Source organism: Cervus elaphus, chromosome 32 (assembly GCF_910594005.1).
Source record: "Cervus elaphus chromosome 32, mCerEla1.1, whole genome shotgun sequence".
NCBI lineage: Eukaryota > Metazoa > Chordata > Mammalia > Artiodactyla > Cervidae > Cervus > Cervus elaphus.
Window position 1 is genome coordinate 40,887,745 of NC_057846.1, and position 521,936 is coordinate 41,409,680.

At 39.9% G+C, this 521,936-nt stretch overlaps 6 protein-coding genes, 1 long non-coding RNA gene and 1 pseudogene across 10 annotated transcripts; 5 read left to right on the forward strand and 3 right to left on the reverse strand.

Moving 5' to 3' along the window:
* Nucleotides 1–615: 615 nt before the first annotated feature.
* LOC122688092 lies at nt 616–8,852 on the reverse strand. Its single transcript, XR_006339328.1, has 3 exons — nt 8,793–8,852; nt 1,529–1,684; nt 616–1,186 (listed from the first exon to the last, which is right to left on the reverse strand). It is a non-coding gene; the product is annotated as an uncharacterized LOC122688092 (long non-coding RNA).
* Nucleotides 8,853–41,157: 32,305 nt separating this feature from the next.
* PLEKHA2 (pleckstrin homology domain containing A2) lies at nt 41,158–106,335 on the forward strand. Of its 3 annotated transcripts, none has more exons than XM_043893534.1 (12): nt 41,158–41,426; nt 54,386–54,549; nt 74,282–74,338; nt 81,249–81,297; nt 82,657–82,754; nt 89,758–89,898; nt 90,422–90,568; nt 90,898–90,966; nt 91,354–91,424; nt 95,548–95,611; nt 101,934–102,011; nt 102,444–106,335. In XM_043893534.1, exons 2-12 carry the CDS (start codon nt 54,409–54,411, stop codon nt 102,804–102,806), a joined length of 1,278 nt encoding a protein of 425 aa, XP_043749469.1. In that variant the 5' UTR covers nt 41,158–41,426; nt 54,386–54,408; the 3' UTR covers nt 102,807–106,335. The 3 variants fall into 3 exon arrangements, with proteins under 3 accessions (XP_043749469.1, XP_043749470.1, XP_043749471.1); XM_043893535.1 differs by lacking the exon at nt 41,158–41,426 and adding an exon at nt 41,678–41,827; XM_043893536.1 differs by lacking the exon at nt 41,158–41,426 and adding an exon at nt 42,545–42,566.
* Nucleotides 106,336–106,609: 274 nt separating this feature from the next.
* On the forward strand, nt 106,610–117,451 carry HTRA4 (HtrA serine peptidase 4). Its single transcript, XM_043893435.1, has 9 exons — nt 106,610–107,140; nt 107,795–107,894; nt 108,793–108,997; nt 110,213–110,407; nt 111,046–111,078; nt 112,381–112,495; nt 113,136–113,193; nt 113,737–113,832; nt 117,247–117,451. The coding sequence occupies exons 1-9, from the start codon at nt 106,630–106,632 to the stop codon at nt 117,410–117,412; spliced, it is 1,479 nt and encodes a 492-aa protein (XP_043749370.1). The 5' UTR covers nt 106,610–106,629; the 3' UTR covers nt 117,413–117,451.
* A 395-nt stretch (nt 117,452–117,846) lies between these two features.
* TM2D2 (TM2 domain containing 2) lies at nt 117,847–125,791 on the reverse strand. The gene is made up of 4 exons (XM_043893436.1): nt 125,342–125,791; nt 124,439–124,526; nt 121,633–121,748; nt 117,847–120,188 (listed from the first exon to the last, which is right to left on the reverse strand). The coding sequence occupies exons 1-4, from the start codon at nt 125,566–125,568 to the stop codon at nt 119,975–119,977; spliced, it is 645 nt and encodes a 214-aa protein (XP_043749371.1). The 5' UTR covers nt 125,569–125,791; the 3' UTR covers nt 117,847–119,974.
* A 139-nt stretch (nt 125,792–125,930) lies between these two features.
* Nucleotides 125,931–214,336, forward strand: ADAM9 (ADAM metallopeptidase domain 9). Of its 2 annotated transcripts, XM_043893432.1 has the most exons (22): nt 125,931–126,264; nt 137,408–137,505; nt 140,303–140,361; nt 148,915–148,993; nt 154,222–154,298; nt 155,291–155,486; nt 156,990–157,055; nt 158,019–158,090; nt 161,701–161,870; nt 164,676–164,757; nt 165,262–165,395; nt 173,870–174,041; nt 180,743–180,835; nt 182,095–182,290; nt 185,507–185,612; nt 191,957–192,140; nt 200,805–200,885; nt 201,141–201,246; nt 205,987–206,128; nt 207,766–207,853; nt 211,348–211,415; nt 212,965–214,336. In XM_043893432.1, exons 1-22 carry the CDS (start codon nt 126,168–126,170, stop codon nt 213,062–213,064), a joined length of 2,466 nt encoding a protein of 821 aa, XP_043749367.1. In that variant the 5' UTR covers nt 125,931–126,167; the 3' UTR covers nt 213,065–214,336. The 2 variants fall into 2 exon arrangements, with proteins under 2 accessions (XP_043749367.1, XP_043749369.1); XM_043893434.1 differs by lacking the exons at nt 125,931–126,264; nt 140,303–140,361.
* Nucleotides 214,337–216,928: 2,592 nt separating this feature from the next.
* On the forward strand, nt 216,929–377,447 carry ADAM32 (ADAM metallopeptidase domain 32). Its single transcript, XM_043893833.1, has 23 exons — nt 216,929–217,199; nt 225,604–225,683; nt 232,740–232,801; nt 237,152–237,227; nt 240,197–240,273; nt 241,579–241,756; nt 253,422–253,490; nt 263,932–264,003; nt 264,214–264,380; nt 280,759–280,840; nt 289,056–289,192; nt 297,332–297,509; nt 314,959–315,051; nt 316,364–316,562; nt 326,950–327,055; nt 328,322–328,502; nt 332,187–332,270; nt 345,545–345,635; nt 346,749–346,908; nt 351,830–351,862; nt 371,097–371,135; nt 372,990–373,028; nt 376,825–377,447. The coding sequence occupies exons 1-23, from the start codon at nt 217,142–217,144 to the stop codon at nt 376,829–376,831; spliced, it is 2,268 nt and encodes a 755-aa protein (XP_043749768.1). The 5' UTR covers nt 216,929–217,141; the 3' UTR covers nt 376,832–377,447.
* Nucleotides 293,455–294,145, reverse strand: LOC122688022 (annotated as a pseudogene).
* Nucleotides 377,448–384,304: 6,857 nt separating the features above from the next.
* Nucleotides 384,305–511,415, forward strand: LOC122687963 (disintegrin and metalloproteinase domain-containing protein 5-like). Its single transcript, XM_043893725.1, has 21 exons — nt 384,305–384,392; nt 385,337–385,416; nt 393,926–393,981; nt 396,464–396,542; nt 396,818–396,894; nt 398,216–398,390; nt 399,507–399,572; nt 416,829–416,900; nt 417,099–417,262; nt 418,049–418,130; nt 427,738–427,874; nt 430,538–430,721; nt 437,592–437,687; nt 445,763–445,958; nt 450,584–450,674; nt 451,295–451,514; nt 467,217–467,303; nt 467,986–468,097; nt 483,175–483,334; nt 484,790–484,840; nt 511,272–511,415. The coding sequence occupies exons 1-21, from the start codon at nt 384,338–384,340 to the stop codon at nt 511,282–511,284; spliced, it is 2,253 nt and encodes a 750-aa protein (XP_043749660.1). The 5' UTR covers nt 384,305–384,337; the 3' UTR covers nt 511,285–511,415.
* Nucleotides 511,416–521,936: the final 10,521 nt, after the last annotated feature.

Here is a 521,936-nt window from a genome sequence, read left to right on the forward strand (position 1 = left end):
TCCGTCCATGGGATTTTCCAGGCAAGAGCACTGGAGTGGGGTGCCATTGCCTTCTCCGGCAATTACTGCTGTATAGCAAAGTGATTCAGTTTTTCGTACATATGCATTCTTTTTTTATATTCTTTTTGGTTGTGGCTTATCATAGAGTATTGCATATAGTTTCCTGTGCTGTACAGTAGGACCTCATTATTTATCTATTCTATATATAACAGCTTATAGCTGCAAACACCAACTTCCCACTCCATCCCTCCGCCTTCCCCCTGCTCCTTGGCAACCACCAGTCCCTCCTCCAGTGAATCTAATGACTGTTTCTATGTCTCTATAGTTGCATTGACTCAAATACGTACCTTAGCATCTTTTTTTGGAGAGGGTCCCACACTTCACAGCATGTAGGATCTTAATTCCCCAACCAGGGACTGAACCCATGAACCCTGCAGTGGAAGCACAGAGTCTTAACCACTGGACCACCAGGGAAGTCCTCTTTAAAAATATTTTTAAAGAAATCTTCACCAAAGTAGTAGTAGTGGTACAATAATAATGACATAGAAATCCTGTGGATGTAGAACAAGTTAACATCACAAGAATGAAATAACTTAAATGTCGTGGTCTGTGCGTGGGTTGGAAAAGAATTTCCAGACATGAGACAGAATGAGAGGGAAATAAAGTTTATTAGAGTGGGAGACACTGTTAGAACAGCGGACCTGCTCAAGGGAGAACCGATGTTGAATAGGGGTCCTTGGTCCACTTTTATACCCAGGGTACAAGGATGGGATAGCGGTCTTGCGGGTCATTTGCTGATTAGATGAGGCACATATATTGGCTGGAGTGAAGAGTAAGGCAAATACCTTCTCCCTATGGGGTAGGAGGGGAGACAGATTATACTGCTCAGGAGGACCTGAAACCCCTTAATAGTTACAGCTTGGGGGAGGGAAGGGTGGTAAGGGTCTGGTTTCTACGTTCCTGCATTCCAAGACCCTCCTTGATTTTATCTGCTCTTTTGTTCTTGGGTCACCACATTAAATACGAATGTTAGACATGCCTGGTACCTACCGAGTGCTTACGTGCTAGACATACACATGCATTTATATACACAGTAAACCCCTCTATAGAAGATACACAGAATCCAAAATTTTCAGTCCCTCAAATGCAGGATTTGGAGACAGGATGCAGGAATACAGAAGCAAGGCTGTAACAAATTCAATAAAGACTCTTAAAATGGTCCCATCAAAAAAATCTTTTAAAAAATGGTTTAAATAGTAAACGTTATGTTACATATCTTGTTATGTTACATATCTTGTACCACAATTTATAAAAAAAGAACCTTATCCCAAGCCTGGTTGAGAATGGGAGTTGGGCAGAGGATGAAGCCAGTACCATTCTCTTACATCTAAATACATTAACCAATGAAATGACTGGGGTGAGCTTGTCCCACCCGTTGGCCATGGTTCCCAATGTCAAGTTGTGTCCTCTGATTTCATCCTATGACTTGGTACCATCCACTCAGTGGCGACTGATCACCCTGGCTTACCTGTGGATGGGGTCAATCGCCCATCCTGGGGTTAGCTCGTTCTCCAGGATGGAAGCAGCAACTTCAGGAACCTTCTAGTTAGATGGTAGCAGGGAGACGGGTAGGAAGAACACAGGAGATGAAAGCGTCCTTCTGTCTTCTGAGATTGTGTCAAACCTTCCCTCCGAGAAAATAAGATTCTGAGCCCAGCCCAACGTGGAAGTACTCAACACTAGTGAACTGCCCACTTTAAAATGATTACAATAAGGACTTCCCAGGTGGTCCAGTAGTTAAGACTTTGCCTTCCAAGGAAGGGGTGTGAATGCCTGGTTGGGGAGCTAAAATCCCACATGCCTTGTGGCCTAAAAACCAAAACACAAAACAGAAGTAAAGCTGTAACAAATTCAATAAAGATTTTAAAAATAGTTCCATCAAAAAAAAAATCTTTTAAAAGATGGTTAAAATAGTAAATGCTATGTTACATATGAGTGAAGTGAGTGAGTGAAGTCGCTCAGTCGTGTCCGACTCTTTGTGACCCCAAGGACTAATATAGCCCACCAGGCTCCTCTGTCCATGGGATTCTCCAGGCAAGAATACTGGAGTGGGTTGCCATTTCCTTCTCCAGGGGATCTTCCCGACCCAGGGATCGAACCCAGGTCTCTCGCATTGCAGGCAGACCCTTTAACCTCTGAGCCACCAGGGAAGCCATGTTACGTATATTTTGCCACAATTAAAAAGAAAGTATCTTAGCCCAATCCTGGTTGAACATGGAAGCCAAGTACCAATTCTCTTACATCTAAAGTTGCTTTATTACTAAACGCATCACGGTGAGTTTCATAAACAGGAGGCTCAGTGACCCAACTCTGGAATCCCTACTTACAGCCATTAGCACAGACCACACACCATCATTCCACCTCTTGCTCTACCATTTCCAACAACAATAACAAACAAAACGATCACATTTCTTCCTCTTTGTTATGCACAGTGATTTGATAATTCCTCCATTGGATCTGTCTTTTCAGGCTCTGTCCCATCTTTTAAAACCTAAATGTCTCTTCAAGGTATTTTCCTAAACAAAAACAATTCCCTCCTTCAGAAGGATTCCTGCAAAGGACTTTTTGAAAAAATCTCTATTTTGAAAGATGACCTCAAATCTCTAATCTGTATTTTCAAAACCCTTATGAAGTTTAGTGTTCTTAGTATTCATTAGGAAGAAATTACTTGGAAAAGGTCAGTTTTCATTCCAATCCCAGGAAAAGGCAATGCCAAGGAATGCTCAAACTACTGCACAGTTTCATGAAAAGATGGGATCGATAAAGGACAGAAATGGTATGGACATAACAGAAGCACAAGACATTAAGAAGAGGTAGCAAGAATACACAGAACTATACAAAAAAGATCTTCACAACCCAGATAATCACGATGGTGTGATCACTCACCTAGAGTCAGACATCCTGGAATGCAAAGTCAAGTGGGCCTTAGGAAGCATCACTGCGAACAAAGCTAGTGGAAGTGATGGAATTCCAGCTGAGATATTTCAAATCTTAAAAGATAATGCTATGAAAGTGCTACACGCAATATGCCAGCAAATTTGGAAAACTCAGCAGTGGCCTTAGGACTGGAAAAGGTCAGTTTTCATTCCAAGCGCAAAGAAAGGCAATGCCAAAGAATGCTCAAACTATTGCACAATTGCACTCATCTCACATGCTAGCAAAGTAGTTCTCAAAATTCTCCAAGCCAGGCTTCAACAGCCCGTGAACCGTGAATTTCCATATATTCAAGCTGGATTTAGAAAAGGCAGAGGAACCAGAGACCAAATTGCCAACATCCGCTGGATCATTGAAAAAGCAAGAGAGTTCCAGAAAAACATCCATTTCTGGTTTATTGACTACGCCAAAGCCTTTGACTGTGTGGATCACAGCAAACTGTGGAAAATTCTTCAAGAGATGGGAATACCAGACTACCTGATCTGCCTCTTGAGAAATCTGTATGCAGGTCACGAAGCAACAGTTAGAACTAGACATGGAACAACAGACTGGTTCCAAATAGGGAATGGAGTACGTCAAGGCTGTATATTGTCACCCTGCTTATTTAACTTATATGCAGAGTACATCATGAAAAACGCCCGGCTGGGGGAAGCACAAGTTGGAATCAAGATTGCTGGGAGAAATATCAATAACCTCAGATATGCAGATGACACCACCCTTATGGCAGAAAATGAACTAAAGGGCCTCTTGATGAAAGTGAAAGAAGAGAGTGAACAAGGTGGTTTAAAGCTCAACATTCAGAAAACTAAGATCATGGCATCTGGTCCCATCACTTCATGGCAAATTGATGGGTAGTCAGTGGAAACAGTGACAGACTTTATTTTGGGGGGCTCCAAAATCACTGCAGATGGTGACTGCAGCCATGGAATTAAAAGACGCTTGCTCCTTGGAAGAAAAGTTATAACCAACCTAGACAGCATATTAAAAAGCAGAGACATTACTTTGCCAACAAAGGTCTGTCTAGTCAAAGCTACGGTTTTTCCAGTAGTCATGTATAGATGTGAGAGTTGGGCCAAAACGAAAGCTGAGCGCCAAAGTACTGATGCTTTTGAACTGTGGTGTTGGAGAAGACTCTTGAGGGTCCCTTGGACTGCGAGGGGATCCAACCAGTCCATCCTAAAGCAAATCAGCCCTAAATATTCATTGGAAAGACTGATGTTGAAGCTGAAACTCCAATACTTTGGCCACCTGACGTGGAGAACAGACTCATTGGAAAGACCCTGATGCTGGGAAAGATTGAAGGTGGGAGGAGAAGGGGACGACAGAGGATGAGATGGTTGGATGGCATCACCAACTCAATGGACATGAGTTTGAGCAAGCTCTGGGAGTTGGTGATGGACAGAGAGGCCTGGTGTGCTGCAGTCCATGGGGTCGCAAAGAGTCAGACATGATTGAGCGACTGAACTGAACTGAACTGACTTAGAATATTATGCCCCCACCTCCCACCCCTGCTGCAGAAGCACTGTTTTTATTTTCTAATTCAGCACATGTGTTAGATTATAATCATTCTCGAGGTTCAGGAGTATTGTTTACAAGTTGTCTCCTCACACCCCGACCTCCTGACAAATGCTGGTTGGATGCAGTCAGCTAAAGAGACTTGTCTCCTGAGCCTCCTTCCTGAAGCTTGGTATCACAGAGCAGTCCTGGAATTGGCAGTAAGTGTCTCTCCTCTGTCCTCACCGTATTGGCTTCTGACCCCTGGTGGAAAATGTTGGTCAAGTTATGATTTGATAGAGAACAAAACCCATGAGGAACCCTGATTCAGCCTTCACTGCCCCAAGCTTAGAATGGAACGCTTTGTTTCCTAAACCTTCAAAGTTATCTGGTTAATTTTCTCGCCCCTTTTGTTTGCAAAAGTGAGACTGGAAGGGGCCACTGCTGCTATCGAATGTCAAAGGACCACCTCAGTTAACTCCTCAAATTAGTCCCTCTGGTTTTAATGGCACAGAAAAGATCCAAGCTCAGAAAATCAAGGAAGAAAACTAGCCTGGAGAATCTGGATTTACTGGACCTCAAAATCCACAGTCTTGCAAGGAGACTGCTGAATTTGGAACCAGACTGAACAACTTAAGATGCCAGTGTAACATTGGAAGAAAATGACTAAGCAAAAATTGCCCATCATGGAACTTATTGATCAAAGACATCTCACTTTCTGCTGATCAGAAGACATCATTGCCAGAGGGCAGAGCGCTTGGCGATGACCCAGTCCCTTTTCCCTGTTTGGCAGGTGTGTGATGTGGGCAACCAGGGGACCTGTCGAAGGTGCGTGGTGACTCTGTGACTATGACAGGCTGTTGGCAATGATTGGTATTCTTTCCACTCACCAGTTTACCTAATGTATAGAAGAAAAAGGAGAGATGATGTCTCTAAGTTTTAAAGAGAAGTTGTTTGGGTTTTGTTGGTTGTTCGTATAACTGAAATATAGTTGGTTTACAATACTGTGTTATTTGAGGAGAAGTGGCTTGCCATTTTATAATTATATTGTAGTCTGTGTGAATAGCACCCTCTGGAGTTGTGACCAGTCCCTGAGAGGTAGATGGGGCTTCCCTGCTGCTCCAGTGGCTGAAACTCTGCTCCTAATGCAGGGTGCTTGGGTTTGAGCCTTAGTCAGGGAACTAGATCCCAAGTGCCACAACTATAAAGACCTTGAATGGCGCAAAGAAAATTGAAGATCCCGCGTGCCTTGAATGGGATCCCGTATAGCTCTGTGTGTGTGAGTGTTAGTCGTTCAGTCATGTCTGACTCTTTGAGATCCCACCAGGCTTTTCTGTCCATGGGATTCTCCAAGCAAGAATACTGGAGTGGGTGACCATGCCCTCCTCCAGGGGATCTTCCCAACTCAGGGATCAAACCCAGGTCTTCTGCATTGCAGGCAGATTTTCTACTGTCTGAGCCACTAGGGAAGCCTTCATATTCATATATATATATGTAAACTGAGAGGCCTCACCCACTCAATGGACATGAGTGTGAGTAAACTCCGGGAGTTGGTGATGGACAGGGAGGCCTGGCGTGCTGGAGTCCATGGGGTTGTAGAATCGGACACGACTGAGCGACTGAACTGAACAGACACTGAGAGTTAGAGTCTGTAAAGCGGAAATTTCACCAAATTAGGCCCAACTTTCAAAGGTGATGTTGGAAAACAAGACTGAAGGAGACATTGCCCTTGTGGGCCTGTACGAAGAGCAATGGTGTTGGTGGCTGAAGAAGAGGATGTGATTTGCCTGCTTTTCTGGTTGTGACTGCCAGCCTCCGGTCAGTCTCAAAATTAGAAAGCTGCTCCCCGTTTGTGTGGTCCTGGGGCTTGTCCTCCCTCTCACGCTAAGCCTGTCCCGTGGGTCCCAAGGCCCCTTCTGAGGGCAGCTCTGGCCTCTGCAGACTGTATCTGCGTGAACAACAATCCTCCCTCTCCTTCCTGACTTGGGCTGGCTTCACTGCTCCTAGTGGGTGCAGCTTTGGCTGTGGGCCCAGGGGAGATAACCCTGAGACATGGAAATTCCAGAAAGTGGGGGAAATATTTTCACCAACAGTAGAATTAGTTTGAGTTTGAGAAATGGGGAAGTGGGCGCGTGAGAGAGAGTTGAACTGCGGGTAGCAAAGGGAACAGAAGAGGAATCAGTCTGACTGGCCGCTTGAAAGAAGCTCCAAATGTGAAAATAATTTGCCGCGGAATGTTTACACAAAAACTAATCTAAAGAAGAAACAACTTACACACCAGAATCGAAATGTCACTTGTTCCCAGAGGGAATGAGCTCAGAAGTTAAAAGGAGGGGGGAGCCTCTCCAACTATTAAATGTTTGTTTTTTTTTTAAGGATCCTCTGGGTTTACATTGGTTCCAGGAAGAACAGAGGCTCCTGTCTCCTGGGAGGTATCTCTGCAGATGCGGAGAGGAGGCCTGAAAAGCTCCATGTTCAGAACAGAATGGCTGGTGCAGAAGGCAGAGAGGTCAACCGGAGACATCCTGTTGATGGTAGTTTCAGCCAATAAATTCAGCCAGATTTTGAGATCAAACGTTTGGAGCTTGAGAAACTTCCCCCGGGGCTTCTTTTGTTTATCATACTTTCCTGGCCATTGGAGTTCACGGAGAGTGATATCAGAGAGAGAACTCGCCAAGTAGATCCAAGTTTGCAAAGGCACAGTCTTAGGAATGGAGAACAGCCGTGGGGTCAGTGTGAAAGAGCCTTACGGAAAGCAGAGTGGGCACTCTTCATAGGTGCAGCCTGAGCTGGGATGGAAGTTCAAACTACAGCTGCCCCGATGCAGGCAGCTAGCTGAGCACCAGAGGAGAGAGGGGAACCAGGCCTCCTGGTCTTGTTCATTTTTCTTTTATTATTATTATTATTATTATTATTTGGCTGCACTGGGTTTTCACTGCAGCTCAAGGGTTTCTCTAGTTGTGGCCTGCAGGCTTAGTTGTGCATGAGACCTGAGTTCCCAGACCAGGAATTGAACTTGTGTCCCCTGCTTTGGGGGCTTCCCAGGTGGCGTTAGTGGTAAAGAACCCACCTGCCAATGCAGGAGACATAAGAGATGTGGGTTGGATCCCTGGATTGGGAAGATCCCCTGGAGGAGGGCATGGCAACCCACTCCAGTATTCTTGCCTGGAGACTCCCGTGGACAGAGGAGCCTGGCGGGCTACAGTCTACGGGGTCACAAAGAATCAGATACAGTTGAAGCAACAGGGCACACCACAGAGAACCCGTGCTTTGGAAGGCAGATTCTTAACCAGGGACCACAAAGGAGTCCCTAGGCTAGTTCTATTTTATAAGCTTCATCCTACGCCTAGAAGTCAGCCTTAGAAATACAAAGTTCAGTTCAATCACACAGTCGTGTCCGACTCTTTGTGACCCCATGGGTTGCAAACATAAAAGTAGCTCCCAGAATGAAGTTGCTTCATGTACTAAGTGCAGAAAGAAACACCTGATGTCCCCAGACACTGCACAGAATCCAGACCTGGAAGCAACTTGTCACCGTCTAAGGTCATCACATCAAAAAGGGATCAGGAAGATGCTGTCACCCAGCCTGAGAGAAGGGGAGCCTGACAGCTGAAAGGTGTGATCTAAGGGCCTGGGGAGGCCTTCTTACCGGTGCAGTAATTTCAGGAGGCTCCGACTTCCCCTTCTGCAAAACCTCTGACTTCCTCCCCTTCTAAGGCCAGGGCCTAAAGCTTCATTTGTTTGCTTCTAAACCCCCACCTGGCTTGTCGCTGTGCTTTAGGTAAGCAAGTGAAAGTTGCTCAGTCGTGTCTGAATCTGTGTGACCCCATGGACTGTAGCCCACCAGGCTACTTTGTCCATGGAATTCTCCAGGCAAGAATACTGGAGGCCGTAGCCATTCTCTTCTCCAGGGGATCTTCCCGACCCAGGGATCGAACCCAGGTCTCCTGCATTGCAGGCAATGCTTTGTTGCCTGAGCCACAATGGCTGGAGGAATTAATTTTACTGCAGGGACTTAAAGGGAACACTGATAAGTCCTCCTATCTCCCTCTCTCTGGGTCTCCGCTCATCTTTACCTGCAAATGCACTTCCCTCCCTGACTTGCTCCTTGTTTTGTTGGAGTTTTTCCCCTCCCCTGTTTTGTATCAAAAAGTCTCCAAGGTAATTACTGAAGTCTGTGTGTGATCTTCTACCCTGAGGCCGCAGCAACTTCCATTCACTCAACAAATCTTCACCAAGGGGCTTTTGTGATTCAGGTGGTGTGCTAAGTGTTAGGGACTCAAAGGCCACTCCTGGGGACTTACTTGGTAGCCCAGTGGTTAAGACTTCACCTTCCAGGGCAGGGGGCGTCTGTTCGATCCCTGGTCAGCGAGATAAGATCCCACATGCTTCATGGCCAAAAAACTGACACCTAAAAGAGAAGCAATATCATAGCACTTACAGTAAAGACTTTAAAAATGACCCACATCAAAAAAAAAAAAACACCACAAAATAATCCAGTCCTGGTCCCTCCATAGCCAGGCGGGGTGAGTCAGAGAGTAAAGTATTAAGGACATCTTGTAACAAAGGACCCATGCCCAGGGGAGGGGGCTACACAGGAGGCTAGCTTTGCTGGGAAGGCTAGCAGGGGACAGCCCAGCAGGTAGGATGCTGGGGAGAGGGACCAGAAAGTTCACTCTGGGGAAGGATGGGGCTAGCAGACATAAGCTCTTAAATAGGGAATGGATAAGCAACAAGGTCGTATGGTGAAGCACAGGGAACTATATTCAATATTCTGTGTTACGCCATAATGGAAAAAACAGGATGGATGTATCACTGAATTAGTTTGCTATACAGCAGTAATTAATACCACATTGTAAATCAACTGTACTTCAATTAAAAAAAATAATAATAAAAGAAAGTTCACTCTGAACCCAGCTTGTGCAGAGGAATGGGGTGAAAGAGATCATTTCTGGGGACCATGGCAATCAGGCACATCCAAGTTGAAGGCACAGACAAGGGTCAAATTGTGAGGAGTTGGCCCTCCAAGCTGCAGTCTGGGCTTTACGCTGGAGGAAGTGGGGAGCCATCGGAGGTTTTTTGTTTTTCTTTCACTTTTTTTTTCATTGATTTTTACTGGAGTGTAGTTGCTTTGTAGTGCTGTGTTAGTTTCTACTGCACATCAAAGGAAATCAGCCATGAGTACACACATATCTCTTTTCTGGATTTCCTTCCCATTTAGGGCTTTCCTTGCGGCTGAGTTGGTAAAGAGTCCACCTGCCATGCGGGAGACCTGGGTTCAATCCCTGGGTTGGGAAGATCCCCTGGAAAAGGGAAAGGCTACCCACTCCAGTATTCTCGCCTGGAGAATTCCATGGACTCTAGCGTCCGTGGGGTCACAAAGAGTCGGACACGACTGGGCAGATTTCACTAGGTCACCGCAGAGCATTGAGCCAAGTTCCCTGTGCTATACAGTAGGTTCTCATTAGTTACCTATTTTATACCTAGTAATGTATATATGTCGATTCCAATCTCCCAATTCATTCACACACACACACCCCTTTCCTCCATGGTATTCATGTTTGTTCTTTACGTCTGTGTCACTATTTCTGCTAGACGGACCTAGAGACACACAGAGTGAAGTCAGAAAGAGAAAAACAAGTATCATACATTAACACATATATGTGGAATCTAAACAAATGTTGCAGGTGATCTTATTTGCAAGCCATTGGAGGTTTTTAAGCAGGAGACAGAGGCAACCGGATTTCTGATTTGGACAATCACATTGGCTGGAGTGAGGAGAATTGATTCGTGGAGAGGTGAAAGTGAAAGTGAAGTCGCTCAGTCGTGTCCGACTGTTTGCAACCCCATGGACTGTGGTCTACCCGGTTCCTCCGTCCATGGGATTTTCCAGGCAAGAATACTGGAGTGGGTTGCCCTTTCCTTCTCCAGGAGATCTTCCCAACCCAGGGATCGAACCCCGGTTTCCTGCATTGTAGGCAGACGCTTTACCGCCGGGGAAGCCCCTCGTGGTGAGGTGAGCCTGCAGTCAAAGCAGACTGGGATCCCCACGTGGGTTCTCGGCCACCTTTGTCCCACTTTGGCACATTCTAAGTCCTCAAGAAACTGACCCTTGTGCAGAGATGGGCAGTGATTCCCGGCGAAACATTCTGCAGAGGTCTCTCCCCACATGCAGCTGTGGACAATTTCCTAGGATTTTTCTTCAGTCCTCAAGTTTCAGGGAAGAGAATCTGAGACATTCCTAACACACCCTTATGACAGTGGTTCTCAAAGTGTGGTCCCCAGACCAGCAACAGTCACTATGAGAACCCTAGAAAAGCACGTTTTTGAGCCTCACCCCATACCTACTCATCAAAAACACAAGCACCACCCCCTCCCCGGGGGCTCCAACACAAGGCTAAAGTTTGAGGACCACCGCCCTGAGGTCTCACACAGGAGAGGGACTCCAAGGGAAAACTGAACACCAGCCTCAGAAGAGTCTCTTTCGGTTGTTGCTGTTTAAGAGAGAGAGAGAGAGAAAAGCGTCTGCTAAGCAGGACAAAAGTCCATGTGGCAGACATGGAACTATAATAATCATCATTTATTTAATACGAATCTAGTAAGTGATTTTGAAAGCCGACTATGTGCACAGTACTCACTGGGCAGAGGGAGGATAAAGATTTAAAAAGACACAAGGAAGACTTTGCTGGTGGTCCAGTGGTTAAGACTCGGAACTGCCAATGTGGTGGGGGGGAGGGGAGCATGGGTTTGATCCCGGGTCAGGGAACTAGGATCCTGCATGCTGTGTGGTGAGGCCAAAGGACAAAAATAAATAAGTAAAAATAAAATTAAAAAAAAATAAGTAAAAATGCACAGGGTTCCTGCCTTCCAGACTATCCAGCCATCACCATCAACAACATCATCACCTATGAAAAACCTTTTTTAAAGCCAATGATGGTCACTTGTAATCCACATATGAGACCTCACGGGATTCACACTGTGCCCTAAGGTTGCTGCCCTCAGGTGATTTACTGTGGAGATGGCGCGGCACTTGAACACAGGAATCTGTCTCGGTCACCGGAGGCATTGGATAATCCCTTGCTAAACTGTGATGAGACTACGACAAGCCTTGTCCACTTGAGTCCTCCTCCAATCTTGGTCACGTGGCCTCTGTTCTCACTCCTTCCCTGAAGTCCTGCCTGGATTGTTTTTTTTTTTTTTTCCCCTCTCTTTTTTTCTTAATCCAGATAGTGACAATTCCATTTTCCACCACCTGCAAAGTCAGGCCTCCTTCCATCTTTCTTCTCTCTTCTAATAGCAGTTTTCTCATCGACTTTTCCAAGACCCCAAAGGAATTGTCAGGTCAAGCAGACCCCAGATGCTACCAGAGTTTCCCAGGAGCTTGACTCACACTCTCCGAAGCCCTTGAGCCCCGGGGCCCCAGGCAGGAGCACTGGCCGCTCCTTTGGGGCTGTGAGTGTGCACGCTGTAATAATGCTCGGTGTTCAGCCAGCCCTGGGAGCTCAGGCCTCCTTGAGTCTGTCCCACAGAGGTGGCAAGAGCAGTCCTTTGGTGCCCTGACCCTGAGAACTCTGGCCTTTGCCCTTGGATCTCTGGTTCTCCCCAGTGCTGTTGTCTATCTCCCAGAGTGGGTATTGAGGATAAGGCAATCCGCTGCCCTAACAGCCAACTCTAGGAAGGAGAGGAAAAGCCCAGTTCTGTAAATAAATGGGCTGCTCCAGGATGAGGCGCTGTCCACCCCTCTCCCGTCGCCTCGCCCTTGTGACTGGCCCATTGCAGCAGCCTCACGCCAGGGATTAGTATGATCACAAGGTCATGGTAGATAGCTGGGTCCATAAATACTTCTGGAGAGCATTAGTCATTGAACAGGAGCCAGGAGGGGAAAGACCAAGGCGGGAGGGAGAGCTGGACGCCTACTGGAGCCAGCTTGGAAATCAACTATAAAAACAGCAAAAAAAAAAAAAAAAAGAGAGAGAGAGAGAGAAGCCTGGCTTTCCTCCAGAATGTGAAAATCCATGTACTCATTTTTTTAGGGGGGTTAGCCTGAAACTCAGAACACGGTTCTGTCCCCTGGAGTTGGAAAAAGAAACTCGAGAGCTGGTGCCGTTGGAAATTTCAGAATCTCTGGTAATAGCATCAGAATTGCTGAAAAGTTCAAAGGAAGTGAATTTTTGGCACCTTTGCCAGGAGAGAATCTCAAAGCAGGAAGAAACAGCCGGGTTCCTGGGCTGATACCGCGGGGAAAGAGCTTACCACGCAGTCTCCTTGGATCAGCAAGGGCCGCGGAGCAAGGTGGTCACTGCCGGAGGGTCTGCTCTGTGGGTTCTGGGCACCCTCGGGATCCTGGGGTCCTTGCCCTCTTCAGGGTTCACACTCTGGGAGGTACAGGCAGATAGAAATGGTGGAGAAACGTAATCGAGGGATGAAAAGCTCCATGTGGGAGCAAGTTGCCTGAGAGCACGGTACCTAAATAAAGGAAGCAACAGGGCGCTGGAGACAGTGCCGTGGAACTGATATTCTGCATTTTCACCGGGCGAGGGGAGGGCAGAGGGTGGATCAGCTGCACCGTCACCAGTGGAGACAGCTTCCCGAGCAGCTTAGATGAATCATCTGGCACACGCACGCTCAAAAAATGTTAAATATGGAAGGGGAGTGGGGACATGTCCGCTAACAAAGGCTAGATTTGGGGCACATAATTTTTGGACCTGGCAGGTCTGTCTTCAATGACTGAGTTGTTTGGTCACTTTGAAATGAAAGTGACTTGGGGTGACTTACCTAAAGACAGACCACCACCAAGCTTCCGTGGTCAGAAGGCAAAGGCCCGAATTACTTCGCGTGATGTGAGCAGCTAATCAAAAAACAAATTAGCTAACCGGGACATGGTCACACATTATGAATATCAAATGCTATTCATAGCTTTGTTTTCCTTTGAAAACCAAGTTCCAGAGTGAATTTGTGTTTACAGCTGATGCTCAGAGGAAAGGTCTGGAACACAGCCTGCCCTTCCCACGCCTCCCTTGGAATCTATGTTGGAGACGGGATGTTGCGTTGGGTGCACAACAGATCTGATGCACTATGCAAGTTCTGGTCCACAGAGAAGAGCCAGGGAATTCAATTTCTCCTTTGCCTTTAAGGACACAGGTTCTACTTCTGCAGGAAAGTACAGGTCACAGAGAGACTGTGACCAAGCAACTGGGAATACAAGAAAATGTCTTAAGAGGTTCAGAGATTAAAAGCTAGCCAACAATAGCTCTAAAACAGGGATTCTCAACCTCTGGGATCTAATGGTTGATGTAATAATAGAAATACAGTGCGCCATACATGTAATGCACTTGAATCACCCTGAAACTATCCCTTTCCCTTCCGGTCCATGGAAAAATTGGTCCGTGCCAAAAAAGGTTGGGGACTGCTCTCATGAAGAATTTTGTGTGCCCTTGGAGCTAGTTGAATGTGGACTCTATTAGGTGATATTGAATCAACATGAAATGTCTTGCTGCGGTCTAAATATATTAGGCAAGCAGCAGATATTTAGAGAGTGTTAATCATGTGCAATGAACTGCACGGGCCCCTGCTCTGAAAACACTGTGTCATACATCACACAGATGGGTGAGTCAAGAAATAAATGTACAGAAAGCTAAAACAGAGTCAACTGAACTTTTGTACCATTAAATGAGGAGCTACATGGACTTAAACTTCACGAGGAGCAACACATGGCTTGCTGCTTGATTCCAAGTGAAGTCACCACACTGAGGCTTTATGGAAGGAATGAGCCATCATAATTTGCAGTTTGATTTAAAGTTTTCAAGTCTTTCTTCGGGAGTCGGTAATGGTTACCTCTCATCTGAGCTCCGGCCAGCCGCCCTCTGCTCAGCCCGGCTCCGTGTGCGTCTGTGCAGACAGTGATGTGTTCTTGGCAAAGCCTCTGGGTGAATCGCTGCAGCTGCAGCTGTTTGGGGAGCGGGAGGATTTACGACCGCTGGTCTTCCCCACGAGGAGCATATTTGCCTTTAGAGCATATCATGCCTTTAGCATATTTTCCCATCAAGACGTTTTTTTCAGTGAGAGCTCATAGAAAAGTTATCCATGGACCACGGTTCTCCTGACCCTGGTTAGCAGCGCCCACGAACAGCACAGGTCCTTTGTCCCATTGTCTGTTCCCCAGGACTCAGCCGCCTGGCCGCCTCCGAGCTCCTCCAGGGTCGGGTTTTCCTCCCCTCCTGAGATGCAGCTGCCGAGGGGGGATGCATTTCTCAGTACTCTGGCAAGCACTTCGAAACCGTGGGGAGCCCTTGGCTGAGCTGCTTTCTGACTGTCCTTCGGTTCATCGTCATTCAGGCTCCAGCCCATGATAAGCAGATATGAGCTGGTAGATTTCTCATTTTTCTCTATTTCAAATATATAATGGTTTTAAAACTTGTTTGCTAGTTAGCTCAAGTGGCCATAGCCTAGTACCATAAACTGGCTTAACGAACAGGAATTTTTTAAAATATTGACTTATTTATTTGGCTGTGCTGGGTCTTTAGCTGTGGCAGGAAGGATCTTTTTCAGTTGTGATGTGAGAATCTTCAACCGTGATATATGGGATCTAGTTCCCTGACTGAGGATCAAACCTGGGCCCCATGCAATGGGAGGGCAGAATCTTAGCCACTAGACGACCAGGGAAGTCTCAGAAATTTATTTTCTCACAGTGCTGGAGGCTGGAGCTCTGAGATTCAGGTGTGGGCAGGACTGGTCTCTCCCGAGGGCTCTCTGCTCGCCTTACAAATGATCCCCTCCTTGCTGTGCCCTCCCGGAGTTTTCCCTGTCTGCGTGTGTGTCCTAATCTCCTTTTCTTACAAGGACGTCGGTCAGATTGGATTAAGGCCCACGCTAAGGGCCTCATTTTAACCTAGATCTTTAAAGAGCTCATGTCCAAACGTAGCCACCTTCTGAGGGTATTAGGACTTCAGTGTGGGGGTTTGTGGGATGGGGGTCCAGGGACACAATGCAGCTTAGAGCACATTGGGTATAACTTTTTCTCACCTGCATTTCAGATTATTTCCTCTGGACTGATTCCTAGAGCACAGATCCCTAGGCAAAAAAAGTAAAAAAAAAAACCAAAAAACTTTAAGGCTTTTGAAAATTGCTTTCCCAAAAGAATGTGACAATCAGTACTGTCACAGTTTACTTTAAAAAATATTTTTATAAAAAGTGGATGAATCAATGAAGGATTCTGTTCAGTTGTGTCTAATAGAAACTCACCTCCAGTGATTTGACAGGGGTTTGTTCTGGGACTTACAGGGCAGCGTGGAAGCCGTTTATAATTTGTGCAGTGGCTTCAAGGCAGCACCGAGGGGGCTGGCCCATCTGAGTTTCTGCCTCCTACCTTCCCCATCTTCACCACGTGGCTTTCAGGCCTTTGCCCTGAGCCCTCTGCCTCTCCTCCCTGGATTTCCCCTGGCTGCTGCCTCACTGGCTTCACACTTTCATTCCAGTGTCATCTTCTCAACGACACATTTGGGTGTACATACAAACTTCACTTCCTCTTTATTTCCAAGTCTTTCTTCCATGTTTCATTTTTCCTTCTTAGCATTTGTTGTTGTTTAGTGTGGTGGTGGTTTAGTCGCTAACTCGTGTCCAACTCTTGTGACCCCATGAACTGTAGCCCGCCAGGCTCCTCTGTCCATGGGATTTCCCAGGCAAGAATACTGGAGTGGGTTGCCATGCCCTCCTCCAGGGGATCTTCCCCACGCAGGAACTGAACCCAGGTCTCCTGTATTGCAGGCAGGTTCTTTAGTGACTGAGCTATGAGGGAATCCCCCATTATTTATTATGTATATTTTAATTATTTTTGTTGTTTGTTTTCTTTTTCCTCCTCTAGGAAGTAAATGTCATAAAGACACATTTGTTCATTATGGTTTGTGTGTGCACATGCGTGTGTGCTCGCACACACACACACACACACACACACACACACAGTCTTCCACTTTCAGGAAAGACTAAGCCCACATTGATCTTTCTTTCCTTCCTTCTTGCCTACCTTCCTCCCTCTCTTCTTTCAGCTTGCCGAAGGTCACACAAAAAGTTAGTGACTAACCAGAAGAGTATGAACCCCAGTTTCCTCAATTTTTTGCCCTTGCCACCACTCTTAAATAAGAATGTCATCAACCATGAAGAAGTAGCCTCACAGGTTTATATTAATAAATATCAACTGCCGGTTGAATTTAGATTTCACAAAGCTTTTGAACAAAGCATGGACTAAGGCCGTATTTTAAACTCGGTAGTACAGTATTTCCAATTACTGACATTTCTGAGCAGGTTGGATCGAGATGCTTTGTTCTGCCATAAATTCCTGATGAACACTGAATGCCCCTTTCTAAAAGTCCTTATCAAGTAGAGAACACTGCATATAATATGTTAACATGTGTGTAAAACAGGAGGCTAAAAATGTATTAGGATGTTCTTACCGATGCACAAAACATCTCTGGAAAGACACATGCGTATCTGTCAACGATAACTGTAGGGAGGGGGCAATGGGCGGCTGGGGGCACAGGTGGGAGAGGTGACCCGTGTGAATGGTGACATCACCATGAGACCCAAGGATACCTTTAAATTCGGTCACAAAAAGAAAACCGAAAACTGTCTTTTGACCCGAACTGTTCAGTCACTGGGTTGTCCCAGGCTTGGCCGGCTCACTGTGTTAGAGGCGAAGCTACCAGGTCCCCAGGATATGTGGCCCCCACACCTGCATCTCCTACAGTCCCCCTTGTACACTCGCTCCAGAAATAAGGGCCCGCCGCTGTTGCTTGAACAAGCGGATCTCGGGGCCGCAAGGGCCTCCGACCTGCGTTCCGTTCGCCTGCAGCACCCCCATGCTTTCGTGGCTCCCTCCGTCACCTCTGGCGGGCCTACGCTCCACCTTCCCTCACCACCTCGGATCCCCATTGCCCTCTGCTCCTCCTATTTCGCTTCCTCTGTCCTTCGAAGACTTCTGTCACTTACTTGTAGGTTTCCTTGCTCCATGAACTCCATGAGCTAGGGACTGTTTTCCTTAGCACCCAGAACAGGGCCTGCCCCAAAGAAGGCACTCCAGACATCATACATGTTTTCTTAACACATCAATAAGTTCATGAATGAATCCCATCGAGGAGCTTAATGCAAGATAGTATTAGAAGCTGCCTAGTTCAGAGGGGCAAGTAGGTTTCATTCATGGACCGGCTCTGGTTTCAGCTGCTTGGAAAGCTGTATTGAGACTCAGAGACTTTGACTTAGGCCACGGGAACACTGCGGTCAGTTAACGAGTGCTGATCGTGGACCCAGGAGGGAAAAAAGAGCATGCATGTCCCATAAAGGTAATCTGGTCAGCTTAGCCAAAGAAGTGGCCAGATCAAGAGCACTGTGAGTGAAACTCATTTTGAATAATGACCTTGAAAAACGTGACTCTGTATGTCTAACGGCAAGAGAATCCCCCTGTTTCACGTTCCACACGTTTGCCTGCCTGGCTGCCTCGCTGCTGAGAGATTCCCTGCTCAATAGTCTAAATCGAATGTTCCAGAAGTCTTAAACATCAATTTATTTTTAAGCAAAATGTATTTGATTGGCTCCAAAATCAGTAGCAATTGTTTTTCAACTCATGGATTCCTGCCAGTTCTAGGAACTCAACTTGAGATTAAAATTTTCAGTTATCCAGTAAATGGGAAAATCTGGATTTTAAAAGAAGCCGATTAGATTTTGAGCATTACATGAGACTTTTGGTGACAAGTAGCAGAAACAACCCAATATAGCTTAAGGAAAAGGACGGATTTGATGAGTACCTTCTTAGAATTTCACATGGGGTTTTTACTTCCTAAGGATTGAGGGGCCCAGCTGTTCAGTAGCCCCTACAACTCTTAATATTTTGGTTTTTTCTAACTTGGGGACTTCATTTTTCTCAGAGCAACTTTCTTTACCAGCCATTGGTAATCAATCTCACACCCAAATTTGACACGCACAAGAGGACCTGGATTTTTAAATTCAGCTCTAGCCTTTGGCTCAGATGGTAAAGAATCTGCCTGAAATGTGGGAGACCCAGGTTCAATCCCTGAGTGTGGAAGATCCCCTGGAGAAGGGAGTGGCTACCCACTCCAGTATTCTTCCCTGGAGAATTCCATGGACAGAGGAGCCTGGCAGGCTACAGTCCACGGGGTCGCAAAGAGTCAGACACGACCCGGTGACTAACACTAGACTCTCTTGGCCTTAGCACCATCTTCTGAGAAACCTCCACGCTATGAGAGCCAAGTGGAGAAAGAAGCAAATACATAGGCTGAAGTGCAAAAGAAGACAGAAAAGGCAGAAGTCCAAGTGAACTTGTAGACCTATGGCAGCCACGGGAGCAGAAACAAGGGAAGCCTTGTTTCTAGGGACGATGGTACCAATTTCTGGACTGCATGCCTACTGTCTAGAACTTGTCTCAGTGAATCTGGAACATCTGGGGCCATTCCGATGGCCTCGACCACCTCTGAGAGACCCACCTTGCTTGTATCAAAATGGCCCCTTCTGGCCTTTGCCCTGGACCTGTGGCCATCTGGACTAGTTCTGGTCTCAGCTGTGGCTGAGTGTAACACGTGTATGAGAAATCATCTCTGTTGCTGTCATAGCTGGAGAAAAAAAGCGAATTCAGCTCTGATTTGAAACATCCCAATAAGTTGGCGAATGGGCCAGACATGGGTCACAGGCTCATCCATGGACCAATCAACTGAGCCACGTAGGTGGGACACGAGTCTGAGCAAAATCCAGGAGATGGTGAGGGACAGAGGAGCCTGGCATGCTGCAGTCCAGTCCGTGGAGTCACAAAGAGTCACACACGACTGAGCGACTGAACAACAACCAAGGTGGGATAGGGGACGGGTTCAAATTAAAGCAGGGATCCATTGGTACCTGAGGAAGAACATGGAGACTCCTTGCTAGGAATCAGAGAAGTTGAGGCTGGAGAAAGGGCATTTTTCAGGCAATCCGAGGTGTGGGGAGGGGAGGGGGGCTTCCTCAAAGCTGAGACGTGTGGGCAAGTACACTGGGCAAGTAGACACTGGGGCCAGTTCCGCCTGACTGGTAATTATAAGCTGCTTTCCACCTCTTCCTCCCTTCCCACCGCTAGCCTTCCCAGCCCTCACCCTAAACGCTCACTGGCTTTTGGTCCCACATAGTTAGCAGCGGTCCTCTTCTGAATCAATGATGCCGATGGAAACCATATTGTTACTGTTTTCTGGGATGACCGAGCTTGGCACAGGCCACTCTTGCCAAAGTCACCTGAAGCGATGTGGGTGGGGGTGCTCTTTTCCTCATGAATTATTCCACCTGCAGTTGACTCACGCTTTATTTTACTTCCCTTTTCACATCTGTTGCCCGGCTCAGCCCTCTGCCACCTGGTATGACTATTTTTCCCCTCTTCCTTCCATATTGAACAGCCCCATCCTTCCCCCCCACCATGGTGGGTGGGGGGGGGCACAGGCCCCAGCAGCCCTGGCCATGTGTCTGCTTCCTCGTAAATAGTCAAGACTTGTGCAGTCTTAGCAGGAGACGGGCCTGTAGCAATCAGCCGATCCAATGATTTATCTTCCCGGGGAGAAAAATGAAGCTAAACTAGTATATCTGAATTTCTCAAGGTCGCTCAGGACAGCAGGGGCGCAGGACAGCTGAGGTCTTGGTGCTTTCTGGTACCTAGCACAGTGATGGTGCCGCGAACTGGACAAAATGACCAGCCAAAAATAGAAACAGAAGGTGGTTCAGAGAACCACTCAAGCAGTTCCTCCGGTCCTGTGACTAAAATCCCCCACCGCCATCATGTTTTTCTTATTCTCTTTTAAAATAAACCTGTCCCGCTTTATGGACACGTGCACTGCAGGATTCTCACCAAGGCAGGACGGGCAAATAGTAATCAAGCCACTGTCATGATCGGTGGGGAATGGGAAGAAAACAAAAAAACACCCCAAACCAAAACCCTCAACCAAACAAACAAAACACACATTAGTGATGGTCCCTAACCATGAGAAAGTTTTCAACCAGTTTGGGGAGAGAGGGCAAAAATATTTGATCGGGTTGAGGAGATCGGGATGTGATGTCATCAAACACACGTGGAGACCAGGTTCCCAATACTGCCCTAGCTCTGCCTCTTGTCTTTATCTCATGTAAAAGAAAATGGAATAAAAACTTCCTCCAACCTCCATAAAGATGCCCCCAGACCTCTCCGGTGTACTCTAGAGGTGGAATAAACCTAATTATTACGGGAAAGGGGTAGATTCCATGTCCCGGGATCTCAGAGGATGAGAAGAGTGTTTGGGGAGACTGCTCTCCAGGGCTGTGGTTAACACCCACCTTCTGACATCATCAGCTCACCTGACTTACGAGAAACTCAAATCCTGTAGCCGGGGCGGGAAGAAGAGGACCAGAACTCAGACTGCCTGGTTTGTCAACTTTCAAGCGATCATATGGAAGCAACAGAGGCACTCGGTTTTTAAAACATGAAATAGCGTTACAAGGCTCATCACCAAAAATAGCCCCTTGCTTCAGCTGTCATCCTTACCTGAAAGGCAGTCACTTTCAACTCAGCTATATCCGATGCCGTTTGCTTTCCTAGTATATGTCATGATTATGCTGCTAGTTCTTGACTTTTCCTTCTATGGATATCTTACTCCAGAATATGAGATTCTAGCTTCCTTATTACTCTCTCTCCCAGTTATGTAACAATTTTTATCAAATCAATATTCTGTGTTTACGTCAGTAATGTAATAATGTAATGTTTACATTGACAATGCAAACATCGTTCAGAGAAGTGCCACATAGCACATGGTGATTACTCTTTTCTTTCCCATGTAACTTTTTGTTTTTCCTGGAATTAATAATTGCCACTTTGTTGTTGTTACTATTGTTTACTTGGTTTTCTATGTGTCTTTAATTTATCTTCTAACTATAAATTATAAAATTATAACTTAAGCATTATAAAATTCTTAATATTAAAAAAACTCTTAATATTATAAATAAGAACATAATTCTGTAACTAACAAGAACTATTCTTCCTAATACAGTCAAACGTGTCAGTCTCTTATTTTTTCCTTTGAATGTCTCCGAGATTCAGCAATCTTGGCTTTCTCTGTCCTCCAGAAAGCAGATATGGGCTGCTTTTTCCCTAGGTTTGCCTCACAGCTATGATTTGGAAACTTTCCTTCATCTTCATTCTGGGAATTCTTTCCACCTCTCTCCTGTCTTTGGCCTATTTTTCAAGGATCTTGAATTGTCTCTTCCTTTGGTAGGGAGGAGTACATCTTCCAGTAGCTTTTTGAGAACAGGGGAATGGCAAGTGAATTTTTGAGACAACGAATGCCTGAAAAATATCTTTATTCTGTTTTCATGATTGCTTTACACTTTGGTTGGGTATAGAAGTCTAGGTTATAAATCATTTTCTCCTTTCAGTGCCTTCGGAAGGCCTTGATCCCTTTGTCCTGCTGTTCAGAAGTCTGAAGCCATCCTGACTTCTTGACTTCTCTGAGTGTGATATACTTCTTTCTGGAAGTTTTAGGGTCTTCTCTTTATCCCTGAAGTTCTGAAGGCTCACAGTGACGTGAAAGGTGTCTTGGTGTGGGTCTGCTTTCACTCTTTGTGCTGGGCACTCATTGGCCATTTTTTAAAAATTATTTATTTTAGTTGGAGGATAATTACTTTACAGTACTGTGATGGTTTTTGCCATACATCCACATGAATCAGCCATAGGCACATGTGTGTCCACTTTCCTCTGGGACCCCTCCCACTCTCCCTCCCCACCCCATCCCTCAAATTGACATACTTCAGTTCTGGGACTCTATCTTCATTTAGTTTCTCTGTTTTCTCTTTTCATAACTCTCGTTTAGCAGATATTGAGCCTCCTGAATTCATATCAGTTTTTTTTCATCTTTCTTACTTTCCAACTTTTTATCTTTTTATTTCGCTTTTATTCCCTCAACTTTACATTTCAACCCTCTGGAAGAATTTTTTTTTTTCTATCACATTTGTAACCTCCATGACGTCTTTGTTGTTTTCCATACACTCTCTCTCTCGTTAAAGGGCATCCTGATATTTTTAAAAAATTACTATCATTTTAAAAATGAACACAGTAACTTTTTTTTTAACCTCAATGTTATATTAATAGTATTTTTTCTCTCCCTGCATTGCCTTTGTTTCTTCAAAATGCTCCCTTTTTCCCTCCATTTGTTTTAGTCTACATTTTACATTGGAGGATTCCCTCAAATATTTAATTTTTTTTTTTCTTTTGCGGCACTGTGTGACTTCTGGGATTTTAGTTTCCTGATCAGGGATCAAACCCTTGGTAGTGAGAGCCTGGAGTCCTTACCACTGGACCGCCAGGGAGTTCCCTATTTGGTGGTCCTCATTTATTTATTCAGCTGAAGCTTGCAGGATCTTTTAACTGTGGCATGCAAACCCCTAGCTGTGGGATCCAGTTCCCTGACCAGGGATTGAACCTGGCCGCCTGGGTTAGGGTGGCAGAGCCTTAGCCACTGGATCACCAGGGAGTTCCCTCCTCTATGGTCCTTGATGGTGGTTCACAGTCACCAGTGAGGCACTAAAATCTGCTTGAAACTGTTGAGCATAACTGTGGGTTTGAAGACAGGTGGGCTGTGTCAAAGCCATTGCACAGGGAGACAAATACTTGATTTTGTAGCATTTTTTCTCTTGAGCTGGACTGTTTCCCAGTGAGATTACTCCTCCACATTCCTGCTAGGGGTTAGGGTTGGACAGTGTGGAAATTTAAGCTTTCTTCAGCATGTTTTCCAGCCAAATATAGATGGAGGCCAGAGCAAATGGTGGCACTCTGTTCAGTACATGGGCTTTCAATGACTCCACCCCTGACTGTCTTTCCACTGTCTCATTTCTGTCCTTGGTGGAGCCTAGATCCTAAGCCCTGAGGCTTCCTTGTTCAATCTTCTTTCTCCTCACACGCTGTCATTCCGCTGTCTCATTTCTGTCCTTGGTGGAGCCTAGATCCTAAGCCCCAAGGCTTCCTTGTTCAATCTTCTTCCTCCTCACGCAAGCTTTCAACCCATCTTCCTGTTTCCAGCCCCACCCTAACCACACCTTCTCCACCACCCAGTTCAGAGGCTCCTGCTCCTTGAATTCTTGAGCCTGTCTGGGGCTTGGAGATGCTGAGTGGCTGGTTTCTTGATGCTTCCAATCTTCACAGGTCTAGGTTTTTCTGATATAGTAGGTTAGTTTCCACTGACCACAGCTGTCGTGTTTTTTAAAAGGTTTAACATTTTTTGTTGGTTATTGCTGTTTTCACATTCTTTGTTCTTGAGGATGTATGTTCCTTTCCTCCTTTGCTAACATTTTAGTGGAGACTTAAGAGACAGCAGAGATAAAATTACGTGTCCAGTAGACCATGCTTAACTGGGATTTCTATGTGCCTGTTTGAGAATCCACTGTTCCAGCTTTCTATCTTTCCCTCCCTTCCTTCCATCCTTTTTCTTTCTTCCTCATTCCTTCCTCTCTCTCTCTTAGAATGCTGTTCCTTCCTCTTTGGATGTGTTGCGAAGGCTGATGTCCTCTGCTCTTTAAAATATAATACTTTGAATATAAACAGTACCTTAGACTCTGGCTTTAATTTGAACACATCATGGTTCTGCAGTGGATTTAGAAATACCGACAACCCACAGTCTGCGCTTCTGAACCTCTTGCCTTCCTGTGCTTGCTGAGAAAACTCTCTGGTATTTTTAGGAAGTGGAGTACTGGCATTTCATCCACTACAGGTCTGACAACCTTTGTTCAGGGTTTAAGTTCCAGAATGGTGGTCCAGGGAGCAGAGGGAGAGAGGGCGAAGAGTATATTCTTGACCGCCGGGCAAACAGGGCCAGGTGAGGATGGGGCTGGGTATTAATTAGTTGATGAATTAATTTAAAGATATATATTGTCTACTATATTCCAGGCACTGTCATAGGTAGATTGAGTGTGTGCTTGCTCACTCAGTCGTGTCTGACTCTTTTCGACCCCATGGACTATAACCCACCAGGCTCCTCCGCCCATGGAATTCTCCAGGCAAGAATACTGGAGTGGGTTGCCATTTCCTACTCCAGGGGATCTTCCCAACCCAGGGAACCTGCATCACCTGCATTGGCAGGCAGATTCTTCACCTCTGAGCCACCTGAGAAGCCTGTCATAGATAGAGGAAATGAGTAAGACATTGAGAGTCCAGGGAGGGAAGACAAACAGCTAAGAAAATACAACATCAGTGTAAATGTCCTTTATGCTCAATGAAATTAATTAAACATCTACTGTATGTCAGGCACTGTACTACTATACTTTCATTTTATTTATTCCTTACAGTAACACTGCGGGGGGGGGGCATTATTATACCCATTTTAATATAAGGAAGATGTCAAAATAGAGGAATATTCAAGTTTGCCCTCCATCTGTCTCTTCCTCCTTTCTTTCTTCCTTATTTTTTTCCCTTTTCTTTCTCTCCTCCTTCCTCAATCTCCCCGCTTCCTCCTTCTCTCTCATCTCTCTCTAGGGGAGAGGTGAGCCCTCCCTCCTCCTTGGCCAGGCACCCGAGTGCCCACCATCCTGGGCTCAGCGTCCACAGTCTCAGAGTCCACTGAGTCTCTGCTTTCTGCAGAATCGAAAGCAGGGGCTCTGGTTGGTGCCTGAAACTGGCTCTTCATTGCTGCACATCACCCCTGTCATCTCCTCCCTCCCAACTCCAAATCTAGGAAGAGCATCTCAGGTTGGACCAGAGAAAGAAAAGAACATCCCGCAGGTAACTAGCAGTATTTTTGAGCGCTGTCTTTGGCTTGGAAAGAAACAGGGGAGAAGAAACAAGTCGTGAAAACATTGACCAAAAATCGTCCCAAACCGCAAAAAAAAAAACTCATTCCTTCTTCTCTTTCTCATTTTTTCCCTCCTTTCCCTATTCTTGTAACAAAAATGTACCAGGGTTTTTAAGACACTGGCTAAGGAACCGCTATGAGGACAGAGGGCCAGGGAGGGACTGGGGCTAGATCTAGAGAGATTTTTTTTATTTTTATTTTTTTGACCACGCCGCACAGTGTGTGGAATCTTAGTTCCCCATTCAGGGATCGAACCTGTGCTCCCTGCAGTGGAAGCCAGAGTCTGAACTACTCAGCCACCAGGGAATCCCTAGAGAGATTCTTTAGAAAAGCAGATCAGCTGTCCCCCAGAGAAAGATCAAGGGGTCACGGGGGTGACTGGGGGAGAGGGAAACACACACACCCCCTCCTCTATGAATTTAATCAGTTTTTCCATTTTTAAAACTGTCTCTGAAACAGGAAATTGCTTGGGTCTCCTGAGCCGAGGGGCTCAGGTCTGGCCTTCCTCCTTATCGCTATCTCCTTGTTCTTGGCCACGTGGAGGTGGCCTCCTACAGTTGATGAGAAGCTGGCTTTCTTGTGCAAAGAGGCTTGTTCTTCCCAAACCAGGACAGGTAAGTGGAGGCCGGGGACTCCTGAGGGGTTCTTCTCACTAATGATGAGATAGAGAAGGTCTGGGGGGATGGAGGCACCCGAATGCCCCGAGTCTTGAGAACAGGAGGCGGGAGTGGGGTATAGACAGAGATTTTGCTAAATTCTGGATGCCACCACCTAGATTCAGACCAATTCTCAAGGGAGGTCCTCCCACACCCACAGGAAGGCCAAAAAAAGGTTTGAAATTCAAATTATTTTTGGTGCTTGGGAGATGGGAGGGGAGTGAGAGAGGGCAGTGATAGTAAACAGAACAGAAGGGGAAAGAAAAAAATGAAAGGCTTGATCGGTGTCTTTCCTAAGAAGCAGCTCAGGATGATGTGTGGCAAAGGTGATCTGATTCGAGGCTGGACTTGAATGATGTTTTCTGTTATGTATCCACGGGTTAGCCTGTGATGGGGAATATTTACAAATTTCATGTAACTTTGGTGTCTGCCCTGAAAGCAGAGGCTTTTTATAAGCCCTCTCCTTTTTTTAGCCACTGTTTTTGAGGTGACGGAGTAGAGATGTTTTGCCCACACTGTACCCACATGCTGTCTCTGTTTCTCTTAAGACAATTCCTGGTCTCAATTTCCCCTGACAGTTTCCGTCCTTTCATGCATATCATATCTTGTTTTGTTATTGTTGTCGCTCTGGATAAGGAGGACGGGAACACTGTAGGAGGGACAGATAAACATGAGCCCTGTGATGAGAGGCGAGAAAACAACAACTATATTTGGCAATTCGGTGGAAGGAGCAATAAAAGATCCTTGGTACTTTGTTCTTTCCAGGTCTCAGTTTCTCTCATTTCTGAAAAATGAATGACTATGATGAGGAAGGGTTGCCAGGTAGACCATAGGTACTAGGCATGCAGTTCAATTTGAATTTCAGACAAACAGAATACGTTACTAAAGTCTTGATGTTATAATTCTGTGTATTTGAGGTAGTTCTTAAGTCACCTAGGTGGTTCAGACGGTAAAGAGTCTGCCTGCAATGTGGGAGACCAGGGTTCGATCCCTGGATAGGGAAGATCCCCTGGAGAAGGAAATGGCCACCCACTCCAGTATTCTTGCCTGGAAAATCCCATGGATGGAGAAGCCTGGTGGTCGACAGTCCATGGGGTCACAAAGAGTCAGACACGCCTGAGCAACAACACACTTAAGTCACCTCCCCTGGGTGATGTTTAAAGGATGGGCCCCTATAGGTCTCTCAGTCTTAGGAGAATCAGTTTCTCCATCTCCCGGAGACGGACAGACAGACAGCTGGGTCTCATGTCCGCCTGCCCATCTGCCCGCTCCCACCTGCCCTTTCACACCAGCCTTCTCTCTATTCTAAAAAAGGAAACAAAGGCATTGCCCTTTGTTGTAAAAACCTCCAGGGCGGAGACAGGGGGTGGATAGAAATATCTCTGTTTGCATTGCTGTATTTAAAATAGATAACCAATAAACAAATGAATTACTTTTGAAAAAAAATTAAAATAAAAATAAGGCGAGGGATTCACTGGTGATCTAGTGGGTAAGACCTCCCATTTCCACTCCAGGGACATGGGTTCCACCCCTGGTTGGGAAACTAAGATCCCGCATGCTGCTCTCCTTGGTCAAAATAAATAAACATCTGTGTTTGTGTTGAGAAAGCAAAAGCCTTTTGTAACTGAGGTGCAAGTCACTTTGCAAGGCAGGTGGCTTCCAATGTATGATCTTCTGTAAAACTTGGAAGGAAAAAACCTAACTGAGCTGACCACTGATAGATTATTATAGTAATTTTAAAAAAAGAAGACTTTATTTTTGAGAGCAGTTTCAGGTTTGCAAGAGAACTGAGCAGACAGTACAGAATGTTCCCATATGCTCCCCCCAACCTCCCCCACAGAGTAATTTTTGAAGTGATGGCTGACCTACAGTTCGAAGGAGTTCCAAAAATTGAGCAACACTGCCAAATTCAGCTCTGCTGAAAAGTAGATTTCTTTTTGTTTTATTTTTTTATATAAACTTTTAACTTTATATTAGAGTATAGCCTATTAACAGCGTTGTGATAGTTTCAGGGGGACAGCAGAGGGACTCAGCCACACACATACATGTATCCATTCCCCCGCAAACTCCCCTCCCATCTAGGCTGCCACATAACATCGAGCAGAGTTCTCTGTGCTACACAGTAGGTCCTTGTTGGTTATCCATTTTAAATATAGCAATGTGCCCATGTCGATTCTAAGCTCCCTAACTCTCCTTTCCCCCACCATTCGCATAAGTTCGTTCTCTTAAGCCTGTGAGTCTGTTTCTGGTTTTTATCAGGTCTTTTTAGATTCCACATATAAAGGATGTCATACAATATTTCTCCTTCTCTGACTTGTTTCACCCTCTATGACAATCTCTATTGTCATCCATATTGTCGCATATGGCATTATTTCATTACTTTCAATGGCTGAGTACACACATACAGTACAATTCCATTGTATGATGTACTACATCTTCTTTATCCCTCCTCTGTTGATGGACATTTAGGTTGCTTCCATGTCTTGGCTATTGTGAACAGTGCTGTGATGAACATGAAAAACAGATTCTAAGTTCCCTAGCAAAGATGAACGGGCTAGAAATCTTTGCACAGGGTTTGTGTTCACTCAGTCATATCAGACCCTGCTCTGAAGCCCTTCTTCTGATCAACCCTAAACCCTGCTGTAACAAAACTTCATACAGCCCCATCTATTTATTCAGGTCAATAAGGTTCCTCAGTCCATGAAAATAAGAAATAGGAATCGTATTGGTGCTATACCTGCTCATTCTTGGGCTAAATAATATTAATTGATGGATATTTGAACTAATTACATATATATGTAAATATATAAAAATATATTTTAAAATCCTCATCCATCATCCATCCTCATCCATCTCATTAAGAGAATAATTTCCAATAACATTTTATTGCTTCATGTATAGTGATCAATGAAATAGATCACTATTTCACAATGTATATTTATCTTGTTACAAATTATGGCAATGATGAGTTAGTCTCCAAAAAAATGTCACAACACTTGGAGCCTGAAGGTCACAGGATAGTTTTTAATTTCTAAATTGTAAAACCAATTTACAGAGGCATTTTTGTTTCAGAAAATGGGATGGGGTAATCCGTAAGAGATGTTCAAGTAATAAAAGATATCAAAAATATATGACATTTGAATAAACTTCTCTAGAAGTGGAATGAAAATAGAGTTTGAGGAAAGGGAAAAATTTAACATGCCTGACTGTTGAAGAACTACTTGTTCATTTCTAAAAAGGAATGGCAGTGTCAAGTTACTATGATACATGATTTCTATTGGATGCATTTAAAAAGAGTGATGTGACAGTTTTATTTAAAAATATCCCATGTTAACAATTGGCAGAACACATTTTTTGCAATCACTCAAACTTGTGATTAAAAGTTACAGATGTCAACTTAAAAACGAGTGCAGAGATACATAGTTTTCCAGCCTTTAAAAAATTAATGTTAACTTATTTATTTTATTTTTGGCTGTGCTGGGTCTTTTTTGCTGTAAGCGGATTTTTCTCTAGTTGCAGCGAAAAGGGGCTACTCTCCGGTTGCGGTGTGAAGGCTTCTCACTGCAGTGGCTTCTGTTGTTGTGGAGCGCAGGCTCGGGGCACAAGGGGTCAGTAGTTGCGGAGTCCTGGCCCAGCTGCCCCTTGACATGTGGCATCCTCCTGGACCAGAGATCGAACCTGTGTCTCCTGCAATGGCAGGTGGATTCGTAACCACTGGCCCACGAGGGAAGTCCTCCAGCAGTTTTTCGGGGGTGTTGGTGAAGAAGTTTGAAGATCACTGTTTTATATCATTGTCTCCCTGCCATTTCTGCTCATAATACTTACATTTCTAGACCCTTTATAACTTTGAACAATAAAACATGTCAGCATCATTTTACTAAGATTTCAGAGGATTCCTGGTTCCCAAGTTCTTGGTACCCCATCATGCTGCCCTTCTACTCTGGACTGGGTGGTAATTGCAGGGTCATGATACAAGGGCTTAAATTGGAGAAAACAAAAATAAACCAGCCCCTGGAGCTCACCACGGACCTATTTCAAGAACATGCAGTTACTTTTCATTGACCATGGTTTGACTCATGGTGTTGTGACATGTAATTACAAAGCTGCATTCTAACAGACTTCTACTCTAATGCCTGCTTGTCACCTCCTGAGTATAGGGGAGCCACCGCAGTCCTGGACAGTAACTAATTGAAATCATCTAACAGACCCTGATGTGAACCCCTCATAGGAGAGTGGCTTTCTTGAATAGCAGCCGAGGTTCTGGCGGACTTTCTTTTTAAGGAAAGCGGAAAAAAAAAAAAAAAAAAGAATGGAAGCAACCATATGCCCATATGGCAGAGGAAATCCACATGGCGGAAGCTCGGTCACAGGGACTGTAGCAGTTGAAGTTGGGGAGAAAAGAGGAACTAAAGAGCCTCCTGATAAGGGTGAAGAGGAGAGTGAAAAAGTTGGCTTGAAACTCAATGCTAAAAAACTAAGATCATGACATCTGGTTCCATCATTTCATGGCAAATAAAAAGGAAAACGTTGAAGAAGTTACTTCTTGGGCTCCAAAATCACCGTGGATGGTGACTGCAGCCATGAAATTAAAAGACGCTTGCTCCTTGGAAGAAAAGCTATGACAAACCTAGACAGTGTATTAAAAAGCAGAGACACCACTTTGCTGACAAAGGTCCATCTAGTCAAAGCTATGGTTTCTTCAGTAGTCATGTACAGATGTGAGAGTTGGACCATAAAGAAGGCTGGGCAACAAAGAATTGATGCTTTCGAATTGTGGTGCTAGAGAAGACTCCTGAGTCCCTTGGACTGCGAGATCAAACCAGTCCATCCTAAAGCAAATCTACCCTGAATATTCACTGCAAGAGCTGTTGCTGAAGCTGAAGCCCCAGTACTTTGGCCACCTGATGCGAAGAGCTGACTCACTGGAAAAGACCCTGACGCTGGGAAAGATTGAAGGCAGGAGGAGAAGGGGACGACAGAGGATGAGATGGTTGGATGTCATCACCAACTCAATGGACATGAGTTTGAGCAAACTCTGGGGAATAGTGGAGGACAGAGGAGTCACAGTCCATGGGATTGCAAAGAGTCGGACATGACTTAGAGACTGAACAACAGCATAGTCATTTAACAATGTTGTGATAGTTTGAAACTTGAGAAGCACTGTTCTTCACATCAGAACAGAAAAGTAAATGATAGTTCTTTCTGTGATGTGCACATTGAGATCTGCTCTTTTATTTCAAATATACAATGTAGTACAGTTAGCTATAGTTACCATGCTGTACAATGCATCCCCAGAACTTATCTTATAACTGACAGTTTGCACCTTTTGACCACCTTCTCTGCCCCCACACCGACCCCCACCCCTAGCTCCCACCACTCGCCTCTGGCGACCACCGATCTGTTCTGTTTCTGTAAGTTCAGGTGTTTTTAGACTCCACATATAAGGGAGATCATACAGAATTTGTTTTTCCTCGGTCTTACTTCACTTAGCATAATGCCTTCCAGGCCCACCCATGTTGTTGCAAATGGCAGAATTTCCTTCTTCTTTATGGCTGAACAGTATCTCATTAAATATATGTCACGTTTTCCTTATCTGTTCATCTTTCAGTGGGCACCTCGGTTGATGTCTTGGCTGTGGTGAATAATGCTGCAGTGAATGTGGGAGGGCAGGTATCTTTTTTGGGATAGTGATTTTGTTTCTTTCTGATATATACACAGAAGTGGAACTGCTGGATCATATGGTAGTTCTATTTTTAATTTTTTGAGGAACCTCCCAACTGTTTTCCATAGTGGCTACACCACTTTGCATTCCGACAGGGCCCAAGGGTTCCCTTTTCTCCACATCCTTGCTGACTTGTCCTTCGCTGTCTTTTTGATAAAAGCCATCCTTCTTCATGTGAAGTGATACTCATAGTGGTTGTGACTTGCACTTCCCTACTGGTGAATGATGCCTAGCATCCCTTCATGTACCTGTCAGCTATTTGTATATCTTCTTTGGAAAAATGTCTGTTCAGCTCTTCTGCCTATTTAAAAAATCAGATTGTTGGTTTTTTTCCTTGTTGTTGAGTTACATGAATTCTTTATATATTTTGGATATTAACCCCTTATCAGATAAATGGTTTGTAACATTTTCTCCCATTCCGTAGGGGTTCTTTTCATCATGTTGATGGTTTTCTTTGCTTTCTTCCTGGGCAGAAGATTTTTAGTTTGGTGTAGCGCCGTTTGCTTGTTTTTGCTTCTGTTGCCTTTTGTTGCTTTTGGTGTCAAATCCAACAAGAATAATTGCCAAGACCAATGTCAAGGAGCTTACCCATGATGTTTTCTTCTAGAGTTTTATGGTTCCAGGTCTTCCATATTTTAATTTGTACAATTTTCTTTTCAGGAACTTTTAAAGTCTTTTGTAGGGGCATTAAATAATTTGAAAAAATATATTACTAAGCAAAAGAAACATAATGCACATGATAAAATATTTTAAAAATATACAAGAGCTTGAATGATTTCTGTCTCCTCTACTATCTCCTTGAGTTCACCACTCTTGCTAGCAAAACTGTATGAAACTTCTCACCTAAAATCAAGGCGCCTATCACAGTTTAACCACATTTTCCTACCCCAAAGTCATCATTGAAAGTGATGAAGATTGTCTTGGGCACATATAACCTCTCGGAATGCTTATTTTCTTTCTCTCCTTTGTTGTTGTCAACTAATCCATTTACAGAGAGAGGAATGAACTGAATAAAGTCATTTTCCTCTCCCCCCACCCCCTCCATCTCCAAAAGCTTTTCTATTTTTTTTTTTTTTTTGTTTCTAATCCACTGAGGACTGGGAAACCACATAACTGGACCTTTTGAAATTAGATCTTCAGCCAGAATCAATAAGCAAGCCTAAAAAAAGCATCTCCGTGAAGACACAGGGGCTTGGCTACTCAGAGGCTCTTTCTGTCTTATCTTCCGGTTCAGAGTCCTCTTCCAGAGACTGAAGTTGCCAGAAAGTGACCTCCAGGTCAAGACCATGTTCCTGATATGTCTGGCAGCCAGCCAGCACTGTGACATCTTCTGACATCAGATGCTGGAGGGAGCATTTGGCCACTTATCCAATTAGAACATTCAAACCATCATTATGTATTAGGTGTAAGGATAAATTTAGCTTGTTATTGTTTAATTACTAAATGAAGGAATGAAGCTGAACTGGGTTTAATTTTCCAGCCTAGTGGTACACTTCATTTTAACAAAGTTTGACAGACATGTGGAGTCATTGTACAAATTATGATGAAATATGAAAGAAGATTCCTTAGTAAATTACCTGTCTCCGGTGACTCACACTGAACTTCACAGGTCTCAAGGTTCAAACTGACAGCCAGGTCTCATGCATCTTTTCCAGTGGCAGGAGTTTTAATGTGAATGGGTACAAAATTGGCTAAAATTTCTTGAAAAATATATCCATGGACTCACAAGTATTTTTAAGTTGAAGATACAGTTAGTTCTATTTTTTTTTTCAGTCACAAAACAACTATAACATGTCCGTGATATTTTTAAATTAAAAGCTATTTGCCTATAAAAGTAACATTTCCCCCCATAATCATAAAATAATACACGCTTATGGAAGAATACTTGGAAAGTTCAGAAATAGAAAAGACTTTAAAAATAAAATATTTGTTCATTCTTCCTCTTTTGTACCTTTTGAACTTTGTACTGTGTACATGTATTTCCTAATAACAAAATAATGGAGGGACATAAATCCATCTGTCCAAATATCCTGTTTGATTTTCTTTGTTTTGTAATCACCAGCTTGTGTTGAGAATCACTGAGGTAATAGCCAATCCGGTTCACTGACCACCACAGGCATCTCTTGGAATAAACCCAACAGAGTTTAATCCAGCTACCAACTTTGACTACCTTCAGCCCAGTATTTTCTAATTGTAGCCCTCATGTAAGCTTGGTGCTGAGGAAATGAATTATGAACCTAGTCTAAGCAAAAATATGTTAACTATAGTACCAAAGCATGGTCATGGATCCAAACCTAAAGTATTAATGTCTGTCCATTCATTCTCTCTCTCTGATTCCACAGACCCAGTTCTTTCCCTGTAATCACAGGGAATGCAGGAATCCCAGCCATGCACGGCCCTTATTCAAACTGACGGAAAAACAATGCCATCGCGTGAATCAATAGGAATGGTGCATTTGGCCAGGAGACTGTTATTTCTGGGGACTGGATGGGCGCTTCGTTTTGAAGTTTATATTAGCGTCAGATTTAACAGTATGGCAATGTTTTCCAAACTTTGTCACTGGGAAGTAATTCTGGCATGAGCCGTATGTAATGTCTCTCTCTATACATATGTGTATAAAAAGTACTATAGAGTGGGTGGCTTAAACAACAGAAATTTCTTTTCTGAGCGTTCTGGAGGCTGGAGTCCGGGAGGGGGTTGCCAGCTAGGTTGGGCTCTGGCGAGAGCGCTCTTCTAGGATTGCAGATGGCTGCCCCCTTGTGTGTTCACGCGGCCTTTCTGTGTGCCCTGGAGACAGGGCGAGATCGCGTCCTCTTCTTATATGGCTATCAGTTCTGTTGGATTAGGACCTCACCCTTATGATCTCATTTAACCTTAACTACTTCTTCAAAGGCTCTATCTCTAAACGCAGTCAGATTGTGAGTTAGGTCTTCGACATACATGTTTTATTTTGAGAGGCAGCGTAATTCACCATATAATGTACACATATCAGCATGTATATACTTGTGTATATAAAATCTGATTTTCATACACACTTCCAGGCGTTTCATGGAAGTTTTCTCTCTTTTGATTTTACTTTATTACCGTCCCTTACCACTCTTTCCTTTATCCTATAAACAGAAATTACCCGTGTTCTTCTATCTTTTTCTGTCCTCAAAGGTGAGGATTGGAGCTAAGTAATAACGCTGGGGATTGGGCGGGGACCACTGAAACAAGACTCAGAATTCATGTCTGGCTCTGTGATTCCGAGAGTGTATCTCTCTCCTTAAAAACCTAAATTCTTTCATCTGTGTAAAGCAGAATTGATAATCTATAATCCTGTGAAAGTGTGAAGAAAGAACAGGTAATAATTTGTCGTGTAATATGAGCTCTTTTTAGTAAAAGTTTCAAAATGAAATGCAAAGATTTTAATCCAAAGGTATGAAACTGTTAAAATTTAACAGACATTCTCAGCAGTTACCATGTGCCCTAAGAACATTAACTCACTGAATCTCAACAACAGTCATATGAGATAGTTTATGGGTTATCACCACCTTCTCTATTTTATAGAAACACAGAAAAGTAGGGTATCTGGTGCATGACTACACAGCTCATTTGGGAGAGAGTCAGAAGTCACATCCTTGGTGATAGCTTGGTGTCAGAGACCAGTTACCATGAAGCCACGAACTATGAAATTGCTGCTTATTCATGTCTAATTGTGTGACCACCTTGCTCAAAAACCTCTAATAGCTCTTTTTTTTGTGTGTGTGTGGACCATTTTTTAAAGTCTGTATTGAATTTGTTACAATGTTGCTTCTGTTTTATGTTTTTTTGACCTAGAGGCATGTCAGATCTTAGCTCCCTGACCAGGCATGGAACACACACCCCCTGCATTGGAAAGCAAAATCTTAACCACTGGCCCGCCAGAGAAATCCCTCCAGTGGCTCTTAAAGCCTAAAGTAATACGTACAACTCATTTGCTTAACAATAAACACCCTCCGGCAACCTTTCTTTCCTGTTTTGCTCCCCATGAAAATCCTTCCTTCATCCTTCCTGGCCCCCCTGTACTCCAGCCGAAATGGACCAGTCACTTTATCTGAATCCACCTATTCTAACACCTGTCTCCACCTTCTATATGTTACACTATCTATATCTGCAAGGTCCCTCCAAAATGTGGTCTCCTTCCTACATTTTCTCCTGCACCTCTCAACCCTGGTTGGCTGTTTTTTCTTTTCCCACATAATTTTCTCTCTCTTCTCTGCATGTATTAATATGAGCTTCTGGCTTTTATGATATTTCTTTCTGTATGCTATATTCCCTCCCAACTAAATGATGGGATCCTTGAGGGCTGCAGTGTGCTGTCTCAGAGCTCTTTAACACTTTTCATTAAAATTTTAAATCATTAGTGCTCTTTTTTTGGTAACCAAATGTATACAGATTTATTGGAAAAAATAAAAATTACAGAAATACATCTCTTAAAAAGTGAGATCCATCTTTAGAACCCCACCTCTTCTGCCCAAAGAGAACTGTGGTTAATAGTTTGCAATGTAGTCTTTTCAACTTTTTTTTCACGTAATAAACATACAATTTTTATTTACACAAATGGGATTCTACTATATAGGCAACTTTGTACCTCCCTCCCACTTAATTAATATTTTTCATACAGAGAGGTATCTCATTTTTTTTAACAGCCACTTAGTTGATACTAAAGGAAATCAACCCTGAATATTCATTGGAAGGACTGGTGCGGAAGCTGAAGCTCCAATACTTTGGCCACCTGATGCAAAGAGCCAACTCATAGGAAAAGACCCTGATGCTGGGGAAGACTGAGGGCAGTGGAAGATGGGGGCAACAGAGGATGAGATGGTTGGATGGTTTCACTGACTCAGTGAGCATGAGTTTGAGCTAACTCCAGGAGATAGTGAACGACAGAGAAGCCTGGCGTGCTGCAGTTTATGGGGTCACAAAGAGTCAGACATGACTTAGCGACTGAACAACAACCTAGTATAAAATTATGTGGCTGTAACAGTATTTACCTGTTCAGTCCTTCGTTGAGGAATATGACAGTGATTTCCAAATTTCACTATTATGAGCAATGCTGCAGCGAATGTATTATTCGACATATATACTCTTGGCTGTTCTGATTCACCCACCACTTCGAGGGGACCTTGAAAGACTGAGAAAGCTGGACAGACCATCAAGAAGCTGCCTGGGCCTGAACCAATGTGCTTTTTGTCATAAAGGAGGGCACTGGAAGCAAGAATGTCCTCAGCGTCATACTGGGGGACGCCGGAGAGGCAACCCTGTACAGCCCCAGTTCATTGTGAATAAGCTGGATGAGAGAGCTCACACACCGAACTGATGAGGCCTGAGTGCCTGCCTGGCGAAGGGTCCCACTTGATCCATTCTCATTACCCCAGCGGAGCCTTGGGTCACCCTTGCTGTGGTAGGTAAAACTGAATTTCCTGTGGACCCTGGAGCTGCCTGCTCTGTTCTGACTCTGCCAGCCGGCCCCCTCTCCATCTGTGGACGACACTGTGACGGGAGTTGGTGGACAACCCAAGGGAGGGAGATCTACATCTCTCCTTGGCTTCCCAGGTGGCACAGTGGTGAAGAATCTGCCTGCGATGCAGGAGACACAGGAGACTTGGGTTCAATCCCTGGGTCGGGAAGATCCCCTGGAGAAGGAAACGGCAACTCACTCCAGTGTTCTTGCCTGGAAAATCCCACGGACAGAGAAGCCTGGTGGGCTACAGTCCACGGGGTCGCAAAGAGTCGGCCTCGACTGAGCACATACTCCATATATACACATAAACATACATTCCATATATGTTATCTATATCTACAGATGACTTTCTGTAGGACAAATCTTCTGGACATGAAATTGCTTGCTGAAATGGAATGGATATTCTAAATGATGATAATTATCAAATATGTGTAGGGAAAATGTCTTGTTTTATGTCTTCCTGTATGTATCCTTCACAAACTCAGTGGTTAAGAGGGCTGGCTCTGGCATCCGACTGGACAGGTTTGTGACTGGGCTTGGTCCCTATGTTTTAGTCATGTCATCTATAAAATGGGGAAATAGTTGTACCTAACTCCTTGTGTTGTAAGACTTAAATAAGACAATACGTGTAAAGCAATTAGCATTTAGTAAGTACCTGGAAAATAAGTAAGTGCAAAATACATGGGAGGCTTCCCTGATGGTTCATTGGGTAAAGACCCTGCCTGCAGTGCAGGAGGTGCAGGAGACACTGGATTTGATCCCTGGGTCGGGAAGATCCCCTGGAGGAGGAAATGGCAACCTACTCCAGTATTCTTGCCTGGGAAATCCCATGGACAGCGCACCCTGGGGAGCTACAAGCCTAAAGGGTCGCAAGGAGTCAGACGTGACTGAGCACATGATATATGGGAGGAAACAATGGTTAATAGGTTCAGATAATTGTTCGCTAAATGAACAGGACTGAATAGAACAATAGTAGTTTGAGTAATCTTTCAAGAAATGGATGGTACTTGGCTACTGAAACCAACAGCAACTCTACAAAATGAACAGCTAGCGTTAGAAGTGCAATGGCCTTGGAGCAATTTATCTTTGTGCAAAATGAACCAGTCTGAACCAGGATCAACCACTGACCTTGGCCTCTTCAGTCCCACACCTTCCCCAACAGAACTCACTGGCCCCAGCTGCAGCCTGGTACCTTATATAACGTGTCTTTAAGGACAGAGAACAATGCACTTCCCTGGAGGGTGGCCTGGCTCAGGACTGAAGGTTGTTGGGGCACCTGGTAACCCAGCCGTGAACACTGAAAATGAATAGAAAGTGCATAAATGGCTGGAGCATAAGACTCCATTTAAACTCTTAGGTTTAACAAAATAAAAAAAAAAAAAAAAAAGATAAACTCTTAGGTTCTGGACCAGGAGTCTCCATTGTCATGGGAAGTTTCCTGTATCAATACTAAGATTCTCCACCCTGGGTTCCAGAAACATCTCTGCCACTAACCAGCTGCAAAACCTTGAGCAAATTGTTGAACCTCATTTGCGCTGACACAACAGGGGAGTGAAATAGCTGCTGTGAAAGGCCCTTTTTGACATTCCTTTCCCCACAGGCAGTCACATTTTCAGATGTCTGGGCTGTTTATTGCACTTAAAAAAAAAAAAAGCATAAAATCAGTCAATGGAAATATTTTCAAAATGTGTCAGAGAAGAGATGGTCAATGGACCACAGCGGGGCTCAGAGTCAATTGACCGTCTTCACCTCTATGGCAGAAGGGGATGGGGGTCTTCTGAGGAAGCACCGGAAATACAGAAGTCAGAGAAGAAACTGTAGTCTAACTGGGGCCAGGTCCTGGCCAGGGACAAGTCTGGCAGTAAACGGGGCTTCCCAGTGAAGGATACGCATCATTGGAAGTGTACCAGTGACCCTTCTCCCAGTCCAACACGAGTCGAACGGCACCGGTCTTCTCAGGCCTATTTCAAAATCCACCTCCTTCCAAGGACCCCCTCGCAAATGAACCAGCACCTGCGGTGGTACTTTCTCACCGTGAGCCATTTTCATGGCCCTTCCAGGAAGGATACAAGGCTGCCTCAGCCTCTGAGTGACACTTGCATCCTCTCAGTGAACTTTGCCTCCCAGGCATCCAATACAGTAGTGCTCAGGAAATATTTGCGGCTCTGTGAATGAGTGACTCAGGCAAGCTCCCTGGGGGACTAGAGTGTTATGGGTTTTAATATGAACCATAACATGGAACCTGAGACTTTTCCCTCATTGCTCCCACTGGAAACTGTCCGTTCCAGTCGGATTTGCTGGGAGTTGGAAGGAATTTTGTTCCTTTTCACGCTGAAAATCATAATCTAATTTTTAGATTAAAAAAATATTTTCATAGCACCTACCTTACGTTCCTCAGTAATCCAAACATTCTACAAATGTTAATTCATTTATTCTTTGCAAGCATCCAGATGTAGAAAATAAGACCAGGAAAGGTTGTCACTTTGCTCTGAGATCAAAGCTAATAAGCTCCAGAGCTGGGATTCAAACCCAAGCCATCTGGTTGTGGAGTAAACCCTCTGCCTGAAATGTATGTGAGTAGCAAAAATCTTCATGAGCAGAAAAAAAATTATGTTGATGTATTTATTTCAAAGGAAATGCTCTTTCTCTTGTGTCCCTCTTTCCTTCCTCATTCAGAGCAAATGGTCTAAAGCAAACAGTCTTTTTTCACACCTGAGAGAGCGAGGAGGCTCATTTTTGCTTTGGCAATCAAAATGGAAGAGGAAACTTGTGTGGTTTCATCACCGGTGTTTTCGGGGCGTGTACTCTGCCTGGTCCTGTCTGCCTCCTGGTTCATCTGGCTGGGGCCCCCCTTTCTCCAAGCTTTGCTGCCCCAGGTCCCGGAGACTTTTTAACAGTCTGTCTTTCCCCTGCATCTCTGGGTCAGGGACCAGCCTTTCCTGCAATCCCGCCCAGCCAGCCTTTGAGCCTCGACGTCTTCTTAGGCCCTCCCCTCAGTCAAAGCCTTGCAATTAGGACTCTGACCTCATCAACTGCAACTGCATCCGAATCCCCAGAAATCGCAGCTCCAGGTCCTCCATCCCGAGGTGAATCCACCGCATTTCTGGGTTTCGAATGTTAGGCGTCTGACCACGCGTACATTTCAATTATCTGTCTTCTTGGTGCGAGGCTGGCGTCAGAACCTGACAGACCTGCCATTGGTAGCCGTGGGACCCGGGGCAAGTTACTTAACGTCTCTGACTCTCGGTTTCCTCATCGTGGAGGGGATTGATACCCATAGGGTGGCCGCGTGGATCGAACGAGATGAGGCAGAGGCTGCGCCGGCGCCCTTAGGTTCTCTTCGGTCCCTCTCGGCAATAGGACTTCACACCTGCTTTCGGGTTTCCCATTCCCCCGCTCCCGACCCCCTCCAGAGCAAACTCCAGCTCCGAGGGCTGGGAGGGCGTCTAGGCGCCACGCTCGGAAAAAATTCCCTATGCACCCTTAGAACCTGCGACCCCAGCGGGCCCTGGGGCTCATTCGTGACAACCCGGGAGAGCTGAGATAACTTGCTTCGACCCTAACCCTAAACCTCAGCCCCGCGGTCCCAGATGGCTAAAGACTCGGGGTCCGAGGGAGGACCGGCTGAAGTCTCTGGAGGAAGGGGTTGGGGAAGAAGAAATGGAGTCGAGTGAGCCCGCGCGCCGGCTCACCTCCCTCCCCCAAGGATGCTCTCATCCCCGGGCCCCCTTCCCACTCGGACACCTGCTGCCAGGGCCCGGAGTCCGAGGCAGGGCCTCCCTCCGCCAGGAGGGCTTCCCAGCCCGCGTCCCACCTGCGCGGCCGCCCCCCGCCGGCGAGGGCGGGGTGGGGAGGTGCTCCCCGCACCCAGCCTTGGGGGCCGCCCCCGGGCTCCCCGCCCCCGCGAGGTCCGCGCCCCCGGCCGCGCCCCCCGGCCGCCCCGGCACCCCTCTCCTCCGCCGGCGGGCTCGGCGGAGCTTTGTACTCACATCCGGGGCTGGGTTTTGCTTTAATGCGAAACGTAATTAACCCGGAAAAAAGAGCCGAGAGACGAGAGAGAAGGAGTGGGTGAGGGCTCGGGGGGAGAAGAGCAGGAGGAGCCAGAGGCCCCCGAGAGTTTGGCGGCGACAGAGACCACCCCTCGTCCCCTCCGTCCCCCCGAGAGCGACGGCCCGGCGGGCGGGAGAGGCGCTTCCAGCCGGATGTAACGCGCGCACCCTGCCCGAGCCCCGGCCCTGCGCGGCGGGGTAAGTGGGGCGCCAGCGCGGGCCGGGGCGGGCGCCGCCGGGGCCGGCAGGGAGGCCGGGCGGCGGGTGGGGGGCTGCCCGCCTGCAGACCCGGGACCCCTGGGCGGGTCGCCACCGCCGCTGGCCGCCTCCGATGGCCCCCGGGGAGCCCGCAGGGCAGCCCCCCCCCCCCCCCCCCCCCGCCTCGGCCCTCTGGAGCGTCCGGGGTGGTCAAGGTCGCCGCCGCCAGGGGTCGGGCTGCGGGGGTGGGGCCGCCGACTGGGTGGGGGCGGGTGTTCTGCCGAGCTGCGATTTCTCACGTTTGCAGCGGCGAAACTTCTCGGCGGGTTCTGGCGCTGGGGTGGCCGCCCTGCAACGACTGCCGGGGCTGCGGGTAGGGGAGGCGAGCGGACGGCGTCCAGGCAAGTCCCCCGGGGCACGGATGGGGCCTCGGAGACGCATCTTTCTCTTCCCCTGTTAGCCTTATTCCTTGGCAGGCCTAGAACGCTCCCCAGGGAGATCCCCCTCTGCCCAGTGGTCCCAGTTCGAGCCCCCTCGGGCCTCTGGAACTGCGGGCACTGGGGTGACTTGAAGGAAACTGCCCTAAAATGCAGGTGGGGTGCCAGATTGGGGAAAGCACGCAAGGGGATCTGGCTGGCTGTCTCATCAACTTCTTCCCCTCCACCTTACACGCTTCCCTCTTCTGCTCCAGTTCTAAAGACTGTTAATGCATCGAATTAAAAAAAAAAAAAAAAAAAAAGGAAAGGGAGAAGAGAGGCAGTGTAGGAACGAAAAGTGTGCAGACACGTCCAGAGAGGAGGCGCGGCCGGGCCAGCTCGCTTGAGGCGGTCACATCCCCTCCCCAGGCCAGCCCTGCCCCCAGCCCCTCGCGGGGAGGTTTCCTTCCTACTCGGCGCATCTTCCCCTTCTAACTCCTCTCGTACCCCTCCCACCCCCCTGTCTTTCTTTAGGACTCCAAATGGGGATTTTCGGAGGAGAGCAAACAGCGGAGCAGGGGGAGGGGACGGGGCCTTCTACCGGGACGCCAGCTGTGGCTCCAGGAGGAAGGGGGAGGGGGAGGGGCGCCGCGGGCCGCCGAGGGCTGGGTGCGCTTGGGCTGAAGTTCCAGCGTTGTACTCCGGTTGTGTTCAATATATCTAAGTAAGTCACCTCCCCCCCACCCCCACCACCACCCCCCCGCCCGGCCCCGCCTTTCCTCCTTTCTGAAGCTTCATCATTTCTCTGTCTTGGGGGGCAGAATCTTCCGAAATAGTAAGGCCAAAGATCTGGGAAGAGTAGAAGTGTTTTCTATTTCAGTTACATTCAATGGGTATTTTTTTGGTAATTAAGGCACCAAAGACAGTGCTGAACAAAAGATAGCCTCTGTCTTCAGGGGGCTTACCACCTGAAGAGGCCAGAGGACGTCCACTGGTACTTAGAACAGAGTGCCGATTGTGAAAATAGAGATCCAGCATGCTTTGAGAAGCCAGAGGCTTTTTAAAAATTTTTTCTAATTAATTAACTTTTGGAATTAATGTTTGGTTGTGCTGGGTCTTCCTGGCTTCCAGGGCTTGCCTCTGGTTGCAATGGGGGAGGTTGGGGGGGAGGGACTACTCTTCTAGTGGGCTTCCCATTTCGGTGGCCCCTCTTGTTGGGGAGTCCTGGCTCTAGGGTGCAGGGGCTTCAGTAGTTGCAGTTACCAGGCTCTAGAGCAGAGGCTCAGCGGTTGTGGTACAGGGTCTTACTTGCTCCGTGGCATGTGGGATCTTCCCCGACCTGGGATCGAACCCATGTCTCCTGTATTGGCAGGCAGAATCTTTATTACTGAGCTACCAGGGAAACCCAAGAAGCCAGAGGCTTTTAAAAAAAATCTTCATCCTTTTTCAGATATTAGCATTATGTGTTGTGTGCCACTTGAATGCAAGTGACTTTGGCCGTAGCTTGTAGTCTAGACTCTGTGCCAGCCTGGTGTATGACATCTGCTAGGTGCTAAGTAAATGTTTGTTGAATGAATGAGTGACTGACTGCAAGCACAGGAATTGTTTGCCCGATCCAAATGGAAGAGGAGAGCGCAGTGTGAAAGTGCCTCGGACTGGTTCAGGCGGGTTTGTGAGGATTTATCTCGGATGTTGCCTTTGGACCTAAGTGCCCTTTGCCCTCTTTGTAAGCCCTGCTGTTTTTTTTTTTTTTCAATTAAGTCTCATATGGACAGCATATAGCTGATACTTTATTTATTTTTAAAATATTTTATTTATTTTTGGCTGCACTGGGTCTTCATTGCTGGGTGTGGTGCATGGGCTTCTCATTGCGGTGACTTCCCTTCTTGCGGAGCATCTAGCGCACAGGCTCAGTAGTTGTGGCGCGCGGTTGGCCCACAGCCTGTGGGATCTTTCCGGCCCAGGGATTGAACCCGTGTCCCTTGCATTGACAGGTGGATTCTTAACCTCTGGACCACCAGGAAAAGTTCTCAGCCCCGCTTTTGACAAGTGTGTGTGGCACTCCTACTGATGGGAGACTCGCACACTTCACAGGTGGGTGGGTGATCACCTGGGTGTGGATTGAAAAACCACCTGCCCTTTGGTGGAGAGTCTGCAACCCTTCTTTTCTTTTGCCATTGGTGCTTGCTTCTCTCTTCTGTATAAGGAAGTGGGGCCTGCAAATCCCGTCATGTCATCATAGTGTGCTGAACTGTTCTCAGCTCAGTATTTCCCCCCGAGGTTAAAATAAATACTGGAGATATGCTGCTTTTGGTTGGTACCTGCTTATGGAGAGATTCTGCAAAAAACGAGAAGGGCGAAGCCTCAGCAATATCACCCAAGCCCCTCTGAGCAGCCTGCCTGCTGGCTTGCCTGATATTTGCTGTAAGTACTGGGTCACTAAGGAGCCCAGATCAGCAGGGCCATGGTTTTCGGATGTGCATTCAGCTGGCGCTTTCTGAATCTCCCATCTTCTTCGTGGGACAGGTGGACCGGTGGGTGATGCCCCTCAAATTGGATGTTACTGTGGCCCCAGTGCAGTAAATATCTCTTCGGCTTCCTTGAAACTGTGGCACTGCTTATTCTGGCTGACATAGTCCTGGAGTTTGGAAAAGATGGTCTGGGTGCTGGAGCGATGCTTTTCCCTGCTTCTTCCCTCCTCCACCACGAGCAGCTGTTGTTGCTCAGTCGTGTCTGACTCTTTGCAACCCCATGGACTGCAGCACACCAGGCTTCCCTGTCCTTCACTGTCTCCCAGAGTTTTCTCAAACTCATGTTCATCGCATCAGTGATGTCATCCAACCATCTCATCCTCTGTCATCCCCTTCACCTCCTGCCTTTAGTCTTTTCCGGCATCAGGGTCTTTACCAATGAGTCGGCTCTTTGCATCAGGTGGCCACAGTGTTGGAGCTTCAGCATCAGCCTGAGTGAGCACTTGGGGCTGCCTTACTTTCAGTTTTCCGTGCATCTTGGTGAGCTGCAGAGGACTCCAGTGGTCCAGTCCGTTAGGCTTTGGAAAGGAAGAGAGCAGAGCAAATATTGTCATGTGACAGCAAGAGAAGACTGCTAGCTCTGTCTGATACAAGCCCATCACTGAGCCAGGGAATTGGCCAGGGCGGGGCGATGGGATAGGAGGGATGGGTCTATGTAGGCTGGTGGTTGGTGCGGTTGAACAGTAACTGGAAGACTCCGATTACTTGGGGTGCTCTGCTCTCCCCTCCCCTGGTCCCTGCTGGTAAAACCATCCACCCTTTTGGGCTTTATAACTTCTCTCTCTCCTGGAAGCCTTTTCTTTACCCTTGACCCCCACTGATTGAATTGACTTGCAGAAGATTAAAGACTGAATTAGGTTCTCTCCCCTGGGGGAAAGATCCACGCCTGCTGGGACTGGAGCTTCCAACACTGCCCAGGGCAGCAGGAGGCTTTCAGGTCTGGACCTTTGTGCCCTTAGAGGCTGGCCAGCTGAGATAAAGAGGGTGGGAAGTGAGGTCCCCTTCTCCTTGAGACACACGATGGTTAAAGGGCAGAGGTGAGGGCTCGCTCTCCCATCAGTGCGGACCCCGTTTGGCCGTCCACTTGCAGAGAGCATCTCTGATCCCCGCCCTGGGCTGAGCAGGAGGTGGCTCCAGAGTCCCTTTCCTGGCACCTGATTGCAGGCCTGGTTCTGTGAACCTGCTGGGTGGCCTGGCCCATATGGATCCCATGGATCTCTTGCACTTTTTTCAATAACTTCTTTGAGAAATTTAAGGTGAGAAATATGATGGTTCTCTGAGGAGATGGGTGAGTTACGACAGCTCATTTGAATCCTTGTGAGAGATTCCAGTGTCACTGCTTTCCCAGTGGGATTTGCTTACTGATATTGGAGGGGTGGAGACAGTCTGGCAGCTGTCCGTCCTGTTTAAACGAGTGATGGAAGTCATATACTACTTGTTAGGCACCCCAGCCCTACCCACCCCCACCTCCCCCCCACACACATTTACCCAGTGCTTCGTCTTTACCAGACCTCCTGTTAAGCACTTTTCACACATTTCGTTTAATCCACACGGCAGCCTTTGAAGTAGGCACAGCAGTTCTCTCCATTTTGCACATGAGGAAATAGGCTCCGGAAAGTTTAGTCGAGTCTGTCTGGCTCTGAAACCCATGGTCTTTCCCTTTACTCCAGCACGTTGGTGAAGTCAGCACGCCCTCTTCTTGCCAGAGTTTCATCAGATGCACTCTAACCGACTGATCGCTGTCCTCCGCACATCCTCTGGGCCACACCCAGCCCCTCCTCCTTCCCTGCTTCCAGGGACAGAGCCCAAGGCATTTAGACTAGCAGGCTTAGACTGTTTATACTCTCCCAGCACCTTGCAAAAGGCTAGTGCTTAGGAGAAATAAGGATGCTCTCTTTGCTGCTACCATTAGGAATCCCTACAGAGAAACTGAACTGTTGAATCTTCTAACTGGGGACTTTCACATTCTGAAAGTGGGAGATCTCAGTTTTTATAGGTTATTTATTCCACCCCCCCCCCCCCCACACACACCATGGCTGCTTCCAGTGCTGTGAATTCCCTGGGGTCAGGAACCTTGAGTCAAAGGCAGACCTTTGCTTCCTGCCAGCTCCATCCAGCAACCACATTTTCTCTGAACAGCGATGAGGCTGTTGTTCAGAGAGATCGTGAGTATGTAAAATATTTGTCATTTTCAGTATCAGTATTCAGTCATTCCTGCGTTTTCCCCAGCAATTTTTGCCCCCTGAAAACTTTCCTCTGGTGTTTCTTGCCTCCATTCAGGGTTCTTGGGCCCGCTGGGGACTGGGTACCTTTTCCTCCCCTCCCCATTCCTGTGGATGTCTGCATTCCTCAGCCTGCTCTTCCGCTGGGAACGTGTTCTCAGGACATTCCCTTCTCTTGCACATTATTCTCCAGCCTCAGACTATTTGGAATGTGCTCTTATGACAGTTTCAGAATGCAGTGATATTATAACCATAGGAAATAGATGTTCCCACACTTTCAAAGTTGGAATCTTTGGCCGAGTCTCAGGGCTGGGTTGCCAAATAGACGATGCTTGTATTGTTGTTCTTATTGCCGTTGTGTTTTTCCTGAGCCCCTGAGCATTGCTGGGCCCTCCACAATGCACCCTGACATAGGCTGGAGGATTGAAGCACAGGCGACCTCTCTGATCGCCTGGCCCAGCGTTTTCTAACTCCACACCCCAGTTCCTGTCTGCTCATTACAGCCCTTGCTGAGACCTCTGATGTCATTTCCCGATTCACTTTCTCCTGTAGAAGTTTAGCAATTTCCTGCGGTGTCCCTCTCGTTCACCACCGATGCTGCTGTCCCCAGCTTCCACCCTGGAGGGTGACAAGATAGCACATATATTCACTGCGTGCCCTACCCCTCCATGTCAAGAAACACCTTCCTGACTTTTTTTCTGAAGCAGAATCCTTGGAATTCCCTGTCCTGCTAACACCAAATCGCATGAAAGAAGAATCTCCAAGTGTACAAATGGATAAATGTTTTTTTTTTTTTTTCAGTTCTGAACTGTAGGAGATTATAGTGGATTATTTCATCCTGGAACCAGTACCATTTAAGGCTTTATCTGTTATCACTTCTGTCGTTTGAAGTATCAGAACAATCAGGCAGATGAGTTTCCCTTATTTCCCTCTATTTTTTTTTTTCTGTATCTTCAAACCCACATTCGTGATCTTAAAAATAAGACATCCAATACAGTCAGCCAGAGCTTTTATGAATTAATAGCTCTTTAGCTTTTCTTTAAAAAACTGTTTGTCCATCTTTTCATTCGTCTTGACGTTTAATTTAAACGCGTCAGTCCCGTCTCCCAGATTTCAAGAAGGAAAATTCCACTGCCGGGGGTGGGGGGGTGGTGGTGGTGGTGGGGTCTTTGTTGGGGGTCCCTGCTTCCCTTCCCCAGAGCACTTGGCGGGCTGCGTCGCAGAGGGTGAAGCTGCAGCAGGAGCGAGGCACCCGCTTGGCTGTGAATCTTCAGCTGACCCCCGGGACAGGGGCTCCTTTTATGAAGACCAGAGAGCAAAGAACCAAACCCAGAAGGGAAAGAAAGAGCCTCTCTTCAAGGAGGTTGCAATAGGAAGTGAGAACCCCAACTAGGTTGGAGGGCGCCAAAGCCCTCTGGGTAGGTACCAAGGTTTTGAGTAGTAGTGATGGGTGGAATCAGGCTTTATTAGATTTAAGACTTTGAAACACCAAGAAGTCCCAAGAGAGCTATAATTTAAGCACGGTTTTGCTACTTTATGGACTCTGGAGAATTGAGAAATTTTTTCTCAGCTTCAAAACTTCTACCCTGGGGATGGGGGTGTGTGTGGAGTTAAATAGCTTTCCTCCCTGCTAAATAAAGTAACATGCATTTCCTGTAGAAAAATTTGGAAAATATGAAAAATATACAGATGTAGATAAAGTTTGCCCGTGACCTATGAATAATAGCTGCTCATATTTTAGTGTCTGGATGTCAGTCTTTTTCTATCCAAATGCAGAAATATAAAAACAATATTTAGAGGCCTTGGGTTCATATTCTAAATTGTGTTATTGTATCTTAAAACTTATGGTGAGTTTTTTCCTAATTTATTTAAAATTATGTGAAAACATAGTTTTTTAAAAGATTGTGCAGCATTTCCTTATGTGCAGCATATCCTTTATGTGAATATCCTGTCACTTCTTATTCCTTAATCATTGGAATGCTCAGGGTATTTCCAACTTTTTGTCATTATAAATTCAGTTGCAGTTGCTATCTTTTTATTTTAATCTGTATTTGCATCTTTGTTTATTTACTTGGATGGAATGCTGGAAGTGGAATTATTGGGGTCAGAGGGTATAAACTGCACATTTTTAGCTGTCTTGTTCCGTGTTGCCAAGTTACTTTCCAGAAAGGTTGCCACTCCTGTCCCGGGCGTGTAAAAATTCTAGGCAGTGTCTTCAAGTAGATGTCATGTGTTTCAGGCTGCAGCCGTCTTACTTTTCTTCCCCGCTGGTGCATCAGTCTTCTGCTGGGACATGGTTTACTTTCTTGGGGTCTTGGTCCCAGTGATATAATATATATAGATCTATTATATGTGTAAGTATTTTTTAATTAAAAAGTATATATATTTATTTGGCCGTGTCAGGTGTTAGTTGCAGCACCTGTCCTCTGGTTTCCTGATCAGGGATCAAACCCAGGACTCCTGCATTGGGAGTGCGGAGTCTGGGCCACCAGAGAAGTCCCAGGTTATCTGTTATGTATTAATGAGCCTGATAAAGATGTCAGTTGCCTCAATTCCTAGGGGACGATTTTATTGGCTTGAATCTCCTCCTGTGAAGGAGCCCAATGTCCTGGAAGGAGCAGTGAAGTGATATTTGGGACAGGGGTATCGCCTGATGCCCTCATCTCATTGGAAGGTGGGCAGCTGTTGACTGCTTCTCCTGATCTTTATCTCATCAGTGGGCAGGTGTTGGCCAGAAATCTCGGGTTTGGCCAGGTTGGCATTTAACTCATTTTCTGCTGCTGATCAGTAGGCAAACTCCATGCAAAGTCCCTTTCTTTCTAAAAGTTACACTTTTATCATGAATTAAATATTTAACATATTTTCATCTACAGCATATACTTGGGAACTTACAAGACATCTAGATCATGTAAAACTTGCCTCTTTTACTTTTCATTATGAACCACTATTTTCTTACTTGGATTATGTGAAGCCATGTTTTGGTTTTGTTTGACGTGTGTGTGTGTGTCTATGTGGAAGGGAGAGAGAGGAAGAGAAATTGATTGTGTGCACACATAATTTTGATTTGCACTAAGCAAAGTCTAGGAAGGAAGATGAAGCAGGAAGCTAACATGAGAAAATGTGCTGCCTCCCTGGGCGTCATTATATATTTAAACTAGCCACAGTTGAAAATAATAAGAACATTCAGTGTATGTAGGATTATAGCAATGTAACAATATGTTGCTGGCTGCAGTGTAAACAGATGAAATAATTTTAGAAAGCAATTTTGTAATGGGTCTCAAGAGTTATAAAAGATCATAACCTATGATCTAGTCTTATTATGACTTGGAATTTATGTGGTATCCGTATGCAAAAGAAGAAACAAAGTATAAAAACATGAATTTTAGCATTAGAAAAATTGGATATCATCTAACTGTCTAATCATGGAGACATGGTTTAAGTAAATTATAGTAAGTCCAGTCCAGTGATGTTATGCAACCATTAAAAACACTGATTATAAAGACTGGGCAGGAACATGGAACATGTTTATGATATAATTGAAAGTTTTAAGAAGGTTGATTATGTGGACAGGGGCATGAAAAAGCATGCAAAACTGTAAATGATTGGCTGGAGTGATTTTTTTTTTTTTAATGCCAGCATTGTTATATTGTGAGTTTTGCACTAAAAATGAAAAAACGCTAGGGAGGTTGGCATGCTTTGGAAAGAGAGGGTACTGAATGGGGTGGACCGAGGTCCCTTCTTGCAAAGTTTGTCCTCTGTGTGTTGAACTCCTTGCTAGGTGGTCTTGGTATTGAAGGTGGAGGGGCTGGCCTGAGAGAATGCTCTCTGGTGGTCTGACCCTACAACAAGAACACTTGCCATGTTGTCCCAAGAGATGGGACCAGAGTCACTGTCTGGGTGAGGGTCCCGGGATGTGGTGTGTGGGGGGGCAATTACTGGGACTCAGCCCCCAGGGTCACGGTTTACCCTGTATTTTTACTTAAGGGAACTTGGTTAAAACAAAGAGTTTACAGGACAGGCTAGACTGTTACCCCTGAGGAGCATCATGAGAGCTGGAAAGGATGTTTCGAAGGGGTGACAGTATGTGCATGTTTCATCAAGTCCTGCCCCCTTTATGGGCTGGGGGCTCTTTCTCCCCTCCAGGCCAGATGGCTGGGGTGTGGGGGGCTGGGGGCAGAGTGAATTGTCTTTGAGGGGCCTCTGTGGGAAAAAGGGGAGCAGCCCCCGGAGACTTGGTTGATGATGGAGGCAGGCTGAAGAGGTAGGGAGAGGGGATTTGGAGCCGGGGGCGGCCGGCACCCTGTACCAAATCTTAGCAGCTGCTGGGACGAAGATGCGCTGTCAGAGGACCAGGCTCAGGACCTCAGGTTTGCGTGCCGCTTCTGCGTGGGTCGATCTAACCACATTTCTGTGTGATGCTTGGTTCTCCTGCCGCTCATTCTGCGTGCCCCCACCCCTCCCACCTCCCACAGGATGATGAGCTGTGTGACTCAGCTGCTTCTCAGGACATCTGAGCAGCTTCCCCCCCACCCCCCCGCACCGGGCTAGAACCACACTCAGGAGATATGTAACCAAAATTCTTCCTTTTATTAACTTGCCTTTTGGTCCCTGTGAGTCCTCTTCCTCCCTTGAAAAAAGTGAAAGTTAGTCGCTCAGTGATGCTGGACTCTGTGACCCCATGGACTGTAGCCTGCCAGGCTCCTCTATCCATGGGGATTTTCCAGGCAAGAATACTGGAGTGGGTTGCCATGCCCTTCTTCAGAGGATCTTCACGACCTAAGGATAGAACCTGGGTCTTCTGCATTGCGGGCAGAGTCTTTGCCAACTGAGCCACCGGGAAAGCCCACCCTTGGATCCATGCAAATGGGCAGCCCCCTGTTCACAAATGTCGATGGTGGAAAGAGTGCCTTCTCTGGCCTCTGACTTGGGTAAAAGACACTGATTAATCCCCTTGGCTAAAGAGGGGATATTGGAAAGGAAGCGTGAAGACAGATGCCAGTATTACCAGCTTAATGGCTGCACCCAGAAATGGTCGACTGTGTTATCCGCTGCAGTTTATACCCTTCCTCTTAGAGATGTCCCAGGAGTGGGACAGCCCAGGAGCCCCCGGAACGTCTGTCGCTGTGGCCGGGCTGGCATCATGGGAGTTTGCTGAGCTTTCCTGGGGGATGGGTGTACCCTCACTGCAGGGCTGACCTAGCCTTTCTGCCTGGGACTCCTGAGTTCCCCTGATTCCCTGGGGGAAGCTCCATCCTTTCTCAAGGATCCATCCACTTCCTCCCCAACCAGCCTCTGACCTCTCTCCCCCTCGTCTTTGACCTGGTGTCTGCAAGACTTGAAATCGCTCCCGTGGCGTTCGTTCCTAACCCTTGGCTTAAATAGCCCATCTCATCTCTCTTTCCTGAACTCACTGCTGGGCCGGTTGTGAGACTAAAGCTGGGGTGGAGGCTTAGTTTGGGAAGCTGCCCACAGGGACCTCAGACCACATGATGCACTGTGTGCGGGGAAGGGGGGTATCTCCCCCGCCCCCACGCTTGGTGTCCCTCTGCTCCTGTGCCATCTTGGAAGACCTCCTTTTTCCACTTTTCTCTCCCTTTTTTACCTCTTCTTTTACTCTCTTTTTCTAGCTGTGCTGTTTCATCTCTGTCCCGTTTCCCTGCCCACTACATTTTTTGCCCCCCATCATTACTTAATGAGTTACCACCAGATCCCTGACCTGTCTGCCTCCTGCCTGAATCGCCTGCCCCACGTCCCAATTTCTGCCTGACCTTACCTAGAATCCGGGATTCGCCCTCCCCTGGCATCTTGGTGTGTGAGCGGAGTATTTTTTTCCTTGGAGCAGCCTCTCAGCTCCACAAGGCCCCTTAGAGAGTCCATCACGCTATCGTCAACATCCTTAGAATCCGCCTCACCTTGTGGGAATGCGTGTCTTTGCCTGTGAGACTTTCCTCTTGGCCCGGAGGCCTGTGGGTGTGGCATCTCGGCTCACAGGCTGACCCAGGGTCAGCAGGGCACGGCCCGAAGCCAGCTGCCTCTCCGCCGAGCTTCGTCAGAGGCTCGGGGCCATGGCGGGCTTGGGTTGCGGTGAATTTCGCTTTGTTGGAGCCAATGCCATTTTCTCAATTCATCCCACCCTCTCCTTCCCCTACTGTGTCCACGTCTGTTCTCTGGGTCTATTCAGGCGGGACCCGGGGTGGGTGGTGTCTGTCCCCGAGAGTCTGACTGTCTCATGGGGTTTTCTAATCCCTGGGCTTCAAATCCCACCTCTGCAGTGTGTTGTGCACCCAGGTGGGATGTGCCTGCCTGTTGGAGGGCTCTTATCCTCTTGGGGAAGAGAATGGGGCTTTTACTTCAGCTAATCAGACAGGAGGAAGCCAGGATTGGGGAGGCCCAGGATGCGGCTTGTCTCAAATCGCTGGAGCCTGTTCTGCAATCAGGGGCGGTCTCTGCAGATGGGTGTCTTCTGCTCCCTCACCCTTCTGATGGCAAGTGGCTTCTGGGAAATAGTGAAGTGAAGGAATTGAGGCTGGGGCTGAGGGCTCTGGGGGCTGCTCTTTGCACCTGAATTCCCAGCAGAGTTTATCCAAGTATTTGTACTGGAGCTTAAGTCCTTTCTGGACTTCGCTGGTGGCGCCGCGGTAAAGAATCCATCTGCATTGCAGGAGATGCCGGAGACATGGGTTTGATCCCTGGGTTGGGAAGATCCCCTGGAGAAGGGCATGGCAACCCACTCCAGTTTTCTTGCTTGGAGAATCCCACGGACAGAGCAGCCTGGCGGGCTACAGTTCACAGGGTTGGAAAGAGTTGGACTGAAGAGACTGAGGATTGAGTCCTTTCTGTGATATTTTCTTTACATATAAAATTGGGTTATGACCTACTTTACAAGGCTTTTCTGAAAAGTGATAATAATGCCTAGTGTTTATCGATGCTTCATGTCTGCCAAGCATTTCAGTTCAGTTCAGTCACTTAGTTGTGTCCGACTCTTTGCGACCCCACGGGCTGCGGCATGCCAGGCTTCCCTGTCCATCACCAATTCCCGAAGCTTGCTAAAACTCATGCCCATCAAGTCGGTGATGCCATCCAACCATCTCATCCTCTGTCATCCCCTTCTCCTCCTGCCTTCAATCTTTCTCAGCATCAGGGTCTTTTCAAATGAGTCAGCTCTTTGTGTCAGGTGGGCAAAGTATTGGAGTTTCAGCTTCAGCATCAGTCCTTCCAATGAATATTCAGGACTGATTTCCTTTAGGATGGGCTGGTTGGATCTCCTTGCAGTCCAAGGGACTCTCAAGAGTCTTCTCCAACACCACAGTCCAAAAGCATCAATTCTTTGGCCAAGCATTTAATTCTCACCAAAACCTTAGGAGGTGTAGGTACCATTATTATCCCTGTTTTACAGAGGCAGAAAGTGAGGCCTGGAAAGGTTAAAACAGTTTGTGGCCACACAGTCAGGAAGGGGCCAGAACTGGGAATAGAACCCAGGCCCCTGACCCAGAGTCTGGGCTTACATTCTCCGGGAGTGTGAAGATGCTTCGCACCCTGCCTGGCACATAGTGGAGCCTCAGGGAAGTTAGTTGAATACACGTTAGTGGATTTTGGTGACCCTCTGCGGAACGGAGTTGATGGACATTTCCGGGGTCTGGTTGGGGTGGGATGTCCGGGGCCCCGGGGAAGGATGCCTGTGGGAGGGGGTGCTGGCCTCCCTGCTGGCAGAGGTGAGTCAGCCAGAGCGAGGCACCGCTTCGCCCTCCTTCTCACGGCCTCTCCCTCCCTCCCTCCCTCCCGCCACGCAGGGTGATGTGAGCAGAGCCCAGGAATGCCTTATGTGGATCGGCAGAACCGAATCTGTGGGTTTTTGGACATCGAGGAGAATGAGAACAGCGGCAAGTTTCTGCGGAGGTACTTTATTCTGGACACGCAGGCCAACTACCTGCTCTGGTACATGGACAACCCCCAGGTGAGCGGTGGCTGGGAGGGCACAGGCAGCTGCCCGGTCTCACTTACAGGGGGTCCTCTCTCTCGGGCAGTACAACCTACTGGTCGGAAGGGAGGGGAAAGATCCCACACACACACACACACACACACACACACACACACACACACACACACAACAACACATATAACACACACACCACAACACACACAACATACACACAACACACACAACACACATGTAACACACAACACACACACCACACATATAACACACACCACACACACACCACAACACACACAATACACACACAACACATACAACACACAAACACAACACACACAACACACAGCACACAATACACACAACACACAACATACACATATAACACACACAATACACATACAACATAACACACAACATAACACAACACACACAACATATAAACACAACACACAACATACACATATAACACACACCATACACATAACACACAACACACACAACACATACACATAACACACACAATACACACAACACACAACACACACACAACACACATAACACACAATACACACAACACACATACAACACATATAACACAACACACAACACAATACACACACCATACACACAACACATACAACACAGAAACACAACACACACAATACACACAACACACACATATAACACACACAACACACAACACACACAACATACAAACACAACACACACAATAAACAACACACAACACAAACACACATACAACACACTCAATACACACAACACACAACATACACATGTAATACACACACCACACACATAAACACACACAACATACACATATAACACAACACACACAACACATGCAACATACACATGCAACACACACAACATACACATACAACACCCACAACACAGACAGCACACATACACACAATATCCACACACACAACACGCACATACATGTACAAGAAGCCACCCCACATTGTAGAAAAGGAAGCTCATCTCTCCTACCCCTTGGGGATCTGGTGTCTTTTCTCACCATTGGTAACTTTAAAAAATTTCAATGTATTTTATTTACTTATAACTCTATATAGTTTAGTTTTTAATGATGGCTGTCATTGCAGCTGGCTTGCAGATTTCCAGAAATGTAACAGTTGACTCCGGTGAGCCAGTGTGAACTGAGTCTGTCACAACAGTGAAGTAGGTGTTGTTGTCACCTGTTTTACAGATGAGAAGGTTGAGCTTCGGAGAGTGTATGTGCTCTTTTTTAAAAGTTAATTTCTGTTAGAGCGTAGCTGCTTTACAGTGTTTTCTCGGCTTCTCTTGTACAGCAAAGTGAATCAGCCACACACGCACATGTCCCCTCTTTCTTGGATTTCCTTCCCATTTAGGTCACCACAGAGCATTGAGTTGTGGTCCAGTGGTTAAAACTCCGAACTACCAATGCCAGAGGGTGTGCAGGTTCGATCCCGGGTCAGGGAACTAAGATCTAGCATGCTGTGCAGTACAGCCAAAAGATTAAAAACAATTTTATTAAATTAAGTTAAATTACAGTTAAAAAAGAGAAAGGATGCAGGAGTTTAACCCTTGCAGAAGTCCAGCAGAGGCTGGCAGGGCTGGAGGCCGACTCTGGACAGTGCTTCCTGTTCCCTCTCGGCAGGAGTGAGTCTCGTGGCCACTCCTGCTCTTCCAGTCTGGGGCCCCGCCCCGGCAGAGAGTGTGACCTAGTTCCCTGAACTGGACAAAGGTTGGACCTGTTTGGATCCTGGGTGGGAGGTGACTTTGGGGGCCACCCAGTTTGCCACAGATGGGAAACGGAGGCTCACACTGGCACTGCCTTTGGCAAGCAGGCAGCGGAACTGGGTGCCTGGCTCAGGGTTCCGTGGGGTCAGGCACCGAGACGGCGCCTGAGGCTCTTTAGCGCTGTGCCTGGAATCCCTCGAGTCATCACTAGTCTGGGAAAAAGTTGCCCTGCTCCTGACTGGGGATCTCAGGTCTTTTTTTTCTGGCCCTGTGAGTGCTCTTGGCTCTTTCCTTCCTGCTGCCCTGGATGGGATGGGGCCCCAGAACCTGGCATGGCCTCCGGACCTGGTCGTGGGTCACGGCCGCGTGGGAGTCTGGGGTGGGCGTGTGGCTGAGAGCTGGCTCTCGTTCAGAGACTTGGGAAGAGGAGAGGCTGAGTGTTGGGGAGGGCTCTGTGCCGTAAGATGTGAAAGTACAAAAAATCCGGGGGCTCACCCGCTAGAGACTTTTGGCATGTGTCTTGCGGATCTGATGGCTGGGAGAAAACGCTCTAGGTATGGACAACCTACTCAGGTCACTGCCACCAGCTGCCTTCTCCGGGAAAGTTATTGTTGTTGCTCACTCAGCTGTGTCCGACTCTTTTGCAGCCCCGTGGACTCTAACCTGCCAGGCTCCTCTGTCCATGGGGCTTCCCAGGCAAGAATACTGCAGTGGGTTGCCATTTCCTCCTCCAGAGGATCTTCCTGACCCAGGCATCAAACCTGTGTCTTCTGGCCTTGGCAGGCAGATTCTTAACCGATAAGGCACCTGGGAACCCCCTTTCAGGGAGACTTAACCCTAAATAGAAGCCCCGTGGTTCACCCACATCCCTGGTAGCCCTTCTGTGGGCGTCGTTCATTTAAAGTGCTGAGCGTGCGAAGTGAAACCCACACACAGTCTCTTCCATTCTGGACGGACTGGGAATGCTGGCCTCCTAGGACATGTTGGTCTTGGGTTTGCCTGTGGGCTCTGCTGCATCATTTTCCTGGCATTGCTCTGCACGGGTGCCCACGACTGGGGCAACTCGTCCGCTGGGAAAGGAAGTAGCATTTAAGGTGCTGCCTCCCCACCATGAGAGGGATTGGAATCAAATATTGGTTGCCAGTAGATTTGGCTTCTGAGAAGCCAGGGCTGAGCCCTGGGCTGGGGGTCTCTGGGTCTTACCCTTCCCCTTTTCTCTCTTTGTGTATCTTCTCCTGCTCACCTGTCTTATTAGCTCAGGGGGTTAGCTCTTGCTTTCTACTAGGACTGTTCTCAACCCAAATTCATGTGCTTGGGCGGGGTGGGAGGGAGGCTCAAGAGGGAGGGGCTATATGTATACGTATAGCTGATTCATGTTGTTGTTTAGTGGAAACCAACACACCATTGTAAAGCAATTATCCTCCAATTAAAAACAAATAAGGAAAAAAAAAATTCAGGTGCTGGGGGAATCCTGCCGAGCTCTCTTCCCCTGAGAGTGGATGGATCCCCCAGGACCACCAGGTCACTGTCTCAGATCTGGACTGTTGCCAGTGCTCAGGAGTTCCCTGGCTCTGTGCTGCCCTCTGATCGGCTGTCTGTGGTTCCAGAACCTGCAGTTCCCTGGGATGCTGTGCCTCGGGCCTCCTTGCCGGGGTCTCTGGGATCCACCTCTGAGGCTCTTCCCACCCTGCCCAGGCCAGCCTCCTGAGCCTCTCTGACCCCCTGCACTGTGCTAGAGCCTTCTTTGAGCCTGGATTACAGATAGAGCTTGTGGTCCCTGCTCAAGATTCTTTACATTTTCCCTGGAAGCAGAGGTTTCAGCTGGCTGGCAGACGCCTAAAAAAGGAGAGACTTGCTGTGACATAGCAATAGTTCAGAACATCGTACTTCAGTTGTTAGCTTTAGCCCTTCATTGTGTTAATGGCCAGACAGCTGTTCCCTCTAAAAGCTAGATCTTTTTGTAAGCTGTAAAATGGTAGAGTGAGCATTTATTACTATGTGCCAGGCACCATTCTAAAGAGTTCTTTGGGTTTTTGTTTTTTTTTTTTTTGAGTATATGCATGATTTTGGGCTTCCCTGGTGGCTCAGACGTAAAGAATCCACCTGCAATACAGGAGACCTGGATTCGATCCCTGGGTCGAGAAGATGCCCTGGAGAAGGGAATGGCTACCCACTCTAGTATTCTTGCCTGGGAAATTCCATGGACAGAGGAGCCTGGTGGGCTACATGTAGTCCATGGAGTTGCAAAGGGTCAGACACAACTGAGCAACTAACACATAAATACATGATTTTATTGCATAATAGTTTGTAGGCGTTTTGGATACAAGTACTGTAGGACCTTTTCCAACAGTAACATTTAGAAAAATGTTTTTATTGTCTTTGCCTCACTCTCAGACTTATACTTTTATTTTGTATTTAACTTTTATTGGCGTATAGTTGATTTATAATGTTGTGTTAGTTTCAGGTGTATAGCAAAGCGAGTCAGTTTTATATATATATACATGTATCCACTCTTTTTTAAGATTCTTCTTCCCTACAGGCTCATTAGGTTTTCATTTCATTCTGACAGGTCTAGTTGGCAGGCATCACTGTCCTCATTCTAAAGGTGGGGTGGGTGAGGCAGAGAGCGGAGGAAGTTTGCCCGTGGTTATGTCATAAGAAAGTGGTTGAGCCAGGATCCTAACCCTGGCTGTCTGACACCAGCTCCCTTGCTGTTATGGCTGAGAATGAGGCAGTTGCCTTAGTGTTGCTTGGGAGGAAGGAGAGCTTGCAAAGGTGAGTCTCTGATTAAGAAAGAGAAGCTGGGGCACTCTCAGGGCTGGGAGGTCCTCGAGGGCATGTGCTTGTCTGACTTTTGATCCCTGGTGTCCAGTATTTGATATATGTGAGCTCATTGAATGAATGAATGAATGAATGAAAGAGGCTGTTAAAGAGATGCCTTTGTGAAATGGATAGTGTCCAACACTGCTCTCCTGGAACTGGGGACAAGAGACTGTACCAAGCGAAGGCTCTGCAGAGTGAGAAGCAGAAAGCAGGGGGTCAGAAAGAGAGGGGTGGAAGGTGATCCCCAAGAGCAAACCTGGGTAAGGTCGGTCTTTCCCTATGGAGAAGGACACTGGGGACTGTGTGTCATCGCTGAACGCCTTAAGTTTATAGGGAAAAGGAGACACCTACTCTAATAGTTTTGGGATTTAATAAGCTGGGTTTTTTTCTGAACCCAAGTCTCTGACCTATGCCTGTTTAAACCCCTTGGAAGTCGCTGTTTGGGAGCCTGTTTTTACTACCACTACTACCAGTATCACTAGCTGCAGTTATATCCAGTGAGTGGGTCTGGGATACCAGCCACTGTGCAAAATGCTTTGCATGTTATCTTGTTAAGGTCCTCTCAGTAATCCTGAGACCTGGGAAATCCAGCATTTCCTCTTCAAGGTACAGAGATGGTCAACAGCTTTGTTCAAGGCCATGCAGGTGGTAAGCACAGAGCCAGGTCTGTCTCACTCCTATGTCTACCCTCTTCACCTTTTTTAAACAATATTAATTTGGCTGCATGAGATATTTCAGTTGCGGCATGCAGGCTCTGAGTTGTGGCATGCAACTCAGTTCCCTGCCCGGGGATAGAACCCAGGCCCTCTGCGTTGGGAGCTCAGAGTTTTAACCACTGGACCACCAAGAACCACCACTGGGCCCTGTATTCTTCACCTTTGTCTGCCTCTTTCCTCCTGATACATGTGCTCAACCCTATGCTGATGTGGAGGAGATGACGGGGAGGGGAATTCAGAGAGGTCTTTGCCACCAGAAAACTTCAAATTTAGTTGGCAAAATGAAAACAGCACACAGAAAACTACAGCGGTAAAAATGTCAATCCATCTTTACAACAAGGTAGCATGTCACTGGACTTCCCTGGAGGCTCGGACAGTAAAGAATCTGCCTGCAGTGAAGGAGACCTGGGTTCCATCCCCGGGTTAGGAAGATCCCCTGGAGAAGGGAATGGCAACCCACTCTAGTATTCTTAGCTGGAGAATTCCATGGACAGAGGAGCCTGGTGAGCTATATAGTCCATGGAGTCACAAAGAGTCAGACACGACTGAGTTATTAACACACACACACACACACACACACACACACACACGTCGTTAAAGTGAACAGCCCAGATGTCACTAGTTTGGATGCAAGAGAAGGAGTTGCAGTTTTCCTCTGTGCTGCTGGTCCAGGGAAGATGGAGGGCCAGGAGGTGGAGTCTCGGATGGAATGTTCCCCGGCCTGGAGATGAGAGATCAAGGATCAGGTTCTGACTCTGGCCCTGAGGTGTTTTGTATGTTAGGTGAGTCATTGTGGGCCCTTTGGGTGATTCTTAACCCTTCCATTTTCTAAGGGACTGGGACTAGAGCGGGATCTTCAAAATTCAGCATCATTATTTATCACATGTTTGCTAAATATGCCCCATATGCCAGGCACCAGCCTGGATGCTGACGCTGCAACAGCGCCCAAGACAGAGTCTGGGCCTTTTGTGAGGCTTGCTCTGTAGGTAAGGAGATAGAGGGTTAGATAAAACTGAGGCAGGGAGAAAACTGCTGGGCCCCCCTTCATGGAGGGGCGGCTTAGATCCAGGTCAGCAAGGATGAGTGAGGTTAGAGTTGTTATTGCTACAGGTGATTCACATTTGTTGTGCATTTTGCAGGTTGAAGTGTTTTCACTTAACAATAGCCTGGAGTGCTGCAGTCCACGGGGTCTCAAAGAGTCAGACACGATTTAGCGACTGAACAGCAACAATCTCTCTGATTGTTATGCAGCCTGTCTGGAGCAGAGCTGAAGGGGGGACAAGGAAACAGCGCCGCTATAGCGCAGGGGTGGCACCCAGAAGGAAAGGCCAGCTTGCCTGCTTCAAGGGCGTTCAGGATTCTGAGTTCCCCAGACCAGGACTCACTGAAGCTAGGATTCGTGGCAAGCTCTTTATTAACAGAGCTGGCTACAGGACAGGGAAGGGGAGGGAGCAGACGCGGGTCAGCGCTCCGGCAGAAGTTGGCAAACGATGGGCTTAGCCTTTTGCTCTGGGGCACTTGAAGTTGTCCCAAGGGGGCTGGCTTCCGCACGCCCCAGGGTGGACCGTCAGGGTTCCGGTCCTGCGCAGGTGGGTGGAATGGATTCAGTAGCTGAGGACAGCCCTCAGATGGAAAACAGAGATAGGAGGCCATCGCCGCGTCTGCTGGGGAGGGTTGGTCGTGGGTGTGTGTTCGGCGGGTGTGTGTGCCAGGCCAGGTACAGCCTTGAGTGCCTGATAAAGAGTCTAGAATCTCTGTGCTGAAGTATGCAATCAAGTTGCTTTTAACGCCAGACAGAGGTGGCACCAAACAGGTAGAGGATGAAACCCATTAGCTCTAAAGGACCCTATAAATGGAAAGTTTCAATGTTATTGATTATGGCCTCTGACTTGGTTCATGCATTTAAAAATCAATCTGCTGACAACATCAAGGACACAGATAATGCCTGAATAGGGACAGGCATTGGCTGGATTTCCTGTCAAACATTACAGTGATGTCATGGCAGGTGTGTTTTACTTTAACGTTGGTCCTTATCATGACAGAAAAGGAGAAATTCCTTCACTGGGCTGCTCTATTCTTTTACCAACTGAATAACCAACTCTGTTTCAGTTGCATGACAACACTTACATTTTACTCTTGTGATGCCCATCTGGATAAGTAATTGTGAGACTAAATCATATGGCCCCAAACAAAGGATAAATCGAAGCATGAAAACAGTATTATTGCACTTCGACAGTTGTTCTTGTCAGATTTACTCCATAGATTGTGTTTTCTCTCTTTTGCCAAAAAATAGGCAGATGCTCTTATTTTCCAAAGGCCATGATGTGAAATCATCACCATAGTATCCAAAAAGATGACATCTCTCCTGGTAACTCTTGGACCCTGATAAAAGCCTTTTGCTTTTTTTTTTGAAGCTGAAAGCAGTTCTTTCCTTTGAAAGGGACGGAGAGCTTTAGCTGTATTGACATAAAGATGGATATTTGGCAGCATTTTAGTAGAAAGAATACAGAAGAGTGGTAGAAAATGATATTAACATATACTATGGCATGGACAATAATTTTGCCTTAAAGGCTCGGCAAAAATTGCCACATTTAAAAACTTGTGCTTTCTGTATTGGAATCCTCCTTGAGCAAAATTTCCCTGAAATCCAACAATATTCAAAAGATTTGGGGGGAGTATACTATTTTATTAACATTTAATTTCTTTACCGAGAGTTCAAGTACGTACTCGCCTTATGTTCAGATTTTTGAAATGAAGGTGAGATGGAGCAACAGGTTTAAGGTTGCGATGTGTTTAACACCGCGCAGAGGTCCTTGGTTGCTAACAGACTCTCCCCTTGACTTCAGACTTGACACAAACCGTGGGAGTCTGTCAGTGTACATAAACCCACTGGATTCAGGACGAGCAGTAACAGGACAGATTGGCTAATGCCAGTTTGGATTGAGGGGGCCAGTCTGAAGCAGGCGGGGGTGGCCGGAGGCTGGGGAACGTTGCAGTTCAAGTCCAGGAAAGGTAGATGAGAACAGCCATTCTCCTGATTTCAGAAGTCAGCCATTGCTGATTTCAGACAAGTTCCTAACAATGTTTAAAAGGTTTTGGGGAAACTCCCTGGCTGTCCAGTGGTTAGGACTCAGTGCTTTCCCTGCTGTGGGCCCAGGTTTGATCCCTGGTAGGGGAACTAGGGTCTCTCCAGGGATTTTACGTGGCTTGGCCAAAGACTTTTGCATGATATGCTGAACCTGTGAAAATGCCAAGAACCAGGAAGATAACTTGCTTTTAAAAATGGCCAGTACACACACGTGGTATATAATTCAAAATCTGGGAGACCTGATTTAGTGACCAGTTTTTGCCTCCCACCCCTGGCCCCTAGTCACGTGTCTCCCTAACCAGAGGCGGCCAGTGTTTCCACGTTCTTGTGTGTTATCTGTCCAGAAATATTCTCAGCATATAACTTTCGTGGTGTATCTTTCACATCCGCAGAAATTTGGGGGACAGAGTGTTTTTAATGCATGGATTTTATGTAATCGGTATATTAACTATCCATGTAAACACATGATTTCAAGGGTTAAGTGGAATTTCTGGCATGCTTTTGTCCATTCTGGGTTAGAGTAAGAATTCTGAATTCCTTTGGGAAAAAAAATTCCCCAAAGAAGATTTCAAGCAACAGATCTCGCTTTTTTTTTTCCCCCCACCAAAATGCAAATTCTGCTTAGGGTAAATTATTAAGTTGATGTTTTAAGAATTAAAATAGTGTAGGGACTTTTTGAGAGTTAGCATAAAATACTGTAAGTGCTCTATGTGCTTTCTTTGGTAATGTTAGTCATTTAGAAAACTTCTTGTTTTTATAACAAGATGTGCTTTGTTTAAATTAAAAAGAAGTAAAAACTAAGAAGTACTTTGGGACAATCATGTTAGTCGTTTGCATTCAATTCAGTTCATTCGCTCAGTTGTGTTCGACTCTTTGTAACCCCATGGACTGCGGCACGCCAGGCTTCCCTGTCCATCACCAGTTCCCAAAGCTTGCTAAAACTCATGCCCATCAAGTCAGTGATGCCATCCAACCATCTCATCCTCTGTCATCCCCTTCTCCTGCCTTCAATCTTTCTCAGCATCAGGGTCTTTTCAAATGAGTCAGCTCTTTGAGTCAGGTGGGCAAAGTATTGGAGTTTCAGCTTCAGCATCAGTCCTTCCAATGAATAGTCAGGACTGATTTCCTTTAGGATGGACTGGTTGGATCTCCTTGCTGTCCAAGGGACTCTCAAAAGTCTTCTCCAACACCACAGTGGAAAAGCATCAATTCTTCAGTGCTCAGCTTTCTTTATAGTACAACTTTAGTGTCCATACATGACTACTGGAAAAACCATAGGTTTGACTAGATGGACCTTTGTTGGCAAAGTAATGTCTCTGCTTTTTAATATGCTGTCTAGGTTGGTCATAGCTTTTCTTCCAAGGAGCAGTGTCTTTTAATTTCATGGCTGCAGTCACCATTTGCAGTGATTTTGGAGCCCCCCAAAATAACGTCTGTCACTGTTTCCATGGTTTCCATGGCATTTATTTGCCATGAAGTGATGGGACCGGACGCCATGATCTTAGTTTTCTGAATGTGGAGTTTTAAGTCAACTTTTTCACTCTCTTCTTTCACTTTCATCAAGAGGCTCTTTAGTTCTTCTTTGCTTTCAGCCATAAGGGTGGTGTCATCTATGTATCTGAGGTTATTGATATTTCTCCCAGCAATCTTGATTCCAGCTTGTGCTTCGTCTAGCCCAGCATTTTGCATGATATACTCTGCATATAAGTTAAATAAGCAGGGTGGCAACATACAGCCAATATATTCCTTTCCCTATTTAGAACCAGTCTGTTGTTCCATGTCCAGTTCTAACTGTTGTTTCTTGACCTGAATACAGATTTCTCAGGAGGCAGGTCAGGTGGTCTGGTATTCCCATCTCTTTAAGAATTTTCCACAGTTTGTTGTGATCCACACAGTCAAAGGCTTTGGCGTGGCCAATAAAGCAGAAGTTGATGTTTTCCTGGAACTCTCTTGCATTTTTGATGATCCAATGGATGTTGGCAGTTTGATCTCTGGTTCCAAAGAATGTTCAAACTACTGCACAATTGCACTCATCTCACATGCTAGCAAAGTAGTTTGTATTACTGATTATTAAAGTCCAAGCAACTGAAGAGACAGACGCTATGAAGCTTAACAGAGGTTTTACTAATGTAGAACCGTGGTGATGACTGTTCTTAGTTTTCTTAAAATTTGTTTTTGGTTATATTGTTGTCAGGTTTTGCTTTAGATTGGAACCTTCAGCGTTTGTTTAGTGTATCTGTTGTATACATCTTTTTATATAGTTGTTTTTTATAGTTGTTTTGTATAGTATATTTATATACAAACAAATATATTTTTTACTATTTTAAAAAGTGCCTCTAACACAAAGCAGGTGATTTCGCATTTGCAAGAAGTCCTGTGTATCAGATTCTGCTTCAGAATCCATCGTGTTAGTTATATCAGTGGAGCACAGGACAACTTGATGAACTCATTAAGCTGTGTGTTAGGAAAAAAATCCCCTTTTCTGAGCCTGTGTTACCTCTAGCTCTGACATTGTTGCTGTGAAGATAAATGAATAGGAGAGTGCTCTGACAAACTCTCAAGCACTATTTTAGAGATGCTACTTGTTCAAGTTTGTTCTTCCAGTGACGTCAGGATGGACAGGGAAGTGAGAAGGCCTGGAATTGAAGATAACAGTGAGGAATTTGTCCTAGACCTTCCCGCGGTGTCTGCAGTGGGTGGTGTGGGGGGAACAGAGAGGAGGGGTCAGATCTGAAGGCTGTCTGAAGGAAGTAGGTAGCAGGCTTGGTGACTGACCCAAGGGTGAAGTAGAACAGTCAGCGGTGTGTTGCCCGGTTGACTGGGGGAGAATGTCGAGTGGCTGATGGATATGAGGAAGTTGGGAAGAGAACTGTTTAGATGGGGGAGGGGATGTGATGATGGAGCTTGAGGCAAATGGGCTGGAGGCTGAGTTGAGGAAAGGGACAATGAGACGGCTTGTTGAGTTGAAGGTTTTGGCACCATGTCCGTGGCCATCAGTTGGCGTCTTGGAGCTTGAACGTGTCCAGGGGATTAAATAGAGCCCAGGCCTTCGACCAAGTCTGAGGTCACTATCACCAGCCTTGGAAGAGGGAAGTGAGGAGCTGGGGGTTGTGGTGGCCAAGAGACTGACACTTCATGACGTCCATCCTGGCTGAACTGGGGCTGGCGTGTGTCCACTGGAAAGAGACAGCCGGATAAGAGCATGCAAGCCTTACCCCAGCGCAGCCATTTACGACACATGATTGACTTTTTATTTTATTTTTACTATTTTTTAAAATTTAAATTTACTTATTTTTAAATGGAGGATAGTTGCTTTACAATATTGTGTTGGTTTCTGTCATATATCGACATGAATCAGTCATAGGTGTGCATATGTCCCCTCCCTATAGGATTGACTTTTAAAAAAATGCTTATTTGGTTGCACCAGGTCTTAGCTATGGCATGTGGGATCTAGCTCCCTGACCAGGGATTGAACCCCAGCTCTCTGCATTGGGAGCTCACAATCTTAGCCACTGGACTACCGGGGAAGTCCCAGGATTGACTTTTCTTGAAGGGAAAGATTGAATGCATATTTGACCTGGAGAATGGAGAGAGTAGCCATGGGCTTTTCACCTTTCCTCACAGCATTCTCGTTTGGGCTTCCCTGGTGACTCAGACGGTAAAGAATCCGCCTTCAATGCAGGAGATGCAGGTTCGATCCCTGGGTTGGGAAGATCCCCTGGAGGAGGGCATGGCGACCCACTCCAGTATTCTTGCCTGGAGCATCCCATGGACAGAGGAGCCTGGTGGACTACAGTCCATGGGGTTGCAAAGAGTCGGACACAACTGAGTATCTAAGTCAAATTGGTACCAGCAGCTGGAACTCCCGAGTGAGGGAAAGACATGTGTTTGTCTCAGAGCATCCAGTAAAGCAAGTAAAGATACTTGGGAGTATCTCGCTTACTTGCCTTTGGGTCATTCTCATGCCAGGCCAAGGCTGGGATGTGGACAGAAGACATCAGGGTCTCCCCTCCCTCCATTCCCATCACACCGCCCTGCTTACTTAGCAAGTCTTGCTTTTTCGAGTGTCTGTGTCTGGCCTTGGCTGCTGGTGGTTCAAGTTGTGGTTTCAGTCCGTGGGCGGCCTCGGTGGCTCATGCCCCGGCTCTGGAATTCCATGTCCACCCCTTCCTCCTCCCACTAGTTAACCTTGGGCCAGCTGGTCCTGTCTGCCAGGCACCTGGGAAGCACGGAAGAGAAGGTGAGAAGGGCCAGCATCTCTCTTTCCCCCTGCTCACTCTCTGAATCCTGGTCTTTTGGAGTTTGGCATCCAAGAGCCAGTCTGACTAGTTCCTGCCCTGCCCAGTTTGGGCAACTGTTTAGGGCCTCTTGGTGTAACCCTGCTGGTCCTGCTCTTGTGTTTACCTTTCGGTGATAATCAACTTGCAGATGCTGAGCAGGTCCTGGTCAATGTGAAGAACTGTCTCATGGGAGGTGACCTGGTATAAAGGATGGTGCATGGGATTTGAGAACCAGGCAGGGTTGGGTTCAAATCCTCATGAGACTACGCAGTACTTGTGTGACCTGGTTAGCAACTTGCTTCACCTGCTCCATCCTGAGTTTCCTCATCTGTGAAATGGGGTTGTCAGGGTGAAGTGAAGTGACCTTGCGCAGCAAGCCTGGTGCATAACAGACTTGAAACATTTGTCAGTTTCACCTTCCTTTCTCGGGCTGTACTTGACCGAGTAAGGAGTAAGGGGCTCTGTCTGTCTGTCTTCACTTGACTTCTTGGGGAAGTTGTTTCCCCAAGGTGAGGCTTGGAGGGCTCCTGGTGAATGACCAGGCAGCTGCAGAAACTTCTAGCGCTGACGTTCCCTGAATTTTGGAATCTGGAGATGGGTCTTCTGGTCATTTCTGTGTTCCCGTTACTCTCACTAGAGGATGGGGACATTTTTCTCTTTTGAGAAGAAACAACGTTGCTTCTAGAAATAAAGGCTCCCCGGGGAGATATACCCCATCTCTGTGGGCATCTCCACTCTTTCCTTGGTGCTTAGCCCCCCGCTTCCCACTCTCGGAAGTGGGCGCTCCCTTTGGGACCTTGGTGGCAGGAGAACCCTTGAGCAGAGACCAAGGGTTGGCGGCGTCTTCATAAAACCATCCAGCTTCAATAGGAATGTGCCCTGTGCCCTACATTGTTCCAGAAAATTCAGAAGCCCCGGAAATGTACAGGCTGCTCCTGACTCCCAGACACCCAGCGGGGCCCTGGGATCCCCCCGCCCCCCACTCTGCCTGCGGCCGGCTTCTTCCTCTTCCCTGTTGGTGCTGCTGCAGCCACCGGCTGACTCTCTGGGCCGCAGCTGGGTGTGGCCTCTCTCCCCAGCTGCCTGGGCTCCAGCGCAGAGTCAGCAGGCTGGGTGGCGTCTGCAGTGGGGGTGGGGAGGGGTGGGGGGCCTCAGACCTGGCCGTGCGGTGGAATCTCCTGCGAGCTTAGAAACCTGTCGCTGCGGGCGCCCCTACCCTTTATGTTAAAACCCTGGGAGGAAGCGCAGGCATTGAAGAGAAAGCTGCTCAGTCATGTCCGACTCTTTGTGACCCCCTGGACTACACAGTCCATGGGATTCTCTAGGCCTGAATACCGGAGTGGGTAGCCTTACCCTTCTCCAGGAGATCTTCCCAACCCAGGGATCGAACCCAGGTCTCCCGCACGGCAGGCGGATTCTTTGCCAGCTGAGCCACAAGCGTGGGCATTACTTGTGGACAAATCTAGCAGGAAGCTGATCTACACAGGCAGCCTCCCCATCAGCCTCTGTCTTCACTCCTGTCTGCTCAGAGGCCCCCGGTCCGCTCCCTAGTTCCTTCCTCAGCTCCTTCCCGGTCCTTGACCCCCTTTTACTTGGGGCTGTCTCCCCCTGCACCCAGTTCCTATCCACAGGAACTGCCCCCCTCCGGCCCCAGGCCAGGGGAACTGCAGACTCAAGTGACGCCCAAGTTCGAACTTGAACGTGTCTTCCCAAGGACACAGTGTTTCCCAGTGGAGAGGAGCTGTCCTGGTCGTTGAGTGTCACATGAGTGTATGCGCGTGCATGCTCAGTTGCTTGGTTGTGTCTGACTCTTTGCGACCCCATGGACTGTAGCCTGCCAGGCTCCTTTGTCCGTGGGATTCCCCAGACAGGAATATGGGAGTGGGTTGCCAGTTCCTCCTCCAGGGGATCTTCCCAACTTAAGGGCTGGTTTGGGAACCTATCTGCCATGCAAATTGTGTTTTAATTTAAAAATCGAAGAGTCTCCTGGGTAGAGAAAGATTCTATTCGTGTCCTCAATGTGCTTAAAATCTAGCGAGAAGAGACTTAAAGGCATAGTAAAATACCCTCCAGTATAAAACTCAGGGCTGGGGGATTCCCTGGTGGTCCAGTGGTTAATTCAGGGCGTCCACTGCCAGGGGCAAGGGTTCGATCTCTGATTGAGGAACTAAGATCCCTCAAGCCACCAGGCATGGCCAAAAAAAAAAAAAATTCCAGGGCTAGATTTTGTCCTGTAAACCAGTTGTTCTCAAACTTGGGCCCATTGAGGGATCACTCGGGCACATTTAAAAAATGTGCATGTTCTGGGAATTCCCTTGGTGGTCTAGTGGGCTGTCACTGCTGAGGGCCCGGGGTTCAGTTCCTGGTTGGGGAACCAAAATCTAACAAGCCATGTGGCAAACAACTCCAGCATGTTCTGACTGCCTTCCAGTTGATTCTGATTCAGTGTTTTTCGGGTGGGTCTTTTAAAACAAGCGCCCTAGGAGAGGCTGATGTGCATTTCAGGGAGGCAGTTCAGGGAGGGGGCAGGCAGGCTGCTGTCAGAGGATGCTGGGATGCGCTGAGATGTGGCTTTGTGAAGGCGGGGCCTCCCGTCCGTCCCCTGGAGGAGACGGTGTGTCCCCAGGTGGGCTCTGACACCCGGCCCTCCCCAGGTGCAGGCTCCCAGCGTTCCTGCCCTGACATCTGGCTTCTCAGCTCAGGCAGCTGGCACAGTCCTCCTGGACCTGGAAGTGTCCGGCCTGGAGCTGCCACTCTGGCAGTGAGCTGTCACCATTCATCTCTGAGGTCCAGCGATCGGAGCAGACACCGCGCCATCAGTCTGGATCAAGCCTCGGTGATCCTGTTTTGTTTTCCCCCGTCACACCGCGCCATCAGTCTGGATCAAGCCTCGGTGATCCTGTTTTCCCCCCCGTCACTCACTTCCCCCTGGGTGAGGAGCACAGTTGGGGGCGGGGCGGGGGGAACTGCATTTTCAGACACGCATCAGATTTTCCTGGCCTCCAGTGGTGCAGGGAGGTGCCTGTGATCCTAGGAGCAGGCAGGCAGAGGGAGGACCGTGGTGAAGGGCTGGGGACACCTCCACCCTGGGCTCGCTGTGCTGGGAGAACGACTGTGTCCTCTCCAAAGCCAGAGAGCTGAGGGCAGCCAGGGCTGAGGGTGGACCGCCCTCCCTCTGGAGAGCGGAAGGGAGATGAAGTCGTTGCAGTGGGATGGGTTCATATCTGGCAGGACGTGTGGGTTTGTGTCTTGAGTGTCTCCTCAAATCCCACTTGATCGCTCGTAATTCCAGCTAGGGCTCTGGAGGCCTCTGGCTGTGGTCTGGGGTGAGGAGACTGAGTTGGGCAAGAACGGCTCCGAGACTTGGCGTCTGCGTCTCGTAATTAGCGCCACTGGTCGGGGATGGAAGCTGCCCTGGGCCGGGCTCCGCTGTTTACCCTTATGTAACTCTCACAACCAGCCCAGGAAACAGGGCTGATGAGCCCCGTCTTCTAGGTAGGGGAACTTGCCTGCAGGCCTAGGACAGTGATGTCTCAGCTAGATTTCCAGCCGCTTAAGTTAGACATGGCAGTGTGCTGCTTCTAGGGCTTCGGGGTGGAAGTCAGGAGAACCCGAGCCGGGTGTGTGGCCTCGGGCAGATCCCCTCAACACACGACTCACTTCCCTCAAGTGCACAGCGGGGGCTGGGGGTGGGCCAGGCGCCCGCTGGCCACGGTGGCCGGTGGCGGTGTGTCCCCGGGATTGTGCCAATGCAGCCAGCTGTGGGCAGCCTCTCTCTGCAGAGCTGTCTGCCTCGGGTGGTTCACGGCCTCCTCGGAGGCACTGTCCGCTGCTCACTGGCCTCTTGGAGTGCTGTGTTTGGAATCGGATTTAGGGGGTATAGATTTCCCTGGTGGCTCAGACGGTAAAGAATCTGCCTACAGTGTGGGAGATCTGGGTTCAGTCCCTGGGTGGGGAAGATCCCCTGGAGGAGGGCACGGCTATCCACTCTAGTATTCTTGCCCGGAGAATCCCATGGACAGAGGAATCTGGAGAGGCTACAGTCCATGGTGTTGCAAAGAGTCAGACATGACTGAGCAACTAACACTTAAGGCTACTAGGACTATCTGTTGTTATCCAATAGAGAGTTTTCTTTGAAAAAACAAACCAGTGCAGTCATTATGTCGTTAAAAAAATGTGTAAATCCAGTCGTCCATATTCAAAATGCTGATTCAGATACTCAAGGGCAGCTTTTATATTTATGGCCTCATTTGCAAAAGAGAGGAGATGTCCTTTCTGGATCTCTTTCGCTAAATTTCTAGGGTTCTGAGAATCCTTTTATCGCAGTTTTATCTCCATCCATTTTCTTATGTATAGGAAGCTTCACACACTGCCTTACTTCAAGTGATGCCTGTGAATTTAGGTTGTTGGACCTGGAAGGACTCTTTCCTGCTATCTAAGGTATTTCTTAAGGGCAGTCTCCTGGAATGACAAGTCATCCCACTGTTGACCCTTTAGGAAATTTACTAGATAGTGAAGGACCGGGAAGCCTGGCGTGCTGCTGTCCATGGGGTTGCAAAGAGTCGGACATGACTGAGCGACTGAACAGTGATCTGCAACCATTATCCTAGATTTGCCTCTGTTTATTGCTTTGAGATGACCCCAGGTCTTCAAAATAGGGGCTCCCGGGTTATTGTTTTGAGGCTTACAGCAATAGTTTAAGAGGTCAGCAGGGAGTGGATTTGCCAAGTTATATATGAGAAACTCCACAGCTGTGATTTCTAATGATGGCCATTTCTTTGGTACACTACCACCCCCGTGTTTTCTTTTTTTTTTCTCCCAATTATTTTTATTAGTTGGAGGCTAATTACTTCACAGTATTGTAGTGGTTTTTGCCATACACTGACATGAATCAGCCATGGATTTACATGTGTTCCCCATCCTGAACCCCCCTCCTACCTCCCTCCCCATCCCATCCCTCTGGGTCTTCCCAGTGCACCAGCCCCAAGCACTTGTCTCATGCATCCAACATGGACTGGTGATCTGTTTCACCCTTGATAATATACATGTTTTGATGCTGTTCTCTCAGATCATCCCACCCTCGCCTTCTCCCATAGAGTCCAAAATTCTGTTCTATACCTCTGTGTCTCTTTTTCTGTCTTGCATATAGAGCTATCATTACCATCTTTCTAAATTCCATATATATGCGTTAGTATACTGGATTGGTTGGTGTTTATCTTTCTGGCTTACTTCACTCTGTATAATGGGCTCCAGTTTTATCCATCTCATTAGAACTGATTCAAATGTATTCTTTTTAATGACTGAGTAATATTCCATTGTGTATATGTACCACAGCTTTCTTATCCATTTGTCTGCTGATGGGCATCTAGCACCCCTGTGTTTTCATCCCTTCATTTCTGACAGTGGAGAAGTTAGAGAGCCAAGAGACTGTGTCAGGGTAGAACATTGCCAGACAAGGTGCCTGTGAGTTTCTTGATGTTTTAATAATGCATTTATTTTTTTTTATACTGTACAGATATCATTCCATTTAGTACTCGTAACTGCCCTTTGAAATAGACTGAAGAACTAAGTTTTTCTTTCCTTTATTTCCTCCTAGATTGTGTGACTCTGTACCATATTTATTAAGAAAAGAATTTGAAGTGTCATCAAATAAGATAAAGCCAACAGGGATATCAGAGCAGTCAGGACAATATATGTTTTATTACATATACATATATTATATATATACATATAAACTAGGTAACACTTGTTCAGAGTCATATAGATGACTATATAACTCTCAGTTTAGTTCAGTCGCTCAGTCGTGTCTGACTCTGTGACCGCATGAATTGCAGCACGCCAGGCTTCCCTGTCCATCATGAACTCCCGGAGTTTACTGAAACTCATGTCCATCGAGTCGGTGATGCCATCCAGCCATCTCATCCTCTGTCGTCCCCTTCTCCTCCTGCCCTCAACCGCTCCCAGCATATATAACTCTAAACAGGGACAATTCCAAGTGGTTTTATTTTTTTAATATTTACTTATTTTATTTATTTGGCTGTGCCAGGTCTTAGTTGTGGCATGAGAGATCTTTAGTTGTGGCACCCAGGCTCTTTTTCTTCTTTAGTTGTGGCATGTGGGATCGGTTCCCTGACCAGGGCTGGAACGACCCTTGCATTGGGAGCATGGAGTCTTAGCCACCAGGGAAGTTCCCGCAAGTGGTTGTAAGTCTATTAACTCATCCTTAGAACTGTCTGGCGAGGTAGGTACTATTATGATCCCTGTTTTTACAGAAGGGAAAACTGAGGCTTAGAGATGAAGGAACTTATTCACAAAGTGGTGGAGCCCCCACTTTTAACCACTGTACTAGAATACCTCTCTAAAATAAATGAGGCTCAGGGAAATGTTAAGTCCACAGACTGTGGCAAGAATTATACTGTGGTGAGGTGAAGAAGGTAAGTGACTAGAGAACAAACTTATGGAGAGATGGTGGGAGAGGAATAGTTAGGGAGTTTGGGATGGACATGTACACACTGCTGTATTTAAAATGGATAACCAACAAGGACCTACTGTATAGCACAGGAAATTCTGCTCAATATTCTGTAACAGCTTCACTGGGAAAAGAATTTGAAAGAATTTAAAAAATAATAGACACATGTGTACGTACAATTGAAGGGCTTAGGGCTTCCCAGGTGATCCTAGTGGTAAAGAACCCACCTACCAATGCAGGAGACGGTAAGAGATGTTTGATCTCTGGGTCGAGAAGATTCCCTGGAGTAGGAAATGGCAACCCACTCCAGTGTTCCTGTCTAGAGAATCCCATGGACAGAGGAGCCTGGCAGGCTACAGCCCTTGGGGTTACAAGGAGTTGGACACGACTGAAGTGACAGCACGCACACATGGATAATTGAATCACTTTGTTGTACACCTGAAACTAATACAACATTGTTCATCAGCTGTACTCCAAAATAAAATCAAAAGTTAAAAAAAAAAGAAGTGACTAGTCAAGATTGCAAAGCCAGAAAGTGGCATCGACAGAACCAGACTCTCAGCCTTCCTTAGTCCTGTATCCACTGCCTCGCATAGCATCCTTCTTCAAACGCAAAACTTATGTCTTTCAGAACCTGGCAATTGGGGCAGGAGCTGTCGGATCTCTGCAGCTGACCTACATCTCGAAGGTAATGTTGGCCTGGAGCTTTGGGAATTCATGATCTGTAAGTAGGTTTAGTATCTAAACTAGAGGAAGCATACACCTCGGCCATCAGCTCCTGGGGGTCTTGCTGGGCTGTGATGTGCTCCCTGTATGCCCATGGAAGCCTATAACTGACTGGGGCCAGGTGGCCTGTGGTCAGCAGTTTCTTGGAGGGTGATCTTGCAGCCTCTCACTCCTGGGACCCATTAGTCAGTGATGCTGCCAGCTCCTGCAAAGGAGGGATGGGAGGTGGGTGGGCAAAGACTGGGACATGATCTTTTTTTTTGTAATTGGGACCGAAAGGAACACAAACACAATAGCAAAATAAACCCAGTGACTGTAAAGGATTCTCCCAAAGCGTATGGTTCGACTGGAATGGCTCAGAAAGCGTTGGGGTGGCCCTGAAAGTTTATCCATGGGCTGGACCGGATCACTGTGGAGGGGAGCCTGGGAGGGCCCCAAGGAGGTGCCCAGATGTGCCAGGAAACCACTCAGCAGTCAGAGAGCTGGAGGGTCTGGCAGGCCAGCTGACAGTCCATTCCTGGTCCAGTCTGCACAGAAGAGGCGAGAGCAACCTCTCTTCTGGGCTGAGACCTGGGTGGGGGCTGGGGGGCTCCACATGGATGGTGTCCACACGGAGCTGCTGAATTCAGCTTTGTGTAGCTGTCCCTCCCTGGAGCAGGCACTGGTGCTGACCTGTGATGCAGCAGTGATAAAAATAAGAAGGCTGGGGGATTTAGAGCCTTGCTAGAAAGAGGAACTGTTCGTCCAGCGAGGAGAGCCAGGTGGCCCCCAGCCAGCACCGAGGTTCTGGAAGGCCCTCACTCAGGCCTCTTGGGGACCTCAGCTTCCTTGTCCACATTCTCCCCTCCTCGGGGGATGGGGCTCTGATCTGAGTGGCTCCTGGCTCCTCTCATAACAAGCTTTGGGGGTCCTTGGGAAGCCCTCCCATTTCAGCTGGGCCAGAGGGGAAGGCAGCTGCAGGGGTTGCAGGTGGGAGTCCAGCAGAGGTGACTGGGTGCAGGGCAGTGTTTGGGCGCCTTAGAGCGAGGAGGGAAGGACCGGGAGAGGGGAAGGGCCTAGGAAAGCAGGCAATTTGCATGCTTTGTGGTCAGAATGTGGCTGCCTCCCGGTGGCCAGAGGCCGGAGTCCTGTCTTGCTGTGAGCTCATTAGGTCATTTCATTAGGAGGTTGGAAGAGAGAGAATTCAGAGAGCGAGGAGCAGAGAACCTTAAGATTAATGAAACTCCAAACCATCTCCTGTTTGAGAGGGTTTTTTTTTCCTCCTTCTTGATAGGGGAAGAGGGACTAAAATCTCCTGCAGAATCGTGATATATAAATGCAGCTCGGACAAGGGTTTCTTGAATTCTTGGCTTCGGAGGGCTGCTTCCTTTAGCAGGAGGGACCTGCCTTTTTACCCTCCATGGAGGGGAGAGGCAGGCGGGGATGGGTTTTGCAAAACCCACAGCTGCCAGTGGGTCAGGTTTCACGGAGAGGAGAGCCTTGAACTGCTTGCTGCCTGACCCAGTGCCAGAAAGCAGGGGTTTTCCCAGAAAAAAAACATTTAGCCTGTGCTGGTATCAAATTCAGCATTCCAGGTTATTTCTTGTTAACCCCTAGGTGTCCCCTCCAAGGAATGTGTTGGACCAGCAGCAGTAGCCCGGCCGTGGTGCGTGTGGCCTCCGCTAAGGGTGCTCATCCTTGTGGGCTGGTGTTGGGAACATCCATCTTCTGAGAGGCTAACACAGAGGAAGGTTCTGAAATTGATGTTGTCGCAGCAGCAGGGCCAGTTCTCAGGCCAACTAGAAAAAGATGGATGCTGGCCTTTGACTCCACCCACCTCCCCGCTTTGTTTGTGGGTTCTTCTCTTCCCCGCAGCCAGCCCCACCTCTGTTAACGGGAGTCCTGGCCTGACCCATGAGGCCAACCAAACTGAAACATCAGAGTCAGGAGCAGAGAAAGGTTTACTGCCAGGCCATGCAAGGAGATGAGGTGGCTCACAGCCCTCAGAAGTCTCAAGCTCCCCGAAGAGTTTCAGCAAAGCGTTTTTAAGGGCAGATGAGGGGGTTGAGGGTCTCAGGGTGCACATTTCTCTGATGGGCTGATGGTGAGGCAGCTGGGCAGTATCCCGGGAGTTCACGTTAGCTGCCCTCGGGCTTCAGGAGACGTGGGACCACGTACTCAAGGTCATCTAGTCCTTCCTCCGTTTGCTGCTGGTTGTTGGGGGGTGGGGTTCACATCTGCAAAGCAACTCAGGAAATTTGCATCAGATACTATTATCTGGGTACCTCAGAGAGGAGCTCAAGCAGAGGATATGGGGGAAGGCTTTGTCTGCGGAAGGCCCCATAGGGTCCTGCTCACTTACACTTCCAGCTTGTGGCCTGGCTCGCTGTTAACTGCAACAAAGACCTTCTTGGAACAGGGCTCACTCCTGGTTTTTGGCGGGCATGGGCGGGTGGGGGGTGCGGTCATGGATCCTTAAGAAAAGTCTGATGAGAAGTGTGGATTCCTGTCCCAGGTAAATCACGTGTGCGTGCACACACCCTGATTTCGCCTGTGCCTCCAGGGCTCATTGACCCCTGGAAGCTGGTTCAGAGGCTCCGGCTTCGAGCCTGCCATGACTCTGGGTGGGTGACTGGCTCTTCTGCGGCTCCTGGTGCGGCCTCGTGAGGCAGGGTCTCCCTGGGCGGCACCGAGGCTCCAAGGCCTTGGGCTGCTGCTGCTGCTGCCGCCGCCGGAGGGGCCCCAGCTCCACTTCCGGCCCCGGGGAGCCAGGGTGGGGCGGGCTCGCAGTGCCCCGGTGCCCCACGGCTTTGCTGCTCCTGTGGTCTCTGTGCGATCTGATAAGAGCGAGTTCCTGAGAGTCTGTCGGGCCGGGGGGTGGGGGAGCGGCCTCGCCTGCATCGCTCTGCGGGTGACCTGTACCTGGTCCCTGCCTCACCCGCCCCCCCGCCTCCTCACCCAGGACCCACCGGTCAACGACTGCTGTGCAGCGACTTACTTGTGGCCAGAGTCAGCCCATCCACCACGCCGCTTCTTCAAGAGCCTCTCTGCGCCTTCACCACGTGTGAAGGAGCTGCAGGGGCTGGCCTGGTCACCAGCAGGAGGTGTGGTGGGGGCAGTGGTGCTATCCCTCCCAGGAGGTGGGGGTCCTGCCCCCCATCACTGGGATCTGGGGGAAGGCCAGAGCTACACTCCTCCGGAGTGAGTGAGACGCTCCCCTTTGCTCCCACCTTGGCCTATCTTTTTGAGGGCATAGCAGCCAATAGATGGGACTTGCTTTGTTTTTTTTTTTTTTTGGCCACACCAAGGCATGTGGGATCTTAGTTCCCCAACCAGGGATCAAACCCATGCCCCCTGTATTGGAAGCCTGGAGTCTTAACCACTGGACCACCAGGGAAGTCCCTTTATTTTCTTCATCATTCCAGGACTGTAAGAAGGGGTGTAGTTGTTTCCCCTCTGGCTTTGCCAATCTGGGGGCTGATCAGAGATGTTGAGGGTCTTACCTTTGCTAAACCACCCATTAGGGTTGACCTAGAACTGGCGTCCTGTTAATTCAGCAAGAGCTGCTTGGCCGGGTAAGCCTTCTGTGATCACCACAAGGCAGATTACAGGTGTGCAGGCGTGTAATCACACGTACTCCCAACTGAACACTGGATAAACATGGAGAAGCAAATGGAAAGCCAGGCGATATCTTTGAAAGCTTTGACTTCTGGTCATAAGCATGTTTTCCCTCGGATAGGCTGGTAATGAGTTGTGGTCAGAGTGGACCGTGTGTCACCCAGCCAGGGTGGAAGTGTCCGGAAGGCCTGGATGGCCGAGGTAGTTCTGTGATGGTCAGGGTCATACAGGAACCAAGGGTGGGGCGCACAGGAGCTGTGAGCTTGAGGACCTGCAGGAACATGGGTGCTGAGGGAGGAAGCCCATGAGTCACCAACAGATCAGAACGTCAGATGCAAACAGGAGGAAGGCACCCAGTGTGGCTCAGGTTGAATTCTGGGGTCTGAATCCCAGCAGTACAAGATGGCGTAGGGGCCTGGGCTTGTTCGCAGGGCTCCAGCGCACAGATGCTAAAGAGGCCATGGGCTTTTCATCCACTTTGAAGGCAGATATGCGGGCTCATGTTTGTTTAAATATTTATCGTCTGGGGGATTATTTAAAGACTTTCTTAGGCCCTCTAGCGTACACCTCACATCGTGGTAAACATATCAGAATGGCCCCACTTCCCTCATTGACTGTAATTGTCTGGCTGTGAAAGATTTGAAAGGATTTTCATCATTTTTCATCATTTTCCTTTTTGAAATGATTTGACTGTGAGTAACTCAATTTATGATTGGCTCTAATTTCCCAGCTATCGTCTTGCACATCCAGTGATTCTCGTGAACCAAGAAAATCAAAGCTGCTAATTATTTTTGAATGTTGTGCAGTTTTTGTGAATGTTTAATTTGAATGAAGTTTTTGTGAATGAAGTTGGCTTAATGCCAATGAAGTTGGCATTAAGTTTTTGTGAATGTTTAATTGGAATGAAGTTTTTGTGAATGAAGTTGGCTTAATGCAACATCTTGTAGGCATTTAGTTAAATACTTGTTGATGAGGTTGTTGTAACGTCATATAGACATTCAGTTGAATAGTTATTACTGTTGAGTGTGCCATATTCATTTTGTGTGTTGGAAACCAGGTCTCATACATGTTTTGGGACCCCGGAGAAGCTCACAAGGCCCTTAGCATTTTATCTGTCATGCCAAGCATGAAAAGTGAAAGTTAGTCACACAATTGTGTCCGACTCTCTGTGATCCCATGGACTGTAGCCCACCAGGCTCCTCCGTCCATGGAATTCTCCAGGCAAGAGTACTAGAGTGGGTTGCCATTTCCTTCTCCAGGGGATCTTCCCGACCTAGGGATCATACCCGGGTCTCTTGCATTGCAGGCGAACTCTTTACCATCTGAGCTACTGGGGAAGCCCCTTGTGCCCAGCATAGCATGGCTTGTATTGGTACGTGGAGTGGGTGTAAACAGCCCCTCCTTGGTTGAGCAGCATCTGCATGATAAGGCAGGTTAAGTGCTTCACTTGCACTGTCACATTTAATCCTCACCATGGCCCTGTGAGAGCATGATTTATTATTACTGTTTGATGGACTAGGAAATGGTGAGACAGCTGGGACGCCTGGGACGGGGGCCCTGGCCCTCTGGCACCAAAGCCCAGGCTGTACCGCCTGTCCTTCCTTTGATCTTTTACAGGCTGCTGCCTCGGTTCCCATCCGGAGTGTTCTGGGCAGTATTAATTTGGGTTGTTGAGAAATCTGGGCCAGGTCTGTAGAAAGAACTTAGAGCCCAGAGGGAGAATCCAGTCACCCTGGTGTGTCAGCTTGGTGTGTCCGTCATGATCAGATCCTGAGCCACTGTGAGCCATGACAAGACCTTCATTTTTTTTAATGGTGGATCTTTCCCTCTTGTTTTTATTTTATTTTATTTGCCTGCACTCAGGTCCTTTAGTTGAGGCAGGGCAGGATTTTTTCCAGGTGGCTCAGTAGTCAAGAATCCACCTGCCCATGCAGGGGACGCAGGAGTCATGGGATCGATCCCTGGGTTGGGAAGATCCCCTGGAAGAGGAAATGGCAACCCACTCCAGTATTCTTGTCTGGGAAATCTCATGGACAGAGGAGCCTGGCGGGCTACAATCCAAGGGGTCAGAAAGAGTCGGACACGACTGGGCACACATAGGAACTCTTAGCTGTGGCATTTGGGATCTAGTTCCCTGACCAGGGATGGAATGTGGGTCCCCTGCGTTAGGAGTGCAGGGTCTTAGCTACTGGATCACCAGGGAAGTCCTGAAGCCTTAATTTTGACCCCAATGTTTCCTTTAGCTCTTGGCTTCTAATGAGCCTCCTGTTAAAGCTAGAACCACTCCAGGAGCCCCTGGGCGAGAGCAAGTTGGACAATGCCCCTCACCAGAAATGCGGGAATGGTGTGCATGAGTGGATGATAGCCACGTGTGAATAGTGTTTCCCAACCTTGGTCCTGGGGGAAGGGGCTGCCCCCTTAGAAATCCCAGGTCCAGTGGTGGAGGCCTGCTCCAGGGAGGTTCAGCCTTCATCAAGGGCAATCATCTAATTCCATATGATGGAATATGCTTTCTTTTCCTTGCTCAGTGTATTTGAACTCAAACGAGACGGGCTCACAGCAGGCACAGAATCAGAACGTACATTGGGGAGCAGGCTTGAAAAGGCAGGATGACACGGCAGGAGGTAGAAAAAGCCTGCTTTCTTAGGCCCTTGCCTTCAATATGGGATGTGCCCTGATCCCGTCAGCTGCTCTCTGGGCAGGTGGGAAGTGCTTATTTTCATGGTGAAGCAGTCAGGGAAAGGTAAGGGAAATTGATCTGTGTGTCTCAGTGCAGTGAGTGACTCACCTTTCTGTGCACCCTGTTTGAAATCTGTGTATTTGTGATAATTCCACCTCTAATTCACAGAACGGTTTAGGGGAGGAGGTTGGTGCTTGGGAGAGGAGTAGGGTCTCGCTAATGTGAAAGGTACATATATTTGTGGTCCAAGGAGAATTTTCTCAGGACTCAGTGGCTTGTGAGCGTTTTTTGCAGATTCAACACAGACATCAAGATAGCGGTTATGTCTGAGGGGTGGGGCCGGGATTCTATCTACCAGGGAGGGGCGCAGAGGGCTTCTAAGAAATAGGATCGATAGTGGGTGATTTCTTAATCTGGATGATGAGTGCAAGGTTTCCACTCGATCATTAGTTTCAAAATGTTCTCATCTGTTTTGTATACTCCTCGTTTTGTATCAAGTCTCCTAATGTAAAAAGTTTTGAAGAAAAAAACAACACAACTTTACAACACTGTTGGAAACACACTCACGTTTCTTTTCTTTTTTCATCTGATTTAGGTGAGCATTGCCACCCCAAAGCAGAAACCCAAAACTCCGTTTTGCTTCGGTGAGTCCTGAGCAGAGGGTGGGTTTTCTGAATACTCCTATAGCAGCTTCCTCTTTTGCGTGGAGACGGTCCTGTGATCGATCACATGTGGCTTGTACCCGGTGTGTGTGAGTGACCGCTGTCCCAGCCATATCCCTGGGTCTCACATGACTTCCTTTCCCCGGTCTCCCTGCGAAGATTGTTAATAACCTAAGACAGAGGCACAGGCGCCCGTGATGTCTCAGTTCTCCTGGCTCCGCAGGGCAGGTATCTACCGGAAGTCTTAAGGAAACTTTAAGTCAGAGCAGAGGAATGGTATAGAGACTTGAGGGAACTAGGGAATATTCTTCTGAAAGTCTTCCTGCCAATGAATGATGGCTGGGGGTGACCCAGGAAGCAGAGCCGCTCAGTGGATGCAGGTCACTGAAGCATCAGTATTTAACTGGCTTCTACTGCCTTCTCGGTGCTGTACTAAGTGCTATGAGCAGATGCTAACAAATAGCTTCTGTTTTATGTCTGGGGTGTAAGCTCCACGAAGGCATGGATGCTCCCCGGCTTTGTCATTGCTGTACCCCCAGCACGTAGAGTGTGCTTCCTGGCACAAAGTGATTGTTCAGTAAATATTTGCTGAAGGAATGAGTGAATGAACTAAGGGGTTCTTTGTCTACCCCATGATGCTCACCTCCTCCAGTTCTAGCTTATTTTTGCCAGGAGAGTAAAGTGGTCCTTTAAGCTGTCCTCTTTTCCCACTTCAGGTTGGTTCAAAATTCTTTTGCACTCTTTCTCCCACTTCCTTCAAATATCATTGCCAAGCTCAAAAATCTGACTCTCAGATTTTGTGGTCAGCAGATCTAAAAAAGGAAAAAAGAAAAAAAAAACCCAGAAGTAAATTGTTGACCTCATGGAGTGTTGAGGAAGGGCCAGGTTGAAAATGGGGTCTCACAAGGTCACAGACTTGAACCCAGGCAACCTTAGTTCCATGTCTCAACCACAGACAAGACCCCTAACCCGGGTCAGTTCTGCTAGTGGAAACCAGGAGCATGGGACCAAACTTACATGTGTATCATCATGACCGTCCAGCGTTTGGCGCCTCTGAAAAGCTGTCCAGGCGTGTGTCTGGTGTATGGTGAATGAGCCGCCTTTCTGCACAGCAGCACATGAAGGCCACTAGTGTTGTCTTGTGGCCAATGGAATAATAATCCACATTTTTCTTCAGATTGAGAGCGCTCTGCTTCCCAGATATTCCCAGGTGACTTTGTACCATGGGGAACATCTTGGTCTCCTTGGCGGGACTCCTGTACCCTGCGACATCAAACACCTTAGTTTTGGTGTGTGTGTTCTGACCTGGATTCTTCTCTCTTCATCCTGTACCTTTTGCAGTCATCAACGCCCTCTCACAGAGGTATTTTCTTCAAGCCAACGACCAGAAAGATCTGAAGGACTGGGTGGAGGCCTTGAACCAAGCCAGCAAAATCACAGTACGTATGATCCTTCTCCTTTCTGGTGAGAGTCTTTCTGCAGTCGGCCCATTTCGGGTGGGGAGTGGCCCAGTGGCGACGGGGACTTTCCCAGGACCCGTTCCAGACCGGTTGCCCCACCTCTTCTCACACCTTGGCCGACTAGCCGCAAGTTGAACTGAGTCTGAGTCTGAATCAGGTTCGAGGGGAAGTTTATGGAGTGTCCCCGCTGTGCTTCCTGGGAGGGCTCCCAGGCGGTCGTGGTTTGGGTCATTCTGGGATGCTGATTCAGAATGTGGTGGGATTGGAAAATGGAGTGCTGACTCTGAGAAACGGAGCAGAGGAAACTCACATGAGGGGGGAAGTCGGAACTTTTTCCTGGCTTGGGGGGAGACTCTTCTGACTTTAAGAGGCCACCTGGAGACCAGTCCAGGCTGTCCACTGACCTGTCCTGGGAAAGCCTAACATTTATAAGCACCAGCTTGCTGGTTGTTCTATGAGGACTCCTGCTTTCCTTGACTTGGCTAACGAAGAACTCCTTTCTTCCTCCTTAGAAGTACAGAAAAAGAAAGGGAGATGGGTAGGAATAAGGAGAGGGGAAAACTGTTTAAGGGAAAAAACTAGACCTTTAACCAATAATATAGACCGACTTCTGGCATGTAAGCCACACTTTGCTGAAAAGCTGATTTTCTGTATCATATCTTCAGAAGTGCCAGCATTCTGGTGACTTCCAGTAAAACCCAGTATGTGCTGGGGCAGATTACTCTCCCCAATACGTCAGGGTTCCCGTGAATAATTTCACAGAAGAAGAAACCTGTACACTTATCCAGCACTTGTGATGCTGCCTCTGAGCAGAGGACAGTTCGGTCATCGATGTGGTTTTGCTTGTTGGCTGGTTATTCTGATAAACCTTGGTAAGGTAGTGAAAAGAGAGGGAAATGGTGGGGGTCTGGGAAGGGGGGTAGCTGCTAAGACACACACTTGGGTGTGTGTCTGCAGAATGCTGGCTTTATAAAGGTTTTCTTCGTTCCTGTTGGAGTCTTCACCCTTCTGCGTCCTCCACACTGTGGGGAGTTTCTTTCAGTGTCTAATACTTTCTTCTCATTGAGCATTATCTCTTTTTTTAAAAAAAAAATTTTTTTTTTTTTGACGTGGACGATTTTTAAAAGTCTTTTTTGAATTTGTTACAGTATTGCTCCTGTTTTATGTTTTGGTTGTTTGGCTGCAAGGCATGTGGGATCTTAGCTTCCCAAGCTAAGATCCAGTCGAACCCCCTGCATTGGAAGGTGAAGTCTTAAGCACTGGACCACCAGGGAAGACCCCAGGGTGTCCTCTCTTGGACCTGCCTGGTGAACTGGTCTACAGAGACTGTGAGGCCGCAGGGGCCTCTTTGTCCTGCTTTTATGCCTTGAGCGTAGAGTTGCTCCCAGCAGCTAGTTCCATGTCCTCTTTTCTGGCCTGCTGAGATGTCCCAGCCTCCACAGGGACTCCATAACCTCTAGGGTCCCCCTGACTTTCCTCTGCTCCATTTATACCTCTCTTCACTCCTCCTGCCAAAGATCCTGTGGGACAGAAGGAAGAGGAGGGGTACCCGACTTCCTCATTACAGGCAAATTTCTCTCAGCACACCTTGTATGCAAAGTGAAGCATCTTGGGGGCAGGGGATGCAGAGATGAAAGATACAGACCGTGTATCCAGCCGGGCTTTCTCACCGGCCACATTGCTCACCGTTCACATCACTCCTGTGAGGCAGGTGCTTTTACTGCCATTTTTATGATGAGGGAAACAGAAATAAGAGTCTTGCCCTAAGTCTGGAGTTTGCTAAATGACAGAGCTGGTATTCAAGCCCGTCATTCAACCTTCTGACTTCCGAGACCTGGAAGGGTTTATAAAAATATGAAAAGCAAGCAGCAGATGTAAAAGTTAGTTGACATACCACTTTTACATTCATGGCTTCTTGCTAGCCTCATGAAAACCTCAAGTAGGGAGGGCAGGAGTGATCATCTGGTTTATAAATGACGCAGTGGAAGTGCCTGGGGATCAGAGTGACCCACCCAGGTTCAGGAGCCAGTAACCACAGATCACTGGTCATTGAGTGCTAGGTCACTGAGTCCTTGTGATTGAAGATAATGGTCAACATATGGTATTCAGCCAAAACTGCAGACGCCGAGGGGGAAGGGGGTGGGGTGAATTGGGAGATTGGGGTTGACTTATGTACACCACCATGTATTAAACAGGTAACTAATGAGAACCTCCTGTGTAGCACAGGGAGTTCTGTTCAGTGCCCTGCGGTGACCTCAATGGGAAGGGAATCCAATAGAGAGCAGATTATCTGTGTACAGACAGCTGACTCACTGTGCCCTACAGCAGAAACAAATACAACACTTAAAGCAACTATGTACCCCAATAAACATTTTTTAAAAAATAAAGAATTGGGTTTGCTCGGAGTAGTATTCCTGTGTTAGTTTCCTAAGGGCTGTTGCAAATGGTGGATGGTTTAGAGTAACAGAAATGTATTCTCCCACAGTCCTGAGAAGTCTGACATCAGGGTGTCGGCAAGGCCCTCCATGTACCCACTGAAGGCTCAAGGGGAGAATACTTCCTTGCTCGTTCTAGCCCTCAGAGTCTTCCCTGGCTTGTCACTGCCTCCCTCCACTTCTGCCTCTGTCATAGTATGGCCTATGTGTCTGTGTGACCCCCTCCTCTTAGGAAGATGTGAGTCACTGCACTTACGGCCCACCCTAAACCAGCATCAGTTCAGTTCAGTTGTTTAGTCGTGTCTGACTCTTTGCGACCCCATGAACTGCAGCATGCCAGGCCTCCCTGTCCATCACCAACTCCCAGAGTTTACTCAAACTCATGTCCATTGAGTTGGTGATGCCATCCAACCATCTCATCCTCTGTCGTCCCCTTCTCCTCCTGCCTTCAATCTTTCCCAGCATCAGGGGCTTTTCAAATGAGTTAGTTCTTCACATCAGGTGGCCGAAAGTATTGGAGTTTCAGCCTCAACACCCGTCCTTCCAATGAACACTCAGGACTGATCTCCTTTAGGATGGACTGGTTGGATTTCCTTGTAGTCTAAACCAGCATGGCTTCATCTTCATTTAATTACCTCTGCAAGGACCCTAGGAGAAGGCAGTGGCAACCCACTCCAGTACTTTTGCCTGGAAAATCCCATGGACAGAGGAGCCTGGTAGGCTGCAGTTCATGGGGTCGCTAAGAGTCAGACATGACTGAGTGACTTCACTTTCATGCAGTGGAGAAGGAAATGGCAACCCACTCCAGTGATCTTGCCTGGAGAATCCCAGGGACGGGGGAGCCTGGTGGGCTGCCGTCTATGGGGTCTCACAGAGTCGGACACGACTGAAGCGACTTAGCAGCAGCAGCAGCAGCAAGGACCCTATTTCCAAATAAAGTCATGTCTAAGGTTATGCGTGGACATCTTGGGGAGACATCATTCAACTCACTACATTTTTTCGAAAGGATTAAAAATTGGACAGTGAAATTATAGCACACCTTCCCCTACCACAGTTGGACTATTCCTCATAGTCTTGCCCTGTTTGTGGGAAGAGAGTCCTTGCAAATTTCATTTCATGATGCAAATGGAACCCCGTGGATCTCCTGCATCAGGGGACCCTTCACCAGGGAGGGGACAGGGTGGTGGGAAGGGGCCCTGTTTCACTGGGATCTTGGGAGATGGACAAGCCAAGAGGATGCCCTTGTTTTTAAGACCTGGCGCATGGTTATTGGTGAGTTTGTCCTCCGCAGTCTGATTCACCGTCTCAGGAAGTGTAAGCAGCTTTGGAGAGCCAGGCGGTTGGTCAGAGGGAGCCGATAATGCAGGGGCGTGAGCAGTGATGACCAGCTGTTCTCTGGGTGGGCTGATGGGTCGAGAGGCAACACGACACCCAAGCCGCCAGGGGTCCTTTTCCGGCTGTCGTGAACTCGGAAAGGCTACTCCCCTCCTCCTTTGCTGGGTTTCAGGAATTCATTTGGATCACTAGGGGGCAGGTGTGCTGTTCAACAATGGACATATCACTGGATACCCCAGCACTAACCCACATCCCAGAAGGATTCCACTCACCAGAGCAAAACGCAGAGGAACTGGCAAGGGTGGTCCCAGAAGGTGGTAGGTAGTGGTGTTTAGCAGTGGCCATGACTTCATTTTAACGAGCTTTTCTTTACCTCATCTATGAAATAGAGAAATGGATGCCTACCTAGTAAAGAGGCCTGAGATGAGTAGTGATGCAGGAAGAGAGGAGTACTTCCGTCGCCTGGCACTGAGCAGAGACCCAAAACAACTGTTGTCTCTCAGAAGGAAAGGAGAGGCGGGATTTCTGACCTCATCTGCAGAGGTGGTGGGCAGAGGTCGCCCTTGACTATCTAAGCTGAGTGCACAGGCCAGGAAGAAGGGTCCTGTCTTCTTTCTGGGGCTCCAGTGTTGATCACAATGGTCTTACTCCTTTAAATTAGATGCATAGGGGTGTGGTCCTTCATTCCCATCCTTGGCAGGCAGAGTTAGTTCTCCTATGGCCCTGAGCTGTGAACTTCCCCCACCCCACTTCCTGGCTTACAGTAGCTTTTTAAAGTTAATTAGGCTGCTCTAGGTCATGTATGGATGTGAGAGTTGGACTATAAAGAAAGCTGAGTGCTGAAGAATTGATGCTTTTGAACTGTGGTGTTGGAGAAGACTCTTGAGGGTCCCTTGGATAGCAAAGAGATCCAACCAGTCCATCCTAAAGGAAATCAGTCCTGAATATTCATTGGAAGGACTGATGCTGAAGCTGAAACTCCAATACTTTGGCCACCTGATGTGAAGAACTGATTCATTGGAGAAGACCCTGGTGCTGGGAAAGATCAAAGGCAGGAGAAGAAGGGGACTGCAGAGGATGAGATGGTTGGATGGCATCACCGACTCAATGGACATGAATTTTAGTAAACTCTGGGAGTTGGTGATGGACAGGGAGGCCTGGCGTGCTGCCGTCCATGGTATTGCAAAGAATCGTACTGACTGAACTGACTGAGATCTTAGTTGCAGCATGTGGGATCTAGTTTTCTGACCAGGGATTGAACCCAGGCCCCCTGCATTGGGAGTGTGGAATCTTAGCCACTAGAGCACTAGGGAAGTCTTGCAATAGTGTTTTGTTTTTCTTTTTTAAACTTTTTTTTTCTTTTACAGTTTTTAAAGGTTACTTTCCATTTAAATGATTACAAAATATTGGCTATATTTCCCATGTTGGACAATATATCCTTGAGCTGTGAGCTCTTGAAAGATCTGGATTCTTAGGTCTTTCTAGCTTCCAAGGCTGTAGAAGAAGTGAAATAGGATGTTAGGTTTTCTTTTGGGGTCTGCAGTTACTTTCCTGGCAGACTCACATGGGGTCTTGGGTCCTCATGAAGGACAGGCTTTGTGATGTGGTGGGGACTGAACCAGCAGAGTTCAGGGACTTGGTCTCTGCTTAGGTGTTAATATTAATCATGGCTTTGGGCAAATGATTGGACTGCTCTGGGCCTCTCTGGTGATGAAAGATTTTCCAGTATAAATGAGAAATGGACAAGGTGGAAGAAAAGCGGCAACATGAATGAGGATAGATGACCTTGGGTTGGGAGGATGGTCAGGACTGGGACAAACAGAAGAATCTGTTCCCCATCCAAAGATTGAACTGCTGCTTTGCTGGAAAACAGGATTGTTTTGTGTGAAATATTTCAGATTTCAATTGCAGGTTGAAAAACATACTGGATAGGACAGACGAGACATAGTTGGGGCAAGTCTGCCTTTGGACCACCAGTTTGCAACCTGTGGTCTCAAACATGCCCTAAAAATTCTGTGATTCTTTGATCAGCTGGAGAGGATCAAAGATAAATCATTTTGCAGAAAGGTGATATTTTGTAAGTGCTAGTAAATTACATTAATCAAAAGTTATTTAGAGGGACTCCCCTGTGGTCCAGTGGTTAAGAGTCCACCTGCCAATGCAGGAGATACAGGTTTGATCCCTGGTCCTGGAAGATCCCACATGCCACAGGGCAGCTAAGCCAGTGCGTCACAACTACTGAGCCCAAGCGCTACAGCTATTGAACCCGCATGTTGCAAATACTGAAGCTCACTCACCTAGATCCCAAGCTTTGCAACAAGAGAAGCCACCGCAGTAAGAAGCCCAAGCACCATAAGGAAGCATAGGCCTGGCTCACTGCAGCTAGAGAAAGCCTGTGCAAGACTCAGCACGGCTAAAAAAATATAAATTAATTAATTTTTAAAAAGTTTACTTAGAATATCTTAATTAAAATATTTTTGTATTTTTATTCGTATTTAAGTGTTTGAATTTATATTCTCTTACCAGTTTGATGACCATGACAACTCTATGACTGTGTCACTCATTTAGTGACAGGTCAGGGGTTACACCCCAAGCCCTGGGACATGCCCCCCAAGGCCTGTACCATATGCCACAGGCGTCTTACCTACTGCCGAGCATCCTTTCTCCCATCTTTATGTTCCCGGCTCCTTTTCATCCTCCAGGTCACTGTTTCAGCATCTCTTTCCCCTGGAGACTTACACCAACCACGCCCATAATGCCAACCAGTCCACTGGAGTAGATGGCCTGATGTCATTCTCAGCTCCTGTTTTATTGTCTTCAAGGCACTCGCCACGATTTGTAATTTTCTGATTGTCAGTCTTGCTGTATGTTTGTGATCAGTCTGCCTGATCAGCGTGGGCGTGGAGGGAGGGCAGGACACGTGTGTGTGTTTGCTGGTGTATCTTTGGTCTCTAGCCAGGCAGGGGCTGGCTCACTCAGAGTCGGTGCTCAGCGCATTTGCTGAGTGTGTGCCTCTGTGTGTGTGTGTGGTGGGCGTGGTTTGCTGAATTCCTCCTATCCTGGTTTGGATGGATGGAAGGACATGGGGGGGAGGGGTGTCTTACTATAACTCGGCACATTAACTTTCTTCTTCCTCTCCGCCGCTCCTTGGTCACCTCCCTGCTTTTTCAGGGCTTTCTGTTCCTGGTTAACCACGCTGTCCTTCTTCCCAGGTACCCAAAGCTGGGAACCTGCCCCTGACGACCGAAGTTCTCAAGAGCCTAGCAACTCCTCTGGCCTTAGAGAAGAAGCCACAGGTGGCCTACAAGACAGAGATCATTGGAGGGGTGGTGGTACACACGCCCATCAACCAGGTGCTGGGGCCTGGGGCTGCCAGGCTGGGGCAAGGGGTGCGGGGGTGTCCATGGTGTGTCCGTGACATCACAGGAGGGCAGGACCGAGGAAAGGGCGGGGGTGGGAGAGCCCGTGCACGTGGGGTGATGGAGAATACAGACAGTGCAGAGACTGAGGCCGCTGCATCGGAAGCTTTGCGGCCAGGACGGCTCTGCATCACCCACCGGGACTGGCGCTTGTGAAGCAAGCGGGGAAGCGGGCCGAGGGTGGCTGGGAACAAGCTCACTGAACCTCTGCCTTGTCTGGCTTGCTTTCGCAGCCCTTCCCTTTCTCCTGGGTCTCCTGGCCCTCCCCAGCCTTGCTTTGTGAAAGCACCCTTAAGAGTGCCTGCCCAAGGCGAAAGTTTACTTTCTGGTTTATTTCTCATTTGACTGCCCTCGTGGGCCAAGAGGAAGAGGGGACGGGCCAGGGAGGGTGGGGAAGGCGGGTGGGGCCGTGTCAGGAGCAGGGAGGCGCTAACCCTGCCGCCCCCTTTCCATGTAGAACGGTGGGGATGGGCAGGAAGTGGGTGAGCCGGGCTCCCACGCCATCCTTCGGAGGTCTCAGAGTTACATCCCCACGACCGGCTGCCGGGGTCCCACCGGGCCGCCCCTCATCAAGAGCGGCTACTGTGTGAAGCAGGGGAACGTGGTGAGTGTCCGCGAGGGGAGCTGAAGGGGTTTCTGGGGACCCCCGGAGCCAGTGGGTGTGGGCGATCCCGAGGGGAGGGCAGATTGCTGGGAGGAGGGTGGAGCTAGCCACGCCCACACCGGTTGATTCTGGGAGGGGCGCAAAGGAAGCTTGCGCCCTGCAGGCGGAGGTGCTCCCAGGTGTTTCCACAGAGGAAGAAATCCTGGGCTCCTCACCGCGGTCCTCCAAGATGGGACCCTGGCCTTTGCGGGGCGGGGTCCCCAGGAGCTTAGGACCAGAATGCACCCCTGGGGACCTCTTCTAACATTCTGCTCTCTACCCTTTTACAGCGCAAGAGCTGGAAGCGGCGCTTCTTTGCGCTGGATGACTTTACCATCTGCTACTTCAAGTGTGAGCAGGTGTGTCGTGGCTCTGGGGCCCTCAAGAGACGTGTGTGTGTGTGTGTGTGTGTGTGTGTGTGCACGCGCGCATGTGTGTGAGCAGAGATGTGGGCACAGACTCATCTGTGTGCTGGGAGTGTGCGGCATCTTAGCTCTGTCCAACTGGTGTGGGCAGCTTCACCATGATATTAAAGTGTCCTTAACGGACTCCCCCCCGTGTGTGCTGAGAACCGCAGAGCATCTTCTTAGATTTTTTTGTTTTTCTCCTCTCAATTTTTTTCGAGACCTTGTCTTGTTTGCGACCGGGTTTCAGCCAGTCATGTCTGATGATAATGGCTGGCTGGTCCCAGTAGTGGCCTTGGGCAGACAGCCTCATTCACTCTGTCTCCCCGTTTCCTCCCCTAGGACCGAGAACCACTTCGTACCATATTCCTCAAGGATGTTCTCAAGACCCACGAGTGTCTGGTCAAGTCTGGGTAATTGTCTCTGCTCCTTCTCTGGTCAGAACCCAGTGTGCCATCTTCGCTGTCCCATTACTTCCTGTCTGAGGCTCTGTTCCAGAGCCTTCCTTTAAGAGCAGGAGGCCCTTGTCTCCCTCACATCTGTGGCTGCCTGTCTCCATCCAAGTGGTCACAGTGGCAAGATGGTGTGCTGGACCAACCTGCCTGCTTCCCAGCCCTTTACTGTCACTCCTCAGATGAGCCTATGTAACACTGTCCTCATGGAGGAAAAGAAAGAATATGGACCAGAGGAGAGAGAGGTCCTTCTCAGGTGTCGGATGCTCATTGCCCAGGAGGACTGACCCTCAGAGAGCAGGGGTGGGGGGGTGGTGTAACTTTATCCTTAGTCACTCACTTTTCAGCACATCTGCTCAGAGCCCTGTTGGTGCCAATGCCTCTGACCTCAGCTTGTTTTGCGTTTTCTCTTCTCTTCCATTTGACAAAGTTCCTGATACCTTCTTTTAAAAAAAAAATGTTTATTTTTGGCCATGCTGGGTCTTTATTGCTGTGTGGGCTTTTCTCTAGTTGTGGCCAGCATGGGCTACGCTGTGGTTGTGGTGCACACATAGGCTTTTCATCCTGGAGGCTTTTGTTCTTGTGGAGCACAGGCTCTAGCACATGCAGGCTTCAGTAATTAGGCTCGTGGGCTCAGTAGTTCTGGTTCCTGGGCTCCAGAGCACAGGCTCAATCGTTAGGGTGCACGGGCTTAGTTGCTCTGCGGCATGTGGGATCTTTCCAGATCGGGGGTCGTCTCCTGCCTTGGCAGGTGGATTCTTTACCACTGAAACACCAGGGAGGTCCCCTGATGTCTTCATAACACAGGCCTGATTCATGGCAATGCTGTCGGGCAGGAAGAAGAAGTGTTTTTTAAGATGTTCCTCTTTCCACCAGGAAATGGTTACCTTTCCAGGGCCATGGAGGGCAGGATGAATTTGGGACCTGGGGCCCATTCAACGGCTCTCCCATATCCGACACCCATACCGATGCCCTTGGAGCCAAGCTTTAGAGACCCAGGGGCGTCTGGGCACCTGGCGGTCCTCACTCGGCCCTCCGTCTGCAGTCTGCAGGGGCAGTTTGCCGTATGTCCCTCCCTGGACTGTGCGTGCAGAGCCAGTGTCACCAGGGGAGCTGATGACGTCAGGCTGACTGTTCTCATGTGAAGGCGTGGGAGGGTCTTGCATGAAAGCGAGGTGCTCTGTGGCCCAAGGAAGTGGGGACTGTCGTGAGCCTTGCACACAGTTGCAGAGTTTAGAAGATAAGGAAAGTTCCCACCGATAGATTATCATTTGTGAGAGCAGTTACAGATGGAAGTTCCAGAAGCGTGGCTCTGGAGGAGACCATGGGTGGAGGAGAGATGGGACCTGTTCCCGACCCTGGAGGCCTGTGCGGGTCAACGGGTGGGCTGGGGTGGCTTAGAGAGCCCAGATAAGATTCGGTCCTAAGAGAGCTTCACACTTCACATGAGCCGCTGACCAGAAGTCAGACTGAACTGAGAGACAGGCAGATACCCAGGGAAGGAAGCTCCCAGACACTGCAGGTTCCAGGCCTGTGAGACTAGACTGCTCCCCAGCCCAGTCAGGGGGGTTCTGGGCATCTGGGTAGTCAGTTAATGTTTGTTGAATTAAATTTAATTTAAAGGCTTCGTAGGAGAAGGAAATGGCAACCCACTTCAGTATACTTGCCTGGAGAATCCCATGGACAGAGGAGCCTGGTGGGCTACAATCCATGGGGTTGCAAAGAGTTGGACACGACTGAAGCAGCTAAGCACGAAAGGCTTCATGCAGCCTGAGAAATGGATGCAGAAAGGGTGGGGATTTCCTCCTGGTTTTGCCTTTTTCTCCCCAGCAGTTGATTACATGATGTATGTACGTGCATGAATGGTTTGAAAGGTTAAACCACTGTAGCCAGAAGGAAGTGCCATCTCTTCTCAGATACTCAGAAAGGGACTGCAATAGCTAATGACATGCATTTCAGGTGAGCACTGTGTGACCTTCTTTTTGCACCAGATGCCGCCTATAACTTATAACTGATCTTTATGGTGATAGGCTTGATAGAGACGGGCTTCTGATTTCCATTGTACAGCTGGAGTGCAAAGGCTCATGAAGTTTTAAACATATTCCCATTTACCATATTCCCATAATACCATTTCCCAGTGGAGTCAGGATCAGGCCCTAAGTCTGTCTGACTGCCCACCCCCCGCCACCATAGCTGTCCCCTCCCCTGGGGGTCTTTAATCTCTTGCTTCTCTTTTGCCCACATGCCCCTGTCACTGGCCATGCGTCTGCCATTTCCTTCGAGGTGCTGATTCCTGAAGCCAGCCCCGCCTGTGATCAGTCCTGTCTTTTCTTTCTTCCATTAAAAAAAAAAAAAAAATTTTGGCCATGCCGCTCGGCATGTGGGTTCTTAGTTCCTGGATGGAATCCATTATGGAATCCATTATGCCCTGCAGTGGAAGCGCAGTCTTAACCGCTGGACTGCCAGGGATGTCCGCCTGCGGTTAGTCCTTTCTTGGAATCATTTAACTCTCGGCATGTAACACACACTTCAGCATCTGACTCTATAGTTTTGCTTTTAGTGTTCTTTTATGGGGAAGGAGGTGGATCTCCTGCTCCTGTATGTTCCCCCAGAGACTGGATACACCAGGCAGGCGTTTCACCCTGGAAATCATTTCGGCCATTTGGAGGCTTGTGGCTAAGCACCAGCTACTTCTAGCCTTCTTCCTTGCAGAAGTCAGATCCCTCTTACAAACCTCACCCTCAGTTTGAAGCACCTTCAAGTGGTCCACGCTCTCCTTCCCTTTCTCCTCTTTCTCATCTGGCCCCCTCCTGAGAGCAGGGATTTGGTGAAGCGGATGTGGTTGCTATGTGGATGGAGAAAGGCTTTGGAAATGAGAGATTTGGGTCCCTTAGGAGAGGCACCTGGTGGTGGAGTAATTAAGAGTGTAGACTCTGGAATCAGACCTGGGTTCAAATCCTGACTGCTGTTTACTTACTTCGGTGCCATGGACCAGTCACAGAACCTCTTTGAGCCCAGGTTTCCCCAGTGGGGAAAGTCTTATTGCCTCCTTGAATGGTGGTGAAGATTGGATGAAATAGCGCATCTCAAAACACAAAGACAGGGACTTCCCTGTGGTCCAGTGGTTAAGACTCTGCACCACCAATGCAGGGGGCATCAGTTTGATCCTGGTTGGGAAACTAAGGTCCCACATGCCATATGGCTCAGCCAAAAGATTTTTTAAAAAGCACAAATAATAGATTGGTGGTTATCAGAGGTGGAGGGTTGGGGGTGACCAAAATGGGTGGAGGGAGTTGAGTGGTACAAACCTCCAGGTATAAAATAAATAAGTCCTGGGGGTGGAGTGTATAGCATGGTGACTATGGTTAAGGGTACTGTATTTGAAAGTTGCTAAAAGAGTTGATCTTAAAAGTTATCATCTTATCACAAGAAAACAAATTCTAACTATGTAGCATGGTGAGTGTTGCCTAGACAGTGATCATTTGCGGTATACACAAATATCGAATCATGTTGTACACTGGAAACATTTACTGTTTTTTTTTTTATGAATATGCTGTTATATGTCTGTTATCTCTCTATAATACATACAAATAAATAATATATGTATATAATATATATATATTTAATGTAGATATAATGGATATATAACAGCTTGTGTTTTTACATGTGTGTGTTTGTATCCAATAAGACTTTCATTACTTGACCCTAAAATCCCTCAAAATGGTACCTCTCACAAAGCACTTGATACATCTTGGCCACTAAAGAAACACAACTGTAGGCAGTGTGGGGGTGTGGTGCATATGAGGCAAGAGGTCTTAGAAGCAAAGGAGCTTTGTCTTGTGAGAACTGGTAGTGGTGTGTACTGGGGAGGGGGTGGCCCTGGGGATGGTTAAACCACTGGAGATCCTCCAGGAAGTGAAGCTGAAGGAAACACGGCAATGCTTTCTGAGGCAGGGGCTGCAGGAGGAATGGCCTGTGAACCCCCTTTTTATGGTAGGCAGCACAGGTACCCGTCTTAGCTTGAGTCAGGTCCCCAGTGGGTGACCAGCATACCTGGTAACGTTCTTTCCCTCTCTCTGTCTAGCGATCTGCTGATGAGGGACAACCTGTTTGAAATAATAACCAGCTCCAGGACCTTCTACGTGCAGGTAAAAAGCTCCTCCCCGACGCGGAGAAGATGGGGACTTTCCTTCTCTGTGGCGAGCGTGCTTGCAGGCCTACTTTTCCCTTTGCTTTCTCTTTTATTTTGTTCGAAGTTTCTCGGCGGTAAATTTAGCCCCCTGATAGCCAGTCCGTGTCCCGTTTCATTCTAAACAGGATGTTTGCCCCCAAGCTTCCCAACCATAAAATAATAAGAGCGGCCCGAGCCACCTCGCTGGGGACGGTGAGCTTGTACCAGCTGCTCTCAGCTGCCGGGCGCCAGCTAAGCAGAGAAAAGGAGAACTGGTCAGTGGTTTCACTTCTCCCTTGGAGGGTATTTATAAGCCCCATCTGTGTGTGGACGGCGCTGCGTGCGGAAGGACCAGAGCACAGAGGGCCCTGTGCGGGGCCCAGGTGCATAGCCAGCTGCACAGAGAAAGCCATTGTGTGGGCGCAGACCGTTCAGCTCTCAGAAGCGTCTCCCCTCCGCCCGCGGCTTTGGAGTTCTCCCAACTCCTCCTCAGATCATGGGAGCTGGAAAGGCAGATTTCCAGCCTCTAGCACGGCCTAGACTTTCAAGGCCTAGTCCCCACCCCGGCCCGCCTAGCGGTCAGTCCACAGACGGCGTGCCCCCTGACTCCCCCGCCTTGGCGATGCTGCTGCCTTTCTTGTACCAGGGCTGCTGTGGGGTGTGTTGGTTGAAATTTGGGGCCTCCCTGCACATAGTTTCTCAGGGCTCCCTACATCCTCCCCACTAAACGCCCTCCTTTTTGCGAGGTCGCCTCTTAGCCATTTCGTGAGCAGCCACGCCCTCCAAGCGGGTCCCCCTGGCTGAGCCCAGCAGACCTGCTGACAGCCGGAGGCATCTGTGGGTTCCATTCATTCAGATGAACACCCGGGAAGAGCCCTGGAAAGTGCTGGGGCCTTCGAGCAGCCTCCGTGCTGTTTGGGGCCAAAGTCTGAGCTGTAGGTACAACAAGAACTTCCAGTTCCTAGATTTGACAGATATTTGTAGAGTCTTCTCAGAGTACAGGGCGTTGCCTTGTCCTGGGGACCCGACATTCAACAGAACAGATCCTGACCCAGAGAGGGAGACAGTCAAGAAAACCAGCAATTAGAACAGCGTGATGGGGGGCGGGGCGGGTCGGCGTGTTGGGGAGATGAACACAGGCGACCTTTTAGGGCAGTGAAACTATTCCGCGGGCTTCCCGGGTGGCGCTAGTGGTAAAGAACACCCACCTGCCAATGCAGGAGACGTAAGAGACGGGTTCGATCCCTGGGTCAGGAAGACCCCTGGAGGAGGGCATGGCAACCCACTCCAGTATTCTTGCCTGGAGAATCCCCATGGACAGAGGAGCTTGGCAGGCTACAGTCCATAGGGGTCGCAAAGAGTCGGCCGCGACTGAAGCGACTTAGCACGCAGGCAGTGGTTTTGTATGATACTGTAGTGGCAGATGTGTGAAATTGAATTTTACAGCACAGAGTATTAACCTGTAATATATGCAAGTTAAAAAAATCATTTAGACGGTTGGGTGATCCCAGTATGGCATGCAGAATATGACCAAAGAACCTACGTGTGTTATAGTATGAAGCAACCTCACTCATGAAGGTGGGGGGGAAAAATAAGAAAGTGTGAGAAGGGCTACCCTTAGAGTAAGTAGTGGTTGCTATGGGAACTCCTAAGAAGGGTACCTCCCCTAGTCTCGGAGTTAAGGGAAGTTTCCTGAAGGAAGATGGAGGAAAAGTGGCCCAGGGAGTTGTTGTCACTAAGTCATGTCTGACTCTCTGTGACCCCATGGACTGCAGCACGCCAGGCTTCCCTGTCCTCCACTATCTCCTGGAGTCTGCTCAAGTTCCATGTCCATTGAGTGGGTGAAGGTATCTAATTATCTCATCCTCTGTTGTTCCCTTCTCCTCCTGCCCTCAATCTTTCCCAGCATCAGGGTCTTTTCTAATGAGTTGGCTGTTCGCATCAGGTGGCCGAAGTATTGGCCCAGGGAGAGGGAACAGCAAGAAGCATGTGAAAAAAAAAAAGCCTAGAGGTGCTGGAAAGCTGATACAGAGGGTCATTGTTAAAAAGCTGTATTTTATCCTGCGGGTTAGGCCCTTGGAGGTTAAGCTGGGGCAGTGACCCAATCAGATCTGCCTCTTAAAAATCCCACTTGCACAATGGCGTAAGTTTCAGAGCCTTGTTTTCCTCGTCTGTAAAAGGGAGATGGTAGTCCTTGATCCTGGCCACTTCGATGGGACCCTGGACCCTGGCAATGAATGTCCTGGCTGGTGCGGTGTAGTGGCTTGGCAGTGTAGGGGACGGATAGGAAAAGGGTGAGACCGGAGCCATTGGGAGGCTATTGTCGTGGTTTCAGTGGGGGATAAAGAAGCCTGATACCGGATGGGTGAAGAAGAGTGGAAAAATTTGAAGAGTCCTTTCCAGGACTTTAAAGTTGATTGGATGTGGGATGAAGGGAGAGACGGGAGGTGAAGACCCTGCCCAGATGCCTGGCTGGAGCCTCAGGGCGACTGATAGCAGCCATCACCGCGGAGGACGGATACATGGAAGGAGGGGCTGTTGAGGGCAAAGGGAAGCCTTGCACGGGTGGTTGTGTTTGTGGTTCCTGTAAGATGCCCAAGGTGACCTGATAGGACAGCCCTAGAAGGATGGTGCCTGACGTGGTGGTGGTGCTAAGTAAGCATTTGTCAGGTGAATGATGATGCCAGGCGAGTCTAGGACAGAGCTTTGGGTGGAGATAGTCACTTGGGAAACATGAATGCAACCAGGAAGTGTTCAGAAGACACTGCATCGTAGGCAAGAGTGTCTGCACATTAACCAGAACCTTATCATCACTTCTGTCCTCCTTTTCCATCTGCTGTCAGGATGAAAGAACCCTCACATGGCCCTGAATAAATAAATGAGGGACTGGGCAAATCTGTGTATAGCAGCAGACTCAGAAAGTTGGAGAAGAGTAGAGATTAAAACTCTTTAAGAATATGTATTTATTCATTTAAAAACAGCCACCGTAAACTCATTTGTGTTATCACAAGTAACATTTTATGAAAAATAACTCTGTTTCTAAAACAGAGAAGCAACAGGAGTAGCTTTTTTTTTTTTTTTTTTGGTATTTTTGCAAATCTCTTTAATGGCTGGCTTATTGGAAGACAGCAGGGTTCTCAGATCTGCTTCTGCATTCAATCTGTGGCCATATGTTGTTTTGATGGAAGAGTATGAAGAAAATCTGGCCCCGCAGAGACATGTATTTGGGAAAAGGGGATATTTTAATCTCTCTTTCAGATGACTGTGGTCAGTTTTGCCCTCTGAGTGGATCATACGTGGCAGGGCTGTATCTGAAGGTGGGATTTGCTCCTGGGGAGAGGGTTGGGGTGATTAGCTGTTGGAAGGGAGGGCTGCAGAGGTTGGGAATAGAATTGAGAAGGGGCTGCCTAAAAATTCTGGGCAGTTGCAACAGAAGTAACCAGTAATATATATTGGAAGTCTCTTAATTTTTATTTTTAACTGCAGCATGAGGATCTTAGGTCCCTGACCAGGGGGTTGAACCTGTGCCCCCTGCAGGGGAAACCACTGGACCACCAAAGGAGGTTCTAGAAGCCTTTTATTGATGACCTGTTAGAATTCAGTGCTTAAAACCGTTGCATCTGTTATAATGCTGATAGCAGATCCTCAATCAAAGCTCATCAGACTGCAATAAAAACCACAGTCTGCAGTGATTCATTTAATACCCTTTGTTCCTCTCACCTCAAAAACTGCCCTCAAGGACAGAAACCCTGCTTTTTCTTTTGAACCAAGCACCAGAAGCATAGCACACACTTAAGCAGACCCGTAAGAGATGAACATATAAGCTTGGCACTTCCCTTCTTGTTCTACTGAGTTTTCAGCCTTTTTTTTTTCAGTCTCTTAGTAATTCACCATAGGGTGGGTGGATTTCAGCTCTGGTTTTTACCTCTGGTTCATGAAACTACCTTTGTGATGTGGTTTTAAAATATTTTTGAGTTTCTGATGAAAGCTAAGCACAGGCTTTCCATAAAAGATAGATATACTCATATACTGTAATCGTCACACATAGTTTTGGAGGTTTCACTGAATTTCTGTCGTCCGTGGAGTCCAGTTCTTAAAACTACTAATAGAGATTTTAACTGTGAGCTCAATAACATAATATTCTATTTCTTCTCACGTGGGATCAATATCCGCCTTTCTATTTGAAAAATATTTTAAGCACTAGAATATGTTTATCCAGAGAAAAGCAATATCTCAAAGGCGAGTTGAAATATAAGATAATTTTACTTTAAATGTCCAAACTATAGAAATAGAGATGAGCATTTATGAATAACATTATTTATAATAGAAATAATGATCAATGTATTTTCAAATAACCCAAGGAATCTGAGAGACTTCAAGAAATGTAGAAATATGTACAGAAATCCTTAGGAAGGCTGAAAAGAATACAACAGAAAACAGGTAGGCAGTGAAGACCTGGTCAGCTTCCTGTCTGTAAACCATTTTATGGAGTTGATAAATAAGCATATTAAGAAAAAGTATGTTATCTTATTTGATCCCAACAGTTTGATCCCTTTAGAATTATATGCAGTTTGAATATGAAGAAAATGGAAAAAAAAGTTGTAGGGGAGAAGGCCATGAAACATTTATAATATTGGAATTTAAGGCTTCATTTGAGTCCCTCATATAATAATAATAACAGCAGTGATAACTAATATGAAGCCCTTTCTGTGTATCAGGCACTTTCAAACTGCTTTGGCTAAATGAGTTCATGTAATTTTTCCTAGTAGTTCTACTTGTGGATCAAGTCAGCTAGCCCTGCTGTAAGTAAAATGCCTTCTGGAAGAATCTTGGAGACTGTGTCTTGGTTCTCTTTTTGGACTCGGGATGGATTTATTTTTCTGGGAAGCCACCGGGCTGTCCAGTAACTGGGAAAAGTCCCAGGGAAAGAGGGAGCAGGTGGACTTGCGTGAGAAAGTTCTTCCACTGGGGCACCCTTGCTGCCTCTCTTTGGCCCAGCGCACTGGGGTGTGAAACTGCTCCTCTTGTCAGTGTCCTGCACACATCTAACCAGGGAGGGTTGGTTTGGCGTGACAGGAAGGGGTAGGCGGGCTTTTTGTTTGAGGGTTTTAAAAAAATCAGTCGTGTATTACCTTGGTGTGTAATGAAAAGAGAAGGAAACATTTTAGGGGTGAGTGAGGGGTGTATGTGGAAACTTTTGCGGGGCCAGCCTGTGATTGCACTCACGTGTGCCCAGGCACGCAAATGCATGCTGGTAATTTGGGGTGGCTCTACCCGAGGAAAGTGCAGGGAGACAAAGAGAGGTGAACAAATGGAAGTTTCTGAATGTCAGGCCTTCAGTCTTGGTCCCAACTCTGTGCCTGATGTCACGTGTCACACCGGGTAAGGCCTCAGTAAACGTTTGCCAGGATCACTTGAGCTCAACCTGCTAAGCTGGAAGGCCCTAAGAATTCCCGGGGCTCCCACCTGCTGAGTCTCAGCCTGGGATCTTCCTTTCTTCACAGATCCGCTGCTGCCCCCTTCTGGGGTTGCTCGGTATTTCTAGGGGGAAGTCGGGCTACACTGCATTTTGCAGGATCTCAATTCCCCAATCAGGGATTGAACCCTCACCCTCAGCAGTGGAAGTGCGGAGTTCTAACCACTGGACCACCAGGGAATTCCCAGGGCAAGAACTTTCTAAGGGCTCAGCAGTGCGGTACGCATTGGTGAGCCAAGTGCTGCAAGTCTAGTAACTGTGGAGGCCTGGGTGGGACTCAGGACAGACCCAGATCGTTTGTTTTTTGAGAGAGGCAGCTTCTCCAGGAACTGGGCCCTGTTCCTGGAGAAGCTGCCTCTCTGGGAGATTTTGCAGAGGATTTGGTTTCAGTGGGACTGGAGCTGGAAGTGCGATTATTTGTTCAGATAGCTATAGTAAAACAGAAAGATGACTGCTTTGGGTATCTGGGGAGTGGAATCAAAAACAGCCCTAAACTTTGGGCTCTGGTTTTCTGAACCTCCTTTTACTTTTCTGTGAAACAGGAGGTGAGGCCGGGCTGATCTTGTTCCACAGGGGGTGAGGGACTTCACCTCTAAGCTCTCCTTCTCTCACAACCATTGTCCACTTTATTGATAAGGTGACAGAGACAACTTTGCTGGGGGAAAACAAATATCCTCAGAGGTCCGAAAGCCACTTGGATGATCTCTGAGAGCCCTTCCTGCTCCAGTGGTGTGGTTTTCTGAACTTAGAATTGAGTCACAGACGTGAAAGCTGAAGTCGCAGTGCCGTTCGTGGCTCTGTACGTGCCTTGGGTGTTTTGCAGGCGGACAGTCCGGAAGACATGCACAGCTGGATTAAGGAGATCGGGGCAGCTGTCCAGGCCCTCAAGTGCCACCCCAGAGTAAGTCATTTCCTTCCTGCTCACAGTCACTGTCAGCCTTTCGATGAGTTGTCCCGAGTGGGCGGGTTTTGGTGATGTAGGCAAGCAGCCCGGAGCCCAGATGCAGCAGAAACCCCAAGCTGTCTTGTTTGTTTTTCTCTTTCCACTGATCTGGGTACAAATTTTTATTTCTGTTCAGTCATTGGAGGAGGTGAGGTAGAGTTGGATAGAGAACCAGGGCTTCTGATGTGTCCTACACATCTCCCTCCCAGGGAGTCTTTGACACCTGCGGAGTGAACGCCGCCGCTGGACATAGTTGACTTCTGTAGACATGTATCTCTGGGCCTGTGAGGAGGTGATCCTGGGCGGAGGGCCTCTTCCTGGGCCTTTGGGACAAATGTTGTCAGGAAACCTTATTTTTCTTTTTTTCCCTCCCTCTTTTATTTTCCACAGGAGATGTCCTTTTCTCGGTCCGTTTCTTTGACCCGCCCTGGAAGCTCCAGCCTCTCAGGGGGGCCCAACTCTGTCTTGAGCAGAGGGCGGGTTCCTGGGGAGGAGAGAAAGACCCTCTGCAAAGCCCCCTCCCTGGCCTCCTCCTGGCAGCCCTGGACACCCGTCCCCCAGGCCGGGGAAAAGCTGCTTCCCACGGAAGAGACTTCTGAGGACTCTTTGTTCACGCCTCGACTTGGGGAGAGCAGTACATCTGGGGTGCCACCCAGCTCCCGGATAAGGCACCGATCGGAACCCCAGCACCCCAAGGAGAAGCCATTTGTGTTCAACCTCGATGATGAAAATATACGGACCTCTGATGTGTGATGAGACGCAGTGCCCTGGGAGGGAGGGGGTGGACTCAGACAAGGGGCCGTGACTCGGTGTCTCCATCTGATGCAGGACAATCAGACATCTTCCTGGCACTCGCATCCCTGTGGAGCCCTGGAGTGGGAATCCAGCTGACTTTTTACAGAAAATGAGTGCAGTGTTTTTCATTTGGGAAGGTCACTAGGTTAGACCTGTCGGCTTGCTTAGTGTGCCTCTTGCTCGACTCTTCCACGGTCCACCTGGTGAGAGGAGGTTGGAAGTCCAGTTTCATTCCTAACCAGTTTTTAGTTCCTTGTCTTTGTCTTAGCTTCTTCCCTTTGTTTTCAGGCCAGGCCAGAACCTTAAGGCCAGTCATTTGGTCTTATCCTATTCTTATACATTGGCGGAAGTTTGACTGTGAAGTGGGAGGGTGGTAACTAACCCAACTGAAAGGGTAGGGGGGGTGGTGGTGGTTGGGGGGGTGGGGGACCCAGGCTCCAGCTTGGTCAGGATACATTCTAAGGGATGGTGTTAAAATCTGGGGGCTCATGGGAGGCCCCGGATGTCAACCAGGGAGATTCCGCCCCACCCCCCCCACAGGGGACCACCATAAGGGAAGAAATAGGGGCCTTTTGAAGGTGTGGGGGACTAATTCAACCCCAGTGCATCAGCCAATTTTGAGAATTACTCTGTTCTCTTTGAGATGTTCTTTGACCCCAAATACTGTCGCCATGAGAGACAGACCTGCCCGCTCTGTTTCTGTGTCAGACCCTTAGGATGGGCTGATATTATCAGTGTTCAGTGTTGAGAACGAAACAGACATTGCCCTTGATATGGTGTTAACTGAAATGTGTTGGAGGGTTGATGAGTGTATGGTAATTCACTTGTGTGATCCATCAGAACTCTATCTTAGAGTTTGAGAGTTGCTATAAAGCAGGTACCAGGAAGAGATGGAGTTTAGTTCACCCAGCTAAAATGTTTTGATTCATGTTTTCCCGACAGAGGAAAAAGCCTCTTTTAGCAAAGACAGATTATCTTGGGTCCTTGCCTCTCAACTCTTCTTTCATGGGCTGATACTAGTCTAGTTTTCAGTGCTGTATATAGTATACCTGGCAGATTTGATTTCTTTCTGTTCTTTGTGTTGCCTTTTGGATGATGCCTTGTGTCTACTTGCATGAGGACACCTCATCGTCTGATGAGGTTCTGTGTACTTAACACCGAGGAGATAACAAAGTTAGCCTTGACAGATATTTATATTTTTAACAAAAATAGAAGCTGTGCATAGAAACATTGATTTAGAGGCTCTGCATTACTGGCTAGAGATTTCCCAGGTAGAAGAGCATAGACTTTATTTCCCATCCTGTATTTTAGGATGTACCTTCTTCCATTTGTCAAGAAATACTATTTCCAGGGTTCCTGGGAGAATCTGTCTGTCCAGCTTATGTGGTGAACTGCTACCAGGGTTCCCTAAAGGGAGGGAATTTTGACTCATTTCTATCTATAACTTTGTATCAGCTAGATGAGTTAATTTTTGTCTTTAAATTAAAAATTAACAAATAGAGCAGGAGACTAAGAGAAGCATTTTTACCTAAGTCAGTCCCTTCCCCTCCTGATGTTCACATCCAATGGCAGCAAAAAACATGTGGTCAGAAAATCCTTAGTGGCTTGAGGGAAATCTGTTTCTTTCAGGCAGGGTAGTTTCCTTGTCAGGTTCTGAACTTTTCTTGACTGAACTGCTTTAGTGATAAGCTTCACTTAAATTGTTTGGCCCACCGGTCCTGGTTTGAAAAAGGAAATCTACCCTGAATTTCTCTTTCTTTCTCTTTTCTTTATTCTGAAGCCTCTTATATACTTTTGTCTTGAAAATCCCTTCTTTGGGGATTACTTATTTATGAGTAATCAGGTGACAACATATTTCAAGTCACCCGATTTCAAGAAGCCATTCCCAATTCTTCAAGTTCTTTGTCTCAGGTTTCATCTTCAAAGTTCCCACAAGAAAATTCTTTGGCTAGGTCAAAGAAAGTGCACAGAGATACAGAACTAATAAAAATAAACTAGGAACTTTTGAGATCTCTTATACATTCCCTGACTCATGGAAAGATGTCATCTCTTGGTGTGTCAGATGTGAAAATCTACCCATTTCTTCCTCTCTTTTCAATAATCTCTCTGCTAGATTACTACTGCTAAATTAATTGGCCATTACAGTAAGCTGTTTCTTACTCAGTAAGAGCTGTTTTGAGAATGTATTAAACATAAATCCAGATTGTATTACCATGATAGAGGGAAAACAAGGATTCTAGTTGGCAGATACTTGGGAATTCCCAGTTAGAATGTTGTTAACGTAGCTCCAACACCAGATAAATATAACTATCTTCAGTGAAGCCTAGAGGCATGCTCATTGCCAAATCTTATTTCAGAATCCCTTTTGTGTCCATTGTTTCTTAGCCTCTGGTTAATTTCACATCATACCTTTTAACATCACTACACATATGAGCCAAAGATGGTGCATATATGACCAAAGTGTTTGGTTTGAAATGTGAAAAATGTGAAAAGTGGAACCAAATGGGAAAAACAGGGCAGGGATGCAGGATCGGTTAGTAGTTAAGTGCATAGGCTCTGGAATAAGTCTTGTTTCTTTAAAAAAAGGAACCAAAAAAGGTACTGCATTTTTGTGTGTATATGGGATAAAAGCATTTTCTGAGTTGCTGTTTTTCATAAGACTTTAGTCGTGGTCTTGACCCACTGTGTCTAACAGTTTCAGGTTCTTGAAAGTTAAGGATTTGCTAGCTCAGGGTCAGCTGATGGCTGGTGAACGTAGTTTGGCCTTTTGCATTCTGTGAGATGACAGTTCTACTAAGATGTCCATCAAGTAAGGTGATCTTAGGTGAAAACAGAAGAGGTACACATCGGTTTCTGAATAGAATGCTGGGCTCCCAGAGTCCAACTTCATAGGTCACTTGAAGCAGAAGGGACTTTTTTTGTTTTTCTTACCTCCCCTCCCCCACAATGTAACTGTGGTCTGATATGGACTAAAAGGATCCAATAGGTAAGTGGCAGATTCAGTAGCTGAGCTGTGAGATTAGATATGTTTGTTTTCACTGTTAACCAGATAGACATAAGGAGGTAGTAACTAGCATTTTGGAAACTGAGTTTCCCAAATTAGCTTTGTTTATAAGCTTCCAACATGTCAGAAATAGTTTCTACCAGCCATCACTTTCTATTCCCTTACTCCCCTTTTCTCTCTGTGTTATTGCCTGCAGTAGTGAATTACAGTCACTCATGCCTGGTAGAGTTTGAATAAAGTGAATATTTGGCCCAAAACCATACTGTTTGACCCCTTACCCGCTGTTCCAGAAGGTGTGGTATGATCCTGTGTTTTGAACCAGCCTGTTTCAGCTGAAATGCACTGACTTGCAGCCTGAGCTGAGTGCATGGAAACTCTTATGCTTCTCATTTTATGTGATCTCCTAATTGGTATGTAGCAAAAATAATTTTCTAAAACTGTTTTGTTGCTTGTTTTGTAATAAAACCACGTGAAATACTGAAATGTGGTGCATGTTTTCCTAAGGCTGACCGTCTGTCCGTGGGTGGGTGATGTGTCTTGTCAGTCTGCCCCCGTTCTGGGTGTTACTGGTTTCATGAGGTGGGTCCCTGGGGGGGCTCGGGGAAGGGCTGAGGACAAGTCTCCATCTCCTGGGACTGGACGGGATGGGTTGAAGTGGGGGTTACGGCGGGGGGGCGGTATGGTGAGGGCTGCCAGGCTCTGCCCCTTAAAGTCGGGGGCTGGCGAAGGCAGTACCCCAGTCCGGAGACTGCTGCTCATCTGAGAGGGTCCAGAGGGATGGCGGAAGGGAAGCAGGACGCGAGCAGGATGACCAGACCCCTGCGGCGGCCTGCCGGGCTCGGACCGTTCGTCCTGCTGTGGCTGCTGCTGCCCGCACCAACAGGGCGCGGGGTCCAGGCCGGGCGGGCCTGGCCCGTGCCGCCCTGCCCCGCGGCCTGCGAACCCACGCGCTGCCCCCCGCTGCCCCGGTGCTCGACGGGGACAGCGCCGGTGCTCGACCGCTGCGGGTGCTGCCGGGTCTGCGCCGCGGCCGAGGGCGAGGCCTGCGGCGGGCCCCTGGGCCGGCCGTGCGCCCCGGGACTGCAGTGCCGCGCGCCGCGCGCGCCCCGGCCTTTCGGCGGCCGCCCGCTGGGCACCTGCGGCTGCCCGGCGGCGGGGGCGATCGTGTGCGGCAGCGACGGGAGGACCTACCCCAGCCTGTGCGCGCTCCGCGCCGAGAACCGCGCCGCGCGCCTCCGTGGCGCGCTCCCGGCAGTGCCGGTGCAGAAGGGGGGCTGTGGGGACCCAGGTGAGCCGCGGGCGCGCGCTCTCGGCGCCCCCTTCTCGCTTCTTTAAGCAGTGAGTTCCCATCGCCGGGTTCGCCGCCGCCTCCTCCCGGCTGACTTTCCAAAGGGAGTCAGTGCCTCCGAGCTCCCGATTTTATTTCCTCCTTAAGTGTGGTGGCTCAGGGGTAAAGAATCCTCCTGCCAATGCAGGAGACGCAAGAGATGAGGGTTCGATCCCTGGGTGGGGAAGATCCCCTGGAGGAGGGCATGGCGACCCACTCCAATGTTCTTGTATGGAGAATCCCATGGACAGAGGAGGCTTGGTGGGCTACAGTCCATGGGGTCGCAAAGAGTCGGACACGACTGAGCACGCACGCTCCTGAAATTTGGTGTCCGGTTACCGGCTCCCATGTGGTTGCTCCCCAATTTTCTCCCCATAGCTGTTGACCACCGTCTTCCCTTTTAAGTAATTTCCCAATCAGGATGACAGGTCTGGTCTCCTCAAGGTGTATCCTCATGGGGACCCCAGTGAATACACAGAGGGAGACCGTAGAGAGGAAAGGGAGGGAAAGACGGGAGAGAAGCCGAGAGATCTGAGAGGTGATCCTCGATGCGGGCAGGTAGCCAGGGTCCTACTCCTCCAACCCCTGCCCCAAGAATGAAGTATCTCTTCGCAGGGACCGGAAGCGCAGGCTGGCTCAGGAGCAGGTTCAACTTCATCGCCTCGGTGGTGGAGAAGGTGGCCCCATCCGTGGTTCATTTACAGCTGTTTCGCAGGTAAAAGGGGTCGGAGGAGGAAGCTAGACCTCTGGGCTAAGTTTCCTGAGAGCCTCTCTGCTCCATCCACCCCGCCCCCCTACTCCCACCGCATCGGCCCTTCCAGCATCAGTTAGAACTCCCAGCATCACTTAGTCTTAAAAACCGCCCTGAGAAAATCAAGGGGCTCAAAGACCTTGTATGGTCTGTTGGTCGTTTTGCCAAAAGCCCTAGTCATAAGGATTTCTGACTTGCAAATCTGAGGTACTCCTCTCCCTCAGACAAATTCGAGGTCAAATGCAAGAGCCAGGAGGCATCTCAATGGTGATCTTGCCTGGCATCTTCTGCATGAAAGGAATCCCAGACCCAGAGGGCAAGAGAAACTTGTCATATGTCACAAGACCAGTTTGTAGTGGAAACTAGGCAGAGACCAGACTTCCCTGACTCCCTCCCTGCTTGGGTGCTGGATAAAGTGGGGCTAGGTCCACTTTTGCCCCCAGGATTAGGCTTAGTTGCTGAGTCGTGTCTGACTCTTTTGTGACCCTATGGACTGCAGCCTGCCAGGCTTCTCTGTCTGTGGGATTTCCCAGGCAAGATACTGGGTGTGTTGTCATTTCCTTCTCCATGATTAGGTTAGTCCTCTTTGAAGCAGAGGACAGCTGCTTTGAAGAGCAAGAAGGGGGCATTCCTAGAAAAGGAGAGTTGGAATCAGCTCTCAGTCCAGTTCCTAAGGGATGGCCAGGGCATTGAATACAGAGTCCAGTTAACATGGAGAGAATGGAAACAGGGAGAAGTAAAATGTCTGAGGAAACTAGGATGAGAGAGTGTTTGATAAACGCCAGGTTTCTCGGGCCTCCAGACTACGGCGGATGCCCTGATTTGTCCGCCCTCGGCTTATGCTGTTGTCTTGCTGAGACAGGTTGCCTCTTGGCAGTGAGGATGTTCCTGCATCCAGTGCCTCTGGCTTCATAGTGTCTGAGGATGGGCTCATTGTTACCAACGCCCACGTCCTCACTAACCAGCAGCGGATCCAGGTGGAGCTGCAAAGTGGGGTCCAGTATGAAGCCACTGTCAAGGACATTGACCATAAACTGGATCTTGCCCTAATTAAGATTGAGCCAAATGTGAGTCTGGGTATTTGGGGATTTCCGTCAACTTGCTGGTCTTTTCTCACTCATCCGATCACACATCTTTTCTTGGTATATTCGTGCTTCGCTCCCACCTCGGTTCTCTTTCTTTCTCTTTGTCACTCCTTCTTTTGTTTATTTTCTTCTGTGCCCGTCTGTCTGTCCCTAGCAATTTCTATTAACTACACAGCTGTCTTTTTTCTTTCCTTCAGTTCCTTCTCTAACAGAGACTGCTTCTGGGAAACTTATTTCTCTACTGTCTTAGAACACCAGACATGACTGTAATGGATTCCAAGCTGCTAAGATGTGCTTTGAGTTCCTTGCTATGCAAAGTGGTCCACACCCCGGCAGCACTGACATCATCTGAGAAGTGTTTAGAAAACTCAGATCGACTGAATCAGAATCTGCCTTTTCTTATTTTATTTTATTCTCCTCTATAGTGCTATGGTACTATGCTCTCTTTTATTTTTTTTCTCTTTAGTTTTTAATTGGAGGATAATTGCTTTAGAATGTTGTGTTAGTTTCCGCTATACAGCCAAGTCAGTCAGCTATTTGTGTACATATATATATCCCCTCCATCATGAGCCTCCCTCCCACTCCCCCCACCATCCCACCCCTCTAGGTCATCACAGAGCACCGAGCTGAGCTCCTAGTGCTAGACCGAAGCTTCACACCAGCTATCTGTTTTACCGATGGTAGTGTGTATGTGTCAGAGCTACTCTCCTGATTCATTCCTCCCTCTCCTTCCCACCCTGTGTCCACATGTCCATTCTCTAGGTCTGCGAGAACCTACCTCTTAGTGTGATTCCCAAGAGGTTCATGTGCAACAGCAATGAGAAAGACTGCTTTGGGTGACCTCCTTTCTGGTCATGGCTTATTAACTTTGCAAACTCGTGAGCTGGAGTGGGGCTGAGTAAACTGCTGACATCGGTTTATGTTTCATCAATTAACTTCACTTTGTTTACTTATCATTATTTCTACAAGCGGTGATTTTAGATTTTAGAGATGGTCTGATCATCTTAACAAGTGAGAGTCTGGTGTAGTCAAAATGTAAGGAAGAAGCCTCAGGCAGTTGTAGAACCGAGGTGCGTGGTCAATTCTTAGACTGCGGGTGCTAAAATGATAGAGCATGTGTCATATATGTGTTGTACGCAAATGCTGATTGAGTCCATTCTTGATTTATCCACCTCATCCCTCCTCACTCACATACAGACTGACCTCCCTGTATTGCTGCTGGGAAAGTCATCTGACCTGCGAGCTGGAGAGTTTGTGGTGGCCTTGGGGAGCCCGTTTTCACTGCAGAACACAGTGACTGCAGGAATTGTCAGCACCACCCAGCGAGGGGGCAAAGAGCTTGGGCTGAAGGATTCAGACATGGATTATATCCAGACGGATGCCATAATTAATGTAAGTCACGGGGGTGGCTGTCCTCAGCTTGTAAGATGCAATGGCCAGTAAGATCTCACTGGCAATACAGTGAGAACACTTCAGGGTACCTTTGTTTCCCTTCAGCCTTTCAGGGATGTTCAGAGGTCAGGTCTATCCTCGTGGGAGGGATGGAGTGCCATGCTGTTAGCGGTCAGCCTGTGTGATGTGATAATTGGCATCCACAGTACTGGATGGTCTCTTAGGGTCTGTCACAGAGGTCACCGCTGCCATAGGAAGTGGTGGTCCTCTTGATGTTGTTCTTTTTTTTTAATTTTAAAATATTCATTTATTTGTTTATTTATCTATCTGAGTCTTAGTTGTGGCACTTGGGATCTTTAGTTGGGGCATGTGGAGTCTAGTTCCCTGACTAGGGATGGAACTCGGGCCTCCTGCGTTGGTAGTGCAGAGTCTTAGCCTCTGGACCACCAGGGAAGTCCCCTCTTCCTATTGTCCTTTACCTGCACTGATTTCGGAATTGATGATGATGCAGCCTGCCTTTGCCTGCTCTGGGGAACAGGGGCTCACTAGAACAGGCTGCTTTTGATAAACCTCTTTAGGGACTATGTAGACATGACCAGGAAAAAAGTACTGATGGCTTTTTCCAATTCTGTCTTCAGCACGGGAATTCTGGGGGGCCTCTAGTGAACCTGGTAAGTAGCCACGTGTTTTTTGCTGCCTCACACCTCTTCCTAGCTTTCAGAGACTTGACATTTCATGGTGCAGATGGCGATGTTGCTCCTGTGTAGAGATGTGTGGTCTGGTGCTTTTCTCTTATTGCACCGTAAGTAAAGAGTTAGGAAAATTTCAGATCTACGATGGGTTTGTCATCCTGGCATGTGAGCTCATCCAGTTGAGGGTGCCAGAGTTTCCTTCACACCTGCTTACATCTTGTTCATGTGTTCTCTGCTTTCGTTGGACAAAAGTCCTGGGTACTAAACCCAAATTATGTCAAATGACCACTGTACTGTGGAATGTATATCCTTGACGACCTCCTGCTTCTGCATGTGAAGAACTAACTCTCAGCCCAAAATGCTCATTTAGTATTGACCTGCGTAGAGATGATAAAGGCATCAGCAATAGTCCATTGCTCTGTCATGTACTTAATTCTTAAATTTTATTCAACATCCCTGGTGGCAATGCCAGGGTTTCTCGTTGCTCAAATACATGTGACAACCTGAGAGGGCAGTGCAGTCTGAAACACAGCCTGTGACCGTGGCCTCTGAGTCCCTTTGAGTGGGTTGTTTTTGGTTCCTCTTTACATGTTACACTTGCTTGTAGGAGGATGAGTTGGGTGTGAAATCACTGAGCACTTTTTACTTATAACATTGCACGTGGTTTTGGGCCTGCTTTTTCTCCAGTAGACAATGAATTTACTAGAGCGGAGATGAAATGCAGAATTTCAAGTCATACTCCAGACCTATTGAATTATAATCTATATTTCAGTGTGATAGGAAGTCTCTCTCTCTCTTTTTTTTTTTCTCCTGCCCATTACCTAACAAAAGCTAAGGGATGATGAAATTCAGAAAAAGTATTTCCCACTTCATAAATTATGTTTAGGGGAGCTTTGTTCTTAAGGTCAATTTGCCGAATCTTCTGAATAGTTTCATTGAAGTGTGACTGAAAGTCAACAGCTTTTTGCCTTTTCCATGTTTATTTTTAGTCTCATTTAAGGAATGGAAAGGCGTATATTCCTTATCCTCTTATCTGTGTTGAAATATAAACTGTGGTTCACTTTGAAAAATCAATGTAATTGGAGCAAGGGAAAAAAAAAAAGTGAGCTCAGGATTAAAACCCCAAACTCCTCAGTAGGAATCTGTACTGGAGTAGGTCCCCTCTGTAACCTGCCACCCTGCTGGTCCCCTAAGATGCCACCTGCTGCTCCACCCTAAGCATCCCTAAGCTTCTCTCCTTCCTTTGCCTGGGCAGCTGAGCGATGTCCCCTCCTTTGGCAGGATGGTGATGTGATTGGCATAAACACGCTGAAGGTGACTGCCGGAATCTCCTTTGCAATTCCCTCGGATCGCATTCGGCAGTTCTTGGCCGAATTCCATGAGCGCCAGTTGAAAGGTAGGGGGAGTTGGTTCGGACTTTTTTTCCTCTCCAGGCTTCCTGGTGACTCAGATGGTAAAGAATATGCCTGCAATGCAAGAGACCCAGCTTTGACCCTGGGGTCAGGGAAGAAATAGCAACCCACTGCAGTATTCTTGCCTGGAGAATTCCGTGGACAGAGGAGTCTGGCGGGCTACAGCCCATGGGGTCGACAGGAATTGGATGTGACCGAGCAGCTAACACTTTCACTTTTCACCTTTTTCTTCCCCTCCAGTGCTTTTCAGGAGCTCTCAAAGGCCTTACCTGTGGCGAGACACTCCTTCAAGTTCTGTAGAAAACAGAGTTATGTTTCATGTTAGACCCAACTCTGATCACAGTGGGGCCAGGCAGTAATACCGGGGGCCAGGCGCAAGGCCTGGCGTGAGGTGTACCCAGAAATATTTGGATTGAGTTGATGTGGAAAGGAAAACCCGGGGCTGGAAGTGGGGCGGTGAGTCTGCGCTAATGAAGAAGTTTCTCTGAAGCACGTTTGTCTTGGCCGACAGCCTGAGAGGGCAGTTATAATTGGAAGGAATATTCTGTGACTCTGGGTCTTTTAAGCTCTGCCAAAAGGAGAGAGGTCTTGTTGTCAGTAACACATTATAATTTTCCTTTCCAGGAAAGGCTCTCTCACAGAAGAAATATCTGGGTCTGCGCATGCTACCCCTCACGATGAAGTAAGAACGGGCTTTGACTATGTCTGGGTTGTATTTCAGAAGCAAAAGTTACAGATAGAGAGTCTGCACGGGGAAGGTAGAGGATGTGGTCAGCAGCAGAAGAATCACCTACCACTTGTCACGGAGTCGGTGACCGCATCTGCTGGCACCGACGCACTATACTTTCCACTGGACTCTTTCACTTGTGGCTGTATTTTTTTTATTTACTTATTTTTCTTTCGGCTGCACCACGCGGCACGTGGGATCTTCGTTCCCCGACCAGGGATTGAACCTGTCCCCCTTGCAGTGGAAATTCAGAGTCTTACCCACTGGACTGTCAGGGAAGTCCCACTATGGCCACACTTTATAACATCCAGTGGTTCTAGGCTTTGGCACCGAGACTCAGGGGAAGAATGACTGTCGCCCTGTGACCAGCTAGATGGCATCCTTGTCCCCTTGGCGCGAGCCTTGGGCCGAGCAGAGTCCCCGCTGAGAGCTAGGGGCGGGCCAGGGCTAGCTCACTGTGCTTCCTAACCTCCCGGGGAAACTTGTCACTCTTCCTAGCCTGCTTCAAGAAATGAAAAGGCAAGATCCAGAATTCCCTGACGTGACTTCTGGGGTTTTTGTACATGAGGTGATTCAAGGAACAGCTGCTGAAAGGTAAGAGCAGTGCAGGCCCCGGCCCAGGCTCCTCCGTTCTCACTAGATGTGTCCCGCGGTAAACGTAGGATCCAGGGTCCTGTCCTGTACCGTGGGCCCCACCCCCAGCGGCCACTGAACACCTGAGGGGTGTGACTGGCCGACTGCATTTTATGTTTTGTGCATGCTTGTGTGCTAAGTCGCTTCAGTCCTGTCTGGCTCTTTATGACCCTATGGACTGCAGTCCACCAGGCCCCTCTGTCCGTGGGATTCTCCAGGCGAGAATACTGGAGTAGGTTGCCATTTCCCTTCTCCAGGAGATCTTCCCAAGCCAGGGATCAAACCTGCTTCTGTTAAGGTCTCCTGCATTGGCAGGCAGGTTCTTCACCGCTAGCCACCTGGGAAACCCCATTTTGCATTTTACTTAATTTTAATTGATAATTAAAACAAAGCAAAACAGAAGCAATGTAAAATGTTTTTCCATGAAGCATACCTTTTTCTGTTGTTGTTGTTCTGGGAAGATTGCATTTTACTTTAATAACTGCACTGTGGAAGAAATTATCATCAGGTATATGCTGTTTCTAGAAGATTTCAAAGAGTGTAAAATATGTATAATAGTTATTAAAATATGACATGTTAAAATGATATTTTAGATATATAGTTAAGACATTAAAGTACATTTTTATATTATATGTTAGTTTCATCTGTTTAAAAATTACAGAAAAAGTTTTTTTAATGAGGCTACCAGTTCACATAAATTTAAATTAATTTTGCTAGAATTTCCAAATCTATTCTTTTGCTACCTTACTTAATAAGAATCAGAAGAATCTGGAGGGTTAGGAGTTTAGGAACATATTTTAGGTACTTTAAAATCCTGGATAACACTAAAGAATTCTCTGACACTATCAGAGGCCAGCACTAAACAAGTGCATAAAGTGAATAAAGCAAAGGCTAGAGACATTTTGAGAGATTTCCAGTAACTACTGAGAGAAAAGATGACTCGGCGTACAGTTATTCTCCTGGTCTCTCTCTTATGGTTCTTGCATATCCTTCCCTCACCGTTTTTGTTTTTTTAAGAGCTCAACCGTCTGCTTAGATTAAGTTAACTCTTTTCATAGGGCAAGAATCTATAGGGTACTAACTGTTCGGAACAGCTGAGTGTTAGGCTTCCAGTTACTATATTTGACTTGCCATTGGCTTTTCTAGACTTTCTGGGTCCCTGCCCCCATTTATTTTTAACTTTTGGTTCAAGGCCAAAGCTATTTCTTTCAGCTCTTCAGTCCTTGCTCCTCAAAATGTGGTCTGTAGACCAGCAACAATGGCATCAGCTAGAGCTTTTTAGAGTGACAGGAGTACCACTGGAAAAGAATTTGAAAAAGAATAGATACGTGTAGGCGTTACTGAATCACTGTGCTGTACTCCGAAACTAATACAACACACTCCGGTATGAAATAAAAAGTTTAGAAAGAACCAGAATCTGCTTTTTAAATAAGATCTTCAGGGGATTCAGGTGCACATTACATGGTGGGAATTGCTGCTGGCTTGAAGTCTGATAAACTGGAAATATTCCTGGTGTCACCCACTTATAATAGTGATAACAATTCCGATAATAACAGCTGTCATTTTTCAACCACTTACTGTGTCTGGCATCATTTAAAGGGTCTTATGTACTTGTTCAAGCCCCCAGTAATTTTGGGATATAGGTATTATTTTACAGAGGCAGCAAACGGGGTGCAGAGGTTAATTACCTTGGAAGTTACATGATGTGTCAGTCAGAAGGCAGGGATGTGGGACCCGGTTTGGCCCCCGTATTATCCTACTCTTGCGGCTGCTGTTATTGTTTCTGAGAGGCAGAGTGACTAGTAAGAAGATGGGTTTTCAAGTCTGAAACATCCAGGATGAAATCCTACTTTAGCTTCTTACAAGCTGACAGTCGTGGGGAAGGTCGCTTATTCTGTCTGAGCCCTACTTCCCCATATTTGATGCATAGTTTGCATCCAGTAATACTTTACAGGTTTCTTTTTCTACTTACAGAACTATTGAATTAACTTCTTTCTTTGTGCACCATACCAGGCACCAACGCCTCCTCCTATGCCCCCGCCCCCAGCAACTGCCCTTGTTCTCAAGGATTTCTCTGCTTTTAGCTCTATCCTTGAACTTCTCTTCATATGCACTTCCTTTAAATTTGTTTTCGCTTTTCTTCTTTTTTTAAAAAAATAAACTCTACATACCCTGATAATCCTCCCACATTCTGATTTCTTCTCTGGGCTTCTCAGCTTCCTATTCCTCACTCTTTCTTTTTTTTTTTTTTGGGGGGGGGGCTGTACCTCGTGGCTTTTGAGATCTCAGTTCCCTGACCAGGGGTCTAACCTGGCCCCCTGGCAGTGAGAACACAGAGTCCTAACCACTGCACTGCCAGGGAATTCCACCAACGCCCACCCACACCCCCCGCCATTTCCCTCCAATGGTGTCTCCTGCGGTCATTTAATTTGACTTCCGGCCTGTTTTTGACTTTAAGACAGATTGTCCACATGACTATATATTTACTGTGCTGTTTTGTATCTGGAACGTTTTGTTTCTAGAACATATATTCTATGTGAAACAAATATGTTGGAGGCTGAATATAATCACAACTTTGAGGGAAAGAAGCCTAGTATTGGAGCCTTAAATATTTAGAGCTTGGAGCTTGGTGACTGGTTTTTGACTTTATGGAAGCTGCTTCCGTAGTACAGCTCAGCATACCCTCCAGGTCCATAAATTCTAGGTGAAGGTGGGGCAGGTAAGTGGGCTGTCAACATCCCACTGATCAGAGTGTAATTGTCTGGAAAAATATGTATTGCTTGGGCTTTTCACGTTTATTGGTAAGGTTGAGGGTATGTTTCAGGTTAAGTGAGGTCAGGGGTTAACAGAAAAGAAAAGCTCAACTCACTATTCCAAACGAAATCTAACATATGGGAGGAGCAAATTTCATACATATGATTCTGATGGAATATGAATTTTAGAAAGGTGAATAGGGTTGTTGTCCTCTAGTGATTCTGCAGCACATATTAGAACAGCCCCCGTATTTGGAAGTGAAAAGTGAAAGTGAAGTCACTCAGTTGTGTCTGACTCTTTGCAACCCCATGGACTGTAGCCTGCCAGGCTCTTCCAAAAATGGGATTTTCCAGGCAAGAATTACTGGAGTGGGTTGCTATTTCCTTGGGATCTTCCCAACCCAGGGATCAAACCCAGGTCTCCTGCATTGCAGGCAGACTCCTTACTGTCTGAGCCAGCAGGGAAGTGGCACATTTGGAAGGATGGGGGCTATTTCTGGTTCCCTGGTTTGCATGCTTAATGTCAGCACCATAGTAGTGCCTTAAGGGACAGACATTAAATTCTAGATGGGGATTAAGCCAAACTCTTACAGTTTCATGGTCCTTTTTTCTCCCCTCTCAGCTCTGGGTTGAAAGACCATGATGTAATTGTCAGCATAAATGGACTGCCTGTCACCACGACAACTGATGTGATTGAAGCTGTTAAGGCCAATGATTCACTTTCCCTCCTGGTTCGTCGGAAAAGTCAAACTTTGATTCTGACAGTCACACCTGAGATAATCAATTAAGAGCCTTGCTTTAAAGATAAATTATCTAACAAAACCAAAGCTACGTTACCTGGTTTGTATTGAAGATGTGCCAGTGATCGCAAGGGGTTTTAGGATCTCCTTCTTTTAAAGAAAAATGTGTGCTTTAGAACACACATACACATATTCCAGAACCATCAGGTTGGGGGTGTTACAACTGCTGCTAAGGAGCCTAAGGCAAGTAGAAGGACATGGTGCCAGGAAGTCTGGGGAGCTGATAAATTTTTATTTAAAGACAGGAAACAACTGAGAATAGGAAGTTTCTAATTTATCCTTGATGGAAGGACACTTTAGTACTGTAAAACTTCTCTACAGCCATAAACTGGATAAAACACTACACACACACACACACACACACACACACACACACACACACACACCCCTACCAATATTAAGAAACTGATAACCAAAGGAAATCACATTTTTAATATTATTCCTTTACTCAAACAGTTTTTCAGGTTTATCACATTTGGCCAGGGTTTGTAAATACAGAGGATGCTCATCACCTAGAAGTCACACTGAAACTAACAAATTTGGATGGTCACAGAGGAATATAGATTCTCAGGTTGTCAGCTAGCAGTGGAAACAACTCTGGTTCCCAGCAGCTTTTCTGTTAGGAGGGCTTCTATAAAATATTCTATAAAATAGAAACTTTAATAATTTACAGACTTTTACCTCTTTACACAAGTTCTTCTTCCTGGAAACATTCATAATCAATGATTTTGAGTCTGAAAGCTGCCACAGTTTATTTATTTATTTTTTAAAAATAACTTTTGATGGGATTTGTGAATATCTTTAAGGAGTTTTTTTTTTTTTTTTTTTTTTAAGTGTGAGATGAAGCAGGATTTGTGGTTTAAAGTACTATCTTATTTGGGGCAGGATTTCAATTTTAGTTTTCCAGATTTTTCTTAAAAGTGAGTTTTTCTTTTTAAAAAGGGGCATCCTTGAACTCTCTTAAGTTCTATGCAGAAATTTTAAGTTTATGTGCATTTTTCTGGGGAGAAGGTTCAATTTCTTCAGGACCCACAGCAATTTAAAATATACTGCCTTAGACTGTAGAGATTATAAATAAGAATCTATTAATTTACAGTTATGAAGAAGTTGAGGTCAATGTGGTACAGAACTTTCAAGACAAAACAGAATAATCTGTTTTCACTTTTACATAGTTGCCACCATTTAATACCATAAGAAAAGCGGTCATATTAATCAGGGATAATAAAGCTGAAACTTTCAGGAAAACTGCTTCATAATGATAGAGAGTATCCAGTTATTTTAACTGGGATTCCTGGCTTTTATGTCAATTATTATGAGACTAAACTTTGAGCGGTTCTACCTTAATTGCTCCTAGAATTTATATGTTGCCCAAATAGCAGGCTCTTTGTAAACCCCCCTTTTACTTTACACTTAACAGTTCTGTTCAACTCAGATTGTAAGGGATAGGAACTAAGTTTTAAAAACCACAAGTTTAGAACATTTTTTTTTTTATCCCCTGTGATGTGGGAACTCGAAAGCTTGGCTGTCTCTTTCCCTATGACTAACCATTGTAGCCCACAGTGAAAGACTTTGGTACCATGCTTATTTTGACAAATGTGTTCAGTTTCTTTTTGTTTCCCACAAGTCACATCCTAATTCTATCTAGCACTGAGCAGTAAGATCCTTTAAGGAAGAGTCTGTTTTTCTTTCCAAGGATGTGAGGCTCTTCATTTTATATTATGTAATCATGAAGAAGAGATTTAGAGTTACTTGTATGATTTTTTTTTTTTAATCAGTCTATAACATGGGCTTTCTAAATTGGTAAATGATACCTTTTCAATAGGAAAATTCTGCCAAGAGGATAGCTGAACCCGGACATGTCTGGAACTGTTGGCTTTCAAAACATAATTGGACATTAGAGGGAATTACTATACTGGATATATTGCCTCTCAGGAGTAATAATGATGAAACAATAGGGTTTATTAATAGGCTCATTTCAGATGCTCAGCTTTAAGCACAACAGATATTGAGTTTCATTCTACCTATTGAAAATACCCAAACAACCGTTCCAGGTTGGCAACATTCATTCCGCAATTTAAATTCAGAAAGTCAGAATTTCAGCGTGTATTAAAATTTACTGCTGTTTCTACTTCTGCTGGACATTTTCGTTGGTTCAGCTTCTGACCTCCACTGCACGAAGACTCAGGGTCACAAAGGCACAGGCCAAAAACATCCTGTTGGGTCCAACCGCTCCAAAAGGTTGATGACATAGCAGCACACAGAAATAAAGAATAAGGAGACCCTTCTGCAGCTTATAAGTTAAGCACTATCCTTTATATTTTTGGTACATGAGGAAAGGTACAAACTTGATACCCACAATACTGTCTGCTTGTCATTTCTAGTCAGCAAGGTCAAATTTGGGTCGAACACCCACAGTCTGAAGCCACCTTCCTAACCAAACCCATTCTCTCCAATGAGGGAAAATACTGGTCAGGCCTGACATCCAGGAACTCTGAGCCTGCAGAGATGAATCCAAGAGCCTTGCTCTCTGGGCCTCAGCAGCAGCTCTTCTTAGTAAACAGTGCACCAATTGCTGCCATCACTGGGCATCAGGCCTCCAGTGATCAGCAAAATAAGGTCAACAAACCACCAAATCCCAAGTCCTCCAAGGGTCAAGAGCTTCCCCACTGCTGTGCCAGTGTGTCCCAGGCAGAAACGATCTACTCCAAAACATCCCAGGAAGAAAGAGTAGAGCAAAGTGGTTATGAAGTAATGTCCGGTATACCTAGACAGAGGGAATCAAGAGGAAGATGCTTACCACGTGAAAATGAAAACACTTAATGCTTTATTAGTGAATTTCACATAAGTGACAAGATGGGAAGATAGTCCCTGTGACTTCTTACCAACCCCCTCTCCCCCAAAGGAAGACCTCTAGTTTGTCTAGATTCTCAAAAAGGTATTTGCTAAGGTATGGAGGGGGTTTCCCAGGTGGCTCAGTGGTAAAGAACCTGTCTGCAATGCAGGAGACATAGAAGACATGGGTTCAATCCCTGAGTTGGGAAGATCCCCTGGAGGAGGGCATGGTGACCCACTCCAGTCTTCTTGCCTGGAGAATCCCATGGACAGAGGAGCCTGGTGGGCTACAGTCACGACTGAGCGACTTAGCATATGCTCAGACAAGGTATAGAAGACCCAGAGGAACCAATACAGAGTTGGGCTGGATAAGAAACTATTAAGGACATTTACAGCACAGGTATCCTGGTAGGAGTGGTGTCTGGGCGTCCATCCCTTTCTTGAGTAGGCTCCTATCCTGAGGGAGGCTGCAGTTCTGAATGTAGTTCTCTCATGAGGTGTTACCTTCCCTTAAATGAACACTGATCTCCACGTCCCTCTCCTGCTGTTTCATGGCACCCGAAAAATGGGACTTTTTGGAAGGACTTCTGTCTTACATACTGTGATGACATTCAATTGCAGATACTCTAATGGCATCACCTAACTCAGTCACAATTCTCCATCAGCAAATGGTATACATAAGTTCTCTGCCTTCAAGTGTAGTTTACAGAAATAACCCTAATCCATTTTTTAAAAAGTTAATTAATTTTTGGCCGTGTCAGGTCTCAGTCGTGGCACTTGGGATCTTCGCTGTGGTGTGCAGGCTTCTCATTCTTAGCACGCGTGTTCAGTCATTGTGGCACATGGGCTTAGTTGCCCCTCGGCAAGTAGGAGCTTAGTTCCTGGACCTGGGATCAAGTCCACATCCCCTGCATTGGAAGGTGGATTCTTAACCCCCGGACCATCAGGGAAGTCTCAATAACCCTAATTCTTTAAGATAATACTGCTTTTCAGGGAGAAAGGCCCGCACTTTTCATAATAAAATCTTTCCTCCTAAAATTCCACGGCTGTTTTCGAAGGACGTATGCCTATCGCAGGAGTTCTGAAGTTGGATTATCTGTTCCACCTCTTCATTTTGTGGAGGAGGGGACAGAGACTCTGGGTGCCCAGAGGTCCTTTAGCTGATTGGTGAAAGGGACATTTCGAATTCACAGCCTCTGGCCTCCTGTTCAGTGTCCCCTACGTTATCACCCCATTGCTTGTGCCCGTGGAGTATGCACAGCGGTAATCATGCTGCCCTTTAACACTTACGGTCAAAGAAAAAGTCAACATCAAAAGAGGGCAGAACAGCCCTACCTCCATCTAAGTACCAGCTACTCCATGCAGATAGCACTTACTTTATACAAGGTTTGTTCTCTCGGAGGAAGGTCCTCGGGCTGGCACACTCGATCCCCTCCAGGGCCCGGCACTGCACCGAAGTGTGCTCCACATCTCCGTAGGCCTGACCCCCGAACTGCGGGGTGACAACCACAACAGAACAACCACACTAGCCAGAGCGAGCAACACAAACCATCTCTTCATGTGAACTAACAAAAGCTGGCCCAGGACAATAACTATCCTAACGAAGGTGGGGTAAAGCTGTGCTAAAGAGCGAGGAGATCAGTGACATACTTCAAGCGAGTTTCAATGAGTCGGTCCTCCAGGGACATGATTTTAAATAAACTCCTTTTCATTTTCTTTCCTTGTGACTACCTTCTTTGATAATATAGTACAGAAGTTTAAAATCAGTTTCATTAAATGCCATTTTGGATTAGCGGGACACAAGGCTTTAATTAATCCCAGATTTACAGAAGAGAAGAGCACATGAGTGCATATTTGGGAATGGGTATTCAAAAAGTCAATGTGTAGAGACTATCACACAGAGTGAAGTCAGAAAGAGGAAAACAAATATCGTGTATTAACACATACATGTGCAATCTAGAAATATGGTCCTCATGAACCTATCTGTAGGGCAGGGATAGAGACACAGATGTAGAGGATGGACTTGTGGATGTGTATGTGACGGGGGGGGGATAGGAAAGGAGAGGGAGGAATGAATTGAGAGAGTAGAACTGAGACACACACACTACCAAGTATAAAACAGCTAGTGGGAAGGGGCTCTATACCACAGGGAGCTCACCCTGGGGCTCTGTGATGACCTAGATGGGTGGGCTGGGCGGTGGGGTGGGAGGGAGGCTCGGGAGAGAAGGGAGATACGCATACCTATAGCTGACTCACGCTGTTGTATAGCAGAAACTAAAACAACACCGCACAGCAATTATACTCCAATTAAAAAACAAGTCAATGTGCATTTGAGGTCTGTTTTATATATATTACAAATGAACATCGATAGGAAAGAACTCAGCATGTCAACTGACTCAGGACTTTACTCGGGTCTCGAAACTGTGATTTTCAGCTCACATCCATAGTAACGTAATGTATCTATATGTAAGTTTAAATTCCAGCAAAAAATTTCAGAAGACCTCCGACCCTTTGTGTAACTGAATTCTAGCAGAGAAAGCACAGCTGGGTGTTCTCCACTGGCACCTTATTGAGTACTTCCCTACTGATCTTGCTGGAACATTCCTCAAAGGGAAGTGGGTGGAACATGAGGATGTTTACTCTTGCCCCTCCCTTGGGACATGGGGGCCCGAATGCTGACAGGCCCCCAGGACTTCTGGGGGAAGTGACAGTCTGAGCACCTTGACAGGATCAACCCAGTGTTTTAATGAAAATGGGCAAAAGTAAGTATTGTATAGAGATCACTTATTTTTGCCCATTTTCATTAAACACTGGGTTGATCCTGTCAAGGTGCTCAGACTGATCTCTATACGATACTCTGGGCTTCCCTGGTGACTTTGGTGGTAAAGAACCTCTTTGCCAATGTAGGAGATGAGGGTTCGATCCCTGGGTCAGGAAGATCCCCTGAAGAAGGAAATGGCAACCCACTCCAGGATGCTTGCCTGGGAATTCCCACAGACAAGAGAAGCCTGGTGGGCTTGTCCGTGGGGTCACAAAAGAGTTGGTCACGACTTAGTGACTGAACATGAGCATACAATGCTCACTCAAACTTTTATCAATAATTACCCATAGAACAAAATCTTATTGTACTGAAAATACTTCTTTACTTGTGACTGCAGCAAAAGTTGCCTTTTTGGCCTTGTTACTTTCAGGTGTATTTCCCTGTGTCTGATTTAGTAACAAAGAATATTTCCCCATAATTCTCTTATAGCTGACGGTGTCCTGACTTGCATTATGCAGCATAAAATAACATAATGGTGAGTCCACAGAGGGGAGGAAGTATGTAAACTTGGTTGGTTCTGGGGAGACTGACTAGGAAGCATGCGTCCAGCTTCAGGGATATTATTAATGGAACTGAAGGGCTTCTTTTCATTCTAAGAGGCCACTGTTATCCAAGGCTGCTCCTGAATGCTACAACCCCCTACAAAGACATATAATGATGAAAAGTGAAAGTGTCAGTCGCTCAGTGTGTCTAACTCTTTGTGACCCCATGGGCTGTAGCCCACCAGGGGACAGCCCTCCTCTGTCCATGGGGATCTCCAGGCAAGAATACTGGAGTGGGTTGCCCTTTCCTTCTCCAGGGGATCTTCCTAACCCAGGGATGGAACTCGGGTCTCCTGTGTTAGCAGGCGGAGTCTTTACCACTGAGCCACCAGGGAAGTATACTGATAGGCCTGATCTATTTCCTAAGGACGTGGTGGAAACTGCTTGCCTAGTGAAAAGAAAGGTCATTGGCAAGAGGAGCTTTGCCCCAAATGCATATGTAACGAAGATAGTGCTCAACCCAGCATCAGTTTTAGAAATTGCATAAACCTTCCTTTTGCTCTTTCAGGAAAGTACGTGCCTTGAAGGGTAGTCAGGGGTGATATCTGAGCTTCAAATCTGTCCAATCACAATGGCCAAAGGAACCAAAGACAGATTGGTCTTTGCACCTGAGTAGTTTGGGCACAGAGCCTGCTTCTTTCTGAGAAGACTAAATGTCTTGTTCAGCCACTGACCCTGACCATGCTGGAAATTTTCAGTAACAGTCATTTCAATGAATTAAAAAAAAAAAAAAACCTCCTCATACTTTTCTGTAATAGCATTTAGGCAATATTGCTTCTCTATGGAAGAGTTTGCTTATAAAACCAAACAAAAACCCACCTTGAGACAACCATAACCAAGTTCCTGGGATGCTGTTGCGTTTCCAACATGATCCACTGGGTCTTCACATTCTATAAATTCATCGGGTCTGTAAATCACCAGTAAGGTCATCATTAAGGTCTTTCTAAATGGCTGTTTACATGTATGTAGTCATAACGGGCAAGAGACATTTCTGCCAATTTTCTGGGGGTTATCCCTCTGAGTCTTCCCCAAGACAAGAGATGCTGTCAATTAGGCTGAAGGACAGCAGGCCAAACAGCCATCCAGTGGCCCTTTGGTTGGGGCGGGGTGGGGATGAGGGGTGTTTCTGGTCCTTTTTCAACAGCGATTCTACCTCTGCCTAGGCTTCATCTCTTCCCTAGGCAAACAGCCACAAGGCTGTGGGGGCAAAATCCAGGCCAAAGGATTATTTTTGAAATAATCCTTTTCTTATTTGACTTAAAAGAGACGTTGAAAGTTTTGACTTGGTTCTGCAACGCTAAGGTTACTGCTTTTATTTTTTAAGTAGGTGCCATGTAGAGACGAGTGATTTACTCCACTTGTGCACCACTCAGTACCAGCACGAACGAGGGTGTCTCCTTCGGCTAAAGGGAGCAGGTACAACCTCGTACCCTTCTTCCGCAGGCTATATAATGTCACTGTTCCCTAGTTCTCCTCTTTGGGGAGCCCAAAGGATCAGCCACCGACACAGAGGGGTTTTCCCCTGCAGCAGTGCGTTAAGTGAGACATCTGTCATGGTTATTTTCCTCCCGCATGTCGACGATCAGGTAGGTCCTCCAGGTGGAGAGGGACTCGGGGGGAAAAATAAAGAAGCCTCCCTCCCCCCGTCCCCCCGCACAACCCCCGTGTATCCCAGGGCCCTCCATCTCCATCTCCACCCGCCTCGACGACCCGGTAGCTTACAGGTAAGAGCAAAGGATGACTGGAGAGTGGGGGTCGCCATACTCCCAGCTCGAAGCGCCCGGGGAGCTCTCCGGGTGGGCGGCGCCAGCGGATGTGAGCTCGGGCTCGGCGGTGGCGTTGTGAGAGTGGCTCCGAGACACACAATGCAGCAGCAGTAGATTCCCCAGCAGCAGAGCCGCCTGGCCGCACAGAAGCAAGTAGCTCACCGGGCAACCCCCCAGCACCATCTTCCCGGGCGCAGAGGCGGAGATTCGGGCTCAGAACCCCCGCCCCAAGCCGGCAACCGCGGACCCAAGCACTGCCTGGTCAAGGCCTCTCCGCGGAGCCCCACGCCTCGATGCGAAACAGCCAATAGGAGCCCAGATTTTTACGTCCCGCCCAACTCAGACAGCCAATAAGGAAAGGCTGCGCAGGAGGCGGGGCTGCGTTTCGTTTCTGCGGGTCAATTCCGCTTCTGGGGCTCACGCTCCTCCTCCTTTTCCGTGACGAGTGCTTCTTCCAGTAGGCTCTCTCGACCCGCCCCGGAGTAGGCGGGCCTTGAAGCAGGAGGGCGGGGCGAGTGGCGATGGGCGGGGCTGGCTCCTGAGAGGGTCTGAGGGGACCGGAGAGAAAGCCCATTCTCACTCGCCCGGGACGGAGCGCTCCGTACGTCAGTCAGGCGAGCGGGCGCCGCGTCGGGAGCGAGCTCGGACCGGAGCCGAGTTGCGTCAGTGCCGAGCGCGCGCATCGCTGCCAGCCCTGGGGCCCTGGCGGGGCTGGGGAATCGTGGAGCGGGCGGAGGCAGGGGCGCCCGAGTGCTGAGGAGAACCTGCGGGCTCGGGCTGAGATGGGGTCGGGCGTGGGCTCGCCCTCTGAGACTCTCCGCGTCCGGTGGCTGCTGTTGGTGGGCTTGCTGAGCCCGGCCCTCGGTGGGGCTCGGTCAGGTGGGTGTCCGCCCCCAGGGACCTTTCGGGATTCCAGTTTCCTAGGGCCGGGATGCTCGGAGTTTTTACCCCGCGGTGCCTGAGAGTGGCGGGGCCTGGCCTGGGCACTGGAACCCGACCCGAGTCGGGAGGCGGAGCCGCTGGGCTGCCTGTGGACCAGGGCTCGGACCCGAGGCTCCGGGTCTGGGCGCCCCCAGTTTTGCTGGGCACTGTTCTCCGGTTTGGTTCCCAGTCCTCGGTCTCTTGCCGAGCAGAGCCTTTTGGGGGTGAGTCCGACCCCCAATCTCTCGCCAAGCTTGGTGCCACCCCCCAAGACCCTCCCGGGGCGACTCTCGGTCCGACCCCGAACCTCAGGGACTCGGCTGAGAGCCTGGGAGGCTGGCTAAATGCTCGCGGAGGGTTTGAGAAGTGCTTTTGAGAAATGGAGCTGGGGTTTGCTTGCAGGGTAAATGTCACTGGGAAAGAGACCGGGAGATGGAACTTTTTGCTCCAGGTTTTCATGATTTGAAATTTTGACCATCATTTTATTAGCGGAGTCACCAGTAGGTACCACAGGGCTGAATTTAGTGATGAAATAAGAGGGGGGGGGGGATTGCTTTTTTTTTTGGGGGGGGGGCATTTTGTTGTTCTAGTAAGAATACCTCTCTCTTTTTTTTTTTTTTTTGGAAACGAAGTGCTACATTTTTATAGCCAGTCTTTTATCTCCGTTTTTAGTGGGTTGGTAAGGTCTCAAATCCAGGCAGATAATCCCTGCTCTGCTTAAGTCACAGGCTTACGGTAAGAATTGAATCATTTATGTGAAATAGCTTTTGACTTGTGAAACTTCCTTTAAATACATAAGGTATTTGTATTGGAGATGCTCAGACATAGTGGAAACATTTAAATCGCCAACACTAGCTTCTTTCTGACAACACCGTCTTTCTTTGTTTTGGCTCGTGTTAAATTATTGTTTGCGTGGCTGTGTTTTCTTTATCAGCCATAGAGTATTATGGAGAATGGGGTTTCTACTAAATCGTTATCTTGAGAGTTTTTCAAAGATGAGGATTTCAGTGCAGGACTAAATTTAGATTTTTTTTTCTTCCTTATTTTATTATTTTTCAATTAAGAAAATTTGCACCATTGCAGGAATTTTAAAGCTCTCAGTACTGAAACTTTCTTGACTGGGAAGGTACCAAATCTTTTCTGTTTGAAACTGTTTTTGCTATGGTGTTCTATTAATACATGGTTAACATTTACCAGCGTTTAAGGGGAAGTAGGTTAAACATCTGGAGTTTTAGTAATCCATGATTCTGTTTGGAATACTTTAAATAAGACTGATTTTTAAAGTTTATGTATTGATTTTTTACGTTGCTGCATATAGATGGATGGAATATCCTTATGTTTTTTAACAACAGCTTTAACAGTTTATAGTTAAACAGTTTATAGTTTAACAGTCCCTCACTTAAGCACATATATGCTTTCAAAATTTAATCAGCCGTCATCGAACTCCTATGAACACCTAGCTCAGTGCTTGTGGAGGGGCATAGAGTGACCAAATGTGCTGCGTTTATCTGAAGAATGTAGGGGAAGGTTTTATTGAGAAAGTGATATTTGAACTGATCTGTATGGGTGAATATTCTAGGACAGGAATTCAAAGCAGAAGGGTTTTCACAAGAGTCTAGAGAGATAAGATGGAGAAGGCAATGGCAACCCACTCCAGTACTCGTGCCTGAAAAATCCCATGGACATGGACAGAGGAGCCTGGTAGGCTGTGGTCCATGGGGTGGAGAAGAATTGGACATGACTGAGCGCCCTCACTTTCACTTTTCACTTCCATGCATTGGAGAAGGAAATGGCAACCCACTCCAGTATTCTTGCCTGGAGAATCCCAGGGACGGAGGAGCCTGGTGGGCTGCCGTCTATGGGGTTGCACAGAGTTGGACACGACTGACGCGACTTAGCAGCAGCAACATCAGAGAGATAAGAACAGGACTAGTTAAGGAATGATGAGAATTCACCAGAGGGTCCACCTGAAAGGGAGGCGTGGAAAAAACTAAGGGTAGTTGATGACCTGCTGGGGAGAGTCTTCTGTGATGTGCGCTGGGATTTGGACTTTACCCTGGAGGAAATTGTTTGGGCAGGATGGTTTTTAAGTAGGGATGTGGGCTTCCCAGGTGACAGCAGTGGTAAGGAACCCGCCTGCCAGCGCAGGTCAGATGTAAGAGATGTGGGTTCAATCCCTGGGTTGGCAAGATCACTTGGAGGAGGGAATGGCAGCCCACTCCAGGATTCTTGCCTGGAGAATCCCATGGACAGAGTGTTGCAAGGAGTTGGACACCACTGAAGCAACTTAACATGCACTTAGCACGTGGTATAACTTAGATTTGCGATTACTGTAACTGGCTACACAGTGGAGGACAGACTATGGAAGGGAGGGACTGGAGGCTGGGAGAGAACAGTTAAGAGGCTTTGTACTAGTGTGCAGTCAAATCAACTCATGTTTCCCTACGGGAATGTTCTTCTAGAATCAGCTGACCAAGTTTTTGCAATACAGGATGTTTAAAACATGCGCTGAAACCATTTCAACTAATGAAAGAGGAATTTGAGTACTCAGTAAGAACCACCCACACATCAGTTACTCTAGGAGTTAAATAGATTTTCTAGGATTTTTTTTTAAAATTTTTGCTATTTATAACAATTGTGTCAATGAGGAAGTGCAGTATACATTCCAAAAAGCTGACATAGTACACTTTAAAAAAAAACAACAAAAACTAGGGCCGACAAAGGTAACTTTGTATCATTGCGGGAATTAGGCAGGTATGAAACTTCACTCAATGTTTTCTTTCAAGGTAGTGATTATGATGTACAGACCTAAATTTTTTTTTCCCCAAGACTACAATTCTAGAGGAAATGAGTTTTAAAGCTTACTCATGGTGAATCACTGTAAAATGAACTAGGTGGTAAGAACTTGGTCCATACTAATTTTGTTTTTAGGTGCCTGTGAATTGTTTGAATTTGTATGTTTGTGCTAAATAGGAGAATGTAGTCTTTTAAATATAAAGATAATTTGTTTCACACTCTTATGTAAGAAAATAAAAGCATTTACAATGAAAATATGTATAAAACAAGTTGCTGGGTTCCAAGACTGTTTTCTAAACATACTTTGAATTTTACCTTACCAGGAATTCCCTGGCGGTCCAGTGATTAGGAACTGCTTATTTCACCGTGGAAGGCGTAGGTTCGATCCTTAGCTGGGGAACTAAGATCCCACAAGCCACATGGCTTAGCCAAATAAAAATAAATAAATAAAATTTACCTTACCAAAGTTGACTATGTATGTATATATATTTAAACCCTGCTTTATTGTAGAATCCCCCCAAAGATGCAAGCTCTAAGTAACTGGAAGCTTTTTCTTTGGAATAGCCACAAGCTCAAATATATGACATAGATAGGCTCATGATATTTCTTTTTTTTTTTTTTCCTTTGATGCCTAGTATACAACAGAGACTTGGAGTTATGCCATCGTTTGTGTCAGAACTATGGGACTGCCTCATAAGTAAATCTGGTCCTCTTGGTATCACAGTAACTAACCCCTGCTACTACCCTGCCTTTGAATGGGGCCAACATGGACCCAATTAAAGTTGAATTACACTTTGAACTGAATAGTCTTGTTCATATGTCAGGATGTTATTGTATCAACAGTTTATTTTTCATTTTGTGACGTGTCATTTTGATCAAATGGTTTTCCCCAAAGTGAGTTAGGGAACGTGAGAAGTTCACCTATTTTATTCAGTTTTTTAAAAATATACAGTTGTTTTGTATTTGTTTATGTTGATTTTAACATAAAGAATTAGAGTATTTCAACTTATAGTAAGTAAAAATGATGTCACTGTCAAACATTTGTCATCCTGACAAAACCCATTCCCATACATGGGAAATGCTTCTTTCTCTTTGACATATTTTTTTATTCCTTTTCATGAGATTTTTTTTTTTTTATGGTTTAACTTATTTTAGGAAGGATCCTCCCCACCCTTTCCTTTAGTAGCTCCTAAGAACTCTCATACAAGTAGAGCCCTAGAGAGCCCATTCCACTTCCTTTGATAGGTTGGAATCTTGTTATGAATAGAAGCTCCCATCTCAGCTGCTTAAGTGGGGAGGGTAAGCAGTGTATGAAGTATATGATGTATCAATACAGTAAGTTCTTTTCATGCAAACGAGTTCTGTTCTGAGAGTGCCTTCCTAAGTCCATCAAAGTTAAACTAGGTACCCAACTAACACAATCAACTGTATGATACTGTACTGTAATAGGCTTAGAAAACTTTTCACACAAATATACATAAAAAACAAACAAAAACATTTAAAATCTTACAGTAGAGTACCTTAAAAAGTACAGTAGTGCAGTACAATAGCTGGCATACACAGGCATGTTTGCATCTTTGAAAGTTTGCAACTTCAAGGTTTGTATGTAGGGGACTTATTGTACAGTGAAATATAGCATTGCATTAACATGGACAAATGTGTGGGCATGAGGATTTGTGGGAAATTGCTATGAAAGATGCTAATCATAAAAAATAAAGCTTATTTTAGGTTGTGCATGAAAATTTGCAATTATAAGCTCTATGTATGTATAGCTGTAAAGATGAAAAGAGGTCATTTACTCAGTATATTTATTGAATGTCTGTTGCACTAGTGCAGGAAACAGGATGAATAATGTACCGCCCTTTGTTTCAAGAAACCTAAATTTCTTGGTAGAGGAATTTAAATCCTCTGTGGTATTAAATCTTATAAATGGTGTTTTTTCCCCGAAGGACTGCTTACACACAAACAATGACAAAGGCCCTGTTTGTTTTTAAATGTAAAAATAGGTAAATGTAAAACAAAAGGTGATAACGCAAAAATTGTCAGAATATAGGACATAGCAGTGGAAATTATGGTTATGTTTGAAGAGAGCTATTAATGTATATGTTCATGTGGCATTGACCTTGTAAATGGAATGGAAATACATGGCTCAAAATAACAGTGATTTATGAATCTAATTAGTTTCTCTTCAAGAAATAATTCAAACAGAATTGTCTTCAGCCTGTATGTTGAACCCAGGTTTATTTTCTGTAGTGAAAGTACTTAAGGATGACTCTTTGTTGACATAGTAGGTGGGAAGGAAAAGAGAAAAGTCCTTGGCTGAGGGTTCACATTTGTTTGCTTTGCATTTAGGTAGAATTCTTTTAACTTATTTCTGTCTACAATTGTAACGGAGGAAGGACTTCAGTGCCCGGGGCACAGAAAGCCAAACTGTGACAGCAGGTGTTTGCAGTGAAGTCAGGATTTGTTGTACAGAGTGGGAGACAAGTCTCAGATCCACTTCAGCTTGGCTTTTGAGTTTTTTTTTTTCTTTTTCTTTTTTTAAGGAGAAGAGCAAAGATGCTGGGATTTATCATCATCTTCTAGCATTTCTTTTTTAAAAAACTTTAAATTTTTTATTGGGGGTATAGCCTATTAACAATGTTTTGACAGTTTCAGGTGGGCAGTGAAAGGGTTCAGCCATAAGGATTCATGTATCCATTCTCCTCCAGGGCTTCCTGGGTGGCTCAGTGGTAAAGAATCTGCCTGCCAATGCAGGAGACATGGGTTCAGTCCCCGGGGTTGTGAAGATCCCCTGGGTAAGAAAATGATAATCCACTCCAGTATTCTTGCCTGGAGAATGCCATGGACTGAGGAGCCTGGTGGGCTACAGTCCATGGGATTGCAAAAGAGTCAGACATGACTTAGCGACTAAACAACAACAACAATTCTCCCCCAAACTCCCCTCCCATCCAGGCTGCCACAGAACACTGAGCAGAGTTCCATCTGCTATACTGTGTCATTTTCTGACATTTTGTAATCCTGGTTCTAGGAGTCAGAATGTGTCTAGTTTATGATTCGCTGGCCGGCCAGGTGGTCCATGGAAGGAGGCCTGTGAGCTCATCCTGCCCTGGAGAAATGATCAGAGTTTATACAGGAATGATAGATAGTATCTACAGTAGCAGTTTTATCACCTCAACAGTTATCGGCAACCGCAGTGCAGTCTTAGTCACCTAACTCTGGTTGATCTATTCAGTTAGTGTAGGACTGAGGTAAGAGGGGACAAGAAAGGGGATAGAGTTTGGAATAGAGAGATTAATCATAAACTCATTAAGGGAACTCAGTTTCACAGGTACTGTTATGCAACATGTAGTCAGACTTCCTCCAAAACACAGTACATAAAAATACCTAAGGAGTCAGAGGAAGAAAAAAATGCTACTAACTCACACCTTTTTCTTTCTTTTACTAAGTATAGGACATTTTAAGTTTCCTGTTTCGACTCTTACTTTTATCTCTAGCCTGTGTTTTCTAGTAATGTGACTTTTGTCACCTTATGCACAAGGTCACATAAGCATCAAATTCTGTCACATTTGAGCTGATTGTATTAAGATTTGCATTATGAACTGTCTGCTGCTTCTAAGTCATTTCAGTTGTGTCCAACTCTGTGTGACCCCATAGACGGCAACTCACCAGGCTCCTCTGTCCCTGGGATTCTCCAGGCAAGAATGCTGGAGTGGGTTGCCATTCTACCAGTGGTTTTTTTTTGGGGGGGGGGGGGTGATTTTGCTCCCTGGAACGCATCTGTAGGTTATTTTCTAGTTGTCACACTGGTGGAGCTTCTGGATAGGGTGGGTAGAGGTCCTCACCACCCTGCTTTGGCCAGAAAAACACCCACAGCATAGAATTTTCTGGCCCCAAATGTCAATAGTGCTGAGGCTGAAGCTTTGTAATACAAATAATGTGGATGCACGTCCTTTACAGTGACATGGGAAACTTGGTCTTTTGATTCCCATGAGAAAGGGCTACTAATTAAAGACTAAAAAATAAAAGGAATTTGGGGAAAATCTATGCAAGGTATGAACGGGAAAAAGAATACAAATAAGCCAAGACTAGTGATAAAGAAGTGTTGAAAAATATGGGAAGGAGGGTTTTCATACAACTAGTGTATATTTATTTTTGAATGACCTAACCACAGTATGTGCATTTCTTATGATGTTTTGAACTCCTAAGGCACTCAGAAAGTGGATCTTTGGATTTTAAAACCAAGAAGTCAGTAACAGAATAGTAGCTCTTATGTGTAGAAGTTATTTTGGTGTGGTGTAGTTGTGAAAGCCTTTAAAAGATAAATGATTAATTTCGCTTTTTTTTCCCCCCCAAAACAAGAGTTGTGGTTGCAAATGTATGGAAGGAAAGGATGTGTCTTATATTCCTTTATTGGATTTTCATTCTTTGCTAACAATCTTGGTAAAAAAAAAAATCCATAGCTTCAGTCCTGGCTGGAAATTAGTCCTGACCTTCTCAGGTTTCAGCGTGAGAGCTCTTTAGATATGTGCCTGCTCATTGGTAGTTATCTTTTCTGAGGTATTTCTTTTTCTCTGTGATGTTTGTTTCTGAGCTGTAACAAAGAAATTTCAGTTGAGTTACATATGGTTTAGCTCCTCGCATAACAGTTTCCTGAGCCTACTAACATATCCCTGCCTGTAATGATATACTTAAAAAATCTTTTACTTTGAAATATTTATAGAATCTCAGGAAATTCATATAAATGCACAGAATGATTGACTTTTTATCACACGGAGCTTCTCATCTGTTACTCATGGAAAGCATTTTATTCCTATCATTACTTCTAGAGTGACTGTCCTAGTAGTTGAACAAGTGACCATGATCTAGAACAAAAATATTAAGGGAATTTGAGAAAACTGAAGGTCCTTGAAAGGTTTATTTTGGTCGAGGAAATATTCCTATACCTCAGTTAATTTAGGATTAAGAATATTTTTACTTAGTGCTTTGAAACCTCATCAATTAAGGCCATGGATTTCTTTTGAGATGATTCCCAACTGACAACTCCAGATATCTGAGGGGTATTTTCTCATAGTGTATCACAAGGACGCTTATGTCAACCAGCCTCTGATTGCTTTTGTGAGTATTGGAGTCCATTTCTGTTCTTTTTATGTCATGACATGAAGCCCCATTTAGTTGTTGTTATGCCAAACAGGGTAAAGAGTTTGAAAACTGTTAGTGTGACGTGTTGTATTGAACATGAAATAAGTTATATTTTCCTGTTTGCATTGTATCTTTAAAAATTCCAAACTAGACAAGATTATAGACATTTTAATGCACAGCGGTGTTTTGTGAAAGGTTGGACTTCATTTTAATCTGCATTTGAGACCTCTGAGGGACATAAGGCAGTTAAGGAGTGAATGACTGTTAAGAGTTTGGATGGAACGGAGGTGAGTGGGAGTAGAAGGTGTCATAATCTAGACGTGAAGTTAATGAGACTGATGGGTAGACAGCAGGTGCTGAGATGCTAGATAATCAGTACTTTAAGTTTTTTTTTTTTTAAGTTGAAGAAACACCTTTTTTCCTCCCCTTTTAACTTTAACGGTAATTTGGGGTTTCAGAATACTCATAAAAACAAATTCAAACAATATAGTCAGGCTTGAGTGCAGGAAATAAAAGTCCTTATCTCATTACTCTACTCCCTAGTTCTATTCCATGGAGGTAACCACTTTAAACAAGTTTGGTATGTTTACTTATGGTACTTACATGTTTGTTTATGACACACCTTATGGTCATATGGGGAAGGAAATGGCAATCCATTCTGATATTCTTGCCTGGAAAATCCCAAGGACAGAGGCGCCTGGAGGGCTGCAGTCCATATGGTCACAAGAGTTGGACACAACTGAGCAATTAAACCACCAGCACCATGGTCTCAGGGCTTCCCAGGTGGTGCTAGTGGTAAAGAACCCACCTGCCAATATAGGAGACATAAGAGACATGGGTTTCATCTCCGGATGGGGAAGATCCCCTGGAAGAGGGCATGGCAACTCACTCCAGTATTCTTGCCTGGGAAATCCCATGGACAGAGGAGCCTCGTGGGCTATAGTTCCTAGGGTCACACAGAATTGGACATGACTGAAGCAACTTAGCATGCACCGTGGTCTCACATATAGGATATGTGTTGTATTAGTAATGTTTCATAGAGGTTATAAATAATACAGAGTTTATAAAGTGAAGGTAAAAATGAAAGTCTCTCCCCTCCTCCCACTCCCTATAGATTATTACTTTAAAAAATATTATATTACTATAAGAAATTTAAACATACACAACAGTAGAGAGAAGAGTAATAAAAAGGAAAAAGAAAGACAAAAAGGGACTTTCCTGGTGGTCCAGTGGTTAAGGCTCTGCACTTCCACTGCAGGGGGCGCAGGTTTGATTCTTGGTCAGGGAACAAAGATTCTCGCATGCCGCAGCCAGAAAAAAAAAGTAATGAACTCCTGTGTACCCAGATTTTAATATAATTAAATATAATCCAAATTTTAATATAATTTCGTATGTGTCTGATCCCTCAAATGCACACTGAATTATTTTGATGCAAATCCTGAATGTCATGTCATGTTGCCCTTGAATATTTAGAATGAATCTCTATGACATGAGGACTTTTAAAGAAAACCTTACCCACAGTATGCTTATTACACTTTAAAAAATTAACACTAATTCCTCAAGATTTTCACATATCTATGTAGCGTTAAAATGAGACTGTATCAGATGCCAGCATGGGGGTGTGTCTTCCTAAGGGATTTATATGGCCTGTTTTAATTATGTCCAAATTTTGCTTAAGTGATGACTTAATTTTTTTATAGTTATGTTATTTTTCAAATAATACATGATTATTTAATACCTTTGATAATTTCAAAAATACCAAATGGGATCCTAACAGTAAAATTTTGTATTTATACATAAATCCTGCTTGATTACTTCAATGACAATGAAACAAGATGACTTTGTGCTCATTGTTTTATTTACTTATTTATTTTCATTTTTATTCTTTTAGGTAGATTTTGCTTTTTAAAATTGAGTGTAGTTGACTTACAATACTGTGTTATTTCCAAGGGTATAGCAAAGTGATTCAGTTATATGTATTCAGATTATTTTCTATTATAGATTATTACAAGATACTGAATTTAGTTCCTTATGCTATACAGTAGCACAAGGTCCTTTTTTAGATTTTTTTAGCTTTTATTGGAGTATGGTTGATTTACAATGCTGTGTGTGTTTCAGCTGTACAGCAGAGTGATTCAGTTTTATATACATATCTGTGTATATACATGCATGTATATTCATTCTTTTTCAGATTTCTTTTCAGTAGTTCCTTGTTGCTGTCTGTTTTACATACAGTGGTGTGTGTCTGTGAACTCCACACTCCTAGGTTACCCCTCTCCCCTTTCAAGTGATTTTAGAAGCCAGGCCTGGTTCAACCATGATTCCACTTTGTGGTGAGCTGTACAGGTTGGAATTGGGAGAAAGTCTTGTATGATGGTTCTGAGTTCTTCGTTTTTTATACATTTTAACTATTCAGGTTTTTAGAACAGATTAATAGTAGTAATTTCATTGGAGATAATTGCTACATTGTTAGGTGTTTACTTATTAGAGTTAATACATCAGGCATTAAAAGTAACTTTTTCCTTTTATTGTCCTTGACCATTTTGTAGGCATCCCCATACCATCTTGGGATGTCATTCATGTTGGGTGAAGGTGGAAAATGAGAGAGAAGTGAACAGAACCTTCCCTCCATTTCCCCACGGGAGCATTTTTTTTTTCCCCTTGTGTTTATATCTTAAGATTTCTTTTAAGACAGAGTATTAGGGTTTATAGCTAAAAAATTGTTTGAAGATGATTGCTGTGTATACACTGTTTGGATAAAGGCTGACATCCTTGTTTTTAAGAAATACATTTCTTCCCCCTTATACTATCTAGTATATTGCTATTTTCCTATAAAACTTTATATAAAACTGAATATTTTATTTTTTATTACTAATTTTTTATTTTCTTATCTTTTGGTTGTGCTGCATGGCATGTGGAATCTTAATTCCCTGACCAGGGATCGAACCCACACCCTCTGCATTGTCAGCGTAGCGTCTTAACCACTGGACCACCAGAAAAGTTCTAAAACTATATGTATTTTAATGTGAGAATGTCAGATGATTTTTCTATGATTTGAACATTCAGCTTTTTTTTGAACATTTGGCTTTTGATTCCATTGTATTTTGGGGGGCATGTAGTTTTTCAGGTTCAATTGTTATGTTTGTTGTTCCTTATTCTGTAGGCTTTCAACAGACCTCCCATCTCTCTTCTTATGAAATTATAACTCCCTGGAGATTAACTCGAGAACGAAGAGAAGCCCCTAGGCCCTTCTCAGAGCAGGTAAGTTATCTCTTGAGAAATATGTATGTATTTCAGTTTTACTCATTTTAAGACAAGAATGTTATCGTCATCAGTGATTGGTTCAGTGAGTAATGTTGGCCCATGGCTTAAGGCACTGGTGTCCATTGGACATTATTCTAGTAAAAGTGACATATTGATTCTTAGTAGCTTGTTTTCTTTTTAAAGACAAAATAATCAACTTGAAACATAAGTGGGTGAAAAAGTCAGTTAAATAAAAGTCTATGACCAGCATAGGATGCTGGTTACATAGACCTCTGACCCCTACCTGACTGGTGATGGTTACAGTGGTATTCTTACAACAAGAGCTCACCTCTCTCTTAGTGTATGACAGGTAGAGTACTGCATGCTGAATCTTCACTGACACTGGAGATTGTGTGTTATATGCATGTATTTTATATCTGGGAATGTTTGCAAAAGTGAGTTTTATCGCCATATTGGAAGAAACATACTATACTAACAATGGACAAAAATTATTTTTCAATAATGCTATTTTTCTCTTACTGTGAAGTTCAGAAATAATGTATTTGGATATCAACTGATTTTGCAAACCCTTCAACTTCATCAAAGTATAATTTAACTTTATTATGATTTACCAGTAACAAGTGATGAGGATAAAGAGTTTAGCTTATTACCTCTGAATTGACAAAGTATTTCTAGCTATGAGGTAGGTCATACATTGTTTAGGGATTAGGCAGAGTGAAGAGGACACTGGAGTTAATATCAGGAACTTTCAGAGTTACCCTCCCTCTGGACATTACCATGGATTGGGTAGATCATTTGTCTTCATTTACTTCTTTATAAGTAAGGAGTATATAACTCTAAGATCTCCTTCCAGTGGAACGGTTTATAATTTTTCCTTGCTTTGTTTTGAACTGGACAGTCTCCTCTTTAATTTTGTTTTGCCTTTATTAATTTGTATTTTCATTGTTATTTTCCCCCTTCACTTAGTAGCATAGGGACAGTGTTTTTCTACTTCATCATATCTCTGATGATCTTCATCAGCTTTGCACACATAGATACTTGAGATTGTAGTGAATGTCCTGCATGTACCTTGATAAATAATCGGGAGAGAGGTGGAAGCACTGTTTAAGCCCTGGGAATGTGGTTTGAACAAAACAGACAGAATTATGTCCTTGTGGAGCTTCCATTCTCATGGGAGGAGAGAGAGAGACAAATAAGTAATATAATTGTAAGATTAATAATAGAGATTACTTAAGATGGTGAAGAGCCCATCTGCCAGTGCAAGTTAGACATGAGAGATGTGGGTTTGAGCCCTGGGTCAGAAAGGTCCCCTGGAGGAGGAAATGGCAACCCATTCCAGTATTCTTGCCTGGAGAATCCCATGGACAGAGGAGCTTGGCGGGCTGCAGTCTATAGGGTCGCATGGAGTTGGACACGACTGAAGCGACTTAGCACGCATGCAAGATGGTAATAATCATTGTGGGGAACATTAAAGCAGCAAGGAATTGGGGAGTATTGGAACTGGGGGTGATGGGTAGGAGGGTTTGTGTTTTTTAATAGGACAGCCCGGGAAGACCTTCCTAAGAAGGTGACTCTGTGGGAGAACAAAGACCAGAAGGAAGGGAATGAGCAATGCAGGCAGCTATTTGGGGGAAGAATGTAATGTCATAAATTCTCAGAATTCTTCTCAGGGGAGATGACAGTGGTGTTTTTATATCCTATATTTGCCCAAGAGCAGAAAGGAATAGAAAGACACATGCCAAAACTGTGCAAGGAGATTGGTGTTTTTGTTGCCTCTGGAGATGGAGGTCCCCATGCAGAATTTGGAAGTAGAACCCCAGGATGTGGATCCTGTCTCAGCCTTAGGAGTCAGATGCTGAAGTTCCTGAGGAAAGTGGATCCTGCTGTTTCTTGGCAAAGTGTTCACTTGGAGTGCAGAAGCAGTAGGGAGAATAATAAACACTTATTATTTAATTATTACTTAATTCTAATAGTAAGGACACTTCTGATAATTTTATTGTTTGTTGAGTCCCTCCATGACTATCTTTTTTATTAGAATTAAGTTTCTAGAGATCACATTAAGTGCTTCTGGCTAATGAAACGGTGAGTCACTGGGGAAGTTATTTTAGTGTTTAAGTTAGAGAAGAGGATCCCACAAGCAGAGGATATGTAAGTTGACTTATCTCAGTTCTTTGATTCTGAGACACAGTCTTCATGAGGTACACTGTTACTTAACGTGCCAGTAATTAAGAAAGAAACAGACTGCTGCCAGTTAGACCACTTTGCCTCTGTACGATATGTCCCAATTTCAGAGATGTTCACAGAGATGTGAGGGGAAAAAGTAGGTTTAGAACCGATGAAATGTGTTAAGTCCTGTGAAGATGTAAAGTCATAAACGTGTATTAATTTCATCTAGCTTTCAGATACCCAGAACGAGGGATAATCTTTTGAAACTAAGAGGTTCATTAGGTTTAAACAAAAGGAAGAATTACTTTTTACTATAGGTAATACAGGAATGGACTTAGTAAAAATAATCCCTGAAGTTATAGCTCGATTGCAACTGTAAATGAATTTTGAAGAAGACTTTAGATAAACATGTGGGTCGTTTTCCACAATAGGTTATTAAAAGAAGGTAGGGATGATTAGAGTCTATTTTTATTATTTATGGGCATATTTCAGGTTGTTTCATAAAAGAGTTCCAGTCAGTGCCAAATTATTTTCATTCAGGGTGGAATTTCTAGTGTCCTTTAAATACCTGTTTCAAAGTTATTTAGAAGATAGTGTTTTATTGTTCTTTTCTCCTTTGTGCATTTAGGTATCTTATGTCATTCAAGCTGAAGGAAAAGAGCATATAATTCACTTGGAAAGGAATAAGTAAGAAATTTAATTTACTTTGCCTTTTTGGTAACTTTTTTCTTTTTTCAATACTATATGGGTTTCTTTTCTAGTTAGATATTGCTTAGTAGTTTGTTAAGAAGGTGAGACTAAATAAGAGTAGAAGTGTGGAAAAATCCCTACAGTTTTGCATTTCCACTGACACTTGAGCAAAGGAAAATAAATCTAAATTAAAGGAAGAGAAGCTTGTACTTAAGAAAACTTTAAAATCATGACTGGCCCAAGAAACCACTGAGCAGGTGGTAAAGAAGTCTTTAGTAGCTTTATCTGTCTGCTAGAGCTGCCACAGTGAAATACTACAGATTTAAACAACAGACACTTATTTTCTCCCAGGACTGGAAGTGTAAGATCAAGGTGCCAGCATTAATGTTTGGTGAGGACTCTCTTCTTGGGGTGCAGACCCTTCTGGCTGGCACTCACATGGCCTCTCCTTGGCCTGTGTACACAGGAGGTGGGTAGATGGAGGAGTGAGCTCTCTGGTGTTTCTTCTTATGAGGACGCTAATCCCGTTGGCTCAGGGCCCCACCCTTATCACCTCATTTACCCATAATTTCCTTAGTGGGCCCCATCTCCAAGTGTAGCCACACTGGAGGTTAAGGCTTCAGCATGGGAATTTTGGAGGGGACACAAGCATTCAGTCCATAAGAGTGGTCTCTTGCCCTCCTTTTTAGTTTTGGCATATTTTCACCTGATCCTGCCTTGGTAATCTGTGTTCGTCTGTTGCTTTTTTGAAATTCTGTGCTTCTGACTGTGCTGAGCCACCCACTGTCTTGTGACCCATCCTACCCTGCCCTCCCTTTTCTTAGGAAGCTAAACTTCAGTATCTTTTCGTGAGAGCCCATTTACACAGAGGTGTGAATGATGGGATGTAAAGTGCTGCTCAGAGATGTCTCCCAGAACCAGTAGCAGCAGCTTCTGGGAGTTTTCTAGAAATGCAAATTCTCAGGTCCACCCCTGGAATGAAGCAGAATTTGGGGAGGTGTCACAGCCATCTGTGTTTTAACAAACCTCCATCCTGGGTGATTTTTTACCGACCCTCAAGTTTGAATACACTTTTTATCTTAGAAGAGGATGCTGAGCTGAAGAGAGTGAGATCTCTCTGGTGAGCTTTAGGCACTGCGACAGATACTTTCAGAGAGGCTTTTTGTGTCCTGGGCACTGTACCCGGTACTTTTAATTGTATTACTTATTAATTTTCTCAGAACTCCTGAGGTCCAGCTTGTCTCCAATGTAATGATGTCACTGTGTACAAGAATTTTTAATAGATATAAATATTTTCTCCTACTCTTTCCATAGGAAACGCAAATTAAAATGATTTCAACATAATAACAGTTTCTTATATTCACCTAGTTTTAGCTTATAAAGCATTTTCCTCACCTGTATGTCATATCAATTTGATAATAGAGGAGTCTTGTGATTCTTGCTTCATACTCAGAATGCTAAGGTTCAAGAAGTTTACTTGATTTACGCAGCATCACATAGTTTGTAAAAGGGGCAGACATCCTAGTCATTTGACCTGAAGTCTAGTGACGTATATGTGTGTGTGTGATGTTGTGTCTACATTCCTATGCTTCTTGAACTGGGGGGGGCAAATGGTACTTTCCCAGGCATTTGTTAAGAGTTGCCAGGTCTTTGTATGTCTTTGAGAAGCAGTCTTCAAAGCTAATGGTCACTAGTGAGAAAGAGTTAGGGTAGATAGCCTATTATGGCTCTGAGTGAAGAAATGAGTTTGTTTGAGTGCTTACTTTTTTCCTCTCACAGCCTAACTTGTTTTGGACCATGAATCCCTTGGTGATAACAATGAAGCCTCCTTACAGAGGGATGTACATACTTACCTGGGGTATTTGGCCAGGACTGGGGTATTGTGTGGCAGAAGATAGCACACCTCTTTTCTCCCTGTGCTGAAAAAATTTAAAGATAAAATAAAGGAGTGAGTTAGATAGAAGGTTAAAATATCCCTCTCATGGTTGATGAGGGCTGGGTTAGGGGATTTACCAGAGAATGAGAGCCCAGTGAACCTGCGAGTCCTGAACCCCGGATTAGGCAGATTCAGCCGCTCACGTCAGCGCTGCACCATGGCAGTCCTTGTCCTAGAGGAGCATGGTGGAGTTTGTTCCCACTGGCAGGCGGTGACTTCTAAGGAGGAAGAAGGGCAGAGCAAGGCCAAGTACCCTCTTCAGTTATTCTTTTAAAATTCACCACCAGAGGGAGCAAAGAGTGTGTATATGTTGAGGAGAGAGGAGAGACAGGGCATCGACCGACCATGGGTGGATAACTGGAAGGACTCAGGACTCCACAGACTCCTCCCGCGCTCAGTCAAGGAGACTTTCATAAAGGGAAAGGGGACCGGACTCAGGACGAAGACGGCAGAGGAAATCATCGAAAGTTCAAGAACTTCAGGCAGGGTCCCTCCGGGTCCTTTCTCAGTTGTACAGATGTGCACGTGTCTTCAGATTACACATCACCGAGATGTGAGTGAATCGTCACCTTTTCAGGGTAGCCCAGGCACCAAGGGGGTGTTTATACCACACCGTGTTTACCAAGGGGGTCGTTTTATACCACACTGGTCACGTGGCTAAAGTCAGGCTGTGTAGCTGATTAAACGGCATGCCAACCATCCATCTCTCCATCTCTTAAAACAGTCTAGACGCCTGGAGATTTAGAGCCTTAAGAGTCGCATTGTAAATGACTAGCTGGCACCTTGCATCCCTGACAGGTCCGTAAGCCCTGAAGATAAGTATATTGCTGCTCCAGTTCTGCTGCGGAAGACGCAGAGCCTTTCCTTCACCTAACTTTGGTCAGGCTACTGAACCTTCCCCTGGGCCCCATCTGTACACTTTGTTGGAAAATCTGGTTTTAGCAAGAACCCTGCTAAGTGAAGTTAGCAAGAACCCCCCACCCTCAATATCTGATCAAATTCCTCATCTTCCACCATCCTTCCCAGGTGATGTCTGATCACCATGGTCTGTCTTCAGTAAGAATCCTTTTGATTGGTTTAACCAGAGCCTCCTTCACCCCGGTGTTTCATCTTAGTAATTTTGTACCCACCGACCTCCCACCTTGCTCATTGGGTACAAATTCCCACCTGCTGTACTTGGAGTTGAGTGTGACCTCTCTCCCCCACTATAAAATCCCATTGCAGTGGTCCCCATAACTTCTGCCAAACCCCTAAGTAAGATTTGCCTCACCATCTGTAACAAGTGTCATGGAATATATTTTTCTTTGACAGTCATGGTGGCATGACTCAGGTAGGATCAGATTCATCACTGGACCCCCGACCTCTCACTCTGGACCCTAAGTATGCACCTGCAAAGCACTCACCTTCAGTCCTGACTGATTGGGGATCCATTGGTGAGTCTGACTCCTGAACCTTTGCTCCAGACAAATGTCCACCGAAACTGGTAAAGATAGACCTGATTCTTAAGATTTTGAGTGTATACCCTGAAGTTGGGTCAGAGTCCCAGGCTTCTTTTGACAGGTACCTCCTGGGCTGGCAGCCCTCCGTGGCTCCTTGTTCTGATTGGGGATTACTCCCTGGCTCCCTGAGCTGGAAGTCCCTTCCTCTTGGCTCTATGTGAGGTCTCTCTTTTCTCTTTCTTGTCTCTGGCTTCTCCCATTGGAACTTCTCAGCCAACTAAACCACCTCTTCTCCCATCCTGCTGACTCTCTACTATGCCAGCTCTGTCTGTTTCCTTTCTTCTTAACATGTTTTGCTGAGCATAATTTGGAACTTTGTTGGTGTCTTTGGGAAACTTGAGAGCAGATTGACTGCTCCCTCCTTGTTGCTTCTGCTCCTCCTTCCTCTTCCTGCTACCATCAATCTCCCCTGCCACCCCATTCCCTAGATCCTTTGATATGTCCCACTTTGAACCCCCACCTCCTCCATCCCTCTGTCTACCCCCAACAGACTGCAGACTTTCCCCTTCCATGGCAGCGCCTCAGCTTCCCACAGTCATTTTCATTTTTAGTTCCTTGCCCTCCATCAGGGGCTCTCATGAAACTCAAGTAGCTCTGAAAATAACTCTACTTGAGTCTGAAAAGAACAAATGGAAATAGGTTGTATGACTCACGTGGGTTTTGGAAACATCCGGAAAGCAGTTAGATGTCTCCTCAGTCACCTGCCTAAAAGTTAGACCACAGCAAAGGAAGATTACATACCATGGTGAAAGAAAATCTTGAAAATCTCCTCCAGAAATACTGATAGGCAGGTTACCTTAACTTGTTTTATTTGCCAGAGTCAATTCAGTTGAAAATACAAAATGGAGATAAACCACTGAGATTATATTGCTGCTTTACTAACTCATGGCTAAAATTTTAAAATGAAAACCATGTTTTCTATTTGTGTCTGTCTGTATGTTTATATATGTCTATGTGTATGTATACATGTGAGATAGTTTATTTTTGCTGGAAATGAATCACATTAATTTATAAAATCCCATAAAAAATCCAATTCAAATAGATTTAGAGGTGGAATGAGCACTTATATAAATTATTTTCTTAAAACTCTCGGGAATACAAACACTAACCCAAGTTTTTTTTTTTTTTTTAAGTTCACATGATCTCAAATAATCTTTTTGCTGGTTTTCATAGTGTAGATACAATTGTTGATAAACTCTGACAACTTCAGAGTTGTCAGTATTAAATATGTAATGCAGATATGCAATTTTTTCCTACCTTTGTTTACTATTCAGATAAGCTTGTTATCTCTACCAGATGTTTAAGATTATAAATTATAAATTGACCCGAAGAACAAGATATATAATAAAAAAGGAATTGTTTGATGTCAAGCATGGCAGTTAAAAACAAAAGGGGGAAGAACCATAAATACATAATTAAAAAAAATTTTTTTTGCTTTTGTGATTTTTAAAATTTTTGGATACTTGCCTGATTTGTCAATAAGAAAAACAGCTTAATATGGTGGATCGCTAGCTAGCTTTGTTTAATTACTGGCTCATGAAATTTTCATGACTCATTCAAGAATAATTGTTCAGAACAAATAAAATAAATAGATGTAAGTGGCATAGAAGTTAGTAAGTGAACTTTTCAATGGTAATTAAGTTTTATGTCTCCTTGAAAATGATTTCAAAAGTTTTTTTTCATAACTTGAAACCTAAAAGCTATACTAAGTTAAAGATGGATAATCATTGACTAGATAATTTCTAAATAAGATAAAATATTGAAATATTAATTGCTGAAGAGAAATTTAATTTTATTTACTTTGGCATCTTGTTTTTATGTGGTATAGAGAAGCTAAATGTATTTGTGTCTGTTGATAAGCATGAGAAATTATACTATGAAAAAGATACATCTCGAGAAATTATGAAATGTATTCATAAATTTTCTACAGAATGATAGCATGTAGCAGACAGTTTGCAATTGCCTGCTTTTTAGCTTTTACTGAAAATTAGGATTACTAATGACTATAATCTAATTAATATACATAAATGAAGCTATTAGGAATAATAAAGGTAAAGAAAACAAACTATATGCAAGGAAAATAAGGTGTATTTTTGATAAGGAAGGATATAAAAGATATGTTTTGCTAAGGGAAAAAGAATAATTTTGTCCCAAAGTAGAATAAATGGTTGTTCCAGAATGACAAAGAAGAAAAATGTGGAACAAAAACTGAGTGATATAAAAAAATTTGTGGAAAAGGAACCTTGGAAAAATAATCTTTCCTTGTGTGGTCAAAATTGGAAACTGTTGGATGGATTCACTTGTAAGGTTTTTTGGTTTGTTTGTTTGTTTAATTTGCCTAGTATTAATAGTACATTGATGCAAAACCAGAATTTGGTTTTCTTTTTTCTGTTAAAACAAGGTTTCCTTAGATTATTGGTTTAGTTGTTTTTCTTTACGTTTAAGTACATAGCTTGAGAAGATAAGATGTGTTTTAAGATAATTTCCTATGTGACATGTGTTTATCAGGTCTTTGATTATGTGAGAAAACCAAATCTCAGTATTAAGAGAACTGAGTTTTTTTTTTTTTTTTAATAACTATGTAGCTTTCTGTGTTTGTCTTTGAAATTTTTTAATTGTGACTTTGGCTAAATGGACAGTTAAGTGTTGTTTCACAGTGACACTTGTGATCCAGTTTAGTCAAATGTTGAAACTTTTTGGCATGTTTGAAAATTTCCCCAAATCAAGTTCTAATTGGAGTCTTTTTGGCCTGAAACTAACTTTGAGATTTCTCAAATGGATCTTGGAAAATCTCAAAGGATTTGTTTCTCTCCTTACAAAAAGGTATACTGAACTAATAAGGCTTATTTGATATGTTAACGCATCTTATTTTTCATAGCAGTATAGTTATTTGCAGAAGTCAGTTAAAATCTGCCCTCGTTGTAACAAGAAACAATTGGAAACCTTGGTTTTATTACCAAGGCTTTGATTGTAGTGTCATATTTGAGAATGATGTGTGTTGAATCAGATATGACCAGATAGCTTTAAGGAGCTAAGCTTGACTTTAAGAAGGCAGTGTTTATACAGCTCCCCTTGGAAAAACTGGCCTGTTCTGGCTTACAGGATTTTCTGCCTTACAGGTGAGTAAGGAAGATCACTTGTGGCAGGGCCAGGAACCTCAGGATATTTGGGGGACCTCAAGAAGAGAGTTTACCCAAATCTATAGATATTATAGGCATATCTGGTGGCAAGTTCTTGACTTGGCTTCCTAGCCTTAAGAGTCTTTGGTTCCTTCTGAAATGCTGTAGCAAAGCAAATTCAAATGAAATACTATATGGTCAATCACTGCTTTTACTGTACTTATGTGAATAACTAGGCCAGATTTAATGAGACCAGACTTATGTGCAAACAAATTAGTCTTACTTTATCTTTCACAGAAATGGGGGTGACTATAGAGAGAATGTGGGTTTTTTTTGTTTGTTTCAATGGAAAACTGTAGTGAACTGTTGCTGCTTTCATCTTGCATATTTTGCCATCTTTACCAAATCCCGAATTCTTCTTCAGTATCTGGCTATAACCCTCTAAGTTATCATTTCCAATTTTTATCCTTTCTGACTTGGGAGTCATTGAGAACTAAACTCGCCCTTCTCTTGAAACTCTAAGCTGCAGCTGGAAGATTGATGGAGCCTTCAAAAAAAGTCTGTTTGAATAGATCACATGTAGGCAATCTTTATTGCCTCCTGTGGTGTGGGCCACTCAGGAAGTTCATCAGAATACCTGATGCTGTCACCACTGACATTCAAACCAGGAAAATCAGTCAGGTGGCCAGTGCCGCTTTCACTGTACCATCTGAAGATGCCCTAAGTTCAAGTGTAAAAAAAATCTTGATGGCTGCCCACTGAGCTCAGAAACTTGGTTTCTAACTATTCAGCTTTGTTTTTCTTTTATTTTCATAGAAACTCCCCTCATTAACTGCCTGACTGCTAGCTCCACCCAGTAAATATCCCCTTCTACCAAGTTCCAACAGATGATTCAGCTGGTCTGTAATGAACAAAAGACAACTGAATGAGGAAATGGGCTTGTATTATTCAGAGGAAAGAAGAATATAATTTCTTTCCTTAAACAAGAGTGGAGACTGACAAAGATTTTTTGCTTGACCAAACTTCAGTTAGGTTCCAGAACCTTCTCCAAGGCCTATCAGTGTGGTTTGTTGTAAAATCAGGTTTTAGAAAAAAATTCCCCTCTCCCTCCATATCTGATCACTCTGGATGTCTGATCAAGTTCTTTATCCTCCACCCCACTTCCCCGCCCAGTGATGTCTGGTTACCCTGGCTTGTCTTCAGCAAGACTTTGTTAGGTTGGTTTAGCCAGAATGCTCCTCACCCCTGATGTTTCCTCTTAGGAGTTTTCCATCCACTGACCCCCACTGTGCTCCTTGGCTGAAAATTCCCACTTGCCCATGCTGTATTTGCAGTTGAGCTTGCTCTTTCTCCCCACCCCCTGTAAAATCTCTTTGCAGTGGTCCCTATTCTTAACATTGATAATAAAGTCAGCCTTACTGTCTTCAAGTGTCATTGGATGTTTTTTTTTTTTGGTAATAAAGCTAACCCTGTCTTTGCACATGTGGTTTACACTGCGGATCTCCCTTAGCATGGGAGGAAGATTCAAGAATCAGCAATAATTGCTTCTTTAAATAATGGACAGAAATTTTGCCCCTGTACTTAGAGATCAAAGGCAATGAGTGCCGCTTCTTTATGCAGGACATTTAAAAAAGGGTAAAATAATTTATTTTCTTCTGGAAATATGATGTACCATATAACCAAATTTATACTTTTCCTACGAGACGAATCAGAAAACTTTAAGGACATTACAAATGTTTTTTGCAATCAATGTTTTATGACCATGAAAACAGATGCGCAACTCAAACATTTCTTTCTGATTGGAATGTACACGATTTCAGATGCAAGCCCATTCATGGGCTTTATGTTTTACGGCAGCTCCTTCTTTAAACAACAATTTATCAGGTGAATGTTTTTATTCCTGCATCTCTTCTAGGAATAATGTCTTATAAAAGTTGTGTTCTTAGCTGTAAAGAGATAAAATAATCTTATATGGTGTGTTTTATTCTTCTTGCAGAGACCTTTTACCCAAAGATTTTGTAGTTTATACCTACAACAAAGAAGGGGCTCTGATCTCTGACTACCCTAATATACAGGTAATTTGTTTTCCTCTTGACCCTATACAGAGTTTGAAACAATTATAGTTTTAAAGTGCAATCTCTTCAGCTGCTCTGGACTGTAACCCGAGGGTGTCCTTTGATATGATAATATATGGTGCTATCCTGGGGTGGGAGTGGTGGGTACATTGACATAGATTAACGTGTACCTTATAGCTCTTCTGGTTCTTCATGGTCAAGTGTTTTTTTAAAAGACCAGGAAAATAATCTTCTACTTAATGATAACCCCTACTGATCATGAAGGGGAAAAGTTGGATTTATTTTTTGATTTTTGATTTTGCTGAACCTTGATGAATAAAGCACATCTCAACTTCCTTATTAAACCATTTGACTTACCATTAGTAAAGAACAAGCACTTGTTTGCTATTAGATGTTCTACTTTTTTGTTGAGAATTCTTTTCTAAAGAAGTGTGGTCCTCTCTGCATCAGAGAACAGAGTATTCCTGAAGATAGAACTGGAGGAATATGTGAAATAATTGACAGATGTCGACTTTGACTTTATGTATTATTTAATTAGAGCATAAGCATTTCTAATTTTAGTTGGAAAGAATGTCTTAAAGTCCCTTTTGGCAGTTAGGTATTATCTGTTATTATTATTATTATTTTTTTTTGCTATAGTTTTCAGGAGAAATCTTTGCCCCTGTTAAGCATGTATTGTTTTTCCCCTGAGTTTTGTTACATTGCTAGGTGGAGTTGTGTTAGTTTTGTACTTTTGCAGCATTCTTCAAATAAATAGAAGGCAAAAGCTTTATTTTAGATTATTTATGAGACTTTTTAAAAAAAAGGCAATGCTGACTCAACCTATCCTTTTCTGGCCAATTTTCTGATTTTTTTATCTTAGTGTTCTGTTGTTGTTTTATTTTATTTTATATTTTTGAAAAGTGCATTCCTTTGTATGTTTTATTGTTTGTCTGGTGTTGAACAGCAAAATAGTAGAGCAGTTTAAATGTATTGATAGCATTAACCGGACCGCAGATCATCCATTCATCCATCCATCCACCCCAGTCATCCTTGTGAAGATTACTATAGCATAAGACCAAAGACCACATAATTTATGCCGCTCAATGAAAGCGGTGATTTTTTACAAAGGCATTCTTTTTCTCTTGGAGAGGTTTCTTGGCCTGGATTTTGGTGACACATACTGCTTGGACTTGATTCCTGTCTCTATTATTTATTTGCTGGTCAAGTTTCTTTAGCCTGTTTGTGCCTTAGTGTCCTCACCTTTAAATGGGAATAATAATTATAACTTCATGGGCTTATTGGAAGTTTAAATGAGTTAATACTGGTAAAATATTTACTAGTCAGTCCAACAACTATGAACTCAGTAAATATTTTTTGTTACTATTATTCAAAGTTTATATGCTTAAAACTGCTCAAAATAGATTTCGGTTATATGGAAATTTATGCAACTTTTATAAAGTATTACGATTTAATTATGTTTTCTTGGGTGTTTGAAAAATATAAACTAAGACAGATGAAGCCTTTCACTTATTGGCCACTGAATATACATAGTTTCAGGTAGATAAAAATGGAATAATTTTGAATTCAGATAGATAAAAGTGTGAATGTGGATCTGAGCTAGCAATTAAACTTTGGTACTAGGATTTTTCTGTGTGTGACAACATTGTGAGATATCATGGTGACATAGACATTTAACATTCATAAAATGCAGTTAAGTCACACTGAAAAATGTAAATGCTCTCCCTTGTGATTCTTCTATTTAAATTAATTTGTAAATCTCTCATGTGGCTTTCATCATCGGCATCTTTTGCAAGGCCATATTTTTTACAAAGAAACACAGTTTTAATAACCACTTGATATGAGTTGCTGTGTGAAGTCAAAACTCCAAATTAGTATTAGCCTTAGACATTTGGGTACCTTGCAGATGCATTAGAAAGTGCCTTAACTAACTCCCTCTATTAATGAATGCTCCTTCTTTCCTCTGAAAAGACTGCCCCAAGCTCGCTGGCTCTTGTGGCAGGAGGCTATTCTCAAATAGTTATGAGTACTCCTGCTCCCAGTAGTTGAGTATTTTCGCTTATAGTTTGTGTGTTTCCAAACTGTTTTTGTCATTTTACCTTTACTATAATCATCGGATGCAGTTAGGTGTTTTGCAAACTTGCAAAATAAGATTCGTTGTTTTTTTAAAAACTAAATGGAAGGTTTTGGAAAGATTTAATAAAACCAAGTTATTAAAGAAATATCATCAAGCTGGTAGATTTAAGTGATCAAGGGCTAAATTTCAGTCATGTCAAATGATGAGCCCTTCCATAGTAATTGAAGTGAGAAGCTTCACTGACAAATTTAACTCACAAGTTTAATTTTGTGAGTTACTGTGTTATTGTTTCGTAAGTGCTACCCCATCTGTAATAGAACAGATATTTCTTTCCCTCTGGTGAGAAGACAAACTCAAAGCTAGACTTTAACTTCAAAGTGCTACAAAGAAAAACAGTGGTTGTAAATAACCCCACACTGGAAAAAGCTGATGCTGGGAGGGATTGAGGGCAGGAGGAGAAGGGGACGACAGAGGGTGAGAGGGCTGGATGGTATCACCGATTCGATGGACATGAGTTTGAGTAAACTCCCCGAGTTGGTGATGGACAGGGAGGCCTGGCATGCTGCGATTCATGGGGTCGCAAAGAGTTGGACACGACTGAGTGACTGAACTGAACTGAACTGGAAAAAGCTGTAAAATGTTGAAATTTAGCCTGTGTTGTTTAGTGCATAATTTTTTCAGAAATTCTCACATTAGTTGCAGGAATAATAGAAAACAGTCATGTATACCCTTAACCTAGATTCTCCGAGTGTTAATATTTATCACATGTACTTTATCCTTTCCTCTCTATTTTTTCCCCCTGAAGAGTATGTTGTACACCTGGTGTCCCTTTGCCCTTTAAATACTTCAGTGTAAATATCCTAGAAACAAGAGCTTCAAAAGAAGTCACCGTAGTATAGTTCTCATAATTAGGAAGTTAACATTGAAGCAATACTGTTATTCAATTACAGACCTTATTGATATTTGTTTTAGTCCATTATCCTAATGGTGTACTTTATAGTGAAAGAAAATTCAAGTTCATGTGTTGCACCAAGCAGTCTCCCATCTCTTTTAGTCTGGAAATCCTTGGTCTTCCCCTGTATTTCATGACATTGGCGTTTTTGAGAAGTACAGGCCGACGTCTTGTAGAATGTCCTGCAGTTGAGTTTGTGTGATGTTTACTCACAATCAAATTCAGGTTGTGCACCTTTGGCAGGGATCCACCCTGAAGGGTTCCCTGTATGTATCATGAGCATGTCCTGTACGTAGTTTCCCACTGACAGTGTTAACCTTGATGATTAAGGAGTTGTCTGCTCAGTTTCTTCTCTGTGAAGTTTCTGGTTTTGCTTTTTCAGTTAATCTTTTGGCTAGATATTTTGAGGCTTTGTAACTATCTCATTACTTCTCAAATTTTTACTCACTGGCTTCAGTATTTAATATTTGCCTCAGTTGTTATGGTGGTTGTTAAAATGGTGATTTCCTAACTTCATCAGTGCCTCTGTATGCATTGATGGTTTCTACTGTCAAGAAGAGTTTTTCCTTCTTATTTGTTTATATCAGCATTGATGCATGGGTTCTTTCTTTATCATGAGTGAAATTGAAGTCTTTTCATTTATATAAGGGCATTCTTATACCTTTTGTGAATTGTCTGTTCAACTCTTTTGCACCATCTTCTGTTGGATTTAATCTTTCTCCTTTAATGTTTCAAAGTTCTTTTTATTATACTATAGTATAGTTTTAGCTATGATAAAAGTTACAAATAACTCCAGTCTGTGAGTTGTCTTTTTACTTTTTCTTGGTGTTTCTTTTAATGTAGAAGTTTTAAAATCTTTTTTATTTTCTTAATGCAGTAAAAATGGTCAGTGTTTCCTCCTGTTACATCAAGATTTTGAGTGATAGAAAGTCTTTCTACACCAGGTTAAAGAGGAATTCAGCTATGCTTTCTTTTAGTTCTTGCATAGGTTCATATTTTTTAGTGTTTCGATTTGACCATTTGGAGCTTTTTCTTCTTGTTTTTTTTTTTAATTTTTTGCTTTCATATGGGTGCACATGTATCTCCCCATCCTGAACCTCCCTCCCCACCCCAGTCCTGGAGCGTATTCTTATGTATAATGTGAGGTATGGATCTATTTTTATTCCTTCTCAAATGTCTAATCCGTGGGCTGAGCACCACTTATTAAAAGTGCATCTTTTCCTCAGTGGTTTGAGATAACCACTTTTATCATATAAGGTTCCACATGTATTTTGGTCTGTTTTGAGACTGTGTTCTGCTCCACTGGTTGGTCTCTCAGTTAATGCACCACCAAGATCCTACTGTTTTAATTATTAAGGGCTGGTGATACGTCATAATATCTGGCAAGGTTAGTCCTCTTCTTCCTTCTCCTACTCCCCTTAGCTGTTTTTTTTTTTTTTTAGTGTTTTAAAGAGGAGAAAAATCTTGTGTACTAAAAAGTCTGATATTAATAAGTGATATGCTTATATTTCCACTGGTCAATTTCTTTCTCAAAATGAAGAATAAAGGGTCTTTAATTTATCAAGATGGTTAAATGTATAACTAATAACAGTAGCATAATCAATATGCTTAGGCAGAAAAGGAGAGTGAAAGTCACTGTCTTTGCCGTGTACTGAGTGTTTTTCCCCTTGGTACCACCAGTCTGTCACAAGGCCCTCTTCTGTATTGGATTTCAGTTGGCCGCTGTGGTGTCTTCTTATCTGTGATTGAAAATGTTAAACATGACATCATGCTGCCTTGTTCCGCTTCTAGGTTTAAAGGTTATTGGGGTAGAGTTGTTTGTACTTAGTATTCTCTGGACTTCTGCCTTAAAAATTTGGCAGAAATTCAAATTCTTTGTACCCATAGGGTGATAGTAGACAGTCTGAAGATAGTCCAAAGAATGCCATGTGATAATTATGGGATGCCAATAATAGAATTGGAGAAGGAAATGGCAACTCACTCCAGTATTCTTGCCTGGAGGATCCCACAGACAGAGGAGCCTGGCAGGCTACAGTGCATGGGGTGTCAAGAGTCAGACATGACTTAGCGACTAAACCAATAATAGAATAAAAAGTTTAGTTGATTGGCCTTGAATAATTTCTAGTTCTGCACTCTCTATGATTATTTTCAGCAAGGTAATAGTGTTTTGAAGATGACACTTTTTTTTTAATCATTTAGAATCATTGTCATTATCGGGGATATGTGGAGGGCACTTACGATTCATCCATTGCACTCAGTGACTGTTTTGGACTCAGGTAAGGAACTTTCATTATCAGCATTTTTTCATTCCCTTAATTCTTTTCCCTTTACCTATCTCTGTCTCCAGATCAAGTCATTTTAGGGTACTCAAATTTAGATTTTACTTTGATGTTGCTGAAGGTCTTTCTAACTGTGTTTCAGATGTCATTCTTGGCATGTTTATTTAGGACAGTATTACAGGTGATGAATTTTAGTACCAACATAAAAAATTTCATTTTTTTGAGACCACTAAATAAACTTTGCTATTTGAAAACAAAGCATACTTTAAATTTCTGTTACCTTTTAGGTTTATATAACTTTTACTTCTGTTCTTTCATCTAAGTTTCATAATGACTGTGAGAAGGGGCTGATTGCTTCCATATTTAGGTGAGCAAGCTGAGGTTCAGAGAAATCTTACCATGTGTCAAGTGAAGTGATAATAATATTAAATTTATGAAGGGCCTGGCAGTATCACACTGGACTGGTTGATTGGTTACATGATTGATTGAACTAATAACTATTACTTTAAATTCTCAAGCAAACTATATGAGATGGTGATGAGTACTATCTCCATCTAAACTATGACACTTGTAGAACAATTACCGTGTTCCAGGTAGTGTCCTTAGTATTTTTTGTACTCATTAAGTAGCTTTCAGGACAACTCTAGGGAGAATGTCTACTAAGGCTAGTAGGAAACATTTGGGATTCAAACTTTGGTCCTCTGGCCTCCAGGCTTCCTACTTTAAGCCACTATTCTGAATTGCCTTTCTTTATACAGTGATCTCACAGAGGGGTTAAGTAACTTTCAGGCCAGTTAGTAGCTGTCTTGAGCTTTTAATTTAGGGCTGCCCGACTCTAAAACCTCTCTATTTTTCTCAGGACCATGTTATCCCTTCTTACATATGTTAAGAACTAGGACTTGAATTCGTGTTTCTTAATTCCTTTTCCTGTGCTTTTTTTTTTTTTTTTCACATCCTAAAAAATTGTGTATGTGTAATACAACACTTAGAGGCTTGCTGCATATAGAGAATGTGAGTTATGGGATTGAACCCCTGCAGAACAGCTCTCATTTTGAGCACATCTTTTATCGAATGGATGATGTCCACCAAGAACCTCTGAAATGCGGGGTTTCCAACAAAGTTATGGAAGAAGAAATCACAAAGGATGAAGAAGAGGAGCCTCCTAGCATCACTCAGCTACTTAGAGTAAGGAACTGATGTATTTCTCATGGCTCTGACTCAGGTTTAAAAGCAATCATGTATTTGTGCATTAAACCAATACCTGTTATTACTGTGTTTTTGCCAGCTTTGTGCCAGACATTGTGATGGGGACCAGGGAATAAAAAGATGAGTAATATGTAGTTCCTGCCACCAAGTTGAATACAGTCAGACTAATGTGTTTTGGAAAGGAGGGCTTAAGTCTTAAACAGTAACTATATTTCTTTTTGTCATTGCTCTCTAATAATCCATTACCGTGACTTTGAGAGAGCAGTGGACTTTTTTATGTGAATACCCTTTACACAGACTGGAGCTCTAAAGTGAGAGAGAGGGAGAGACAGAAAGGGAAAGAGAGAGATTGAGTTTTATGATTTTTAATGATCTCAGATGTTTTCCTGGGGCGTTCGTGGTATCCATGTTTTGAGACTTCTTTAGGATTCCTTGGCTTCCTCTTGACAGGGGTCTCTTAACCTGAGCTGTTTCTGGGACCAGAGGAACCTCAGTTGCAGACAAAGGCAGCTTTCTCTATAATGAGATGATGTCGCTGTGCCTCTACAAGAGGCTTGTGCCTCTTCTAGAGTGTTTTAATGAACTCATACTAATTTATGGCATTGTTTTCTTCATCTCTTCTGCCATTCATTCTTTTGATTCTTGGATGGTTCAAGTTTAGTCATTGGAAAGCACTTAAATTTTAGCTCATTCTATGCTTTACATGGGGGCTTCCCAGGTGGCACAGTGGTAAAGAATTTGCCTGCAGGAGATGTAGGAGAACGTGGGTTTGATCCCTGCGTCAGGAACATCCTATGGAGGAGGGCATGTCAGCCCACTCCAGTATTATTGCCTGGGGAATCACATGGACAGAGGAGCCTGACGGGCTACAGTCCATGGGGTTGCAAAGAGTTGGACACAATTGAGTGGCTGAGCATGTATGCACAGTTTACATAAGTTTTTGAAAATCACAAAACTAGTCAGTTTTTAAAAGTAGCAACCTTGTATGTCAGGGCAAATTGTAACTCAATAAAACTGGAAGGAAAATAATAAAGGACAAGAACAAGAAAATAAAGTGCAGACCTTGTCCTTCCTTCTCCTTGGGTTATTAGCAGATATTCTTTTTTCCACTCTCGACAGAATAGTAGGGTATCCAATTAAAATATATGTGTATGTGTGTTTAGTTTTGATATTAGAGAATCAATAATTCATCTTTGGAAACTTGAATAACTCATGTTATCTTTAACTAAAATTTTTCTCAGAGCACTACGAATGGCATATATCACTTTTAAAAACACATGTTTTTTGGCCTTATTGATGTAGGATGTGTTAAAAATCATTTTATGAATTTCCTATCAGACATGAAACAAGTGACTAGAGGTTAGGATAAGATCATTGTGTGTTAAAAATAGGAGTCTTATATGTAGTCGTCATATATGTAGTCTGAAGAATGTAGTCTTCTAACTTTTTGCTTTCCTTTGTGGTGTTTGTGTTTTTTGACAGAGAAGAAGAGATATCTTGCCACAGACGCGCTATGTAGAGTTGTTCATCGTTGTAGAGAAGGAAAAGGTATGATTGGTGACAGTTTTCTCCTTTTTCACGAAAAGAAGGTGAGAAGTGAGGATCCCTTGAGGGAAATATGAAGTATATTTGTACTGATTTTTGTTAAATGACTTTTCCTTGTAATATTCATACATGATATTCATCATATGTCCAGAACTGAATGTAGCACTGACATTACCTCTACCTATATTTTTACTGGTGATGTTTTTCCACTGTTTCTTTTGGGTGATTGGCAAAATTAAACTTCTCCCTTCTTAGGAGGGAGCAGAGTTTAGATGATAAGTTTAAAAGGGAGCAGAGGAGAATGGGTCAGCTTAGCATTTACTATTTATTTCATTGTACAGGATAACATAGGACATTTTCCTTATTTATGCTTAAGATTGTGCTTTACTCAACTAAGAAAAGTTACGTATTTATTTCAGCATTTACAGGATTATTAATTTTAGATATAACTGCTATATATTTTAACCTATAGATTATTTGAAATGTTTTATCTGACTTCTGCCAGCTTTGCTGTTGCTGTGAACCAAGTTGTTTGCAGAAACTTAACACAACTGACAAGTCGTTTTTTATAATCCGCAGAGGCAGTTTTGAGAATCTATATGGTTTTTTTTTTTTTTTAAAAAAACCCTTATTGCATATAGACTGGAAAATAATAAGCCATACTTTTAGGAGATAGAAATGTATTCTTATTTGTTCATTATAGGTTCATTAGCCTCAAGTGTAGAAAGAAGCATAAGGCAATGTGAATAAGCATGAACTCTGTCCCAGATAATGTATTAAAGGTTCCAGTAGAATATGATGAACAAGGGATTAAAAAAAAGGAGACTTGAAATATTTTTTCTCATTACTTTCTCCACATAGGTATAAAATGGTTTAAATAAAGTATTTGGATTCTTATCTTGAGATTATAGATTTTTTTTTCTTATATTGCTTTGGTGATCATGAGTTTTCTTCTTTGCCTTTCAGTATGATAAGATGGGAAAAAACCAGACTGCAGTGCGAGAAGAGATGATAAGTTTAGCAAACTACTTGGATAGTGTAAGTTTATTTTCTGTCAGCTGGGATTATTCTGTCCTTTCCTCTCACAGCCTCTGAATAGAATTTTAAAATTGTCTGATTTGGGACTCTGATTATTCTAGAGGATAATTAACTCGGTCTTTTTGGGTTTGCTCTCGAATTTGCTTTGTAACTTTTCTATGTTTAAAAGGAAAGTATAATTTTAGAGAGAGTGAGATTTAGCAAACAAAAGATTTCAAATTAGCATCTACTTTATCTTTAGTGTTGAGGAGAAATTCATCAGTTGATCTAAGAAAGAAATGAGTTTACTGGAGCCAAATTTGAGGATTATAATCCAGGAAGAACATCTCAGAAAGCTTTGAGAACTGTTTTTCCCATTAGAAGTCAAGGCACAGTAATGTAAGTTTTTTTGAGACAGAGGAATGTGCATTCAGTGAGGTATTATTGACAGTTTACACAATCCAGAACTAAGTGTCATCATGGCCCTAGCAAGATCAAGAAGGAATGTTATCTTTAAGGAGTTGCCTTTTTGATGTTAGGAGAATGCTGTGTTTATGGTTGAGCAGGTATTTCTGCTGATGGGGAGGTTTGGTTGATGCCTTATGCAGATATACAAATGCACAGTGGGGTGAGAGAAGAGGCCAAAGGGCAGAGAAAAATTTTTCTGTGTAAATTTTTCTTGTCTTGCCATAAAATATGACTTTTACTTCACAGTAGATAGACTGAGGTTCTCTGGCACTTATGAAGAGATCTTTGAATTTTTGCTGAGAGACTTATTTTAAATAAGGCTGTCTCCTGCTCTGAAACCATATATGACTCTGTGTGTGAGAGAGATAGAGAGAGGGAGGGATTTGATTTGAGATTTTAGAGTTTATTCATCTAGTGGGAGATATTGAAGAATTAGATACATGTTCCCTTTTAAAGTTTTTATTGGAATATGGTTGATTTATAATGTGTTAGTTTCAGGTATACAACAAAGTAAATCAGTTATACATATACATATATCCACTCTTTTTTTTTCAGATTCTTTTCCTATATAGGCCTTTACAGAGTATACTATACAATAGGTCCATGTTAGTTTTATATGCAGTGTGTATGTCAGTCCCAATTTCCTAATTTATCCCTCCCCCCCTTATCCCTTGGTAACCATAAGTTTGATTTCTCCCACCTTACTCTACTTCTGTTTTGTAAATAAGTTAATTTGTACCCTCTTTTTTTGAGTCCACATATAAGAGCATGTATCATACTGAGTGAAGTCAGACGCAGAAAGACAAATGCCATACAGTATCACTTGTATGTGAAATAATTTAATCTCTAATATGAATACCAAACATAATAATGATGATGATGATAGTGATAATGTCCTATTTTTTTTTTTTATTATTAGTTGGGGGCTAATTACTTCACAACATTTCAGTGGGTTTTGTCATACATTGATATGAATTAGCCATGGATTTACACGTATTCCCCATCCCGATCCCCGCTCCCACCTCCCTCTCCACCCGATTCCTCTGGGTCTTCCCAGTGCACCAGGCCGGAGCACTTGTCTCATGCATCCCACCTGGGCTGGTGATCTGTTTCACATAGATAGTATACATGCTGTTCTTTTGAAATATCCCACCCTTACCTTCTCCCACAGAGTTCAAAAGTCTGTTCTGTATTTCTGTGTCTCTTTTTCTGTTTTGCATATAGGGTTATCGTTACCATCTTTCTAAATTCCATATATATGTGTTAGTATGCTGTAATGTTCTTTATCTTTCTGGCTTACTTCACTCTGTATAAGGGGCTCCAGCTTCATCCATCTCATTAAGACTGGTTCAAATGAATTCTTTTTAATGGCTGAGTAATATTCCATGGTGTATATGTACCACAGCTTCCTTATCCATTCGTCTGCTGATGGGCATCTAGGTTGCTTCCATGTCCTGGCTATTATAAACAGTGCTGCGATGAACATTGGGGTGCACGTGTCTCTTTCAGATCTGGTTTCCTCAGTGTGTATGCCCAGAAGTGGGATTGCTGGGTCATATGGCAGTTCTATTTCCAGTTTTTTAAGAAATCTCCACACTGTTTTCCATAGCGGCTGTACTAGTGATAATGTCCTATTGTACTAAATGTACTAAATAATGTACTAAATACTGACTCAAGTGACATATTTATTAACTCATTTATTCCTCACAGTATCTCTGTGAAATAGAGATGAGTTCTATAAACCTTTATCTGAAACCTTTGGGGTGCATGTCATTAGAATTTTAGATAAGAGTTTAGAAAGGTAATATTATTCACTATACATTATATGTATAACATGTAGTTCACTATGTATCGATATTACTTTACACCTCCAAAAGGATCCTGGGGTAGCACCTTGTAATCTAACTCATTGATACTTCTATAGTGAAATGTATGAATATTTATATTAAGTGAACTAAAGGTGAACAATAAATAGGCTTGCATTAGTTTAGGGAAAGGTTTGGAACCAAAATACGAAAAGCTTTAAATATCCAGAGTTTGTCAGATTTTGGAATGGAAGATAAAAGGGATTTCAAACCTTTGTTACTTTTGTTTTATGAATGAGGAAACTCAGACCCTCGAAAAGTTAGAGTTCCATTATATTGAAGGAAACATTTTCGATAAAGAGGAATCCTGTTTTTAAGTGGTTGTGTTACTTAATTGTAAGTTCAAAGATATTCTCATATTCTTTACTTTATCATATTACTTTTATTGAAGTGTAGTTGATGTACAATATTATATATACTACAGGGGTACAATATAGTGATTCACAATTTTTAAAGGTTAAACTCCATTTATAGTTATTATATTGAGTGGGCCAAAGGTTCATTTGGGTTTTTTCATACCTGTTTATGAAACACCTGACAGAACTTTTTGGCCAACTCAATAAAATATTGGCTATTATTCCCTGTGTTGTACAGTATATCCTTGTAACTGATAGTTTGTATCGCTCAATCCTGTACACCCTCCCTTCCTTCTCCCCACTGGTAAGCACTAGTTTGTTCTCTATATCTATGAATCTATTTCTCTTTTGTTACATTCACTAGTTTGTTGTATATTTTTTAGATTCCACCAAGATGTGATGTTGTTATTTAGTCACTAAGTCGTATCCGCCTCTTTGCGACCCCATGGACTGTAGCCTGCTAGGCTTCCTTGTCCATGGGATTTCCCAGGCAAGAATACTGGAGTGGGTTGCCATATCCTTCTTCAGGGGATCTTCCCGGCCCACACCTCCTACAGTGGCAGGGAGATTCTTTATCACTGAGCCACCAGGGAAGCCCTCCTATAAGTGATACCATACTGTATTTGTCTTTCTCTGTCTGACTTACTGCACTAAGCATAATACACTCCAAGTCCATCCATGCTGTTGTAAATGACAAAATTTCATTATTTATGGTTGAGTAATAGTCCATTGGTGTGTGTGTGTATGTGTGTGAACCCAGTCACCTGTTGACAGACACTTAAGTTGCTTCCAAATCTTGGCTATTGTAAGTAATGCTGCTGTGAACATTGGGTTAAACATATCTTTTCAAATTAGTGTTTTTGTTTTTCTCAGCTATATACCCAGGAATTGTTCTCATATTCTTTAATAAACTTTGTATATTTTTATTTGTTTTCTTCCCAGATGTACATTATGTTAAATATTCGAATTGTGCTAGTTGGGCTTGAGATTTGGACAAATGAAAATCTGATCAGTATGGCTGGAGGTGCTGGCGACGTGTTGTCAAACTTCGTACAGTGGCGGGAAAAGTTTCTTGTAACACGTCGGAGACATGACAGTGCACAGCTAATTCTGTAAGTGATTTTTCTTAAAGGTACTCTATGATATATGGTCAGAATAATAATTTTCGCTTTTTTTCTTTTTTTGCAATCATATTCTCTTAAGGTTTTTGAGCATTTATTTAAATGAGGAAAAAGTTTGCTTTGTAGAATGAGTGCAGTGTGTTAATAAGACCTGTCTCTGTTGAGTCTCTTGTGACATTTATCCCACATCCTCTTCTTCTTTCCTGGGTGCACTTCCTTATTTTATTATGGCATGTTTTCTAGTTTCTTCTTGTGAAAGGATATATTGAAAGAAAAAAGTTCTGACTTCTTTCATGTCAGAAAATGTGCTTTACAATCTTAAAACAGAATTTAAAAATGATCTCTGGTACACCAGAAACAAAATATTATAAATCAACTACACTTTAATTAAAAAAATTTATCTCAATTTGACCTCTGATTATCCTAGTGCTTAAGTAACTCAATCTTTCAGGACTGTGCTTTTTCATTTGTTTTGTACATTTTAAGTTATTTTGTCAGGGCTAACATCTTTGGCATGAAATCTTTTTCCTTCAGAATTTTGAAGGCATGGCCATTGGTCTTTTCACTTCCAGAATTACTGTTGAGAAGCCTTAATTCATTCTTTTTTTTTAAAATCACTTTAGAATGGGTGAATTTTTTTCTACGTAAGTTCTTTCTCAGTACAACTTCACTGAGAAACTTTAATGCATTCTGTTTCCTGTTTTTTAGTATATGCCTTTTTTTTTTTTTTCTTCCTTCTTTGGGAACTTGTAGGATCTTCTCTAGAGGTTCCCAGACCTCTAAATTTTCTTGATGATATGCTTTGGTGTAGGTCTTCTATCACTCATTGTGCTGTGTTCTTAGTGGGTAATTTCAGTCTTGAAACTGTAGTTCTAGGAATTTTTCTCAAATTATTTTGTAAGTGATATCATCCTCTTTATTTTTACTCTTCATTCCTTCAGGGATTCCTTTTACTCAGCTGTTGAGTTTCTTGTGGTTGTCCTCTAATTTTTTTATCTTTTGTTTCCTTTCTTCTCATTGTCTTTTTGTTATATTTTCTGGGATATTTCCTTAAATTTACCTTCTAAGGTTTTTATTGTGTTTCTCATTTCAGCTATCTTATTTTTAATGTTTAATAGCTGTTTTTGTTTCCCTTAAAATTTTTATGTGGTTAAATTCTTGTTTCATGGATATAATAGTGTTTTTAAAGTCTCTTTGCCATCCTTCTGATATATTTTAAACATTTTTCTTTTTTCTACATAGCATTTCCATGGTACTATAATAAAACTTAAGCTTATGTGATTAGTTAATACAGATATTTTCCAAAAGCTTATATCAAAACCCTCACTTAAAATATAAAAAAACATTTTATTCTTCTTAGAAATTTTCTGGTTGATAGGCTGACTTTTTGCCAAAAAATATTTTATGTAATAATTTTTCCCTCCTTCAATTTTGAATGGTACCTAAAATAATTTTTTCTGAGGTGAAATTTCCCTTGATTTTATTTTATTTTTTTGTCATATGAGTTAATTTAGAGTAAGGCATTGAGAATGCCTACATGGATTTTTATGACCCCATAGCCACAAAAGCTTGATCCTGACATTTTAATTAATTTTTAGTAAAATTGTACCCAGAAGTGTCCTCATACCCCGACAGTGAGTTTGCCCTCTTGTTCACAAAAGACCAAAAGGAACGGACGACAAGCACTCCCTGTGCTTTGCCCAGCCGCACCTCCCAAGCTGTCTCTCTCTGTTTGGTCTTCGACTGCCAGGTTAGAGGTGTTTCTCAGGTATCTGATAATCCCTGATTGGTTGTAGTTGAGAATAGGATACTAAAAAGCCTTTTTTGAAGCATTGAGGACATAAATGTGACTCACTAAGGGCTGATCTGGCTAAAATGTTTCCATGGCAATCCCCTTCTGTCAGTATCAGCCTCTTGTCCTGGCTGGTCAGGTGTCCCAGAGAATGGTTATTCATTCATTTAAAAGATGTTTGTTATGTGTATATCCTAGGCCCTTGGTTATGGCAGTGAACAAAAGAGACAATTCTTGCTCTCATGGAATTCATACTGTGTTGAAGGAGATTTATCTTGTAAGATAAATAAGTATATATATTGGGTCAGCCAAAAATTTCGTTTAGGTTTTACCCTAGCAGCTTATAGTTTGCTAAAAAATGATAAATTGTAAAGAGGAAAAATAAAGCCGAGAGGGTAGAGGTAGAAATAAATATTGGAGGAGTGAGGTTGAAATTTTAAGTAACATGGTGAGGAAGGCCTCAGTGAAGAGATGACCTTTGTGTAAAGACCTGAAGGAGGTGAGGGAGTGATGGATGTATACTGGGGAAGGCACAGGGACTAGGTCCTGAGATACGGGTGTGTCCCCGATGTTCAAGGAGCAAACTGGAGACCATTCTTACTCTTTTGTTCTCTGTGCTCCCCGCTCGCAGCCTCCTGTATGAATATGCCATTGAGTTTGTTATCTATCTCTTTTCACTAGAATTTTTGAATAAATAAATAGAATGCATTTTAGGAAGGTTTTTCATCTAAAAGGTGAAAAACAAGTTGGTTTGATATATCTAATGTATATCTTCATTTGTCTGAAAAATGAACTTGTAATGTCAACTTTCACTCTCTGAAGATAAAAAAGAGATGAGGCTTTAATTGAACTCTGATTTTTAAAGTGCTATTTATCTTTGTCATTTTTCTCCCAGTTTTTATAGGTTTACCAATTAGTTTAAGGTTACCCAAAGAAATAGGAGCAAAGTGTACCTTTTTCTCCTGAAGTACATTTTATAACTTTTCCCTGTTCTTTTCATTTAGGAAAAGAGGGTTTGGTGGGACTGCGGGAATGGCGTTTGTGGGGACAGTCTGTTCAAGGAGCCACGCGGGTGGGATTAACGTGGTACGTTTTCTTTTTGACATCTTTGCATGTCTGCATTATGAAATGTCCAGCAATCATTTTTTCCTCTCCTAGTCCTTACAACAATATTTTGAGTGTTACAAGGGCCATAGCAGATGTGTTCTTTCCCTAGAGACTGGATTAAGTTTTCTAATACTTATTATGTGATCATTAATGCCTCACTTTTTATGAATTAAGAAACAGAGACTCCATTTGAAGAAATTAAATTAGAACCATGAGCTTGTTTTCCCATTAACCACCATGAATAATCTATTGGTACTCCTGATCTGTTGCTTAAATGGTCTACCTCCATCATCAGTATGTTGTCACACCAGTTTCTTACTAGACTGCAGTGTTTACAATCTGATGTTGGTTGCTTGCTTTATCATGTCAGCTGTCAACATTGTAGTGGTGAATCTCCTTTTGTGAAAAAGTAATTTTAGAAACAACAAAAAAATAATCCTTTTTTTTCAGAAACCTAATTAATACCTTCCTGTGTTTGGACAGTTTGGGCAGATCCCAGTGGAGAAATTTGCATCCATTGTTGCTCATGAGTTGGGTCATAACCTTGGAATGAGTCATGATGATGGGAGAGATTGTCACTGTGCTGTAAAGAGCTGCATTATGAATTCAGGAGCATCGTGAGTAACTGAATTCTTTTTATTCTTCTTCCTTTTTCTTTTTTAAAACCATTTATTGACCATTTGTTTAATGCTAAAAGTAAACAATGAATGTAGCCCTCATCAGTACTCAAATTTCTGGGAGGAAATGATTTGCCATGTTCTATAAAGCATCAGTATAAATTTTCTTTCATCTGAATGGTTTAAGAACCCTACTGTAATTATTGATTAATTCATCTCATTGAAGTTAATTTAATTTGAAGTATAGTTAATATAATGTGTTAATTTCAGGAGAACAGCAGAGTGATTCACTTGTAGATAGATGCATATATGTGTGTGTGTGCTCAGTCCCTTAGTAGTGGCCAACTCTGCGACCCCCTGGACTTAGCCCACTTGTCCATGAGATTTTCCAGGCAAGAATACTGGAGTGAGTTACCATTTCCTTCTCAGGGATCTTCCTGAGTTAGGGATCTAACCCACATTTCCTGTGTTTACCTGCATTGGCAGGTGAGTTCTTTACCACTGAACCACAAAGGAAGCTCTGCACACACACACACACACACACATTCTGTTTCTGATTCTTTTCCATTATGAATTATTGCAAGGTACTGAATATAGCTCCCTGTGCTGTATACTAGGTCTTTGTTGTCTACCTGTGTTACATATAATAGTGTGTATATGTTAATTCCAAATTCCTAATTTATTCCTCCCGTCTGCCTTTCCCCTTTGGTAACCATAAATTTGCTTTCTGTCTGTGAATCTGTTTCTGTTTTATAAATAAGTTCATTTGTATCATTGTTTTAGATTTCATATAGATGTGATATATGATATTTGTCTTTCTCTAACTTACATCACTGAATATGATAATCCTTAGGTCCATCCATGTTGCAGCAAATGGCATTATTTCATTTTTTCTTATGGGCTCATGGTATTCTATTATATACATATATACAATCCGCATAAATACATACACACACATGGCACATCTTTATTCATTTATCTGTCGGTGAGTATTTAGATTGCTTCCATGTCTTGGCTGTTTTAAATAGTGTTGCTATGAACATTGGAATGCATGTATCTTTTTGAATTAAGAGTTTTCTCCAGATATACATCCAGGAGTGGGATTGATTGCAGGATCATATGGGAGCTCTATTTTTAGTTTTTTAAGGAATCCTCACATTGTTTTTCATAATGGTTGTACCAATTTACATTCCCACCAACAGTATAAGAGAGTTTCTTTTTGTTCACACCCTCTCTGATGTTTATTATTTGTAGACTTTTTAATGATTGCCATTTTGACTGGTATGACTCATTGTAGTTTTGATTTGTATCTCTAATATTTAGCAATATAGCATCTTTTCATGTGCCTGATGGTGATCTGTGTGTCTTTGGAGAAATATCCATTTAAGTCCTCTGCTCATTTTTTGATTAGGCTGTATGGGCTCTTTGTATGTTTTGGAAAGTAATCCCTTGTTGGTTGCATCATTTGCAAATATTTTCTTCCAGTCTGTAGGTTGTCTTTTTGTTTTATTTACGGTTTCCTTTGCTGTGCAGAGACTTTAAAGTTTATTAGGTCCTACTTGTTTATTTTTTGTTTTTATTTCCATAACCCTAGGAGAAAATCCAAAAAATATTGCTGCAATTTATGTCAACAAGATTTCTGTTCTGTTTTCCACTAAGAGTGTCTGGTTTAATAGTATCTGGTTTTACATTTAGGTTTTTAATCCATTTTGACTTTATTTTTGGTGTTAGAGAATGTTCTACAATAGATAGCCAACGGGAATCTGCTGTATGTCTCAGGAAACTCAAACAGGGGCTCTGTATCAACCTAGAGGGGTGGGATTGGGAGGGAGATGGGAGGGAGGCTCAAGAGGGAGGGGATGTATGTACACCTATGGCTGATTCATGTTGAGGTTTGACAGAACAGAGCAAAATTCTGTAAAGCAATTATCCTTCAATTAAAAATAAATAAATTTTAAAATAGAGAATGTTCTGATTTCATTCTTTTACATGTAGCTTTCCAGTTTTCCCAGCACCATTTGTTGAAAAGACTGTCTTTTATCCATTGTATATCCTTGCCTCCTTTATCATACATTAATTGACCATAACTGTGTGGGCTTATTTTTGTGACTTTCTATCCTCTTCCACTGATTTATATGTCTGTTTTTTTGTCAGTACAATACTGTTTTGATGACTGTAGCCTTGTAGCATAGTCTGAAGCCAGGGTTCGTGATTCCTCCAGCTCTGTCCTTCTTTCTCAAGATTGTTTTGGCTATTTGGGGTCTTTGTGTTTTCATACAAATTAAAATTTTTTTTTGTTCAAGTTTTATGAAAAATGCCATTGATCATTTGATAGGAATTGCATTGAATCTGTAGTTTGCTTTGGGGAGTATGGTCATTTTAGCAATACTGATTCTTCCAATCCAAGAACGTGGTATATCTTTCCATTTGTTTGTGTCATCTTCAATTTCTTTCATCAGTGTCTTATTTTCAGGGTACAGGTCTTTTGCCTTTTTTTAAAAAATTTATTTATTTTTTTATTAGTTGGAGGCTAATTACTTCACATCTTTTGCCTTTTTAGGTAGAGTTATTCCTAGATATTTTATCCTTTTTGATGAAGATGGTAAATGAGATTGTTCATTTAATTTCACTTTTTGATATTTTGTTGTTAGTGTATAGAAATGCAACAGATTTCTGTGTGTTAATTTTGTATCTAGTAACTTTACCAAGTTCATTGATGAGCTGTTGTAATTTTCTGGTAGTGTCTTTAGGATTTTCTGTTTATAGAATCATGTCATCTGCAAAGAGTGACAGTTTTATTTCTCTTTCAATTTGAATTCCTTTTACTTCTTTTTCTTCTCTGATTGCTATGGCTAGGATTTCCAAAACTATGTCGAACGAAAGTGGTGAGAGTGGGCATCCTTGTTTTGTTCCTGAGCTTACAGAAAATGCTTTCAACTTTTCACTATTGGGATGTTAGCTGTGGATTTATCATAATATGGCCTTTATTATGTTGAAGTATATTCCCTCTTTGCCCACTTTCTGAAGAGTTTTTGTCAAAAATGCATGTTGAATTTCATCAAAAGCTTTTCCTGCTCTATGGAGATGATCATATGGTTTTTATTCTTCAATTTGCTAGTGTGATGTGTGGCCCATTTAAAAAAATTGGGTCATTTGTATTTTTGTGGGAGAGCTGAATTTGTCATGAATACAAATCATGTCTTTCCTCAGGGTATGCTGACAGCTGTCACCTTAGTAGGGGATAGGACTGGAGCTGGGGGTTCTGGAGCTAGAGCTGGGTATTTGATGGCACTTCCTCTCTGCTCAGTGGCCAATATTGCCTTGTTGAAGGTGGGGTTTGGTCCCAAGTTGCCAGAGTACAAGCGCTGAGGGTTGGGTCTTAGCCTGCTCTCTTCCCTTTATATGTGTGCTATCCCCCCTCTCAGCACCAGTACCCTCTCCCCAGAGGGGAGTAGTATTTGGGCAAGAAGGGCTGATGTGGACACTTGGCATGGGTCTGGGCATGAGCTGTGGCGATCCAACCACAGAAAGAGATCCACAAACAAAGGCAGTTTTGTTTCTTTCCTAGTATGTATGTCCTTCATTTCCTTTTTTATTGCATTAGATAGGACTGTCAATTTTGCCTGATACTAATTTACCTTCCACAGATTTTCTTTTTTGGTTGAGTTAATAGTATATATTTTCTGTTTCTTTACTTTGAACTTTTCTTTATTCTTATGTTTTAGATATATGCTTCTAAACAACCTACATTTAGGTCCTGTTTTATAATCCAGCCTGGAAATATGTTTCTTAACTGAATCATTTAATCTGCTTATATTTAATATGATTACTAATGTACTGTATTATGCAAATGTAGATGCCACTGATTATGATACCCTTACAGCATACCACTTAGAATGAAAAATGCCAATTAAATTAATACAAATTGTAAGATGAATTCAGAGTATTTTAAATGTTTAAAGAATATATTTTAGAAAAACACATCAAATTTGCTGTGTTATGGCTGTCGATTTTAGTTCCCTGCCCAAATTTTCAAGCTTCTCATTTTTGTCTCTGACCAAAGCGTGCAGAGATTTTCTTTTTGGGTGGTTATTGTTTGATAATTCTAGTATCTGGAGACTTTATTGAGTTTGTCTGGTTTTTTCTCATAGTGTCTTTTCATTTTTTTCATAGTTGTTCTCATAATATCTTGTGTCTTCGTGTTATGTTTTGATAATGCATTGGACATTGTATTTGAACAGGTTTTTGTAAGAATAATTTGAGAAGTAAGATTATGTTATCCTTAGTGTATTAACTCTCCTTTTTGAGGACAGATTTCCCACCTTCTACTTCCTATGCTATTTAATGAACATTAGTTGACTGTTAGAAGTTGGGCCTTATAAAATTTTTTTATTTAAAAATTTTAAAAATTTGTTTTTATTTTATGTTGGAGTACAGTTGTCTAACATAGGCCTTTATTTTTGATGCTAGAGTTTTCCCAGATAATTAGCTGAAGCCACCTCTGTTTAAAAGGTAGATAATCTAACTTTGTAATGTGATTTTTATTATTTAAGATATTTGAGAGACCTGGTAGTATCCTCCTTACACACTGCTCTTAGATGCCTGGTCGTATGAGTGGTGGTCTTCCTGGGTGGTGTCTTTTCTAGAGACAGGTCTTTCTTAACTCTGCCCTTCAGTATTATCAGAAAGCCTCCATAATCAGAGTGCTCTTTTTTTTTTTTTTTAATTAAAAAGAAATTTTTTTTCCCCCTGTCCACACTGTGTGACATGTGAGATCTTAGTTCCCTGACCAGGGATCAAACCCATGTCCCCTGCATTGGAAATGCAAAGTTTTAACCACTGGACCAACAGGGAAGTCTCCAGGTTGCTCTGGAAAAAAAAAAAAAAATCTGAGTGCCATCACTTAGACTTCCTTCTTAGGACTTCCTATTCCTAGGCTATGGGGATTAGGATGGTAGTGGTGGAATTGTGTTCTGGTTGTTTCCAGATTAGTCATAGAGAGAATGTTCTAAATGATAGTTGATTTTGGTGGGTCATACACTGATAGACCACTTCCATCCCTTCTACCTTCTTTTGCATCAGTTTTGTAAAACTTGCCTCAGTATGACTGAAGAGATGCAGAGATGCTTTAGATTAGTTTCTTAGTACTCAGAGGTGATAGAGAGAGAGTAGGAATGCTTTAATTGGTATTCAAGTCAAGAAAAGAGGAAGCTCATCTTATTACTGTTGGCTACGGCCAAGGATGATTAGGGAAAAGCATATCTTTGTTTTATTATCCAAAGTGTTCATGAAGGCCAACATGGAGATGTTTGTTGTTATCTTGGTTTACTAAACTGCAAAAGAAGTGGTGAAGATTCTGTGATCCTTCTCAGTACTATAGTCAACTTCTTTGTGTGTGAAACAGATTTTTATGTATATTGCTTTAGAATCACACAAATAAAACATTGTTTCTATGAGAAAATGTGTCCCAAGGACTGAATAACAAGTTTATTTCAAGAATAATCTGTTTAGAAGTGGTGAACTCTGTAGATTAAAATTAGGGGCTCACGTATAGGAAATATACACATCTCTGCACAATTCCTGTGACTATTAGCTAATTAATATATTCTTAGATTATTGAAGAATGTAGGAATATTCATTGTTGCAGGCACTATGTTGCAGGCAGTTGTATTAACCATATAAAGAACAGTAATAGGAAATAAAAATAATAAGAAGTAAAAAAACGACTGTTTAAATTGAAGTCTTGCTTGTTTATCAGATAATTATCTTATGCTCTAGTTTGACATTTCTACTTGACATCCGTTAGACTCACACTGTTGTTGCTTCTAAAACCTGCTCCGCCCCATCTTCTCTGTGTCAGCTAGTAATAATGCCTTCTTTCTAGTTGTTGCCTCCTGTGAGATTTTCCTGCCTGGCATAGCCAACCTGGTGATCTTATTAAGGCATAAGTCAGAGCACGTGGTCCCTGCTTCATGCTTTTCACTGTGTCACTCCCCTGCCTTATTTCACTCATCGTGGACAGTCAGATTCATGCATTGGCCTCTTCCCTCCTTTCTGATTGTACCCTCACTGCCTTACTCCACTCCAGCCCTACTGGCTTCCTTATTTGATCCTTGAGCATAGCAGGCAGATTTCTCCCTTAGGGCTTTTGCACTTGCTATTTCTTCTCCCTCTAATGTTCTTCACTCCAAAAGCCAGTTTTCACTCAGTTGTCCCAGTGTTTGAAGCACTTGTCCTGACAGCTCTTTGAAAACTCTACTCTGATCACTCTGCCCCCAACAAAGTCCATCCCCTTTACCTGCTCACCTTTTCCCCCAGCGGCACATATCTTCTAATGTATTACTGAATTTATTTACCCATTGTGTTTATAGTCTGTCTCATTCAGTAGAATGTCACCTTCACAGGGGTGGGGATTTTATTTTTGGCCTGCTTTGTTTACTGTTTTCTCCCTTGCACAAAGAAGAGTGTCTTGTACATAATAGATGTTCCACAAATATTTGTTGAAGGTATAGATATTGTTCAAAAGGACTCTTCCTCCTCACAATGTTCTTAAGCAGAGAGTAGCAGGAAAAAGAAGAATATGGAAAACAAGTGTTTTCATTATTGTGGGAAATCTTGTGCTAGGTCTTTACCTCCTGTGTAACTGCTTTCCAGTCCTAAGAGCCAAGAGCCAGGACTGAATACTTCCTGGGAGGCTCTGGTCTGATTAGCAAGGGAAGAGTTTGCCAAGAGGACAAGGTCTCCCAAGAAAGGATCTGTTTCTTTGATTCCCTGGATATACAGAAGACATGGAATCAATAGGAATGCCTTCTCAGTTGTTACCATGTAACACAGTTCTCTTCCCCACAGCTGCTTTTGGCACCATTGCTCAAACCAATGAAAAGGAGATTCTTTCAGGGCACCAAATGCCTCTGATAAACTTTTAATATGACTTGGATTCCTCAGAGTTTCTTGTTATAGATGAGTGTGTTTCCCACTAGTCTTCAAAGTGAAAATAGCCAATGGGACTATCTAAAAATACTGTTATTGAGTAAAACAATAACTAAAAGAACTCCAGCAACACATAGAAACACATCAAAATTGAATTTATATAAATATCACATGGGACTTCCCTGGTGGCTCAGTGGAAAGAATCTGCCTGCCAACAGTGCAGGAGATGCAGGTTCAGTCCCTGGGTCAGGAAGATACCCTGGAGGAGGAAATGACAACCCACTCCAGTATTCTTGCCTGGAAAGTCCATGGGCAGAGGATTCTGGTGGGCTAGAGTCCATGGGCTTGCAAAAGAGTAAGACACAACTTAGTAACTAAACAACAACAAAGTAAATATATAGTTCAAATCGGACCATTTCTAGAAGCCCCTCTAGCCTTCAGAGTATTAACTACAATTCTTAGAAGTTACCATCAGAGGCAATTAAACCTCAAACTGTAGCTGAAATTCTGGGCCAGTGCTTGCTGCTTCTCTGTGACAGTAGTGTGTGTGCTTCCTCACTGGGTGTTCACATTATTGTCACATAGCTCCTGGTGTTAGCGAGGGACACCCAGGAATGTCACTCAGTAGGGTGACAAGAGGGTGGGGAAAGAGAACTCACTTTGCATTTTTGAAAGAACTTTTACTGTGGAAGATAAACTTAACTCTAGATAGGACTAGATAATTTTTGAGCAAACTCTGGGAGATAGTGAATGACAGGGAAGCCTGGAGTGCTGCAGTTCATGGGGTCAAATAGAGCTGGACCCGACTTAGTGACTGAACAACAACAACAATTTTTGAGGTCTCTTCTGATGATGAGATTTATGATTTTGTATTTTCTGTATCTTCTGCCATTTTATTTATTTTTTTGGTCACACTACATAGCTTGCAGGATCTTAGTTCCCTCATCAGGGATTGAAACTAAGCACTTAGCAGTGAAAGTGTTAAGTGAAAGGGTTAAGTCCTAAACACTGGACTTTCAGGGAATTCCATCTGCCATTTTATTTACTTCTTTTTTTGCAAGTAGTCAGTTTCTTTTTCTTTTTTTTTTTTATAATTTTTATTTATTTATTTTTGGCTGTGCTGGGTCTTTTTTGTTGTGGGGGCTTTTCTCTGGTTGTAATGAGCAGGGCCTACTCTCTAGTTCCAATGCACAGGCTTCTCATTGAGGTGGCTTCTTTTGTTGTGGAGCATGAGCTTTAAGGCCTGCGGGCTTCATTAACTGTGGCACCTGGGTGCGGTAGTTTCGGCCTCCTGGTTCTAGAGCACAGGCTCAGTGGTTGTGGTGCACTGGCTTGGTTGCTCCACTGTATGTGGGATCTTCTCAGATCAGGGATCTAACCTGTGTCCCGTGCATCGGCAGGCAGAGTCTTTACCACAGAGCCACCAGGGAAGCCCCCTTCTGCCATTTTAAATATTCACTTCCTGTTGGTTGAAGACATGACTTAAGATTTTCAAAGTGAATAATTGCTATGACTTAAGATCTTTTTCTTTGTGTTTATTACAGAGGTTCCAAAAACTTCAGCTCTTGCAGTGCAGATGACTTTGAGAAGTTAACTTTAAATAAAGGTGGAAACTGCCTTCTCAATATTCCAAAGCGTGATGAAGCCTACAGTGCTCCTTCCTGTGGTAATAGGTTGGTGGATCCTGGGGAAGAATGTGACTGTGGGACGCCAAAGGTCAGTTTAACATGTGATGTTTGCTTTACAAAGTTACCTTGGGATTTGCAAAAAATAAAATAGCTCACTGTGCATGACTCTAGCATAGTTTGGGTAAACTCCGGGAGTTGGTGATGGACAGGGAGGCCTGGCGTGCTGCGATTCATGGGGTCACGAAGAGTCGGACACGACTGAGCGACTGAACTGAACTGAATTGAACTGAGCATAGGAAGTAAAGTAAAATTTAGTGGCAAAATGAAAATTGGTATTTTGCTTGTGGGAATATGTTCCTGGGGGGTTGATTATCCCTTCCTTCCTAGAACATAACCAATGGTGTCATCTGTTCTGGTGTCCAGGAAAGTGCCGTGTTTATTTTTTTATTTTTGCTACCTTCTACCTTTTCTGTTATGGTTATTGAGTCATTTATTTATTTTAAAGAACCACTCAGTTTTTCACTTGGCTCTTTACTTGTAAGTGTTCACTGTTCTGTCACTGTCAGAAACATTGCAGAAACATCTGTTCAGTTGACCTCATTTCAATAATAAATTGAAGCTGGCCCATTCTGCAGAGTTCTTGGTTAACAGCGTTCTTGCTACTCAAATTAGCATTCTCCCTCTGTTAACCTTCAGTTCACCTGCTGTGTCTGGCTTTCTCATACCTGTTAACCACACTTAGAGCCATAAGTCTGGACCCATCTTTATTATTAGTGTTCTGCATCTCAACCAATTTCCTGTCAAAATGGCCTACTTACCACTGTCAGACAAGGCTTAGGAGGAAAACAATTTTTAATTACATTTAAAAAATTAAAAAAAGTTAAATTTAAATTTTAAAGGAATTGATTCAGTTGTGTGTAAACTTTACTATAGTCTCAATTTTTTCCACAAGTGGAATTTCTTTTTCCTTGCCAGATCACACAGTGCCTGGCTTTTGCCAGAAGACTTCACATTCTAGAAGGGCAGTATGTTTTTCTTTGTGTGTTCTGTTTTATTTTGGGGCCATGCTGTATGGCATGCAGGATCTTAGTTCCCTGACCAGGGATCAAACCTGGGCCCTTGGTAGTAAAAGCACTGGGTCCTAACCACTAGACTGCCAAGGAATTCCCAGGCAGTATGTATTTTATGGTGAAATTGTGATGGGCCATCATTGCACTATTCCTGCATGTTAGCAACCTCTGCTTAATGTCTTACATGGTATAATCCTCTCAGTAACCCTTGGAGATTCATTATTTCTTTATACCCTCATTTTCAAATGAGGAAAATAAAGGCTGACGAGGTTATGTTTAATCTCTAAATTAATGTTACACTGTTAGGATGACTAAGCTCTTCTTTCCAGGCATTCTCCTTAATTCTTTTATATGTTTTGATTTCTCCTGTTTACTTCATTATCGAACTAACTGAAATAGTCTGTATTTGCTTCTTGAACTTTTGTACTACAAATTACTCTAGAAAAAAGTATCTCTTCCCCTTTAAATGTCACAGTTATTTTTCTTGGTATTGAAATTTCAAATAGTAAGCACAAGCAAAATTCTTTTCATACTTTTATTTCTTCCATATATTTTTTTAACCTCCTTCTGCTGTGGTAGTTATTCTTATAAGTTTAGTATGTTTCTCTATAGATTTTATTCTGTGTTTATAGACTCATGTACGGTATGTATATTTGTATCATAGTTGGGTTTGTTTGAGGATTTTATTTTTTTTTACATAAATAAAATCTGACTTAGTATGTTATGTAGAATTTTTTTCTATTAATATATCCTGCAGATTTTTTTCCATGTCATTGTTATTTGGACATGATCCTTTGTTTAATATTTCAGTATAAGGAATATATTATGATTTATTTTACTATACTCTCATTAAAGACAGTCACTCACTGTAGTTAGTATTTTTCTGTAGTGAACAGTATATCCTTGTATATGCCCTGAGTATGTGTGTGTGTATGTTCATATATATATATACACACATACAGAAGTCTTTTTCTAAGATAATTACATAAAGGTAGAATTGTTGAATTGAAAAGCATGTGTTTTTTTATTTTATTAGAGACTATCGAGTTTCCTGGAAGAAGGGTGTGTCAGTTTGTACTTTTACCAAAAGAATGTCATGGCATTTAGTGCGCCTCCCACTTCCCCCATAATTTTGTAACTGAGCAAGGTACAAGTTTTACTCCTGTTTCAAGATTTTCATCATATAGCCCCTCTATGTTCTATTATTTTTTTCTAGCATTTTTGTAATTTAAATTTTTTATATTAGCTCTATAATTGTGGGGGGGGGTCATGTGGAGAGTGAGCTACAAAACCATTTAAAATGGTAGTTTCACCATAAACAAAATTCCTGTATACATAGTCTGTCTCCTGATCCTCTTTTCTTTTATGAAGCCATCTGTCTGTCTTACATAGTATTTTTGAAAAAAAAATTAACAACTTTACTGAAGTATATTGAATACAAGGTAAAAAAACCCCCCAAATTCGAACTTAGATAAGAAAAGGCTTTATTCAGAAGAAAGACTGTTGTAACAGGGAGAATACGCTGATCTCAGAAATCTGGAAGCATCTCAAAATCAAACAGAAAGATTTTTCTTTTATAGGGTAGAGGTGGGGCAAACGGGGCGGGAGCGGGGGGTGGGAAATGCCCAGTGAGGTCTCATAGGAAGTTGTCCTGTGGGTCTGGTGATTTCCAGGAGAAGCTGAAGCTGATAAGGGGTGGGGATACTTGCCCTCAAGTACTTGGGGGAGGGGCACGTATCACCAAGTATCTTTTTTTGTGCAGACAAGTAGAGTTCAAGGGTCTACAGGAAAGAAAGAAGCTTCACTAAAGTTTGGCCAAGACAAAGCTAGGGTAAGAAACAGGCAATTATGAACACTTGTCAACAATGAACTGCATCTGTTTAAAACACAGAAGTTCTTTTTAACAATTATTATTATCATTTTTTATCTTTATTTTGATTTTCTTGTCATACTGCATGGCATGTGGAATCTCAGTTTCCTGACCAGGGTTGGAACCCATGCCTCCTGTGTTGGAAGTCTTACCCACTGGACCTCCAGGAAAGTCTCCCTTAAAACATTTATTATTGCTGTTATTTTTAATTTATTTATTTTTATTATTTTATTTGTTCTAATTTTTAAATTTGTAAAATTTTTTCTTTCTTGTTTTGCCACCCTGCATGGCATGTGGACTCATTGTTTCTTAACCAGGGATCAAACCCACACCCCCTGCAGTGGGAACAGAGTCTTAACCACTGGACTGCCTGGGAAGTCTCAACTAAAAGTACTAAAGCATACACGTTAAGCTTTGATACCTGTTTTCATATGTGAAACTGTCACCACAATCAAGATAATGCACATATCATCTCAGAAAGTTCTTTGTGACGCTTGGCACCCCTTATCATTTCCCAGTCCTCCTTAGGCCCTCACTGATCTGTTCTCATTAGTGTGCATTTCCTAGGATTTCATGTAAATGGAATGACTCTTTTTTATCTAGGTTCATTCACTCAGCATAGTTATTTTGAGCTTCATCCATGTTGAATGCTGCTGTGTCAGTGGTTCATTCCTTTTCATTGTTGCTCATCATTGAGTAGTATGGAGATGCTACCTGCTGTTTATCCATCTGTTGATGGGTATTTGGGTTGTTTCCACACCAAAAGCTGCTGTGAACATTCACGGTCAAGTCTTTATGTGGATTTATGTTTTCACTTCTCTTGGGTGAATACCTTGGAGTGAAGTGACTGGGACATATGATGGGTGTATATTTGACTTTCCAAGGAACTTTCAAACTGTTTTCCAAAGTGGTTTTACCATTTCACATTCTTGTAATCATTGTACCTGAGTTCTGGTTCTTTTTAAGTCCTTTCTTCCACCTCATATGGTCATTCTTTTCAATTTTGGCCTTTCTGTTAGATGTGAAGTGGTGCCTTAATGAGGTTTTAATTTCCTTCTCCCTAATGACTAGTGATCTGAACGTGTTTTCATGTGCTTATTTGCCATCTCTATCTCTTTTTTGGTGACATGTCTCTTAAACTCCTTCCTGCCTTTAAAAATTGGGTTGTTTTCTCATTATTGAATTTTGAGAGTACTTCTTATGTTCTAGATAACAAATACTTTATCAGATATATGATTTGCAAGTATATTCTCCTATTCTTTTCTTTTAAGTACTTTAACAGTATCTGTTGACGAGTAGAAGTTTTATATTTTGATGAAGCCAGATTGTGCCTAATGGGTTGTGCTTTTGTTGTTGTATCTAAGAAATCTTTGCCTAATCCAAGATTGCAAATGTTTTATCCTGGGAGCTTTATCATTTTAGGTTATGTATTTATTTAGGCTTATGATCCATTTTGACTTATTTTTTTTGTATGGTGCGTGGTTTTAGATAATTTTCCAAATTTTTATTATGAAATAATTGCAAACTGACAGAATGTTGCAAAAACAGTCCAAAGAGTCCTATGTATTTTTCACTCACTTTCCCACAAAGGGTGACAAATTATGTAGTGATAGAGCCATATCATACGAGTGATCCTGACATTGGTATGTTAACTATTAATAGTTACAGACTTTATTCAGCTTTTACCATTTTTAACCTGCAGTCATGTGTATACTTTTATGTCGTTTTATGCCATATAGAGATTTATGTAACCACCACCTCAATTAAAATACAGAACTATTCCATCAACACAAAAGAACTCCCTCCTGCTACCTCACTGTAATCACATCCACCCTGACTCTGGCCCTTATCCCTGCCCCTGGCTTCCATCTGTGGTTTTGCCATTTCAGTAATATTTTTCACTGCAATAATAATGGAATCATACAACATATAACCTTTTGAGGCTGACTTTTCTCACTAAGCGTAATGTTTTTGAGGTCAGTCTATGTTGTTGTTTCATTACTTTTTATTGGGGACTAACAGTCCATTGTATGGATGTTACTTCAGAGATTTGGAAAAATGTCTAGGCTGGTATTTTCACTAGCACAAAGGGCCTATCTGACGTTTGTTAACGTCATCCATTAAAAGATATCTAGGTTGTTTCTAGTATTTTGCTATTATGACTAAATCTTCCATGAATTATATTCCACTCTTTATCATCAGAGAATTAAAGAAAAATATGGTCTTCATGAGTAAAGAGATGAATCTCAGCAGAGAAACGTATAATAAAGAACCAAATGGAAATTATAAAACTTACCAAAAAGTTTAATAAGTGAGATTCATGGATATAATTAATAGCAGAGTAAGATGGCAGAAAAAGAGTCAATGAACATAAAGTAGAACAAAAGAAATAATCCACATCTAAAGGAAAAAGAGAAAAAATTAAAAAATAAATGAACAGAATATCAGGGACATGTAAGCAATATCAACTAGCCTAATGGAATTATAAGTGAAATCTCAAGAGGAGAGGGAGAAGGAGAGAAGAAAAGTATTCAAAGAAATAATGGCTGAAAATTTCCCATATTTAACAGAAAACATTGAGTTACAATTCCAAAACACTAAGTAAAGCCAAGTCAGAATCATTACAAAGATTGATCGTGGGTACATTGTAATTAAAGTGCTGAGATAAACAGAAAATAAGGGAAGAAGTCAGAAGAAAATCTGGAACAAATAGATTAATAGTGGCTGATTTTGGGGCCAGAATGCAATAGAACGGCAGATTTATGGTTCTGAAAGGAAAAAAACCCATCATCCTAGAATTCTGTAACATAGGAAAATAAATATTCTTCAATAATTGAAACTTATTTCCCCTACCTTCTTCTTGCCTCCTTGTCTTCCTCCTCCTTTCTCCTTCTTTTCATGAACAATTTAGACCTCAAGACATTAGTTTCAACATAGGAGAGAAGCTGTGTCTGGGTGGGAGGTTGGAGGGTGGGAGTACAGAGCCATGGTGGTCCAAAGTGGGGTGAGAGAAGTCATGCAGTATAATGTCCACATGGGTAAAAACCTACCCTGCAGAGAAATCAGACCCTGAGCATGAAGAGAAGTGCATTTATGGATGCTTAATTTCCTGTGGAAATTGGAGAAGGAACGGGCTACCCACTCCAGTATTCTGATCGGGAGAATTCCACAGACCGTATAGTCCATGGGGTCACAAAGAGTCAGACACGACTGAGCGACTCAATTTCCTGTGATCATTAAACATACTGTAATAGATTGAATGTTTGTGTTCCACAAATCCATGTGTTGAAACCCTAACCCCCAAGTATATCTGTATTTGGAGAAGGGACCTCCAGGAAAGTAATTAAGATTAAATGAGGTCATAAGGGTGGGTCTTGATCTGATAGGATTAATGTTCTTATGAAAAAGAGCTTGCTTGCTCCCTTCTCTTGACACATGCTCTGAAGAAAGGCCATGTGAGCACTCAGCGAGGAGGCATCTGTCTGCAAGCCAGGATCTGTCTGCAAGTCTGTGCCAGAAACTGAATTGGCTAGGACTTTGATCTTGGGTCTCTAACCTCCAGAGCTGTGACATGATAAATTTCTTTTGTTTAAGTCATTAGTCTATGGTATCTTATTCTGGTAATCCCAGCAGACTAAGACACATACTCTCAGTCCTTTGAAATACTGTTGAGACCTAGATAATAGCTGAACAGTCGCTGATAAATCCAGAAGGATAGTAAGTGACTTGTCTCCAGAGTACCTCTTACAGCCAGGTTAGAAAGAAGCATAGGTTGAAAGGAAGAATTTTGTTAATGAGTCTTGATGGCAATAATTTCTTTCTTTATTGACAGTCTTTTTCTCTTCTCAGGAATGTGAATCGGACCCTTGCTGTGAAGGAAAGACCTGTAAACTTAAATCATTTGCTGAATGTGCATATGGTGCCTGTTGTCAAGACTGTCGGGTAGGGAATTCCTCCCTATTTGGGGAAAAAAAAAATAGGAAAAGGAAAAATGTGCCTGTATCAAAATTGGTTTTCTCTGATCTGTAAGAGAGCACTATTTTTATTACATGACTAGATGGAAAATTTTATGATACTTGTTTGCAGTTTTGTATCATCTTCTTATATGGCAAATGGTCTAGAGATTTTTTTTCCTAAGTAGAAACATTTTTTTTTTCTGATTTATGAGTGACCTGTGTTTTTCATTAAAAATTCAACAATAGAAAGTTGATACTGAAAGACCCTCTGTCATTTTATCCCCTTCATTTAGCCATTGTTGATAATTTATTAGTCACTTTTTCCTATGTAAATATGAAGGGGGGTGTGTGTGTGTGTGTGTGTGTAAGTGGATAAACATGGGTAAACATATTTTTACTATGCTCTTTTTTCAGCAATATACTATTGATTTTCTTCTATTCATTTAGTTCTTTAGGTTTATACAGTTAGTGTTCCTTTATATGGCTGTACCATAATTTATTTATCTTGCCAACTAATGATGGACATTTAGATTGCTTCCAATTTTTGCTTATAAGTAGAATTGCTGGAACAGAGTATGCATGTGAAAATTTTGACAGACATTTTTATACTGTCTACAGATGTGCCAGTCTGTATTTGCCAGTGTAATCAATGCACTGATAACTGTGCAGTGTACAGTATTGATTATACTATATGATCATTATTTTTGTTTTCTCTTACTAACATGTCTTCCTTGGTGGCTCAGATGGTAAAGTGTCTGCCTGCAATGTAGGAGACCCAGGTTCGATCCCGAAGTTGGGAAGATCCCCTGGAGAAGGAAATGGCAACCCTCTCCAGTATTCTTGCCTGGAGAATCCCATGGACAGAGGAGCCTGGTGGGCTGCAGTTCATGGGGTTACAAAGAGGCAGACACGACTGAGCGACTAACATTTTGACTTCGCTTATTAAACATTTGTTGTTAGCCAGTGTTATAATCCAGGTTAGTTTGATAGGTGTAAAGTGCTTTTATATCTTCATTTAATTTGCATTTCTTTTGGTCATCTATGATGCTCTGCTTTTTTCATTTTCCATATTTCATGACTTTTATAAATTTCCTGTTACTGGCCTTTGTTCACTATTCTATTGGGTTATTTAATCTTCTGTTTTTGTTAGACCTTCTTATAGATATAAATACTGTGGTTTCAAATTTGGTTAATTTGTGGGAATTTTCCTGATATTCCTGTTCAATTTCAATCCTATTATCCTAGTTCCGTCCAGGAGGCACTTTGTGCCGAGGAAAAACCAACGAATGTGATGTTCCGGAGTATTGCAATGGTTCTTCTCAGTTCTGTCAGCCAGATGTTTTTATTCAGAATGGGTATCCTTGCCAGAATAACAAAGCCTACTGTTACAATGGCATGTGCCAGTATTACGATGCTCAGTGTCAAGTCATCTTTGGCTCAAGTAAGATACTTTATTTATATTGATTGCTTTGCTTTTATTTATGTATTTTTTGTTTTAGTTTTTGTTAAAAATGAAAATTGAACATTATTGCTAAAATTGAAGTTCTCTTTCCTGTCTCCTATCACGTCTCCATCTTTCCTTCTCCATAGGCAGTCAAGGTCATGAATTTGATGCGTCCAAGTTCATTTGGTGATTTTTGCTTTTACTTTCTCACCGCTCTGTCCTGTGTATATTAATATTATATGTATATATACATGCACAGTATTGTATTTTAGCTTTAATAAACTCATGTAAATAGTATGGGGATATACACATGGGTCTTCTCTTTTCATTGTTCACTCAGAATGTTTTTGCATTCTGTCTATATTGCTGTATTTAGATCACAGAGCATTAGAGTATTGTGTTATATAATTGGAATCCATTCTTTTCCTAGTAGTATATATATATATATATATATATATATATCTTTATTTTGTGTGTCTTAAAAAATGTTTTTTTTAATCAAAGTTATACATACATTAGATTATAGAGTCAAATTATTCATCAAGGTTTTATGAAAAAGTAAAATGTACTTCTGGGCTTCCCAGGTGGTGCTGTGGTAAAAGAACCCACCTGCAAATACGGGAGATGCAAGAGATGAGGGTTCAATCTGTCTGGAAGGTCCCCTGGAGTAGGAAATGGCAACCCATTCCAGTATTCTCTCCTGGAAAATTCCATGAACAGAAGAGCCTGGCAGGCTACAGACCATAGGGTTGCACGACTGAGCACGCACTCATCAAAGTACTCCCACTTAATAGTCCATCCCTGAAGGCCACCACTTTAACCTTTTCTTCCTCCCTTCTGGTTAATTACTTTGTTACTGGCTCTAGGTCTTTAGATAATTCCTTGGTCATGCTACTTTTTAAATTTTTCCATTCTAGGTGTTAAATGTTAATTTTTCACTGTGGAGGATAAGGATTAAATTTCTTCCCTTCTCTTATCCCAACACTTGTCAACTCTTACCCTACTCATGTTCATTTTTCATTCTCCATCTTCTTAATATGGATTAATTATAATTTTAGGTAGAGCTGTGTTGACTCTTGTAATCTTGTGATTTATAACAAACAAATAAAAAAATTGGTCTTTGTTCAGTTCCTGGCACGAACTCCTAATATCTTTGGAATTTCCCAAATGATAAGAGCCTTGAAAGTGTCTTTTGTTATGTCAGTCAGGTGACTTTTTGGCAAACCCCTTGGTAACCTAAAGATGGGCTGGTTGCCAGAGAACAAACCCTGTGGTTAGTGGTTGGAACTTTAAGTCCCCGTACCTCTGGGGAGGGGAGAGGGACCGGAGATGGAGTTACTCTCCAGTGGCCAGTGGTTTAATCAATTTGCCCATATAATGAAGCCTCTGTAAAAACCGGAAAGGCAAGTTTGGAGAGCTTGGGACTTAGTGAACTTGTGGAGAGGCAGGAAGAGAGCCTGGAACCTCCAAGCCCCTTTCTCCATACCTTGCCCTGTGCATCTCTTCCATCTGGCTGTTCCTGAATTATTGATATATTCTTTGATAATAAACCAGTAATCTAGTGAGTAAAAGTTTCTCTGAGTTCTGTGAGCTGCTGTAGCAAATTAAATCCAAGGAGGGAATCATGGAAACTTGGACCAGATAGGGACTAAGGAGAGACCCTCTCAGGAGAGACCTGCTCAGTCGTGTCCAACTCTTTGCGCCCCCATAGACTGTAGCCCACCAGGCTCCACTGTCCATGGAATTTTCCAGGCAAGAATACTGGAGTGGGTTGCCATGCCCTTCTCCAGGGGACCTTCCCAACCCAGGGATCAAACCCAGGTCTCCCACATTGCAGGCGGATTCTTTACCATCTGAACACCAGGGAAGCCCTCTGATATATTGGTTTGTCCAAAAAGTTAATTGGTTTTTCTCCAAGATGTTATGGAAAAACCTGAACAAACTTTTTGGCCAAACCAATATTTTGCACTAATGGGCAGGTTTGTTGCTGTTTAGTCACTCAGTTGTGTCCGACTCTTTTGCAACCTCATGGGCGGTAGTCCAGTGGGCTTCGTTGTCCATGGGATTCTCTAGGCAAGAATACTGGGGTGGGTTGCTATTTCCTCCTCCAGGGAATCTTCTCAACCCATGGATTGAGCCCATGTCTCTGCATCTTCTGAATTGCAGGTGAATTCTTTACTGCTGAGCCACAGGGGAAGCCCTGATGAGCAGGTTATTGCAGACGAAAAAAGTAATTACAGATGGGGGGTTGTTATTAATTTAGCTGCATTTTCTTATATAAATGTGAGCATATGTGTTTTGCTAGGGTTATTGCCATGTGACGTTTATCCTGTGCAAGTATTCTGCATCCATTTTCAGATTATTTCATCTCTGCCTCTTTTTTATTCCATCTCCTTGCAGTGCATGTCCATTTTCTTTTAAACCGAACAATATTGTACCAGGTGTGTAAGATAGACACATGTATTTCCATCATTATATGGAAAGTACTACCGTTTTGGCTGCAAAATATTTCCAAATAAAATATTTTAGGAATATATATAAGTGGCAAAGTTGAGCATTAAAGGATACACGTATAAAATACAAGAAAACAAGAATGGATTGTTTGGGTCAGTGTCATGGCTGTTTGTCAGTGTAATTAATACCTAAATTAAGCTTCCATATATGGTAAATTGGGCTGCCCTGGTAGCTCAGTGGTAAAGAATCCACCTGCCAATGCAGGACATGCAGGTTTGATCCCTGTGTGAAAAAATAATAGCTGGCAGTGTTTTCAACAACCCTCCCGAGCCTGATCTAACCAGGGGTGCAGTGGAGCTGTGAGAACACTGAAAATAAGTAGACTGAAAGTGCTGCCGTACTGTGCATGGTTTTTGATTTATTTATAATTTCATCTTCTTTAATGACACTTCTTTGAGGACTTGAGTGTTCGAGTCCATGCTAGCGTATAAGTACCAACTAGGCTTTATCTTTACATTTTGTTGTTAGTTATAAATGTGGAGCGAAATGTTTCACCTGTAGGTTCTGAAATCTTTTCATAGTTGTTGAGGCAGTTCATCCAGGCATATGGACTGTTGTGGCGAATGCTTTTATTTCTGAATTAAATTGCCAAGTCTTAAAAACATTAAAAATTAAAAAAAATTGTTTTTTAGTATAGTTGATCTACAATGTTGTGTTAGTTTCAGGTGTACAAAAAAAATTTTTTTTTTGATGTTACAGAAGCCAAGGCTGCCCCAAAGGAATGTTTCCTTGATGTGAATTCCAAAGGTGACAGATTTGGCAATTGTGGTTTCTCTGGCAATGAATACAAGAAGTGTGCCATTGGGTAAGTGGAGGCAAAAAAAAAAAAAAAAGAAAAGCACATGAAAGAATGTGATACTAGTCATCTGTGGGAAGTTTTATAGCTCCTTGTGACTGCTTTCTCCTCTTAAATATATAACTTTTCAGACTTACAATTTTGTAAAAAATGGCTTCAGAGAGACTGAATAGGAATGGTAAAATAATTCATAGCTTTTGACATTATCTGTCTAAAATGTAATGTTTTTTTATAATGTCACTTTTGTTTATTCTTGTTCTATAGTAAGAACCTCAAATAAACGTTCTTCTTCTTTTTCCTTTTGTTAAAAAATTATGCTGCTAAACCCCTATATAAAGGTACCTGCAGAATTAATTCAGAACTTCATAATTTTCTTCTGGCTCTGTATAATTTTTAAGTGATTAATTAGAAAACATTTTTGTTTCTATAACATTTGCACATTGTGAAAAATAATATCAAAGTTATAAACAAGAGAAAAGTTATCATGATCTCTCTTTCTGTATATGTCCACTAATTTCGGTGTTTGTACATCTTCCTTTATTTTGCTTCTGTGCACTCTACACACACACACACACTAACGTTAATTTTACAGAATTGGAGTTAGTCTCTAATACTGTGCTTTCCAGATACACGGATAGATAAATGTAGGTATGTAAACATATAAATCATTCTGAATGGAGCTCTTCTGGTGGATGTGAGGGAAGGAAATTCCTGCCACCTGAGGTTCACCCAGAGGCTTTGACCATGAAGCCATGGGGCTCTAGAGAATAAACTCGCTAGACTGTATTATATCTGTTGCAGTGCTAACATTCTGTATCAATTATTTTGTTTTTTATAATATTCATATTTTTATTCTAAAAATGGTTGTAAAAAGCCAAAAAAATTAAATATATAATGCTGTGCTTCTCTTCTACCCACTTCATCTCCTACTCTGTTAGTTAATAACCAAGCAACTGAGGTAAAACTGCTCATGAAGAAGAAATAACAACCATGACATCCATGTTCCTAAATCTAACAGAGTATCTTTAGGTCTTCAAGCTTCTGAACCTTTCAGTAGCATTCATATATGTTGACCATTTTCTCCTTGAAGAAGCCCCTTTCCTTGGCTTTTGCGTGGAATGCTCTTCTAGTATTTTTCTCTGTTTCTGGATGCTTCTTTAATGTATTTATTTGTAGGCTCATCTTTCTCTACTGAGCCATTAAATGTTGAGAAATACTTCCACTCTACTGATCTGGCCCTCTGCCACAGGCCCTTGGCATGTGCTATTCCTTCTGCCTAGTTTGCTCTTCTGTCTCTGCCAGATCTCATTTTAACTAACTCCTCTAAGATAGAAGAATAGCAAGGAAAGATAAGAAAGCCTTCCTCAGTGATCAATGCAAAGAAATAGAGGAAAACAATAGAATGGGAAAGACTAGAGATCTCTTCAAGAAAATTAGAGATACCAAGGGAACATTTCATGCAGAGATGGGCTCAATAAAGGACAGAAATGGTAGGGACCTAACAGAAGCAGAAGATATTAAGAAGAGGTAGCAAGAATACACAGAAGAACTGTACAAAAAAGATCTTCACAATCCAGATAATCACGATTGTGTGATCACTCACTTAGAGCCAGACATCCTGGAATGTGAAGTCAAGTGGATCTTAGGAAGCATCACTACAAACAAAGCTAGTGGAGGTGATGGAATTCCAGTTGAGCTATTTCAAATCCTGAAAGATGATGCTGTGAAAGTGCTGTACTCAATATGCCAGCAAATTTGGAAAACTCAGCAGTGGCCACAGGACTGGAAAAGGTCAGTTTTCCTTCCAATCCCTAAGAAAGGCAATGCCAAGCAATGCTCAAACTACCGCACAATTGTACTCATCTCACACACTAGTAAAGTAATGCTTAAAATTCTCTAAGCCAGGCTTCAGCAATACATGAACCGTGAACTTCCAGATGTTCAAGCTGGATTTAGAAAGGCAGAGGAACCAGAGATCAAATTGCCAACATCCGCTGGATCATCAAAAAGGCAAGAGAGTTCCAGAAAAACATCTATTTCTGCTTTATTGACTATGCCAAAGCCTTTGACTGTGTGGATCACAATAAACTGTGGAAAATTCTGAAGGAGATGGGAATACCAGACCACCTGACCTGCCTCTTGAGAAATCTGTATGCAGGTTAGGAAGCAACAGTTAGAACTGGACAGGACCAACAGACTGGTTCCAAATAGGAAAAGGAGTACGTCAAGGCTATATATTGTCACCCTACTTATTTAACTTATATGCAGAGTACATCATGAGAAACGCTGGGCTGGAGGAAGCACAAGCTGGGATTAAGATTGCTGGGAGAAATATCAATAACCTCAGATATGCAGATGATACCACCCTTATGGCAGAAAGTGAAGAACTAAAGAGCCTCCTGATGAAAGTGAAAAAGGAGAGTGAAAAAGTTGGCTTGAAAACTCAACATTCAGAAAACTAAGATCATGGCATCCAGTCCCATCACTTCATGGCAAACAGATAGAGAAACAGTGGAAACAGTGGCTGACTATTTTTCTTGGCTCCAAAATCACTGCAGATGGTGATTGTAGCCAAGAAATTAAAAGACGCTTACTCCTTGGAAGGAAAGTTATGACCAACCTAGGCAACATATTAAAAAGCAGAGACATTACTTTGCCAACAAAGGTCTGTCTAGTCAAGGCTATGATTTTCCCAGTGGTCATGTATGGATGTGAGAGTTGGACTATAAAGAAAGCTGAGCACCGAAGAATTGATGCTTTTGAAGTGTGGTGTTGGAGAAGACTCCTGAGAGTCCCTTGGACTGCAAGGAGATCCAACCAGTCCATCCTAAAGGAGATCAGTCCTGGGTGTTCATTGGAAGGGCTGATGTTGAAGCTGAAACTCCAATACTTTGGCCACCTAATGTGAAGAGCTGACTCATTGGAAAAGACCCTGATGCTGAGAAAGATTGAGGGCAGGAGAAGGGGTGACAGAGGATGAGATGGTTAGACAGCATCACTGACTCAATGGACATGGTTTTGGGTGGACTCCGGGAGTTGGTGATGGACAGGGAGGCCTTGTGTGCTGCAGTCCATGGGGTCGCAAAGAGTTTGACACGACTGAGTGACTGAACTGAACTGAACTGAACTAAGTCTTCCTCAACTTCCTTCACAGGGCCAGATGTCCCTCTTACAGAATTGCTTAATGCCATCTGCTTTAAAAAAAATGTTAAGTCGATTTATATTGTCTAATTCTTTACAAATTAATTATTCATAGAAACTATTTCATAGAGTATTTACAATATATCTTTCTTGATACAGAAAACAGAGTAGGTTGAAAGTAGTTAGAAAAACAAGAAAGTATTTCAAAAGAGGGTATATGACTATCTTGAGTAGTCTCAAAACTTGTTGTAGCACTCTTTCTGGGGAATTTGTTTGTATATTTAAATTGCATGGGAAGGCTCTATTGCCTTACTATTGCCTTAGCAAGAACAATCATTTAAAAATGATACTGCCTTAGAATAAGATAGATGCTGTAATAGGTAATTTTCTAGATAAAGGGAAAGTCATATACAAAACCAGTCATAAGCACAGCACTTTCAAGATTCTTTTATGACGTTTAAGAAAAACCAAGGAAGACTCTTTCCTGCATTTTGGGGAGTTTGATCCATCTTGACTAACATAATTAGGCTAAATCAAAATGAGAAAAGTAGCAATTTGAAAGTTGAAGGAAGGGTGACCAGCTTAAAAAGTTGCATGCTTCTTTTTCATTGAATTTGATATATTTTATTTTCCTTATTGTTCAGTTCATAGTATTTTCTCAGTTACATTGTGATTTCTCCTTTGACTCCTGAGTTATTAAAAATGTATTGCTAATTTCCAAGTATTTGGGAGTATTCTGGTTTTCTGTTTGTTTTTGGTTTCTAGTTTAATTCCATTGAAAACATACTTGCATGATTTCAGTTCTTTTCAGTTTGTTGGGATGTGAATTACTGTCCAGCATATGGCCTGTTTTGGTGACTGCTCCATGTCAATTAAAAAGCAGAGTATTCTGCTGCTGTTGGATATATTGTTCCATAAATGTCAAGTTAATTAATTGTCATATTCAAATCTTCTGTATTTTGGGTGTATGTGCATATTTATCTGTTTCCCCTTCAGTTTCTGAGAGGGATATGTGTAGAACTCCAACTATGGTTATGAAGTTGTCTACTTCTTTTAGTTCTATAAATTCTTCTTGTATGTGTTTTAAAGTGTGTTCTTTGGTGCTTATCTTATTAGGTGCATACACATTTAGGATTGTTACATGTCTTCTGAAGGAACTGAATCTTTTATTATTACCAAAGTCTCTACTTTGGAATTTTTTTTTTTTGGCAGTAGTTGTCACATAAACATTTTATTTGCTTGTATGACTATTTGCCTGAAGCAGTTTTTCTGTTGGCGCTTGCAAGATAATATTTAAATGAATATAACAATAAGCATCTCTTAGCTTTATTGGCTGTTTGCATTTCTTATTTTGTAAATTGCATATTTGCATCTTTGCTATTATTTTTCTGTTGAAGTTACTATCCCTTTAATGATTTGTGATTGATTTCTTAAAATATATTGAGTATTTATTTATTTTTTTAAATTTATTTTTTATTGAAGGATAATAGCTTTACAGAATTAAAGATCCCAAGTGCAGCCAAATAAATAATTAATTTTAAAAAAGGAATAAATGTCAAGTTGGGACAAAAGAACTTAACTCTTAAGTGCAGGATGGAAGGAAGAGCAGGCTTAATAGCAGCATGTGCAAAAATCAAATAGAGGTTTTAGCTAAGGATAAATTCAAGGACATCAGTAATATAATGTAGTTGCCATAAGAGCTACTGTCATCCTGGGCTTCATAGAAGTATAATATCTCAGTGAAGTAAATGACTGTTCATCTTGTTCTTTGCTAATCAGACTGTAACTGAAGTTTCCTGTTCCACTCTGAGCACTGTGCTTCAATAGGTAGTGAGACAAACTGGAACATACTTAAGAGGGGAGCTTCCTTGTTGCATGAGAAATAATTGTAGAATATTGCCCTGGTGAAGTAAGTCATTCAGACCTGCATGACAATTGTCCTAAAAGGTTGCCGTGTAGAGGAAAGAAAAGATATTATCTGTGTGGTCTCATGTCGACCATCTGGGCCCAATGAGGAAAAGTTATAGAGAGAAAGATGTTAACTCAGGAAGTAAAAGAATGTTAGGATAGTGTGAGAATATTTAGGAGGTGATGAATTAGAGGAATTGAAAAACCATATCCTACAATGACTTGGTCGTGATATTATAGGGGAGATTTAATAGGGTTGGTGCTTAGATCAAAAGACAAGCAATTAAAAAGGAAATTTCAGTGCAGCATCTTAAGAGCTGACGTTAGGGATACTTAATGTATCATGAAGAGATATAGGAAGAACATTAACTCACACACCCTTGGTAATAGGAATTGTAGTCAGGGAGGTCTTTGTAGAGTTCTCATACTGAATTTGAACTATGGTGTTGGAGAAGACTCTTGAGAGTCCCTTGGACTGCAAGGAGATCCAACCAGTCCATCCTAAAGGAGATCAGTCCTGGGTGTTCATTGGAAGGACTGATGCTGAAGCTGAAACTCCAATACTTTGGCCACCTCATGCGAAGAGTTGACTCATTGGAAAAGACCCTGATGCTGGGAGGGATTGGGGGCAGGAGGAGAAGGGGATGACAGAGGATGGGATGGCTGGATGGCATCACCGACTTGATGGGCATGGGTTTGGGTGGACTCCGGGAGTTGGTGATGGACAGGGAGACCTGGCGTGCTGCGATTCATGGGGTCGCAAAGAGTCGGACACGACTGAGCAACTGAACTGAACTGAATACTGAATTAATGAATTAATGGACTAATGAATTGAGTCTTTCAGTAAGTAAGTTAGCCAAGCGAAGAGCGATGGAGTTCCTTCAAGCTTGTTTAACATTACAAAATCTGACTTCTCTTTATTATAACTCAATAAAAAGATGCCATTGAAATTTGGTATAGTTCTGTTATTTTCTATGTAAAAGCATTTATAGAATTATATGACATTTAAAATCAACTATATTAGTTAGACTTTTTTGAGCCCTAAGCACATAGTGAAGAGGGATTCTTAGGTGTCGGCATCAGCGCCCCCGGTACCCTAGAATTTGCATCTTTACATGCACTTAACCTCTTCTCTTTGCCATAGTTAAAGAGAGCTACTTTGATCTCTGTTGCTGTCACACACTTTCTCTGTTGAGATTCCCTTCAGCTAAATAGAAATAAACTCTCTGTACAAAAATATATAATTTTTCTTTTGTATCTACACCAGATGCATTGTAGTTTGCATTATTTCTCTTTCTTTCCAGGAATGCTTTGTGTGGAAAGCTTCAGTGTGAGAATGTACAACAATTGCCTGTGTTCGGAGTTGTGCCTGCCATCATTCAGACTCCTGGAAAAGGCACCAAATGCTGGGGTGTGGACTTCCAGCTTGGATCCGATGTTCCGGATCCTGGCATGGTGAACGAAGGCACCAGATGTGATGTTGGAAAGGTAATAAAAATGTTTTTTAAAACAAAGTAATAATTTAAGAAATAAAAAAAAATCATTATACAAAGCGAGTGGTTCTTTTCTGGTTATAAAAGAAATCTCTACTCATTGTGGAGATTTAGAAAAACAAAAAGCCACCGAGAATAAAATTAAGAATGGCTATACCTCCTGATGATTTACAGCCATATAAAGCTTTCTTTTCGTTTAAAATTTTTATTGGAATATAGTTAATTTACAGTGTTGTGTTAGTTTCATATAATGCTTTCTTTAACTACAAAAATGATCAGTTTTTATAATGGTCACTGAGTTGGAATATTCATTATCTGCATCTAATTTGGTAGTTTCCACATTTTCATTAAAGAACCTTCTGTATCCATAAAAAGAAGCTGTAATTCTATTATTCTGATTTCTTCCTTAGAGTCATGTATTATAACCTGTTGTTTCTATGTTGTAATATATTGGGCACCTCCCCCGCCCCCCTTTCAATGTACTGTAGTTTATTAGCCAGGGTACTACTTGCTGGGACATTTAGGGAATTTTCAGGAGTGTGTGTGTGTGTGTGTGTACGTGTGTGTACATGCGTATGTGACTGTACTAGAAGTGTTGCAATGCTTGTCCTCCCCATGCTTCCTGCCTGCTTCTCTGACCACAGCTGTTTGGATCAGACGTGAGCCAGGAGTTAGCTGCTGAGTTACTACCAGTGGTTCTGGATGAGATGAGCTAGACCTAATTCCATTTGTGGGGGTAATACATAAGTAAAGAAAGGCAGTTAAGAGTAGAGCTGAAACTGAGAAGTCTCTGAGAGATGCCATAATGTAGGAGTAGGGCTAGAAGGGTGATAGCAAGCTTAAGGTATATAGGAGAGATCTAAGGGTGCAGGATTGTTGAACAAGTGGAAGAAACCAACTCGTAGGAGAACAGAGGAGGAAAGAGCGAACACAACTGACTGATTATGGGACCATGGGACACATGGAAAAGACAGAGGGACCCTTAGGTTATCTCAGTTTCTACCAAGTTTTCAGTTCCCATTCTGTTGTCCCTCATTCTTACAAAAAGACCCTTGTGTTTTTGTGTCTGCCTTTGCCATGGGCTTCCCTTGTGGCTCAGCTGGTAAAGAATCCGCCTGCAATGCGGGAGACCTGGCTTCATTCCCTGGGTTGGGAAGATCCCCTGGAGAAGGGAAAGGCTACCCACTCCAGTATTCTGGCCTGGAGAATTCCGTGGACTATAGCCCATGGGGTCGCAAAGAGTCGGACATGACTGAGCGACTTTCACTTTGCCATGCCATTAACTCAGCTGCTGAGTTAAATGTTGAGGTAAAGGACTTTCTAAGAAATTTTACAACATCCTGGTTGTTTTCTGAGGTTAAAGGCTACCCTAATGGGGAAATATGTTTAAGGTTTTATATATAGTTTTGCCAAATTTCTCTTTAGAAAAGTTTTTCCCTGTTTACTTTCTGAGCAGTTTCCAATAGTAAGAGTTTCAATTCTCTATATTGTAATCAGGATTAGGTACTATTATTTTTAAACTTTCATTGGTCATTTTCTTTTTATTTTGCTCTTTCTTAACTACTAGTGACATTAAATTTTTTAGTCTCCATATATTTATTCCTTTTTTTGTGATTTGCTTGTTAATATTCTTTGCTCATTTAAAAAATGGTGTGTTTTTCTTATCAGTTTTTAAAGAGCTGTAACTTATGTCATATAAAACTTAATGTAATACATTTAAAAAATTTATTTGCCCAGTTTATTACTTGCCTCTTTCTTTTGATTTTAGTATTTTTTTTCCATGTTTACTTTTTTATATAAACAAATCTGTTATTCTTTTCCTTTAAGAAAGGAAAAGTAAAGAAAGTCCGACTTTACTTTCAAATTTTAAAGACTTTTCTTAGTATAGTATCAGAGTATTATTTTCTAGGACATTTAAAAATTTTTAAATACTTCTCTTTAGTCCAGTTTGAGTGTATAGTATGAGGTTGGCATTATTTTTTTCTTTTTATCACTTTATTCATTCAGAGATGATGACTGTATGCTGACTTCTAATGTTACTTTTTTTTAGAATGATTTGTTATTTGCCTGCACCTCAAGCATAATCTTTTAATTTGAAATCTTATTTAAATTGCTTATTAAATTTTTATATATACTTGGGCTTGATTTCTGCTTTATCACATCATGTCCACTGATTGGTCTGACTTCTCATATGTCAGTATTGACTTCTTTTAGTTTTTATCAGTTTTATAATGTATTTTCAATATTTGGTTATATAAATGCCCCTTCATTCTTTTTTCATAGTTTTCTTCACTATTAATATTCATTTATTATTGCAGATGAACTTGAGATCATTTTGTCAAGGTGCCAAAAAAAAAATTAAAAATAAAAGCGCTTTGGAATTTTGGTTGGGATCAAATCAGATTTATAAATTTGTAATGGGAAAAAAGTGACATCTTTACATTATTTAGCCTTCTAATAGAAGAACATGGTATGTCTCTCAATTTCTTGCGGGTTGTGTTTTAAAGCTTTAGTTACAAAGCTCCTTTTCATTTTTTTGTTATTCCTAGGTATTTTATATTTTCATTGTTATTATGAATAGCACAGATTTATCTTACTATGTTTTCTAATTTGTTATGTTACATTTTTACTTTGTTTTTATTGGTAAGAGAAGCTATTTTGTTTATGTTTTATTGGCTATTATTGATATTCAGAAAAATATGTTCACTTGTGTATATTTACGTTGTCACCAGCCATATGCTTAGTGTTACAAATTTTTATTATTGTATTAGAATTTTTTAGGTAAGCTGTTATCTGTAAATGATAGAAAGTTGATTTCCTTTCTGATATTTAGAATTTGAATTTTTTTTCCTGTGTAATTGCAACGGTAAAACTTGCAGGATAATTTTAAATAATAATCATGATAGTGTACTTTGTCTTCTCGGTAACTTGACTGGGAATGCATGCAGTCTTTCAGGGTTATATGTGATTTTGACTGTTGGCTTGGGATAGATAGTGTTTTTCATTTAATGGAGAATCCTTTTAATTGTAATCAGTAAGAAGAAAAGAACAAATAGTTTTAAAATTTTATAAGTATTTTCCAATAGCTGTTTAAATAATCACTACATATTTTCCTTTGACTTGTTCATATACTGAGTTATGTTGATAAATTCCTTGACATTAAATTGTCTTTACAACCCTGGAGCAAACACTGGTAATGTAGATTTATTTCTTAGTCTTTGTGCTGGTGAATATACTATCATATTTCTGAAGCTGTCCACTTATGCTTTTTTAACTGATGAAAATTTACTCTGTGGATTTTAGTCAGTACTCTTAAATTTCACAGAAACTCAGTGAAGACTGAATTAAATCATAGTAGGAAATTTACTGACTCAAACCACAGAATCAAATATAGAGCTTTGGAACCCAGAATCTCAGATAATGTTCCTGTGGTTCTTTTACTGTATCTTTCATCTTTGTTTTCCATTGTTGTCCCCCTGCTACCTCCCCTGCAGCCAAGCCCAGCTTTATTAAAATACAATTGATACGTAACATTGTGTAAGTTTGAGCTGTACAATGTAATGATTTGATATATATTGTGAAATAATTAGCACAGTAAGGTTAGTTAACACATCTATCACCTCACATACTTTTTTTTTGGGTGAGAACATTTTAAGATATACTTTTACCAACTTACAAGAATATAATACAGTATTGCTAACTATAATCACCATGCTGAATATTAGATCTCCAGAACTTATTCATCTTATAATTGAAAGTTTATACCTTTTGACCAACACCTCTCCATTTCTCCCATTCCCTGGCCTCCACCCTTCCATTCTCTGAATTCAGTTTTTTAAAAAATTCCATATACAAGTGAGATCATATGGAATTTATTTTTCTCCATCAGACTTATTTCTCTTAGTCTGAATGCCCTGAAGATCCATCCATATTGTTGCAAATGGCAGGACTGGTTGTTCAGGAGTGTGTTGTTTAATTTCCAGTTTTGTAAATTTTCCAGTTTTCCACTAGTTATACTACTGTGGTCGAAAAAGAAACCAGATAGGATTTCGATCTTCTTAAGTCTTGCTTTGTGGCCCAGCATATGGTTTATTATATGGAATGTTCTGTGTGTGCTTAAGAAAAATATATATTCTGCTGCTGTTGCATGAAATGCTCTGTATATATCTTTTGGTCTATTTTGGTCTATAGTGTTCTTCAGGTCTTCTGTTTCCTTATTACATTTCTGTATGCATCATCCATCCAGTATTGAAACGGAAGTCCCCTATACTGTTGTTGTATTGCTGTCTATTTCTCCCTTCAATTCTGTTATTATTTGCATTAAATATTAGATGCTCCAATATAGGGTGCATATATACTTGTAATTGTTATATACTCTTGATGAATTGACCCCTTTATCAGTATATAGTAACCTTCTTTGTCTCTTGTGATTGATTTTGTCTGAAAGTGTATTATATGTGATGTAACTGTTACTACTCCTGTTCTCTTTTGGTTACTATTTGCATGGACTATCTTTTTCCATCTCTTTACTTTCAACTGGTACATATCCTTAAAGTTAAAGTGAATCTCCTGTGGGCAACATACTGTTAGATGTTTTTTCTTTTTTTTAAAAATACATTCAATCACTTTGTGTCTTTTGTTTTAGGAATTTAGGTCATTTATGTTTAAAGTAACTATTGATAGGTAAAGACTTATTTAACTGTCATTTTGTTAAATGTTTGTTGCCTGTTTTGTAGTTTTTTTGTTCCTCCCTTTCTGTTTTGTGACACATTTTATTGTAGTGCATGCTTTAATTCCTTTCCCTTTATCTTTTGTGCATCTACTATAAGTTTTTTTTTTTTTTTCCTTTTATTGGAACTTTATTAGTTTCCTTTGGTGATGTCATATTTGCTTGATTTTTCCACGTAGCCTTGCATTGGTGTCTGTGTATTTGAAGGGGGTAAACACCTCTTCTGGTCTTTACAGAAAGATTTCAGCTGGTAAAGACCTCTTGTCGGTTTTGTGTGCAGATGGGATTATCTCTGGAATCTTAGTCTGCCTGGTTTGGAGCTGGTTTCAGATCTGTCTCTAGATATGCGGTGGGACCTATGGTTGATGAACTTTTTATCAGGAATTTGGTAGGGTATGGGTGCTAACTGGTCCCTGGGTATATTGAACTGCCCTTTTCAGGAGGTAGCCCTAAGACATGGTCCACAGTTGGGTCCTGAAACAGCAGGCCTATTACCAATTGCATGGATGGGTGGAGCTCCTATCAGGTACCTAAGAAGGCTACTGTCTGTTCACTAATTGGGTCCCTGGATGGGCAGGACTGGTTTGTGGACTGTGATTGAAATGGACTGGAATGAAATCCCAGGAGCTGTTTCACATTTTGCAGCCAAATCTGAAGTCTGTAGATCTGGTTCTTGAGGCATGGATGTTGGATATGCGTGTCCCCAGCGAGGTACTTGGATGTGCTGGGCTGCTTCCTGACCTCGGCTTGAGGGGCTGGAACTGAGTGTAGGAACAGTTCAGGATCTCATGAAGTACAGGCATGACTGTCTCCTCTCTGTTGTCTATTCATACAAGGGAACTGATCCTGTTGGACCAGGGTTTCACCATCATGACCTCAACACACCCTAATTACATACCTTCAGATGTCACCACACATGGATTAGGGCTTCAGCATAGGTGTTTTGAGGGGAACCCAAACATTGAGTGTCACAGTCACTAGAATAGACTTCCGTTAATAGAAGTAGAGAAATACCTGTCCTTGTCTCATGCCCATGTAGCTTTTGCTGTTGGGTTGTGCCTTGCGCTCAGTGGGCTAAAGTGTGGTTTACCTCAACATGTGTACAGCTTGGTTGTTTTTGGTTTGAATATAATAGAGAAATAATTGGTCAAGGTTCTCCAGAGAAACAAAACCATTAGGTTGTGTGCATGTGTGTGTGCGTATGTGTATGTGTATAGGTTTTTTAAAAAATAAGGCATTAGCTTACACAATTATGAAAGATAACAATCCCAAGATCTGCAGTGGGCAAGTTGGAGACCCAGAACAGCCTGATGGTATACTTCCTGCTCAAAGGTTAGCGAGTTTGAGTCCCAGAAAGAGTTACGATTCAGTCTGAGTCCAGAGGCAAGGAAAAAAAAAAAAACAACCAGTGTCCCAGTTAGAAGGCAGGCAGCAGGAGAAATTCTCTCTTATTTGGAGGAGGGTGAGCCTTTTAGTTTTATTCATGCCATTAACTAATTGGACAACACCAACATAAGGAGGGTAACCTGCTTTACATTTGATCAACTTACGTGTTAATCACATCCAAAAATGTCCCACAGAAACATCTAGAATAATATTTGATCAAATATCTAGGTACCCTGTGAGCCAGTCAAGTTGATGCATGAAATTAACATCACAGGTCCACATCTTGTTAGCTTGGGGTCCTTATGCATCTCCTTAAATTATACATAATCTTCAACATGATAACAGTCTTTGAAATAATCTTGAAGACAATAGCATGGTCATAATTTTGCATAACATGGTGGAACTGTGTACAAATATTGTTATCTCATGTGTAACCGAAAATGCACTAAATCCTACCTTGAGGAGAAGATTAATTCTTTGGCCACTGTGTACTTTTCTTGATGTCCTGTAACTTAAATCCTGTCATATAAAGTTAGCAATACTTAAATACTGTGATATAAAGGTAATACATTGTATGTTACCTGAGGGACTAAGAGAGAGAAGAAAAAGGTATTTGATACACGTACACACGCACATGTTTATAACAAAGTGAGGGAATAGTCATGATAATTACAGTTTTCATTTCTGTAATATAGTTATAGCTGATGTTATATTTGTGTTTTGTTTTTGGCCGCACTATGCGGCTTATGGTATCTTAGTTCCCCAACCAGGGATCGAACCCATGCTTCCTGTAGTGGAAGCACAGAGACTTTACCACTGGACCACTAGGAAAGTCCCTATAGCTGGTATTTTTTAACTGTCTTCTTCCCTCATTCTTTATTCTCTTTGTTTTCAGCAAGGACTTCAGCTGATTAGGGTTCTTTACTTGGCAGGATGCTGTAAAACCCTCTTTCTTGAAGGCTCTAGACTGTTAGTAGTCCTGCCAGGATTGGGTGGTTGTAGTTTTCTACTGGTCTTTATAATGGTCATACTAAGAAACACCCTAAGGAATCTCCTATATTCCACACATACTCTTCCTTATTTCATTGTGGAGTAACAGTCCAGTTTTCCCTTGGGAATGGATCAGTCACGTCAGCCCACAGTAACTTCCTTCTTTGTTCATTCAGAGGCCTGAGGAATCTGAAGTGAGTGGGTGGCAGTCTTAACTTCCAGTTCAGTGGAATCACTGACGTGTTTCCTGATGGAAGCATTCTTCCCTCTAGAATTAAGACTTTTAGATTAACTATAGAGCATAAAGTTGTGGGAGCAGGGAGCAAACATTTTGCTAGTGGGTCACTAAGAGAAATAGTGAGTGGTGCCACTCCACTTCAACGCCTTGATTCCTGGACCTCTGTCTTATACAGGCAGACACATAAAAGTAATCGTTACAGTCAGTTAGAACAAGTTATTGCAAGTTCAGAGTGAAAATATGAATTGGAAAAAAACCTATAAAAGATGCTGGATTGCAATATTCATTTATCCTGTTTGTCTGCCAATTTCTCTCAAAATATAAAGGAACTAATTAGGGAATAGATTCCAAAGTGTGAAGTATGTGAGACTGCATCAGTAGATAAAAATTTCAACAGGTTTTGAAAAATTGAAAGAGGAAAGAAAGTAGTTTGCCAGAGTAGTAGGACCTACAACTTACAGTGCAGACTGATAGAGTGTGAACAAAGAGCCTGTATCTTAGCCTGGCAGAACCCTAAACAGATTGGTGATTTGGAAACAATGGTTATAGCTGAGAGGGGTGGGGGAAAACATGATATTGAAAATGGACTTACATTTAGTCGGCTGATGGAGAAGCTAGTCCTTCTGTCTGTCTGCTTCTCCTGTCTTGTCAACAAAGCAACGAATTGCCTATTACCCTAGGAGCAGGTTGGAGATGAGAAGATAAGATTTTTGATATTTGTTGGTCATCCTCCTAGGAGATGTCTGTCTCCCTGTCCTAACCCTAGTACACTGTTCATCTTCATGCATATATAACTGAACTATAGATTTATTGTTATATAAAGTTGGAAGATTTTGTGAGGAAGCTGAACAGAAAGATGTTCAGAACAGAACAGAAAAAAGAGAAATGAGAGAAAAGATAAAAGGCTGCAAGGGTAAAGTAAAGATTTTAAAATCCAGCTAATTTAAATCTCTAATTTAAAGAAAAAAAATGTATATGAATAGTTGTGGAGTTTCAGAGCCTTTTCTATAGTAGTGGGATTATCTCTGATTTGAAAAAATCCATTTGTGAATATTTTACTTTAGATTTTCACATGTATATTTGTATAGAAGGATAGATTATAGTTTTGTTTTAGGCTTTTGTGTCATCTTTGTCCTTTTTGATTGTTAGTTCTATGTCAGTTAATTTCATCAAATATGCAGTATGGGAATTAACTATTCCTTAAAAGTATGAAAGAATTCACCAATGAAATAATCTACACCCAGGTCTTATTTTCCCCCTGGCTAGTTTACTAATGCGTTCAAGTTTTCTTTACTCACTACTTTTTTTTCTTTCAGATCTGTAGAAATTTCGCATGTGTAAATGCTTCTGTTCTGAATTATGACTGTGACATTCAGGAAAAGTGTCATGGACATGGGGTAGGTAATAGTCTCTTTTGGTTTGTTCATGAAAGTAGTGCTTGAATAATGAGAGTTCTCGGTGAGGATTCTCAGTGAGATTTCTTAAGGTTTTTAGATATTGGGGAATTCAGATACCTGATAAATTCTTCATTCTTAAAAAGAATGTCTGTGGATTTGCATGAATTTAGTCTTTTCTCTTGGCTTCTATGCTTGAGTTCATGATTTAGAACGTCATTCACAATTAATGAAAGTGGTATTTTGATTGTTTTGAAGGTATGTAATAGCAATAAAAATTGTCACTGTGACAATGGCTGGGCTCCCCCCAACTGTGAGACTAAAGGATACGGAGGAAGTGTGGACAGTGGACCTACGTACAACGGCAAGTATTATAGAGGAAAATGAGTGTGATCTCTCTCTGGTCCATGTCAGAAATTGGGCATCCTTGTACCATCCCCTCACTTCCCACATCAGTTAATCTGTTTGTGTCTTTATATTTAAAGTGGGTTTCTCATACGCAGCATTTAGCTGGGTCTTGGCTTTTTTTTTTTTTTTTTTTTAACTCGGCCAGTTCCTGCCTTTTAATTGAGTTGTTTTGGCCAATTATATTTTGTTTGATTATTGATATGCTTGGGTTTAAATCTAACATCATGATATTTTTCTATCACAATCTCCCTTCGTATGATATTGTGCCATTTCAGGATGCTTCCATTTCTGTCCTCCTGGCTTTTGTACTGTATTATCATACTGTGTATATTTTTAACCTGTAATACATTGTTATCACTTTTGCTTTAAGCAGTTGATTATTTTAAAAAGAAATTTAGATAATAGAAAAGGCCTTTATATTTACCTACATAGTTACCATTTCTGGTGCTCTTCTTTTTTGTGTAAAGTCAGATTTCCATGTGGTATCATTAAGTTTCTGCTTGAAGGACTTCTTTTCACATTTCTACCAGTGAAAAATTTACTTTTAGCTTTGTTATATCTGAAAAGGTCTTCATTTTGCCTTCCTTCTTGAATAATAACTAGGTAAAGAATTCTAAGGTGACAGTTTATACCACTTTTACTTCTTCAAAGATGTTCCTACATTGTCTTCTGACTTGCGTTGTTTTTCCTGAGAAATCTGTCATCTTTTTTTTGTCTTCTGCTTGTAGTGTGGTTCCCCCCCCCCCCCCCCCCGCCCCCGCCGCCCCGGGTTGCTAATTAGATTTTATTTCTAATTTTTAGTGTTTGATTACGGTGTGCTTGGGGTTTCTTAAACTTTCTGGATTTGTGCTTTTTTCTTTAAATTTGGGAAAAGTGTGGTCATTATTTCTTCAAATATTTTTTCTTTCTTTTCTTTCTCCATCCCTCAGGGACTCCAATTATATGTATATTTGGCTACTTGGAGTTCTTTCACTTCTCAGTGTTTTGCCTTGATTTAAAAAAATTCTTTATTCTTTGTGTTTAATTTTGGATAGTTTCTATTATTATTTTTCAAGTTTACTCTTCTTCTGTGAGGTCTGATCTGCTATTAAGTCCACCCAGTGTATTCTTTATCTTTGATGTTGAAGTTTTTATCTCTATAAGTTCTATTTCTCCCTCCCTTTTCTTTTCCTTTCTTTCTTTCTCTTTCTTTGCCTTCCTTTTTTCTTCTCTCCCACCCCTTCCCTTCCTCCCTTTCTTTCTTCTTTCCTTCCTTTTTTGTCTTTACGTAGCATGTTCAATCTTTACTCTAGCTTCTTGAACATGTAGAATACAGTTATAGTAATATCTAATGTCTTTGTCTACTAATTCTGTCACCTGTATCATTTCTTAGTTTTTATGAATTAATCTTCTCCTCATTCGGGTCATATTTTTTCTGCTTCTTTGCATGTCTTGTAACTTTTCTACTGAATTCCAGAAACTGAATTTTGCCTGTTGGATATTAGGTATTTGGGGATTTCTGCTGATGAGCTTTGGATATAAGCTTAAGTGGGCTTAAGTTACTTGGATCTAGTACAGTCCTTTAGAACCTTTTTTAAAGCTCTTTTGGGGGGGACCTGAGCAGTGTTTAGCCTTGGATTGATTTTACCCCATTACTGAGGCAAACCCTTTATGTTTGTTCTATTCAATGCCGTTAACTATGGAGTTTTCCACAAAAAGTGGTAGGAACAGGCATTCTTCCTAGTCCTGTGTGAGTTGTGTGTGGGGTTTGTTCCCACTGATCCTTTCAGGTGATTCTTTCTCTGGCTTCAGGTGATTTCCTTACATGCATACATTGATCGGTTCTCAACTGAGCATCTGAGGGGAACTCTCTGCAGATCTTTCAAGTTTTGTCTGTGCAGCTTTCTCCTTTCTGGTACTTTGCCTGTGAACTCTAGTTATCTTGGCTTCTTCCTCAACCAGAATCCATTCCTCACCTCAAGGAAACCACTGGAGTTTCCTTAGGTTCCCACATCCCTCATCACAATCTGTTAACTTTCCCTAGGCAGGAAACTGGGGCAATTGTAGAGCTCACCTTGTAAAGCTCTAAGGGATCACTGCTCTTCATTGCCATATGTCCAGTGTTGTGAAAATCATTGCTTTAAGTGTTTTGCTTGGTTTTCTGGTTGCTATAGCTAGCAGGATAAATATGGCCCCTGTTACCCCATTTTGGCTAGAAGTGGAAGTCAGAACTATACATTTGAATTCATTGATGGATTGTGTTATGACTTGACTTAGCTGTTATCTAATTATTTGACATTTAGGTTGTTTCTAAGTTCTTGATATGCACTGATGACATTGTAGTGTACATCTTAATACTTATACATTTCCCCAACTGAAGCATAAATTGCCATAATGAGATTATTAGATTGAAGGCTATAATCCTTTTTATGGTTCTTGATAAAAATTCCAAATGAGCTTGTGTAATGCCACTGACAGTATGAAGGTGCCAATTTTATTTATTTATTTATTTTTGAAGGTGCCAATTTTAATATAACCTGGCCAGTGTTGCTTTAAATTTGGTCTTTTTCTTATTAGATATAAAATGATATATCAAATTGGCTTTAAGTTTTCATATTTTTATTTTTAATTGTGTTGAGCATTTTATGTAGTTTCATATAACTTTTAAAATGAAGTTTTGGTACTTTTGCAAATTTAAAATTAGGATTATTTCACAGTTTACCACTTATGTTCATATATACTATATTCTTTCACTGAAGAACATGAAGCAGACAAAATTAATGTTAATTAATGAATTTTTAAAATTATGAGACTTAAAGTCCATAAGCCACAAAAAATAAGATTGATAAATTTTTAGCTACCTTGGAATAATAAAATTATGCATGGAGAAAAGCATTGTACCATAAGACAAATGACAAAATGGGAAAAATATTGCCAACTTATATCATAGACAAAACTTTTCTCCCTAATAGATAAAGGACTTTTAGAAACTGAGAAGAAAAAAAAAACCCTATAGACCAATAGAAGAATAGTCGAAGGACTGAGAAGGAAAAGAAATACAGTATTTCCTTAAATATGAAAAGTTGCTCAAATCATGGTATAAAAAGATAAATCCAAATTAAAATAATAAAAGTTATAAGTTTTCACCTGCCAGTTTGGCAAAAATGCAGTAGTTTGTGGGTGAGGTTGTGAGGAATTCTTGTACATTGCTGGCTAGCATGCTAACTTTTTCAGAAAATTTATCTTATTGAAATATAGTTGATTTACAATGTGTTAATTTCTGCTATACAACAAAGTGATTCAGTTATACATATATGAATATATACATTCTTTTTATGTTCTTTTCCATTGTGATTTATCACACGATATTGAATATAGTTTCCTGTGTTATATAGTCAGTTCAGTTTAGTCATTCAGTTGTGTCCAACTTGTTGCAACCCCATGGTCTGCAGCATGCCAGGCTTCCCAGTCCATCACCAACTCCTGGAGCCTGCTCAAACTCATGACTATCGAGTTGGTGATGCCACCCAACCATCTCATCCTCTGTTGTCCCCTTCTCCTCCTGCCTTCAGTCTTTCTCAGCATCAGGGTCTTTTCTAATTAGTCAGCTCTTTACATCAGGCGTTTATGCAGTATATATATAATAGTTTGCATCTGCTAATCCCAAACTCCCAATCCATCCCCTCCTCCTATCCCTCTTGGCAACCAGAAGTCTGTTCTCTGTGTCTGTGAGTGAGTCTGTTTCTGTTTTGTAGATAAGTTCATTTCTGTTATATTTTAGTTTCCACATATAAGTGATATCATATGGTATTTGACTTTCTCTTTCTGACTTACTTCACGTAGTATGGTGATCTCTAGGTCTATCCAGGTTGCTGCAAATGGCATCATTTCTTTCTGTTTTATAGCTAAGTTGTATTCCATGGTGTTTAAGTACCACATCTTACTTACCCACTCATCTGTCAGTGAACATTTAGGTTGTCTCCATGTCTTGGCTATTGTGAATAAAGCTGTCAAGAATATAGGGGTGCCTGTACCTTTTTGAATCATAGTTTTGTATGGATATATGGCGTGCTAACTTGTAACTACCACTGTGTAGACAAGTTGATGATGCCTTTAAAAAATGATGAGTGCATTTACCCTCTGATACGTCAATTCTACTTTTGGGAAATTATTCTATAGGTACATCTATGTGATATGACATGTATACAAGGCTATTCATTGTAATATGTTTTTGTAATAGCAAAGATTGGAAAAATGAAAGTATTAGTGGGTACTCACTGACTGAATAAACTAAAGGGCATCCATGCAATGGAGTTTTATATAGCTGTACAGAAAAAGAGGTGGTACTATGTGTATGGTTTGGGAAGATATGTAGTATGGCTAAGTGAAAAAATGTGTGGAATGTCATTTATGCCATGCTACCTTTTGTGTAAGAAAGGTTCACAATAAAACATATTTTGTTCTTGCTTATCTTTGCATGAAGAAACACTGTAAGATTATAGAAGAAATTAATAAAAGTGGTTATCTTTAGGAAGGCAGAAATGAAGTGGGTAAGCAGGAGGAGTCAGTAAGACTTCTCAGTGTTTTTCAGTTGCTATCAGTGTGACTTTTGAACAGTGTGAAAATGAATGTAAAATATATCATCATCTAGTATGTTTTAGTTAATACAAGTTAACTTCTAATTTAATTATCATTAATATAAACTCCTTCTCTCTAGAAACGAATACTGCCTTGAGGGACGGACTCCTGGTATTCTTCTTCCTAATTGTTCCTCTTATTGTATTGGCTGTTTTTGTCTTCATTAAGAGAGACCAGCTACGGAAAAGCTACTGCAGGAGGAAGAGATCACAGACAAATGAGTACTTAGATTATTTTTCTTTTAAATTCTTACTAAGTAATTTAATTATGTATAATGATAATCATATCATAGAAGATAGTTTAAAACTAGGATTCTAGTTTATCTCTCTATTCTTTTGACATGATGAGCAGGAATTAAAGGGTAAGTGGTGACTCAGCCACCTCTTATAATGATGAGGGAAAAGGGTTATGATGATACCAACCTGTATACTACTGAAAATGGCCCCTAGGCTTCATTTTATTTGACTTTGATTTCTGATAGTGGGGTAAGTAGAATTTGGGGCTACAACTTCTGATTTGCATGCCATTAAAATTTTTTCTTCCTTGTCTATTTCCAGTATCAGTTCTCCTAGAAGTATTCAAGTCTGTTTTAAAAACAGATTTTATGAATCATCAGCTTTTAGAAAATAATCTTTGATGAAAGAAAGGGTTGTCATAATTCAGACACCTGACATTTCTAGTCTACATACTGCTGTCTCTCAACAATCATTTCTAATACGTTGGCATTAGAATGTAGCATGTGTTAGCATGGACCTTGTAGTCAGACCTAAGTTCAAGTTCTAGCAAAGCTATCATTTGCTAGAATTATGAACAGAAATAATAAGTATCTGAGCCTTGCTTTACATCCTCTACAATGAGAATAATATTACCTATCTCTGGAGGGCTTCATGTGAGGATTAAATAAGGAAATATTAACAAATAAAACCCATAGCACAATGCAGTTACCTAATAGCTATTTTTTATTATAGTAATGATTCCAAAATGTTCATATCTTGCCTGGCATGCTCACCTTTACTTCACTGCCCTATTTCTCACTTACCTCACTTAAAAACTGCATAATATTTTCCTAGAGAATCCTCATGTTAGCTTTATTTTTTTAACGTGTTCTAAAACAGATGTAGATTTCTTTTTGTTTCTAAAATACAGTTTATTGAGACATATGCCTCTACCCCCCTTTTTTTGACCACACTGATTGGTCTGGCAGGATCTTGATTCCCTCAGCAGGGATTGACCCTGGGCTCCTAGCAATGAAAGCACCAAGTCCTAACCACTGGATTGCCAGGGACTTCCCCAGATTTATCTTTCTATCCTTTCTTCCTCTTAACTTTCTTTTACACTTCAGACTGACCAATCCATGTAGATAATTCTCCAGTCTGCATCTCTGAAATTTTAGTTTCATAGCAATAGCTGTCTCCTGTACCTAGCTTACTTACTGTCCTTTTGGCAATGTCTAACTCTTAGCTGACATCTTTCCAGCCAGCTTGTTTTGCTTCTCTTGGACTTCCTGATATTCAGAGTGACTACTTTAGACCTAAGAATATTATTTTACTAGTCTCTGATTTCAGGAAGACTTGAGGAGTTTGAGAACACTGGCCCAATTGTCTAAATTTTTTCTTAGTATTTCAGTTTATTTAATTGTAAAATGAGATTAATAAAACTTTCTAGTACTCTAAGGATTAAAACTGGATGAGAACTGTTAAAAACGCCATAGGAATTTTAGCTGTCATCATCATCATCACCACCGCCACTGCCAGTATCATTCTTCTGTATTTGGGAAAATACAAATCTATGTATTAATACTATGTCATGCAGAAATGTTTTAATCTTAATTTAGCTCAAAAGTAATTGTATCTTTCAGATCAGGTGGCAAAAATCAAGCAAAAGATTCTAGACAGCCAGCGAGTGTTCCTAGACCTGCTTCTTCAGTGACTCCTCCCAGAAACGTTGTAAGTTTAAATGAAAAATTTTTTTCTTTATTATATTATGGTACCACACTTTTAGGGCTTCCCTGGTAGCTCAGCTGGTAAAAAATCTGCCTGCAATGCAGGAGACCTGGGTTTAATCCCTGGGTTGGGAAGATCCCCTGAGGAGGGCATGGTAACCCACTCCAGGTATTCTTGCCTGGAGAATCTCCATGGATAGAGGAGCCTGGCGGGCTACATTTCATGGGGTCACAGAGTCGGACATGACTGAGCAACTGAGCGCAGCACATCACATTTTTAAAGCTGAAAAATTTTTTACATAATATCCCAGGTGGTGAAGTGGTAAAGAATCTGCCTGCCAGTGCAGGAGACACAGCAGAGTTGGGTTTGATCCCTGGGTCAGGAAGATCTTCTGGAGTAGGAGATGGCAACCCACTCAATATTCTTGCTTGGAGAATCCCATAGACAGGAGCCTGGTGGGTTACAGTCCATGGGATTGTAAGGAGGTGGACACAACTGAGTGACTGAGCATGCACACATAGGAATAAACATAGATATTTTCCAGAGAATTTAGGAGTGTGGTCTGCAGATGGCCGCTGGGTTAGTTAATGGAATAGCACTACGGTCCCTGGCTTAGAGGAGATGGGAGGAAAACACTAGACATTGAGAATGTCTTGCCTTGAAACCAAGCCTAGAAAATGACCTGGGTTTTATGCTGTCACTCTTTTTTCCTATGTCTGCTATCTTTCTGTTTTCAATACCTGGCTTCCCCAGGGCATCTAACTAAAGATCTGGTCCTGAGCTCCTGGAATAATAGGTCTAGTTGTCTCAGCAATGGGACCAGCAATCACTGTCCTTTGGAGTGTATTAGGGAGTATTGGGATAATAATATACTTCTTCTAATATGCATGTATCCCTAAGAAATAACAAAATATTGCTTTATCTGCTTTTAAACATTGTATAATGTTTTGTTTGTTATCTTACACATGTGTCTGCATCACGCTTTTTTTCCCTTAACATTGCTTTATGGTTTATCTCTTATCAATAGATGTAGCTCTAATGTATTCATTTTCACTGTTGATATTATATTACATAAATTCCACACAGTTTAAAAATCCATTTTTCTTTTACTAGTTTCCAATGGTTCATTATTACAAATAAAACTGAGATGAACATTCTGTATGTCACTAATGCATCTGTGTGAGTTCTCGGGTGGTACTAGTACAGTAAATTTTATGTTATATTAAATAAAATTAAGAATTCTATTCCTCATTGACATTTTAGATGCTCAATAGATCACCTGTGGCCACTATTGTAGGGGCACCATAGGCATAGAATGTTTGCATCATTACAGAAAACTCTTATTAGAGAGCTCTGATATAGGGATATACCAAAGTTAAATTGCTTGGTTGAAAGATATTTGAGTATTTACTTGAAAATGTCTAATTGTTTTCCAAAAGGATTATACCATTGGGTGATTGCATTGTCAGTGGTGTATGAGCATTCCTGTCAAAGTAAATTTTGGCAGCATTTGGTACTGTAAGACTTCTAAAGTCTTTCCAATTACACGGAGGTTAAATGATTAGATATCCTTCTAAAATGGAAGGATATGTATGGAATCTCCCTGTTCTCCCTTTCCTTTTGTAAAAAAGAAACAAAAATTGTTATGCCCTTTTCCCTTAACCATAAGTCTTGGGATTTTTCCATATTTCTACATATATAGGATGATCACACAGTCCCTACATATACAAGTTAGAAATTATGTAATATATAATTTTTTGTCTTTGACATTTTTTTTCCTTTTATGTTGTGCTAAAATATACATGTGATAAAAGTTGCCATTTTGACCATTTTTAAATATACAGTTCAGTGGCATTAATTACATTCACAGTGTTGTGTAATAATCACTGCTGTCTATTTCTAAAACTTTTTCTTTACCCCAGACAGAAACTCTGAATCCATGAAGCAGTAATTTCCCATCCCTGATGCCCCCACTGTTCTACTTTTTAAAAATTGAGATAAAATAGACATATCATGGAGAAGGAAATGGCAACCCATTCCAGTACTCTTGCCTGTGCCTGGAGAATCCCATGGGCAGAGGAGCCTGGCGGGCTACAGTCTGTGGGGTTGCAAAGAGTTGGACACAACTGAGCGACTTTCACATTCACGTAGACATATCACAGACTTCCTTTGTGATTCAGCTGATAAAGAATCTGCTTGCAATGAGGGAGACCTGGGTTTGATCCTTGGGTTGGGAAGATCCCCTGGAGAAGGGAAAGGCTACCCACTCTAGTATTCTGGCCTGGAGAATTCCATGGACTGTATAGTCCAGGGGGTTGCAAAGGGTTGGACACAACTGAGTGCCTTTCACTTTCACTTTCAGACATACCACTTTATATAAATTTCAGGTGTACAACATGGTTCAATATTTGTATACAATATGAAATGAGCACCACAGTAAGTCTCATTAACATCCATTGTTGTACATAGGTACACATTTTTTTTCTTTGTGATAAGAACTTTTAAGATTTACTCTCTTAGCAGTTTTCAAATATGCAATGAAGTATTATTACCTATATAGTCACCATGGTGTACCTTACATCCCTATGACTTATTTTATAACTGTAAGTTATCTTTTAACCACCTTCATCTGTTTTTACCCATCTCCCTCTCTGCCCTCTGTCAGTGTCCAATCTGTTCTCTGTATCTAAGCATTTGGTGTTTTTTTGTTTATTTTTAGATTCCACATATAAGTGAGATCAAACAATATTTGTCCTTCTCTGACTCATTTCACTTAGCCTGAATGCCCGTAGTCCATCCATGTTGTCACAAATAGCAAGATGTCATTTTGTTTGGCGGTTGAATAATATTCGTTTATATGCACATGTGTTTGCCACAGATGGACCCTTAGACTCTTCCATATGTTGGCTATCATAATTAATGCTGCAGTGAACATGGGGTGCAGATAATTATACAAGTTAGTGTTTCATTTTCTTTGGATAAATACCCAGAAGTAGAATTACTGGATCATATGGTAGTCATGTTTTTAATATTTTGAGGAACCTTCATACTGTTTTCTATGGTAGCTGTACCAATTTACATTCACATCAACAGTGCACAAAAGTTCCCTGATTTCCACATCAAAATCGAGGGTATTTGAAAATTAGTGGTATTTACAGTACCAGTTATGTACTGTGTATGTTTGGCAATAAATTTTTGGAAGGTTTTATTTAAAATATATTGACCTAGGAAATTAATATGTTACCTTTTAACTAATGGAGTTGATCAGGGCCAAGATAATACTTTATTATTGAATTTAAAAACTATAGCTTAAAAAGATTAAATATTCCACACTCAGTAGCAAAGATATGTTGAATAAGCAAAATATCTTAAATGTTAAGATTATAAGTCATCTATTCATTGATTTTTAAATAGATTATTTTTATGTGGAAAATAACCTATATAGAAAATATATTGATGAGTACATTGTGGTAATAACTTTTTTTTTTTCTTTTTAGCCTATACAGACAAACAGATTTCCAGTACCAACTTATGGAGCCAGGCAGCCTCAGCAGTACCCATCAAGGTCTGAAGTGAATTCACTTAGATTACTTGATCAGGGTTAATGTCTCAATAGTTCCCTTGCATTTTAATTTAATTTAGGACACGGTATTTATTACCAACAGTATAGATATAGCACAGTTGGCAGAAAAGCTTCTAAGAAGTTTTATTTAAGTTTTGTCATATTAATGCAGTGTCAGAATGAAATTTTAAAGAGGCCCCAGGAAGACACTGAACAGCTGCTGTAGCCTCTGGTATCCATAAGATTCAGAAGCAAGGACCTTTATAATAACCAGCAATGGCAAATCACAAAGGTTTGACCAGACCTCCCATTAGGAACAGCTAGAAAAGCTAGACAATACAAGAAAATATGAAGGCATCAGAAAACTACTAAAGAAATGAAGGGTTATTTTTTAAGGTCCAGGAGAGGAAGGCATTCCAGAGATGACCTCAGCTTTTGGGACCATTTTTCTGTCCTAGATAGTATTTACCTGTTCTGCATGGGCGAGGATAGAAAGCTGAGGAGAGCTTTCAACAAACTAGGGCTGAGGGGACAAAAACTGGAGCCCTGCCAGGGAGATGGTACTCTAGCAAATATCCTAGGCTTTGTGTTGGGACCCAGGGGCAAGGGTGAATCAGACCCTCAACTTATTTCCTACAGGTTTGGTTTTTTTTTTTTTTTCACTGTTTGCCCCCAATTTAAAATAGCTTAGTTGGTAAAGAATCCTTCTGCAGTGCAGGAGATGCTGGTTTGATTCCTGGGTCACGAAGATCCGCTGGAGAAGGGATAGGCTACCCATTCCAGTATTCTTGGGCTTCCCTGGTGGCTCAGCTGGTAAAGAATCCTTCTGCAATGCAGGAGACCTGGGTTCGATCCCTAGGTTGGGAAGATCCCCTGGAGAAGGGAAAGGCAACCCACTCTAGGATTCTGGCCTGGAGAATTCCATGGACTCTATAGTCTGTGGGCTGCAAAGAGTCAGACATGACTGAACAACTTTCACTATCTCAATTTAAAAAGCCAGACATACAAGAAAAGAAAATGTGACTAAAACCAAGAAAATGAACTCAGAGGGTATCCAGTTAATAGAGTTTATTAGGTACAGACTTTAAAGTAACTATGATGATCATATCACAGAATTTAATAGTCAAGATTGAGATTTCACACAGAACTAGATGTGCTAAACTTAAAAACCTAAAAAAGAATCAAATGGAAATTCTGGAACTGAAAAGCACAAGAAAAACAAAGGACTCAATGTATGGGCTTAGCATCAACAAGAAAGGAGAAGATTTTATTATATTTTGCGTTGCATAAAATACATCTCACCCCTCCCTACCCTCAAAAAGCCCTTCAGATTACATTTGAATTGCACAGAGTAGTGTCGTCCAGTATAATCTTTATTATGCAATAAGAATGCACTGAAATCCAAGTGAACATCAGGCGAAGAATATATAAATTGTGAGACAGATGCTCACCAGGTAAAATTCAGTGATGGTTTTAAGAAGGGTGTTATGAATGTAGCTTTATTTCATTCAGTTGAGACATAGGATTAACTGTCTTTTTTACCTCTTCACAGGCCACCTCCACCACAGCCCAAAGAATCATTTCAGGGAAATTTAGCTCCTGCTCGTCCTGCTCCTCCGCCTCCACCTCCTTTGTATAGTTCCCTCACTTGAATTTTTTTTAGCCTTTCCTTTTGCAGACATCTTCAGGGAACTGAGCTAATACTTTTTTTTTTCCTGATATTTTCTTGAAAGGCCTTTCTTCCTGCTGCAATTATGAATGAAAACAAAATACCACAAAACAGACTTTATTAATACAGAAAAACAGAACTTGAGTAGTGGGAAATGAGAAATAGAAGAAATGCGGTAAAGCCAGGGAATTTAGAATAACATTTTTATTTCCATTACTGAATACATTTTATTCAGTCATTTGTGAGGTTAATGCACCTGACATGAATTATGTTATTTTAATTATGTTATGATAATGATTCTCAAATTAACTGTATTGTTTCAAGTTTTGTCATTATGTGCTTAAATGTAACTCTGAATTTTGACCTTAGTTATCATTAGTGTAGTTTCTGGTTGAACATGTAATAATCTAATACCTGTGAAAACTAATTAGCTGCCAATTAATATCTAATATTTTTAATCTTGCACAGACAAATAATCATCATACATTAGAATTTTGTGTATCTCATTCACTACATGAATAAAGGAATACTCTGTATTCAGAAGAATGCACAAAATACACAATTAAGATATAATGCTATTTAAAAAGTGCAGAAACATACTAAAAGTGTGTATGTGTATACATACGCACAGTTGTTATCTTCCATTTTTACAAACATTCTATGGATAAATGTTTCTATGGATTCTGTGGATAATAGATTCCATGGATCTATCTATGATAATGAATATTAGCCAAGTTAATTTAAAAATAGAACTTCTATTATGAATCATGTTAAAACATAGCATCCTTTTACAATAGCATCATTTTAAATAAATTATAAACTTTAAGGTACGAAGTATTTAATAGAACTAATCAGATATGTTGTTGATTCATAGCTGTAATAAAAAGCAGGAGCAATTATAATATCTTCAATCAGTTGAGCTATCATAAAACCACTTGAGAATCTCATGAGCACTTTAAGTCCAAAATCTGAAACTTCAAAGATTGCTATTAATATACTTTTGAATGTTTACATTTACTAAGGTGTGCTTGATAATGTCTCTGTTGATTCTAATATTTTTCAAGAAATTAGGCTGGAGAAAGAAAGAAAAAGTTTTCTTAGATAAGTGCAAGGAAATTAGTGGTATATGTGAGTTATTGTCTCAGCTGTGATAAAAAGTGAATTTTTACTATGGAAGAAATGGTATGAATGATGAAAATTTAAGCACCTAAAATTTTTTCACAACCTTTCATAATAAAGTTTATTAATAAGTTTATTAACTGAATTTCTTTAGTTTTTTAAAAAATTTTTGGTTTGTGTATATATATATATATATATACATACAAACATAAGATTTACAATAAATAAAATACTTGAAATTCTGATTTGTGTTGTCCATTAACTTCTTAAATACTCAGCTATTTATAACCTTATTAATTAAAACATACTAGTTTTAGATAAAACTACTAGTCAAATGTTTACAGATACTATCTCACTAATTTTCAAGACTTCTGGCAAATTGTGAACAAAGGCTTTTTGTTTGAAAAAGCCTTGAAAAACAGATTGGTCTTGAAGAAGACACATATCTTAGTCCTCTGAAGATGGTACATTATTTTAACAATCAGGTATATAATAAAAATTGTAAACAATCCCAAATAGTCTTCAATTTAAACTCTGAATGAATTAATATACAACTAAAAAGTTTTGTTTGTCACTGATACAGTTCCACAAATTTTGCAATTGTAATTCATATCACTGAAATTTTACAGTTGGTAAATATTAACTCTGCAACTTAAAACTTTCTCAGGATTAAATAATTCCTTGGATCTTTGAATGTTTAGGATTTTTTTTTCTGGCTGCACCACAGGTCAGGTAGGATCTTAGCTCCCTGACCAGGGATTGAATCCATGCCCCCTGCAGTGGAAGCATGCAGTCTTAATTGCTGGACCATGAGGGAATAAGCTATTCTAAAAGATTATTTGACCAGCCTGAACTTCTTTTGCTCTTATATGCATTTTTGCATATTTTATATGCTTTTTTTTCACTTAGGTTTGTCCTTGATTTATTTTGGATTATTATTTTAAAAGTTGTAAAATTTCTTGGTCATAGATGCCACTTCAAAATTTGAAAATATTAAAGGTATTCTTTGGCATCTGCTAAAGATGTTTTAATAATCAAGGGTAAATTATATGTAAGTTTGGTGTCACTGTATGCCTATGTTCACAGCCTTATTATGTTGTTCAAGATACTACGTTTTCCCTTTCTGTCAGGCAAATGCCTGGGTCTACTAACCATATAGTTAAGCACAATCCAGGCTTTCTAAGCACAGATCAGATTTTATAAAAGTCTATAAATATTTACTGAAACTACTATCTTGGAGGTACCATATTAGATCATGTGACATATAAATTCTGGATGGGACATGCCTTCCATTATAGAGCCATATACATAAATAAGAATAATGTAAAATCTGCTTTTTAAAAGATTTAAACAGGAAAGAGTAAGGAGGGGAAAACAAATGGGATACTGAAAATTCATTAAAAATATTTAGCACCAATTAACAAGTCAAAGCATTTACTATAACTGTTCTAATACTGTGAAGCGAGGTGAAACTAGCTTTTGGCTCAACTACACCCAAAAATAAGTGTTAGTATAGCATTGGTTGTTCCTGTTGAGGTGCAAGCTATGTGTATACTATTGACCCTTGAACCAGGTGGGTTTGAACTGCACAGATTCACCTACAAGCGATTTTTTAATTCCAATAAAAATACAGTGACACTCTGTATCTGCAGGCTCGCATCCGTGGATTCAACCAACAGCAAGTGGCAAAACAGTTCAGTATCCATGGTTGGTTGAAACTGCAGAGATGGAAACCAGAGGGCCAATTTTGGGACTTGAGCATCTGGGCACTTTGGTATCCACGGGGGCTGCTGGAACCAATCTCCCTGTGCATACGGAGAGGCCAACTGTTTTCATTGCCATGTTTCTGCTCATTCCGTTCTTTTTCAGGCTGAAATAACCCTGTTGAAAGCCTTTGTGTCCGTAAAATCGCATCTCCACTGTGAGTTTAGATGTGGGGTTCCTCCAAGTGAATTTTCTGTTCCCACAGGACCTTTTCGTTTGTGTACCTGCCATTCTGTTAATCGATGTGAGAGGTAACTTGTTCTTTGGGATTTGAAAAGAATTAAATTTTTTTGGGCTCCAAAATCACTGCAGATGGTGATTACAGCCATGAAATTAAAAGATGCTTACTCCTTGGAAGGAAAGTTATGACCAACCTAGATAGCATATTAAAAAGCAGAGACATTACTTTGCCAACAAAGGTCCGTCTGGTCAAGGCTGTGGTTTTTCCAGTGGTCATGTATGGATGTGAGAGTTGTACTATGAAGAAAGCTGAGCCCCGAAGAATTGATCCTTTTGAAGTGTGGTGTTGGAGAAGACTCGAGAGTCCCTTGGACTGCAAGGAGATCCAATCAGTCCATTAGTCCTGGGTGTCCATTGGAAGGGCTGATGTTGAAGCTGAAACTCCAATCCTTTGGCCACCTCATGCGAAGAGTTGACTCATTGGAAAAGACCCTAATGCTGGGAAGGATTGGGGGCAGGAGGAGAAGGGGACGACAGGATGAGATGGCTGGATGGCATCACCGACTCGATGGGTGATGGGTTTGGGTGGACTCCGGGAGTTGGTGATGGACAGGGAGGCCTGGTGTGCTGCGACTCATGGGGTCGCAAAGAGTCGGACACGACTGAGCGACTGAACTGAACTGACTGACAAGAAGCAAAAGGTTTGTGGGAGGACGATGACCGCGGCGGAGAGGGCTGGGGTGGTCTGGTACCTTCAGATGAACTGGGAGTTGGAGTGGGGGCACTGGGCCGTTGAGAATGGCGGGCTGTCCGCAAAAGAGCGCGACAGAGGCCAGAACGCAAGGAGCGGAGAGCCGGCGCGGCCCCTCAGGCGACTGGTGGGCGGGGCGCTGAGTACCCGGCTCTCTCTGTAGGTAGCCTCGCGAGAACGCGGCTCACCGAAGGCCAACGGTCGCAGGGCTCAGTGTCCTCTCAAAAAAAGCCCAGAAGTCACGCTATGTTCCGCTTAATGATGTGGCTGGCGGGTCTCCGTGGCTTGCTAACGTCAAGACCCGGTAAGCCCATGGATGCCCTGTGACTCCGGTGTGGGGAGTGAGAAGGTTTTTCTTTTCCTTCTTTACACGCGTAACCTGTTTGGGTCACACTGCGTGGCAACTGGACTCTCAAGTCCCTTTCCTCGTTTTGGTGGTTTCTTTTGCCCACCAAGGAACCGGGCCGTTTTTAGGTGCTGCGTAGGCATAGGGAAGGGACTCCTGAGGAAGGAAGGTGATTTTTAATAAGCTCAAGGACAAATCTCTGATGCCCTGACTCTAAATCTGAAATGGGGGGGGGGTGTCTCTCCCCTTTTTGTAGTTATGTTATGCAGTACCTCAGAATTTTTGCTTTCAAAAGCACTCCAAAAACTTTATGAACTCAGACTCCAAAAAACTGACTTTCCTCAGATATAATCTGCTCCAGTAAAATAACTTGCCCTGTGTACAATAATAGTTTGTCCTGCAATACAAAAAATGTCAGTTCTTGGAATTGTGCAAGATGGAGCCGCTTATGTCATGTCTACGGTCTGGTCATCGCGTTAACTTCTGCCACCTGGTGGGAGTTTCAGGCGCTACAAAACCACTCAAAGGATATTATCTACAGCTCAGAATATTATCTCTAGCTCTTGAAGAGGAACTGAAGGTCCTTGACCTTTTTTAATGGCTGAACTATTATTATTTTCTCTTGCTTGGCTACTTTGCTTTTGTATTTCCACCCCCCCACCCCCATTCTCTGATTAAATTTATTCTTTGGCTACAGTTTTTCTGTAGACAGAGGTAGGCAGAAGACATGGAGGGGAGGTCTGTCCTGGGCAGACCCATAGGGTCCTGGTCAGTTACAGTAATAGACCTATTATATGTTAATGTAAGTAACACATTTAAAAATGAAAACTCTATTTTCCAAAACAAAGAATTTAGAGTGGTGTTGTGAATCTACTTAAAAGGTTTGGCTTAATAGATGACAGCTAGATTCTCAGATCTACTTCTGCATTTGATCTGTTGCTAAGTGTTTTATTTGAAATATATGTGGTTGGGAAAGGGAGAAGTATTTTGTGAGCCTTTTCAGATAGTTACCAGTATTCCCCTTTGGCTGCTACACCAAATACACACTTGATAAATGGTAAAGGTTAGTTACAATGTGGAATGAACTTTTTGTAATATGTTAAAATCCATTGGTCTATTTTGAACTTTACTGAATATTTCACCCATTTAAAAAAATGTATTATCTTTGTTTTTATTTATTTATTTATTTTTTATTTATTTATTTTTTTATCTTTGTTTTTAAATTATTTTAAATTGTGATAAAATGTAAAAAACATAAAATTTGCCATCTTCAACCATTTTAAAAAATGAATGATCTTTATTTTTAGAGTGTTTTAGGTCCATAGCAAAACTGAAAGGTACAGAATTTTCCCATATACTCCCTTGTCCCCACATGTGTACAGTCTCTGCTATAGACATCCTGCAACTGCAGTGGTATATTTGTTATAATTTATGATCCCACACTGACACATCATTATCACCCAAAATTTATAGTTTACCTTAGGGTTCACTTTTGATGTACATTCTATGGATTTTGACAAATATATAATGACATGTATCCACTAGAGTAATTTCTCTGCCCTAAAAATCCCGTGTTTCACTGATTCATCTCTCCCTTCCCCCTAAGTCCTGACAACCACTGATCTTTTTACTGTTTCCATCAGTTTTACCTTTTCCAGAATGTCATATGGTCGAAATCTTACAGTATGCTGTCCTTTCAGATTGGCTTCTTTCATTTAGTAATATGCATTTATTGTTCTTTCATGTCTTCCTAGGGCTCTATAGCTTATTTTTTTGTAACACTGAGTGATAGTCCATTGTCTGTATATACCAGTGTATTTATCCATTTACCCAGTAAAAGACATCGTGGTTGCTGTCAAGTTTTGGTAGTTAAGAATGAAGCTACTGTAAATATCTGTGTACAAGTTTTTGTTTGGACATAAGATTTCAACTCCTTTTGGGTAGATACCAAGGAGTGTTTTTGCTGGATCATATAATAAGAATATATTTAGTTTTGTAAACTATTCTCCAAAGTGGCTGTGTCATTTTATAGTCCCATCAGCAGTGAATGAGAGTTCCTGTTACTTCACATGTTTGCCAGCATTTTGTATTGTCAGTGTTCTTCAGTTTGGCCATTCTAATAGGTATAGAATGGTCATAGTCTCTATGACTATATAATGTCATAGTCTCTAGTGACATATGATATAGAACATTACTCTTCTTCTTATTTGCCATCTATATATCTTCTTTGATGAGGTGTCTCTTCAGGTATTTTGCCCATTTTAAAGTTGTTTTTTTTTTTTTTTTATTATTGTTGAGCTTTAAGAGATCCTTGTATATTTTAGATAACAGTTTTTTATCAGGTGTGACTTTTGCAGATGTTTTTCTCCTAGTTTGTAACTTCTCATTCTCTTGACAGTGTCTTTCTCTTGACAGAGCAAAAGTTTTTAATTTTAATGAAGTCCAGCTTATCAATTATTTTCTCATGCATCATGTCTTTGGTGTTGTATCTAAGAAGTCATTGCCTTACCAATGGTCATCTAGTTTCCCTCTTCTATGAGTTTTATAATTTTGCATTTTACATTTAGATCTATGATCCATTTTAGGTTAATTTTTATGAAGTGTTAAAACCTGTGTCTAGATTATTTGTTTTGCATTTGGAAATCCATTTGTTATAGTATCATTTTTTAAAGACTATCTTTGCTCCATTATGTTGCCTTTTCCTATGTCAGAGATCAATTGATTGTATTTATATAGGTACTTTTCTGGGATCTCTGTTCTGTTTAATTGACCTATTTGTGTGTTCTCTTGCCAAAATTACACTATCTTGATTACTGGAGCTTTACTATAAGTCTTTAAGTCACATAGTGACAGTCGTTTGATTTTCTTCTTCAGTATTGAATTTGTTATTTGGGATCTTTTGCCTCTCATAAATTTTAGTCAGTTTATTGATAACCACAAAATACCATGGTGGGATTTTGATTGGGATTGCACTGAATCTATAGAACAAGTTGGGAAAGGATCGACATTTTGACAATATCCATTTTGAACTTTTTGTTTGCTATTTGTCATCAAAGTTCTGTAGTTTTCCTCATAGAGATCTTACTCATATTTCACTAGATTTATAGCTAAGTATTTAACTTTTGGGGATGCTAATGTACATGACATTGTGTTTTTAATTTCAAATTCCAATGCTCATTTCTGGTGTATAGAAAGTGAATGACATTTGTATATTAACCTGTTATGCTGCAAATTTGCTGTCTTAACAATTTTTAAGTGTATAGTTCAGCAGTGGTGAGTATATTCACGTTGTTCTATAACATCTCTCTGGGAACCTTTTCATTTTGCAAAACTGAAGCCCTATACCCATTAAACAAGTAATGGTTTTCACTGATATTGCATATTTGCTTTTTTAAGTAGAAGCTAATTAAAACATCTGTATTCAGTTTTCCCTTTATTTTTATAGATTCTCTTTTTTCCCAGCTTTACCTTAGGTTTTATACTTTTATATATTTTTCTGTTATGAATTAATGTGCTTTTGTTTCAGTACAGAGAACTGTAACATTTCTTGTGAGGCCATTCTCCTTTAACTTTTGTTTAGAAATTGTTTATCTTTCCTTCAGTTCTGAAGGACAGCTTTGCTGGGCATGGTATTCTTAGGTGGAATTTTTTTCCTTCAGTACTATATATTGAATGTATTATCCCACTCGATTCTGGTCTGCAAGGTTTCACTGAAAAATCCACTGATAGTCTTATGGGAGTCTGCTTGTACATAACATTTTGTGTTTCTCTTGCTGCTTTTTGAGAGTTTCTCTTTGTCTCTACTTTTGGGCAGTTACAATGTATGTCAGTGTAATTTCTCTTTGCATTCCTTTTTTGACTTTCTTTTGGCTTTCTAGATTTGGATGTTAATTTTTTTTACCCCAGGTAAGAGAAATTTTCAGTCATTACCTCTTTGAGTAAGTTCTGCCCTCCACCCTGACTTCTTTCCCTTCTATGACTTCTATCATGTGTATACTGCTCTGCTTGATTGTGTCCCATATATCCATGAATCTGTCTTCACTCTTTTTCATTCATTTCATTCTTTCTTTCATTTGTAAAAAATATTTTGCTCCTCTGATTAGATGAATTCTCTTGATCTGTCTACAGGCTTTCTGATCCTTTCTTTCGCTTGATCTAGTCTGCTGTTGAACCCCTCTATTGAAAATTTCAGTTCTGTTATTGTATGCTTCAGCTCTCTGATTTCTATTTTTTACTCATTCTAACCATTTTTAAGTGTACAGTTCAGTGGCATTAGGTACATTCACTTTGTTGTGCCGTCACTGTCATCCATTTCCAGAACATTTTTTTAATCTTCCCAAGCTGCAACTCAGTACCTATTTAAGACTAATTCCTCATTTTTTGCTTCCCTCGGCTCTTGGCAACCACAATTTTACTTTCTGTCTCTATGGATTTGCCTGCTCTGGTTTCCTCATGTAAGTGCAGTTATGCAGTATTTTTCTTTTTTGTGACTCGCTTATTTCACTTAGTATAATGCCCTCACTGTTTATCCAGCTTGTTGCATGTGTCAGAATTTTCTATTTTGAAAGTGTGGGTAACATTCCATTGTGTGAAATGCATATGGAAAATACATATTTCATTTTATTTATCCATTCATCTGTTGATGAATACTTAAGTTGCTTCTACCTTTTGGATATTATACATATAGCTATTATGAACATGTATGCCATATACTTATTTGAGTCCCTGCTTTTAATTCTTTATATAGATTTATATATCCAAAAGTAGAGTTGCTGGATCATGCAGTGATTCTATATTTAGCTTAAAAAAAATTATTTATTTATTTATTTTTGGCTGCACCGTGTCTTCATTGCTGCATGCGGATTTTTTTTCTAGTTTCAGAGAGTGGGGGCTACTCTTTGTTGTGGTGCATGGGCTTTTCTTTGCAGTGGCTTCTCTTGTTGCAGAACATGGGCACTAGGGCAAGTGGGCTTCATTAGTCGTGGCTCCTGGGCTCTAGAGGACTGGCTCAATAATTGTAGAGCAGGGGCTTGGTTGCCCCTTGGCGTGTGGGATCTTCCTGGACCAGGGATCAAACCAGTGTCCCCTGCATTGCTATGTGCATTCTTAACCACTGGACCACCAGGGAAGCCCTATGTTTAACTTGAAATTTATATTGTTTTCTTTACTGACTGCACAATTTTGCATTTCTGCCAGTAGTGAACAAGGGTTCCAGTTTCTCCACATTCTTCCTAATACATGTTATTTTATTTGTAATGATTATAGTCTTCCTAATGGTTATGAAGGACTGATGCTGAAGCTGAAACTCCAATACTTTGGCCACCTCATGCGAAGAGTTGACTCATTGGAAAAGACCCTGATGCTGGGAGGGTTTGGGGGCAGGAGGAGAAGGGGACGACAGAGGATGAGATGGCTAGATGGCATCACTGACTCGGTGATGGACAGGGAGGCCTGGTGTGCTGCGATTCATGGGGTCGCAAAGAGTTGGACACAACTGAGTGACTGACCTGAACTGAACTGAATGGTTATTACATGGTATCTCTCCGTAGCTTTGATTTGTATTCCCCTGATGATTAGTGACGTTGAACATCTTTTAATATGTATTGGGCATTTGTATATCTTTTTTGGAGAATTGAGTATTCACAAGTTCTTTGCCCATTTTAAAAATTAGGTTGTTTTGTTGTTGAGTTACAAGAGTTCCTCTTATATTCTGGATACTAGACCTTCAGTCAAGTGATTTGCAGATATTTTTTTCTCATGCTGTAGGTTGTCTTCACTGTCTTGCGAGTATTCCATGACTCACAAAAGTTTTAAGTTATGATGATAGGATCTAATATATGTGTATATATATTTTTTTTTCTTTTGTTGCTTATGATTTTAGTGTCATATCTAAGAACAGGCTCAACAATTATTAACTTTTGGCTAATTCTGCTTCAGTTTTATGTTCCCTACCACTTCCTCTATTAAGCAAATTATAGATATTATATAATTTTATATCTAAATATTTTAAGTATTTTTTTCTAAATGACAAAAATATAAGTTTGAAATATAAACACAGTATCATGATCATGGCTTAGAAATTAATGACAGTTTCTTATATCATCCAATGTTCAGTCTGTGTCCAAATTTTCAATTGTTTCATGAGTGTAATAATTTTCCCTACAGTTTGTAATCACCAAGAAATAATGCCCACACATTGCTTGAATCAGCATCCAAAATACACACTCACTGAATTGGCTCCTCCCTACTCCATTTTATTTAGTGTCTGGCTTTTAGTACCATGTTGATAACTGATAATTCCGAATTTATATTTCTTCTCTTGCACTCCTTAGGCAGCCTATGAGATGATTACCAATGTTTCTCACATCCTGGGACTCATGCCTTTGTGTAATCCCCTCCTCTTAAATGTAAGCTATGTTTTATGATTTGTTTCTAGTGAATAAAATGTGGTCAATGGATATATCTTTTCTGAGATTAGAATACAGGAAGACCGTGTCTTTTTCCTGGGTGCTCACTTTCAATCTCTTTTTCTGTTCCAATTTTAGTATATGTGCCGCCGAAGCGAGCACGCAATCTCTTTTTCTGATCCCTTATTCTGGGGGAAGTAAGTTGTGTTATTGTGAGTATCCTTATGGAGAGGTCTTTTGAGATTTCTCATTAACAGCCTGGAAAGACCCAAGGCCTGCCATCAGTTAAGTGCATGAACTTTGAAGTGGATCCTGTGCTAGTCAAGCCTTGAAATGGTTGCAGCGCTGGCTGACACTTTGATTGCAGTTTTGCTAGAGACACTGAGCCAGAGGCATTCAGTTAAGCTCTGCCCAGATGCCTGACCCAAGCACCATAGGGATTAATAAGTGTTTATTGTTTTAAGCTGCTAAATTTGGGGATAATTTGTTAGGCAGCAATAGATAATTAATAATAATTAATAATAATCATGTCTCTCTGCTCAAAATCTTCCAGTGGTTTCTTATGTCTCCAAGAATAAAAATTAAAGCCCTACCTCTGACCTGTTTTGCCCTGTAGGATCTCAACAGCTTATCTCCCTCCTCTCTGACCTCATCTCTTAATCTTTTCCTCATTGCTCATGCTACTCTAACCACCGTTGCTTCCTTATAGCATTTCAAACACACCAAGCATTTCCTTCCAAGAGTCTTAAATACTTGATATTTTTTCTTCCTGGAGTGTTCTGCCAAGATATTCATTTGTTCCCCTCCTCACCTTCTTCAGGTCTTTGTCCAAATGCTATCTTCTCAGTGAGCCCTATTTAAAACTGAACCTCACCTTCAGCAGTCGCTATTCTGTCATGAACCTATGACATATTCTGTCATAACCCATTATTTTATGGTTTAGTGGGACTGTTGTTCTGGTTTGGACCAAGTTAGCTAATCTGCAGCTCATTTGTACTCTTTTCCTGCAGCTGTTGTCAGCTCCTGAGTTGGTTGGCAGCTGAATGGTGTAGGATGGTCTCACACACTGGTCTCTGTTGGAATGTGTTCAGCTAGGGTGCCTTGGCCCCCTTTCACATAGTCCCGCACCCTCCTGTAGGCTTGCTCAGGCTTGTTTACATGCAGTTTCAGATTCGAAGACAGTAAGAGGGCAAGCCACAGTGCATAATCTCTTTTCAGGTTTGCTTGTTTTACGTTTCTTATTGTCTAATTGGCCAAAGTAAGTTACTTGGCTAAGTCTAGAGTTAGTTCCTAAGTATATCCATGGGAGAGAATACTTTCTGTTGGATCTATCACATCTGATTTCTGAAATTTTTTAGCATTTTTTTAGAATTTCTCAACAACTATCACTCTTTCATCTTTAGCTTATCTAGAAAATTGTTGAGACCTCTTAGCTGGTGATAACACTTTACCAATTTCCCACCTTTTTTTGGTAAATGTTTTTCACCATAAAAATCTGTGACTTTTTCACTTATTTTCTGGATGCCTTGTATTTGTATGTTCTTTTTCCTCTTAATTTAGAATATTTATAATCTGTTTTATATAATAGATTTAATTTTATTTAGGTAGTAATATTATCTGTTTGTAGTATTTATTTATTTGTCTGCACTGAGTCTTAGTTGCAGCACATGAGATCTTCGATTTTGTTGTGGCATGCAGGGTCTTTAGTTGAGGCATGTGGGATCTAGTTCCCTGACTAGGGATCAGACTTGGGCCTGCTGTATTGGGAGCATGGAGTCTTAGCCACTGGACTACCAGGAAAGTTCCTCTTACCTGTTTTTAAATTGTTTTCAATATTTTTATAGGAGTACATGGGTGATAACTCATATTTGCAGAAGCAAGTCTTATAAAAGAACATGCACAAATATTTAGTCAAGTTTAGGACACAGTTATTAACTGTTTTTTTCTTTCTTCAGATTTTCAAAATTCATTTCTACAAATCATACTTCCAGAGAAAATCCAAGCAAATACAAGTGATAATTCAGAAATAGAAAATGTAAGAGATTTCCCGTAGTTAATGCTGTTATATGAAATTTCTTATTTTTATTACATAGCAGTGAAATACATAAATTCCATTATAGTATAAATAGCCAATATCACTACTGATAAGTAATTTAAAGTTTTGATGGTAAAAGCAAATATATAAATCAAAATGTTCTAATTTTTCTAACATTTGTCATTTCCTCATGGTAAAATAATTTTTAAAAGTTCAAAGAGAGAATATAATGTAAAAGAATTAGAGTCTTATCTGAGTGGTATCTAGATGATTCAGATGAAGAGAATAATTTTCTCCAAAATTGCTAAGGAGAATCTGTCTTAAGTATAATCTTCTTTCTTAATCTCTACCCTTGCATTTACCAGTTTTCAGAGAGTATAAACCAATTATTCTGTTATTTTTATTGGAAAGATGATAGTTTATCTTAGTTATTGATTTATTTAACAGATATTTCTCTGGACTTGTGTGCATAGCTATATGCTAAGAGCCTTAGGAGATTAAAAATAAAAGAAATACAAGACAGCATGCCTTGCTTACAAGTGATTGATCTTTTTTTAAAAAAATTTAATCCGTTAGCTATTTTTGAGTGTGCTGGGTCTTTGTTGCTGTGCGTGGACCAGTTGCGACAAGCAAGGGCTACTCTGTTGTGATACATGGGCTTCTCATTGCAGCGGCTTTTCTTGTTTTGGAGCCCAGGCTCTAGAGGCTTCAGTAGTTGCAGCACTCAGGCTCAGTAGTTGTGGAACATGCTATTCTGTGGCATGTAGGATCCTCTCGACTAGGGGTCGAACTCGAGTCCCCTGCATTGGCAGGCAGATTCCTAACCATTGGACCCCCAGAGAAGTCCAGTGGCCAATCTGTTGATAACACTTTATTTTTAACAGTTTTAATGAGGTATAATTTAGACACCACAGAATTCACCCATTGTAAGTGTATAACTCAATGATTATTAGTACATGAATTATGTAAACATTACCATAATCCAGTTTTAGAACATGTCTGTTGCCTTAAGTTCCTTCCTGCCTGTGTGTAGCTCTCTGCTTTCATCCCCAGCCCTTGGCAACTGCTGATCTGTTTCTGTAGTTAACGCATTTTCTAAACATTTCATAAAAATGAAACATGATACTATAGGACTTTCTATTGGGCTTCTTTCACCTAAGCTAATCCATTTTGCAACATTTATCAATATTTCCTTAATTTTTGCTCATTAATAAATGTTTATAATACATTTGTTTATCCATTTACTGGTTTAATTCAAGATTGTTTTCAGAAATTGACTATTTTGAATCATTCTGCTATGAATATTTATGTGTGGACATATAGTTTTCTTTCTCTAGAATAGATTTTTAAAAGTGACTTTGCTGTGTCATATGGTAAGTTTATGCTTATCATTTTAAGAAATTGACAAACTATTTTCCATAGTGACTTACTAGGTTACATTTCTCATCAGCAATATATGAGGATTTCAGTTTTCCCACATGCTTGTTAACACCTGATGTCTGTTTTGATTAAAGTTATTCTATTGGATGTGTAGTGGTATCTCTTTGTAGCTTATATGTGCATTGTTCTAATGAAAAATGATGTTTCATAAGCTACTAGCCATCTAAATAATTTTTGGCAAAATGCCTTTTAAATTATTTGCCTATTAAAATTTTTAACCTATTATTTTTAGCATGTTTATTGGGTTATAATTAATATATAACAGTCTATTAGTTTTAGGTGTACTCTACTCTATAGGGATTCAGTATTTTTATACATTATGAAATGATTACCACAGTAAGTCTGGTTACCATCTGTCACCATACAAAGTAGGTATACAATTATTATTATTTTTAAAATTTTATTCATTCTGATATATATTTAATGAGGTATTGTTGTTTTACAATGTTGTATTAGTTTCAGTTGTATTTTCTTTATTCAAGTATAGTTGTTTCACAGTATTGTATAGTTTCAAGTGTACTGCATAGATATTCAGTATTTTCACAGCTTATCTTCCATTATGAGGTTATTACAAGATGATGGCTGTGATTTCCTATGCTATACTGTTGTTATGCTTATTATGCTTATTTTTATTTATTAATAATTAATATAATTATTATTATGTTATTATGCTTACTATGCTTATTCTGTTGTTATCTATCTTATCTATTAATCCCATATCCCTGATTTGCCCCTCCCTGTTTCCCTTGACCTTTGGGGACTACAAGCCTGTGATTCTGTTTGTGAGTCTGCTTCTGTTTTGCATATGCATTCATTTGTATTTTTTAAGATTTCACATATAAGTGATATCATAAGTATTTGTCTTTTTCAGACATCTCATAAGCATAATATTCTCTAGGTTCATCCTTATGGCTGCAAATAGCAGAAATTCATTTCTTTTTTATGGATGGGTTATATCTCATTGTATTGATATACCACATCTTCTCAACCCAGTTATCTTTTGATGGGCATTTGTATTGTTTCCGTGCCTTGGCTATTGTAAATTCTGCTGCTGTGAACACTGGGGTGTGTGTATTCTTTCAAATTAATTTTTTTTTGTTTCCCCGGTATATACCTTGGAATGGAATTGCTGGATCATATGGTAGTTCTATTTTTAGTTTTTTGAGGGACCTCCAATTGTGTTCCATAGTATGTGCACCAGTTTACTTTCCCATCAACAGTAACAAGGATTGCCTTTCCTCCACATCCTTGCCAATGTTTGTTATTTGTAGATTTTTTGATGATAGCCAAGAGTGAAATGATAGCTTATTTTTGTTAAGCAAAGGAGAAAAGGAAAGATATACCCATTTGAATGCAGAGTTCCAAAGAATACCAAGGAGAGATAAGAAAGAAATAGAGGAAAACAATAGAATTGGAAAGACTAGAGATCTCTTCAAGATAATTAGAGATACCAAGAGAACATTTCATGCAAAGATGGGCTCAATAAAGGACACAAACTGTAGAAACCTAACAGAAGCAGAAGATACTAAGAGGTAGAAAGAATACACAGAAGAACTGTACAAAAAAGATCTTTACAACCCAGATAATCACGATGGTGTGATCACTCACACTCACCTAGAGTGAGACATCCTGGAATGTGAAGTCAAGTGGGCCTTAGGAAGCATCACTACAAACAAAGCTAGTAGAGGTGATGGAATTCCAGTTAAGTTATTTCAAATCCTGAAAGATGATGCTGTGAAAGTGCTGCACTCAATATGCCAGCAAATTTGGGAAATTCAGCAGTGGCCACAGGACTGGAAAAGGTCAGTTTTCATTCCAATCCCAAAGAAAGGCAATCCCAAAGAATGCTCAAACTACCGCACAATTGCACTCTCACACGCTAATAAAGTAACGCTTAAAATTCTCCAAGCCAGGCTTCGGCAGTACGTGAACTATGAACTTCCAGATGTGCAAGCTGGTTTTAGAAAAGGCAAAGGAACCAGAGATCAAATTGCCAACATCTGTTGGATCATCGAAAAAGCAAGAGAGTTCCAGAAAAACATCTATTTCTGCTTTATTGACTATTCCAAATCCTTTGACTGTGTGGATCACAATAAACTGTGGAAAATTCTGAAGGAGATGGGAATACCAGACCACCTGACCTGCCTTTTGAGAAACCTGTGTGCAGGTCAGGAAGCAAAAGTTAGAACTGGACATGGAAGAACAGATTGGTTCCAAATAGGAAAAGGAGTACGTCAAGGCTGTATGTTGTCACCCTGCTTATTTAACTTATATGCAGAGTACATCATGAGAAACGCTGGGCTGGAGGAAGCACAAGCTGGAATTAAGATTGCTGGGAGAAGTATCAATAACCTCAGATATGCAGATGATACCACCCTTATGGCAGAAAGTGAAGAAGAACTAAAGAGCCTCTTGATGAAAGTGAAAGAGGAGAGTGAAAAAGTTGGTTTAAAGCTCAACATTCAGAAAACTAAGATCATGGCATCTGGTCCCATCACTTCATGGCAAATAGATGGGGAAACAGTGGAAACAATGGCTGACTATATTTTTCTTGGCTCCAGAATCACTGCAGATGGTGCTTGCAGCCCTGAAATTACAAGATGCCTACTCCTTGGGAGAAAAGTTATGACCAACCTAGACAGCATATTAAAAAGCAGAGACATTACTTTGTCAACAAAGGTCCGTCTAGTCAAGGCTATGGTTTTTCCAGTGGTCATGTATGGATGTGAGAGTTGGACTATAAAGAAAGGTGAGCACAGAAGCATTGATGCTTTTGAACTGTGCTGCTGAAGACTCTTGAGAGTCCCTTGGACTGCAAGGAGATCCAACCAGTCTATCCTAAAGGAGATCAGTCCTGGATGTTCATTGGAAGGACTGATGTTGAAGCTGAAACTCCAATACTTTGGCCACCTCATGCGAAAAGTTGACTCATTGGAAAAAACCCTGATGCTGGGAGGGATTGGGGGCAGGAGGAGAAGGGGATGACAGGATGAGATGGCTGCATGGCATCACCAACTTGATGGACACGAGTTTGAGTAAACTCCGGGAGTTGGTGATGGGCAGGGAGGCGTGGCGTGCTGTGATCCATGGGGTCGCAAAGAGTCGGACACGACTGAGCGACTGAACTGAACTGAATTACTTTAAAATATTGTAGTGGGTTTTGCCACACATTGACATGAGTCAGCCATGGGTGTACATGTATTCTCCATTCTGAATCCCCCCTCCCACCTCCCTCCCCATCGCATCCCTCAGGGTCATCCCAGTGCACCAGCCGTTAGCACCTTGTCTCATGCATCGAACCTGAACTGGTGATCTGTTTCACATATGATAATATACATGTTTCAATGCTATTCTCTCAAATCATCCCACCATCGCCTTCTCCCAGAGTCCAAAACACTGCTGTATGCATCTGTGTCTCTTTTGCTGTCTTGTATCAGGTTATCATTATCATCTTTCTAAATTCCATATATATGCGTTAGTATACTGTATTGGTGTTTTTTATTCTGACTTACTTCCCTCTGTATAATAGGCTCCAGTTTCATCTACCTCATTAGAACTGGTTCAAATGCATTCTTTTTAATGACTGAGTAATATTCCATTGTATATATGTACCACAGCTTTCTTATCCATTCGTCTGCTGATGGGCATCTAGGTTGCTTCCATGTCCTGGCTATTGTAAACAGTGCTGTGATGAACATTGGGGTACACGTGTCTCTTTCAATTCTCGTTTCCTCAGTGTATATGCCCAGAAGTGGGATTGCTGGGTCATATGGCACTTCTATTTCCAGTTTTTTAAGGAATCTCCACACTGTTCTCCATAGTGGCTGTACTAGTTTGCATTCCCACCAACAGTGTAAGAGGGTTCCCTTTTCTCCACACCCTCTCCAGCATTTATTGCTTGTAGACTTTTGGATAGCAGCCATTCTGACTGGCGTGAGATGGTACCTCATTGTGGTTTTGATTTGCATTTCTTTGATAATGAGCGATGTTGGGCATCTTTTGATGTGTTTGTTAGCCATTTCTATGTCTTCTTTGGAGAAATGTCTGTTTAGTTCTTTGACCCATTTTTTGATTGGGTCATTTATTTTTCTGGAATTGAGCTGCAGGATTTGCTTGTATATTTTTGAGATTAATTCTTTGTCAGTTGCTTCATTTGCTATTATTTTCTCCTATTCTGAAGGCTGTCTTTTCACCTTGCTTATAGTTTCCTTTGTTGTGCAAAAGCTTTTAAGTTTAGTTAGGTCCCATTTGTTTATTTTTGTTTTTATTTCCATTACTCTGGGAGGTGGGTCATAGAGGATCCTGCTGTGATTTATGTCAGAAGTGTTTTGCCTATGTTTTCCTCTAGGAGTTTTATAGTTTCTGGTCTTATTTTTAGACCTGTAATCCATTTTGAGTTTATTTTTATGTATGGTGTTAGAAAGTGTTCTAGTTTCATCCTTTTACAAGTGGTTGGCCAGTTTTCCCAGCACCACTTGTTAAAGAGATTGTCTCTTTTCCATTGTATATTCTTGCCTCCTTTGTCAAAGATAAGGTGTCCACAGGTGTGTGAATTTATCTCTGGGCTTTCTATTTTGTTCCATTGATCTATATTTCTGTCTTTGTGCCAGTACCATACTGTCTTGATGACTGTGGCTTTGTAGTAGAGCCTGAAGTCAGGCAGGTTGATTCCTCCAGGTCCAAGATTTTAAAGCTAGGACATGCTGCTGCTTCAGTGTCAGGATCTTATGTTTGGTATTTCTGCCTTTTATCTGACATATACTTGTTTTGCTTCTTTCTGGTCTTACTTAAAAAAAAAACTTTAAAAATTTTGGCATGATTTTAGAGTTTCAAAAATTGCAAAGATACTACCTTGAATTCCCATATAAGTTCATTCAGTTTCCCCTAAAATTAATATCTTATATAATGATTTTCAACCATTTACTAGACCTTTTAACAGCTTGCCTTATTATTATTATTTTTTAAAAATTTGTATTGTCTTCTGGTTGTTTATTATTTTCACTGATCCTATGTTTTGGTATTTATGTCTTTTTAGTTTTTACTGAGTTTTCTTTTTAATGATATTCTAACTCTTGCTTTTCACGTGTTCTCTTTTTGAGAGAGTCTCATCTCTTAGATTCACTGACAAACTGATATTGCAACTCACTGCCATGTTTTAACTTGAGACTAGTAGAGTTGGAGTAAAAAAATCTATGCCAAATGTTGTTTAAAAATCTGCTTAAAAATATAGGAAATAGGGCATACATTTCAGGAAAATGGTTAAAATAAATGACATTTGTGCTTAGTGGAGTAAGTTAATTTTACCTTAATATCCGAGTGATGCAATTGAATAGATGTTATGACATGGCACATAGTCTCTTCTTTTAAAAGAGTTTAAAATTCAGTTACATATAGGTTTCTAGTGCTTTATGACTCCTTATAGTGGACTAATTTTGTGGAAATAGTAAGAATAGATTATGTAATAAATGTTAAAAATTTTGATATATTATTGCAAATTTTAAATCACACATAGTCAGACTTTTAAAGCATTATTTGGAAGGATTAGTCAATATAAAATTGTTGTTTTACCTCTTCTGTTACATTTGTCTTTACTCTCAGTTGTTCTGGATTCTCTAGGAACAGGTATCCTATAGTATTTCAATAGATGAGAAACCGTATACTGTGCACCTTAAGCAAAGGTAACTTTTTATTTTTTATTTTTAGACTTAATTTAACTTATATGAATTCATTTGCTTATGATAAAAATAGAATATTAAAAGTAATGTAGTTATTAAAATGTTTAGTTGTCTCAGATGAACAAATGCTTCCTGTGAATTAATTTTTTGGTCCTAAAGCCTCAAGTAGTCTTTAGTGAATAGGGAGGCTAGGAACAGGAAGAGTAAGAATTCATCTGAAGATTAATCTGTATGATCTTAAGTTAGGAGAGCAAGCAGGATCTATATGATCAGGGCAGGATGTAATAAGAAAGAAGTAAGTCTGTAACTGTATCAGTTAGGGTTTGATCAGGGAGGCAGGCTCACCACCAAGAATATGAAATAAGGGATTTAGTATAAGAAATTAGATCATACAGTACTGTGGGAGCTGGTGAATAGTTTATGGAAAAAAGTAACAGCTACATACTGTCCCTAAGAATACTGTGAAAATAATTTAAATAACTTTATATAGGGTTTAATTCTTTGATGGAAAACCAGTTGAGAAATACTGGCTTGGAAGCAATTTGTTACTTTCAAGAGGTTGATTTCAGTTAAATTTTGGGTGTAGAACTAGACTATGTGGTATTAAGGAGAGCTGAATTGTGAGAAACTGAGAGTTTTAAGTGAAAATGCCTTTTCCAGAAATGTTTGGCAGAGAAAAAAGTAAAGAAAAAATGAAGTATTTTGGCTGACAGGAAGTTTCTTAAAGAGAGAAATATAAACAATGATTCATTGTATTATAGATGTCAAAGAATGGCATTGAGTAAAAGAAGAGTTAACCTACTCCTTTAGAGAGAAGGGAAGAATAGTAAATGACAACTTAAAGAGCTTCTCAGGTGCATAAAAGAGAATGCATACTGCATTTGAATGTATTATCCGAACTATAAGCAACAGTAAGAAATAAAGGGGTTGGAGCCTGGGAAATGGATCGAGCATGTGTATACTCTATTTTTGGAAATTGCCTGCATAATAATTAGGATGGTATGACAATTATGAAGCTATTACAAAAGTTATATGAGATATAATAAGAAGCATAATTGTGAATGTGTAAGAGTTTTTTTATGAGATATAACTGAGGTGGCAGAAAAAAATTAGATATTGGACACAATGGTAGCAGAGATTTGATGGGGCAGTGAAGGAAGAGGACAGGTCTGTGTCAGAGGATATACAGGAGAAATGTCCAGTGGCAGTAAGGCTGATTGATTGATTGGTTGAAGTATAGTTGTCTTACAATATCTTATTAGTTTCAGGTGTACAATGTAGTGACTATATATTTTTATAGATTACAAACTATATACAGTATTATAACTGGTAGTTCATATCTCTTAATCCCCTTCACTTATATGCTAAAGGCCATTTTTACAAACCCGCAGCTAACATCATACTCAATGATGAAAAGCTAAAAGCTTTTTTCTCTAAGGCTAGAAGTAAGACAAAGATGCCTGCTCTCACTGCGTTTGTTCATCATAGTATTGGAAGTCCTAATCATAGCAATTAAAAAGAAATAATTTTCTGAAAGAAATCAACCCTGAGTATTCATTGGAAGGACTGATACTGAAGCTGAAGCTCCAGTACTTTAGCCACCTAATGCAAAAAGCCAACTCACTGGAAAAGACACTGATGCTGGGAAAGATTGAGGGCAGGAGGAGAAGGTGGTGACAGAAGATGAAATGGTTGAGTGGCATCACCAAGTCAGTGGACATGAGTTTGAGCAAACTCCAGGAGATAGTGAATGACAGAGAAGCCCAGAATGCTGCAGTTCATGGGGATGGAAAGAGTCGGACATGACTTAGGAACAGAACAACAATATACATCCAGATCAGAAGGGGAGAACTATAATAGTCACTATTTGCAAATGGCATGATACCACAGAAAACCCTAGAGATGCCACCAAAAAACTATTAGAACTAATAAATGAATTCAGTAAAATTACAGGATACAAAATTAATGTGTAGATCTATTGCATTTCTATGCACTAATAATGAAATATCAGAAAAATAAATTAAAAAAAATCCCATTTACAATTGTATCACAAAGAAAAAAAAATACCTGGGAATAAATTTAATGAAGGGAGGTGAAGACCTGTACTCTGAAAACTCTAAGACATTGATAAAGAAATGGAAGAGAATGCAAATAAATGGAAATGTACACCATGCTTACACACTGGAAGAATTGATATTGTTAAAAGTCCATTCTACTAACCAAGGCAGTCTACTGTTTCAGTCCAATTCTATCAAAATACTCAAGCATTTTTCAGGAACTAGAACAGATAATCGTAAAATTTGTATGAAATCACAGAAGACCTTGAATAGCCCCTTATATTTATTTTAGGTCACGGGAGAGAAGTGTAGGTTTCAGAGCCATCTTTTTTTTATTTAATATATATATTAGCTAGAACTGGACACGGAACAACAGATTTGTTCCAAATAGGAAAAGGAGTACATCAAGGCTATATATTGTCACCCTGCTTATTTAACTTATATGCAGAGTACATCATGAGAAATGCTGGGCTGGAGGAAGCACAAGCTGGAATTGATTGCTGGGAGAAATATCAGTAACCTCAGATATGCAGATGATACCACCCTTATGGCAGAAAGTGAAGAAGAACTAAAGAGCCTCTTGATGAAAGTGAAAGAGGAGAGTGAAAAAGTTGGCTTAAAGCTCAACATTCAGAAAGCTAAGATCATGGCATCTGGTCCCATCACTTCATGGCAAATAAATGGGGAAACAGTGGAAAAAGTGGCTGACTATATTTTTCTTGGCTCCAGAATCACTGCAGATGGTGCTTGCAGCCCTGAAATTACAAGATGCCTACTCCTTGGGAGAAAAGTTATGACCAACCTAGACAGCATATTAAAAAGCAGAGACATTACTTTGTCAACAAAGGTCCGTCTAGTCAAGGCTATGGTTTTTCCAGTGGTCATGTATGGATGTGAGAGTTGGACTATAAAGAAGGCTGAGTGCTGAAGAATTGATGCTTTTGAAGTGTGGTGTTGGAGAAGACTCTTGAGAATCCCTTGGACTGCAAGGAGATCCAACCCGTCCGTTCTAAAGGAGATCAGTCCTGGATGTTCATTGGAAGACCTGATGTTGAACCTGAAACTCCAGTACTTTGGCCACCTGATGTGAAGAGCTGACTCTTTGGAAAAGACCCTGATGCTGGGAAAGATTGACGGCAGGAGGAGAAGGGGATGACGCAGGATGAGACGGCTGGATGACATCATTGACTCGATGAACGTGGGTTTGGGCGGACTCCGGGAGTTGGTGATGGACAGGGAGGTCTGGCGTGCGGCGGTTCATGGGGTCGCGAAGAGTCCGACACGACTGAGCGAGTGAACTGAACTGAGGCACCGGAAATGAACAAGATAAGGAGGTGGGGGTAAACATTAATGATGAGAGGGAAAAACAACCAGAAAATGAATGCCAGGGAAACATTTAAGTGAAGAAATAAGGATCCAAATGAAGGGACTTCACAAGTAGACAAGGTGATATGAGGAAAAATCAGGGGTAAATGGTATGATTGAAGTTGAAGAGCAGATGGTTTAAAGAAGGGGAGTATAGTCAGTAGTGTGAAGTGCATCAGATAGTTTTATTTGACTCAAACTGCTTTTTCTTTTTGGATTTGACAATGAGGGGGTCATTATATGGCATCCGTTTTAATGGAGGATTCTCAGCAGAAGCTACTCTGGGTGGTCTAGTTACATTACATTGGATTGAGAAGTGAGCACCAGGAGAGGAAGCATAAGTAAAATAGCATAGTGCGGACAACGAGTGATACCAGAGAAGGCTGAACTGTGACTGTTACAGGATGCTCTTCCACTTCATTATAGTAATATATATTCATGATAGTAAAATTGAGAAAGAATAAAAAACTCTTATAATCCTACACCCATTTCGTTTCTTTGTAAACTTTAAAATGCTTTTCTTTTGTCTTATAGTTTGTTTTCCTTATTTTTTAAAGGAGTATAATAAGATGGGAAATATTGTTTTGAGTAAATGCATATTACTTTGAACAAAAATTACACACAGTTCGAAAGAAAATACTACCTTTGTCAGGAATTGGCAGTCTTTTTCTCTAAAGACCCAGATAGTAAGTATTTTAGGGTTTTGAAGAGCATAATAGCTCTGTCAAAATGACTCATTTTTGCTGTTGTATCATGAAAGCTACCATGAACCATATGTAAGTGAATGGGTATAGCTATATGCAAATAAATTTTATTTACAAACACAGAGATGGGTCAGATTTGGCTTTGAGGGTGCTAAGTTTGCTGATTGCTGCTTTATATTTTTTCAAAAAGAATAACTTAAAATTCTCTCACTCTTTTTTATATCCAGATTTTTTTTAGCAAATAATTTCATGGTTTATATGTATAATCAAGGATCTATGAATTCTCATTCTTCAAATATTCAGGTAAGATTTAAATTATATGTTTTAAAGATTTTTTAAAACCTTTTTTATACTGGATACTTTCCTAATATAGAATACCTTATTCACAGAGGATATATGTAAAGTGACCTATGTATGCCTCATTTTACCCATTGTTAGGGTTTCTTGAAGTCTTGATAAATTAAAGACGAACTAGATTGACTTAGTATATTCTACTCTGCAGCACAATTTAATTAGTTTATATTTTGTTGAATAAATGAATAGAAATGAAATACTAGTAAAAACAAGCACAAATATTATTGAACCCAAAATCGTAGATTGAAATCTTTTTCTTTTGTTTTACTCCTGTCTCATCTGTCGATGAATCCTATTGCTTCTACCTTTCAAATTATGTACTTAGAACCCACCTTCTTCCTCTGACTCTGTCTGCTGATACCACTGTTTTTCAAATAAACATCATTATCTAGTTTGGGTTATTGTGATAACTTCCTGAATAATCTCCCTGCTTCCACACTTTGCTCATTCCCTGGGTCAGGTCTCAACGTGACAACCAGATGAATCCTATTAATAAAGCCTGGTCAGATCAAAAAAAGAAAAAAGACCAACCTGGTCAGATCTTGTTGCTTCTCTACTCAGAAGCCTTCATGGGATGAGTTATTGTTCACAAAGTGAAAACCAACAAGAGAAAGCCCACATGCAGCAACAAAGACCCAGCACAGCCAAAAATAAAAATAAATAAAAAACCTTAAATAGGGTGAAATGGTGAAAATCATTTTAGTATCCTGCAGGCTTTACACCGGAAAAGGCAGTGGCACCCCACTCCAGTACTCTTGCCTGGAAAATCCCAGGGAAGGGGGAGCCTGGCGGGCTGCTGTCTATGGGGTCACACAGAGTCAGACACGACTGAAGTGACCTAGCAGCAGCAGCAGCAGCAGGCTTTACACAGTCTGATCCTCTTTACCTCTGTGACCTCATTTCCTGTTACTCTTTACGTTGGTAATTCTGTTCAAGTTGCATTGGCTTCCTTGCTGTTCTTTAAACATACAAGACATGTTCTCCTTTCAAGAACTTTTCTCTCTCTCCTCTGATCCAGATGTCTGCTCTTTCCCAAGATATAATGTTTCTTTGCCTCATTTTCTTCACTTCTTTGCTCAAAACCATCCAATTAGTCCTTGACTAGTCCAGATTTAAGATTTTAAAAAAGGTTTTCCTTTTTTTTTTTTTTTAATTTTGGCCACTCATTGCTGCAAGTGGGCTTTCTCTATTTGCGGCTAGTGGGGGCTGCTCTCTAGTTGCAGTGGGTGGGCTTCTCATTGTGGTGGTTTTTCTTGTTGCTGAGCATGGGCTCTAGGGTGCAGGTGCTTCAGTAGTTGTGGCATATGGACCTAGTTGCCCTGCAGCATGTGGAATCTTGCTGGAATCATGTGGACCAGGGATCAAACCCATGTGTCCTGCATTGGCAGGCAGATTTCTTTACTATTGGACCACCAGGGGAGTCCAATCCCTATTTTAAATTGCACTCTTAATCTTCATACTCTTTTATCTCTCCTCTTTTGTTTTTCTCCATAGTGGTTATCAATATATGATGTATCACATACTTTATTTATTGTTTCCTTAGTGCAATATAATCTTCATTTGACCAGAGCTTTTGGTCTGTTTTATTCAATGATGCCTCCCTAGTGCCTAGAAAAATGCCTATCACATAGCATATAATAAAAATTTGTTGAATATTATTGATATATATTACTTCTAATTGGAAAGGACCATTAATTTCCTTATATTGCTCCTTCTTGCTCGCCTTACTTCTAACATAAAAGAGTGCATTAATAAGAACTCTCTGTGGTCAGAGACTGAATTTGGTGTGATTTCAGTCCTTTAAAGTTTATGGTTGTGTTTCATGGCCCAGAATATGGTTTCATTTCTGTAAATGTTATGTGTTTTTAAAAAAGAAAGTGTGATGTTACTCAGCCATAAAAAAGAATGATGTAATGCCATTTGCAGCAACAAAGATGGACCTGGGGATTTATATGTTAAGTGAAAAAAGATGGAGAAAAGCAAATATCATGTGCTATCACTTACATGTGGAATCTAAAAAATGATATAAGTGAAATTATTTACAAAATAGAAATAGACTCACAGACATAGAAAAATAAAACTTGTGATTACCAGAAAGGATGATGGAGGGGGAGATAAATTAGGACTTAGGGATTAATATGTACATGTGATTATTTATAAAATAGATAAATGACAAGGATCTACTGTATAGCACAGTATATTCAATGTCATGTAATAACTTGTAATGGAAAAGGATCTGAAAAAGAGTACATTTATATGTATGTATGTATAACTGAATCTTTAGTATGATTATGCATTTATTTTTATTATTATTTCATTTTTGACTTTTTACATTTTGAAGCTATGTTATTAAGTAAATGCAAATTTGGAATATTTATATCTTCCTGGTGAATTGAAACTCTTATCATTAAGAAACATCCCTCTTTATCGCTATTAATGCTTCTTGCCTTAAAGTCTACATTTCCAATATTAATATTGCTTCAGAGTTACCCTTTTGGTTTGTGTTGGTGTGGTATATCTTTTTCTAGATCTTCAATTTTTTTTTGTGACCTTAAATTTTAGACATCTCTTTATAGCAGACTGTCAGAATTTAAAGAAAATCCAGATTCACAATCTTTGTCTTTTTATTGATGACCTAAATTTGTATTTTGGAAAATAATTTTACCTAAAATATGATATAAAACTTTGGAAACAGGGTGTAAAATAATAATCCCAAGCATTGATCTGAAAAAAGGCATTAATATAGTGAAAGTGGCAAACCTGAGGAGACTTTTTTTCTGAATGTATTTTTATTCACAATGATATAAACAGTATAGAGCCTATGAAAAGTATTCAGAAAGTTTTAAGTATAAAAAGTTAAGAAATCATTAGAAAGTTTTGTCAACTCCTAGGTAACCACTTTACTTTCTCCCTCATAGGCTCAATGCTACTACCAAGGATATATTGAAGGATATCCGAATTCTTTTGTCACACTTAGCACGTGCTCTGGACTGAGGTTATGTATTTTTTGTCCTTGATATGCAAACACCATAGTTGTGATATTTGGCTGCAGTGAACTGGTTAGTTTATTCTAAGTGTGGAGCTGGTGGAGGATTTCCATGTGGAGAATACTCCCATGTGGATATTCCCATCATATCACTGAATGATACATTCCTCTGAATATGTTTCTTCTCTTATTTCTCCTCAACTCCCGGACAGACCAGAGACTTGTCTAACTTCCTTGAAAGTTTAAATTTCCTGGTGTCCTTGCTCTTTTTCTTTATTGTGGAAATGAGAGATGAACATGTTTGACTACAACAAATTGGAGGAGCTAAGTTCTGGGTAGCTTTTTTTTCAGCAAATATTTTTGTACCAGTTACTAGCATAGTGTTTGGAGATATAAACGAAGCATGCCCTTTTCACACGGGAAATCATCTTCAGAGAGAGGAAGCACTTCTATATAAACAAATAATAATTATTATAGTACTTAGTCATTTTTTCTAGTAATATCACTGTCTTAAACTCTCTAAGAATTATAAAGTTTCCTTCTTAGTGCTGGGAGGGCTTTCCATTCTGTCAGGACGTTCTTCATCTTCATTTTTGTAGTGTAGGATCCTTGTTTTCACAAACGAATTTTACTTGGTGCTTTTTACATGGAATTCTGAAATTTGGTTTTTAGAGAATAGTCACTAGAACTGTTACCTATATTTAGGGAAGAATACTTAGAAAAGTTGTTTACTCTTTATTACTTTAAATTTCTTATTCAGATTATGTACATAAAATTCATAAATGCCTTGTAATTACTGCTAAATTTTATTTTTATGGATAAAATTGCTCATTATGTATCCTTTTGTTATACAAGCAATGTGATCACTATAGTGCAAACCAGATCAAAATTTTTACAGATTTCTATATGCTATTGCTTTCATTAAGTCACTGACTTGGAGAACAGGGGAATGACTTGATCACAGTAATGCTGTATACACAGTAGTGCTGCATACCTAAGCAACTGATTATGTAATTTCTGATTTAATAATTTCAACTATGTTTATAACTATAAAAAAATTAGATGAGTAGTTAGTTTTTGGAATTGGGAAAATTTTTATTTTTGGTCTCTTCAGAGTCATCTCCGAAATACAAAAAGTGTGGGACAAAATACAAAGCCCAAAAACATTCTGTATCTTCTCTTTTCCTTTTCTCCTTCCCCTCTTTCCTTCCTCCTCCTCTTTTTGAAATTCTGTCAGAGTTTTATAATATAGAATTAATGATAGAATTATAAAGTAGAATTAAAAGCAGTAAATTTTTGTCCTTAATTTTACAGAGGAATATTGCAGTTTGAAAATGTTTCTTATGGAATTGAGCCTCTGGAATCTGCAGTTGAATTTCAGCATCTTCTTTACAAATTAGGGAATGAAAAGAATGAATTTGCAGTTCTTCCTGAAAATAACCAAGACACAGAACAAAACCCAATGGACTATAACATTTTTATAAGTGAAAAAGTGAGTTGTGTATGTTTCATTACTCTTTCAAGGCAGTTATTGTTTCTATTTATTTTTAAAAGAAATTTATTAGCCCGTTAGAAAGCTGTAGCTACTTTTCTTTAACATTCTCACCTTTTCTTAGCCTCAACAATTTCCTTTGAACCATACATTACCTTTTTCTCTTTGCAACAATCATTTACTTTTTATAAACTGTGCATATTAGTGCATATTCAACATAAATGTTAAAAACTCACTTCCTGCTTTTATCTCTGTATTCTTGGAAATTATCAATTAATCAAATATTTATGAAGTCTGCATTTGTAACCAAGAAATCAGCATTAATTAAATTATAGGTATAATTAAAATTTCATAAGTTGAATGCCATGTATGGCCAATGTAAATTGTTCACCTGTATAGCTGTATGTTTTGGTCCTCACAAAAGTAATTATGAAAGAGAAAATATTTTTGCCAAGGAAAAGTGGCATTAATATGCATAGTTTATACAAGAAGTATATGGCAGTGTTCACAATACATGTTCTCCTTGGCTTCTGTCAGTTTTTAAAATAGACCAAACTCATCAGAATTTAGCCAAACGTGTAAAAATTAAACTACATTTCTCAACCTCTCTTGCACCTAGGTACAATTTTGTGACAAAGCTATAGATACTGACATGTGACAGATGTAACGTGTCACGTCTAGATAGAGTTCTAAAGGAAGAATGCTTATCCTCTTCTCTTTTGCCCTTTCTTGCTGGCTGCAGTGTGAACATATTGGTACATCATAGTCCACAAGGTGATAGTGTACATAGTCCACAGTGATAGTGTACATAGCGGAGCAGTAAGGTAGAATGAGCCTTGCTCCTGAGGAATTTATAAGACTAAATCACCATGCCTCTTCAGAGAAGAGAGAAATAAACTCCAACTTGTTTAATCCATTATTATCTTGTGTCTCTGTTATAGCTTCTAATACTATATCCAAAATAATACAGGTCTGAAATGTACAATGAAATGTACATGGAGTGCCAAGGTGCTCAATGCTATCACACACACACATATATTTTAAAATGAAATTTTATTTACTAAATATGAACAATTTTATTTTCCTTCTAAGAATTTAGGAGAGTAATTTATAATGGCTTAGATTAATCAGTATGGTGGACATTGTTGGTGTTCTGGCCAAATTCTGTCAGAGCCTTTTTTACTGTATTTTTGTATAGTGGGACATTCTGTCTTTGGTTGTGCTTTTTAAATAATCTAGAACATGTAGCTCTATTTTAAAAGCTATTTTTACTTAAAAATTTTCTTCCAGTTTTATTGAGATATAATTGGCATTGTATTGGTATAAGGTATACAGCATCATAATTTGATATTTATATTCTGAAATGATCACCACAATATAGTTAACATCCATCACAGCACATAGTGTACAATTTTTTTTCTTGTGGTGAGACCTTTTAAAATTAATTCTCTTAGAAACTTTCAAATATACATTGAAGTATTGTTAATTATAATCACCATGATGTATATTCTATTTCCAGAACTTATTTATCTTGTAATGGAAGTTTGTACTTTTTGATCACCTTCACCCATTTATTCCACTTCACAGAACCCACCTCTGGCAACCACCAACCTTTTTTCTGTACCTATGAGTCTGGTATTTTGTATTTGTTTTCTTCCCTAAGATTCCACATATAAGTGAGATCATATGGTATTTGTCTTTCTTTGTCTGACATTTCCTTTAGCAAAATGCTCTTGAGGTCCAATCATGTTGGTGCAATGGCAAGGTTTCCTTCTTTTTAATGGCCAGTAACATTCCTTTGTGTGTGTGTGTGTTTATGTGTGTATGTATGCATGCACCAACTTTCTTTATCCATTCATCAATTGATGGACATTTAGGTTATTTTCATTGGCTATTGGCTATTCTAAATAATACTGCACTGAACATGGGGGTGCAGATTATCTCTTCAAGATGGTGATTTTTGTTTCCTTGGGATAAAGACCCAGAAGTGGAATTGCTGGATAGTGGTAGTTTTTTCAGTTTTTAAAATTTTTATTGGAGTATAGTTCATTTACAATGTTGAAATAGATTCAAGGGTACAGCAAAGTGATTCAGTTATATATATATATATATATATATATATATATATATATATATATGTATGTATGTATATTCTTTTTCAGATTCTTTTCCATTATAGGTTATTAGAAGAATTGAATATACTTCCCTGTTCTACAGCAAGGACCTTGCTGTCTGTTTATTTTATGTATAGTAATGAGTATATATTGATCCTAAACTCCTAATTTATCCGACCCCTTCATTCCCCTTTGTTAACCATAAGTTTGTTTTCTATGTCTGTGAATAAATTTGTTTTGTAAATAAGTTCATCACTTTTTTTAGATCCATATATAAATGATATCATGTGATATTTGTCTTTCTCTGACTTACTTTACTTAAGGTGATAATCCCTACATCCATCCATGTTGTTGCAAATGACATTATTTCATTCTTTTTTTTGGGATGACTAATATTGCTTTATATACATATAACACATCTTCTTTATCCATTCATCTGTTTATGGATATTTAGGTTGCTTCCATGTCTTGGCTATTGTAAATAGTGCTGCAGTGAACACTGGGGTGCGTATATCTTTTTGAATTATTAGAGTTTTTATCTTTTGTGGATATATGCTGAGGAGTGGAATTTGCTGGATCATTTGGTAACTCTGTTTTTACTTTTTAAAGGAATCTCCATACTGTTTGTTCTCCATAGTGGCTGTATCAGTTTACATTCCCAGCAACAGTGTAAGAGGGTTCTCTTTTCTCCATACCCGCTCCAGAATTTGTTATTTGTAGACTTTTTAAGGATGGCCATTCTGACCAGTGTGAGGTTGTACTGCTTTTCAGTTTTGATTTGCATTTCAATTAGGATGTTGATCATCTTTTCATGTGCCTGTTGGTGATCTTTATGTCTTCGTTGGAGAAAGGCCTATATAGGTCTTCTTCCCATTTTTTGATTGAGTTGTTTTTGTTACTTTTGCTCTCTATGAGCTATTAGTACATTTTAGAAATTAATCCCTTGTTGGTTTCATTGTTTACAAATATTTTTCCCATTTCATAGGTTGTCTTTTTGTTTTGTTTATTGTTTCCTTTGCCATTTAAAAATTCATAATCTTAGAAGTTTGATTAGGTCCCAATTGTATATTTTTGTTTTTATTTCCATTACTCTAATAAATGGCTACAAAAAGATGTTGCTTTGATTTGTGTCAAAGAGTGTCATGCCTGTGTTTTGCTCTAGGAGTGTTATAGTACCCAGTCTTACATTTAGGTCTTTAATCCACTGTAAGTTTATTTTTGTATGTGTTGTTAGAGAATGTTCTAATTTCATTGTTTTACATGCAGCTGTCCAGTTTTCCTGGCACCGCTTATTGAAGAGACTGTCTTTTCTCTGTCTTGTATTCTTGCTTCCATTGTCCCAGATTAATTGACCATAAGTGCATGGGTTTATTTCTGGGTTTTCTTTTTTTGGGGGGATTTTCTATTCTGTTCCATTAATCTGTGTGTCTGTTTTTGTACCAGTATCATACTGTTTTGATTATGTAACTTTGTAGTATAACCTGAGGACAGTGTGATTTCCTCCAGCTCTGTTTTTCTTTCTCAATATTGTTTTGTCTACTTGGGATCTTTTGTGTTTCCATATGGATTAAAAATTTTTTGTTGTAATTCTGTGTAAAATGCCTTTGGTTATTTCATAGGGATTGTATTGAATCTGTAGATTGCCTCAGGCAATATGTTCATTTTGACAATATTGATTCTCCCAGTGTAAGAACATGGTATATCTTTCCATCTGTTTGTTCTGTCTTCAATTTCTTTCATTGGCATCTTAAAATTTTTGGAATACAGGTCTTTTGACTTCTCAGGTAGGTTTATTCTTAGGTATTTTATTCTTTTTCATGTGGTAGTAAATAGGACTGTTGCCTTAATTTCTTTCCTAATCGTTTGTTGTTAGTATATAAAATGCAACAGATTTCTGTGTATTAATTTTGTATATTATAATTTTACAAAATTCATTCATGAGCTCTAATAGTTTTCTGGTAGTGTCTTTAGGATTTTCTATGAATAGTAACATGTCATCTGCAGACAGTGACAGTTTTACTTCTTCTCTTCAAAGTTAGGTTACTTTTATTTTTTTTTGTTCTCTGATTGCTGTGACCAAGACTTCCAAAATCATGTTGAATATAAGTGGTATGAGTGGGCATCTTTCTCTTGTTCCTGATCCTACAGGGAGTGTGTCCAGCTTTTCACCACTGAATGTATGGTAGCTGTGGATTTGTCATAGTGAAATTGCTCAGTCATGTCCAACTCTTTGCGACCCCATGGGCTGTAGCCTACAAGGCTCCTCTGTCCATGGGATTTTCCAGGCAAGAATACTGGAGTGGGTTGCCATTTCCTTCTCCAGGAGATATTCCCGACTCAGGGATTGAACCTGGGTCTCCTGCATTGTAGTCAGATGCTTTATTGTCTGAGCCATTTGTCATATATGGTCTTTATTATGTTGAGGTAGAAAAGATTCTCTATGCTCAATTTCTGGAGAATTTTCTTTAAATCATAAATCTATGTTGAATTGTATCAAAACCCTTTTCTACATCTAATGAGATGATCATAAGTTTTTATCTTCAGTTTGTTAATGTCGTATATCACACTGTTTGATTTGCAGATATTGAAAACTCGTCAGTCTCCCTGGAGTAAATCTCACTTGATCATGATGTATGATTCTTTTAATATATCATTGGATTTGATTTGCAGGTGTTTTGTTGAGGATTTTTGCATCAATGTTCCATGGTGGTCTAGTGGTTAAGACTCCTTGCTTTCTGTGCAGGGGATGTAGGTTCAACCCCTGGTCAGGGAACTAAGATACCATATGCTGCATTGTGTGGCCAGAAACAGAAGTCTGGGATCAGCTGACTTCACAGGATAATTCTATCAAACATTTAGTGAAGAGTTAACACCTATCCTTCTGAAACTATTCCAAAAAATTGCAAAGGAAAGAACACTTCCAAACTCATTCTATGAGGCCGCCATCACCCTGATACTAAAACCAAGTAGAGATACAGTAAAAGAAAATTACAGGCCAATATCACTGATGAACATTGATGCTTTTGTTTGGAGTTTTAAAATTGCTGATTTAATTTTAATACTTATGATTGTTCAGTTTATATTTTCTGTTTCTTCCTGGTTTAGTCTTGGAAGATTGTGCCTTTCTAATTATTTTTTTTTAGGCTTCCTATTTTATTGATGTTTAATTGCTCTTAGTAGTCTCTTATGATCCTTTGTATTTCTCTGGTGTCAATTGTAACTTCTCTTTTTTAATTTCTGATTTTGTTCATTTGGACACTCTCCCTTTTTTCTTAATGAGTCTGGCTAAAGGTTTATCAATTTTGTTTATCTTTTCAAAGAGTCAGCTTTTAGTTTCACTTTCTATTTCATTTATTTTGCTCTGATCTTTATGAATTCTTTCCTTACCCTAACTTTGGATTTTATATAGTCTTCTTTCTCTAGTTGCTTTAGGTGTAATATTCTGTTGTTTATTTGAGATTTTTCTTGTTTCCTGAGGTAAGCTTGCATTGCTATAAACTGGCTTCTTAGAACTACTTTTGCTGCATTCTACAGGTTTTGGATCCTTATGTTTTCATTTTCATTTGTCTCTTTTTATATCCTTGTGTTTTCATTTGTCTCTGCATACATTTTGATTTTTCTCTTTGATCTCTTCGGTGATCCATTGGTTATTTAGCAGCATACTGTTTACCTTCTATGTGTTTTTGTTTTTGTAGTGTTTTTCTTGTAGTTGATTTCTACTCTTATTGAACCGTGGTCAGAAAAGATGCCTGTTACTTTGAATTACTGAGGCTTGTTTTGTGGCATACCATGTGATCTATCCTGTAGAATGTTCCATATGCACTTGAAAAGAACATGTATTATGCTCTTTATATGGAATGCTCTCTCTATATATCAGTTAGGTTCATTTGGTCTGTTGCGTGATTTAAGGCTTGTGTTTCCCTATTGATTTTCTGTCTGGATGATCTGTCTATTGATGTAAGTGGGGTGTTGAAGTTCCCTACTACTCTTGTGTTACAGTTGATTTCTCCTTTTATATTTGTTAATATTTGTCATATATTGAGGTGCTCCTATGTTAGGTGCATGTATATTTATAATTTTATATCTTCTTACTATATTGATCCCTTGATTATTATGTAGTGTCCTTTTTTTGGTTCCCTGTAACAGTTTTTACTCTAAGTCTGTTTCTAAGTAGGTCTATTTCATCTGATATAAATATAGCTATTCAAGCTTTCTTTTGATTTCCATTAGTGGAATATTTTTTTCAATCCCCTCACTTTCAGTTTGTGTGTCTCTCTAGCTCTGAAGCAAGACTCTTGTAAACAGCACTTAGAAAGGTCTTGTGTTTGTATCTATTCAATTGCTGTATGTGTTTTGGTTAGAACACTTAATTTCTTTGCATTTAAGATAATTATCAATATTAATGTTCCTGTTGCCATTTTGTTAATTGTTTTTGGATTTGTTTTGCAAATCTTTTTTCCCTTTTTCCTCTTTTGCACTCTCCTCTTGTGTCTTGATGACTGTTGAATGTTTTTAGTTGTATGTTCAGAACTTGTTTTCTTTTTTGTATGTGTATCTATGATAGAGTTTTGTCTGTAGGTCAGTTAGTCCAGTTGCTCAGTCGTGTCTGACTCTTTGTGACCCCATGGACTATAGCACACCAGGCTTCCCTGTCTGTCACCAACCAGAGCTTGCTCAAACGCATGTCCATCGCGTCGGTGATGCCATCCAAGCATCGCATCCTCTGTCATCCCCTTCTCCGCCTGCCTTCAGTCTTTCCCAGCATCAGGGTCTTTTCTGATGAGTCAGTTCTTCGCATCAGGTGGCCAAAGTATTGGAGGTAACATGAGGTCTGTGTATATATGTGATTATTTCATGTTGCCGATACCTTAATTTTAAATGCATTTAAATAAACTTGCATTTGTACTCTCGTCTCACAATTACTGTTTTCAGTATCACATTTTTACATTTGATTGTTTTGTGTATCTCTTAACTGCTCTTTGTTGATGCAGATGATTTTACTTTTGTCTTTTAACCTTCCCAGTTACTTAGTGTATGGATGAGTTCCTACCTTTAATGTATGTTTGCCTTTGCCGATGAGGTTGTTTTGTAATTTTCTTATTTCTAGTTGTAGCCTTTTATTTTTTTTGTCTAGAAAAGTTCCTGTACCATTTGTTGTAAAACTGGTTTGATTGTGCTGATTTCTTTTCATTTTTACTTGTCTGTAAACCCTTCGATTTCACCATCAAATCTGAATGAAAGTCTTGCTTGGTAGGATACTCTTAGTTTTAGCTTTTTCCTTTTTATCACATTAAATATATGGTGCCAATTTTTTCCTGGCCTGAAGAGTTTCTGCTGAAAAATCAGCTGATAGCCTTATGGGAGTGCTCTTATATTAGTTGATTTTTTTCCTCTTGCGGCTTTTACTGTTTTCTCTTTATGTTCATTTTTTTCCATTTTGATTATAACATGTCTTGGTTTGTTCCTTTTTGGGTTAATCCTGTATGATAGTCTTTGTGCTTCACTGTTTCATTCTTCAGCTTTCAGAAGTTTTCAGCTATTATTTTTTTCAAACATTTTGTCAGGCTTTTTCTCTCTGTGATCTTCTGGGACCCCTATAATGTGAATATTAGTGTTCTTGGTATTTCCCCAGAGATCTTTTAAACTGTCCTCATTTCTTTTCATTCTTTTTTTCTTTCTGGTCATCACCAGTGAGTTCCCCTACTCTCTTCCAGCTCACTGATCAATTCCTCTAACATTTTAATGTGCTATAAATTCCTTTAATGTAATTTCATTTCCATTACTATATTCTTCATCTCTGGTTATTCTTTCTTTCTTTATTTTTTTACCTCTTTGTTAAGAACTTCTAACTTCTTGCTCTGTGCATCTATTGTCCTCCTCACTTCTTTGGTCATGTTATAGTCATTCCTCTGTCCTCTTTCTTGGGTGGGTTGTCTATTTCTACTTCACTTAGTTCTTTTGAAATTTTATCTTGTTCCTTCTACTGGAATGTATTTTTTTGCTGCTTCATTTAAAAAAAAGTCTAAATTGCTGTTTGTGTTTTTATGTATGTGGTAGGTTAGTTACATTTCTCAACTTTGGAGAAGTGGTCTTCTGTAGGAGATGTCATATGCATTCCAGGTCTTAAGTAGGTCTTGGTGCTAATGTGTCAAGATTGCAGCCACTAGGAGCAGTGTTCACACGGTTGAATGTTTCCAAACACGCCTACTATCAGTGATATATCACCAGCATGAGCTGTAGCCATCCCCTGCTTATTGAGACTCTCCAGGATCAGTAGGTGGGTCTAGTTTAGGCATCTTTCATATTCTTTTGCCCTGGGTCCTAGTGCACATAAGATTTTGTGTGTGCTCTTGGGACTGACATCTATTTATCCCCTAGTCCTGTGAAGACCCTGAAATTAAGCCCCACTGGCCTTCAAAGCAAAATGCTTTGAAGGGGCTCATCTTCCCAGTGCTGGACTTCTAGTGCTGCTTCCCAGACTAGAGAGCTTGACATGGGGCTCAAGAACTCTTATTCCTGTGGGATAATCTGTGTAGTATAATTAGTTTCCAGTTTGTAGGTTGCCGTTCTGGGAGTTATGAAGTTTCATTATTTTGCGAGTTTGCTCTCCTACCTGTCTCTTTGGTTCCTTCTTGATATCTTTAGTTTAGAAGATCCTTTCTGATAAGTTCCAATCTTTTTCATGCATGGTTGTTCTGAAGATAGTTGTGACTTTGATGTGATTGTGGGAGGAGGTGAGCTCAGGATCTATTTACTCTTCCATCTTGATAAAAAGCCCTGTTCTCTAATTTCTATTTCATATTTCATCCTTTGGGTAGATATGGTTTTAGTTTGCTCCTGTTTATCCAGTTTCTTCAGGTATAAAGTTAAGTTAGGCATTTATATTACAATTTTTCTTCCGTTTTAATTGTATCTCAAATGTTTTAATATGTTATCTTTTTATCGTCATTGTTTCAAAGTTATTTTCTTATCACTAATTAGCACACTTTCTTTTCAACTAAAATAAGTCCCTTTAAAATTTCTTGTCAGACTGGTTTAATGTTGATGAACTCTTTTATCTTTGCTTGTCTATAAAACTTGGAAGCTTTATCATTCAGAGTTGAAGAAGAGATAGTTAGAATTTTTTTCTAGTATTCTGAATATATTGTGCTATTTTCTGGCCTGCAGAGTTTTTTGTTGAAAAATTGCTAATAGTCTTATAGTAGTTTCCTTGTATGTAAAACATTTTCTCTTGTGGCTCTTAGCATTGTCCTTCTACGTAACCTTTGACATTAAAATTATGTGCTTTGGAGTACTCGAAGATAGCACTCACCCTCTGAAGTGTCTGGAAAACATTACACTTAGCCAATAGATGTGCATGTAATTAGAAGTCTGCCTGTCAGGCTGCAGCCTTGATGATTATCTAAGAGGCCTCCATAACAGAAAAACTGTTGGAACTAATAAATGAATTCAGTAAATTTGCAGGATACAAAACAAATGTACAGAAATCTGTTGTGTTTCTATACACCACTAATAAACTGTCAAAAGTAGAAATAATCCCATTTACAATACATCAAAAATAATATAATACCTAGGAATAAATTTAACCAAGGAAGTGAAAAACTCTATATTGAAAATTACAAGATACAGATGAAAGAAATTGAAGAAGACCGAAACAAATGGAAAGATAGTCCATGCTCATGGATTGGGAGAATCAAGGTTGTTAAAATTTCCTTACTACCCAAAGCAATCTACATATTCAGTGCAATCCCTCTAAAATTCCCATGGTGTTTTTCAAAGAAACAGGAAAATAATCCTTAAATTTGTTTGGAACTACAAACACCAAATAACAAAGCAATCTTGAGAAAGGAAACAAAACTGGAGTCTTCAGACTCTCTGATTTCAAACTGTATTACAAAGCTATATTAATTAAAATAATATTATATTGACATTAAAAGATCAGTGGAGCAGACTATCAATAAACCCAACAGACAGAAATAAACCCAAATAGATACGGTTAGTAAATTTATGACAGAGGAACCAAAAATATATGATGGAGAAAGGACAGACTTTTCAATAAATGGTATTAGGAAAACTGGACAGTGACATACAAAAGAATGAATGGATCACTGTTTTATACAATACACAAAATAAACTCAAAATGGATTAAAGACTTGAATATAAGACCTGAAATCATAATTCTTCTTAGTAGAAGACAAATGCACTAACTTGAAAACATATATGCACACCTGTGTTCACTGAAGCATTATTTGCAGTAGCAAAAATATGAACCAATCTGAGTATCTGGATAAATAATGATTAAATAAATTGTTATATACATTTATCAATATAACAGAATGTAAACGAAGATCATGGCATCCAGTCCCATCACTTCATGGCAAATAGATGGGGAAACAATGGAAACAGTGAGAGACTTTATTTTCTTGGACTCCAAAATCACTGCAGATGGTGGCTGCAGCCATGAAATTAAAAGATGCTTGATCCTTGGAAGAAAAGCTATGACCAACCTAGGCAGTATATTAAAAAGTAGAGATATTACTTTGCTGACAAAGTCCATCTAGTCAAAGCTATGGTTTTTCCAGTAGTCTTGTTTGGTTGTGAGAGTTGGACCATAAAGAAAGTGGAGTGCTGAAGAACTGATGCTTTGAACTGTGGTGTTGGAGAAGGCTCTTGAGAGTCCCTTGGACAGCAGGGAGATCAAACCACTCAATCTAAAAGTCAATCAATCCTGAACATTCATTGGTAGGACTGATTTTGAAGCTGAAACTCAATAGTTTGGCCACCTGATGCAAAGAGTAGACTCATTGGAAAAGACCCTGATGCTGGAAAAAATTGAAGGCAGGAGAAGGGGACATCAGAGGATGAGATAGTTGGATGGCATCACCGACGCAATGGACATGAATTTGAGCAAGCTCTGGGAGTTGGTGATGGACAGGGAAGCCTGGCATGCTGCAACCCATGGAGTAGCAAAGAGTCAGACATGACTGAATGACTGAACTGAACTGAGGACATTATGTTAGTAAAATAAGCAAGGCACAGGAAGACAAATACTACATCTCACTTTTATGTGGAATCTACAATAGTCAAACCCATAGACACAGTACAGTTGTATTTGTCAGAGGTTCAGACCAACAGAAACAGGGAAATGTTGGTCAAAGGGTATAAAGTTTGATCTATGCAAATGAGTAAGTTCTGGAAATTTAATGAACAGTAGCATAACTGTAGTTAGCAATATTGTATTGTAAAATTTAAATTTTCTGAGAGGGTTGATCTTATGTGCTCTTACCACACACACACACACACGCACACACACACACACACGAAAAAAGAAAATGGTAACTATATGAGAGTGGATATGTTAATTAGCATGATTGTGGTGGTTATTTCACATTGCATAAGTATATCAAAACATTGTCTTATAATTTAAGTATATATATATATATGTATATATTTCAACTATGATTAAATAAGGGTGTAAATATTGAAAAAGTTTAGAATAAACAAGTTGTGAAAGTTTTCAAGTCTTTAAATACTGTTGTTCTTTTTTCTAGCCAGAATCAACTGTTTCAGATTTAATTCCCCTTTATCTAGAAATGCATATCGTGGTAGACAAAGCTTTGGTATGTGTTTTACTTTTTCTTTACACTTGAACATTTGATATGAATGTATGATTATCCCTAGCTAGAAAGGAACTTAAATATTCCAGTCTTCTTACTTCCATGTCACTCCCAGAGAACAGTGAAGAACCAAATATTCAAAATTGCACTAGTTCTATCAGAAATGTTTTATTTGAAATCTTTATGTAATAAACCTGCATAACAAAATGGTTTTATTATTATTTTTCTGATAGTTCACAACTTTAGAGTCTCTCTCAGTGCACAAAATTTTTAATGGTGATATTTTTAGTGAAATTTTTTAAGCTTTAATTCTTGTTTTAGGGTACTTGAAGAACAGCATGTAATCTAGAAAATGTTTGGCTAATAAGATATTTACTGGCACAGAAATAATGATGGTATAAATTTATGATAACTGCTAACATTAAAGTATCAAGATTTTTTAATGGTTTTATTCATGCAGCTGATTGAGTCTAGTCTAAATGCTCCCCTAGATTACTTATTCCCATAAACAATTTGAGGACCTCTGAACTTCAAACTCTTGAGGTGATAACTCAGTTTGTTTTCAGTAAAATGTTGCTTTATTTCTCCCATACTTCAAAGATTTCGGAAAACAGGGATAAGACTTTTTTTCTAGATTTTTTTCCTGAAATATTTGATTATCACATCTGTGGAAAACCACAGAGAATGTGAATCATACTGATTTCCAATTCTATTTGTAGGATTATAGAGCTTGTCAGGAAGTGAGTTGAGAGTTTGAGACAGGAGAGATTTAGGGAGGATATTAAAATACTTATTAAATGAGTATTAGGGAAAAGAGCAAAAGGAAAAAGGAGAAAGTTGAGATATTTCTGGTAAAGATGACTAAATTTCCAGGGAATATTTTGGTTTATGAAAATTATTTCAAGATTTAGTTCAGTTCAGTCGCTCAGTTGTGTCTAACTCTGCAACCCCATGAACCACAGCATGTCAGGCGCCCCCCCCCCCCCCCCCCCCCGTCCATTACCAACTCTTGGAGTCCACCCAAACCCATGTCCATTGAGTCGGTGATGCCATCCAACCATCTCATCCTCTGTTTCCTTCTCCTCCTGCCCTCTTCCCAGCATCAGGGTCTTTTCCAATGAGTCAGCTCTTTGTGTCAGGTGACCAAAATACTGAAGTTTCAGCTTCAACATCAGTCCTTCCAATGAACACCCAGGACTGATCTCCTTTGGGATGGACTGGTTGGATCTCCTCACAGTCCAAGGGACTCTCAAGAGTCTTCTCCAACACCACAGTTCAAAAGCATGAATTCTTGTTTCAGGATTATGTTGTTTTAAAAGTTTCTTGTCCAAATTGCCAGATTTGCCAGTCATAAAATGCTGATTAAGCATATATTTTCTATGTTTTTACAAATATTTATATATTCTTTAATAAGACAAATATCGAGCCAAATATGACATCTATGTTACCAGATATTGGGCATGTAAAGAAGAATAGTGATATCTTCAGTCTCTTCACAAATTTTCAATCCATAATTGTAGCCTAGTGAATTCAGTGCCAGATTGAGGTACAATAAAACACAGTGCAAAGTTTCCAGTTCAAAATGGCAGAGTAAAAGAACACGCACTCATCTCTTCCTGAAAGAGCACCAAAATTGTAATGAGCTGTTGAACAGCCATTGACAGGATGATGCTGGAACCCCATATCCAAAAAAAAGATACCCCATGTCTGAAGACAAGAAGCCACAATGAGATAGTAGGAGGGGTGCAATCATGATAAAATAAAGTCCTATACCTTCCAGCTAGGCCACCCACAATCTGAAGAACAATAATATCAAAGAAGTTCTCCCTCTTCACTGTTGTGATGATTCTGAGCCTCACATCAGGTTTCCCAGCTAGGAGATCTGGCAAAGGGACTGGGAATCCCCACAGAACCTGACTTTGAAGGCAGCAGGACTTGATTATAGGATTTCTACAGGACTGAGGGAAACAGAGATTCCACTCTTGGAAGGCATAAACAAAATTTTCCATATACCAAGACCCAAGGGAAAGGAGCAGTGACCTCACAGGAAACTGAACCAGACCTACCTGCTAGTGTTGGAGGGTCTCCTGTGGAGGAATGGCTCAGCAGTGGCTTCCGCAGGGATAGGGCACTGGCAGCAGCAGTCCTGGAAAATGCCTCTTGGCGTAAGTCCTTTTGGAGGTTGCCATTAACCCCACACGGAGTTCATAGACCCCAGGGCTGGGTTGCCACAAGTCAGACAACTAACAGAGAGGGAGCACAACTCCACCCATCAGCAAATAATTGGATTAAAGTTTTAATGAGCATGGCCCTGCCCACCAGAACAAGACCCAGTTTCTCTCACTGTCAGTCCCTCCCATTAGGAAGCTTACATAAGCTTCTTAGCCTCATCTACCAGAAGGCAGACAGAAGAAGCAAGAAGAACCACACTCCTACAATGGCTAGAACAAAAGCCACATTACAGAAGTTACTCAGAATGAAAAAGTAGAACGTTATGTCTCAGATGAAGGGACAAGAAAAAACTCCAGAAAAACAACTAAATGAAGTGGAGATAGGCAACCTTCCAGAAAAAGAATTCAGAATGGTGATAGTGAAGATGATCCAGGATCTTGGAAAAAGAATGAAGATGCAAAAAATGTTTACCAAAGGCCTAGAAGAACTAAAGAAAAAATGAACAGAGATAACAGTACACTAGAGATGAAGAATCAATAGCAGAATAACTGAGGCAGAGGAGCGGATAAGTGACCTGGAGAACAGAATGGTGGAAATCACTGCTGCAGAAAAGAATACAGAAAAAATAATGAAAAAAATGAAGACAGCCTATCTATGAGACGCCTGGGACAACATTAAACCCATGAGCAGTCACATCACAGGCGTTCTGGAAGGAGAAGAGAGAAAGGAACTGAGAAAATATTTGAAGAATAATAGCTGAAAATTTCCCTAACATGGGAAAGGGTATAGTCAACCAAGTTCAGGAAGCACAAAGAGTCCCAGGCAAGATAAACCCAAGGAAGAACACACTGAGACACATAGTAATCAAAATGACAAAAATTAAAGACAAAGATAAAGTATTAAAAGCAACAAGGAAAAAAGGACAAATAACATACAAGGGAACTCCCATAAAGTTATCAGCTGATTTCTCAACAGAAATCTGGCTTTCTCTATGAGCCAGAATGAATGGCACAATATATTTGAAGTGATAAAAGGAAAAAACCTACAACCAAGAATACTCTACCCAGCAAGACTATTTTTCAGATTTGATGGAGAAATCAAAAGCTTTCCAGACAAGCAAGATTTAAAAGAATTCTGCACCGTCAAACCAACGTTACAACAAATGCTAAAGGAACTTCTCTAGACAGGAAACACAAGAGAAGGAGAAGACCTACATGAAATAAACCCAAAATAATTAAGAAAACAGTAATAGATCATACATACTGATAATTTACCTTAAATGTAAATGTGAACCAAATGATGCTGTAAAGAGCAATATTGCATAGGAACCTGGAATGTTAGGTCCATGAATCAAGGTAAATTGGAAGTGGTCAAACAGGAGATGGCAAGAGTGAACATCGACATTCTAGGAATCAGCAAACTAAGATGGACTGGAATGGGTGAATTTAACTCAAATGACCATTATACTACTACTGTGGGCAGGAATCCCTTAAAAGAAATGGAGTAGCCATCATGGTCAACAAAAGAGTCTGAAATGCAGTACTTGGATGCAATCTCAAAAATGACAGAATGATCTCTGTTTGTTTCCAAGGCAAACCATTCAATATCATGGTAATCCAAACCTATGCCCCAACCAGTAATGCTGAAGAAGCTGAAGTTGAACAGTTCTATGAAGACCTACAAGACCTTTTAGAACTAACACCCAAAAAAGATGTCCTTTTCATTATAGGGGACTGGATGTAAAAGTAGGAAGTCAAGAAACACCTGGAGTAACAGGCAAATTTGGCCTTGGAGTACAGAATGAAGCAGGCCAAAGGCTAATAGAGTTCTGCCTAGAGAATGCATTGGTCATAGCAAACACCCTCTTCCAACAACACAAGAGATGACTCTACACATGGACATCACCAGATGGTCAACACCAAAATCAGATTGATTATATTCTTTGCAGCCAAAGATGGAGAACTCTGTACAGTCAGCAAAAACAAGACCAGGATCTGACTGTGGCTCAGATCATGAACCTCCTATTGGCAAATTCAGACTGAAACTGAAGAAAGTGAGGAAAACAACTACACCATTCAGGTATGACCTAAATCAAATCCCTTATGACTATACAGTGAAAGTGAGAAATAGATTTAAGGAACTAGCTCTGATAGAGTGCCTGATGAACTATGGACAGAGGTTCATGACATTGTACAGGAGACAGGAATCAAGACCACCCCCAAGAAAAAGAAATGCGAAAAAGCAAAATGGATGTCTGAGGAGGCCTTACAAATAGCTGTGAAAAGAAGAGAAATGAAAAGCAAAGGAGAAAAGGAAAGATATTCCCATTTGAATGCAGAGTTCCAAAGAATAGCAAGGAGAGATAAGAAAGCCTTCCTCAGGGATCAGTGCAAAGAAATAGAGGAAAACAATAGAATGGGAAAGACTAGAGATCTCTTCAATATAATTGGAGATAACAAGGGAACATTTCATGCAAATATGGGCTCAATAAAGGACAAAAATGATAGGGACCTAACAGAAACAGAAGATATTAAGAGGAGGTGGCAACAATACACAGAAGAACCATAAAAAAAGGGTCTTCATGACCCAGATAATCATGATGGTATGATCACTCACCTAGAGCCAGACATCCTGGAATGTGAAGTCAAGTGGTCCTTAGGAAGCATCACTACAAACAAAGCTAGTACAGGTGATGGAATTCCAGTTGAGCTATTTCAGATCCTAAGAGATGATGCTGTGAAAGTGCACACTCAATATGCCAGCAAATTTGGAAAACGCAGCAGTGGCCACAGGACTGGAAAAGGTCAGTTTTCATTCCAATCCCAAAGAAAGGCAATGCCAAAAGCTCAAACGACTGCACAGTTGCACTCATCTCACATGCTAGTAAAGTAATGCTCAAAATTCTCCAAGCCTGGCTTCAGCAATACATGAACTGTGAACTTCCAGAAGTTCAAGCTGGTTTTAGAAAAGACAGAGGAACAAGAGATCAAATTGTCAACATCTGCTGGATCACTGAGAAAACAAGAGAGTTCCAGAAAAACATCTATTTCTGCTTTATTGACTACGCCAAAGCCTTTGACTGTGTGGATCACAATAAACTGGAAAATTCTGAAGGAGATGGGAATACCAGACCACCTGACCTGCCTCTTGAGAAACTTGTGTGCAGGTCAGGAAGCATCAGTTAGAACTGGACATGAACAGACTGGTTCCAAATAGGAAAAGGGGTACGTCAAGGCTGTATATTGTCACCCTGCTTATTTAACTTAGATGCAGAGTACATCATGAGAAATGCTGGGCTGGAAGAAGCACAAGCTGGAATCAAGATTGCTGGGAGAAATATCAATAACCTCAGATATGCAGATGACACCATGCTTATGGCAGAAAGTGAAGAAGAACTAAAGAGCCTCTTGATGAAAGTGAAAGAGGAGAGTGAAAAAGTTGGCTTAAAGCTCAACATTCAGAAAACTAAGATCATGGTCCTCAGTTCCATCATTTCATGGCAAATAGATCGGGAAGCAGTGGAAATAGTGGCTGACTATATTTTTCTTGGCTCCAGAATCACTGCAGATGGTGATTGCAGCCATGAAATTAAAAGACACTTACTCCTTGGAAGGAAAGTTATGACCAACCTAGACAGCATATTAAAAAGCAGAGACATTACTTTGTCAACAAAGGTCCATCTAGTCAAGGCTATGGTTTTTCCAGTGGTCATGTATGGATGTGAGAGTTGGACTATAAAGAAAGCTGAGCACTGAAGAATTGATGCTTTTGAACTGTGGTGTTGGAGAGGACTCTTGAGAGTCCCTTGGAGTGCAAGGAGATCCAAGCAGTCCATCCTAAAGGAGATCAGTCCTGGGTGTTCATTGGTAGGACTGATTTTGAAGCTGAAACTCTAATACTTTGGCCACCTGATGCAAAGAGCTAACTGGTTTGAAAAGACCCTGATGCTGGAAGGACTGAGGTCAGGAGGAGATGGGGACAACAGAGGATGAGATGGTTGGATGGCATCACTGACTCAATGGACATGGGTTTGGGCAGACTCCAGGAGTTGGCGATGGACACCGAAGCCTGGTGTGCTGCGGTTCATGGAGTTGCTGGGAGTCAGACACACCTGAGCGACTGAACTGAACTGAACTGAACCAAATGACATAGACTCGCTGGGTGGATGAAAACATGTGCATGTATGCTCTTCCACTTACCATATCACTCTACTTATTCCCCCAATTAGTACGTAATTAATTTATATTGTTAGGTTCATCAAGTTTCAATTATGACTTGAAATTACAATCATCTTTTATTTTTTGTTTGGCTATTGATTGTGAAAACTGATAAACATATTTTACTATTTTGATTATATAACAATTATTTGTTTTAATGTGATTGATTCATGATTGGTCAACAGAAAATAATAGATCCTATATCTAAACTAAATCTACTGTTTAATAGAAAATCCTATACTCACTTTCTAAAAATCAAATGTATATCAGAATTTTCTTGGAATTAAAAAAAAATGTAATTGCCAAGGTATCGCTTTTGTTTTCCAAAGCTCCAGATGTGTTTCTAATGAGCAGCCATGTCTAAAAACAATTGGATTATAAGATGACCTTTTACTTTTATCATTTGTTTCACTTTTTCTATTTCATATTCGGTCTTCTCATTTCATTTAATTTGTGTGTTCTGATTTCTCTGTCTCTTTTTTGATGTTGTTTTTCTTTCTCAAGCCTAGTGTGTGTGTGTTTGTGTGTATAAATAGTATGTATAATATATATTTTAGAATATTTATGAATTTTGCCTGTCTAAAATATTTATGACATTTTGATTCCACTTGTTTGACTCAGCTTGAATAAAATGCTAGATTTCTAATTTATGTTCACTCAAAACTTTGATATAGTTCCATGTATTTTGGCATCTAGTATTACTGCTAAAATTCCAGAAAATTTATTATCTTAGTGATTTTTTAAAGGAAATTTGAATCAGGTTTGAAACTTCTAATCCAGTTCTGAGAATTTAAAGAGATATTATGTAGTTAAAAAAAATCCAGGAAACTAACATGTGATACAGTATTATTAACTGAAGTACAGATTTTATTCACATTTAACAAAATTTTATGCTAGTGTCCGTTATTTGTTTTCACACATTATTCAAGGCTCCACTTTGTATTTAATTGCAATGAGAAGCTTCAGCTACATGCAACAAGTTCTGGTACATTCTCTTCATTTTTATTCTATTGCAGGTATTTTCTGATTTTCCTTCTTTAGGGCTTCTTAGATATATCCATCATTGAAAAGTGGACTTTTAATTACCACATACATGGGATTTTTAAAAGTATCTTGAGTATTAATTTCTCATTTTGGTATTAATTTCTCACCAAAATTCTTTCTTCTCTGCAGTCACCCTCTGTTTTTTTCAGTCTTCTAACTTTATTGAGGTTTTCAGTGGCTACGTCAAAGAACTCTATTGGTAAATGCCACATGGTACTTGAAAATATGTGGGTTATTTTCAAATATCTTTTGATATTTATTTCTAATATAATTCCGCAGTGATAAGAGAACAGACTCTGTATGATCTCAGTACCTTTACACCTTGAAATTTTTACACCTTGTTTGATGCCCTTGGACCCTGGAGAAGTGAAAGGCTACCCATTCCAGTATTCTGGCCTGGAGAATTCCGTGGACTGTATAGTCCATGGGGTCGCAAAGAGTCGGACATGACTGAGTGAATTCCACTTCACTTATGTCCCTGGATATATTCCAGTGTCTTCTAGTTTATCATCTATGGGAACTTGAGTAGAATTTTTGTCCTACCATTGTGTGAAAACTGTATAAATCTTAATTATATTGAATTGGCTCATAGTGCTCTTCAGGTTTACTATATCCTTTTTACTTCTCTGTATATTCATTCCACTAATTTTTGAGAATCTGTTATTGAAACTCCAACTAAGAATCTTAATTTACCTACTTAAAAAATAATTGTAATATATAGTGGAACTATATGTAACCTTGTTCTGTATTTCCCAAATCTCCTATAAATGTGTTATCATACTTTCATAATTTTAAAAATAAAAAAACCAGTGCATTACTAGAGAAAGATATAGAGACAGAACCGTAACCTGGGATACTATAAGAGCATGTAAGTAGGTATTTTATTTTTTTAGGTGTTTTAAAATGTTTAATTTTATTATTATTTAGGCACACTGTTGCTAACAGATGGGGAGATGATTGCTCTTGGAAAGACACTTTGTTTCACAGTTCCCAGGAAGAGAGGGTGTACCACATCATGCCACCTGGGAAATCACCAAGAGTAGGTCAGGAGACAGAAGGAGCCATAGGAAAACATGGCAGGAACCTTTATTATGGTTCCTATAGGAAGAAATAGCAAGGCAAGGTAAACAGGTTTAGGATCGGCTAGTTTGGAAAATTGCAGTGGGTTCTGGAGAATCGAGGTTGTTTAAAGGTATTTTGTACCTTGCCTTTGGATGATTAGGGCAGGGGAATTGGAGCGTGAGAACCTGGTGGCTCTTATGGTAAAGCATCTGCCTGCAGTGCAAGAGGTGCAGGAGACCTGGGCTAGATCCTGGGCTTGAAAGATCCCCTGGGGAAGAATGGCAGCCCACTCCAGGATTCTTGCCTGGAGAATCCCATGGACAGAGGAGCCTGGTGGGCTACAGTCCCTGGGGTCACAAAGAGTCGGACATGACTGAGCGACTAACACTTTCACTTTTTACTAACCTGTAAAAGTGAAAAACCTGGAAAAAAAATTCTGATAAAGGAGATTGTTGGAGGTTGTGTTCTGATTTGGCTAGTTTGGCAGTGGGAGGAGGATAGGGCCGAGGAAGACCTATTGCAAAACCTTTCTTTGCAAGGGCACATAAGACTGTTCTGTTCTGATAACTGAAAGAAGTTTAGGATGATTAATACACAAGGCTGAAGAGGGGAAAGGGAAAGAAATGAAGAACTGACATGATACTTGGATTTTATCCTAAAGGTAATAGACAGTCAATGAACGATTTTAATCAGAGTAATGACATGTTTATATTTTCATTTTAAAATCATGTTTGTAACAGTGTAGGGGCAGGAATGCTGGTGAAAAGATTGAAGAAAAATAAAGCATTTAAGAGACTATTCCAGTAATCAAAGATAAACTTTTATAAATCTATAGATGGGAACGGCCAATTTTAAAAGTTACTGAGGGTCAGTTAGAAGAACTTGTAAATTGATTTGATTTATTCATTTTTTTGATAACTTTATTAAGCATCATCTACATCTCCAGTTACTGTTTTATTTATTGGGAATAGAGTAGCGAAAAAAAACAGAAAAAGTTTTGCTGTCATAGAACATGTAGTATAATAAATGTGGGAGGTCCTAAATGATAATAGAAGCATAGATAACAAAGAAGTGGAAATCTGAGTGGGAGCATATTTTTGAGGGAGGATAGTCAGTGTAGTTTTGAATATGTTTATCTTGAGGGTCCTGTGGAATATCCAAGGGATAGTGTGCATTCTTCAGAGCTTATTCAGACTTCAGCAGTTATACCATATACACTCATTTGTGTGTGTGTGTGTGTATGTGTGGTTTTGTGTGGTAGTTTCACGTATGTAGCCTTTCATAACTACCACTGCTTGGGATAGAGACACTCAAGGGCACTATCATCAGATGGCTTTCTTATGTTATCCCTCTGGAGTCATTCCCATCTCTCCCTGCTTCCCTACTTCTTGACCTTTGGTAGTCACTAATCAACTTCTCCCTCTGTGATTTCAGGAATATCGCATAAATGTTATCATGGAGTATGTATCCTTTGAGATTTGTTTATACTTAGCATAATTTTTTTTAGGTTTACCCAAGATGTTCCATATATCAACAGTTCAGTAACATCTTTTTTTTTTTTTATAACTAAGTAGCATTTTTACTGAGTAGCATGTTATGAATGTACCAGCAACCCGTTGACCATTGAAGGACATATGAGTTGTTTCCACACAGCATGGGTTTTTGTGAGCATCAAATTTTATTTCTTTAGGATAAATGCCCATGAGTACAATTGCTTGGTCCATTACTTGCTTTGAAAGAAGTTGCCAAACTATCACCCAGAGTGGCCTATACGATTTTATATCCTACAGTATGTGAGTGATTCAATTTATATTCATTTTTTGTTGCTGTCTTATTTCGAAGTGTTCTAACCCCAAAGGAGCTTCAACCTGAGAGAGTAGATGAGAGTAAATCTCAAACATATTATATAATAAATTATATTTAAATTTTAAATTAATTCTGTTTTTCAGTTTGATTACCTGGGCTCTGATAGCATGATAGTAACAAATAAAGTCATCGAAATTATTGGCCTTGTAAATTTGGTAAGTATTTTCCACTTCATACTAGTTAGGAAAATTCATACTAATTTTGAAATTGTAATTCACATTAACTTGATGTGGCACTTCTGAAGAATTAAGTTGTCCATATAAATTGAGTGTGAATATATCAAACATTGAATTAATTTAGTTATAAATGTAGTTAATTTAATACATAAAAACTAATTTTTCATGTATTTATCTTTCTCTTTTTAGATGTTTGCCCAATTTAAAGTTTCTATTGTGCTGTCATCTTTGGAATTGTGGTCCGATAAAAATAAGATCTCTACAGTTGGTGAGGCAGATGAATTACTGCATAGATTTTTAGAATGGAAAAAGTCCTATCTTACCCTGAGGCCTCATGATATTGCATATCTATTCATGTAAGAATAATGTTTCAGTTTTCTTAGAAATCAAAGATTTGTGATATTGTTCTAGCTTAATTTAGGGAATTGTTCATTTTTGACTGTTCACACTTTGGGTATTTTTTATGCACTCATTCAGCCCTCATGCTCTCTTTCTGGTTATCAGACAATAAAAGAAGATTACTAAAATTTATTTCTATCCTTATCAACATTTACTGATGAGGAGATTGACATTTCAAGAGACTAAACCAACTCAGGATTTTGATTCTGGTGGTATGTCTAGGTTTTGGACCTACACTTAGGAACTCCAGAGTCCATAATCTTAATCACTACATACAAAGAAGGGATTTGTCTTGGGAAGTTTATATTATTATAATGAGTTTTGATCAAAGGCTTGGTAGAGTATGTTAGAATATTTTATCCTGATGAATTTTCTACATTATTTTAAATGTTAGTTTTCTAAAAATCAATTGTAAGTATATACTTTATCATTGTATACATATAAAATTTACTAGCAATTATGATCATCACGTCTTTCAATAAATCTGCATGTATATATTTTGAATATGGCATGGTGATATTTCTTTTTGCATATGTAAGATTAATCTTTCTCTCATGTCTGTCAAGGATGGGTTATTTTTCTTTTCATTTTTTTGACAGTCTGATGGATATAAAATTGAAATGTTTTTTAATTTCCTTTCTCCAAAGACTAGTAGATTTGAGCATCTTTTCATGTTTGTTAATCATTTGGATCTGTCCTCCTGAAATTGCCTTTTCGTGTTATTTAACTACTTCATTGTAATTTGTAAGGGTTTATTGAATGTTTAGATATTAATCCATTGTTTATATATATCAAAAATACTTTTTCCGTGTTTGTAATTTTTCTATAGATATTTAAATTTGTTTTTTGCTCCATAAAATCTTTAATGTTTTTAGGGCCAAGTTTGTTAATCTTATTTTTACTTCTGGATTTCCTATTTGATGAAGATCTCCTCCAGCCCTAAATTTTAGTCTGCAAATTATTGTTAAAGAATAAATATTATTATGTTTTATAAATGAGTTTTTGATGCATTTTAGTCTAATATTTGTATAACAAAAGATAAGTGTAAAATTTTATTTTCTTCCAGTTAAATAGCCAATTTTGCCATGAATTTAGTTATTACTTTTAGCAAACAAATTTCAAAGTAATTTGTCAAGTCCCGCAAACAACCTCTTAACATGTTTAGAGATAAAAGTAAATCTATATATCAATGTATTATTTGTAGACTTTTTGATACTAGTCATTCTCACAAGTATGAAATGACATCTCATTGTGCTTTTGATTTGCACTTCCTTGATAATTAGTGATACTGAGCATCTTTTCATGTATTTCTTGGCTATCTTTATGTCTTTGGAAAAATGTCTTTTCAGATCTTCTGTTCATTTTAAAATCAGACACAAGAGACACGGGTTTGATCCCGGGGTGCGATGATCCCCTGGAAGAGGAAATGGCAACCCACTCCAGTACTCTTGCTTGGGAAATTCCATGGACGGAGGAGCCTGGCGAGCTACAGTCCATGGGGTCTCAACGAGTCAGACATGACTGAGCATGCATGCCTTATTTGATTTTTTAGTGTTGAGTTGTATGAGTTCTTTATATATTTTGGATATTAATCTATTATCAAATATATCATTTGAAAATATCTTCTTCCACCCATTAGGTTGCTTTTTCATTTAGTTGGTATCTTCCTTCACTGTGCAGAACAGTTTGGTTTCATGTAGTCCCATTTGTTTATTTTTTGCTTTTATTTCCCTTGCCTGGGAAGACAGATTATAAAATATACTGCCAAGACTGATATCAAAGATTATGCTTCCTATCTTTTCTTCTAGGATTTTAAGGTTTTAGGACTTAAATTTAATTCCTTAATCCCCTTTGAGATTTTTTGAATATGTTACGGAGAATGGTCCAGTTTCAAGAATGTGGCTGTCCAGTTTCCCCACCACCATTTATTGAAGAGGCTCTCTTTTACCCCTTGTGTGTTCATGCTTCCTTTATCATAGATTATCAACCAGATAAACTCGGATTTATTTCTGGGTTATCTGTTCTGTTCCATGGATCTATGTGTCTGTTTTTTGTGCTAGTACAGCACTGTTTTAATTAATACAGCTTTGTAGTATAGTTTGATATCAAAGAATGAAGTATTTCCAGCTTTGTTCTTTTCCTCAGAATTGCCTAGCCTATTTGGGGTCTTTTGAGAATCCATTAAATTATAGTATTCTTTGTTCAAATTTGGTGAAAAATGCTGTTGCTATTTTGATGAAGGATTACATTGGATCTATAGACTGTATGAGATTTTAACACAATAGTTCTCCTAATACATGAACACATATGTCTTTCCCTCTGTTTGTGTTCTCTTTAGTTTCTTTCATCAGTGTTTTACTAGTTTTCTGAGTATAGGTCTTTTATATGTTGGTTAGATTTATTCCTGAGTCTTTTAATTTTTTTTGATGTGATTGTAAATAAGATTGTGTTTTTATAAAGAAGTTTAAGCAGTTTTTTAAAAAAATGATTGCTCTTTTAAAAAATGATTTTACTTATTTATTTTTGGCTGTGCTGGGCCTTCATTGCTGTGTGTGCTTTTCGCTAATTGTGGCGAGCAGGGGCTCCTCTCTAGTTGTGGTGCACAGGCTTTGCATTGTGCTGCCATGGCCGCTAGGGCACACTAGCTTCAGTATTCGCAGCTCTGGGCTCTTGAGCACAGGCTTACTAGTTATGGCACATGGGCTTGGTTGCTCTATGGCATGTGGGATTCCCGGACTAGGGTTCGAGCCTGTGCCTACTACATCGGCAGTCAGATTCTTTACCACTGAGTCATCAGGAAGCCCAAAACTGTCTTCTCTTCTCTTTCTGGTAAAATTTATTAGTCCATAGAAGCACAACTAATTATATTAATTTTATATCCTGCAACTTTACAAAATTCATTGATGAGTTCTAACAGTTTTTTGTGGCATCTTTAGGATTTCCTATACATAGTATCATGTCATCTGCAAACAGTGACAGTTTTACTTCATCCTTTCCAGTTGGGATTCCTTTTACTTCTTTTTCCAGTTTGAATGCTATGGCTAGGATGCCAATACTATGTTGAATATAGTGGTGACAGTGGGCATCCTTGATGTGTTCCTAGTCTTAGAGGAAATGCTGCCAGTTTTTCATTCCTAGGTATGATTTTAGGTGCTGCGGGTTTGTCTTATATGACCTTTATTATGTTCAGTATATTCTTTTATAGGGCTTCCCTGGTGGCTCAGTGGTAAAGAATCTGCCTGCCAATGCAGGGACATGGGTTCCATCCCTGGACATGGGTTCCATCCATCCCTGGGAAGATCCCCTGGAGAAGGAAATAGCAACCCACTCCAGTATTCTTGTCTGGGATATCCCATCCCCAGAGGAGCCTTGTGGGCTACAGGCCATGGGGCCACAAAATAATTAACTAAAATGTACCTTAGCAAATGAACAAAATGTTCATATATACCCATTTTGTTGAGAATTTTTTGCCATAAATGCATGGTAAATGTTGTCAAAAGCTTTTTCTGTGTTGGTTCAAATGACTATATTTTTATTCTTCAATTTGTCAATATATATGACATTGATTTGGAAAACTCAGCAGTGGCCACAGGACTGGAAAAGGTCAGTTTTCATTCCAATCCCAAAGAAAGGCAATGTCAAAGAATGCTCAAACGACCACACAATTGTACTCATCTCACATGCTAGTAAAGTAATGCTCAAAATTCTCCACGCCAGGCTTCAACAGTACGTGAACTGTGAACCTGCAGATGTTCAAGCTGGATTTAGAAAAGGAAGAGGAACCAGAGATCAAATTGCCAACATCTGTTGGATCATCAAAAAAGCAAGAGAATTCCAGAGAAACATCTATTCCTGCTTTAATGACTAGGCCAAAGCCTTTGACCATGTGGATCACAACAAATTGTGGAAAATTCTTAAAGAGATGGGAATACTAGACCACCTGACCTGCCTCTTGAGAAATCTGTATGCAGGTCAGGAAGCAACAGTTAGAACTGGACACGGAACAACAGACTGGTTCCAAATTGGGAAAGGAGTATGTCAAGGTTGTATATTGTCATCCTGCTTATTTAACTTACATCCAGAGTACATCATGGGAAATTCTGGGCTGGATGAAGCACAAGCTGGAATCAAGATTGCCAGGACAAATATCAATAACATCAGATATTCAGATGACACCAGCCTTATGGCAGAAAGTGAAGAAGAACTAAAGAGCCTCTTGATGAAAGTGAAAGAGGAGAGTGAAAAAGTTGGCTTAAAGCTCAACATTCAGAAAACTAAGATCATGGCCTCCGGTCCCATCACTTCATGGGAAATAGATGGGGAAACAGTGGGAATAGTGACAGACTTTATTTTGGGGGGCTCCAAAATCACTGCGGATGGTGACTGCAGCCATGAAAGTAAAAGATGCTTACTCCTTGGAAGAAAAGTTATGACCAACCTTTGTTACGCCAACAAAGGTCCATCTAGTCAAGTCTATGGTTTTTCAGTAGTCATGTATGGATGTGAGAGTTGGGCTATAAAGAAACCTGAGTGCCGAAGAATTGATGCTTTTAAACTGTGGTGTTGGAGAAGACTCTTGAGAGTCCCTTGGACGGCAAGGAGATCCAACCAGTCCATCCTAAAGGAAATCAGTCTGAATATTCATTGGAAGGACTGATGCTGAAGCTGAAACTCCAATACTTTGACCACCTGATGCGAAGAACTGACCCGTTTGAAAAGACCCTGATGCTGGGAAAGATTGAAAGCAGGAGGAGAAGGGGACGACAGAGGATGAGATGGTTGGATGGCATCACTGACTCAATGGACATGAGTTTGAGTAAACTCCGGGAGTTGGTGAGGGACAGGGAGGCCTGGCGTGCTGCAGTCCATGGGGTCACAAAGAGTTGGACACGACTGAGCGACTGGACTAAACTGAACTGAACTGACAGAGGAAAAGTCTCACTGGCAAAGGGAAGCAGATAGTAAACAAAGAGGTAGGAATTTTACAGGATAAAAGATGTAAAATTATCTATATCCACAATAAGTAGTTAAGATATACACAAAAATTATGCAAAATATGACATAAAAAACATTAGTGGCAATAAAATGTAAAACTGTTAGAATGTGTTGCATCTTAAGATATCATCAACTTAAATATATATGCCATCCCAAAACAGCAGAATATACTTTTTTTTCAAGCGCACATGGAACATTCTCCAGGACAGATCACATGACAGGCACAAAACAATTTTCAGTAAATTTAAAATTGAAATCATAGTAAGCAGTTTTCCCAACCACAACAGTATGAGATTAGAAGTTAATCAAAAGCAAAAAGCTGGATATAACAGAAACAATAGATTCCAAATAAGATGCTACTAAATAACCAATGGGTTGGAAGAAATTAAAGAAAAAAAATCACAAAACACTTCGAAACAAATGAAAATAAAAATCAATGCTCCAAAATTTTAGGGTCACAGCAAATGCAGTTCTAAGAAGGAAGTTTATACAATCTATCTCAAGAAACAAGAAAAATATCAACCTAAACTGACACTAAAGGAACTAGAAAAAGTTAGTAGAAGGCACGAAATAAAAAAGAACAGAGAAGAAATCAATGAAATAGAGATGAAGAAAAATAGGAAAGATAACTAAAAGTGATATTTTAGTTGAAACTAAGAGTGAGTTCTTTTAAAAGATAAACAAAATTGGTAAACTTTTAGCCAGATTCATCAAGGTAAAAAGAGAGAGACCTAACCAATAAAATCAGAAATAGACACCACAGAAATACAAAGGATAAGACAGTACTGTGAACAAACTATATGCCAATAAAATGACAACCTGGCAGAAATGGACATAACTCCTGGGAAAGTGCAATCTCCCAAGACTGAACCAGGAAGAAATAAAAAATATGAAGAGATCAATTACCAGTACTGAAATTGAATCAGTAATTTAAAAACTCACAACTAACGAAAGTCCAGGACCAGAAGGATTCACAGGTTAATCCTACCAAACATTTAGAGAAGAGTGAATACCTATCCTTCTGGAACTATTCCAAAAAATTGCAGAGGAAGGAACGAATACTTCCAAACTCATTCTATGAGGCCATCATCACCCTGATACCAAAATCAGACAAATGTATCAGAAAAAAGGAAATTACAGGCCATTACTGATGAAAGCAGATGCAGAAATATTCAACAAAATGTTAGTAAACCAAATTTAACAATACATTAAAAGAATCAAACACCATGGTAAAGTGGGATTATCCCAGGACACAAGGATGGTTCAATATCCATGAATCAATCAATGTCATTGAGTTCAGTTCAGTCACTCAGTCGTGTCCAACTCTTTGTGACCCCATGGACTGCAGCACGCCAGGCCTCCCTGTCCCTCACCAACTCCCGGAGTTTACTCAAACTCATGTCCATTGAGTCAGTGATGCCATCCAACCATCTCATCCTCTGTCGTCCCCTTCTCCTCCTGCTTTCAATCTTTCCCAGCATCAGGGTCTTTTCAAACGGGTCAGTTCTTCGCATCAGGTGGTCAAAGTATTGGAGTTTCAGCTTCAGCATCAGTCCTTCCAATGAATATTCAGACTGATTTCCTTTAGGATGGACTGGTTGGATCTCCTTGCCGTCCAAGGGACTCTCAAGAGTCTTCTCCAACACCACAGTTTAAAAGCATCAATTCTTCGGCACTCAGGTTTCTTTATAGCCCAACTCTCACATCCATACATGACTACTGAAAAACCATAGACTTGACTAGATGGACCTTTGTTGGCGTAACAAAGGTTGGTCATAACTTTTCTTCCAAGGAGTAAGCATCTTTTACTTTCATGGCTGCAGTCACCATCCGCAGTGATTTTGGAGCCCCCCAAAATAAAGTCTGTCACTATTCCCACTGTTTCCCCATCTATTTCCCATGAAGTGATGGGACCGGAGGCCATGATCTTAGTTTTCTGAATGTTGAGCTTTAAGCCAACTTTTTCACTCTCCTCTTTCACTTTCATCAAGAGGCTCTTTAGTTCTTCTTCACTTTCTGCCATAAGGCTGGTGTCATCTGAATATCTGATGTTATTGATATTTGTCCTGGCAATCTTGATTCCAGCTTGTGCTTCATCCAGCCCAGAATTTCCCATGATGTACTCTGGATGTAAGTTAAATAAGCAGGATGACAATATACAACCTTGACATACTCCTTTCCCAATTTGGAACCAGTCTGTTGTTCCGTGTCCAGTTCTAACTGTTGCTTCCTGACCTGCATACAGATTTCTCAAGAGGCAGGTCAGGTGGTCTAGTATTCCCATCTCTTTAAGAATTTTCCACAATTTGTTGTGATCCACATGGTCAAAGGCTTTGGCCTAGTCATTAAAGCAGGAATAGATGTTTCTCTGGAATTCTCTTGCTTTTTTGATGATCCAACAGATGTTGGCAATTTGATCTCTGGTTCCTCTTCCTTTTCTAAATCCAGCTTGAACATCTGCAGGTTCACAGTTCACGTACTGTTGAAGCCTGGCGTGGAGAATTTTGAGCATTACTTTACTAGCATGTGAGATGAGTACAATTGTGTGGTCGTTTGAGCATTCTTTGACATTGCCTTTCTTTGGGATTGGAATGAAAACTGACCTTTTCCAGTCCTGTGGCCACTGCTGCATTTTTCAAATTTGCTGGCATATTGAGTGCAGCACTTTCACAGCATCATCTTTTAGGATTTGAAATAGCTCAACTGGAATTCCATCACCTCCACTAGCTTTGTAGTGATGCTTCCTAAGGCCCCCTTGACTTTCCATTCCAGGATGACCTACTGTAGGTGAGTGATCATACCCTCTGATTATCTGGGTCGTGAAGATATTTTTTGTATAGTTCTGTGTATTGTTGCCACCTCCTCTTAATATCTTCTGCTTCTGTTAGGTCCATACCATTTCTGTCCTTTATTGTGCCCAGCTTTGCATGAAATGTTCCCCTGGTATCTCTAATTATCTTGAAGAGATCTCTAGTCTTTCCCATTCTATTGTTTTCCTCTATTTCTTTGCACGATCCGTGAGGAAGGCTTTCTTATCTCTCCTTGCTATTCTTTGGAACTCTGCATTCAAATGAGTATATCTTTCCTTTTCTCCTTTGCTTTTCGCTTCTCTTCTTTTCATAGCTATTTGTTAAGGAGTGCTCACACAACCATTTTGCTTTTTTGCATTTATTTTTCTTAGGGATGGTCTTGACCCCTGTCTCCTACATAGTGTCACAAACTTCTGTTCATAGTTCATCAGGTAATCTATCGGATCCAGTCCCTTGAATCTATTTCTTACTTCCACTGTATAATCGTAAGGGATTTGATTTAGGTTATACCTGAATGGTCTAGTGGTTTTCCCTACTTTCTTCAATTTAAGTCTGAATTTGGCAACATGGTGTTCATGATCTGAGCCACAGTCAGCTCCCCGTCTTGTTTTTGCTGACTGTATAGAGCTTCTCCATCTTTGGCTGCAAAGAACATAAATCAATCTGATTTCGTGTTGACCATTTGGTGATGTCCATGTGTAGAATCTTCTCTTTTGTTCCTTTTGTAATATTACTTATTTGTAGTTGTGTCCTCATCAGCTTAGAGAAGGCCTCTTTAACATTTCTTCTTTCTGTTTCAGTGGAGCTGAACTCTGGTAGCTTTTGCCCTTCTGTAAAACTGTTTATCTCTCCTGCAAATCTGAATGATATCTTAGCCAGGTAGAGTATTCCTCGTTTTAGTTTTTTCCTTTTATTTTTTTGAATATATGATGTTACTCTATTCTGGACTTCAGAGTTTCTGCTAAAAAGTCAGCTGATAGTCTAATGGGAATTTCCTTGTACTTGATCATTTGTTTTTCTCTTTGGGTTTTAAGGGTTCCTCTTTATCTTTTACACATTTTAATTAGACCATTTGTTGGTTTGAACATGTTAGGGTTCATCTTGGGTTCTGTCAGTGATTCCTGGACCTAGGATGTCTGTTTTCTTCTTTAGGGAATTTTTAAAGCTATTATTGCTTCATATAATTTCTCTGCCTGTTTCATTTTTTCTTCTTTTTCTGGGGTGCCTACAATGTGATTGTGAATGTCACTTCATGTTGCCCCAGAGCTTCTTGTTTTATTATTAAAATCTGTTATCTTTTTAAATTGGGTAATTTCCACTATTCTACCTTACAGAACACTGATCCATTTCATTCTCTGTACCATCTAACCTATTATTGATTCCTTCTGGGGTACTTGTTACTTCATTTATTGTATTGTTTAGCTCTGATTGTTTTTAAAAATATCTTCTAACTATTGAAACTCTCATTGTATTCATCTATTCTTCTCTCCACATTAGTGAGCATGTTTATGATTATTACCTTGAGCTCATTTTGGGTAGTAGGTTGCTTATCTCTGTTTTGTTTAGTTGTTTTTTAGGTTTTATCTTGTTTGCTTATTTGAACATACTCCTCTCTTTCGTCGTTTTGCCTGGTTCTCTGTGGCCTTATATGGGAGGCATCTTATGAGGTCTAGCAGCATATTTCTTGCTGGCCATTAGAGCTAAGTGATCCAATGTGTTCCCTGTGTGGGCTGTTAGTGCCCTTCTGTTGTGTCATGACTTACTACTCTGGGCATCCTGGTTTTGAGGCTGGCTTCCAGCCTGGCTAGCTGAGAACACTGCCTTGTGAGGCCACTGTAGGCCCAGTGGTGGGCAAGACCTGCTCCCCTTGTGACTGCTTGTGCTCTCTGGTGATGCACAGCTGCTGCAGGCCCTGCTGGTGGGTATTGCATGCCCCCTCATTAATAGGGTAAGGGAGGATTCTAAAATGTCATTGTTAGCACGGTAGAAAGAGATTCCAAAAAGATCTACCCCCAGAATCTTAATCTCAGCTACCTCCTGCCTCTTTCGGATGCTCTTCAAGTTCAGCAAATATAGCCTGACCCAGGTTCCTTTCAAATGACTACCTCTATGCTGGGAGTCAGAGCATGTGAGATTTTGTGTGTATTCTGAGTGGAGTATGTGTTTCCTGTAGCCCTCTAGCTCTCCTGAATGTAAGCTCTGCTGGTTTTCAAAGTCCAACTTTGAAGGGGATGGTTCACTTTTTCAGTGCAAGGTGGCTGTGCTGGGAAGCTTGGCTGGGACTCAGACTTCTTGATCCTCAATGAGGATCAAGGTTGTGATATGCCTCTTGTTTGTAGACACATTTCGAGCTTGGATGTGTCAGTCCTGACTGGACCAAGTCTCTGCCTTCACACCTGTCTCATTGTGGCTCCCTTCTTTATATTGTTAATTTTGGAAATTCTTTCATACTGGATTTCAGGTCATTCCTATAGTTGCTCTGATATACTAGTAATTTCGGTGTGCCCTTGGGAGGAGGTGAGTTCAGGTTTTCCTAATCTGCTGTCTTAATTTCTTCAGCTATATTTTCTTACTTTTCACTGAACTTTTGAGGATACTCGGTATATAGAGAATTGCAAATTATATTTTCTTACTTTTCACTGAACTTTTGAGGATATTCAGTATATAGAGAATTGCAAATTTTGTGTTAATTTTTAAAATTAATGGATTTTATTTTAGATCAGTTTTAGCTTTACAGAAAAATCAAGAAAAAGGTACAGGAAGTTCCCATATACTCCCTTTCCCCCACGACTCTTACCTCAGTTTCCCCCCATTATTAACATCTTGCACTGGTGTCATACATTTGTTAAGGATGGTGAACCAATATTGATGCATTACTAAATAGATCCCACAGTTCACATTAGATTTCACTTTTTATGTTATATAATTCATTTTTAAATTTTAATGACTTATCTGTAGAGATATTCTAATTTCTGCAAGTACAATCATATCATCTGAAAGTTATGGTAGTTTTATTTTTTCTCATCTAACACTTATGCAAATTGCTCTCTTAGTATGTTAGCTAGGACCACTAAAATATGATGAATAGAAGTAACAGCAAGTATCTTTATTTCATTGTTGTTGCAAAGGGAAAGATTTCTGTGTGTCAGTATTAAGTATAAACTTGCATTACAGGTTTTGTAGATGCTGTTTGTCAAATAAAATGTTTATTATGTTTACTAAAAGTTTTTTAAAAATTGTGAATAAATTTTAAGTTTTATCAAATGTTTTTCTTCATCTATTGTAAGAATTATATGATGTACCAATGCTTCTGGAAGTAAAGCCTACTTTATTTGATATAGATATAGACAGACAGTGAATCAACCTATTTGTCCAGTAATGGATGAATGGATAAAGAAAAAATAGGTTTATATACATAATGAATTACTATCTGACCATAAAAAGAAGAAAATCTTTACATTTGTGACAAATGTGTAGGTCTTATGGGCATTTTGCTAAGTGAAATAAGTCAGAATGAGAAAGACAAATATTGTTTACTCTTAGTTATATGTGTAGCTCAGACAGTAAAGAATCTGCCTGTAATACAGAAGACCTGAGTTCAATCCCTGGGTCAGGAAGATCCCCTGGAGAAGGGAATGGCAACCCACTCCAGTATTCTTTCCTGGAGAATCCCATGGACTGAGGGGCCTGGCAGACTACAGTCCATGGGGTTGCAGAGTCGGACACGACTGAGTGACTAACACTGAGACTGACTTATAAGAGTAATCAAAAACAAACAAACAAATGGGTGAAGGTGATCGAAAAGTATAACTGTGTATACTTTTACAAAGTATAATTATACAAAGTATAATTGTATAAAAGTAACAATACTGTTGTCTATTTGAAAGTTGCTAAGAAAAGCAGTGACAGATTTTATTTTCTTGTACTCCAAGATCAATGTGGACTGAAGCCATGAAATTAAAAGATCCTTGTTCCTTGGGAGGAAAGCTAAAAAGCAGAGACATCACACTGCTGACAAAGAGTGTTGTTACTGAATCGCTCAGTAGTAGTGTCTGACTCTTTGCAACCCCATGGACTGCAGCACGCCAGGCTACCCTGTCCTTCACCCTCTTCCCTGAAGTTTGCTCGAACTCATGTCTATTGAGTCAGTGATTCCATCCAACCATCTCGTTCTCTGTTGTTCCTTTCTCCTTTTGCCATCTATTTTTCCCAGCATCAGGGTCTTTTCCTGTGAGTCTGCTCTTCGCATCAGGTGGCCAAAGTATTGGAGCTTCAGCTTCAGCTTCAGTCTTTTCAGTGAGTATTCAGGACTGATTTCCTTTAGGATGGACTGGTTGGATCTCCTTGCTGTCCAAGGGACTCACAAGAGTCTTCTCCAACACCACACTTCAAAAGCATCAGTTCTTTGGTGCTTAGGTTTCTTTATAGTCCAACTCTCACATCCATACATGACTACTGGGAAAACCATAACTTGGACTATACAGACGTCTGTAGGCAAAGTAATGTCTCTTCTTTTTAATATGTTGTGTAGGTTTGTCATAGCTTTTCTTCCAAGGAGAAAGCATCTTTTAATTTCATGGCTGCAGTCACCATTCACAGTGATTTTGGAGCCCAAGATAATAAAGTCTGTCACTGTTTCCATCGTTTCACCATCTATATGCCATGAAGTAATGGGACCATATGCCATGATCTTAGTTTTTTGAATGTTGAGTTTGAAGCCAGCTTTTTCACTCCTCTTCCACCTTCATCAAGAGGCTCTTTAGTTCCTCTTTGCTTTCTGCCATAAGGGTGGTGTCATCTGCATATCTGAGGCTATTGATGTTTCTCCCAGAAATGTCAATTTCAGCTTGTGTTTCTCCCAGCCTGAAATTTCACATGATGTACTCTGCATATAAATTAAATAGCAGGGTGACAATATACAGCCTTGACATACCCCTTTCCCAATTTTAAGATGTTGAACTTTGATGCATTAATAGTGAGACTGGTGACAGGGAATTTATCCCATTAGAAATATGGAAATTATGGTACAGTCAGCATCCTTAAACTTAAGTAGTGATCCTTCTTGATATCTTGATGCTATCTTAAAGCACCAGTGTATTTTTCATATGAGTAACGTGCTGCATGTTAACTCACTTCAGTTGTGTCTGACTCTCTGTGACCCCATGGACTGTAGCCTGCCAGGCTCCTCTGTCCATGGGATTCTTCAGGCAAAAATACTGGAGTAGGTTGCCATTTCCTCCTGCAGGGGATCTTCCTGACCCAGGGATTGAAACCACGTCTCTTACATCTCCTGCATTGGCAGGTGGGTTCTTTATAACTAATGCCACTTGGGAAGCCCCTGAGTAATGTAATATACTGAGTAATGTAATATAAAATACTAGAATAAATACCTTGAAATTATGATCATTAACAGTAATTTCCTGTGGTCTCCATACTCCAGAAATTTATAATCTGGGTCCTAAAGGAGGAACAGTAAACATAGTAAGCTTAATTTTTTTAAACCTTTTACAATCTTTCCTTTATTCAACAAATGTTTATTGAGATAACATAGCATAGTGATTCAAATTTAAGCTCTGGAGGCCAAATGCCTGCATTTAAGTTCAGCCCTGTCTGTCACCTAGGGCAGTTGATATGTTCTGCCTCAATTTCCCTATATTTGCTTTTATTATTGTTATTCCTTTCCATCTTTATTGAGTTATAATTGATAAGTAAAAATTTTATATATTTAAGGGGTACAGTGTGGTTTTTTAATAGCATTTAAAATTGTTTATTATTTATTTATCTTGGCTGTACTGGGTCTTTGTTGCTGTGTGAGGGATTTCTCTGGTTGTGACAAGCAGAGGTTACTCCCTAGTTGCAGTGTGCAGGCTTCTCATTGTAGTGACTTCTCCTCTTGCAGAGCATGGGCCTCAGAGTATATGAGCTTCAGTAGTTGTGGTGCATGGGCTCAGTAGTTGTGGCCTGTGAGCTCTGGAATGCAGGCTCAGTAGTTGCTGCATATGGGTTTAATTGCCCCGAGGCATGTGGACTCTTCCCCAGAACCATGTCCCTTGCACTGGCAGGAGGCTTCTTAACCACTGACCACCAGGGATGTCCACAATGTGATGTTCTGATATAAGTATACATTATGAAAGTTTAATCAAGTTGATTAAAATATCCATCATCTTATACAGTTGCCATTTTTTGGTGTGTGGTGAGAAAATTTAAGTCTACTGTAGCAAATTTCACATATACAATACAGTATTATTAACTCTAGGCATCTGACTGTACATTAGATCTCTAGGACATATTCATCCTGTGCAACTGAAACTTTATACCTTTGACCATCTTCCCATTTCCCCCATTTCCCAACCCCTGGCAACCGCCATTCAACTCTTTGCTTTTGTAAGTTGACCCTTTTAGATTCAACATATAAGCAAGATCTTACAGTACTTGACTTTTCATGTTTGGCTTACTTCACTTAGCATAATGTCCTCCAGGTTTATCCATGTTGCAAATGGCAGGATTTCCTTATTTTCTGAGGCTGAATTATATTCCACTGTGTATGTACATTGTATTTTCTTTGTCCATTTGTTTCTCAGTGGAATTTAATTTAAAAATGGGCCTCTTGGGCATCATCTTGCATGCCTGGGGGCACTCATTGTGCCCTCACGTTCCCTTGTGGGAGAGATCATGGCTGAAGGCGTGTCTTGGCACTGAGCTGTGCTGAGTTGGGGGAATGGTGACGTGGGCAGAGTGAAACTGTTTTTACCTAAGAATGTGAATGTTCCTGGATTTTTTTGCTCAAGTGTGGTGTGGGACCCTTCCTTGGACTCTTAGGCCACAAAAATACTCTCATCTGTGAGTGTTTCTCAAAAGTGTCTCTGGAGAGAGAGATGAGGGTTAAAAGTCCCAAGTCTTCCATCTTGTTGATGTCATTGCAGAAGATTAATATTAGTACATTATGTGTATCTGTTTATAGTTTAAAGGAGGAGGAAGTAATGAGAGTGAGAGGAAGAGTGCGAGAGAGATCCAAAGTAATGAATCAAATTAGAAGTGTGAAGACAGATTGAGGCATATTTAAACTCAAAGGAAGGTGGACAGCATTACAGGTTATTGAAGCAGTGTACTTAGAGATATAGGAGTAAGTAATAATTCTTTTCAAAGACCATGGAATTCATAGTTATAAGTGTAGCTAAACCTCTGTAGGAGGAGAGGGAATCAAGAAATGTTGAAGAAGTAAAACGTTAAATCTTGATAACTGATTGGATGTGAAGATTGGGTGGGCAGTATTAAGTAAAAATAGTTATTATTGTATCCAGATCATCAGGAGTATGGATAGAGTTTAGGGGAAAGTCTTATCTATTGGCAGAACTGTCTTGAATGAAGAAAGAATTTAAGCAATAATTCAATATTGGAATGTAAAGCTAAACTTAGGTGTTAAGGGCAAATACTTGGATACAAGTGCTGGAGGGTAGGGATGTACAACATGAGAATAAGGGAGCCGTGGAGGGACAGTGCAGTTGTGAAGTAAAGTGCAGGTGAGACTGAGGGGACCTTTTAAATTGAGAATTGAGTATTAAGCTTTTCTACATACATCCTGGAATGTTTATTTTGGCTGGGGCTCTAAAGATGGCAGAATATGTTTGGAGCATCCATATCTTAGTAATTGAAAGTACAGCTCTGGATTCAAACTGTCTTAAGTTCATATCCTTCAGCAGTACTTATTAACTCTGATGCCCTGAGCAAGCTATTTGTACTTTCCATCTGATATATGATTTGTTCAGTGGGGACAAATAATATCTATTTCCTGGGTGGATTTGAGAATTAAATAGAATGATTTACATAAATCTCTGAGAATAGTGCTATTATTATATGGCAGGCTATATGGAATCTTTTTCAAAGCAGAAAAAAATTAACTTAAGTTGTAGAACAATATAGTCATTATAGTAAGAAAATGGTGAGCTTACCTACATTTGAGTGAAAACTTTTAATCCATACATTAAAGCTATTTTTCATTGTTATTGGGCAAAATGCTTTTGATTGAAATGTTTGATCAAAGTCTTTGGTGCATGTGTGCATCCTCAGTTGCTAAGTTGTGTCCAACTCTTTGTGACCCCATGGACTATAGCCCACCAGGCTCCTCTGTCCAGGGGATTTCCCAGACAAGAACACTGGAGTAGGCTGCTGTTTGCTTCCAGAGAATCTTCCTGACCAAGGGGCCAAACCCTGGTCTCCTGCAGTGCAGGCAGATTCTTTACTGTCCCTTTACAGGGAAGCCTGTAAAGGCTTTGGTAACCTTAACTAAATGTCACAAGAACAGTAAAGTCATCAAGAATTTGGATTCACTGGATATGTTTTAGAAACCCAAAGTGCTTAATCTCATTTAATTAACACTATTTTACAAATGTGAAACAAAGACATAGAGAAAGATTTTACTTCAGTTTGCTTCAGACTAGAATTTTATGAACTACAGGAAAATTCTTAGCAGGAAACATCATATATGAATTGTTTGTCAAAATTAATTGTCATTTAATACTTATTTATTTAGCTTTAGAGATTATCCAGATTATTTGGGAGCAACATTTCCTGGAAAGATGTGTGCTACTGGTTATTCTGCAGGAATTGTTTTGGTATGTAATGACTTAATCTTATTTGAAAACAAATACATTAAAAATTTACCCAGCATTACAGCATATATTTTACACATTTTATATTTATATTTACATTTATATATTGCATTTATATTTCATCACTGTTAAAACTTTGAAATATGTAGAATTAATAGTATTCTGAAGTGCAAAGTATCTTACTACAAATATTTGGAAGTTAAAGTAGAATAAAATATCACAAATACACTTGTATTCCTTACTATATTGAAGAGTGCATCATGAAAAGATCTGCAAAGATATTTCTATAACCTAAATAGATTTTTTTTGTAGGTATAAAATTGGAGTAGTCTTACAGATAAAATAACTTCAAAATCAAAACAAGTGATCAACCAAAAAGTATGATAAAAATTCTTTAAAATGTTTCAAAATTTTATGTTACTGTTCAGTCGCTCAGTCATGTCCAACTTTTTGTGACCCCATGGACTGCAGCATGCCAGGCTTCCCTGTCCTTTACCATCTCCCTAAGTTTGCTCAAACTCATGTCGTTTGAGTCAGTGACTCCATCCAACCATCTCAGCCTCTGCTGTCCCTTTCTCCTTTTGCCATCTATCTTTCCCAGTGTCAGGGTCTTTTTCAATGAGTTGGCACTTTGCATCAGGAGGCCAAAGTATTGGAGCTTCAGCATCAGTCCTTCCGATGAATATTCAATGTTGATTTCCTTTAGGATTGACTGGTTGGATCTCCTTGCAGCCCATGGGACTTTAAAGAATCTTCTCCAGCACCACAGTTTGAAAGCATCAATTCTTTGGCACTCAGCCTTTTTTATGGTCCAGTTCTCATATCCATACATGATTACTGGAAAAACCATAGCTTTGACTATACGAATCTTTGTTGGCCAAGTAATGTCTATTTTTTAACATGCTGTCTAGGTTTGTTATAGTTTTTCTTCCAAGGAGCAAGCATCTTTTATTTTCATGGCTGCAGTCACCATCTGCAGTGATTTTGGAGCCCAGAAAAATAAAGTCTGTCACTGTTTCCATTGTTTCCCCATCATTTGCCATGAAGTGATGGAACCAGATGCCATGATCTTTGATTTTTGAATGTTGAGTTTTAAGCCAGCCTTTTCACTCTCCTCAGTTTAAGTCTGAATTTTGCAGTAAGGAGTTCATGATCTAAGCCACAGTCACTCCTGGTCTTGTTTTTTCTGACTGTATAGAACTTCTCCATCTTCTGTTGCAAAGAGTATAATCAGTCTGATTTTAATATTGACCATCTGGTGCTGTCCATGTGTAGAGTCATCTCTTGTATTGTTGCAAGAGGGTGTTTGGTATGACCAGTGTATTCTCTTGGCAAAACTCTGTTAGCCTTTGCCCTGCTTCATTTTGTACTCCAGAGCCAAACTTGCCTATCACTCCAGGTATCTCTTGACTTCCTACTTTTACATTCCAGTCCCCTGTGACGAAAAGGACATCATCTTTTTGGTGTTAGTTCTAGAAGTTCTTGTTGGTCTTCATAGAACTGTTCAACTTTAGCTTCTTTGTCATTAGTGGTTGGGGCACAGACTTGGATTACTGTGATATTGAATGGTTTGCCTTGGAAATGAACAGAGATCATTCTGTTGTTTTTGAGATTGCACACAAGTACTGCATTTCGGACTTTTTTGTTGACTATGACGGCTACTCCATTTCTTCTGAAGGATTCTTTCTCACAGTAGTAGATGTAATGGTCATCTGAATTAAATTAGCCCTTTCTGGTCCATTTTAGTTCACTGATTGCTAAAATGTTGATGCCCACTCTTGTCATCTCCTATTTGACCACTTCCAATTTACCTTGATTCATGGACCTAACATTCCAGGTTCTTATGCAATATTGTTGTTTTATAGCACTGGACTTGACTTCCATCACCAGTCACATCCACAACTGGGTGTCGTTTTTGCTTTGGCTCCACCTCTTCATTCTTTCCTGAGCTATTCCCCTAGCTTGGTTTTTATCTTGGCAATTTTGTTTGGTTCCCTTTTATAGTTTCTAGTTCCTTGGTTCAGTAATCTGTGTTTCTATTGACAGTCTTTCTTAATTTCTTCAGCATTTTTATTAACTGCTCTTTGAACTTGGGTTCTGGTAGATTTGGGAGGTCTGTTACATTGTTTTTTTCAGAGGATTTCTCTTTTTTAAATTGGGAGTAGTTTTCTGCCTTTTCCTTATAGTTCTCTGACTCTATGAATTTAAGAGAAACAGTTATCTACTCTGGTCTGAAGGTCTGTTTTTATGTGGAACTGAAAGCTGAATGCAAAAGAATTGATGCTTTTGAACTGTGGTGTTGGAGAAGACTCTTGAGAGTCCCTTGGACTGCAGGGAGATCCAGCCAGTCCATCCTGAAGGAAATCAGTCCTGGCTGTTCATTGGAAGGACTGATGTTGAAGCTGAAACTCCAGTACTTTGGCCACCTGATGTGAAGAGTTGACTCATTTAAAAACATCCTGATGTTGGGAAAGATTGAGGGCAGGAGGAGAAGGGGATGACAGAGGATGAGATGGTTAGATGGCATCACTGACTCAATGGACATGAGTTTGGGTAAACTCCAGGAGTTGGTGATGGACAGGGAGGCCTGGTATGCTGTAGTTCATGGGGTCGCAAAGAGTCGGACATGACTGAGCGACTGAACTGAACTGACCCTGTATGTAAGATTGTGTAAGTCCAATAGTTTTGGTTCAAGGGCTGTTTTGATATGAATGCTTGACATGTCTTTCTCAGGGTGTGCTGGCCCTTGTCCCCTTAATAGGGGGTATGATTGTGGTGTGCTGACTAGAGCCTACACTGGATGTTGGGCAGAGCCTCTCCTTTGCTCTGTGGTTGTCACAGCTCTGTTGGGGACAGAATCTGCTCTTCAGTTGTTGGAATGGAAGTTCCCAGATCCTTTTCTAAACTGTTGTGTGAGGTAGGAGGGACTGGAGCACTCATTCTGGGACAGGAGCTGCTGTGAACTCCTCCCCAGGTGCTGTCCACCAAGATGTGTGATTGTGTGATGTTCCTTGCCACTTGATGTGTGCACCCACAAAGTTTGCTGATTGTGGCACCTGGAATCATCTCTGTTATGGGAGTACCAATAATTAGCTCAGATGTCCCTCATGCTTGAATGCATTGTTCTGGTCCCAAAACTCACTGGTCTGAATCCTTCCAAAGTTATACTCCTGTGCCTGATTTGGGAGCATGGATTATCAGCTTAAATTTCAGCTCCCCCACCTCCATGTTTGGGTATCCTGGAAGTTTGCAAAACCCTCGGTGGTGGAAACCATGCTTTGTTGTGAGCATGCTGACAAGAAAGCTGCTATGGTGCACCTCTGACCCTTGTTTTGTGTGTTGACAATGGGACTCTTATGGTGGACTCTCACATCATTCTGTGCACACTCCCAGTCATTACCCAGACCATATTCCAGGCCCGTCAAGCTATCTCTGTATAGCCAAACTGAGTCCTTTCCCCAGACTGTCCACTGAAGCTTCAGATTCAGAACTTGGCCACTTCACACTCCAGTAGGCATGTGGGAAGCTTGCTGACATGCAAAGGCAGTCTGTCCTGGTCTCTCTGTGCCCTGCTGGGGCATAATCCACCTCCCACATTCTCCCTTTGAGTCTCTGAAGCTCCCTCCCTATCTGTCCCACCAGACCTCCCAGGTGGTAAAGGAGATTTCTAGAGTGAAGGAACCTTTCTCTTTCACAGCTCCCTGCCTAGTGGCAGAGGTCCCATTCCAGTTCCTCTTTTCCCTTGTCCCTTCATCCTACTCCACTATCTAGGACTCCTTCTTGCAGATTTAGTTGTATGCGATCTTACGCCTGCTTTCAGTAGATTTTCTGTGAGATGTGTTCTGCATGTAGATGTATTTTTGTTGTATTTGTGGGAGGAGGTGAGTTCCAGGTGCCTCTATTCTGTCATCTTGATCTCCTCCCACTCAGTAGCATTTTTAAACTTTATACTTTTACTTCTCTTCTTCTCCAGGTTCTTATTGTTTTTCAGTTATTAATTATAGTTTATGTGCTTTTATACCTTTTTTATATTATATATCCTATAATGTATTTTACTATAATTGTTTTAGTATATTTGTGTTTCCACTTTTAAACTAGAGTGAATTATGCACCACCATTATGTTATCACAGTATCTAATTCTGACTATACACTTGCCATTAACAGTGACATTTATGCTCATTTTCTCATGTTTTAATGATGTTAATTAGCATTATTGAACTTCATCTTCACTCCCTTTAGTATTTCTTGTAAGGGATCTCTAGTGATGATGAACTCCTTTACCTTTTATTTGTTTTAGAATCATGATCTCTTCTTCATTTATGAAGCACAGCTTTGCTGGGTATAGAATTCTTTTTTTATTTTTCATTTATTTTTATTAGTTGAAGGCTAATTACTTTACAATATTGTAGTGGTTTTTGTCATACATTGACATGAATCAGCCATGGATTTACATGTATTCCCCATCCCGATACCCCCTCCCACCTCCCTCTCTACCCGATTCCTCTGGGTCTTCCCAGTGCACCAGGCCCGAGCACTTGTCTCATGCATCCAACCTGGGCTGGTGATCTGTTTCATCCTAGATTATATACATGTTTTGATGCTGTTCTCTCGAAACATCCCACCCTTGCCTTCTCCCACAGAGTCCAAAAGTCTGTTCTGTACATCTGTGTCTCTTTTTCTGTTTTGCATATAGGGTTATCATTACCATCTTTCTAAATTCCATATATATGTGTTAGTATACTGTAATGGTCTTTATCTGGGTATAGAATTCTTAGTTGACAGTTTTTTCTTTTGATATTTTTGAATATATAATCCCATTTTCTCCTCACCTGAAATATTTCTGTTGAGAAATATGCTGATAGTCTTATGGGAGTTCCCTTGTATATAACCTGATTTCTTCTTTTTCTTTCAAAATTCTTTCTTTTTCTTTATTTTAACAATTTAATTGTAATGTGTCCTCATGTAGCCCTATTTGGGTTCAACCTATTTAGGATCCTTTGTATGTTATGCACTTGGAAGTCCATTTCTTTCCCAGTTTTGGAAAGTTTTCAGCCATTTTGCTTTAAATGAACTTTCTGTCCCTTCCTTTTCAAGTTCCTAAGATATGGATATTAGTGTGTTTGTGTGTGTATGTGTGTGTTCGTCCCATAGTCATGTAGGCTTTCTTCTCTCTTTTTCATTCTTTTTAAGGTTTTGATCCTCTGACTGAATAATTTTTAAATATTCTTGCATTCTAGATCGCTGATTCTTTATTCCACTTGTTCAAGTCTACTGTTGAAGCTCTAGGACATCTTTTTTTAGTTGATTTTTATTTCTTCGTTGAACTTATTTTCTTCATTCACCATTTTCTAATTTCATTTAGTTATCTATTTGCTTTTGTAGTTCACTAAAATTCTTTAAGAAGTTTATTCTGAATTATTTCTCTGACAGCACTCCTTTCCTTTTGGGTCATTTATTTGCAACATTTTTAGTTTAATTTTATTGTGTTACATTCACATGATTTTTCTTACTTTCTTCATTCCTTACTTTGGTATCTGTGCATTTGAGTAATTGGTCTCCTCTTCCAGACTTTACAGGCTTACTTTGGCAGACAGTTCTTCGCTAGCCAGCTCAGTTTAGGTTTTTGGACATGTCCCTGGGCAGACAGGTTCTATTTTGGGGTGAGAGCCACTGTCCAAGCTCTGAAGTGAAGGATGAGGGGTATTAACTGTCAGGACTGCTGGCATGGTTCCCTGCCCAAATGAGGCAGGAGGATGTACTCTGTGGTTGTCTAGATTCACTGATCAGCCTTCCTAAAATGTAAGGAAAAAGAACTCTACTCAGCAGTAGCTGAGGAATGAATTAGCTTCCCTGCCATGACAAGGCAGCAGAATAGGTCACATGACTTGCATGCCTCATTATTTGTGGACCCACGTTAGGCAGACTGTACCCTTAATTCCTTGGCCACGTGGGACCACTGGGTTTTGCTCTGAAGATGGGGAAAACCATGAGCTGTGCTGTCTGTTCAAATGCCACTGTAAGCAGGATTGTTGGATAGAATGGCACAGCTTCCTGTGTGCTCTGACTAGATTCACTGGTTGGGCTTTCTGAAGGCTATATTTAGCAATGGCAGGGTTATGGATTTGTTTCCTTGCCCAGGTGGAATTGGAGAATCAGCTTAGCTCTTTGTGGGCTCAACCCAAGCTATCTGTGACTCCAGGTTTCCTGGCCAGACAGCGCCACTAGGTTCGCTCTGTGAACAATCAGCTCTGCCTGCCATACTCTCTGTTCGTGTTGCTGCACTGTGCAGCTACCAGGTATTCTAGCCAGGCTTCTTGTCAGGGGTAGCCAGGGGCTATGCCAGTCATTAGGCAAGGCTATAAACAGCTATGCCGACTGGGTAGAAGGTCCAGGGCCAGCAAAGCTTTTCATCGGAGGACTCAAATCAGGCAGATCTGCACCTCATTGACTTCCCTGGTCATACGGTTCCACTGTCCTGGCTCTGCAGATCTACTAGTTGGGACCTACATTTGCTATGGATGGGAAGTTGGCTTGCCAAGGTCTAAGCATTGATTGTTGCAACCCTCACCCCTACCCTGCCTTCTCTGTCATGATCAGATTTACAGTGGTCAAATCCGACTCGTCCTTTGTGATCCTCATGGGGCAGGACCAGAGTAGGGCTCCCAGTGACCCACAGTACTGGGGGATCTAGATGTCCACTCTGTACTCTCCTCCCACTTGTGGGACCACAGCCGGGGAGACCTCTCAGTGTTGTGCTGCACCAGTGTGGGGGAGGGGTAATGCATCGTGCATAGCTGCTCCTGCTGATCTTCTTATGAGGTCTGTCTTGATCTCTGGTGCCGGTGGTGCTTCAGCCTCACTTCCATGTTCTGGGAGTAGACTTGGGAAAGACCTATGTTATCATCTTGTTAATATCACTCCTGTTGTAATTTAATTCTGATTAGGGACCTGGAGATAAGCAGGGGTAATGAGACAAAAGTTCCAGTTATTTTCATTAAAAATGTCATTTTTTAAATGTAGGGACTTTTTCATTGTTTATAGGGAAGCTTACTCTACTAGCAAGAGAGGTCCAGTGATATTTGTCCATGTCACTCTAGTTCCAATTTCAAGTTTCAGATTCTGACTCCTGCATCAAATCTGGGAAGTTTGATAATTAAATTGGTGCTATAACCCTACAGTACTTATAACTAGGCCCTGAGCTTGGTCCTCAAACCAATAACTAGAGGAGATGACGAGTCACTACTGTGCTGCTGTAGAGGCTTTCTGATTGCCTATTTACATTCTCAGTTGCTCATTTATAGTTTTTCCTTTCTGTTTCATAATGTGCTTCCTCTAGCACTTCCATAAGAAGCCAGTTGACCCCACAATTTTTATTATAGCTTGTTTTTGTAAGAGTGAAGTGCCTTGATGAGCCTCACATCTTGGCCTTTTCCTGCACCTTATCTTATGCCACATTTGGCAATAATTTGAGAAATTATGATGTCATTGCATATTGTGAATTACCATTGTCCCATTTCTCCTTGTCAGGGAAGATACTTGTGCATTTGTTATATTTGTGACAGCCTAATCATAAGAGAGAAGGCAGTGGCACCCCACTCCAGTACTCTTGCCTGGAAAATCCCATGGATGGAGGAGCCTGATGGGCTGCCGTCTATGGGGTCGCACAGAGTCGGACACGACTGAAGTGACTTAGCAGCAGCAATCATAAGAAAGCTTTCTTGAGGATCTGTTTTCTGTGGTTTCTCCTGATACTAGTTATTGTATCTTTGAGAATATTGGCTGGAAGCACATAGCATACTTACAACTGAGTACTTCGGTCATATGTCCACTTTGTGAGCTGGGAAGTGGAGTATCATGTGGACTCTCCTGAATGAACATGATAGCTGGTCTAAGAAATTAGGCAAATGGAAGATCATGGTCCATATAGCCAAAAATCTGATGTAAAAATAGCACATTTATGTAGTTATGACAGTTATTTAAGGATTATCTTAGGCATTCAATTGTTAAATCATGGCAAAACTAGACATAGGTTCATATGTTTATATCTTAATAAAATTTCATAAGAAGGGCTTCAGGTTCTTAGTTGTCTAAGGAACTGTATTTCCATATTCTTAAGTATTTGATAAAACAATAAAATGATTTTAATTAGAAAAATACTATTTTTACTACCCTTCAGTTAATTGTCTTTTATTTGAATTTTCTTTGATGTTGATGTAGTATCCCAAGGAGATAACTTTGGAGGCAGTTTCAGTTATTGTTACCCAGATGCTGGGACTCAGTCTGGGAATATCATATGATGACCCAAAGAAATGTCGATGTTCAGGAGCCATCTGCATAATGAGTACAAAAGCCCTGTAAGTTTTTCCAAAAATAAATTTTATTTATTTGTTGAATTTATCAATAATTTGTTTAAATAATTCAAGTGAAAGTTTTTAGTATTTGCTTATAGTGCAAATTAACTATATAAATGGACCAAGTACCACAAAACCTAAATATGAAATTTTAAGCCTAAGAGTAGTTTGGTAGAAGGTTAGTATTAGAACAAAATAACAAATCCAGTCTGCAAGATACATTACCAAAGGAATTTCCCATAGACTGTGTATTTTATGAAATCGCTTAAGGGATCTTTAAAAATATCTGTAGCTCAAAACAAGTGACCTTTGTTTTTAGAGTATATTAATATTCTGGGAAAACTTCAATCTAAATGACATAACATTTGTGTGACTTTGGATAAATTAATAGACCTTGCTTAGGTTTAGCTTTCTCATCTTTAAAATGGAAATGATTATGCCTAATGTCTTGTTTTCCAGAGTGATATAAGAACAAAATGAGAAAATAAAATGGGAAAGTGTTTTTTAAATTGTAAAGTTTCACAAGTATGTGATGGATTCGCTACAATGATTTATAAATTTGCCAATGTTCCTCACATGGTATATGATACAAGGGCTATAGCAGGTGTCATAAGTATTCTAAAGTTTTTCATCTGTAAAAAGGGCCTATGCTAAGTATGACCTATTCATAACTGAAGAACAACCAAAAGTCAAAGGTGAAAACAAGCCATTACTTTTCAAAAACATACTCTTTTTATAGTTCTAAGCACCACCTAAAGTTAGTTCTTACATTCTAAAAATAGCTCAAACACATATTTTGTATACAGACATATTACGTTATAAGCTAGTTCTACATGTGTTATATGTAAAAATAATATTTATATGTATAAAATATTTAATTTTATTAAATTTCAATGTATAAATTATAATACTGTTTATTGAATCAAATATAAGATTTATATAGCTGTATAAACAAGATGAGAATTGCCACTTTGGGCCTGTTGTCCATTTGGCCAACTATTTTCAAGTATGCTTATGACAGGATGCTTTGTGTAGCTCACCCAGAGTCTGGTATTAATGATAATAAAAATAACAGATATTTACATTGTACTTGCTGTGTGCGAGAGGCTATTTCAAACACTTTGCATATGTTGTGTCATTTGGTTTTCACAGCATCTCCTTAGGGCAGGTCCTAATATTCTCACCTTTACAGATGAGAAACTGAATTATAAAAAGGATAACTATCTGTGGTCAGATAGTTGGTTGTGGGAATCCAGAGTTTTGAACCCAGTCATTCTGGCTTTAGAATCTGTGTTAATAAACCTTTGGATTTGTATACTGCTTTGTTATATATCAAATGCTTTCATACATATTCTCTATTTTCTTAAAGAAACTTTTTTGATGTGTGTAGGGCAAGTGTTATCTTAATTTTAATGAAATTTAACAATTTTATTTGCATCTATGTGTAAGGTATATAAACAAATATATAAGATCTATCTATAAATGTATATAGATGTATCTTTTGCATGTCCACAGTACTTCTCATATATTATTTTATGTGATTTTCAAAGAAAGTGTGTAAGTAAAGCAAATATTATTTCCATTTGTCTTTTTCCATGTGTTTTTTACTTTTTTATGCTTTAAGGTTAACAATCATTTAATGTATTAACATTTTCACTTATAAACATACAATTTGCATATACAGGGAAAAACTGGTTCTTAAGACACCACAGACTACTAGAGACAGGCAAGCAATCGGAAAAAAAAGAAAAGATCAACCCTAGGGGAAAAACTGGAACCGCATTCCATGCCGGTGTCTGTAAACTTGGGAAGGTGAAGAAGATCGCACAGAATCACAATTAATATAGAAAACATACACGGGTCATTCTGTATCAATGGCAGGAACTTTTCCCATAATCCAGATCTTGCATCCCGGTCTGGTCCATTTCATGAATGTTGATCTGAAACACAGTCGCTCACCTCTCCCTTCTCTTTAAATCTAACTCTGAAGTTAACTCAAGAAATTAAATGAACAGAGCTAAGAAACAAGCAGACTGGCATGTGTTCAATATCAATGGCCAATTATTTAAAAGTACACATGGAAGTAAAATGCTGACTAAACATTTTACTTTAGTTAAAGTGAACAATTTCCTTCCAACTCACCTAACTTCTTGATTTAGGACTACCTAAGTGAGGCGACCAAAGATTGGCATCTATGAGAACTGGGGCCAGGGAAATGAAGCATCTCAGCCCATCTTTATGCTGAGCATGCATTTCCTGTCAGGATTAAGTCACTAGGGACAGTGAACTTCCAGATTCAACTACAGTTGCCCAGCGTGGCTTGCCCAGCTAGGGACAGGGACTGGAGATTGGGGATCACATGTACGTCAGGACTTCAGTCCACAACTCCCCCCAGTCTGTCAGGAGGCAGCCAGGGGAACACATGGAGACCATCTGCTTCAAGGGCATTTCAGTGACATAACTCAGTACCTGTGGTTCCAGTAATTCCTAGTTCAAAATGAACACTCCAGTGCAGCATTAAAAACTGAGTTTAGTATTTTGTTTCTAAAGGATACAGCTTGAATAATGATTACCATCTGAACAAAGCTATTCTTATTACATATGATGTAAAATAAGTAACATTTTTAACCATCAAAACCAGTGTTGTCACACATAACATCTGGCAACTTTCCACCACATGACACATCAAAAGAGATGACAGCCAAGTATACTTCCTTTCAGCTGGAAGCAGACTCTCCAGTGTCAACAGGTACAGTGGAACTGGCTGGGAAACAGACCTGTGGTCACCACAGTGCTCATTTGGCATCTAGTTTCCATACAGAGATAGATCTATTTAAGTCTGCCTCAGAGGTGGAGCGGACTGATAAGTGAAACAAAAAACTGTGTCTGTAACTGGTTACGTAAAATATAAACAGAATTTGTGGTACCAGGAGTGTATTTTGTGGAAACATGGCCACATGGAATATAGGGGCAGAGACCTTATTGTGCCTTTGTAAATGTACATTTTTTAAAACATGCAGGACAGAAAACTGGAATAACTGAAGTTTTAAAATTTATATAGATAAAGAAATAAGAAATAACAGAAATGCAGGACCCTCAGTTTTTCAGAGCTTTGCATATAAGTTGGGGCTCAAAATTAAATGGTTCACTAAAGTCAGAAATAAAAGCAAGGCTGGTGTCCTAGTCAGGTGGAGAGGTATCTTGAGCAGGTCATTCATGTTTCTAGGCCGAAATGCCCATCTATAACCTGAGTTTCCCCCACCATGCAGCACAGAGCTTGGGGACAGTGCCCAGTCCTACCCGGGACAGGAGATGGGCCCATCAACAGCCTTCAGAAGGACATAAAACACATCCTCGGTGCAGCCCAATCCCCTGAAACAGGACCACGGCAACTATGGCTCTCATTTCACTTTCCTCACCATTTTCTTAATATTACTTTCTCAACAAGTAGAAAAATAAGCTGTAAGTAGGCTGAAGTGGCAATAAAGAATGCTCAAAGCAAACACTAAAAACATGATGCCTCTGAATAAAATAAATCTACCTCCACACACTTTTTTGGAGTTGTTGTGCCTTCTTCAAGTTTTAAATGATAAAGCCCTAAAATGTTGACACTCAAGTCTATTCCTAATTTGGGATGCTTTCTAAGTATCACAACCAGAAACAAATAAATAAGAATAAAATGAAAAGCATCATTTTCAAGAAGGGAACTGCCATCCTGCCCATCATCCTGAGCAGTCTGCTTTGCTGGAGCCCCAGAGGCTGTGTGATATCACACCACTGCCTAAGGAAGGTTCTAGCCTATAACTCCTGAAGTAACACGCAACCAGTTGTGGTCTGAGGTTTCAAAGTCTGACATTAAACCAAAAAAGCTGCAGTCTTGCCACAGTCATTCACTCACTCCTACATCACCATGTTACCAGCAAAACACTAAAATAAATTATCCCTTAAGAACTAAGGCCTCACTCTAAAAAGAAAATGGCCTTTCAAAACAGGTGTGTCCAAATAAAGTATTGCGAGAGTTTTATAAGGAAACTCCTCGAATGAGCCAGTGGCCCCATATAGTCCAAATCTTTCTCTGCAGTACTTCTTTTTTTTTTTTTTTTTTCTCTGCGGTACTTCTATGTACTTATAAGTATTCTGTCACTACTTTCAAAAGAACTATTAAAGCTATTCTTAAAAACATTTATAACAAACAGAAATGCCCTGCATATTATATTATTGCACACAGGGTATCAGAAGCTATGCACGTCTAGTTTCCAAGGACTCTAGAAGACCCAGAACAGAGACCCTAAGGCCATGCCTGTGGCTGCTCCAGCCAGCATGCCCAGCACCAGGTCACTGTCATTGTTTCGATACCACTCACGGATGATGACTTGGTTGGCAGGCTGCTGTCTATAAAGTCCTGCACGTGGGTACTGATAGGGTACAGCATAAGCCTGTCCATCTGCAGCATAGACAACTTGAATTCCTGGTGGGTATGCACCACTGTATGGACCATAGCCATATGCCTGCTCAGGGTTTGGTGCAGCATAGTCTGTGTAAGGAGGTGGGGAGGAAGCCACAGCTGTCTCATCATACATGACTTCTGAGCCAACATAAGCTGTTTGTCCTGGAATCCTGGAGTGTAAACTTCCAGGCCAAACAATCATCTGTGCTTTCTGCACAAAGACTGATGGTTTTCCCATCTCGGCAAACAATCTGCAACATACAGTCTTTTGGCTTCCCATCTGGTGGGTGAATATCCCGACATTCATGTCCCATGCGGATGTTGGTGCAGTCCACTGGCATGTGGACCTTATCTTCTACACTCTGCCGAGTTTGGTCATCATAATAGATCAGGTGACCATCTGACCACAGGTCAAACCAGTTCTTCCAGTGCGTCAAAATGGTACTCTGTCACAGCAACCATCCGCTTCACAAATGCCATTTTCTCACCTGCAAAGCCTCTGGCCACCACTGCGCACAGCAACAGGTCCGTAGCGAAAGGAACTGCCAGGTTACTTGGCATCTGACGTCCTCCATGTGTTTTTTTAAAATGCCCTTGAGTTCACAGAGCCTGAATGACTCTACATCAGATACACAGGTTATAAGTGGACAGCTGTAGCTGATGTCAGTAATCTCATCAATGATTTATTAGTCACTTACTATGAGCCAGAGAGTTTAATTAGGCACTTTACTTATTAACATTTAATCCTCATAACAAGCCTGTGAAGTGGATGGATATTGCCCCTATTTAGAGATAAGAAAACTGAGAATTAAAGAGTTTAATCATTTTGCTTAAAATCTCATTAAGTCACAAGTTTGGTACTAGGCAGTAAGTTTATCTAGCTCAAATCTTTGTTATTTTCTCTACTTCATGTTGATCTCATATAGAAGACAGTTAATATATTGGAATTAATTTAAACCACGTAGCAAAAGAACATTAAAATGTATTTGTACAAACTTCATTCTTCAGTGATCTTCCTAATATATTATTTGGATGACTTAATTTATATCTGCTTTTAAAAAGTAGGTAACTTTTAACATAGTCTGTACAACAGATGAGTTCAGAAGTGAAGGGAGTAAGGACTCCCAGCAGCACATTCCTCTGTGGTCACCAGTGCTATATGCTCTAGTGGTTCCCCCTGAGAGGGCTATGAGTATCCTTCTGTTGCCATGGGCTAACTACTGTGGGTTGTCCTGTAGACTTGGCTGGGTTGGCTCCTCTTCAACTGATGGCTAATCTCTGCCTTATTCAGATGCCACCAGCCACTGGTGGGTGGAGCTGTGTCACAAGGAGGCTGGCTGTGGAGCCCCATTGCTCAGTGGCTGGTGGAACTGGGATTGAGATGGGTGGCTGAGGGGCCAGGGGTCCTGCATGGACCTCGTATCTGTCTGCTGGTGGGACCAGTTCCTGAAATGGCTTACTGCACAGTTCAGTGTGTCCCAAAGCTGTTGACAGCCTGCTAGTGAGCAGGGCTGAATCCCAGGTTGGCCGAATAAAGGGCCCACGGTGTCTCAAAAATACTGTTAATCTGCTCATGTGTAGGTCTGGAGCTCAGAGAGTCCTGGGGCTGTTGCTTGCCTGCTAGTGGGTCAGCTGGGTCCTGACATGGCAGGCCATGGGGCTCTGGTGGTACTGAGGTTGGTGTTTGCCCACTGGTTGGTGGGGTCAGAGTTCAAGAGATACTAAGGTTAGTGGTATGTTCTTGTTGGGGAGGCTGGTGGTGAGGGCGGAGCTGACTGGTGGGGGAGGCTGCTCTTGAGAAGGCTAGAGCCGAACTCACTGGTGGGTCACCCGTCCAGGAGTATGAGTCTTGACTTTATCATGTCTCCACCCCTCCCACTCATCTACTTATGGTTCCTTCTTCATATCTTTAGTTGTAAAAGATCTTTTCTGCTACTCTTCGAATCTTTATCATCAGTAGTTGCTCTGTAAATTGTAGATTTGATGTGTGCATGGGAGGAGGTTAGCTTAGAGTCTTCCTACTCTTTGGAAGTCATTTGGTCATTTGGAAGCCATCTTGTCATTCTCCAAAATTACTCGGTTCTTTTCTTTCTTTCTTTCTTTAAGTATTTATTTATTTATTTATTTTTGGCTGCCCTGGGTCTTTGTTGCTGTGTGTGGGCTTTCTTTAGTTGTGGAGAGTGGAGACTACTCTCTAGTTTTGGCGTGCGGGCCTCACATTGTGGTGGCTTCTTTTGTTGTGGAGCATGGGCTCTTGGGCATTTGGTCTTCAGTAGTTGCTGCATGTAGCCTCGGCAGTTGCATCTCAAGGGCTCCCAAGGGCAGACTCAGAAGCTGTGGTGCAGGGCTTAGTTGCCCCAAGGCATGTGGGATCTTCCTGGACCAGTGATTGGACCCATGTCTGCTGCACTGGCAGGCAGATTCTTAACCACTGGACCACCAGGGAAACCCTACTGTATTCTTTATATATATATATAAATATATATATATATATATATATATATATATATATATATATATATAGTGGAAATACTCAACAGGAGTTCTCTTAACCAGTTTTAAAGCTATTACTTAGATATGGGTACTATGTTGAACAGCAGATCACTAAAATTTATCCATCTTGTATAACTGAAACTTTATACCCATTTTACAGCTCCCCATTTCCTGCTCCTCCTAGCCTCTTGGCAACTCTGCATCTGTGGGTGTGAATCTTCTAAATATCTCATATAAATGAAATCATGAAGTATTTTCTACTCTGTGACTAGCTTATTTCACTTAGCATAATGTCCTTGAGATTTTGTACTGTTGTTGCATATGGCAGAACTTGCTTCCTTTTTTAAAGATTGAATAATATTCCATTGCAAGTTATATTCCATTGCAAGTATGTACCACATTTTGCTTATCCATTCATTTTTCAATGACATTTAGGTTGCTGCCATATGTTTACTATTGTGAATATTGCTGCAATAAACATAGGAGTACGGATATCACTTAGATATTCTAATTTCAATAGTTTTGGATATATACTTAGAAGTAGGATTGCTAGATCATATGGTATTCTATTTTTAATTTTTTGAGGAACCTCTTTACTGTCTTCAGCAGAGACTGGATTTACATTTCCATGAACAATGTACCAAGTTTCCAGTTTCTCCATGTCCTTGCCAACAATGTTCATCTATTTTTTAAAGAATCAAGAGGGAGGGTACATACATATAATTATATCTGATTTGTGTTGTTGTATGGCAGAAACCAATACAACGTTGTAAAGAAATTTTCCTCCAGTTAAAGAAATAAATTAAAAAAAGAATCATAACTATCTTAACAGGTATGAGGTGATAGCTCATTGTTTTTTCTTTTGATTTGCACTTCCTTGATGATTAGTGATGTTGATGACCTTTTCATATACCCATTGTTCATTTATATGTGTCTTCTTTGCAGAAATGTGTATCCAAACCCTTTGCCCATTTTCTAATTGGGTTGTTTAGTTTTTCCTGTTGAACTTGATTTTGTTTTAAGAGAATATGTGTTCAGTGAATGAAATCACATGTCCTCCTGAGGAATGACTGGCCTCTGAGCATTTGTTATGAACATTTATCATTACCTCTTGAATTTAACATTTTGAAATTGATTTGTATAATATAGAATTGTGTTTTCAGAAGAATAATGCCAATGACATTATATGGATCCATGTTTAGGCAATCCAGTGGTATGAAGACTTTTAGCGATTGCAGTTTGAGGGACTTTGAAAACTTCATTTCAAACGTGGGGGCCCAGTGTCTTCAGAATAAGCCACAAATGCAGAGACATCCAGCATCAATCTGTGGCAATGGCAGAGTGGAGGAAAATGAAGTCTGTGACTGTGGTACTGAGGAAGTAAGTCTAATAATTGGAAAATTGATAAATTTATTGTTTCTGTTCATCCCTTTGTAATAAATGCTGTATATCTCAAACATGAGTGGGTGCCATGCAAAATATTGGCAATAATGAAATAAAGTTAAAATGCATACAAGAGTATGCTATCTAGATTTAATAGGTTGAAGAGTTTTGGACAAATGCTAAGACTATTCCCCTAAAATTATTGCTGATAGGACAAAAAGGAAGTCTAGAATGAGCTTTTGGTTCCAGACTAAACATGTGCAGTATTTTCAAATCTGTGCTTAACCTCTGGACATTTGATAAATGTCTTATTGAAGATTAATGTGGAAGCAGACCATAAAGTATCCTTTAGGATATTGCCTCACAATGGAATCACAATGGAGGGAAAACTGTTAATGTTACAATCTGAACAGTGGGTGATTCTGATTCCCCCATATCACCTTCTTCCCTGTTCCCACTGACAACCACAAGTTTGGCCTTTGTATCTGAGGGTCTATTTCTGTTTTGTCATATTCATGCATTTTTAAATTTATATTCCACATATAAGTGATAATGTAGAGTGTCTTTGTTTGACTTACTTCACTAAACATAATACTATCTGGTTCCATTCATGTAGTTTAAATGGCAAAATTTCATTCTTTTTTTATGCCTGAATAATGTGTGTGTTATATACATATGTGTATATGCACATACATATGTATATATATATGCACACACACACCACATCTTCTTTATCCATTCACCTGTTGACAGACACTTATGTTGCTTCTGCATCTTGGCAATTATAAAGAATGCTTCTATGAACATTGGGGTGCATGTGTAATTTTAAATTAGTGTTGTTTTCTTTGGATATATATTCAGGAATGGAATTGCTGGATCATATGGTAGTTTAATTTTGCTTTTCTGAGGAATGTCCATACTGTTTTCCGTAGTGGAAAAACATAGTGTACAGTGGTTCGTTTTCTCCACATGCTCACCCAACATTTTTTTATTTGTGGTCTTTTTGATGGTAGTAATTCTGACACATGTGAGATGACCTCTCAATCATGGTTTTGATTTGCATTTCCCTAATGTTTAGTGATGTTGCCACCTTTTCATGTACCTATCGGCATGTCTTTAGAAAAATGTGTATTCAAGTCTCTCCCTATTTTTAAATCAGGTTGGTTTTTTTGATACTAGGGCTTCCCTGATAGCTCAGTTGGTAAAGAATCTCCTGCAATGCAGGAGACCCCAGGTCAATTCCTGGGTTGGGAAGATCCGCTGCAGAAGGGATAGGCTACCCACTCTAGTATTCTTGGGTTTCCCTGGTGGTTCAGCTGGTAGAGAATCTGCCTGCAATGTGGGAGACCTAGGTTCTATCCCTGGGTTGGGAAGACCCCCTGGAGAAGGGAAAGGCTGCCCACTCCAGTATTCTGGCCTGGAGAATTCCATGGACTGTACATTCCATGGGGTCACAAAAAGTCGGACACAACTTTCACTTTCATGATACTGAGATTGGTTTTTTGATACTGAGTTGTATGAGCAGTTTACCTATTTTCAATATTAACCCCTTATCAACCAATTGCAAACATTTTCTCACATTCAGTAGGCTATTTTTTTCTTTAACCAATAGTTTCCTGTGCTTTTAAGTTTAATTAGAGTTCATTTGTTTATTTTTGTTTTCTTTGCCTTAAGAGAGATCCAAAAAATGTTGTTGCAGTTAATGTCAGAGTATTCTGCCTAAGTTTTCTTCTTGGAGTTTTATGGTTTCTGGTCTTACATTTATGTATTTAGTCTATTTTGAGTTTATTTTAATGTATGGTGTGAAAAAATGTTTCGGTTTTATTCCTTAAATGTAGCTGTCCAGATTCCCAGCACTGCTTATTAAAGAGATTATCTTTTCTCTATTATATATTCTTGCCTCCTTTGTTGAAAATTAGTTGACCATAAGTGCATGGGTTTATTTCTAGGCTGTCTGTTCTGTTCCATGGATTTGTGTATCTGTTTTTGTGCCAGTATCATGCTGTTTGATGTTGTCTCTTTGTACTGTAGTTTGAAATCAAGGAGTATGATACTTCCAGCTCTGTTATTCTTTCTTCAGATTGCTTTGGCTGTTTGGAGTCTTATGTTTCCATACAAATTTTAGAATTATTTGTTTTAGTTCTGTGAAAAAATGCCATTAATATTTTGATAGAATTGCATTGAATCTGTAGCTTGCTTTGGGTACTATGGCATTTTTAGCAATATTAATTCTGCCAGTCCATGAGCACTGTATAACTTTCCATTTGCTTTTATCATCTTCAGTTTCTTTCATCTGTGTCTTACAGTTTTCCAAGTATGGGTGTTTTACCTCCTTAGATTTGTTCTTAGATATTTTATTCTTTTGATGTGATTCTAAATGGGATTGTCTTTACATTTCTTTTTTGTTTGTTCATTATTAATATACAGAAATGCAACAGATTCCTATTGCTTTAGTATCCTGCATTTAACAAAATGGCAATAAGTACATATCTATCAATAATTACTGTAAATGTAATTGTACTAAATGCTGCAATCAAAAGAAACAGAATGACTGAATGGATAAAAAAAAATAAGACCTATATATGTACATATACTGCCTCCAAGAGACTCACTTCAGATCTGCCCATGGTCAGTTGCAAAGACACACACAGGTTGAAAGTGAGGGAATCAGAAAAGGTATTCGATGCAAATGGAAATCAAAAGAAAGCTGAGGTGGCAATACTTAATTTTATAAGATAAAACAGACTTCAAAACAAAGACTGTTAGACAAAGGACATTATATAATGATTAAGGGATCAATCCAAGAAGATGTAATGTTTGTAAATGTATATGCATCCAACATAGGACAAGTGGCTCAGTGGTAAAAAAATCTGCCTGCCAATGAAAGAGATGCAGGTCACAAAAAAATCGGCCATGACTTGGCTACTAAACAACAAGAACTAACATCAGTTCAGTTCAGTTCAGTCGCTCAGTCGTGTCCAGCTCTTTGCGACCCCATGAATCGCAGCACACCAGGCCTCCCTGTCCATCACCAACTCCCGGAGCTTATTCAAACTCATGTCCATTGAGTCAGTGATGCCATCCAGCCATCTCATCCTCTGTAGTCCCCTTCTCCTCCTGCTCCCAATCCCTCCCAGCATCAGGGTCTTTTCCAATGAGTCAACTCTTTGCATGAGGTGGCCAAAATATTGGAGTTTCAGCTTCAGCATTAGTCCTTCCAATGAACATTGAGGACTGATCTCCTTTAGGATGGACTGGTTCGATCTCCTTGCATAGGTGCACCTAATTACATAAAGCAAATATCAGATGTAAGAGGAGACATTGACAGTAAACACAATATTAGTAAGGGACTTTAACACCTCACTTACATCTTCAGATCATTTGATGTAAAATCATTAGAAAGACTGGTCTTAAGTGACACATCAGACCAGATGGAGTTTATAGATATAAATGCAGAGTATTCCACATCAAAGCAACATAATACATTGTTTCAGCTGCCTTGTGACTTTCTCCAGGGTAGGTCACAAAACAAATCTCAGTAAATTTAAGAAAATTGAAATAATATCCAGCATCTTTTCTGACTAGAATGCTATGAGACTAGATATAAACTACAAGAAAAAAAGTACAAAAAATAGAAACATGTCGAGGCTAAATAATATACTGCTAGACAACTAATGGATCATGGAAGAAATCAATTAGAAAATTTAAAATACCCGTAGACTAATGAAAACAAAACACCATAATCCAAAATCCATGCAAAAGAAAGCATTTCTGAGGGAATTTTTTTAATGATACAAACTTAGCTTATGAAATAAGAAAAATACCAAGCAACCTGAGTTTACACCTAAAGGAACTAAAAAACAAAAGAAATAAAACCCAAAAGTTAGTAGAAGCAGAGAAATAATAAAGATCAGAGTATAAGTAATTGAAATAGAGGCTAAAAAATTCAAAAGATTAATGAAACTAAGAGGTGATTCTTTGAGAAGGATGAAGGAAACTGATAAACCTTTAGCTAGACTCATCAAGCAAAAGAGAGAGCCCAAATCAATAAACTCAGAAATGTAAAAGGAGAAGCTACAGCCAACACCACATAAATTCAAAGGATCATAAGAGATTATTTCAAATAATAATATGCCAGTAAAATGGGAAAAATGGAAGAAATGTACAAATTCTTAGAAATGTGTACTCTCCTAATACTAAACCAGGGAGAAATAGAAAAGATGAACAGGCCAATTGCCAGTAATGACTTTGAATCAGTAATAATAGTAATAAAATTACCAACAAAAAATCCAGGACCAATGGCTTCCTTCACAGGTAAATTCCCCAAACATTTAGAGAACAGTTAACACCTGTTCCTAGGATAATAAACAACCATATGTATGTGTCTTTCCCTTAATACTTTTCTGTGTATTTGTCTGTCCTTATGCTAATTATACAGTCTTAACTAATGTACTTTTACAGTAAGTCTTAAAAACATTTTGTGTAAATCAATAAACTTTGGTCCTCTTTTTCAAGATACTTTTTCTATTCTAGGACCAGTTTGTTTTCATGTAATTTGAAGAATTGGCATATAGTTGTAGGGACTTTGATTTGAACTGTGTTGTATTCATATATCAATTTGAGGGGAATTACCTTCTTACCAATATTAGTTAGGCCAATCTGTGCACACTGTGTATCTCTTAACTTATTCAGATCTTCTTTCTTTATTTCTTCTATAGATTGCTTATTTTGATAGTTTAAAAATTTTATTTAGCAATTACATCACTAGCATAAAAATTGCAGTGGACTTTTCTGAATTATAGTTTTTATTAAAAGTGCTGAGAGTAGCCTTCTTTCCTTTGATCTTATTTTTGGGGAGAAAGTTTTCTGACTTAGCATTAAATATGATATTAGATAAAAGCTTTTCTTTAAATAGATGTGCTTTACCATATTCAGGAAATTTTCTGAGCATTTTTTTTAATTGAATAAATTTGAAGTAAAATATTGTAAGTTTAAGTTGTACAGTGTTTTACTGTAATATATTTATATATGTTTATGTATGAATAAACTCTGGGAGTTGGTGATGGACAGGGAGGCCTGGCATGCTGCGATTCATGGTGTCTCAAAGAGTCGGACACGACTGAGCGACTGAACTGAACTGAACTGATATATTGTTATCTGATTGCTGATGTGGTGATGTTTACTACATTACATAATTATAGGGATTCCCAATTGGGGTCAGTTGCAAAGAATTCGCCTGCCAATGCAAGAGACAAAAGAGATGGAAGTTCAATCCCTGAGTCAGGAAGATCCCTTGGAGAAGAAATGGCAGCCCACTCCAGTATCCTTGCCTGGAGAATCCCATGGACAGAGGAGCCTTGCAGGCTACAGTTCATGGGGTCTCAAAGAGTTGGATGTGACTGAGCATGTACACACACACACACACACAATTATAGTACATTTGTTGTTGTTCAGTTGCTCAGTCATGTCCGACTATTTCTGACCCCATGGACTGCAGCACGCCAGGCTTCCCTGTCCTTCACCATCTCCTAGAGATTGCTTGAACTCATGTCCATCGAGTCAATGATGCCATCCAACCATCTCATCCTCTGTCATCCCCTTCTCCTCCTGCCTTCAGTCTTTCCCAGCATCAGGGTCTTTTCTAATGAGTCAGCTCTTTGAATCAGGTGGCCAAAGTACAGGAGCTTCAGCTTCAGCATCGGTCCTTCCAATGAATATTCAGGACAGTTTCCTTTAGGATTGACTGGTTTGATCTCTTTGCAGTCCAAGGGACTCTCAAGAGTCTTCTCCAACACCACAGTTCAAAAGCATAAGTTCTTTGGTGTTCAGCTTTCTTTATGGTCCATTTCTCACATCCATACTTGACTACTGGAAAAGCCATAGCTTTGACTATGTGGACCTTTATCAGCAAAGTAATGTCTTTGCTTTTCAACATGCTCTCTAGGTTGGTCATAGCTTTTCTTCCAAAGAGCAAGCGTTTTTTAATTTCATGGCTGCAGTCACCATCTGCAGTGATTTTGGAGCCCAAGATAATAAAGTCTGTCACTGTTTCTATTGTTTCCCCATCTATTTTCCATGAAGTAATGGGACCATATGCCATGATCTTAGTTTTTTGAATGTTGAGTTTTAAGCCAGCTTTTTCACTCTCCTCTTTCACCTTCATCAAGTGGCTCTTTTAGTTTCTCTTAGCTTTCTGCTGTAAGTGTGGTGTCATCTGCATATCTGAGGTTATTGATATTTCTCCTGGCAATCTTGATTCCAGCTTGTGCTTCATCCAGCCTGGCATTTTGCACGATGTACTCTGCATATAAGTTAAATAAGCAAGGTGACAATATACAACCTTGACATACTCTTTTCCCAATTTGGAACCAGTCTGTTGTTCCATGTCCAGTTCTAACTGTTGCTTCTTGATTTGCGTACAGGTTTCTCAGGAGGCAGGTTAGGTGGTCTGGTATTCCCATCTCTTGAAGAATTTTCCAGTTTGTTGTGATCCACACAGTCAAAGTGTAGTCAGTGTAGCTGAAGCATCTTTAGTGCTGTCAATGAAGCAGAGGTAGATGTTTTTCTGGAACTCTCTTGCTTTTTCTGTGATCCAACGGATATTGGCAATTTGATGTCTGATTCCTCTGCCTTTTCTAAATCCAGCTTGAACACCTGAAAGTTCTCAGTGCATGTACTTTTGAAGCCTATCCTGGAGAATCTTGAGCATTACTTTGCTAGCGTGTGAGATGAGTGCAGTTGTGTGGTAGTCTGAACATTCTTTGGCATTGCCTTTCTTGTGTGCTTAGTCACTCAGTGGTGTCTAGCTCTGCGACCCCAGGGCTGTAGCCCGCCAGGCTCCTCTGTGCATGGGATTTTCCAGGCAAGAATACTGGAGTGGGTTGCCATTCCCTTCTTCATGCCTTTCTTTGGGACTGGAAATAAAACTGACCTTTCCAGTCCTGTGGCCATGGCTGTTTTCCAAATTTGCTGGCCTATTGAGTGCAGCACTTTCACACTATCATCTTTTAGGATTTGAAAAAGCTCAGCTGGAATTCCATTACCTCCACTAGCTTTGTTCGTAATGATGCTTCCTAAGGCCCATTTGATTTCACACTCCAGGATGTCTGGCTCTACGTGAGTGATCACACCATCGTGGTTATCTGGCTCACTAAGATATTTTTTTGTACAGTTCTTCTGTGTATTGTTGACACCTCTTCTTAATATCTTCTGCTTCTGTTAGGTTGATACCATTTCTGTCTCTTATTGTGCCCACCTTTGCTTGAAACGTTCCCTTGGTATCTAATTTTCTTGAAGAGATTGCTAGTCTTTCCCATTATATTTTTTCTCTGTTTCTTTGCATTGATCACTTAGGAAAGCTTTCTTATCTCTCCTTGCTATTCTCTGGAACTTTGCATCCAGATGGATATACCTTTCCCCTTCTCCTTTGCATTTTACTATAATAAAGTAGTATTGCCTATATTCATTATATTCTACAGTAGATTTCTATGGCTTATTTATTATTTGTTACAAGTTTGTACCCTTAAATACGATCACTCTTATTCCTTTGTCTCCACAACCTCTGGTAATAAGTATTTTACTCTGTTTTTCACAGGTTTAAATTTTTTAGATTCCACATATATGTGATATCACACAATTCTTTTTTCTGTTTGACTTATCTCATTAGCATAATGTGCTCAAGTTTCATACATGTTGAAAATCGGAGGATTGCTTCCATTTTCTTGGCTGAAAAAGTTTCCATTGTGTATGTGTAGCACATCTTTTTTATCTATTAATCCATTGATGGGTGTTTTGGGTGTTTCTATATCTTTGGTATTAAATAATACTGTGATAAATACAGAGTGCATATATCTCTTTGAAATTAAGTTTTCATTTTCTTTGGGTATATACTCAGAACTGGAATTGCTGGACCATATGGTAGGTCTATTTTTAATTTTTTGAGCAACCTCCATATTATTTTGCATAGTGGACTAATTGGTTGGACCAATTTACATTCCCACCAACAGTATATAAAGCTTCCCTCTTCACCACATCCTTTCCACTATCTGTTGTCTCTTGAATTCTTGATGATAGCCATTCTAACAGGTGGGAAGTGATGTCTCATTGTGGTTTTGATTTGTATTTCTTGATGATTGGTGATGTTGAGTGTCTTTTCATGTGCCTATTGGCCATCTGTATGTCTTTTCAGAAAAACATCTAGTTCTGTTCATTTTAAAATTGGAGTGTATTTTTTTTTTGTTATCAGATTGAATAAGTTCTTTATATATGTTTAATATTAACCCCTTATCTGATACATGCTTTGCAGAATTTTTCTCCCATCATGTAGGGTTTTTTTTTTTTTTTCTCCATTTTGGTAAGTGTTTCTTTTGAGGTGCAGAAGTTTTTGAGTTTGATGTCCCATTTGTTGATTTTTTTCTTTTGTAGTTTGTCCATGCTGTGGTTTGACTTCATGCTCCAAAATTTATACCCAAGATCAGTATCTGAGGTTCTAACCTACATTTTCTTCTAGGGGTTTCATGGTATCAGATCTTATATTTAAATCTTTGATCCATTTTGAGTTAATTTCTCTGGGTATTGTGGGATAGGTGTCAATGTCATTGTTTTGCATGTGTTTCTCCAGTTTTCCTGGTTGTTGAAAAGAGTGTACTTTCCTCATTGGATATTCTTGACTTCCTTGTTGAATATTAGTATACCATATGTGCCAGAGTTTAGTTTTAAGTTCTCTGTTCCCTTTGGCTGATTGACATGTCTGTTTTTGTCCCAGCATCATGTTGGTGTTTGTTTTATTATATAAGTTTCATATGTACATCATTCTGATTAAACATCTATGTACATTACAAAGTGACCAGCACCACAAATCTGCTTACCATCTAATTCCAAAGGGTTGACTCCCTTCACCCTTTTCTCTTACTTCCTAAACCACTTCCTTCTGGTAACCACTAATCTGATCTCTATATCTATGAGGTTTTTGGTTTTATTTAGTTGGCTTTTTTGAATGCTTTGTTGTTTTTTAGATTTTATGTATGAATGAAATTATATGGTGTCTTTCTCCATTTGAGTTATTTCTCTTAGTGTAATACTTTCAAGGTTCATCCATGTTGTTGCAAACAGCAAGGTTTCATTCCTTTTATGGATGAGTAAGTATTCCATTGACTTCCCCTGTGGCTCAGTGGTAAAGAATCCGCCTGCAATGCAGGAGACCCTGGTTGATCCCTGGGTTGGGAAGATCCCCTGGAGAAGGAAATGGCAACTCACTTCAGTATTCTTGCTGGGAAAATCCCAGCAAGGAGGAGGAGGTGTCTGACAGGCTACAGTCCGCAGAATTGCAAAGAGTCGAACATTACAGAGGGATTGAGCATGAAGTGTTCCATTGTGTATGTATACTGGGTCTTCTTTATCCATTCTTCCTTCAGTGGACACTTCGGTTGCTTCCATACTGGTGCATGTTTAGTCGCTCAGTCTTGTCCGACTTTTTGTGACCCCAAGGACCCCAAGCCTGCCAGGCTTCTTACGTGGGATTCTCCAGGCAAGAATATTGGAGTAAGTAGCCATTTCCTTCTCCAGGGGATCTTCCTGACCAGGAATTGAATCTGTGTCTCCTGCATTACGGGTGAATTCTTTACCATCTGAGCCACCAGGGAAGCCCCTTAGGTTGCTTCTACATCTTGGTTATAAATAATGCTGCAATAAACAGAGTGCATATATTTTTTTCTAGTTAGTGTGTTTGTATTATTTGGATAAATACCCAGAAGTGGAATAGTGGATTGTATGATAATTTGATTCTTAGTTTTTTGAGTAATCACCATAATGTTTTCCATAGTGGCTGCACCGATTTTTGGTCCTACCAATAGTGGACTAGGGTTCCCTTTTTTCCGTGTTCTCTCCAACATTTGTTATTTTTTATTTTTGATAATAGTTATTCTAAAAGGTGTGAGGTGATATCTTATTGTAGTCTGATTTGCATTTTCCTAATAATTATGTTGATTATCTTTTCATGTGCCTGTTGTCCACCTCTGTGTCTTCTTTGGAAATGTCTGTTCAGGTTCTGTGTCCATTTTTTAAGTCAGGTTGTTTGTTATTTTGTTATTGAGTTGTATATGTGTTTTATGTATTTTGGATATTAACTCCATATCAGATATATGATTTGCAAATATATTTTCATTCAGTAAGTTGCTTTCTCATTTTGAGCTGGTTTTCTTTGCTGTGAGGAAACATTTTAGTTTGATGTAGTCCTGTTTGTTTATTCTGCTTTTGTTTCTCTTGCCTTTCAATTCAGAGCGACAAAAACCTTACCCTTATGAGATCGACATCAGTGAGATTATTGCCTATGTTTTCTTCTAGAAATTTTATGGATTCATGTCTTATATTCAGATCAATCCATTTTGAGTTCATTTTTCTTTATGGTGTGAGGTAGTAGTCTAGTTTCTTTCTTTTGCATGTGGCTGTACAGTTTTCTTGACGCCATTTATTGAAGAGACTCTCCTTTCTCTGTAGTGTATTCTTTGTTGTAAATTTATTGTCTGTGCATGTGTGGGTTTATTTTTGTGCTCTCAATTGTGTTCCATTGATCTGTGAGTCTGTATTTGTGCCAGTACTGTTCTGTTTTGACTATGGTAACTTTGTAGGAAGCAAAACATACTGTTTTACTTACTGTAGCTTTATAGGAAACGGTTGTCCCTTGATATCTACAGGAGATTGGTTCTAGGACCCTTAAAGGATGCTAAAATCTATGCATGTTAAAATTCTTTTTATAAATGGCCCATAACCTACCAATATACGCCTACTATTTTAAATCATTTCTAGGTTACTTCTAATACCTAATACAATGTAAATGCTTTGTAAATATTTGTAAATAAAATGTAAATGCTATGTAAATAATTGCCAGAATGCAGCAAATTTAAGTTTTGCTTTTTGGAACTTTCTGGATTTTTTTCTGAATAATTTCAATCTAAGATTGGTTGAATCCATGGTGCATAACTCACAGATTTGGAGGACCAGCTGTAATTTGAAATCAAAGAGTGTGATACTTCCAGCTTTGTTTTTCTTTCTCAAGTTTCTTTTGGCTGTTGGGGATCTTTTGTGTTTCCACATACCTGTGGTTTTTATTACTATGGCTTTGTAGTTTAGTTTGAAATTCAGAAGCATGATACCTCCAGGTTTTTTTTTTTTTTTTCCTCAGAGTCATTTTGCCTATTTGGAGTCTTTTGAGCTTCCATGCAAATTTTGGGATTATTTTCTCTATTATTGTGAAGAATGCCTTTAGTATTTTTATGGGGATTATGTTGACTCTGTAGATGGTTTTGTGTCACATAGCCATCTGAATAATATTAACTTTTCCAATCCATGAACATAGGATATCTTTTCCATTTCTTCTTGTCTTCATGTCTTTTTTAAAATTTTCTTCAGCAAAGTTTTGTGATTTTCATTAGGCAGATCTTTCACTTTCTTGGTTAAAATTATTTCTAAGTATTTTTTTTTCTTTTTTTTTTTTAATAGTTGGAGGCTAATTACTTCACAACATTTCAGTGGGTTTTGTCATACATTGATATGAATCAGCCATAGATTTACACGTATTCCCCATCCCGATCCCCCCTCCCACCTCCCTATCCACCTGATTCCTCTGGGTCTTCCCAGTGCACCAGGCCCGAGCACTTGTCTCATGCATCCCACCTGGGCTGGTGATCTGTTTCACCATAGATAGTATACATGCTGTTCTTTTGAAATATCCCACCCTCACATTCTCCCACAGAGTTCAAAAGTCTGTTTTGTATTTCTGTGTCTCTTTTTCTGTTTTGCGTATAGGGTTATCGTTACCATCTTTCTAAATTCCATATATATGTGTTAGTATGCTGTAATGTTCTTTATCTTTCTGGCTTACTTCACTCTGTATAAGGGGCTCCAGTTTCATCCATCTCATTAGGACTGGTTCAAATGAATTCTTTTTAATGGCTGAGTAATATTCCATGGTGTATATGTACCACAGCTTCTTTATCCATTCGTCTGCTGATGGGCATCTAGGTTGCTTCCATGTCCTGGCTATTATAAACAGTGCTGCGATGAACATTGGGGTGCACGTGTCTCTTTCAGATCTGGTTTCCTCAGTGTGTATGCCCAGAAGTGGTATTGCTGGGTCATATGGCAGTTCTATTCCCAGTTTTTAAAGAAATCTCCACACTGTTTTCCATAGTGGCTGTACTAGTTTGCATCCCCACCAACAGTGTAAGAGGGTTCCCTTTTCTCCACACCCTCTCCAGCATTTATTGCTTGTAGACTTTTGGATAGCAGTCATCCTGACTGGCGTGTAATGGTACCTCATTGTGGTTTTGATTTGCATTTCTCTAATAATGAGTGATGTTGAGCATCTTTTCATGTGTTTGTTAGCCATCTGTATGTCTTCTTTGGAGAAATGTCTGTTTAGTTCTTTGGCCCATTTTTTGATTGGGTCATTTATTTTTCTGGAATTGAGCTACAGGAGTTGCTTGTATATTTTTGAGATTAATCCTTTGTCTGTTTCTTCATTTGCTATTATTTTCTCCCAGTCTGAGGGCTGTCTTTTCACCTTGCTTATAGTTTCCTTTGTAGTGCAAAAGCTTTTAAGTTTCATTAGGTCCCATTTGTTTATTTTTGCTTTTATTTCCAATATTCTGGGAGGTGGGTCATAGAGGATCTTGCTGTGATTTATGTCGGAGAGTGTTTTGCCTATGTTCTCCTCTAGGAGTTTTATAGTTTCTGGTCTTACATTTAGATCTTTAATCCATTTTGAGTTTATTTTTGTGTATGGTGTTAGAAAGTGTTCTAGTTTCAGTCTTTTACAAGTGGTTGACCAGTTTCCCAGCACCACTTGTTAAAGAGGTTGTCTTTTTTCCATTGTATATCCTTGCCTCCTTTGTCAAAGATAAGGTGTCCATAGGTTCGTGGATTTATCTCTGGGCTTTCTATTCTGTTCCATTGATCTATATTTCTGTCTTTGTGCCAGTACCATACTGTCTTGATGACTGTGGCTTTGTAGTAGAGTCTGAAGTCAGGCAGGTTGATTCCTCCAGTTCCATTCTTCTTTCTCAAGATTACTTTGGCTATTCGAGGTTTTTTGTATTTCCATACAAATTGTGAAATTCTTTGGTCTAGTTCTGTGAAAAATACCGTTGGTAGCTTGATAGGGATTGCATTGAATCTATAGATTGCTTTGAGTAGAATAGCCATTTTGACAATATTGATTCTTCCAATCCATGAACACGGTATGTTTCTCCATCTGTTTGTGTCCTCTTTGATTTCTTTCATCAGTGTTTTATAGTTTTCTATGTATAGGTCTTTTGTTTCTTTAGGTAGATATACTTCTAAGTATTTTATTCTTTTTGTTGCAGTGGTGAATGGTATTATTTCTAAGTATTTTGTTGTTTTTAATACTGTTGTGAATGGGATGGAATTTTTAAATTTTTGTTTCAGAAGCTTCATTATTAACGTATAGGAATGTGATTGATTTCTGTATGTTGACTGTGTATCTTGCTACTTAACTGAAATCATTGAGTAACTCTAGTTTTTTGACGGTTCTTTGAGATTTTCTGTATGTAGGATCATACTATCAGCAAATAACCACAGTTTTACTTCTCTTTTTCTTTGGTTGACATTTTTTTTTTGTCTTGCCCAATTACTCTAGCTAGGTTTTCAGGAAAACTGAAGGACTGAAAATACCCAGTTTCAAAACTTAATAAGAACTATAATAATGTCAATGTAGTAACACACAAAAAATAGACAAAGAGTTTATTAGAACTCTTTGGAGACCTCAGAAATAAAGTTCCAAAAAGTGAATAGGCATATTGAGAGTGGGTGTTATTGCCATGTTCTTGATCTTAGGGGAAATGCTTTCAATTTCTCTACATTAAGTGTAATCTTAGTTAGCTAAGAATTTTCAATTAAGAATTCATCTTGAATATTGTCAAATATTTCTATTTCTATTGAGCTGATCATATTAATTTTCTGGTTTTTTTTTCTTCTATTAACGTGATGCATTTCATTCATTGCTTTTTGAGTGCTAACCCAGCCATCATGCAATCTTGAGATTAGCTGCACTTGGGTTATTTTATATATATATATATATATACACACACACACACACACATATATATAATCATTTTAATTTACCATTTTGTTCAGGATTATGGAATGTATTTTTAGAAGGGGATTGTGGTCTGTAGTTTTTTCTTTTTTTGCAATCTTTTCTTCTGATTTTTGTATCAGGGTAATTATGGGCTCATAAAAAGAGTTGGAATATGCTCCCTACTCCTACCTTCTGAAAGAATTTGTTTAAGATTTGGTACTATTCCTGTTTATTTATTGTGAAAGAGCACTCGACAGTAGATTTACCCCCTTAAATCTAACCTCCTAGAAGTTTTATAGTTTGGTAATTTAATTTTAGATTTACGATCCCTTTGAATTATTATTTGTGTGTGTGTGTGTGAAATGTGTAGAGTCAATATCTAGAGTTTTTCATGTGAATGCCCAGTTGTTCCAACACCATTTATTGAAAACGCTTTTATTCTCCACTGATTTGCATTTGTTCCATTATCAAAGATTTCATTATCTCTATGTAGGTTAATTTCTGAGGTCTCCATTTTGTTCTAATAAACTCTTTATCTATTTTTTTGTATGTACTTCAGTTCAGTTGCTCAGTCATGTCCGACTCTTTGCGACCCCATGAACCACAGCAAGCCAGGCCTCCCTGTCCATCACCAACTCCCGGAGTCCACCCAAACCCATGTCCATTGAGTCAGTGATGCCATCCAACCATCTCATCCTCTGTCGTCTCCTTCTCCTCCTGCCCTCAATCTTTCCCAGCATCAGGGTCTTTCCCAATGAGTCGGTTCTTTGCATCAGGTGGCCAAAGTATTGGAGTTTCAGCTTCAGCAACAGTCCTTCCAATGAATATTCAGGACTGATTTCCTTTGTACATACTACAGTACCATAATTATAGTTTTTGTTGAGTTTTGAAACTAGGTATTTTAAGTCCTTCAGTTTTCTTCCTTCTATTGCTCCTCCTCCTGCTTTCTCCTCCTCAACGTTATGTTGTCTACGCTGTTTTTTGCCTTTCTATATAAACCTTAGAATCAATTTGACAATGTCAAAAAACAATTGCTGGACTTTTTAATTGTAATTGCATTGAACATCAAGTTGTGAAGAACTGACATCTTAACAATATGAAGTCTTCCTATTCATGAACATGAACATTCTCTTCATTTATTTATACTTTCTTTGATTTTCTTCATCAAGTTCTGTAGTTTTCATCATATAGATCCTATAGGATTTTTTTTCTAGATGTTGTTACCAAATTGAAGAAGTTTCCTCTGTTCCTAGTTTGCTAACTTTTTTTAAAAAATTTTTTTCATTTATTTTTATTAGTTGAAGGCTAATTACTTTACAATATTGTAGTGGTTTTTGCCATACATTGACATGAATCAGCCATTGATTTACATGTGTTCCCCATCCTGATCCCCCCTCCCACATCCCTCCCCATCCCATCCCTCTGGGTCTTCCCAGTGCACCAGCCCTGAGCACTTGTCTCATGCATCCAACCTGGGCTGGTGATCTGTTTCACCCTTGATAGTATACTTGTTTCAATGCTATTCTCTCAGAACATCCCACCCTCGCCTTCTCCCACAGAATCCCAAAGTCTGTTCTGTACATCTGTGTCTCTTTTTCTGTTTTGCATATAGGGTTATTGTTACCATCTTTTAAAATTCCATATATATATGTGTTAGTATACTGTATTGGTCTTTATCTTTCTGGCTTACTTCACTCTGTATAATGGGCTCCAGTTTCATCCATCTCATTAGAACTGATTCAAATGAATTCTTTTTAATGGCCGAGTAATATTCCATGGTGTATATGTACCATAGCTTCTTTATCCATTCGTCTGCTGATGGGCATCTAGGTTGCTTCCATGTCCTGGCAATTATAAACAGTGCTGCGATGAACATTGGGGTGCATGTGTCTCTTTCAGATCTAGTTTCCTCGGTGTGTATGCCCAGGAGAGGAAACTAGACCTAGTTTGCTAACATTTTTATAAGTGATTTTAGATTTTGTCAAATGCTTTCTCTACAGCAATTGTGAGGGTCATTGATTTTTCTTCTTTAGTCTATCAATATTATTGATTGTATTAATGGATATTTTCATAATAATCCCTCCTTTCATGCTTATGATGAATCCTACTTGGTTGTATTATGTAATTATTTTTGTACATTGTTGGATTCAATTTCCTAATTTTTTTTGTTGAGGGTTTTTACATCTATGTCTATTACATCTACTTATTTATTAATCTAGATTTATTTATGAGATCTATAGATGTACTGATATATAGTTTTCCTTTCTTGAAATGTCTTTGGTCTTGATATTAGGCTAACACTGGCCTCATAGAACTAGTTAGGAATCATCACATATCAGTGCTGGGAGAGTAACATGTCTGGGATTCCATGGGGTAAAGGCTGTAGAAACTCCATGTTTAGTGCTTTTCCTGAATTCTGTCATCAGTGCTTTTTCTCTTGACTGATTTAATTTGTATTCTTTCCATATAATAAACCATAACTGTGAGTATTAACAGCTTTCAGTGTGTTCTATGAGTTCTTCCAGTAAATTATAAAACCTGTGTGTGGTTTTGGGAATCCACTGAGCTTGTGATTGGTGAAAATGACACTCTTGGGGACTGTTCTTTATAACTTTGCAGTGGGTCTAAACTCTACTCACCCCTTTTAAATTTTTTTTTAAACTTTATTTATTTTTTTGACTGTGTCCCAAAGAATGTGGGATCTTATTTCCATGCGGGATCTAACCCGCATGCCTTGTATTGGAAGCATGGAGTCTTAACCACTTCCTCCAGGGAAGTCCCATACCTACCTCTTTCCCGGCCCTGATTTATTGAGGTATCATTAGCAAATAAAAATTATATATGGGTTAAGGTTTACAGATATACAATGTGATGTTTTCATATATGTATACATTGTGAAATGGTTCTCACGATCAAACCAGTTGAAATGTCCATCTTCTCACACAGTTATCATTAAAACCATTTCTATCTTCTTAGCAAATTTCACCTGTATAATGCAGTATTGTTAACTGTAGATCCTGACAACAAACTCATTTTATCAATGAAAGTCTGTACCCTTTGATCTGTATCTCCCCTTTCCTCTCACCATTTAGGCACTGGAGGTGCCACTCTTCTCTGTTACAATATTTAGTTTCTAAAAAAAAAAGTTGTTTTATATATTTTCCCCAGTTGTCTAGTTGGTTAAGAGTAATTTCCACCATAGTATTTTAATTGTTTAAAGATGCAAAAATCTATAAGTGTCGACAGCATGCATATTTCTCCCCCCCAAATTAAAAAACTGTAACATAGCTCTTGCCAAAGTTTATATTGTTTCCATGACATACTTTTATTGTGTATTCCACTCATTTATAGCAATGTGGGCCTGACAACTGTTGTAATCCTCGTACTTGTGTGCTGAAACCAGGTTCAGAATGTGATAAAGGATTATGCTGCAACAACTGTAAAGTACGATTTTAGTTTATTACCATCTTCTAAGTATAAAGTGAAACGTGTCTTGGTTATTTTGAATACAGACACTGAGTTATAACTCAAAATAAATGACTTTTCATGTAAAGACAAAAATAAGTTCAGAGTGATGTGTCTAATTTTACGGACTATAGTTGGATGTTGAGTCCTCCTTATAATGCCATTATTCTCCCTAAGGATGCTATTGGTTTTAAGCCTTGATTGACAGCTATGACAGAATTCTTTGATGCAGAACATCTTCATTGAAAGGGACTATTTTCATTTACTTATCCAATATTTATATTTTTATAAAAAATGATTTTTTAGGTTATGATGGGTGTTTGTGAGTATGTAATTGAAAGATAAAGCAATTTCCCATAAATGCATAAATAATGAAACTTAGATATAACACTTTCCAAATGCTGCATGTCAGCACAAAATTTAAACTATGAATTTGTTATACAAAGACCATTTGACTTAAAGGTTACATTTTAGCTTATATGATGAAGATGTTCATTCCTGTCCCCTGTTTTACTTTTCAGCTCTTCCAACATATATGTGACAGATTCATCACATGAGAACCCCTCTATTGAATGATCTGCCACTGGTTCTGTGTTCTTCACTGTAGTTAACTGATATGGTTTCCCCCAACCCTGGAATCTTACCATAGTTAATTCTTTCCTCTGTGATCTTTATAGTATAAACTAGAAGTCATCAATTAAGAAGTATAAGATAAATGCCCTGTTAATGTTCTTTATATAAATTTTAAGAATGCTATACAAGAAAATGTTAATGACCCATAGGATAAGTCAGGAGAAAGTTTACTGTTGGGTTCCTTTTTTCCCCAAAGACTTTAGTAGTTGAACTGCCTTCTTAATCATTCTTTGCATTCTATTCTCAGTTATTTAGGTTTCACATTTTCATAGAATTACAGATATTCCATACTTTAAGACTATGGTTTGAATAAGTATATTTTATTTAGAAAGTACCTAAATTTCACAATATTCCCTAAAGCAATAATTATCCCAAGCTAAAAGCTACTTTTCCTGCCTTCTAGCCAAAACTTGGGCTCTCATTGTATCATATTTGTAATATACTTTTCCTTGTGCGTATTCCTTACCTCCTGTTTTGGTTGATAACATTCAGTTTTATTCAGTATGATTATTATAATGTTTTATAACGGGAAGGCACTGAGAGACACTAATGAATAAGTACTTCATCAAGCTATAAATGGAATTAGAGCAAGATTAAATATTGGTAAACACAATAATCATATATAATGCTTTACTTTTTATATTTTAATTTCTACTAGTTTATGCAAGCAGGTGCTACATGTAGGCCCATTGCACATCCTGAATGTGATATTCCTGAGGTTTGTAATGGAAGCTCAGGAAGGTGTCCGGCTGATATAACTATACTCAATGGACGGAAATGTGAAGGAGGAAAAGCTTTTTGTTATGATGGAGGCTGCCAAGATATTGATGCACGTTGTGAGAGTGTATTTGGAAAAGGTATTGTTTTGTAACATCTATATAGTTGGTCCTCAATATTTTCATTAACATTACCAAGACAATGGTCAATTAGATATATTTAAATTATTTATTCTGTTTAAAATCTCTTTTTTGGAGAAGGAAGTGGCAACCCACTCCAGTGTTCTTGCCTGGAGAATCCCATGGACAGAGGGGCCTGGTGGGGCTGCAGTCTATGGGGTTGCAAAGAGTCAGACACGGCTAAGCAACTAACACACACACACAGAATTTCTTTTTCGTTTTTGAACTTATTAAAAATATGTTTAAGGTGGACGACTTAATATCTTGATATGCATATACATTATGAAATAATTGCCACAGTCATCTGCTTAACATATTGCCTGTATATACCCAGTAATATGCTTGCTGGATCCTAAGGTGGTGCATTTTTGAGAAGCCTGTCTACTGTTTTCCATAATGACTGTGCCAATTTTCACTCCTATCAACAGTATATAAAAGTTTCATTTTCTCCACATTCTTGCTAATACTTATTATCTTTTTCTCTTTGATAACACACTATCCTAAAAGGTGTGGGTTGTGGTTTTGATTTGCATTTCCCTGATAATTAGTGATGTTGAGTCCCTTTTCATGTTTCTGATGGTCCTTTGGCTTTTATTTGGAGAAATACCCATTTAGGTCCTTTGCTATTTTTAAATCTCTTTATCTTTCTTATTTAATTATGAGTAGCATATTTTAGAAATTAATCCCTTATCAGCTACATGGTTTGCTAAGTTTTTCTCCCATTCTGTAGGTTTCATTTTTGCTTTGTTGCTTATTTTCTTTGCTGAGTTTTTTATTTTGATGCAGTCCTACTTATCTATTGTTGCCTGTGCTTTTATGTCATCCAAAAAATATTGCCCAGATTAGTATCCAAGAGCTTTCTCTATCTCTTTTTTTCTAGTATAGTTACAGTTTCAGGTAAGTTTAAGTCTCTTCAACCACAAACTTTACTGATGCACAATTGACATATAACATTCAGTAAGTTTAAGTTGTACAATTATTGATTTGGTACTTTTATATATTTCAGAATGATTACCACCATAGTGTTAGCTAAACTTCCATTATGTCACATAATTACCATTTCTTTTTCATGGTGAGGACATTTAAGATATACTTTCTTAGCAACTTTCAGGTACATAATTTGATATTACTAAGTATAAACATCATGATGTGTGTTAGATTCCAAGAAGTTTTTCATGTTATAACTGGAAATTTGTAACCTTTGAACACCTCCCCATTTTCCCCACCTTGCAGCCTGTGGTAACTGTTGCTCTACTCTTTGTTTCTCTGAATTCAATTAGATTCCACATATAAGTGTTATCATAGAGTATTGTCTTTCCCTGTCTGACTTATTTCACTTAGCATAATGCCCTCAGAGTCCATGTTGCTGCAAAAGGCAGGATTTCCTTCTTTCTCAGGACTGAATATTTATATCTTATGTTTTCTTTACTGATTCACACTATCAGGAAGGGGGAAATTTCCCATCCTCATTGCCTTCTCTGGTTCTTTCGCCTGGTCAAATAATTAAAATGACATAAGACAGATTAACTGGAGAGATAAAATTTTAGTTCATACATCTGAGAACCCCACATACATGAGAGAATCGGAGATCACATAAGAGGTTCAGAGACAGAAAGATAAAATGAGTTGTATATGCTGTCCTGCACTAAGGAATGAGATAGGGGCCTGGGGCTTTTAAGGACAGGAGGGTCATTCACAGGATGATAAGAAGAGCAGATGTTTGATAATTATATATTTGCCTTGCCATCCAGATCAGGCCAGTGAGATAGAATTTATCTTTGATATTAAATATTTTTCTGGGGGAGAAAAGTCCCTAATTTAAATTCTTCTAGGTAGTTAAGGGAAGGGTAGTATATATATATATATATATATATATATATATATATATATATATATATATATATATATATATATATTTTGATAGCCTTTAGCTCAAAATATGCCAAAGTGGTACATTTTTTAATTGTTTCTTTTTCTGTGCAAAAGCTTTTCAGTTTGATGAAGTCCCACTTTTTATTTTTGCCTTTGTTGCTAATGCTTTTGGTGTCATATTGAAAAAGTCATTACCAAGAGTCATGTTAAATAGATCTCCCCTTGTGTTTTCTTCTAGGTGTTTTAAGGTTTCTGTTTTTGCATTTAAGTCTTTATGAATTTTTTTTTTTTTTTGAGCTATGTGAGGTTGGGGATCAATTGCATTCTTTTGCATGTGGCTGTCCAGCTTTCTCAAAACTATTTGTTGAAGAGATTCTCCTTTCCTCATTGAGTATTCTTGACTCCCTTGTCAAATCTTAGTTTAGCATATTGTGGGGGGTTGTTTCTGGGCTCTCAGTCTTATTCTATTGGTCTTTTTGTCTATTCTTATGCCAGTACTATAGTGTCTTAATTTCTATAGCTTTGTTATATAATTGTAATAAGGAAGGTGTACCTCTAGCTTTATTCTTTCTCAAGATTGCTTTGGCTATTCAGGATCTCTTGTGGTTCCATACAAATTTTCAAATTGTTTTTTGTATTTCTATGAAAAATACCTTTGGAATTTTGTTAGGGACTGCATTGAATCTGTAGATGGCATTGGATGATAAGGACTTCTTTTTTTCTTTAAATATTTATTTGACTCTCTCAGGTCTTAGTTGTGGCACACAGGATCTTTGTTACAACACAGAGACTCTCTAGTTGTGGCACACAGACTAAGTCCTTGCGGTGTGCAGACTTAGTTGTGCTGTGGCATGTGAAATCTTAGCTTCCTGACCAGGGATTGAACCCATGTCCCTTACATTGCAAGACAGATTCTTAACCACTAGTCCACCAGGGAAGTCTCTATATGGATATTTTAATGATGTAAATTCTTTGACCCATGATAACAGAATATCTTTCTTTTTGTGTCTTCTTAGAGTTCTTTCATGAAGATCTTGCAGTTTTCAGGCTATACATCTCTTACTTGGTTAAGTTTATTCCAAAGTATCATATTGATTTTGATGCTATTGGGAATGGAATTAAAAAAAAAATCAGCTGTTGATTCAATTGATTTCTGTATGTTGACTTTTTTTAATTTTTAAATGCTTGATCACAGCTTTGGATGAAGTCCAAGTTGCTTCTACTTTATTTTATTTATTTTTTCCCATCCCCATTAACTTCTCTGGTTCTTTTGCCTGGTCAAATAACTAAAATGACAGAAGACAGATTAACTGGAGAAATAAGATTTTAGTTCATACATACGAGAACCCCACATACATGATTTTAAATAGCTCAGCAGGATTTCTTTCACCATTAGCTTTGTTAGTAGTAATGCTTCCTAAGACTCACTTAACTTCATACTCGAGGATGTCTGGCTTTAGATGAGTGACCACACCATTGTAGATATCTGGGTCATTAAGACTTTTTGTATAATTATTCTGTGTATCCTTGCCACGTCTTCTTAATCTCTTTTGCTTCTGTTAGGTCCTCACTGTTCCTGTCCTTTATTGTGCCCATCCTTGCATGAAATATTCCTTTGATATCTCCAGTTTTCTTGAAGAAATTTCTAGTCTATACCATTCTATTGTTTCCCTCCACTTCTCTGTGTTGTTCACTTAAGAAGGTCTTCTTATCTCTCCTTGCTGTTCTCTGGAACTCTGAATTCAATTGGATATATTTTCCCCTTTCTTCCTTGCTTTTCACTTCTCTTCTTTTCTTATCTATTTGTAAAGCCCCATCAGACAACCACTTTGCCTTCTTGCATTTCTTTTTCTTTGGGATGGTTTGTTACAAATCTCTTTCCACAGCTCTTCAGGAACTCTACCAGATATAATCCCTTGAATCTATTAATCACTTCTACTGTATTAGGAATGTGATTAGGGTCATACCTGAATGGCCTAGTGGTTTTCCCTACTTTCTTCAATTAGAGCCTGAATTTTGCAATAAGGAGCTGTTGATCTGAGCCACAATCAACCCCAGGTCTTGTTTTTGCTGATTGTGTAGAGCTTCTCCATCTTCGTCTGAAAAGGATAAAATCAATCTGATTATGGTATTGACCACCTGGTGATGTTCATGTATAGAGTCCTCTCTTGGGTTGTTGAAAAAGGGTACTTTTTTATGACCAGCATGTTTTCTTGACAAAACTCTGTTAGCCTTTGTCCTGATTCATTTTGTATTCCAAGACCAAACTTGCCTGTTATTCTGAATATCTCTTGAATTCCTACTTTTGCATTCAAATCCCCTATGATGAAAAGGACATCTTTTTTTGTGTTAGTTCTAGAAGGTGTTGTATGTCTTCAAAGAACCGGTCAACCTTAACTTCTTACGCACAGTCGTTGGTTTACTGTGACGTTGAATGGTTTGCCTTGGAAACAAATTGACATCATTCTGTCATTTTTGAGGTTTCACCCAAGTACTGCATTTCAGACTCTTTTGTTGACTGTGAGGGCTGCTCCATTTCTTCTAAGGGATTCTTGACAATAGTAGTAGATATAATGGTCATCCTAATTAAATTTGCCTATTCCTATATATTTTGGTTCACTAATTCCTAAGATGTTGATTTTCAATCTTGCAGTCTCCTGCTTGACCATGTTCAATTTACCTTGATTCATGGACCTAACATTCTAGGTTCCTATGCAATATTGTTCTTTACAGGATCAGACTTTATTTTTGCCACCAGATATATCCACAACTAAGCACTGTTTCTGCTTTGGCCCAGCCACTTCATTCTTTCTGGAACTATTCATAATTGCCCTCTGCTCTATCCCAGTAGCTCTATCCCCCTTCTGACCTGGGGGCTCATCTTCCAGTGTCATATCTTTTTGCCTTTTCATACTGTTCATGGATTTTTCCAGGGAAGAATACTGGAATGGATTGCCATTATCTCCACCAGTGGACCATGTTTTGTCAGAACTCTTCATTGTAACCTGTCCATCTTGCGTGGCTCTACACAGCATGGTTCATAGCTTCATTGAAGGTGAAGCAAGCCCCTTTGCCACAACAAGGCAGTGATCTATGAAGGGGATTGTGCCTCATAACATTTGATAATAGGGTAGAGGGAATCTAAACACACCATTTAGACTATGGAAGGGCACATTCTCTTACTTTGTAGACTTGGTCAGTATACTGGACTTAAGGAAATATTTAACATGCGATTTCACATTTTCAACATATTGCCCTTTTGGTGTTTCCGTATTACCGTGCAAAACCCAGACTAAGCTGAGAGAAAGTCCCTAACATGAGAGAGGGTATTCAAGGGAGAAATTAATAATAGAGCACATTTGTACCTTTAGAAGGAATATTTTACTAATATTTGGATTAGTAAAGATAGAGTTGGATGAAGAATATTCCTAACCTGGTAGTCTCAGATTCACAACTGAACTGATTAAACACCATCAATACTCAGAATAATGTTACCTGCCCTCACAGTATATGCACAATCACCTTTGATGGGATAATGTTTAAAAATTGTAGAAAAAGTAATTAGCCCCCAAATAATAAAAATAAATGAAAAAAAAAAGAGGAACACTAGAAAATAAAAACTTTAAAAAGAAATTGTAGAAAGAGATAGAATTAGGAGAAGGCAAAAAATTCCAATAAATAGTGGGGGAAAATATAAAATCATGGAAATGGCTGGTAAATAAGAGAAACCTTCTCAAACTTAAAAGAAAATGGAGAAGGATTAGATTGGAATTGAGTGACTAAATAATATCATCTTAATTTTAGTAATAATCCACTAAGGTAGATATTATTACCTACTTTTATATTTTATAGATGGTCAGTTAGACTTAGTATGGTTCATTCTGGAGAAAGTAATTTTGCTAGGTGGAACTCTTAAGATATTCCCCATCATTACTGTGGTATTTTCTTGGAGAATCTTCCCTCTGAGTTGGGTGAGAACCAGTGACTATATGGTGGACTATCGTCCCTATGATTAGTTTATATAGAAAATATGATGGGATTTTAAAGACCTAATTAAGGTCCATAATTAGTCAACTTTGAATCAATCCAAAGGAGATCATTCTAAGTAGAGCCTCACCTAATAATATGAGCCCTTAAAAGGTGGGAAATGTCACAAGATTCTTTGGCTGGCTTGAGAGAAATCAGGTCAGTTCAGTCGCTCAGTCGTGTCCGACTCTCTGTGACCTCATGGACTGCAGCATGCCAGGCTTCCCTGTCCATCACCAAGTCCCAGAGCTTACTCAGACTCATGTCCATCAAGTCAGTGATGCCATTCAACCGTCTCATCCTCTGTTGTCCCCTTCTCCCCCCGCCTTCAATCTTTCTCAGCATCAGTGTCTTTTCCAAAGAGTCAGTTCTTCGCATCAGGTGGCCAAAGTATTGGAATTTCAGCTTCAGTATCAGTCCTTCCAATGAATATTCAGGACTGATTTCCTTTAGGATGGACTGGGTTGGATCTCCTTGCAGTCCAAGGGACTCAAGAGTCTTCTCCAGCACCACAGTTCAAAAGCATCAATTCTTTGGCACTCAGCTTTCTTTATAGTCCAACTCTCACATCCATACATGACTACTAGAAAAACCATAGTTTTGACTAGATGGACCTTGGTTGGCAAAGTAATGTCTCTGCTTTTTAATATGCTGTCTAGGTTGGTCATAACTTTTCTTCCAAGGAGCAAGCATCTTTTAATTTCATGGCTGCAGTCACCATCTGCAGTGATTTTGGAGCCCAAGAAAGTAAAGTCTCTCACTGTTTCCATTGTTTCCCCACCTATTTGCCATGAAATGATGGGACCAGATGTCATGACCTTAGTTTTCTGAATGTTAAGTTTTAAGCCCACTTTTCCCCCTACTCTTTCACTTTCATCAAGAGGCTCTTTAGTTCTTCTTCGCTTTTTGCTTTAAGGGTGATATCATCTGTATTTCTGAGGTTATTGATTTTTCTCCTGGCAATCTTGATTCCAGCTTGTGCTTCATCCAGCCCAGCATTTCTCATGATGTACTCTGTATATAAGTTAAGTAAGCAGGGTGACAGTATACAGCCTTGATGTACTCCTTTCCCGATTTGGAACCAGTCTGTTGTTCCATATCTAGTTCTAACTGTTGCTTCTTGACCTGCATACAGATTTCTCAAGAGGCAGGTCAGGTGGTCTGGTATTCCCATCTCTTGAAGAATTTTCCAGTTTGTTGTTATCCACACAGTCAAAGGCTTTGGCAAAGGAATAGAGAAAAACAATAGAATGGGAAAGACTAGAGATCTCTCCAGGAAGATTAGAGATACATAGGGAATATTTCATGCAGAAGACCTAACAGAAGCAGAAGATATTAAGAAGAGGTGGCAAAAATGCACAGAAGAACTATACCAAAAAGATCTTCATGACCCAGATAACCATGATGGTGTGATCACTCACCTAGAGCCAAACATCCTGGAATGCAAAGTCAAGTGGACCTGAGGAAGCTTCACTATGAACAAAGCTAGTGGAGGTGATGGAATTCCAGTTGAGCTATTTCAAATCGTAAAAGATGATGCTTGGGAAGTGCTGCACTCAGTATGCCAGAAAATTTGGAAAATTCAGCAGTGGCCACAAGCCTGGAAAAGGTCAGTTTTTATTCCAATCCCTGCTGGGGTCCAGCCCCAGCAGGATCCAGGGGAACCCTCAGGATGAACGGCGTCGGCAAATGAGAGAGAGAGAGAAAGAAAGAAAGAGAGAAAGAAAGAGACCAGACCGGAGTGTGCAGCAGAGTCTGGCAGCGTTTTATTTTTCATCATAGACTTTATACCCTAAGTTGGTACATTTCTAAGGGGGAGATAAGCACACAGACTTAGTTTAACATTACATCAGCTTGTCCTTCAGGAAACCAGGTGTGCTCTGTATATTTTTTGTTTATGAGAGTCTTTTCCCATAGATTTTTTGTACATTATCTTCTGGCCTTGAGCTTAGCAGAAAACAGAAAAATGGCAGTCTCATGGTACAGCAGGTTGCAACATAGTAGAAATACAATCCTGTTAACACAAAAGTCAGTCTTTTTGCAGAAGTTCTCAGCTAAAGTTATCTAAGAAGTTTAACACACAAAGACTGCGGCTCTGGTGAGGCAGCCCCTGTTTAGCACTCCTGGTTAAAATTAACAATTATCTTATTGTTTTTACACTAGGGCTAAACTCTTATTTTTCTAGATGTCCAACTATTATATTAGCAATAGTTTCCACTATACAACCTCAGGACATTAACATCAATCAAATGTTGATCCAATAACCACTTTTAAAACAATATTTTTTGTGTTCTCTAATAGGGCTTCCTCACCCCCACAAAGGGCTCTGTGCCTATTAGGGCCTTTTTTTATGGTTAATCTGTATGTATAATATCTTTTGGCTTTCAGGCCTGTTGACAATTTATGGCTTGCACCTGGTATAACTTTAAGCAACTTCAGTAGCCGACCCTGTCTTTTTTGTGGTTAATCTATTTTCTTTCTATTAGGCGTCATCTCTATGGGAACTAGATAGGATTACATTTTTACAGAACAGAAATGCAAAGGATTGCAAAAACAGCAGATATGGCACAAAACAGGCTCTTAGTCTAAAAGTTAATTACCTGCAAGAAGTCACCAGCTAGTCTCTATCTAAACTATTTTCTATTAGGCACATTTGTGGCCATTATATTTGTGGAGCTTTTCTCACCCCGCCGAGGGACCTATGCTTAATAGTTTCTTTTGTTAGCGTACTGTGCTTAGGATGTTTAGAACAATCATGAGCATTTTTTGCAATGAGAGCACACATTTATCAAACAAGCCAGAATGCCAGCAAAAGGGTTTGATTGAAACATTTCCTTCATCCCTGACCTCTTCATAGGGTACCAACGTTCAGGAGATTTATTAGTTAGGGTTTTAAGTTGATCTTTATTCAGTGAAAAAGGAGCAGGAGAGCTCTCGGCAGGCAACACAAAAATCTGCAGCAGGGCAAGCAAGAACAACAGCAGAAAAGGGGGAGGATACAGGGTAGGGTAGAGGCCGAGGCCAACCTGGAGGGTCCCTTATATCCTGAACGGCCTTGCGTATCAGGTTTTTTTCCTCATGACCTCGTCATGGATGGGATCCTGGACGGTCTTGCCTGTCAGGGATTTTCTTCATGACCTCATCATGGGTGGGATCTCCCATAATGGCTCCCGGCAAATCCCAAAGAAAGACAATGCCAAAGAATGTTCGAACGAACACAGAATTGCACTCATCTCACACACTAGCAAAGTTATGCTCAAAATTCTCCAAGTCAGGCTTCAACAGTACGTGAACTGTGAACTTCCAGGTGTTCAAGCTGGATTTAGAAAAGGCAGGGGAAGCAGAGATCAGATTTCCAACATCTGTTGGATAATCAAAAAAGCAAGAGAGTTCCAGAAAAACATCTATATCTACTTTATTGGGAGAAATAAACAGCCATTTTTTGTGAGAGGGCCATGTCACTGGACCTGAGCGGGAGTTCCTAGGGCCAAGAGCAACCCCTGACAGATAGTTAGTAACAAAATGAAGCAATGACTACAAAAAAGTGAATTCTTCACCGCCAATGAGGTTGAAGAGGACTCTAGACTCAAATGAGGCTGTAACCCCAAACAGGAATTTTATTTCAGCCTTGAGACCCTGAACTGAGGACCTAATTGTGCTTTGCCAGACTTCTGACTTTCAGAAACTGTGACATGGGTGTTGTTTTAAGGTGTCAAGATTTTGGTAATTTTTTACCCAGTGATAGAAAGCTAGTACAATAACAAAGGAAAAATAGGTACATATGTATGGATTGGCAATTTTGGTCCCTTCACTTCAGACTTTCTGAAGGTATGATGTTTCTTTAATGAGTTTTTTTTTTTTTTAATAGACCTGGCTTTTTATAAATTCCTACTGAGAATTTAGGAGAACAAGAATAGTTTTCTTGTATTCTCTCTCTATTGCCTTCTTTCACAGAGCTCTCTTAAGATTTATACTTTATAACTCTCCTCTGGTGCCTCAGATGGTAAAGAATCCGCCTACAATGCAGGAGACCTAGGTTTGATCCCTGGATCAGAAAGACCCCATGGAGAAGGGAATGGTAACCCACTCCGGTATTCTTGCCTGGAGAATTCTTTGAAAGAGAAGCCCGGTGAGCTACAGTTCATGGAGCTGCAAAGAGTCGGACATGGTTGAGCAACTAACACTTTCACTTTCAACTCTTCTCTACCCTCATAGTATCTTTTGAGCTATAAATGACCAAAATGAATTAAAAGGAGAAATAATCATGAGCATTACTTTTCACTTCATTTCTCTCTTCTTAAAACTTCACTAGGGAACTTTTGAATAGATGACAGTGATAGAGAAAAAAAGCAAAGAAACATATGAGGAAATTGAGGAAGTTTTAATTTAAATATATTTAAGTTTTAATTTAAAGGAAGTTTTAATCCAAATATATTTCTAACTTTGACAGGTTCAAAAAATGCTCCATTTGCCTGCTATGAAGAAATACAGTCTCAAACTGATAGATTTGGGAACTGTGGTAAAGAAGGACCCAGATATACATTTTGCCCATGGAGGTATGCTATGCAAGTAGTGAAAATTCCTATCTTATATACTATAAAATTCTGTTTTTAGTTTTTCACTATGTATGTCATTAATTCCAGTGGTTTCAGGTATCACATATGTGCAGGAGTTAATCTGAAGTCAAAATCTTTAGTCTTGACATCATTCTTGTACTACAGGCTTATTAAATTTCAACCTGATTTTTAAACATTTATATGTAGATGATTATTAGGCTCCAAGATCTGATCCAAGATTGTAATTAATGATAGCCATTGCACCTTTCCTGTCTGAACATACTCATTATTTTAAAAATGAAAATACTACCCCCATTCATTCGAATGCTTCCCCAAGCTGAAGACTGCCCAGTGTCTCTAAAATGAAGTTCAATTTCTCCTGCATCTGAAGAGCCCGTTCTTTGATATTTTGATCATGAATTTCTTTTAACAAATATTTTTAAAGAACCTACTATATGCTGGCCACTAGCTAGTTAGATACAAGTTAGCAAAACATACATGATCCTTGTACTCATGGAATTTACAGGCTGGTAAACATATCATCTGGAGAAGGAAATGGCAACCCACTCCTGGAGAATTGCCTGGAGAATCCCAGGGACAGAGGAGCCTGTGGGCTTCCATCTATGGGGTCACACAGAGTCGGACCTGACTGAAGTGACTTAGCGCAGCAGCAGCAGCAGACTTATCATCTAACTTTATGCTTCTTGTAATATTACTTCCTTCATAAGTAATGCTTATGCTATGACATTTGTTTTGAAATACCTTACTCTGCCTGTTGAAATTCTACTAATTCATAAGCTTGGACTCAGATGGCATCTTCTCTATGACGTTTCCCTGACCACTAAGTTAGAATATATCTACATCTTGAATATCTGTAAGAATCTGCTTATTTCACTTACAGCACATTTAATAAGATTTATGTCATATTTAGTATTAGACTGTAAGGTCTTTGTGGGTAGAGGTCACAACTTAGTTTCTGCCCCTCTATAGAGAGATATAAAATGCTTGAGTGAATTGTTTATTTGGCAATCAGTACACCAATCTGTACAGTGAATCAAAAGATCATTAATATCATTGAAAGATAAGCTTATATCAGTGGCTTTTACATTTTACTTTAACTGTTAGCAGGAAAGTGTTACATTTCCTTAGATATATTGCCATAAATGGAGAACCATTCTTTGTTTTTTTGGTCAAAGAAAGAAAATATGAAGCATTCATAATAAATGCCTAATGTATAATAATCATATATTTTTATTATGTTTGCAGGAGTCTTATATGTGGAAGATTAATCTGTACCTACCCACTTCAAACTCCTTTCCTTCGAGACAGTGCTTCTGTGATTTATGCTTTTGTGCGAAGTACTGTGTGTATAACAATGCACTATGAAACAGTGGGTACAGAAGACCCACTCGTGGTCAATAATGGCACTATTTGTGATAAAGAGAGGGTGAGTAGCTTAAAATCAATAAAAATCTATTCTATTAATTTCCCTTGTGGCTTAGTTGGTAAAGAATCTGCCTGCAATGTGGGAGACCTGGGTTAGATCCCTGGATTGGGAAGATCCCCTGGAGGAGGACCTGGCAACCCACTTCAGTATTCTTACCTGGAGAATCCCATGGACAGAGGAGCCTGGAGGGCTACAGTCCATGGGGTTGCAAAGAGTTGGACATGACTGAGTGACTAAGCACACACATGACCAAATAACCTTAAATATTTGGATAAGGAGAAAATGAATAAGCTTCAGTTGGTCTCTGAGGGAAACGGGAGTGTTCGTTACTTTTTAGAATTTCAGTGTTGTAAGCAAGGAAGCCCCAAGAGTTTTGGGACAGGAGTGTGAAGGAGAGAGGTCTTGGGAATACTTGTAGTTAAATATTCCATAACTTGGGAATTTACTTTTATTCTTGAATAAGTGAGAAGAAATCCCACTTAATTATATATGTCTCTTTGTGACCCAGTAGATAAGACCACAACTTAGATGGTGCCACAAGGAATAAATCTTTACCTCTTGGGTTTTGACACTTTGCAGGTTACCCAACCAGTTTGAGATATCACGGCTGTGTGTAAAATGGGGATAATAATAACATTTACTCTATGGAGTTATTGCAAAGATGAAATGAGATGATACTATAAAGTGTGTAGTACAATGACCAACACATAGTAAGAACTAAATATAGGTTGGCTATTATTCTTGGTTGTTGTTATAGTTGGTTATCTATGAGACCAAACAACCAAATATGGAGAAAGCATGGAATAACTTTACTTCAGAATCTCATTTAGTTCTTAGCCAGAAATTTGCTCATGAGGAACTATCATATAGTATAAAGTGTAGCCTTTAAAGACAGAAGCACAGAGATCTGAATTTTGACTCTTCCTCCTTACCTGACAGATGATTTTGAATAAAATATTAAATATGTAAAATGAATGTATGTATTTTGGTGATTTTTGGTCATGATAGTTTTTGGTGATCTGATACTCTTCTCTTATTGTTTTCTGAATTTCTTAAAACTGTGGTTTTGTGTCTGATATTAATTTGGGGAAAATTCTCAGTCATTATTGTTTCAAATGGGCTCTCCAGGTGGCACTAGTGGTAAGGAACTCACTTGCTAATGCAGGAGATGTAAGAGACTTGGGTTTGATCCGTGGGTTGGGAAGATCCCTGGGTTGGGAAGATCCCCTGCAGGAGGGCATGGCAACCCACTCCAGTATTCCTGCCTGGAGAATCCCCATGGACAGAGGAGCCTGGCGGGCTACAGTCCATGGGGTCGCAAGGAGTAGGATACGACTGAAACAACTTAGCATGCACATTGTTTCAAATATTTCTTCTGTTCCTTTTTCTTTTTCTTCTGGCATTTTCCATTACATATACATTATGCTTTTTTGTAGTTGTCCCTTGAATATTCTTTTTTTTTTGTCTTTGTTCTTTTTGCTTTTTTGTTTTCAAGTATTCTTTTGATATATCCTCTATCTCAGAGATTTCCTTCCTCAGATACGTACAGTATACTAATAAGCCTGTTAAAGGCATCGTTCATTTTTGTTAGTACTTTTTTTCATTCCAGCATTTATTTCTTTTCCCTTGGGATTGCTGTGTATCTGCTTCCATTGCCTGTCTGTTCCTGTGTGCCATCTACTTTGTCTGTTAGAGCCCTTAAGATATTAATCATGAGTGAGTGAGTGTTCGCTAAGTTGTGTCAGACTCTTTGCGACCCCATGGACTATACCCACCAGGCTCCTCTGTCCATGGGATTCTCCAGGCAAGAATACTGGAATGAGTTGCCATTTCCTTCTCATAGTTGTTTTAAACTCCAAGGCTGATAATTTCAGTATTCCTGACAATGTCTGGTTCTGATACTTGCTCCATTTTTCAAATTATGTGTTTTGGCTTTTAATATAACTTTATCTGTTTTCTTGAGAGCTGAGCATGATGTACTAGGCAAAAGAACTGCTATAAATGGACCCTTAGTGATGTGGTGGGGAGGTGTTGTGGCAGGGAAATATTCTTCAGTCCTATGATTAGATCTGTCTTTCAGTGAACCTGTGCCTTTGGATTGTGAACTTCACAAATATTTTTCAGGTTTTTTTTTTCTTTCTTCCCTTAGATGGGACAGTATGGCTAGAGCAGACTGGAGTTGGCTATTTCTCTTTTCACATATGGAAGGTTAAGAGCAGACTGATATTGGGTATTTCCCTTCTCCCAGATCAGTTAGGCTCTGATAGAACACAAGCAGATGAGGCTATAATTATTAATAACTTGTTTCTCCTAAGGGCCGGCTTTGTTATGAACAGACTGCTCTGGCTACTTCAAAATAGTTTCTTTTCCCCTCCTTCTGCAAGATAACAAGAAAAAATATTTCTCTAATATTTACTGTGAGAACCTGGTTAAGCTCCTGGATATACATCACATGAAGCAGTGGGGGTCCCTCATAACTGGGTGCCTCTGGAGTTTTTAAGTCTTGGGGTTGTCCTTATTGAGGCTCTTATAATTCATCAATTACTTTCCTTACCTGGCACTGGTATCTAAGCATTCTCCTTGTTAATCTTTGCTCTGGTAAGCTGTGACTCCCTGTATTTGCTTGTCTGTCTCTCCAATTTGAGAGCAGTGATTTGCCACCAAACCATTTTTATGGATCCTTAAAGTTTTTGCTTTTTCAGTCCGTTCAACTTTTTCATTGTTTTTAAGATGGAGTGGCAGCTTCCAAGCTTCTTATTACATGGGGAAGTAATAACATAAACTGGAATAATTTCTTCCTTCCTTTTTTTTTCATTTATTTTTATTAGTTGGAGGCTAATTACTTTACAATATTGTAGTGGGTTTTGTCATACATTGACATGAGTCAGCCACGGATTTACATGTATTCCCCATCCCGATCCCCCCTCCCACCTCCCTCTCTACCCAATCCCTCTGAGTCTTCCCAGTGCACCAGGCCCGAGCATTTGTCTCATGCATCCAACCTGGGCTGGTGAGCTAACAAACACATGAAAAGATGCTCAACATCACTCATCATCAGAGAAATGCAAATCAAAACCACAGTGAGGTACCATTACACTCCAGTCAGGATGGCTGCTATCCAAAAGTCTACAAGCAATAAATGCTGGAGAGGGTGTGGAGAAAAGGGAACCCTCTTACACTGTTGGTGGGAATGCAAACTAGTACAGCCGCTATGGAGAACAGTGTGGAGATTTCTTAAAAAACTGGAATAATTTCTTAAAAATTTATTTTAAAAAATACTTTATTTTTGAGAAAAGTTTTAAGTTCACATCAAAAGTTGTGGAAAATACAGGGTATTTCCATGTACCATTTACCCCTATATAAATGCAGACTCTAGTATCCACGATGCTACACTATAAGTCCATAATTTACATTAAACTTATCTGAAAAATCCCCAAATATTTTTAGCTTAAACTATACATTTCTAAATAACTTATGCCAAAGGAGAAATCTCAAGAGAAATTGAAAAACTTTGAATTAAATGAAAATGAGAATATAACATAAAAATCTGTGGGATGCAGCAGAAGCGGTACTTAATGGAAATTTACTGCACTGAATAGCTGTTGTCCTATGTTATAAAATTACTGATGGTAATGTTAAGATAACTGGACTCCTCTAACTTGGAAATTGTTTGTTTTTCTTTAGATTTGTGTAAATCGTGAATGTTTAGACGTAAGGCCTTTTATAGACAAATTAAATCATTGTTCAGCAAAGTGCAATGGAAATGGAGTAAGTAAGCACATGATTCATATTTCCCCAAATTATATCTCTCTTAGATACTTTTCAGCATAAGTCATTAATTTATTTGGCATTTATTGGTTTTCTACCATGTGCTAGGACCTGTTGTATCTAGCTATATGGGGCTGAATCAGATTACTAAATTTGTTGCCATTTGTGTTAGGGAACATTTTACAGCATTAAATTGCTGGTGCCTTTAGCAAATTTATGATTATAGTTGGGTACTTTTCAGAGGTGTTAAATATTTCAATAAATGCATTAACCTGTTCATTGCAGGAAGGTAATTATGATAAAATTTGTGTGTCTGTGAATACATAGTGTGAGGGAAAACTATTTGTTTTATCCCTCTTTTTATAATAGACTTTTCTCCCCATTGAGGCCAATTTATTTCCCATACCAAAAAAGTAAGAGTGCAGTGGATAGAAGGTTGGATTGTCAATCTCCAATCTTCAAGTGATAGTGGAACACACCTATTTTAATTTATTTCTTCTTTAAAAATTTTTATTGGAGTATAGTTGATTTACAGTGTTGTGTTAGCTTCAGGTGTACAACAAAATGAATCAGTTATATATATACATAGCCATTCCTTTCCTCTTTATTTTTTTCCTTTATTTTTTTTTTTCAGTGGATTTTGTCATACATTGATATGAATCAGCCATAGATTTACATGTATTCCCTATCCCAATCCCCCCTCCCACCTCCCTCGCCACCCGATTCCTCTGGGTCTTCCCAGTGCACCAGGCCCGAGCACTTGTCTCATGCATCCCACCTGGGCTGGTGACACCATGGAATATTACTCAGCCGTTAAAAAGAATTCATTTGAACCAGTTCTAATGAGATGGATGAAACTGGAGCCCATTATACAGAGTGAAGTAAGCCAGAAAGATAAAGAACATTACAGCATACTAACACATACATATGGAATTTAGAAAGATGGTAACGACAACCCTATATACATAGCCATTCCTTTTTAGATTTTCCCCATATAGGTTATTACCAAATATTGAGTAGTGTTCCCTGTGCATACAGTAAGTCCTTATTAGTTTTCTGTTTTATATATAGTATTGTTTACCTGTTAATCCCAAGATCCTAATTTATCCTTCCCTCACCAACTTTCACCTTTGGTAACTATACGTTTGCTTTTACATCTGTAGCTCTATTTCAGTTTTGTAGATAAGTTCATTTGTAGCCTTTATTTTAGATTCCACATGTAAGCGATATCGTATGACATTTGTCTTTCTCTGTCTGACTTACTTAATTCAGTATGACCATCTCTAGGTCCATTCACGTTGCTTCAAATGGCATTATTTTGTTCTTTTTCCATTGTACACATGTAGCACACCTTCTTTATCCATTCCTCTGCCAATGGACATTTAGGTTCCATGTCTTGGCTATTGTAAACAGTGCTGCTATGAACATGGAGGTGCATGTGTACTTTTGGACCAATGGCTTTTTTGAAGATCTAGAATAGAAAAAAGATCTTAAAATTTGTATGGAACACAGGAAACACAAAAGACCCCAGATGGCCAAAGCAATCTTGAAAAATTGAAATCGCGAAGGAAAAATATAACTGGAAGAGTCACGCTCCTTGACTTCAGACTATACTACAAAGCTACAATAATCCAAACAGTATGGTACTGGCCCAGAAATAAGAATATAGATCAGTGGAATGGGATGGAAAACCCAGCAATAAACCCACAACTTACGATCAATTAATCTATAACAAAGGAGGCAAGAATACATGGAAAAAAGACAATCTCTTCAATAAATGATGCTTACTGGAAAACTGGACAGCTACATGTAAAAGAATAAAATTAGACAAGTCTCTAATATCACACACAAAAATAAACTCAAAATGGATTAAAGACCTAAATACAACACCAGATACTATAAAACTCTTTAGAGAAAAACATAGGCTGAACACTCCATGATATGAAAATAGCAGTGATATCTTTTTGGACCTACTTCCTAGAGTAATGGAAATAAAAACAAAATAAACAAATGGAACTTAATTATACTTAAACGCTTTTGCACAGCAAAGGAAACCATAAACAACTGGAAAAGACAACCTACATAATGCATATTTGCAAATGACCTAACTGATAAAGGATTAACCTCCAAAATATACAAATAGCTCATACAGCTCAATATAAAAAAGAAAAAGACAAAATGAAAAAGTGGGCAGACCTAGTTAGACATTTCTCCAAAGAAGACATACAGATGACCAACAAGCACATGAAAAAAATCCTCAATGTTACTAATTGTCAGAGAAATGCAAATCAAAACTACAATGAGATCACCTCACACTGGTCAGAACTGCTATCATCAAAAAAATTCATAAGCAATAAATACAGCAAAGGATGTGGAGGAAAGGGAAGCCTCCTACACTTTTGCTGGGAATGCAAACTGGTACAGCCACAGGGAGAATAGTCTCAAGGTTCCTTGAAAAACTAAAAACAGAACTACCATATGACCCAGCAATCCCACTCCTAGGCATATATCTGGAGAAAACCGAAATTCAACAATATCCTTCAGTTCAGTGTTCATGACAGCACTATTGGCAGAAGAACATGGAAGCCACCTAAATGTCCATCAGGAGAAGCGTGGATAAAGAAGATGCAGTACATACACACAATGGGATTTTACCCAGCCATAAAAAGAAGCAAAACTGTGTCATTGCAGAGATGTGGAGGGACTTAGAGGCTGTCACTCAGACTGAAGTAAGTCAGAGAAAAATATCTTTTATACGTGGAATCCAGAAAAATGGCATAGATGAACTTATTTGCAAAGCAGAGAGACACAGATAGAGATCAAACATATGGAAACCCAGGGAGGAAGGCGGGGTTGGGGTGAATTGGGAGATTGGGATTGATGTATATACACCATTGATAATATGTATAAAATAGACAACCAATGAGAATGTACTGTATAGCACAGGGAACTCTACTCAGTGCCCTGTGATGACCTAATTGGGAAGGAAATCCAAAACAGAGGGGTATGTATATGAGTATAGCTAATTCACTTTGCTGTACAGTAGAAACTAACACAAGCTTGTAAAGCAACTATCAGTTCAGTTCAGTTCAGTCGCTCAGTCGTGTCCGACTCTTTGCAACCCCATGAATCGCAGCACACCAGGCCTCCCTGTCCATCACCAACTCCCGGAGTTTACTCAAACTCATGTCCATTGAGTTGGTGATGCCATTCAGCCATCTCATCCTCTGTCGTCCCCTTCTCCTCCTGCCCCCAATCCCTCCCAGCATCAGGGTCTTTTCCAATGAGTCAGCTCTTCGCATCAGGTGGCCAAAGTAGTGGAGTTTCAGCTTCAGCATCAGTCCTTCCAATGAACACCCAGGACTGATCTCCTTTAGGATGGACTGGTTGGATCTGCTTGCAGTCCAAGGGACTCCCAAGAGTCTTCTCCAACACCACAGTTCCAAAGCATCAATTTTTCGGTGCTCAGCTTTCTTCACAGTCCAACTCTCACATCCACACATGACCAGTGGAAAAACCATAGCCTTGACTAGATGGACCTTTGTTGGCAATGTAATGTCTCTGCTTTTTAATATGCTGTCTAGGTTGGTCATAACTTTCCTTCCAAGGAGTAAGCGTCTTTTAATTTCATGGCTGCAATCACCATCTGCAGTGAATTTGGAGCCCCAAAAAATAAAGTCTGACACTGCTTCCACTGTTTCCCCATCTTTTTCCCATGATGTGATGGGACCAGATGCCATGATCTTAGTTTTCTGAATGTTAAGCTTTAAGCCAACTTTTTCACTCTCCTCTTTCACTTTCATCAAGAGGCTTTTTAGTTCCTCTTCACTCTCTGCCATAAGGGTGGCGTCATCTGCATATCTGAGGTTATTGATATTTCTGCCAGCAATCTTGATTCCAGCTTGTGCTTCCTCCAGCCCAGCGTTTCTTATGATGTACTCTGCATCTAAGTTACATAAGCAGGGTGACAATATACAGCCTTGATGTACTCCTTTTCCTATTTGGAACCAGTCTGTTGGTCCGTGTCCAGTTCTATACTCTAATAAAAATTAATAAAAAATGAAATAAAATTTCTTATAGATAATATATTTGGTTTTTCTGCTGATAGCTTCTTATCTTCATTTGCCTATATGAGTTCCATCAATTTCCTCTTCCACTTTTGTGTTTTTGTTTTCTCAGATTATGTTGTGAATTTGTTACCAAATTGAAACAGCTCTAGTTATTTTTTTCTATTTCTTTCCCTTTAATCTTTATGCTACAACAAAATTTTATAAAATCTATTCTGATGCAGAGTGGCAGTTGTTTTTTTGTTTGTTTGTTTGTTTAGTTTTGTCTGTCTATGTATCTCCTTGCTTAGTTGCTCAGTAATGTCTGACTGTTTGCAACCGTTTACATTGTGGCTCTTCAGGCTCTTCCATCCATGGGATTTTTCAGGCAAGAATACTGGAGTGGGTTACCATTTCCTCCTCCAGATATATCACCTTACTGAAAGTTTAATGTGCATTTAAGGTAGAAGAGTTCCTTTCAAGATTTCTGTAAGGCAGGTCTAGGGGTGATGAATTCTCAACTTTTGTCTTTGGAAAGTCTTTATTTCTCTTTCATATCTGAATGATAACTTTGCCACATAGAGTATTCTTGGGTGACAGTTTTTGTTTCTGAGTATTTTGGGAATGTCACCCCTCTGCCCCCTGCCATCTCTGTAGAATTTTTCTGCTGATAGACTAATGGGGGTTCCTTTGTAGGTTACCATCCCTTTTTTCTAGGCTACCTTTAAAATTCTTTATCAGTGACTTGTGATAATTTTAGTGTGTCTTGAAGGTCTTTTTGCATTAAGATTATTAGGAGTTTTTTATTTTCATGTCCTAGTATATCCAGTTCCTTCCCCATGTTTGTGAAGTTCTCAACTATTATTTATTTAAAAATGCTCTCTGTTCTTTTCTCCCTTTCTTCTCTGGGATACCTGTTACCCAGATTGCCCTGCCTAAAAGAATTGGATAGCTCTCGCAGAATTTTGTCATTTTTATATCTTATTTCTCTTTCCTATTCTACTTGTATCATTTCTAGATTTCTATCTTCATGCTCATGTTAGCTCTCTCTTCCATATGGTCTGCTCTATTTCTAGAGATTTCTAATGCATTCTTCATCTCATTTATTGAGTTCTTCAGCTCCAGAATTTTTATTTGGTTCTTTTTTTAGAGTTTTTTTAGAGTCTGAGTCTTATTGGTAAAGTATTCCTTTTGTTCATTAATTTTATTCCTGAGTTTATTGAACTGCCTTTCTGAGTTTTCATGTAACTTCTTGGGTTTGTTCATGACAGCTGTTTTGAATTCTCTATCAGTTAGACTGCAGTATTTTTTGACTTAAAGTTCAATTTCTGGATGATTCATTTTCTTTTTGTGAAATTGTGTTAACTGGTTCTTCGTGGCGCTTGACGAATCTTTCCTCTTCTGGTGCATTTTAAGTAGGGAATATCTTTCTGCTTGATTCTAATGATTCAATGAGTTAGAAATTAGAGAGCTTTCTTTTATTTTCCAGTAGGTGGTGGAAGAGCATAAGTATTGGGGTTTTCTTACAGGAGCTGTTTCTGGTTATTTTGTACTTTAAAGCCTGCACATTCCGCCCTCGGGCACTTCTGTCAGAGTTGTTGCCTGTGCCCTCCTGATCACTTTTCTTGTGCCTTAGAGATTCTGTCAGCGTCACTGTCCTTGCTACCTAGAGCATGGGGAAGGTGGGCTCTTCCCTCCTGTCCAGGATCACCTGGTTCTCAGGCTCTGCCACCACTGTGGGAGGGGAAGAGTGATATAGGAGCCAGGATCATGCAGCCACTTGTAACAGGTTTTAAAGTCTGTGGGCTCCTTTGCTGTGGGTTAGGGGACAGGGGGCCGGAGTCGTGGCTTAGCAGCGGGAGGAACAGTGTCCCACGTCCACTGCTGCTGCGCCTCAGTTACCCGTGGCTGCAGATGCGGCTGTAGCCGGGAGGCCAGGGTCATCCGTGCCACCTGCTCTGCTACCCCTGGGTTCTCTGTGGTTGCAGACTCAGCTGTCATGGCTGGAGGTCCAGGTTTGCAGGTACAGCCTCTGCTTTCTCTCCTTTCTGCTTTCTCTGTCTATTCCAGTTTACCTGCCCTTAGCTTTAAAGATGTGTAGAATTCTCTAGTGTGCTGGTGTGTTGGGCAGAGACAACTTTGTTGCAGTGTGGATGTTTTACAGGTTGTAGATTGAAGGGGAACAACAAAGGTAGCTTTTCACTTCGCCTTATTGCTGGCATTATCCCTTGCTTTAACCTTGGGGGTCTCATAGATGCAAGGCCTGTTGGCTTTCAAAACTGGATTCTGTGGGGTTCATCTCTCAGGTTCATGTCTGAAAAGCTGGGGTGCCAGAGGTGAGGTTGAAATCCTTTGCTGCTCTGCCAGAAGCTAGGGATTTTGAATTCTCTCCTGATTGTGGGTCACTGCACTGGGTGTGGGGTTTATGGCAAGATTGTATCTGAGCATCTCCTAGTTGCTTCCATGTGGGTTTTTCCTCATTCACTTGGTATGTTGGAATCAATTAGCTTGTGTTGGATTTTTTTTTTTTTTTTTCTTTTAGAGGAAACTGTAGTAGTTGTAGATTCAGTGAGTCCATGGGAGGAGGTGAGTTCAAGGTCTTCCTATGTTATCATCTTCAGCCATACTTTTCCAGCTTCTTTTAATTGGTATATCAGAACGTTAACACCCAAAGTGATGATTGATATAGTTGGAATAATAGCTATCATATTTGTTACTGTTTTTTATTTATTGCCTTGTTCTTATTTTTGTCTTCCACTCTTTCTTCTTTTTGTCATTCTAGTTGAGCCTTTTGTAATATATGATGCCATTTTCTGTTCTTTCTTAACACATCAGTTATATTTTTTGGTTTACTTTTTTTAGTGGGCTTCCCTAGTGTTTGCAGTATATATTTTACAACTAAGCTAAGTCCACTTTCAAGTAACACTATACTGCTTGTAGTATAAGTAATCTTATAATAAGAAAATAACCTATGTCCTTCCTCCTATCTTTCGTATCATGCTGTCATTCATTTTACTTACACAGAAACATACATAATTGATTACAAAGCTGCTATTATTTTTTTGAACAGTCTGATTTCTGTTAAATCAGTTAAGAAGAACAACAGAAAATTTTTCTTTTGTTTTCTTATTCCATCTCTAATACTCTTTTCTTTATGTAAATCTGATTTTTCTGACCTACATAATTTTTCTTATCTTTGATCTTCTTTTATCATTTCTACCACAATAGGTTTACTGATGACAAATTTCTCAATTTTGGTTTGTCTGAGAAAGTCTATTTTTCATTTTTGAAAGATTAATTTTGCAGGAAACCAAATTCTAGCTTGATGATTATTTTCTTATAAACACTATAAATATTTCACTCCAGGCTCTTCTTGCTTGCATTATTTCTGACTAGTAGTCTAATGTAATTTTTATCATTGTCTCTCTATAGATAAGGGTTTTTTGGTGTCCTTTGGCTTCTTTCAAGGTTTTCCTTTATCTTTGATTTTCTACAGTTTGAATATGGTACCTACATGTAAACTTTTGACATTCATCCTGCTTGTTGGATTCTGAGTTTCTTGGGTCTTTAGTTTGGTATCTAACCTTAATTTTATAAAATTTTCAATCATTATCGCTTCCAGTGTCTTTCATATCTTTCTTTTTTTTTTTGCCTTCTAGTATCCCCTGGAGAAGGGAAAGGCTACCCACTCCGTTCTTTTGGCCTGGAGAATTCCATGGATTGTATAGTCCATGGGATCACAAAAGAGTCAGACATGACTGAGTGGCTTTCACTTTCACTGCCATTTCACATGAGTTATCCCCTTTGTTGTTGTCTCATAGACTTTGGAATGTCTGGGATTTTTTTACAGTATTTTTTCCTCTTTGTCTTTTAATTTTGGAAGTTCTATTGAGAAATCCTTAAACTCAGAGATTCTTACCTCAGCTCTGACAAGTCTACTCCTTATCCCATCTTCATTTCTGTTGTAGTTTTTAATCTCTAGCATTTCTTTTTGATTCTGTCTTAGAATTTCCATCTGTCTGTTTCCATTACCTATCTATATTTGTTTGCAGTCTATTTTATTTGTTAAAGTCCTTAAAATATTAATTATAGTTAATGTAAATTCCTAGTCTGATAATTCCAACATCCTTATTGTCGGATGCTCTGATGCTTGCTCTGTTCAAATTGTGTGTTTTGCTATTTTTTAAACCCTGTAATTTTTTTCCTGATAGCTGTACATGATGACTGGGTAAAAGGAACTGCCATAGTGAAAGCCTTTAATAATATGTGGTAAGCTCTATGGAAGAGGAGTGGAAGCATTCTAAGTCCTGTCATTAGGTCTATCTTTTAGACCTAATACACCTTTGGTCTGTGAATTTCACAAGGGTTTCTCAGTTTTTCCCCACCTCTTAGATGGAATATGATTGGTAAGTAGGCTAGAGTTAGAATTTTCCCTTCACCTATGTGAGATAGGCACGGAAAAAAAAAGAAAACTCAATAAATTTAGTTTCTGATATAGTAATTTTTCTTAACGTTAAACCTTGTCAAAAAGAACAAAGTATTCTGGTATGTTTCAAAAACTCCTTCCTTTCCCCTCCTCCTGCTGAAAATGCAAGGGAATTTTTCTCCGATATTTACTGTGAGAATCTGGTCCAGCTCCTAGAGGTAAAATTCACAAAAGCGTGGGGCCCATTGGACACTCTTAGAGTTTTTAACTCTCAGACTTGACCAGACTGAGCCTCTGGTAGTGTATCTATTTCCTGTTCTGGTGTTAAATCTCATGGAGATTTCTGCTCCTGGGTTTCCACCCTGGACATTTGTGGTTCTCTGTGTTTGCCTGTCTGCCTCAACCATTTTGGAGGCATCAGTTTGTCCTGTGACCTTTAGTCTCTGACATAAAAATTGTTGATTTTCAGTTTGTTCTCTTTTGTTACTTGTTAAGATGGAGTGGTGACTTCCAAGCTTCTTACACACCAGATCAGAAAACACTGTTCTGCTTTTGTTCTCACAAAAATTTTAAAAACTGTCTCTGCTGGTATAACTAGAGAGATATAAATTGGGCATATATAAACGGAAATTGTCTTAAGATACATTTCTGAAGACAAAATAAAGAGTACTTTATTAAAACTTCACAGAAATCTTTCAATTCAGTGATAGCTACTCCACTCAATCAATCTTGTATAATTTAAGAGATTAAAAAATAACAGTAAATAATAAGATTGATAATTTCATTTCCCAAATACCAGATAACTATTTCATGAATTGACTGTTAGGTAGTTTGACACTGAGTGAATTGGCCAAGGCAAATTAGCTTTCTGTGGGTTGACTTTCAGAAAATTAGCTTAAAGCCAAAAATCACACAACATTAAAATAATAAATATTAGAATAATCAAAAGCAGGTTGCAGTATGAAGTCAGTAAAGTTAAAAAAAACTCATATTTTAATACAAATGTAAAACACTATCCAAATTAAAATATATTCTTTCTGTTAATAACTTTAAGGGGTCACAAATTTAAATATGCCAACAGACAAGATCAATGAATGAGGTTAATTTGCTATTCAAAGAAAGACATTAAACTAGTTGTGTCACCATTGATACACAAACCTAGCTGTATTGCTTTGTTATTTAGTTGCAAGGTCTTTTATTTGATTCTCTTAGAACCCCATGGACTGTAGCTTGGGGTAGCTACAGACAGGCTCCTCTGTCCAAGGGATTTCCCAGGCAAGAATTCTGGAGTAGGTTGCCATTTTCTTTATTTTTTGAAACATCTCTGTGCATGTGATAGCTTATGGTGAACGGTGTTGGATTCTTGATCTCCAAAGAAGAAGATTTAGCTTCGGGACCAGGGACCAGGCTTGATCACTCAAGAGTGTAACAGAGTTTTACTAAAGTGAAAAAGGGACAGAGAAAGCTTCTGACACAGACGTCAGAAGGATGACGGAGAGTGCCCCCTTCGCTTAGTCTAAGTAAGGGAGTTATATACTTTTTAAATTAGCTATTGCAATAAATAAAAAAAAATGTCTCAAAGTTGTAAAAACTTTACTAGACCCACTCCCACAATTTACATTTTAAGATAACAGGGTTAGAACTTCACAATAGAAAGATCGTACCAGACCCACTCTCATAATATACACTTTTAAGATAATAGGATTAGCCAGAAGGTTTTCAGGAAGGAGAAACTGTCCTCAAGCAGGATACATTATTGGTATATAATCCTTACTAAGGAATGTAGAAAAAAAAATTTGTCCTCTCCTCCTCCTTGAGAATTCCAGACCCCTATCTTCTCCTCAAGAGCCCCAGACCCCCTCTTTCTCCTCCTCAGGGATCCTGGACTTGTTATCAACCTGCCTAGGAATTGACTCTCTCACATGTATGCTGTATGTTTGTATACATGCATATGTGTGTTTGTGTATATATACATATATATGTATACATAAACTCACTGATAGGTTTAACTTTATAATTATATTAGTGTTACCACATCAGTTTTGACTGTTCTGTTGTTACCACTTTATAGTGTTTCATTTGTTTATTTTTGACTCATTTAATCATGTTTCTTTCCTCAAACTCCCATTTTAAATTTTACTTGCAATATATATATATATATTTACTTGCAATATATATATATATATATATATATATATAAACCTACTCTGCTTCATTTTTCTCCTTCACCCCAAATCTTCTTGAGCAATGAATGCTATAAATATTTCTTTGAACACTCTGGCCATGTCAGATAAAGCTTATCTGGAGCTTACATTTGTCCAACAGGACAATTATTGATCTGCTAACAATCTAATCTATCTCCTTCAAATTCATGCATATTGCTTAAATAAGTAGTACTTATTTATCATTGAAGACTTTGAAAATTTAGAAATCTAAAGTAGAAAGCAAAAAATTAACCATATTTTTTGCAATTCAGACTTAACTCTTCTGCAAGCTTTGTTTCTTTGTCCATGTATGTATATGTGTTGTTGTTGTCAATTCATCCTTCTTCTTCCCCCACTGTGTCCACAAGTTCATTCTCTGTGTGTCTATCCTGCCTTGCAAATAGGTTCATTAGTGCCAGTTTTCAAGTTTCCATATATATGCATTAATATACAGTATTCATTTTTTCCTTTTTGACTTACTTCACTCTGTATAACAGGCCCTAGGTTCATCCACCTCACTACAACAGATTCAAATTTGTTTCTCGTTATGGCTGAGTAATATTCCTTTGTATATATGTACTACAACTTCTTTATCCATTCATCTATTGATGGCTATCTAGGTTGCTTCCATGTCTTAGCTACTGTAAATAGCGTGCAGTGAACCTTGGGGTACATGTGTCTTTTTGAGTTATGTTTTTTTTCAGGGTATATGCCCAGTAGTGGAGTTGCTAGGTCATATGCTGGTTTTTTCCCCTAGATTTTTAAGGAGTCTCCATACTGTTTTCCATAGTAGCTGTATCAATTTACATTCCCACTGACAGTGCAAGAGGGTTGTTTTTTACCCACATCCTCTTCAGCATTTATGTTTGTAGATTTTTGGTGATGGCCATTCAGACTTGTGTACAGTGATACCTCATTGCAGTTTTGATTTGCATTTCCCTAATAATGAAAGTGAAAGTGAAAGTGAAGTCACTCAGTTGTGTCCGACTCTTTGTGACCCCGTGGACTGTAGCCCACCAGGCTCCTCCGTCCATGGGATTCTCTAGGCAAGAATACTGGAGTGGGTTGCTATTAAAGGAGATCAGTCCTGGGTGTTCATTGGAAGGACTGATGCTAAAGCTGAAACTCTAATACTTTGGCCACCTGATGTGAAGAACTGACTCATTGGAAAAGACCCTGATGCTGGGAAAGATTGAAGGCAAGAGAAGGGGACGACAGAGGATGAGGTGATAGGATGGCCTCACCGACTTGATGATCATGAGTCTGAGTAAACTCCGAGAGTTGGTAATGGACAGGGAAGCTTGGTGTACTGCAATCAACGGGGTCACACAGAGTCAAACACGACTGAGTGACTGAACTGAACTGACAACATGTGTCTCCTGAGAAAGGCAATATTATTTCAATGAAATATTGGGTTGGCCCAAAAGTTCATTCTGGTTTTTCTGTAAGATGTTCTAGAAAAGCATGAATGGATTTTTTTTGCCAACCCAATATTTCAGAGTAAACGCACACACACACACACACACACACACACACACACACAAAACACTCTCTCTCTCACACACACACACACACACTACAGCATGAAAGTGATGTGATAGAAGCTAGGGCAGTGGAAACTGCAAACAGAACACCTTTTTCCGTGTACATCTGAGCCATGGAATACAGGAATTAGAGTCACATTCTTAAATTGAGATCTTAGAAATTGAGAGGTGTTTTATATCGTTTTGAGGAGTAGCATAGCCTAGTGGTCAAGGGCAGAGACTGAAACCAGATTTCTTTGGTTTAAATTCTGTCTCCACCACTTACTAGCCATGTGACTTTTGGCAAGTTAAATATCTATGCCTCCAGGTTATTCAGTGGGAATAATTGTTGTCCCAACCTTACAGGACTGTTGTGAGGATTTAATGAGTAAATCAGTGTAAAGTGCTCAGAATGGAGACTCACACATTGTAAGCACCATAAAGCTGTTTCTATCATTAATTAGTTAATTACAAAAATTAGTTATCTGATACCCTCTTGGAATACAAAAAACTTTTGCTTAAAAATCAAACAAATAAAAACTAATGAAGTGAACAAACCTGATCCTGGTCAAGGGCAGTGCTATGCTGTTAAATGTTTACCAAGTAGCTTGAGGAAGTAAAGTCCTCATCTATGTGTACAGATACTTCAGACCACCACATGATGTTACAGAAAGTGGAGATGGGAAGAAGTGTACACAGTCCTCCTTGCGAGCTGATACTGGTTGGCTCTCACACACCCCTGGAATGGTGTCATTTTCAATAGAACTTAAGTAGATGGTTCTGGAATTGCACACTAAATTTTCAGGTGAACATTTGAAGGTGTTAAGTTTTCCAGATATTTCAAATATTGTGATCCTCACTTTATAGCTCCTTTTTAGCATGTGTGTGCATCTGTGCATACTTTAGGCTAAGAAACCAAGCATTTGATTTGTAGAATTATCTATGTAAATAAATCAAAGAAACAAAATTACACTAGATGAAAATACCAGAGTAAGCCTGATGATCCATCAGATAATTTTGCTTTCTATGAGAAAATATTTTTAAATGACTATCTGAATTAAAAAAATGATTCTAGGTGTGCACTTCCACGATGATATGCAATTGTACTGGTGGCTACAGACCTCCAGATTGCAGAGTGAGATCCAGAATATCGCCTGGGGAACAGGGCAAGTATTTATCTCTTATGTATCCAGTTAATAGAATTGTCAAATTGCTTGCCTTCACAAAAACATAGTTAGGTTTTTGCCACTTATAAAGAAACCAATATTTGTAATTAAAAGGTAAACAAACAGGCTTCTGAAAGAAATAGAAACCAATATGTTTTCTTAATCTTGCTTTTCCCCCCCTAATATTAACTTTTCAATATGACTGAAGCTGAGTATCTTTTAAAATTTTTATTTATTTGTGTCTGACTTTCTCCTTTAAATTATCCTTCAACTCTTTCCCACTTTTATGGTTGATCCTGTGATCTGAGCTCTATACCAGCAACACACCCTGTGTCTAGCACTAATATGTGTCTGTTACAGAAGAAATAAAGGAAGTAGAAGATAAACCTTTAGTCTGAAGGAGTTTTCAGCTTAAATGATAAAAATCTATTAATTGCTGTTAAAGAGATGATAGAAGGATGCTAACACATTATTCGGTTTGTTTATCATGACTTTAGTTTTTGTCATTCATTCACTGATTTAGCAAATATTTCTTGAATTCCTAATATATATGCCAGGTGCTTATCATATGACAGTAAGCATGTACAGATAGCAAAACAAAGCCCCACTCTTCATGGTACTTGAAGAATACCCAGTGCTAGTTAGTTGCAGAATTAGAGTTAGGGATCACGTCTCCTATTTTTTATGCCTGTGCCATTTTAGTAACACTGCAGTGACTCTATAGGTAAAAACAGATCCCTAATGTTGGAGAGCCAGCACTCTAATAAAGATAAATAAGATATGCACAGATACGTGGAATTCTGTGATAATGCACCTTGTAATAATGCACATTTGTTGGTTACATGTCTCTGAAGTTATGAGGGTCTGCTTATACAGGGATTTTGCTGTAGCTGCTGTATAAGGTGGAAATCATTAGAACTTCCTGGAAATTAGTGTCTGTTCTTTCAGAATGAGAGTTTATAGAGATAGTCTTAAGTATTATGATTCTATTATTATTTTTCATTGTTACTTGAATTATGATGAAAATTAAGAACAGTGTGATAAGTTCTCTGTAACTTAAAAGTACACAGCTTAATTTTTTTCTCTGATTTTTTTATGTATTTTTATTTTTAGGTTTAGCCATGAAAAGAACTTCTGAGAATGGTGGGAAGAAGCAGTGGCTTTTGGCTATCTACATTGCTTTACCTGTTCTTGTTGTAGCAATAATAATAGCTGCTTCATGGAAGCTTTCGAAAAAGTGGTTTAGCAAGAAAGAGGAATCCCAAAGTTGTGGGTAAATTAAATTTGTGTTCTGAAGTTAAACCATTTAAATCTAGTCAGATGTAAGGCAATATTATGAACAGCAACAGTACTTTATATTTTGCAGGAATTTTGAATGCTACATCAATATCTCATTTAATTGTTTGAGATAGTTTTGGATATCCTTATTTTAAAGTTTCAAAAATTTCAGAATCTGGTTTTAATAACTTACCAATGTTCTTGCCTTGGTAATTGAAACAGGAAGAACTGAAATGCATCCACATCTGTTGCTTTCACATGCCCAGTGGGTCTCATTTCTATTGTATACAAGCTAAATTTTCCAATATATCATGGCTTTCTCTTTGTTGAAATTTCTGCTCTATATACTCTGAAAGTGAAAGTGTCGGTCGTTTAGTCATGTCCTACTCTTTGCAACCCTGTGGACTGTAGCCTGCCAGGCTCCTCTGTCCATGGGATTCTCCAGGCAGGAATACTGGAGTGGGTGGCCATTCCCTTCTCAAGGGAGTCTTCTGGACCCAGGGATCGAACCTGGGTCTTGCTGCACATTGCAGGCAGAGTCTTTGCCATTTGAGCCACCAGGCAGTGACTAAATATATAACATTCAGTGTAGTTATATATTCTTGGTGTATTTTCTTTTCATCATTAACAATTGTATCTTATATTCTATTTTTACTCTTTTATATTGTTGTATCCAAGCTTGTTTTCTGCAAGTTAGATTTACCTATTACATATTTTTCATCCCTTATTTTCAATCTTTCTCAGATTTTAGTTGATATCCTATAAACAGCCTTTATATGAAAAATATAGTAGTGGAGTTTGTCATATTTATATGCTTAATGTATGAGCTCAGATATTCATGTTGAAATTTACCATCTTATTTTCTTCCTACTTACTATCCTCTTTTTTGGCATTGTTTCCTTTTCCAAAATTCCATTTTTTTAATTATGATTTTTCTGTTTTCTTTTACTATTTTGTACATTTTTAATTCTGTTTTTATTGTTTTAATCGTTTTTGTTAACTTGTATTTGTAGCAAATGTTATATATACAATGTCTTAATCATTTATGTAGTCTTCTGAATAAGACAAGGATCTTAGCCTTGTAACACTAATCTATCTTTTTCAATCTAATTGTCATTTGGTTTTTCAGTTTCCTCCAAATAAATTTTGTGTTTTTTTAAAAAATTATCATTATTGTATTTAGTTAACATTTATTAGAATTTCCTGTTACATTTTCTAGATTCTTTGCTTTACCATTCCTTTCTTTTAAATTTAGTTCTGAGATAATTTAAGAAATATAAAAGGCTTCCCTTGTAGCTCAGTTGATAAAGAATCTGCCTGCAATGCAAGAGACCCTGGTTCTATCCCTGGGTTGGGAAGATCACCTGGAGAAGGAAATGGCAACTCACTCCAGTATTCTTGCCTGGAGAATTCCATTGTCAGAGGAGCCTGGCAGGCTACAGTTCATGGGGTCACAAGAGTCGGACACAACTTAGCGACTAAACCACCAGCAAGAAATATAAAAAGTTGCAAAAATGGCACAGAGTTTCTTGGCTCTATCACTTAGGTTTTATCAATGATAGCATCTTACATTAACAGTGAATTTTCACAGCCAGGGGACTGGTATTGGTATAGTTTTATCAGTTAAGCTGTAGACCTTAAAGCTCAGCCTTCAGAAAACTAAGATCATGGCATCTGGTCCCATCACTTCATGGCAAATAGATGGGGAAACAGTGGCTGACTTTATTTTTTTGGGCTCCAAAATCACTGTAGATGGTGATTGCTGCCATGAAACTAAAAGACGCTTACTCCTTGGAAGGAAAGTTATGACCAACCTAGACAGCATATTAAAAAGCAGAGACATTACTTTGCCAACAAAGGTCCGTCTAGTCAAGGCTATGGTTTTTCCAGTGGTCACGTATGGATGTGAGAGTTGGACTATAAAGAAAGCTGAGTGCCAAAAAATTGATGCTTTTGAATTGTGGTGTTGGGGGAAGACTCTTGAGAGTCTCTTGGACTGCAAGCAGATCCAACCAGTCCATCCTAAAGGAAATCAGTCCTGAATATTCACTGGAAGGGCTGGTGCTGAAGTTGAAACTCCAATACTTTGGCCTCCTGATGTGAAGAACTGAGTCATTGGAAAAGACCCTGATGCTGGGAAAGAGTGAAGGTGGGAGGAGAAGGGGACGACAGAGGATGAGATGGTTGGATGGCATCACCGACTCGATGGAAATGAGTTTGAGTGAGCTCTGGGAGTTGGTGATGGACAAGGAGGCCTGGCGTGCTGTGGTTCATGGGGTCGCAAAGAGTCGGACACGACTGAGTGACTGAACTGAGCTGAACTGATAGACCTTATTAATATTCACCAGTGTTTACAGGCATATATATAGTCCATGGAGTCACAAAGAGTCGGACATGACTGAGAGACCTTCACTTATTTTTTGATCATGTGTGTGTGTATATATATACATTTTTTTTTTAATGGATCACAGCCTTGTGGTGAAGGGGCTTGCACAACTCAATGAAATGCTGTTCAAGCTCACACAAGACAGACAGGTCATAGTGTAGAGTTCTGTTAAATTCTGGTCCACTGGGGGAGGACATGGCAACCCACTCCCGTGTTCTCAGTGTGAGAACCCTGTGAACAGTATGAAAAATAAAAAATATATGACCCTGGAAGATGAGCCCCCCTGGTCAGAAGGTGTCCAATATGCTACTGGGGAAGAGCGGAGGGCAATTATTAATAGCTCCAGAAAGAATGGAGCGACTGGGTCAAAATGGAAATGATGCTCAGTGTCGATGTGTCTGGTGGTAAAAGTAAAGTCCAATGCTGTAAAGAACAATATTGCCTAGGAACCTAGAATGTTAGGTCTCTGAATCAAGGTAAATTGGACACGGTTGAGCAGAAGATGGCAAGGTTGAACATTGACATCTTAGAAATCAGTGAACCAAACTGGGTGTTAATGGGCGAATTTAATTCAGATGGCCATTATATCTACTATTGTGGGCCAGAATCCCTTAGAAGAATTGGAGTAGCCCTCGTGGTCAATGAAAGAGTCTGAAATGCAGTACTTGGGTGCAATCTCAGAAACGACAGTATGATCTTTGTTTATTTCCAAGGCAAACCGTTCACCTTCACAGTATTACAAGTCTATGCCCCAACCACTAATGCTGAAGAAGCTGAAATTGACCGATTCTATGAAGACATACAAGACCTTCTAGAACTAACACCAAAAAAAGTGTCCTTCTCATCACAGAGGATTGGAATACAAAAATAGGAAGTCAAGAGATACCAGGACTAGTAGGCAAATTTGGTCTTGCAGTACAAAATGAAGCAGGGCAAAGGCTAACAGAGAATTGTAGCTTCCTTGATCTCCCCAAATGGTATCACCTCAATTTGGGGAGACTTCTTTCTCTGCCTGGCTTCCCATTTCTGTGTTACAGCATGGAAACTCTTCCCTGCAGTAAGAAGGGGCAAAGGGTAATAAAGGGTCTTTATTTTCTTTTCTCATAGATCACTATCTTGCCTAATATTCAGTATCTGAAAACCAGTGTTTAACATGTTTTGTCCAGATTTTCAGTTATTTCCAGCAGAAGTGTAAATCCTGTCTGTTACTCCATTTTGATCAGCATTGGAACTGTATCCTTATGGTTTGTAACCACACTTTCATAGGTATCTGTCCATTTCATATTCTGTTTTATTTTCTCAGATCATTCTCTCATATCACTATTTCTTCCTTCTCAGTCCTGTTCTAGACTTATGGCTTCTATTTTTGCAAAGATTTCTATGGAGCTTCTAAATATTCTGAGTTTTTTTAAATCATTTGTATTTCTTGGTGTATGAGCTCACTGTTTTGCTATGGCTGCTGATGTTAACTACTAGGGCTTTGTAATCATAGACTCTTTTCTCTTCAATATCTATGATTTTCCCATGAGAATTCAGCATGCCCTGTGTTGAAGACTCACACATGTGGGTGGTTTCACTTTTGCTTCTTTTAAAGCAAAAATATTTAAAGCAATTTCTCTGCATGGTGTTCAAGCATTTGTAAGAGTGTGAACTGGCATCCTGAAAGTGCATTTTTTGGAGGCTTGGGACTCCTCAGTGATGCACTTTCCCCCATCTATCCATGCATGTTGCATATCCCCATTTTCCCTGCTGCATTCCAAAGGCCACTGGTCAACTATCCCCTGTTGAATGGGTGGTATGACCATTCATGGCTTCAAGGTTAAGTAGCTCCAGTTAAGGAGCTCACTTAGTTTTTCTACATGCAAAATCCTCATAACTTAACTCCTTCTAAGGAATTACTAATAAATCTTTAGTCCCAAATTTGTATCACTGGTTTAGACACCCCTGCAGTCATTTACTTTTAACTCCTGTTTACCCTTTGAACTCCCCGTTTCTTCATTTTTACTGGCACCAAGAGAATTCTTTTCTTGTTAACCTCAGTTATGTGTTAACAGTTCGTGCTATTTTTTTCAGGCCTCCTGTATGAGGAATGGAAAGGGAAATTTTCCCACCAGTTCAGTCTGTCAGATTGTCTAGAAGTCCGTATGGATTTTACCTTATAAAATGTAGCATTTCTTTATCAATGAATAAAAGGTTAAATGTTGGGGTATAAAGGTCAGAATCAGACATTCAGGATCAAACCTATATTCTGTGTTCAGAAGTGATAAAGAAAAAGCAAATCTGTGCCTTCTTGATAATTCTGCATTGCAGGTTTGAAATACACTTTTTATGGATGAGGTATGCAGGTAAATGAGAATGTTTACTTATTTGCATCTCTGTTTAGTGACCTTGCACATTGTTTTCTTTTTTGGTAACTAATCTTGTAAAAGACATAATACAGCTTATAAAATGGCCGGACTTTTATTTATGCAGTTGACAAGCTCTCTTACGACTAATTTTGGACACTATTTTCCATTTGTTTAATATCCAGGTCAGAAGGTGGCACTCACAGAAATGTCACCAGGTAGGTAAACTGTAAGGCATCTTCAGACACATGTTGAAAATTAAGAATGAATTAGTAATTCACAATGTCTAGCTACAGTTGGTAAAGTAATCCTCTGAAAACCAGGCTACTAATATATAGTAATTTAGTTTCTTGTAAATTATTCTTCTATTCATTTAAATAAATACAATTTTTTTCTGAGGAAACAAGGAATAAAATGGCTGACTCTAATAAAATTTAGAATATGTATAATTAGTAAAGAAAAAAGGATGTATGTGGGGTTTAGTCAGTTGTGTCTGACCCTTGCAACATCATTGACTGTAGCCCTCCAGGCTCCTCTATGCATGAAATTTTCCAGGCAAGAACACTGGAGTGGGTTGCCATTTCCTTCTCCAGGCCATTTTCCTGTGCCAGGGCTCAAACCCAGGTCTCCTGCATTGCAGGCAGATTCTTTACCGACTGAGCTACCAAAGAAACCACAGCTTGGGTTATATTCATGTACAGCTTGGGTAAATGAGCAAGCAAGTACTTGATATTTGATAGATTATACATGACTGAACTCATGTATAAATTTCTATAGTAGTTACAGATTGGTAAGAACTAATTATATCTACTTCCTGTATTTTTTTTAAAAATCAGTAATGGATAGCATATTGTCCTCATTAATATTTCTTAAATAATAACTTCAGTCCTTACTGATTTATAACTGGTATACCAACATTCAGGGTTTCCCTGGTGGCTTAGCAGTAAAGAATCTGCCTGCAATGCAGGAGACCCAGGTTTGATTCTTGGGTCAGCAAGACCTTTGGCGGAGGGCATGGCAACCCACTCTAGTACTCTTGCCTAGAGAACCCCACAGACAGAGGCGCCTGGCAGGTGGCAGACCATAGGTTGTACAGAGTCAGACATGACTGAGACGACTGAGCAGCATACCAACATTTCAGTTTATCTGATAGAACTTTCCAGTCCCCTTACTTTCAGCCTTCTATTTAATTTGGTCTCTTGAAAATAGCCTGCCAATGATATTTTAAAATCTGTAACCCCAAGTGTCTCAGTAGTTGAATTTAGTATGTCTATATACTTATAATATGTTTGCTGATATGTTTAGAGTAAAATACTACCATTTTGTTTTGTTTTTTCTATTTCTCATGCTTTTTCAATATTTTCTTTTCTTTCTTGTATTCCATTGTATTGATTGTGCTTTCAATCTTTTTTCTTTCCTTCTATCAATTTGGTCAATATGTGTTCTAATTGTATTCTTTTAGTGATATTCTTTAATTATTATGTTATTATATTGTGTTTTATTAAATTGTTTAAATATAAAGTTATAATTTTAGATATAAAAGTACTTATGATCTTCTTCTAACAATTTATGCATATTAGCCCATTAAACCTTATACTCTTTTATTCACTATATCATAGTATTATCATTTGGTTTTTAGTTACTCTTGAATTTTAGCCTGATACAAATAAGTCAGTGTTATCATTATTATTATATTGAATCAAAACATACTAAGATTTCACTACATTCTTGTCACTTTATTTACTCACTATTCTTTTTTGAATTTAATTCCATATTTTGATGTTCAATCTCCCTTTTGGTGAAGTATATCTCTTAACATTTCCATCAGTGAGTCTTTGTGTAGCAAACTGTTTATCTTATCCACCTAAAATTGTGCTTATTTCATTCTCAAATGTGAGTTTAGGTAGTATGGACTTCTTGTGTGTGTGTGCTGACATCTGGGTTTTATTTTTATTTTTTTTAATTTTTAATTGGAGGATAATTGCTTTTTGTGTTGGTTTCTTCTATGTTGAGAGTTATTTTGTTTCCACTATTTAAAGGTATGTAAGTGTAGTGTGGCATTTATTACTGATGATGATAAATCTTTTGTTAGTGTGTTGATTCATTTATTCCTTTAAGATTAATATGAATTTTACATAGTTTTTGTATTTCTGAACAAATTACCACACACTTAGTAACTTAAACCACATTCATTTCCTGTGTGGAAGTTCTATATGTAGAAAATCCAGGTGGATTTGACTGTTTTGTCACAAGGCTGACCTGAAGGCCAGCCCGAGATCATAGTTCATCCAGGTTGTAAGAAAAATCCAATTTCTTCCAGCTTTAGGCCTGAGGTATATCTTTCTGTGTTGCCTGTCTGCTTGGGGCCCTTCTCTCTCTCAGAGGCCACCTGCATTGCTACTCAGGTACCTCCCTTCACCTTTAAAAAAATAAGGATATAGAAGTCTTCCTAAGGCTTTGACTGTCTCTTAACTTCTCCCTTCTACCAGCAAGAGAAAACCCTACTTGTAAAGGGCTGACCTGACTGGGTCAGGTCCACCAAAATGATCTCTGTATTTTTTTTTAACTTTTATTAAAGTATATTGTTATAACTGTTCTATTTTTTTTTTGGCTTTCATTTATTTTTAAAATTAATTTATTTTAATTTTTTTTCATTTATTTATATTAGTTGGAGGCTAATTACTTTACAATATTTTAGTGGTTTTTGCCATACATTTGTTGGGGTCCTTTAATGGACCGGAAGCTTGTGGTGCGGAGTCGACGATAAGAAAGTGAAAGAGAGAAAGAGAGAGAGAGAAAGAGAGAGAGACAAAAAGACCCGGGGACCTAAGCTCTGATGGAGCAAAGGTGCTTTAATGATTTTTCTATGAGTATATATAGGCTGCAGTACAAGAAACTTCTTTCGGGAATGATAGAGATCAGAAAACCAAATGTACAGCAACTGTTACCACAAGGTCAGGAGACAATCCATATCTCAAGAAAGGGGAAGGAGATTAAGCTGTTTTGTCCTAAGGAGAATGTTTACTAAAGGAGACTCATGCTTGCCTCACACAATGACCTCAGTCCCTGGGAGCAGCGTGCTGTTCCGCTTGAAGAGGGACAAAGGACTCATGAGAGATAGCATGTAGGAATCCTCCCGTCAAACATTCCCTGACAATTCCCCCTTATTTATTTATAATATTTGTAAGAAGAGTTCTGACCATCAGAGTTTGTTTAGTTTTGACAATCTTTGCATGAAGGCAACGGTAGACAACAAATATAATTGTTAAGACAATCACCAAAATTATGGTTCCAGATCCAATGCCATGAGTAAGACTTTGAAACCATCCACGTGGGTCTAGCCCAGATAATTGATCAGCTAATTGTTTAGCTAAAGTTTCCATATCAATGGAAGAGGGCAGATTATTAGAAAAGGTTTCAAATATTTCTTTTTGTAATAACTGTACATTCAGAGAGGCATTATCATGTATGTTTTGTAAATGATATTTGATTTGTTCCCAGTGCCAGTTGTAGGCACTATTATTAAAATGAACAGGAGTAACACAAAATTGAGTAGAATTCTAGTCACATTTTAGCATCACCTGTTTTTGTACATCTGTTAATTGATCTCCAACCCATTCGATGGCTGTTTTCAGTTCCTGTAGTTCTTCTTGAATTTCCTCATCTATCTGAGTCTGAGTGGGCCATATAGTATGGGCATCTTTAGTCCAATTTTGGATAAAATTATGTGTTTGAATTGAGGTTTGTAAAGTAACGCTAGTCATGACAGCAATGGTGCAAATAGTTATTAATCTTATAATGCCAAAAATCAGCCATCCAATGAATCGTTTACATCACTAGAGCAATTTAGTAAGCAACCAGGAAGCAAGTCCAGCCATGGGACCTTCTTCCCAGGGCCGTTGGAGATTTATTGGTAACCATAGACTACGTCGAGATCGAAGAATTAAAAGAGAATCATATCTTAAGGAAATAGAGGAGTTAAGACAAGTACATAATCTGCAATTTATGCAAGTTACAGAACGTATAGTCTTATTGAATTGTAAGTTTCCTATAGCTGTAACAAAAGGAAATGGAACACAGGCTTGTATAAAATATGATTGATTATAGCAAAAGAAATAATTGTTATAGCTATGATTGGTCCCTGTGGAATGTCTGGTCCAAGTCCTAAGTTCTTCGGTGTTTGCAGCAAATTTCCAGATGTCCCATTGTTTAGGCCCAATCTGTTTATCAAAGATGATTCAAGGACGAGGTGGGGGCCATTCCATCATCAAGCTAGCCAAGAAGTCCTCTGTCATGGTAATGTTCCATTGTAGTATTAGTAACCTTCCATGTTACTTGAGTAATATAATCATACATAGTATTGTTAATATCATCTGAGCAGTTCAATAACCACATACTATGGGTTCCCCAATTGACAATTGTATGATTAGCTATAAACATTAATTTTCCTGGTTTGGCCTGACATTTTTCCCAATGATCAGGAATATATTTAAAGTTCTTATTAGTAAACCCTTGGCATGCTGTTCTTTGTTCTTTCCCTAATTCTTTCCCTAAAGTTTCAGTAGTATAAACATGGTTTACTGACAAAGAAAGGGCAGTAAATAATCCAAGTAGTGTCCGAAAATCCTTTTCTGGAGGCAGGACGAAAGCCCAAGTTTGTCGACTAACGTTTATACATAATTCTGGGGCCCATACATAAAGGAAGGACTTCATAACCTAGAACGATATTAATTAGTTTTTCTTTTTCTTCAGGATGAGAGGGCCCCTCCAGTTCCAAGGAGGGGGCATATGTGTTGACTCATTAGTGGATGTGATTGGTTCTATATCTGTCCATTTTACAACCTACAATAAAAAAGGGGGGTTAGGTATATAAGCCCAGTAAGTGTGATCAATCAGGTCAGCCTGAGCGGGGGAAGCAAAAGCAAGCAAAGCAAGCATAGCGAAGAAAAATATTTTTAGGATTCTGAGGCATTCCCTGTTGAGAAATCAGGTTTTCAGTTTAATTAGTAAGGGTTTTTATCTGTCCCCAAGTAGGGAGATCATAAGGTCGATGACGTCGAGTGCGGCATTTTTTGGAAATTTTTAATGTCGCCATGGCTTATATTGGAATTCTTTCTTCCTGGTTTTTTTGCTGTTTCATCTCTAGTCTGAATGCTGGGGGCCCCCTTAGGTTGAATCTTCTGAAGAGGAAGTCATGTGAGCTCGTTGGATCTATCTGGAGAAATAGAAGCATATCCTTTCCCTGTAAGATTAGTTTCTTAGGCTTCTATTGATTAGTTAACCCGTCTTGATATCAAATGGGCAAAGGAAAGGAGGTGTCCTATAATGTTTAAAAACTTCTTTTTTTGTTTGTTTGTTTTTTGCTTTTGTCAAAACATCTCTTTGTGGTAAGTTTAAAAACTTTAAAACAAATAAGGCTATATTAACAATAGTTATAAAAAGAGAGGAAAGCGATAATGATGAAAACATTCTTAGGAAATATTTCAGTCTAAAAGAGAAAAAAAAAATCATTCGGAAATCTGTTTGGGACTGGTATTTGGCTGTGGTTTGTGTTATTTGGGGCAAAGGATTAGGAGTAACCATTCAAATATTTTTTCCTAAGTGAAATTATTGAAAAGGTGATGCAGAACAGCTTGACAAATGAAATGTTGCTCACATCCAAATATATTTGACCTTGTCCTTGAAAAAGAAATGCAGCTTAGCAAATGTTGAATCTCACTGTTTAGTGTGTTAAAGAGGATGATTACACTTCCAAGACAGACCTGAAAAGAAGGCAAACATTCCACATTTCTGATATTCTTAGGAACAAATAATCCATTCGGGAAATGGTGTTTTTTTTTTTTTTTTTTTATGCCGTTTTTGCCCTGCTTTAAGAATCTTACAGATTGGGAACAGAAATAAAGTCACACCAACAATAGTTATAGGCTTAAAGACTACACTACACCAGAATCTAGTAAAGTTTGCTCTGGACAAGGAAGACAAAAGTGTTCCTGTGTATTTTCTCTTATTTAATTTTTTATTTGCAGCTACAGTGTGTAATGTGTTTGTCCAATCATGTCTTGTGTTTGTGGACTATAAGGAATGTCTGCAATCTGTTTAATAGAGAATGAATGTAAAAACTGTTTGAACTGCTTAGAAATATAGGCAGAGTCATTGTCTGTTTTTATAGAATTAGGTGTTCTCATTATCATGAAGTTAAGTTGATAGGTGGGTTATAACATGTTGTGTAGTCTTACCTTAGAGAGGTGTTGCCCCTAGAAAAGAAGAATTTGTATTGATTGAGACATGTAAGAAGGAAGAGGAAGAAAGTTCAGGACAATGAGTTACATCAATTTGCCATAAAATTTTCCTTCATTTGTTATAAGCCTTTTTAAAATTTTAGCACTAAATATCTTTAAAAGTTAAAAGGCCAAAACAAAGTATGATAGCATAATAAACAAATGTAATGTTTATTTCAAATAAACATACCATACTTTGTGGTTTTCATTGTGATCCACCCAAGCATTTCAGCTGTATTTTTTAATATATTTGTAGTCTGAATGTATCTGTTGACCAAAGTTAATTTTGTTAAATATTGTTTTCTCAGAATTTTTCTCTTGTTTTTAATTTGGTTTAATTTGGAAAAAGAACATTTGCTGTAGCTAGAACAACAATGAAAAACTAGTCTAGTAAAGCTTATGTAAATACCACTTTATTTTATAATGTTTATAATGTTATAATGTTTCAACAATTAAAAAAAATATTTTTGTATTCATCATTTTATTTGCCATTTCTTATATCTTTCTATTAAAAGCATATATTTTACTTTTCTATAGCAACCATGAAATGTCTTGTATGTTAGCATTTTATAGACCGTTGAACATATTTCTCAAATCATATTATATTATATATATATCCATTCATATATAAATATATATTTATATTCATTAACAGCTCAAAATCTCTTCAGCTCTTCTGCAAGAAAAACCCCTTTTAAGAGTAAGCCAATGTTCAGCAATTAACGCTTCAAAATCCTACTTCATTTGGAAATGACCCAGCCATTCAAAAACTTCTACTACTTAGTTCAGCACAACTCTAGAAACCTAAGTTACTCCAATCCCAAGAGATGGCTCCAGATTATAGATAATAGATCATTCTATCAAAAATACAATTATTTCTAAGAGCTTATCTAAAAGTTTTTATCTCATCTATATATTTGTATATATATATATATATATATATATATATATATATATATATAAAGAGTTACCTTTTTGTTGACAAACTTAGTTTACCTTAAACCAAGGCATAATAAAAGTATTATATAATGTTGATGACTCAAGACATGTCCAAACTAGATTAACAAATAATTATATTTAAATCACATTCACATTTAAATAAACATTATACCCAACATTGAACACCCTTCAGTTCATGTAAAGCTGAATCCAAATAGAGCTCATTAATTCCACACTATCCAAAAACAAAGACATACATTGAGACATAGATAATTTTAGATACATAGGCATAGTTCTCTGTTTAAAATTTAAAATATCCTTTTGTTTTATTTATTTTGAGCTCCACCAATTTGTTAATGGCTGGAGTCCTAGATAGAGTGGGCTGTGTATCCCAAGGACATGATAAGAGTTAACTTAAGGTTTTTTCTTAGGCCTATTTTTGTTTCCCAGGCAGAACTGGAGCTCAAAAAAAAAAAAAATATTTTAACAAGTTAACCTTTTCTTAACTGCATGTGCAAGAAGAACCGGTTTTGCAATTTCAAAAAAGATTTTATTTTCATCAGGTTTCTCCGGAGTCTAAAGAATATCATAGCCATTCAGTGTCAAAAATATCATTTCTCTTTTTTGTAGCTATAGTATATTATTCATGACATATGCATGAGGGAATTGTTGTCACATAGGAAGTAAAGCCTTGGCTACAAAATTTTGACAAATACTAGGACTGTTATGGAGATGGCAATGGCACCCTATTTTAGTACTCTTGTCTGGAGAATCCTAGGGACGGGGGAGCCTGGCGGGCTGACATCCATGGGGTCGCATGGAGTAGGACACGACCGAAGTGACTCAGCAGCAGCAGTAGCAGGACTTTTAAGCATACCTTGAGGTAACATAGTCTATTGAGATCTCTTATGAGGCCCGATATGATTAGGATAAGGGAGAGAGAAAGTGAATCTCTCCCGGTCTAAAGGGTGTAAAGGTATATTTAAAAGGCAATCTTGTGAATCAGTAATAATAATGTGCCAATTTTGAGGAATAGTAATAGGTGATGGGATCTCTGGTTGCAATGTACCCATAGGTTTCATAAAAGAATTAACTTTTCTAAACTCTGTTAAGAGACACCATTTGTTATGTTTCCTTTTTATAACAAAAATAGAGTTCCAAAAAGAGCAAGATTTTTCAATATGTTTCAATTTTAATTGTGTGTTTATAAGTTTTTTAGTAGCTTGTAATTTTTCTTTTGTAAGGGGCCATTGCTTTGTCTAAATAGGCTCATAATTTTTTTTAAGTTATTTTAATAATTGTTTTGTTTGTTAAATGAGCAGTGGCCCCTAGGAAAAATGTGGAATGTATATCTGAGTTTGCCATTGTATAAGTAAGTTCCTTCCTATTAGATTAAAGGGTACATTTATCACATAAGGTTTTAATGTTGAAGGTTAGCCTTCTGGTCCCTCACATGAGTATATTTGAACACTTTGATAAACTTCTTGTACTTTAGTTTGAGAAATTCTTGCAATTTGGCAAGAGACCTTTTGTACAGGCCAGGATTTGGGCCATAAATGTTTGGAAATAATAGTGATATCAGATCCAGTGTCAAGGAGACCAGAAAATCTTTTACCATTAATTTTGATATTTATATTTGGTCGGGCATACTCAGATACTAATGATGTCCACAAAGATTGTTTTTGATCTGTACTTTCAAACCCATCTGTCCGTACATTATTAGAGGAATTAATAGAAATGTAAGGTAAAAGAAGTAATTGAGCAATTTTGTCCCCCTTTTTGAATTGCCATAGAATCTGAGATGACATCAGAATTTGAATCTCTCCTTTATAATCTGAATCAATTATTCCAGGGTGAACAGTAATTCCTTTAGAAGTCAGACTAGATCGGCCAAGCAAAAGACCAAAAGTTTGTGGGGGCAGGGGTCCAAAAAGTCTGGTAGGCACTCTAGTAGGGACTGCTTGAGGGTAAAGGAAAAAATCATTTAGGGCTGGTATATCGACGGCAGTACTGCTGGATGTTGAGGGTTTGAGGGAAAAGATAGAATTTGCTCCTGTTTGGAGTTCCCTGGAATAGGTTTTCCATCAATATCAAATTTAAATTTACAACTTTTGGCCCAGTGCATTCTTCTATGGCAGCGAGGGCAAATTTTTCGGTATTTTATTAGCCTTCTTAGGGCAGTCCCTTTTAAAATGATTTTCATCTCCACAATTAAAGCATCCTTCATTTCCTTTTCTAAAGGTAGCAGCCATTGCCTCAACCAGCATTTGCATCTTTTGAGTTTCTGATCCTAGATTGCAACAAGCTTTCAAATAATCAATAATAATTTTGGTCTCACAAATTGTAGCTATAGCTCTTTGACATTTCTGATTTGCATTCTCATAAGCAAGTAATTTCTCTAGCTGTTTTTTGGTTTCTTCTCCGATTACAGCATGGGAAATAGCAGCTTCTAATCTAGTTTAAAAATTAGCATAACTTTTCATTAGGTTCCAACAAATGAGAGACTTGGAGTTGCGACTGTTGGCAGGGAAGAAGCATTTGGAGCAGCCGGGGCAGGGCTAATAAGAAAATTTTGAGATATTTTGTATTGTTTTAATTGGGCCTTTTGTAAAGTTTAATCATTTAATTTATATTTATGTAATAAGTGTTCTGTCGCTGAATATTGGAAGGGCTAGAATGTACCTTGAAATGGCAGAATTACAGCTTTAATAAGAGCCCATAGGGGCTAGAGATCAATTGGAATATTTTTTCCTTGTTTGGCTGCTCATTTAACATTTTCTTTGACCTGGAGCCAAATTTCTAAATGAAAACTGCATTTATCAGGAAACTAAGGATTATGTTCAACTACTGTTTAAAGGCAAGCCTCTATTCATTGCCGTGAAGCCAGAAGTCCCTGAAATTTAAACAAATGGTGAAGTAGAGTAGAAAAATAATGGGGCTGGCCAGCCGTTTAACCCATGCCTTAGTACTTACCGACCTCAATAGGTCCCTGAGTCACTCCGCCCGATATGCCACGTACACCAGTGTCCCTGTTCTTGGCGCCATTTGTTGGGGTCCTTTAATGGACCGGAAGCTTGTGGTGCGGAGTCGACGATAAGAAAGTGAAAGAGAGAAAGAGAGAGAGAGAAAGAGAGAGAGAGAGAGACAAAAAGACCCGGGGACCTAAGCTCTGATGGAGCAAAGGTGCTTTAATGATTTTTCTATGAGTATATATAGGCTGCAGTACAAGAAACTTCTTTCGGGAATGATAGAGATCAGAAAACCAAATGTACAGCAACTGTTACCACAAGGTCAGGAGACAATCCATATCTCAAGAAAGGGGAAGGAGATTAAGCTGTTTTGTCCTAAGGAGAATGTTTACTAAAGGAGACTCATGCTTGCCTCACACAATGACCTCAGTCCCTGGGAGCAGCGTGCTGTTCCGCTTGAAGAGGGACAAAGGACTCATGAGAGATAGCATGTAGGAATCCTCCCGTCAAACATTCCCTGACATACATTGACATGAATCAGCCATGGATTTACATGTGTTCCCCATCCTGAACCCCCCCTCCTACCTCCCTCCCCATCCCATCCCTCTGGGTCATCCTAGTGCACCAGTCCTGAGCACTTGTCTCATGCATCAAACCTGGACTAATGATCTGTTTCATAATTGATAATATACATGTTTCAATGCTATTCTCTCAGATCATCCCACCCTCGCCTTCTCCCACAAAGTCCAAAAGTCTATTCTATACATCTGTGCCTCTTTTTCTGTCTTGCATATAGGGTTATCATTACCATCTTTCTAAATTCCATATATATACATTAGTATACTCTATTGGTGTTTTTCTTTCTGGCTTACTTCACTCTGTATAATGGGCTCCAGTTTCATCCACCTCATTAGAATTGATTCAAATGTATTCTTTTTAATGACTGAGTAATATTCCATTGTGTATATGTACCACAGCTTTCTTATCCATTCGTCTGCTGATGGGCATCTAGGCTGCTTCCATGTCCTGGCTATTGTAAACAGTGCTGCGATGAACATTGGGGTGCACGTGTCTCTTTCAGATCTGGTTTCCTCAGTGTGTATGCCCAGGAGTGGGATTGCTGGGTCATATGGCAGTTCTATTTCCAGTTTTTAAAGGAATCTCCACACTGTTCTCCATAGTGGTTGTACTATTTTGCATTCCCACCAACAGTGTAAGAGGGTTCCCTTTTCTCCACACCCTCTCCAGCATTTATTGCTTGTAGACTTTTGGATAGCAGCCATCCTGACTGGCGTGAGATGGTACCTCATTGTGGTTTTGATTTGCATTTCTTTGATAATGAGCGATGTTGGGCATCTTTTCATGTGTTTGTTAGCCATCTGTATGTCTTCTTTGGAGAAACGTCTGTTTAGTTCTTTTTTGATTGGGTCATTTATTTTTCTGGAATTGAGCTGCAGGAGTTGCTTGTATATTTTTGAGATTAATCCTTTGTCTGTTGCTTCATTTGCTATTCTTTTCTCGCATCCTGAAGGCTGTCTTTTCACCTTGCTTATAGTTTCCTTTGTTGTGCAAAAGCTTTTAAGTTTAGTTAGGTCCCATTTGTTTATTTTTGCTTTTATTTCCAATATTTTGGGAGGTGGGTTATAGAGGATCTTGCTGTGATTTATGTCGGAGAGTGTTTTGCCTATGTTCTCCTCTAGGAGTTTTGTAGTATCTGGTCTTATATTTAGATCTTTAATCCATTTTGAGTTTATTTTTATATATGGTGTTAGAAAGTGTTCTAGTTTCATTCTCTTACCAGTGGTTGACCAGCTTTCCAAGTACCACTTGTTAAAGGTTGTCTTTTCTCCATTGTATATTCTTGCCTCCTTTGTCAAAGATAAGGTGTCCATAGGTTCGTGGGTTTATCTCTGGGCTTTCTATTTTGTCCCATTGATCTGTATTTCTGTCTTTGTGCCAGTACCATACTGTCTTGATGACTGTGGCTTTGTAGTAGAGCCTGAAGTCAGGCAGATGATTCCTCCAATTCCATTCTTCTTTACAAGATTGCCTTGGCTATTCAAGCTTTTTGTATTTCCATACAAATTGTGAAATTATTTGTTTTAGTTCTCTGAAAAATACCATTGGTAGCTTGATAGGGAGTGCATTGAATCTATAGATTGCATTGGATAGTATACTCATTTTCACAATATTGATTCTTCCAATCCATGAACATGGTATATTTCTCCATCTATTTGTGTCCTCTGTGATTTCCTTCATCAGTGTTTTATGATTTTCTATATACAGGTCTTTTGTTTCTTTAGGTAGATATATTCCTAAGTATTTTATTCTTTTCATTGCAATGGTGAATGGTATGTTTCCTTAATTTCTCTTTCTGTTTTCTCATTGTTAGTGATAGAAATTCAAGGGATTTCTGTGTGTTAATTTTATATCCTGCAACTTTACTATATTCATTGATTAGCTCTAATAATTTTCTGCTAGAGTCTTTAAGGTTTTCTATGTAGAGGATCATGTCATCTGAAAACAGTGAGAGTTTTACTTCTTCTTTTCCAATATGGATTCCTTTTATTTCTTTTTCTGCTCTGATTGCTGTGGCCCAAACTTCCAAAACTATGTTGAATAGTAGTGGTGAGAGTGGGCACCCTTATCTTGTTCCTGACTTTAGGAGAAATACTTTCAATTTTTCACCATTGAGGATAATGTTTGCTGAGGGTTTGTCATATATAGCTTTTATTATGTTGAGGTATGTTCCTTCTCTTCCTGCTTTCTGCAGAGTTTTTATCATAAATGGATGTTGAATTTTGTCAAAGGTTTTTTTCTGCATCTATTGAGATAATCATATGGTTTTTATCTTTCAATTTGTTAATGTGGTGTATTACATTGATTGATTTGCGGGTATTAAAGAATCCTTGCACTCCTGGGATAAAGCCAATTTAGTCATGATGTATGATCGTTTTAATATGTTGTTGGATTCTGTTTGCTAGAATTTTGTTAATGATTTTTGCATCTATGTTCATCGGTGATACTGGCCTGTAGTTTTCTTTTTTTGTGGCATCTTTGTCTGGTTTTGTTATTAGGGTGATGGTGGCCTCATAGAATGAGTTTGGAAGTTTGCCTTCTTCTGCAATTTTCTGGAAGAGTTTGAGTAAGACAGGTGTTAGCTCTCTTCTAAATTTTTGATAGAATTCACCTGTGAAGCCATCTGGTCCTGGGCTTTTGTTTGTTGGAAGATTTCTGATTACAGTCTCGATTTCCATGCTTGTGATAGGTCTGTTAAGATCTTCTATTTCTTCCTGGTTCAGTTTTGGAAAGTTGTACTTTTCTAAGAATTTGTCCATTTCTTCCAAGTTGTCCATTTTATTGGCATAGATCTGCTGGTAGTAGTCTTTTATGATCCTTTGAATTTCTGTGTTGTCTGTTGTGATCTCTTCATTTTCATTTCTAATTTTGTTAATTTGATTCTTCTCCCTTTGTTTCTTGATGAGTCTGACTAACAGTTTGTCAATTTTATTAATCCTTTCAAAAAACCAGCTTTTAGCTTTGTTGATTTTTACTATGGTCTCTTTAGTTTCTTTTGCATTTATTTCTGCCCTAATTTTTAAGATTTCTTTCCTTCTACTAACCCTGGGGTTCTTCATTTCTTCCTTCTCTAGTTGCTTTAGGTGTAGAGTTAGGTTCTTTATTTTGCCTTTTTCTTGTTTCTTGATGTAAGCCTGTAATGCTATTAACCTTCCCCTTAGCACTGCTTTTACAGTGTCCCATATGTTTTGGGTTGTTGTGTTTTCATTTTCATTCGTTTCTATGAATATTTTGACTTCTTTTTTGATTTCTTCTATGATTTGTTGGCTATTCAGAAGCGTGTTATTTAGCCTCCATACGTTTGAATTTTTAATAGTTTTTTCCTGTAATTGAGATCTAATCTTACTGCATTGTGGTCAGAAAAGGTGCTTGGAATAATTTCAATTTTTTTGAATTTCCCAAGGCTAGATTTATGGCCCAGGATGTGATCTATTCTGGAGAAGGTTCCGTGTGCACTTGAGAAAAAGGTGAAATTGATTGTTTTGGGATAAAATGTCCTATAGATATCAGTTAGGTCTAGCTGGTCCATTGTGTCATTTAAAGTTTGTGTTTCCTTTTTAATTTTCTGTTTAGTTGATCTACCCATAGGTATGACTGGGGAATTAAAGTCTCCCACTATTATTTGTTATTGTTAATTTCCCCTTTCATAGTTGTTAGCATTTGCCTTACATATTGTGGTGCTCCAATGCTGGGTGCATATATATTTATAATTGTTATATCTTCTTCTTGGATTGATCCTTTGATCATTATATAGTGTCCTTCTTTGTCTCTTTTCACAGCCTTTGTTTTAAAGTCTCTTTTATCTGATATGAGTATTGCAACTCCTGCTTTCTTTTGGTCTCCGTTTGCATGAAATATTTTTTTCCAGCCCTTCAGTTTTAGCCTGTATGTGTCCCTTGTTTTGAGGTGGGTCTCTTGTAGACAACATATATCGGGGTCTTGTTTTTGTGTCCATTCAACCAGTCTTTGTCTTTTGGTTGGGTCATTCAACCCATTTACATTTAAGGTAATTATTGATAAGTATGGTCCCATTGCCATTTACTTTGTTGTTTTGGGTTCACATTTATACAACCTTTCTGTGTTTCCTGTCTAGAGAAGATCCTTTAGCATTTGTTGGAGAGCTGGTTTGGTGGAGCTGAATTCTCTCAGCTTTTCCTTGTCTGTAAAGCTTTTGAATTCTCCTTAATATCTGAATGAGATCTTTGCTGGGTAAAGTAATCTGGGTTGTAGGTTATTCTTTTTCATTACTTTCAGTATGTCCTGCCATTCCCTTCTGGCCTGAAGAGTTTCTATTGAAAGATCAGCTGTTATCCTCATGGGAATCCCCTTGTGTGTTATTTGTTGTTTTTCCTTGCTGCTTTTAATATTTGTTCTTTGTGTTTGATCTTTGTTAATTTGATTAATATGTGTCTTGGGGTGTTTCACCTTGGGTTTATCCTGTTTGGGACTCTCTGGGATTCTTGGACTTGGGTGGCTATTTCCTTCCCCATTTTAGTGAAGTTTTCAACTATTATCTCCTCGAGTATTTTCTCATGGCCTTTCTTTCTGTCTTTTTCTGGGACTCCCATGATTCGAATGTTGGGGCGTTTCACATTGTCCCAGAGGTCCCTGAGGTGGTCCTCATTTCTTTTGATTCTTTTTTCTTTTTTCCTCTCTGTTTCATTTATTTCCACCATTCTATCTTCTACCTCACTTATCCTATCTTCTGCTTCTGTTATTCTATTGTTGATTCCCTCCAGAGTGTTTTTGATCTCATTTATCATATTATTCATTATTAATTGACTCTTTTTTATTTCTTCTAGGTCCTTGTTAAACATTTCTTGCATCTTCTCAATCCTTGTCTCCAGGCTATTTATCTGTAACTCCATTTTGTTTTCAAGATTTTGGATCATTTTTATTATCATTATTCTAAATTCTTTTTCAGGTGGACTCCCTATCTCCTCCTCTTTTGTTTGGTTTGGTGGGCATTTTTCATGTTCCTTTACCTGCTGAGTATTTCTGTGCCTTTTCATCTTATTTAGATTGCTGTGTTTGGGGTAGCCTTTCTGTATTCTGGTAGTTTGTGGTTCCTCTTTATTGTGGAGGCTCCTCCCAGTAGGTGGGGTTGGACAATTGGCTTGTCAAGGTTTCCTGGTTAGGGAAGCTTGCGTCGGTGTTCTGGTGGGTGGAGCTGGATTTCTTCTCTCTGGAGTGTAGTGGAGTGTCCAGTAGTGAGTTTTGAGATGTCTATGGGTTTGGTGTGACTTTGGGTAGCCTGTATATTGACGCTTAGGGCTATGTTCCTGCGTTGGTGGAGAATTTACGTGGTATGTCTTGCTCTGGAACTTAATGGCTTTTGGGTGGTGGTTGGTTTCAGTGTAGGTATGGAGGCTTTTGGATGATCTCTTATTAATTAATGTTCCCTGGAGTCAGGAGTTCTCTGGTATTCTCAGGTTTTGGGCTTAAGCCCCCTGCCTCTTGTTTTCAGTCTTATTCTTCCAGTAGCCTCAAGACTTCTCCAACTATACAGCACTGATAATAAAACTTCTAGGTTAAGGGTGACAAGAATCTCCACAGTGAGGGATACCCACTGTGGAGGTGGTTCACAGAGTTACATGAAGAAGAGGAGATTGAGGAAGGAGATAGAAGTGAGCAGGAGGAGAAAAAGGGGGAATCAGAGGAGAGAGACAGATCTAGGCCGTCCTCTGTTCCCTAAGTGCTCTCCGCAGCCCAGAACACCCACAGAGTCACAGATCTGGGTTGAGAAGAGACGGGGGAGGGAGAAAATAGAGGTGACCTGAGGGATAAAAAGGAGAGTCAAAAGGGGAAGAGAGTAATCAAGCCAATAATCACACTCCTGAGTAAAAATTGGCACTGAAGATTAGATTCTTAAATGTATAAAACTGATATCAAATACTAAAAAACAAAGATTAAAAATCTAGAGTAGAGGTTAGACTGTTAAAAATACAACATAAAAAAACAGAAAAAATATAAGAAATATATATGAAGTTCACTTTAAAAATGGGGTCCTTTTTTTGTTGCAAGGTATTAATGGGTTATAAAAATGAAAATTAAAGGAGTAATAGAAGAGTTAAAAAAAGAAGAAAAAAATTTTAATAAAAAATAATAATAGTAAAAATATATCTAGGAATTTCTCTGGAGCTGTTGTGGGCAGTGTGGGTTCAGTTCAGTTTCAGATAGTTCCTTGTTCCAGCTTATACTTTTCGATATCTATAGGCCCCTTCCAGTGTACTCGGTGTTAACTACAGGGATTTTATTCTGTTGCACCTGTCACTTCTGAAGCGGTTTCCTTTGTTTGTTTGGCTTCTGTTTGCAGGTCTCTTCAGTGTCTAACTTCCGCCCTGACACAAGGGGGCAGAGGTGGTCTCTTTGTAGGTTTGCTGGTTCAGTGGTGCTGCGGGGAGGGAGGGGCGCTGCAGACAAATGTCACTGGCCTGTGTGGGGAGTGCCTGCAGTGTTCCGGCCACACTGGGTTTGCCCCTGCTCACGGCGTGTGTGCTTTCCCCGTCTACACTGCTCAGGCTTCAGGTTGCTCTACAGAGAGCAGGCCCTGCGTTATGTGCACTTCCCAGGCCCAAGCTGCTCATGATCAGGTTCTCGGGTACTCCACAAAGGCGCAGACTCGGTTGGGCCTGCGTTTTGTGCCGTTTCCCGGTAGGAGCAGCTCAGGCAACCAGGTGCTTGATGAGCACACTCTCTTCAGGTGCAGCGCGACTTCTCCCCTCCCCATCTCTGCCTCAGTTTCCGGGCGCGCCTGGTCCGGTGCCCCTTGTGTCTGTTCTGGGGGGCTGATCTCTGGCTGCAACCCTCCCCGGGGATGTCAACCATCCAGAATCTCAGGAAGTCTTTGGTTAGAAACTGGAAGCCTGTTTGCAGTTTGGTAGGGGATGCCCTCTCTGGGGCCGAGTTTGCCCCTTTCTGGCTCTGGCTGGCGCCCGCCTCCCCCTGCCTCCAGCAGGGGATGGGCTGGTCCACAGCTGGCTAGCTCTTCTCTGGTATTGCTCAGTCCTTTGTTCTGCAAATGGGCCAGCTTTGCCTTGCTGCTGCTGCTAAGATAGTTCAGTCGTGTCCGACTCTGTGTGATCCCATAGACGGCAGCCCACCAGGCTCCCCCGTCCCTGGGATTCTCCAGGCAAGAACACTGGAGTGGGTTGCCATTTTCTTCTCCAGTGTATGAAGGTGAGAAGTGAAAGTGAAGTCGCTCAGTCCTGTCTGACTCTTAGCGACCCCATGGACCGCAGCCTACCAGGCTGCTCCATCCATGGGATTTTCGAGGCAAGAGTACTGGAGTGGGGTGCCATTGCCTTCTCTTGCCTCAGGTTAGGGCTTTTTGCAGGTTAATTCTTTCTCTCTCTGTCTTGCTATCCTTCACTTTAGGTTGCTATCTCACGTTAGCTCCCTCAGATTGCCCTCAGGGCATTCAGGCCCGGTCCTTACCCTAAGTAATGCTGCTGGCTCCTCTCCGTTCAGCCCCCAGTTGCTGGTGGTGGATGCGAGCGTCTGGGGTACTTTTCTGCTGGGAGTTGCCTTTAAGCATGTAATCTGTGGGTTTTATTTATTTATTTTTCCTCCCAGTTAGGTGGCCCTCCGAGATTTGAAAACTTCCCCCAGGCCCACCGGTGAGAGGATTTCCTGGTGTTTGGAAACTTCCTCTATTAAGACTCCCTTCCCAGGACGGATCTCCATCCCTAACTCTTTTGTCTCTCTTTTTATCTTTTATATTTTCTCCTACCTCCTTTCGAAGACAATGGGCTGCTTTCCTGGGTGCCTGATGTCCTCTGTCAGCGTTCAGAAGTTGTTTTGTGGAGTTTGCTCGGTGTTCAAATGTTCTTTTGATGAATTTGTGGGGGAGAAAGTGGTCTCCCCATCCTATTCCTCCGCCATCTTAGCTCCCACCTGGTCTCTGTATTTTAAGGCCAACAGATTTGGAGCTTTAATTATATTTGCAAAATCTTTTCAAAGCAATACTTTGAAGAGTATTTAAATAACCAAGGAATGGGAATCTTATGGGGCCATTTTTGAATTCTGCTTATATCAACCTCTACATTTATACATTGGCCTTAGAGTTGCTATTTAGTTATAATGTGTTCTGGTAGAGATTTTTTGTAAAAAATCAGGAACTTGACCCAATATTTTCCCATTTACCTTTTATGCTTTCTATTTCCTCTTTTTCAAACTATCATTAGAAATATCACTTCCTTCCCTTAAATTTTCATTGGATTTTGTGTTATTTTTTCACCATTTCTCTATGTGTCAAATAGGAGGTGGAGATTACCCTGTCAGTACAGTCTGCCTAATTGTTTAGAAGTCAGTGAGGGTTTTCAATCACCACCTGCAGTAATTTGTTTACCAGTGGGTAACACATCAGGGTATAACCTAGAGGCCAGAATCAGGCATTCAGAATCAAACATGTATTCTGTACTGAGAAGTGACAAATCAGTTTTCTTGCTCTTCTTTCTATTTGGGAATTTGAAATCTATGTTCTTTATGGACATGGTATATCGATAAAAAGCAATGCTATTATTTGCAGACTGTAACTTAGTAATCTTTTGAAATGATTCATTAGCAGTGATTAGTAGTATAAAAGAATTAATGTAGGTTACAAAATGGCCTGACATTCATTTGTTATGGAGGCACACTTTTTTAAAAGTATTAACTTTGAAGCATTGTTTTTCACTTGCATTTAGGTCCACATCAGAAAGTAGCAGTCAATCAGATACTGTCAGGTAAGTGAATTAGAAAGGATTTCTTAAAATAAGATGAAGAAATTGATATTCAACAAGTAATTGCTAAGTATTAATTGCACAGCAACAATTGATAAGATATGCTATACATATAGCTTCTAAAAGAGATGGTTGGTTCTCTTTCCCCTTACTATTTTTAGTAGTGAACAGAGAACCTGCCTGCCAATGCAAGAGACATAAGAGGCACAGGTTTAATCCCTGGGTCAGGAAGACCCCCTGGAGGAGAGCATGGCAACCCACTACAGTATTCTTGCCTGGAGAATTCCTTGGACAAAGGAGCCTGGGAGGCTACAGTCCATAGGGTTGCAGAGTCGGACACAACTGAAGGGCTTAGCACAGCACACACACACACACAGATTTCCTTTAGTATTTTCTAACCTAGTAACTAGTGAGCGTTTGTCTAAATAAATAAATGCTTTCTTCAGTTTGTTAATGTATTTTGGGAGTTTATTCTGGGGAAACAAAGGAATAAATGACTGGGAAAGGTTTATGATGCTAACTCATAAATGGAGAAGTTCAGTTCTTTATTTGGAGACTGTAGAAACCCAATATATTTGCTCTTGAACAACTGAATGAGTGCTTACCCTGGTCACTTGAGAAAAATTTGCTGAAGAAAAAGGTTGTAAAGGAAATAATAATTCTGTGTGTTACATAGCCTTTCAGAATTACAAAGTAGTTTTTTAAAAACTTTTTTATTTTGTATTGGGGTATAACTAATGAACCAAAAATTAATTGTGACAGTTTCAAGTGAACAGCAAAGGGACTCAGCCATACATACAGTTACAAAGTAGTTTTAATTAAGTCTCCCTCCATTTCCTGAAAGGTAGATATGTCTGTGTAATAATGCAATAATTGTTTAGTTTTCCACATCCAACAGTTTGGGATGGTGTTAGTCAACATGTGTGCATGTGTGTGTGCATCCTCAGTTGCTTCAGTGGTGTCTGACTCTTTACAACCCTGTGGACGTAGCCTGCCAGGCTCCTCTGTCCATGGGACTCTCCAGGCAAGAATACTGGAGTGCGCTCCTGTGCCCTCATGATTCCACCTAGCTTCCTCCAAAGTATACTGCTGTCCCAGACACACCCAAACATACAGAGTAGGATGTCTAGGCTGTACATCAGGTCTGTTTAATTTCACTTAATCTGAATAGGTCTTCCTCTTCCATTATAATGCCTTCTTTTCTCATCCTTTCTCTCTCTTTCATTATTATGATCTTTTCCTTTCAGTGACACTTATGGAGTCATGAGTTACTCTCACTAAGCTAAAAAGAAAAATTGATTTTCATTAGTATGTCCTCTCAGTGTCAGGGAGTTATCATGTGATCCTTAAACATAGTTACCTTTTCCTCACATTGGGTGTATGTCTTATTACACTGTTATCATAAAGGATAAAGCCCATATTTATCTTGCTCCACACTGCATAGCCAGCATGTAGCAAGAGTTCTTGGTTTATGGTAAGTGCTCAATAAACATTTGTTGAATAAAGGAATTAATTAATTAATCTTTTCCACAGACATGCACACAGGCAGCCAGACAAAAAAAATCCACAAACACGAAAGTATAAAGACAAATACACAGACACACACATGTATGTATGTATAACGTTTTAACTGCCCCATTTCTCTCTCTCATATTATCTCTCATCCTGAAACCTTGTCAACATAATTCATCTCTTCTAGGATATTAATTCACCTACACTGAGTGAGGGATGATAGCATAACCCAATGGAATATGTACATTTCAACTAGAGTAGTTCGGGTATAAAATGCTTGATTGTCATTCTTAAGGTAGGCATGTTTCTTCGTATTAACTTTTGGACATTTTTATTTTTGTTTAGATCGAAGTCAGAAAGTAGTGCCCAAACAAATTGCAGCAGGTAAGCGACTTAGGAAATGCTTCTTATAAGTAAGTTGAAAATGAGCAAATAATTGCTTAATATTTTTGAGCAGCTACAATTGATGAAGTACTGCAGTAAAAACAAATTATTAATATTTTCCATTCTGGGAATGAGTATTAATGAACTTAGTCTTTTCTTTAGTTTACTAAATTTTTATTGGTTGCCTACTGTTTTGATACATAGGGAAAAACTAGTTAAGTCTAATGAGAGGCAAGATATTTATAATTATTTTGTGAATTAACTCATAATCAGAGCAATTTTTGAACATGTTTTATGATGAAATACACAAAGAGAAATATTTCTTTTTTTTTAGATCACACTTATACCCACAAACTCAATATGAGCAACTGAGTAAATTATTAATGCTCTTAAAAGGAGTTTATCTAAGAGACAGTTATTACAAACAAACTGAAATTCTACATGTTCCACACTTCCCCCCCCCCCCAATCCAACAGCCCGCAATTGTGTTAATAGAGTTCTCGTGAGTTTTCAGTTTCCTATGTGGCCTTGTGATCCTTCCAAAGTCATCAAATATTTACTGATCTGCTAATCTTCTTTTCTCCCTTATAGAGTTTTCGTTTACTTGTACTGCTTGGCATTTCCCTTAAAGTGTGTTCTTTTAGTTACATTCAATTCACTGATATTCCAAAATCTACTTTATACCCACAGGTTGTTTTCAGGCTGCACCACTACGTTAGATAGTTTCTATCCTCCCTGATGACGTCACTCCCTCCATTCAGGAAGCTGTTGACATTTCTATTTCCTTTATTTTGTTCTTTTTTTTTTTTTTTTAATGTTTCCTAACATAGTTACTCTTTTATAGACATTGCTTCCTCCAAACTAAGTGTGAAGAAAAAGGCAGATTTTCTTTATTGCCTCTACTCTCACCATTACCAAGGGATTTGTAATATAGTGCTCAAACACTAATACTTCCAAACTGCTGCTCCCCTAGTGCATTACTTTGCCAATAAGCTCTGAAATTGCTTGAATATAATGACCATGTATACTTTGCTAGCCAACTTGTGGTTAGCACCTAGCAGAGTAAATGCTCACTAAATGCTTGCATAGTGGATGAATATCACATACATCTTGAACTTCACATACACACATGATTGATGTTATAACTACTCTAACTGTCCCCTCACATTATCTCTCATTATAGAATATGTCATTTGCATAGTCATCTTCTTCTGGAAGTGGTATTCAAGACTGAGGGATAATCACCATCCTAGGACAATATATACCACACTTGAAGTGTGTGGTCTGGAGTGTTAACCCATTAGTATAGTTTGTGTTTCAGTTCAGTTGCTCAGTCCTGTCTGACTGTTTGTGATCCCACAGACTGCAGCATGCCAGGCCTCCCTGTCCGTCACTAACTCCCAGAGCTTACTCAAACTCATGTCCATTGAGTCGGTGATGCCATCCAGCCATCTCATCCTCTGTCATCCCCTTCTTCTCCCACCTTCAATCTTTCCCAGCATCAGGGTCTTTTCAGAAGAGTCAGTTCTTCACATCAGGTGGCCAAAGTATTGGAGTATCAGCTTTAGCCTCAGTCCTTCCAGTGAATATTCAGGACTGATTTCCTTTAGGATTGACTGGTTGGATCTCCTTGCAGTCCAAGGGACTCTCAAGAGTCTTTTCCAACACCATAGTTCAAAAGCATAAATTCTTCAGTGCTCAGCTTTCTCTATAGTCCAACTCTCACATCCATACATGACCACTGGAAAAACCATAGCTTTGACTAGATGGACCTTTGTTGGCAAAGTAATGTCTCTGCTTTTTAATATGCTGTCTAGGTTGGTCATGACTTTTCTTCCAAGGAGCAAGCATCTTTTAATTTCTTGGCTGCAGTCACCATCTGCAGTGATTCTGGAGCCCAAAAAAATAAAGTGTCACTGTTTGCATTGTTTGCCCATCTATTAGACATGAAGTGATAGGACTAGATGCCATGATCTTAGTTTTCTGAATGTTGAGTTTTAAGCCAACTTTTTCACTTGCCTCTTTCACTTTCATCAAGAGGCTCTTTAGTTCTTCTTCTCTTTCTGCCATAAGTATGGTATCATCTGTATATCTGAGGTTATTGATATTTCTCCCAGCAATCTTGATTCCAGCTTGTGCTTCATCCAGTCCTTGTGTTTAGCATAAACCAAAAAGCATTCTTGGATTATTCTTTCTGTTAAATTTAATAAACTAGCAGACATATTTTCTCTGCCTCACTGTTATAGCACCCATTATGTTTTCCTTTTTTCACTATTTTAAAAAGTTTGAAAACCAGTGGGAGATGTTGATAGAACCAACTCCTCAGGTAAACACTACCAGGACAAAAAAATTTTTTTTAAGCCAGAAATCAGATGGGTTATATATACAGTAGTCTGACAAATCCAGATATACAAATCCCTTTATTGGTTTGAGGGAGAACCAATTAACCCACTCCAGTATTCTTGCCTGGAGAATCCCATGGACAGAGGAGCTTGGAGGGCTACAGTCCACGGGGTCGCAGAGTCAGACATGAGTGAATGACTAACATTTCACTTTCTACTATGTTAAATAGGGGAGTTTCGTGGTTAGAGTAGTAAGAAAAATCTTTAAGTTTTGAAGATATAAAATAGCCCATGTAGTAAAGGATAGGAAGGGTAAATTTATGCCTCTCTTATCACTGAATTCTGTCCCTATCTTACTACCTATTTTATTTTCTCTGTTGATTAGACTCAGTTAATATATTTTCAACTTATTTTTTTACTCTTTCATTCTTTTGGTTGGGGGATGAGAAATAAGAAATCTGTGGATATAAAAGTGGAAAAGAGGTTCAAGAATTTGGTTTTGACTTTTGATAATAATGAGTATAAAAAATGTAGCAGATATTTCCTTTTTTATTACAATTTTGAAGGGAAACAAGAAGAAACTGTCATAAAAATCTATTTTTTTCAGAGTGTATTATTTCAAGCTTAAATTTATTTAGATCCAAATCACAGAAAAGCAGTGAAACACTTAATAGTAGGCAAATATATTAGGAACGATCTCTTAAAATAAATATGCTTTAAATTAAAATGAAACTTATAATCCACAACTAGTTCCTAAATATTTGTTGGTGAATTGGTAAAGTACTTCACCAGAAATAATGTATTAATCTTTACTAACCTTGATTACTCAGTATTTAAATCATTTAAAAAATACTTTTAGTCTTTTTTCTTCAGTTTAATAAAGTTCTTGTAAGTTTGTTGGGAACTTGCTCTTATAGATAAAATGAAATTATAGTTGACTCTAATAAGATACATGATATGTAAATTAGTTTATGAATTAATGATTAAGTCACTCACTTCATCCATTAGGTACTATAGGCAAAATGCTAAGGCCTGTGAGTTTCCAAGTGCCAAAACCAAAACACTGTTTACAATATGAAAAAATAAAAAATGATTGGCTTCAAGATATGGAAAAAGTAAAATTGATATGTATTTACACTTCTAAAAACAATGCAAAGATTTAACTTGTTATATTCAAGAACATTTTGTTGCATGTGGAAAAAATGTTAGATTTTCTCATATGCAAGTAGTTCTCATTAAATACGATGGTTCTCCAGAAATCACAATTGCTAGTTAATAAGCTACTGACAGTTAAGTAATTTCATAAGCAAAATTATAAAATTTCTTCCTAGAATTCTTTTTTTTTGCCATATGAATTTTTCACTTGGCAGTATGCCAACTGCATGGTTTGCAGTGGAAGGTAATTCACTTGTTTATCAATACCTAAGCACATGTGTCTTTGTTCTCTTCCACAGTAACTAATAATTCCTTCAGAAGGCAATGGATATCACTGGGGGTCTCACTGAGAAATGAAAATTCAACCTTTTCTCCCCTGGTCACAGCTGATGGAAAACAATAAACCAAGATGGACCAATTTGCAGGAGCGTCTGTTTTTATTTCCTCTCCCACCCCGAGGCACAGGTTTGCCATGTCAGGGCCCTTGACTGAAGACAGTCAGTCTGAACTCGCATCGACTCCCTGAGCTCTTCTCCACAGCTCTCCCCACCACTCACTTGGGTTTATTGCCTAGGCCCCTAGCGGCTGGGGATCTGCATCAACTGCTGTTACTCTGGGAAGATCTGTGTGTGGCCTGTGTTCCTCCTCCTGGCCCTCCTCTCTGGACTTGGCTGGCTGCATGCAGATCTCAGTTAATGCAGCTGTTTGCCCCCTCTCCCTGCCCACAGCTGCAGAACCAGGGCTAAGGGAAGCTGTGCCTGCTCAGGCCTCACACTCTGCCTGCCACCTTTCTCCTGCCCCTGGGTTGGGTGACCCGCAGGATGAATCCCGGAAGACAGAAGGACCCAGGCAGCTTGGGCTTTGGTCTCAGGAGCAAAGATTAATGCCTTATCAGAGTTTGATACGAAGATTGATAAATTGAGTTAGGAAACATACCTCTCATTTTCCTTTTTCTGAAACTATGTATTAAATTGTTCAGTTTTTCAATAAATATTTGGCAAAATTCATCAATGAAACGAGTTTTCTTTGTGGGAAGATTTTTTTATTTTCAATTATCTTTATTAGTTGGAGGCTAATTACTTTGCAACATTGCAGTGGGTTTTGTCATACATTGACATGAATCAGCCATGGAGTTACATGTAGTCCCCATCCCGATCCCCCCTCCCACCTCCCCACCCACCCGATTCCCCTGGGTCCTCCCAGTGCACCTGGCCCGAGCACCTGTCTCATGCATCCCACCTGGGCCGGTGGTCTGTTTCACCATAGATAATATACATGCTGTTCCCTCGAAACATCCCACCCTCGCCTTCTCCCGCAGAGTCCAAAAGTCTGTTCTGTACATCTGTGTCTCTTTTTCTGTTTTGCATATAGGGTTATCATTACCATCTTTCTAAATTCCATATATATGTGTTAGTATGCTGTAATGATCTTTATCTTTCTGGCTTACTTCACTCTGTATAATGGGCTCCAGTATAACCATAGTTAGGAATGAAAAAAGGGACATAACTTTAGCTCCTATAGACACTGTAAAGGATATTATGAACAACTTTATGTCGAAAGATTGACCATTAAATGAAATGGATAAGCTGCTTTAAAATTACCACTTCTGAAAAAAAATCACAATAAATGGAAAGTCTAAATAGTTCTCTGTTAAAGATATTGAATCCATAATTTAAAATTAGAAGTGGTAATTTTAAAGCAGCTTATCCATTTCATTTAATGGTCAATCTTTTGACATAAAGTTGTTCATAATATCCTTTACAGTGTCTATAGGAGCTAAAGTTATGTCCCTTTTTTCATTCCTAACTATGGTTATACTATATACATCTTTGTTTTCTGTTTCATTGATTTATGTCTTAAAATTTGCTCATTTCCTAGATTCTTGAGGTGAAAGTTTACCTCATTGTTTTAAAATATTTTCTAATTCATTTAAAGATACATATTTGCTCTATGAATCTCTTTAGCTACATCTCATGAGTTCTGATGTGTTAGTTTGATCTCAGAATTATGGATTTCTTAGAAGTATGTTGTTTCATTTCTAAATATTTGGATATTTTCAGTTTCATCTTTTCTTAATTTAGTCATGGTCAGAGAACATACTTGCATAATTCTCATGCTCTGAAACAAATGTTTTGCTATGATCCACTCTATGGTCTATTTTGGTGAATGTTCCATGTGCACTAAAAATGTACGTTTTGTAGTTGTCAAATATGTAAATGTCAAGTAAAGCTTATTAACATTCTTTTTGAAATCTCATATATAAATGAGATTATACAGTATTTATCTTTCTGTGTCTTATTTAACTTAGCAAATGTCCTCTGTGTTTATCCATGTTGTCACAAATGGCAGGATTGAGAAAGGGCAGGAATGAGTAGGGTGAGATTTCCTTTTTTTTCACAGCTGAATAAATATATCATGTTTTCTTTATCCATTTGTCTGTTATGGACACAGGTTATTTCCATATCTTGGCTATTGTGAATTATGCTGCAAAGAACATGGGTATGCATATATTTCTTTGAGATACTGACTTCATTTACTCCTGATATATGCCCAGAGGTAAGACTGCTGGCTCATATGGTATTCTATTTTTAATTTTTGAGGAACTGCCATACTGCTTTCCCTAATGGCTGTACCAGTTTATATTCTTTCTTCCACAGCATACCACAGTTCCAATTTCTCCACACACACACTTGACAATACTTGTCCTGTTTATCTTTTTGGTAATATCCATTCTGAAAGTTGTAAGACTTTATCTTGTTGTGGTTTTTATTTGTATTTCCCTGATAATTAGTGATGTTCAACACTTTTCCATGTATCTGTTGGTAATTATATGTCATCTTCAGAAAAATGTCTATTCAGGTCATTTTGCCCATTTTGTAAGTGGACTATTTGTGATTTTTTTGCTATTGAGTTACATGAATTCCAAATATACTTTGGTCATTAGCCCCTTCTCAAATATACGATTTGCAAGTATTTTTCCCATTCCACAGGTTGCTTTTTCATTTGTTAACTGTATCCTTTGCTGTGAAGAGCTTTTTGGTTTGCTATAATGAGAGAAGAGAGTGACAAAAGAACTACAAGACAAATACAAAACTGTTAATAAAATAACAATAATCAATCCTTCTCTATCAATAATTACTTTAAATGAAAGTGGGTTAAACTTCTCAATGAAAAGATACAGAGTGGCTGAATGATTAAAAATGAAAGCAAACTCCCACTGTATGCTATCTACAGGAAGCTCACTTTAGATTGAAGGTCTCCATAGGCTGAAAGTGAGGGGAAGAAAAAGATATTTCCCACAAATGATAACGAAAAGAAAGGAGTGGTTATATTTAAATCAGATGAAGCAGACTTCACATCGAAAACTGCCTCTAGAGACAAAAAAAAAAAAAAAAAAAAAAAAAAAGATCATGACAGAATGATAAAAGGGTAAATTCAACAGAAAGATATAACAATTGTAAATATACATACACTCAAAATCAGAGCACCTTAGTGTGTAAAACAAGTATTGACAAATCTGAAAGAAGAAATTGACAGCAATGCAATATAGTAGGAGATTTCAGTACCCCATTTTAAATAATAGGTAAAACACACAGAAAAATCAATAAACAGCACACTTGAACAGCACCACAGACAATGTGGACCCAACAGGCATTTACAGAACTTTTCACCCAAAGCAGAAGAATGCACATTCTTGATTATACATAGACCATTCCCCAGACAGGTCAGAAAACAAGTCTTAAATTTAAGAAGATGGAAACCACAACAAGCATCTCCTGCTTTAGATTAATATTTTCTCGGATGCTGTGTGATCTGCTCCCGTTGAGGCTGCATGCAGTTTTCCCCTGCCTGAGCTGTTGTAGTTGTGGAACATGACCAGGCAAGAAAGCCACACAAACTCTTAGTTCTTACTAGATGTAAAGGTAGTCTTCTAAGAGTAAACTCTTTTCAAGTTTGTGTCTGCCTTTGGTCATTTTCCAGGTCCTTTGGGTTTTTAAAGGCATTTTGCCAGGCATTTATAATTATTTTCTGTGTGAGGAATCAGACTACACATTAGTGTAACCTTTACCAGAAGTCATCCCCAGGACTGGACTTGGTAAATCACAGAATATATTAAAAAAAGTATTTCTTGGAAAACTGCCAGATTGTTCTCTGGAATGGTTATTACTGCTTACATGCCTACAAACCAAGTCTGATGTTTCTCCTCATTCTTACCTGCACTTGGTGCTATTCACCACCCTAATTTTTGCTAATTTATTGGATGGAAAGTGATATGTCATTTTTGTTTTAATTTGCTCAATTGTGATTACTATTTAGACTAAAGATCTCTTTATATCCTTTTAGGCATTTACTTATCATGCTTTATGAAAAAAAGTATTCATAACATTTTCCTATATTGCTACTGGATTTTTTTGTCCCCTTCTGTCTCCTCCCATACCTTTGTCTGTGTGTGTGTGTGTGTGTGTAGAGGGGGTGCTCAGGTATGTTGGATAGTCTAGATAGTAATTCCTGGTTGGTATTAAACTTTGCAAATGTCCTCTCCTTTTCTTTCACTTTTCTCTTAACTTTTTAATACTTGGGTCCTTTCTAAAGCCATTCTCTTATTTTTCAAATTAAGAGAAAGAGTTTTCCCATTATCCCTTTAAGTATTTTCTTCTAGTTATTTTAATTTTTCTCCTTCTGGAAAATACTAACACTTCTCTACTCCTTATCTCTTAATTTTAGTTTTGACATATATATATATGTCATTTATATATATTTATATATATATGTCAATTATATACATTTATATATATATATAAAATTAATTCTTGTTCTTTCCTGGGAGAGTTCATCAACTGGAGCAATAAGTGTCCATGCTACTATTTATACTAACACTTGTGATTTTATTTCTTGCCACTTGGTTATTTTTAAGAATTATTTGTTAGTGTTATATTCTGCTAATAACTTCTCTTTGTTTTTCAGTACAACCAAGCAATTTCAAAGTGAATTTACAAACATGATTCTGACATTTGTTAAAGGAAATGTATAGTCAATATCAAGTATGCCTATATTTTAGTGTATTTAGTATGATATGGGCGAGGATCTGTGAAAGAAAGCATGCCTATAGACCTCAAGAGATCAAACTCTTCTTGCTCCTAATAGAGGCAGAATGTACTGTAAAAGCAGCTAACAAAGTAAAAACTAGGGGCTACAGGATTGCACAGTGTGGCAATAATAACTTGTGATATTAAAGAAATTAAAGAAGATTTTTTGAAAAGTCTCTATTTGAACAAAGATTGTATGGGTGGAGGGGAGGAGACTTCTGCCTTCAATAGCTGTCCAGTAGAGGGCAATCCACTGCAGTATTCTTGCCTGGAAAATTTCCATGGACAGAGGAGCCTGGCCGGTTACAGTCCATGGGGTCGCGAAGAGTCCTGTAGGACTGAGACGGACAGACTGAGTACACACACACCCACAATGGCTATCCAACCACGAGGCTTACCCGAGTCCCAGTGTTTGCACCAGTGTTTGCAAATAACATTTGCCTGCTGATGGGTAACTATTGCTACTAGAAGGAAACTTTTTCTTCCTGTCAACTTGAGCATTTGAAAAGCCTCTTGATGAAAGTGAAAGAGAAGAGTGAAAAAGCTGGCTTAAAATTCAACATTCAGTAAACTAAGATCATGGCATCTGGTCCAGTCACTTCATGGCAAAGAGATGAGGAAACAATGGAAACAGACAATTTTGGGGGGCTCCAAAATCACTGCAGATGGTGACTGCAGTCATCCTTGCTCCTTGGAAGAAAATCTATGACCAATCTAGACAGCATATTAAAAAAGCAGAGACATTACTTTGCCAACAAAGGTCCGTCTAGTTAAAGCTATGGTTTTTCCAGTAGTCATGCATGGATGTGAGAATTGGACCATAAAGAAAGCTGAGCACCAAAGAACTGATGCTTTTGAACTGTGGTATTGAAGAAGACTCTTGAGAGTCCCCTGGACTGCAAGGAGATCCAACCAGTCCATCCTAAAGGAGATCAGTCCTGGGTGTTCATTGGAAGGACTGATGCTGAAGCTGATGCTCTGGTACTTTGGCCACCTGGTGTGAAGAGCCGACTCATTAGAAAAAACCCTGATGCTGGAAAAGATTGAAGGCAGGAGGAGAAGGGGACGACAGATGATGAGATGGTTAGGCGGCATCACTGACTCGATGGACATGAGTTTGAGTAAACTCCGGGAGTTGGCGATGGACAGGGAGGCCTGGCGTGCTGTAGTCCATGGAGTCGCAAAGAGTTGAACACTACTGAGCGACTGAACTGAACTGAATAAATATCAGAACGCTTTTTAAATGCTCAGTTCAGTCCCTCGGGCATGTCTGACTCTTTGCGACCACATGAACCGCAGCACGCCAGGCCTCCCTGTCCATCACCAACTCCCGGAGTTTACCCAAACTCATGTCCGTCGAGTCGGTGATGCCATCTAAGCATCTCATCCTCTGTTGCCCCCTTCTCCTCCTGCCTTCAATCTTTCCCAGCATCAGGGTCTTTTCCAATGAGTCGGCTCTTCACATCAGATGGCCAAAGTATTGGAGTTTCAGCTTCAACATCAGTCCTTCCAATGAACACCCAGGACTGATCTCCTTTAGGATGGACTGGTTGGATCTCCTTGCAGTCCAGGGGACTCTCAAGAGTCTTCTCCAACACCACAGTTCAAAAGCATCAATTCTTTGGTGCTCAGCTTTCTTTATAGTCCAACTCTCACATCCATATGTGACTACTGGAAAAACCATAGCCTTGACTAGATGTACCTTTGTTGACAACGTAATGTGTCTGCTTTTTAATATGCTGTCTAGTTTGATCATAACTTTCCTTCCAAGGAGTAAGCATCTTTTAATTTCATGGCTGCCGTCACCATCTGCAGTGATTTTGGAGCCCCAAAAATAAAGTCAGCCACTGTTTCCACTATTTCCCCATCTATTTGCCATGAGGTGATGGGACCTGATGCCATGATCTTAGTTTTCTGAATGTTGAGCTTTCAGCCAATTTTTTCACTCTCATCAAGAGGCGCTTTCCACTTTCATCAAGAGGCTCTTTAGTTCTTCTTCACTTTCTTCCATAAAGGTGGTGTCATCTGCATATCTGCGGTTATCTGATATTTACTAGTCACCAGGTAATGTAACGGAGAAGGCTATGGCAACCCACTCCAGTACTCTTGCCCGGAAAATCCCGCAGACGGAGGAGCCTGGTGGGCTGCAGTCCACTGGGTCGCGAAGTCGGACATGACTGAGCGACTTCACTTTCACTTTTCACTTTCAGGCATTGGAGAAGGAAACGGCAACCCACTCCAGTGTTCTGCCTGGAGAATCCCAGGGACTGCAGAGCCGGGTGGGCTGACTTCTATGGGGTCGCACAGAGTCGGACACGACTGAAGTGACTTAGCAGCAGCAGCAGGTGATGTAAGGAAAAGCCATTTTTAGCAAATGGCATTATGATACATTACCTTTGCACCTTCTCCTCACTGTAATTGGAAACTACTTCAAAAACCGTCAATCCAAGTGGAAGATACAAACAAAACCAGGCACCACCAGCCTCATCTGAGCACTGTAGCTTGCTCAGCTTTTCCTTCCTTCACAAGAAACCGGATGCTCTCTCCTCAGCCGCAGCCGCCCACCACGCTAGGTGCGCCCGCTGGCCCTCCCGGAGGCAGCCAGGAGCACCCCCCAGCCTTTTCCTCGCGAGCCGCGGGCGTCTCCCACCCGCGCTGGGCCCGCATTCGCCTTAACGCCTCAACCGTCACTGTTGGGCCAGTGTGGCTCCAGGTCAGCGGAGCCATGTTCCTTCTTCTAGGCCTTCTCACCGTCCTCAGGGGACTGCACGGAGGCCCCAGTAAGTCCAGAACCTCGCCTTCTCCAGTTGGAGGGCTGCCCTTGTCGGTCCAGGGTCCGGCCCCAGACCTCCCTTCCACCCCTTCTTGACGCTTGGCCTCGAGGTCTGCAGCCAAGGAGGCAGAGACAGCGTTGGCGCGGAAAATCTTTTCATTTCTCTGGGTGGTTTCCTTGTCTGTAAAATGGACAAAAATGAAAGATGTGGTCTTTTTGACATTCAGAATTCTGCTCTTCTAGAAATAATTGCATCGCCATGAAGAAGCCGTTTATCAATGAGTTCCTCATTGGTAACTGCAGTCTTCCACCCTCTCCGTGGAAAATTGCAGATCACCTTTGTATTCAATATTCTGTATCTTTCCCCCCGCCCTGCAAATGGTCCCAGTTTCTTGATGCAGTCCACTTTTTTAATTTCCATGTCTCTTCAGTTCACTTCGGTTCAGTTCAGTCGCTCAGTCGTGTCCGACTGTTTGTGACCCCATGAATCGCAGCAGGCCAGGCCTCCCTATCCATCACCAGTTCCTGGAGTTTACTCAAACCCATGTCCATCGAGTCGGTGATGCCATCCAACCATCTCATCCTCTGTCGTCCCCTTCTCCTCCTGCCCCCAATCCTTCCCAGCATCAGAGTCTTTTCCAATGAGTCAGCTCTTTGCCTGAGGTGGCCAAAGTGTTAGAGTTTCATGTCTCTTGCCTCAGTGTAGTTTGTTACTGTTACTTAGTCAAACTGCCTGCCTGCAGATAGGAAAAGAGAGAGAATGAAACCTTAAGATTATAAAGGGTTAAAAAATGTATGGGTAAGAAGGACCAAAAGACAGCAGAAAGGGAAAGCAGATGCATATATTACACACAAAAAAGTTGGTAATGTAGAAAAACATGAAGAATTGGATTTAGAAATGAAAATGTCAGATTACAAGTATCAGAATAACTTTGCTTGTTTTTCTTTTAGATCTTCATAAAAAGTTTCTGCAGACCACAATTCCTGAAAAGATTTCCACGTCTGAGGCAATCAAAGATCCAGAAAATAATGTAATTGGGAAATAATATTTTTATTTCTTAAATTGTGTGAAATTGCTTTTAGTATCAAGACCATAGCTGCTGATGTTGGGCAGTAATTCAGTTCTTGGAGGCAGAGCTGAGTGCTCAGACCAGGTTCACAAGGAGGAACATTCACAAGGAGGCAAAAAAAAAAAAAAGTGCATTTATTTGGGGTTTGTTAGGACTGCAGCCTGGGAGACACAGATCCAAGAAGCACTTGAAATATGTTCCACCAGACTACAAAATGGTGGAAGAAAGCTACTAGGTTACATAAATTGTTAAGAATTAGGATTGGAGCTGGCAAGAAGTAAGGGTGTCCATTAAGCAAGAATTGGGGGTGGAGTTTGAAATGATTACATAGCTGGGAAAAAGAGAGGGGGCCTGTAAAACTACAGGGTTGCATCCAGCAGCTGCTAGCAGATGCGGTTTTGAAAATGAGTGGTGGTGCCCTTGAGTCTGATACAGTTCAAAAAATTCAAATTCTCGGTGATGCAAGAATTTGTCTGAAACCCCACCCACTGGTGGTCACCCGACTCCATTTGGGATGCCTGAACCATAGTTATATTCCACTTTGATTGTTAAATGATCTTAAACATGTCATCACTATTATCTCCACCCAAAGCCATGTATTTTATTTATTGATTCAACTCAGTAAGAGAATCTCTGCAAAAGTTTCCTGTTGTCTAAGTCTCATCTGGAAGGGATTTTACTTGCAAAACCTTGTGAGCAAGGCTCGTTTTTGTTTCACTAGAAAAATACTATGCAAAAAAAGAGGGAACATTTTCTTTTCTGCATAGTGATTACTTGCACCTATGGCTGTGCTCCAACAAGGTGACACATGTCCATCTTTCATGTTTCTGTAATTGCAAAGGGAGCTGTTTCATTCTTTAATTGTTGCAGTGGATTTTAACCTGGCACTTGAAAATTTGCTTGCAATTTTGAAATAAATACTTATGGTAGTTGTGCATTTAGTCATTTGGGCAGAAAGACTGATGATACACAGTGTGAAAAACTATTATGGTGCCTGCTACAATTTCTTATATCTTCTTCCTCTGAATTTTTCTTAATCCCCCAAGTTTGTTATATCACCTTCTTTGGTATTGTATAAGAAAATCATTTATTTCTTTTGCTTAGCCGTTAGTATATGCAGGCTTATATTTGACTTTCCACCAAGTTTGATGCTTAGTGAACAATTGCAAACCACACAAAAAACTTCAAAAAGGAACTTTTCTTCAGTTGAGAAATTTCTGCTGTTCAAAATATTCATTACAAGATTTGCACTTGTGCTTTGTCATTTTGGGATTTAAATATACGGAAATAAAAATGTAGATAACAGTTTAAAAACATTTAAAGAATTGAAAATATTGAATTGAAAATCTTGCAGCTGTGTCAGTGAAACTGTCAGATGTATAAACTCATAACTAATCATAAAAGAGCTGAACTGTTGAAAAGACTGTGAATTTGTGAACAAACTATAAATTGAACTTGATATGTTACTCAAAACAAATAATGACCTTACAATTTGCTTGTAAGGGCCAGTTGTAAACCCAGTCTTTCTGAAGAAAGCCAGCTAATCTTATATAAGGTTTTGGGAAGTCTAGTGTTCAGGGACCCATGGGCTTTCAGAAAGGAGAGTGTTTAGGTATAGACAGGCTTTTAGTTGTGTTGGTGCAGTTAGTTGAGACAGACTACTTGTTGGTCTTCTCACTTTCAGAATCCTCATCAGTGGATTGAAGCACTTACTGACTCCTGTCTAGAAGCTGTGACTGTCACTAATTGGCTGACTTTTAGAAACTTGGAGTTGTCATTGATTTGCAAACTTTCAGGAGCTAGTTATTTGAGTGTGGTTGTTGTTAACTGGCTGATTTTCTGATTGTACCTGGTGATAAAAATTATCTCTAATGGTACTCACACAACTTAAGATTTTGGCCAAATGATAATTTTTTTCCCCCTTTTGCCCCTCAGTTTCTGTCTATAAAGATTTAATTTTATAGTTAATTTTAAAAATTGAAGAATAATTATCTGCAGCATTATGTTATTTCTGTGTGCAAAACATAGTAATTCAGTATTTCTGTACATTACAAAAGGATCACCTTGATAAACCTAGTTACCATCTATCACTGTACAAAGTCATTACAGTACTATTGACAATATTCCCCAGACTGTACATTTCATACTTGTAACTCACTTATTTTGTAACTGAAAGTTTGTATCTGTTTATTTCCCTCACCTATTTCATTCACCCCCATAACCCTCTTCCCTATGGCAGCTACCTGTTGTTCTCTGTATCTGTGGGTCTCTCAGCTTACGTTGGTTCATTTGTTTTGTTTTTCATGTTCCACATATAAGAGAAGTCAGATGGTACTTGTCTTTCTCTGTCTGACTTATTTCACTTAGCTTAGTACTGTGTTGTAGGTCCATCCGTGTTGTAAATGCAAGTTTTCACTTTTTGCGTAATACTATTTTGTGTATAAAACCATATCTTCATCTATTCATCTGCTGATGGGCACTTAAATTGCTTCCATATCTTGGCTATTGTAAATAATTACAGTGAACATGGGGTGCATGTATCTTTTTGAATTAAAGTTTTTGTTTTCTTCAGGAAAAAACTCAGAAGTGAAATTTCTAGACCCTATGGTAGATTCACGGGGTCGCAAAGAGTCGGACACGACTGAGCGACTGAACTGAACTGAACTGAACTGATGGTAGTTCTGTCTTTAAAAATTTTTGAGGACCCTCTATAGTATTTTACAAAGTGGCTGCACCAGTTTACATTCCAACCAACATTGTATGAGGGTTCTCTTTTATCCACATCCTCTCACACTGTTATCTCTTGTCTTTTTGATCGTAAGTATGAGGTGATATCTCGTGGTTTTGGTTAGCATTTCCTGATGATTAGTAATGTTGAAGATTTTTCCATGTGCCTGTTGACCATCTGTATATCTTCTTTGAAAAAAATATCTATTCATATATTCTGCCCATTTTTTAAATGTGTTGTTTGCTTTTCAGATGTTGAGTTGTATAAGTTCTTTGTCTACTTTGAATATTGGTCCTTTATCATATATGTTTTTTGTGAATATTTTCTCCTGTTCAATAGGCTTTTTCATTTTGTTAGTAGTAGTTTCCTGCACTGTGAAAAAGCTTTTTAGTTTGATATAGTCCTGTTTGTTCATTTTGTTCCCCCCTGGTCTCGTGGGGAGATATTTAAAAAAATATTGCTAAGACCACTGTCAGTGAGCATACTGCCTCTGTTTTCTTCTGGGAGTTTTATAGCTTTAGGTCTTACATTTAAGTGTTTAATTGATTTTTCAATTTATTTTTGTATATGGTGCACGAAAGAGGTCCAGTTTGATTCTTTTCCATGTGGTTGTCCAGTTTTCCCACCACAATTTACTGAAGAGGCTGTCTTTTTCCTATTGTATATTCCTGCCTTCTTTGTCATACATTACTTGACCATGTGCGTGTGGGCTTGTTACTAGGCTCACTGTGCTGTTTTTTTGATCTCTGTGTCTGTATTTGTACTAGTAACATACCCTTTTGAAATCATACCGTTTGAAAACATACTGTTTTGTAGTTGTGTAGTATAGTTTGAAATCAGGGAGTGTGATATCACCTGCCTTGTTTTCTTTCTCAAGATTGTTTTGGTTATTCAGGTCTTTTGTGGTTCCATAAACATTTTAGAATTATTTATTTTAGTTCTGTGAAAAATGGCATTGGTATTTTGATAAGGGATTGCATTAAATCTGTAGATTGCTTGGGGTAATATGGTCATTTTAACAATATTAATTCCTATAATCTATGTACACAGTTTCTTTCCATCTTTTTATATCGTCTTTCTGTCTGTTTATATCGTCTTTAGTTTCTCTCATCAGTGTCTTACAGTTTTCTGAGTACAGGTTTTTTACCAGCTTGGTTAGATTTATTCCTCGGTATTTTATTCTTTTTGTTGCAGTTATAAATTGGATTGTTTTCTTAATTTTTATTTCTGATAGTTTGTCAGTGTATAGAAATGCAACAGATTTCTGTATATTAGTCTTTTTTTCTTGCAACTTTGCTGAATTCATTTATTACTTCTAATAACTTTTTGGTAGCCTCTTTAGGATGTTCTATATATAATATCATGTTACATGCTACAGTGACAGTTGTACTTTTGCCATTTTTATTTCCTTTTACTTATTTTTTGTCTGATTAATTTCACTAGGACTTCCAGTACCATGCCAAATAAAAATGATGAAAGTGAGGATCCTTGTTTTGTTCCTGATCTTAGAGGAAAAGCTTTCAGTTTTTCATGATTGAGTATATTAGCTATGGGCTTGTCAGACATGGACTTGATTATGTTGAGGTGTCATAGTGATGTTGGGTTTTGTTAAAAGCTTTTTCTGCATTTCACAATATTTTAACTCTTGAATTTGTTATTATGATATATCACGATATTTGACTTACAGATATTGAAATATCCTTGCACCTTTGGAATAAATCCCACTTGGTGTATGGATTTTTTAAATATATTATTTAATTTGTTTTGCTAATATTTTGTTGAGGATTTTTGCATCTATGTTCATCAATGATATTGTTCTATAGTTTTCTTTTTTGTGTTGTCTTTGTCTGGTTTTGGTATCAGGCTGATACCTCACTGAATAAGATAGAGAGTGTTCCTTTCTCTTTAATATTTGGGAGTGCTTTGAGAAGGACAGGTGTTAACTCTTCTTGTAATATTTTGTAGGCTTCACCTATAAAGCCATCTGGTCCTGGACTTTTGTTTGTTTGGAGTTTATTTAAATTACTGATTCAGTTCATTATATTCTATTCATATTTTTTATTTCTTATTGATTTAGCCTTGAGAGATTGTACATTTCTAGTAATTTATCCATTTCTTCTGAATTGTCCATTTTACTGGTGTATAATAATTGTTCTCAGTACTCTCATGATTTTTTGTAGCTCTGGGGTGTTTGTTAGAACTTCTTTTTTATTTCTGCTTTTATTTTGGCTCTTGTTTTTCTTGATGAGTCTTGCTAAAAGTTTTGTGATATTTATCTTTTCAAAGAACTAGCTCTTAGTTTCATTGATTTATTTAAAAATCTCTATGTCATTTATTTCTGTTCTGATCTTTTTGATATCTTGCCTTCTACTAACTTTGGGTGTTGTTTTTTCTTCTTTTTATATAGTTCCTTTGGTGTAAGGTTAGATTATTTATTTGAGATTTTTCTTGTTTCCTGAGGTAAGACGTGTTACTAAAAATGTCCCTCTTAGAACTGCTTTTGCCATATCCCACATATTTTTGATCAGTTTGTTTCCATTTTCATTTGTCTCCAGGTATTTTTTGACTTGCTATTTGATTTCTGCTATAATACATCAGTTGTTTAGTAACATATTGTTCAGACTCCACATGCTAGTGTTTTTTTGTAATTTTTTTTTCTTGTTCTGATTTCTAGTCTCAGACCTCTGTGGTCTGAAAAAATGAGTGATGTGATTTCAGTTTTCTCAAATTTACTGAGACTTGTTTTTGGCATAGTATGTGGTCTATTCTGGAAATGCTTCTAGTGCCCCTGAAGAGTGTATTCTTCTTTTGGATGGAATTTTCTGTAAGAATCTCTCAAGTTCATTTGATAGTGTGTCATTTAAGGCCAGTGTTTCCTTATTCATTTTAATTTTCTGTCTCTATTATCTGTGTATTGATGTAAGTGAAGGGTTAAAAACCCTATTGTTGTTGTGTTACTCTCAATTTCTCCTTTTTTGTTTGTTAATATTTGCTTTATGTATTTACGTACTCCTATGTCTATGGGATTGCGCAGAGTCGGACATGAATGAAGCGACTTAGCAGCCGCGGCATGTTGGGTGCATATATATTTACAATTATTATATCAACTTGTTGCCTTGATCCCTTTATCATCTGTGCTGTTGGACTATTATTCCTATCATCCTATATTCTGCTGCCTTAATTAATGTAGCTTTATTACAAGTTTTAATATAGGTCAGTACTGGTGCTCATACTTTTTTTTCAACACTTTGAAGAGGTCATTCCATTGCCTTCTGTCATTCACACAATTTATTAAGAATTGTTTTGAACGTAATGTGTCATTTTTCTCTTATTGATTTTGAGTGTTTTCTCTTTTTCCTTTGTTTTAAATGTTTGCGTATGACATGCCTAAGTTTGCTTTCTTTGTGTTCATCCTGCTTTGGAATTATATAATAATTTGACACTGTGAGTTGTTATCTTTCATAAGCTTTGAAAGTGTCAACTGTGAATTTTCCAAATGTTATTTTTTAGCCTTACCTTTCTCCTTATTTTTTGGATTATAATTGCATGAGTGTTGAAGTGAAGTGAAGTGAAGTGAAGTCGCTCAGTCGTGTCTGAGTCTTTGAGACCCTATGGACTGTAGCCTACCAGGCTCCTCCATCCATGGGATTTTCCAGGCAAGAGTACTGGAGTGGGGTGCCATTTTCTTCTCCAGGGGATCTTCTGACCCAGGGATCGAACCTAGGTCTCCTGCATTGTAGGCAGATGCTTTACATTCTGAGCCACAAGGGAAGTACATGAGTGTTAGACATTTTTAACTGGTTGCATTTCTCTTGTTATCTTCTTTGCATTTTTCTCTCTGTGTTTCAACATGGATATTTTCTCCTCACCTGTATTCCTGTCACCAATCTTAACCCCTGCAAGGTCTAATCTGCTTTTATACCCTTTCATTGAATTTTTAATAACAGATACTGTTTTTTTCTGCTGTACAATTTTAATTTGTTTCTTTATTACAGATTCTACACTTCTATCGAACTTCTCCATGTTCTCATTTTAATCAGTTATTTAATAGGTATTACTTGTAGGCTTGTTGTTATTCTCTATTTTTTATTTGTTTTTAATTTGATCCTGTTCTTTAGCATTTGTTATCATTTTTTTTTAAGGGAAAGTTGGTGTATTTGTTTGCAAAGGCCCCTATGACAAAGAAACACAAACAATGTGTCTTAAGTGACAGAAACTTATTGTCTCATAGTTTTGGAGGCTAAAAGTCCAAGATCAAGAGGTTGGTAGCATTGGTTCTTTTTGAGTACTATGAGGGACAGATCTGTTCCCAGCCTCTGCCATTAACTTATAGAGACCGGAGATTCTCCCATTGTGTAGGTGTGTCCAAATTTCCTTTTTTTAGATGGATACCACTTACATTGGATTGCTACTGCTGCTGCTAACTTGCTTCAGTTGTGTCCGACTCTGTGCGAACCCACAGACGGCAGCCCACCAGGCTCCCCCATCCCTGGGATTCTCCAGGCAAGAACACTGGAGTGGGTTGCCATTTCCTTCAATGCATGAAAGTGAAAAGTGAAAGTGAAGTCGCTCAGTCGTGTGCGACTCTGTGACCCCATGGACTGCAGCCTACCAAGCTCCTCCGTCCATGGGATTTTCCAGGCAAGAGTACTGGAGTGGGTTGTCATTGCTTGATTAGGGCCACACTAATGGCCTCTCCTTAACTTGATTACTTCTGTAGAGGCCTTGTCTCTGAATAAGGTCACATTCTAAAGTTAGGAATTCACATGTAAATTTGGATGGAGGGAGAAAACAATTGAACCCAAGCAGTTGGATTTGTGTATAAAAGTTTGTAGAAGCTCTGGATGATGTCTTTTTGGAATTTTTTCTTCCTGTCAGTTTTGTACATTTCTTGTTAATTGCATCCTAATTTTGTTGCTGTTTTTCCCCTTTCTTTTCATCATATTTATTTAATAGCAAGGCATTTTTAGAGGGCACAATTTTCAGGTCCCCTCTAGACTCCATTCAGACTTCTTTCCAGAGTGCCATTCAAGTGATTCTTCACAGAGCATTTGTCTGTTGCAGAGAATCTTGTTTTGTTATAATAGAAAGCTGAAGAACTAAAAACTTTTAAATGGCTATTTCTCTTGCTAAAATAATTTTTAAAAATTAACCAAATAAATGATTTAATGAATCTTATAATTTCTGTTATCTTCTAGAGGGTTCTCTAGGCATGTCTGTGATCTTCCTCTGTTCTCTCCTACATTCTCTTCCAGAGGAATTTCATTGCTTGCATTTGATAAGCAAAGTGCAATGGTACTTGTTGTGTTATCTTGCCACAGGTGTAATACATTTCTTGTAGTTCTGCCTTTTGGAAGTGTCTGTTCCAATGAGCAGGAAAATTTACTTTCTAGGAGGGCTGGGAGTGAGCAAGAAATGGTTTCTCTCAAGTGAGGTGGGCATCTTGGCATTTACCTTGGGCATGGTGAGTTGACGGTGTGTGTCTTAGACAACAGATGATTATCAGCAAGCTTATTCCTCAGATATGTCAGTAATGGTGAATAGCAGACATGTGGGAATGCTCCCATGTAGTTCTCAATTCAGAATTCTGAAGATTTGAATATCCACATGGCAAGGGAAGCACATACAATAGTTATGTATTATTAATTTTGTCAATCTTAAAAGGATAACTTAGAGAAAACATTATTTAGCATAATTCTTGTAAGTGTTATTATTGATTTTTTTTTGGATGCTCACGTACAGGTGGCTTATATCATTACAATAGGAGGAAATCCATATTTTGTCCATCTTACAAAGCAGTAAGTAATTATTTTATCTTTCAAAATTTTAATTTTTTGGTGTATTGGTTTTAAAAAATAATTATGCATAGAATCATTTTAATTCAAATGTTTATTAGATATGTGTATACATTTGATACCTATTATATATCAGTTTTTGGGTAAAGTCCTAAGCACACAAAAGGCAATGAGACAAGTAGTCTTAGTTAAATAATTTGTAATAAAGATGTATTCAGACACCTCAATAGATAAATGAAGAATTGTTTTATAATGCAATATTGTGATAAATGTGTAGATAGTATTCTTTGGAAATCAGGGAAGGCTTTTAGCAAAGAGATGACTTGAGGAAAGATACTTAGTTCTAAAAGAAGTGGGGTAGTGTTGAGGGGTATTCTGTTTTGAGGAAATCATCTGCAGGTTGATACAGAGTAGATTTTGTGGTGTGCAGAACGTCAGTGTGAGAGTGACTGAATGACATATTTTTTGAGGATAAAAGTAAAAGATTTTGGAAAAGTGGGCAGGCCAGATTGTAGAAGATCTGTAATGCCATGGTAAGGATATTAGAAGCCATAAATATTTTTAAACATGTACTTATATAGGTCCATTGAGTCTCGTAGGCTGTTTTTGAGGGGGTAAAAATGGAAGTGGAATGTCTAATTATATGATTATCTAATAGTTTAAGTGCATGATGATAGTAGCTTGAACAGTGATCATTGCACTGGAAAGAAAAATTCAGTAGATCTTGAGGACAGATTTGTTAGGATGATTGGGAAACAGTGAGGAATTTTGGATAATTTAGTTGTTGCTTAAAATTGGTGGATTATAGTGTAATAAAATGAGGGGTATTAATGAAGGAGATATTTATCTGAGGGGTGAGTTTGGTTTGCATTGCTTGTAAGATATTCAAGTGGCTTTTTTTCCATTAGGTATACAAATATAAGAATTTGAATCTCCAAGGAGAGATTAGCAATATAGCTTTAGCAGTAATTTAAAAAAATGAGAACTTACAGAGTGCTTACAAACATACAGGTGGCTAAAGATGGAATCTTGGGAAAGACCAGTATTTCTCTTTTTGGTTCTGCCAAAAGAGATCAAGCTAGAAGGGTCAGGGAGGTAGGAAGAGAAGCATGAGTGATGTGTGATTTAAATTAAGTGAATAGACAAAGTGGCCACAGTTTTAAAAATGATACCAGAAGTCCAATGCAATGGTTGTTTTAAAATTGTCTTTTGGATTTGACATTCTGGATCTTTTCTAGAGCAGTTAAGGGTGAGTAACAATTGACTAAGTGAAGAAACTGTGTGTAGACTACTCTTTTGATAAAATCTATTGAGAATTGAAAATATGTAGGGAATAGCGAGAGGAAGACACAGAAGCTGAAGGACAGTTATTCAGGATGATAATGACAGTAAACTTTTCAGTAGTATTAAGATAAAAACAGTAGAGAGGAAGAGCTTGAAATTACAGTACTAATAAAGTGATGTATCTTCAATACATGGCACAGAATAAGATGCATAGTACAAGTGTGAGGGTTTGCTTTGAACAAAAGAAGCAATCATTCTCAAAGATAAGGAGTAAGGTAGGGTACAGGGGATCTGACAGTGAGGTGACATGGAAGTTACTGAGACGATTGGCAGGAACGATGTCAAGTTTTTGTATAATTACTGAGGAGAACGAAAGAAAATTCTGACCAGGGTTATTGAGAAGAACTTGGTACTCAGTTAAGGTTCAGTTCAGTTCAGTTCAGTTGCTCAGTTGTGTCTGACTCTGTGACCCCATGGACTGCAGCACGCCAGCCTTCCCTGTCCATCACCAACTCCTGGAGCTTGCTCAAACTCATGTCATCAAGTTGGTGATGCCATCCAACCATCTCCTCCCCTGTCGTCCCCTTCTCCTCCTGCCTTCAGTCTTTCCCAGCATCAGGGTCTTTTCCAATGAGTCAGTTCTTCGCATCAGGTGACCAAAGTATTGGAGCTTCAGCTTCAGCATCAGTCCTTCCAATGAATGTTCAGGACTGATTTCCTTTAGAATTGACTGGGTTGATCTCCTTGTAGTCCAGGGGACTCTCAAGAGTCTTCTCCAACACCACAGTTAAGGTTAGTGAATGTGAATTTTGTAGTGATGCTAAGAAATTCTTTCAAAATTTTGGCCTAACCCTACATTTTAATTTTGAGATTCAAGTTTGAAACCTAGAATTAATGAGCAATAATGACAAGGATTTGAAAGTTCTATGCTGAAAATCGAGACCTGTCTTATTTCACTGTTTGATATTTCTAGCAGTTTGAGTTGTTCATTATCGTGCATTTTTGTATTATGTCACTCTAGTTAAAATACCTCCCTCTGCCCCAAACTTATTTAAATGACCAGAATCTGGGCAATAAGATATGCCAAGATAATTAGCACTACTTTAAATTCCTCCTTTAAAAATAAAATTTGTATTATGAAGAATAAGTTTTCTATGTTTTCTGTTTACAATTTGACCATGTTTTTGTGATTTCTGCCTAGGTCGTTTTTATCTTCAGCGTCTGTTGTTTACTTTTATGACAAAAATGACATCCAACATCATCAGCCTTTGTCAGCTCAGGTAAGACTTAGGTTTCTTTGTTACAAATTTCTTATTCTGAATTTTCCTTAAAATATAAATATTATGAAATAACTGGAATGTTATTTCACACATTCAGTGAAATTAAATAACCTGAACTAGTTCTTATTTCTGCCTGGCACAACTCATTGGGTCATGGCCATTCATATTAAAGTACTAAGGTAGTGAAAGTAAAAATTACAAATGAGGTATCTGGAATGTCCATTTAAAAAAGAAGTTAACCTTTTTTTTTTTTTCTGTGTTTTCTTTTTTCTCAGATGGATTGCAGTTATCATGGATATGTTGCAGGTTTTCCAAATTCTCTTGTATCACTCAACATTTGTTCAGGACTCAGGTTGTAGCCCATTTAGAGATACTCCTTTTGCCAGTATTAGATCTTGCTAAACTGTAATATTTATCCTCCAGTACTTTCTCTAGTTCTAAAGTCACCTTTATTATTTCAATTTCCTAAGGAGTGAACCAGAATTACTGATACAATAAAGTTAGTCACCCTGGTAGTATCCAATCCGGATGGGAGTCTACCTGTTGATTCTAACAGGCTATGCTGCTTGAGGCTTAGACCAATCTTGAGTATAGGTAGTGTTGATTGGGTGTCTTCATACTAGTTTTCTCAAGTTCTTTATGTTTTTACAGTTGTCTTAATTTCCTAGAATGACTGACAGTGCAGAATGCCTGAGTCTGACTGATACTTTGGCTCTGCTCACAGTCATTCTCAGGCAGATAGCACCTTTAACTCAGCCACACAAATGATGTAGAACATGAAGTGTCATGGGAGATATAGGGATTTCAAAGAGAAGAAAGGAATCTAAACTAAGGAAAAGAGTGCCTATGGCTAAAATCTTGGTTAGAACATCAACACCCTAGGTAGAGATCTCAACCTGTTTAAACACATAGATGTGTCATAGGTGTGTGTAGATGTGCCTACATATTGGCCCTTGCCATCTGCCTCAACAAGGATTAAATTGTATGCTCCTGCTGAATTTGTACCCCCTGGAGGAGTGAAGTTCAGGGTTGAGAGCAGAAATGAGGCACTCTGTGCTCTGTGAAGACTGGCAGAACAGGTCTTTAGGTAGTTAGATATTCTCAGGAGCTGATTTTATGAGCCCAATTCTTGTATTTCCTCATAGCTAGAAAAGCAATAAAATCCTTCATGGTGATGACTATTTCCTGTGGCTAGCAGAAGCTTCCGAGACTAGCAGAAACTTTCTACAAAAAATATATGCTTGATCGCATGTACACCACCTTCACAAAAATCACTTACAAACTCTCCTTCCCCGCTACCTCTTTGGAACAGTTAGAGCTATCTGAGGTACTATCACCTGGGCTGCAGTCCTCATTTTGCTCCCAAATAAAACTTACCTTGCAGCTCTCTCATTGTGCATTTTTTTTAAGTTGACAGATGCATGCCATTAACACTAATTTCTTTTAAGATAATAAAAATATTTCTATTGGAATATTTGTAATAAAAAGCCAGACATATGCTGTGTTATTACTGTCCAGTTCTAGAATAATACCTCAAAGAATAAAGAGATAAATAGAAAAACCAAGGTGACTTTAAATGTAAAAAAAAAATTGTTTTTTGGCCAACATTTCTTATTAGAATTACAGTTCCAGTAGAATAATTTCAGATTTGTTTTGATTATTTTACCATTCAGGGGAACACTGCAGTTTCAAAACATCTCATATGCGGTTGAACCAGTTGAGTCTGTATCAGGATTCATGCACATGATTTATGAAGAAAAAAGTGATATAAATCCTATCCCTCTGTTACTGAAAAATGACACTTACAGCTATGAGAGCTCACAGTATAAAGTCAGAAAAAGTTCAGAAGTAAGTGTGGACTCCTTATTATAATATATTCTGTGTAACATTATAAAATGAAAAATACTTGCAGAGCAAAATTTGGTGACTTGTAAATTTTATTTTACTTTTTCCTGATGGCATTTCATGATTTTCAGATAGATGCAGAATGAAATTTTTTGCTATGCTTCTTGTTAGATGAAAGTTTAGCAAAAACTTAGGTAATTGATTTTGGAAACTGTGAATATAAAAATAAATAAACCTAAAAGCTAATTTTCATATGTGGACATTTGGATAATTAATGTAAATTCTTCCTTTTCCTGAATTATTCTCATAATTTGAGTGAATATGTGATCTGAATTTCTAAATGAGTCTTTGTTATGTGAGAATTCAGAAATGAGTAGTAATAGTTAGTGGCTTGCAAAAGGTATGTGTAAAGCAAGCTGATGAATTCTTCCTCCACAAAGAGCTGTAAGCTGCCATAAATAACATTCCCGGATCCAGTGAGCTGTCAGTGATTGTAAACTTTAGTAATATTTTTCTAAACCACATGGTTTGTCAAAAGTAGTTTCTAATAATTGATAGCAAAAAATCTGCCCACATGAAAGATTTCTATGAAAAATGCTCACAAGGCTAAGGAAAGGAAGGCTTCCCTGGTGGCCCAGTGGTAAAGAATCTGCCTGCCACTGCAGGAGACAAAGGAGACACGGGTTTGATCCCTGGGTAGGGAAGATCGCCTGGAGAAGGCAATGGCAGCCCACTCCAGTATTCCTGTCTGGGTAATCCCATGGACAGAGGAGCCTGACAGGCTACAGTCCGTGAAGTCACAAGGAGTTAGACACCACTGAATGAGCGCACAAGCAAAGGAAAATTTTATGTTATAAACTTAATATTTCTCATATCAGCTACTGTAAAAATCAAATTATGCCTGGGGATCATATAGAGTGCTGAATCTCACTGAAAATTCTTATTAACCATAGGCATATTTTGGACTGGAATTTTCTGAATAGTACTTAAAATTTGTATTTGGAAATCACCTTAATATATAATCAGTAGCAACATGTCTCTCAGTTTATCTCTGAACATAATTTCAATAGAATGTACATTTTTACAAATTTCTCAGGAGTCATGTTATATGTTTTTCAGAGACTTGGCCATGCCAAATTATCCTCCCGATACATTGATATGTATATTGTTGTGGATAAAAATCTGGTAAGTTTTTTCTTTTTTTTTTGCATTTATATTTTTAAATGATTTAATAATTGTCTTAACTTGATTTCAATGATATAATGAAAATTTAAAAACCATTTTCTGATAAATGTTTATTTTGCTTTTACCATGAATGAATTCTTAAAAATTGTGACTATACCGTTTTTGTTAATTCATTTATTTTGTATTATAGGCACTCTTAATCGCTTTTGTAAAGTGAACTATCTTTTCATTTTTTAAAGCTTGCCCGCTAGTTTTCTTTCTTTTTTTTTTTTCCAGAAGGGCTACATCCTCAATGGAAATGTAGATTAGAATTCCTCCAAACTCTCAAACCCCACATACAATAATATTTAATTTCCTCAGCTTAATTGGAAGAGTGAAAAGTGAAGTCGCTCAGTCGTGTCTGACTCTTTGTGACCCCATGGACTGTAGCCCACCAGGCTCCTCCGTCCGTGGGATTCTCCAGGCAAAGAGTACTGGAGTGGGTTGCCATTTCCTTCTCCAGGAACTCTTCCCAACCCGGGCATAGAATCCGGGTCTCCTGCATTGAAGGCAGACGCTTTACCATCTGAGCCAGAAGATTAGTCTACTATAAAAAAAATATGCCACTCCTTTTAAGCAAAAGGAGAAAATGAGTTATCTGTTTTGTTCTAGCTAAGTTCTAGGTAAACAAGTTATGTTTTGTTCAACTAAGTTCAAGGTCGATGAAATGACAATTCTCATAATGAGGATGCATGACTGTACTTCAGGGTTTAGGTTTTAAGCTCATACAACATAAGTGGTTAGTAGAGTCTAAACCAGAAAGCTACATTTGACCTAGGTTGGTAGATTTGAGGGCAGCTGATGGAAGCAAGTCATACTTTTCTCTGGAGGAATGCAAGTTCAAGCAGGATTCCTACAGATGAATGTCAGCCATATATGAGCTCAAAATCCATAAGAGATTTAACCACCATATCAAGGGTTAGCAAAACAAATCACACATTAGACTCAGAAAACGTGTAGATACTAAAATTTTAAGATATAAGTTATGAAATATATTTTTTCCCAGTAGGAAGTCATTGATTCTGGAGCAGTATATATGAGTCAGGGAAGCTGAGCTAACTCTTGGCAGAGGTCACAGAGACTGAAGTGCATGACTCATTAAAAAATGGAGGATTTTTTTATCATGGCTAAGGTGACCAACACATACTCTAAAATCATATTTCTATAAAATTACAAAGCAGTTCAAAGTAAGAGAGCAAAATTTTAAGCACAATTAGCATAAGGAAGGCAAAAAAAGGAAAGAAAAATGTTGTATATTAAATATTGTGTAAATATGAGACAATTTAAAAGCTAAGATTAAGATAAAATATTTCAAGTAAAATATATAAATAACTGTAGTAGATGTAGAGGGACTGAGTACTGCAGTTAAAAGCCGGTGTTAAGGCCTTCCCTGGAGGTCCAGTGTTTAAGAAACTCCCTGCTAGTGCAGGGCATGTGGGTTTGATCCCTGGTCTGGGAAGTTCCCACATGCTGTGGCGCAAACAAGCCCTTGTGTCCTGAAGCTACTGAGCCCACACCCTAGAGCCCGTGAGCTGCAACTACCGAAGCCCACAAGCCTAGAGCCTGTGCTCCACAACAAGAGAAGCCGCCCCAGTGTGAAGCCTGCACGCTGCAGTGAGAGAGTAGCCTCCACTAACCGTAACCAGAGAAAGCCCGCACAGAGCAACAGAGTCCCAATGCAGCCAATAAATAAATAAATAAAATCTGATGATAAGGTTTAATTAAAAGAAAAGAACAGAGTATGATGCAAGACATACATGCACATAACACACATACATACCTACGTATACCCTCTGCTTACAACTGACATATCAAAAATAATATGGTATGTCATGAAAGTAGAAGGCTATAAAACTATACCGTAAAAACAGAAATTCTAAAATCAAAGACAAAGTAGACTTTAAGGTAAGTGTAAGTTGTCTCTTACTGTGTGGCATACCTCTCCAAAATTTAATGGTGTAAACCGGTAGTTGTTTATTTATTTGATTGGAAGCCCAGAGACCTTTTTGGACTTTCATCAGACCCTTTTATCTAATCTGGTGGCCTTTCATTAATACAGCGATCTTAAAACCTTTATAGTCGTCTTTCTTTCTTTCTTTCTTTTTTTTTAAACGGGATGATTTTTTAACCACCTTTTTTTCCTCACACAGAAAATGTTCTTTATTATGATACAGCTAAAAAGGTTTCAACAACTTCATTTAAGCAAAATATATGTTGCTATGTGGTTACCTGTGGCAGGTTTGAGAATTGACTGTGATCTTCATGAAGCCCAGTGGGGAGCTTGCAAAAGATCTCTTAGTGCCTTTTCTTGAAATAGCCCACCAGTGTGAAATTACTCACTTCTCTGTTTCCTAATGAAAGAGTACAGAGTTCATTTTATTTGTTTAGCATAATGTCCTAAACTTTCATTTATGTTGTAACATGTGGAATTATGTCCTTTTTTAAGGGTGCAAAATGTCCCATTATGTCCCCCTATACAATATTTTCTTTATCCAGTCACCTATTAATGGACTTTTGACTTTCTTCCACTTTGCTGTTTTAAGTAGTGACGCAAGGAACATGTGTGTGTAAATATCTCTTTGAGATCTTTCTTCTTTAAATGTTTGATAAAATATGTTAGTGAATCTACCACATCTTGGATTTTACTTTATTACATGGCTTTTGATTACTGGTTCAATCTAATTATTGATCTAGTCACATATTTAATATTTTTGTGTATTTCAGTCTTGGTTGGTTAGGTTTCTAAGAATATATCTTGGCTTTTCCAACTGAACTGAACTGATTCATAGTAGTCTCTTAAAATCCTGTTTATTTTTGTGATATCCATTGTAATGTCTTCTTTTCATTTTTAATTTTAGTTTTCTGTATCTTCACTTAAAATTTTATATTGAAGTATGTTGATTTTAAATGTATTAGTTTTGGGTGTACAACAAAGTGATTCAGTTATTTATATATATATGTATATCTATTTGTTTTCAGATTCTTGTCCCATATATGTTATTATAAAATACTGAATATACTTCCCTGTGCTACATGGTAGGCCTTTGTTGATTATCTGTTTTAAATATAGTATGTATCTGTTAATCTCAACTTCTAATTTATTTTTTCCCATCTTTCCCCTTTGATAGCCATAAGTTTGTTCTGTAAGTCTGTGAATGTAGTTTTGTTTTTAAAATGAGTTTATTTGTATCTTTTCTTTAGATTCCACATGTATAATATTTGTGTTTCTCTCTCTAACTTACTTAGTATAATAATCTCTTGGTCTACCCATGTTGCTGCAAATGGCACTAGTTCAGTCTTTTCATGACCGAGTAATATTACATTGTATATATGTACAATATCTTCTTTATCCATTCATCTATTGATGGGCATTTAGATTGCTTCCATGTCTTGATTATTTGTAAATAGTGCTTCAGTGAACATTATAGTGCATGTATCTTTTTGAATTAGGGGCTTCCTAAGTGGTTCACAGAGAAGGAAATGGCAACCCATTCCAGTACCCTTGCCTGGAAAATCCCATGAATGGAGGAGCCTGGTAGGCTACAGTCCATGGGGTCTCAGAGTTGGATGTGACTGAGCAACTTCACTTTCTTTCTTTTCAGGTGGTTCAGTGGTAAAGAATTTGCCTGTCAATTTAGGAGATGCAGATTCCATCCCTGTGTTGGGAAGATCCTCTGGAGGAGGAAATGGCAACCCACTCCAGTATTCCTGCCTGGAGAATCCCATGGACAGAGGAGCCTGGTGGGCTACTGTCCATGGGGTTGCAAAGAGTTGGACATGACTGAGCGACTAAGATTTCCACTTAATGATGTAAGAAGGTCCCCTTTCCTCCACACCCTCTCCAGCATTTATTGTTTACAGACTTTTTGATGATGGCCATTCTGACTGGTGTGAAGTGATGCCTGATTGTAGTTTTGATTTGAATTTCTTTAATAATTAGTGTTGAATGTATTTTCATGTGCCTCTTGGCCATCTGTATGCCTTCTTTGGAGAAATGTCTATTTAGATCTTCTGCCACCTTTTGATCTTGTTGTTTATTATTTAGATACTGAGCTGTGTGAAGTGTTTGTGTATTTTGGAGATTAACCCCTTGTCAATCCCATCATTTGCAAAAATGTCCTCCTGTTGTGTGGGCTGTCTTCATTTTGTTGATGGTTTCCTTTGCTATGCAGAAGCTTTTCATTTTAATTAGGTCACAATTCTTTATTTTTGCTTTTATTTTCATTACTCTCAAGGGTGGATACAAAAGGATATTGCTGCAATTTCCATCAAAGAGTTCTCTGCCTATGTTTTCCTCTAAGAGTCTTATAGTATCTGCATGCTATCTTTTACATTTAGGTCTTTAATTCATTTTGAGTTTATTTTGCTGTGTGGTTTTAGTGAGTGTTTAAATTTCATTCTTTTACCTGTGGCTGTCCAGTTTTCTGGATGAAATATTTTTGAAAATGGAATATTAAAGTTTCTAAGTATTGTACTATTGTTTATTTCTCCTTTTTAGTTTTGTTTATATTTGCTTTATATATTTATATACTCTGATGTTTTGTGCATAAATACTTATAATTGCTATATATTCTTGATGGATTGATTGCTTTGTCATTGTGGAATGCACTTCTTTGTCTGTGTTACCATTTTTAGCTTAATTTTTATTTCATCTGAAATGAGTTTATTTGTCCTTGATTCTTTGTGGTTATCATTAGCTTGTAATTTCTTTTTCCATCCTTTCCCTCAGTATATTTTTGTCTTTAATGTTGAGTTTCTTATTGGCAGCATATTATTGGCTCTTCTTTTTTTTCCATTCAGCCATTCTCTGTCTTTTTATTAGAGAATTTAATCCATGTACATTTCAAGTAATTATTGATTAGTAAAGACTTACTACTACCCTTTTGTTAATTATTTTCTGACTGCTTTGTAGAGCTATCATTTCTCGGCTTTTGATCTTGTATTCTTTTGTGATTTGATGACGTTTGGTATTGCTTTGACCATTTCTGTCATCATTCTTTTGTCTATTATAGAAATTCCCCTACATATGAATGAGTTCCATTCCAAGAGCACATTCCCAAGTCCAGGTAGTTCTTAAGTCCAACAAAGTTAGCCTAGGTAGTACTGTACTCTAATAGGTTTATAATACTTTTCACACAAATAATACATAACAAACAAGCATAAAAATAAAACATTTAAAACCTTATAGTGGAGGACCTTGAAAAGTATAGTAGTACAGTACAAGAGCTGGCATATAAGGGCTGGCATCCAGTGAAGAGGCAAGAAGAGCTGCTGACTGGAGGAAGAAGGGGCAGTGGGAGACGGTGAGCGGACGGGTCATCAGCAAGGAGATGAAGGGCAAGCTGCAGCTTCACTCATGCCTGACGTGATGGCACAGGTCCTGGTTCTTTGCTGGATTCAACTCTATCTACCCTTTTGAATAAATGATCCAGTGATGTCTAGGTTCGGTTCAGCTCAGTCGTGTCCAACTTTGCGACCCCGTGGACTGCAGCACTCCCGCCTTCCCTGTCCATCACCAACTCCTGGAGCTTGCTCAAACTCATGTCCATCAAGTCGGTGATGCCATCCAACCATCTCATCCTCTATCGTCCCCTTCTCCTCCTGTCCCTAATCCCCGCCAGCATCAGGGTCTTCTCCAATGAGTCACCTCTTCGCATGAGGTGGCCAAAGGATTGGAGTTTCAGCTTCAGCATCAGTCCTTCCAATGAACACCCAGGACTGATCTCCTTTAGGATGGACTGGTTGTATCTCCTTGCAGTCCAAGGGACACTAAAATGTGTCTGGATATACCCCTATTTGGGATCTTTTGAGCCTCCATGATGTGGATGCCTATTTCCACATGTTTGGGAAGTTTTCAGTTATTACTGGCTTAAATATACTTGCGGTCCATTTTTCCTTTCTTTCTCATTTCCCATATTGTAGATAGTCTTTCTTTTTATTGTTTTCCATTAGTGTCATAAGCTTTCTTCATTCTTTTTCATTCCTTTTCTCTCTGAATGGATAACGCTGGATACCCTGTTTCATAGATAACTGTTTTTTTTATTCTGCATGATTGAGTCTGTTGTTGAAACTCTTTTGGTTTCTACAGTTCAGTTATTGTATTTTTTCAGCTCTAAGATATCCATTTGTTTTTATTGTTGTTTTTGTTTATCTCTGTTTCTTAGTTGAAAACTTTCTTTGCTCATGTATTGTTTTTCTAATTTTGTTTAGTTGTCTTTGTGTTCTTGTAGTTCTCTAAACTTTTTAAAGATGGTTTTTCTGATTTCTTTGAGAGCTTATAGATCTCCATTTCACTGGGATCAGTTATGGGAACTTTGTTAATTTCCTTCAGTGGTGTCATGTTTTCCTGAAATTTTTTTTTTTTTTTTTTGATTCTTGATGCCTCACATGATATCTGAGCATTTGAATTAGCTACCTCTATTCCACACTTTTCTTGAAGAGATATCTAGTCTTTCCCATTCTGTTGTTTTCCTCTATTTCTTTGCATTGATTGCTGAGGAAGGCTTTCTTATCCCTCCTTACTATTCTTTGGAACTCTGCATTCAAATGGGAATCTCTTTCCTTTTCCCCTTTGCTTTTCACTTCTCTTCTTTTCACAGCTATTTGTAAGGCCTCCTCAGATAACCATTTTGCCTTTTTGCATTTCTTTTCCATGGGGATGGTCTTGATCCCTGTCTCCTGTACAATGTCACGAACCTCTGTCCATAGTTCATCAGGCACTCTTGTCTATCAGATCTAGTCCCTTAAATCTATTTCTCACTTCCACTGCATAGTCATAAGGGATTTGATTTAGGTCATACCTGAATTGTCTAGTGGTTTTCCCTACTTTCTTCAACTTCAGTCTGAATTTGCCAATAATGAGTTCATCATCTGAGCCACAGTCAGCTCCCGGTCTTGTTTTTGGTGACTGTATAGAGCTTCTCCATCTTTGGCTGCAAAGAATATAATCAATCTGATTTCAGTGTTGACCATCTGGTGATGTCCATGTGTAGAGTCTTCTCTTCTATTGTTGGAAGAAGGTGTTTGCTATGACCAGGGTGTTCTCCTGGCAAAACTCTATTAGCCTTTGCTGTGCTTCATTCCATACTCCAAGGTCAAATTTGCCTGTTACTCCAGGTGTTTCTTGACTTCCTACTTTTGCATTCCAGTCTCCTATAATGAAAAGGATGTCTTTTTTGGGTGTTAGTTCTAGAAGGTCTTGTAGATCTTCATAGAACCATTCAACTTCAGCTTCTTCAGCATTACTGGTTGGGGCATAGGCTTGGATTACTGTGATATTGAATGGTTTGCCTTGGAAACGAATAGAGATCATTCTGTAGTTTTTAAGATTGCATCCAAGTACTGCATTTCGGACTCTTTTGTTGACTATGATGGCTACTCCATTTCTTCTAAGGGATTCCTGCCCACAGTAGTAGATATAATGGTCATCTGAGGTAAATTCACCCATTCCAGTTCATTTTAGTTTGCTGATTCCTAGAATGTCGATGTTCACTCTTGCCATCTCCTGTTTGACCACTTCCAATTTGCCTTGATTCATGGACCTAACATTCCAGGTTCCTATGCAATATTGCTCTTTACAGCCTCAGACCTTGCTTCTATCACCATTCACATCCACCACTGGGTATTGTTTTTGCTTTGGCTCCATTCCTTCATTCTTTCTGGATTTATTTCTCCACTGATCTCCAGTAGCATATTGGGCACCTACTGACAAGGGAACATTTCATGCAAAGATGGGTTTGATAAAGGACAGAAATGGTATGGACTTAACAGAAGCAGAAGATATTAAGAAGAGGTGGTAAGAATACACAGAAGAACTGTACAAAAATGATCTTCATGACGCAGATAATCATGATGGTGTGATCACTCACCTAGAGCCAGACATCTTGGAATGTGAAGTCAGGTGGGCCTTAGAAAGCATCACTATGAACAAAGCTAGTGGAGGTGATGGAATTCCAGTTGAGCTATTTCAAATTCTGAAAGATAATGCTGTAAAAGTGTTGCACTCAATATGCCAGAAAATCTGGAAAACGCAGCAGTGGCCACAGGACTGGAAAAGGTCAGTTTTCATTCCAATCCCAAAGAAAGGCAATCCCAAAGAATGCTCAAACTACCACACAATTGCACTCATCTCACATGCTAGCAAAGTAATGCTCAAAATTCTCCAAGCCTGGCTTCAACAATATGTGAACCATGAACTTCCAGATGTTCAAGCTGTTTTAGATAAGGCAGAGGAACCAGAAATGCCTACATCTGCTGGATCATCGAAAAAGCAAGAGAGTTCCAGAAAAAACATGTATTTCTGCTTTATTGACTATGCCAAAACCTTTGACTGTGTGGATCACAATAAACTATGGAAAATTCTGAAAGAGATGGAAATACCAGACCACCTGACCCACCTCTTGAGAAACCTATATGCACGCCAGGAAGCAACAGTTAGAACTGGACACGGAACAACAGACTGGTTCCAGATAGGAAAAGGAGTACGTCAAGGCTGTATATTGTCACCCTACCTAGTTAACTTATATGCAGAGTACATTATGAGCAATGCTGGGCTGGAAGAAGCACAAGCTCGAATCAAGATTGCTGGGAGAAATATCAATAACCTCAGATATGCAGATGACACCACCCTTATGGCAGAAAGTGAAAAGGAACTAAAAAGCCTCTTGATGAAAGTGAAAGAGGAGAGTGAAAAAGTTGGCTTAAAGCTCAACATTCAGAAAACGAAAATCATGGAATCTGGTCCCATCACCTCATGGCAAATAGATGGGGAAATAGTGGAAACAGTGTCAGACTTTATTTTTCTGGGCTCCAAAATCACTGCAGATGGTGATTGCAGCCATGAAATTAAAAGACGCTTACTCCTTGGAAGGAAAGTTATGATCAACCTAGATAGCATATTAAAAAGCAGAGACATTACTTTGCCAACAAAGGTCCATCTAGTCAAGGCTATGGTTTTCAGTGGTCATGTGTGGATGTGAGAGTTGACCTGTGAAGAAAGCTGAGCGCTGAAAAATTGATGCTTTTGAACTGTGGTGTTGGAGAAGACTCTTGGGAGTCCCTTGGACTGCAAGGAGATCCAACCAGTCCATCCTAAAGGAGATCAGTCCTGGGTGTTCATTGGAAGGACTGATGCTGAAGCTGAAACTCCAATCCTTTGGCCACCTCATGCGAAGAGCTGACTCATTGGAAAAGACCCTGATGCTGGGGGGGATTGGGGGCAGGAGGAGAGGGGGACGACAGAGGATGAGATGGCTGGATGGCATCACCGACTTGATGGACATGAGTTTGAGTAAACTCTGGGAGTTGGTGATGGACAGGGAGGCCTGGCGTGCTGCGATTCATGGGGTCACAAAGAGTCGGACATGCCTGAGCGACTGAACTGAAATGAACTGATTCCAGACTTTATAGACTCCTTTTGGCAGAGATAGTCCTTCACCATTAAAATTAGTTTGAGGCTTTGGGAATGTCGGCAGGTAGGATCTTTGGGTAAATGGTGTTTGCAGTAAGACTCTATTTTTGGGTGAGGCTACTGCCTGAGGGCTGAGGTCATGGGTGGGGTGCTGGCTAGGAACAGTAGTATAGGATTCCTGGCTTACTTCTCTGTCCAAGTGTGGCTATAGGATTGGGGCTCCACAGCTGCCTGGATTCTCTAGTCAGGCGTCCTAGATGGTCAGGACTAGGTCTATACTCAGCAGTAGGCAGGTCTATGAATTAGCTTCCCTAATCTGGTGTGCCAGCAGAATGAGCCCCATGGCCTCCATGGCTCATGCTAGATGACCTGAATCAGACAACACTTTGCTCTGAATTCCCTGGTCAGATAAGGCTACCAGTTTTGATCTGCAAAAGCAGAAAGCTATGAGCTGTGTTCTCTGTTCAGTACTCCCATAAGCAGTGTTATGATACGTGCTACACAGCCTCCTGTATACTCAGGTGTGGTCCCTGAACTGCAGGCTGTGTTCCGAAGTGGGCTGGGCTATGAATTCGTTTCCCTGCCTGGGTGAGGTCCCTCCACAAGTTCCAGTTCCAGCCAGCCTTTTCTCAGGGGATCAAATTAAGCAGAACTATGCACGGTGTTCACTGACCTGGTGGGCACTGTAATTGTGCAGACCGATAGGAGACTGGATGGGCTCTGTCCTCAAGGACTCTTCTAAACTGGAGTTGTAGGGTGTGCTGTGCTATGCTTAGTGTCTCGGTCGCGTCTGACTCGTTGAGACCTCATGGACTATAACCCACCAGGCTCCTCTGTCCATGGACTATAGCCCACCAAGCTCCTCTGTCCATGGGGATTCTCCAGGAAAGAATACTGGAGTGGGTTGCCATGCCCTCCTCCAGGGAATCTTCCAAACCCAGGGGTCGAATCCAGGTTTCCTCCATTGCAGGCAGTTTCTTTACCATCTGCGCCACCAGGGAAGCCCAGGAATACTGGAGTAGGTAGCCTCTCCCTTCTCCAGGGGATCTTCCTGACCCAGGAATCAAACTGGAGTCTCCTGCATTGCAGGTGGATTCTTTACCAGCTGAGCTACCCAGAAAGTTGCAGGACGGGCTACACAGATTCCCAGATCTCCAGTTAGGTTTCCTCATCAGACTAGGTGAGGCTGTATTTAACTTCGGGTGGTGGTATAAATGAGTTCCCTGCCCAGTTAGGGCTGCAAAACAAGCCCTGGACTGGAAATTGTATTTTTGGATCAAATAAGAAAGACTGTACTCTAAAATTCCCTGGACACTCAGGGCCATTGCCTTGGCTCTGCAGACAAGAGAGCCACTGGCTGGGCTCTCTGCTCAGGTACTACTGTAATTGGAGCTGCAGGGTGGGCTAGTGAGATTCCCAGAAGCTCTGGTTAGGTTTCTCTGTTGGCAGGGTTGGAGGTTGTTTTCAGTGTTAAGCAGATCAGTGGATTAGCTTTTTGCCCAGAGATATTTTATATTTGATGTTATGTATTATATATAATTAGATATGACATATAGATATTATGTCACTTATGTATAGTTAATACTTATGGCACAAATGTTATTTATTATTCCTGTTATATATTTAATGTTATTGAATAAATGTTAAGTTTCTTGAGCATGTTAATGGTATAGTACACAAACAGCAGAAAGTCCTTATTCTTAAGAACTACATGCTGAAGTGTTTTTAGCTTACTGTTATATGTAATTCAACAAAATGAACAATGTATGCCCAGTTCTGCATCTATAGACAGGTAGAGGAAGGTATATAGAAAGAATAAATGGTAGCAAATATTAATAATAAATTAAACTAGGTGAAGGTTATATGGATAGTCCTTGAATTTTAAATTTTTTGTAGATTGATTTTTTTTTCAGAATAAAAAGTGAGCACTATTTGTCAGAATTAATGAATCCTTAAAATGGGATACATGGAACAATGGACTGGTTCAATCTTGGGAAAGGAGTACAAGGCCATATACCATCACCCTACTTATTTAACTTCTATGCAAAGTACATATGCAAAATGCCAGACTGGATGCATCACAAGCTGGAATCAAGATTTCTGGGACAAATATCAGCAACCTCAAATGCAGATGATACAACTCTAATGTGGTATCAAAGAAAGTGAAGAGGATCTAAAGAGCCTCTTGATTAAGGTGAAAGAGGAGAGTGAAAAAGCTGGCTTAAAACTCAACATTCAAAACACTAAGATCATGACATCGTTCCCATCTTCTCATGGCAAATAGAAGGGGAAAAAGTGGAAAGAGAGACAGGTTTTATTTTTTTGGGCTCCAAAATCACTATGGACCGTGACTGCAGCCATAAAATTAAAAGACACTTGCTCATTGGAAGGAAATCTATAACAAATCTAGACAGCATATTAAAAGGCACAAGCATCACTTTGGCAACAAAGGTCCATACAGTCAAAGCTATGGTTTTTCCAGTAGTCGTGTGCAGATGTGAGAGTTGGACCATAAAGAAGGCTGAGCACAGAAGAATTGGTACTTTTGAATTGTGGTATTGAAGATTCTTGAGAGTACTTCACGGGGATCAAGCCAGTCCATCCTAAAGGAAATCAACTCTGAATATTCATTGGAAGGACTGATGCTGACGCTGAAGCTCTAATACCTTGGTCATCTGATGCAAAGAGCCGACTCACTGGAAAAGACCCTGATGCTGGGACAGATTGGAGGTAAAAGGAAAAGAGGGCAACAGAGGATGAGATTGTTAAATAGCATCACCGACTCAATGGACGTAAGTCTGAGCAAACTCCAGGAGATGGTGAAGGACAAGGAAGCCTGGAGTGCTGCAGTCCATAAGGTGGCAAAGAGTCATCACAGCTTAGTGACTGAACAACAACCAAAATAGGAGAATTTAATTGTATATAAATCATATCTCAATAAATTTGATCTAAAATTTTGAGTTGGGTAACACTAAAAAACACATACTTCAAAAAACTGTATACCAACTTTATCACTATGTCATACAGAAAGAAGAATGCAATATATGCATTATCGGTTAGCAGAAAGTGGTACTGCCTTATTTATATAACCATATTCAGTATCTTCCTAGTAAGAGTTATATGCATTTTGGAAAAAAGAACTCTAGTGAATCCTCAAAATTTTTGATTGTCACCTCATAAGCAACTGAGGCCTTTTTTTGTGTAGGTGAATCCAGTTGTTCAATATTTAAACTATCTGAATATAAAATACTGAAGGTATAACCTTGAAATCATATAGAACCTATCTGCTTAAAATATCTTATAGCAAAAATCAAAAGGAAATACCATGTGGGCGTGAACAGGAAAAATAGAAAGCTATAAATCAGCTTCATTTATTACAATAATGGAATGGATTAAATATTTCCATTAATGTGCAAAGAATCTCAATTTAGATGACATTTGTGAGACAGTTTAAAAGTAGCACTATTAGGTATAAAATATTTTTTAAAAGACTAGCAAACATGTCAAGATTAGCTGTTAAAAAAAGAAAATCCAGATGATATTACTAACAGATAAAGTTTGTGATAGAACAGTGCAAGTAGGAGAATGAAAGAAATATTTTATATTGAATGTTACAATTCAAATTAAAGATGAATTTCTAATAATGAGCATTTAGTAATGAGTAAATTATGATGAAAGTATAAAAATAAAACCTCTGATAGTAATCAGAAGAATCTAAGAAAAACTAAAGAGTGTGTGCATGTGTTGTGTGTGTGTGTTAGGCTTTAACAGATAGATAGGAAATAAATTTTAACATATAAAGATCAAATTATCAGCTTGCTTTACTAAACACTTACTGACCTTTTTACTTTATGAATGGGTACCGTGCATGCATGCTGTTTCTTCAGTAGTATCCAACTCTTTGTGAGCCCATGGATTGTAGCCCGCCAATTTCCTCTGTCCGTGGGATTCTCCAGGCAAGAATACTGGAGTGGGGTGCCATGCCCTCCTCCAGGGGATCTTCCTGACCCAGAGATCAAACCTGCATCTCTTGCATCTCTTGTATTGACAGGTGGGTTCTTTATCACTAGTGCTACCTGGGAAGTCCATTAATGGATACCAAAAACATACACTGAAATGTCTATAGATTATATATAGAAAATACATGCAAATGTAGTCATCTCTTGGTCACAAGGAAAACACCAATAGTTTTATAAAAGTAAAAACCAATTTGCAAAAACTATCATAATATATTAAAACAATAGGGAATAAAGAGGTAAGGGAAAATTAATACAACTTAAAAATTAAATACAATTTTGAGTAATTTTTCAAGACAGAGAAGAAAAACTATAGTTATTAGATATTTAATGTTGTGGGCTTCATTGGTGGTTCAGACAGTAAATAATCTGCCTGCAATGCAGGAGACCCAAGTTTGATCCCTGGGTTGGGAATATCTGCTGGAGAAGGAAATGGCAACCCACTCCAGTATTCTTGCCTGCAGAATCTTATGGACAGACAAACCTGGAGGACTACAGTCCATGGGGTCTCAGAGTTGGACACGGCTGAAGCAACTTAGCACATAATAATATTTAAAAAATTTGGAAGATATGTATTACTTGAAAGAGGCTAAGTTGTGCTATGGTAAAAAATATCCTCCAAATCTTAATGGCTAACCATAGTTTAATTTTCATTCATTCAATCCGTGTCAACCATGCTTCTGGGTGACTCTCCAGGGCAGCAGTTTTCCATGTGTTGGCTCAGTACTAGAGAGTGCTTAGATATTTTGGCATTTCTAGATTGATTGTTTCTTTTCCAATTGCCAAACCCATAGAAGTGCTGATTAGAGAGATGTGAGCTACATTAAGGAAATGCTTCTCAGAAGTGACATGCATCACTTTTGCCCTCATTGTCTTGGCCAAAGTGAATCGGCTGGTTGTGCTTGTCTTTAAAAGAAGCGTTCTTGAATTAGATACTACACTTGATCTTAGCCAAAATGAACATGAAATTGAGCAAATTTTGGAAGATGTTGAGGGACAGGTAAGCCTGGTGTCCATGAGGTTGCAAACAGGTGGACATGACTGGGCGACTGAACAACAACTTGAGTTAAAAGAGAACTGAATATTGGTAAACAGGAATAATGCCTGTCGCAGAGGATAGCATCAAAGCTAAACAGTGAGGAAATTCATATTCTTAAATAGTTTCTATTAGAAAAATAAGAATGAAAAAATTTGAATGAAGCTTTCAATTTGAAGTTTTAAAGTTGTTTGAAGTTGTTGAAAAGATGAATAGGCAGAAAGTGTAATTAAGCGAAAAGACAAAACATGTTATGGTATTAAAAAGGGTTAAGATGGTATAACTGGGGCCTTGGGGGAGATTAAAACAAACAAACGCAAATTTCACAAATTCTCCAACGGAGATAAGAATTTAAATCTTTGTATTGTACATCCTGATAGTTCAGATGGTAATGAATCCGCCTGCAATGTAGGAGACCCCTTTTCAATTCCTGGGTCGGGTTGATCTGCTGGAGAAGGGATAGGCTACCTGCTCCAGTGTTCTTGGGCTTCCCTTGTGGCTCAGCTGGTAAAGAACCCACCTGCAATGTGGGAGACATGGGTTCGATCCCTGGATTGGGAAGATCCCCTGGAGAATGGAAAGACTACTCATTCCAGTATTCTGGCCTGGAGAATTCCATGGACCGTATAGTCCATGGGGTTTTGATAGCTTATGGTGAACGATGTCGGATTTGTGACCTCCAAAGAAGATTTAGCTTCGGGACCAGTGACCAAGCTTTATCACTCAAGAGCTTTTGCGTAGCAGAGTTTTATTAAAGTGAAAAAGGGACAGAGAAAGCTTCTGACACAGACGTCAGAAGGTATGCCCCCCTCACTAGTGCTACCAAGGGAGTTACATACTTTTTAAATTAGTTATTACAATAAATCAGAAGGATGTCTCACGGTTGTAAAGATCTTACTAGACACACTCCCTTAATTTACATTTTAAGATAACAGGATTAGCCAGAAGGTTTTCAGGAAGGAGAAACTGTCCTCAAGCTGAATATACTGTTGTTATATAATCCTTAGTACAGAGTTTAAACTGAGTTGTTTGGTGTGTAATCATCAGGCTTAAAGAAAAAAATGTTTTATGTAACTAAGACTAAGGAATGTAGAGAAAAAAAGATGTTTGTCCTTTCCTCCTCCTTGAGAATTCCAGACCCCATCTCCTCCTCAGGGACCCCGGACTTCTTATCAACTAGCCTAGGAACTGACTGTCAGTTGCAGAGTTGGACACGACTGAGTGATTTTCACTTTCACTTCACTTTCATTGTACATCTTAACACAGTCAAACCCAGGTGGTGCTAAGGGTAAAGAACCCGCCTGCCAATACAGGAGACATCAGAGACGCAGGTTCGATCCCTCGGTTGGGAAGATCTAGAGGAGGGCACTGGCAACCCACTCCAGTTTCCTTGCTTGGAGAATCCTATGGACTGAGGAGGCTGGAGGGCTGCAGCCCATAGGGTTACAAAGAGTCGGACATGACTGAAGCAACTTAGTACACATGCATGCATATGTCAATTATATTTCAAGAAAATGAAAATATAAGAATTTGAATGGATCAATTGCCAGTGTTAAATATAGATAATTTTAGAGGAGAGTTTTAAAAAAATGTTTTAGGAAAATATAATTCATAAGCTAATATAATTCTAGAGTGTAGAAACAACAAGCAACTTAATTTTAGGTAGTGCTTTAATATATAGTAAGCAACATTCATTTGCTCAATTCTGATAAAGTATGCATGCATACACACATGACCCATAAGGCCATATTTCTGAAAACTACAAACTTCTAAACAAAATATTGTATTACCTTTGCTAGTATATTAATAAAATGTAATGTTTTATTCGAGGAATATAATGATGGCTTAATATTAAGTAATAATGAAGTGTATTGCCTCAATACGTCAGAAGACAAAAATGATTATTATTTTGGTATGCTTCCGAAAGGCTTTGTATAGAAATTCAACTTTATTTTCAATAAGTTTTACAAATGGGAATATTTATAAGTGTTTCTCAACATAATCTAAAATATCCATCTTAAGCTGGACACCATTTAATGATGAACTATTTGAGAATTTCCAGTGAAAAATCGTGAACAAAGTTCACATTTCTGATATCACCATTGTTTTTTAACGTTTTCCTGGCATTTTTAAGCAGTTAGACATAGAGCTGATTGGAATAAAGAAGCATTAAAAATACAAGTTACATGGTGATGTCAGAGGATGTATCCTAACAGTGTCCATGTTATTTAGTAGTAAACCTTTTATTAAAGATTTTCCCTTCTTATGCATACATTTTTTAGTTCATGATTATATGTATTATTTTAGAAATAAGTACATTATGAAATAACACAAAAACTTTTATGATTCAATTTTCATGAACAGTAAATAATGCCACAAGTTAAGTGCATTAGATATTGTTTTAAAACATTATTTACATGGGAACACATGTAAAACCATGGCTAATTCATGTCAATGTAAGGCAAAAACCACTACAATATTGTAAAGTAATTAGCCTCCAATTAAAATAAAAAAAAATCATGTTATTATATATTTTTAGTTATCTATTATGTAAATAACAGATTTAATAATCTATTCAAAGTATTATCCATGCATATGCAAGGTACTATTAATTTACTTATATAAATATAAATAAGCATTTCATGGATTTCAGTTGGAATGTAACCTTCTGGCTACTTTAGTATAAATAGCATATTGTACATGTGTGGTATATTAATAGTATCCATTATTTTTAAATGATAATGTATCTTTTTCAGTTTGATTACATGGGCTCTGATATAAACACTGTAACACAGAAGATTATTCAGATCATTGGCCTTGTTAACACCGTAAGTTTTTAAAACTATTTTAAAATTTTATTTTGTAAAAATATAGGTAATATGAATTGATGTATGTAATATTTTGCCATACTTTTGAAGAGTTTCCACATTCAAAATACTGAATTAAATGTCTTAAATATACCTTTACAAAAATTTAATACAATGTTCAAATTTATATAAAATTTTTCATTTATTTTCTCCATTTAGATGTTTATCCAGTTAAAACTTACTGTTAGAATATCTTCCATAGAGATTTGGTCAGATAAAAATAAAATTTCTATTGAAGGACCTCCTTATAATGTTTTATATAAATTTTTAGACTGGAAGTATAAATTTGCCTCCCGACCTCATCATACTGCATACTTATTTGCGTGAGTATAGTATCTCATATTTCTATAAATAAATAACCTCAAGTGATTTTATATATTAATTATGAAAAATAAGCATTTACTTAATGTATACTGAGTTCTGTAAATTTGGTAGACACCATGGGATGAGGAAAAAATGCAGGTTAAAATCTTTGTCCTCAAGTAGCTAATATGAGATAATACTTAAAAACTTGTATCAACTGACATAAAATTACCTGAAGAAAGTATAGTTACATAAAAGTATTGAAATAACTAAAGGAGGTTAATTATGAGCGACACATTTTTTTTTTAAATTCTCTTGTCTTATAAACTTTTACTGTTATCTCTACATTCTTTTCTCTCTTCTGATTAATTTTTGTGATTTTATTTTCTAATCACATGAATATCTAGATTCTAAGGCAGAGAAAACCTATTTATGCTTAGTAATAGTAATATGCTTAATATTATGTTTAGTGAAAAGATAAATGAGGAGGTCACAGAAAATTGAATTTTTAGGGTCATAAATGTAGAGGGAACCTGAATAAAATTATAAGCATTAGTCAATGGCATTTTGCATAAATTATCATGCCTCATACTTCTTATTATTCTGGATATTTATCAGATTGAGTGTTTACAGATATGTATTGAAACATTCTTATCATTAAAAGTTTGAGAAAAATATATTCAAATAGTAAAATTCAGTGTAGCGTGGTAGTTAGGATATCATATTTGTTAAATAATGTTTGCTGCTGTGAAAATTATTAATAATGCTATTGAAAGGTAATTATAAAGAAAATTGTTATTTTTTAGCTTCAAGGAAAATCCTACTTTTATAGGAGTCACAGTTCCTGGAGAAATATGTAGTAAGATTGCTGCTGGAGGAGTTGCTCTGGTACGTAATTACAAACAAGTTTGCTCTGATTATTCTCATGTTCCAAAATTTCCTAAATATTTCAAGGCATGAGTATATATATTGCTAAGTTGGTTCATCCTTTAATAGTATTATTATTACTAGTTAGGATCATAATTAAAATTAAACTGTATATAATTTCTTTAAAAATAAGAATATTTATAAACTGAACAGATTATAATTTATTGTTTCAAAAATCATTTGGCTTTTGTAAGTTCATTTAATTGTTTTGAGCAGTGGTATGCTTGCATCAATATTTATTATAGAATCAATGCTATCTTAATATTAATTATTAAACATAGTTTCCTCAAAATTAATGACCAGAAACATCAATAAAAAGAAATATCAAATAATAGCAAAATAGCAAAAAAATCATTTTCTTCAAAATTAATAATTCATATACATTCATGTGCTTTTTAAAATAAAGTGACATTGATTATTTTTCTGTTTCAGGGTAACTTATTCAATTCTTTGTTATGTGTTTAGGGGAAGCAGGCTGTTGCTGGAAGGAACAGTCATCAGATATTCATAATCTGTTGTTTTCTACTGAGTTTTATCCCTTTTACAGCAAGCTATATAAAAAGCAGCAAAGGGAGCTAATTACAGTGTTCCAGAAAAATAAGGCTACACTGTGATTTTTATACCGACCCACTTAGATATTTAGTTGCCTTTTAGTAGTGTGTACAGTGATTCAAACTGCCATCCACAGAACAGACAGATTTAAAATCTGTACTGGCAGGTACTTGCTACCACAATTATAAAAGACATATTGATTGATTAGATAAATCTAAAGCCAGTTCTGGAGCTTATTTATTACCATAGCTAAAGAAGAATCAGGTATTTCCCAGGAATTTGTTTTTATTCTCAGTCTTTCCTCTTGGTCCCCTTTCACCCAAAGCCTGAGGAAAGGCCAATATTTCTGTTTTTGTGCCCGCGCCATACTATTCTGACAACTATAGCTTTTTTTTTTTTTTTTCTGTAGTATGAAGTCAAGGAGCCTGATTCCTGCAACTTCATTTTTTCTTTCTCAAGATTGCTTTGGCTATTCAGGGTGCTTTGTATTTCCATAGAAATTGTATAATTTTTTATTATCAGTTCAGTTCAGTCGCTCAGTCGTGTCCAACTCTTTGCGACCCCATGAATTGCAGCACGCCAGGCCTCCCTGTCCATCACCAACTCCCGGAGTTTACTCAAACTCATGTCCATCAAGTCGGTGATGCCATCCAGCCATCTCATCCTCTGTTGTCCGCTTCTCCTACTGCCCCCAATCCCTCCCAGCATCAGGGTCTTCTCCAATGAGTCAGCTCTTCGCATGATGTGGCCAAAGGATTGGAGTTTCAGCTTCAGCATCAGTCCTTCCAATGAACACCCAGGACTGATCTCCTTTAGGATGGACGTTGGATCTCCTTGCAGTCCAAGGGACTCTCAAGAGTCTTCTCCAACACCGCAGTTCAAAAGCATCAATTCTTCGGCACTCAACTTTCTTTATAGTCCAGCTCTCACATCCATACACGACCACTGGAAAAACCATAGCCTTGACTAGACGGACCTTTGTTGGCAAAGTAATGTCTCTGCTTTTTAATATGCTATCTAGTTTGGTCATAACTTTCCTTCCAAGGAGTAAGTGGCTTTTAATTTCATGGCTGCAGTCACCATCTGCTGTGATTTTGGAGCCCAAAAAAATAAAGTCTGACACTGCTTCCACTGTTTCCCCATCTATTTGCCATGAAGTGATGGACCAGATGCCATGATCTTAGTTTTCTGAATGTTGAGCTTTAAGCCAACTTTTTCACTCTCCTCTTTCACTTTCATCAAGAGGCTTTTAAATTCCTCTTCAGTTTCTGCCATCAGGGTGGTGTCATCTGCATATCTGAGGTTATTGATATTTCTCCCGGCAATCTTGATTCCAGCTTGAGAATTTTTTATTATAGTCCTGTGGAAAATGCTGTTGGTAATTTCATAACAATTGTTTCAAATCTGTAGACTGCCTTGGGTATTATAATCATTTGACAATATAGAGTATTCCAATCCAAGAGCATGTTATATCTTTTCATCTGTTTATGTCATCTTTGATTTCTTTTCTGAGCGGTTTTAGTTTTCTGAGTACAGGTCTTTTGTCTCTTTAGGTGGGTTTATTGCTAAGTATTTTATTATTTTTGATGCAGTGCTTGTTGTCATTTGCCCAGCCATGTCCAATTCTTTGCGACCTTATGTACTGCAGCATGCCAGGCTTCCCTGTCCTTCACCATCTCCTGGAGCTTGCTCAAACTCATGTCCATTGACTTGGTGATGCCATCCAACCATCTCATCCTCTGTCGTCCCCTTCTCCTTCTGCCTTCAATCTTTCCCAGCATCAGGTCTTTTCTAATGAGTCGGCTCTTCACATCAGGTGGCCAGAGTACTGGAGTTTCAGCTTCAGCATCAGTCCAATATTCATTCCAATATATCAGTCCAATATTCATTCCAATGAATATTCAGGATTGATTTCCTTTAAGATTGACTGGTTTGATCTCCTTGCAGTCTAAGGGACTCTATACTTTATTCCGTTGATCTTTGTGTCTGCTTTTGTGCCAGTACCATATTGTTTAAATGTCTTATTCAGGCTTAATTGACATATATTATATTAGTTTCAAGTGTAAAACATAGTGATTTGTTATTTGTATATATTGCAAAATGATCACCACAAAAATCTAGTTAATATCTATCACCACAAATAGTTACAGAATTTAATACTGTTTTGATTACTACAGCTTTGTAATATAGTTTGAAATCAGGAAACATGATACCTCCAGCTTTATTCTTTGTTCTCAAGATTTCTTCAACTATGGGGTCATTTGTCTGTCATTCAAATTTTAGGATTGTTTTATTTTGGTGAAAATTGCCATTAGAATTTTGATAGAGGTTGCACTGAACCTGTAGATGACCTTGGGTAAAATGGACATTTTAACAATATTAATTCTTAACAATAATTCTTAACAATATTAATTCCATGAACATGAAATGTCTTTTCATTTATTTGTGTCTTTCTCAGTTTCTTTCCTCATTGTCTTACAGTTTTCAGTGTATAATTCATATCCTTGATTATATTTTGTTCTTTTTAATACAGTTGTAAATGGGAGTGTTTACTTAATTTCTTTTATTGATTGTGTATTATTAATGCCTAGAAACACAACAGACTTTCTTATATTGACTGTGTCTAGAAACTCGACTGAATTAATGTATTAGTTCTAACAGAATTTGTGTGTGTGTGTGTGTGTGTGTGTGTGTGTATGTGTAGTTTTAGGATTTTCTATGTATAATATCTTGTAATTTGGCAATAGTGACAGTTTTACTTCTTGTTTTCCCATTTTGGATGTCTTTTTTTTCCTTATCTCATTGCCCTGGCTAGGACTTCCATACTATGCTGTATAAAAGTAGTGATAGTGAGTATATTTGTCTTATTCTTGTTCTTAGAGGAAAAACTTTTCATCTTTTTAACAGTGAATGTGATGTTAGGTGTGGGCTTGTTGGATGTGGCCTTTATTGCTATATGTTACCTTCATACCCACTTTGTTGAGAGTTCTTAAAAATCATAAATGGATGTTGACTTTTGTCTATTTTCTATTCATTATCCTTGTTCCCTGTTTCTTTTTAAAATCTTCTGTTTTCCTTTTTTTGCCTTCTGTGGTTTTAACTGCACATTTTATATTACTTCATTTTCTCTCCTTTCTCGAGTAGTAATTACATTAAAAAATTTAAGCAGACACCACAGAATTTATAATATATGAATTTACAAGTACTTTTATTGTAATGTAGCTTGAATTAACTACACTAAACTAACTTAAGTAAAGAACAAGCTAATCTACTTTGAAAAATTTTCAGGGTTACCTGGGATATGTTTTCATTAGGTATGGAAATACATGCAGATATGAGAATGGCTGTCATCCAGAAGTTTACCGTACTTACAGTTCCCTAGAAACAAAAAATATGCTGCAGCATTCAGAGGCCACATAAAGAAGCACCAGGTTTGATCAAGAAGCATAGGAGGCAGAGGGAAGTGTGGCCAAGAGCCTCTTATGGTTTCATTGGGAAGAAACAGGAGAGGTTAAACAGGTCTCCAGTTGGCTAGTTTCAACAGGCCATGAGGCATAGAGGCTGTCCTTAGTTGTCTGGTACCTAGCCCCTGGTGTGACCTTGGCAGGTGGATAACAGCCTGGTGTATGTGAGTCTGATAAAGTGAATGCTAAGTTATATGGGCTCTGGATTGACTGGTGTGTGTATGAAAGGTGCATTTGTAGGTGAGTTGTCTACTTTGTGAAGCAATTGGAGAACTCTTAAGAGGGGCAGTTCTCCAAGTTGGTAGGGCCCTAGATATGAAGGCATCAGAATACAGAAAATGTGATATTAATGAAGTTAGTCCTATTGTGCTTTGAAATGTTATCAAACTTTTGGCATAACAGAAGAAGAGACTTTTAGAGCTTAGGGCATAAGTTTTGCTAAACAGCATAGAAAACATTTTCTTATGAGAGTTAAAAGGAGAAACGCAAGTAGAAGTGTAAGGATTTCTTGTAGGCCAACCTGTAACTAAATTTCGCATTTGTATGATGTTAGCAAAAGAAATATATCTGAAATTTCTAGAGTCTCTAACAGTGTTTGTGCAGTTATAAATGGTATTAAAAATTATATGTGTTTTTTTGGACAATGATATATCCTGGTGTATTTGGGGAGTAAAAGTGGCAAGTCGGTCAGGCAATTTATGTTGTCGGAGAGTGTCAGTAGATTAGTTTGGTAAAGTACATATAAAGATTCATGGTTTTTGTATGTATGCAAAGGGAAGCAGTGGTTGTGGTGGTCATGGTCAGGGATGTAGGGTGGGAGGTTGTACAGTGGTAGAAAACTAGAGAAAGTAGTAGGAGAAGGCACTGGAGAGTGAGTGGTCCTCTCTTTAGGGTCAAGGGGGTTCGCTGATACAGGGCAGGTGATTCCTAGGGAAAGCAATAACCTCCACCAGTTTTTAGAATAGCACAGATTTTCATTTAGACATGGAGTGTAGGGATATATACTTTGATAGAAAACAGATAAGTATACGTTTGTCATGGGCTATAAAGAGAGCAAGCTCAGGAAATGCAATAGAGTCCCTAATATCAAAGTAAGAAAACCATTACATGACCTGTGTGCCATTTGCACCTTGGGAGCGGCAGTCCCTGGGCACGCCTAGGATGGTGGTTTTAGTGTCTGCGGAGAAGTGGTCTCCATGCAGGATGCAGAGTCATCTCTAACAGGCAGGTCTTAGGCTGGAAAGATATCATTTGAGGTGATACCATCTCTAGCAGTGAGATCCTGGACCAGTGCAATGTTGTTTGGGGGTGTAGAACTAGGATATCCTTTTAAAGGTGATACTGACTTGAGTCAACGCACGTTTTATTTTCGTGGCTCTGTGGTATTAAAATGATGCTAAAGGCCTTGTGTCATATGAAGGCAATGCTGGGCCTGTGACTTTGACTTATAAAGATCTGCTAACTCAAGGGGCTTATGGATACACAGCAAGCAAAAGTGACCTTGGCACCTCTGCAGAGCCTGGCTGGCACAGCCCCAGTTACGTGTGGCTTGATCTAAAAGTGTTCAACAGTCTAAGGTTTTGTCCTATTAGATGATGGCAAGAGTTCTGTTATAAATAGGTTTTAAATTATATGACCTGATTTTGGTGTATGTTTTAAGAGAAAGCCAGGTTTTTTGCCATTTGAAATATTTATACCTGTGTTTAGGGCTCCATAATCATGCTGAAGGCAGGCACCCTAATTTGGCCAGTCAGTATGGGCCTTTTGCCTCAGTTGTTAGTTTGGTTGATGAGAGGCGAGCTGGTGAAGTCTTTGGTTTGTAAGGTTTGTATTAGCCAAACTTGAAGGTATATGGGCCTCAGCATTTGCCATGTCTGGTAGGAAAAATGGCTTACTTGAAGGATTTGAGCCTCCAGATTGTAAACCAGTGAAAATATTGAGACCAACAGTAATGAGATGAACAGTCAAGAACATTGTATAGCTGCACTTGAGGGGCTTTTGTTTTTCATTTGTTTGTTTTTGTGGTAATGAAAGTTTAGCCTCAAATGGATCTTATTTCAGAATAGCAACTGCTTAGACCATGAGGGAATCTGTGGTTAATAGAACTCAGAAGAATATGTATCTGGATCTGGTCTCCAATCCTTATGGGTTGGGGCAAGATAAAAAATTTCCAGCAGGAGAGGAGACATAATTAAAGGGACTTACCAGTGAGTCTTCATATGCATGAAGATGAGACCTAACCCCCTTTAAATATAGGGAAGGGAAATGGAAAAATGTTTTAAAGTTTGTGTGGTGTGAGTCAGACAAGGATCCTTGAATTAAGAGAGATTAAGAGCTTGGGCCATGTAGATACCCATTTAGGGGTCAGTTTGATGGACCAGAATTTGAAAAAGAATTGTTTGAAGAAAGCGTTATGTCTCTCAATTAAACCACTGATCTGGACCCGATGCAGACATAAAAGTTTTATTGAATGCCTTTTCCAAGAGATCAGCATTATGTCTTCTGATAAATAAAGTGTGTTCCATGGTTAGTATTTTTCTTTTCCTTGGTTACCATTAATGATGTCTGTAACTTTGAAGAGAATAAAGTGTTTCCTGTCAGGGGTTTCTGTTTTGTCCTAAGAACTGCTTTTGATCAAAACCTGGGAGCCAAAGAAACAAACAAACAAAAAATAAAAACAAAAAACCTGGGGACCTAGAGAGTGTCATACTGAGTGAAATAAGAGAAGGAGAAATATCATATGGCATCCCTTATATGGAGAATCTAAAAAGAAATGATACAAATGAACTTATTTATGAAACAGAAAAAGACAGGCTTAGAGAATGAATTTATGGTAACAGAGTTGGGGGGCAAGGTGAGGAGAAGGGATAGTTAGTGAGTTTGGGATGGACATGTACATCTCCTCTGAACTGTTCTTGCCATTCCCTCACAATGCCACCTTGCTCTTGGTGCATCAAGAACCCAATAACTTTTTAAGAATACTATTTTTAGAGCAGTTTTAGGCTCACGGCACCATTGAGATGGAAGTTCATGAATTCCTTTCACCTGCACATGCACAGTGGTATCAGCATCACTCACCAGGGTGGTATACTTCTCACAATTGGTAAACATGCACCGACCCATTAAAGTCAGCCAGAGTTCATATTTGCCTTGGGGTTCAATCCTGGTGTTCTACATTCTATGGATTTGGTCAAATAGTGACATGTATCCATCATTATGCTATCATACACAGTATTTTCACTGCCTTAAAAATCCTCTGTGCTCTGCCAGTTAATTTCTCCCCTCCCCACCTGCAACCAAGGATCTTCTATTTCTTTCTCCAAGAATGTCATATAGTTGGAATCATACAGTATATAGTCTTTGCAGGTTGGCTTCTTTCATTTAGTAGTATGCACTTAAATTTCTTCCTTGTCTTTTCGTGACCTTGCAGCTCATTTCTTTTTAGGGCTGAATAATATTCCATTGTCTGAAACATACCACAGTTTATCTACTCACTTACTAAAGGACATCAGGAATGCTTACAAGTCTTGGAAGTTATGAATAAAGCTGCTGTAAACATCTATACAGATATTGGGAATGACCAGAAAGAAAACAACCATGCCTACTGAGGATGTTTTAGTTATCTGTCACTATAGATAACTCATTAGTTATCTATCCTATTGCTATGTAACTGGTTGTACCAAACTGTATCACATGGAAACAACATAGTTCTGTGGATCAGGAATCTAGGAACAGTTTAGTGGGTGAAATTAAGATGCTACTTGTGATATTCTCAAGGTTCAACACAGAGGGAATTTGCTTTTAAGTGCTATCATGTGGCTGTTGGAAGAACTCAGAAAATATTTCCCAGCTCACTTCTGAGGGCCTCTCCACAGGCCTGCTTCATGATATAGTAGCTGTCTTCCCCCAGGGTGAATGAGAGAGAAAGACATAGGATCCAAGAAGTCGGTTTTCTATATTACTTTTCTTGGAAATGATTTGTTGACTACTTATGACTTCTGATTTATTGACTACGCCAAAGCCTTTGATTGTGTGGATCACAACAAACTGGAAAATTCTGAAAGCGATGGGAATACCAGACCACCTTAACTGCCTCCTGAGAAATATGTATGCAGGTCAAGAAGCAACAGTTAGGACTGGACATGGAACAACAGACTGGTTCGAAATCAGGAAAGGAGTACATCAAGGCTGTATATTGTCACCTTGATTATTTAACTTATATGTAGAGTACATCATGCAAAATGCCAGGTTGGATGAAGCACAAGCTGGAATCCAGATTGCTGGGAGAAATATCAATAACCTCAGATACGCAGATGACACCACCCTTATGGCAGAAAGTGAAGAAGAACTTAAGAGTCTCTTGATGAAAGTGAAAGAGGAGAGTGAAAAAGCTGGCTTAAAACTCAACACTCAGAAAACTAAGATCATGGCCTCCAGTCCCATCACTTCATGGGGAAAGAGATGGGGAAACAATGGAAACAGTGACAGACTTTGTTTCCTTGGGCTCCAAAATCACTGCAGATGGTGACTGCAGCCATGAAATTAAAAGATGCTTGCTCCTTGGAAGAAAAGCTATGACCAACCCAGACAGGATGTTAAAAAGTAGAGACATTACTTTGCCAACAAAGGTATGTCTAGTCAGAGCTATGGTTTTTTCCAGTAGTCATGTATGGATGTGAGTTGGACGACAAAGAAATCTGAGCGCCAAAGAATTGATGCTTTTGAACTGTGGTGTTGGAGAAGAGTCTTGTGAGTCCCTTGGGCTGCAAGGAGATAAAACCAGTCCATCCTAAAGGAAATCAGTCCTGAAAATTCACTGGAAGGACTGATGTTGAAGCTGAAACTCCAATACTTTGGCCACCTGATGTGAAGAACTGACTCATTGGAAAAGACCCTGATTCTGGGAAAGATTGAAGGCAGGAGGAGAAGGGGATGACAGAGGATGAGATGGTTGGATGGCATCACCGACTCGATGGGCATGAGTTTGAGCAAGCTCCGGGAGTTGGTGATGGATAAGGAGACTTGGTGTGCTACAGTCTGTGGGGTCACAAAGAGTCAGACATGACTGAGCGACTGAATTGACTGACTGAATGACTGGAAATGAAGACCTGTCACTTCTGCTGTATTAAATTAATTAGAATCAAGTCAGGAAGTCTAGCCTATACTCACTGGAATGGGAATACATAGGGACATAAATATCATTGGGACCTATTTTAAAGGCTGTTTACTATAAGGAAAATGTAGGATTGATTATTAAAATATTACAATAGCATTTTGTTTAAAGTAATTCAAAGAAGTAATGCCTAGTGGTGGTTAAGCCCTATTTTATTTGCTAAGATAGCTGGTATTGTCAACACTTGAAATGAAAGGGTTGTGTTACTCATCCATCCATGTTTAATAATACTCATATAACTCTCTTATATATGTATCTGCATAAGTATTTTGGCTGCATTAATGAATTTTATATACTAATTTTTGATTAAGTACATAATTTTTTATAACTGAATATGATCCTTAGCTAACTAATTTTCTTTTATTTCCCTTATATTTAGTATTTAGCGGGTTTATCGTTGGAGTCATATGCTGTCAGTATCGTGCAGCTGCTTGGCCTTAATGTGGGAATGAGTTATGATAATACTGAGATCTGCCGTTGTTCAGGGGATGTTTGCACAATGTCTCCAGAAGCTTTGTAAGACAATTTTCTTTATTAAATACACACTACTTAAACTTTTTTGGGGGGTGGTTAGGAACTTTATATTTCTATTAATCAAACTGAATTAATTGATAGTTATAGAGAACTATACCCAACTTTAGGATACACATCCTTTTCAAGTACAGATGGAACATACACCAAAATAGTCCCAAATCCCCACACCTCTCTATGCCTCAGGACATTTCTCTTCCTCCTTCCTACCTTCCAGAGTCTGACTTCAGTTTTTATCTGCTGGCTAGATTGAAGGTACCCACTGGGGCACGACATGTGAATTGTGTAACTTCAGTGATTTGCATGAAATCAAATGCTTTAATATTTGCATTATACAATGTAAGGATGGATAGTGCAATCCATGTGAACAATTTTTTTTTTAAATTTAGAAAGACATTAAGTTGCAAATAAGTAACTATGCCTCACTGATAGAGACTGCTGGAAAAAGGAAAAAGTTTTTTTTTTTTTTTTAAATTAATATCATTTAAGGGGTCCCGCACTTCCATTTTGCATTGGTTCCTACAAATCATGTAGCCACTCCTGGTTGAGCCATATGACTACCAAGACTTACTATGCTCAGTTTGTTTAATCTGAATTATTTTGTGGATGTAAAGTTACCTCATATTGGTTTTAATCTGAATTTTCGGGGAAGCTAATGATGTTGAATATATTTTCCTGCTTTATAGCTTTGTGCTTTATATCTTATTTGAAGAGCCTATTTAAACCTCTGTCCATGAAAAAAAAATAACTTAGATTTTCTATGTTCTGGCTATTAGTTCTTTTCCAGATATATGATTTTTGAGTATTTTATCCTTAGGGTACCATTTTTAAGATAACGTTTTTAATTTTGGTGAAATACAGTTAGTCAATTTTTTCTTTATGCATTGTGGTTTTATAACTCTTATATTCAGTTTGGCAATACATTTTGAGTTGATTATTGTGTATGTGTTTAACTTTATTTTAATTTTTGCTCTATGGATTTCCAGTCATTCCAATAGCACTTGTTGAAAAGACCTTCCTTTCCCCCACTTAATTGCCTTGGTGACTGTAAAAAACCAATTTACATTAATGTGTGAATTTTTATTGGACTTTCTATTTCATGTCATTATGTCTCATGTTTTATGTCATTAATCTGTATTAATCTGTATGTTTACCTTTATAGAAAAGCTTTCTATCTTTATTACTGTAGCTTTATATTCAATTTTTGAAATCAGGTAGTTTAAATCCCCAAGTTTTTTCATCTTTTCCAGAATTGTTTTGGGAATTCTAGGTCCTCTGCATTTTCTTAAACATTTTTTTGTGGGATTTCCAATTCTTATGAAAACTTTTTGAGATTTTTAAAATTTGAAATATTGATTATTTATCACATCATGTTAGTTTCAGTTACATAGCATAAGAATTATGACTTTTGGTGAATATAAGTGTATAAATCCCTGAATCACAATATTAATCAGGCTATGCCACATTTCCATCTGCATGAAAATTTCTTTTGTGAACTTTGCTATACTTAATCGCTCAGTTGTGTCCGATCTTTGTGACCCCATGGACTGTCGCCCACCAGGCTCCTCTGTCTATGGGGATTCTCTACTTTAATGTACTTGATTTTATGACTCATTTTCGTGAGTCTATAGATAACTCAAGGTGTTCCCAAATCCCACTAAAATGTCAGAGCTGAACTTCCAAACTTGTTTTGTCTGGAAATCTTGTCAAGGCTTGAGTTTAGGCTCAAGAATTGATGGAGAGTAGATTCTAGTTTAGGGCTGAGGTTAACCAACAACGAATCATAGGCCAAATTTTGCTGCCTGACTGCTTTGTAAATAAATTTTTTAGGTTTCTTGTTTCACATGTTGTTTACGGCTGCTTTTGCACTGCAGAGGCAGGTTGAGTAGCTGCAACAGAGCATGTGTCACATAGGTCTATAATATTAACTATGTGGCCTTTCACAGAAACATTTGTCAAATACTTGTCTAGGGCATAGTCTTTACTTTTAAACCATATTCTTTCTAGTGTTTTAGTTGGATGTGAAGATATTAGCAAACTACTTGTAACAACTTTCTCACTGTGTCAGGACATATCCCCACTGTCCCGCCCATGGCATAAATTAAACAACAGATTCTTATTTGAAAAATGCTTAATTACAGAGAGCAAGAGCGCTAAAAAAATATGCTCTTGAAGGTAATACAGACATGTTCATATTGGCAGTTAAATAAAAAATACAAAAATGATATTAAATAAATAAAACTATGTTCAATACTGAGGCCAAAATTTTAACTGCAGTTGTTTAACACTAGAATTAAATAAAGAATATCACAGTTTCTGTGTTTAAATATTTAATAAGGATCATTGGAGAGGTAAATAATTGTTCTTCTTTAAAACAGGGTGAATGGCCAAAGATTTTTTTTTTATTACAAGAATTTTCTTGGTGACATTTTAAAAGTGTGTTAAATATCTTAGCATTTAAAAAATGCTTTTATATTATTTTATATGTGATTATTATTTTCCATGAGAATATGCTTTCTAAATCTCTCTTCAAAGCATCATATATTGGGAAAAATGTATATATATATATATATATATATACATACATAGAGAGAGAGAGAGAGAGAGAGCGCAATAATTTTTGTCATACTGATGTTTTTATATTTTAGACAATCTGGGGGTGTAAAGGATTTTAGCACCTGTAGCTTGGATGACTTTAAATATTTTGCTGCATATTCTGGCATTGAGTGTCTTTATAAAATCCTTCCTGATGAGCCAGTTTACAAACAGGGGAAGATGTGTGGCAATGGGATATTGGAAACAGGTGAACAATGTGATTGTGGCACTGCAAAGGTTAGTGGAAATTATTTTCAAATTTTATTTCCCATACATGTGAATGAGAGGTGGAAAAGAAGGTAAAGAATACCTTATTTTTTGGAAGAATATTTGAAAAAAGTCTTCTTTGGGGAAGATGGAAGCCTTTAAATTTTCTCATTTTGCCATTTTTGAAGTGGAGAGCAAGCATCTGTTAGTTAATATTTGTCTTCAAATTTTGCCCTTTTATATTCTTTAGTATGTTGTGCATCAGCTCTAATCTTATAATTAGTGACCACAAAGAGTGTATAAGGGGGTGAATAAATATGCCTTTAACAACAAGTAGCAAAAACAGTCAAGAACATCTAAAGATGAGACAGTTACCACTGGAATAGAAAATATATTATTTGCTATTATAGGGAGAAAAATTTCTGTGTTGACAGGTTATCCCAATTAAAATATTTTAAAATGAAATCTATCACTTGTAGAAGACATAAATATAGAATTAAGAGCAAACCAAAGTGAAGATGAATGATAGAAGAGCAATAGATAGAAAGATAACAAAAGAGTTCTTTTTATACTATATTGTGTACATATATACACACTATATATGGGTATGGATGTATTTATGTATATATATGCACATTTATGTATCTGCATGTATGTGAATATATACGTGTCTGTATGGATCTCTATGTATGTGCATCTGTATAATAACTAAGATAGCACTAAAGATGAAAGAGTTGAAATAAACTGGTTCAAGGTTTCTATAATTTATCTGAAGGAAATCAATATTAACTCTATATAGATTATAGTATTTTAAAAATACTTACTGTAAATCCTAGAGCAAATATTTTAACATTATGCAAAGGCATATAAAAAAGCCAATAGAAGAATTAAAATAAAATACTAATCATAGTTCATGAACAAAAAATAAAGCAAATCATGGAGCAAAACCAAGATGAGACAAATAAGAAATAAGCAGCAAAATGACAAACTGACATACATATTAATAATTAATGTAAATAGGCCAAAATCTGAATAAAAGCAGAAACTGTCAGACTAAATAAAAATGAAGAACAAATTACATGCTATCTGTAAGGATTGTATTTTAAGCCCAAATGCCTTCTAAGGTAGAAAGTAAGATAGCAGAAAATAATATAACTGGAAAACAGTAAATATAAGACAGCCAAATATATTTAGTTTTTAAATGCAAAATACAAAAATAAAAAATATGTGTAATGCCTAGACAGCATACTAAAAAAGTAGAGGCATCACTTTGCTGACAAATGTCTGTATAGTCAAGGCTATGGTTTTCCAGTAGTCATGTGTGAATCTGAAAATTGAACCATAAAATAGGCTGAGTGCAGAAGAACTGATGCTTTTGAATTGTGGTGCTGGAGAAGACTCTTGAGAGTCCCTTGAACTGAAAGGAGATCAAACCAGCAAATCCTAAAAAAAAAAATCAACCCTGAATATTTAGTCCTGGAAGTACTGATGCTGAAGCTGAAGCTCCAGTCCTTTGGCCAACTGATGTGAAGAGCTGACTCATTGGAAAAGACCCCGATGCTGGGAAAGATTGAAGGCAAAAGGAGAAGGGGGCAGCGGAGGATGAGATGGTTAGATAGTATCACTGACTCAATGGACATGAATCTGAGCAAACTCCAGGAGATAGTGTAGGACAGAGGAGCCTGGTGTGCTGCAGTCCATGGGGTTGCAAAGAGTTGGACACAACTTTAGTGACTGAACAATGACAGTGACATCAACATTGACAAATGCTTCAAAAAGATAAAAAGTGTGTAAGGAAGACATAACAATAATAAGTATATATGATCATATATATATGTATGCTTAAATATATGAGAAACATATCATAATTTACACATATATTAGATCTTTGGATATCCTGAAGCAAGTACTGATAGAACTAAAGGGATGCAGTGACAAATAAATGATCATATTTGGAGGTTTATTTCATATCTGTCAGTAATTTATAGAACTAGATAAAAAGTCAGTAAGGATGTATAAGACCTGAACAGTACTATCTACCACCTTAATATAATTGATATTTATAGGCCAATAAATAAAGGAGGAGGAAATGGCAACTCCACTCCAGTATTCTTGCCTGGAGAATCCCTTGGACAGAGGATCCTGGCAAGCTGTAGTCCACAGGGTTGCAAAGAGTCAGACATGACTAAAGCATCTAAACATAGGCCAATATATTAGACAACCAGATTTAGACATTCTTTTTAAGTGCACTTGCAATATTCATCAAGATAATTGAAAGGCATTCAATGTAATTTACCACAGTCACAGAATAGATGAAGAAAAAATACTTGAGAAAATTTAGCAGCAATTCATTATAAACTCTTTCAGCACTCCACCAATAGAAGAGAACCTCCTCACTCTAATGAAGTACATCTCTCAAAAACTTGCAACTATTATCACACTTTCTGGTGAAAGACTCATTGTTTCTCCCTAATATATGGAGAAAGACAAAAAGATTCATTCTTCCTCTTTCCATTCAACACTGCAGTGCGTGCTTCTGCCATTGCAGTAAGGCAAGACAAAGAAACTCACAATGAACGAAAAGAAAGATTAAAGCTGTCTTTAGTCAAATTATACTGGGCCACATGAGTAGAGATTCCTAAATAATCTACTCCCAAAGGCTTCTAAAGCTAATTAATGAATGCAAATGAACTCAAATTCCATAGATTTCTATGTAAAAACAATAAACAAATGGAAAATGAACTAAAACATGCAGTTCCATATACATTGTCTTAAAAACATTAAATAGAGATAAATTTAACAGAATACATGCAAGACCTGTGAAGTAAAACCTTTCATTGCTCAGATAAATAAAAGATTGAAATGGAGACGTATCCCACTTTCATGGAGTGGGAGATACAGTGTTGTTAAGATGTCAGCTCTGTATCATAATCCCAATCCAAACACCACCATCTTTCTGTGGAAATTTACAAGCTAATACTACAATGTATTTGGAAATGCAGATGCTAAAACAGTCAAAGCAAAAGAACAAAGATGGAGCATATTTTATGAAAATTTCAAAATTGTTTATAAAGTTATAATAAGACAATATGGTATTGGCCAAAGCATAACTATATCCCTTAATGAAACCATACAGAGAATCCATATATAAAATGTTTACGTGGTTAATTGATTTTCTGCAGTATATTGAGGCAGTTCAATGGGTGAAAATCTTTCCAACAAAAGTAATGTATGAACTAGAAATCAATGTACATAAAACACGTTGATATCTCATCATACAGAAAAACTAACTGAAATGAATCAAATATTTAAATATAAAAAAGCAAAAATCCTAAAGCTTTTAGAATAAAACATAGGAGACAGTCTTTCTGACTTTGTGATAGGCAAAAAATTCTTAGAGAAGGCAAATAAGAATGAGATTTTATAGAAAAACAATGTAAGTTGTACTTCATCAAATTTATTGAAAGAAACTTTTTCTTTCAGGCTCTGTTAAGAAAAATAAAATGATAGAGTCTGAAATAGGAGAAAACATTTATAATTCATATGTGTTCAAACATATATATGCACTATATATATATCTGTGTATATCAGAAGCCAATTCAAAGGACTTTTATTCAATTACATAGAAAGATAAAAATTATGGTTTTTAGTCTGACATGTGAGAAGCTTAGAAGTCACTACTTAGTCTTTGCAACAAGTAAAAAGCTCTCACATCCATCAGAGAAATGAGGTCACAGAGCAAACACCTGCCCCCCAAACTGGAGGTGAATGCCGAGAATCACAACTACTGGAGTAGTAACCTACAAACTAAAACCTTTTGGGGACCAACATCTCGGTAGGAAAACCTAAACTGTAATTGACAAATTTCTGGAGGCTTAATGTGAACTCATAGTTTAAAACTCCTTGGGAACACAGTCATAGGAAGGCCCTCACACTTTTATGAGTTTTACCTCCAGAAACTTGAACTGGTTCTCACGGTGAATACTGGAGAAAAGTCTTATGTTTCTGGCAGAAGGAGAGGAAAAGGAAAATTTTGAAATAGCCAGAGCATTCTCTGTTTAAGAAAAGGGAAGAGAAATTAAGGAAGCAATTCCATTCACCATTGCAACGAAAAGGATAAAATACTTAGGAATAAGTCTACCTAAAGAAACAAAAGATCTATATATAGAAAACTGTAAAACACTGGTGAAAGAAATCAAAGATGACACAAGTAGATGGACAAATATACCATGCTCATGGATTGGAAGAATCAATATAGTGAAAATGAATACACTATACAAAGCAATCTACAGATTCAAGGCAGTCCCTATTAGGCTACCAACAGTATTTTTCAGAGAACTAGAACAAATAACTTCACAATTTGCATGGAAATTAAAAAAAAAAAAAAACCACCTCGAATAGCCAAAGCAATGTTGAGAAAGAAGAATGGAACTGGAGGAATCAACCTGCCTGACTTCAGACTATACTACAAAGCTGCAGTCATCAAAACAGTATGGTACTGGCACAAAAATGGAAATATAGATCAATGGAACAGAATAGAAAGCCCAGAGATAAATCCACACACCTATGGACACCTTCTCTTCGACAAAGGAGGCAAGAATATACGATGGAGAAAAGACAACCTCTTTTAACAAGTGGTGCTGGGAAAACTGGTCAACCACTTGTAAAAGAATGAAACTAGAACACTTTCTAACACCATACACAAAAATAAATTCAAAATGGATTAAAGGCCTACATGTAAGACCAGAAACTATAAAACTCTTAGAGGAAAAAATAGGCAGAACACTCTCTGACATAAATCACAGCAGGATCATCTATGACCCACCTCTCAGTGGAATGGAAGTAAAAGCAAAAATAAACAAATGGGACCTAATCAAACATAAAAGCTTTTGCACAACGAATGAAACTATAAGCAAGGTGAAAAGACAGCCTTCAGAATGGGAGAAAATAGTAGCAAACAAAGCAACTGACAAAGAATTAATCTAAAAAATATACAAGTAGCTCATGCAGCTCAATACCAGAAAATTAAACGACCCAATAAAAAAATGAGCCAAAATAAACAGACATTTCTCCAAAGAAGACATACAGATGGCTAACAGACACATGAAAAGATACTCAACATCATTCATTATCAGAAAAATGCAGATCAAAACCACAATGAGGTGCCTTCTCACACTGGTCAGAATGACTGCTATCAAAAGGTCTACAAACAATAAATGCTGGAGAAGGTGCAGAGAAAAGGGGACCTTCTTACACTGTTGGTAGGAATGCAAACTAGTACAGCCACTGTGGAGAACAGTGTGGAGATTCCTTGAAAAACTGGAAATCGAACTGCCATACAACCTAGCAATCCCACTGCTGGGCATACACACCAACAAAACCAGAATTGAAAGAGACACATGTACCCCAGTGTTCATCACAGCACTGTTTACAATAGCTAGGACATGGAAGCAACCTAGATGTCCATTGGCAGATGAATGGATAAGAAAGCTGTGGTACATATACACAATGGAATATTACCCAGCTATTAAAAAGAATGCATTTAATCAGTTATAAAGAGGTGAATGAAACTGGAGCCTATTATACAGAGTGAAGTAAGTCAGAAAGAAAAACACTGATACAGTATATTAATGCATATATATGGAATTTAGAAAGATGGTAACGATGACCCTATATTCAAGATAGCAAAAGAGACACAGAGATAAAGAACAGACTTTTGAACTCTGTGGGAGAAGGTGAGGGTGGGATGGTTTAAGAGAATAGCATTGAAACATGTATATTACCATGTGTGAAATAGATCATCAGTCCAGGTTCGATGCATGAGACAGGGTGCTCAGGGCTGGTGCACTGGGACAACCCTGAGGGATGGGATGGGGAGGGAGGTGGGTTCAGGATGGGGGATACATGTACACCCATGGCTGATTCATATCAATGTATGGCAAAACACACTAGAATATTGTAAAGTAATTGTAAAGTGAAGTTGCTCAGCCGTGTCTGATTCTTTGTGACCCCATGGACTGTGGCCTACCAGGATCCTCAGTCCATGGGATTTTCCAGGCAGGAATACTGGAGTGGGGGTAAAGTAATTAGCTTCCAATTAAAAAAAAGAAAGTCTACCCTTGCAAATACAGTTGTGTTGAAGAAGACAAACCCCCCAAACTAAGAATAACCAAACCTTTGATTCAAAGAGACAGTAAGGGAAAAAAAAAAAAAAGAAAGGTATATTTAAACTGTCAGTACAGGATTACATGAGTCAATATATGAAATAAATAACCTTTTAAAAATATAGTATTGTTGCCTCTCGTGAAGCTGTTGGTTGAAAATACCAGTAAGGAAAAAGACAGGAAACTCAGCAGGAAACTCAAACTTCTAATATTGGTAAATTTCAGAGTTTAGAACAAACTTGTTATTGAAATAAATGGAAAAATTGATCTAAGACACTGAATCTTATAAAATGCAAATGTGTATGGGGTCAGGTCCCAGTGAAATCAGAGGTCTGGATAGACTAGCCTGGCTGTGGACCACTTTTGAGGGGACAGAGGTTTGAGGTTTTGTTTGACAGCTTCACATCAGAGACATTCCATATGTAAACATTTATTATGAAAGTGATAATATAAGAAAATGATAGCTAACAAGATACAGAATAACTATTTCCTGTAAGGTTTTGGCCCCACAGTAGTGTATTAATATTGTTCAAATTATATTGAATGTAGTGAAATGACATTTCTTTTACAAACTACTGAATGAGATGTTGATTTCAGGAAGTCTCAGATAAAGAAAGGAATTATTGAAGCTCTGGATTTTAGGATATGCTCAGACTTTGTAAATAAATTCTGTCTTGCACTTTTGTAGGATTGTACCTGGTCATACATGATTGAGTAACAAAGCATTTGTTTATAGGACTGTACTCATCCAGGCTGCTGTGATGCTAGAACATGTTTGAAGAAAAAAGATAAAGTATGTGGTTCAGGGGCATGCTGTACAATGGATTGCAAGGTAGGAGGCAAACTAGTTTATAATATCTAAGTATTAAATTTCTTGAGATAGTTCTTTCAAGGAGATGGAAAACATGTCAATACTATATTTAGTCCTTCCTATCATATTTTGTCCAAGCAGCATTGGAGCCCTGTCACCCTTCAGTCTACTCTGTAATCTATCATATCTAGGACTCTCCTGTACATAATGCCTGACTTTTTTCTTTGCTGATTTAACTTTCCATTTATTTACCTTGTTACAAATCCTTCTTGTACCCATTGGGGTTTCTCTGTGATCAACATACATCTTGTACAACCTTATTAAGTTCTTATTTTCTATCACTGTACTTCACATGAGTGCAGGAGGTTAGATTAGTTTTTTTTTATTCGCTGACTTCTCTTTACTGTATTCTGGTTAAAACCCCTGTTCCTTCAGAATTCATTCAGATACTGTTACAACCATTCGATTCCTTAAAAAAAAAAAAAAGCATTTAATGAATCCCTGAAAATTGTCCAGCACCCAGAACAATCCAGTGGCATCCCAAGGAGTAAGAAATAAACTCTTGAACAGGGTAAATGGCATGCATTCTTAAGACTGGAGGAGAAACATGATCTCATCTTTAAAAAAATTTCCCCCAGGTTTATTGATATAATCAACATGTAACATTACTTAAGGTATACAATGTAACAAATTGCTGTAAGTTTGAATTGTGAAGTGATGAAACGAAGAGAAGCAAAAAGCAAGGAGAAAAGGAAAGATACACCCATTTGAATGCAGAGTTCCAAAGAATAGTAAGGAGAGATAAGAAAGCCTTCCTCAGCGATCAATGCAAAGAAATAGAGGAAAACAACAGAATGGGAAAGACTAGAGATCTCTTCAAGAAAATTAGAGATACCAAGGGAACATTTCATGCAAAAATGGGCTCAATAAAGGACAGAAATGGTATGGACCTAACAGAAGCAGAAGATACTAAGAAGAGGTGGCAAGAATATACAGAATAACTGTACAAAAAAGATCTTCATGACCCAGATAATCACAATGGTGTGATCACTCACCTAGAGCCAGACATCCTGGAATGTGAAGTCAAGTGGGCCTTAGAAAGCATCACTATGAACAAAGCTAGTGGATGTGATGGAATTCCAGTTGAGCTATTTCAAATCCTAAAAGGTAATGCTGTGAAAGTGCTGCACTCAATATGCCAACAAATTTGGAAAACTCAGCAGTGGCCACAGGACTGGAAAAGGTCAGTTTTCATTCTAATCTCTAAGAAAGGCGGTCCCAAAGAATGCTCACACTACTGCACAATTGCACTCATCTCACATGCTAGCAAAGTTATGCTCAAAATTCTCCAAGCCAGGCTTCAGCAATATGTGAACCAAGAACTTCCAGATGTTCAAGCTGGTTTTAGAAAAGGCAGAGGAACCAGAGATCAAATTGCCAATATCCACTGGATCATTGAAAAAGCAAGAGAGTTCCAGAAAAACATCTATTTCTGCTTTATTGACTATGCCAAAGCCTTCGACTGTGTGAATCACAATAAACTGTGGAAAATTCTGAAAGAGATGGGAATACCATCTGACCTGCCTCTTGAGAAACCTGTATGCAGGTCAGGAAGCAACAGTTAGAACTGGACATGGAACAACAGACTGGTTCCAAATAGGAAAAGGAGTATGTCAAGGCTGTATATTGTCATCCTACTTATTTAACTTATACGCAGAGTACATATAAGTACTGGAAGTAAGTAAGTAAGTACATATAAGTACATATAAGGGCTGGAAGAAGCACAAGCTGGAATCAAGATTGCCAGGAGAAATATCAATAACCTCAGATATGCAGATGACACCACCCTGATGGCAGAAACTGAAGTAGAACAAAAGAGCCTCTTGATGAAAGTGAAAGAGGAGAGTGAAAAAGTTGGCTTAAAGCTCAACAATCAGAAAACTTAGATCATGTCATCTGGTCCCATCACCTCATGGGAAATAGATGGGAAAACAGTGGAAACAGTGGCTGACTTTATTTTTTGGGTCTCCAAAATCACTGCAGATGGTGACTGCAGCCATGAAATTAAAAGATGCTTGCTCCTTGGAAGGAAAGTTATGACCAACTTAGATAGCATATTAAAAAGCAGGGACATTACTTTGCCAACAAAGGTCCATCTGGTCAAGGCTATGGTTTTTCCAGTGGTCATGTATGGATGTGAGAGTTGGACTATAAAGAAAGCTGAGGGCCAAAGAATTGATGCTTTTGAAGTGTGGTGTTGGAGAAGACTGTTGAGAGTCCCTTGGACTGCAAGGAGATCCAACCAGTCCATCCTAAAGGAGATAAGTCCTGGGTGTTCATTGGAAGGACTGATGCTGAAGCTGAAACTCCAATACTTTGGCCACCTGATGCGAAGAGCTGACTCATTTGAAAAGACCCTGATGCTGGGAAAGATTGAGGGCAGGAGGAGAAGGGGACAATAGAGGATGAAATAGATGGTTGGATGGCATCACCGACTCGATGGACATGGGTTTGGGTGGACTCCGGGAGCTGGTGATGGACAGGGAGGCCTGGCGTGCTGCGATTCATGGGGTCACAAAGAGTCGGACACGATTGAGTGACTGAACTAAACTTAACTCTACTGAAGGTTGGGTGCATATGTATTTGTAATTGTTATATCCTCTTGATGAATTGATCTCTTTATCATTATATAATAACCTTCTGTGTCTCTTGTGACAGTTTTTGACTTAAAGTCTATTTTATCTGATATTAGTTAGTGTGCCCTCCGATATTTTATCTTAATTTATCTGACATTTTATCTGGTATTAGTTTGTATCACGGACTCAATGGACATGAGTTTGGGTGAACTCCAGGAGTTGGTGACAGACAGGGGAGGCCTGGCGTGCTGCGGTTCATGGGGTCGCAGAGAGTTGGACACGACTGAGCGACCGAACTGAAGTGTGCCTCCCTGCTCTCTTTGGCATTTTCATGGACTACTTATTTCCATCCTTTTGCTTTTTGTGTATTTGTATCCTGAAGGCTTTAATGAGTTTCTTGTAGGCAGCATATAGTTGTCTTGTTTTTAGTTCATCCGTCTACTCTGTGTCTTTTGATTGTTGAATATAATTTATTTACTTTCAAACAGCAAAAGAGACGCAGATGTATAGAACAGTCTTTTGGACTCTGTGGGAGAGGGCGAGGGTGGGATGATTTGGGAGAACGGCATTGAAACGTGTATATTATCATATGTGAAACAAATCACCAGTCCAGGTTTGATGCATGAGCCAGGGTGCTCGGGGCTGGTGCACTGGGATGACCCAGAGGGATGGGATAGGGAGGCAGGTGGGAGGGGGTTTCAGGATGGGGGAACACATGTACATCCATGACAGATTCATGTCAATGTATGGCAAAACCACTACAATATTATAAAGTAATTAGCCTCCAATTAAAATAAATAAATTTATATTAAAAATAAATAAATAAAAGAAACACTTGCCCATAATAAAAAAAAGTGATGTTTGACAAGGAAGAATTTGCTATTGCCATAGTGTTGCTTTTTGTACATTTTGTAGTTCTTTTGTCCCATTTTTCCTCTTTTACTGTCTTACTTTGTGATGATATTTTTGTGTGTGTGAAGGTATGCTTTGTTTCATTTCTCTTTATATTTTGTGCTTTGAATAACAGTTTTTTTCTTTGTGATTATCACAAGAATTATAAAATCATTTTATAGTGATAATAGGCCATTTAAGATAACAGCTTCAATTTCATATAAAATTCTATGCTTTTACTTCTTTCCCCCCACATCTCATGCTATTAATGCTGTTATAGCATTTTTTAATAGAGTGCATCCTTGAACAAATTGTTGCAGTTCTAGTTATTTTTAATGCTTTTATCTTTTAACTTTTATACCAGAGTTATAAGTGATTGACATAGCACCACATCGTGTATATAGGGCTTCCCAGGTATCTCAGTGGATAAAGAATCCCCTTGCAACACAGGAGGTGCAGGAAACATAGGTTGGATCCCTGGGTCAGGAGGATCCCCTGGAGGAGAGCATGGCAACCCATTCCAGTATTCTTGCTTGCTTGGAAAATCCCATGGACAGAAGAGCCTTGCAGGCTACAGTCCATGGGAGTCACAAAGAGTTGGACACGCTGAAGCAACTGAGCATGTGTGCATATTATGTATAGTACTGGAGTCTTTGAACTTTACTGAATACTTACTTTTGCCAATGGCTTTTATACTCTTAAATGTTTTCATGAAGCTAACTGGCATCTTTTCATTTCAACCTAAAGAACTCTCTTCAGAGGGCGTTTTGTGTGTGTATGTGTGAGAGAGAGAGGTCTAGTGGCAATGAACCTCCTCAGCATTTGTTTTTCTGGTAAAGTTTTATCTCTTCTTCATTTGTAAAGGACAGCTTTACCAGATATAGTTTTCTTAGCTGGCAAATGTTTTTCTTTGAAAATATCCTCCCACTCTTCGTTGTACAAGGCTTCTGTTCAGCAGTCTTACAGTCTTGTGTGACTTCCCTTGTGGTACATTTCTTTCCTCTTCTGTCAGTTTTCTGACCTGTCTCTTTGCTCCATTTGGGCCTACCGTATGCACACAGTGTTTATTTCGATGATGTTCTGTAAATACCGTAGAGTTTCTTTATTTTTTCTTCTTTGTTCTTCCAACTGAATAATTTCAGATGTTTGTCTATGAGTTCATTGTTTCTTCTGCTTGATCAACTGTGCTCTCGCAGCTTTTGTGTGAAAATTGTCAGTTCAGTTTACTCTTAAGATCCAGAATTTATCTTGTTCCTTAAAAAACAAAAAAACAAAACTCTCTTTGTTCGATGTCTCATTTTGTCCATGTAATATTTTCCAGATTTTATTTATTTGTCTGTTCTCTCCTACAGTTCATTGAACTTAACGATGATTAATTTTTCTGTCAGGCAGTTTGTACATCTCCATTTTGAGGTGTCTTCCACAGAGATTTATTTTGTTTCTTTGGTGGTATCTTGTTTCCTTGATTCTTTATGTTCCTTGAAGTCTTGGCATTGCTCTCTTTGCATCTGAAGAAGTCGCCATCTCCTCCTGTGTTAACCAGCTGGCCTTGGGAGACAAAGAAGTCAGGCACCAGTCAGCCCAGCTCGAGTTCAGAGCGTCTCTCAGACCTTTCCTGTGGGTGTGTTGACTCCATTCCTCTCACTCCCTCACAGTGGGAAAGATTAGGATTGTATGCTTTCCCTCAATCTTGCAAAGCCAGTATGAATGTGGAAAGCCTCCCATTTATTTCCCCCAAGGGAGTGCCTTGAAGTGTTCAAAGTTGCGCACCTTCTCTGAGTTGAGGAGTTTCCAGCCGGCTGCTGACATCGCGTGCACCAAGTTGTCGGGGACTCACGTGCGCCCTCTGCTGGAGAGTGTGGGTTCTGGCTGTAGATGGGGTGCGCGTGTCCTCAGACGAGGCACCCTATTGGCAGGAGCCCGTGAGCCAGTTTTTAGGATGCCGGTTGTCTTGCTCCACACACTGTTGCTTGTGAGCTCCCATCCCTTTCCCCTATTCCTCGGCGTCTCCAGGGGTAGAGAATCTGCGTGCCAACGCAGGAGACATGGCTTCCATCCCTGGGTTGGGAGAAGGAAATGGCAGCTCACTCCAGTATTCTTGCCTGGGAAATCAAGAAACCTTGGAAGCAAGGTGTCTCCAGACTATTCAACCGTGCCAGTTCCCTCAGCGTGCCGGGTGGGGCAGGATAAAAGTGGGCCTCATGGCCAGTGTCTCACAAGGCTGGGGAAACCCGGCTCTCACATCACTTTCACTTTCCCCTGTCGCAGAAATCACAGGCCACCTTGGCTAAGAGGTGATGTGGGTGAAGTGCAACTGTTCTTCTTACCCACTTCAGTGCATCGACTCGCAGATATTTTTACTCTCCAGGGGACTGGAAAATATTTTTGGGGGGGGGTTCCGTGGGTCCCACAAAGGTGTTGTTATCCATGGTACATACAGTCTGAAAATCACCTATTTTCCCACTCTGCTAATACCTCTCTCCTCTTCTTTTCCATTATTGATCATAGTATGGTATTAATTATTCTATTGATGGTAACTTGAAACATTAATCAAGTTGTCGAGGACAGCTAGTATAGTGATGTAGAGTCATTACTGTGCCCAAAGGGAGTACATTTTCTGCCTCAGAAACCAGATTCACATGCCCACAGGGATACCTGAACAACTGCTGGTGAGACTGGGGCAGTGTTTAGGACTCTATTAGTCTCTGGGTCCAATTATGGAAAGGGATATAGTCCAGGCTATGATTTTTCTGATACAGTAATTTTTTTTTTCAACTATGCAATCAAGGCTGGTGTAATGGTCAGAAACAATAAATTTAACCCACTCATCCCGGGTTCAGTTGTATAAAGGGACACACCCCTGTGCCCAGATTATACATTTTAGGTACAAACTGACAGTCTTGGAAAGAATAAAAGTATATGTAGAACAACAAGAAAAACAAAATAAAAATATTTTAGGAGAGAATGATGTGAAATGAGGAGTCAGAAGGTTTAAAAAATTAAGGTTATTTGGTAATTAAGAGAGCCATGGAAAGAAAAATAAACCCACTTTAATGAAGGAAGCAAGTACAGTGATAAAGCTTGGTTCAAATAACTTTTGAGGAACTGGGTATTTAAATACTGAAGAAGAAGTTGGGTGAAATAAGCCCCTCTAATAAAGCTATGTACTATATGATTCCAACTATATGACATTCTGGAAAAGGAAAATTCTAGAGACAGTGAGAAGATCAGTAGTTATCAGGCACCGAGGAGGAGATGAATAGAAAGAGCATGAAGGATGTTAGGGCACTGCAAGTGCTCACTTATCTCCACCCAGAATGTAAAACACCAGGAAAGAGCTCTAATATACATGGAGTATGAGTGATTATGATGTGTCAATGTAAGGTCGTCAGCTGCAACAAACGCATCATGTGCTTGGTTGTGTGCAGCAGGGGTTATAAGGAAAATATCTGTACTTTCTCCTCATATTTTCCATGATCCTTAAACAGCTATGCAATAAAGTTTTAATGATAAAAGAAATTAGAATAAAAGGAAGATTGCCATTTATACACATTTAAAAAAAAAGTCTGCATTCTGAAAAGCAAATAAAATACCTTCTCATTATATTTATATATGTTTTCTTTTAAAAACAATTTTAATTATTGATTTTGATTTGAATGTTAACTCTATAAGCTTAGGCAACACAAGTACTGTGTTTTGTCTTTCCACCCATCACTTGGAGAACTCGTGTCAGATTTGCTGCAGGTAGTGGATAATTGTTGACAATAAGAGAAGTATCCAGAAACTGTCTTTGTGAGGTGTGGCAGTAAATGTTATATAAGCTGGGGCTTCAGTCCATGGATGAAGTCACAAAGAATCAGACACGACTGAGTGACTGAACAACAACTAGGGCCTTGAAGCTGGAAAAATTTTGACTTAGTTCGTGTAGGATACTGATGATCTCCATCAGGTAATGGGGGCTTGGGCTGAGTAAAAGACTTTGCAGAGATGATATTTAGATATTTGTTTGCAAAAGTAGATATACATAAAGGGTACCCTGAAGCTATGAGCTAATAGTAAGCACTGAAGAGATTAGAGATATATAATTGGGCAAGTCATTTTTTGTAGCTGTTTTCAATGTGGTATGTAAAACAAACATTCTCTTGTGTGTCCTTCAAACTTCTAAGTGTTTATGAAGCATATTTATTGTTTTGTGAATGGTTGCTTATTTTCTGCTTATGGATGGCATATGGAGAAACTGGAGGTTGCACATGTTGAGTATATTCTTAGTGAGTTGAAAGTAATTTTTATAGTCATTCCTTATCTCTACTTTCTTTCTTTTTAATTATCATGGTAGTCTCCTTGCCTTTCAGTCTCTTGTATCTCACTTGATCAACACCCACTCCTTTATGAACAGTAAATTCAATCACCTAAATGTCTGTGCAGCACTTGCACAGTTAACATGAAGACAGTTGGCTCATTGCTCTTAGCTACTGTGGGAAAAATGGGTGGAAATTTCAAGCCTGAAGAGAAAGAAAACTTGGGTATCATTGATGTATAATTTTTTCTTATGTTTCTTTTTTCCTCCAGATAAAACCAGTTAATACACTTTGTAGGAAAGCAGCTGATGAGTGTGACTTTGAAGAATTTTGTAATGGGAATCAATCAGTCTGTGTGCCTGACACTTACGCACGCGATGGAGAACTTTGTGAGTCGGGTGACGCCTACTGTTATAAAGGACGGTGTAGATCAGTTAACAGACAGTGTAGCAGAGTACTTGGAGCAGGTAATGACCACAGTTATCCTTGTAGTTTCTAAATTCTGATTATTCCAAATGGTGTTATTTAATGCTATAAAAGATGTAAGTGTAATTTTAAAATAAGTGTATATTATGTATGTGTGTGCTAAGTTGCTTCAGTCGAGTCTGACTCTTTTTGCGACCCTATGGACCATATCAGAGAAGGCAATGGCAACCCACTCCAGTACTCTTGCCTGGAGAATCCCATGGACAGAGAAGCCTGGTGGGCTGCAGTCCATGGGGTTGCGAAGAGTCGGACATGACTGAGAGACTTGACTTTCACTTTTCACTTTCATGCATTGGGGAAGGAAATGGCAACCCACTCCAGTGTTCTTGCCTGGAGAATCCCAGGGACGGGGGAGCCTGGTGGGGTGTCGTCTATGGGGTCGCACAGAGTTGGACACGACTGAAGCGACTTGGCAGCATGGACCATATGGATTGAAGGCAAGAGGAGGAGGGGGCAACAGAGGATGAGATGGTTAGATGGCATCACCAACTCAATGGACATGAGTTTGGGTAAACTCTGGGAGTTGATGATGGACAGGGAAGCCTTGTGTGCTGCGGTTCATGGGGTCGCAAAGAGTTGGACATGACTGAGTGACTGAACCGAACTGAACTGATGGACCATAACCCACTAGGCTCCTCTGTGCATGGGATTCTCAGGCAAGAATACTGCAGTGGGTTGTCATGCCCTCTTCGAGGGGATCTTCCCAACTCAGGGATCGAATGCACGTCTGTTATGTCTACCTGCATTGGCAGGCAAGTTCTTTACCACCAGCGCCACCTGGGAAGCCCATACTATGTATGGGCCCAGTGTATACTACTGTTAAAGGAAGTAAAATTTTCTTGATTCTGAGAAAAAGCTTCAGATCCCCTAGAGGAGGAAATGACAACCCACTCCAGTATTCTTGCCAGGATAATCCCATGGACAGAGGAGCCTGGTGGGCTACAGTCCATGGTGTCACAGAGTCGGATATAACTGAAGCAACTTACACACTCACACTGTTTTCCACAGTGGCTTGACCAATTTACATTCCTGCTAACAGTGTATGAGGATTCCTTTATTCACATTCTCTCCAGTATGTGTTATTCATGTTCTTTTTGGTGATAGCCATTCTGACCAGGTGATATTGTTGTTTTATGTGCATTTCTCTCTTTGAAATCTTTTCATGTGCTTGATGGCCATTCACATTTCCCTTTTGGGAAAATGTCTCTTCAGTCTTTCTGTCCACTTGAATATTTATTAATCATTACTTTGTTACGTGGTATCTGCAACAAAAGCAGAACAGGTTTATAGTCAATGACAAATGGCTCAATTGAAGCAGATCACTGACTGTTAGATCAGATACAGAAGAGAAACAGCTACCCAGCAAAAGCTGGCTGAAACACAGCTTTGGATCATATCAGTTCTGATGCTTTATCTATTTTCTGTGATATATCAAATTATCCTTCAGAATCATACATGATTCAATTTTTTGATGGATTGGTTCTAAAAACAAAAAATTCATGCTGATTTTCAGAGCTTGAACTGCTGTTTTCTCTGTTAACTGAGATAAATCAGAGAAGCAGAACCCCTAGGAGATACAAAAAATGTGGGATTTATGTAGAAGTTTGAGCTTATACAGGGGCACAATCCAAATCCACCTCATCAGCTCATTGTTTGACTTCTACTTTATCTGATTTCTATTTTTCCTCTAAACATTTTCCTAAAAATGTGAAGAGAAACTGCCAAATCACCATGCACTATATATTAATACATTCAAGAGAGCAGACCAATAACATGGTTCAAAATGGTCTCTGGACACCAGCTCCAGGATGACTCTTCTAAGCTTTCATTAAAATAGTCATGAAAATTCTGTAAAAGACAAAATGTATAAAATGAAAAATGAAAAGAGGTAGACAAAATGATGACAATATTGGAATGAACTCTCTGAAACCTTAAAGTACATGGAATAAGATTGATGAGAATCTTCCTGTTATGGGTTGAAATGTGTCCCCCTCAAAATGATATGTTAAGTCTGTTAAAATACTCAAAGAGTACAATTTAACTGATCTAAGCAAGTTTTATTTTTTTGCTTCATGAAGCAGACAGTCTCCCCTCTCAGGAGTCCAGAGAACTATGAAACAAGGAAACAGGACTGTGAACTTGTATAAAAGAAGGCAATCAGGGAATAAGGGGAAAGTATTTGACTTCCACTAATTGACTGGAATTGCATATCAGACCTTATTTAGAACAAAGAAATCATTACAGATTCTTGGCGGTTGGGTTTGGCTGGCTGGACATACTGTGCTTCTGGTCAAGGGGAGTATTTATAGGACCATGAAAGTTATCTATGTTTTGGCTTGCTGACCTGGCATCCCACCAGAAATGGCTCCATCTTGGGCCTAGAAATTTATTCAATAAGTCCTAATATCCTCAGCAGCTCAAATATGGGTTTCTTTGTAAACGGAGTCTGTACAGAGACTATCCAGTTAAAGTGAGGTCATTAGAGTGGGTGCTACTAAAGTATGACTGGTGCCCTTATAAAAGGGGTAATTTGGGCATTCACACAGGGGAAGCAATCTAAAAACAAAGTGAGAGGATGGCCAGGTGACTGGAGTGATACATCAATAAGCCAAAGAATTCCAAGGATTGCCAGTAAACACCAGAAGCTAGAAAAGACAAGGGAGGATTCTCCTCTAGAGACTTCAGGGAGAGGACAGCCCTGCCAACATCTTGGCTTCTGACTTTAGTCTCAAGAACTGTGAGAAAACAAATTTCTGTTATTTTATGCCACCTAGTTTTTGATGCTTTGTTACAGCAGCACTAGGAAACGAATAGGCTAGCAATGCTTCCTTACATGGGATAATTCATGGTGTGGTCCTATGACAATTCTTTTTAATGTACTCTTCATCCTAGGTCACCCTCTTTAGGTTGGTGTGTAAACTGTACTAAAAACTCCCATGGGCACCCATCGTCTGCCTTGAAAATTCCTTCAGATTTGCCTTGTATGTGTTGTTGTTCTTCTTCAGTTGCTCAGTCATGTCCGACACTTTGCAACCCCATGGACTGCAGCACGCCAGGTTTCCCTGTCCTTCATTATGGAGTTAGCTCAAACTCATGTCCACTGAGTCAGGGATGCATTCCAACCATTTCATCCTCTGTGCCCCCTTCTCCTCTTGCCCTTAGTCTTTCTCAGCATCAGAGTCTTTTCCAGTGAATTGTCTCTTTGCATCAGGTGGTCAAACTATTGGCACTTCAACTTCAGCATCAGGCCTTCCAATGAATATTCAAGGTTGATTTCCTTTAGGATTGACTGGCTTGTTCTCCTAGCTGTCCAAGGGACTTTCAAGAGTCTTCTCCAGAGCAACAGTTCAAAAGCATCAGTTCTTCAGCACTCAACCTTCTTTATGGTCCAGCTCTCACATCCATACATGACTACAAGAAGAACCATAGCTTTGACCATATGGACCTTTGTTGGCAACATGATGTCTCTGTTTTTTTAATATGTTGCGTAGGGTTGTCATAGCTTTTCTTCCAAGGATCAAGTGTCTTTTAATTTCATGAGTGCAGTCACTCTCCACAGTGATTTTGGAGCCCGAGAAGATAAGTTTGTCACTATTGCCAGTTTTTTTCCCATCTGTTTACCATGAAGTGATGGGACTGGGTGCCAAAATCTTAGCTTTTGAATGTTGAATTTTAAGTCAGCTTTTTCACTCTCCTCTTTCATTTTCATCAAGAGGCTCTTTAGTTCTTTGCTTTCTGCTGTTAGAGTGGTGTCATCTGCATATCTGAGATTATTGATATTTCTCCCTTCAATCTTGATTCCAGCTTCTGCTTCATCCAGTCTGGCATTTCGCATGATGTACTCTGCATATAAGTTAAAATAAGCAGGGTGACAGTATATAGCCTTGATGTACTCCTTTCCCAATTTGGAACCAGTCTGTTGTTCCATGTCCAGTTCTACCTATTGTTTCTTGACCTGTATACAGGTTTTTCAGGGGGCAGGTAAGGTGGTCTGGTATTTCCTTCTCTTTAAGAATTTCCACAGTTTGCTGTGATCCACACAGTGAAAGGCTTTAACATAGTCAATGAAGCAGAACTAGATGTTTTCTTGGAATTCTCTTGCTTTCTCTATGATTCTCTTTTCTCTATGCCAATGGATGTTGGCAATTTGATCTCTGGTTCCTCTGCCTTTTCTAAATTCAGCTTGTACATCTGAAAGTTCTTGGTTCACATACTGTTGAATCCTAGTTTGAAGGATTTTGAGCATTACCTTGCTAGTGTGTGAAATGAGAACAATTGTGCGGTAGTTTGAACATTCATTGGCATTGCCCTTCTTTGGGATTGGAATGAAAACTGACCTTTTCCAGACCTGTGGCCACTACTGAGTTTTCTAAATTTGTTGGCATATTGAGTACAGCACTTTCACAGCATCATCTTTTTCGGATTTAAAATAGTTCAGCTGGAGTTCCATCACCTCCACTAGCTTTGTTTGTGGTAATGCTTCCCAAGGCCCACTTGACTTCACACAACAGGATATCTGGCTCTAAGTGAGTGATCACACCAACGTGGTTATTCGGGTCATAATAATTCAGTCAACCTTTTCTGTACAATTTCTTTTTTCTTTTAGGGTCTAGAGGTGCTCCATATGCTTGTTATGATGAAATAAATGCAAGAGCAGATAGATATGGAAACTGTGGCAGGGGAATTTGTGAGTTTAGGTATGTATTTAGAAAATTATAATTTTGTTTGGAATGTAGCTTGTATATTGCTAAGATTCTGGAATACATGTACAAACTAAGATGCCATTTTATAACAGCTTTTCTCTGTTTTATGATCTGAGCTGAACAATATTACCTACTTCCTACAGATAACATGTGTTCAATAGCTGTAATGTTATATCAATGACCATAAAAATCACGTCTATTGACGGGATGAGGTAGTCATTGTGTGAAGTCCTTTATATATACTTATATTTATACTATGTATTTAAACATATATTTGTATACATCAAATGTTTGTAGTTAGAATCATTTATCCCATTTTACTAATGAAAAAAAACAGAACACCAGTAATCACTTGCTCAAATTTCAGAAGCTAATATAGAACAGTTCAGGGCTGTCAGATTGCAAAAATAGTTTATTTTTCCCTTGCTACATTTCCTCACAAAACACAAAGAACCACATCATACATGAATCAGTATGCTCCTAAAGTTTACTTACAGAAAACTTGAAATTTGGATTTAAATTATCAAAATATTTTTAAAAATTAGCTGTATCAGCAATCTGCTTTATTTATGTAAATAATAAGAGAGTTTTTTTTTTCTTCTTTATGCTTTTAGTCAATCGATGTGTGGAAAATTAGTTTGTGCCTGGCCGTATAAAACTTTGGTATCACGAACAAATTTATCTGTGATCTATACTCATGTAAGAGATGAAATATGTGCATCAGGATTTCTGAATGCTGAGAAGTTACCTAGAGATACATTTACCACAGTTCAAGCACCTGAAGACAGAGATGAAACATTTGTAGAAGATGGCAGTATGTGTGGTCCTGAAATGGTAATTAGAAGTAAAAATTTTAAATGTTTTAAAATTATATTTTACACTTATGCTGATTTTGACAATATACCAACCAATGCATTTAAAAATAGCCTTATAGAGGTATCATTTATCATAAAATTCATTCATGGTAAGTGCACAGTTCACTCAGTTCAGTCACTCAGTCATGCCCCACTCTTTGTGACCCCATGGACTGCAGCATGCCAAGCTTCCCTGTCCATCACCAACTCCCAGAGCTTACTCATGTCCATTGAGTCAGTGATGCCATTCAACCATCTCATCCTCTGTCATCCCCTTCTCCTCCCACCTTCAATCTTTCCCAGCATCAGGGTCTTTTCCAATGAGGCAGTTCTTCACATCCAGTGGCCAAAGGATTGTAGCTTCACTTCAGGATCAGTCCTTCCAATGAGTATTCAAGATTGATTTCCTTTACGATGGACTGGTTGGATCTCCTTGCAGTCCAAGGGACTCTCAAGAATCTCCTCCAACACCACAGTTCAAAAACGTCAATTCTTTGGTGCTCATCTTTATTTATAGCCCATCTCTACATCCATACATGACTACTGGAAAAACCATAGCTTTGACTAGATGGATCTTTGTTGGCAAAGTAATGTCTCTGCTTTTTAAAATGCTGTCTAGGTTGGTCATAACTTTTCTTACAAGGAACAGGAAACTTTTAATTTCATGGCTACAGTCATGATCTGTGGTGATTTTGGAGCCACCAACAATAATCTATCACTGTTTCCACTGTTTCCCCATCTATTTGCCATGAAATGATCGGACCGGATGCCATGATCTTAGTTTTCTGAATGTTGAGTTTTAAGCCAACTTTTTTCCCTCTCTTCTTTCACTTTCATCGAGAGGCTCTTTAGTTTTTCTTCACTTTCTGCCATAAGGGTGGTGTTATCTGCATATCTGAGGTTACTGATATTTCTCCTAGCAATCTTGATTCCAACTTCTGCTTCATCCAGCTGGGCATTTCACATGATGTACTCTGCAGGTGTCAGGAATCCTCTGGCCCTTATTAATTCCTGAATATTCAGGAAGGGATCGCCTTGTGTTTTGTAAGTCTGGAATTTTAATCTTTATCTTTTCTGAGAATAACTACCTTGTAAGATAGTATATATGCCAACACCATGTTGATTAAAACACCATTGCTCCATCAGAGCTTTGGTCCCTGTGTCTTTCTTTCTTTCTCTTCCTCTGTTTCTTTTTATCTTTCTATTTCTGACTGATTCCCTGGACCACGAAAGCCAGCTGCATAACCCAGAGAATATTAGCCTCTTTCCTTCTTTCACTTTCTTATCGTCGACTCTGGACCACCAAGTTCTCGTCCATTAAAGGACCAACAAGCAGGGTGACAATATACAGCTTTGATGTACTCTTTTCCTATTTGGAACTAGTTTGTTTCATGTCCAGTTCCTTTTTAAAAAAAATTATTTATTCTACTTTACAATATTGTATGGGTTTTGCCATACATTGACTTGAATCCGCCATGGGTGTACATGTGTTCCCCATCATGAACCCCCCTCCCAACTCCTTCCTCATCCCATCCCTCTGGGTCATCCCAGTGCACCAGCCAGCCCCGAGCATCCTGTATCATGCATTGAGCCTGGACTGGCGATTCGTTTCACATATGATAATTTACATGTTTCAGTGCCATTCTCCCATATCATCCCACCCTTGCGCTCTCCCACAGAGTCCAAAAGATTGTTCAATACATCTGTGTCTCTCTTGCTGTCTCGCATAGGTGGTTATCGTTACCATCTTTCTAAATTCCATATATATGCGTTAGTATACTGTATTGGTGTTTTTCTTTCTGTCTTACTTCAGTCTGTATAATAGGCTCCGGTTTCATCAATCTCATTAGAACAGATTCAAATGTATTCTTTTTAATGGCTGAGTAATATTGCATTGTGTATATGTACTATAGCTTCCTTATCCATTCGTCTGCTGATGGACATCTAGGTTGCTTCCATGTACTGGCTATTATAAACAGTGCTGTGATGAACATTGGGGTGCATGTGTCTCTTTCAGATCTGGTTTCCTTGGTGTGTATGCCCAGCAGTGGTATTGCTGGGTCATATGGCAGTTCTATTTCCAGTTTTTAAAGGAATCTCCACACTGTTCTCCATAGCAGCTGTACTAGTTTGCATTCCCACCAACAGTGTAAGAGGGTTCCCTTTTCTCCACACCCTCTCCAGCATTTATTGCTTATAGACTCTGGATAGCAGCCATTCTGACTGGCATGTAATGGTAACTCATTGTGGTTTTGATTTGCATTTCTCTGATAATGAGTGATGTTGAGCATCTTTTCATGTGTTTGTTAGCCATTTGTATGTGTTCTTTGGAGAAATGTCTGTTTAGTTCTTTGGCCCACTTTTTGCTTGGGTCATTTATTTTTCTGGAATTGAGCTGCAGGAGTTGCTTGTATATTTTTGAGATTAATTCTTTGTCCATTGCTTTGTTTGCTATTATTTTCTCCCATTCTGAGGTTGTCTTTTCATTTTGCTTATAGTATCCTTTGTTGCACAGAAGCTTTTAATTTTAATTAGGTCCCGTTTGTTTATTCTTGCTTTTATTTCCAATATTCTGGGAGGTGGGTCATAGAGGATCCTGCTGTGATTTATGTCAGAGAGTGTTTTGCCTATGTTCTACTCTAGGAGTTTTATAGTTTCTGGTCTTACAGTTAGATCTCTAATCCATTTTGAGTTTATTTTTGTGTATGGTGTTAGAAAGTGTTCTAGTTTCATTCTTTTACAAGTGGTTGACCAGTTTTCCCAGCACCACTTGTTAAAGAGATTGTCTTTTCTCCATTGTATATTCTTGCCTCCTTTGTCAAAGATAAGATGTCCAGAGTTCCGTGCATTTATCTCTGGGCTTTCTATTTTGTTCCATTGATCTATATTTCTGTCTTTGTGCCAGTACCTTACTGTCTTGATGACTGTGGCTTTGTAGTAGAGACTGAAGTCAGGCAGGTTGATTCCTCCAGTTCCATTCTTCTTTACAAAATTGCTTTGGCTATTCGAGTTTTTTTGCATTTCCATACAAATTGTGAAATTATTTGTTCTAGTTCTCTGAAAAATACCATTGGTAGCTTGATAAGGATTGCATTGTATCTATAGATTGCTTTGGATAGTATACTCATTTTCACTATGTTGATTCTTCTGATCCATGAGCACGGTATATTTCTACATCTATTTGTGTCCTCTTTAATTTCTTTCATCAGTGTTTTATAGTTTTCTATATATAGTTCTTTTGTTTCTTTAGGTAGATTTATTCCTAAGTATTTTGTTCTTTTTGTTGCTATGGTGAATGGTATTGTTTCCTTAATTTCTCTTTCTATTTTCTCATTGTTAATGTATAGGAATGCAAGGGATTTCTGTGTGTTAATTTTATATCCTGCAACTTTACTATATTCATTGATTAGCTCTAGTAATTTTCTGGTGGAGCCTTTGTGGTTTTCTACGTAGAAGATCATGTCATCTACAAACAGTGAGAGTTTTACTTCTTCTTTTCCAATATGGATTCCTTTTATTTCTTTTTCTGCTCTGATTGCTGTGGCCCAAACTTCCAAAACTATGTTGAATAGTAGTGGTGAGAGTGGGCACCCTTATCTTGTTCCTGATTTCAGGGGAAATGCTTTCAATTTTTCACCATTGAGGATAATGTTTGCTGAGGGCTTGTCATATATAGTTTTTATTGTGTTGAGGTATGGTCCTTGTATTCCTGCTTTCTGGAGGGGTTTTTTTTTTTCTTTAAATCATAAATGGATGTTGAATTTTGTCAAAGGCTTTCTCTGCATCTATTGAGATAATCATATGGTTTTTATTTTTCAACTTGTTAATGTGGTGTATTGCATGGATTGATTTGTGGATATTGAAGAATCCTTGCATCCCTGGGATAAAGCCCACTTGGTCATGGTGTATGATTTTTTTAATATGTTGTTGGATTCTGTTTGCTAGGATTTTGTTAAGGATTTTTGCATCTATGTTCATCAGTGATATTGGCCTATAGTTTTCTTTGTTTGTGGCATCTTTGTCTGGTTTTGGTAGTAAGGTGATGGTGGCCTCATAGAATGAGTTTGGAAGTTTACCTCCCTCTGCAATTTTCTGGAAGAGTTTGATTAGGATAGGTGTTAGCTCTTCTCTAAATTTTTGGTAGAATTCAGCTGTGAAGCTGTCTGGTCCTGTGCTTTTGTTTGTTGGAAGATTTCTGATTACAGTTTCAGTTTCCACGCTTGTGATAGGTCTGTTGAGATTTTCTATTTCTTCCTGGTTCAGTTTTGGAAAGTTATACTTTTCTAAGAATTTGTCCATTTCTTCCAAGTTGTCCATTTTATTTACATATAGATGCTGATAATAGTCTCTTATGATCCTTTGTATTTCAGTGTTGTCTGTTGTGATCTCCCCATTTTCATTTCTAATTTTGTTGATTTGATTTTTCTCCCTTTGTTTCTTCTTGAGTCTGGCTAATGGTTTGTCAATTTTATTTACCTTCTCAAAGAACCAGCTTTTGGTTTAGTTAATTTTTGCTATGGTCTCTTTTGTTTCTTTTGCATTTATTTCTGCCATAATCTTTAAGATTTCTTTCTTTCTACTAACCCTGGGGTTCATAATTTCTTCCTTTTCAAGTTTCTTTAGGTGTAGAGTTAGGTTATTTATTTGGCTTTTTTCTTGTTTCTTGAGGTATGCCTGTATTGCTATGAACCTTCCCCTTAGCCCTGCTTTTACAGTGTCCCATAGGTTTTGGGTTGTTGTGTTTTCATTTTCATTCTTTTCTATGAATATTTTGATTTCTTTTTTAAATTTCTTCTGTGATTTGTTTGTTGTTTAGCCTCTATATGTTGGAATTTTTAATAGTTTTTCTCCTGTAATTGACATCTAATCTTACTGCATTGTGGTCAGAAAAGATGCTTGGAATGATTTCAGTTTTTTTGAATTTACCAAGGCTAGATTTATGGCCCAGAATGTGATCTATTCTGGAGAAGGTTCCATGTGCACTTAAGAAAAAGGTGAAATTGATTGTTTTGGGGTGAAATGTCCTATAGATATCAATTAGGTCTAGTTGATCTATTGTATCATTTAAAGTTTGTGTTTCCTTGTTAATTTTCTGTTTAGTTTTCTATCCATAGGTGTGAGTAGAGTATTAAATTCTCCCACTATTATTTGTTATTGTTAATTTCCCCTTTCATACTTGTTAGCATTTGTCTTACATATTGTGGTGCTCCTATGTTGGGTGCATATTTATTTATGATTGTTATATCTTCCTCTTGGGTTGATCCTCTGATCACTATGTAGTGTCCATCTTTATTTCTTTTTACAGCCTTTGTTTTGAAGTCTATTTTATCTGATATGAGTATTGCTACTCCTGCTTTCTTTTGGTCTCTGTTTGCATGGAATATCTTTTTCCAGCCCTTCACTTTCAGTCTGTATGTGTCCCTTGTTTTGAGGTGGGTCTCTTGTAGACAACATATATAGGGGTCTTGTTTTTGTAGCCATTCAGCCAGTCTTTGTCTTTTGGTTGGGTCATTCAACCCATTTACATTTAAGGTAATTATTGATAAGTATGATCCCATTGCCATTTTCTTTATTGTTTTGGGTTCAAGTTTATACACCCTTTCTGTGTTTCTGTCTAGAGAAGATCCTTTAGCATTTGTTGGAGAGCTAGTTTAGTGGTGCCGAATTCTATTAGCTTTTGCTTGTCTGTAAAGCTTTTGATTTCTCCTTCATATTTGAATGAGATCTTTGCTGGGTACAGTAATCTGGGCTGTCGTTTATTTTCTTTCATCACTTTAAGTATGTCCTGCCTTTCTCTTCTGGCCTGAAGAGTTTCTATTGAAAGATCAGCTGATATCCTCATGGGAATCCCCTTGTGTGTTATTTGTTGTTTTTCCCTTGCTGCTTTTAATATTTGTTCTTTGTGTTTGATCTTTGTTAATTTGATTAATATGTGTCTTGGGGTGTTTCACCTTGGGTTTATCCTGTTTGGGACTCTCTCGGTTTCTTGGAATTGTGTGACTATTTCCTTCCCCATTTTAGGGAAGTTTTCAACTATTATCTCCTCAAGTATTTTCTCATGGTCTTTCTTTTTGTCCTCTTCTTCTGGGACTCCTATGATTTGAATGTTGGGGCGTTTCACATTGTCCCAGAGGTCTCTGAGGTTGTCCTCATTTCTTTTGATTCTTTTTTCTTTTTTCCTCTCTGCTTCATTTATTTCCACCATTTTATCTTCTACCTCACTTATCCTATCTTCTGCCTCCATTATTCTACTATTGGTTCCCTGCAGAGTGTTTTTGATCTCATTTATTGCATTATTCATTATATATTGACTTTTTTATTTCTTCTAGGTCTTTGTTAAACCTTTCTTGCATCTTCTCGATCCTTGTCTCCAGGCTATTTATCTGTAACTACATTTGCTTTCAAGATTTAGGATCATTTTCACTATCATTATTTGGAATTCTTTATCAGGTAGATTCCCTGTCTCTTCCTCGTTTGGTTTGGTGGGCATTTATCCTGTTCCTTTATGTGCTGAGTTTTCTCTGCCTTTTCATCTTGTTTATATTGCTGTGTTTTGGGTGGCCTTTCTGTATTCTGGCAATTGGTGTTTTCACTTTATTGTGGAGGTTCATCACTGTGGGTGTGGTTGGACAGGTGACTTGTCAAGGTTTTCTGGTTAGGGAAGCTTGTGTTGGTGTTTTGGTGGGTGGAGCTGGATTTCTTCTCTCTGGAAGATGCAATGAAGTGTCCAGTAATAAGTTTTGAGATGTCAGTGGTTTTGGTGTGGCTTTGGTCATCCTGTATGTTGAGACTTGGGGTTATGTTCCTGTGTTGCTGGAGAATTTGCATGGTATGTCTTGCTCTGGAGCTTGTTGGCCCTTGGGTGGTGCTAGATTTCAGTGTAGGTATGGAGGCATTTGATGAGCTCCTATCGTTTAATGTTCCCTGGATTTAGGAGTTCTCTGCTATTCTCAGGATTTGGACTTAAGCCTCCTGTTCTGGTTTTCAGTCTTATTCTTACAGTAGCCCAAAGACTTCTCCATCTATACAGCACTGATGATAAAACATCTAGGTTAATGAGGAAAAGTTTCTCCACAGTGAGGGACACCTGGAGAGGTACACAGAGTTACATGGAGATGAGAAGAGGGAGGAGGGAGTTAGAGGTTACCAGGAGGAGCAGAGGGGGAATCAAAAGGGGAGAGAGCAAGCTAGCCAGTAATCACTTCCCTACGTGCTCTCCACAGTCTGGACCCCTCAGAGATGTTCATGGACTTACACAGAGAGGAGAAGAGGGAGGAAGGAGACAGAGGTGGCCAGGAGGGTAAAAGGGGGAATCAAAAGGAGAGAGACAGATCCAGCCAGTAATCAGTTCCCTAAGTGTTCTCCACAGCCCAGAACACAAAAAGATTCACCAAGTTGGGTAGAGAAGAAAAGGGGGCTGGGGGAGATAGAGGCAACCTGGTGGAGAAAAAGATGACTCAAAAGGGGGAGAGAGCAATCAGGCCAGTGATCCTGCTCCCAAGTAAAAATGGGTACTGAAGATTGGGTTCTTAAAGGTACAAAGTTGATAACAAATACCAAAAAGCAAAGATTAAAAATCTTGAGTAGAGGTTAAATTCCCAAAAATACAATATTTAAAAAAAAAAAAAAAAGGAAGAAAAAAAAAATCAAACCAACCAACCAACAGACAACAACAACAAAAACAAAGTCACAGAAAATATAAAATGTGTATATATGAAGTTTTTTTTAAAAAATAGGGTCTTTTTTTGCAAGGTAATAGTAGGTTATAAATATGAAAACTAAAGGAGTAATGGGGAGTAAAAAAATAAAAAAAAATTTTAAAAACAAGGTAAAAATAAAAAAAATTAAAAAAAATTTTTATTTAAAAAAATGATGGTAGTAAAAATATATCTGAGACTTTCTCTGGAGCTGTTGCAGACAGTGTGGGGTCAGTTCCTCTTCAGATAGTTCCTTGATCTGGCTTGTACTTCTCAAGGTCTATAGACCCCTTCCAAAGTAGTTGGTGCTAACTCCAGAGTTTTAATCTTTTGCACCTGTCACTTCCAAAGCAGTTCCCTCTGTTTATTTTAGCTTCAGTTTGCTGGTGTCTTCAGTGTCTAATTTCTGCCCTGCCACAAGGGGCGCTTTTTTTTTTTTTTTTTTTTAAGGCTCGCTTGTTCAGTCGTGCTTTGGGGAGGGAGGTACACTGTGAACAAATATCACTGGTGTGTGCTCACAGTGATTCAGCCACACTGGGTTTGCCCCGGCTCACGGCATGTGTGCTTTCCCAGTCTACACTGCTCAGACCCCAGGTTGCTCTGCCGGGAACTGTATGAGGCTGGCCCTGGTTTGCACGCCCTTCCCAGGCCTAAGCCGCTCAGGTTCAGGTTCTTGGGTACTCCACAAAGGCGCAGACTTGGTTGGGCCTGCGTTTTGCACCCGTCCCAGGCCCAAGCAGCTCAGGTGACCAGGTGCTTGGCGCGCGGATTTGCCCCCAGTTGGAGGCTGCGACTTACCCCCTCACCCGTTTCAGCTGCCCGGTTTTCTGGGTGTACAACGAGCGGGCCTTCTTAGGTGTGCCGTGTGTCTATTCTGGGGAGCTGGTCTCTGGCTGCGACCCTCCCGTAGGATGCCGATCGTCCAGAGTCCCAAGAAGTCTCGGTTAGCAGAGAAGTCTGCTTGCAGTTTTGTATAGGATGCCTCTCTGGGGCTGAATGCCCCCTTCCAGCTCTGGCTGCCCTCGCCTGCCTGTCTCCAGTGGGGGGATGGGTCGGTCCGCAGCCGGCTACCTCTGCTCAGTCCTTTGTTCTGAGTGTGCCTGGCGGTGTCTTAGGTTAGGGCTTTTCATGGGATAGCTATCCCACTGTCTGGGTTGCTATCTTAAACTAGTTCCCTCAGATTGCCCTCAGGGCATTCAGGCCCTTACCCTAAGCAGTGCAGCCCGCTCCAGTCCCTGTCCCTTCCCCGCTTGCTAGTGGGGGATGTGAGTGTCCAGGCTGCTGCTCTGCTGGGAGTTGCTGTTAGGCATGTAATCTGTCGGTTTTTATTATTTATTTATTTTTCCTTCTGGTTGTTTTGCCCTCTGAGATTCCAAAGCTCGCCACAGACCTGCCGGAGGGTGTTTCCTGGTATTTGGAAACTTCTCTCTTTTTTAAGACTCCCTTCCAGGGATGAATCTCCATCCCTACCTCTTTTGTCTTTCTTTTTATGTTTTATATTTTGTCCTACCTCCTTTTGAAGACAATGGGCTGCCTTTCTGGGTGCCTGATGTCCTCTGCCAGCAAGCAGAAGTTGTTCTGTGGAATTTGCTCAGCGTTCAAATGTTCTTTTCGATGATTTCTGGGGGAGAAAGTGGTCTCCCTGTCCTATTCCTCCGCCATCTTAGGACCGCCTCCCCATGTCCAGTTCTAACTGTTGCTTCCAGACCTGCATACAGATTTCTCAAGAGGCAGGTAAGGTTGTCTGTTATTCCTGTTTCTTTAAGAATTTTCCACAGTTTGTTGTGATCCACAAGTCAAAGACTTTGGCAAAGTTAATAAAACAGAAATAGATGTTTTTCTGGAGCTCTCTTGCTTTTTCTATGATCCAGTGGATGTTGGCAATTTGATCTCTGGTTCCTCTACCTTTTCTAAATCCAGCTTGAACATCTGGAAGTTTACGGTTCACGTACTGTTGAAGCCTGGCTTGGAGAATTTTGAGCATTACTTTACTAGCGTGTGAGATGAGTGCACTTGTGCAGTAGTTTGAACATTCTTTGGCATTGCCTTTCTTTGGGATTGGAATGAAAACTGACCTTTTCCCATCCTGTGGCCACTGCTGAGTTTTCCAAATTTGCTGGCATATTGAGTGCAGCACTTTCACAGCATCATCCTTTAGGGTTTGAAATAGCTCAGCTGGAATTTCATTACCTTCACTAGCTTTGTTCACTGATGCTTCCTAAGGCCCACTTGACTTTGCATTCCAGGATGTCTGTCTTTAGGTAAATGATCACACCATGATAGTTATCTGGGTTGTGAAGATATTTTTTGTATAGTTCATCTGTGTATTGTTGCCACCTCATCTTAGTATCTTTTGCTTTTGTTAGGTCCATACCAGTTCGGTCCTTTATTGTGCCCATCTTTGCATGAAATGTTCCTTTGGTATCTCTAATTTTCTTGAAGAGATCTCTAATCTTTCCCATTCTACTGTTTTCCTCTACTCCTTTGCACTGATCGCTGAGGAAGACTTTCTTATCTCTCCTTGATATTGGAACTCTGCATTCAAATGGGTTGGGTGTATCTTTCCTTTTCTCCTTTGCCTTTAGCTTCTCTTCTTTTCTCAGTTATTTGCAAGGCTTCCTCAGACAACCATTTTGCCTTTTTGCATTTCTTTTTCATGTGGATTGTCTTGATCTCTGCTTCCTGTACAATGTCACGAACCTCTGTCCATAGTTCTTCAGGCACTCTGTCTGTAAGATCTAATCCCTTGAATCTATTTCTCACTTGCATTGTATAATTTTAAGGGATTTGATTTAAGTCATACCTGAATGGTCTAGTGGTTTCCCCTACTCTCTTTAAGTCTGAATTTGGCAATAAGGAGTTCATGATCTGAGCCACAGTCAGCTCCCAGTCTTGATTTTGCTGACTGTGTAGAGCTTCTCCATCTTTGTCTGCAAATAATATAATAAGTCTGATTTTGGTATTAACCATCTGGTGATGTCCATGTGTAGAGTCTTCTCTTGTGTTGTTGGAAGAGGGTGTTTGCTATGACGAGTGCGTTCTCTTAGCAAAACTCTTGTTAACCTTTGTCCTGCTTCATTTTGTACTCCAAGGCCAAATTTACCTGTTACTCCATATATCTCTTGACTGCCTACTTTTGCATTCCAGTCCTGTATAATGAAAAGGACATCTTTTTTGGGTGTTAGTTCTAGAAGGTCTTGTAGGTCTTCATAGAGCTGTTCAACTTCAGCTTCTTTAGCATTCCTGGTTGGGGCATAGACTTGGAGTACTGTGATATTGAATGGTTTGCCTTGGAAACAAAGAGAGATCATTCTGTCATTTTTGAGAGTGCATCCAAGTACTGCATTTTGGACTTTTGTTGGCTATGATGGCTTCTTCATTTCTTCTAAGGGATTCTTGCCCACAGTATTATATCTATATAATGGTCATCTGAGTTAAATTCACCCATTCCAGCCCATTTTAGTTAACTGATTCCTAAAATGTCAATGTTCACTCTTGCCATCTCCTGTTTGACCACTTCCAATTTATCCTGATTCATGGACCTAACACTCCAGTTTCCTATGCAATATTGTTTACAGCATCAGACTTTATTACCATCAGCAGTCACATCCACAACTGGGCGTTGTTTTTGCTTTGGCTCCGTCTTTTCATTCTTTTTGGAGTCATTTCTCCACTGATCTCCAGTAGCATATTGGGCACCTATGGACCTGGGGAGTTCATCAGATCAGCACAGTTCATGGCTTTTAATTAATTTTTGCGGTTGCACAACCATTGCCGCATTAGGTTTTAGACCACACTATCACCGCCTGAATTCCCTCTTGCCCATATAGAACAAAGCAGCACGCCAGTTTCCCCTAGTATTAATGTCTAACAGTAGTACGGTACATTTGTTACAATCAGTGAACCAATATTAATATATGATTTTTACCTGAATATACCATTTTTAGTCTGAATTCGTTCAGATTTCCTTAGCCTTTACTTTGCGTCCTTTTGCAGTATTCCGCTCAGAATACCAGAACATTTATTGAATGTGCCCTTAGCCTCCTCTTGACGCCTTCTCAAAATTTTCTTGTTTTTGATGATCTTGACACTTTGGAGTAGAACTGGTAGATATTCTGTAAAATGTCCCTCAATTTGGATTTGTGTAATGTTTTTCTTGGGATTAGACTCGGTTTATATGTTCTTGGAAAGAAAATTGCACAGGTAAAGTGCACCTTCATTATATCAATTATATGTGTGTATCGATGTTAACCTTGATTACCTGGCTGAGGTGATGTTTATCAGATTTTTCATTGTAAAATTATTCTTTCCCCCCCTTTCTATAGTGTACTTTATTTTAAAAATTCACTATGTATGTACCAGACTTAAAGAGTAGTAAGTTATGTTCCATCATATCGAGGGCTCAGGAATCTATATACTTTTTTTTTAATTGAAGTATGGTTGATTTATGATATTATAAAAACTTCAGGTATACAACAGAGTGATCCATCATTTCTACAGATTATACTCCATTTAAAGTTATGATAAAATATTGGCTATAGTCCTTTTGCTGTACAATATATCTTTGTAGCTGATTTATTTTTTATATATTCTTAATCCCCTGTGCTTCTCTTGCTTCTCATTACTTCCCTATACCACAGGTAACCACTAGTTTGTTTCCTATACCTATTTCAGTTTTGTTACGTTCATTGTTTCTTTTATATTTTATATTCCATATATGTGATAATATATAGTATTTGTCTTTTTCTTTATGACTTATTTCATTAAGCATGATACCCTAAAAGTCCTTTTGTTCTCATAAAAGGCAACATTTCATTCATGCTTATGGCTGAGTAATAATCTATTGTATATATATATCACACATCTTCTTTATCCATTAATATATTGATGGACACTTAGGTTGCTTCCATATCTTGGATGTTATAAATAATGCTGTTTTGAACACTGGGGTGCATATAGCTTTTTAAAGCAGTGTTTTCATTTTCTTTTGATATATATTTAGGAATTAGGAGTGGAATCGATGAATCACATCATAATTCTATTTTTATTTTTTGATGAATTGCTATACTGTTTTCCACAGTGGCTATATTGGCTTACATTCCCACATACAGTGCACTATATATTCTTTTTCTCCACACCCTCTCCATCATTTGTTATTTGTAAACTTTTTGATGATAACCATTGAAGAGGTGTCTGTGAAGAGCTGACTGTGGCTCAGGTCATGAACTCCTTATTGCCAAATTCAGACTTAAATTGAAGAAAGTAGGGAAAACCACTAGAACATTCAGGTATGACCTAAATCAAATCCCTTACTATTATACAGTGGAAGTGAGAAATAGATTTAAGGGACTAGAGGTGATAGACAGAATGACTGATGAACTATGGATGGAGGTTCATGACATTGTACAAGAGACAGGGATCAAGACCATCTCTGCGAAAAAGAAATGCAAAAAAGCAAATTGGCTGTCTGAGGAGTCCTTACAAATAGCTATGAAAAGAAGAGAAGTGAAAAGCAAAGGAGAAAAGGAAAGATATAACCATTTGAACACAGAGTTCCAAAGAATAGCAAGGAGAGATAAGAAAGCCTTGCTCAGTGATCAATGCAAAGAAACAGAGGAAAATAATAGAATGGGAAAGACTAGAGATCTCTTCAGGAAAATTAGAGATACCAAGGGAACATTTCATGCAAAGATGGGCAGAATAAAGGACAGAAATGCTATGGACCTAACAGAAGCAGAAAATATTAAAAAGAGGTGGCAAGAATACACAGAAGGACTATATAAAAAAGATCTTCGTGACCCAGATAATCACGATAGTGTGATCACCCACCTAGAGCCAGACATCCTGGAATGCAAAGTCAAGTGGACCTTAGGAAGCATCACTATGAACAAAGCCAGTGGAAGTGATGGAATTCCAGTTGAGCTATTTCAAATCCTGAAAGATGATGCTGTAAAAGTGTTGCACTCAATATGCCAGAAAATTTGGAAAACTCAGCAGTGGCCACAGGACTGGAAGAGGTCAGTTTTCATTCCAATCCCAAAGATAGGCAACGTCAAAGAATGTTCAAACTACCGCACAACTCACTCACATGCTAGTAAATGCTAAAGCAATGCTCAGAATTCCCCAAGCCAGGCTTCAGCAATACATGAACCAAGAACTTCCAGATGTTCAATCTGGTTTTAGAAAAGGCAAGGGAATCAGACATCAAATTGCCAACATCTGTTGAATCATAGAAAAAGCAAGAGAGCTCCAGAAAAACATCTATTTCTGTTTTATTGACTTTGCCAAAGCCATTAACCATGTAGATCACAGTAAACTGTGGAAAATTCTGAAAGAGATGGGAATACCAGACCACCTAACCTGCCTCTCGAGAAATTTGTATCCAGGTCAGGAAGCATCAGTTAGAACTGGACACGGAATAACAGACTGGTTCCAAATAGGAAAAGGAGTACGTCAAGTCTGTATATTGTCACCCTGCTTGTTTAACTTATATGCAGAGTACATCATGAGAAATGCTGGGCTGGATGAAGCACAAACTGGAATCAAGATTGCCAGGAGAAATGTCAGTAACCTCAGATATGCAGATGATGCCACCCTTATGGCAGAAAGTGAAGAGGAATTAAAAAGCCTCTTGATGAAAATGAAAGAGGAGAGTGAAAAAGTTGGCTTAAAGCTCAACATTCAGAGAATTAAGATCATGGCCTCCAGTCCCATCACTTCATGGCAAATAGATGGGGAAACAGTGGCTGACTTTATTTTTCTGGTCTCCAAAATCACTGCAGATGGTGACTGCAGCCATGAAATTAAAAGCCGCTTACTCCTTGGAAGGAAAGTTATGACTAACCTAGACAGCATATTAAAAAGCAGAGACATTACATTGCCAACAAAGGTCCATCTAGTCAAGCCTATGGTTTTTCCAGTAGTCATGTATGGATGTGAGAGTTGGACTATAAAAAAAGCTGAGTGCTGAAGAGTTGATACTTTTGAACTGTGGTGTTGGAGAAGACTCCTGAGAGTCCCTTGGACTTCAAGGAGCTCCAACCAGTCCATCCTAAAGGATATTAGCCCTGGGTGTTCATTGAAAGGACTGATGTTGAAGCTGAAACTCCAATACTTTGGCCACCTGATGTGAAGAGCTGACTCATTTGAAAAGACCCTGATGCTGGGAAAGATTGAGGGCAGGAGGAGAAGGGAACGACACAGGATGAGATGGTTGGATGACATCATCGACTCGATGGACATGGGTTTGGGTGAACTCCAGGAGCTGATGTTGGATAGGGAGGCCTGGCGCGCTGAAGTTCATGGGATCACAAAGAGTCGGACACGACTGAGTGACTGAACTGAACTGAACTGAACTGAACTGAAACTTACTCATTAAACATTCCTTTTCTTAGAAGGTCATTTAGCCATCTCTCTCATGAGAGTCTCTCATCATTCTATTACCGCATATAATTTCCTGTTATCCTTGCTTTTCTCCTCATTTTTTCCCCCACATGGAATAGTAACATGCCTCGTTTGCTCCTCATACACATGATTTTATTATTTCAACCTCCCATGGGAAATTTCTCGGCTCTTACTGCTCATGGTAATCGTCTAAACCCTGCCTGCAGAGATTTTGACATAATGGTGTCAGATACAGCCCAGTCCTGGGTATTTTTTAAATGCTCCTCACATAATGATTGAACTCAAAAGACTAACCAAATTATTTTTCTGGATATTTTTGTTTCTAAGAGGACTTCTGGTGCTAGATGGCAAGAAAATAAAACTTTCAACTTCTTACATGACTATATTTTTACAGTATGAAGGCACATAGCTTATTTCACATTTATTTCAATGCTGTCACAATTATAACTTTATGTTTTGAATTTTTATGCCAATTCTTGGTAATATGAATCCTTGAATTTTTTCTCATGTATTATCTGTATGCACAGTCTAATTTGATGGTTTGGCTGAATTTGTTTTTCAATCTCTTTGCTTTGTTTTAGTATTGTGTGAACTTTTCCTGTGTAGAGCTTAAATACCGCATGGATAAAACCGCATGTGATAATGGTATACATTGTGCGTCAAAAGGAGTAAGTAATTTCAGTTTTCATTTTAGGTAACATGCTTTGAACAATTCAGTCAGCAGTTTGGAGATTTAAAGAAATCTTTCGAGTAATTTTTTTTTTTTTTTTTATCATTTTCATTCTGCTTGGTGTGATTTAACAGTCTATAATGTACAGTCTCAATCTTACTTTCTTGAGAACTCTTGCCAAACTGTTTATTCGAGAAGATTTAGAAACATTTAAGATGATTCTGGAAATATAAAATGATTGGTAAATATGTGGGGTGGATATGCTATAGGTACCGTGTGTACCATTTAGCCAAAATGATATTATTTTTACAGAGAAAAGGCAGGAACTGGTAAATAAGGTCATTAGAAGTGTCTTGTTCATTAATTTAGTGCCCTGACTTTTCTGTGAAGTTAGGAAGTAAATGATAATTAGTGACATGTTACTGTTTATTGATAACATCTTGGTCTGATTGTGGGGAAAGTTGAAAGAATTTTTCAAAATGACTTGGCAACAGAAGCCAGATGTACTTTCTACAGTATAGGAAATTTCAAGGGAAAATTTGTGACAATTTGTTGAATTTATACACTTAAGATAAATTCTCTGGAATAAATTATCTGTTTAATAAGTATAGAATATTCATTGGTCTCTATGGAAAACCAACTTTGTACATAAAAATTGTTCTATTTTCTAATTATTCTAGATATGCAACAATTTTAACCGTTGCCATTGTTTGCCAGGGTTTGCACCTCCTAACTGCAAGCCACTTCCAGGAGAATTTGGAAGTGTCAATGATGGACACACGCACAAAACTGGTTAGTGTCTTTAAAACTTTTGTTAATCTAAGGCAATATGTAAGAAAATAAAGTTTAGGTTCCAGGCCACATTGCAAAGCAACTAATGTCAACAAATATGGTTTTATTTTACTCATAAGATTTTAAAAAACTAAGACAGTTTAAGTTTGTACTCCTTCTGTATCAATGTTGATATTGTTTACTAACAAAAATTGTACCTAGTGGTAGGAAATTTGAAAAGTAGAAATTACAGTGTACCTAATTTGATCAGTTAATTTAGATTGTTCACTTTGGATTGTCTCACATATGCTTGGTTTAAAATGGTGTTAGTTATCATTGTCATCTTTCAGGCCACTCCTTTCTCTTGCATTGTAGGGGCTCCAACCTAAAGTTTTAAATTTTACCTTGAGAATATCCCCATCCCTAGGGTTCTTGAGTATTGTTTTGAGGTCAAGTAGGTCTGGATGAGACTGAGAACAACTGGAGGATATTCCTGATTTCAGAAAAGGATGTCTGTTCAACTTTACACCTTTTCCTTTTGGGTCAAAGAAATGATGAACTCCTGGGCAGGCTTATATGCAGCTTGAATACCAAGGGAAGGCATACGTAGGGGAGTAACTTTTTAGACAATTAAAATACAGATATATCAGACTGTGTGTAGACCAAAAAAAGGAAATATAATCATTTAACATGTAAGAAATAACTATATATATTATTATTTTCACATAAATATGTAGAAAAAAATAGGTATTTATTTTAAATTTTATATTATTCTGTGTTGTGTACTTTTGTTGTATAAGTGAAGTGAAGTCGCTCAGTCATGTCTGACTCTTTGTGACCCCATGGACTGTAGCCTACCAGGCTTCTCCATCCATGGGATTTTCCAGGCTAGAGTACCGGAGTGGGTTGCCATTTCCTTCTCCAGGTTGTTACATAAATTGTTATTATTTAAGTGAAACAGCAATAGAACTAATTAACAGTGCTTATCAATAGTAGTTTATAGAAAAACCAATTAAAAGTAATAATATATGAACAAAAACTATACTTTCTAATGAGACTATAATGTATTCTCTAATAAAGCAATCTACTTTACCTCTTTTTAAAAACCCTGTACTAGATATTTAAGTTTTGCATGGCTATCTTCTTTTTTCTTAAAATACATAAATGTAAGATTTTTAGAAAGAAAGAATAAAGATATAACAGGGAAGATATAAGAGAAAGAATAAAAATATAACAGGAATAATTAAAGATACCCTCGTATTTAATGAAAATAACATTGACTTGCTTCTTTCAGTGCCATAATACAGTCAGACATATTTTTTGTTTCATTCTCCAGTTATATTTTTCTGAACTGCAGCCTTTAAGATATCCTGCTTTTAAGTGGTAGCAACGTGGAATAGAATCAAATGTAAAATTCATTTTGACCTGATGCTTTAACAAGCCCACATTTACTGAATTGTGGTATCAGTTCATTGTAATGGCATTATGCTAAGTATCTTTTTTTAAAAAATTTTTTTATTAGTTGGAGGCTAATTACTTCACAACATTTCAGTGGGTTTTGTCATACATTGATATGAATCAGCCATAGATTTACACTTATTCCCCATCCCGATCCCCCCTCCCACCTCCCTCTCCACCCGATTCCTCTGGGTCTTCCCAGTGCACCAGGCCCGAGCACTTGTCTCATGCATCCCACCTGGGCTGGTGATCTGTTTCACCATAGATAGTATACATGTTGTTCTTTTGAAACATCCCACCCTCACCTTCTCCCACAGAGTTCAAAAGTCTGTTCTGTATTTCTGTGTCTCTTTTTCTGTTTTGCATATAGGGTTATCGTTACCATCTTTCTAAATTCCATATATATGTGTTAGTATGCTGTAATGTTCTTTATCTTTCTGGCTTACTTCACTCTGTATAAGGGGCTCCAGTTTCATCCATCTCATTAGGACTGATTCAAATGAATTCTTTTTAACGGCTGAGTAATATTCCATGGTGTATATGTACCACAGCTTCCTTATCCATTCATCTGCTGATGGGCATCTAGGTTGCTTCCATGTCCTGGCTATTATAAACAGTGCTGTGATGAACATTGGGGTGCACGTGTCTCTTTCAGATCTGGTTTCCTCAGTGTGTGTGCCCAGAAGTGGGATTGCTGGGTCATATGGCAGTTCTATTTCCAGTTTTTTAAGAAATCTCCACACTGTTCTCCATAGTGGCTGTACTAGTTTGCATTCCCACCAACAGTGTAAGAGGGTTTCCTTTTCTCCACACCCTCTCCAGCATTTATTGCTTGTAGACTTTTGGATAGCAGCCGTCCTGACTGGCGTGTAATGGTACCTCATTGTGGTTTTGATTTGCATTTCTCTAATAATGAGTGATGTTGAGCATCTTTTCATGTGTTTGTTAGCCATCTGTATGTCTTCTTTGGAGAAATGTCTGTTTAGTTCTTTGGCCCACTTTTTGATTGGGTCATTTATTTTTCTGGAATTGAGCTGCAGGAGTTTCTTGTATATTTTTGAGATTAATCCTTTGTCTGTTGCTTCATTTGCTATTATTTTCTCCCAATCTGAGGGCTGTCTTTTCACCTTGCTTATAGTTTCCTTTGTAGTGCAAAAGCTTTGAAGTTTCATTAGGTCCCATTTGTTTAGTTTTGCTTTTATTTCCAATATTCTGGGAGGTGGGTCATAGAGGATCTTGCTGTGATTTATGTCGGAGAGTGTTTTGCCTATGTTCTCCTCTAGGAGTTTTATAGTTTCTGGTCTTACATTTAGATCTTTAATCCATTTTGAGTTTATTTTTGTGTATGGTGTCAGAAAGTGTTCTAGTTTCATTCTTTTACAAGTGGTTGACCAGTTTTCCCAGCACCACTTGTTAAAGAGGTTGTCTTTTTTCCATTGTATATCCTTGCCTCCTTTGTCAAAGATAAGGTGTCCATAGGTTCGTGGATTTATCTCTGGGCTTTCTATTCTGTTCCATTGATCTATATTTCTGTCTTTGTGCCAGTACCATACTGTCTTGATGACTGTGGCTTTGTAGTAGAGTCTGAAGTCAGGCAGGTTGATTCCTCCAGTTCCATTCTTCTTTCTCAAGATTACTTTGGCTATTCGAGGTTTTTTGTATTTCCATACAAATTGTGAAATTCTTTGGTCTAGTTCTGTGAAAAATACCGTTGGTAGCTAGATAGGGATTGCATTGAATCTATAGATTGCTTTGAGTAGAATAGCCATTTTGACAATATTGATTCTTCCAATCCATGAACACGGTATGTTTCTCCATCTGTTTGTGTCCTCTTTGATTTCTTTCATCAGTGTTTTATAGTTTTCTATGTATAGGTCCTTTGTTTCTTTAGGTAGATATACTCCTAAGTATTTTATTCTTTTTGTTGCTATGGTGAATGGTATTGTTTCCTTAATTTTTCTTTCTGTTTTTTCTTTCTTTTTTTTTTTTTTATTGGTGACAGTACTTCACTCTTTTTTTTTTTTTTTCCACCGTCTATCTGGGATTTATTTTATTTTCTTTTTTTTTCTTTCCTTTTTTTTTTTTTTTTCCAGTGGGTTTTGTCATACATTGATATGAATCAGCTATGGATTTACATGTATTCCCAATCCCGATCCCCCCTCCCACCTCCCTCTCCACCCGATTCCTCTGGGTCTTCCCAGTGCACCAGGCCGGAGCACTTGTCTCATGCATCCCACCTGGGCTGGTGATCTGTTTCACCATAGATAGTATACATGCTGTTCTTTTGAAATATCCCACCCTCACCTTCTCCCACAAAGTTCAAAAGTCTGTTCTGTATTTCTGTGTCTCTTTTTCTGTTTTGCATATAGGGTTATCGTTATCACCTTTCTAAATTCCATATATATGTGTTAGTATGCTGTAATGTTCTTTATCTTTCTGGCTTACTTCACTCTGTATAATGGGCTCCAGCTTCATCCATCTCATTAGGACTGGTTCAAATGAATTCTTTTTAATGGCTGAGTAATATTCCATGGTGTATATGTACCACAGCTTCCTTATCCATTCATCTGCTGATGGGCATCTAGGTTGCTTCCATGTCCTGGCTATTATAAACAGTGCTGCTATGAACATTGGGGTGCATGTGTCTCTTTCAGATCTGGTTTCCTCAGTGTGTATGCCCAGAAGTGGGATTGCTGGGTCATATGGCAGTTCTATTTCCAGTTTTTTAAGAAATCTCCACACTGTTTTCCATAGTGGCTGTACTAGTTTGCATTCCCACCAACAGTGTAAGAGGGTTCCCTTTTCTCCACACCCTCTCCAGCATTTATTGCTTGTAGACTTTTGGATAGCAGACATCCTGACTGGCGTGTAATGGTACCTCATTGTGGTTTTGATTTGCATTTCTCTAATAATGAGTGATGTTGAGCATCTTTTCATGTGTTTGTTAGCCATCTGTATGTCTCCTTTGGAGAAATGTCTGTTTAGTTCTTTGGCCCACTTTTTGATTGGGTCATTTATTTTTCTGGAATTGAGCTGCAGGAGTTTCTTGTATATTTTTGAGATTAATCCTTTGTCTGTTGCTTCATTTGCTATTACTTTCTCCCAATCTGAGGGCTGTCTTTTCACCTTGCTTATAGTTTCCTTTGTAGTGCAAAAGCTTTGAAGTTTCATTAGGTCCCATTTGTTTAGTTTTGCTTTTATTTCCAATATTCTGGGAGGTGGGTCATAGAGGATCTTGCTGTGATTTATGTCGGAGAGTGTTTTGCCTATGTTCTCCTCTAGGAGTTTTATAGTTTCTGGTCTTACATTTAGATCTTTAATCCATTTTGAGTTTATTTTTGTGTATGGTGTTAGAAAGTGTTCTAGTTTCATTCTTTTACAAGTGGTTGACCAGTTTTCCCAGCACCACTTGTTAAAGAGGTTGTCTTTTTTCCATTGTATATCCTTGCCTCCTTTGTCAAAGATAAGGTGTCCATAGGTTCGTGGATTTATCTCTGGGCTTTCTATTCTGTTCCATTGATCTATATTTCTGTCTTTGTGCCAGTACCATACTGTCTTGATGACTGTGGCTTTGTAGTAGAGTCTGAAGTCAGGCAGGTTGATTCCTCCAGTTCCATTCTTCTTTCTCAAGATTATTTTGGCTATTCGAGGTTTTTTGTATTTCCATACAAATTGTGAAATTCTTTGGTCTAGTTCTGTGAAAAATACCGTTGGTAGCTTGATAGGGATTGCATTGAATCTATAGACTGCTTTGGGTAGAATAGCCATTTTGACAATATTGATTCTTCCAATCCATGAACACGGTATGTTTCTCCATCTGTTTGTGTCCTCTTTGATTTCTTTCATCAGTGTTTTATAGTTTTCTATGTATAGGTCCTTTGTTTCTTTAGGTAGATATACTCCTAAGTATTTTATTCTTTTTGTTGCAATGGTGAATGGTATTGTTTCCTTAATTTCTCTTTCTGTTTTTTCATTGTTAGTATATAGGAATGCAAGGGATTCCTGTGTGTTAATTTTATATCCTGCAACTTTACTATATTCGTTGATTAGCTCTAGTAATTTTCTGGTAGAGTCTTTAGGGTTTTCTATATAGAGGATCATGTCATCTGCAAACAGTGAGAGTTTTACTTCTTCTTTTCCTATCTGGATTCCTTTTACTTCTTTTTCTGCTCTGATTGCTGTGGCCAGAACTTCCAACACTATGTTGAATAGTAGTGGTGAGAGTGGGCACCCTTGTCTTGTTCCTGATTTCAGGGGAAATGCCTTCAATTTTTCACCATTGAGGGTGATGCTTGCTGTGGGTTTGTCATATACAGCTTTTATTATGTTGAGGTATGTTCCTTCTATTCCTGCTTTTTGGAGAGTTTTAATCATAAATGAGTGTTGAATTTTGTCAAAGGCTTTCTCTGCATCTATTGAGATAATCATATAGTTTATGCTAAGTATCTTGACAAAAGCAGTTGACCATAGGATACTAAGGGTTCTCTTTACTAGATAAAGCAGGTTTTCAGGCTTGGAAAAACTATTAATATTTTGCAGCTCTTCAAAAATGTTTAAATTCATTGCATAGATTATCCATGTCTCAAATGCCCATCATTTTTATGCACTCCAAAGCACACTGGATGTTAAATATTTCTTTTTCAGGGAACGTGGCTTAAAGCATAGAAGTAATCTTAGTTGGTGAAATCTAATTTGAATTCCATATAAATTACCATTTTAATAAAGGAACTGAGGAAGTCCTTCCTAACTTGCTCACCCATTGCTGGTTACATTTTTTGAGTTCCGAAGCAGTCTTTATTTCCAAAAGTATGAGTCGTTTTTTCAGTGTATGAATTGTTGTCACAAGCTATGCAAATCATAAAACTACCAAGATGTAGTCAGTACATCCTCTTCTGGAATTCTGAAGGCCTCTTCACAGATCATCAGATTGCTTTGGAAAAGCAGCGTATAAATTTCCATTTCATTGTGGAAATTTTCCACAATGTGGAAAATTCCATTTTCTCTATTCTCATCTGCCATGAATTTCAACATTCGAGAAGTATTTTCTTCTTGTCCAGCCTTTTAAAAATAAGATTTTACATCAGGTAAATATTTTAGCTTGGGCTTCCCAGGTGGTTTGGTGGTAAAAGAATCTGCTTGCCAATGCAGGGGACCCTGATTTGACCCCTGGGTCAAGAAGATACCCTGAGGAGGAAATGGCGACCCACTTCAATATTCTTGCCTGAGGAATTCCATGGTCAGAGGAGCCTGGTGGGCTATGGGGTTGCAAAGAGTCAGCCATGATTGAACACACACACACTACACTGCAAATATTTCAACATATCTTCTATGGCCAGCAAAGAGTACAACCATCTTGTACACTTGTTTAAGGAAGCAATGTCTTTCCACGGTGTGAAGTTAAAAAAAAAAAAAAATTCTTGTTACATGCTTCTGCACATTTTGAGGAAACTAAAAGTGACTGAAATTTTCATTTTGAAAACCTTTATATCATAGAAAAACAAATCACACCCCTTTCAGTGTTGTGTAACAGGTGGACAGGACATTTGGCAAATGAGATCTTTTTCTTCAGTAAGAAATTAATAGACTGAATGGAACTTGCAAAGATTTACATTTGCCTTGTCTGCTAAATATGCATATAGATGAGCAAAGACTACTTTGTGTTTGATCAGGATAGCAAAAATCTCATTTTATATGGTTTTATTAAAATTTTCATAGAAACTCAGAAGCTTATTTGAAATTCTCTTCTGGAAACTAAATTACCTAAGAGCTGGGGTAATGTGTGCTACCACGTTTACTTTCTAAATGTGACAGAGTCATTGCTTCACTGTAAGGGATCAACAGATGTTATCAAAACTTCAACTTTTTCCTCCCACTAGTCATTTTAGTTACAATCTATGAATCTGGAAATGTAACTTGATTGTTTTGTAGAGCAATCAAGAAACTGAATGAATAGATAAAACATGTTTGTTCTTGTAGTGTGCCCAGAACTACTTCAGCAGTAGTTATTTTTATCTGAACACTGCCATCTTTAGGGAAAAATTTTTTTTTTTTTTTTTAAATTTAGGAAACAAAAATGTGTAATTGATTTAGATACTTGCTTGTCTCAACCCAGACATTTGAGATTTCATCTCCATGTGTGTTTTTTCAGCTCCTTCTCTACCATACCCAATTCAAAATATTTTTTATTAAGGTATAAGTAGTCAGGGGGTACAACATAATGATTTGATATTTTATACATTGTAAAATGGTGTAGGTCATCACTACAGTAGGCCTAGCTAACACCTGTCAGCATATTTATTATAGTTTTTTTTTCTTGTATGGGGAACTTTTAAGGTATGCTCTGTTAGCATCCTTTAAATAAGCAATGCTGTATTATTCAATGCTTCTGCGTACTCAGCAGAGATGTCAGCAAAGCAATTTCACATTAGGTCTGAAGTGTAGGGTGCAAGACCTCTGCCCTCAGCACTCTATGAGCAAGTGAAATAAGATTAAGTACAAAGGAAAAAGAAAAAGGAGGCAGAGACAAAATGACTTGGTCGAAAGACAGAAGCTCTTGCAAAAACACCAAAATCACAACTAACTGCTGAACAGCCATTGAAAACAAATTTTGGAACATACAAATAGATACCCTACATCCAAGCACAAAACAAAAGCCACAATGAGACAGTAGGAGTGGTGCAATAGCGATAAAATCAAATCCCATACCCACTGGGTGGGTGACCCACAACCTGGAAAATAATTATATCACAGAACTTATACACAGAAGTGAAAGTCATGAGCACCTACATGGGGGTCCCCAGCTTATGGGTCTGTCATCGGTAGGAATTCCCTGAGCATCTGGCTTTAAAGGCCCGTGGGATTTGATTGCAGTAATTCCATAGGACTGGGGAAAACAGAACCTCCACTCTAGAGGGCACACACAGGTTCTTGTGCACAATAGGTCCCAGTGAAAAAGCAATGACCTCATAAGAGCTTAAACTATCATACCATCATGCTCATTTCAAGTGGTAGTAAGTAGTAAAGTTATGCTCAAAATTCTTCAAGCTAGGATTCAGCCATATGTGAACTGAGAAAATTCCAGATGTGCAAGCTGGGTTTCTAAGAGGCAGAAGAACCAGAGATCAAATTGTCAACATTCGTTGAATCATGGAGAAAGCAGCAGAGTTCCAGGACTACATCTACTTCTGCTTCACTGACTACACTAAAGCCTTTGACTGTGTGGATCACAACAAACTGTGGAAAATTCTTAAAGAGATGGAAGTACTAAACTAACTTAGCCTACCTCCTGAGAAACCTGCATATGTGTCAAGAAAAAACAGTTTGAACCAGACTTGGAACAACAGATTGGTTCAAAACTGTGAAAGGCAGACAACAAGGCTGTATATTATCACCCTGCTTATTTAACTTCTATGCAGAGTATATCATGCGAAATCCTGGATGGAAGGAATCACTAGCTGGAATCAAGATTGCCAAGAGAAATATCAACCACCTCAGATATGCAGATGATACCAGTCTGATCACAGAAAGTGAAGAGAAACTAAAGAGCCTCTTGATGAGGGTGAAGGAGGAGAGTGACAATGCTGGCTTGAAACTCAACATTCAAAAAACTAAGATCATGGCATTCAGTCCAATCACTTCATGGCAAATAAAAGGGAAAAAAGTGTTACCAGTAACAGATTTTATTTTCTTGGCTCCAGAATCACTGCAGATGGTAACTGCAGTCATGAGATTAAAAGACGTTTTTTCCTTGGGAGGAAAGCTATGACAAACCTAGACAGTGTATTACAAAGCAGAGACATCGCTTTGCTGACAGAAGTCCATCAAGTCAAAGCTATGATTTTTCCAATAGTCATGTACAGGTGTGAAAGTTGGACCATCGAGAAAAAAACAAACAAACAAACAGCTGTGGATAGACAGGCATACAATAGACATTCTTGTTCCTAAAGGGAGAAATTGGAAAGGAGAAAATGGTGACAGGTCTCATGAAATACAAATAAAACTTAGCAAGGCAAATTACATTTGATGTTAAGGTTGGAGAATAACCCTCTTAGTTTTGATGTTCTGTCCTCCAGAGCCTTTGGGCTGGGAGCATAACCCAGCTGCAGTAGCTGCTACCTTCCCTCTTCAGCTCTGGACAGAGGCTCCATCCATATAGCTCTTTGGAGTAAACTGCCCCTGAGCCACTGGGTAACGGAGCTTGGCTGGTCAAAACTGAGGAAGAGATAGCTCCTGGCCCCGTGATGGGAGAGGAAGCCTTGATGATCTCTGAGTCACCATCTGCATTCTTCTCTTTTCTTGAAGGATAAAGCATGTTGGCAGCCAGTCGTTTCTATGGCCCTATGCTGTTCCCTTTGGTCTGACCTGGCAGTGTTTCTGCTGAGATCATCTCATCCTTATTCCTGCCTTCTCCTAAGATGGTTCACATGCACAGTATATTTATCAGATGACTTTTCTACCCACATTTTGGGAACATGTTCCACTCCCCCCCCCCCTTTTTTTTTTTGCAAAATTCATAGACTGAGAATTCTCTAAATCTTTAAATTCTGGCACCTCTCTGGTTAGCACTAACTTCTTCACTTTGTCTCCTCTGCTCACATTTTACTCTAATGATTATCAAGCAGGAAGAATCTTCACTGGAGGGTCAGTGTTTTTGTTTAACTAAGATCTCCAGGATTGAGGTCCACCTGCATTAAAGAAAGCTACTGCCTTACTCAGTCTACTAATATAAATGTTGGACTTCCTGGGTAGCTCAGATGATAAAGAATCTGTCTGCATTGCAGGAGACCTGGGTTCGATCCCTGGGTAAGGAAGATCCCCTAGAGAAGGGAATGGGAGCTCACTCTAATATTCTTGCTTGAGAAATCCCATGGATAGAGGAGCCTGGTGGGCTACAGTCCATGAGGTCACAAAGAATCGGACACAACTGAGCAACGAACACACACATACACACACTGATTTAAATATTAACTTCATTTGAAAACACCCCACAGAAACACCTAGAATATTACTTGAGCAAGATCTGAGCTCATTGTGGCCCAGTGAAGTGGATTTGATCCCTGGGATGGGAAGATCCTCTGGAGGAGGGCATGGCAATCCACTCCAGTATTCTTGCTTGGAGAATTCCATGGACAGGAGAGCCCAGCAGGCTTGCAAAAGAGTTGGACATGAGAGGGACAGAGCACACACACTCTTTAGTATACATAGATTATTCTAAGTAAACCTGGAATTTACTGATGGTAGAATAGCTGGCTGCAGAAACTAGGGAATCATGTAACTGTGTAGTTAACAGTGCAAAAGTGAAATTACTATTTATGATCAATCTTGTGTCTACACAGAACTTCTCATCTTGTTTTTCCATCATCCATCTGAATGTAGTGTGGAGTTGGAGGAGGAGGGGGGAAAGTTTCGGGAGTTGCTGCTGCTGGATCCTGGCTCCTATATACCTGATATTTACTCATGAGGTCTGCTAGGGTCACATCTGTGTTTTGGGGCATTTGATATGACAATTAAACCCTTGAGTCATAAAGACTGAGATATTTGGGGAAAATAAGGGAGGACCTAGAGCCAGACACCCTGGAATGTGAAGTCAAGTGGGCCTTAGAAAGCATCACTACGAACAAAGCTAGTGGAGGTGATGGAATTCCAGTTGAGCTATTTCAAATTCTGAAAGATGATGCTGTGAAAGTGCTGCACTCAATATGCCAGCAAATTTGGAAAACTCAGCAGTGGCCACAGGACTGGGAAAGGTCAGTTTTCATTCCAATCCCTAAGAAAGCCAATGCCAAAGAATGCTCAAACTACCGCACAATTGCACTCATCTCACACGCTAGTAAAGTAATGTTCAAAATTCTCCAAGCCAGGCTTCAGCAATATATGAACCAAGAACTTCCAGATGTTCAAGCTGGATTTAGAAAAGGCAGAGGAACCAGAGATCAACTTGCCAATATCTCTGGATCATCAAAAAAGCAAGAGAGTTCCAGAAAAACATCTATTTCTGCTTTATTGACTATGCCAAAGCCTTCGACTGTGTGGATCACAATAAACTGTGGAAAATTCTGAAAGAGATGGGAATACCAGACCACCTGACCTACCTCTTGAGAAACCTATATGCAGGTCAGGAAGCAACAGTTAGAACTGGACATGAACAGACTGGTTCCAAATAGGAAAAGGAGTACATCAAGGCTGTATATTGTCACCCTGCTTATTTAACTTATATGCAGAGTACATCATGAGAAATGCTGGGCTGGATGAAGCACAAGATGGAATCAACATTGCTGGGAGAAATATCAATAACCTCAGATATGCCGATGATGCCACCCTTATGGCAGAAAGTGAAGAAGAACTACAAAGCCTCTTGATGAAAGTGAAAGAGGAGAGTGAAAAAGTTGGCTTAAAGCTCAACATTCAGAAAACTAAGATCATAGCATCTGTTTCCATCACTTCATGGCAAACAGATGGAGAAACAGTGGAAGCAGTGTCAGAATTTATTTTTTTGCGCTCCAAAGTCACTGCAGATGGTGACTGCAGCCATGAAATTAAAAGACGATTACTTCTTGGAAGAAGAGTTATATTCAGCCTAGACAGCATATTGAAAAGCAGAGACATTACTTTGTCAACAAAGGTCCATCTAGTCAAGGCTATGATTTTCCCAGTGGTCATGTATGGATGTGAGAGTTGGACTGTGAAGAAAGCTGAGCGCCGAAGAATTGATGCTTTTGAAGTGTGGTGTTGGAGAAGACTCTTGAGAGTCCCTTGGACTGCAAGGAGATCCACCCAGTCCATCCTAAAGGAGATCAGTCCTGGGTGTTCACTGGAAGGACTGATGTTGAAGCTGAAACTCCACTACTTTGGCCACCTGATGTGAAGAGCTGACTCATTTGAAAAGACCCTGATGCTGGGAAAGATTGAAGGCAGGAGGAGAAGGGACGACAGAGGATGAGATGGTTGGATGGCATCACCAATTTGATGGACATGAGTTTGAGTAAACTTCAGGAGTTGGTGATGGACAGGGAGGCCTGGCGTGCTGCAGGGGGTTGCAGAATCACACATGACTGAGCGACTGAACTGAACTGAACTGAATAGTTATATGGCTGGGTGTCCTGAGGCATCTTTGAAAGGAGGTAGAATCCTTGAGGCATGTTGTTGGGGACTAGTTTAACTCATGGGAACTGGAAACTTAGAGTAATTAATTAAATGAAGATCCCAAACTGAAAGAAGAATTTATAGAAAATAGTCTTTGTTGGCAGGTATCAGTACACAGTGCTCATTAAAACTAGACAGTAAAAGGGAAAGAAAGACCTTTTTATTTTTTTTTTTCTGGTCTGGGGAAATCCTGCTTAAGAGTTTCAAGGCTACTTTCATATCTTACATTCATTTTCAAAATAGCCACGTGATCTCCATGATTACCTAGAAGGCTATACATGAGGTTGAGAATCAAGCTGCCGAATATAACTAGAGATGCTGATCTCTTCATCTGATTCATTTGTCTAGTTACAAATATCTTGTAATCTTTATCTTGAAGATACCGGGAACCCCAGGCACATGCACAGACCTGACTGAAAAAGAAAATGTTGCTCCTACCTTGAACTCTCTTTAAAAACCGTGGGAAAAAAGGAGAAGAATTGGGGCTACCCTAAGAGAAGAATTTTTTTTTTCTTTTTTGCATTTTTCACTGACTACTACTACTTCTTCTTTTTTTTTTTTTTCATTTATTTTTATTAGTTAGAGGCTAATTACTTTACAATATTGTAGTGGGTTTTGTCATACATTGACATGAATCAGCCATGGATTTACATGTATTCCCCATCCCGATCCCCCCTCCCACCTCCCTCTCTACCCAGTCCCTCTGAGTCTTCCCAGTGCACCAGGCCCGAGCACTTGTCTCATGCATCCAACCTGGGCTGGTGATCTGCTTCACTATAGATAATATACATGTTTCAATGCTGTTCTCTTGAAACATCCCACCCTCACCTTCTCCCACAGAGTCCAAAAGTGTGTTCTGTATATCTGTGTCTGTTTTTCTGTTTTGCATATAGGGTTATTGTTACCATCTTTCTAAATTCCACATATATGTGTTAGTATGCTGTAATGTTCTTTATCTTTCTGGCTTACTTCACTCTGTATAAGGGGCTCCAGTTTCATCCATCTCATTAGAACTGATTCAAATGAATTCTTTTTAATGGCTGAGTAATATTCCATGGTGTATATGTACCACAGCTTCCTTATCCATTCATCTGCTGATGGGCATCTAGGTTGCTTCCATGTCTTGGCTATTATAAACAGTGCTGTGATGAACATTGGGGTGCATGTATCTCTTTCAGATCTGGTTTCCTCAGTGTGTATGCCCAGAAGTGGGATTGCTGGGTCATATGGCAGTTCTATTTCCACTTTTAAAAGAAGTCTCCACACTGTTCTCCATAGCGGCTGTACTAGTTTGCATTCCCACCAACAGTGTAAGAGGAATTTTGAGCCTCAGCGATCATCCACACTGTAGCTGGCGAGTTGCTCTTCTGACTGTCAGCTCCTCCATGTGGCTAAGAAGTGATAGAGCAGGAAGTGAAGTGAAGAGAAGGTCACTTAGTCGTGTCTAACTCTTTGTGACCCCATGGACCCTAGCTCATGGAATTCTCCAGGCCAGAATTCTGGAATGGGTAGCCGTTCCCTTCTCCAGGGGATCTTCCCACCCCAGGGATTGAACCCAGAACTCCCACATTGCCGAAGAGTTCATATCAAATAAAAGGAAGCAAGCCAACAAATTATGAAGAAAGCAGGACTCAATACATTAGGACTCCGGGAAGGTGAATACAGATGTCAGCTGAGAATCTATAAGAACAGATGAGGAAAATGTAAATATTAGCACTTGTCAATCAGAAGTGGGTCAGGCAGATTTAGCATGCATTCTATAAAATCTAGAGTTGTTTTTAACAATTTCCTATTGCCACATATTTGATGTATTTGATTAAAGAACTTAGTTAAATAAGTTATTTAGAGTATTACTTTTTAATTTTTAGAAAAAATTCTAGTCATATAAGAAAAATTAAATGCCACATAAAGTGTGAAAGTTTTAGGTGCTCAGTTGTGTCCAACTCTTTGTGAGCCCATGGAGTGTAGCTCCCCAGGCTTCTCTGGCCATGAAATTCTCTAGGCAAGAATACTGGAGTTGGTAGTCACTCCCTTCTCCAGCGGATCTTCCCGACCTAGGATTGAACCCGGGTCTCTTGCACTGCAGGCAAATTCTTTACCGTCTGAGCCACCAAAGAAGCCCAAATGCCACACACCCCAGATTCAATTCTCACATACAGGTAAAATCCCAATACTCTTTGCGATATATATGTTTGAACCTCAGAAACCCTGTACCAGAACAGAATTGAAGAAATACTTGCAGGTGTTAAATATGTGGTCCATGAAAGCGCAACGCCTTCAATCAAGGAAATCACCATATGGTAGAAGTTTGAAAACACAGAACCATCAGTAAAGCTCATTGAATATATTAGTTTAGGTTTTTGGATTTTATTGTATTCACAGTCTATATGAATAAAGTGTTTATTGTTTGGGAATATGGTTGGTAATAGTAGCTTTGCACCATTTTATTTGGTTAATAAAATCTCTGACATAGTTTGAAATGATATTTTCCATTCAAGGTAAAAGTTTTTTGAAGGAAAGATCTCTTGGTCATCCAAAACGCAGACTTCAACTAGTTTTCTACATTTCTATACCTGTGTTCATCATTGCTGCCGCTCTTATAATAAAGCAGGATAAAATAAGAGAGCTGTGCTACAAAGGAGAACTTGAAAGTGAAAGGTATATATGGTTTATTCTTATCAAATAAATAAGTCAAGAAAAAAGTATTTATTCATGGTTCATCTAGAATATACTAAGACTATAGGTAAAGCGATATGAGGAGAGAAACACAGATACATTTCAAACTGGCTTGGTGTCCTTCATCTTTTTTCTGGTTTTACTACATTTTACCAGCAGTATTACTTGAGGAGGATGGGTGCCAATTGTCTGGTGGAGATTTATTCAGCCTCTTAATCCATTATGATAGTTTCTGCTCAGTTGTTTCCGACTCTTTGCGACCCCATGGACTGTACCCCATAGGCTCCTCTGTCCATGGAATTCTCCAGGCAAGAATACTGGAGTGGGTTGTCATTTCCTTCTCCAGGGTGTCTTCCTTACCCATCTCTTCTGCATTGCAGGTGGATTCTTCACCATCTGAGCCACCAGGCAAGCTCTTAATCCACAGACTCCTGTCTATATGGTCATATTGTACATGAGAGAATTCTCTTCATGAGAATAAATAATAACACTGCATTTAAAAATAAAATTTTAACATATAGAGCCTCAGACCAGTGGTAAATAACTTCATTAATGTACCTCACTCCACTAGAGATAAGATCTATGAATATGCCTGCACAATATTTATTTTCCTAATTCTTTATACTGATGATTGGGCAAGTCATTTGTCAACTAGAAATTGCATGTATAGTTCATGTTAATCAGCCTAGACAGGAGGAAGCATCATGAAATGGGGAGAAAATTATATTTAGTCTTAAACATAGCAATATTTAGTCTAAATATTGCATATCTTGATAACTATGATATCTTGAGCAAAAGGTTTAATCTTTATGTTCTTAAAATTATTCTCTGTAACTGTATAAAATGTGAGATAATAGCTTTCCAATTTATCATAAACTCCTGGGTACACCAAATTAATAAATGACATTATCATATTATCTGTAATCCATTACACAACAATTTAAGCATCATTATTGAGCCCCTTATTCATAATTTACTGTATTTTCCCACATAAGTATTTATCTCTAGTTTTACTTTCTTGGAATTGATATAAAGAGAAGATGAGTATGTTTATGAGAGGATGAAAGAAATCTATAGAAATGTATAGAAAATAAACAAACTTTGGATTGCTACTTTATGGTTTTGGCTTAACTTGGGTGAGAGTTAGGATTACCATAGAATCAAGGGGCCTGCCTGCAAATATGTGGGCTTATACCATAAATATTAGAGTAAATGCGAAATGAGAATGTGAAGATTAGGTCGACATAGCAAGATGGCTGGTGGCGTTTCTCCTAATATTGACATGGCTGTTGTTTTATTGCTTTTATTTCCCTGGAAGGAGACATTTTAGTTAGTGAATCACTATTTCTCTGAAGAACATTCTCCATTCAAATAGTCACTTGATTAAGATTTTAAAAATCTCCCACTTTTTAAAAATAAACATTGTCGGTGTTACAGATCTGCATCGGAAGAAAGCAGCACGGACAGCAGGTCCCTCCCCAGCGTCAGGTGAGTAGAGCAGAATTAACCGTTCTGCATCGTACCTTTCGACCATTGCACAAGAAGCACTTAAAATCACTCATTTAAAACCAAGCACTTGTTCATAATATTCTTATACGGTCCCCACCCATTGTAGATAATTTTATAATGCTGAATAATAAAACTTGGTTTCATGATGTCTCAACCCTCCCTGACCCACACCAAAGGAGTGATTTTTGTGTACCCACACTAGCATTTATGATCATATAGTTTTTTTTTTTTTTGAGGTTTGGTAAGGTGAACTTATATCTTGATGATGTTCTACTACCACATGAAAAGAAGACTGATATTGTAAAGATGTCAGATGTGCTTATAGTTATATTTTTATGTCAGAAAAAAATTGTTGTTAATAAGATAGAGTCGTGGAGTTTTCATTCATTTTACTGTCTTAAGATCTCAAATAACCACTGAACTTGACAGCCATCAAGGAATGAAGAAAATAAAGTAAACCCATATTAAGTGGGAGGAAGGAAATAATAAAGGTTAGGGCAGAGATGAAGAAAATGAAGAATAGAAAAGCAATTTTAAAAATCTAGACGTAAGCATGTTTTTTTTTTTTTTGAAAAAAGAAAGAAATTAACAAACCTTTAGCTAGGCTCACTAGCACAAATAGGGAGAAGACTAATATAATAAAACCAGAAATAGTATCATTACAAATACCACAGAATTAATATTTTTATGGTTTATAGTTCCTTAAAGATTACTATGAACATTTGTATGGTAAAAAACTGAAAAACCAAAAAGAAATAAATACATTCCTGGAAACATGTAACATGCCAAGATTAAATCATGAAGAAATAGAAAGTGAGCAGATTAAAACCTAGTAAGGAGAGTGAACCAGTAATTAAAACCCTCACAACAAAGAAAAGCCCAGGACAGATTGGTTTTACTAGTGAATTCTGCCAAACATTTAAATAGGAATTAAAGTCAGTATTCTATGCTGTTCTCTCAAAACATCCCACCCTTGCCTTCTCCCACAGAGTCCAACTAAGAAAAATAAATGGGGGAAAAAAAACAAAACAAAACAAATAAAGTCAGTATTCTAAAACTGTTCCAAAAACTATAAAGGTGAAAACACAAGCTCATTTTATGGGGACAGCATTACTCTGATACCAAAATTGGTAAGAACTCCACAGAAAAAGGAAACTACAAGTTAGTATCTGTGATGAATATAGATGCAAGAATTCTCAACAGATACTAGCAAAACCAAATTCAACAGCACATGGAAAGGATTATGCACCATGGCAAAGTGATATCATGGGAGTGCAAGGATGGTTCAACATATGAAAATTAATCAATGTGATAACACCCGCCACATTAACCAAATGAAGAATGAAAATGACAAGATTGTCTCAGTAGATATAGAAAAAACATTTGACAAATTTAAAACGTCTTTATGATATATCCTTTCAACAAATTAAGAACAGAAGGAATTTACAACATAGTAAAAGCCATATATATGAGAAACTCACTGCTAATTTACACTAACTGTTTCCATTGTTTCTCCATCTATTTACCATGAAGTGATGGAACCAGATGCCGTGATCTTAGTTTTCTGAATGTTGAGCTTTAAGCCAACTTTTTCCACTCTGCTCTTTCACTTTCATCAAGAGGCTCTTTAGTTCTTCTTTGCTTTTTACCATAAGAGTGGTGTCATCTGCATATCTGAGGTTATTGATATTACTCCCGGCAATCTTGATTGCAGCTTGTGCTTCATCCAGCCCAGCATATCTCATAATGTACTCTGCATATAAGTTCAATAAGAAGGGTGACATTAACAGCCTTAACATACTCCTTTCCTGATTGAAACCAGTCTGTTTTTCCATGTCCAGTTCTAACTGTTGCTTCCTGACCTGCATACAGATTTCTCAAGAGGCAGGTCAGGTGGTCTGGTACTCCCATCTCTTTCAGAATTTTCCACAGTTTATTGTGATCTACACAGTCAAAGGTTTTGGCATAGTCAATAAAGCAGAAATAGATGTTTTTCTGGAACTCTCTTGCTTTTTCTATGATCCAGTGGATGTTGGCAATTTGATCTCTGGTTCCTCTGCCTTTCTAAATCCAGCTTGAACATCTGAAAGTTCATGGTTCATGTACTGTTGAAGCCTGGCTTGGAGAAGTTTGAGTATTAGTTTGCTAGTGTGTAAAATGAGTGCAATTGTACAGTCATTTGAGCATTCTTTGGCATTGCCTTTCTTTGGGATTAGAATGAAAACTGACCTCTTCCAGTCCTGTGGCCACTGCTGAGTTTTCCAAATTTGCTGGCGTACTGAGTGCAGCACTTTCACAGCATCATCTTTTAGGATTTGAAATAGCTCGTCTGGAATTCCATCACCTCCACTGGCTTTGTTCCTAGTGATGCTTCCAAAGGCCCACTTGACTTTTCATGCCAGGATGTCTGGCTCTAGGTGAGTGATCACACCATCATGATATCTGGGTCATGAGATCTTTTTTTGTATAGTTCTTCTGTGTATTGTTGCCACCTCTTCTTAATATCTTCTGCTTCTGTTAGGTCCATAGCATTTCTGTCCTTTATTGTGCCCATCTTTGCATGAAATGTTCCCCTGGTATCTCTAATTTTCTTGAAAAGATCTCTAGTCTTTCCCATTCTATTGTTTTCCTCAGTTTGTTTGCATTGATCACTGAGAAAGATGTTCTTCTCTCTCATGCTATTCTTTGGGACTCTACATTCAAATGGGTATATCTTTCCTTTTCTCCTTTGCCTTTTACTCCTCTTCTTTTAACAGCTATTTGTAAGGTCTCCTCAGACAGCCATTTTGCCTTTTTGCATTTCTTTTTCTTGGGGTTTGATCCCTGCCTCCTCTACAATGTCACGAACCTCTGTCCATAGTTCTTCAGGCAGTTTGTCTATCAGATCTAATCCCTTGAATCTATTTCTCACTTCCGCTGTAAAATGGTAAGGGATTTGATTTAAGTCATACCTGCATGGTCTAGTAGTTTTCCCTATTTTCTTCAATTTAGGTCTGAATTTGGCAATAAGGAGTTCATGATCTGAGCCACAGTCAACTCCCGGTCTTGTTTTTGCTGACTGTATAGAGTTTCCTCCATCTTTGGCTGCAAAGAATATAATCAATCTGATTTCAGTGTTGACCATCTGGTGATGTCCATGTGTAGAGTCTTCTCTTGTGTTGTTGGAAGAAGGTGTTTGCTATGACCGGTGTGTTCTCTTGGCAGAAGTCTATTAGCCTTTACCCTGCTTCATTCTGTACTCCAAGGCAAAATTTGTCTGTTAGTCCAGATGTTTCTTGACTTCCTACTTTTGCATTCCAGTCCTGTATAATGAAAAGGACATCTTTTTTGGGTGTTAGTTCTAGAAGGTCTTGTAGGTCTTCATAGAACTGTTCAACTTCAGCTTCTTCAGCATTATTGGTCAAGGCATAGACTTGGATTACTGTGGTATTGAATGGTTTGCCTTGGAAACGAACAGAGATCATTCTGTCATTTTTGAGATTGTACCAAAGTACTGCATTTTGGACTCTTTTGTTGACTACGATGGCTACTTCATTTCTTCTAAGGGATTCTTGCCCACAGTTGTAGATATAATAGTCATCTGAGTTAAATTCTCCCATTCCAGTCCATTTTACTTTGCTGATTCTTAAAATGTTGATGTTCACTTTTGCCATCTCCTGTTTGACCACTTCCAGTTTCCCTTGATTCATGAACCTAACATTCCATGTTCCTATGCAATGTTGCCCTTTGCAGCATCAGACTTTACTTCCATCACCAGTCACATCCACAACTGTGTGTTGTTTTTGCTTTGGCTCCATCTCTTCATTCTTTCTGGAGTCATTTCTCCACTGATCTCCAGTAGCATTCTGGGCACCTACCGACCTGGGAGTTCATCTTTCAGTGCATCTTTTTGCCTTTTCATACTGTTCATGGGGTCTAAAGGTAAGAATACTGAAGTGGTTGGCATTCCCTTCTCCAGTGGACCACGTTTTGCCAGAACTCTCCACCATGACCCATATGTCTTGGGTGGCCCTACTCGGCATTGCTCATAGTTTCATTGAGTTAGATAAGGCTGTGGTCCATGTGACCAGAATGGTTAGTTTTCTGTGATTGTGGTTTTCAGTCTGTCTGCCCTCTGATGGAGAAGGATAAGAGGCTTATGGAAGCTTCCTGATGGGTGAGACTGACTGAAGGGGAGACTGGGTCTTGTTCTGATGGGGAGGGCTCATGCTCAGTAAATCTTTAATCAAATTTTCTGTTGATGGGTGGGACTCTATTTCCTCCCTGTTATTTACTGGGGTCTCTGCTTCTTTCTCCTGGGTCCTGGTGCACACAAGGTTCTGTTTGTGGTCTCCAGAGTCTGTTTTCCCAGTCCTGTGTAAGTTCTGGCGGCTCTATGGTAGGGTTAATGGTGACCTCCTCCAAGAGGGCTTATGTCATACCCAGGTCTGCTGGACCCAGAGCCCCTGTGCCTGTGGAAGTCCACTGCTGACCCATACCTCCACAGGAGATACTCTAACACAGTTCTGTCTCAGTTTCTGTGAGGTCTCTGGGTCCTGGTGTGCCCAAGGTTTGTTTGAGCCCTTGAGCGTCTCTGGTGGGCATGGGGTTGGATTCTAAACACAATTTTCCCCCTTCTACCATCTTGCCCTTGGATGGGGGTTATCTTCTCAACCTTGCTCCTGTGTCACGCAGCCACTGCTCCAGCGGTGAAAACAGTGACAGACTTTATTTTTTTGGGCTCCAAAATCACTGTAGATGGTGACGGCAGCCATGAAATTAAAAGACACTTGTTCCTTGGAAGGAAAGTTATGACCAACCTAGACAGCATATTAAAAAGCAGAGACATTACTTTGTCAACAAAGGTCCATCTAGTTAAAGCTATGGTTTTTCCAGTGGTCATGTATGAATGTGAGGGTTGGACTATAAAGAAATCTGAGCACCAAAGAATTGATGCTTTTGAACTGTGGTGTTGGAGAAGACTCTTGAGAGTCTCTTGGACTGCAAGGAGATCCTACCAGTCCATCCTAAAGGAAATCAATCCTGAATATCCATTGGAAGGACTGATGCTGAAAATGAAACTCCAATACTTTGGCCACTTTATGTGATGAACTGACTCATTAGAAAAGGCCCTGATGCTGGGACAGATCAAAGGTGGGAGGAGATGGGGACAACAGAGGATGAGATGGTTGAATGGCATCACCAAGTCAATGGACATGAGTTTGAGTAAACTCTGGAAGTTGGTGATGGACAGGGAGGCCTGGTGTGCTGCAGTCCATGGAGTCACAAAGAGTTGGACATGACTGAGCGACTGAACTGAACTGAATTTATACTTAAAGTGGAAAACATTGAAGCAGTTCCTATATTAGCCATTAAAAAAAAATGAAAGAATGCCATTTGCAGCAACATGGATAGATCTAGAGAATGTCATAGTGAGTGAAGTAAATCAGACAGAGACAGAGAAATATCATGTGACATTCCTTATATATGGAATCTAAAAAGAAGTGATACAATTGAACTCACGAAAGAGAAACAGATTCACAGACTTCAAGATTGAGCTTATAGTTGCCAGGAGGGGAGGGTGAGGAGAAGGAATATTTAGGGATCTTTGGATGGACATGTACATACTGCTCTATTTAAAATGGATAACCAAAAAGGACCTACTGTATAGCACAGGGAACTCTGCTCAATGTTATGTGGCAGCCTGGATGGGAGGAGAGTCTGGGGGAGAATAGATACATGCATATGTATGTTTGAATCCCTTTTATGTTCACCTGTAATTAATCAACTATAACCCAATACAATATAAAAAGTTAAAAAATCTACAAATTCAATGAAATGTCTATCAAAATTATAATGGCATTTTCACAGAAATATAAAAAATTAATTGATGTGGAACCACAAAGACCCTCAATAGCCAAAACATTTTGAGAACAAAGCTGGAGGCATCAAACTTCCTGATTTTTAAATATATCACAAGCAGTAATTAAATACTATAATTAAAAGAGCATGATACTATTACAAAGACAAATACCAATGAAATGAAATAGTGCAGGATTCAACCCCCACATACATAGTCAAATGATCTTTGGTGCCAAGAATACACATTTGGAAATGGTATTGGCAAAACCGGATATGAATAAGAATGAAATTGAACCTTTACCTTATATCAGACACAAAAATAAACTCGAAATGGATTAAAATCTTAAATGTGACCCCAAACTATAAAAATCCTAGAAGAAAACATAGGGAGAAAGCTTCATATCATTGGTCTTAGCAATGAATTTTTGGATTAATACCAAAAGTACAGGCAACAAAAGCAAAAAATAGACATGTAGGGCTCCATCAAACTAAAACCTTCTGCATAGCAAGGAAAACATTTAATAGAGTCAATGAGCAATCTATGGAAAGGGGGAAAATATTTGTAAACCAAGTATCAGATAAAGAATTAATAACCAAACACATGTTACTCCTACTATCAATAAAAAAATTAATACCTGATTTTAAAATGGGCTAAAGTGTTGAATAGATGCTTCTCCCCAAATGCCATACTTATGATGAATAGGTATAGTAGGAAAAGATAGTTCAGGTCACTCGTCATCAGGGAAATGAAAATCAAAACCACATGAGGCATCACCCATTAGAATGGCTATTATTTAAAAAACCCACAAGTCAACAAATGTTGGCAAGGATGCAGAGATATTGGAATCATTTTACTTGGTTGTGGTGGTGGTTTAGTCACTAAATTGTGTCCGACTCTTGTGACCCCCTAGCCCACCAGGCTTCTTTGTCCATGGGATTTCGCAAGTAAGAATACTGGAGTGGTTTGCCATTTCCTTCTCCATTACATTGTTGGTGGGAATGCAAAATATTGTAGCCATTGCTCAAAACTATTGGAGATTCCTCAAAAAATTAAAAAATAGGACTACTGTATGACCCAGCAATCCTACTTCGATATGTATTTCCCAGAAGAATTGAAATCAAGATCTCAAAGAAGTATTAGCATTTTCATGTTCGTTGCAGCACAACACAAACTCAGTGTCCATCACTGGATGAATGGATAAAAAAATGTGGTATATAAATATAATGGAATGTTCAGCCATAAAAATGAAGGAAATCCTGCATATATTATCACAGAGTTGAACCTTGAGGACATTATGCTAATTAAAATAAGCCAGCCACAAAAGGACAAATCACTGCATGATTCCTTTTAGGATATCTCAAATTGCGAAGCTCCTAGGACTGAGAGTAGAATTTTAGTTGCCTCAGGTTGGGGTGAAGGGAAAGTGGGATGTTGCCAATCAATGAGAATGAAGTCTTAGTTGTGCAAAATCTAGACATGTGCTGTATACCATCATCCATATTGTTGTTCCCAGGTGGCACAAGTGATGAAGAATCCACCTGCCAGGAGATGCGAGTTTGATACCTAGGTTGGGAAGATCCGCTAGAGGAGGAAATGGCAACCCATTCCAGTATTTTTGCCTGGAAAATCCCATGGAGAGAGGAGCCTCGTGGGTTATAGTCCATGGGGTCACAAAAAGTCAGACACAGCTGAGCTTGCATGCGGCAGCACCGCATTGTATGCTTAAAAATTTAAGAGAATAGATTTCATTTATGTGTCTCTAACCTCAGTAGAATAAAGTTTTTAAAAAAATTTAGGAAGCTTTGCTTCACAAAAGACACCCTTGTGAAAGAGAGAAGGGAATTCACAACGTGGGAGACGATGTTTGTAATACATATTTCCAATAAGGGATTCAGAACACATACAGGATTCCTGCCAAGCAATAACAAAAGGCAGGAGCCTAATAGGCAAAACATTTGAAAAGACACTTCACAGAAGATGGTACAAAAGAGGCTCAAAACATGAAAAATTGCTTAACATCATTTGTCATCAGAAAAAGGCAAACTAAAATAAAAACAAGTGTTCCCTATACCCTTATAAGAGTGGCTGAAATTAAAAGAACTGGCAATGTCAAGGGTAGGTTAGAATATCAAGCAACAAGAACTCTAACACGCTGCAGGCAGGAGCATATATTTTATTACTCTAATACTTTTATTACTGTTCAGCAGTTTGGCATATTCTAAAGCTATTAGACTGCAGGTCAGGAAGCAACAGTTAAAACTGGACATGGAACAACAGACTGATTCCAAATAGGAAAAGGAATACATCAAGGCTGTGTATTGTCACCCTGCTTATTTAACTTATATGCAGAGTACATCATGAGAAATGCTGGGCTGGATGAAGCACAAGCTGGAATCAACATTGCTGGGAGAAATATCAGTAACCTCAGATATGCAGATGACACCACCCTTATGGCAGAAAGTGAAGAAGAACTATAGAACCTCTTGAAAGTAAAAGAGGAGAGTGAAAAAGTTGGCTTAAAGCTCAACATTCAGAAAACTAAGATCATGGCATCTGGTCCCTTCACTTCGTGGCAAATAGATGGGGAAACAGTGGAAACAGTGGCTGACTTTATTTTTCTGGGCTCCAAAATCACTGCAGATGGTGACTGCAGCCATGAAATTAAAAGCCACTTATTCTTTGGAAGAAGAGTTATGACCAACCTAGACAGCATATTAAAAAGCAGAGACATTACATTGCCAACAAAGGTCCATCTAGTCAAGGCTATGGTTTTTCCAGTGGTCATGTATGGATATGAGAGTTGGACTGTGAAGAAAGCTGAGGGCCGAAGAATTGATGCTTTTGAACTGTGGTGTTGGAGAAGACTCTTCAGAGTCCCTTGTACTGCAGGGAGATCTGACTAGTCCATCCTAAAGGAGATCAATCCTGAGTGTTCATTGGAAGGACTGATGTTGAGGCTGAAACTCCAGTATTTTGGCCACCTGATGTGAAGAGCTGACTCATCGGAAAAGACCCTGGTGCTAGGAAAGATTGAAGGCAGGAGGAGAAGGAGATGACAGAGGATGAGATGGTTGGATGGCATCACTGACTCAATAGACATGGGTTTGGTTGGACTCCGGGAGTGGTGATGGACAGGGAGGCCTGGCATGCTGCATTTCATGGGGTTGCAGAGTCAGACACGACTGAGCAACTGAAGTGAGCTGAACTGAAAGCTGTCAGGGTTCAATTAAATGTATGATTTTTATTTTTACTATTATAATGCTTATTAAGTTTTACATTTATTTTATAAGTAATTAAATGTTTCCTAAAATTTTGACAAAGGATTTCTGTAAATTTTGAGTCCAGTTATCTAAAATATTTTTCTTTCCTTTTCCATTTAACTTGAATCTGCTTGTCTTTACTTCTTTTTTTATGCTTTTAACTTTAAGGCTTATTCTTTTCAAACATCAATAATCTATGTATAGGTGCTGTGCTAAATTGCTTCAGTCATGTCTGACCCTTTTCGACCTCATGAGCTATAGCCTTCTGGGCTACCTCTGTCCATGAAATTCTCTAGGCAGGATTACTGGAGTGGATTGCATGCCCTCCTCCAGAGGATCTTGCCGATCCAGAGAGTGAACCCTCATCTCAAGTCGCTTGTATTGGCAGGCGAGTTCTTTACCACTAGGGCCTCCTAGGTAGGCTTCAGTATATTTAACATAAACTCATTCAAAATATTTTTTATGTACAGGGGTAGAGAAAATTTAGAAAAAGATTCTGAAATTCATTGAGGGGAAAGTAGGGATAACAAAATAAACTTTAGAACTAACTAGCAATGAATTAAAATATGGAGATTTTTATTTTAAAAAAGCCAAAACCTACAGAATATATGTGCATGGGTGCTTAGTCCCTTCAGTCATGTCTGACTCTTTGTGACCCCGTGGACTGTAGCCCACAAGTTTCTCTGCCCATGGGATTCTCCAGGCAGGCTGGAGTGGGTTGCCATTCCCTCCTCCAGGGGATCTTCCCGACCCAGGGATTGAACTTGTGACTCTTATGTCTTTTAAATTGGTGAGCTGGTTCTCTACCACTAGCACCACCTGCACTTCCCCTTCTGATTTTTAATGATGATCACATATTTATTAAAATATCCAAAGTACATTGGTAGGTATATGAATTACAGATAAATTTCTCATCACAATACCCAAAGAAAACTTCTGTTAATTTCCGTTAGATTTATTCCATATAATAGGTATATATATCCTTAATAATTCTTCTAAAGAAAAAATATAAAACCACTTATTTATACCCTTTTTTCTTACTTGGAGACTATTATGGGAAACTTTTATATCTTAAAATCTAGGCCTATATCATCATTTTTTGACAAATAGTATTTAGCCTAAAAATGAAAAGTAACATTTTAGAAATCCATTATTATGAATCTTTACACTCTAATAAACATCCTTATATAGATATACATTTTGGAATAATTATGCAATTATAGCCTCATGGTAAATTCCTAGAAGGGAGACTGATCAAAGCTTAAATATAATGTGTACACTCTTGTTTTTTGACTGCCAAATTACCTGGTTGTAATGATCACTACCTACCTATTTGTATCAAGTTGTAACATTTTTAAGTTAGTTATTTTTAATCATTTGGGCATTTGAGTGATATGCTTTCTAAATCTTAGTATATCTTCTTAAATTTTACTTTCTTTTTTTTAATTTATTTTTCTCATTTATTTTTATTAGTTGGAGGCTAATTACTTTACAATATTGTAGTGGTTTTTGTCATACATTGACATGAATTAGCCATGGATTTACATGTATTCCCCATCCCGATCTCCCCTCCCACCTCCCTCTCTACCCAATCCCTCTGGGTCTTCCCAGTGCACCAGGTCCAAGCACTTGTGTATTACTTTCTTTCACTATCATGTTAAATTTTCTTAATTTTCCACTTGTCCTTGAGTAATGAGCTCTTTTTTTTAATTTATTTTTTAATTGAAGGATAATTGCTTTACAGATTTTTGTAGGGGGTCATAGAGGATTTTGCTTTGATTTATGTCATCGAGTGTTCTGCCTTTGTTCTCCTCTAAGAGTTTTATAGTTTCTGGTCTTACATTTAGGTCTTTAATCAATTTTGAGTTTATATTTGTGTAGGGTGTTTCATTATTTCAGTAGCTGCCCAGTTTTCCCAGCACCATTTATTGAAGAGGCTGTCTTTGCCCCATTGCATATTCTTGCCTCCTTTGTCAAAAATAAGGTACCCATAGGTGCATGGGTTTATTTCTGGGTTTTCTATCTTGTTCCATTGGTCTATATTTCTGTTTGTGTGCCAGTACCATACTGTCTTGATGACTGTAGCTTTGCAGTATAATCTGAAGTCAGGAACGTTGTTTCCTCCAGCTTCATTCTTCTTTCTCAAGACTGCTTTGGCTATTCAGGGTCTTTTGTGTTTCCATATGAATTGTGAAATTTTTAGTTCTAGTTCTGTGAAAAATGTCATTGGTAATTTGATAGGGATTGCGTTGAATCTGTTGAATGCATTTGGTAGTATAGTCATTTTCACAATGTTGATTCTTCCTACCCAGGAACATGGAATATTTCTCCATCTGTTATGTAATCCTTGATTTCTTTCATTAGTGTGTTATAATTTTCTATGTACAGTTTTTCTGTTTGCTTAGGTAGGTTTATTCCTAGATATTTAACTCTTTTTGTTGCAGTGGTGAATGGGAGTGATTCCTTAATTTCTCTTTCTGATTTTTCACTGTTAGTATATGTGCTGCCAAAGTGAGCACATGATTTTTCATTGTTAGTATATAGAACTGCAAGTGATTTCTGTGTGTTGATTTTGTATCCTGCAACGTTGCTAAATTCACTGATTAGCTTTAGTAATTTTCTGATACTATCTTTAGGGTTTTCCATGTACAGTATCATGTCATTTGCAAACAGTGAGAGCTTTACTTCTTTCCTAATCTGGATTCTTTTTATTTTTTTTTCCCTTCTCTAACTGCTGTAGTTAAGACTTCTAGAAATATGTTGAATAATAGTGGTAAAAGTGGACACCCTTGTGTTTTTCCTGATCTTAGGGGGAATGCTTTCAATCCTTCACCATTGAGAATAATGTTTGCTATAGGCTTATCTATATAGTCTTCACTCTGTTGAGGTAGGTGCCTTCTATGCCCTTTTTTTGAAGAGTTTTCATCATAAATGGTGCTGAATTTTGTCAAAGGCCTTTTCTGCATCTACTGAGATGATCATATGGTTTTTATCTGTCAATTTGTTAATCTGGTGTATCACATTGATTGAATTGTGTATAGTGAAGAATCCTTGCATTCCTGGAATAAACCCAGCTTGATCATGGTATATGAGCTTTTTGATGTGTTGCTGAATTCTGTTTGCTATAATTTTGTTGAGGACTTTTGCATCTATGTTCACCAGTGATATTGGCTGTAGTTTTCTTTTTCTGTGTTGTCTCTGGTTTTGGTATCAGAATGATGGTGGGTGGCCTTGTAGAATGAGTTTGGAAGTGTTCCTTCCTCTGCCATTTTTTGAAAGAGTTTTAGAAAGATAGGCACTAGCTCTTCTCTAAATGTTTGAGAGAATTCTCCTGTGAAGCCCTCTGGTCCTGGGCTTTTGTTTTTTTGGGAGTTTTTTTTTTTTTTTTTTTTTTTAATCACAGCTTCAATTTAAGTGCTTGTAATTGGGTTGTTCATAATATCTACTTCTTACTGGTTCAGTCTTGGAAGATTGAACTTTTCTAAGAACCTGTCCATTTCTTCCAGGTTATCCATTTTATATATAGTTGTTCATAATAGTCTGTTATAATCCTTTGTATTTCTGCATTGTCTGTTGTAACCTTTCCTTTTTCATTTCTAATTTCGTTGATTTGATTCTTCTCTTTTTTTCTTGAAGAGTCTAGCTAAAGTTTTGTCAATTTTGCTTATCTTCTCAAAGAACTAGCTTTTATTTTTATTAATCTTTAGTATTTTTTAAATTTCTTTTTCATATATTTCTGCTCAGATCTTTATGATTTCTTTCCTTCAATTAATTTTTGGGTCTTTTATTTCTTCTTTTCCCAGTTGTTTTAGGTGTAAAGTTAGGTTGTCTACTCTATGTTTTTCTTGTTTCTTGAGTAGGATTGTATTGTTATAAACTTCCCTCTTAAAACTGCTTCTGCTGAATCCCATAGGTTTTGAGTTGTCATGTTTTCATTGTCATTTGTTTCTAGAAATTTTTTGATTTCCTTTTTGATTTCTTCAGTAACCAGTTGGTTATTTAGAAACATGTTGTTTCATCTCTATGTGTTTGTGTTTCTTACAGTTTTTTTTTTCTTGTAATTGATATCTAGTCTCATAGCATTGTGGTTGGAGAAGATTCTTGATATGATTTCAATTTTCTTAAATTTACTGAGGTTTGATTTGTGACCCATGATGTGGTCTCTCTTGGAGAATGTTTTATGTGCCCTTGCGAAGAAGGTTTATTCTTATGCATTTGTATGGAATGTCCTGAAGATATCAATGAGATCCATCTCTTCTAATGTATCCTTTAAGACTTGTGTTTCCTTATTAACTTTCTTTTTTGATGATCTGTCCATTGGTGTGAGTGGGCTCTTAAAGTTTCTTACGTTATTGTGTTACTTTCAATTTCTCCTTTTATGTCTGTTATGTTTGTCTTATGTATTGAGGTGCTCCTGTGTTGGGTGCATTGATACTTACAATTGTTATGTGTTCCTCTTGGATTGACCCCTTGACCATTATGTAGTGTCCTTCCTTATCTCCTGTAAACTTCTTTACTTTAAGGTCTATTTTGTCTGATGTGAGGATTGCTACCCCTGCTTTCTTTTGCTTCCCATTTGCATGGAATATATTTTTCCATCCTCTCACTTTCAGTCTGTGTGTCTTTAGGTCTGAAGTGAGTTTTTGTAGAAAGCATATATATGGGTCTTGTTTTTGTATCCATTCAGCCAGTCTGTGTCTTTTGGTTGAAGCATTTAATCCATTTCAGTTCAGTTCAGTTCAGTTGCTCACTCGTGTCCGACTCTTTGCCACCCCATGAATCGCAGCATGCCAGGCCTCACTGTCCATCACCAGCTCCTGGAGCTTACTCAAATTCATGCCCATTGAGTCAGTGATGCCATCCAGCCATCTCATCCTCTGTCATCCCCTTCTCTTCCTGCCCCCAATCCCTCCCAGCATCAGGGTCTTTTCCGATGAGTCAACTCTTCACATGAGGTGGCCAAAGTATTAGAGTTTCAGCTTCAGCATCAGTCCTTCCAATGAACACCCAGGACTGATCTCCTTCAGGATGGACTGGTTGGATCTCCTTGCAGACCAAGGGACTCTCAACAGTCCTCTCCAACACCACACTTCAAAAGCATCAATTTTTCGGTGCTCAAATTTCTTCACAGTCCAACTCTCACATCCATACATGACCACAGGAAAAACGATAACATTGACTAGACGGACTTTGTTGGCAAAGTAATGTCTCTGCTTTTTAGTATGCTAACCAGGTTGGTCATCAATTTCCTTCCAAGGAATAAGTGTCTTTTAATTTCATGGTTTCAATCACCATCTGCAGTGATTTTGGAGCCCAAAAAAATAAAGTCTGACACTGTTTCCACTGTTTTCCCATCTATTTTCCATGAAGTGATGGGACCAGATGCCATGATCTTAGTTTTCTGAATGTTAAGCTTTAAGCCAACTTTTTCGCTCTCCTCTTTCACTTTCATCAAGAGGCTTTTAAATTCCTCTTCACTTTCTGCCATCAGGGTGGTGTCATCTGCATACCTGAGGTTACTGATATTTCTCCCAGCAATCTTGATTCCAGCTTGTGCTTCTTCCAGCCCAGGGTTTCTCATGATGTACTCTGCATCTAAGTTACATAAGCAGGGTGACAATATACAGCCTTTATGTACTCCTTTTCCTATTTGGAACCAGTCTGTTGTTCCATGTCCAGTTCTAACTGTTGCTTCCTGGCCTGCATACCAGTTTCTCAAGAGGCAGGTCAGTGGTCTGGTATTCCTATCTCTTTCAGAATTTTCCACAGTTTATTGGGATCCACACAGTCGAAGGCTTTGGCATAGTCAATAAAGCAGAAACAGATGTTTTTCTGGAACTCTTTTGCCTTTTTGATGATCTAGCAGATGTTAGCAATTTGATCTCTGGTTCCTCGGCCTTTTCTAAATCCAGCTTGAACATCTGAAGTTCACGGTTCACATATTGCCGAAGCCTTGCTTGGAGAATTTTGAGCATTAAACAGTAGGAAAAGCAAAGAAAGGAATAAATGGAGGAAAATATAATAGGTTTAATAAAATTAAAAGAAAGAGAGAAAAGAAAAAAAGAAAGGAAGAAGTAAGGAAAAAAAAAAAAAAGAAAGCACCACAGTACTGTAATACCCAACATAGAGGCAGAAGTTTATAAAACAATAAAAAGTGTGACTGCATATACACATATACATATAGACCCATAAGCAAAATCAAAGCAGTCGAACAAAAATAACATACAATAGATTGACCCAGCGAACAAAGGAAATAAAAAATTGTATTTACCAGTTAAAAATAAAACTAACTAAAGCATAAACTGGAAAACAAAACTAAAGCAAGGTGCCAAGTGGGGAATAAAGCTATGAAAACAAAACTAACAAATAATTTGAGAGGAACGGAAAGAAATAAAAGAAAGAAAGAATAAGTATGCAATGTTAAATAGATCTAGATAAAGAAGATTTATATACATTAAAGATTAACTCCAAGGGGAAAAGAACAGTAGGAAAAGCAAACAAAGAAATAAATGTGGAAACAATAAGTTTTTAAAAAGTTTAAAATTAAAGTTAAAATAGAGGAAAAAAAAGAAAGAAAATCTCCACAGATTAGCAAAAGTCCAGCTTAGCGACAGAAGTTTATAAGAACAACAAAGAATGTGACTTAGAAAGGAAAAAATGGGGGGAGGAGCCAAGATGGCGGAGGAGTAGGACGGGGAGACCACTTTCTCTCCTACAAATTCATCAAAAGAATAACTGAACACAGAGCAAACTTCGCGAAACAACTTCTGATCGCTAGCTGAGGTCATCAGGAGCCCAGAAAAGCAGCCCATTGTCTTCGAAAGGAGGTAGGACAAAATATAAAAGATAAAAAGTGAGACAAAAGAGCTAAGGACGGAGATCCGTCCCGGGAACTCTTAGGCGGCATTGCTTGGGGTAGGGTCCGGGCCTGAGTGCCCTGAGGACAATCGGAGGGAGCTTCTGTGAGTTGCCAACTTGAACTGCGGGAGACCAAAAGAGAGAGAGAAAATTAACCGGCCCGAACACACTGCCGGCCGCTCGCAGAACAAAGAGACTGAGAGGGTCCAGAGAGGAGCTCGCAGGCTGCGGACCGGCCCAGCCCTGCCGGAGGCAGGGGGCAGGGGGGAGGGGAAGGTCGCAGCAAGACACAGGGCGCAGCACCCGACCGGCGCTGGCGGGGACTGGGGCTGGGGACGCGGAGGGCGGAAGGCGCGCGCACCCGACTGGCGCCAGCGGAAACTGAGACTGGGTCCGCGGAAGGGAGTGGGCGCGCCACACCTGGGGAGAGTGCGCCCACCAAGCCCCTGGCTGCCTGGACCGCTCTGACGGGGAAGGCACAGAGAGCAGGCGCAGCTTTTCGTTCCGCGCTTTTGTGTAACACCCGAGGGCTGGAACCTCGCGCAGCGCGGGGCGCGCTCCATATAGAACAGCCGGGAGCCTGAGCAGCGCAGACGGAGAAAGCGGCGTCAGCCCCTCCCGGCAGCGCCAGCCCCTCCCGGCAGCGCGACGGAACTAGCTACCTGAGTAAGAGTCCACCTCCGCCCGCCTGTGTCAGGGCGGAAATGAGGCTCTGAAGAGACCGGCAAACAGAAGCCAAATAAGCAAAGGGAACCGCTTCAGAAGGGACTGGTGCAACAGATTAAAATCCCTGTAGAAAACACCAACTACACCGGAAGGGGCCTGTAGATATCGAGAAGCGTAAGCTGGACTGAGGAGCTATCTGAAACTGAGCCAAACCCACACTGACCGCAACAGCTCCAGAGAAACTCCTAGATATAATTTTACTTTTTTCTCTCTTTTTTTTTTTCTTTTTTTCTTTTTTTCTTTTTTTTATTTTTTCTCTTTTATTTTCCTTTAAAATCCCCTATTACTCCCCTATTACTCCTTAACTTTCATTTCCATAGACTTTTACGATTTTTTAATTAGGGGGAAAAAATTTTTTTTTTCTTTCTTTCTTTTTTTTTTTTTTTTTCTTTCTTTTTTTTTCTTTTTTCTTCTTTTTTTTCTTTCCTTTTTCTCTTCTATTTTCTATTTTTCTTTTTCTCTTATTTCTTTTAAAGTCCTCTAGTACTCCTCTACTACTCCTTAATTTTCATTTTCAATACACTATAACCTTACAAAAAAAAAAAAAAAAAAAGAAGAGAAGCCCTATTTTTAAACCGAAGATTATTCTCTCCCAATCTTGACTGTTTTCTACCTCAGAACACCTCTATTTCCTCCTTTCCCCTTCTCTTCCCAATCCAATTCTGTGAATCTTTGTAGGTGACTGGGCTACGGAGAACACTCTGGGAACAGACAGCTGCGTAGATCTGTCTCTCTCCTCTTGAGTCCCCCTTTTTCTCCTCCTGCTCACCTCTATCTCCCTCCTCCCTCTCCTCTTCTTCATGTAACTCTGTGAACCTATCTGGGTGTCCCTAACGGGGGAGAATCTTTTAGCCATTAACCTAGAAGTTTTCTTATCAGGGCTGTATAGTTGGAGAAGTCCTGAGACTACAGGAAGAATAAAACTGAAATCCAGAGGCAGGAGACTTAAGCCCAAAACCTGAGAACACCAGAAAACTCCTGACTACATGGAACTTTAAGTAATAAGTGAATGTCCAAAAGCCTTCATACCTACACTGAAACCAACCACCACCCAAGAGCCAATAAGTTTTAGAGCAAGACATACCACGCAAATTCTCCAGCAACGCAGGAACATAGCCCTGAACATCAACATACAGGCTGCCCAAGGTCACACCTAACACATAGACCCATCTCAAAACTCATTACTGGGCACTCCATTGCTCTCCAAAGAGAAGAAATCAAGTTCCACGCACCAGAACACTGACGCACGCTTCCCTAACCAGGAAATCTTGACAAGCCAATCATCTAACCCCACCCACTGGGTTAATCCTCCACAACAAAAAGGAACCACAGACCTCCAGAATACAGAAAGCCCACTCCAGATACAGCAATCTAAACAAGATGAAAAGGCAAAGAAATACCCAACAGGTAAAGGAACATGAAAAATGCCCACCAAGTCAAACAAAAGAGGAGGAGATAGGGAATCTACATGAAAAAGCATTTAGAATAATGATAATAAAAATGATCCAAAATCTTGAAAACAAAATGGAGTTACAGATAAATAGCCTGGAAACAAAGATTGAAAAGATTCAAGAACTGTTTAATAAAGACCTAGAAGAAATAAAAAAGAGTCAATTAAAAATGAATAATGCAATGAATGAGATCAAAAACACTTTGGAGGGAACCAAGAGTAGAATAACGGAGGCAGAAGATAGGATAAGTGAGGTAGAAGATAAAATGGTGGAAATAAATGAAGCAGAGAGGAAAAAAGAAAAAAGGATCAAAAGAAATGAGGACAACCTCAGGGACCTCTGGGACACTGTGAAACGCCCCAACATTCGAATCATAGGAGTTCCAGAAGAAGAAGACAAAAAGAAAGGCCATGAGAAAATACTCGAGGAGATAATAGCTGAAAACTTCCCTAAAATGGGGAAGGAAATAGCCACCCAAGTCCAAGAAACCCAGAGAGTCCCAAACAGGATAAACCCAAGGCGAAACACCCCAAGACACATATTAATCAAATTAACAAAGATCAAACACAAAGAACAAATATTAAAAGCAGCAAGGGAAAAACAACAAATAACACACAAAGGGATTCCCATAAGGATAACAGCTGATCTATCGGTAGAAACCCTCCAGGCCAGAAGGGAATGGCAGGACGTACTGAAAGTAATGAAAGAGAATAACCTACAACCTAGATTACTGTATCCAGCAAGGATCTCATTCAGATATGAAGGAGAATTCAAAAGCTTTACAGATAAGCAAAAGCTGAGAGAATTCAGCACCACCAAACCAGCTCTTCAACAAATGCTAAAGGATCTTCTCTAGACAGGAAATGCAGAAAGGTTGTATAAACGTGAACCCAAAACAACAAAGTAAATGGCAACGGGACCACACCTATCAATAATTACCCTAAATGTAAATGGGTTGAATGCCCCAACCAAAAGACAAAGATTGGCTGAATGGATACAAAAACAAGACCCCTATATATGCTGTCTACAAGAGACCCACCTCAAAACAAGGGACACATACAGACTGAAAGTGAAGGGCTGGAAAAAAATATTTCATGCAAACGGAGACCAAAAGAAAGCAGGAGTCGCAATACTCATATCAGATAAAATAGACTTTCAAATAAAGGATGTGAAAAGAGACAAAGAAGGACACTACATAATGATCAAAGGATCAATCAAAGAAGAAGATATAACAATTATAAATATATATGCACCCAACATAGGAGCACCGCAATATGTGCGGCAAACACTAACGAGTATGAAAGAGGAAATTAATAGTAACACAATAATAGTGGGAGACTTTAATACCCCACTCACAACTATGGATAGATCAACTAAACAGAAAATTAACAAGGAAACACAAACCTTAAATGACACAATGGACCAGCTAGACCTAATTGATATCTATAGGACATTTCACCCCAAAACAATCAACTTCACCTTTTTCTCAAGTGCACACGGAACATTCTCCAGAATAGATCACATCCTGGGCCATAAATCTGGTCTTGGAAAATTCAAAAAAATTGAAATCATTCCAGTCATCTTTTCTGACCACAGTGCAGTAAGATTAGATCTCAATTACAGGAAAAAAATTGTTAAAACTTCAAACATGTGGAGGCTAAATAACACGCTTCTGAATAACCAACAAATCATAGAAGAAATCAAAAAAGAAATCAAAATATGTATAGAAATGAATGAAAATGAAAACACAACAACCCAAAACCTATGGGACACTGTAAAAGCAGTGCTAAGGGGAAGGTTCATAGCATTACAGGCTTACATCAAGAAACAAGAAAAAAACCAAATAAATAACCTAACTCTACACCTAAAGCAATTAGAGAAGGAAGAAATGAAGAACCCCAGAGTTAGCAGAAGGAAAGAAATCTTAAAAATCAGGGCAGAAATAAATGCAAAAGAAACTAAAGAGACCATAGCAAAAATCAACAAAGCTAAAAGCTGGTTTTTTGAAAAAATAAACAAAATTGACAAACCATTAGCAAGACTCATTAAGAAACAAAGAGAGAAAAACCAAATTAACAAAATTAGAAATGAAAATGGAGAGATCACAACAGATAACACTGAAATACAAAGGATCATAAGAGACTACTACCAGCAGCTCTATGCCAATAAAATGGACAACTTGGATGAAATGGACAAATTCTTAGAAAAGTATAACTTTCCAAAACTGAACCAGGAAGAAATAGAAGATCTTAACAGACCCATCACAAGCAAGGAAATCGAAACTGTAATCAAAAATCTTCCAGCAAACAAAAGCCCAGGACCAGATGGCTTCACAGCTGAATTCTACCAAAAATTTAGAGAAGAGCTAACACCTATCTTACTCAAACTCTTCCAGAAAATTGCAGATGAAGGTAAGCTTCCAAACTCATTCTATGAGGCCACCATCACCCTAATTCCAAAACCAGACAAAGATGCCACAAAAAAAGAAAACTACAGGCCAATATCACTGATGAACATAGATGCAAAAATCCTTAACAAAATTCTAGCAAACAGAATCCAACAACATATTAAAAAAATCATACACCATGACCAAGTGGGCTTCATCCCAGGAATGCAAGGATTCTTTAATATCCGCAAATCAATCAATGTAATACACCACATTAACAAATTGAAAGATAAAAACCATATGATTATCTCAATAGATGCAGAGAAAGCCTTTGACAAAATTCAACACTCATTTATGATTAAAACTCTCCAAAAAGCAGGAATAGATGGAACATACCTCAACATAATAAAAGCTATATATGACAAACCCACAGCAAGCATCACCCTCAATGGTGAAAAATTGAAGGCATTTCTCCTGAAATCAGGAACAAGACAAGGGTGCCCACTCTCACCACTACTATTCAACATAGTGTTGGAAGTTCTGGCCACAGCAATCAGAGCAGAAAAAGAAGTAAAAGGAATCCAGATAGGAAAAGAAGAAGTGAAACTCTCACTGTTTGCCGATGACATGATCCTCTATATAGAAAACCCTAAAGACTCTACCAGAAAATTACTAGAGCTAATCAATGAATATAGTAAAGTTGCAGGATATAAAATTAACACACAGGAATCCCTTGCATTCCTATATACTAACAATGAAAAAACAGAAAGAGAAATTAAGGAAACAATACCATTCACCATTGCAACAAAAAGAATAAAATACTTAGGAGTATATCTACCTAAAGAAACAAAGGACCTATACATAGAAAACTATAAAACACTGATGAAAGAAATCAAAGAGGACACAAACAGATGGAGAAACATACCGTGTTCATGGATTGGAAGAATCAATATTGTCAAAATGGCTATTCTACCCAAAGCAGTCTATAGATTCAATGCAATCCCTATCAAGCTACCAACGGTATTTTTCACAGAACTAGACCAAAGAATTTCACAATTTGTATGGAAATACAAAAAACCTCGAATAGCCAAAGTAATCTTGAGAAAGAAGAATGGAACTGGAGGAATCAACCTGCCTGACTTCAGACTCTACTACAAAGCCACAGTCATCAAGACAGTATGGTACTGGCACAAAGACAGAAATATAGATCAATGGAACAGAATAGAAAGCCCAGAGATAAATCCACGAACCTATGGACACCTTATCTTTGACAAAGGAGGCAAGGATATACAATGGAAAAAAGACAACCTCTTTAACAAGTGGTGCTGGGAAAACTGGTCAACCACTTGTAAAAGAATGAAACTAGAACACTTTCTGACACCATACACAAAAATATACTCAAAATGGATTAAAGATCTAAATGTAAGACCAGAAACTGTAAAATTCCCAGAGGAGAACATAGGCAAAACACTCTCCGACATAAATCACAGCAAGATCCTCTATGACCCACCTCCCAGAATATTGGAAATAAAAGCAAAACTAAACAAATGGGACCTAATTAAACTTAAAAGCTTTTGCACTACAAAGGAAACTATAAGCAAGGTGAAAAGACAGCCCTCAGATTGGGAGAAAATAATAGCAAATGAAGCAACAGACAAAGGATTAATCTCAAAAATATACAAGCAACTCCTGCAGCTCAATTCCAGAAAAATAAATGACCCAATCAAAAAGTGGGCCAAAGAACTAAACAGACATTTCTCCAAAGAAGACATACAGATGGCTAACAAACACATGAAAAGATGCTCAACATCACTCATTATTAGAGAAATGCAAATCAAAACCACAATGAGGTACCATTACACGCCAGTCAGGACGGCTGCTATCCAAAAGTCTACAAGCAATAAATGCTGGCGAGGGTGTGGAGAAAAGGAAACCCTCTTACACTGTTGGTGGGAATGCAAACTAGTACAGCCACTATGGAAAACAGTGTGGAGATTTCTTAAAAAACTGGAAATAGAACTGCCATATGACCCAGCAATCCCACTTCTGGGCATACACACTGAGGAAACCAGATCTGAAAGAGACACGTGCACCCCAATGTTCATCGCAGCACTGTTTATAATAGCCAGGACATGGAAGCAACCTAGATGCCCATCAGCAGATGAATGGATAAGGAAGCTGTGGTACATATACACCATGGAATATTACTCAGCCATTAAAAAGAATTCATTTGAACCAGTCCTAATGAGATGGATGAAACTGGAGCCCATTATACAGAGTGAAGTAAGCCAGAAAGATAAAGAACATTACAGCATACTAACACATATATATGGAATTTAGAAAGGTGATAACGATAACCCTATATGCAAAACAGAAAAAGAGACACAGAAATACAGAACAGACTTTTGAACTCTGTGGGAGAATGTGAGGGTGGGATATTTCAAAAGAACAGCATATATACTATCTATGGTGAAACAGATCACCAGCCCAGGTGGGATGCACGAGACAAGTGCTCCGGCCTGGTGCACTGGGAAGACCCAGAGGAATCGGGTGGAGAGGGAGGTGGGAGGGGGGATCAGGATTGGGAATACATGTAAATCCATGGCTGATTCATATCAATGTATGACAAACCCACTGGAAAAAAAAAATAATAATAAAGAAAAAAAAGAAAAAAAAAAAAGAAAGGAAAAAATGAAACTTAAAAACTCAATTAGATTTCATAGTGCCAATAAAATCGACAACTACAATGGGAGGAGGTGGTGGGAAGGGAAAAAAATAGAAAAAGGAAAAAGTAAAAAAATCCCAAAGAGTCTACAGAACAAGTCAAAACACAAGAATAAAAAATGTTTTTCTTGTGTCACTGCTGTCAGAGCCCTTTCCCTCGCTGGGAGTCACAGTCCACCTCCCCTCCCTAGGATGCCCTCCAACACTGTGCTGGTCTCTGGACCCACTGTGGGGGCATCTCAGACTCTAATCTGCTCCTACTCCTGTGTGTTCTTGCCTCCAATGTCCACAGCTGTCAGAACTGGTGCGTTTTCTTTTGTGGGAGCTCTCAGTGTCCTTTTATGTATGTTTCATAGACACAGAGTCTGCCTAGTTGATTGTGTGGATTTAATCTGCAGCTTGTACAGCTGGTGGGAGGGGTTTGGGTCTTCTTCCTTGGCCACACTGCCCTGGGTTCCCACTGTGGTTTTCTTTCCACCTCTGCATGTGGGTCGCCCACCGGGGTTTGCTCCTGAGGCTGCCCTGGAGGACTCGGGTCTGCCCAGTGAGGGCCAGGCGTGGAGGTGATGCAGATGCTTGGGTTGCAGGGGCTCTGGCAGCACCGGGTCCTCAGGGGGGTTGGCGGCTCGGGCAGCAGGAAATAGAGTGCTCTAGGGGGTGTGGCAACCAGGATTGGCCAGTAAGCTCCAGTATTCTCGCCTGGAAGCCTGACAGGCCACAGTCCGCAGGGTTGTAAAGAGTTGGACAGACCCAAGCGACCCTGGGTGCATAAACACAGGGCATTTTTGCCTGTGTCAGCTCTGCCCCAGTGAGGGTTGACCATGAAGTGGGCACAGCGGCTTGGCTTGTGGGGACCCTGGCGGTGCCAAGTGTGCAGGGACACAGACTGCCTCCACCACAGGAGTTATGGCCCTGTCAGAGTCTCTTTCAAGCCTCTTGTAGCTGGGGACGAGAAAGCCTCTTTGGCCAGTTTTTCTCCATATCTCCTTCCGTTCAGGCACTTAGAGGGCTCCCTTCCCTGGGATCCTTCTGTGTTGGTCCGTGTGTCAGGCACGCAGAGGGCCCCCCCCGGCTGGGTTTTGCACATCAGTCACTTAAAGGGGCACCTTGTGTGGGGTCCTGCTGTGTAGTTGAGTGTCGGGCATTTGATGGGCCAGCCTCTCTATTGTTCAGCTGCTGATGCAGGCATGTGGGGAGAGAGAGAGGCCATGGTGATGGCTCCACCCCCTGCAGGTGACTCAGCCTTATCGCCTTGCTTTCTTGGCTGCCTGGCTTTCCTCCACAGGCTTTTCCCACCACAATCTCCTCCCTCACATCCTCTCGATCCATCTCTCTGCAGTCAACAGCAGCCCTCGCCCTGGGATTTCTCCACAATCCCTAATCTCCAGCTCCCAGCCGCTGCCCCTTCCAGGGGACCTGCGTCCCTGTCCAGGGTATGTATGGCTGCGGCAAGGACTGTCTGAGTCTCATTCCATTTAGGCTGCCACGGATTGGCTGTTTTACTCTCAGCCTTAAATGTTTTTCCTCTGACTCAGACAGTTGCCCCGATGATGTGGGGAGTGGACCCCTGCTTCAGTTCCCCCACCTGCCGAGGGCAGGTCCAGTCCTACTAACACTCCTCTTTTTCCCCCTAGTTCCTTGTCCTACTGAGTTTTGCGTGGTTCTCTTCTTTTCTGCTCGTCTGGTCCTCCTGTCCACTTTCAGCTGGTGTCCTGAATGCACTTCTGTGTCTGAAGGTGTATTCCTGATGTATCCGTGGAGAGAGATTTAGTCCATGGTCCACCTGCTTCTCTACCATTTTGTTCTCCGTAATGAGCTTTCTTTAATGAGTATACATAGAAAGACAAATATGTAATATAATATTAATAATAATGGATTAGAGGCACTTTTGAGACTCCATTTATTTTAAGGACTGCTGAGTGTATTTTTACCTTCTCTTAACTCTCTCCACTGATTTTTCTGTTATTTAAGCTTGAATTTTAGATCTAGCCTACTGTTAATTCTTGTTTTTTAAACATTATTTTCTTGGCTCCAAAAATATTTGATCATTTTCAGTTTTGTGCTGAGTTTTACAACAAACATTTTGACTTTATTTTATGCTTAACCATTTCCATTAATCATAATTCTGAAGGAATACCTTAGATTTTAATGAGAGTAAGATCCTTTTCTGTCCAGAGAGCTTGCAATGCCTGCATCTTGCCATTACTCCCCTCTCTTGATTTATTCAATAAATTGTATATGCTTGTGAGTATGCAAATCATTCTGCTTATTATAGTAGTAACAAGTAATAAATATTCATGCATTTTTTTTTAATTCCAAAGAGGCTTTATTGCACTGAAATATTTTCAATTTACAGAAAATTGAGAAAAGAGTACAACCTTCCATATATTTTACACTCAGTCTTCTCTATTATTACCATCTAATATTAGTTGATAAGTTACAATTGATAAAGCAATTTAATATATCATTATTAACTAAGGTCCATACTGTATTCATATTTTCTTAGCTTTTAATAGATGTTCTTCTTCTGGTCCAGAGTCCATTCATGAGACATCATTATTTTTTGTTTAATGTTTCCTTTGGCTCCTCTTGGCTCTGATTGGTTTTTAGGCTTTTTGTTTTTGATGTCCTTGTTGTTTTGTGGGGTATTTTTTAGTGTATCCATTCATGAGAATCTAAACATCCCTTTGAAACTATTCAAAACAATAAAACCTAACCATTAACATTAGCACACAGGATGATCATTGTTAAATTATTTCAATATATAGATGTATAGACAGGTGTGTGCATGTGTGTTTGTGTTTTTATCCTTTATAGAATGTGATTGTACTTAGAAATATTGTATCTCTTTCTTTTTTGTTCTAAACTAAAATCAGTTTATAGACTTAGAATGGAATTTTAAAGGCACTTTGCTTTATTGCCCTAGATAGTTACCAAAAATTGATAAATAAGCACTTAGGATATTTTAGGAAGACACAAGACTAAGACTATTTGCAGCTGAGTTAACAGATGATTTTTTTTTCTGGAATCGATTATTATTTACTTGATCCTCTCTCTTCAATTTCCATGCCTTTTAAATAAATTTCTTGTTTTAGAAGTATGTGGGCTCACAAAAATAGTAACACTTATTTCATTTTATGTTTTATCTTGTTTTCCCTTATAGCAACAGTCACTGACGGTCTTGCCCTATAGAGAGGATAGTACCAAATAAATCACCAGAAACTGGCCTAAACCAAGAAGAAAAAACAAACAAACATATTTCTCTGTCCCCTCTATTGTCACTGCTGACGGTTTAAATTATGAAATAATAAATCAACTGCGCCTGAATCATCCTAATTATGTCTGGTGTTTTCTCTGTATTTTCAGTTTCAACTTCCACTGTATCTAACTTGAAAAAGACTCTCAGTCAGCTAAAAGCAGTCAAAGACCCTCACCCCATAAAGCCCTGAGAGCCTGCCAGTTGTGTCTCAAGACCCATGTCTCTCAAGCATAGAGAGTATCCCTTTTCCGTTCTGCTCTTTCAGTTGACCTGAACCTCTCCCCCACTTTCCTCCTTCCTCCTCCATAGACTTCAGCTAGCCTGTGACTTGTCCTAGTGGCATTTACTCAGGAGTTGTTGAATCCAGTCTTTCTCTTGTTACCACTTCTCCTCTTTGGAAGCTGTATACCTGCTTTGGTGTGTTCAGATTCCTGTTTACCAAGAGGAGGTTTACCATGAAGCTAAGGGCTTCCCTGGTGGCCTAGACAGTAAAGAATCTACCTGCACTATAGGAGACTGGGGTTCAATCCCCGGGTCGGGAAGATCCTCTGGAGGAGGGCACGGCAACCCACTCCAGTATTCTTGCCTGGAGAATGCCATGGACAGAGGAGCCTGGCGGGCTACAGTCCATGGGATTGCAAAGAGTCAGATACAACTGAGCGACTAATACTTTCAAGGAAGTAAAAGCATCAGGACCACTTACTTGCAAAGGTTCTTTTCAAAGTCATGAACCTAATTTTTATGTATCTTTTGAGAAATGGTGTGTTACTGGGATCTAGTAGAGATGGACTATTTTACCATGGGACACAAGGTGGCCATCCATTTGAACTGCTCATTATGGTCTGCCAAGCCGTCAAGTCAGACTCTCCGGTGTCATTCAGCACAGTAGCAGTGGAGTTCCTCCTTTAGCTTGTGCCTGTGGCCCTATGTTTGTCCAGGTCCAATCAGGAGAACAGGGATTACACAGTAATTTAAATGGGTAGTTTAATAATATACTCCATTGGAGAGCCGTTATAAAGATATCATGAGAACTCAACAGGTATCTTAGGTCTGAGGGAAAGTACCCAAGGGAGGATACACTTGGAAGAGTGGCCGCTCTCCCAAGGCTGAGGTTCGGACCTCCTTGGAGAAGGTGTGATTTCTGCCTGCTGGATGGCTCGGGCCAGAGGCAGCCCACAGACATGGAGAAAAGCAGAAAACGTAACTCCAGCGGGTGCTGCTGAGAGAACCAATGCCACTTCATGTGCGCGCTGGAGTGTACAGTGTCTGAATCGGGATGCGTGTGGGTAAACCACAACTGTTTCGGGGGTTATACAAAGTCTGTGGAGGTGGTGACGCAGGAACAAGACCTGAAGTCCATGAGGTGGTTATCAGTAGGATCCAAGAATGTGGTTACTGGACCCAGGGAGGCCAGCGAGATCACCTAAGGGAGACATACTCTGGGAGCGTGAGCACCTGGGATAAAGCATCATTGGACTTCTTAGGCCACCGCTGCTCACGCCCTGTGCAGCGGGAAAAAAAGCCAAACACTACACGCGGGTGGAGCCTGTTCTTCCGTCAATGTACCTCTGGTGCCCTCTGCTGGCTAGTCCTACCACTGCCTTCACTAACGGAGAAAATAGCGGTCAATCCATTATTGCAGAGCAGGCAGTGAAACGGTAAATCTGGATCTGAGAAGGAATAAATTGGTCCAAACCAGAGATTTCTCTTTTTATCACAAGAACAATTGTTGAACTTTTAATCTCCATTTTCCTTTTTTATTTTATTTTTTTTTGAGGCCAATTGTTGAGCTTCTCTAGCCAGTTTTTCTGTTTTCATTTGGAGAAATATCCCTTTGGACCATGACGCAAGTTTGGCAGCTGTTGCCCTTTAATTCCTTGCAGAAATGTCAGCAAAGTTATTTCCCTTCACTCCCAGAGAGTCAAGTTTAGGATTCCCCAGAGTCATCATAATAGCTGAAGTGACGGGCTTAAAGTATTGCATTTAATAATTGGTGAACATAGCAGTTGTTTAAAAATTGTATTTGTTAGAAGGAAGGAAACCAGGTTGCTTCCACAACATTCCAAAATCATGAGCTACTATAAAAGTATCATCAATGTAAACAGTGGCAGTTAAATTTTCTCCCAGAGTAATGGAGCATGGACTAAAAATAACTGAGCGCATGCCCAGTTGGAGCAAATCAAGAACAAGACACAAAAAGACCAAAACCCTAACTCCCCCCACGTTTGGTAAGTCTGCCTTCCTGGCCCCTGGGGGCCTAAGGACCCTCATTCAGACAACGCTTCCTTCTCCCCTTTGCCCCTTCCTTCTCCTGACAGCTGCTACGTCCCCTCTCCATCCTCTGCTTTTGTCCTGTCCTTCCGAGAGGTCGGGCCGTGGGCTTGTGGGACCAGCTCCCTCCGGCCGGCAGCGGCTCATCTCGCCGGGTGACCAGCAGGGGCGGGGGGGCTTGCTTCTCAGCACGCAGCTCCCTGCCTTCCGGGCTCTTCCTGACCAGAGATTTCCAAGGGTGATAGGGGAATCAGACCTCGTATCATGTCGTGGCCAGAAGTCTGATCGTCCCAGTATCCTCATTTTCCTGCTGGAGAGAGAAGCCCTGAGGGAACGGGCTGAGGTGACAGATTTCTGTGAGGTACGCGTAGGCGCCAGTCCCACACACAACGTACGCGTTTCCCTGGAGGCTCAGTTGGTAAAGAATCTGCCTGCAATGTGAGAGACCAGGGTTTGATCCCTGGGTGGGGAAGATCCCCTGGAGAAGGAAATGGCAAACCCATTCCAGTATGCTTGCCTGGAGAATTCCCTGGATAGAGGAGCCTGGCGGGCTGCAGTCCATGGGGTCGCAAAGAATGGGACACTACTGAGCGACTCACTTTCACAGCGTACAGCTGGCTGGATTCTGGGCTCGAGGACCTGGCAGGCAGTGGACGGGGTGCTCCTTCGTTCGCTGGCCCTTTCTGGAAGTGCCGGGGTAGGTGCCTGAGTAGACATCTGTAGGGGGTGAGTGGAAAAGGCAATCTCTCTCTCTGCCTCTTTCTCTTTTTCAGTCGTTTTTTATCCCCCTTTTCCTCTCCTTTGGACCTCACGCCTACACTCCCGTCCCCTTCATCCTGGAAGCCCCTCGTGTGTGTGTCTGACTCTGAGGAGGGAATTCTGTGATCCCCTTGGTGGTTATACCAGGCCTCGAGTTCCCAGGGTCTCTCACTGTTAGCCTCCAGGCTTATATGGAAACATGGAAGATGCCCAGGGAACCCCCAAAGACTCTCCTCAGGGCTGCATTCTCCACAATAGAAGATTGTGGAGGCAGTTAAAAAAAAAAAGCTGATTTTCTTTTGCATTGCAGCCTGACACCAACGTGCCTCAGGTGACCAGGAGAAGTGGCCCTAGCATGGGGGATCCTTTAAACTAGGACACCAGTTTGCAATTGGACCAATTTGTTAAGAAGTCTCAAAAATGGAGAGAGGCTGAGTATGTGCCCTCTTTATGAGACTTTATCAAGAGTCCTGACTGAGGGGTTCCTGTCATTGAGCGAGGACCTTCTGTTCCTGTGCTGCCCCCAAGAGACTCAGAGCCAGACCTCAGGGACCCCGGTTTTTCAACCACTGACAAGCCATTGGCCTCCCCAAACCCCCTTTTCAGGCCCCCATTTTTTTCCTTCCATCACCGCCTTCAGCCCTCCGACTTCCGTCTTACCTTGTCAAATCAGAACCCTCCCAAATTGGAGCCTCCAGAGCTTTCCCCAGGGCACTCCAATCGAGCTCAAAGACAGCCCCTACCTCTGCCCCACAAGGCCTTTTACTTCTGGGAAGTAGAAGACTCCCACCTGCTGGGAGTCGAGTGACAACTCAAGGGAATGTCCCCTTCTCAAAGAAGCCTGACAAGTTTAGGGATGAACTGACCAGGCTGGGATTGACATTCCCTCTCACCTGGCAGGACATCATGGTTACTCTGGCCCCCTGTTGTACCTGTGATGAAAAGGAGCAGAGACTGAGAAATGCCAGGAGACCCTCAGATGGCCTACTAGCCGCCAGTCAGCACCACCAAACTTATCAGGCAGGTGGGGATGAACCCCGAACATGACCCATGCTGGGACTATGTAGACAATGTAGGCAGGCTGGGAGGAGACATTATGCTACTTGTCTGTTGGAAACCATGAAAAGGCATATAGCGAAGCCTTTAAATTATGATAAGGTCCGAGAGATTATACAGGAAAAAGGTGAAAGCCCGGCAGTCTTCCTGAGCCAGGTGACAGACACTTGGGGAAGGACACTCACCCAGACCTTGAGTCGGCAGAAGGGAGGTCACTATTGGCCATGCATTTTATCTCCCAGGCCACTCCTGACATCTGGAAAACATTACAAAAGCTTGAGGCTGGGCCCCGAACCCCATTGTCAACCTTGGTAGAGGAGGACTTCAAGGTCAATAATAAGCAATACTTCACAGAAGAGGCCAAAATGGATATGAGGCTAATTAAAAAACAAACAAACAAAAAAAAGCTTTTGACTGTACTGATTCTCCCATGACCTCAAGGGGACCCTGGAGGACCAAGAAGGCTGACTCAGTGGAAGCCGTCTGGGCCCAAAGCAGCATGTCTTTTGTTGAAAGCGAGGGAACTGGAAGGAGGGATGTCCTAGCTCCTTGCAAATCTCTCCTATGAGAGATTCCTGCATACCGTCTGATGGGGCCCGAGTGCCTTTCCAGGTCCACATCCCATCCTCATGACTCCAGAGGAGCTGTGGGTCACTCGCAATGTGGCGGGAAGCAGAAATTAATTCTTGTTAACACTGGAGCCTCCTGCTCTGTTCTGGCTTGGCTGGCCGGCCCCGTCTCCAACCCTGACTGCACTGTGATGGTAGCTGATAGATGGCCAATGGTAAGGCAGTTTACGTCTCCCCTTGCCTGCAGAATCAGGTCTATTATTATTACTCACTCCTTTTTGTATATGGCAGAATGCTCTGACGTCTTCTCTGGAGAGATTTGCTTAATCAATTAGGAGCTAGTATGTGCTTAGGGCAGGGTGAAGTCTAAGGAGGTAGAGAATTCAAACATAGACTGCATCTGTTAGCAGCCCCAGGTGACCCACCTGCTGCTCATCAAGATACTCCTCAGGCATCCCCTCAAATTTTAAAAACAATTAAATCTTGGATTTTGTGATACCTTGGTTCCAGGATGGCAAAGTGTGTAATTTCCCTGACCTCCCCAACCCCCACCCCCGCCCCCCACACACAATAAGAATGATTAAGGCCTGGGGGAAAATACCCCTGGAAGGACATATCTTTAAATCTGAGACTCTGATGAGGACGCAATCACTGCTCATCAAATTTTTCAAACACGGACTCATTAAACCCTGCCAATCCTCTTACAACACTCCAGACCTCCCCATTCATAAGCCTAATGAGGAATATCAGTTTGTGCAAGATTTGTAAGCACTAAATGTGGTTGTCATCCCTTTTCACCCAGTGGTGTCAAACCCATACACCCTCCTTGCCCAAGTGCCTGCCAGGGGACACTCAGTATTTCTGTTTTGGACCTCAAAGCTGCATTTTTCTCTATTCCCCTACATCCATACTCCTCGTACTTTTTTGTCTTTGAATAGGACGTTGACACCCTGGAGGCTACCCAATATACCTGGACAGTAGTGTTTCTGCATGGTTTTTGGGATAGCGTCCACCTTTTTGGAAACATGTTAGCAAGGGAAATGAGGGAATTCATGCATAGGTTGATGATTTATTGATATTTAGTGAGACTAAACAGTGTGCTAAAAAGCAAAGATCACTTTGCCAACAAAGGTCCATATACTCAAAGGTATGGTCTTTCCAGTTGTCACGTATGGATGTGCTAGTTTGACTATAAAGAAACCTGAGTGCCGAAGAATTGATGCTTTTGAACTGTGGTGTTGGAGAAGACTTTTGAGAGTCCCTTGGATTGCAAGGAGATCAAACCAGTCAATTTTAAAGGAAATCAATCCTGAAAACTCATTGGAAGGACTGATGCTGAAGCTGAAGTTCCAATACTTGATGTGAACAGGGGACTCATTGGAAAGGACCCTGAGGGCAGGAAAAAATTGAAGGCAAAAGGAGAACAGAGTGGCAGAGGATGAGATGGTTGGATGGCATCACTGACTCAATGGATGTGAATTTGGGCAAACTCCAGGAGACGGTGAGGAACAGGGAAGCCTGGTGTGCTGCAGTCCATGGGGTCACAAAGAGTTGGACCCAATTTGGCAGTTGAGCAACAAAAGGTGAGACAAAACAGGATTTAGATCCAAATACTGTTAAGGTTCTAAATTTTGTGGCAGAAAGAAGAAATAATGTCTTCCCAACCATGGCTCAGATCTTACAGTCATGGGGCTCAGTATTTAGGGTTTGTTTTGACCACAGGGGCAGGAGTCCTGATTGTTGATCAAAAACAACAATTAGTGTATTACCTTCTCTGACCATAAGTTGGCAGCTCCAAGATTTTCCCAGGATGGCTGGGTTCTATCCTGTCTGGGTTCCAAATTATGACCTTCCAGCAAAACCCCAATAATGAGGCTCTAAAGAGACAAAAGAGAGCCCCTTCAATGAATAGGGACCACCTGTGGGCTTTTGCAGCTTTAAGACAGTTGAGCAGAGCACCAGTGCTGGGTTTCCGAATTTGGACAAGCCTCCAATATGTTCATGAGAGGTGACGGGTAGAACTAGGAGTCCTGACCCAAAAGCTGGGGCTGGATCAGACACCAGGCACTTACTTCTCGACACAACTCGACTCTGTGGCCCTGGGATGGCCAGGCTGCCTGTGGGCAGGAGTGGCCTCAGCCCTGTTGGTTATGACGCTCCCAATCTCACCCTGTGACAATGCTGAGATGTGTTAACCCTCACCATGTACATTCTGTGCTGGAAGTTAAGGGACATTATTAGTTGACTGGGGAAAGGCTAACAAGATGTCAGTCCCTCCTAAAGGACACCCTGACATTACCTTGCTGTTGTTGTTCAGTTGCTAAGTCGTATCTGACTCTGAGGCCTCATGGACTGCAGCATGCCAGGCTCCTTTGTCTGACATGACCTTAAGATGTGCCAAACCTTGAACCTGGCAACTCTGCGTTAAGTGGTTGAGAGTGGAGATTTTGTGCATCAGTGTGTTAGAGACCATAGAATAAACTTACTCCAGTGAGTCTGACCTTCTAGATGAAGCCTTGAGGTCTAGTGATTTACTGATAGAAGTTTTGTAGCAATGGGAACCCGAAAGGCAGGGTATGCCACAGTTAGTCTAGATGAAGTCATGGAAACCAAGGCCCTGCCGGGCGTCGGCCCAGAAGGCTGAACTAACTGCATTACTGAAGGCTTTGCAATGAAAACGGATAAGAAATTAAACATTTTTACTGACTCTAAATATGGGTTCCATGTGATATGTGATACATGCTCATGCTGCCATTTGGAAAAAAGGGAAATGTTAACTGATAGATATAACCCCCCCCCACAAAACATACAGATTTGATTCTGGCTCTTTTATAAGCAGTACAGCTCCTGACCTGGGTAGCAGTAATCCACTGTAGGGGCTACCAGAGGGCAGGATCTTTTGTGAGCCAAGGAAACAGCAAAGTTGATGGAACTGAAAAACAGGCAGCTCCACTGAAAGAACCTGAGCAAGTTATGGCCCTAGTGACTGGCTACCCTTCCCCGAACTCCCTAGCCTCCGCCACAATTCACCACAGGAAGAAGAAAATGCTAAGAAATGCAGCTATGAGAAAGGAAAAACAGGCTGGTATAAAAGGAGGGTAAGGTTCTAATCTCTGAGGCCCAAAAATGGAGACCAAGAGCTTATCTGCCGCCACCCACCATGGGAAGGATGCACTATGGAACGTGAGGCCAAAGGCTTTTTCAGAGAAAGGGTTTAAAAGAACAGTAAAACAAGTAACCTTTGCCTGTGATTTCTGTGTGTATAGTAACCCACTGATCCATCCAATCCAATAACTCATAGACCCATCAAATCTCCCTTTGTTACTCGGGCCAGTTCATTGCTGATGGACATACCTGGGGTGGGAGTAGGGGAGAGACTGGCAGTCACATTTCACCCAAATGATCCCAATACCAGGATATAGTCCCCAAATCCCTCCAGGGCAATAATGGGTCTTCTTTTATAGCCAAAATCACAGAGGGGCTCACAGGGGCCTTAAAGATAGACTACCTCTTGGCACCCCCTGTCTTCAGGGAAGGTAGAGACAGTGAACCCTCCTTTGAAGAAAATCTTAGCAGAGCTCTGTCAAGAGACTCATGAGCCCAGGACCACCTTGCTTCCTATTGCACACCTCAGCATCTTGTAGCCCTAGGAGGGGTCTGAGGCTTAGCCCACTTGAAATGACTTATGGGAGGCCTTTTTTATTTTTATTTTATTTTTTTACCACTGACATGCTGCTAGATAAGAAAGTGAGCCTGTATAATGGCAGTACACTATTAATCACAAACAAGTTCAGAAGGCAATCTAGGAATATGCCCACTGCCAGCTCCCACTAAATATACAGCAGAGGGTCACTTGCTTCAAAAATAAACCCCAGGATTTAAGTTCTTCTTAAAACCTGGAAATAGAGGTCCCTGGAAGACAAACTAGTACCAAAATGTAGGGGCCCCTATAAAGTAGCCACCCCCAACTGCTGTCAAACTGGGGTGGATATCTTGTTGAATACGTTTGTCCAGACCAAAGTGCTTACTACTTCCACAAACCCTGCAGGTCACAAAAGAGCAATAGACTTGTGAGTGTATTTGCTTGGAAGAAGAAATAGCCAGACCTCTCTGAATGGGTAAGAAAGAGGTTTGTGTCTCATGTGAATGTTCACTAAAGGGTGATCTCAGCAGGGAACAGTTTTTAAGAGCCCAAGAGGAGAGGATGACCCATTTTGTGGATACTAGTCAGCCTTTTTCCTAGCCAGGCCACTTTTCACCCAAGGGGCTCATGACCAGGGTGATCATGGTGGCAGGATGGGTTTAGCAACGTGGAACTCCACTCACCAACCTCAATGTGGCTGCTCCACTGCTGAGGGCCTAGCCTTCCAGCCACAGAGGAGCCCAAGGTATGGCACCATTCTCCAGAATGATCAGCCAGCTACCTGGGGGCAGGTTGATTACATTGGGCCACTTCCATCAAGGGTTGGCAGGGTTGTTTCCTTATTGGAATAGACACTGTGGATTCAGATTTACCTTCCCTATATGCAATGCTTCTGTCAGAACTGCCATCCATTGACTGACAGAATGACTCACCCATGATCATAGTATTTCTACTCAGCATTGCTTCTGATCAAGGAACTAACTTCACAGCAAAAGTATTGCAACAATGCCCCCTGGGCTCATGGAATTCACTCTTTCGCCAGCATACTGAAGCTGCTGGCCTGATACAATGGTGGCATGGCCTTTTGAACACTCAGAGTGCTGGGTAGGTGGCAGTATTTTTCAGGTCTGGGGTCAGGTTCTCCAGAAGACTGCATATGCTCTAAATCAGTGTCCAACATATGATGTTGTTTCTCCAAGTCAGAATTCATGGGTCCTAGAATTGAGGGTAGAAATAGAAATGGCATCTTCACTATCACCCTAAATGATCTACTAGCAGAATTTTTGCTTCCTGTTTCCGGACTTCAAGCTGTATTGGCCTAGAGGTCTTAGTCCTAGAGGGAAGAATGCTTTCACCTGGAAACACAACGGTGATACCTTAATTGGAATTAAAATTGCTACATGGCCACTTTTGTTCTTTGTACCTCTGAATCAACAGGAAAACAAGGGAGGTAAGGTATTGACTGTAGTTAATATCTCGAATACAAAGAGCAACTGGACTACTACGCAACAATGGAGGTAAAGAAGAGTCTGTTTGAGTTAAGGAAACCCTGTGGAATGTCTCCCAGCATTGGCATGCTCTGTAATTATGGTCAGCAAAGAACTACGACCCAGAAAGGACCACTAATGGAACAGACCTTTCAGAAATGAAAGTTTGGATCACCAAAGCATCAGAGTAGTACCAGCTACAACCTTGTGACCAGTTATAGAAATGCAGACTGTAATTTTATGAGTATATTCTCCTTATTTTGTTATGAATACATTTGTCTATATGTAAGCATATATTAAGCAAAAATGTTTTTCTTTCATCTTTTATTCCTTTATCATGTAACATAAGATGTATTGACTTTTATAAGTATTTAAATATTTTTAATTTTTTTATTAATGCAAAAGATTTATTCCAAGTCAGTTATTTTATGCAGCATTTTTCTCCCTCAACATACTTGTGATAACCATATCTTTTAAATCTGTAAATAACATTATCAAAATAACCTTAATCTTTGAAACCTCACAAAAATTTATATTTTAAAATCCACCCTGAATATCAAGGCTGCAAGAATAACACATTTCCTATATCCAAATATTATGTACCCAGAAAGAAAAAAAAAAAAGGGAAAAAAACCACATAAGCTTGGTTAAGGGCTAACATTACCTGAGCGGCCAGAAATAAAATAAAATATCCAAATTATTAGCATTAATTTAATACAATTATAACTTCAATAGTCACTTTGTCATTGACAATGATCGCTTGAGCACAGGGGTGAGTGCCCCA

Excerpts from the sequence above, each read along its gene's own strand:
- PLEKHA2 (XM_043893534.1), top strand. The coding sequence starts at position 54,409 with ATGCCTTATGTGGATCGGCAGAACCGAATCTGTGGGTTTTTGGACATC. Across the intron at positions 74,339-81,248 it reads AGCTGACCTACATCTCGAAG|GTGAGCATTGCCACCCCAAA; the intron begins GTAATGTTGGCC and ends CATCTGATTTAG. Across the intron at positions 95,612-101,933 it reads CCAGGACCTTCTACGTGCAG|GCGGACAGTCCGGAAGACAT; the intron begins GTAAAAAGCTCC and ends GGTGTTTTGCAG.
- HTRA4 (XM_043893435.1), top strand. The coding sequence starts at position 106,630 with ATGGCGGAAGGGAAGCAGGACGCGAGCAGGATGACCAGACCCCTGCGG. Across the intron at positions 110,408-111,045 it reads AGACGGATGCCATAATTAAT|CACGGGAATTCTGGGGGGCC; the intron begins GTAAGTCACGGG and ends TTCTGTCTTCAG. Across the intron at positions 113,194-113,736 it reads ATGCTACCCCTCACGATGAA|CCTGCTTCAAGAAATGAAAA; the intron begins GTAAGAACGGGC and ends CACTCTTCCTAG.
- TM2D2 (XM_043893436.1), bottom strand. The coding sequence starts at position 125,568 with ATGGTGCTGGGGGGTTGCCCGGTGAGCTACTTGCTTCTGTGCGGCCAG. Across the intron at positions 124,527-125,341 it reads GTCATCCTTTGCTCTTACCT|ACCCGATGAATTTATAGAAT; the intron begins GTAAGCTACCGG and ends GGTGATTTACAG. Across the intron at positions 120,189-121,632 it reads GAGAACAAACCTTGTATAAA|GTATACCGGACATTACTTCA; the intron begins GTAAGTGCTATC and ends CCCTCTGTCTAG.
- ADAM9 (XM_043893432.1), top strand. The coding sequence starts at position 126,168 with ATGGGGTCGGGCGTGGGCTCGCCCTCTGAGACTCTCCGCGTCCGGTGG. Across the intron at positions 164,758-165,261 it reads ACGCGGGTGGGATTAACGTG|TTTGGGCAGATCCCAGTGGA; the intron begins GTACGTTTTCTT and ends GTGTTTGGACAG. Across the intron at positions 207,854-211,347 it reads TGACTCCTCCCAGAAACGTT|CCTATACAGACAAACAGATT; the intron begins GTAAGTTTAAAT and ends TTTTCTTTTTAG.
- ADAM32 (XM_043893833.1), top strand. The coding sequence starts at position 217,142 with ATGTTCCGCTTAATGATGTGGCTGGCGGGTCTCCGTGGCTTGCTAACG. Across the intron at positions 253,491-263,931 it reads TCGTGGTAGACAAAGCTTTG|TTTGATTACCTGGGCTCTGA; the intron begins GTATGTGTTTTA and ends TCTGTTTTTCAG. Across the intron at positions 328,503-332,186 it reads CTATTTGTGATAAAGAGAGG|ATTTGTGTAAATCGTGAATG; the intron begins GTGAGTAGCTTA and ends GTTTTTCTTTAG.
- LOC122687963 (XM_043893725.1), top strand. The coding sequence starts at position 384,338 with ATGTTCCTTCTTCTAGGCCTTCTCACCGTCCTCAGGGGACTGCACGGA. Across the intron at positions 396,543-396,817 it reads ATCAGCCTTTGTCAGCTCAG|ATGGATTGCAGTTATCATGG; the intron begins GTAAGACTTAGG and ends CTTTTTTCTCAG. Across the intron at positions 418,131-427,737 it reads CTGCTGGAGGAGTTGCTCTG|TATTTAGCGGGTTTATCGTT; the intron begins GTACGTAATTAC and ends CCTTATATTTAG.